Genomic DNA, 532,572 nt, shown 5'->3' with positions numbered 1-532,572 from the left:
GTTCCAATAATACTATCCTATCTTACCAATTATATTTAATAATAATAATAGGATATATTTAAATATCTATAATATAATTTAATGAATAATCGAACCAGTGAGACGACCAGATCAACATATGACAGGTATCAATTGAAAAATTACTAATGTAAGGTAGGGCTAAAATATTTTATCGAATGGTTAAATAAATTTACACTGGAAAATTAAATTAAAGAATAAAATAATATAAATACACTGTAAAAAATTAATAGAGTGAATGTGGATTAAATCTGGAGTGGATGCGGGTTGAAATAAATTCCAGGTCATGATAAAATCACTTCGCTGAAGACAAACTCTCCATTTACTCCATATCCGGAGTGATTTTTTAAAAAACTCTGGACTCTGAGTTAGGGAGAGACAGGGTGTAAATAAAATGCGTAATCACTTGTAATTTTTTACAGTGTAATAAATAAATGTGCTACTTGAATAATATGTAAGGACGTATTGTCGTATGTATATAATTAGAACGTGTATGCACATATCGTGTACACTCGGTGTCAGTCTGTATAATCAGTCAGAAGATGCGTCGTGTCAATCGCAAACTCTTAATTATATGATCGATTATTATTTTTAAATTTATTATTATAATTTCGAAAAAAAAATTCATTTTTGTATTGAATTGTAAATTATAATCGTATCATATTTTGTAATTGTGTTGATAGCAACTCGATAAAAAATTAATATCTTTGTTTGAATATCCAATTACAAAGGCGGATTATAATTATAATGATAATAATAATATGACAATGGGCATTGCGCCGTTATTAAAAATTGACAATTAATTTTGAATTGCATTATTGTAACATAAGTCAATCGAGTTGTTGAATGACATTTCCACAGCACAATTGGAATTGGCGGTTTGTCGATGACACGTCAGCCAAATAGCTAAAGCTATAACAAGCTAACTCAATAACAATCTAGCATATTAATTAAACGCAGTCAATGTTACAATCCAACACCATACAACACTTTTCAATTATTATTTAAATATTACAATTGCATTATTAATTTCATTAATTAAGTAAAATTATAAGTGTACCAATTGAATTATATGGATTTTATAATTAATTATTTTTCAAGCCGACGTTCGCGGTCGAAATAATTTAACTGAGTAATAAATAATTGCAATTAAAAATTACCATTGATTATTTATCTTCTAATCGTTGAATTATTTCGAATGTTTGTTTTTAATTCATCTCCTGTTGTTATTATTTTGAATTAATGTGCGCGCGATTCCGCGAGTGTTTGCTAAATTTAATTACATAAAATCACACGGCTGATCAAAGTTATATTTGTAGTTAAATTATATATTTATGTATGTTTGTATGTACATATAAATAGTGCCCTGATATATTTTCAAATTTCAGTTATTTTAATTTTTCAATTGACTTTAATCGAATGTTTTATTTGTTCGATTTTTAAAAAAATTATTTTGTTATTTTTTATTTTCTAAATAAATTTTGCCCAAAACATAACTCATTGACATTTTTTTAGTTTTATAAGAGTATTTACAAACGTTTTAAATTTTACCACAGATTTTTTTTTTTAATTTATAAATTTAAAAAAAGAAAAATAATAATAATAATAATAATAATGCAGTTGTGTTGCAGTTTTAGTTTAATAATAAACAGTAAAGATACGTTTAATTAGTTATTAACCTGATCATTTAATGAGATTAGTTAAAATTTACGACAAAGTACGACAAAGCTTCAATTAATAGCAGAGTAAGGTCGCAATTTAATTAAAACGGGTTGTGGTAAAATTTAAACCGTATTACATATTTTTTTGTATAACTATATAACGATCGAGATAATTACTGTCCAACTAGCAACTTTTCTAATGTAATGATAAATAAACATCTAGGTTACGTGAGTAATATAAAAGTTACATTTATTTTAAAAAAATGAAAAATGAAATGATAAAGAAAGTGATAAAAGTTAAAAGAACATGAGCTGTAAAAAAATGAAAAAAAGCTGAAACCCTGATCTTTGTGTGCTACTATCACGATCGAACTTTATTTTTCGGTATATAAACCTACACTCTATGCTATAGTAAGAGTCTCAAAAGACTCAAACTAATATATTATCGAACTGTCGAGTTTCAATCGAATTTTTATTTCCTTTCGTTTTATTATTATTTATTTTATTTATATTCATTTCACGAGTTCCGGAAATTTATATTTTACTTATTGAATCTATATTACTTTCATTCATTATCTTTTTCATATTTTTTTATATATATTTTTTTTAGTATCATTTTATCTTTGATTATTATATTATTATTATTATTATTATTATTATTATTAATATTATTAGTATTATTATTATTAGTATTAGTATTAGTATTATTCTTGAATAGGATGAAGTCGACTCGATAATTTTTTATCAATTTTTTTCTATAATATATCATATTTCTCTGCAATCTGTGTTATATATAGTAACTATCGAGATCGTTAAAGAGCATTGAGAAAATCCTCTTCATTTTCCGCCTACTCGTACATTCAAATAGCAATTTAAAATTAATAATAATTCAGTTGCTCAGTGATTTCATTATTTTGGATTAAATTTTTTTATGGAAAAATAATTTTATTTAAAAATTTAATAACAAAACTAACCGGTGAAAATAATATCATTTTTTGACGTTAACGAAATTAACATAAACTTATATTGTTTTATCAGTATTTTTTTTATCTAACAACATCACAACCTAAATAATGTTGAGATTTGATTTATTATTTTTGATCAGTGCTCAATTGGATTATCTCATGGTCACAAGCGTTTTTGGTAATGACATTTAAATATAATTATTCAAATTTTAAATTTGAATCCTTTTAATTGATAGTTTAATTTGTTTCAATTAAAGACTGACAGCCAAACCGAAATTAAATTTGTCCATGCTTTTAAAACTTGAGAGCGTAATAATTATTTTTTGATTGACGTCCGCACACTTGTCCAAAACTCAGCGTGTGAATTTTTTTTTTTTTTTTTTACTCCGCAAACAACCTGACAGAATTCTGTTTATATATTTTTATACTTTCAATCGATTCAATATCCAATTAAAAATAATTGCATTTAAAAATAAACTGGTCAGATAATTTCTTTATTGATTTTGAATAATTCAAAAAATATATTTATTTTCCCGCTTAAAAATTTTAAAATTAACAGCCATAATTTTTTCAAAAATACAATTATTTGTCTTTTTCCAAAGATTATATATTTATAACAATAAGTCTAATAGTTCTCCAAATATTTATTATATCAAATATATATATAAATATATTATTACAGTTGAGGGTTCATGGTATCGCGAGATACTTGAAGAGATTTTTTTTTCAGTAACGTTTATTCGAGTGGCTCAAAATAATCAAGAATTTATTTTTCTATGCATCGAAATATTCTTGCTTATTACCCGAATATCCATTACGCGTATAATTATCCAATTATAGTTCAAATTTTTAATTTTGAATGTAAGTTAGATCTCAAATTCACAATCTCGGCGATCCAGCCTCCTGAATCCCAAAACTGTTATTTTTGAATCAATAAAATATTTTAATAATTTATTTTATACTAATTTATAACGATTATATATTTTATAGATACATTTAAACACACATCTAAATTCAAAAATTCAAAAACACATTAACTGCGAAAAATGAATAATGAAATAAAATATTCTTTCATATTACACTCACGATTTATTTAATTTATAATATATACGGTAATATTCATGACATATATTACTAAATTTTATATAGTTATATAATGGTTATATATATAAGCAATTAGTGTACGACATAGATGATTAATTATTAGAGATTTAATAGAAAAATATTATGACTGTTAATTAGAATTTATTATTTTAAATCTTTTTATCAATTAATATAAAAGTACTTGGTAGCTTTACATTTTGAAAAATTTGTTATCAGATAAATTGGAAAACATGCCCGTAAATTATCGATATCAGAGATAAAACAATTACGGAGTTTGGTTATCACTAAATTTATAGCACGCGAAACTTTAAAACTTGGATACCGAAAACTTTTACGTCATTGCCAACGATGTTAATTAAAAAAAAACCATTAATTATTAAAAAAATAAATTCCAAAATTTTAAACTGAAAATCTAAAAAAAAAAAAAATATATTTTGTAATTAAATAAATGGACTGCTTTTCACGTCATAACTTTAAAAAACTAAATTTACCTGCATGAATAAATTAAGAATTTAAAAAATTATAAAATAAATAAAAATAAATTTTTTTGCATAACTCGTATCGTATTACGTGAGAAACTTAACTTCATGCAATTTGCCAAGAGTTGCACACTATTGATTTCACACAAGAGTTTTGTGTAAGCTTTTTTTTCTTTCTCTCTCTCGCTTCCTGTTTTTTTTTTTTTTTTTTTTTTTTTTTTTATCGCAGAAGAATGGAGAAATCTGTATAAATGGCTCTCCCGTGTCCTCTTCCCGCGGACAAATTATTCTATTTAAAATACAATGTACACATACATATAAATATATGTATATATATATTGATTGTTTCTATAAATGTAATCCAATGCAGATCAAAACGATTGCAATTATGGACAAAATTAGCTTCGGCCTTCTTTAATTGATCGTAACTGAAGCTATACGTACATTGAAAGTGACCTTTAACATGAATTGACGTAATAACTTGCGACGAACCAATCGAATATAGAATAGTAGGCCATGTAAAAAAATTTTATTTTTTTAATATATTTTTTATTTACTATTACACATACATACATACATATTTTCATATGCATACATGCATGTATGTATGTATATATTAATACAAAGTATATATCAAAGTACAGGCGCACTTTGAGTGTCGAGATTTAATGAACTCGGTGAAAAGTTTCTTAGCAATGTTTATATTAATATGAAAAGGAGAAAAAAAACAAGTTGATAAAATGAAAAAGTGAAAAGAAAAGTAAACAAAAGACCGGTCGCTGACCCGATTGTAAGAAGCTATAGTTTTCATTGATTTACAATTTCTTTTTTTATCAACCTTCTTTCATTACTATTATTTCTAAATGTCATTACTAGATCCGCTTATGCCCATATATAGATAAACATGTATGTATATTCGTATATATATATATGCTATGTAACCAAAGTCTGACCGCGACGCTCTTCGGACTTAGCAAGCACGCAACTTAAATAATTAATTTTATCCGTCTACATAAGTCCAGGATATTTGCCCGACCGGAATTATTTATCATCCCTATTATCATCTAAAACGTGGGTTTTAAGTTACCGTTATAGACCCCGACATATTTATATATAAATGTTGTTTTTTTATAAGAGCTGGATTTATTTTTATTGGAGCAGAGGTTTTAGGTTCTATTAAATAAATGTCGTTAAATGTAGAGACTATTCGAATAATTGTCTGAAATGAAAATTATACTTTTAATACGGGTCTATGTACTTTGTAAAATCGATTTAATTTAACGTTTATTGCACGATAGAGAATAGATAATAATGGAATAAAAATGAAAAAAGAAAAAAGAAAAAAAATATTAAATTTTTTTATGTAGACGTAAATCGTTACACGTTTATACAAATCATTGATCGTTTTGGAGTTCAATGACCTAAACTTTTTTGGCAACCGAAATACCCAAATGCATTTAAGAAAGTTAAAGACACATTCATTTAGTTTAACATACAAATATATATGTCTCTAGATACTGAATTTTGGGAATAAAAATTTATGTCTGCGAACTTTGAAAGCTTCGGGTCCAATTGAAATAGAGATTGTCAATTGAGAGCATTATATTTTTATTTTTATTATTACAATTATTATTTTGCTTACGGTTTATTTTTTTCCGAGGATTGTCGTGCTGAGTCACCAAACGGTAAAGAAGAAAACAGTTACGAGATTACGAGCGAATTCCAGGCACAGAATGACAGAAAAGTGGAGCAGAAATAAAAAATATATTTATAAAATTATATAGATATTGAATGGAAAAAGAGTAGAAAAAAAAAAATGTACGATCGAAAGTACAGTCTCGGTCGTTGGCTCTACCAGGGAGGATGCAGTTACATAAGAGCAGAACAAAATTGATGGTTTCTCGTTGCCCCCGAATCCTCGTGATATTACGGCTGGGAAATGTTTTTGGTAAGTTGCCAATTTCTGAGGCCGTTTCAACCAATCGGTAAAATTTATCCAAGTGCCAAATCTAACGAGTCAATCGAATCGAGTTCGAGTCTGAACTAAATGTTTAAATTTATTTAAAACAAGTTATAAAAATAAAAATAAATAAATGAATAGTTTAGTTTTTTAACTAAAACTTGAATGCATCTCTTCCAACGTCATTAAGCTTTTGTTTTTTAATCTCGGCTATTTTTTATAACAGTATGATTAATTTATAAAGTTATCCGTCTGACGCGGTGGCCTCGCACACTATCGTGATATTTTATCCAGCATATATAATATAGATATAAAAGAATCAATGGACGAGAACCAAAAATAGATGACGTTACCTTAATTGAAATTTAACTTAAATTATATTCATGCATGCATGCTTTAATACTTGAGGGGATCTCGTTGGCTATTGGATGTTGCGTAACATCAAATTTAAATTAATCCAAGAAACATTCCATTAAATAATAATAATTAAAATAATAAACAACAAATTTTTATATTATATAAAAAATCATTTTTATCATTTCAAATATAAAATAAATTCATATTTACATTTTTAATTATAAATAAATAAAAAACTAAACAAATTATAATAAAATACTTAAATTTTTATTATTATCTTTTGATTATTCCACTAAGGTAACGACATTTAATTCAGCTCAATAAAAAAACTGACAAGTAAAAATAAACTGACTAGACGTTTTAATTAAAAAACGAAAGCATTTCTTTTAAATTATTTATTTTTACTTATCAGTTTTTTATGTTTTTTAATTTATCAGGTAAAATTATATTTTTTTAATGAGTTTACTGTAAAAATAAAGTGACAGTGAACAGTTTGCTCAATGAAATCACCCGTTTTATCAAAAGACTAAATACATGTACAGTCTTTTGACTACAACTCAGTTCAATTAACTCAATGAAAAGTTTACTTTAGTTAAGTGACTCAACGACTTCCGGACGTGCTTTCAATTTTTTTTTCCTGCACCGAGTAATTGGAAACGTAATTTTACATACGTAAACTCAAATCAAACATTAATTACTTAATTAAAGTGATTTTTTTATTTATTTATTTATGACAAAGCACGACCGAAGAGCTGTTGCGTTAAATATTGACAACTGATTCATATTATTTATATTTATATAATAATAATAATAATAAATACTGTTAAGTATAAGTATATTCAGCCTGTTATGTAAACAAAAATGTCTGTTGAGTGAGAGCACAAACAGCGTTATCATTTTTAAAAATCTTTTCTATTGAGACGTTTCGTCCATTTTTCACGTTTTTCATTAATTTGAGTTATGATATTCAACAGAGTCGAAAAGAAGCAGTAGAAGAAGTAGAAGAAGAAATATTACCGATCATAGATGAACTCGTCACAGTACAACATTTATTGATAAGATGAATTTATTCCTCTTGTCTCTCCTCTTTATATATATTATTATATATACTTTTTTTTTTGGTTTTTTTTGTTTTTACGTTTTTTTTTTTTGTTGGTTTTCTTGGAGGTTTATTCTTCAATAATTAATGAGTCGAGCATGAATAATAAATGTAGAATAAGATAAGGAAGAAAGTAACAAAGATTTCTTTAGCGGCCTCTGACCCATCGCAGTAAAGCCTCTGCCAGTACGTCTAAATGTGCCTTTGTCTGTAAATAAAAATAGAAAAAAATATGTATTAATATATACATTTGCGTGACTCAAGTAAAATCTACTAGACATAAATAAATTCTGTATATATAGACATATAAGATTCTTAACAATATTAATTTTTTGTCGTTCAAAATATAAATCTAAGTGACTATTTAAAGAATAAACTTTAAAATAAAGGGGGATAAAACAAATGTAGTTTTTTTACAATAGGATTTAAATAATAAATTGATAGTACGTAGACGAAAACACCTGGTGCAAGTTGAATTTATAAAAAGTTCACACAAAGGAAGTTTAAAGAAAAAAAAAAGTTACAAATTTATAATATAGTTAAGCCTGTATTTATGCACTTACGGTTTTGTAGAACATGCAGGCCTGTCGATCCTCGTCCTCTCCAGTAGGACAATCGATAAATCCGTCGCAAAGTACGTGATCGTCAATGCAACGATACCTGCCCATTCTGTCGGGTGTTGGGCAAGCAAATCTCTCCATTCCGTCCTCTGATGACGGGCACTCTGTAAATAATTATAATAAATTTATTTAGTGTAATTTATATGTAATTAAAAAAGTAACTCATAGTGTAAATATTTGAAAGAGGATTTTTAAATGAAATAAAACATTTATATTTAAAATTAAAAGTCAACTATTCTTGAAGCGCACAATATTCGTCATGCGCAACAGGTGGCAATAACGAGAAATAAACTAGCTGTCCTTCAATTAGACCCATTGTTCAGGGTAATTTATTTATTAAAAATAAATGATTATTATTTTTTTTACTGTTTAATTATTTAACATAAATGAGGAGCTAAATGCGTACGACAATTAATCGCTCGATTGGTTTTATTTTTTTCCATTAAAACTTTTTTTTGATTGATTGACGTCAATGGGTGAAGCGTTTCAATGGTCGGCATTCAAATGAAGCTTCCACCAGATATATAATTTTAAATCAATAACTTGTCCAATTTACATATTCAATATTATTTAATTGAATTTTAATTTATTATCAGGCTTTAAATTATTCAAGAAACTTTTTAAATAAATATTATCATATTTTATGGGAAAAGTAAAATTAAAAGAAATTATCACAATAAATTATTTAATATATTTATAAAACTTTTTAGCAAAGTTCACTATCAGTTTTTAAAGAAATCGGATCTGCGTTTTTAAAGTTTTAAAAAAATTTTAAAAATAATTCCTTAGGGACTGCATTGCGTGGTAATAATAATTTATTAACAATAATATTTTGAAATTCGAGTGTACTCTGGGGATTATTAAATCTCGTGACATTTTATAACGCTATCGTATTTGTGCTCATTGTAAATTATTATAAGGTTATAAAAAAAGTTAAATAAATAATTTTTTATTACTTTCTATGCAATCTATTAAATCGATCGTTAAATAAATCTTTCATATTTACCGCAGAGTTTACCAAAGTTTTTACCCAATAAAAATTAAGTTTGACATGTAATATCAATTTATAACGGTTTGAATATTATTTAAAGATAATTTAAAGAACATTAAATTCAACTTTTTGATTAGTGCGAAAAACTTTTTACATAAGAAAATTTATAACCGCGTGAATCAATTTTTGGCATCGATATACGTTTCAAAAGTATTTCCGTCGGCTTATTTTATCGCGTTGTTTGTGCGCATGCGGAACAATCGGGTTGGGCAAAGTGAAACTAAAATAGTTAATAGTTTTAATGATGATAAAGATTAATATATCCATTGAATTTAGGTGTAGAAAGTGCTAAAGGTAATAACTGTTACATCCCTTGAGGATAATAATCGTCCATAGAAATGGCAAACGGTCACGTAATCAACTCGATGTGTTTATTTTCAACTACATTCTATATTCACATTTATTTACTCCCTTACTTTTATTCAGTTTAATTATTACCATTATTCAATTTTTTTTAATTTCAAAATTATCATCAATAATTTTGAGAAAAATTATTCGCCGAATTTTTAAATGACATTAAAGAAAAAATAAAATTAATTCTGTAACCAGACCTCAATTTTTTATATTTTTTTTTTCGCATATTTAAAATTATTAAAATTTTGTATTTTAATATTTTTAATGACTTTTTTAAGTAATTAAAAAAATGAAGAAAACAATTGCAGTAAAAGATGACAGATCCTGTAATCACCAACCAGCTTGATAACTTTCTGCTGGTTTTCACCTCGAAAACTTATTATTAATCAACACCGAGTGTTAATTAACCTACATTAAATATTCAATATACTATAATAATAAGTTATTGTTATGACTATATTATGAAAGGTAAAGTTACAATAATATCAGTAATTAAAATATTTAAACAACGTCAACCAAGTAAAGTAATTATCCAAGCATCGGTAATGTTTGTCCTCGAGTGTATTTAGCTCGTTAGACTAACAGTAATGCAACTCACATCACCAGCGATAAGTCTCTTATGTTGTACTCTCATATATTCATATATACATATGTATAATACTGCAATAACGAGATACCTCGAGAGCCAAGAATACAAAAGCTCGGTAATAAATTTGATGCCGTATCTGCTGGCAGATATTACAAGCAAAAGGTAAATATACTTATGAGTATGTTTGCTATTGTACTGATCTTATATTACGTGGTTTTGATACACGCCCTCGAAAATCTGCTTTGGTTAATGAAATTTGAGGACGCACTTAATCTCTACTCTAAATATTTAAACAGATTTTAAAGACTAATAATTAAGTAAGACCTTTTATTTTCAGTTTAAATTTCAATTTTAAATTCAATAGCTCAAACTATTTATATAATATATATAAATATATAAAGATCGAATTAAGGCTGTATTTAAACGTAAGTACATTTTTAAATAAAATTAAAAATTAATTAATTCTAGGTCTTGAGTCGCGTTAATATTAGCATCGAATACTGAATCTTTAAATAAAAAAAAAAAAGAAAAGGTATGAGGATATACATGACATGAGCAAGTATATATTTAAGTATTGATAACCGATTTATCGTTCTCATTCAACACATGACAATGTTTAACGACCTATATTTATAATCATTCAGACTATAATTGAAAAAGTTGATGAATAACGGTCATTGTGATTTATGTCCTTATCTATATATATATATATATATATATATATGTGTGTGTACATTAAAGAGGACGAAATGGATCCTTTCTCATCAGGTGACATGTGAATTGTAGATGCCACAGGTAGGTGGTGAGAAGCTTTTTCTGCGATCGATAAACTCTCGTTTCTATATTTAGAATTATATTCATTTTAGTTTCTCACGTACGACACAAAGGATTTGCTCAGCACACAATTGACCTCTGGTACATGACATATAATATATGAATTAATCTATTCAAACAAGATTAATTTAAAATTTTAAATTGTTCGAAGCTAAACAATAATCACGATAACAATTATTGGAAATAAATTTTTTTTTTAGTTCGTAAGTAAAAAAAGTTTTTCAATAATAAAACTAATAAAAAAATTTTTTAATGCACTTCTAGTGAAAATAACTTTGTAATTTAAAATTTCAAGTATTTTTCAGAATATTAAAAAATGAAATACTTTTGACAGTGGGAAACAAAATTATTTTCTAAAAAACTTTGAAGTCTAAGAATATTTCATATTAAATTTTCTATTTAAACTTTGTAGAGTTTTATACTATTTTAGTATTCTCTTTATGAAATATTTGATACCTATATATACTTAATAGCGTGTAAGTACCTCAAGTCACACAAAATCTTGAGACACGATAAGTTAGATGGTCAAGTGATAAATCAATATACCAAACACTAACTTACAAACTATAAATTATATAATAAGAATAAAATAATACGATCATTGTTATTTATTTTCGATTGTCATAAAGTCACTAGCCCCATTAGCATCATCCATTTTAATTTACATTTACATTTTTTTTTAAACAGTCATCGTGTTGTTTTGCATTTTAAAAGAAACTATAAATTTAAATTATTAACTTCCTAAGGTCTATAAATATTTTATAATTATCCATTAAATTGCTCGCGTGTTTGCTTTTAAGTAAAACGAACAGAAAAAAAATTTTTACCGGCACTTTGCGGACAAGCGTCATTCAGAAATAAGTTTAAATTTTTTAATGTAATTTACAGGGGGTGGGAGATGAAGAAAAATTAAATTTCACTTAATTATCGGATGCGCAGAAAGAAAAACCCTAAATAAATAACTTTTGATCTTTAATTAGAAGACTAAAGTAGTTTTTGTATCCATGATTCGGGAAAATTCATATGAATATTGTTGAGTCGTCATTAAAATATATATTTAACACAAGCGTCAAGTTATTGTTGTGATATAATTAATGAAATATCTTAAATTAATCACACTCGGGTGAATTATTTAATGAGAAGTTGGCGTTTATTCGTACGTCGGCGGATAAAGAAAACAATGAAAAATTCTAAGTGAATAGTAAATTAAATGTTAGAGGTAGGATGAGCTTGAGAGAAACGTCAAGTGAATGCTCAGAGTAAAGTGGTCAATCTTAGCTTAGTTATAATAACTAGCTTTTCTATGAGAAAGAAATAAAAAAAATGAAGGAGATAAAAAACAAAATTTAAAGATTGAAATAAAAAAAAGAGTTGAGAATAAAAAAGGTAAAGTAAGAAAGAAATCAAGAGAAGAGTGTATGGAGGCTTCGTTCAATGGGGTGGTGCTCTAGTTCTAAGAATTCCCGGGCACTCCCTTCTTTCTCTAGCTTATTTCTTTCAACATCCCCCGCAAGCTCTTCTACGTAGCCGCGTAGTCTGCGAGACGCCAGTATGACCTCGTAGTGTTTCAGATCCCTTATATATATACGCCGTTTCAAGAATCTCGATAACTTTATCCCATACTAGAATCCGCTATTGATACACAGAAAGGCTTTTGCTTGTTATTGAAATCCTTTCACGGAAATCAAGGTAACAAAAATCGAAATTTTATAATCTCTACAAGTCTTATCCTTCACTAAATATATTTATCCCATTGTTTATTTATTTAAATACTCTTTGCTCTACCTACTGTATAGTTTTAAATATATTTATAAATATTTTAAATTCAGAGAACAGAAATAAAAAAATTTGAATATTTTTTATTTAAAACCTGGCTGGTTAAAGTTTCATATTTGTCAGTATTTATAAGAATTTATTTTAATCTATAAATTTCCATTAGATTCGACTGCAGCTACCAGCCCTGAGTTAAGATTTCCGATGAATTATCTATGGAAGTTTTTAAATTACGTCTTCTAGAATAACGCTAGCATACAGAAGTAAAGGAAAAAAAATGTATTTTTCAGCAACGAGCCATGGGTCTTGATTTTCTAGATTTTTTATTGTAAAATACTTTATTTTGTCTCATTGAAAAGTAATTTAAAATCCGATAGCATAAAATGAGCAATGAAAATTATATATTTATTGGATGGGAAATAAATAAGATCAGTAAAGTAAAGATATATTAAGGATTTTATGAAGACATTATTCTTCAGGGAGTATTGTTTTATTCTCGGCACTCGCAATTCAATGTATATAAATATACACGTGTATGTATATACGGTATTTCTAGCCTTTATTCCACACACAATTCGTATTTCTATCTCTCGCTAACCACAAGGTATAATTCTATTGATTACAGAGCTATCGACTAAAGAGGAACTCGATGAACAAATGTTTCCCTCTAAATTATAGACTCTGCTATCGTTGGTTGTTTAAGTCTAGCTGACAATAATTGTCACCTATTCTATAGTCTACATTGTTAAAAGCCATCTAGCCATACAACTAAATAATACTATTCAGATAATAAATTCAAATTCAATTTATAAATCCACCAAATAATGAAATTTTTTTTATGCGCAAAGAAAATAAAATATATAAATTCATTAAAACTATTCATTATCTGCAGAACAACTAAAACTGTCAGTATGCGCGCCAACACAATTAATATCCGGCATACAATTATTTGAAAAATGCTTATCCGCGTTAGTCTATTCATACATTTTTATACAACTTATTTAGTTATTAGCAATTTTTATGCCGTTTTTTATCTCGAAGACCGTCCTTGCAAAAGGAAACGAAAATTTAAAAATTTGAATTATGATATTTACTACTCAAGTTGTAAATTCTTATAAAATATTTAAAATGAAATTTGCATAATAAACTGGATAATTTACGTATCATTTATTCATTAAAAGTGTATCGGTTTCAAACTAAATTATACACTAAGTGCATTAATGAGATATATATAATAATCAAGATAATTGATGTAATTATAAACAACTTTGATGCTATTTGATACTAACTGTGTACTATTAATTGAAATACTATATTTACTCAGTAGTTTGTGTACATCATATTGTTTAAAACTACTTCATATATGATTGTTCCATTTATGCGCCCGATTCTCTTCATAGCCTGGATTAATCTATAAATATTTACGATAATATTACCAATAAACAACTTGGGTACTTCAGAAAAACTAATCGAAAACTTTTATGTCAAATAATTTTAGTTTTTTTTTTTTCATGTTTTCAAAAACAATTCGAAATTACACGTAATGGTAATAAAAAAAAATAATATTGATAACGGTTTTATTTATTATATTTCATAGCGCGATTGTTCCAAGTAATTACTGTTGTTTGGTATTGTAGTGAAAAAATTATATTTTAAAATATAAACGAATATGAAGAGAGAAAAAAGTTAACTACTAGTGCGTAATATTTATTTTGATTAAAATAACGAATAAATATTGAAAGGAATTTTCGACTATCACTTTATTTTCATTTTTATGCGTGTTGTTGTATCGTAAAATTTATACAGCTCATAAAAAAAAGATAAATATTTATTTTTTAATTAAAAACTTTTGAATATTTTCTGTCTGATTCCACGGCGCGATAAGTTGACAAGAAAATTTCCAGGAAACTCACAACAATCTTACCGGAAACTCGATAATTATCCTGATAATTAATGCAGCTCTAATTACCTACCGCTTGAATAGATATTTTAATTAAAATGCAGAACACGGAAAGTTTTCTTTGTAAAAATAACAACAATAATTAAATTATCATCAATCCATTGAATTTTTTTCAAAAACAATTAATAGATACAAGTTTAAATAAAAACAAATAATTATTCTAGTATAAATTAGTGGACGGATGATTGTATAGAGTTTGTAATTGGTACATACGTTAATAATTACTCCGTTCATTAGCTGTCTACGCCTCCTTACAAATCAGGGAATTAATTAGTATAAGCGAAGGGGTTTTATTCAATTTGTGACTTGAGAGTGAAACTCACAGTTGGTTATCATTAAACTAAACAATTTGTAACCTTTGACCTATACAACGAGTTAAACTACTTGAACACGACGTATAAATATGTGGGTACGCTTGTTATAGACATTTGTAACTGACAGTTAGTACACATGCACATGCTCTATTTAACTTTTCACTAACATTTAAATATTCGCTTCTATACGAGATATTTCTATAAAATTATTTGTTACGTGTTAATAAATTCTCCTCGACAATTTTTTCCCATTCGAAGAAATAAAATATCACGTTAATTTTTTTTTTTTTATTTCATTTTATGATCGAAAACAAAATATTACGATTAATAAAGCCAACATTGAGTTATTTTTATTATTGAAACAATAATCACGTATTTTAATTTTTTTCCCTCGAAATAAATTTACTGATAACATAAAATAATAATAAAAACTATGATATTTTTTCTATCTCTCACTGGATAATTCTTAAGTAAATATAGTTCTCTAAAAAGAAACCGTTGCAAATAAGGTACCGTTGGTGAAATCTAATTTTAAAAGTTTACCCAATAAATTATAACTTTCTCCATTTAATTAACATAGCGAAACTCAACTTTTTTCTTTAAAATTACAACTCGACAAATTTTTATTTTTTACCATCCCACGGGTAATTTTACAAGAAAAAAAAAAAATCGAATCTTTTGCAAGAGAAAATCCAATAGAAAAAAAAATATCTATTTTAGAATTTCCGCTATAAATAGACTGGAAAAATTTATAAAAATATAACGGAAGAGGAAATATATAAAAGTATACTCTCGATAACCGCAGTCTTGCACTTGTGTATGCACAGGTCAAAGCACCGGCTGAGCGATGGGGTTGTGTATGAGGAGTAAAAAAAGCAACCAAAGAAAAAGGGATAATAGAGTAGGTAGGCATTGGACGAAAGAGAAATAGGGAATTCAGCAGCAGTAGCAGCCAGCAGCAGTAGTGGCTGCACACACTGCAAGTAGCAGCAAGTAGTAGTGTCATATAGTGAGTAGTAGGAATGGATTGGCAGTCAGCCGAAGCGCCCCTAGTGAGTGCAACGGTCGCTTAAGAGCGGCGCCGCTTATGTCACTCTCTCTCCTTCTTCTTTCTATTCCATTCCTATCCCTATCCCTATCGCGCTATTCTGTTCGCCTACAGCTAAATCTACCCTACCAAGTAAAGTCTAGGCACATTTCACGCTACTTTTTTGTCTGCCGTCTACTCTCTCCCTCTTTTTCTCGATCTCTCTCTAAAGCTTTATATCAATCGCACTTTGATTTTTAACAATGAATCTTACCCCGTCTCTCTACTGATTTATTGGCTATCTATAAATTTTTTAAAACGTTAGATAAATCAGCCTGCGTCCCAATTTATTTTATCATAAATTACACCCAAGACTATTAAGTTCAACAAGTTATTGCAACTTTTAATTTGATAAAATTAAATTTGTAACTGAGTGTTTATTGAATTTAAGTAAATTATCGAGTTTTGAAATAAATATTTAATTAACAAGTTTAATGATATTTAACACAAGTAGGTCACGATCTAAAGAAAATCCATGAAAAATATATTTTATGCGTAGAAATTTTTCACTGGGTCTTAACATGCTTTTTTTTTTAATGATTAATTTAAAAGTACAGTAATGTAGAGCGTATATGTGATAACTTTCGGAGCTTATTTCCGTACTTTTTTTAAAAAATCTTTTATCTTCTTTTTTTCCCATTTACTTGTCCATATATTTTCCCTGTCTCTAGTGTATATTTTCCCTTCTTTTATGACGAGATGAAATATTCACCTTGGCCTTATTGCTCCCGCTGGCCATTAATTATGGTCAAGATTCTCTTATTTTACTGTTGTTTTTTTTTTTTCTACTTTTATTATATTCCATCTCACCCCCTCGTTCAAAAAACTTACATAATTAGTTTAATTATTTATGAATTAAATTAACACGCTTAAGTAATTTAATTTCAATAACTTTTTTAATTGATAAAATAAATTACATAATAATATTTAATTATTATACAAACAGCCGGTAAAATAATTAAATGTAATTTTATTTTTAGTAAATATTAAATATCGCAAGACAGGAAATAAGATTTTAAAAACACGGAAGAACAAGAGCAATAAATTATTTTATACCTTTGATGTTATCTGATCAGTGTTAAACCATCTACAAGACTGAATAAAAGGGTGCGATAAAATCAACTTGTCGCAAATAATGCCAACATTTATTCTCAATAATAATGACTCATGTTAAACATTATCATCCCCCACATTTACTTATTTATTATTATTATTATTTCTCTTTTGCATAAATCTTGTAAACAATAAAAGAAAAAAATTTACGATTCGTTAATAAAAAAAATGATGTCTGATGTTATTTTAAATTTAACACAAATTGTAATTTCATCCACGTCTTTATCTCAATAGAAATATTTATGAAAAAACTAAAGACTTTTTTTTGGTGTGTTCTGAGTGACGGATATTAAACCCCAGAGAGCTTTGAAATTGTGAAAGCTCAAATCACCGCTGACTATAAATCATAAAATACGAGGAGCGGGATAGCACAAACTTTTACTGACATGTCGCTCACGATCGTTACCACTGATTTTCTCAACTCACCCTATATACCCTCCCCCCTCTCCCCCTTGATCCTAGATTCTACGCTAGACTTTTCAAAGACCGATACTTTTTCCGTCGCGCGGATTCTTTTTATATTTTTAACCTATGAAATACAATTCTATTTTTAACCGTATATTTCTTTCTATATATAAATATAAATATAAATATAAATATATAAATATTTTTCCGTGTCATGTGACATGTACCGTCATACTGGAATATCCTTGGTGATTTATCTTTTTTTAAAACTACCGTTATTCACACAGCAGGATAATGTAAGATTATTTTATTTATTGTTCAAGGATTTTACTTACTACGATCTTATAATTTAACTCATTTATCAAATCTTATCTTTTAAATTCATTTTATTCACTAATTAATAAATTTTTAATTAAAACCTCTGCCATTTAATTTTAAATCAAAAACTTAATTAATTATTTTTTAAGCCCGAAAAAATTTTTTTTAATAAAAAATTTAAAACTTTTTTTTAAATTTTATCACGTCGATTTTGTCCTCAAGAATTCCATCATGGCTCCAAAACTTTCTTCTCAATAAGAACTTGTTTTAATTTAAAAGAAATTAATTTATACAGTGGGTTTTTTTACTATTTGAAAAAAAAAAAAAAAAAATTATTTAACAAAAACTGAAATTTGAAATATTTATTTACTTAAACAAAAAATAATTACGTAAATATTTTTTAATTAACAAACATTATTTTTGTCCTACAAAAGTCTAGTCGACCGAAAAAATAATAATTAACTGATGGCTGAAAATGCCACGTACCTATCATAATTATAATATAATTATTTTTTCTTCCACAAAGGTTCTCTCTATACCCATGTGATATTTTTTTTTCTTTACTATGTTTTTATTATTATACTACTCTTTTATCCTCCCACACTTCCACTTCATGTGAATAAATTTAATTTTTTTTTTCCCTTGATAAAACTGACACGATATTGCCTGACAGAAGTATTTTATATAAACTATTGCATTAATTAAAAGAGTTGACATGTAAATTGCACTTCTTAATTGAGTAATTTATATTGACATTTAAATATACCTTGACTTTAAATTATAATTTTAATTACCGAAAGGGCAGCTTTGAAAAGGAAAGGAAATTAATTTCTTCTAATATATATAAAATGATGAGCGTCAAGCCGTTCATACATTTATCAAGCTAACTCGAGTTTTTAAAAAATATGTATGCTCAGTTTAAGTCTATTAAACTGGTAAAATAGATGCAACAAGTGGGGACAAGTAAAAGCGAACATCATACACGAAATTCAGTATATTATGAAATGAAAAGGATTATATTTGAATGGACACATAAAAAAAGGATTTCTTGGCGCAAGATATATTCTGTGTTATGAAATGAAAACAGAAATTTTCTCACGACTACAAAAAATTTATTTCCATGAGAAATTTTTTCTCTCCTTATGAAAATTTCTGTTTTCAATTCATACTGCAAAAAATCCATTTTTTCTGTGAAGAATTTAAACCTAGCATACTTAAAATTTAAAAATACCGTTTTTATATCTCAACTGGTTTTTATAAAAACATCTTGGTCTCTGGTGTTTTTAAAGACACCGTACAAATGAGGGTAATAAAAGTTTTTTTGTTAAAAAAAATATTTTTACGTTACTTTGTACAAGTATTGTATTTTAAACGATAATGGAAGAGTTGTAGACTAGCTAAGATGCACTTAGACAGGAAAATAAAGCAGTTAAAGGGATATTTTATATCCGTTAGACCTTAGACCTTAAACAACAGACCTTTGCGTTAACATTAACCATGACCCGAAGTACTGTTTAAATGTTCCGCCATAAAAACCCTTTAGTGTAACTATTTTTCTTCGCTCAACACGAAAGTTAAATAAAAACCCACACGGATTAAACTTACATTAATCCTAATTACTTTTGTGTAAAGGATAAATTATATAAGATTAGTTAATTGGGAGTTCTTTTTTTCATTTAAAATAATTACTTATGTCCTTGGACTCAGTATAAAAAATTTTATTATTTTTAAAATTTATGGTTACAAAATTTAAAAAATTTTTAAATTCGATTTCACTAATCGGAGTTTGGTAATGAACATGTTTGGTGTAAACTTAAATTTCTGTTTTAATCTTTGTGAGGGATCGGAAAAAAAATCCTGGATATTTTTTTTTTTCCTTCAAAAATTGATTTTTTAATTAAAATAACATTATCAGAATCTCAAGTATGTCATTACCCTACCCACAATATAAAAAAAAAATATATGTAATTTAAATGCAATTTATCGTTGGACTTAATTATGAAAAAGTTGAATTTCTTATTTTTATTAATAGAAAAATATGTAAGGGAGAGCCTGACAAAATAGGGCACCCATTACTTTCATTGTTTTATTTTTGAAAAAAAAGTCCAAGACCAAAATACCGGGTGGTAATTTGAAAGCTAATAAAGTACAGTATTTGCTCAGCATTATAATGTGAGCCGGATTCTGGTGATATTCCGGATGATAGTGAGAATTTTATAAAAAATGAAACTTTAACTTTTGCGGGCCAGTTTCAAAACATTCAGATGTATTCGCACAACAAATTTTAAAAAGCTCAAAAATGAATTTAAATAAATTGATAACTCAAAAATGTATCGTGGGACTAAATTTCGTTTATAAACCCACAGATATCTTGAATAAAACAGCCAAACAATAATTTTATTTTTTTTTGCTTGAAAAATAAAAATTTGCCAAGCATAAAATTAAAAAACCATCTCATTAAAAGTTTTGAAGCCACTTTAAAATGAATTTTTTCCACAAACCAAGACCAATAACTGATAGATAAAGTAAATATAAAAGTACATATATACAATGATAATAAAAACTTACCAATTTGCGGAACATCGTACTGGCGATTGCCACGCGCAGTTCGCAGCATTAGCTGGGACGCCATGCTCCCCATGGCAACTTCAGGGATACTCGAGCCTAGGAACGGTGGTGGCTGTCCTTGTTGGGATGTAGAACGTGATTCTACAGGCTTTCTCCGTCCCCCTGCGACCTGATTTCTCTTGCCCAATGTCCTGGCATAGGTATTCCCGGCGGGTAATCTCATACCACCGTTAGCCTGCTGGATTTTCCATGGATAGTCAACTACCACATTAGGCTCAAGGGACCAGACCGACGACGAGCTTTTAAGTGACGACGACCTCCCTTCTACTAAATTATCTCTTCTCCCCATTGATCGTCCATTCAAATCATATTGATTTCTAATACTACCACTATTTCCACTACCACTACCGCTACTTCTGCTATGTCCACTCGACATTTCATCAGAGTCACGTAAACCACCTTTATTATTGTTATTACTATCACTACTACCATGGTTTGAATGTCTTTCTTTGCTTTTTAACTCTCTATGTGTGTCCGTATTATCCATTACCGAAGTCGTTGGTTTATTTACAAGTCCTTTATTATTATTATTATTAATATAATCACGTGAATTATCATTTAATCGATTATCAATAAAATCTCTGGTGAAATGACGATCGTCATAGAGACTCCAATCTGGTGGTAAATCATAGGGTTCTTCATCAAATCTCGATGATGAATCTGATTCACTGGAATATTTTTTGTTAATGTTGGTATCAACAATCGACTGATCGACATTTCTCAGCCGATGATCGTGTCCGGAGGATCTTATCTGCGTGTGTGCATAATGTGACCCAGGACGATTGCCCAGCGTCAATGCAAGTCCAAGACTTATGTAGCACATCAACCAAATTATTTTACCCGCCATATCTTTGCTGTTGTCTGGACTGTGTGATGCCACCTTTCACCAGCTTACTAAATAAACTTTTATTATTTTTTTTTTAAAACTACAAGTGTTCCTTCTTAAAACGGCAGTTACATTAAACCCGGCACTTGAGCTTCTGATTACTTTTACCCAACTCACACTTTGGTTATTTTTAAAAAGTCTTATTTATTTTAATTTCACTGAGCCGTTTCGTTCGTCCTACGTGTTAAAATATCTCGTTACCACAGATCGATTGTCGACAATACGTGTTATTTATTTTTTTTTTATTTTTTATCTATTTATTATTCGTTGTGCTTATCTCACCGTTCGTCGACGTATGAGCTTTGTACGTGGTTAGAGTATAAAAATGAGAAGCAAGAAGGAAGGCTTTTTTTTATGTAGCTGGGAATTATTTCGAGGATATGAAAAATCGGAAGGATCTCTTTTTGATAATGGTAAAGTGAAAAATGAGAGAAAGAGAGGAGAGAGAGAGGAGAGAGAGAGAGAGAGAGAGAGAGAGAGAGAGAGAGAGAGAGAGCAACAGAGGAAGATAAAAAAGTGCGGAAATAAGAGGAAGACTTTAGCTATTGGAGAGGAATTAAGGAGAGCAAGAATGGACAATAATTTGTTGTCTTCCTCACTTTTTTTACTGTCTTGCAAGTTTTCTTATGGTTATTACTGCTGAGTGCAATAATCAGGTGGATTTCCCAGCCGGTTGTCGTCGGTATTAAAATCCTCTGGTTACAAGAGCTTTAACGATCTTCGTACTCTTGTTTAAATGGCTCTCGAAGACGAGACTTTTTGTATCCTCCTGAAATCATGTCATTATTACAAAAGTGTGTCCTATTACTTTGTAACGAAATCTCAAGAGTTGTGTACACGAGTGCTTGATAATAACAGTGACGTTGATAAAACCAGTGCTTATTAACATGATAATTAATTTTGTGCCGGTATCGATACTCGCCATGGTGATCCTCGTGCATTGGTGCATGTGCTATTGTGCTCTTATTTTGTGCGATAAAACTTTACAGTAAATATCAACATTTACATTTACATATATTTTATATATTTGTCTGAACCATATAACTTATATGAATATAAACTAAATTATCTTTAATATGAATACGTTATTTGTTATTTTAACCTGACAAACTTTAGTCGGTAGCAAATATTAACAAAACTTCAGGAGTGTTTATTCCCTTATGTCTGTGTCGGGGAACCCTCACAGATGTGGGAGGGTCGTCTTACACAACTTCTCCCCTCATAAAATTTCCTCGTAACCTTCACTACAACCCAAGTACTAGCGTCTTACAAGCATTGACGTCGCTCATTATACATACACATATATATCTATATATATATCTACTATTTCTACTTTAATTAGTATTTATCTTTATTTTGTTATTTTTTGTATATTTATTTTTCCAACACGATAATTAATACGCTCTAGATAAATATAATCATAAAAATCTATATTTTTTTATTTTTATTCAAATATTTATTTCAATAAATATATAAGTATATCTCTATCAACAATGCAACATAACAACGCGCGTCCTTCGCGATGAAAAAACGTTACTATTTAAATATTTACTCTATAGACATCTGTATTGGACGGCATCTATACATATAAATATAAATATATCTATACATTATTTACCAATGTACCTCTTTATAAATAAATAAATAAATAAATACTATATTTTATGTATATGTATAAGTATATAAATATTCAATCTCTAACTTTTTTTTTTTCTTTTTTTTTCTTTTGTAAACTTTACGCGGGTGAAAAAAACATTTATAAATATACACTATACTTTTTTAGAGTTTGTTATTGTTTTTTTTTTGTTTTTTTCTTTAATAATTAATCATTATATACATATATAAATGTGCACTTGCATGCTAAGGCATTTGGTGCGTTAATAATAATAATAATTATCCTATAGGATAATTATTTATGTGCGTTTACACATGTAACACGTGCTCAGTAGTGCTTATTATAAATAAGTGCTTTATTTTATCAGTGCAGTAAAATAATAATAATAGAAAAAAAAAGTTTAAACACAGTGAGTATACAAAATACTTAAAATATAAAACATTTAGTTTACATGAAGTATTTATGTTAAAATATCACAATTTAGTGGTTCCGTAATAAACAAATAATAACAACAATTAAAAATTAACAACGAGGTAGCGGTGTGCGTCGGTGTTTATTACAATAGTCAATAAAAGTATATAAGAAAATAAAAAAACAAGCATTCGGAGAGTTTTTGAGTTAGTGGGCGAGTGCAGTCGACAAAATAGCTCGATGCCCTGAAGCGTTTTTAGTAAAACTGTGTTGAGGCAACAGTGGAAAAGGGCCGCGTGTGCTCCGGCGTAATCAACAGGTGTCTCAAAAGTGCATAAAAAATATAGAGACGTATTGTGAGAAATAAATCATAGATCATTGTCTATGTTTTATTTAAGTCAACATCACTTGTTGATTTTAAAAACGTTTCTTTTAGATTATTTAATTTACGTACGCCTGTTTGTTTGTACAGTCTGCTGTTGGCGGAATTGCGTGTTCTATATATGCTGCTGGTGAAGACGTTGACGTTGACGTTTAAATACCGATTAATATTAAATACTCGGTAGGAGAGATGACGTTGCTCTAGCTGTTGTGTAAGTTATTTAATATTTATTGTGTGTTACTTTGATCAAAGCTAATTATTAAATAATATCGATAAATGGAGTTACTGTTTTTTTTTTTATCTGATAAACAATATCAGTATCAATATAAATATATATTGACAACAGTAAAGTTTTACAGTGGTGAATATAGCAACTGATTATTTAGTGACAATCCGTTTCCGTTAACTGAAGTAACATATACCTGAGCACTAGGTTCACTTCACCGTCAGATTTTATTTCCCCTTCTATAAATCCGTATTCCCACCCAGTTCACTGATACGTGTGTATATGATACCTCTTCACCTTTTTTAAACTCGTCTGTATTTTTAATTATTTATTTAATGAAATATCTGTTTTCCTTGACCACAACTTTATTGTTATTATTATTACTATATGTAGAGTGTCGACGTCAACGGTAGCGTGATAAAGACTCGTGTGATCATTCACACCTGTAATTTATTTTTCACCACAACTCAATTACTTTGTTTTGTTTACTTCAATGTCCCCGTTTTGCCGAAAAAAATTTGAGAAAAAAAAAACAGTAGCTATTATTATAATTGTAACTTTCTCTCTCTCTCTCCTCTCTACTCTCCGGTATTCTTGATAACTCGGGTTTGGTTTTAACTTTAGTCGTTTGTTAACATAATAAAACCCGAAGGGAGCTTCTCTTTGCTCACTTTTCTTCTTCACCTTCTTCACAAGTGCAACAACTTATTATTCACTCACCTAAATTGTGTCACTTAATTATCGCGCACCGCTAATTATTTAAGTAAACCAGACTTCACTTGGTTACTTAACTTTTATTTATTTATTATATTTATTATGCGCTACCATCACACACACTAACGGCTGACGACATTACTTTTTGTTATTTCTTCTTACCGAATAGACAAAACAAACGTAGTTACTTAACTTAAAAAAAATCAAAACAAAAACAAACAGTAGAAAAGTCGGTAAGAGGAATATCGTAACTTTAAAATATATATGTATATATATTTAGTTTTAATTCAGGCAGTTCTTGAGTTTGTAATTAAGAAGAGTAACATTTTCGCCACCTCACTTCAGGCTTTACTAGCTGAGTAATCAGACATGAAACTCGTTTCAAGTATTAAATGCGAGAACGAATCTGAGGAAGAATTAACAGAATAATAATAATAATAATAATAATAATAATAATAATAATAATAATAATAATAATGAAATTATTGAATTCTTTCCTCAAAGCAAGCAAATGAAAATGAAACTACTTTTTTCTTGTCATTCGTAGATTTCTTCAGTAGTTAACCAAGAAGAAATTTTTATTTATTTATTTTTTTATCACGTTTAATAAACCAAGTCCACAAGTCGGATTACACATATAAAATATAACAATTAATTTATATGTGTGTGTAAATATATATTTATTTATATTAATATATTTATATAAATATATATATTAACATGAGTCACGAATAATACTTGAAACAAAAATGATCTTTTGTAATGTTTCCCGGCAACGCGACAATCAGCCTCTACAAAAATCTGCAGCTGAGCCGGAGCCGTGAAGCTGTATAGTGAGCAAAATCGACGTGGGGAGGTGGCGATCGTTGGAGGGTTGGGGATGATGGTGGGTTAGTTTAGCGAGCGAGCCGGCTGGCGCCCTCACCAGAACTAACACCCACGCTGCGCGTTTCTCCTCATCATTTTAATGCGTTGCGCATACCCCCAACATCAATTCAAACTCTGGCACCCCCACCAGTACCAGCACACCCACAACCACCCGTACTATACCTACTATATTATACGACACAGATCACACAGACAACACAGCAAAAGCCCTTACGACCTGCACGACTTTACTTACTCTGTCCTCCTCTTTGTACTCTACTCTATCACCCTTTACCCAACTTAAAACCTATACGCTCTTCTTTGTATGCCCTGTCTCCTGATTCACCCTCTCTATACTGCTATACTGCTCTGTTATACTCCACCGAGAACTCTCTTCTCTTCTCTTCTCTATCTATATCTATATCCATACACACACCCTCATCTTATTCTCCAACATACTCACTCTATTCTCTCTCTCTTCCTGCTTTTAGATTTTACCCACAACCAGCTAACCCGACGTCAGCATACACACAACAACTACTCTCGCACCTTCAACCAGCCGCGACGACACCCCCTTCACGCGCTTTTACCACTCTAGCTTATTTTACCTTTTTTTTTTTTACTTTTTTTATTGAAGCACACGCAACCAATACCTTGAGGCTCTTTTATATAAATCACATACTGTGCAACAGACACTGGATATAAATTTTAAGAGACAACGAATAAAAATAATAATAATAATAATAATAATAATAATAATAATAATAATAATAATAATAATAATAACGATGGCAGAGAAATAAAATCCACAGATGTCAAAGTGGAAAAGCTGATGCTTTGTCAGCCAGAATGCAGGTATCACTATACAAGTCAAACAGGGATTGATGAAAATAGATTTTTTTAAGGCTTTCTTATCACGATTGTGAGAGTAGTGTGTAGTGATAGAAAGGATTTTATTTACTGCGTCGTGTTTCCCATAGCCTTGGACTTTGTTACGTTAAAATTTAATGTGTTTTTTTATTTTTTCCGATAAAAATAAGGTTGGAGGGAAAAGCTTAAAATTTAAATAATAAATCAATGTTGAAGCTCCGTGTAATCAATTGTAAAATCTGGGTTTTCTTATAATTTAGATGATTGAATTATTTTATTTATTATTCATTATTCGGGATCAGTTTATTTATTATTCAATCATCAAGTACAGTAGACTATTTATTTCTTTTAAATTTATAGCATTTGTGCTTTATATGTTTATTTAAATTACAAATTTTTTTTCTTTTTATTGATCGAAAATATTTATACTTTTATTCAAATATTTAAAATATTGAATGTCGAATTTAGTATCAAATTGACGTTAAATTTCATTTCCTATTTTTTGAATTTTATTTCACATCTCTGTATATATATGTCATCATATTTTTACGAATATATAAATGTCATTTTTTATGTTGGCAAAAGTAAATTAATTTATGAATATATTTAATTGTAAAGTCACTCGTAGCGGTACTAATTAAAAAAGAAATTTTCTCGTTAGTTTATAATAAACATAATAATTACCATAATTAATAATTCATCAAATGACCTTTTTTAAATTAATTTAAATTACACATCTTTTCCACATAAAATTTTTTAGCAGTCTCGGGATTTATGGTAAATTAATTTCTCTTATAAAAAAAAAAAATTTAGTAAATGAAATTGAACCGAAAAATGACGCTCGTATAAAAGTGCCACCTTTTCCAATTTTACGTCGCTTTCTTGATAATAGAAAAAGTTTCTGATACCCCTGAGATCTACGGATCGTATTCAATTCATTGATCTATGATAGATTTTTTATTGAATCTTCTATATAAATATTTCAATAAAAAAATTCGATTGTTATTTTTATTGAAAAAATATTTTCCTTTATCAGCGCATCTAGTCTTGCGAAAAAAAAACAAAATAATAATAATAATAACTCTAATACAGACTTTTATTTATGAAATATCGACAACGTTCATTGATACTAAAGATTGAAAAACAAAAAGACAAATATTTAAATGCGATGACCTGAAAATAGTCAGAATTGTTTAAAAAAAAAATAAAAAACCATAGAATCTAAAAGATCAAAGGTTAGAAGTCCATTTGTTTTGTTTTGTACACGTGTTTACTTTGTTATTATTATTATTTTATTTTTCATTATAAAAATAGGGTAGACATTGAATATTTAAATAAAAATTTTTCGTTAAAAATTTTAATTTCACATATTTTTTTATATAATTAAATACTTGATATGAATTTTATTATTAGTATGGCATGAAAAAAAAAATGGAATATTTTTAAGTAAAAATATTGAATAAAATAAATAATTAACAAGAAATGTATGATAGAGAGCATCGGAGTTGAGTTGTTCCAATGCTACATCGATAGACTTGAATAAAATATAACTCCAAGCAATTTAACTCTTATTTTGACAGGGTAAATTATTTATGAGGACGAAAATAGAGTACTTATAAATAGATATTATTTATTAGCATGAATTTTTAAGATAAATTAAACTCGGTACTAAAAAAAAATTATGCTAAATAATTAATTCCATAAAATCAACTCCATTTTATTTTTTCTGTCGATAATTTGTCATTTTTTTCTGCGTAATAAAAGCTCGTGTAAAAAATATTTCAATATCAATTATCGATGATTGTAATTTATAAGATAAATAATTTCCTTGTAATGACTAGTAATAAAATAACAAATATTAAGTGACTGAGACACTCCCTGGAATAAGCCGTCTGATGTCCACTTGACGGCTATATTATAATGCATATTACACCGAGTATGACGTAAACCAGGTAAACCTAGTGAAATATCTCCACATATATTTAAACCCACAGAATTAAACCCATTACACAGCGTCCGCTGATATTAATTTTATTAATTATTATTATTATTATAACTCATTTACATCTACTGTAATTATTACCACATTAGTTGGCGTTTAAATGAACATTAACTGTCAAATATCATTTTTATAATTATAATTAAATTTAAATTTTTGAAATAAATTGCTGTATTATTTTTATACTCAGTCATAACTCAACGATTCTGTGAAAGTTTGAATGCTCGAGTGCTACAAACAATAAATATTATTATTGGTAAAGTATGAATGATTGTGTGTTGTGTGTTGACTATAACATGGGCGATATATATAAGTATATTTATATATTACAGCCATTAATGTATAATTCAAAGAGAATTCTTATTTATTTTGTTCTGAAAATAAGTGGACACTTTTATTCTGAAATATTATAAGAATATTTTACGTGAATTTTATTTTTATTCAAGTGGAGAATGCCCTCAAGTAAGCTTTATATTTAAACGAAAACAAAAAACAATTAACTACGTCATCAACCTGCGTCATTTAAACAGCAAACTTTAAGAAATCGTTTTATTATAATTAATTTTCAAAGTAACGTTTTATCAATATACAAATAGAATTGCCCTTGCAAAATAAATTCAAATTTATAGACACAAGGGTTTTTAACAAATTAAATTAATTATTAATTATTCTCATTAATTTTATTTCCGTTTAAGAGCATCTTCATACTTTATATATTCATTAAACCTGGTTCGCTTTGACGGGCTTCAATTAAAAGTCTTTTTAATATTTATTAATTAGTAATTACATTCAAAAGCGGGGCGGGAAACTTAAGGATTCAAAAATGAAAAAGAAAAAAAAATTAATCTTCTTAATTCTATATTTATTTTTTGTAAAATAAGAAAAAACGACTTTACTAAAATACCACCATATACATTTTTATTTACATGCCAGTAAAAGAAAATAAAAATGTCGGAAAATCCAATAAATTTTTTTTTAAAATTCATTAAACGCGGCCTTGCCCACTTCCGTAATAGACAAGGATACTTTTGGACATATATTAATATATATAAAGTATGCGGAACAGGGATGGTACATAAATAACTTAAAGGAGTATCCATAGTTCGGGGTCAAACCTACGCACGGCATTTAAGATACAGATAAACGATATCTTGAAGCAGCCAGTGGTGAACTCACGCCGAGACAACAGGATATTTTAAAAAATAGTCGCCATTAAAGAACAACATTATTTTATGATCAAATTTTTTTATTTAAGTATCTCCATCTTCCATAAATATATATAATATATTATTAGGTTTTAAAATCCTTAACCTTTCTCATGAATTATTAAACAGAATAAATTATTTTTTAATAACTTTTATAAATATTGAACTGTAAGTACATGCGCATATTTTTCATATTCATAAATCGTTAAATTTAATTTCAGGTCCAATCGAACGTAATTTATTTCAAAATTTAATTAAACAATTTTATTTACGCGGTATCAATAAATATTTAATTTTAAAATCCTACGCGGGAAATTTTAATTCTGCTGCAAAGATACCAAGTACTCTAATAATAATAGTAATATCTATTTAATGGTCTTGCTCTATTTCATTTAAAGCTCATGTATATGTAAGTTAGGGCGACATTATTATTGGGCGGGAATATTTAACTAACTACAAGCTACAGATCTCTATACAAATCACCGCCCGAAATTACCACCTGAAAATATGCGTTGGTGGTTACATCTATCTATAGATCCCTATATATGTATATAGATATATAGATATAGATCTATAAAATACAATATCAAATCTCATGATACATAGTGTGTGACCTCGTTGCCATTTGAATTTACGTCTCTTCAAATATTATTCCATTACACAGCCGACTGATATGTTTCATATCCATGCATATATAGGATCTATGCATCCGAGTATAACGTGTACATTTCATTTTTATTATTATTTTTTTTATCATTATATGCATACACATTTTCCAGAGTTTTATAAAAATCTACAATGCAAACTACTTTCACTCATGTTTTTTATCTCAACGCTAACAAGAATGAACTTGTGACTTTTACGCGAACAATAATTGAATGAGATTGTTTATTCTAAATCTAAGATTACAGGTAGATTAAATTGTGAAAACGGATTGTTAGTGGTTATGATATTACTTCAACAAAGTAAACTTATACTACCGATGTAAAGTATACTTTTGCTGTTGTCTATCATCAGATTCCACTAGTGGTAAAACCTGCTATTTACTTCAAGTTAATGTTACAAAAACACTAGTTAACCTACGACAAGTGATGTATTTTGAAAAAAAAAAAAAAAAGAAATGTTTCTCTTGCCAATTGTATTTGTCCATTATTTCAAAGCTCTCAGTTTGCTGAATGCCAATTTTTATCACAGCTCTACTGCTCAAAGGAAAAACATTTCAGACATTTTCGGAAAAATCATTTTGGTATCGATAACTTTTTATAAATTTTACTTGTCAAAAATATTTTATTATCCAAAAAAAATGTTTTCATAAAATAATGGAAGTTTTTTCGGTTCAATAATTCATCTCTTGAAACAGTTGTATAAAAAATTTAACAAATAAATGTGCAGCTCTCAAATTTAACTAGTTTTATTTTAGACTACTATAAAAAAAATAAAAAATTTGAAAACCAGTCAACCCTATGGAATATATACCCCATTAAGAAAATGCTTTACCGATCGATTTCAAAATATAATCGGTTCTAAATCATGATGTGCCTTTTCATTTCAAAGATCCACCGGACATCCATCTGAAAATTAAAAAAATAACTTCCGAAGATCTCGAAATGATATTTAATGAAGACTCGATTTTTGAACACTGGACCGGAATAAATAACTTGCCTGTTTTTGAAAATTTTAAATTTTCATAGCCGGAAGTTTAAAAATAAAAATTGAGAAGGAAAAGTTTTTAAAGAATTAATTCAAACTTATTATTTATCCATGTTCATTAAAAATGAATTGTTATTTTACTAATAAAATATTAAACGTAATGGATTTTTGAAACCCGAGAAAAGCGTAATAAAAGTTGGTGCTGGTTGACATCATGATTTTAAATAATAATATAAATAAAAATTACTTTTACGAACAGTAAGTACATATATAGATGATGTATGAGAGACAATATAGATTGCACATAGAGCAGTTTACGCCACAAGCAGTGAAGAGTTTTTTACGAGCATATAAAAGGTCACCAGCATTACGTCCTGTGTATACAATCAAAAACACAGGAAGCAAAGTAACGATACTCATTCAGTGAATAATGTGAATCTATTCTTCCCTCAAGCCAAGTAATTTCGCTTCCACCCTTTATATTGCCCGCCTACTTCCGTTTGTCTTTTCCAATCCAAAATAAAAACCCAACTGTCGTTTAAAGTACTCGTGGGCGAAAACAAAATTCACAGTAATATGTTAACCAGAATATTTTAAATAACGGAAAATAAACATAAATAAAATTACTTATGTTTATTATTATCTTCACATACACTTTCTTTATAAGATAAAATATTAAATAAAAAAATTACCAAGAAAAATCATGCGGATTAAATTCCCGTGGCCTTAAGTTAACTTTTTTTTTCCTTTTTTTACACTTTGTCCTTATAAGTGGTGTGAGAGTGAATTTAAGTTTCTATATAGCGAGAATACTCTCACAGAATAACAATTAATATAAAAAAAAAAAAAAAGTTTTTAGATACTTGTCAACTAAACAGACCCTAAGAGCTAAAAATAACTTTATAAGTTTTTTTTGTCTCATCGTTGACGTCGGCAAATTTAATTCCAATATTTGTTTCTCGTTACTTACTTAATTATTTACTATACCAACTAGACAAATCATTATTTAAAAATAAAAATCTACAATTGTAAAAAAAAATTGGTCTATCAGATGACCCTCAGGGCTCAGAACTTCAAGAAAAAAATTCAGCATTCTTTCAGAAAACTTCTTTAATACTTAAAAATTTCATGAAAATCCCAAAGAGATCCCATATATAATCTCGACCAAGAGCTTAGTACTTGAAGAAAAAATTTTTTTCCTCAAAATTACATGAATGGAAAATTTACACCATGAGAATTTTACACCGTTGGTTTACCCTACACGGCCGTGTAAAGTTCTCCGGGTCCATTTTTGCAGCGAAATTTTTTCCAGTGTAAATCGTAAATATAAATTTTTATATGATAGTAAAATGTATAATAGAGTAATAAAATTAAGTTAAACGTCTGGAAGAATAGCTGTGGCGACGTGGTCCGTTTAACACAGAGTAGAGTATAAGAGAGAACCGAAGCCGAGCTGGCTGGCAGAGCCACCGCCTACTTGGCCGGGATATAACGTGTCTGGGGTATTATATACATACACATATACATATATATATACATAGTACAAATATCTATAGCATCTTTGTCTGATCCTCGCGTAACCCTCACGTACATACCCTAGGTCTACTAAATACGCTACCCACTTTCATTTATATATATGTCGCCTCATTTGTATTTTCTTATCTCCACATTAATCGGCTTTTGCATACTATGTTTCATTGAATTAAAACTTTATCACTAACTCTAATTCATTATTGCCTCTCTCTATTATATTAATCTATCTTCCTTTGCCTTCTTACATGCATGTTAAATGCCTTTACACACATAAAGTATGTTTACAATGTGATTTTACGGTTTGCGAAGCAATTAAAAAATTTTCCACAATCTTTCCATTGTTTTGCTCGATTACTTTGTTTCTACGCTCTCTTTGGTTTTTATACAAGTTTCTTTTTTTTGTTTTATCATCCACTATCTCTCAATATTTTTTTTGTACACACGATTTGTGTGTAGAGTAAATTATTTTTTTTTTGCCGCAAAAAACAAAATAAAAAATTTCCTCAGGCACAATAAAATTTAGTAAACTCATTCCTTAGAGCATGTTTGTCTAAGTTATTTTACCACGAGAGTAAAATCGAAGAATACGATTTAACCTCGAAGCCAGCCACCCACGTACTTGGCGTTGGCGTTAATAAAAAAATATAAAAATCGAACCAACTAACACGTGGATTAAGTTAAGTGTTTTGTGGGTAAATTTTACTGGCTTAAACTATTTCACCACCATTACATTACATCACATTGCGTTATAAATTTATTTTATATTTTTCCTTAAATAAGATATTCATTTTAGATTTATGTTGCTCGTATGGTTAAATAAATAAGTAAACTATCTGTGTTATTGTTGAAAAATAAGAAAACATAAACAATGAGTGATATACGCTGTCAACGACACGGAAAAAAAACGGGAACATTTGCATATGAATACAAGACAATTGAAATCGATCGGTGAACCGGAAAGATGACGAATACTCGAGGGATGCTGGGAGTACTTGGGAGGACATGAAAGAAGGATAAAATAAGAAAAGATGTGTAATGTTAAAAATTTATAAATATATCTATGAGCATAAGTATGAGTACGAGTTATGTATGTATGTATGTATCAAGTAGTGTGAGTAGAGGAAGATACCGGCGACGCCGCCGACAATAACAGCGGACCAGAGGCGACAGCCGCCGCAGCATAGCAGTCATAGTAACGATCGTACACGGCCTTGAACGATGACGTCAAAACTAGAGAGCTCCCGGTCGTGCATCCCCCCTCCCCTTTACACTACCTACCCTCGACAAAAGCCCCGGCAAACGTCCCACTCAAGTCCAAATCCTCGCGCGTCGTCCTCACCACCCTTACACACTACACACATTCTCTTCATCACCCATACAACCCATACAACCTCTCATATCCACTCTCCACCACCCTCTTTGTCGTACCCACTGATACCCACCACCGAGTAGTCAGACGGGGGAGAAGGAGGTGGCTGGAGCCAAGCCAAAACCCGGGCTTCATTCATCCTTCGTACACCACTACACCGCTGACTAACTAAATCGCCTTCACCCTCATCCTCTCCACCATTACCACCACCACCACCACCACCACATTTTACGTCTTCACACCGTCACCTCAATCTTTTCTTTACTTTAACTCTTTCTAAGACCTATATACAATAATACTACCGGAAATAACTCTTTACATCTCTAAACTACTACTATAAATAGTCTGACGTAGATTCGTATGACAAATAAAACTTTTTTTAACGACCAAACATTTAAATCTACTTTGCATTTTTTTATCATTTTCAGTTAATAGTAAACAGTTATTGATATAGATATAAATATTTAATTGCCTGTTTGTCCAGATATTTGGGGGAATAGATAAATAATAAACTATTTATATTCCCAAGAGAAAAAAAATACTAAAACTTGCGGGAATAATTATTATCGAGTTAGAATTGACTAAAAATAGATGTCAATTAGAAGCGTAAATAATACATTTATTAATATCCCTATTCTATTTTTTTGAAGGGATAAAAATAAACAGACAGGGGTTTTTTTTTCTAATAAAAAATCTGCGGGTAAATAAAATAAGAGACTGAAAAATTTAACTATTTTCTAGTCTCTCGAAACGACCTCTATACTACTTACACCTCCACTCACGTGTTACTTCTTGTCAAGTCTGAGTGCACTCATAAATATACGTTTTACGTCAAGACCCCAAATCTGACAAGTACGTTATACAGTCGTCTACTTTTATCTTTTGTCTAACTTTTGTATATATATGTTTATTGCAAAAGACGTAAAGAGTTTAAAAAAAAAAAAAAAAAAAAAAAAACAAGAGTTATAATTTTATCTTCAAAAGAAATTTATTCCTCTCTTCATTTAAAAAAATTTAAAAAAGAAAATAGTAATAATAATAATAATAATGAACATAATTCTGTCTTGTTGAATTTATAAAGCACACGAGCATAGAGAGTTGGAATAATAAATAAAAATAAAAAAACCGGAAAAAAAATACCGGACATATCGTGAAAACGTCGCGACAATTACGGGCTGGGGAGATACGCTTAAATGAGATGAGGAAACAGCAAGATGACACGTGTAAGATAGAATAATAATACAAGTATAGACAGTGGTAAAGAAAATTAAGTGAAATAAAAAATAAAAAAAAAAAAAAAAAGGAGAGAGAAACAGAACTAGAGCAGGAAGCAGAGATGAGAGGGGTCGCGCTGGGCTGGTTTTGTGAATGGAACAAAAATGGTTTAAATAAAAAAAAAATTTTTAATTACAGTTAAACTGGTTTTTTAATTGATATAAATAATAAATGTCACTGACAATTGAATTTGAAATTATTGTTTATTAAGAAAAAAAAAAGATTTTATTTTAGGGCTCGAAAATTACAAGCCCAGCGAGGATCTTTTAGATGATCTTAGGGCACGGAAGTGGGGTTAAACCTGGCATGCCAAACTGTTCATTCACTGAATGGAGCAAAACCCCTGCGAAATATGTAGTGGGGGGTGAATCAATATGGCGGGCCGCGCCTCTCACTAGAATCGTGACGTCACTCATCAGTACCCCGATGTAAGTGAGCTTGTGTATGTATTTATACATGAGTCAGTACTACTTTACATGTATTTACTTATTCATTTACACATACTTACATACATCAACATACACACTCAAGTACGACAACCGAAATTTGTCCTTTTTATATTCCACGAATTTCCACTGTGTAATTTAATTATACCATCCATTTATTTTATCTACCCCGCATTGAAATTTATTTGTTTTTTTTTTTTCTTTTTTTTATGTTATATACATGTTAGTATTAATTAAAGAAATTAACACTCAGCGATCTCACGATAATTTATAAAAATAAATAAACAATTACCGTAGACATAAATAAGTTTAAAATAATTCGGAATAAAATTTATATACAAATAAAATAATCCCTCACATGGCTGACCCGTCCAGTAATCGAGACGCAACAGGGTTCGGCTATTGGATCATGTGAGAATCGATGCCTGGCTTAACTTGGGTCACCGCCACCAAATATCACACCAATTATATCTATATCTATATATACATATCCATTAAAGTTGACTATGATTTTTTTTTATGACTGTTTCATCAGCTCAAATAAAAATTTACAGCGATATTATTTTAACGAGCTCAATAAAGTTTTTAGTAATAATAAAACTTGTATTTCAAAAGTACGCGGTACACTTGTTTCAAGGTCAAATGAACTAAATGAATTATTTATCTGTCTGTAAACATAAACATAAACCTTAGTTATTAGCATGATAAATGAATAATAACAATACAAATATAATGTTGTAAAATATATAATTAAATTTAGTCATTTCTCTCCAGAGATGTTATTTGATCAACACAGAAAAAAATTTGAAAAACGGCTGACTCTCTGAGCGAAAAAAAGTTCCCGTTGTTTTCGAGCTCAGAGCTGAGTTTGTAAATTTTTGAGTTCTTTGAGCTCAAAAAACGGTTAGACAAAAAGAAAATACATTTCACTCATGAAAAGTTAATTTTGTCCGATGTTATTTTTGAAACTAATACACCAATTTTCAAGTACTGCGCGGCAATCAAAATTAATTTTTGAGACTTAGCTTCAATTAAATTTTGAGGCAAATTACCCACACACGTGAACGTCCATCTAAAGATAGTAAGAATATCTTCCTAGGACCTCAAAATCTCAGCAATCAGATGAAAAATCAAATTTCGAAAATCGGACTGTAATTAAGAACTTCCTTTTTTTGAAAATTTTCAATTTTCGTAGCAAAAAACTAAAAAAAATGTATAAATGATACTTCGCTACCTTGTAAATGTTATTATAATATTTTTATCTCGCTCGTATATAAATGTGCAATGTATATACTCATAAACTCATTATCCTTGTCACTCACTTCATCACAAAACCCTTTTTATTTAACTTACTTATACGCCGTAAAATAAATCCCATTTTCATAAAGTTCATCTTGTGCAGTATTATGGAAAAAAAATATTAAATTTCTTTATAGAGCCAAGTCTGCGGGTGACGAGCTCAGTAGAAAGATTGAATGAAAAGAAAAAAAATAATAATAATAATAATAATAATAATAATAGTCACTAGACAGAAATAGTAATAAGATTTTTTAAGGGATTAGATTGATAGTGCGATGAAAAATCGAAGTAATAAATTAAACAAGTCAGCCAGTGAGGGAGTAAGAGAAAGAGGGAAAGAGAGAGAGAGAGAGAAAGACAGACGTACAAACGGTTTTTATTTTATGTTAGAGCATGACTCTAGTGACGGGCATCGACCGTTTTTTAAAGGTTACGAACGACAAGTAATTTTATTATATATAAGTGTATATAATACGCCAGCTGGTTAGTAGTAGTGACGTCACATGACTTTAAAAACTATCTCAAGCTATAATATTATAATAATGTGTATAAAAGTATGTAAAACGTAATCGACTTAGTGGATCGCATTGACGTGTCTGCCTGCAGAGCTGGACTATCTCTTTAAACATCGGCATTATACCCATCTATACGTCATTGAACAAACGGTGTTGCTGGGTCATACTAACCGAAGGGTATATTATTAACTAATATAATAAATAACTATTTATAATATCCCTGTCGCATCAAAAATCGTACAATAGGCTTATCGCATTAGAGAACACCCAGATTCCTGATATATATCATACAGACTACTTCATATATCGACCCGGGTTTCATTCAAACATTTATCATATCTGTCCGAGTATTATCTATTAGCAATACCACGTATTAGCGTTATTGGAGGATTTAACGCATTGAGAACGAGAAAATACTTTTTACTTTATATTTATTCTATCAATGAGAGAGTAATCAGACTCCAGTTCATCGGGTCTTACAATCTCAGCGAATTTTACTTATTTGCTGTATAAAACTTTTATTAATTATATTTACTACCGAGGATGAGATTTAGTTTTCTTGCGTCTTCGAATTTACTCTCTCGGAAATGTACAATATCGTATTTCTTATACTTGTTCACTATTTTTAATGCTTTATTACCTGTAATTGCGTTTATAAATTGATTGTATCTTATATGCCAGTGTTTTTATTTCAATAAAGAGTTATCACAACGCACTCATATAGGGTGAGTAAGATTACAGGATATTATGAAATAATTCCAACGGAATAATCTCGCTCTGTATGCAAGCCTCCAAATTACCTGCCGTTTCCCAATTTATAGAGCTTTAGAACTTGAGAAAAAGTTTCTTTACAAATATATTGACAGTTTAATTTACTGTAAGACACTGTGGGAAACGAGAAACGTTCGGGTAATGAGAAACGAGATTACACTAGAACACATTTACTCCCACCTGTCTATAAGGGTTGTAGAGAATTGGCCATGTAGGATTCAACTCTGCAGCAACGTTTTTTCGTAGAGCAAATGCTTTTATTTCAAATTCAACTTACCAGGAGGATCATAAATAAGTAAAATAACTTTATAGGTAAAAAAAAAAAAAATCAGATTGACATGGAGAGAGGGTGCCCAGACGCAAGGATCTTTTGGCCCGATTTGACCAATTTTTGGGACCAATAGCTCTCTTGTAAAGACTTTACGGCTCTGCTTGATTGCGCTTATCATTTTTCTTGTGCAGGGGGTTACCCTGAACGCGCCTGAGAAGTTGTCGCTTTCACGATAGCGTTAAGGTAAAACAATTCTTCTAATTCTTGCGACACTCGATGATAAGTGTAATGTAAGTTCTAAATACTTTTTTTATGAAATGATAAACGTTTTTTTTATTTTATTTATGTGTATATATTTAATAGTATCAAACCTTACTAATCTCCCATTCTAATTTAAATCTTTAGGGTCATTCATTAAATCCTTCAAATCTTCTTTTTCCCGGCGACAACGAATTTCGTCATGTCGACAACATATGGAGCCGCCCTAATAACTTGTTACCGACTGTTGCATCGCGGGAAATCAAACTCGAACTCACGTTGGTTTCACGCCGAATAATTAATTTTGAGGTTATCATCTAGAATAACAAATTGTTCTGTTACATTTATTTATTAGTTATCAATAAAAAAATATTTTCTTCTTTAATTTTCCTTGGAAGATTTAATTTTATTAATTTCACTCAGTGATCAATTAACTGCTCTTGCAATGGAGCCGTTTAAAATAGACGCGGTATTTTTTATCACTTATTTATTTTTTTTTTAATTATTTGTATGTCATTATATAATTATTTAATTTCGTTTTTAGGATAGTAAACAAAGTAACAATAAAATAATATTCTCCGATGATGAAAGTGGTAATAAAAGAGAGAAAAGAAAATTATTTGATGATGATGACGATGATGACGAATGTGTTTATGACATCAGTGAGAAAAAAAGGTCGAAGGTAAATTATGATAATTCACAAATATTTTTTGTATTAATGACTTTAATTGGCTTTATTTAATTTTCAATATTATTTCTTCTTTTTTAAATTTAGAAGAAAGTTATCGGAAACGATGAAAGATTCACGATAGACAAGAAGCATTTAGACGACGAAGAGAAAGAAGAAGAGCCAGTTGAGGAACAAGAGGATGAGGCTTTTGATGAAGATGACCTGGTTCATGAAAAGAAGAAAGAGCTGGAAATTTTGGGGCAAATATTAGGAAAGCCCGTGTTGCCTAAACCAGAAATAGTTGCTGCCAAAAAGTGAGTTAATAAAAAATAATTTAAGATTTTATTTCATATTTGATAATTATTTTTAGAACAAAGACAATGGAACGTTATGACCCTACAGGAGACGATCATCACAAGCATGAGATAAAGATTAAGACGAAAGAATCAGAGACGACAAAAAAATCTAAGAAGAAGAAAAAAGAAATCCAGGAAGAAGAAAAAATAAATGAGGAACCTCCGCCTCCCGTAAATGAAGAAATTTTTTATTCTGTGTCTGATAAATTAACGGAGAGCTTGCAAAAAAAAGAAGAGTTCAGTTTATTGAAAGCATTTGGATCTAATGTACCTGGTAATTATTTTACGTTACTTTAGCATTAGGAGAACTTTTTAAATTGATTCTTTTTCTAGTCGAAGATGCCAACAACGAAGTGGCCAAAGCAACGGAGTTGAAACCTTTGAAAGTAAAGTACAATATAAAAACTAAAAACCCATTCAAGTATGACTCATCCGACGACGAAGATGATTCTAATAAAAAGAAAAATAATAAAAAATTAACTAGTGAATTCAATAATAATAAATTTGTTAAGACAAATAATTTTTTTTTCGCATCCAACGATTCGCGATTCAAAGGTAATTTATTTTTACTCATTAAAATAGTAAGAGTGTATTGATTTTAATCAAAGTATTTAATTCAGATGCTATAGAATTTTTTAATACTCCTTCGAGCTCCAACGAGTCATTTAAAGATACCAGACGTGAATTAAAACAGATCGTGAGGTCGAAAATTCGCAATAACGTTCGCAAAAACCGCCCATGGAGAACTAAAGTATTGAGAGTCAAGTCTAAAAAATGATTATTTTTGTAAGTTTTTTTTTTTTTTTTATTATTATAAAAAAGAATCAAATAAATTTTACAGTTTAAATGTAAATTATTTTTTTTTCAAACTTACAAACACGATTTCCATTTCTTACCGTAACAATATTCCATTAAAAATTAAGAAAAAAAATATTAATAAGAATTATTATTAAGAAAATATAAACGATATATGTTTATATTTGTATCAATAGATTGAAAAAATAAATTTAAAATTATTGGCATCTGGCGATTAGGCGTCCCTGCGGTAAATCTTTGACAATATTTTAAAAAATAAATCATGGGGTAGACCACGGGATATTTGTTGTATATGAGTATTCATGAGGTTGTAACTTTCTTCTTCATAAATAGCGTAAGTTGTTGATAGCCCCAAATCGTCATACAACTGTCTTATTTGTCCCACTTTCTCCTCATCATCGTACCCGTAGCATTCCTGTTGGAGTTTTAAAAACATATTTAATTTATCCTCACTCAAGCAATTAAAACTAATCTTCTGTAGCAACAAAGTATAATTTAACAGTAAATAGAAAGTAAATAAATTATTTACTTCAAATATTTTACGCTGAGAAGGAGTCATGCGTTGAAGAGCCACAACTGCTAGCCACGTACACTTTCCTTCTTTAATGTCAAGTCCCTGTTTTCCAGTTATCCTCGGATCACCATAACAATCGAGATAGTCGTCTTGCACTTGGAAAAAGTGTCCCATCTCCAACAAAATAGTCTTAGCCTGTCTGTACATTTCGGGATCTTCTACTCCAGCCTTTTAATTATTTATTTATTTATTTATTTACAAGCATTCAAAACTTTCTACTTGATACATTGACATTAAAAATACTTACAAAATGCATTGCCAGTGTTATCGGCATTACAAATGAATAATAAGCCGTCTTATATTTGACAATAGCATTGTAACGATTCATTGTAAATAAATTAAAGTTTGGTCTGTTACCAAATTGTGTTGACAACATATCCAATGTTTGTCCCATCACAGTCTTCATTGTTGTCTGTATAATTTAATATTTAATATTATTATATTTTACAGTAAATAATGGGATGAGACAATTTTCCATCCCAGTAAAATAGCTCGTGAATAAATTTTAGAGTTACTACGTAGTAATGGGAGCCTGGGCGTAAAACGTCAACGACAAAAGTCGTTACGTGATTTCTGGCCTCTTGGTTGTCGCGATGTCGGTTAACTAACTTTAAAATTTATTCACGAGCTATTTTACTGGGCTGGAAAATCGTCTCGTCGAAATAATAAACTTACATCGTGAAATGTTTCCATAAGATCTAAGTAACATTTTTTATTTTTAAAATGCGTGCGTAACAATTGATATACTGTTTGCTCCAAAAGTATACCATCATTAATTGCCGCAAGACCAATATTATTATTTAAATACCAGCATGGCTGACCTCGACGTATAGTTGAACGATCCATTACATCATCTTCGACTAATAAAAATGCTTGGAGCTGATTAAATGTTATTATTTATTTATTAATACCGTTTAAATATATTATTTAAATGATAATGATTTAAATGTTTTAATTACTAATTCTGTACACCATCCTAAAGTCCTAGCTAATCTTATATTGTCATCTGTCAATTGGTCATGTGGTGCTAGCATTCTGTAAGCGTAAACAAGAGCTAATCCACGATTTTTTTTACCACCGGGTACGTTGTATTGCAACACCTGAAAAATAATTGGCTGAATATTTTAAAAATATATAAAATATATAGTGACATACTTTAGCCATCCATTTGGTAGCATCAGGAATGTCAAGATGACGACCAGCTTCAGTAAGATCTCGTACGATATCGGGCCAGAGAGCCATCATTTCTCTACTTTCATCTTTACTAGAAGTCCAGTCTTTTTGCGCCATACTGTGGATCATGCGACATAGTGGTACTCTGAAATTTAAATCCAAAGACTTAATTTATTTCTTATTTAAATCCCTCGTTATCTTGTCTAGTTATATTTATTTCTGCTCTAATTTAAATAATAATATAATATTGTCATCCAGACAATAGTTTAACGTCACGACTAATTTTTATTTTTACTTAATTTTATAATTCACTTGAAATCTCATCTCCAGATAAAATATAACAGCGGTAGTGACATTGAAATGTAAATAGATTTTAATGATAACAATCGTTTGAATAAACAACTCTATTGTTATAAATTATTTTTGTACTACAAAAAAAAAAAAAAATATAAATTCGTAAACAAGAAATAATTAAAAAATAATTTTTTTATTTAATTTAAATATTAGACGCGAAATTATAGATTTTGAAAAAACCGCGGCCTGGATTTGAAATCGAATCTTCAAGTAGAAAATTGCCACCGTCCATCTTACGGCATAAAATATATAAATCGAATCCACGCTTTCAACGATTGAAGTAATCAATATTTATAAAATAAATGTTTTTATTCAAAAGTAACAACAAACTAAATTTATTATTAATAAATTAAAGTAAATATTTATAAGTAATAAATTAAAAAAAAAAAAAAAAAAAAAAAAAAAAAAAAAGAAAACAACTCACCTGACAAGTTGATTTGACAGATTCAATTTTAAGTGATTAGTAATAAAATCATTTTTTTTAGTTACTGTATCAATTAAATTTTTACAAAAACTTTTCTGTAATAATTTTGACGTCGCTCTATTTATTACCAGTGACATTTTTATGTTTTTCTATCAACTCCAAAACAAAAAACCTATAAATATCTATATATATAAACTCGTTAAAAAAATTAATTGGCGTTTCTTCCAGATATTATTTATATCTTTCAGTTTCTTTGTTATCAAACAAAAAACCAAAAGATAATACACAATAAAAATTTATTATTTCAATTACTAATCAATTATCAGAAACATAAATTAAATTTATATAAAAAAAGAAGACAACTAAGATCTTTTATTAATAAATAAAAAAATTATTTAATTAATTACAGCAAATATTTATTTTAAAAATTTTAGTCCATAGTTAAGTGTCCAAGTGCAAGTGTTTAACTAAAACGAAATGAAAGAAATTCTTTGAAATCAAAAACGTCACGTAAGCCACAAATGGATGTATACATATATACCACATATAAATATATGTACTTCGAATCACAATTTGTAGAGGCTCTCATATCGTTTTTTATCAGATGGTATTTTTTATTCGTTATTATCTTGAATTTAATTGCAAATATAAGCAATAAAAAAACAGGGGCATTAATTGGTACATTTGTAAATAGTTAGTAATTCATCTAATTAATCATCTCAAAAAATAATTAGTACCTGCTGATTTAACAAATTTTCTAATATTAGATATTAGAGGGCATTATTTTTATTACGCCTCATTTAATTGTAATTTATTTAAATTTTATCTATTATTTTTTTATTAATGACATTGATTAATGGTACTTATCATAAACGTAAGTTGTTTTTTATTTTTATTATTTTGATGACTAAATACTCCGAACATAAATTAATTGATTCATTTTCAGATTTACTAATTGGAGTATTCAAACTATTTGTGCTAATTATATTTATAAACATTAAAATGGCCCAATCTGTACAGGAATTTCATACATTCACTTCAAATTTATATAAAGTATTTTATTTTTTATATATTTTGCGTTATTAATTCCAAAAGGACTTGGAAGATCTCTAAAGTCAAAAGGGCGAATAAAAATCCAAGTATTTTTGTAATTAGTAACGCGATATAATTGGGTAGCTTAGATTTTATGTAATTAATTTTTTTAGACAACAATAGAAGAATATAATGATAATGTTATTTTTTCACCGATAAGTATTCATGTTATTTTGTCATTTATATCTCATGGTGCAAAAGGAAAAACTGCTGAGGAAATGATCAACGGTCTTTGTATTAAAGACATTAGTAAATTAAATATTGATTACAAAAATATAATATCAATATTAAATGTTAGTAAAAATAAATGTCTAAAGTATTTGAATTTATAAATTAATTTTTAAATAATTATCAGTCAACAGATAAAGCTGAGCTACATTTAGCAAATTCGCTTTATTTGCACAATGATATTGAGGTGCTAGATGATTTCAAAACACTGGGAATTGATTACTACAGTTTAATTGTGTCAAAAATGAATTTTTCTGATAACGTACAATCAGCTAAGCAGATAAACAATTGGGTTTTGGAGAAAACTAACAATAAAATCACAGACATTGTCTCACCTGGTATCTTTCTGCTATCTTTCAATGTCGATATATTTATTTACGTAAATAATAACTTTTTTTGCAGATGACATTACTGAGGAAACTAAAATGTTTTTAATAAATGCTATTTATTTCAAAGGACCATGGAAAGATCCATTTGATAGCCAACGTACTTCACATAAAATTTTTTATACAGCAAATAACGTTCATGTATTAACAGATATGATGATCAAAAAACAACATTATGTTCATGGTGATCTGCCTAATTTGAATGCTAGATTTCTTGAAATTCCATACTCCGTAAGCTCATTTAATAATTATCACTACATATTACAAAAGAAAGCCCTTTATAGAACAACAAATGAATGAATTTCAGGATGATAATTTAAGTATGATAATTATTTTGCCATACGAAGTTGAAGGATTGTCATATGTAGAAAAAAATTTTAATTGGAATTATATAATTACCGCAGAGTCTAGTAACGGCGAAATAATATTACATGTACCGAAATTTAAAATTGAATCTACAATAGATTTACAACAAATTCTTACAAATGTAAGCCGATAAAGTACTTTATTAGTTATATTTTTATTTAATTCAATTAACAAAATATTTGAATAATAATTTAGATGGGTTTAAAATCAATGTTTGAAGACACTGCCGACTTGAGTGGCATTACAAATGTGCCTGTAAAAATAAGTAAAGTTATGCAAAAGGCATTTTTAGAAATAAATGAAGAAGGTTCTGAAGCTGCTGCAGCAACAGGTAAATTTACTTACGATATATATTAATAGATTTTTAAAAAAATTAATTATTTAAATTACAGTTGTGCGAATTCGATTAAAAAGAATGGCCGTCCAGACAGAAGAGTTTATAGTAGACCGGCCATTTATGGTCGCGATTCGCCACAAGCTTTTAGATATCCCATTATTTGTCGGCCAAGTAAAGGTCCCAGATATAATAACTAAAAGTACTAACAAAGATGAGCTATAATTTAAAAAAAAACTTTCTTTTTATACAGCAATATATATTTTTGATATAAGTTTATTAATAAAACGCTTGATCTGCTTAAAAAATAATTAAAGAAAAAAAAATGGTATAAATTTATTGATTTGATGTATTTATTTTTATTTAAATCTACAAGTAACGCTGTTAGTAATTTATTAAAATTTTTATACACATCTTCAGTGTGATTATTTAATTAAAGAATATCACTGTTATCCATATCACGTTGATTATTTAAAAGTACATAGCTACCTTAAAATTAATAATTATAAATTTATTTATTAAACTATATTGTCATAGCACTCGTACAACTTTAAATTACCAATTAGCTTAATTATTTTCATCAATAAGTTCTGCGAGCTGCTGAGATTCAACTACCGGTAGAGAGCAAGTACGATGTCTACAAACATAAGCAGTAGCTCTGCCGTTTTGCATTTTCATTTTTTTTACAACTTCATTGCGACGAATTAATACCGAGTCAGTGTCTTCTGGGTCTGTTAAAATAACTAATTTCGCAGGTATCATACGATCTCTTATGATGTCAAGCAACTCTTCAGTATCTTTAGCATCTCTTTTACCAGCAATATATATCTAAAATTATTAATTGATTTGTTAGCTTTTTCAATAATTAAAGATTAATTAATATAGACGTACTTGAGTCGTAGCATCCCAGTAATGTAATAAAGCACAGCTTAACTCAGGAACAGCAATAGGCATTCTCATTAGTGTTTCACTGAAGAAACAAAGCAGCTCAGCAACTTTGCTGTTGTAATCCGTGCGGTTTAAACATGAAGCTAAACGCAATAAATTGCTACATGCTACTGAGTTACTTGAAGGTTCAGCGCCATCATGATCTAAATTTAATTATAAAATTTTTAATTTATTATTTTAATAGCTATTTTAAACAGTAACCCCCCCCCCCCATTTTTTAAATACAGTAGATCCTTGTAAGCAAAATCGCTCTAATTCTTGTAAATTTAATTTTTTCCCGCAAGTAAAAGTGAGACAGTGTTATCAAATAAACGCTACACGAAATTTGTTGATTAAATTTTAGTCTACTAAATTTGAAAATTCAAATTGTAAAATTGACATGAAGATTTTAATGAAATTTCATTCAATTCCCACCCAATTGATATCGCTGAAAGTAAATTTTTTTTTTTAATCTATATCTCAATGAAATCGCAACTACGTTGTCTTTTTTTTAATTAACGCTTTAATTTCTTTTAATTAATTGATAAAATTTTGATACAGTTTGAGCGGGGGAGGGGGCTCGTCCTCTGTCTGAGAATGGCCTTGACGAAATTATAAATGATAAATATTTACCGTCTTTTAATCTCAGTATTATATTTTTATCTGTATTTGTGGTATTAAAGTAACCACCATCTTTGTCATCCCAAAATAATGTATTCTGAATATCCTGCAATTCCTCAGCTAACTCAAGCCAGTGTGTATTTAAACTGGCCTCGTATAAATCCAGAAGTCCTTGAACTACAAACGCATAATCTGCATGGAAACCATGTATTGGAGTTTGTCTATATAATAAAAAGTTTATATTATACATTTAATATAAAATAATAATATAAAATTTGAAATGGCTCACGGTTGCATTATTATGTCTCCATCACCGCAATAACAACTTCGTAATAAAATTTTTTTATTTCCATCATACAAATAACGTTCTATAAAATTAGCATTATCTTCAGCGTATTGTATGTACTGTTTATTTTTAGTTGCAACACCAGCGCACGCAAGTCCACTTATCATGAGACCTTAAAAAAAAAACAACTCGTTTAAAAATTATAATTTAAAAAATTATTTTATAAATAAAACATTATCTATAATAATAACCATTCCATGCTGTTATTATTTTATCATCCAAGTGTGGCCTGGGTCTTTGTGATCGGACTTGGAAAAGTATTTGCTTGGCTTCTGATAAATACTTCTCTGTATCTTCAACACTGCAGTCAAATTTATCAGCAGTATCTCTTATGCTTCCTAAAGCAATCAGAACATTCTGGTTCGTCAGTTCACCGTGTAAATCCTTAATAAATATTGACAATTAAAAACCAATTAAATTTAATATTATTATTAATTACTTACTTGTCTCATAGAAACATTACCATCATTTTTGACATTAAAATGGTACGAAAAAATTTCACTTAATTTAGTATCACGACCAGGTAGTTTTTTATCCAGGTGTCTTTCAATTTCTTCCATAGTCCAGACGTAAAAAGCGCCTTCTCGCTTCTCAGTTGCGTCTGCAGATGGTAGAGAATCAGCATCTTCAGCACTATAATATCCTCCGTCCTTAAATTTCACAATTAATCCATAAATATTTTTTTAAAAATGTATTTATTTATAAAAAAAATTACCTTGTGTCGTAGATCTCGGGTTACATAAGTTACAATATCATCAACAATATCAGAAAAAAATTTATCTTTAGTGACAATATAAGCGTTCGAGTACGAACGTAATAATTGCGCTTGATCATAAAGCATTTTTTCAAAATGCGGCACATGCCATTTACCATCAACCGAATATCTTGCAAAGCCCTTAATTAAAATTAAATTTTAATTAATCATCATTGGTTTTAATCATTTAAATAAATAAATGTCATTTTTATTTAATACCTGACCGATATGATCATGAATCCCGCCGTTAGCCATTTTAGTTAAAGTATGTAAGCACATACTCAAGCATTCTTGATTTATCTCATTTTTAGGGTCACTTGCGTACATATGAAACAGTAAATTTAAATTAACCGGCTGAGGAAATTTCGGAGCATCTGAAAATCCACCGAACTCGCGATCGTAAGATCTTATCAATTGTTGGACGCATAATTTAACACAATCTTTAGGTGGTGGATTTTTTCCCTTTTAAAAAATACAAATAATTATTATTATTATCAACAATAATAATAATAAATTATTATTACTTACAATGACAGCTGATTGATGTTTATTTTCAGCTGATGTTTTTAATAATTCAAGAATTTTATCTCCTGACTTTAGTAAATCGCTTTTACTTTCCAGCCACTAAAAAAATGTCAAAATTTTTTGTTTTCTAATCTCTTTGAAATGAAAATTATTATAATTACCTTGTGTGCGATGCTGAGTAAAATTTTTTTAAAACCAGGTTGTCCAAATTTATCAACCGGAGGAAAATAAGTACCACCCATAATAGGAACCAAAGTTGGTGTTAAAAATACACTCATTGGCCAGCCTCCATGTCCTGAAATCGACTGCACAAAACAAATCAATCAACTGATTATTTTTAATTAAAAAGCAGTAAGTAAAAGTAAAAACCAATACCTGGACAAATGTCATGTATATTTTATCAATATCAGGTCGCTCTTCGCGATCCACTTTGATATTCACAAAATATCTGTTCATAACTTGAGCGATTTCATCGTTTTCGAATGATTCCTTCTCCATAACATGACACCAATGACAAGTCGAATAACCAACAGACAAAAATATCAATTTGTCTTCTCTTTTAGCTTTCTCCAGTGCTTCATCATTCCATGGGTACCAGTTGACTGGATTACCAGCATGTTGCAATAAATAGGGCGATTTTTCAAACGCCAATTTATTTTTTTTGACTTTCGTGTCACCGTGAGATGTTGATGCCATTCTTACAATAAATTTATTGTACCTTGACCTAAAAATATACAAACAGATAACACTCATTGACTATTTATCAATTAATTTTAAAAAATTCACACCTTGGTAATTGAAAATCATTAACGGACAATTGCGCGTGTAAAAATCTCCGATAATTATTGTTATTATTATTATTATGATGAATCTTAGTAATCTCTGATAAACAGCGTATTGAATGAAAAATATAACATCTTCCAAAACTCATAACATCTATTTAATAAAAGGCAGTCGCCTAAATTCAAATTTACTTGAAGAAAAATTATTAAAATTAAATTTAATAATTTTTATAATATTTACAACCATCAAAATTATTTATTATTATCCGTAACTTAAATATTTATTGTTTAATTTTTTATGTAAACTTTTAATGACAAGCAAAAACTTATGATTGATTACTTCAGTCCATACTGTTGCCGGGGAATTTTTTATTTTAACGAATTATTATTGTTATTATTATTATCAGGGTTAAAAGACATATCGAAGATCATTCAAAATATGTATGATAATTTCACAGCAATAGATAAAAAAAAACAACGTTTTAATTAGTACTCAGATTATTTTATTTTTATTATCAAATTCAAATAAAAAAACACTTATGACAGCTGTCAGGTGTTACGTATTTCTTCGTTCTTTTATATTCGCTGATTACAATTAACAAGTCTAAATTCTTTTGTTGTAATAATATTGACGTAATTGATGTTTTTATTCATGCATGCATGCATACATATATATAAATATATATAGTGCACACGTAACGTCATATTTTTAAACAATTCGTAGATGGAGTGACTAGACCATTTTTTATTTTTTTTTTTGTAAGTAAAATTTAAAAAATAAAATTTTAAAAAAATTTACCAATCAGTAATTAAAAATTATAATTGATTAATTTATTTGTTTACTTATTAAATTTATAATTTATTTTTAAATGTTGATAATTTATCAGTTGAGTGATTTAAAGTGACATCTGTATGTCATAAAAATTTATAACAACATTGGGATATATATTGTTGTTTATTCATTCGTAAATAAATTTTTACACTTTGTACTTTTATATATTTAATAATTAGGGTGTGTACTAAATACATTAATATTTATAAATTTATAAATTAATAACTTAATAGTAAATAATGGCGACTGTACACCGCGAAGCTTTTCAAAAACAAATTCAACAAGACTGGGCCAATCGTGAATACATTGAAGTCATTACTGGAAGTATCAAAAAAATAACAGATTTTTTAAATTCATTTGGTAATATATATTTATATTTACATATAAATTAATAAATAATTAACAGTCAATAATTATAAAATAATTTTTTTTCTAGATATGTCTTGTAGGTCAAGACTCGCAGTTTTGAATGAAAAACTATCGACACTAGAACGCAGAATTGAATACCTCGAAGCTTGTGTAAGTATTTAATTTTAATTTATATTTATTAATTAATCTCAAGTGTTATTAATTTAAAAATTTATCATTACAGGTAACGAAAGGAGAAACTTTGACGTAAATAAAAAAAATGAGTTATTATTGATCAGTATTAGAATTTTTATAAATCACAATCATGTAAATATTTTGATTCTATAAATAAAAAGTAATAATATCGAAGATTTAATTGTTTTTATTTATATTCTGATCAACATATAAATATATCGATTAAATTAATTGCTAATATAAATTTACATAACTATTTAAAGTCGTGGTTTCAGAGCAATTATATATTTTTAGTTTAGTAAATTAAACCAAGACTTCTAGTTCTGTAGTGAACTTTATTTAGATATTAATTAATTAATTAATTAATCAATAATATGATTTAATTAATAAGGTCTTCTTGGCCACTCAGATTTAACTATTGAAAAATCGTATTTGTAATTTCCGTACTCGTAGTGATCATGCCAATTGAAGAATTTCCAATCAGTTTGTTTCGAATCTTTTTTAGCTAGAGCTGCGAACATCAGCAATGCTGTTCCCCAGAGAGTGAATGACGTCGTCTGCTTCCAAGCCCAAAGGACTGGCATACAGGCTACCACTGAAAATAATATGAGAATTATTAATTACTGTTATTAACACAATAATTATTAACAAATAAATCAACTCACCACCAGCAGCGTAATTCCACTTGTCATCTTTTCCTCTCAGATCTGTTGCTATGTAAGTCACACCTGCGAATGCTGATGCTAATCCCACGAAGGGAACGAAATAGTATCCAAGAATATTTGCTGTTTCCGCAATATTTTTAGCTTGAGTCAACATAATAGCATCTGTAGTTCCAAAAAATAGTGCCGAGGCGATCGCATATTTATTGATACCCCAGAGTTTTCCCACAGGATCTTTTCCTTCTGGTTGGTCGTAATATCCCGGCCCGGATAGGATACGAAAAATATGTCCATCCTTCCGGTATGGATTATCTATAATTTTTTAAAAATTTATCCAATTAGCAACTTGTTAATTATTCATTTATTCGCCTCAACTTGTCTGAATAATTTAATTAATAAATAAAAATTTTTTTACTGGAATAGGTTAGGAGACACCATCAAGTTTATTTAATTATCAGCTCGAGTAATTAACCACTTAGTAATTGCATTAGAGACAATTGATAATGATTTTAATTTATAATTAATTATTGTTAAAATATTTATTATTAATACTTACAGAACTCCATGTTTAGGTTTAATCAGCTGGTGAAAAAACTTAAAAATTCTACAGGACGACTGTCAGCGCCCCGTTACATAAGTTTTTAAAATAAAATTTCATCAATACGACGTTATTTTGATAACTAAATATTTTATCTTGTGTTAAATTTAAATTATTTAGATTTAAAAAAAAATAGTGGTTAACAAATAAATAAATAAAATTTATTTTAAAAATTGAAATGTTTTCTTCCATCAAAGCTCTTCGTTTCGCGGTATTTATTTTTTTAAATATTTCACAACTTAACCTTCATATTTAATTACAACATTTATTTACTTATTTATTAATTATATATTTTTTTAGAATAGAAATTTAGCCGCCAGATTATTTTCTCAGCAACCTAATCAAGGTCACCCTAGCAAACCAACTGAAATAAATGTCGCTGGACTCAGTGAAAATTGTGTTGCTGTTCCATCACAACGTCAGTATAAATATTTTTATTTTAATTAATTAATCAATAAATTTCATTTACTAATTATTAATTTTACTTATTTCAATAGCTGTCGGAGCCGTTGGTGCTGCAAAAAACAAAGAATACAAAAATCCTGAATATTTCTGTTATCATGTAGACAGTTTCGCTGAAGCGGAAGTGGAATTGGCTAAATTCCGACTTCCACCTCCATCAAATAAACGAAAATTTGGCCAGTAATTACCCATTATGCCAAATAGTTGAATATTAATTAATTGTAATTGTAAACAGTGTATAAATTATATTAAAATAATTAATTACTCTTATTTTCATTCAAAATAATACTCATTACTTTAATTTTGACTAAATTACTAATTAAAATTAATAAAAAAACTCGTGCAGATGTTGGGAATTTTAATAAATAAAATTAATTATTTGACTTTGGCTGATTTATTTATTACATTCATCAATAAGCTGTCAAATTATACATATTAATAATTAATTCTACTGATAATACATTTCAAGTGATTTTTTTGTTTTTTTAATTAACAATACTATATATTTTGATTAATTATGTCTAAGTATTTTTTTTTTGTTCCTTTAAAATGAACTAAAAGTAAAAACTTAATGTAAACGTAGAGTACTTTTGGAATATATCAGCCGGAATTGTAGTCAAACTTTTGGTTACTGAAAAATATAACATTTTATATAAATAAATACTGAATAATAATAATAATTAATATGAACAAGTTAAATAATTACCAGTATAAAATTATTTTCCAGTAGTAAACTTAGAAAGACCTTCTAATAAACTAATGTAAGCGCTGTGCTCATAGTTGGTGCTCAGTTCAATGAGTTTTTCAGCAAACTCATTGGAAATGCCCTTCTCCTCCAAGTAGTTCATCAACAAATCATAGAGATATCCATCAATGACTTCTCCAGCGACAGCGTAGATTTTGTCATTGTGCTCTCCTTCGTACAGAGAAATTTCATCGATTCCAAAGCAGTCATTGTAGCTGTCATCAGCTCCAGAGGCACCATGCTCGTTGTTGAATGAACATGTCAGTCCCAAAGTCTGCTTTCCCCGGGTGATATCAATCGTGAAATTGGGCTTGCTCTTCATTTCTCCGAACTCTGGTTTGTCGTCATTCGGGTCGATTTCACCGTCACCCTCGGCGTCGACAGTGTGATTGACATTAAATGCAATTGTTATTTTTTCATTCTGTATGTTTTTAACCAGCGTGACATTTGATCCGTCTAATGATACTGCGAACCCGTCGACTTCTGTTGGAATAGTTTTTGACTTTTGTGCTTTTTTTTCAGCAACAATCTCCTCAGCGAGAAACTCGATCAATTCTTTCTCGGCTTTTGTGTGCTGAGAACAACGACACTGGTAATTGTGACCATTTATACATTTAAATTGTTTGTACTGATGTTGTTTAACAATTGGCGCGTTTGTTAAATTATTTAAATTATTATTTATTGTGTTGGACATGTGCCAAAGCGAGCGGGAAATTTGTGAGGTTATTATTCTACTTGCCGAAGTTGATTTTAATAAATTTTTAAATCCAAATGCACACAATGAATTTCTTACTAGTCCACTCATGTTGATTTATTTTTTTTAAACTTTTTTCAATTATAATTAATGTTATCTTTGATGAATCTTAATACCTTATCTTAATGATCGGTACTTGCGGCTTTTGGGTTCTTCACAAACGGGAAAATGGCTGATCTTGTTGCAACCACGTGTAGAGACTACAGATATGTATTTGATACGAGATTTTTCTATAAAAAGAGGGCACCACTTTCAAAATCACCGCATTCTTTATTTAAAAACAAATTTTAAAAAATCATTACCCGCTTAAAAAATATTTATAATAAAATGGAAATTTTAAATTATTTGTCCACTCAACTGTCCAGACACCGATTTCCTAATGAATTCAAACTTCTTTGTCTTAACTTTATATATAAATAAAATTTTTTATTTTTAGACTAAAGTGCGCAGTTTTAAATATAAATACGTTGATATATTTTTATTTTTAATTATAATTAGATTAAGTATTTAAATCTAAATATTTAAAACTCAAATTAAAAGTTAGTAAAAATTTATTATTTAATAGTTTAGTTTACTTTTTATTTAAATTACAGTCTTTTTAGTTAAATAATTGTAATTATAAATAAAAGAGAAATAATATAAAATTAGATAAATGATTAATAAGAACCCTGAAAGTATAACAGAATTAAAGTACTTCTGTAATCGATGATTTCAGCACAGGGGAAACCAATATTTGCTTCTTCATATAATTTAAATAATTTCAAGGTACTTTCAAGAGTTTTTGAAGTATCTAACAGTGACTTGGTCGATTTGAAATTTAAAATTGACAAATAATTATCTATCTCTTCAACCATTGCCATTCGAATTTTTCTAATTATTTCCTTGGGTACAGATAATTCCTATTAAATTAAATAATAAAATAATCAATTTTTTTTTTTTTTTTATAATTAATTATAATTCTTACCAATAATGAGGGGAATTCAGTGTCAGGGCCCCAGTTATTGAAACAAGCGACACAATTACACAAAAAATTGTAACGATTTTTAAGAAATTTTGTTCGGTCTTCTGTAGCATGAAGCTGAAAATTAGCACCGTAATTAAGTGTTAATTGTTCTCCTTGTTTTATTGTTTGAATAGCATTAAATGCAACCGATTCGCCAGATGTGTGAAAACACATGTTGAAAAAACAACTGTGATTGCATAAACTTATCAAAGGCAAAAGCATTATTCCTCGTAATGATTTATCTTCATCCTCGTCTCCAAATATCTGCGCCTTAATATAAAATTAATTTATCAATAATTAAATAATAAATAAATAGGTAAATATTTACCGAACATGAGTTCAATAAACCGATATCAAAATGTTTTAATAATAAGCCTCCAATAAATAACGCTTGCTCATCATCAGCAAGATCTTTGAAGTCAGTTATTTTTCCATCAAATATATTGTCAGTTGTCGCTGCTAAATAAAATAAAATAAAAATACTTTTTAAGTGATAAGTGTAACTTTGTGATTTCCAAAGAAATGAAGTATCTGATGTTAATCCAAAAACACTGGCGTATTTAGTGTCGTCAAAAATTCCATCAGTTAAAAGTTTATTGATAGGATCTACAGAAATAATAAAAAAAAATTAACTTTTAAATTAGTATTTAATTTTCAAATAAATAAATAAATTTTACCAATGACTAAATTTAATTTATCAACTTGGTCTTTCAAATTATCGATTGATCCCACTTCGTTCAAAGCTTTCACAAGCATTCTTAGAGCCATAATTTCAGGAGTTTTCATATTGTTGAGTAGCATTGAAGTAATAATAGGACATTCGATGTGATGATGTTCCTTCCATGCTTCAGCAAGACAATTTTCATCGCAGTAAACAACATTAACACACTCGTGACAAGGGATTCCAGACATAACGAGCTTATAGCAGTGCCAGCAGTGTCGGTATAAATTCTGGGGAGTAATTATTGTCGCGTATGGCTCATGAACTAGTACAGTCTCTCCCACATCAATATTTCTGGTAGCTACAATATGACGTCCTGATTGTTCATTGTATTTTATAGCAATAGCATCCGAAGCTCGAAGTATTTTCGTATTAGTACTGGGTACTGAAAAAACTAATTTCTGAAGTTTTAGATCTTCAATTCTTGTGGAAGGAATTTCCACGAGCTCCTGTAACATATTTTCAATTTTCTTTCTACTGGCAAAGTTCATTGCTGATATCCAATGCCGAGCTTGACTTATAGCTTCTTCAACTTCAGGCCGCATCGTTGGATCTAATGACAGTAAATTTTTAGCACGACGTGCGTACAACTTAGCTTTCAAATCGTCTGGATACCCAATTTTTAATGCCCGTTCGATGTCTTTAAGCGAATCTTGATGATGTCCAGTCTGGCATGTGACTGCTGACCGATTTGCGTAGCCTTTAGCCAGTTCTTTTGAACTCAACGGTGCATATGCTATTCCCTGAGTGAATAACTCGAGTGCCAATTCCATTTTACTTTGGGTCAAATAATATTTATTACCATCTTTTATTTTCTCACAAGACTTTTCTTTACTTTTCAACTGATACTTCATCATCGGATAGTGTTCTTCGCATTCTAGCAAACGTTCCATTGTCAATTTAATGGTTTGTTCATAATTTTGACTCGTGCGACCTGGTATTTTTAAAGCTGAAGATTTTTCGTGCCAATATTTATGTGCTGGATCCATTTCTACTGTAAAAATTACAACAAAAATAAATAAACAAAATTTTTATTTTAATTACAAAGTATAATTACCTGTTTAGTCTTGTGATCTTCTTTTGTTTCAATTTATGTACTCTACCATACATATAATTAATTATTTCAATTTTAATTAATATTAATTATTAAAATAAAATTTTTGAAATTTACTTTCAAAATAATAAATTTTTTTAAGTCGCCATTAATTTTTTTTACTTATTACGCGACAGTAATGCATTGATATAAATATATGTGTAACATATATCTAAACATACATTTATATAGATCACACATACAACACATCTATGGGAATATATGAATACATAGAAATATAGAGTACAAAAAGTTCATATATTTTGGCGCCATATCGCTAGAAAATAAGGTTAGACTTAATAGCTGCGTATATTAATAACAATATATAAATATATATAAAACTAATTAAAATAACATATATTTTTTTATATTAGTTAATTTATTTTGAAATTAATCATCCAATTAATTAATTATGATAATAATTATTTTATTCACATTTAGTTTTTAAAAATCTAAACACTGATTTCATATAGAAATTTAATTAGTTAATTACTTAATTACAGAAATGGATCCACTGGACCTGTCATTAGATGAAATGTCATTGACAGATAACGTGAATAATGAAGACAAAATAAAAGAAGCAATTAAAAAATATTTAATTGACAACAATGAAATGTCATCATTGATTAATGACCGCAAGAAAACAAAAGATGCTAAAAAGTCTGAAGAAAAAATTAATGAAGCTGATGAGAATTTTTTAAAGTCTTCATTATTTTCAGTGATCGACTTATACACCCAAGCAGTCGCTTATGCGCCAAATGATTCACGTGAGCTGGCGGTAGCATACGGAAATCGATCAGCGGCTTTGAGTTACGCGAAATTATATCAAGATTCACTGAAAGATATCGAACGTGCATTGAAACTTGATTACCCAGATAATCTGCGAGCTAGACTGTACGCACGTCAAGTCAAAAATTTGCTTGCGCTCAACTCTAAAATTCGTCAAGAAGTTAAAGAAGCACTTGCTCAAACTAATTACTGGATGATACAAATGGATGAGACCAATAAAAAAATAGTACAGAGCATTCTAAATAAATTAAATCAGCGTAACTCAACTGCTGTGCCTTACAAGAAATGGGACTCAAGTAAATTCCTGCCTGAAGTCCCTACAGATAATCCTAAAATACCGCGCGCTTCAAGTGCGATCAGTCTGGAGTATTCTGAAAAATATGGAAGACATGTTGTAGCTACCAGAGATATAAAAGCCTGTGAAACTTTGCTAGTGCACAAGGCTTACGCTTCTATTTTACACGTTGAAAATGTTTGGAAGTACTGCTGGTACTGTTCGAAACGTACTTGGTCAAGTGTACCATGTAAACAATGTACTAATGTCATTTATTGCGATGAAAATTGTCGGGATGCTGCTTGGAATGAATATCATGACTTTGAATGTCCAGTTATCGCTACAATGTTTTCTCATGAATTTAACTCTGTATTTATTATGAGCTTAAGGCTAACAATAAAGGCGTTCAAAGAGGCTGGATCTCTGGAGAAATTGAAGGAAAAAATTCAAGACATTGATTCAATTACAGGTAATTTATATTAATCAGCATTTAATAGCAAGTAAATAAATAATTTTATTTTTTTTATTTTAAGATCCCATAGCTAGAGGCTTTACTGATGATGTTTGGGATGATACCAAGTATGCAAGTGTGTATACTTTGACCAGAAACTTATCAGATACTATATCAGAACAGTGTTTAAAAAAATCTATTGAGATTTTGTATTGTTTAATAACAACAACTAAAATGTTTGATGAAAAAATCGACATGGAAAATTTGGCTGATGATAAATGGGCTAATTTTATTGGAGAATTAATTTTAAAACACGTGGAAATTAGTAGAGCTAATGCTATTCAAGTAAACAAAATTATAATTAATTTTTTTCTTTAAATAAATTATAAATTCATTGTATTTATGAATTACAGTTGAGAGTCAAGCGTGATCCGGACACTTTTGTTCCCTACTGCGATGTTTTGATGCCTTTCTGCAGTTTATTTAATCACAGCTGTGATCCCAACGTGCACAAGTTTACATCAGGAAATACAAATGCCATTTTCGCGACCCGTGTTATAAAAAAAGGTGAACAGGTAGTGATAAGTTATGGTCCGAGGTTCCAAAATTTATCAACAGCTGAACGAAGACAGCACTTGCAAGTCCATAAATTCATTTGCGAATGTATCGCATGTTCAAATAACTGGGGACCGGAATATCGTTTGCCATCTTGCCAAGTTATTATTTATTTTTATTCATATTTTATTTGTATCGCGTTACTAATTCCAAAAGATCTTACATTTTTATTCGCCCTTTTGAAGTAGGTAACGCGAAATAATTGAACTATAAATTAACTTATCAACTCATTTTATTTTTAATTAACACAGGAACAATCATTGCCAGTTGAAATTAAAAATAAGCTTACGACAACTTCCAGATACTTGTCATTCGTACGAGGTATGTGGAGTAATGCAGATAAAACAAGCAAATATATAAAAGAAACGCTTTATTGTTTATCAGAAATAATAAATACTTATTGTGAACATGTTGAATATCCTTGTCTTGAAATAGAAGCATGTAAAGACTTTTTGGAGTTTGTCTATCGGTACATCAGTGATCATTAACGCGCTTACTATTATATTTATTTAATATTTATTACTATAAACTACTCCGTACTATTAAAAAAACGTTTTTTTATACTAATATTTATTTAAAACTTTGGAGTTAACTCTAAATTTGTAATATTGTAATACTCATTACCGATTCCGTACTTTTTATAATTATTTGTATTAATATTATATGCTTAAAAATAAACCCGTATTTACTTTGATATTAAATATAATTATTTATTTAATTATTATTAATTAAGGAAAGAGAACGGTGTTATTATTTATTAAAACATATTGATATTTAAAGATGAGCTGTTACTGGTAACAGCAGTTGATGAACTACCAGCTGATCTTGGAACTCTCCTGTTGTTGATCATCCGATGAACACTAAGAGGAGTTATGGGAGTGCTCATATTATTTGATACATAAGATGTATTTGAATTGTCTGAATTATAAGGATTGTTTGGACTAACGAACGCGACTTGTCTGGTAAATCTGTAAAAAACGTAAATTTTTAATAATTAATATTTAAAATTCTGAGTGTAAATAAATAGGGTACATACTGATAGTTAGAACGCTGAGCTCGTCGATTATGATTGAAATTATTTACGACATTAGGATCCTGACCAAAGAAATTTCCAGTTGGACCATGTCTGCGATTTGAACCAGCGACATTGAGAATGTACTGGTAATTGGATCTAACTGCTTTCCATTCATCGCAAGCAGTTTTCATTTTGTCACGAACCTGTTGTAATTTCATAAATGTTTTACGTTGCTCCCAGTACAGGCGTTTTAGTGAAGAATACTTATCATCCTGTATGAAAATAACAGTCAAATAAATATTAATATTAAGATTTTATTTTTAAATTTAATAATACAGTGGGCAAAAAACTACCGTATTTTGGACGAATTTGTTGACTGCTGCAATCTGGCCCAACTGGAACTTGGCAGTCATCACCATTTGCTCCATGAATTCGATACACGGTGTATGTAAATCAGCAATTACTGGAGGAAGTGGTTCTTTCAACTCTAACAATCGAATGTCTGGTGTCTGACATTGCTGACAAACGGTACCTCCTTAAATAATAGACACGTTTTTTAAATAAACTATTTTTTTTTTTAGACAGTTTAAAATAAATTGCATACCTGTTGTGGCACACTCATGACAAAAAATATGACCACATTGTGAAATAAAAAAATTTCTTATTGCCGAGCTCATTAGTAGTCGGCATTTATTACAGCGGAGCCAATTAATTTGTGACATGATAAATTTTACTGTCTTGGATAATGATTTTAATTATTGGAGATCAAGTTTTCAGAGCGTACTAGTACTTTTAAAGGATGGAGGAAATGAGTCGGATCTTTGGTTTGTTCAACAATTTGAAATAACTCAGTTAGTAAAGCGCCCGCGCGCAAAATTTAAAAACTGGCGCTGTCAGTTTATTTTTAAAACACATGTTCCTTCGATTCTGCGTACTGATAAAACAGTTTAATGTACATGACGTCATAATGTAAATATTTTTCGATAATTTTTTCCCGCTAATTCAGTAAGTATATATATCAGTGGTAATATGAGAAGGATGAAGTAAATAAATATACTCGTTATTTATTTCGTTTCATTTTATTTCACTTATCTGTGCGGCGTCTTGAAGTAATTTCAACTACGTCTCGTGTATGATCTATCATTTTAGATATCAATATACTTATAATTAATTTAAATAAAATTACATACATCAGAATTTATCAATTAAATAAACAAAAGAAGAATTTTTACTGTCAATAAGGTAACTATCAATAAATAAAAATTAATTGTTTGATTATAGATTACGGAATTTATGCTCACGTGTTTTTTTAACTTCGTTTGAGTGTTTAATTTAATTTAATAATTTTTTTTTAATTTACTTGTTAATTAGCTGAGGCATTAGTCGAGTAGGGAAATTGATAAATTAATAAAATATTTATTTTTAAAGAACCCGGTCGACAATGGATATGACAAGCTTGCAAAAGTGTTGGGAAGAATTGGCAGAAACCGAGTGGTCAAAACTCAACTTCAAAGATGAATATGAGATGATGACAGACGTAATACGTCTAATAAAGTTCGATGATACTAAACTAAAGTGTACGAAAAAAAGTACTGAAGAAACAGAGAAACTGTTCGCTAAAGCTAAGGAAGAACTCGCCAAGAAATCATCATCACAATCTGTTATTGAAATATATACAAAAGCAATGTGTAATGCGCTGCCAAATTCACCTGAACTAGCTCGAGCTTACGCAAATCGTTCTGCTGTATTCTGCAACGCAGGTCTCTACGAAGAATGTCTTACGGACATCGGACGAGCTTTGGAGATCGGGTATCCTGATGATCGTAAAGCAAAACTTTACTTACGGCGTGCCAAGGCCTTGTGGGGATTAGAGAAAAAAGTACGTCCTGAGATTGAAGAAGCGATAATGGAAACTCGTAATTGGATTGAATATTTACCAAAGGAAAGTGAAAAGACTATTATGAGAAGATTATTGAAAGAGTTTAAAAAATATCCCTATGAAAAATTTGACAAAAATTTTGTTAATCATTTACCCGACGCACCTACAAGTAATCCATTTATCAAAGGTGCTTCTGATGCCATTAAAATAAAATACTCTAATAAATTAGGGCGACATATGGTAGCAACGAGAGATATTAAAGTTGGTGAAGTTGTCATGGTTCAAAAAGCTTATGTTGCGGTTCATAATCCTGAGAGTATTTATTTTTACTGCTGGTACTGTTCAAAACGCGCTTGGTCTAGTATTCCGTGTACTGAATGTACGGAAGTAGTTTTTTGTAACGAGACTTGTCGAGATGCTGCTTGGAATGAGTTCCATGATCTTGAATGCCAGACTATGGCTTCACTTCCTATGGATAAATTTGGTTGGTTCGATATAATGGCCATTAAATTAACAATAAAAACTATCAAAGAAGCAGGATCTTTAAAATCATTAAAAAATATTATTGATAAAATTAAATCAGGTAATAAATTATAATTATTATTATTATTTGTAAATGATTTTATTTAAATATTACATTTGATTTTAGATTCAAGTGAAAGTAAACCGGACAAAGAAGGATTTGATTACAATAAACATTCAATAATTTCTATAATTTATAATTTATATAATGATTTAAAATTTATGCAAAAGACAGATGGATATAAAGATTTTCCAGTAAGAAGTACTTACTTGCTTTATGTATTAGCATCAAAAACAGAATTACTGGACAATAAAATAAATGACATAAATGATCTTAAGGGTAATGAAATGGCTACTTTTTTGGGCGCATTGATTTTGAGATTTATGAATATTTCTGTATTGAATTCATACGAGGTAAATTAATTTAGATTTTTAATATTAATTATTTAATTGTTTGGAGAATAAATAAAAATTTTTTAGGCCATTACCATTAAAAATAAGAGCAAGTACAAAAGAGGTAAATTACTGGGTTCTATCGTCAGTTATTTTAATCACAGCTGCGATGATAATATCACTTGTTCTCAGTACGAAGACAATTTGGTATTTCGTTCAACTTGTCTTATTAAAAAAAATGAACAATTGTGTGTAACTTATGGCCCGACGTTTCATTATCATACAGTTGATGATCGACGACGTCAACTCAAAACGCAGTATAATTTTACGTGCGAATGCGACGCTTGTTCTAAAAATTTGGGTAAACATTCTCTACTTCCATCTTTTCATGTAATTACTTTTGTTATTATTATTATTTTTTTTTTTTTTAATTGTAAAATCGTAACTTTACTAATGAATTAATAATTTTTCAATAGGATCAAGCTTTATTAGTTGAAAAAAGATACAAGGTGGCGGTAGAATACCAAAAGTATGATAGTTATTTATTAAACATGACTGAAAAGGAAATAGATTATAAAATGAACTTTGAACCTTCATTCGCACCTATTTTGATAAATATATTGAATGTGTTGTATGAAAACGTCAACTATCCTTGTATTGAAATAGTATCAAGTAAAGCTGCGCTAAGTCACAACTTCGTCTCTAGTGGATATTAATCAGCTTACAAATTATTGATAAACAGCATTATAAACTAGTTTATTATTTATTTACTAGAAAAATGACTCATAAGATATTCGACTTGACAATTAATATTTTATTCAAACATAAATAAAATATCACTTATATTTTTTTTCAATTACTGTAAAATTTTGTTGAGCTCGACTTTTGTGTTTTAATTCAAAAATCATGAGAGTAATTAAGATTAATTAAATTACTGACAAATAAAAAAATTATCTTTCCATTATTTCGGTTGTTACTATTTTTTTTGTCTATTTACTTTTTTAATTATACCCTACTTATTTTTGTTTTTATATTTTTTATTATATAAAGTGTTCTTGAGTATGAATGCAGCGGACATTAGACAAATTTAAAGTTTAATTTAAACTCATAGTATTCTTCTGTCGATAAAATAGAACATCATTTGAACAATGCGCGCGTCTCTACCGGTTATTCATATACCGGTATTTCTTTGTTACATTTTCCTTTGTCTCGAACTTTCTTCTATTGTCATCAGCTTTAATGAAACCTGAGCTGATGTTAAACAAAAGTCATCTGAAGTCTATTAAATTCGAGATTTATCTGTTTTACATAAATTTTATTTAAACAATTTTGATTAAAAAATTGAATATTTTAATAAACTATTAATAGTTTGGAAATAATAATCTATCAGTTAGAATTACTGCTAATAAACAAAATGGATGGTAAGATATTTAACAAACAATTAAATTACGTCTTGTAATTATATACTTGAAAAAATAATTTATTGTTTTTTGTATAATTATTCAGCAGAAAGTATGTTTGGCTTTATATTTTTTACGCATCGTATGGCGGACAAGTTGACATCTGGTGAATTTTTACAAGACGACGAAAAACTTATGAAAAATGCTCTTCGATGTGTGAAAACTTTAACGCCTCCGAGAGTCAATAATGTCGGGGCAAAGAGTCCAACTAGGACCCAGATTTTGATTGACCAAGGAAACGCGGCTTTTAAGGCGTCACCAAACTCATTGGAGACGATGAAAATCTATACTGAAGCTCTAGCATACGCGCCCGTTGATTCACACCCGGAACTAATGGCTAAATGTTACGGTAATCGGTCAGCAGTTCTCTGTAACTGCAAGTATTATGATTTTTCGTTGAAAGACATCGAGAAAGCGCTCAAAATAGGGTACCCTGATAATCTGAAAGCTAAATTGTACATTCGTCGAGTGAAAAATTTACTGGCACTAAATAACGGCAAGAATAATGAACGTATAGTTGGTGCCATCAAGGATGCTCACTACTGGATAGACAAAATAAGTGATGAAGAAATCAGGAAGAAGACTCAGGACTCTTTGAATAGTTTGAAACAGCTTCGTCTGAAGTCCCACAAGAAGTTTGATCCTACTTCATGTATGTCTGCGATACGTGATGACAATCGTCAAATACTAAGAGCTTCAAGTGCCATCGCTCTGAAATATTCCGAGGAATTTGGCAGACATGTCGTCGCAGCTAGAGACATCAAACCTGGGGAGGCTCTGACCATGCAAAAAGTTTATGCGTCAACTCTTCTGTCAGATAATCGTTACACTCGTTGTTGGAACTGTTCCAGAGCAACTTGGTCAAGTGTACCCTGCAATAAATGCAGCAACGTTATCTTCTGCGACGAAACTTGTCGCGATTCTGCTTGGAATGATTACCATGACATCGAGTGCCGAGTTATTTCCGCGATTCCTCCTATTTTTGTCAAAACTGAGTGTGTCTTGTCCATAAGGGTCACTATAAAAGCATATAAAGAAGCTGGTAGTTTACCTGCCCTGAAGAGAAATCTCATAAAAATTGATTTACATACAGGTAAAAAAAATATTATTTATTAATTAATAAAATTAAAAATTTTATCTTTTATTTATTTATCATTCGAATTACTACAGATCCGGTGACTAAAGGCTTCACTGGAAATGTATACGATGAGACAAAGTATGCAAGTGTTTATACATTGAAAAGAGGAATAAATACAGTACCCGAGAGATCAAAGTCGTCTTATATTGCTTGTCGCCTTCTGTACACTTTGGTGGAGACAACTGATATGCTCGGTAATAAAAAGTATGAAAACTTCAAAGATCTTGCAAATGATGATCTAGCCGTTTTTTTGGGAGCAATTATTTTTAGAAACATTGAAATAACAGGAAACAATGGCGTTAATGTTTGTATTTTTATTCTTAATTATTATTTAATTTAATTTGATTAATTAATTTATTTATTTTATCTAGACGTCACTTCTGAACAATATCGAGGACACCATAATCGAGCACTGTGACATCCTTATGCCGTTTTCATCGATTTTTAATCACAGTTGCGATGGCAATGTAACACCAGCGATCTTTCGCGACGTAAATATTTTTTTTTCAATGGATTATATAAAAAAAGGCCAACGAGTATTGGCCAATTACGGAAAAGATTACGACTACAAGCAAGCAGTTACTGCAGACAGAATAAAAAAATTAAAAGAACGCTTTGGTTTTCGCTGCAAATGCATTCCCTGTGTAAATGATTGGAATCCTGATACAGTATTTCCTTCTTATCACAGCTTATCGTTGCCTAAGACAGTGAAATTAAAATTGACGATGGTTGACTTCGAAGTTGATCGTTTGAAAAGAAAAGTCAAGAAATACTGTAATCTTATAAACAGCATTCACTTGAGAGAAATGATTGATTGGTTAACGAATGGTTTAATTATTCATAGTAAACATACCGATCAAGTCAGCGCTGAATCTGCCGACTGGAAACATTTGCTCGGAATAATGTACTCGAGAATGAAAGACATTACTTATTAATTTAAATCATACATTCATTGTTTTCGTTTTACTTAATACTTTTTTTTTATTTTTGCAAATATTTCAATATTTATCTTATAACTCAATATACTCAATAATATTACGAGTATTTATCGTACTTTGTTTAAGTCTTTGCATTTAAAGTTAAAATAAAGTAAATTTTTTATTAGAAATTGAAAAGATTTTTTTAATTATAATTTTAATATAAGACTGCTTAAGGCGTACAAGTCCCAAGTATAAAGATCAATTACGGCCCTAAATAAAAATATATATAATCGTATTATCCGCGTATGCAGAAGCGGGAATTCGCTTTACACTTGATCTACTATTTGCTAAATTTTTTCAATTGGATAATATACCGGCTAGCAGAATAAAAATTTTCATACAATGATAAGTTAAATTTAAACAGTTGATTTAATTAAATTGAAAAGCCCGGGAAAATCTAGATTTCCAAACGAGTTAATATTCATTCAGAACAAATTTATTAATATATTTAAGTTATATCAGTAAATTTATTTATTATTTCAAATATCTTGTAAATTATACTGAGTACGAAGAGAAAGTACCAAGTACGAATCTTTACCGGCAAACTGATAAAGATTTGGCGCTGATGTTCAGAGCAGAACATGTGTCATTATTTAGTTATACAGTTAAGGATTCAACTCTTGATTTATTTACTGTCATGTGCTCATTACATCTAAATTGATTAACAAATAAAAATATAAAGGTTATTTCCAACAACTTTCTCTCAAGACATTTTAATAAAATTAATAAAAAAAAATGTTTTATAACAATCACCACAGTCACAAATACAAAATGAAATGAACACTTGGGTAAAACATCTATATATATTAAAATAATGCATTACAACGCAACAAAAATACTAGTACAATACTTGACTTATTATATCGACTGAGAAAAATCAATATTTAAATTTTAAGTTTAAAAAGTAAATACCATATTTTATTTTTAAAATTTTAATATTTATCAAGTAATAATACTGGTGGTAATCAATCATTATATTTGGAGTTTAAAAATTTTCCATCAGTGATAAAACAGTAGTGAGATGATAACAAATCAGCAAGATAATCTTTTATTATTTACAAAGCATATACAATCACAAGATCTATAAATAATTTAATAGCGAAGAAATTATTGTTATTATAACAAAATGTTGTATCAATATGTAATATTTTTTATATGGATTGGAATCTTGGAATTATTTATCACAATAAATCAGTGCCAGTGTACTCACGTAACCGGTACATTCAATACCAATGAATTTTTTCGGTTTCTCATTAAATTTGGATTCCAGCAGACTGATCGTCACAAGCAACGTGACTCATATGGTTATATATTTGGCAATATAACAACATCACAGTCAAATATATCATCAACAAAACTAATAACTCTTGCTGTTTTGGATAGAAATCATTTTTTAGAGTACTATGGCAATCGTACACTTGAAGATAAAAACACAGCGTGTACTATGATGTTCAATACTCTCAATGAGAGTTCATATGATTCACAGTGCAATGTCAATGGACAGGATTTTTTGAGGTAAAGTAATTATTTTTCATGATATTAGCATCGAAACTTTGAGTTTCAGCGCTTAAAGAGGTTCCCCCGTGTGAGGGTCTTCTTTATGAGCGTTTTTTGGGAATTTTTTTTTTGATGACCAATGAAAAGAATAGTTAGCCCTAGGGCACAATTCACTATTAATTTTATTTTTTAATTCTTATGTTAATATTACAGAAGAATACCATGCCCAAAAGGTAAATTATGTCCAGATGAAGATTTATCATGGAATGTTATCAAAAACAATCAATTTACTTATGTAATACAAGACCTTGGACAGCCGAGATTTTGGTATATAAGTATTGTATCGTGTTATCGTAATATAAAAACATGTAAATGGGAATGGTTCAATGATAGCATGAATATCGACTATGATATTTGGTTGGTAAATGGAAATCCAAATAACAGCGGCTTCAATAGTTTTACCTACCAATTTTCGTACGACCGACAAAATACCATCGTATTGTATTTATTATTCTTTTTGTGTTACATTATATTAGTACCATTGCAATTATATGCCGTCAGATTACAAAGGCACCCAGTAACGAGGCTTTTTACAGCAAGTTTATTGCTAGAGCTTGTTGCCATTTGTTTAATACTGATCCATGTTCTGAAATTTGCATTTGACGGTATTGGATATGAAAAATTAGAAGTTGCTGGTGATATATTCGATATTCTTTCACGGGTATGTATTATATATTTTAATAATAGTAATTATTATTACTATCTCTATATATATTATATTTTCAGACAACATTTATGTTATTACTATTATTATTAGCCAAAGGATGGGCTGTTACAAGAATTGAATTAACCTGGAAGCCTTTAGTATTTTTAATATGGTTTTGTTACGGTGTAGTACACATTCTTCTTTATGTCTGGAATATGGTATGTCGTTATGTTTTACTATATTTTTATAATTGAGTAATAAATATAAATTAATTATTTATACAGACGGAAGTTGACATTATCGAAGATATTGATGAATATCAAACGTGGCCCGGATGGTTTATTTTACTATTCCGTAGTGCAATAATGATATGGTTTTTATTGGAGCTCCGTAACACGATGACTTATGAGCACAATACTCAGAAATTAAATTTTCTGCTGCATTTCGGTGCATCGGCACTTGTGTGGTTCATTTATTTACCAATAGTTGCATTAATCGCACTACAAATAAGTACATTATGGAGGTTTAAATTTCTTCTTGGTAAGTAATAACTATCATTATAATCATGAAAATAATTTTTTAATTACCTGCAATGATTTATTGGTTATATTTTTCTTTTATAGGTATCACATATTCAGCAGATTGTTATGCTTACTGTGTAATGACACATTTATTATGGCCAACACGAAGCGAGCAATATTTTTTACTTGCACAGGGTGCAGATAACGGTGACGAGTTGGATGAATTTAATGAAGCACCGCATGTTTTGAATAACTACGTTGAGCCATCGGATCTAACTAAAATCATAGCGTAAACTCTTTTTAAACACATAATTACAAAAAATTATTACAATAACAATAATATTAATTGATGTGATGTACGTTTGCCAAATATTTCAGCGAAAATGGTAAATACTCTTGTTTTATGGTAATTGAGACTGACTTTGTACATTTATCAGTCAAATTTTTTAAAACTCTGAATAATATTTTTTTTTTTACTATTTGTTTTTAACGGTAACTATAGTTTATGCAAAGCTTTAACATGAATTAAGACAAACCATATTTATTTTTTTTTAATTGTCCTAATACGTTATCTACTTGTATACATACATACATACACATATATTTATATATATTTAATTTAATGTCATATAGTTTATTATTAATAATTTTTGTTCATGTTAAAGCCTTATTAAATAGATTTTAAAAATGCCTTACAATTCTCATAAAACGAGAAAGAGTATATGTTATCGCGAGGAAATAAATTAACTGCGATAAAATAATAATTATTATTGACTATCGCTTATGTAAAAAAAAATTTGTTATTAGAGAAGCGTTTGTAGAAATTAATTGCATTTAATAATTGTTTATTTTAAATATTTAACTGAACAAATTAGTGATTACTTGAATTTATGTTAATATTTTTAAATTTTAAATATCACATTTATGTTTTCCTGTAACATAGTTTTTAAATCTAAGTAGTTTTATTAAATTTTAACTAGTGTGTAATATAAATATATATTTACTCGTTTAATTTTATCAAAATAATAATAATAATAATAATTAAATTCTTGCTCAAATCAGTACGAAAGTGGTACACTAGTTTATAAGTAAGTATAACTATTTAAGAAAAATTATTAATTTTTTTATCATACGGATACTGGACAAGTTTTTGTAATATTTTTTATTTTAAATTTAATTTTAAAAATATATTTAATTTTTTATGCATCACTGAAAATAGATTACAGCTAAAACAAAATATAACAGCAACTCATAACATATTTTTTTTTAAATATTTCGCGCCTTTATAACAATGTATTTTTTGTTATTAATTAAATATTTATACACATAATTTTAAATATTTTATGACTATGTAATCACATGTAAACGAATATAGACTTCCACTAAATTTAATTAGTAAAAAATATAATTTTTTTTATTACTTGATAACATTAAAATTTATTTATTTATTTAAAATTTACAAGAGATTATAGAAGATATCAAAGTAATCTAAGGTGTGATGTAACTTTATCTACAATGCTGTTAGGACCAGGACCAATACCAAGTACTGAAATAGTACCAGGTTCTAATTGAGTTCTACCGGCATCTTTAATAATAGCTGTAACAAGTCCATGACCATTAGCATTGCTGGCCAACGATTTTAATCTTTCCTCACTACTGACTTTTAGTACGATTTTTGGTTGACCAACCATCAACCACGATTCTAAATATTCTCCATTAATTTTATCATTTTTACAAAGATCATAACATTCGACAGCAGCGTGTGCACATTGACCAGCTATTTTACCAGTACTCATTGAAATATCTGTCCGTACAACTAATACCATTTTATATGGTTCCTTAGGCAGTCCTTTAGTTATCAAATACTTTAATCTTCTTAATAATTTACTCATACTGTTTCAATTATTTTGTAATTCTTTTTCCCTTTGATGCTTATCCATACAAGCTTTAAATTTTTTCACTACGTCCTGACATTTTCGCCAATCTTGAGTCTTAGCAATACATTCCTAGAAAATAAATAATTATTCGACTAATCAATCAATTAATTAATTTAATAAAAAAGTTTAAATACCTGAACGTTGTAGTGTAATTCTATACAACCAGTTTTTTTTAGCATGCGTTCAACGGGATCTTCAGTATCTTCTTTCTGTAAATATGTTTTTAATTGAGCAGACATACTCTACATCTATTATTATAATTATTTGTTTATTTATTTATTTATTTAAAAGTTTTAATCTAAATATAAATAATAACCATACACACCGGTTAGTGTCACATGGACATCAAGATTATCTATCATACCAAAGTCAGTCCTACCAACACACTTACACTTTCATATTTTTTTTTTAATTTTTCTATCGATCTAACCCTCCAATGAAATGTCAGTACTAGACATTTTAAGTAAATAATCGTTTGTAAATTATCATTTTTTAAAATTAATATATTTAAATTAAGTTTAATAGTTGATAGTTGATTTGAATAAATAAATTTGATTTATGGCGGGAAATAAGTGGCGAATTGAATTCGGTTTAAGAATTTCATCAGCCAATTGGGATTTTGTAAAATAAACCTAGCAATTGTTATAATATTTGCTCATCAGTCTAAAACTAACAACCAGAAGTGTTTGGTGTCTGTGAGTTTGTTCGTTTTATACCATCCGATAAATCCTAATTTATAACATAAAATTATATTAATTTATTAATCATTTGCTTCATTTTAATTAAACGTATCTTAATAAATCATTTAGTTGGTTTTAAATTGTCATATAACTGATAATAATAATTATAATAAAATATATTTGTTGAGTTTAGTTGATTTGTGGCACATGGTTGATTTTCAACTTGCGCAGTATTAAATATCAGAAAAGGTCAGGGCGGGCTAAAGTAATATACATATATATTTATAAATATATATATGTCACAATGCAGTAAATTCTTAATATGAACAAAAAAAAAAAAAAAATACTTATTTAATTATCATATCTTTGGTTAACGATCGACAGAGATTGATAGTAATTACTTAAATATCTTGATTGCTAGCTAATTTGAAAGGTTTCATCGAATGATATCTCATTTATTACACTCGTTGATACATTTTATTTATTGACTACTTGAAATCGAAGTATGGTAAATCCCTGCGCATGTCCATTATTTTAACACACGATACTACATCTGAGTGTTGCGTGATTCTAAGTACTGCCGATTACTTAATTGTAAGTGTCCTTTTATTATTATTATTTTTTTTTTATTAATGTCAATCAAATTATTTTTTTATTACTCATTAATTCGACTGAACAATTGTTGTAGGTTTTATTTAAATCTCTTTTTATTCAGAGTACCGTAGCAAGGAATCTGTAACATTGTTGAATGACATAACTGGTATCAAAAAATCTTTTAGCAGCACGTGTATAAAATTTCTTTATTATGACATTGTAATTTAATGTAAGACTTACTTAATCGATAGTTGAGTGCAATTTATCTGTTTTTTTTCTTTTCGTATGACGTATGAGAAAATATTAAGTGCAGAAGATAATTGGCGCGAATTAGTTAACGCTGAATTATATGTTATTATTTTTTTTAATTAAAGTTTTAGTTACATAAAATGAATAAAATTATCAGTAGATTGTTAGCTTGTTAATAACTACTCGTTTTTCATTGGCTAAAAACTTTATGCAGAGTTTTATTTTTATATTTTAAATTTTGCTTTTTTCCTGGTCTTTTTTATTGATAAATTTAATTATATTTAATTAATAAATTTTTACAACAAGGTCGTTTAACTACATTTAAATTCAGGTACTTTTAATGAGGCATACATATATATGTATATATAAAGTTTTTTTTTATAGTTCAATTAAATAATATTTTTCTTGACTTTCCGTAAGTTACATAAGGATTCATTAAGAATGAGGAAAAAAATCGTCTCAATTACTGTTTAGAAATCAAATTTATCTTATAATTACTTATATATCTTTACAAGTATAAATAGCAAATAGATTATTGTCATTACCGTTTATTTCTTGAAATTTAATAACAATTCAATTTTAATAATTATTTAACCATGACATGATACACGAATGATGTAACAATTTGTTTTTGTAGCAAGTGATTCTGTACACGCAAATATATATATAGCATAGGCCGGGGAAAATATTCAAAGAAACCGCGTTTTCTTAATTTAAAGTTTACCCGCCAGATGGACGCTAGCATTGAAGTACACTAACGAGACTCGGGAGACTAAAAAAATTGCATTAAAAAATTAATTTAAAATATTTGCTGTCAACTTACAAAATTGCAAATGCCTATAAAAATTGAGCGACGTATTGAAGAATAATTGGGCAAAATTCCAAATTTGTAACATGAATATTTTCAAAAATAATGACATATTTGTAACTTCTCGCAGGTTGTCGTCCTCACTATCGTTTAGTATATAAGAATGAAACGTAGAGCTGTAGATAGGTAGTCCGATGCTTCCCAGGCAAACCTACGCATCATGCGGCCTAATACCAGACCACATCATGTCCAGTACTCAAGTACAATAAAAACCGTCATCGATTCGATAATTTACTTAATTAAAACAATACTGTGGGAGCGACTTTGACTACTTTTTTGCTGTTAAAAATGAACATTATTATTATTATTATTTTGTTTTATTATATTTAATTATTATATATTACATATAATCTCAACATGTTAATTCATTTTACACCCAAGGTGTAAAAAAAAAAATAATTAACATTACGCGCTTAATTATTTAAATTTAAAAGTTAATCTATATTGTGAAGAAGAAACTTGAGTAAAGTCACCGGTGTATATTTGGCCTTAAGCAAATGTCACTTAAAAAATTTATTAACTCAGATAATGTCAAAGACGGAAAAATAAAAAAAAATTAATATACACATTAATTATCTTAAAAATATAAATGTTAGTTTTAAGACATGTCGTAATTTAAAATTTGGCTATGATGATGAGATACGAAAGCTTTTTATGCATTCGAGCCAAATTTAAATGACAACAAAAAATAGAAGTTCGATGGATTGCAGACGTCCGTACGTCTAGTGACGATCCAGACTAAACCGCTTTTATTTATTTTTAAATTACCTCTTGATACACATCTTTGTACATTGTAATTTCTATATATTTATATGACATTTTGTTTGGCAGATTACCTTAAAACAACGGCGAGCAATCAACAACGAAATTTAAAAATCTTATACTTTATAAATTGGAGATTATCAGAAAAAGCTATTGTAAATATAAAAAAAAAATAAAATAATGGAGATACCTGAAAACCAAGAAGATGCTCAAGAAGAAGCTCAAGATGATGCTTTCGATGAGTCTAAGGATTTAACATTATCACCGGCTGTCGAAATATCAAGAGATAATAAAAAAGGATTAAAGAGAAAAACGAGTATTTTCAAATACTACTCGTTTAAATCAACAGGTACATTGATATACTTTTTTTTTATTAATACTTAAAGATTGAATTTTGTGATTAACATAGATTTTATGTATAGTACATTATTTATAGTCTCTGTATAATTAAACCTGGTTTTTTAATCTTTTTATTCACGTACATATGGTCAAATTAGTTCGTTCAAAGTCTAAACGCGATAACAAAATCAGAATTACATCGCATTTTTAAAACATTTTTCCATTGTTATATTAATCCAACAGTAAATTTCATTTATTCAAGAAATTAATTCAATTTAATTATTTTTACAAATCAATTTATTAATTATTATGACATATGTCTTAACATATAAGATTGCATTCTAATAATAAAACCATGAATAGTTCATCAATAATGATGTGTAAGTTTGAGAGCACGCTATTAGACAAAAGTCTTCATTAAACTAATAAAATCATAGCATTTTAATGTAAATTTTTCCGAATGGAAAAATAAATAACTGTTTTTTTTCTTTAAATGTAGCGAAATTTTTTTTTTCTCTTAAATTGAGACGTATGAAAGATAATAATATTATCGCGGCGGTGAAAGAGAGTAGGGTCGGTACAAGCCTCCATCGTCCACCAATCATGTTCTATAGAATTAGTGACATCACGATATATGTGAGTATCGGACTGTATAAAATAAAAAATAAAAACGAAAGTAGTCAGTGAATACACATTATTCGCGTACCTCTAGTCTCGTAAACGTGGGTGAAGTTTACTCCAGCAGAGTTAGTTTACTTAGTATTAAATATTGAAATTTTTTACTTTATTTTTTTTTTAAATAATATATTTATTTAAATAATAATAGTAAGTAGATATAAATAAAAATTAACAATTAGTAAAGTGAAAGTAAATAATTTGTAAAAAGTTAAAAATGGGTAGAAAAAGTGGTAGCAATTGTCCGTCACCTACTGGATCAACTGTTAAAAATCTTAATTCTGAAAATGTTGCGGCAGGCATGTACATTTTATTTATCACCTTGTTTAATTATCAACTCAATATTAATTGAATTATTATTAAATTTAATTAAGCTAAAATTATTATATAGTGGTATATTTATTATAAATATAGTTTGAGGCCACACTTTAATGGATTCACATTGATTTTAGCTGTAGAATTATAAAATAATTTAAATAGTACAAAGTTCACGAATTTTAAAACTTGTTAATTAATATTACAGAAGCTATGCCGGGTTCGTCGAAAAAAACAGGACCTCTTGTTGGTGTCATTGATGTGGGTACACGTACAGTAAGATTTGTGGTAAGTTTTAAATAAATTTATTTATAATTATTGGGAATATCATTATTTTTTATTGTCAGGAAATAAAGAAGAAAAAAACGAAATATTTTTTTAGATTTTCACTGCTAAACGAGTTGGTGAGGTAGTGTCACATTCAATTGATATTGAACAATTAAGTCCTCAAGAAGGATGGGCTGAACAAGATCCTAAAGAAATTTTATTTGCTGTTAAAGCATGTATCAAAGATGTTGTCAAAAAACTTTTAGGTATGGGTGGCAATGTCAGCGATATTGTTGCTATTGGTTTAACAAATGCACGAGAAACGACATTTGTTTGGGATTCAATAACTGGCGAACCACTTCACAATGCTATTGGTATTACTACTTTTATTATTATTATTATTATTATTATTATTATTATTATTATTAATGCTAATATAAATATAAATAATTTAATAAATAATAATAATCATATTTATTCATTCAAGTGTGGTCTGATATTCGTACGGATACGATTGTTGATCAGATAATTGCGAAATTTCCTGACAAAAGTAAAAATCATTTGAAACCACTCTGTGGTCTACCAGTCAGTCCCTACTTCTCAGCACTGAAAATCCGATGGCTCAAACAAAATGTTTCAACAGTTAGAAAAGCAATACGTGACAAAAGATGTAAAGTTGGTACTTTGGATACTTGGATAATTTGGGTAATTTTATTTTATTTTAAAAAATTTTATTATGATTTTTTTTTTCCAATTGTAATAATAAATTTATTTATAGAACTTGACTGGCGGCAAAGAAAATGGCCTTTATATTACCGATGTCACCAACGCTTCAAGAACAATGTTGATGAATATCGAAACGTTAAATTGGGATCCTACTTTATGCAGATATTTTGATATTGACATGAATTTACTGCCAGAAATAAGAAGTTGTTCTGAAATTTATGGAAAAATAACTGTTGGACCTTTATCAGGAATTCCAATAACTGGGGTATATCATTCAATATTTAACAATATGTAATATATTGTATATTCATTCAATATTTAACAATATGTAATATATGTATATTATCATGTCAGAGTATTATTTAAACACTAATAAATTTATAGATTCTTGGTAATCAACAAGCTGCGTTGGTTGGACAGAATTGTTTAAAGCAAGGACAAGCAAAAAATACATATAGAAGCGGTTGTTTCTTACTTTGTAATACTGGTACTACTGTAAGTAATTCATAATATTTAATTATACTAGGTAAATATTAAAATATATATATATATATATTCATTTATTTATTTATTTGTAGAGAGTATATTCTTCACACGGTCTAGTCACAACTGTAGCATATAAATTAGGACCAGATAGTCCGGCTTATTATGCGCTCGAGGGTTCAGTAGCTGTTGCTGGTGCAGCAATAAAATGGTTAAGAGATAATATGAAACTTATAAAAGATGTTCATGAGAGTGAGCATGTAGCTGAAAAAGTTTTCAGTACAGGAGATGTTTACTTTGTACCAGCTTTCAATGGTCTCTATGCTCCATATTGGAGAAAAGATGCCAGAGGGTAATACTAACACTAAATAATTAATATAAACAATATGATTTATTATTTATGAAACAAAATAACTAAAGTAAATTTATTTTATTAAAGAATAATCTGTGGTCTGACGGCTTTTACCACAAAACAACACATTATCCGTGCATCACTCGAGGCAGTATGTTTTCAATCGCGAGATATTATCGAAGCTATGCATAAAGATTGTGGCTTTCCTCTCACTAAAATTCATACTGACGGTAAAATGTCAACCAATAGTTTACTAATGCAACTTCAGGCTGATCTTAGTGGTATACCAGTGTGTAAGTATTTAATTTATTGATAATATTTATTTAAATAAATAAACATTTATATTATTTATTTATAGTTAGATCAACAATGCCAGATATTACAGCACTAGGAGCTGCTATTGCAGCTGGACAAGCTGAAGGTGTTGAAGTCTGGCCACTTGATGGAGATGAGTCTGAAAGTGTTCCTAATGATACATTTTTACCTACAACTACTCCAGAAGGTAACAAATAAATATATTACTATTATTTTCGTTTTTATATTTTTTATCAATACGTTAATTACTTTTAATGACTTTTTTTTTAATTACAGAAAGAGATGGAAGGTATAAAAAATGGAAGATGGCTGTTCAAAGAAGTTTAGGCTGGGCTGCTACCAAAATAACTGCTCATATGACAGGTAAAAAAATAATTGTATTTTTAATCACCTATACAAAATTTTATTTGTTTGTAATGATACTTGGCAATTAAATATATTTTTTTTTAACTTTATTGGAAATACCATTATTATTAAACGATATCTAATTATAGTCAATAAACGTTAGATATAATAAAACAAAATACATTGGTAATTGAGTTAACATGTGTTTTAAAAATTTTTACAGATGAAAGATACAGAGTATTAGCATCAATTCCTGCCAGCTGGTTCGTTATGTCAACTTTCGTTTTACTACGATTAAGTTATCACTTTAAAGAACGGTGACAACATTTATCAGATATCATCACACTAATTTAAATAATTAAAAGCTAGCCAACTAAAAAAATTTTATTGTTATTCAGTACATAGTTAGATAGTTGGTAAATTAGATTATAATAATGATAAGAATAATAATATTAGCAAAAGACTATCGTAAATTAAAACGTAAATATTGTTGACCTAAACTACTTGTTAATTTATATCTTATTATTTTATAATTTTATTGACTGAAAGTACGCACATTCAGCTACATTATTAATTAAATGACACTAGAGTTGTCATATTTTTATCATTATTGATTTTAAAATATATAAATTACTTGCCTTATATGCTCAATATTATTGTCAAATTATATTTTTTTTAGTAAATAATAAATCACAATTTATTTTAAAATAATATACGTAATTGCAGCTGAATCATATAAATTAATATTACCGTAAAAAAAAAAAAAAACATTCGGGTGATTTTATTTTTAAAATAATTATAAAAGTACTTAATAAATAAATTTGCATGATTATTGTTGCTTACAATTATTTTTATCAAGATAAATATGTTTAATTAATGACTACGTTGTGTTAATTTTAAGCTTAAAATTGTAAAAACTGTTACAAGAAACCAATAAAATACTCATTGACCAGAATTGTTGTTATTTATTTAATTTAAACATAAATAAAGTTGGCGGTAAAACAAAATTCCCGCCACTATTTAAATATTTCGAATGAGCGACAACAACGACGACACAGGTCACCAGCGCTACCTAGCTTCAAGTATCGAAATAAATAAAATATCGATACTCGATTGAATAGAAGTTGAAGTTAAATTATTTTCTCTTGTCTTTATATCGAATGTAAATATTGGCCACATTCAGTTCAATAGAATGTCGTGATGATCGCGACAATCCTCAGTTTAGAAACAGAATGCAATAATGAATGATCTAACTAAATCAAAACGATCAAGACAACTCACGTACAACAAACACCTCGTGAGAACCGTCAAACAATAAATATACCTCGCAAAAAATTATTATCAAAAATGTGTTTATCTAATCGTGGTGATGTGACATAATAAATATATACATATATGTATATATATATGTGTATATATATGTATATGTATATATATATATAAATATATTAATAAAGTAGTGGACAGGTGTTGTTAATAATATTTAAATAATTAAGTGTTAGCGGTGATGGTGGTGGTGGCGGGTTAGCATCTGACCATCAATTGGTGGTGAAAATACACAACACTAACGGATTATTTTTTTCCTGACCCTGATTGATGTTAAAATTGCATTGTCCTCTGGTACAAAAAACCATAACTCTTGTGTGTACATAAATATATAGTAGATTATTATTCTTATTATTATTATTATCATTGGCATCATCAAGATCATCATCATCAGTAGGAGCAGCATCAAGATGTCGTCGGGTCACAGCAGCCGAAGTAGTCGAGCTGCCCACATAAGTTCTATACTTCAAAAACTCCAAGGACGATTTACCGACGCAATGACTCCACCAAAATTATCAACAGATAAACGTATGCTCGACAAAACATGGAAACTTATGGACAAAGTTGTTAAATTGTGCCAGCATCAACGAATGAATTTAAAAAATTCACCACCATTTATCCTTGATATTCTGCCAGATACCTATCAACGGTTGAGATTAATTTACAGTAAATATGAAGATCGTATGTCTGTATTACATAGCAATGAACATTTTTGTGTATTCATAAATAATCTTATGCGAAAGTGTAAACAAGCTATTAAATTATTTAAAGAAGGCAAAGAAAAAATGTTTGATGAGACATCACATTATCGTAGAAATTTAACAAAACTAAGTCTCGTATTCAGTCACATGCTCTCTGAATTGAAGGCCATCTTCCCCAACGGCGTCTTCGCGGGTGATCAGTTTCGCATTACAAAGTCTGACGCCGCTGAATTTTGGAGAGAGCGCTTCGGTAACAGGTACACATTATTATTATTATTATTATTATTTTTATTATTTATTACTATTATTATTCAATAGTATCCACTTTACTATATTGTCTTATATATAAACTACCTAACCTACATACGTCATAGACAGTCATATAAATTTTTATTATTATTTTATTTTAGTAGCATAAAATAGGATTCTATTTATGTATATATATATATATTCCACCCCAATATTTTTTTCTTAATCCAATTAAAACCCTCGAATTTCAACAACATATTTATATATACCACCACTACTACTCTTTTCGACCAATCGATACAATAGTTTATTGTATTGTATGTGTATATATATTATATATACAATTTTAACAAAACTTAAATATATATTTTTGTTATATTGATTATAAAATAAAAAACCCGACCATTAAGATATTTAAAAATAACAAATAACTTGAATGGATAAGATAATGCATGTATGTATGTATATATATGTATATACATATATTTTTTACGGTGCGTTTTGTTCATTGACAGTTTTATAAATTTAAACTCGAATTAAAGAAACCGAATGCCGCCAAATAAGTTCATTCAACTGTTCAGCGACCTCACTTTTACTGACTATTTATTACCCAGCATTCGATCATTATCATCATCATCACTAACATCATAAATTATAAACTTGATATAAGTATATGTACATATAGATATACATATTTAAGTTGCCGGCTTGTAGGTCATGCATCAATGAACTATAATCTATTGATTAATATTTGATTATGATTTAAGAGCAGACAAGTATTAGTTATCATCTTGTAAAAAAAAATAATGCATTCCGTCAGTCATATATTTATTTTACTAATAACAAATATCAACGCACGTTGAAAGACCCGTGCAGTTTAAATTTTTTTAATCGTTAGCAATATATGTATGTATGTATGTATAAATAAACTTTATGAGTATTGTGCTGGCCAATTCATGAATGGTTTGTCTAGCAGAGAACATATATATAGTTGTTTTTATCATTAATTGAAATGCACGTGTGTGCAAATTACAATTATTTAAGTTTAACTCACGTTTTATTTTACTCGTACTATAAATATTAAATTTTATAAATGCGTTCATTAATAATTTTAAATTGAAAATTAAAAAAAAAATAAAATTATTTTTGATCCGTTTTAATTTTAAATTGAATTTGATGATAGTCGATATTTTTTTTCCGTTTTCCGGTTTATAAATATACGATTTAAAAATAAATTTTTTAATAAAACAAAATAAATAAATAAAAGTATGAGGATGTGGTGTGAGATTGGTAAGCGATTGTCGGCGGCGACGTTGACGGAACCCGTTCAATTACCCAGATGCGTGGACCTTCAGTTTCCGGCGTTTCCGGTCAAATGATCCGCGGACATCCGCCCGGCTAGCACTTACACAACAGTACATACATATACAATATAATAATAATAATAATAATAACATATAAATATATATAACCCATGGTAGTGGCGGTACTCTTTCTAGTCATCATTGATTCATAACTCTTTCTCATTCTAAGAATTTTGTTTATGCTCATACTGGGGGGTTCACCCTAGCAATTTATCCTCATTTTTTATGCCTGCTCTTATCCCACACAAACTAACATATTTTTTTAATTAGACTTTAGTACGTATTTATTTGAGTACATCAGACTTAAATGTTATTTTTTTCTTAAAATAGCTCACATCTAACCCTTGAATGAAATAAAAATAAAAGTTCAAAGAGGACCTTTAACCTTTGGATTGATCACATCGGTGAATGCTTTTTGCAGTCTGCTTGGTTTTCCATTTAAACGCATGTATATGCATATAATAGACATAAACTTTTAAGCAAGACAGCAAATAATACAACTAGCGAGTGTAAAAATGAGAGAAAAACGTTTTTCAATAATCCTCCACGTCAAGTACAGTAAAAATATTGAGTTTTAAAAAGCTGAAAGTAAATCCAAATATCGACTTAACATTTATTCAAAGAAAAGTCGATATGTCACTTTATCAAAGTGCTTTTATCATTTTGTGGAAAAGATTTTTTTTTTCTTTTTTAAAGTTAATGGATAGTTTCACGTGCATTAATATATAATAGCAACGTGAATAAATTGCTAGCTCATAAATAAATAATAAGATACGTGTGATATATTACTGTACATTAATAACATCACATATGAGCACGAAAAAAAGTTAGATATACATACATATATTATATAGATCGGGTTGTTCTCGGACAAAACGGTTCCCCGCTCGTCGAGTTAATCTCACATCCGGACTATGAGAGCAAAAGCGGAAGGAAGGGGACGTGACGTCACGATTGAGGAAAATTAAAAGAGTAACGCGAACGTGCGAGATGAAAAGAGAACTCATACGCCCGCATGTACTGTAAAACACTAGACATATTTCGTTACTATGTACCTACTGATAGCATATATATGTATATATATATATGTGCTTAACAAAAGTACCGTGGCCCCTCAGCACACTACTCATATATTTGCATAGATATATATTACATTACATTATACATTAACATGCTGACATTATAGAACTACCAGTACAGCTATTGGTGCTTACTGTTCGGTTTAAAATATATAATGAGTCAATGCCACATAACAACACGGGTTTGATGGAAATTAAATAAAATATCAGGGCATTGCTCGTTTATTTAACTAACAATAAATAATGTGGGAATTTTTTAAAATAAAACTCATTAAATCTATTTATATTAATTATTTTTTGACCTTATGGATCCAAGTCAGGAAGCTCATTGATAAGCACTACTTACTGTAATGACAATTATTTTTAAAAATTCATTGTTACGCAAAGAACTGAGAATAGATATTAAGATTTAAAGATGTCTCTCGTCGGCAATGACGCCAACCTGACCACTACATCCGTTATCTTATATATATACTCTTTATTATCTTTAATTTCGGGGGGAATGTACCAACGATGACGTACACTTTTTATATATTGAGATTTTAAATTACAGGAAAATTACCAATTATTATATTGTGTAATTTTATATATTACAATTTAACTATTTTACATAAAAAAAAAGCAAAAGTATCGTGAAATAGTAATGTATTATGTAAATATAATTGGCAAATCCGTGCATTGTTTTTTAAATATTTTCAGTGTACCAAAGTTATATTATACATTTTTTTTTTAAAACCTCAAGAGCATTGTAGATCACGTTGGTGGTCACGTACGTTCGTGCTCTGAAGTTGTAACGAAAATTTTTCCATCATACCAAGTGCTTTTACCTTAATTAAACTCAGGCAAGCTTGACATTATGCTATTTTATAACACAAATAAGTATTATTAAAATTACTAGAAAACAAAATATTTTTTTAAAAATAAATAATTCTTTCAGTTACAATGCTTACAAAAAAGTCATTATTTATAAATCACAATTTTAAAAATTTTAATGAGGAAAAAAAATGAGTTTTCATTTTAATTCGCATTGGGGTGTAGAATGTGCTCTGAATTGTAATGAAAAAATATGTATAGGGAAAAAAAGAAAAATAAATAAAATGAAATGATATAAGAAAAAAGTGGGCCGCGAGTAAACTAGGTCTCTCCTCTTCGATCCGCGAATGTCAGGTCGGTAGACACGCGCGCAAACGCTTAAAGATGCGCAAAATCGTAGTAACTAAGCATCAAGTGTGTTGGAAAAAGACATCGTCGTCGTTATACATATATATGTATAATGTTATTAGTTGAGTTCTATGAATGAACGCGGGTGTTGGGTCAGCCGACAAGCAAGGCCGGCTAATTATAACCAATATATTTTCTTACGTGCGCTAACGTGCATATGAGCCAACTCAAACTCCCTTCTTCAATTGTATTATTATTATATTTTGCTGGTGATGCTTTACTTTAGTTAGTCTGTCTCTCATTTCTCATTTATACTGGTCTCACTCTTTTTTAATGCTAATAATAACCATATTTCCGGAGCGACCTGGCGATAATGCTACAACGATCTTCCTCACCGTTGCGTGGGCAAATATGTTTACCCGAGTCACATGAATCTATACAACTTTATTATTTATATTTAAATATAAAATATACATATACCTGTATTAGTATTTAGTGTTTTAGTTTCATTCATTATCATTAAATCAACTATGCTTTATTTATTTATTTATTTTTTTTTTTTTTTGTATACTTGTAGGTTAATCAGTGTGAGAGTTTTTATTTCATTTAATTTTTTAAATTATTTATCATTGATTCATTATTTTATCATGTGTAAGGTTGAGTTGAGTCAAGTTAAATAATACGTAATTTCAATACTGACCTCTGATATTATTGTCAGCATTATTAAACTTGATTTTAATTACTTTATAATTAAATTCATTCAGAAATAAATTACGACCTAGAAAAAAAAACCGAGTACTCTACATTTATAACAATAATAGTTAGCACTTGTTGAATAAATTAATATTATAATATTATATTTTTATAAAATATATATTTAAATAATCTCTAGACATTGGGGTGTCTGTCTTTGTTACATTAGCAGACGAGACTTTTTAATCCTAAAATCAATATTATACTCTTCCATTTCTTCTCGTCCCCTTTTGCTCCTGTTCTCAGCGTTTAAAAAAAAGCGCATTTCCTGTTCATCTCGGGAGGTCATGACCGATAATAAAATACAGAGACTAGAGTGAAATTAAATCAAGTGTGAATACTGATATACGTGCAGGCTTACATCACACACGCACACACTATTACAGATATTTCAATTAATTATTTTTTTCAATTTTTTGAAATTTAACATCCTGTTACTTTTTATTTTTATCACTAAATTCATAAATTATTTGAAGTAAATACATACTGTTTTTTTTAAAGAACTTAAAAACTATGAATTGATAAAAAATACATATATTATAAAGATAAAAAATAGTTATATATTATTATTTTTGTTGCAAGTTGAAATATAAATTTTCAATTCTAGATATAAGAAAAAAAAAGTAGCAAACAGACAGTAACTAAATTATTAAGTAACTATAACTTTTTATTTAAGTATATACTTTGCAAAACTTTTCACTGAACGTAGATAGTATTATGTATCAATTTCCCTCAGCTGATTCCAAGTTCCAAGTAATCTATTTGTATGAAATTCAAATTTATTCATATTTCAAAAGTCATTAAGTCAGCTTAATAAATACCAACATTATCCTTTAAAATATCAGTTCAATGAAATAAATATTCTTATTAATAACGAAGTTTTTATTGATAAATTTAACCAAAGACGTATACTACAATAGTATTCTATTAACAATTCTGATGTAGCCTGTTAAGTCATCGCTATTCCTTATCTAAACTTATAATAATTTACTTCCGGCAAATATTCAATATATATATATATATATATATATATATATATATATATAATACCTTACCATTACCGTGTATGCACACTCAAGCTTACTCACAGTAATATTTTTATGGTATATTACTTGAAAGCTTGTAAATGATTTAATCAAGCTTATCTACAAGTTAGCAATAACTTATATAAGAAATAAAATAGATGTATTTGTAAAAAAACATTAACGCCTTTATATGCATTTTATATTATCGTATTTATTAGATACATTATTTGTTCTTTTTTTTTTTGTTTGTTGATATTTAAACAAGTACAAAGTCCCAATTTGGTTGCAGTGCGTGTGAATCGATACCTACGCACGGATATATTTATAATTAATTAGGTGTTGATTACAAAATCGATAACTTTAATGTTTCCATCAGACATGATACTCTAGAGGAAGCGTGTAAATTATTCATAGCGAAAAAAAAAAGAATGAATAAGTAAAAGGATTATAGATTATTTGAAAATTTTAATGAAAAAATAATTTCCTTTGCATAGAAAACAATTCATACGCTGTGATGTGCTGATTATTTGAATAAGCAGCAATATTATTTTACAACCGTGCGCTGGGAATAAGTTGAGGTACTGAATCCTCAAAAGTACTTTTCCAAATGTGATGCCAATTTACTTGGATCTACATTCGGTCCATGTCGTTCGACAACTTTTCCGTCTTTGTCGACAATGAATTTTGTGAAATTCCACTTGATAAAGTTTCCAAGAGTACCTCCCTTTTCCTTCTTCAAGTACTTCCACAGTGGATGGGTTGTTTCTCCATTGACATCTATTTTTTCAAACAAATCGAATTTTACCTGAAAAACAGAAAACATTTTGTTTGTTTTTATTTTAAATTGAACTATAAAAAAAAAGAAATAGTAAAAAAAATTACTTTCTGGCGATCAGCAAAGCTGCAAATTTCATCGCTGTCACCAGGCTCTTGACCATTGAATTGATTGCATGGGAATGCTAAAATGCGGAGACCTAAACAAATAAATTCAAATCAAAGTATTTAAAAAAAGATTATATAAAAGTAAAAATACTTATACCATGAGACTCAGCATATTTATCATAGAGTTCGTTTAGTTCTTTATAATTTGTGGCAGTAAGTCCACACTTTGAGGCGACGTTTACAATCAAACAAACGTGGCCTTTATACCTACAAAATAATTCATGGTAACAGTTAATAATTAATATAAACCGGCATTGAGCAAAAAGGAAAAAAAAATAATAAAGTTATAATAATAGTTTCACCTACTTTTCAAGGGGTACATCTTCTCCTTTAATAGATTTAGCTTCAAAATCGTGGACAGACTTTGCCGCCTTGTAATCCAAGTTTCCACTCATTACTATTTAAATTACAAAAATTTATATATACAATATTAAATAACTTAAATAAAATACTTAGTCAACGTTTTAAATTACTTTCAGCAAATTGTTATTTTTTATTAAATATAAATCCAACTAGCTTTCTAATTAATAAATTAATATAATTAGCATCTCATGCAAATTGCATAAAAACAATTTACTTAAATTGCAGATTCAAATCAACTAGATTTTTAAATAAATTCATCAATAGATGGGGGTACTAAAAATACATGCCTGAAAAATTTCGAATAACTTGTTGCAACCCGGCAGGTATTATTGGATATTTCAAAAAACGCATTGTTGACCTAGACTTTTATTAAAAAATACAACAAAAAAAAAATTTATTCATTTTTACAATTATTTCTAATTGCCTTTACAGCTTAATATCATTTTTAAATTTAAATAATCTTATAATTAAAATTTATGAATAATTTCCTGCTTTATTGAAAATTTTCTTTTACTCCTGAGAAAAATTTCCTATTTTTTTTTTTTTAGGTATTTATATATATATTTTACTAGACCTCGGGCAATCCCATAACCGGTCAACAATCGAATTCAAATTAAAATTAAATTTTTTAATTTTTTAAACCAGATCAAATTCAAAGGAGAAAAATTTCTTACAAAGCTAGATAGTAGTGCCATCTATCAACAAGACAGAAGACAAAATGATCCGCGATATATAGAATACTCCTTTATATACGCAATATATTTAACACAAATTCATTCAATAAGTAATTTAACATGACAATATACTATTAAATATTATTAAGTCAATATATTAAATAAGTAGTTTTATATATTCTTACCTATAAATTTTATAAAATCAATCTACAATTACAATATTTTAACTTTACTTTTCGTTAGCTGTAAAATACCGACTGTATAAACTGAGCAACTGACTACGACTGACTAATATTCGTATGTCACGTAGTATAGCTTATAGTAAAACGTTAAGTGTATATATATTTATATATAAGACATTGGAAAAAACACATTACACATACTTGCTGAATATTTCATTAAATTTTCATCATATGTATAAAGCTTACTTTACCACCCTCCAATATATATGTATTTTATTCACGATGACTTGACGTTTTTGTCATAATTATTATTATTTTTCAATGTCACATCAATAAAGTTGTTATACCTTGAGTTCAAAGGTCTTTATATTCTATACTATAATTATTAATTATTTTATTTAATTTTAGTCTCTTATCAATTTATTTTTCGCTAATCATTTATCATTTTTTTTAAATTTCGGCAGATAAAAATATTGCGAATAATTTGCAGTTAGAGAAAAAAAGGGGTTTTTTTCTGCAGATAAAAAATATAAAGTCATATCTAATCGTTAAAAATCCACTCGAAATAAATAATTTAGTATATATTCTTGGACATTAATTGATTTTTATTTACAATGTACTACTTAGCAATTATTATACCTGTGTCAATTGAATATTCTTTCGTGTGAAAAAAAGTACATGTACTACATGCAAATGTTTCAGTTTATTTTTAATAAGTAGATCCTTGAAATAGTAGTACGTTGATTTAAATATTGATAATAATGAATTTTTTTTAAAGTCGCTTTTTAACTCTCAGGGTCATCATTAGCGACTGTTGGGACTTCGGGGTTTTTGAAAAGTCGATGGTAGGTCAAAAATCTCAGAGAATCGATTTTTCGGCTAACACTGAAATTCGTACCCACGTCTAGTCTATAATTATTATAGATTTTGAAAATAGTATTCAAGTACTTGCAATTTTTTTAGTTATATTTAATTATCCCTGAAAAAATAATTGTATAATTTATTAGCAAAGTAATTAATATTATTAACGACACTGTTAAAAATTTTGAATATTTTCAAGTATTAATTATTATCATTATAGATTTACTAACTTTATTTTTCAGTACTTTGGTTCCATGGAAAATATTTAGACATGAATTAAATCAAGTTCATCCAATAAGTTCTGGTCTTCAAGCAATGGCATTGAAATCAACAATTGACCTCACCTGTAATGATTATATTTCAAACTTCGAATTTGATGTATTTACAAGGTAATATATTTTTTAAAAGTATATAGAAATATTTTTATTGCTGTTGTTATTATTATTAATACTTAAAAAATTTGAACAGACTGTTTCAGCCATGGTCTACGTTGCTACGTAATTGGAAAATACTGGCAGTTACGCATCCTGGCTACGTAGCATTTTTAACTTACGATGAAGTTAAAGCACGTTTACAAAAATATTGCATCACTAAACCAGGAAGCTATGTCTTCCGATTAAGTTGTACAAGATTAGGACAATGGGCTATTGGTTACGTTACATCTGATGGTGATATTCTTCAAACAATACCCCACAATAAAAGTCTGTGCCAGGCATTACTGGATGGCTATCGGGAAGGCTTGTAAGTTTATATTATTATAAATTAAATTTATCACAAAAAAATGATAATAATATTGAATATAAATGTTTTTTTAAGCTACTTGTATCCAGATGGACGACATGTAAACCCAGACTTAACGTGGGCTGTCCAACCTACTCCAGAAGAACACATTAAAGTAACGGCTGAGCAATATGAACTTTATTGTGAAATGGGCAGTACATTCCAATTATGTAAAATTTGTGCTGAACACGACAAAGATGTTAGGATAGAACCTTGTGGTCATCTTCTCTGTACACCGTGTTTAACATCTTGGCAGGTAGCAGTACTTACTCATTCTATTATTATTATTTATTTATTTCAAAACCATATACCTATTGAAAAAATTTCATAGCTTATACAAAATAAACAGAGTATAATTTTTTTTCTTTCTTTTCTTTCGTATTATTCATTCACTTTAGCTGACTGTTAAGTAATTATTTTTCGCTAACACTTATGTACAAAGCAAATATATATATATAGATCTACTTAGATATAGAGCACTGATGAATAGCAGTAAAATTCAGGCCAACGATTTTATTATATCCACTTTATAAATTCAGGTTGCTTTGAGAGTCATTAAAGTATGATATATAGGTGTAGGAAAAAAAAAATTACTAGCTCCCTCAGTAAATTTATGAAAAATTGATTATTACTTTTTATTTTAAACTGATTTATTAACATAATTTATAATATCCAACAGGATTCAGAAGGTCAAGGGTGTCCTTTCTGTCGTGCGGAAATAAAAGGAACAGAACAAATAGTTGTTGATCCTTTTGACCCACGAAGAACACATCGACCTGGCGCTCAATCAGCATCAGTCAGCAATGCATCTACTCCTACGCGGGATCTTGACCCTGACACCGAGGTATCCGACTAGGCGTATCATCACCCTCCATTTAAAATAAATAAATAAATATATATTATATATTTATTTGTTTATATATTAGTTAAAAACATATCCTTGTATAGTGACCTCATAGATTATGCCTCATAAAAAAACAAACTGCCTTTTGTATTTCATTGCAGTAGCATTGGTTGTCGTAATGCTCCTCATTTAAACTTATCATTGCATTGCATTATTTTTTTTTTCACATAGTTATTTTAATACGCAGCGGGATTAAATTAATAATGCTATATTTATTTTTCCAATTAATATTTTTTAAAATAACTAAATAATAACAATAATATGGTATACATATGACAAATAACGTTGGAATAATTACACCATGCAAGATTAAGGTAGGTTTACTCTTCCATCCATTCCGGACAGTCCATGTCAATTATTTACTACTTTTTTCTTTTCTAATATATATTTTTAAATATAAGCTATACTTTTTTTTTAATACAGTTACATTAAATTAATTCATTATTTATATTGCATATTACTTTAATGTCTTAAAAAATTATACAAGTGTATTATTTTACTATACAAGCTTTTTTTTCTATCCATTCAACAATACATTTCATACATTTATTAAGCTTAGCGGTAGCATTGAATTATTAAAATAAATTAGTAATTGTCAACTAATTACTAAATTTAAAATTTAAATAATAATGGGACAACTTTTTAATTGCAAGGCTTTATTAAATACTTTAATTAATGATAATAGCTTGCATTCCTTGCATTGATCGCATTTTAATCATTATTTTGGGCTTTAGCATTTTTTTTAGAGAGCATACTGAGGCAAAAAAATAATTAATAATATCAATATTAAATAAGTATTATTAAAGTATAGGTAAAAAAGAAAAAAAAAATATTCTATCGAGTTTTAAAGTGTAACTTCCTGGGTTATTGTTGATGATATTGTGCCAGTGAAAAAAAAAAAAAAAATTAAATGAAAATGTGTCAGATTTTGTGCACAAATAATCAACTCTCATATCATATAAATGAATATTATACTAAACCAAATGATTGGTTTAGTTGTGATGAATTATTGAAATTAAAAAAAAAAAAAAAGAAATCGTTATGATTAGTGATAGTTGAAAAAATTTTTTTACGTATTACTTCTATTTTAATTTGCATAAATTGTTAGTTAGTTGTATTATTACTATTAATTTTTTTTTTCAACTCAAATCATGCTTAAGTAATTTATGCAGTTAAATGTAATCCAATATATTCATTGAAGATCACTTTAACTGTATTAGTTTTTTTTGTTTCCAGTGTATTTTTACTACTTGTAATAATAAAAAACTGATTGCAATGATTACAATGCAAATAACTTAAGATCAATTAGCGTAAATGCAAATCATATTAATTTATATTTATAAATTTTTTTATACATATTTAATTAAAATCATTTAACTCAATTAAATATTTAACATTAATAAATTTCATATTTTATTATTGAAATATAAAATTTTTGATAACATAATCATTTATATAACTAAAATAAATAAAGAACTATTATTTCTATTACTATTGTTTTAATCCGAAAATAAATAAGGGTTGAAAAATATAATTAGTTTTTTGCATTAACGCCTGTGTTAATTTAATAAATTTAATAAAATAAAGCTGCTTACTTTAGAATATTTTTGCCATGCACTGGCGTCTTTAGATAAAAAATTAGAACAAATGAAAATATAAATATATATATAGATATATAATTTTAGTGTACATGATTTATTTCTTATTGTAAAATATTAGTTATCTGAAATATTTTTAAATAAAGTTATATTATCATTATATTGAGTTACTTTTGCACTTATATATGCTCCTTTCGCTAAATTGTTATAATTATTATTAATTACTTAAAAGGAAAAAAAAACATTGAATAATTATTAGAATTTTTAATATCGATTTTTGTTTATTCTAACATGATAATAATAAAGTCGATATTTAGTGGTGTAAAAAATAAAAATATATTCGCATGTAATAAAAAATGATATTATTTTAAAAAAATAATTACGTTGTTCATTGGGTCGAATGCTCAGCCCACTGCATGATATTTAAAACTAATTTGTATTGTAAATACGTGAAGCAAATTTTTTTTTTTCTCAAACTGTTTATCAATTATCAAAGGTAAGTATAATAAAATTGCATTATGGTTTACTATTTTATATTTACTTTTTCTGCTTAATGCTTAATTGCCTTGTTTCATAAACTGCAAATATTAATTTAATACGCATAATTAATAAAATATAACTAGACAACAAAAAAAAAAAAAATAAACTGCACCTGAGTACGAAATTTATTTATTTTCACCATTAAAATAAAAAATTTATATTTTAAATTAATAAATTAGTATAAAAATCACACAACTATTGCATGAAGTACATAACTACTATGACAATAAGTACTTGTGAAATTAATAATATAAAAATGTTATAAAGATCGTGTAATTTTTATTTATTTTTTATTTTTTTCTGTTGCTTAGGATATTATAGAACTTTGCAATGGGAATTGTAGTGGTTTAATATGTGACGATTCTGATGAAGAAGACGATTCAAGCCCGGCTAGTTCACCAGTACCACCACGAAGAATAGTACCAAGTCCTCCTCTACCTCCTCGAAGACCGTCACCCTCACCAACTCCAAATAATCATCCGCGAAATAGTAGTCGTCATTTAACAGTACCTAAAGAAAATGCACCACCACCACCTACTGTTACTGTTATTCTTTCATCAAGTGAAAATCATCAAAATAATAAAGGTATTATTAAATTTACTTTCATTACACCAGCATCGAAACTAAGTCTCTATTATACAGCCAGTCAAAACAAGATAATTTACACTGGTCTTAAATTAACTTGTTTCTGACTGGCTGCTGACCAATAGCCCTGGTCTGAAATCGTTTTGTTTCATCCCTTGTCCCATAATTTACTGTATTATATTTACGATCTATTCTATTTAATAATAAATAAACAGCAACGACAGAAGCAAGGTATGACATGCTACACAGAGCATCATCACCATCACCAATACCACCAGCAGTTGTACGACCTCATGTTAGATTATCTCACATCAGACCACCGGCATTACCTGAAAAAGCTGGACAACGACATTTATTATATCAATCACAATCACAATCAACAACCACTGTGCCTCCAGTACCACCACCGTTATCAGCACCACGACCACCTAAAACTACAAATAAAGATACAACTCCTAAACAAGATCATCATTATGAAAATACAATATTAATACATGGAACTAGAGAACATGTTGTTAAAAATATAAATTTAGAAATGAACCGTGCTAAATTCACGGCATTAATGAAAAGTAGAGAAGAACCCGGTGGATCATCAATAAAACCTACCGAAGGTGCTGCTTATGAAAATGTCAACGTTGAACATATTTCAAGGCTTACTGCCCTAGGGTTTGCACAGGATGCTGTTATAAGAGCCCTGGGAATAAGTAGAAATGATTTAGAAATGGCTTGCGATATTCTCAATGAATTTGCGACTAAATCTTCTTGACCAGGTATTTATTGATTACTATTTTTTTTTTTTAATACAATTTTAAATCTATGCAAGCTATTGTTTTTTAAACTTTTATTACAGGTACAAAGACTGATGGTTTATGACCACCAGTACCTCCCCGTCGTTATCTTTAATGGGGAATCTCTAAAACAATATTTTGAAGATAAATAACAAAATCATTACTAACACCAGCTGCACAAAATCTATAAATTACTGAAAAAATAAAACAAATATATTTATGATAAAAATTAATAGTTGGCCACTGATTCTTAAAATAACACAAGTTATCCGTAAAACAATTCTTCAAACTAATCAAAATTACTTGTCCTTTTTTTTACACAGCATATAATAGCTAATAATAGTTATCCTGTCATTAAATCACGTACTTTTTTAAATAAATAATAAATGTACCGAAAAAAATTTTTATACACTGACAGGATTAGAAAAAAAGTAATAATAGATAAAACTTAAAGTAATTAAAACTATTTTAATTAATGGTACTTTATGTTTGTATTTATAATAGAATAGACAACAAACAAAAAATAATAACTTTTCATGACAGATATTGTTTTTTTTTTTTTTTTTTAATTATTATTATTTATTTATTTTATAATGTATTCATCAAATGTGATATTTATAATTAAAATATACGTACACATTATTCTGTACGTCACATTATGAAATGTATATTTTAAAACTTATCGGAAAAAAAATTTAAACTAAACTGAAAAAAAAAAATATCGTTTTTATTTAACAAATGACTGGCGTTCACTTACAATAGTAATTTATTGTTATTATTAATTGTAATAAATTAATTGGAATGACAATAGCGGTATTATATTTTAACATAATAATGGTATTTAAATGTACAAGATAACTCAAATTTAATCCTTTAAGAATTAATTAAGTTTTGATAAATTTCATTAATAAAATAAATTCTCAAAGGATTAAAAATTATTGCGATAGGACTGATGGAAGATAAATAATAACAATAAAAAAATAATAATGAATAATATTTACTTATAAATATGATTAACAAAACTAATTTATTGAAATATATATATAAATATAACAATATATATATATATATATATATATATATATATATATAACAATATCTCGTTTTGATTTTTTAAGTAATTTTAAGTGATAATTATTAATATCACAAAATATAGCTGCGATTTAATTGTATTTCTTGTACCTATTAATTCATAATAAATAATAAAATACATTTAATTAATTAATTAATGATCTGTATTTTACTAGAAAAAGACTGACACAGCAGTCGCTAGAAAATAAATATATTGAATATTTATTTATTAATATTAAAATAATTATTCTTCGAATAAAATTTAACTTTACAAACTGTTACACAATTTCATCATCGTGACTAATAAATTTAGAAATATAAATATTAAATCATATTATTTTAAAATTTAATCTTGTAAACAATTAATAAACCTAGCTGTCCTATTTTTCTACAATTTAATAATTGCAACAATGTAATCATAAATTTAAATTTAAATAATTAGTCACACAAATACCTAAATTAATAAATAAAATGAATATATAGATATAATCTCTATTTAAACAAATATATTGTAATTTTAAAGAATAATCGTAAATAGGATGTAATAACATTGTAATGCCCTATTTAGTGCAATACTTAGTACATAAGTAGTGAACTTACGACAAGTGAATCTATTTTAAAAAAATTAGTACATAATTTTAATAATTATTTAAATTTAAATAAATAAATATTGGCTGTATTTAATATAATTGTTATTATTTCATTTTTTAATCTCAACTTGACAATGTATTTTCAATAATCCAAAGTACACTTCTTTTTTCATTTTTAAATTTTTCTCCAATGGTCAAACGACTTACGGGTTCCCCACCACGTGCACAGAAGACGTAAGTGTCCAGCAAAATGGTCTGTCATCGGCAGGGTAGCAATAGGAAGACTGACCTCAAAGAGGAAGGGTCAAAATGGTCAGTGGAGACCCGACAATAATTATTAATTATATTCTTATCATAATTACAGGATTTTTTTTCTTTATTATAAACTAAAAATTATACATTTTTTTTATTGATACGGTCAACATATCATTGATTATAAAAATTATTATCATTATTTACAGTTATTACATTAATGCAGATTAAAAAAATAAATACAATTGAAAATTTAAAAACTTATGATTTAAACTGCTTCGAAGATAATTCTTGATTAAGTTTTTCGTAACGTATCAATTCTTGTTCACTTACGGATGGTACTAATGATTTCACAGCTTCAACAAAATCATCTAATGAAACAGTAACACGCCCTTGTGGTTTTTTAAAATCATTAGAAATTTTTTTTTCATTATTAAGATATTTTTCATAAGTTTTTATAACTTTACGTGTTGCATTTAGCCAGGCATTAGAACAAACAGAATGTAAATCAGCACCAGTTAAGTTTGATGGTAGCAATTTAACCAGACTACCTAAATCTTTATCAATATCGTTTGACATGTCGAATTTACGTGTTATGGCTTTTAAAACACTCAATTGTGATTCATAGTCGGAATATATTCCAACGTAGAGTAATTTATCGAATCTTCCAGGACGTAAAAGTGCTGAATCGATAAGATCTGGTCGGTTTGTAGCGCCAATAATAAACGTATCTGAGCAACTACCAAGACCATCCATTTCAGCAAGTAATTGAGATACCACTCTGTCCATAACGCCACCACTGTCACCACTACGGCCTCGATTTGGTGCCAATGCATCCAATTCATCAAAAAATATAATACATGGTGATGCTGTTTGTGCCAATTCAAATACATCTCTTACATTTTTTTCACTCTGTCCAACATACATGTTCAGTAATTCTGGCCCTTTTACCGATAAAAAGTTTAATTTACATTCAGTAGCAACAGCTTTCGCTAATAAAGTTTTGCCAGTTCCCGGTGGTCCGTAAAGCAAAATACCAGAACGTTCAATATCAACTCCATGTAATAGTGGTATCTCTATTCTACGAATTATTTCATCTTTTAAATTAGCAAGACCACCTATATCTTCCCAATGTACTTCAGGTACTTTCGGAGCTCCAATTTGTTGAGAAAATGTTGATTGTATATAATCATAAGCATTAATAAAATCATTTTCATTAATAATTGTACTGTTTTCGTCAGTTGATATTAATTTATAACCGTTTGTTGCTGCATAAATTGTTAAGCTTTCAATATCATTCATAAGGTAATTTGAACACATTCCAGAAATTTTAGTTAAATCAACATCATATTTAATATTACGACTTTTTAAAAACCATTTAATTAATTCCGTTCTCTCGTCTTGAGTAAAGTAATCTATTGTAATTGTCTGAATAAAATTTCGATTTACATCACAAGGAATTTCACTGTCTTCAGATGTTGCTATTATTATTAATGGATATTTCATTTTTACTTTATAAACATTATTTAATTGTTCCGTAAAATTTGATGTTATTCTTTCATCAATTTTACCTTCGGAATTTTTCCCAAAAACCTAAAAATAAATATTACCATAAATTTAAATAAAAAAATAAACTTTATAAAATTTAAAATAAAATAATAGTAATCCTTACATCTATGTTACTTAATTTAAGAATACACGGTGCTGAATTTTGAGCATTATTTAAACTAATACGAAGTCTAGTTTCCGTTTGCGAAACTGATAATGTTTGAATATCATTACAATCAATATTTAAAAAATTAAAACCCATTTGTTGTGATAGTGTTTTAATCAATCTGTATTTTCCGCATCCAGCAGATCCTTTTACCAAAAATATTGGTTTTATCCCCATCCAATTATCTACAATAGTCATCAAAAATTATATTTAAATATGTAAAAAAATTTAAAAAAAAACTTATCACTATTATTATTATTATTATTATTACCAGTAATCATAAATGGAAGTATCGAAGCTCTGAGTTCTTCAAAAGGTCGATAAACTGACAATGGAAAATTATATATTCTATTTCTTTCAATTTCTTCATAAACATTGGTAATACTGTCGTCGACGATTGGTAATTTTTTCGATTCTGGAAGATACCCATAAACTTTGGTTTCTTGTATAAGTGTAGATTTATCACAAAATACATAACAAGATTTATATGTATACTTATTATTTATTTTTATACTATTCACTTTAAAATATACATCAGTCAATTGTGGATTTTTTAATGTAAAAACATATTTTTCTCCATAATCCTTAATTTTAATTTTAATAACATCATTTGTCCTCAAGTATCGTGGATTTGAAAAATAGTTTTTTAATAAATTATCTATTAAATCTTCAGAACAATCATCATTTGACATTATTGATACTTTAACTTCTTCAGCCCACTCAAAATTATCTTCATATGCTGGCACTGTAAAAAATAAATAAATAAATTCACTACATTTTGTTTTTTTAAATGATTATGCAAACAATTAGAACAAAGGAATACTTACTGATGAAATAAGATGAAACTTTCAGTACATTTTTAATGTTAAATGATGTTGTTTCTGATAAAAATAATTTATTTTTTACATTTTCCAATGGCAGTACTAGTATTTTATATTTTTTATACGTTTTCAAAGAACAAATATTTATCCATGTAGATTCTGATGACACCAAAGAATTTATTCCTCCAATAGCACATGACGTAAAGTCAATATACGTTTTATTGTTACAATAATATTTTTCAACAATACTTTTAAAATTACTGTCATTTAATGTTTCTATTTCCACTTTTATTTTTTTAAGTTTTAAAAATTTTATTGCTACGTAATGTAAATAAATAAATGACAGTAAAAAATAATTATTTTTTTTCATTAAAGTACTTGTTAAATACCATAATGTATTTAAATAAATATTGTCAACGTTAAATGTCATTTTTTAAAATAAAATTATACAAGAGATTTATATATACAATTTTTAAAATTTTCTCATATATATTTATTTACATATATTCTAACCCATGCTTTTTTTTATTGAGGGTTAGGAAAAAAAATTGAAAATTTTGTAATAGAATGTTATTGGCGCGATCACGAGGAAAATAATGAAATTCCATTGGTTATTTTGAAATAAATGCATTTATTTTATTGGCTAATGAATTTGGTGATGAACATTTTAAAGCTAATGGCAGCAGTTTGCTTCACTTTAAAATCGTTACATGAAAATAAAATGTCAAGTGGAATTCGATAATCGGTGGTTTTTTTTTAAGTTTTTAAAAAATCGTTATAAAGAATTTGATACTGGAGTTAGTCGACGTCAAATAATTTTTGAATTTTTTAAAAATCGATAAATTACAAAAAAAAATTGCACCTGTAGTTTTTTAAATTTTCAACATGTCCGTATTTTTATTTTTCTTTTTTTTATAATCGATTTTTTGAAAAATAAATCCAAAATTTGTTTATTGTCTGTCAACTTCAAAATCATAAAAAAAATTACTGTCAGTGTACTGAGAGTAATTTAGTCATCGCCATGGAAAATTTAATTACAAAACTAAGTATTGATTATTTAAAATTTTTTTTTTAGTATTTTCAGTTGGGAAAATTAAAAGGCAGAAAAAAACGGTTGGATTCGGATGAAGAATTGTAGAAAGGAAATAATAGTTGCACATTCAAAAGTCTAAATATTACCGCAGGCACCGCCACCCGATAGGAATTAATACCCAGTACAGTTAAATGTTTTGTATGTGAGTAGTGCACTGGTGATAGAAATGTATTTAAATGGCTACTGCTGCTGGTCAATGTATTTTGCTGCAGCCGCTTAAAAGTATAAAAATTTTGTATGTGATATAACGACATCGATCTAGTGCAAGTGTTCGCATCATTTTAAAAGATCCAAGTGAGCAGTTGGTACTGAATAATACAACACTTTAACTATAGGTATAGTATATATTTATCTCGTATATCTATACATTGTCTATGATACCGCAGTGCACAGAGTGTTGAGTCAGTTGACTGTTGAGGTTTTGATGAGTTCAAGCTTCAGAGTAATTCGGAGGATTCAGAGCAAGCAATTCTCAGTACAGAGTAGCCAGAGTGCCCAGAGTAATTTCAAGGGTTTCAAGGCAGCTTAGGGATGTGTGATATGTGATATGGTTATTTCATTTTAGCCGTTACATTACACATAACCTGATTCATATATACATATAGGTATACTTGTATGATATATTGTGAATAGCGTCCTTGTTTATACACTCGAATTCAGCAAAAAATAAAATAAAAAAAAAAAAGTGGCGAAATTTGTCAATACTCAAGTGACTAAACCCATAGAGTAGTATGTTAATGATTGGTAATTAAAAACTGTATTACTTTTTTTTTCTGTACTTTTATAAATATTGATTATTTTTATTAAATTATAATTACGATTTAAAATTTCTCCTCAATTGTTTAATTAATAATGTAGTTTTTACGAAATATTATTCAGTTTATTATTTTTAATATTTCAGAAAAAAAGTTACTGCAATAAACTGATTGTTGAGATTTATAACAATGGATCCAGCAACAGTAATAGCACTGTGCAAAGAAAATATCCAGCCTTTGCGTCATGGTAGAAATGCAGCTCAATTAGGTACTGCACTTCGAGCTCAAGAAGACGTTGAAGCCCAACAATTGTTGATGCAAGAAAAGCAGTAAGTCATTGTTAAATTTATTAAAAAAAAAAAAAAAAAAAATAACAATGGAGACAATTTGGTATTTGGATTTGAAAAAAAACATTTATTATTTTGTCATTTTGTTTTAGAATGTATGAAGATGGGATTAAAAATTATCAAGGTGATGATCCATTGGAAAATTGGTATGAGTATATATTGTGGGTTGAACAAAGTTATCCAAAGAGTGGGCATGAAAGTCATATTGGTAAATTATTGCAACAGTGTTTAGCGACATTTGAGAAAGAAATAAAATATCATCAAGACCGTCGATATATCAGATTGTGGATTAATTATATAAGTATGCAAAAAAATCCATTAGAATTATATCAATTGTTGTATAATACTGGCATTGGAACAATGGTGGCTGATATGTATAGAGCATGGGCCTTTGAATTGGAACAAGCTAATGATTGCAAACGGGCTGATGAGGTTTATATGTTGGGAATAACTGCCAGAGCTGAGCCACGTGATGAATTAATTTATGCTCGTGAAAATTTTCAAATGGCTGTTGGTCGTAAAGCACTTGGTTGTGATCAAGAGAGAAATGAAATCGCATTATCTGAACAACGACAAGCATTCAGTTCTCTGCGGGCTATTAAATCTGGTAAACGTGCGACTAATGTTAGAACTGGACATCGTGTTAAAGATTATATGCCTGGTGTCGTCCCACAAATACCAGCAACATTAACAACAACAACAGCAGCAGCATCATCATATTATAATATGTCTGGTCAATCAAAAGATACTAAATCAAATGCCAAAATTCAAATTTATCAAGATGAAGCTGCACGTGTTGATTTAAGATGTGCCAGTATACTAGACCATGTGCCAATAGAAGATACTGTACACAAAGAAAATACAATAAAACCCGGGCAATGGAGTAATTCTTCACGAAAACATCCATTGATACCATCATCAGTAAGGCCTGCATTTAAAGTTCACGAAGATCGTCTAGATGACAACAATATTGACGTGAATACTTTAAGACTATTTCCAAATCATACGTCATTTTTTGATGGAAGTAAATATCAAGAACACATGGCAGTTCCAGTATTTGTACCAGATGCACCATCATCAATGATAACAAAACCTCGCTATCCCAAAGATTTAGTTTATTTAAATAATGCTGATCGTAGTATGGAGGAATTAAGAGCTGAAAAGTATTTTAATCAATTAAGAAATATTGGTAATAATTGCTCGAGTGTTGATGAAACGCTAATGTTGTCTGGAATCGGTCAGAATATTAATGGATATCATCAGGATAATAATCATCATCATCATCATATACATCATCAACAACAACAACAACAACAAGAAATTGCGGAAAGGGCATTTGATGTTGGTGATAAAGATATGGCACAATTGGAGCATCATAGGCGAGCACTTGAACAAAATCATCAAGTTGAATTGGAGAGACAACGAAGAGAAGCCGAATTGGAAGAACAAATGAGAGAATCTGTTGAATTAGAAAGACAACGAAGAGAAGTTGAATTAGAACGCCAACGTAGAGAAGCTGAATTAGAAAGACAACGAAGGGATGTTGAACTGGAAAGACAACGTAGAGAAGTTGAATTGGAGAGACAGCGTAGAGAAGCTGCTGAATTGGAAAGACAACGCAGAGAAGCTGCTGAATTAGAAAGACAACGCAGAGAAGCTGCTGAATTAGAGCGACAACAGAGAGAAGCTGCTGAATTAGAAAGACAACAGCGAGAAGCTGCTGAAATAGAAAGACAACGAATTGAAGCTGAACAAATTGAAAGCCAGAGAATGGAAGCTGAGTTGAGCCGACAAAGTAAATTACAATCGTCAAATTATAATTTACATCATTCATCCAGCGGAGTTGTTGAATCTGGAGTAGAACAGATGCTTGGACAAAGTCTTACTGTAAATACTAAAGAAGCCATGTCAGTTGTACAAGATTTATGGAACTCACCGGCAAACTCAAACTCTCCATTAATGGAAAGTCCAATGTTACACAGATCTGTAGACTCACGTTCAAAATTGAATTTTGATATTCATATTGACAGTTCAATGACTCAACAACATGCCATGTCTGTACCTAGACATCATCCCAATTACAATTCTATCCAAGCTTACCATGACCAAGAAAATCATCAACCATACAATTCACCATACAATGCTATTCAAAATCATCATCAGTCTTATCAAAATCACCAAATTTCGGATCCATATCATTATCCAATTCAACAACCACAACAGCAACAACAACAATCAATGCTTCACCTTCAATCACCTCAGATGCAGTCACATATCGAACAGCAGCACAGCATAATTCAGCAACAGCAACATCATTCTCAATTACACCATCAATCAATATCTCAATCACCACTTCATCCTCCCCATCTTTCACACCACTCAGCATCACCTCATCTACATACTCCAACTCATCAATTACCACAACCACAACAGCAGCATCATCTTCATCATCATCATCACAGTGTATCACCACATATCCCACCACCATCACATCACATTTACAACAATATGCATCAGAATCCAAATATCCAGAGTTATCATCATCATCATCAGCAACCGCAACAGCAACAATATCCACCACCAACTATGATGCATCCACCGGCCCTTCAACCAGAATCACAAAAACAACTTCATTTTGCTCCTTACGTTGATCCTCAAGCTGATAATAACAAAGACTACAGAAGATCTGAATTACCTTACATAAAATCACCAGGTATGAATCGTCGTGACTTGAAATATCTCGAAAATGCTGATAATAAAGAAAACGCAACTGCTATTGGTTATAATAGTGTTATTGAAGATAATAAACAGCCAGTAGAAAATAACTTATTTGTTGATGAAAGTCTGGGTATATCACCATTGTCTGGTGTTAATGATACCTGCTATACTGAATCATTCCGTGGACCATTGCCTAGTTCTACGCCAATGACTAATCAATTCAGGCCATCAACATATCGGTCTAAAGAAGTTGCACATTTTCAACCACCTCAGATCCATTTTCCACCCCATGTTCAGCAGCAGCAGCAGCAACAACAACAGCAACAGCAACAACAACATTCTGAAGTACCAGCTGATCCTGATGACAAATTAAGTATTATTATGGAATCAACCAGAGAGTATATTTCTAGTAGTTCTAGCAGTAGTGCTAATACACGAACAACACAATTTGGATTTACATTGACAACTCGCGAAGATCATTTACCAATTAAAGAACAATCTATTAGTCAAGATATCGAAAGTACAGAAACACTATTATCGGCAAATGTTAATACTGATCAAAGTATGCGATCAAAAATTCAAGCAATGAATACTCAAAGTCCACGTACAATGCAGCGTAATGTTGATCAAATAACATCTGAAATAAAAAATAATTGTGATTTACGTATACCATTTAATCTAGATCGAGAATCATCAATAACAACCGATAATAAAAATAATAATAATAATAACAATACTAATGATGTTAATAATATTAATAATAATAATAATAATAATAATAATACTGATAATAATAATATTAATGGTAATAGTAATAATATTTGTGATGTTATTGATGAACCAATGGAAGAAGTAAAGGATGATGATAATGATAATAAAGACGGTGGTAATGGTGATAATAATGTCGAGAATGTGGATGAGGACGATGATGACAAATTCCAATTACCCACCGGTGACATTAACCCATTTGACAAGTCCCTTATTTCGGGTCTATTGAAAAATATAAAATTTCCCCAAGTTCATCATTCAGATGGTTATGCAAGATTAAATATAAATATAAATAAATTTGTGCCTTCTAGTAAGATTACCCTAGGAACAGATATATACGAGTTGGAAAAGTGCCTTGGTAAAGGAACTTATGGTACTGTTTTGAAAGCATATGATCCACAAACAGAACGAACAGTCGCATTGAAAACTCAAAAACCAGCATGGGTCTGGGAATTTTATATTGCCAGAGAAATAAAAACACGTCTTAAAAATCCACACATGTTACGTGGATTTATGGATGTTACTAAAGCATATGTTACTAATAATGGAAGTATTCTTGTATCTGAATTTTCTAAATACGGTACATTATTGGCTGTTACTAATCAAGTTAAAATAGCTACTGGTAAACCACTTACTGAAGCATTGGCAATATTTTTTACCATTGAAATGCTAAAAATTGTTGAGTATCTTCACAAATGCCAAATTATTCATGGTGATATTAAACCAGATAACTTTTTATTAATGCATTTGTAAGTATATATATTTGTTTATTCATATATTTATTTTTTTTTTAAATTTATATCTTTTAAAAATATTTGTGTAGGCCAACTGAAGATGTGAGACCAACAATCCAATTGATTGACTATGGGTGTAGTATCGATATGAGTCTGTTTCCTGAGGGGACTAAATTTACACAAATAATTAAAACTGAAGACTTTACATGCATTGAAATGCAAACTGGTCGCCCGTGGACTTATCAAACAGATTTATACTGTGTTGCTGCTTCTGCTCATTGTTTACTTTTTGGAACTTATATGCGAGCTGTACCGACTGGAGAACGTTGGTTTATTAATACTAAAATGCCACGGTAAATTTTATTTAATTAATTTTTTTCTCCTTTCTCAAGATATTTAAATAATTATTCATATTTCAGATATGTACAAAAAGCTTGGGAAACATTATTCAATGAATTATTAAACATTGAATCATGTGAAAAAATGCCGGACTTGAGTGAACTTCGTAGGTTGATGGAAGAAGCGTTAGCTAAAATTCCAGCATTGGAAATGAAATTGCGGAGTTTGTCAAATGTATTGAAAGGACGATAGCAATGCGCCAGCGTTTCATCGGTAAAAAAAAAAAAAAGAAAAAAACAAACAAACAAAAAGTCAAACTCCATTACTCGTACCTAACGATACATTATTATTATTATTATGATTATTATTATATGTTAAATGAAATTATCTTACTATTTATTGATATGATTAAAAAAATTTATAATTCTTCATTAATGTCAAATATACTACAAGACATTTTCGAGGATTGTGAATACTCTATACAATCTAAGTAAATTTAAGTAAGATATAAAAAGAAAAAGAAAACTCATAACATTAAAACATTTCCGGTTTCATAAATAATGTACATGTATCTCTAAACGTATTCAATACTGATAATCGAACAAACATCATAGCTTACTTATCTTCGGATAGTTTTATTATTATTAACTATTTTACTTTGTAAGCAACTTTTTTTTTCTATTAATATTTAATATCCTTAAAGGAAATTAATATTTCAATTAATTATTAAATTGAAATATAATATAGTGTTGATTATATTGATTTGTATACAATATTCAATGAAAGTAACGTCCAAATTCATCTCTCTACACTTTACAATCCATTATTATTATTATTATTATTATTATTATTATTATTATTATTATTATCATTATTATTATTAATATTATAATTATATATAAAATATAGAAAAAGACAAAAAAAAAAATTAATTGAAAAATAGAAAAAAAATTGGAGCACGAGAAATAAGAATATTAAAATGACATGTTGTCAAATTTTCTATTAAAAATGAATAAAATGCGATGAATGGCACTCAATAATAATATTATATAATATATTGATATGTAAATGCAACTAAATCGTTACATTTAGTTGACTAAACATATGAGAACATGCCTTACCTTATTTTTGACGGTGCAACATCAAGTATTATTATTATCATCAATAATATTCTTTAGTCCCATTGTTGATAACATGAAATAATTTTAAACAGAAAGCTGGCTTTTGGTAACATGAATAAATAAAATACTAAAAATTTGATAAAAAAAGTCTTTTTTATTTTATTTTTATTTTAGTTATGGTCATTTTGTAAAAAAAAAGAAAAATATATATATATATATAAACATTTTTTATGAGTTTTGATTGAAAATAAATTTTGATTTACTATCCCAAGTTGCACTGTCAGCGAGTGAACCTAATGACTTCTTATAAATAGTTAATAAGAGACAATGTATTATTAAAATATGAATTCTTATAAATATAGATATTTACAATATATTAATAAATGACCAATTCATATTAAAAAAAAAAAAAAAGTAATTAATTGGTATAAAATATAATTAAATTCAATTGTTAATGTTATTAATAATTACATACTTTTTACTGTCACATAATATTTGATTGATAATATAAAAAAAATAATAACTAATTACGCATTACGATTATTAAATATTTAAGTTTAAGTTTTACCATAAAATTTACGATTCAATAAATACAATAGTAGATTAACATTTATTTTAGCTTTGTCAAAGAGATTCATAATAGGCGCGCCCTCAAATTGTAGCTCTAATAATTTTTGTATATCTATTTCTATTTTTTCCATTTCAACGCCCATAAATTTACCTTTTATCGTAAACAAACCACTGTGCTCTGTTGGTGTTATTTCAAAAGAAACATTTTTAAATTGCCCTTGAGTAAGACCGTCTATTTCCAACAGCACTCCTTTTTCTGCTAGTTTTGTTGCCGAGTACTTGAGAGTTTTCTTGGATTTTAAATTGGCATGATTATTATTCGAATTTTTCTGTTGTATTTTGACAGCACGTAATGTACCCTTTCCCGTATGAAGATTTTCTAAACAACGTTGTGTATATTCATTGTAATACTGTACTTGTTCAGCATAATATTTAGTTTTTTCCTGTAAACGCTGTCTTGTTGTTCTCAATGCTTGCAGTTCTTTGTTTCTAATCATCCGATATTTTCCTTTATTACATAAATCTTTAGCAACTGCTGTTATGATGCTCTGATAGCCGTCTGTCCGCGTTACAAATTTGCCATGCTCTAATTTCGCCAAATATGCACGTAATTGATACTTGCAATCATTCAATGATGAACTGTTTCTGTATATAGTACTTGTATTTGTCACAACAGATGCATTTGTAAATTTAGCATCATAAAGTTTTTCCTGAATTGGTGATGATGTTGATTCTAGTGCACTGACAAGCGTGTCACCTTTTAAAAATTGTATTACCGATACTAATAATTCTTTCGTTTTAATAAATAACTTTTTCAAACTCTGATCATCATCATCGGGAACTTGAAATTTATTAGTGAGTACTAAACATACTTCCGTTTTGCCCATACGAGTTAATGTTGAATCACATATTGGGTCCGTAACACCCATCAGAGAGGCAACTGTTGGTGCAGATGGTTGTAAATCATCTAATAATTTGTGTAACTGATCATTAGGATCAGGAGCTATATCATATTGATACTCTAATACCAGTGAATGAGTGTCACAAATTTCCTGAACTGAAATATATATTTCAGGTTTATGTATAAGTGTTGCTTCTGTGTACTCATGTATATTGAAATGTTGATCTAGTTCTTCAATTTGACAGCATGAACGGAAAAAGTCTTTAAATTTTTCATGACAATCAATTATAAATGGATTTAAACCTACTAAATGAGTTGCTTCTTCACCAAATCCTTTTTTAGAAGCTGCAAATTGTAAAATTTTAGCAATACTTGCTAAATTTCTTCTTTGATCATTCGACAATGATTCGTCAATTGGTAATGTTATAATATCAAAAGCATCTGGTGCTACTATTGCTGCATTTATAAAGTGATAGTATATCAAATTGCCAACAACTTTCAGTATATCTTTTTCAGGTGCATTTGGAAATTTTTCTACCAACGTATTATAGAGTACTTTAGATATATAAAGCATGCCATAGGGTATCAAATTACGTGATTCTGTTATTCTTTTCAAAAATTCTAATACTGTATTTTTAAGAACTTTTATTCCAGCAGATAATTTATTACGTACTTGTTCATAATTTAATGCCTGTTGTTCTGTTACTGAGTAAGGTAAATTTAATGTCTCCCCAGTTTTCATTTCCAATTGATTTCTCCAACATTTATAAATATCAACTGGATTTGTTTCAATACTTATTGTTTTGTCGGCCAATACTTTTTCAATAACTGGACCTAATATTTGTCTTAACGCTCGTTGTCCATTTAATTTTCGCGCATAATTTACAACCATTTTTAGTACCAATGGATTACCAGTAACAACTTCCGATGGTTTTTGAAATTTCGATCTTATTTCTTCCTGCAATGCTTTGCCAAATAATTTAAGTAACAAATACTCTTCTCTTATATTTGAACCAAAATTATATAATGTAAGAATGACGTTTTGTAAAAATTTATTTGATTTACTTTGTGGTAAAAGAAATAATAATTTAGCTAAATATTTCGGGTTTGTCTGTAATGCATAAAAAAGATGCTGATATCCTTCCAACATTTTTCTTCCTTCTTTAGTAAGTGATTTCAATCCCTTATAAGTTGAAGCCTCGGAAAATGAATTCTTACGCGATCTATTATTATTTTTTTCTTTAGCAAGACTTTCTAAACTTTTCCCATGTGCTATTACATCTTGCAATGTTATTCTATTTTGTATCAATAGTCCAATTTTAATATCCATACTATTTAATTGTTGTGATAAATTTTCATTATATTTTATTGTCTTAACAACGTCATGTTTAAGTTGCTGCAATTGAAGATCTTTATCATAATCCTCAGCATTGAAATTTAATACCGTTGAAAAATGACGTACTACAGGAAATGGTGGTTTATCCATACGTAAAAGTGAAATGAATGCTCTACGTGCTTTCCTACCTCGCCAGAATGATTGAATTTTGATTATTTTATCTTCATAACGTTTATAATAATCAATTGGATCTGTTGGTACTGCTGGTGTGCTGATTATTGATTTACTTTTTTCTTTTTCTTCTTCTGCTGCTGCTTCTTCTTCTTCTTTTAAACATTTTTCATTATGTTTTTGATTTAACATATTGAGATAAATACGACGGTGTTTTATTCCTCGCCACCAAGCTTGAATTTTAACAACATAATCAATATTATCGTAAAAATATGTCAAACGTTGTGACATTTTTGTTCTTAGCAAATAACCGCGTGCTAATGCTTGAAAATTAATTATAGCTTGTTGATTAAGTATATCGGATGATAAATTATACTCATCATTAGCAACAACAGTTACTATTTCGTCAATATCTTCAAGCGTAATAAAATGACTTTCGGTTATATGTTTTGGTTTGTTCCATGAGTATGTTAATTTATCAAGATCAATAAAAGCCTCAATACCACGAGGTGTCACGTAACAAATGTAAGAACAATTGTACTCTCTTTTTTTATAATCTTTTAAATTTTTTAAGTATTCAAAATATTTGTCACAGTGTTTTTCAATTATTTTAAAATTGGCGCTTTTAATACATTTAATTGTTGAATTAAAATCATTATCATCTAATGCATTGTTGATTTTAGTCAACACATGAAATACATTTTGCACATGTGTTACTTCTTCAACGATAATTTTGCTAACGAGATCAACATCTTCGAGCCATAATTCTGACCTCTCGTCATTTATTTCATCTAAACATTGTTTAAATAATCGTAAATATAATATCGCGTCGTCTTCCATAATTGGAATCGTAGGATCTAATAAATTATTTTTCAACGCCACTATTATATCTGTTTTATTATTTTCTAAAACAGCTTTATTTAATAATCGTAATCCATCAATTGCTTTATCATCATTTTGACATTGCTGATTAACTAAATCGATTGTTTCTTGTATATCGATATATGTCAATATTGGACATTTATTATTATTATTTATCAACTTATCATGTCGTACCATTGTCAATGAATGATAATATTTGACTTTATTATTTTTATCAAGATTTGAAATTTGTGTTTCAGGATTCGATAATGCTTCGAATACTAAGTCTGGATTATTTGTATCGATAGCTTTTGAAATAGATGCAATAGCTGTCAATACACGTATACTTACTAAAATATCTTGATAACAAATATCACATTCAGATTCAATACGATCTATTTTCATCTCTTCATAATAAAGTGGCAATGCAAATTCATCAATAGACCCGCTGATACCTAAATGAGGACTCATCAATGCCGAATAAAATAATTCTTGTGAATCATTATCAAGAGCTGAATTTAATGATTTGACAATATTATTTATTTTAATATTTTTAGATTCATTATCATTTATTTCGTCTATTTCTTTCTGCAATAAATACTGCCAGCGTATGGTATCTTCAATAAAATCGTGTTCTTTGGAAAATTTCTCAATAAATGAAACTAATCCATTTTTATATTGTTTAAGATTTTTCGCAGAAATTCTTTGTAGCTGTAGTCCGGGGTTCTTTAAACATTTAAAAAATTCATCATCATCATCATTATCAAGTGATTTAATGAGCTTTTGGAATGCCTCTAATGAATTAACATTATTGATATGTCCTTGTATTTCAGCAGGTGTTAATAATTCATCATATACATCAGGAATGTAGCTGTCATTTAATGACCTATTAAAAGCAGCTTCGATTTTGTCTTCTTTAGCTTGTGATAAAGTTTCAAAATAAATATCTATTAATTCAGAATTAACATTTTTTAACTTAGCAACAGGCTTCAATAATACTTGTAATAATAAATTACGATCGGATGTTGTCAACACTTGATTTATAGCAATCACAGCAGCATGAAGTGCTGCCGTATCTTCAGCCATGCTGTGTAGCAATAAACCACCAATTTTTTGGAATGATGGCATTTGCATTCCATACTTTTGAAGCTCTTTACTCACGGTATCTATTTCAGCGTCAGTGAAATTAACTTTTCCATATAAATCTTGAATCTGTGGTGCTTTGCCTAATTTAAACAAATGTGTGCTCAAGGCATGTATACAATAAATTACTCTTGGCATATTTTTTTTATCGTAAATATCTGTTGTTTCAGGTTGAAATATCTGTAAAATAATAAACGAATAAATAATCTTTTTTTTTAATCTATATTTTAAAGTATATTTCAAACATACCAGTGGCAATTGCATTGATTTCAAACACTCGATAAAGTAATTTATATTGTCGGTGTGTTTGAATTGTAGACCAGCAATTTTATATCTTTTTTGATCGATATCATAAATTTTATTCAATGGCCAAGACTCTGGATCCATAAAATGTGCCAACTTGGCTAAATAAACTCCATTTCTTAAATTCTCTTCAAGTTCAGTTGTTGAAGGTAATTTTTCTCTTAGACATGCTTCCATCCATCTACAAAAAAAAAACAATACATTTAACGAGTGTGAATGTAGCAGACGTCAGACAAATTTTAAATTATAGATAATTAAAAAAATAATATTTTAAAAAATGTACTTATTAATTTGAAAAGTTTTTAAATGAGCATTTTTAAAAACTTAATTTTATTAATTATTTACTCGATATTAATAATTTTGAATTTGTTTGATGTCTGCATTCACACTCATTCAATTTAAATAAAATAAAAAAGTATTTACATTTTAGCTTCCTCTAGGTGACATAAATATTCATAAGCTAGAGTTTTCTGTCTTTGTTCATCCATTTCCTCTGCTGATTTACGACTGTCCAAACCTTGATAAAAAAAAATAAAGTTTACAAATCTCAAGTATTCAAAATATTTTAAAGGCAAAAAAAATTATAGTTAAATATTTTCTCAATAAAATTATGAATGTAGAAAATTTGTCGACTTAAAATTAAAAACATTAATTGTCTTTCAATAAATAACATATAAGACAATTGAAAATAAATATCAAAGGATTTGGTATTGTTTTGAAAACAGGTGTTCACAACCGGTATAATCTATTGTCCTTCTCCAGTTGATTCATAGAAATATTTAATTAAATTTATTTATTTGTTTAATTAATTAACTTACCATTATTTGGAATAATTGACTCGGCTGTAACGCCCGTCATTTTTGCAAATGCTCCAACGTGATAACCACCAAAAATACTATTAAATTTCACAAAATGTCGCACTGAAATAACACGAGGGACGTTATGTCCTCTAATTTCAAACCCAACGGATTTAATTTAAATATAATAATAATAGTAACCATAATCATAACAATTAGGATTTACCATCAGATGGCGCTTTTTATTGTTACAGAAATTTAAAAAATTAGAGTATCGTCTAAGCTAAATTATTGCAGCCAAGTAAATAAATTTCTGAGAAAAAACGCTACTAATTTGTTGCTAAAAGCTAAAAATTTAAATATGCAATTGTTGAGTTTTTACGAAAAAATACTAGGTAATATTTATGAACACAGAAGTTACAGGTGGAGAATAGTTACCGGTATATTCCGTTTTCAAAAAGTCATACAGCTCCAGTAGAAGTTTGCTAGCAGTGAACGAACTATTTTTAAATGTTCCTGAAGTTAGCAGATAATTAACAATTTTCAAATATTCTTCAACAGATCATTTGCTAAAAAAGAAAGACCAAAAATATTTACATGTAGAAAAGTAAAAAAAGTTTAGACACGATATTTAAAAATATTTTTTTATCATCGTTTTAAAAAAAATTAAAAAATGATTAAATGTCGGCTAACTTCAATATCATATTTTTAAAGCAAAGTTATTCCCACTCAAAAAAGATAAGATATATTTTTATGTATTTTCTTATCATTTTATTAAAATGATTTCAGTTGAATTCACACTACCGTCCATTGATTTATTAATTTTTACGCCAATTATTTTTATTATCAGGACAATTAATTCAAATCATTAATAATTAAAAAAAAAATTCAGTTTGTTTACAAACTCACTTCACGTAATACAGAGAGCAGCCATCAAGATTTCATATCAAATTTTAAGTATCTAAGATTTTTTTTACTTTCCCGCGTTTTTAAAATAATATAATTAAAATTAAAAATTAATTAGTATTTCATTAATTTATTAAATAATTTAGATATTTTGATATCTAGTATTAATTATTGAATACATTAAGTTTTTAATTGAACGAAATATAGAAATAAATAATATGATTTTTTTACATAACCTCGTTGAAAATAATGCAATTTTATTCTATTTTTAAAAGGCTCAATACTTTTGTTAGACAAAATGTGAAAATAAATAATTGTAAATTTAGTATTGATGCATTACAACACATAAATATAAATAAGTGTCATAATAAATCAAGTGAAATAATGAAAGTATTAAATGTCGCTGAAAAAAATGATGCTGCTAAAAATATTGCGGCTCATTTGGCTAGAGGAACTAGTCGACGGGTAAAATTATTTTTTTATTATTATTTTAATAATTTGATATCATAAATAAGTTATTAATTTACAGAGAGAGGGATTGTCAAAATTCAATAAAATTTACGAATTTAATTATCGATTATGGAACAAAGATTGTCAAATGGTGATGACATCAGTGTCCGGTCATTTGATGACTTACGAATTTGTCGGAGCTTATAGATCTTGGCAGAGCTGTCATCCTCTGAGTTTATTTGATGCTCCAGTTATTAAATCTTGCAGTGAAGATAATTATGTTAAAATTAAAAAAACAATTGAACGAGAAGTTAGAAGTTGCAGTGCCTTAATCATATGGACTGATTGTGATAGAGAAGGAGAAAATATTGGATTTGAAATAATTCAAGTTTGTCAAGCAGTAAAACCAGACATTAGAGTCTACAGGTAATGTATTATTATTTATATTAAATTATATTTGTAAACAAATGATATTTATTCATTATTTTAGAGCAATATTTTCGGAAATAACCGGTGCATCTGTTACAAGAGCTATTAAAAATCTTGCTGAACCAAATAAATTATTAAGTGATGCTGTCAATGTCAGAAGTGAACTGGATTTAAGAATAGGAGCAGCATTTACTAGGTTTCAAACACTTCGATTGCAAAAAGTATTTCCTCAAAGTCTTGCACAGATGCTTATAAGTTATGGAAGTTGTCAATTTCCAACTCTTGGTTTTGTTGTCGAGAGATTTTTAGCTATTGAAAATTTTAAACCTGAGCCATACTGGAAAATAAAAGTTGTCGATGATCATGATGGGATTTGCACAGAATTTCGTTGGGCAAGATACAGACTTTTTGAAGAATTACCTTGTCAAATATATCTCGATATATGTTTGGAAAATCCAGATGCAACTGTTGAAAATGTTACAAGTAAACCCAAAAGCAAATTCCGTCCCTTACCATTGGATACTATTGTAAATTTATTTTTAAAATTTTTATTTAATAGGCTTATGCTTTTTGTCCCTAATATTTATTTTTTACTTTACAGGAACTCGAAAAACAAGGCTCAAAAAAATTAAAACTAACTGCTAAGGAAACAATGAAAATTGCTGAAAGATTGTATACCCAGGGTTTTATAAGTTATCCACGTACGGAAACAAATATATTTCCAAAAGATTTCAATTTAAGATCATTGGTTGAACAACAAGTTAATAATCATCAGTGGGGTGAATTTGCTCAGCGTGTACTAGAAGAAGGTGTAACACCCCGTCAAGGTAAAAAGAGTGATCAAGCCCATCCTCCAATTCATCCAACAAAGTACGCTGACAATCTTCAGGGCAACGAAGCTCGTGTTTATGAGTTTATTGTACGTCATTATTTAGCTTGTGTATCAAAAAATGCTGAAGGCTACGAAACAACTGTTGATATCGATATTGCTGGTGAAAAATTTTCAGCCAGTGGCTTACAAATAATAGCTAAAAATTACCTAGACGTTTATATTTATGAAAAATGGAATTCCAAAGAAATTCATTTATATGAACCCCGTCAAGTATTTCGACCAACTAGTATAGAGATGGTTGGTGAACAAACATCACCACCAAATTTATTAACAGAAGCTGACTTAATATCATTGATGGATAAACATGGAATTGGTACTGATGCAACACACGCTGAACACATTGAAACAATAAAGTCACGTCAGTACGTTGGTATGAGAGACAAAGAGCATATTATGCCTGGTAAATTAGGTATTGGTTTAGTTATGGGTTACGATAATATGGGATTTCAAATGTCAAAACCTTATTTACGAGCTGAATTAGAAAATGATTTAAAACTTATTTGCGATGGTGTTAAAGATCCGCAACAAGTACTTGAAATTCAAATAAGTAAATATCGGCAAGTGTTTAAAGCAGCATTGGAACGTGCTAATTTATTGGACACTGCATTAGCTGAATATATTGATGAGCAACCTTTAGCAGTTGCCGATTTAGAAATTAATATTCCACCAGAGGATCCTGTTATTTTTAAGTGTCCAAAATGTTCTTTGAATATGAGTTTAAAAGATCGAAAACAGGGTGCTGGTAAATATATTGGTTGTACAGGATTTCCTGCTTGTAATAATAGTATTTGGTTTCCATCAACTGTCACAGACGTACAAATTTCTGATAACAATTGTGATATATGTCCGGGTAATATTAAAAAACTTAAATTTAAATTCAGACCAGGAGCTTTTCCAATTTACGGTTCGTCCTATGAGACTTGTGTTGGTGGCTGTGATATTACATTTAATGAAGCAATCGGTATTAATTTGAGTTCAGTACAAAGAGTTGCTCGCCCACCAGACAGTGGTTACAGTAGCAGTAATAATAATTCAACATTTACACAAAGTAATCGGAATAATACACAGTCTTCTAATCAAAGATCTTCAGGTAATAATAGTCGTGGAAATACCTCAGCCAGACGAGGTGCAAGTTCGTCATCTAATTCATCTATAGGTTTAGTGGGATTTCAAAATAACAATAGATCGAGTACATTTAATAATCGTGGAAGAGGAAATAGTAGTAATTATTCAGATAGAAATAATCAAAATAATACCAAAAGAAACAATGATCATTGGCCAGATGATTTTCCTGATACAAAACGTCCTAAAACAGTAACAAATCAATCGGGAAATTTTAATAGAGAAAATATAAATGCTACAAATGCTGATGATATTGAATCATACAGTTGTAATTGTCATGAACCGGCTGTTAAATTAACAGTAAAAAAAGAAGGACCAAATAAAGGGAGACAATTTTTCAAATGTGCTAAACCTCAAGGTAGTTCATGTGAATTTTTTCTATGGGCAACAGATGGTCCCGTAAATGAATCAGCATCAGCACCACCACCATCACGAAATCGTAATGACGATAATCAAATGAGACCACAAACTAATCACTCAAAAAATACCTGGAATCAAGATAATAGAAATAATTACTCCAATGCTGGTACTTTGAACTCATCTCGTGGTAGTGCTGATGATACTGATGGTGTAATGTGTGTCTGTGGACAACCAGCTCGCAAGTATGAATTAATTTATTTATTTTTTCTTTTTCTTTTCTGATTAATCAACTGATGTCATATTTATTTTCTTTTTAAAAGATTTACCGTAAGGAAAGACGGTCCAAATAAGGGCAGAGAATTTTATACATGTCCTCAAGGGCCATCGAGCACTTGTAGTTTCTTTGAATGGGCAAATGATAATTCAGGCAAGAATAATTCTGACAATGATTGGGGTAACAGCAGTACATCAACCAGAGGACGTGGTGGTGGGACAAGAGAGCGAGGACGTAGTACTGGAAATAAATCGAAAGGTCCTAGTGGAAAACGGAAGTGTGGTATATGTGGTGTAGAAGGTATCATTTATTTTATTATTATAAATAATTAATGCTCGTTTTTTTTTTTAATACAATAAAATATAAGTAATTTTTTTTTATTTACTCATAGGTCATACAAGAAAAACATGTCCAGAAAATGCAATGGATTAAACGATAGATCAACAAATGATGATTTTTGTAAATAATATGTATTATATTTTGTAAATTTGTATCAGAAAATGATGCGAGAAAAAAACACGACTTTTTAAAAGTTAAACATATCAATGATCATCACGGATTATTATTATTATTATTATTATTATTATTATTATTATTATTATTATTATTATTATGTTGCTGTCCGTTTGTTATAAGACGTTTTAATTTTTAAGTTTTCAACTTTATCTTTATTTATTTGTACTTGAGCAGTAGTTTCAGTCAACTGAAAAAAAAGTGTTGGTTCTCTTTTTTAATGAATAAATTTTATACGAGCGATAAAAGTTAAATGATGAATTTTTATTTATTACTCACCATGTCTAGCATCAAATCAAATTTTAATCTTAGAAAATTATTCTCTTCCTCCAATTTTCTTATCTCTTTTTTTAATTTTTCATTTTCTTTATACGTTCCGCCTATCTTACCTGAATCTATAAATAAATATTCACTTGAGATACTAATGTTTTAAAATTAAGGTATATTTTATTAAAAAAATTATTACCAGGAATCCAAGTACCACCATCAAAAACTGCTTCATGATCACCAAGACGAATCTTTATAGGCCCTATTTCAGGACCAAGTTCTCTTTCAATTCGTTTAGGACTCAAATCTCTATTGGCCAACGACGTCGGGGCTTTTCTTAATGGAGTTTTTTTTGGTGAAAATTTATTTGTAAAAAACGGCATTTTTAATATATATTTATAAAACAATAATGCGTTAATTATATGATTATTAAGTTAATGCAGAGGTTATTTTTTTATACAATAAACGAATAAATAAAAAAAAAGAAAGCGGAAATAATTATAATGTCAAAATGACAGGTGTTGTGTTTGTAAACAAACGAGTTTAAATTCAGTTGAACACGCTGACGTTTGGGGATGTTAGTTGTTTCATTTTAAAAATAAAATATATTCAGGTAAAAGACTTAGCACCTGATCAGGGAAATAGTACTTGATCACTCCTTGTATTTTTAAAACGTTATGTAGTAAACCCATGAGTGATCGAGTACTGGGTCTTTTACTTAATATTGAGCCGTAAATATCAATAAACTTGAAAAAAAAAAACATGATTATTTTACTGAAAGATTTTTATTTATGAAAAAAACTTTAAACACATCGATATTTTTATTTTAATTTTAAACAGAGGTAATAAAAGAAAACTAGTTATATACTAAAGTAGATAATTTTGCGTGAAATTGACTTTTTATAAGTCTCGAAAATTTTTGGTATACGAGTGCATTTTTTTGGAACATCTTCAAATATGCGCTCCAAAAGATAAATTTCAATACTCCGAATCTTATTGTGAATTCGCGGCGACGTCTTGTTAACAAAATTCTGCATTTCTGTAATACAGGCGTGAGGGAGTTTTTCTTTATATCGTTAAAAATTTTAAATATAGATACTTTGTTTAAATTTTCTATGTCGTAGGTATTGACTAGAAGAAGGTAACATTTTTCGGCAGATAGACGTGCGGCATTTTTCAAACTATCAACGACGACTTGTTTGGAATTTATACAAGGGTTCAGTACCATTGCGGATAATTTTAACCACTTTGAACTCGCAATCTTTGTAACAAATACGCTGAAACAATAAATTACTGTATTTATATACAATAACTTTATTAATTTAATTAGTATAAAAATTTAATGAATCAACTCACTCGTCTGGTACACCAGTCTGGGGCTTACGATTCAATATGTTGTATTGCAATGATATGTTAGAGTAATTAGGTTTAACATTCAAAGTTTCAACATTTAAATTATATCCTAAGTAATAAAACTCATTGTTATCGTAGGGTGGTAAATTTGTTTTAGTTTTTTCGGGGTTGAATGAACACCCATAACTTTCGATACCAGCTTTTATTTTATCTAAAAATCTTAATTATAAATAATTTTATTAAATATGTAATTATAAGTCAGCTATTGATTTAATTTAATAAATAAAATAAAATTTACTCTTGTGCTCGCTCTTTATCTTCAGTCACATACAGAAAGTCATCAAGGTAACGAAGTAAATGACCAAATTTAGTGAAATGTGAAAATTCTTTTGCAACCATATCACTGTAATAAAAGTCATAAAGAGTTCGAGATATCGGTAAACCTTGAGCGATTCCTTTTTTTAAACTATAATTTCGGGTCCCAAACCGAATCTATATGAAAAAATGAATCATGATTAACAATTATTATTACGAATAATAAATAAAAAATAATTAATAGCGAAGTTGTAATTTACTTTTTGTTCCAACACAGCAGCTTTGATGTATGCCTTCAAAATTTTTTTACCAATAATTGTACGAGGTTTATTTGTCTTAGTTGTAGGACAACACAAAGCTCCACGAGGTAAAATTGGCGGGAGAATTTCCGGAGATATAAACTCCTTTTCTGTATAATTTCGGCTTTTTGTATTTTTTGGATCTATTATTGCGAACCACTGAGTAGGAATTTTGTCAGGTAAATCATCTATTAATCCAAAGACAATGTCCAGCAATTTGTCTACATTCGTATTAAAACAATAAAAATTTTTGAACTATAATATTTATATTATAAATTTAAAATACATGCCTTGATTAATTGAACCAAAAGCGTCATTGATGCGACAGGAAACAAAGTAAATTGGTTTGGTCTTATCGAGTTTTCGGATTTCACATACAGATCTCCAGATTTTATCAAGCGTATGCTCGTTTATGATCTCATTGTTCTTTAAATAAAGTTGTTTCAGTAAGAGATTAATTTTTTTACCAGCAACTTTCTGTTTTTCACTACACCTACAAGAAAAATTATTGAATAAAGTAACGATTAAATGAAAATTAAAATAAAATTTATAAGTTAAAAGACATTACGAAGCTGATAGCACAGGTCGCACACCGTCTTCATTGGACTGGATATATAGTTTAGAAACAGGTATTATGCCATTCTTTTCATTAGCATCTTGGTTCTCCATTGGCTCATAAGCCTTTTGAGTTACTTGGTCGTAAATATAGTTGAGGGCAACTGATCCCTTTAGCCATCGGCGAAAATAAATCATTTTCTTACTAGTTTTATTATTCTCAACGAAAAAATAAGTGTCGATAATATTCCAGATAAATGTATACAAGAACCATTTCAATGTCCGACAAAACACCAGGGCTTTACCTGATTTAGATTGCACTTTGGACAACCACTCTACTGAATCAATCTGAAATTGAGTTTTTTAAATTTTATTCGTAAAAAGATAACGCGGTTTCATCAATTAACTTACATCTAATTTTTCTACAAGCGGTTGAATAGTAAAGGGTTTTGTTTTAGCGACTTCAAGATAACGATTCATTTCTAATTTAATTTTTTTGACATTTCTACAGCTGCCGAACAATGAGCTAGGTACAACGTGATAAAATACTTGGGAAAAAAAGTATTTGATTTGCTTTTTAGACAATTCTCCTTTAAAAAGAGATTCGTCTTGAGGAATGCTGTCCAGTAAAATATTGTACTGGAAATTCAAGTGCCTTTTGATGAAAGCATCGTGAATAGCCTTGATGTATGGACCATAACTTGGATAAATAAAAAGATCTGGATCTAAGAGATCACTAAACAAACTCGGATCTTTAGGTCTTGCATGAAATTTTTTATGGCAATAATAATTTCTTCGGTGAATGTTTATCTTGAGTAAGCAACCCATGGCTTCTCTGTCTTCAGCCTCATCGAGGTTTCTTGGAGGATTGGCATTGGGACCTAGTAAATCGCTTAGAGGGCTTGGTCTAGGTGGTATCTGTTCTGGTGCAGGTTCGTTGGAACCTTCATACTTTTCTGAACGTCTGAAGTCATCTTAAAATATAAATACAAAATTTTATACTTAATTACTGTACGAAAATATTTGTATTATTGTATAAAAATAAGGTATACCAAATAAACAAAAGTTGTCCATTCTGTCCAGATCATGGGTTTCGGGTAAGAACGAGAAGTCCTCGGATGATTGACGGTTGTTGTTGGACACTTTCTTAGCGCCTTTTTCAAATTTGACCCATTGATCAAGAATGAACTTGTTGTTCTGTGGCAAGATATACGCCCCACATTTAGACTCCATGGGAACATAATTATTTACTTCCAAATGGCTAAAAAAAAATAATAGAATTGAAAGTTTGAACATTTGCATCATAACAATAGGTAAATTATTTAATAATTTTTTTACTTAGCAATCGAAGGCCCGAAAGATTTTTTGATGCTAGTCCAATCCATTGATTCGGGAGTTCTGTTCATTCTGTGCGTTATTTTGTACGAATAATAACCGGTCAGCTTGAATACTCATGTGCGAATCAATTAGTTATACCATAGTATAACTATGGTATAAGCAATTATATTTTTTTTTATCTACTAACCTTGAGTAAATGATTGATAGATTTCTTGATTATTAAAATAAATAGGAATTTAAAGTAAACAACGAGAAAGAATAGTTTCGAAGATATTTATCTCCCACTCCTAAGCCATGAAAGCAAGTGGAAAAATGGCGGGACGAAATGTGATTCATTTGTTTTGCAAAATCAACTGTAGAAATATTTGATACATTGCCGGTATTTGATAATTGTTGAAAATAAATGGTGGCGCGTCATGGTGGAATAAAACGAGTAGCGCGAAAATTTAAAATGAGAAACTAAAAAGAGAAAAAATACTGTCGTTTCAGAGAAAGTCTCTCAATACCGCTGGCACATGAATTTTATTTAGTTTTGTCTAGGCTGAGTCTAGGCTGAGTTTCTTCATAAAATGTCATCTCCGCCCATGTCTACCCATGTTCGCCAACACTCATATGGGTCTTAACTCAAAAACTGAATTATTTCCAGGACTTTTTATGGTCTTTCCTACTAGAGGACATCATAATGAACTAAAAACGTTCATGTTGTGATGGGTTATTTCTAACAGCAGCAAAGTTATAGGCCACTTTTCATAGCAAGACACTGACAGTTTCATTCTCACTCTTTTCACCTATCCTCATATGGATCAACTCATAAACTAAATGTTTTTTAGGAATTTTGATTTTCTTAAAAAAAAAAGTTGGCACAAATGGGAACACAATAAGTTTACAAATGTATATCGTAGCTGTTTATGCTCATAGTGAGAATGAAAACATTTATTTTTGTCAGATTTTGTGTGTAATTGTTTCGAAATAACATCAGTCTCAACATCCGCGAATGCTGAAAGACGACATTTTATTCTGCAGTTCCTAGAAAATAATTGAAAAGTAATTATGATCCGACACAGTTATAATATTTATATCATTCTATCTTTATTTAACTGCACGTGAAATATTTCGTTACAAATCATTATATTTAAATTTAAATATTAATTTATTAATATCTGAGTTTTTATAGATATACTTATACAATTTATAAATAATGATATTTACAATGGCTATTTACAATTACTGCTTGGAATGACGAATGTATTAAATAAGAATGTTTAAACCAAAGTCAAATCAAGTGACGTTACTTAAACTTACGCAGTTAATTATTTGGCCTGTTGATGTTCAAATAAACATCTTTATGCTTGAGTTATACAAAAATTCATCGTATATTTATTACGCATTATTGTTATCTAACGTTAGTTATTAAATCTATGCGTTTCAATAATTATACTTATGATTTTTAATATTACAAACTATTACGGAATCATAAAAATCTTTTACATCAAGTTTCGATTATATAAATACGGTAAATTATAGTCATAAGTATTATATTTTTACGTTGCTGAATTACAATAATGTTCAATCAAATTAGATAGATATTCAAAATTCAATGGCACAATCAAATTTCAAATGCATTTTCCTGTCCTTTACAATTTATTTTTGTGTATTTTTTTTGTGCAATATATATGTTAGCTTATATTATTAGTTGGTCAATACAGTATGATAAAAAAATATAACAGCAGAAAAAATTTTAAATAAATATTTTTACAAAACAATTATAAATTTTGAATTTTGAATTTGAATAAAAAATTTCGAGCGACCTTGAATTTTTTTTTTCACTGAATTATTATTTGACATTTAAATTACAGGTGGAGGCAGTGCAATAAATATATCGATACTATTTAATTAAAATAGTTATATATTTATCATTTAGTAATCATGCAGTTGTATCATGATAATTTCTAATTATTAGATTGATAAAATAATTATCGAACAGATAAATTGTGCAGTGTAACATCTATAAATATATTCATATTTAGATTTATTAATATCAATTATCGCTTTAAGATAACCGATTGATGAAAATTTCGTGATACGTAATCTCATAAATTCTACCATCTCAATCAACAGATAAAATTAAAACTCAATAATTATCATCATTAAAACGGCGCATGCTAAAGATTTTTTTTCTTCAATCATTACAATTTTTGTTGCGTTTCTCTACTTTTAAATTGGTATTACAACGGAAAGATAAATCGACTTCAGTCTCATATATAATATATATTTAATATTATCGATTGTTATAATATCAGTGTTTTCATTTTTATCATTATCATTATCATTTATTTAATTTTTTTTTCATATATGGTGCAAGCGTGTGCCATTCCACAGACAGTATGCTGACTAGAATCTAATATATATATTTATATATTTATTTATATATATATATTAATTATATCTATTCACATCTATGTACGTCGTTTTATAAATTCCTTAGTATATACATTAATATCAATATATATTTATGCATACACATGGTAATATTATAATTAAAAACACACGTTACGGAATGTGTCAACTGGATTATGGAAATGTTAGCATGTGTGCTTTATTTTTATATTAATTTCCAATGAAATATATTTTTCTATCGAGTATCATAATTATTTATCATTAATATTTAAAACATTTATGTCTTTTTTTATCATAAAAACTTCTCGCTCAATAAGTCAGTATTAATTAATTTTGAATTTTGCCAAAATGTTTTGATTATTTTTATTTCTTTCAAAATAAAAATTTTGAAATTCTAATCTTATTAAGAAAAAAATTCAATCTCAACTTCAAGTAATCAAATTTCGTTGAGAAATGGTAATTATTATTATAAAATATAATAATTTAAAAAATTGGCAGATTGTTAATTGCCAAAGTGGAGTAATTTTTTTTTTCTACAATACTTCGGCAGCAGAATATATCAAACAATGAATATGCGCGTGCATAAATACGTAATTAATGGACATTCAATCTACATTTACACGGATTATTATAACGTATACATAAATTCAACTACTTGTTATTATTTCAATTTTGTATTTAATTTAAATATTGATTACGAGTAAACTCCGATTGATTTTTAGTTATATGACATTTATAATACAAGCATCGCATGACAGAACATATTTATTATACTATTCAATTATATTTAATCATAAATACTATTTTATATATTTATATTTATATATATATTTAATTTATATATACTTTCTAACAATCAACGGTTATCAGGATTAGGACATTCAACAAAACAATCGTTACGATTGTGATTCATACACAACAATCATATTTATAATTTTATTTTTATCTTAAATATTATCAAACATTTCGACAAAACATTTATTTTAATATTTAAATCGTTATATTTATCTATACTTGCTACTATATTTATAATTTCAAATCAAAATTTACGTTTTTTTTTTTTTATATTTTTACGTCGTGGAAATTCGAATACGTACAATGGACAGATAATATTAATTACTCGTTGATGATTTTTTAAATATATTTTTTTTATCATTTCTTTAAATATCACGAATAAAAAATTGCATTACCCAGTCCCTCTGCATAAGTAATTGAATTTCTAATTATCATTTAAAACTCTGATTATAATAATGCGTATAAAACGATTATTTATTTTTTCAGTCTTTTGAAGATGCCCTTTATCGGCCTGTGATTGGAATATCTAATAAACTAATGATTCATTTTATAAATTAAATATTATTGTATATATTAATAAAAAAAAAAAAAATGAATGTAAATTATTATTGATTTAAAATATTTAGTTAAATGTCTTTTTTTGATGAAATGTTTACGGTTTGGAAGAAACAATCATTAATTAAATTTAAATACTGTTATTATTAGTATTTTTTTTTATTAAATATTTTAGATTGTAAACCCTGTTAATACAATTTTTGCGGTTTAAAATATTTGTTGGTTAAAAGTTCGGAAATTAATATGTTATTTCGTTAGTAAACTCGTCTGCTGATTGGCAGCCGAACTTATACGATAATTACCGAGCGATTCCGATGTTAAACTATGTTTTATAACCTGAAAATTATACTGCTATGGCATTAGTAAATAGGAGTAAGAAAAAAAGTATTAAATTAATAAAAAATGTAAATAAATCGAATGGCTGAACAAGAGAGGGCACTGGCACAGGAGTTTGATAATTTATAAAAAAATAAAACTAATAATTAGTAATTAAAATAAAAATAGAAAATATTATCATACACGCTTATTTACAGCTCTCTAATTTCACAATAATAATAATAATAATAATAATAATAAAAAAAAATAATAATAATATAATATCATATGACATAATTTTGTTAATAATCATTTACCTAATATCTTTGGCAACTGGTTTTTTTTCTTTTTTTTTAACAGATGGTCCGTAATTTATTTACAGAATAAAGCATTTATAATTTCTCTTTAAAAGACACAAACTTGATTCAATAATTTTTTCAAGAGACTAGTGGATGGCTTCAATACGTACTGTTGGATATTAATTATCTAATTTATTTTTAGGCGAATTAGACCGATATATTTAGTGTATTATTAAATACTAAATACGTTTATCTGTCTAGATACATTCGCCAAAATCAAAACGCGATTGACCAGTCATAGCAACGTTATTTTTCTTATGAGTTACTCTCATTGTTGTATAGTAACCGTGCCAACTATACCCAAACTGATTAGTGCAATCATTATTAATTGCTATTGGGTTATTCGTGTTTGAATTTAAATTTATCGAATTATTATATAAATTGACTGGATGCTCCAACAAAGTACCATCAGAGGGTGTTATATTTTGAGCGTGAGACGCGGAATGCCTCCATCATTGAGGAATAATAGCACATGTTGATTCCATACCTTCAGGTGGAATCCGCATATTACCATTTGTAATATAACCATTTGGATCTATAGGTACACCAGCAGCAACACCTCCAACTACACCCGGATGATTGACATAATTTTGATTACGGACCGGTAATCCGGCATTGTCTGTTAATATATGATGATCGCCGTAATCTGCGCAGCCATCAATTGTCGGACATCCACGCTCGCTGTTGATATGACTCAGATGGTTTTGATTATTAACATAATCTGTTGCATATTCCACGGGCATTTCAACCGATGCGTACTCATGAATACCAACAACATTTTTTACTGGTAATTGTCCTACAATATGTTGTTCACCTACTGTTGGGACTATTGTTGTTGTTTTAAAATTATTTCCATCGTTTGGATTTATACAGTTCACATGACCGTTCGTCATCGTGTATAAATCCGGCTCGACACGTGTTTTTGATGTCAATACTGACTCTAAACATTTATATACCAGTACATAATCCTCCTGCAAAAATTTATTTATAGTCATTAATTATTCATCGTCATCGTAATCATACATTATAAATAAATTTAAATATTTACCTTTGATCTGAATATTCCAGGTCTCTTCATATACAACAATTTTGAAAACATATAAATATCGGCACTTTTTTCAAACTCTATTTGTTTCATCAGTGTCGTTAACAAAATAAATAACGCTGCTTCAATACCACCATACCTAAAAATTAAATTGCCAAGTTAATATATAATTTCAATGAAAAAAAAAAAAAAAAAAAAAAAAAAAAAAAAAACAGTAATAATAAATACCTATCCATAACAACAATGGGTCCATTCTGATATTCTTTATGAAAATCTTGAATCATAGAAACAAATGCCTTGGGATTGTCATTGTGCGGCCACAAGCCATTATGATTAACAGGTCCTTGTACAATACGTGCACTTAATTCATAATCATCCTGAAGCGAACGTATAACAACTTCTCTCAAGACAACACCACTGACAGTTTTTTTAATAGCGCATAATTGTACGCGAAAGTTGTCTGTTTTCAATTCTTCGCCCTCGTTCGGCCAAAATTCTGGATACTCATTGTCGTCGCATTGCGTCAACATAACAATAGTTTTCGCATTGTGATCCCAGAGCATTTGCCAAAATTCTTTTATTGTTGTCTTTAACGGATGCTGCGTCAAAATAAATTCACGGTTTTTATGAAAACCAGCGAACCACGTTGCATTTATATAATCACTTCCATCAATACCAGCTTTAGGTGTTAAATGTACACGTGAATTTTCAATAGGTACTATTTCTTGATTTCGATTTTTGTGTTGATTAAATGATTTACTTGATGACACTAAATTAAAATCTTTAGGCTTCCACGAGGTTACTAGTTTATACTGCATCTCAATGTTATTCCACGGATCAGTTTTATTATTTTGCGGCGATAGCATGTCCTGTACATGCTGCAATAAGTTATCAATTGGTGTGTTTGTCTCACCGCTGTCAATAGCTTCTTGTAGTGCGTCGTGAATAAATATATACTGCTCCTCTGTTTGTACTAATGAGTAACGTTGGGTACGTATATGTTTCAAAAAACCATATACATTTATTTCGCCTTTACATTTAGCTTGTTTAAGCATTGCATCGATTACAATGTAAGCACCAGTACGTCCAACACCAGCACTGCAGTGAACAATAATCGGTCCAGCTGATGGTGGATTAGCACTTGACGATTTTCTAATGAAACTTAATACAGGCAGCGGATGATCAGGCACACCATGATCTGGCCAACCGGTATAATGATACTGGTACACTGTACGTTCGCCAACATTACTACCATTCTTCTTTTTCTTAATCTTCATATGTCTGATGTGCAGTGTACGTATTGTATATGTTGCCATAACGTCTTCCTTAATTAATGTTACCTGGACATTGCCGTAGGTCTCGGTACCCTCCTTAGGCCAGTACATATCGCATTTAGGTCTGCCACGTTCAACTAAATTTGTTATCATAACGATTATCGATACACGTTGCTCCCATACCATTCGCCAAAAGCTGTCAATCGTTCCAGGCAATGGTCCTTGGGTGCCGATATATGCACGTGCACGTTGCCATCCATCAATATAATTTGCATTTATATAATCTTGTCCTTTATTTGATGGACTTCCATTGCATGGCAACAATCTTACTCGCGAATGATCATCTGGAAAATTTTTTCATTTATTGTAGTGAGTGCGAATAGTTTACTAATAAATAAAATATTTATTATTAATAACAACTTACATGCAATAATATTTCCATAACGATTTTTCGACTGATTTTCAGCGGATTTAGAATTGTCGGCTATATAAAGTTCTGTTTCTTTTGGAAATAATTCAAATTCTTTACTAAAACCAATGTCACCATCGGCATGTAATGCTGCTACATGTTGGACATATTGTGATACAGGAACAGCCGTCCTTTCACCATCTTGTTTGCTATTTTCCCATTCCTGGTGTGTTTGTACATTCCGCGGTGGATAATCCAAAAAGCAATAGGTTGTCTGGAAACATTTTCTAAAAACACGCCTGTTAAGGCGCACTGATTAATATCTCATATTTTTTATAAATTCAATAACATTTAAGATAATTAAAATCTAATTACACATTTTTTAAAAGCTACCTCAACTAATAACGAAACTTTTATACAATAAAAATAATATACAGTAATAGTTTTATGAAGTTTTAATAAAAAAAAAAAAAAAAAAAAAAAAAACAAAAAAGTAATAACTAGAATGTATGAAGAATTGTCTTAGAGAACTTATTAATCAAAAAAAAATAATTGAAAAAATAAAAATGACTTATACGATTAGATATAATGTCAATAAATTAGCTTTTAGATAAATAAAATTTTTTTTTACATCAGGTTATTGTTCAAATTTTTATATTTATTGAAATAAAATTTATATTTAATTATAATTAAAAATTATGTTTCCCTTCTTGTGGAAAATTTATGAACTTTAATATAAATGACAATAAAATATTTTTGTCTATTTGGTAATTTGTTGCCGGTAAAATAAACGAGAACATAAAATGAATAAAATTAAAATAATAATTATTTATCATTGTAGCGCTTTCTCTTAAAAGTATCTATTCATATCTTATCAGTCTCAAGTTATTCACATTTCTCTTTATTGATCAAATACAACCGGTGATGATATGTAATTTTAAAATAAATTATATACATTGAATTCAAATTAATAAAAATAAAAAAAAGTCTTACGAAAATCTTTTCGATATGTTTTCCATGGTAATAAATATTAAAAAAAAACCGTGAAATTAATAAATAATAAATGTAAATTTTTTGTCACGAATAATAATGAATGTTCACGACACAAGAGACATTATCAACTGAACTGACCAATGTTCTAGTATGTGAAATGGTTAATATTATCGTTATCATAAAGATACTGATAAGAAATATGTACTATCTACTTCTATAAATTTAAGGTCTGGATTTGTTGCCGAGTGATAAGCTCTTAGGTTATTAGTTTAATAATGATGTGCTGATGAGTAATCAGCAATTAGTGTAAAGTGATCAGTGACACATTGAACAGATTTATAACTCAGTTAAATTAATAACTCGTGACAATAGATTCTCACCTCCATAATATCAAAGCTGTAATGGCCAACATTACCGCGATACAAACACAAATCATACCAGCAATTACACCAGTACTCAATTCTTCAGAGCTCCGACGCATTAGTGGTGGTGTTTTATCACAATTACGTGCCACTCGTTGCGTTTTTGGTTGACTACAATTACCTCGGACTACGTGATGCGGATTTATTGTGCTATTTGTACCAGCACAGACCATTATTTCGTAAATTGTATTCATAGTAAGATTTGGTATTATTATCTGAAATAAAATATTTATTCTATTGAGTATTTTTCATATTTACAATACTGTCCACAATAAATCTATATTTAAAAAAAAAAATAAATACTACATTGATTTGAAAATAAAAAAAGAAATGTCGAATATTGAGTTTACGTTTTGTCAAAGAAAATATTTGTTTTATATCTAGGGAATTCGGATGCAATCGGATCAGTGGCTACTGTAACAACGTGCATACCATAAATAAAAATGACAACTTCAATAAAACGTTATTTTTAAATTTAAAAAGCGCGTACGATATTTTATTTACGAAGATAAAAAATAAAATTGCAGCTTTTGAGAAAATTAAAACTGAAGCTTTCATAAATGTACAAAAAATGTTTAAAAAAAAAAAAATATTCACCCCACTATTGAGATGCTCTTTGGTAGTAGGAATTTCAATTTCATCATATTTTTTATACTGATCATTACGATACATTATGTAATAATAGTCAATGGAATTCCAAAAGGTCTCAGGACGTGCCCAGTAGACGTAAATAGCGTCGTGAGCTTGGCAAGTTAGATTAAGTATTACAGGTGCAGTTGGTCCTGCAACATCAGTCTTTTGTATAATATGATCAGACGGTTCGCCCTCATTCTTCCATGTAAATGCCTTAACCCATATTTTGTATTCAGTCATTGGTTCTGAAAAAAAAAAAAAGAAAAAAAAATAGTAATGTAAATAAATAAGATATCACATTTATTTAAAATTGTCTTAAATTACGACTCAATGCAACTGCTGATTACAATGCGAATCTTTAAAAAGGCGTATTGACGATTTCTTAATGTAAACAATGACGCATGTTAAGCATGCCACGTGCATTAGTAATATTGTTATAACGACCATGTAGATTCAACTTGCATTTTAATATATATTTACAATACTTGAATATAATAAAACAAAAAATACTATTTTACTAGCTCGTTTTTCGATTTTTAAAATTTTTTTATTTTACTACCAAAAAAAAAAAAAAAAAAAAAAAAAAAAGTACTTACTCAAATCATTGAGAAGAAAATCAATAGTTTCGTTGTTCTTTTTTAGTGTTTTAACTTCCGTAAAATTTGAGTGCATGTAAAATACTCTGTAGCCAAGGATTATTCCATTTTTATGTTTAGGTTCTGACCATGACAACTCTACGGACGATGAATTAATCCCATAGGCTGTTAATCTCAATGGTGTACTTGGAACTGTAATTATAATAACAATAAAATTACAATAAATTTATTTTATTTAATAATTTATTAAAGACTATTTTAAAATAATTATTTTTTTTATTAATGTCTACGCACTGGTTTCTTTAGACATGTAAATATTGTTTTCTACTGAGTAAACCCTCCAAGGTCTTTATATTAACAGTGAGTCAAAAGATGAATACTCAGTCATTTTTTTTTTTTTTTTTCGCATGCAATAGACATTAAAAGCCAACTTTATGTTTAATATTTATAACTTCATTCATAGTTTTATTTTTCATAAATTTTTACGAGGCTTTTTAATTTATTATTCGCTGACACTGCTATCGTTTATTACATCATCATAAATACTAATTATAATAATTAATTATTTACAATATTTTTATTTGTATCATATTTATTTAAATGTTTGTTCGCAAACATGTATAATTTATTGTTTTCGTTAACGATATTATTCATAGTGAATATTTAAAAACTTGTTAACCTTGAACTAGTGTAATCATTATAAATCACAAGTAAAACGCAAAATGATTGTAAATATCTATATATATTTAGATATTTTTTGTTATCATTAAAAGTTGTGGGTACAAGTTCAAGTGTATTTTTATATCATAAATTATCTAATTACTTGTCTATACAAAGATATCTTTTATTTTTTTTGATAATAATTTATTAATAAAAACGATTGTTGATTTGTCTCATTTTTATTTTTAATTGAATAATTAATTTTTTTTTTTTTTTTTTGAATAGACACTCCCATTTTAATTTTATAAACATTGACTTTGTTTAATGCCGGTTATATATATAGCAATACAAAATTTATAAATAAAATATAAAATATTTAATTTTATTGATAATTGATAATGAGATTTTTCAATAAAATTATTTGACATAAAGTAAAAATTGAAATTTTAGAGACAGATATTCAGGTATTGATTTTATTCAAGGCTCAGCCATTTTCGTACGTATATAAATTCAAAGTTGACGAATCAAAGTCATATGTAAAATTACAAATATAAAAAATGAATAATTAATAAATAAATTAAATAAAATAAAATATAAATTTTATTTCATTACCTTTTCCATCATCAGTATCATAATTAGTGATGGATGTCGTTGTCTCGAAATTATCATTTTGAGCTTTAACTCGAGAAATAATAGAAAAAATAACAATAAAAAATGTAAATAAAATAAAAACATTAAAAGGTTTTGGTTGAGAACCTTGAGTTATCATTATTATTGGTCTCGACATTTTAGTTATTCCCCTCTCGAGTTTTGCGGGGCAGCTGTTGGACTGTTTTAGAACCAAATTAGTTTCGTATGCCTAAAAATAATTATTCAATTTATCCTTGACCGTCCAGGAAGTCGTAACATTTTTTCTTTTCCATTTATATTTTTAAATAAGTATAATTATTAACTTTATTCCCTTTTCTTCCTTATATGATTTTATAGACTTTTTATATCCAGATACTGGTTTATCAATAGGATATCCGGTACATCTTAAACTTTTATTTGTTAAACCTTTAGATCATTTGAATAAATAATAAATTACTCTCAAGCTGCCTTAGTACTGAATTTCTTCAGTTATTAATAAACTTTATTTTTTTTTTTTTCATTAAATGAAAGTTGAGTATTACAGGAACAGTGAGCAACTTTATTCAGCAGGATTACATTTAACAAGTACCCTCAATCACTTCCTGTTCTCATTAATTCAACTACCAACTGTACTAGATTTTCTCTCTGTCTCTGCTCCAGTATAGCAACCAAATGCCCCTCCTTTTATCTTCATCTACAGTCCAGTAATATATTCTATATATATATATATATATATACATATATGTACTTGTCCAGCAAGAAAAAAAAAATAACTCCAAACGAAAGTGTTAATTTAAAAACTAAATTGTTAAAACTTGTAAAAATACACAGCTACACCCATCACTTTTCAAACCACCGGAAATATTATTATTATTGTTTCCAAATCATCAGTAAATCTCACAGTTTATTATCAAATGACCATTTAATTATTAAAAAAATTTTTGAAAATAAAAATGTATAAAGTATCTGACGCACTGAGGACTGAATTTAAAAACAGTAGCACCGATGACAACTGACCAAGTGACAGTAAGCCTTGCAGTCTGCACATATGTACACACACGTGCAGTGCCGTATCACTGATAAATATGAAACTATTTAAATAAATACTCCAAAGCTCCCACTGTATTATGCACAACAATTATTAACTATTTATTTAATTTATTTATTAAAATGTTTAAATAATAATAACTATCATTATTAGATCTATCAACAGTACAACAGATCATTGAGTCATCGGAGCAGTTAAATTATCAAGTCACTGACCGAAGTTTATTTAAATGAAGAACCAACCACTCTGTGAATTTGTAGTATAAAAATTTGAAAATCAAATCGGGAACGCGGTATGGTGTAAAAATAAATTTTATCACATTTATCACGGTTAAAAATTCACATTTTTATAGATTTAAAATATTTTTTTAAAATTTTATCTTTTTGTTGTTAGTATTAACACATGTGCGGATACTGACGCTATGCTCGGATACTTTTTCCCCTTTACTTTAGAATTTAATCGGAGAATATATATCCCAGCACAGCACACACTGGCACACACAGCCAACAAGAGCTCCGGCTGTGGTAATCGACCGGCGCACAGAACGCGCACACAATGTAGATTAGCGCACACTGCCGCACACTTACTATCTTATGTACTTATACTACTGTACTTTGAGCGCGGGCGCACTTCTGACACATTTACAAATACATATAATACATGTATATATATATATATAATTGCAAAGGTGTATTCTTAATTATATATATATATATAAAATTTTAAATGAGAAATACACGCGCCCACGTATCTGTCAAATTATACCAACTATACTAATAATGTATATTTAGTTTCGAATTAAGATATTTAGCATTTGCTAACAGACATTTTATAATTTATCCATATTTTTAAATATTTATCATATCAGTAATACAGATTTTAAATGTTTAAAAAACGAAACAGATATGATGCTGATACTCGATTGACTTTCACAACTTGGTATATCTTTTTATTTGAAATTTTTTTATTAATTTGCACTGAACAGTAGAAGAAGTAGTTGTAAAAATTATTAGCAATGATTTTTGATAATTTATAATAAGGTTTTAAATGTGAAATTTTGTTTTCTAGCATAAACTTGAGGACTTGAACTAACCCAGGATAACTGAGTTGTAGAAAAAGGGAGTAAGCTGTTGGAAGTTGTTCCAGTGGGAACAATGAGGTGGGTCGTGAGACTGGAAATAAAGGTTCAATGGTTGGTTGTTGGGATTATTGTTTAGTTAGGTATATATAGTTGTAGACGAGAGCAGTGAAAAGAAAATCCGAGAAAGGATATCGTTGTTCAGTAACGTACTTGGAGTTTTAAAGACCACGATACTTTCCTTTTTTACATTTATTTATTTGTTATTTTTTTTTTTTCCTGGATGAAAGTTAACGTCATTACGGTAATTGAAGACTGAATCTACAGTTTAATTTTATTTATCCTTATTCATTTTTTACTGCATTAATTAAATTTTTTTTTTAATATTGATAATTTTCAAGTCGATAAATTTTATTAAATCCCTCTTTATTTTTCTACAAGAGTATTTTAAAAAATTACGATTTAATTATTGGATAAATAGGGTAAAAAATTGTTATTTAATTATACTTAATTCATTTCTAACCATCATACTAATTACTTAGTTTCAACTAATTATATTTTAATAACAGCGATGACTAGGTCGCATAACTCTGGTCATTTATAAATGAAAGTCTTTAATCTCTATAGTTTTTTAATTCACTAAATATTGTAATTTTGAAAAATTACATTAATTATTAACCAGACAGACGACCTAATTATTGAAAAAGTTAATAGATCATATATGAATGTCTTATTTTGTATTCATAATTTATAGATTTTATTTACAGATAAAATTTAATTAATTTATGTCAAATATTTCTATATTCTTAAGCTCTGTTCGACAGTTTTTACTTGTTCATATAGTTCAACTTTTAATAATTAATTATAATTACTATTCAAATTTTAAAATTTTAATGCTCTAATAAATGAATTTTAAAAATAAAAAAAAGTCCCAGTGTTTTTGATGGAGCAACAGTCGGTATGTTTTTTGGATAATCTGCTTTCAACGGCAAGTAAGGAAATATTTTTTTTTATCGACTTTACCGACTCATGGCAACACCCTTTCATTTCTTATACCATATGAGAAAGTTGGAATTCCCAATAGAATTAAATTGAATATATGTAGTTTATTCTGTGACCTCTAGTTCACCTCGAGGTCACTACCCCCGTATTGATGTGTTGTTTACTCAGAGATTTATTAAGCCAATGACTTGAGCAATAGACAAAAATAAAAAAACTAATCGATTAATAGATAACAGACAATGTGAATGATATAAATTGATAATAAAAAATGACTATGAAAATTAGTACTTACTTCCTTCGTCGGTCATAACTGTGACAGACGTATTGGGACCGGTACCTTCGGGATTAAATACTTGCAGCCAGACTGTATACTGTGTATACGTTTCTAGATTTTGAATAATATGTCTCTGAAATTGAAATTCAGTAGATTCACGTTAATCGTTGTGAATTCAACATCACACAGAAATTTCAATGAATATATTGCTTTGAAGCTTACCTCTATTTTTCGATTGCGTATGTAAATCTCTTTGATGTCACTTCCTTTTCGCCTAGGGCGATAGGATATACGATAACCGAGAAATTCACCATTTAGTGTATCTAGACTAGGTGGTTTCCACGTAATCAGAATAGCCGTCGCTGAAATGTTTTGAGCTGTTACGATTGTCGGTTTACCTGCCGGAGCTAAAATTTAAAATAAAAAATAAGCATTATTGAATTTTGTGTGATGCATTAATTTATCGATTGCGTTGTAAAAAAAGTTTATATTTTAATTATAACGGTAAATAAATGTGGTTTAATTCAACTACATAAAGTGTTCTTGTTTCTATACTACTTGAAATTCGAGCTGTTTTCTCTATTATACATATTCCATGTGTTATTCACACGAAACCACACTTTATATATATATATATATATATATATACATATACACAGAATTGACATGTACATAGACATTTACACAGTATTCGCGATGTACGAACAGACATCTATCAATATTGACGAAGAGGAAATGGGTTTCGTTGTATGAATCGTGTTACTTGCAGATGAAGTATGTTACTCTCTATTGATATAGCGTCTAATTCTAGAGGTCACAACCCAAACTATCTGTCTAAATCAAATGAGAATATATATCACTGTTCGTGTAAATGTACAGCTTTCGTATATACACACATACTCTTTACATACTTTTACATATAATGAATAAAGTCAACTTGATGAGTAAAGTGTAATATCTCAAGAATTATTGTTGATGTTTACTCAGCATATATTTATCACTGTACTGAAATACTTAAAAAATTTGTGAAAACACTAAAGTAAATAGTTACTGCAAATAAAGAATTGTGGTAGTAGAAACAATTGTTATTTCGAAAAACTAAAGTCTGCTAAAAAGAAAAAGAAAAAGAAAAAAAAATCAGGGATTTGCAATCTGTTTATTTTAAGCAAAGCTCCTATCGCTTATCCAATTTGATTTTTAAAAAATTCAACACTGCTAACTTTTACATTCTCACTACACAGTTTAGAAAATCTCCCTCGGTTTCTTATTTAAATTCAGATAGTTTTTACATAGAGATTTTAAAAAATAATTTGATAATTCGACTAATTTGTTAGTAATAAAAGTTATGTTGCAAGACTAAGGACTAAGGGTTAAATGGTATACTAAAAGGTTATACCTTCTCGTAATGTAGTAATATAATGAGATGAAACACTAGGAGAACTACGTCCTCGGGCATTAACAGCTGTGACTCGAAAACTGTAAGACGTAAATGGCAGAAGATTGTCCATATAGTATTTAGTGTCATTATTTGAAGTAACTATTTCTTGATGATCCCAGGGACCGTTTTCTCCAACTCTGAAACATAATATTTAAATTAACTTGTGTTGTTTAACGAAACAACTTTGTTTATAAAAATTACAAGTTATTAAGTATGCAGATAATTAATAAGTATAAATGGCTGTTGACACCTTTATAATGTAGTTAACGTCATTAAAAGTTAATGAGTTAAATTAATCGCGGGCATTTGTTGGGTGAAGTTTTGACGTTACGATTGCTTGGGTTCACCGCTAAATTAATAGTTGCGGTTTAAATTTCCTTAACAAACTTTAGCTTCATATCACACTGAAACTGCTAGTTTATACCAAAATATAAGAGCTTAGACCGCTATTTTGTTAATATATATATTATCATTTATTATTATATGAGTTAGTCTTATTGTTTATGTAGATAAAAATAATATAAAAGACATGTAACATGTAGGAAGGTACTAAGAAGTAGGTAAGAATAAAGTAGTGAAAATAAACGGTTAAATATTACCATGAATTGGTGAATGTCGCGGCTTATCAGTGGGACATGCAAGATATAAATAATGGAGAGCACGTACACCGTATTCTTTCTACTATGGGTTATAAGTACAATTCACGATAAAGCTCATGCTAGCGCAGAAAATGTGTCTCGTTTCGTGCCCGTTGTATTACTAACGTTCCAACAGTTTACGTTATACTGTTTAATTGTTCCTCCGTTCGGGGTTAAACTACGATTATTATTTATATAACTTACCAACTTGTATTTACACGCCCATTTAGAGAATAAACTTTTTATCGTTAAATAATAATAATTATAATATATTTTATATAACACGTATTTTAGTAGACTTAAATTTTTTTTTCATTAAAGTTTATTTTAAGTAATTGGTACATTAATTAATAGAAAATAGTCATTCAATTTATTTAAATTGGTTCTTAATTTGATCAATTATTTTTAATTTTTAATTTTACCGAAATACTCATAGAGACACGTTTATTTTGTTGTAAGAAATTTAAGTTATAGAAATATGTCTATCAATGAATAAGTCTTTTGTTATAGCTTCATTAAGTAATATATTTATAGATTTATAATTATTAATTTAAAATAAATTAAATTCGAATGACGGCTTTCAAACAATTATGAGTAAAACGAGAAATCTTGATACTTGGTTTTAAATATTCTTACATATATATTATTACCTTTTAATTTAATGGAGGTCATGTGAGTATAATGACATGTAATAATTAATATTCGAGCAATATCAAAGTCAAAAAGAACTTTGTCAATTCTTTTTTCATCCAGAAGTCTTACATAAATGGAAATCATTTATTTTTATTTTCAACTACTGCATTATGTATTTAATTTTTGATATGTAAGTGATATATAAGTATATAAAGTCAGACATAACAAAATACATATAATAAATTTAAAATAGTTTAGTATCGATATTAAGAAGTATTTTTTTGATTTTATTTTATTACAAAAGTAATATAGTTGAATTGGTCGTATGCCCATTTTTCAATTCTCTAGATATTCGTTTCCCTCGGGGAGACAATTACGCGCGCGAACTTCATAGTCAGCTCGTTTTAAAATTTATATGCCTCGGCGCTTTTGCACCTTTAAAGTATTTCCCGCAGGCTATTTTAGAATTGTATGAATAAAAAGGAATCTAACCGATGTATTTATATGTATGTATTCAGACTTTTAAAATTTCATAATACAGTAATAAAATTGCAACAATTAAAAATAATTAATAATTAATAATACTTAAGAATAACAAAAGCTTATAACATGAAAAGTATAATTTTTTATGAAAAAAAATAAACTATATTTTTGAAAATATAATTTTATTTGGTAATAAAAAATAAAAGGGAAAAAGTAGGTCTTATGGGATTTGTTTTTAGTGGTGTAGGTAATTCAGATTCGCCGTAGCAACTACTACCAATAATCATTTATAGATAACGGTATATTGAACACCATACGCAGGGGACCGTCAGTTTTGTGGCTAATTTAGAGCATGATGGTCAGCCCTTGAACGATATAGGTCACTTTGCTAACCGCATTGTGAGCATGAACCACAATTTGTACTAAATGTCTATATATATATATTTATGTATATATATATAGATGCAGCAAATGGATTTTAGTTTTAAAAGTTTCTCTATCTGACATGTTTGTGTGTATAAACATATATTATGTAACTGAATCGTAGAAAGCACCAACGAACAGCTACTATAAAAGCATGTCCGATAAAGTTCACTAAGATACAACCAAAATACTTTTTACTTTTACTCAAGCGTTTTTACCTTGCACATTTACTCCCGCTGTTCCATGCATTCTATCCGACATTGTACGAATCTACCCGGGTTAAATTTATTAATGCAATGTTTACAATTTGTATTTACACTTGTTGGCTTTGCATTTGTTTATACATTCTTACTTTATTCTTTTATGTTGAATTCACGAACCGCGATATTCGGCTTATAAACAATAAATTATTGTACAATCCCATAAATACAAATTAATATAATAATAAGACAGAGAATTGTAGCATAAAAAAATTTTTTGATGACACAGTAAAAGAAGATTTATGAAAGTATGAATAACGATATTACTTTTTAGATGTAAGTGTATTCTTTGGTTCACTAATGAAGGTGCTCCTGACTAATGTGACAATTTTTTCCGTCTACATTTGGGGACGAAACGGCAGACGGGGGAGGAATTATCCGCCCCGTTATAACTCGAGGCTATCTGTCAGAGCTGTCGTATTAAACAGAGTCCACAGTAGCTCAGTTCAAGCTGGTAGTTAGCATACTACGATTACTCTGACATTGATGGACGATCCGTTTACATATCGGATCAGTTAAGTGTTTCCTTTTCATTTGTTGAGGATGATACCCCCCAGTTGACAATGTACACACAGTAGTTAGATATTTTATTTTTTAAAAAGCCCTTTTAATCAAATCTTTTTGTTATTTTTTAGCGTAATGAGATCCAATTAGAAGTTGGTGTCTGGTGAAGACAACTAATTTCTGAATCTGTTCGTGCTGACTGAAAATGCTCAGGCACTTTTCCGTTAATACATTGTAACGGAACTCACAATTGGTTTCCGGCGACTGTGACTATCGAGTTTCAATTCATTGTACACCTTCTCCACACTACCTTTTATCTCCCCTCTGTTATCTCACTCATTGCAACAATTGCACACTCTCCTTCTCTCTCATTCTCTAACTCGCTCTCAACAACTTTCTTTGTCACGATTCTCTGTCTTGCACTATTTCCTTTAAATTCTCATCCTCATTTCCCACTTCAATTAACTAATAGTCATTCGGTTTTCTTCTTCTTCTTCTTCTTCTCAAACTGAGATTGGATGGAAACTGTCATTCCGACAATTTCATCTTGCATTATCAACAGTACTTAAGTTTTTCAAATTTACTCTTCATTTCAATTTTTATAAAAAATTAACGTTATTTAATCAACCCTTGAGTTTAATTAAAAAAATTTTTTTTTCACCATCAATATCCCCATTTAATTAATTATTTTTACTCTCATCTTATTTTAATTACAACACCAGAATAAATAAAATTAAAATCACCTCACCAAAACCTCGTATATATATTTGGTGAAGTATATCTTGAATATTTTAATTAAACACAACTAATTATTTTAGATCATCGAATTTGTTGTTGTCTATACTCAGTTGATACTACAATAAATTAATATTAATCAAACTAGTTACATGTTATATTACGGATAACGGAAGGATTGAATATATCTACATATATCCATACATACATATATACATATACCAGTACACATACATAATATATTGACATATCGGACTAGCCTGTGGACTTGGAGTCGGCGAGGTAATCCGTTTTGGAGTAATTAATAGAAACGCAGACCACTAATTAAGCTTCGTGGTAGCGAGAAAATTTTCAGGCGTCGAGCAAACTATCATTTACGAGGCTATTAAAAATTAACGTCTTTTGATAATGGCTTATTCGTATTATACCAAAAGGTTTATTGAGAGATTACTTAATAATACCGCGAGATGAATTTCCGCTAAATATATATGTATAATACTCAGTACTGTGCGTGTATGACCATTACATTTATTATTAATACTTAATACCATATTCCAGTTATTCACATCGTCAATTATAATTTTACTCATATATATTACCGTTGTTATTAATTAGTTGGGAGGAAAATTTTAATTTTAAACGGTTATGTTGGTGATATAATAATAATAATAATAATAATAATAATAATAATAACAATAATGGTTAATGAAAATGATTTTTAATTAATTTTTTTAGCAGCTTAGGTTAAGGTAAATTTTCTAATTTAACGTTATGCGAGAAAGGAAAAGATGATAGCGGTAGCTTGCTCACGAGCAACTACGACTAATCTTGGGGAATTTATGGAGCTGCCCGATAACATCCTCTGGGTTAACCCTTTTCCGCTTACCTTAAGTCCTCTACTACTCTGACCCCTCATGGTGGACTCGTTAAATTTAACGTGTTCCCTTTTCTCCCTCTTTTCTAGTTAGCCGCAAGCTTTTTATTCTCTGGTGGGTTTATTGTTAAAGATAAAAAAAAAAAAAAAAAAAAAAAAAAAAAAATTAAAAGAAAAAAAAGAAAGAAAGAAATTTGAAATGCCGGTGTAACGAATGATTCACGGGCATAAAAATTATGTAGAGGAATATAACAATGGTAAGAATAATGTGAGGAAAAAGAAATAAAAAAATTTTCAAGAAATAAAATGATAAAAAAAAAATAAATTGAATTAGGATTATAGAGTTGTTCAATATCTAGCTATATGGGTCGTTGGATATTTCAACATTTTGAAATATATATACAGCGCATTGGGAAACTTCAATATGTAAAATGTGTATGGAAATTATGATGGACAGATATATAAAAATATTCATACAGGTATGTGGGTCGTATGCATTGAATATTTCCTATGAAATATGTCTCGTTTCCGTTCTCCTCTGTATTCGATGGGATGACTAGGTTCATCGAGGCATACACTGAAGGTGGACTATACGCTCTGTTAAAAATTAAATCGATTCACGCATTCGTCCATTAAATTTATATTTCATGAAAAAACCATTAACTTTGCAATCAATAATTTCTTAGGTTACAAATTTATTTTATATTAATAATAATAATAATAGAGATCGTTTTATTTCAATTGATGTTAGCTTTCATGGAAGTTATTATGCTTAAGAAAATGTAATTTGTTAATTTTGACACTTGATATCCGTTACCGATAATGTATATTATACATAGTTAATCAGTATAAATATTGAATAACTTAAAAGTAGAATTTCCTGATGATCTTTTGTTCAATACTATTTTGTTATTTATTTACTTTAAATTCTATTGGTATCTAGGTTAAAATAAGAATACTTAAGTGAGTCAGGAGTAGAAGCTTTTGTTAATTAACGGTGATATATATGAAGCTCACGTGGTATTTTCTGTTTAACCCTTGATGATATTCTGAGGAATTTTCTCGGTCGGTTAGCTTCCATCTCCTTCCTCGGTCTCGATTCTTTAAATATTTAATGTTTGTTCCGGTCAGTGGACGCATAAATAAATAAATAAAAAATAAAGTTAAATTTTAGTGAATTATTTGCTATCGAGCTTACAACAAAAACTACTTTAAATTTAATTATCCGCGAAAAGTATTGAAAATATTTTATATGATTAATATTTTCCGATAGCAGGATGTATGCATAATAGCTTACATAAATGTATATATGCTTTACATGTCAAAAAGTAAAAAAAAGAGCTTTATGTGGATATTCAATAAATTTAATAAACAGTTTTTATCAAATAGAAAAGTTTATTTAATTGTTTTAAAAATCTTTCAGCTCAGAGCTTTAGAATGATCGGATTGATGATTTGATTCTATTATCCAGACAATTTTCAGAGGTGGCAATTCATTGATAATTCGGCTAATATACAGTAGGTACCTTAGATGGGAATGCTCACAGGATTGGGACCGATTGGAATAGCTATATCCCGAAGGAGTAGATAAGACCGTTGAAATATCGACAGGAGTAGTGGTGGAAGGGTAGAGGGGTGTATAGGTTGGTAGCTTGGTAGCTTGGTAGGTTGAGGAGACTGAGAGATAATCCTCTGGAGAACTTGCCGTTCGAAGCTCAACCAGTCGGGGATAATCACCGTCAAGCTCACTATATCTTCTTCCCTATATAAGACAATACATTTATATACGTATATATATCAAGTCAAAATCGATTTCCGAAACATTACTAAAAAAATAAAAAACTTTTGTATTTTAACGATAAATTACAAAAAAATTTTCCTTACTACTTTAACTACTCATAACTTACGGAGAAACTGTTATTTTTTTTCCTTTTACTCCATAAATCTGTCAAGGCAAATAATCATTTAAAAAAAAGAAAAAGAAAGAAAAACTTTTGAAGCCACGACAAAATTTTCTGCAATCTAAAATAGTTGGAGCTACTTTTATAGCATTAAAAAAAAAATTACCAAGTTTTAATAAAAGTTTTTTCTTTGTAATAATCAGAGTATGAAATATTAAATAGTACTTATTTACATCATGGAAACAATAAATGAAAGTTAATTTTGTCGAGTTAATCTTAAATATTAGTCGGTGATTCTGATTACTTAAGTCAGTGTGTGAATGTCAATAGAATTTGAGAGGAAAAAAGAAAAAAAAAAATACAAAGAAAAATCCATGTGCGGTTGGATGAGCTACATTAACTCGGGTGGGCGCGAGTACACGGTGGTTAAACAAATGTCTTTTTCACTTCCGCTTCATGTCGCAGAGCGTATAATTCGATTCAGTTGCCGAGTAGCCCACGTAGTATTCTCTCGGCATTTTGCCAAACAATTCCAACAAGTATATATCTGTAGAGAGTTTAGTGAGGCCCCTTCTGCGATTCCTTTATTGGTGCTGCTGAGCTTGGAGATATTGTGGTTTTCATGCTACTATGAGCACCCATCACCCCATTCATACATTTCATTGAAAATTGACTTATTATTACTATTATTATTATTATTATCATGTTATTATCTTATATAATGTGTTCATATTTAATTTTATATGAGCTAATAATTTTTTTGTAGGTGCCAATCCACATTAAACTAAAAGATGGCAATCCCGCTAAATTTAAAAGATATTGAATTACCACATTGGTTTATTTTTGATTGGATGTTATTTGTAAAATTAACTCATTTAACGAAAATCGTTGAATGTCAAAAGTATATTGATAAACATTGAATAATTATCAATTAGCAAGTAATAAATTTATTTCTCGATATTTAAAAAAAAAAAAAAAAAAAAAAAAAAAAAAAAAGAATATATGGAATATTTTGTGTTTATGCTCGTTTTATTGGTTAGTAAATTAAATGTGTTGATATATATTGCGGTTGGCTTCTCTCTTAAAGTACAAAAAAAAAAAAAAAAAAAAAAAAAGAAAAAAAGAAAAAAAAAATTATATACAGCAGGAGTATCAAGAACAAGTGGCGAGAGTCGACAGTATACTGTGGATAAATCCCCCTGTGGATTTGCTATCTCTATCATCGTTTCCCTTACGCGGTTGGGGTTAATCCTAGCAACTGTGTGCTACTACTATTGCTTTGTTTATGGCAATGTGGTAAAATTCACTAGATCAGCTAAATGGCAATCAACTAAGATTACACTAAAAAAGTTAATTATAAAAATAGTAATTTACCACAATTGTGTGAGATTGATCTTGGGCTTAGATATATCCTTGAACCCGGGGTTAAGTAGGCCATTGGGGTAATATCAACTCATAATAATAAATTTTCTTACAATATATATTTGTTATTTTTTGGATGAATATAAAAAGTTTTAATATTTATATATGGCTGAAAAATTTTCATTAAAACTTTACGATACTTTTTTCCACTCAAGTTCCTCCTTTTTCTCAGCTTTATATATTTTAAGTATTAAAAAATGTTGACTAAAATAAGGGAATACTTGAAGAGGTTGAAAATGTTATTATTCTGTATGATTTCTGACTCTATTTAACTTTAAGAAAAATGCAAACGTAGAAACTCGAGAGGTATTTTAATTTCGAGGGTGCCAGTTCAATATGGATGAATGTGCTCGACGGTTAATCGCCAAAGCTCGCTGAATATTTTCAGAGTGACGTGATCCATACTTTAATTTAAACGTTATGTGAAAAATTTCATTGGATTTTCATTCTCTTACAAAAAAAAAAAAAAAAAAAAAAAAAAAAAAAAAAATAAATAAATAAATAAATAAATAAAAAAAAAAAAAAACATTTTTTTTTGAAAAAGTAATTAAAAACATGATATAATTTTTTTTTTCTATGAGATATTTATCACTGCTCACTCTACATAGTAGTCATGCGCGAAATTGAAATTCCGTTACGATCAATTTTCGTGGTTCGACGATCAGACTCATCGAGAAACGCCCTTCCAATAACGACTTAACCAAACTCCACCTCTTCATCTACGACTTTTCATCAATTGATGTTTTGTTTACTTTATATTTCTATATAAATATATATACATATGTACTTACATATATAATATATAAAAGCGTTCTTTGTTCTAAAAATATCTCTGAGAAAAGCTCTAGTCTAAGTATGGTCAATTTATTCCTGGATAAAAGAATATCTTTTCTGAAAAGGACTCTTCTCTATGAGCGTCTAGCGAGTCTACAAGAGCTTGGTTAATCAAGTATTAAAATATACATTTTTGCGCCTGTGAAACTCTAACGTAATAGAGCAACTTTTTTTACGTTTTTTCATTTCTATCTCGTCTTATTGTTTTATTTTATTATCCTATTTCATTTTTATTATCATTATTTAGCTTCTTTTTTTAAAAAAAGCACTTTTATATTTCCCGATTAAAATTTAATCTTTACCAAAATTATTTTATGCTTTTAATTTTTCTTTATCACATTTGCTTTGACAGTATCACCGTTTATATTTTTTTTCCTTTTTTTTAATTATTACCCACATAGAATAGGTTTCTACGTAAAAGACATCGGCTATTGTTCTAGTCGATTTCTTGGTTAATCTTTCAAGATCTCGAGTCTTTCTTTTTTATTTATTTTTTCAAGTATTGAAGAAATTTTTTTATTTTTTTTTTTTTTTTCCCCGTAGCCATAAGAGACAAAAAATGACAAAAGTCGAGTGTGTAGTAGTAAACGGAATGAAAAGAGATAACGACAAGTAAAAGGACCAAAGACGTCATGAGACTAGATATAAAACTAAAAGGCATGGTATAAGAAAGAACAAAAGGTGCTTATCAAGTCTACAATCCTTATCCACTTGACGCGGTCATCCTTTTCTTTTATACCCATCCTATGTTATTATTCTTTTTTTCACAAACTCTCAAACTGTCGGACATATATATAAGAAGACAAGTTTTCCTCGTCAGTCGACTGTTGTGATCTATATACAAGAGCATGAGCTATTGCTGGATTACGATCATCATCAACTGTACATTCATGTTTAGCAATGGTATTTTTCATTAGAACAAATTTTAAATTCAGCTTCCTCAAGACTTGAGTATTTTTTTTCTTTAATACTCGATTACATTTTCTTCTCAGCAATTGTCTCGGTCTCTTTAGTTTAGTTATTCCGATTTCTTTCATCATCACTATTCCGCTCTGATTTTCTTTCTTCAACCACTTGTCGACAATTGAGTTTTTTCAGATTTTCCGAATCTCTATTTATTCACACACCCATGACTACCCAGAAAAACCTCCTACACTCTAGATTCTATACGAGTATAGTGAAGGTACTCGAGAAAAGAAGCACGCAGTTAACCCAACTCATTTTAACTTTTTTCGTGTATACTGAAAAGAACAAAGCCCGCACGATAATATCAGGGTTATTTGTAGTGGTCTATGTAATCGAACGCCGACTCTTGAGTAAATATACTTTGCTGAGTTGTTGTTATTTTTAATATATTGTATGTTGCGCATAAAATATTAAACAAGTTTGTTTAATAAAGTACGCGCAATGTGGAAATTAAAGTTTTTAATATTATTGTTGTGTATAAAGTTAATAATTCATATAAGTATTACATAAGATTTCACTTAACGTGACTGAGGAACACAACTCACCTGACATTGATTATGTAGTGTGAAATTGGATTGTTGTGGGAATTCTCGCTTGGCGCCCATGAGATTGTTACAGAGCGTGATGTGAAGTTAGTGGCGATAGGACGTCCCGGTGGATCTGGTACATCTGCAAGAACAAATAGACAGTAGATCATGTTAGCTCTTGTCTTTGTTTTCAACACATCTGTTATATAAATGGTTAACATTTTAATTTAAATATATATTTTGAATAATTTTAATGAACTGACTAGCCGCGCCAAGCTGAAAATTTAAAAACCTTCAGTTATTATTAAAATTCTCTGCACCAGGTGATGAATTATTTTCATCGTTTAAATCCGGGATTATATTTTATAGCTAAACGTGAATAAAATCCCGTTGATGAGTACATTTAAGCTGGAAAAGCGAATAAAAAATTATACCAGATCTAAATAATTAAATTTTTTAAAAGTATATAAATATTGTTGAAATAGATCAATGTAATATAGTATTTTTATTATTATTAAAGTAAGGCTGGACAAAATACGATTTAAAAAATTTTTTAATTTCCAAGTTTTGTCTGGCTTCCTCTTATACGTGTGTATACTTGTATTTTTAAAAATTATTAAGTACCTTTAGAATAAAATTTGAATTGCTTAATATTCTCAACACTCACAAGTAATAAAATATAATGTCCAGGTTGCATAAGATCTTAAATGATAGTGGGGACCAAGTTAAATCTCAATGGTACCTAAAGTCATCATCCTTTTCTGACCTTTCTGGCCTCTCGGCGCTACCAGTGACCGCTTTCGCGTGTCTCCGACGTTTATGTCGCTTTTGTGACATTTACCCCCGAGAATACATGGTTTATATATTTGCATACAACGCCTCTTCTATATATATATGCTATATACCAATATTGTATATCATAAAAATTTTCACAAAATTATCATTTTTTTAATAACCTCGGAATATATTAAATTTCAACCGCGAATCAGATATTTAATATCCTATCCATACGAACTAATTAAATTATACAAATTAATCAATAAATTTAATTACAACTTGTACATTATTCGGGTACTTGGTATCAATTTAGCATTTAACTTTGTTAAATATTGTTTACGTATTCATAATGATTGGTTAGTTGGCGATTTTAATTTAAAACTAGTTACGATATTTTATTTTTTATTTGTTAATTCATTTTCATTATCCAGTCTATAGTTTACGGTCTGATGTATTGCAGAACAAGCGGTTGTGTTTTATTTATTGCAGATAGACATTAAATTAAGGTTTATTGGTACAGGACGTGGTTTTTTATTTATGTTGTTTATATTTTCTTGCTATATAATTTAACGGTGAGAAAACAATGATTTATGAGCAAGAGTTTAAAGTGAATGTAGAGAGATGAGGTTGAGTGACAATGATGAGAATAAATTACCGGACGAAAATACTTGTTTTACTTTACTCAGATATAATAATATTTTATTATTTTTAATTTTTGTGTGAAATAACCTTTTAATTCGTTTCATTACTTAAATAAATTCATTTAAATATCTTGACAGTATTATTCCACAAACTACGTTATCATCTTTATTAACTTAAATTTTTACATATTGTCTTTAACATGATGTTATAATTGTAAATTTGATTTATAACCCAGAATTCAATCTAAAATAAAATATTCAATTAAATTATTGTAATTCTATTATGGCGTTTGTCATTTTCACCGAATATTGTTTCGATCTTGATGCAACCTCATATCTTTTTTAATTTACTAAAATAAAATTTTTAAATTTAATATTATAGAACTTTAAATCTATATTTAATACTTTAAGCGCATGATGAAAATAGATTTAACAACTAACTCATCAAAATTAATTCAATTAAATATGAATTTCTGTAAAATGTTTAAAATATACACTTTTAAAACTATATAAATATATATTTTCTTTATTTAAATGACCTGCTGATTGTTAACACTGTAAAAATAAGTAGTGAATTCGGATTTTATTTTAATTCCATCACCGGGAGTTCAGGAGTTTAAAAAAAATAACTCTGCATACAAAGTGAACAGGCAGTTTGTTTTTCTCGGAATGATTTTAGAATGATGTGAATTTTATTCCAATCCTCATTTACTCCGAGAGGATTAAATAAATAAAATATCATTCGTTCCGTATTCACTTCAGTCATTCTATCCCGATATCCATCTAACCTTACCTTCTCAAAAAATCAAATTCTATGAAATTTATTTTCAGATAAAATTAAAATTTTGAATCGATCTATTCATAATTTAAAATTTAATCTGTCATTAAAATAAATATTTATGTTTGTATATCAAGATTTAGTGTTGTTGCAGATTAGAAAACCCATGTCACTAAAAGACAACTCACATCTCTACACTGGAGGTTGTTGTATTGGGGCTCAGGTGGTTCAGCACCAAATAGTAATAGAAATCTACGACACATTCACTTGTACATCTATATATGTATACAAGTATATATTATATATCTCATTTAAGCTTTTTCATGCGCTCTGCTCCGCCATTCAAAATAATACAGCATGACAATTTAATAGTATCCTCTATTCAATAAGATTGTTACCCGTTTTATTATCAAGAATAAAAAAAAATTTTAAATAAATCAATAGATATAAAACTTTAAAAAAGTATTATAATGTGTTCTTTAAATGTTTCGACTATTATTTAACTATGAGTATTAACACTTTAAGGTTTACTTTTGCACATTGACTATTCACTATATCGCTTTTGACTTTAGTGACGTCTAAGTGAATTGTTCTGTACATGCACTATACAAGAATAAAACTATTGTACAGCGTAAGGAAACTTGTAGGAAACAATTACATAGAAACAAAAGATTACTTTGAACAGCTCTGGTGGATATTTGCCAAATGCTTTCGTCGGAGGTTGTCATGATCTGAGAAAAGAGAATAGAGCTAACAGAGAATAAAAATTAAATTTACATTATTAATATATATAACAGGTTAATTACAACATTCATTCTGTCTTTTATTAATAATTGATAAAATTTTATAAATGTTTATTCTGATAATTAATAATTCCATTTATTTATATTTTATTATTATTATTTTATGCAAATGTGAATAATTAATATGAAATTTATCTCTCAATTCAAGCGTTTCATCAACTGACTATATAAAATATATGTATATATAAATTTAAATATTGTATAACTTTGTGGTTAAAGCATATTTAATTATACTGAGAAAATACTGAAATCATCAAGAAACTAAGGTAAAGTAAAATATTTTAGATTTTAATTGTAAGTTTACTCCGTCAATCGTTATATACATTATCTATACATATCCATATAACGTTAACATTAAATTCATCCATAATATTTAAGACTTTAATGCTTAGAATAGATTAAAATATCTTTTACTTTGTAGTTTACATTTAAATGTTGTCTTTCAGATATTAAATATACGCTGTTTCAATGCTTTAATATTTATTCATGTATATTATTTTATAATTTAAAACAATTTTTTTTAGGTGAGATAAAAAAAAATTGTTTTTAAATTTGAATGAAAAAAAGAAAAAATGTTTATCTTGTTTTTATTTTATTTTTATTTTGTTGTCGAAAGTTGTAAATGAAATTAATAAATTTTTTAATTAACGAAAACTAAATAAAAAGTTAATGGAATTAATTAGAAATTCAACTTTTTTCATTAGCGATTCACAAACTTTATTTTTTTTATATTTTATTACTCGCACTGTACATTAAATCAATTAATTATTTTGGCGCTGGTAAAGTTAAAATTTATTTTTTATTTTGTTTTTAGTTGGTGTTATTTTACAGCATAAATTTTTCTTATTTAATAATAAATTTAAATTGATGATCGGTAAAGAGCAAATAATAAAATTAAAACAAAATAACTCTATGATAAATAATAAATAATGAATATGCAAATAATCCCAATGGATATCACTTGTGTGTATTGAGTTTAAATTTATGAGCAAATCGGGTAAAATTGATCATTTTGCAGACCATCGATAGTAATTACCGAATTCCCATTCCATTTATTCATAGTTTTTATTGACTTATTGATTTTTAAAATTAGTTATTCAGCCATTATTCAAATAAATATTACTTATATCCTTATATATTTATTAATAACAATTTAAAATGCGTATAATTTAGATATTGTATAAAATTTAATCATCAAACTGATGGAAATAGAAGAATAGAAGAGAGCATTGTTTAATTGCAATCCAATTGCAATTCATTGGTGTTAATAATTACTTTGGTAGCAGATCGTGTTCGTTCATGTGTATCGAGTCATCAAATTGGATCGTGCGTTACCTCATTTACTTCGTCCATTCACCTTTTCAATGTTTCCAAAATGGCTACGCTGTTTCCTACTCATCATTTTAATTTTTCTTTCACACACATAAACATATTAATCACCATTGAGCTTTAATTTCGAGCTTTAGAAAATTTTAAATTAAATTCATTCAAATCTTCCTACAAAATTTTGTTTATATACGTACCAATTTACACTATACTGTTTTATTAGTAATATCGGAAAATCAAACGTGAGATTTAACGTGGTTGGTCGATTCCCCGTCTAGAGACTTCAGTACATAAGAGACTTACAAACGATTACAGATTTAGTATTAGTGAAAGACTTAATCTCCATGCCAACAAGTTACTAATGGCTAAAATAAGTCAATTACTTATTCACATAAGGAGAGTAGGAATAGTTAAGTAGTTCGAACTATGACCTTGCTGGTGATTTTACGAGCTGGTAGATCAGTCCCTCTACACTATACTCGTTGTTAGATCAATGATTTCAAAAGATTTTAAAGCAAGATAAGGAGTAGGACGAATACTGTTCATGGCGATCCAAGCTGTGACCTAGCTATAAATTTAATCGTGAATCGAACGAAAAATTTCAGAACGACCAGACACAAAGACCGTCGACGCCCAATAGTTGGTCCATTGTACGTCGGTGAATCTACGATATTCTCAACGATTATCGATTTTATTTTCAAGAACTTTACCTTATATATATATTTAACTGCCATAGTCTTATTATTTTTTTTTAGGTATTAACATTATTTTTAAAATTAATAATAAAACAAATTTTGATAAGAGATATTTTTTGGTAACATCATGATTTTGCCAGCCTATGACTTCATCGTATTTTATTAACTGAATTAATTTAACATAAATATTATATTTACTTATAAATTCATTTGTATTTTCAGTAACTGGTTTTATCATCAATTAATATACTATGATGTTTATGATGTAAAAAAAATTTAATATAAATTCAATTAGTACGGGGATGAACCAATAAATTTAATTAAACACTGTAAAATCCATTGGAAAATATCTATACTTTCAATTTCATAACCAATATTGTACAATGTATATTCATGCATTCAATTTGAATTCCATTTGCGTTTTCCGCGTATACTTGCTGAAAACTGTAGTATGTAGGGTCTTTATCGTTTAATATAAATTTATAAGTTGAGTCAAATATATACATATTTTTTTTTTTTATTCTTTATTCCAATATTGAATTTTTTTTCGCTAACCTCCCCCACCAAAAAATAATTAACCGATCATATAAATTTACTTTTAATTACCCAATTATAAATATAATGAGGTACTATTACTATTACGTACTACGTATTAAATATTAATCAATAGCTAGAGACATATAGAGATAAGATGAGAAATTCCCAGAGGAAGAATTAGGAAATTCATCGCTTCTGGTGCAAGAATATTTGAGCCAAATGGAGCACATACGTATATATATATACATATATGCCGTCTTAACTTGTGTGTCCCATCCCTCTTCTCTAAACCACTAGTCCCAGGAGATGCTTATCTACCGACTAACATCTCGAACCCAAACCGCGATAATGTCATTCCATTAAATTCATTATCTTATTTTATATTAATGTAGATTTAATTTTTGAATTAACTCGTACTCTTATATCTAGATAAACAATAAATTCATTATATGTAAAAAATAAAAAAATATAAAGTATATTTATTGCCTTTAAATAAGTACAAGAACTAATAGAATCTTTTTGTGATTGGTTTAGTATCGTGGAGACTTGATTGATGTGTCTTCGACCAGCCTTACTCAACGGTTACCTAAAGTGTTTTCGTGCTACTGGCTGTTTCTCTACGCTACTAAACTCTCTCTCGCTCTCTCTCTCTATATATATATATATATATATATATATATATGAATGTATGTTGTAGTAGTGTATCTTCTCATCCGCCCCTATCCGCTATAATGTCACACTGTATTTCAGTTGTCAATGATGTAAATAAATTGTATCGATAAACATTGATTTACGAAATACTCGAGATCAATAATTCAATCATCAGTACTCTCTGGCTTATCTGTAATGTTGTAATTATTATTTTCTTTATCCACCCTTAAATAATGTTGATAATAATTATTTGTAATTTTTATTAAAATTTACTCGAGTTATAAAATATATATAATAATTTTATCTTTAACAAGTGAAGTAAAAATTGAAAGAAAAAACAAGTAGAATTGATTGTTAAAATAAAGAGTAAAACGTAAATGTACGGGCAGAAGCTCAACGGATGTCTGAATAAGGGCGGAGATAGATCCGCCCAAAAGTGGCCATGGTGATAAAACGTTAAAAGCACTCTCATAGATCGTGAATACAAATGGTTGCATTTGGTCAGCTCAAGGTTGTATAAAAAGTATAAAAACCCCAACCCATTAATCGTAAATTTTATTTTAACATTTAAAATTTATTTTACAAAAATAATTATTTACAATTTTTTACTTTAGAAAATTGCTTATCAACTATTTAAAATTAATTTGTGGAAATTAAAAGTTAATAAAATTTTGATTCTATGAGCACTTTAAGATTTTATGCACGAGTTTAAAATTAGTTCAGTGAATTTTATATGTCATATCAGCTATCTATAAGATTTAAAAGATACAACCTTTGCTCTACATAAACATTTAATTTAAACAATTACTAAAGTCCAATTTACGTATACACATTTTTATTTTCTAAAAATAAACAAACTTAGTTATTTATCTAAAATTATCCATTGGTGGTTATTCATAAATAATTTATTGAATAAGCGTAATTACTATGAAAGGTATTGATATTATTGTTTTCATGTTATGTGACGATATCAGTGTCTTTGTTCAAGTAAATATATATTCGAATATACAATACCACAATAGAAACTAATAAATTACTACAAAGGTAAAAGGAAACCATTAAATTATTTAACATTAAGTTTTTAATTAAAAACTTGATAAATATTTTAAATTATATGCTGATGTAAATTTAGTTTTCGTTAATAATTAATAATTAGTAATGAGTTAAATTGAATATTTAATTATAAAGATTTAAACGACATTTCTGTTTTACCGAAGTTCAAATATATTTTATTATCTAAAAAAAAATATATACGTCTGTGATACCGTGGTTATTATAATTGTAAATGGGTTATAAATCAATTAGGCAAAATCTAAAAATAAAAGAAAGACGCGACTCACGATAGTAATAATAATTAATGGTCATGTACAGCAAGTCGAAGCGGAATAAACTAATTGGATAACTTTTTTTTTTTTTTTATATTTATTAACAATGAATTCGTTATTTTTAATAGTGAATAAAATATATAACAGTTAATTTAAATAATTTCGAAGTAAAAATAAATAAATTTGAAAAAGTTGTGGAAGTTATGATTGAAAGCTTTGTATCATCAGTCAGGTTACACTGTATCTCATTTCCTATGATATATATATATATATATATATATATATTCATTGAATGACAGAATTTAGAGTAGAGGCTAAAAACTTGTTGATGAAAGTTTTCCTTAAATTTAATTCAGAGTGCGTCAGTGATATAAATTTAATCCGAGCTCGTTGGTTGTAAAGTAGAGCTGTTGTCTTTCAGTCAGAATGAGCTTTTAGATAACAGGTATTTCTCATGTATATGAAATTTTGACTTTTACTCATATCAGTACTAATATTAAATGAAAAAATAAAAATAATTAATAATTACTATTAATTTGCAAGTAGTTATATTTTGTTAAGGTAAAAGTCAACAATGGTGTTGTCCAAAAATTAAAAAATACGATTTTATTTTATTTAGGGCTACTTAAACAAAATAGCAAGTTTAATTGTGTAGCAGAGACGAGATCCAGCCAGTCGTTTGTGAACCCGAGTTTTAAATGAAATGGCGTTAAATACAAGCGAGTAAAAGTACGCGTATTTAAACGACACAGTCTGTATGCAGCCGTTGAACCTTACTCGTTTGTACCTACGTATACTTTGGTCGTACAAGCTGCAGGATTGTTTCCCAGGGTGTAACGATCCTTGGGGAGTAATTGTGGAGTCGTTTTAGTTGAGTCAGCGCAAGGGAATGAGCGAAAAAGAAACTTAAATTTCTGTACACTTTACTCGTATGTCCATGTGTGCATGTGTACTAGCGATTGTGTGAAAGAGAAATAGAGAGAATGATCATGAGAGTTAAAAAGAGAATATATATATATATATATATATATATATATATATATGTAGAGTATAAAGTTATTGGTGACCGCTAGTTGGTATATGGTAAAAGACCATCTGTATTCAACCTACTCGGTAAATTTTAAAATATTTTCCGCCCCAGAGTAAATCAAGTACCACGCCCGGGTGTACGCGTACTATGCACAAAGTCTCTGTAAACTCTTTTACTTTTTTACTGAATACGAGTATTATTTTTATTACAACATTCACTAGAATTCGAAAATATAACACTGCGAGTACTGTTATAAAAGTTATTTCAAACAAGTTAAATTTATATGATTCGATTGTTGAGATTCTATTTATTTATTTTTTTTCATAGACATAATAACGAATAGTTTCTATATTTGGTGACGTTGCTATGTGACAAAATTTCAATGGGAAATTGAATAATAAAATAAGGATGTGAAATTATTTAAAAACTTAAGTGGTATTAAACTAATAATTAATTAAATAATTTAATATTATTAATGAGTAATTGCAATCATCAATTCTGACCTAAATTTCGTAATAATGAATATTGTAAGTCTCTTTAAAGGAAATGAAAATTTTTTGCCAATGTAAAGTAAGAGGTAAAAAAACCAATAATGTTTTAATTGAATATAATTAATATTAAATAGAAATTTATGTACTGAAAATAAAAATAAGTAGATTTAAAAAAAAAAAATGACGTCAAGAAATTGGATGAAAAGGGGTTTAAAATAATAATAAATTTGATGTCGATGGGTTCGTTTAAGCAATAGTGGTTGGTCATCAATGTAACTTGTACTTGGTACTTTGCGCAAAGTTTAAATCTATACGACAGACACTTAATCTGGCTTTAACTGCTACTTGATTAGAAAATCCAATCCTTGAGCTTGATTTATAATGTACTACTTGCTGTCGGGAATCAGAGATAAATTATCCGTCAAAGTCCAAATACCCCTTCTCAATTATTTGTCTAAAATTTAAAAAATTCAACCATCCAAATAAATTTAAAATAATTTAAATTTCGTCTTGTGATATTTTATTATCGAATTGGCTCTTTATTTTATTATCTCTTGTGCCAACTGTTGTCTTGTCAACTGGATAATAAATTTATATTGTTGAGATTCACCTGGATCCATTCCAAAGGAACAAATCTGTCGCATTGTTGTTTTTAGAGAGTTGTCTTCTCCGAATTCAGACTAGACTACGTTAAACTGGCCCTTGTCAAAGACAAATGTTGGAATTAAAAGACTCGCCTTTCTTTTGTCCAGTCTCAAGAGACTTTTATTTTTTTTTTTTTTTTTTTTTTTTCATTATTATTTTCTACGACAACAAAATAAAATAAGTAAACGAAAATAAAACAAAGAAATTGGAATACCAGAAATACTTGAATCCAATAAAAGAGGTCTACCTAATTCAATGATTTTCTGCAGTGCGGACTTAAAAGTTTAAAGAGAAATACATGCCATCCAACAAACGTATACCGGAATTAGATACACGGTTGTTAAATTCACTGGGTTGTTGAAAAATATATAACTAGTCTTTCAAATTAGTTTTCCATGTGTTACGCTACGCAGTTTCCCTAGCGTCTGACCACTCCTATCAATAACTACTAAATTTGTTGCACCAGTATCGAATCGATTTTGTCATCCGTGTTTCAATACAAAGAAAAGTGATTAACATATTACGTGAAGATTAAAATACCATTTTTAAATTATTCTATATATATATTGTTTTTTTTTTTTTTTTTTTTTTTTTAAATGTCTGAATTGAAATAATGGCATTTATATTTATAGTTTTATAGAGACATAAAAATGTAACAATACTGTCAGCAGTGTTGCTATGCAATCGCATTGGTGAGTAGTGGGGTAAATCCATGGGCTTTGGAATTCAAAGTGCTGTGCGTTGAGATATCTGGGGATTTTTCACCGCTTTTATACTGTGTTTTTTCCTTATAAATATCTTTTATTTATGCGAAACCCTCAGTACGAATAATGCATCTAAATGGAGAAGGCACTTGCTTCGTTTTTCGTTTCGTATCTGATTTTAGTTTCCAGAAGAAGTTGTTGCCGCGGTATAAAGATGAAACTGGCATCTCGCCATCAACCTATGAGTATAATTATTTATATATGTTGTATATAAATTCACCTACTCTGTCATTGGTTACGCTCGTTCGTGCATTCAATATTTTTTTCTTTGTTTTTTGTTTTTTCTATCTTCTTTAGCATATTCAAATGTATGAGCAGAGAAATTGAAAAAATTTATATTTTATTTTTATTAAGTTATTGGTTTTATAAATAAATAAATAAAAAAATAAATAAGATAAGGTAAGCTCATCGTAAACTCGGATGCTGTATTGACAGATTTATAATATAAAAGTAAGTAGATGTTTATATTTATTGTATTTAAAAATAGTACTTTGAAGTAGAATAGATTATTTAGAAAGAGTAAATTTATTGGATGCTGGAGAATTACTCTTGAATTCGTTTTGTGGTGTAGTATAGACAGACGAATAGCGGGTAACCACTACCACTCTGGGTTAGGAGCATTAGATCTATTCTATGGCTCTTGCTCTAGGGAGTCTGGCTTGACATGAAGGATGATGGCCTGCTACGTTGAATTGGTGTTTACCTCAACGAATTCCCATTGACGCATGAATTCGAAACTCGAATCAGACGAATTTGATCCAACCAACTACAACAGATGTCTAAGAGCCTTATTTTATAGCTCTTTTATTTTATTATTTATAATAAATTTCAAATTAATCATATAAATTTTCTCTTAAAGAATTTAATGACCCTCTGACATATCAAATTTACCATAATCAAAAATTTAATATGTCAAATAAATTTTTTATCAACGTATCATTCCATTTTTATCTAAAAATTTTTTCGTTTATTTGAGAATATAAAAATAAAGACAACAGTATACCTTTTATTGTTCAAATAGTCGAATTTTCTTGTTCAATAAACGTCACGTCCATAAGACACGCGCATTCAAGAGTATTTCGGTTTGGTTCTTCATTCAGTACAATGAGTTTAGTTATTGTCTTTCACTTAATATGACGCTTCACTAAATTCAGATTCTTCTTTTAAAACACAGATATCAAACAATATACATATTCAACTTATCGTCGTGTGAATATTATTTTCGCTTAAATTTTTTTTCCATCGAATCTGTACATATTGATTTTATTTCACTTTTTTATTAATTTATATTTTCCACCCAATCCTTTTACATAAAATCCATTAAAATATTTTAAAATAATTTTCACGTAACCTAATTTTTTTTTTTTTTCGCGGTTTTCATAATTAAAATCTGTGTACTTAGTGACATTAAATGAATTAATTTACATTAAAATTTGTTTAATTATAATAATATGTTAAATGATTTTTAGTATATATTTTACATAAAATATTTGATGTATCGGTAGAAGTATGAATAAATAATAAAATAATGAATTGAACAGTCAGTGATTAAAAGTGAAAAATGATTATGTAAACATGACTGTTGTTTGAATAATAAATAATAGTAGGATATCCAGGGACATGTAGAGATGGATAAATTAATGAAATGTTGGATATCAAAATGTATAAGATTGACTAGTGAGATATAAACGTATATGCAAAGTCAGTTATCTCGAGTGGATGAATGCTGTAGCAGAGCACAATCGAGAATGTCGAGTGTCGAGTGTCGACTGGCAATTTGGTATGCGTGCAGTAACTCCGTTGTCTAGAGTCTAGATAGAGGTGTAAAATAGAGCGAGGTTAAAGTAGGGATATGACGATGATAGTGGAATTCGATAAGGTCTCTTCTTCTCTTATTTTCGTGTGCCTCAAGGATTTTACGCGTTCCTAATGTATATAAGTAATATAGGTATAGATATTACTCTAAAGTCTATAGTATCAGTGTCTATAGTAAACTCTAATACTCACTGGCTCTATACTACTATACTGTAAGTAATGTAAGAGACGGCGGTACAGAGCGATCGATGTGGACGATAGCATTGATCGTCTACCATTATTCTATTGACATTTTGCCCATTCGATAGTCCAAAGAATGAAAGAGATTGAACCAAGTCGACTTGAGGAGAATTCTGGTTATTTTATTCTCCGCTGGATGCTTTCATTTATTTACAATCTCGTCACGTATTACTGATGCTGTTGAGCCCCATGACCGATAATATTCAGTCTTCCAAGTATTTCAAATATGTACTTTCATATATTTATACATGCGCACATTTTTATTCATTTATATAATAATAAGTCATATTAATTTCATTCCCATTAATAAAATATCCTGTTGAAATTTAAATTATAAATTTTACTGTTATATTTTAGGATGCCAATTTAGTTAATTTTATTAATTGACGTTGCTTCATGGAAATTAAAATTTTTAAATAATTTTACATACAATTATTCTTATTATATTCGGTCTTGTATGGTAAATTAAATAAAGTAAATTATTAATCATCAAATACATTTATGTGTATATATAAAGATCGATATACATTTACAAGTTGCCTTAATTTACAATTATTACTTGATAAAATAAAATTTCGCTAGATAAATTTTCTAGTGTTTTCCTAGATTGTAAACACGCAAGCCAGCAACCGAATCAAGAAAAAAAAAGAAAATAAAGGAATAAAAAAAAAAAAAAAAAAAAATTCAATTTGAATGAAGATTACATTGAAGATCTAGTCGAAATAAGATGCCCCATTTACCTGACTGCATAATTCAGTGTCACTTTGTTCCCAGTTGTTACAATTGAATCCAATCAATCGATTCAAGATACATATATATATACACATACACTTGCGCATAGATACGGATACATCACAACTGTACTAGTGTAGTCGAAACGTGATCTTCTCTTTTTCATGATTCAACAACGTCCCAATCAACCCACTTGTTACGGCTGTCGAAAGTAAATTTTTTTCCGCTTGTATAACCTCACGGGAAATATACCTCCAAATGACTCGCACATTTCTGTTGAATTGCCATAACATGCAACCCATTTATAACTCCCGTTCTCGTGGTATATTATACAATAAACTATATATATATTTATACATATGCATACCCAATAACATTAGTTTATTTGAATAATATATGCGACATTAATTTAATAAACATCTAAATTATTATAGAAATATCTAATGGTTTGATTTTGTCTAAAAATTAAATAACAATTTTGTTTGAAAAATGATATGTATCAAAAATGATTAGATTCAGGGATAAAATATGGTTTCCTACAATAGTTTTAGTTACAAATTAAATAAGTTCAAGTATATTAGAGTATAATTAATAGGATAATTTAATTTGAGTATTATAGTAATTATTACGAGCAATTGTAATAAAATAATATGAATAAGGGACTATGAAAATAATAGTGACGGGTCAAATGTGTTTAATTGTAATGGCAGTGGGTACTGGTTATATTTAACCAGTTAAAGTAGTTCAACGACTTAAAAGGGAAATACGTGCTGACTACGAATAAAGGGAGCAATGCAAGGGACTTGTTTGCCTGCAAGGTCCAGCACACACTGACCGTTCAATTGCACCTTTGTTGCACGTGATGAATACACTGATTATGTATTTTGTCTTTATCATAAAGCTACATGATACTAACCACCGTTGTCACCACTTTCAAGTAACTTATTTTTAAACTTCTTGTGACAATTAAAACTGATAATTACATATGAGGTTATTTTTCTTATTTTATTATCATATGGTTTATGTTATTGATAGATATGTACTTAAAATTATATTAAACAAAATTATTTTTGGTGGTTATTGTTCTTCCTATTGGTTTACTTTTTTCAGTAAAATATTATTGAATTATATTTTAAAATAAAAACATTGATTTTGATTTTTAGTTAAATTATTTGAAGAAAAAATAAAAGCTGTTAAAGCTGTAGTTAAAAATTAATAGATTATATTAATAGTAGAGTCTAATAGAGTTTTAAATAAAAAACTTATATATTTAACCTACTGGTAGTGCCAATTATAATTTATACGATCCAAACTTAAATTTCCGTCGATTTAAAACTTTTTACGTATTGTCAATTTTTAACCATTTTTAATATAATTATTTTTATCTTTTTCAGGCAAAATCGAGTCATCTAAAAAAAAAATATTTTTTTTTTTACAAACCAAATTAAAAAATAGTATTATTAGCGGGTTGATTTTCATGCTTTAAAAAATTCAATTTTCAGAAATAAAATTTTTTTATATTTTAATTCTAAACGTGAGGTTATTTTACAGTCACAAAACTTAGACGATTATTTCAGCTTAACGTTTCTTAACTTTTCACGAGGGACTATGAGTAACGTAAATACCCGAGCTCGTGCTTTGCATACACAAAAATTAGTTTGTCTTCCTAACGAAACGTTAATCATGTCAATTAGCATAACACACGATAAGTTAATCCTCTAAATATTTATATTTAACCTCCATTATATATATCAACTAATTATTAAACAATTTAAAAATAATAATAGCAGTAGATAGATTATTAACTAAACCAAATCAATAGCTATTTTATCAGTATATTACACATAAGGTATTATCAGAAGCATACACGCAATAAATACACACTAATACGCAACAGAAGCACACATATTGCCGCTGCACATATAGTTCCTTGCAATCTAGAGACCACATTACATAAATTCACTCACGGGCAGAACACATTTCGCGATAGTGTACATTTGAGATGCACCCATGGACTATACAGAGCTCTAATTCCGATGACGTATGTGTTTGCCTAACCTAGTTTTCTGTTTGCCAGTTTCCGGGTAACGAGTTGTCTAACACCCCGAGTATGTATTTCCGAGTTTCATAACTTCTTCCCGCAATATATACACTCCCAAAAATTATTATTTTTAATTAATTATTGATTACATCTGCAATATTTAACTTTTTACTACAAATAATCAAGTTTATACTTTTTTTTTCTTTTTCACTTGCAGTTGTGCATTTCAAAGTAATAAATAAATAAATTTATAATGGTCATTATTTTGATTAATATTTAAACAAAATTGTTAGCTGGCTCCTTAGCATAAAATCTTTTGAAAAATTACGAAAACAAGAAGAAGAAGAAGAAGAAGAACAAGTATTTCATGTCTGGTTTTCAGTACACTGCAGTGTAGAATCTCGTGTAAGTGTGTTGGCTATAGAAATGTATCATCTGGGGTGTAAGGAGGAAAATGTAGGAGAATTTTCAGTGTAAAGGAAGGTATGGAATAGTCGAGTAGACAGAGAGAAGTTGTTGTATTTGTAGCATCCAAGCCTTATACTCTCTCATCCTACTTCAACGATTTTAACCCAGGCAATGGGTTACTAAAGGGGTTGAGGAATGAGAAGGGTAGACTAGGACGGTGCGGGGGTGACTCAGGTATATATCTACTTTCACAATACTCTTACTTTGTATGAATATATATATATATATATATGTACCACATCTCTAACTCATTTCACCACCCTACTGAGAAACAGTACTACTCTACAAGCATGAACATATATATATATAGAAAGAAGCAAGCAACGAGCTCAACTTTACCGCTGACACGTCAAGTGTCCAAATAAATAATGTGCCTTATTTGTTATATCGCGTGTGCAACGCGTAACTGTGTTGAACGACGGAAAACCCAGATGCAATGTGAATTCATGGCAACACGCAGAAAAGTGATTTGGTATATATATATTTTTTTATATAAAATATATAGATCTATAAAGACGAAAGTAAGAAATGGATATAAAAGAGGTCACGCTCCAGTCGTTGATACGCCAGAATTTTTCCCACGATTTTCGATTCTCATTTTTCGAATACTTCATGTTTTATGAGCTGTAAATCATTTTATAAGTACTAACTGCAAGTTAAATTAAATTTTAAAATGTCCGTTGAGAGAAAAAAATAAATTCTTTATTAAAGTTGACAATGAGAGAATCAATTTATATTTTTTTTATCGAGATTATTGTTGATAATTTAATTTATGAAAATCAGTGAAATTATAGTGTAATAATGAATAATTATTTGCATTAAAGTCAGTGCTGAATAATTTCAGAGGATAGAGAAAGAAAACTGTGTTTACATGTTTGTTTTAAAAACATATTTTATGCATGAGCTATATTTCATATGGCTTCTTATAATAGCAAAACTGATAAAATATTTGTGACATGCTTGAGAAAAACCTGAACGTTATTCTTTATTAAATAATATAAAAAAAGTTTTTATTTTGAGTTAAAAAAATCTTTGACTTTTTATTTATATATTTATAAAAAGATTTTCAAGAGTAATTTTTTTTATATTTTTATTTTCCATTGTATATGTATATACATGAAATGACATTAAAAATAAAAAATAGTGTTACGAAAGCATACAAATGTGTAAGTTGAAGTGGTGCCGACAGCAACAGCAGGTTGTAATATACCAAACAGTTTGTGAATGTTAGGTTACGTTGTTTTTGATGACGTTTTTCCAGTAAAAATATATATACATTATATACACACATACTCATCCTATGTACCTTTAACTTTTGTATAATTTTACTTTAATTGCTGTTGAGGCTCGAGTTTTCGAGTTTTCGAGTTTTCTCAGTGACGCTATTTCTTTTACTTTTTTTACTTTTTATTATATTTTTTTGTGCGCTCGTTATTTGGCAAGGCACTTTTGTACTTAACACATAACAGTACTTGCTCGTTATTTATGTTGATATGTTTTCCAAGTGACAAACTTATTTAAACCATTTATCTTAATTAAAATTAATTATAACCTGAAAACCTTGTTGTTATTGCCTTTATAGGGGAGCCTGGGGCACGAAGGCCCCCCTGGGGCATAAAGGCCCTCTTCAAAAATTAGGTAAAATTTTTTTTTTTTATTTTCCGTCAAAGTATGACCTTCATAATGTTTTTAGTATATTTTAAGTCAATACGTGATATGAGGGGCAAAACGGACAACTCGAAAAAAAAATTATAAAGAAAAAATTATTTTTTTTTTATTTTCCGTCAAGTTAATTTTTTTGTGACAATTTTTTTTTTTTAATGGTCCATTTTACCTCATACATCACATACTGGCCTAAAACGTCATAAAAACATTATAAAGGTCATAACTTAACGGGAAATAAAAAAAAAATTTTTGTTGATAATTTTTTGGAGAGGAGGCCTTCGTGCCCCAGAAAAAAAACAAATTTTTTTTTCGATTTTTTGCAAAATTTCTACTTATTCTTTCGATATCGACGGAAAATAAATGAATTTTATGGTTAAAAGCCACAAAAAGAAAAAACCGGCTTAAGGGGGCCTTCGTGCCCCAGGCTCCCCTAATTGTTTTTTATTTCTTTTATTAAATTAAATCATCACACAAGTTTCTTAAATTTAAATGTGTGTATACGTTAGCACAGTGAAAAAACTTAAAAGAAGCATTTGTGTTTTCAGTAATAGAAAAAAAAAAAAAAAAACAGAAAAAAAGGTTGATAAGCAGTCTATGGAAGCTCTATTCGGCAATGAATATTCATGAGTTGTGGAGTTTTCAAAAGTGAAAAGCCAACTCCTCCTTGGGTCGTTCGATGGGTTAAAGATGATATCAGCCCAATGTTTACTTAACAGAAACACACACTTTTCATAAACTTTATCATTAGCCTACATCACAAAACAAAGCAAATAATAATAAAAAAAAAGCTAAAACATTTACTGAAAATAGAAAAACAAGTAAAAAATTTTGATGTCGTTCCAGCAAGCTAAAACTTTATCAAAAATGTATATGGTTTGTGTTATTGACGTTTAAAAAGTTTTAAAATGTTGAAAGCCGATCGTCTCAAGTATCCACCGCCAACACAAGAGTCGTGTATCTTGTTTTTTTTTCTTTTTTCAAATCAATACAATAGTTGATATGTCTCTGCAGAAAAGTATTTTTAGCCGTTTTTAAAGGGGTAAAGATACTAAATCATCCTTTATACTGAAGCGTCGCTAACAGCCGGGGAAACGATCCCTTTTTAAACTTTTATTTTTTGCTGCCATGTAGTTGGGTTACTATCTCCGGCCTCAAAAGTCTTCGATGCTGCTGCTGCTACTGCTTCAACTCGACTTTTCATCCCCGGGTTATTACTTGAATCTACCTTCCCTTTATTCTGTTTGTTTTTTGCTATATATGTACTATTCGCCATCTTTGAATCGTTATTTTTATCATTTTGACTTTTTCAAGACATCTAAATTTTTATAAGTAGTTATTTATATTCATCACTATAAATTCATGTACTTCCATCGACCTTCATATGCAAATATTTATCATTTAAATAGTTATTAAATAGTAAATAAATATGAATATTACTATGAGTAAACATTAAACAAGTAATAGGTTAACGTTGAGTTGCTACAAATACACACAATCTTTCATCTAAATCCTTACACGTACCAACTCGATGCATTACCTACTACTACCACCCAAGTCGACACCTTTCCAACTCGGTTCACATTTACATATAGATAAATGTATATTTCCTAGCCTATGTATACAAAATCCGTCCACATATATATATATATGGTAGTTACAATATATAGACTTGCATTAAACATGCGTTCCTGTAAAATATATTTGTCACCAATCTCAGTGCTTTCAATCCGTAAATATACTCGTTTTTTTATAAGTATTATAGTAAAATGTTATATAAATAACTAAAAAAAAGTTGACAAATTATTTAAAGCAGTTTAAATTGCCATTACATTTCATTTTTATTTATCGCATTTTGTAAAATATTTTAAAGACAGCCGTTAGTTTCGTTAAACGAAATGGTTTTGTACGTATAGAAGTTGAGTTTAAAAAGTAGACATATAGTTTAAGAAATTTAAAAAACTGTAAAAATTTAAAAGACATTTATGAGCGAAAGAGCAACAAAAAAAACAAAGTTAAACGGTATATAGGCATATAGTTATAAAGGTTTTGCCTCTTCGTTTATCATAAATCGGGTCCTTGTAATGGTGCACACACACCCTCAGCCATCAGTTGGAAAGAAACTTTTCTGAAAGTGAACTCTGCAAGACTTTTCCGTTATACTTTCTAGCGGTTTAGTACCGAGGACGTAAAAAGAATAACGTGAATAAAAGGAAATGGCAAAGAGAAAAACAGAGCCGAAACTTTTAGTCATCAAAAAAACTTATGTGATTTTCGCACTCTCATTTGACATTTTCCCCTACTCTATTTTATACTTACTTAACATTATATCATTCTCCTATATAAAAAAAAGCTTTAAATTAAATTATATTTTTGAATAAATTAATTCTATTATTATTTCAAAATTAGTGATTCGAAATCACATCAGATAGTTGAAAAAAAAAAAAAAATATTTACCTACTATAAATTATTTTAAGAAGTAATTAATCATTCAGCTAATAAAGTTTCCTTTCAAGTTAAATTATTAATATGGAAATCAATATTTTCTATTCCTATATCCGCTTTTTTTTTTTCTCATTACATTAAAAAACTCAATTTTACCATTTCCCGGGTAGCTTTTGTTAAAAGTACGATGCATGCAATTTTTGCTGAACGAGCAATCTGAAACTTCTACCTACGGTTCATTTTATTAACTCGCTTATATCTGAAAATGGTTCTGTAAAATCACTCTTTCTATTTTTTTTTCCCTTTATTTTCATTGGAAACCTAATTCACGGAATTATTATTTTCCTTTAAATATTCTGTTACCTAAGATGAAAAATAATATTTAATATTATTCATCGGAAGTAAAAAAATATAGGCATGTAGAATATTGTTTTTACAAATAGAGCATACTTTTGGATAATATTTTCACAATATATTAGTATTATTTTTTTTTTTGTTTGTATTCATATGTAAAAGTAAACATACCTAATAAAAAATAAATTCTCGTTAAACAATAACAAACAGTTAAAAGTAAACATGATGTATTTTTTTTTTTTTTCATACCGATCATTTAATGTAGACTATAATAACCAGATATTGGATTAATGTAACATAGAAACTAGTATATAAACAACTAGGTATATTCATCGAGTGTACGCGAATCGATTTTCACGAATTTCTAGGCGACATACTCGAGCATGCGTTTCACATACAATCTCTTTGTGATATAGATTTTAAAAATAATAAAATAAAATACTAAACAAAATGGATTTTTTTGCAATGATGCAGAGGTAGGTAAATGGTAGAGTAGAAAGAATTATTGCATATTACAGTTTTTCGCATGAGTACTATAAAATAAAAGAAATTTCGTGTTTAAATTAAAAAGCATATTTATATGCTCTCGCTATGTGATATTGATTGTTATTAATTGAAAGACAAAATATTATTTTTATCAAGCGTGCTTTAATTTTTTATTTTCAGTTATAAATAATAATTGCTCTTGAATTTTATAACTATTTGAATGATTTCAATTTTAATCTCGCTCTCTATTAATTATCTCGCGATCATTATTATGATCGTTATAAATACTTTTAATATAGTAAAGGAATAAGAAAACTAAAAAAAAATATATTTTTACTGTCACCTACTATTTGTATAATTATTTTCAATTGATTTGAGAATACCAGAACGTAATTTGAAATTTTTTTTTTTAAACAATCTCGCTATAAAATGAATTCTTTCCGAAAGTAAAAACTTTTATGAAAACTTAAATTTTATCTGGATTTTTAGAAATATAAAAAAAAAACGATGGAATATCATAAAGATTAAAAATTGTACTCGTTATTTCCGCTTTTCTCAACGTATCGTAATATTTTATAACAATTTAATACAAAAATAAGTTATTCAATTTTGATGATACTTTAAGTGAGAAAAGTCATTTACAGTAATGGTTATAGTGGTCGACTGTATAAAAAAAAAGTAGTCTAATGATCATTAAAATTAAAAAAGAAAAGGTAATATGAAAATGTAATGCACAGGTAAAAATAATAGTTAAAGTAACGATAGTTACCGCGTAATGTGCACTGCATGTGTTAATAGACCTGCAAGTGATGCTAAAATTTTTATTAATCAAGATTAAGTTTTTAAAAAATTGTTGAAAGTTAACTTTAATGAAATTTTTTTTTTAATTTAATGAAAAAGTTTATGATCGCAAATTAAAACTAACACAAGTAATACTTTTTCTAGATGAAATTGGTTCAATACAAGATGAATTTCATGTATCATCTAGACACTTTTTATAAGATAAAAAACAAACTATTGCTGTAAATAAAAATAAAAATAAACTCAGCAAATTTCCCATAGTTTGACCAACAACTATTTTTTATAAACTATGATCCTTGATCCTGTACAACGGCATATTGCCACTTAAACGTCGCTTTTCAATTTCTTCTTCTTACATCAACAATCGTTGAGTACTCGCACCGAACTACAATGTGAATTACTTTTTTTCCAAGAATACACAAAAAAAATAGCTCATATTACACTTTTCTTTGTGTATTATCATCTACAAAGAAATTTATTTATTTTTTTATATTTTTTAAAATAGAAGTTATAAAAAATAAATAATTTAAGATTTGATTGATGAAAAACTAAAACTTGAAGTCATTTGTAATATTTCTTAAAAATAATTAAAGTTCAGACATGAAGAAATTAAAAAGAGCGTTATCATGGTGAAAATTATTTCAAGTATGCAACTCACGTTCTAACGTAATCCAATCGAGCGAGACATGTAAGTTGCCAATGGGAATAATTGTTCAAGCGTTTCAGTCCAATTATTGGGCTCCTCGAATGACGTACAATCTCGTTTGACGTAATTTAAAATTTTTTTCAAAAAACAAGTCATGGAAAGAAATCCATTTGTCATTGTAAAATATTACTTTTATAAATTTTATCATCATATGCATTAAAGCTTAAGCGTTAACACTTAAATGAACAGCTTTCACCATTAATTCAATGTATTTACAAACTTTATACGTAAGTCTGTTAATTCCAACAATTCCAGTGGGTTTTGGGAAAGACGTTTATGCAATGACCCTGCTTTTCATTTCACCCCCGCAATTGTGGAGCCCTTGCGGCAAAGGATTACTCACAAATTACCCCGAGGTACTACGTTATAATCTAAGGAATCTTCAGGTATAATTTACCATAACTCACTCTGCTCCATTACTAGAGTAATGTATTCATCATAGAAATGTTAACTTAGAGTAAATTTAATGGTTAATGCCTACTAAATGAATTATTCATTTAAATCATTGCAACAAATAATACTTAATTCACTCAAAATTTTTAATTATTACTCAATATTTATAATACTTATTTAAAAAAAAAAAACGGCGGTATTTAATTAATTTTGAAGTATTTTGTTATATTCTATTACTATAGTAATATAATTAAATATTAATCTCATTCTGTTATTTTTAAATTTTGGAATGACTATACTTAGATCTGCTGAAAAATTTAAGGTTTTAAGGAATATGACATTTATTTTTAGATGTGAATAGAACTGATGGCTTTTAATGACTTTGTGAATTTCAATGAAATTTTCATAGACTCGTTAAACAGTAATCATCTGTAACGAATTTAAGGCATAAATTATTGATATATTTTTGATGACAGCAGATATAAAACATTTAAATAAAAAACATATAAATTTTTAACTACTATTCAGAAATAAACTTATACATCCTTAACTACTTTTTGAAATAATAAGGTATATGAAAATATAATGAAATAAAATTTTTAATAAAATTAACCTCAAACATTATGAAATAAATAACTGAAGGTGAATATTAAAATTATAACTGCACTTTCGTTAGAAATTTATTGTATCTTTTAAAATTTTTTTAAATTAATCATTTCAATATTTACCACAAAAATAGTTTATCAAGTTGAAGCTTATCGTTGGAGAATTTTGATCAAATCTTCATTTTTTTTTTTTTTTGACATTTCACGAACTAACAAATTGGTAATTTTTTATAATTAATACTATAGACGCTTTGAAAGAATCAACGATTGTTTAAATTTTTGGTTAAAACAAAAAATTTCTAAATTGAACAAAAAAACATGGTACTCTCGAACCAGTTCCATAACATTTCTCTTTTCAACAGTATGTAGATTCAATTGAATTTACTTTTTGTTCCTCAATTTTACTTAGTTTTTTACGAAAGAATAAAATGTATGAGATAGATTGAACTAAAGTTTATTTCATTCATTTTATTATCATTTTTTTTTTATTATTTTACGTTCTTTTCCTACTGTTCATTGTATTGCGATTAACGATCGGCTGCAGTAAAGTTCCACTTTAGGTAAGAGCTTTCGGTCAGCTGCCCGAGCTTTTATCTGTAAAAGCTTCGATTCGTTTTGACATGCCGTTTTTGTACTTTTTTACGATCTTTGTATGTTATTATCTTATACCAACACAAAAATATTTAAACTTTGACAATATATATTCAAAATAAAATAATTAAATGCACTTTGAACAAAAAATTTTTTTATCGTTTTAATTGATACCATTAGGGAAGCGCATAATTTCCTTTTTTTTTTTTGTATATTTAATTTTTTTATCTTTTAATTCTGTTTAATCCAGATAAATTATAATGAAACTTGCATAATTCGGATTAAGAATAAAAAAAATAATAAAATAAAATTTATATCTACCCAGTATAATAAAGAAACTTCTTATTCTTGTATCTTATTTAATACTTGTATAATAATGTACAAAACGTATAATAAAAAATAATTTCAAAAAATAACTTTATTGTTGTATTCTTTTCTTTAGAAATTTTAAAGTTCTAATTAATGTATAGAAATGTGTGTGTGTGTGTGTTTTTTTTTTATTATTTTTTTCCACAAGAGTATAAAAGATTATTCTTTACAACTTTAAAGTTTCCTTAAGGAAGTATATACCTAATATTGTTCAGATCATCTCCTTTATGTTACTCACTTTAAAAGCTCATTATTGTTTAAACTTTTTTCTCTATTATCCATCAAAAATTTTATCTACATATCCTAAATAATTATTAAGCAATTGATATTTTAAATTGAAATTATAATAAAATCGATAATTTTCCATTTTATTTTTTTTTTAGTCAAGAAAAGTGATATTTATATTAAAATTATAATTTATTCTTAGTAAAAACTCTGTTCCAATAATTCAATATATTTATTCAAAAATTTATTTATTTTTTTATATAAAAGCTTTTTACACTGTAGACTAGAAAATGAGAAGAATTTTAAATTACTATCGAGTTCTTTCTATTTCGAGTTTATTTGAACATTAATTTCAAGTAAATCACTCGATATATATCATTGATACATAGATTATGAATAGAAAACTTACTTGAAATGTTACAAGTCATTGGATTAAATAAAATAATTAGTCTGATGTGTGAGACATTGATTTGAGATTTTAAAATTAAATTAAAAATGAAATTTGAACAATAAACAATAAATGTCTGAGAAATCAGAGTATCGTCTGGAGAATAATATTTGCAGAGCACAGCAGTTTGGGTGACGTGATGTGTTGAATTATTCATCTGTTGTCCTGTAACTGGAACCGTTTCTGACTGACTCGCCACTAAGTTCCATTGGGGTTTCTGTATGTCACTCGAATATATTTAGCACAGTGTCGCATTATTTTATTCTTAAAAATAAAAAAAAAAACTTATCTATTTTTATTTTCGTGGATTGTCAGTAAACTGGGCCGTTTAATAAATAAATATAAGTTATTTTAAAAATAAGATTAATTAAAGGATACGTCAATTCTCATCACGTCAAATAAAGAAACTGAAATATAAAAGTTATTACGTTTCCTTATAAGTAAGTGCAACCCCAAGAGCGAAATTCGAGAATTTTTCCGTTCATTTTTACAGTTGGTAAGAAAAATTGTGGGAGACTTTTTGATTCGTCAAGGGATTTAAACTTGAGAAACTTTGAATCCGTTCTCTTTACCTCCGGGAGTGCCTTGTCATTAAAAAGTTTGTCGTTCAGCAAATGGAAGACAAGAAAGACATATGGAAGATCCGTTACTACTTCTATAGCTTAAACATTTTATTTTTTATTTCAGACTTTTTTTACTATCTGTTATAACGGAATTTTTCTTATCACTTCTCGTTAAATGACCAAATGAAAAAGCTACTCCAAGAGTATTTCCTCAACGATATGATAAATTTTTTTTTTTTTTTTTCATTATTTTATTTCCTGGCTGCGCGCTCCCTTTTTTTTCTCATCTCCGTAAGCCATTGTTACATTTTTTCGAGTTCTGCTGCATTCACTTGCATAGTATACATATCTATCGATCCTCTAGCTATTCTTTTACTCAGTGACGCTTTTGCAACATCATACCTGTCATCGTCAAAAATTCTCTTGCATTTGATTCATAGTCGACATTTTTTCCGATCTTTTATACTTTTTGCTTTCATACATAGATTCGTAATCTAAAACGGATCGTTTGTTATATTATCTATCAAGTATTCATACAGAGAAGCCAAAATTTAATGGATTCGACAAAAAAAAAATTCACCTCCTTTTCTTATCTAAAATAACATTAATCGAATAAATGTTAGATATTCTTATATACATATATATGCTCTTATTCTTTGGTCGTACAAAAGAAATCATTGGTACTTTTAATTCCTTAGAGACGAGATAGTTAATTGCTAACCGATCGGAATAAATTGCGATTCCCTCGTTAATGTCAAAAAGTAAAAAAAAAAAAAAAAAAATAAAAAATAAAAATAGAAACTTGAAGCTTAAAGTTTCGTTCCAATTTCTCTTTATTTCATTCTCTTTTACAGCTCGCTTGTTTTTCTTTCATTTTATACACTTTTTTATTTATTTTACTTAATGTTTATTTTTTTTTTTTATTTTTTGTCAAGTGCCCTTGATGATTCCACAGACGCAGTTTTGTATAACTAATTGCATTCGCTTACGTATATTTTCAACAATATACCTCACAATTAAATGTTATTTGAGTTGTTCTTGTACTTTTTGTATATATAAAGTTTTCTCATTATGTAACAGCTAAAAAAAATAAGTACTGCAATAAATAAAAAGTTATAAGTTGGTGATTTGTGTTGAGATAGAAATAATATGTAATTTTTTTTTTCTTTTTATATTTTTAAACTCTTTTCAATGAGGATCTATTTGCCCATTATTGTTCAATCATTGCATATCTCTACAATTTAAACATCAAATTGTAAACTCATTATATAATTGGGACAATCCGCTTCAAACAACTGCCCAATTCGTAAGATATACGTCTTATTAATATACAAATTCTCGAGCTGAAAACAAACGAAAATTCCTAAAGTCCTATACTGAAAACTACTTATGATATTTTTATCTTTTAACCTATATTTAAATAAAATAAAATGAATTTTCAATTTTGGTTAAGAAAATTTTTCGCGAAAATCGGCCGATCTCAAAAAAAAGAATGAGAAAATTTTTTTTTATGTTTGCGACAAATTTTTCAAATAAAATAAGCCACAGATTGTTGAAATTGCTTAAAAATAATAGTAGATAAACTTATTAAATTAACGTCAGTTAAAAATCTAATGAATATACTAAATGTGATAAAATTGAGCTTTTGAATTTTTTTAGTAAAAAATAAAAAAAAAAAAAAAAAACTAATTAATTACATTAATCAAATTATGACAACTATTTCCTCAGTGAAATTAATATAATTCTGTGAATGTGATGAAACAAAAAAGTAATAGTAAAAAAGAAAAAAAAATAATAATAAAAATCAAGTTTTACTTTTAGAGAATTTTTTTTTTTGCGTCGCAACTGAACAACATATTGAGCCCTTGGTGCTTTTTAGTAGTGTCCGTAGCACTCTCGACAAATGTGTTGCTGGCATACACTTGTGCTGCAGTACACACAGTCAAAAGAATTTAGGTGGAATACGAAGCCAGGAGTAGTCTGAAGAGAAGGAATACAGAAAGGAAAATGGTGGATATGTAGCTGAGTGAGAAGTGTATGAACGTGTGGATGTGAGGATGTGGAGACGCGTTGAGCAATTGAATTCATCCTCCGGAAAGAGGGTGACTGTCGACACTATTCCAGGTGGCATGGTTCCTGTTTCAGTTCTTATATATATATATATATATATAACTGATATACTGCTGAACTAAGAAAATAGCATCAAGAAGATGTCATACCTGTTTATCTACTTAAACTTTTTTAATAAAATATTTTTCAAGACTTTTACTGTCATTTTTTGCCAACAAATATATAAATAATATATTTCCTAAAACATTTTCCGGTGAATAGAAGAAATTTTAATTTCTTGTTAATATTGAATGTATCATTACTGAAAATAAAAAATTTATAATGTTTAAATTTAATCTGGCTTTAAAATGAAAACTATGTCTCTCTTTAGTTTTATCCTTTTTCAAGTTGGCTTTAGCTGTTTGACCTGACCCCATTGCTCTACTTATACTTGGACGCCATTTTCAGTACGCAGAATAGTTCTACTGAATATTTCTTAAACTAAGTACTATAGCTCATACTTTTTATTCATTCTTTGACAGTTGCCATTACTTTTTTCTTTTTTATTTAAATTTTAATTACTGTCAATTCAGGTGGTTTTTTTTTTTCGTAACTTTCTTATAATTATAATTTTTCATTTTAAACTTTCTGTCAGTTTTTAATTCTCGCTAAGGCTTTTAATTGATTCTGTTGATGCATGATAAATAATTCCAACCAGAGTGCATGTATTTATCATACATCAATGATATTAGATTTTGTATTACATTAAATCAATGTGCAAAGCATCAAAGTTTTGTGTTCAGAGTGAAAACTGACGTATGCTATTTTAGCAATATGGTAAAGTAAATTTATTTTTGTTACGTTTAATCTATAATAGATATAGTAATTTAGTTTGACAAATTAAATTAATAATTCTGTTTAATTTCTGTCAATCAATTATTCACAGTTATATTAGGAAATGAGCAGAGATGAAACTTTTTCATTTATTAAAAATAAAAAAAATTTTAATTGCTCCGAAACAAAAACTTATTTTATTTGTGGACAAAAATTTTTGACTACCTTATTTTACTTTATTTCTTGCATTAGGTAAAATAAAATAAAATTTATTTTTAATTAATAACATTAGAGTTTGATCACTAATGAATTATTAACGAGACATAATTAATAATTACGTTAAGTACTTGAATAAATTTTTTTTTTCCATCGCATTAAATTATTATTAAACGAGTATTTAAACTCAGCAGTGTACGATACTGTAAGTGAATTATAAATTTATCTCTTCTATATATTATTATTGTTATTATCATTATTATTATTATTTAAATAATTAAATCTGTTAAAGCTAAACTATCAGAATGAAAAATGAAGCTATAAGATTTTTATCTCTTTAATAAAGTTTATTTTTTACTCAGTGTATAACGGACGATTGATTTTAAATTATATCCACGACAGCCTTGAATTTCCATCCGAGGAAGGGATAAAATAGAGTAGAGCCTGGCTCTGCAATATAGAACCCGGGGATTGTGAACCAAAGAGGGTGGACAGATTAGAGCGCGCCTTGGATTAATGACATTGACTGCTTGATAACGAGATGCCGCTTGTTCGCTTAACTAAGATTTACGAACATGCTCTGCATTTTATTTCATTAAAATTAAAATTTAAAAAATAAAAATTAACTTTCGAAATATTTATTACCTTACACTCTTACCTCAATTAATAAAATTTTATTAAATAAATATTTCTATTTTTAAGTTTTACTGGTTACTTTGCCCCACCCTGCCCTATAAAATAGTGATAAAAATCTCTAGTATTATTACAGCTTAGGTTATTGATTATTTTTAAAAAACTAATGCGTACTAATGATAATAAAACCGTGGGGTGATCTTTGCGTGCAGTAACAAACTATATCCGATTACCATCGCAAACTAACTTCCTTAAACTCGTAATTTGTTATTCAATGTTATATATAAGGGATATCCTTATCCAAAACATTTATTGCTGAGGTTAGTCGTAGTCCATTTATATATATGTATGTACAGAGGCGGTTTCGTGTGACACCGCATTGAGAGTAGATCGATGACACGTCGCTCATGTTGCTTAATGATAATCCTTTAGTGCTGAGTATGTTGACGTTAAATGTGTGAATCATTAGTAGATATGTGTACGATGACGCACTGGTAATCTTGTAGTAAGAAGACTTTATGGAGAGTAGATCAACAGTTTATACGTATGAATTTCCCTAATTAAATGATTTATTGATGTGTATGTTATAATATTACTTAATGTAGAAGCCAAAATTTGTGTTAGTTATACATGTATAATGCATACATACATACATATATACATCTCTCTTTATCTCTCATTCTCTATTATTCCTAGAGGGAATAGCAATGATGTGATTCTATGAATAATTATAAAATTGTAAGACTGATGAATTTCTCGAAAGTTTCATCACTCTATATTACTAACATTAGTCTATCATGCATATGGATAAATCTCGCTTTGTAATGAAAGAAAACGTTTTAATTTCTTGCTGTATAAACGTTTAGTCGTGAATCTTGAATTTAACTTTGTTAGAAAAAAATTTTTAACTTTTAATTCACTAGGTCTCGATTTCCATTTGTTTTTCAATCACAGTACAGTCCCGATATAAGGGAAACTGAGGTACGTAAATAAATTTTTCTGAAAATATAATGTTTTCAAAAATATAATAATATTATTTTCATAGTCGATATCAAATTCAATTATTTAAATTTATTTATTACTATTGAACAGCCGTAATCAGTATTTGATGCTATATAATGCGATGATACAAAAGTTATCGGCTTACAACCAATCAATTATTGAGACCTCGATAACATTGATATGGATGTTAATTTCTGAATCCAGAGCTTTATTGAGTACCGATGTTCCCTGTCGGCTTGAATCTGTTAAGCTATCACTTCAAAGAGCTGCTCGGATTAGTTAGTTCGAATATTGGTTCCACTCATGGCCATAAGAACTCAATTCTAATATATATATATATAGATATATTGGACGTCCATATCGCTGCTACACCTGCCTAAAGCTTCCTCTATACATTAATGTTTATTATGAATTTCTGGCATATTTCAATCATGGAGATTGAATTACGTGTTATACATTTATAACGGTTAAATAAATCTGAACCTCCCAATTCCCAGATAAATTTCATCAATAATAAATTTTTTATGATTTAACGATAAAATTTATATATAATTTGTAAATGTTTCTTGTAGCATGTGCGTAATACATAATAAAAAAAAAAAAAATAGAAAAAAAAATGTAGCAAATTTAGAAATGGATGAGATGATGATCTCGGTGATTTGGAGGCCATCAATATATATATATATATATATATATATATATATATATATGTAGAAGTAGGGTAGAATAAGGCATCACCCTCTTACTTTAGTTCCTATCCAGAGAGTGAAATAGCTCTTCTGATTATGGCTTCGCCTAGCTAGTACTTGGGCAGGAAGAGCCCTTCCAATCCGGAGGTACTTTGCCATAATGCCTTCGGCGGATCTTGGGAAATAGTCGGAAGAGTAAAAAAATGCCTAGAACTGGATTTACGGATAAGTAACTCGTCTGCTTGACGACAAATTATTTTTTTCAAATTACTTTGCCGTATTGTACGTTTACTTGTATTGATTTTCATAAACGTTTAAAAATAAATATCACCGTTTTTTTATGAAAAAATTATACTTTTATAAGAATTTATTTAAAAATATAAAATTTTAGTTATTTAAATATTGAAAAATGAAGAACATATATATAAATATATATGAGTATGCATCCTGAAATAGTCTGATGAAATAATAATATTTTCATCACGCACGGATCCTATTATCTGACTTTCGAGTACAATTTGTTAGAATGAATTGTTGCCTTAAGAAGTAGAAGAAGGAGAAAGTAAGAAAAATGCGGGTGACCTTAATCCAATGCTTGAAACGTGTCAGCAAAATAAAAGTACCTGTCTCTAGAAAAATAAAAAAAATAAAAAAATAACGATAGTGGCATAGAGGGTGTGGACAAAAACAAAAGATAATATATCATCAGTACGGATTTAAGAAATATTCATTTTAATGGTTGATATAACGTTAGTGGGTATTGGTTACCCACAAGAAACGTACGTGATACGAATCAACGATATCTCGTCCACATGTGCTCGGTTACTTTACGTATAACGTATAGACACGATCTTGTGAATTGTATAGGACGTTACTCTTACTGTGACCAGATGGATCTACCAGACAGAATTCAATTTCCTTCGACAGATTACTACACTAGACCCGAACGCTTTTAAAATATTTCTATTGTTTTGTTTGAATACATGTCAATTTTTTTTTTTTTATTTATTTTCACGTTTAGAAATAATTTCATTTGAAAAATACGTGTAATAAATATTTATCAGCTGAAATATCGTTTTACATTAAATGTGTTATGGCGTTAATCTATTTGTTTTATATAAAAAAAAAAAATGAAAAGATCATTTGTTGTAATGCAATTTATAAAAATTCAAACAAAATAATTTGATTGGGGCTTTACTTAAATTTGAGGCTAGTTCAGTTTTTCTTTCCCTTTTTGATATCCTTCACATCGTCTTGATCCTCTTTTAGAGTAAAGTAGAGCACCAGAACTTAAGTAAACTCTTAAACTTTTGCCGTAAACTAGTTTCCGGAACACAAATTACGACCACAGTGAATGAATGAAAAATGCGATCACTACTTACAGTACAGATGGAAAAATTTCGGTAGTCTACTTTAAGTTATTTAAGGTATTTAGTACTAAATTTATAAAATATATAAAATACCTTGAACGGTGAGATTGACGATAACTTCAGGAATATTTCGGCTATTAACAATGCACTGGTACTCGCCACTGTCTTCTGATTGTACCGGTTGAAAGAATAGTGTAAAGTTTTTATCCGACAGTATTATTCGGTTGTGATGAACAAAATAAGTAATACTTTGACTACCATATTCAACAATTTGATAATCATTAGCACGCCATACTAGTCTCGAAACGACTGAACGTTCTGTTACACCAGGGCACTCTAATGTTACATTTTGTCCAGCATCCGCAAGAACATGCTTTATAATTGGGTCAGGTACATCTGCAACAATTAAAATATTTCATCTATTAATTACTCGCATCATTTCAAAATTTTATTTATCACAAATATTTATTCTCCACCATTAAGCCCAACAAAATATCGTGTTGTCAAGTGATATGACTTTTTTAAATACTGCTCTTCTCTTTTCGATAAGATAAGGTGGCGTAAAGACATTGAGTAAAATTAGTCATGATTAAATTTTTATATTTCAAAAATAAAAACGCTCAAGATTTATATTTTGTTTTAGTGAAGGTGATTAATATATATATATATATATATATATATGAAATCATCGACTGTGGCAGTTAAAAAAGATTGTCAAACAGTAGAATGATATATTGACGTTATGATCGATCTCGTTTGGTCACGATTTTGCGGTGATTCAAAAGCTAATGTTTTTTTGTTTACATTCGAATCATGTTTTCAGTATTCATACGTGTCCAAAGTGAGTATAGGTTCGATAACTGGACATTCTACCAGTTCTATTTATTTTCTGTACAGCTTTATCGATACTCATCGAGTTTATACATTATCTCATACACAAAATTTTACTTTTCCGACGTATCAAAATAATGTTCTGTTATTATGCAATTAATTAATAAAATAATTTAAAATTTTTATATCGCATAAATTAATTCCTTTTTTGTTTTTTCGTTAATCCTCAAGACAAAAATCTTTTTTTATAGAAAAATCAGATAATATGTTGCATTATTAATATGGATGGAGATAAAAAAAAAATATATGCTTGACGATATTCGGACAGTTGTGCTTCATATCGATGTCTGAATTTTATAAAATATTTAAAATAACAGAGATATTGAAACGTAATTTTTCATATTTCTTACTAAAAAATCACATAAAAGTAAAATATCTGATCAACTTGTCAGTTATCTTAGAAATTTGTATATATAAGTAATTTTAAAATAAATTTAACAGGACAAAAAGGCATACCTGGAATAAAGATCGCATACAAATTAAAAATTACAATTAATAATTCAAACAAAAAAAAAAAAAGAAATTTACATAATTATACAAACTAATTTTCTTGGTTACCATCATTAAATGTTTGTCTTTATATATTTAAAAGAGTAATGTACGATAATCATTTTCACCTGTCACATTATTTATTATTTATTTTTAGAGGTTCAATTTTTACAGAAATTACTAGAGTTAAAGAAAGAAGTAGACAAAAACGCTAACCTAACCCATTAACTTTATAATTACCTTCTATTTGAACCTTCTCTCTTCCTTGTCGTTTTATCTCATAACCAACTCACTATCTTAATTGCTCATACCTTAACTAACAAATCTCAAAAATGTCACACAAAATTCCTCTGTATTATTAAGTTATAACCCCTTTATTAATATTTTATCTAAAGCAAATTAACGTAATAATAATAATGTTAATATCATTTGCAACAAAATTTTTGGTTACCTCAAATTCGTTATAAATAATTGATAACACAATTTTAATAAATTATCTAAAGTATTTAATCGCGGTGCCCTACTTTCCCCTTTATTTTTTTATCAACAGAAAAAATAATTACACTTTATGAGAATCGATATAGCAGGAGCATTAGTGCACTCATTACGTAGATATCTCGAGTTATATTTCATGCTGCATGGTGACATGAATAATCAGCCACCACAAGTAAATATCTATACATCATTTAAAAGATCACCAGTTATATTAACACACGACAAAATTTATGAATATATTGCTGTATATATATAAATATAAGAACATCAATAATAGCGTGCGCATCTTTTCTATGAATCGGATGGCATTTTGCAGATAAAACATCATTAATCATAAAGATTATCATCGTTGTAGCACGTGTACTTAATACGTTTTTTTTTTTTTTTTTTCTTATTATATACATATATTTATGTGAAGAAAAGTGACTAATGCTAACGAATGTATCGCGATATTAGAGCTAGCTCGTAACTATTGAATTTTTTATTCAATACTTGGTAGTCATCACGTATTTACCCTCCGGCGACGCTCTGTATATATTTATGTATATTGGAAAGAAGAAAGTTATCAGTATTCTGAACTCGATTAAATTCTTATCGACTAATAATCTGAAAATATATATTTATATATATATATACCACAACTACAAATTGAACTTGATTCAACTTTTAATCTTTTTTATTGGTTGACAATTGTTTATCGTATCTACGTGTTTATCTTTATTGAACTATCAAAAACTCGGTCGTCGATGATTAAATATTTATTATTTTATATAAATAGAATTTTTTTTTTTAATTTAATTAAATAAACTGGATAACCTGTTTATACATCTATTTTGGTAAATATTATATAAACGTTTACTCTAGTTATTAAAATAAATAACAGAAAAAGATATATATGTATATAATTACGATTGCATGTTGACAACTTTATCATATCTTTTACTGATCGCTCATGCTAATTTTATTTATGTTTACATTTAAGCTGCACAAAACATTTATAAACTATTACCTAAGAGATAATTATTTAAAAAAAAAAAATAAAACAGCAAAGAACATCAAATTACACTCCATTTATATATTTTACTCCATTTAGCGATAAAAAAAAAAAAAAAAAAAAAAAAAAAAAAAAAAAAAACTTGAGTGTTCATCAATATTAATTGATACAAATTCTCGATAGGTAATAAAAAAAAACGTATTTATAAAGCTCGATAAATTTTTTTTTGTTAAATATAATCACTGTCGAGATCAATTACGCAATTTATTTGAAAATAAATATAAATGTATTTAACAGGACTACCAACTATACAATATCCAAATTGCTTTAACAAGTTATATGTTTCGAAACATTTTATTAATTTCATATATATTTAGTTGTATTCGTATATATAAAAAAAAAACCAGGCGAAATATTTTTTTTTTAAATTATCTCAAAATTTAAACTCTTCTCGCAAACTTTCTCACAGGCTATATTTTTAATCTAAATTTACAAATTGGTTTTTGTCTGTAATTAATTAATTTTTTTTATGACATGACTTCGGTAATTGATTTTATTTTTAAAATAATTACTTAAGTGAAATCAATCAATTGGAAAAATATAATTATCGAGTATTTATTTAAAGGAAGTTATAATATATTTCCGATAGTTTTAAGATGAAATTCTTACTAGTTTTCAGTGTCATTTGTTACAAAAATATGACCTTTCTTTAAATAAATATTTTTTATCACTTTCTGGAATGATGGAAACTCTAACTACAATGTTTGAAACTTCAATCAAGTTTTTAAATGTTATGTGATAAATAAATTTAAAACCAGTAAATAATATTAAATTACTCGAAATCTGACGATTATTGTATCCTGAAGAAAATATTCAAATAAATTTTTTAAAAATATGTTAGGATTGCATTTCAATTAAAAGTGCAAATGTATCAATTATAGAATTGAGTATTCAACTCATGGAAGAAACTTGATAGGAATTTATTGAATTTCAATTTCGATGTGAAACATAAATTTAATTGTGTTAATAACTATGGTATCGTATTCTTAAAATCTTCAATTTAAATGTAATACAGTAAATTTTAATTAGTGTTAGTAATAAATAAATCTTATAAACTATTTTTGAATAAACTTATTCTGTATCCTATGATTGTTAAATAGAAAAGTTTATAAGTTATATAAAATTAGTGTTTATCAATAAGTAGCCTCCATTTTGTTGCTAAATTTAATTACCAATATTTAAAATGTATTTTCTCTTCACAACTAATACATTACATATACAAGAGTCCTAAAGTGCATAGACGCTGGATGTTTAAGTTACCATAATTTACCTCACTGCTGAGAACTAGTGAAGCTTGATCGATCGGAAACACCGGGAGTTACAGCGCCCGCATGCAGAATGATGCGCATTCGGAGGAAGAGAGTTACAACATCTTGAAATAACTCTTAGTATTCACCGTCAAGACAAAGTGGTTTAAGCTATTCAAGGACCAAGAGTAAATCAAATAATTTAATTTATATACTGCTGCTGGCGTACGATGTGAAGTAGAGAAATTCAATTACGCATCGGCACATGCTTACTGTTATACTCTATACATTATATGTATATACACACATATACCGAGAAACACAAGTGTTAACAACAATTCAAGCTTGGTATTACGTTCAAGCAATGAGTAATCAAACAAAACCAACTATTATAGTTTCCAACAAAATGTAAACCTTTATAATACTGCGTATATATACGTTTACGGAATTACGTCAAATTCGTTATATGAATGTTTCTACTAAATATTTGCTCAATTGTACAATATACAGAAAAATGAATAGAAAATGAAATTTCTTTATCGTGATTACATCAAGTTTTTTACTTGATGTACATTATCTTAGAATATATATATGTATGTATATTGATTTTATGGATTAGAAATAACTATATAGATAGAGGTGAGAGGCTAAACGGCAAGATTGTAGATTAACAAGACTATATTTAGCAATGAATTCTAATAGCCTGTCGTAGTGGAAAGCCTACTTGTAACACGCATATCGGTTTTAAATCCGTTAATACTTGATCCCAGGTTTGGAACAATTTGCATAGATTTCAGTGGTTAGGTGAACCAACACCTGGATACCCTGTCATTTGAGACAGCCTGGCTCTGATGACACTAATCGGGTGCATGGAGTTAACCTGTAACCTGCTGCACCCGAAAACCCTCATCTGGTTTTGTACTTATGGCCTTAACAACATTCGCCCGATAGCCAAAACGATATTCACGGATTTTAAATCTTCTTGAAACTAGCAACGTTCTGTTCAGTCAGACTGAATATAAAGAATAGGAGATAAAAAAATAAAAAAAAATAAAAAGTATAAAACTTACCGATAGTGATACGAATAAGAGAAGAAACTGTTGGATGGTTGCACGCGATTCACGTAAATCACTGGAGGCCACTATGGATTCACATCTTCTGGATTTATTTTTTAAAACTGTTATCTAACTTATTTTCTGATGCGCTTGCTCGTGAGTACGATTAAAAAAAAAAAAAAAAAAAAAACAAAAAAATAAAAGTTTTAAAAGATGCAAACAGACGTATGTTTTTAAACTTGAGAATGGTCAAGCGAAAAAGGCTACTTTGCATAAAAATTCATAGCTGGATAGAGCATTTTTTTTTTATATTTATTTATTTGTTTTTAATTATTCTTTTTTCTCAGTGAATTAATAACGAAACGTTTATTTGCATCTTCAGCTTGTTAACAACCACTATTTATATTCGCATATATTTAAAAGATAAATATCACTTGACTTTACGGATTCAACGATTCGTAAACCTACTTTTTACGCATGCCAAATCACGTAGCAACGTTTTTTTGTAATTTGTTATGGCACGTCAACTGGGGTGACATTGAATCAGGGTAGAAAAGTTTAAAAAAAAAGAAAATAACCAAAAACAAAAAAATATCTAACTCATGCGGTTTTTCTTCCAAAACGATCTGTCATTGTGTACAATTTAACAATTCTGTACTCTCAAAGTGTAAAAGAATGGTTATCTATGAGAACGAACACAAAAAATAAATATATAAAAAGTTAAATATAAAAGAGCAAAAAATTATCGCCAGAAGGACTTGTACCGAAAAAAAACGCAAAAATACCGTGTCTCGAATATAATGTAAACCTCAGAGAGGAAATCTGTTTCCAACGTAAAAAAGCCTTGGGCTATCCGTTTTTCCATTGAGTCACGTGACTATTTTAAAATTCGAAACGGCCAATTATACAAAGAATCACACCTGTGGGATTTAAATGTTTAACATTATTATCTGTTTTTCAGTGTATCGCTACTGTGAAAAAGCTTTTTTGAATATTTTTATTCTTTGAATGCTAAATGGAAATTTAAATATCTACTAACTATTTCATATATAAAGGCTAAATTATTTTTTATAACTCCTATTTATAACGATAGATAAGTGATTTAAATGACAATTATAAAATGAAAATAATGATACGTTTTTTTTTAAACAATTATAAGACTAAAAGACAATTCAATTCTATCAATTGAGCTTGAGATATATTTGTTATGCATAAACTTTAAACTAAGCTCTCCTTAAACCAACAGAAAGGAATTTTCCTCTCAGATGGAAGATATATATATATAAGCAAACTTTAAAACTTGATTTATTTCTAAAACATCTCACGAAAATACGCCCGCCGACCACATGTCTGATCTCTCACCTGAGTATCAAACTTTACGTTCCTTCATCTACTCCATACTTTAGCTTTGAGTTTACTGATACATATACCTTAAATTATTTACTATCATTCAAAGTTTGTTCACCCGCTAATTTGAATACAAATATCATTAAATAGTATTATTTATTTCGATCTACTTATATGAAAATATTAAGATTAAAAAAGAAAAAAAGATAAATTATCTTTTTTAGAAAATAGTTATTCTGTGAAAGACAACAGAGTAAAAAATAAAAAAGTAAAGAATGTGAGAAAAGTTTTTCAAGAGGTGCTTTGAAAGACCCCATGGTCATGGGAGGGGAGGAGAAGAGTGAGTCTGAAGGTGGAAAGGATGGCAAAGAAAGCTTCAAGAGCTATTTGGTTGAAAGGGGTTTCTGCTTAAGGAGGGGAGAAGGGGAGGACAAGTTCCCTCCGAGCTTGCCCAACACATCAATCAATATATTCGTCTGGAGTACTCAGAACCTCGCAACCACACTATATCCTCTAATATAATACTTGTTCTACTTATCTTTACAAGATAACATTTTCACAATGCTACAACTTTTTGTATAAATGTCAATATTGCTATTAATAATCTTGATATTTCAGAAATTTTGACACCTCAATTAATTGAATGACTGACCCATGCTTTTAAGTAAAATTATTCATTCAAAGTTATTGTCAATTTTGAAATTCTGTCCATCAATAAAGAGTGACAGAAATTTAATTTATTATGCAAAATTTTAAATGTTAACACTTAATGTTTTATTATACATTAAAACCTGACTTACTAAAAAAAGAAAATACCTTTTCGTGTTACATTTCTTGGATAGATATTTTCTTTTAAAATTTTTTTTCTGCTATTACCCTCTGTTCTATTAAATAATAGTGCAAGAGCTTTTCCGACAAGCTTTCATTGTAAGTGCACTCTTGATATGTGTATTTTTTTTTGTCAGGTTCTTTGTACATTTTCTTTGAAAAAAATATCAGTTACTGAATTATCAGCAGTTTTGCTTCAAGTAACAAGCTAACGTGTATTGTTACATACGAGATTATTATAGTTATTTTTAAATTTGATTGCTGTCTTTTTTTATTCACATATAATATATCAATTGACAAATATTGACACCGTATAAAAAATTCTATAGAAAATCTAGACTCAGGGCTCGGTACAGAGAGAAAAAAATTTTTTTTTATTCATTTCTATTTCAAAAGACTTTTCTGAAACCCTCGAGACCTCCAATAATCATCCATATTGATTAATTAATTTTTGACTGCATTAAAGTGACTTTAAATAAATTAAGTAGTAGACAAAGAAAATTAAATTTTTATAGGATCTATTTTTTCGATCTCGGTAAAAATATTTTTCAATTTTCATTATCAAGATACCAAAACTCAATAAAAACTAATGCATACTATATAGATAATAAACACTATTTTTTTTTTCTTTATTTTCTTTTTTCTTTTAATGCTAAAAAAACTGGAGCTCGAGAAATTCCAACAACTTTAATGATTTTTATACAAATATAAAATTCTTAAAATTGTAAAAAAAAAAGTGCTACATCATTTTCACATCAACATTTGTCATATCTATATATATACATACGTTTAAAGTATATGAAAACTTCTCTTAGCTGAGAATCTCATGAACACAATGGAGGATAGTATAAAAAAAAAAAAAAAAAAAAAAAGCAAGGTACGTTGGTAATGAGATCTATTTTTTTCCTCGGCTCACTACTTTGTCAGCCAAGATTTTTTATTTTTTTATTTTAACTACTACTACCATTGGTGGATGTTTGACACTATATATGTGCTCTTCAGTCACGTGTCAGCTCTTTATTTACAAGCAGTAACAATGTTCAGTAGCACATGCTCCTCCAATTTACCTCGATCTTGATGTATTTCTGAATAAACAAAGTACCTCGTGAATTTTTTATTGTCTTTTAAAATTTTAAATATAAATATCAACGATAAATCTACCGGAAAATGAGCGTCAATTTTTCATCCTTAAACTCTTGTCTTTGAATAAAAGTTAATAAAAAAATGTATGTATATATATCTATTAAGTAAATGTGCATACGGCTATTTTATGGTTATTTTCAATCAAGGTAAAACGTAGGACAATAAAAAAAAATGTTACAATCTTTCTGATCCTAAGAACTAGCACGTTTCGACAGTTTCAGAGCCTAATCCGCTTTATCTATCCCTTGATATATTGTTTTATTCTGAAGCGTCCGTATAACATAATATATAAACTTGCAAATGAGAATAAATTTCATCTTAAGTTTATTAAATTTTTTATTCACTCACAATAGAAACAAAAAAAATATATATATATATTTTTTTTTCATTTTGGCTAAAAAAAGATTGACGAAGAAAATAATTAACACGAGTATGAATAGACGTGAGAAACGTTACAAAAATAAATCTTGCCGACAATGAAGCATATGGAAAATACACCGGGTGCTTAAAGATCCCAGTACTTAACACAGTAGGGTAGACAGTAAACATTATTCACGCTGGTGCTTTCACTATGACCAAAGAAGAACAAGAAGAGATTCTAACTACCTCTTCATCTCAACTGTACACATATATATATATATATATATAAACAAAATACAACTTGGGCGCAGAGATGCCCAGTATGTATATATATATATACACGCATATGTATTTACATTTACACCTATACTGTTTATCTGTGGGTGAATCGGTGAGAGGCCGTCTGAAGACGCCAACATTATCCACCCACTCTCCACAATGTAAAGAGACAGGATGCAAATGGCATGAGGATATATATCGGGTGTTGGCTCGACATTTCTGTACATATACATATATATATATATATGCTACCATCTTGTGGATATAGAGCAGAGCTATCTTATTTGCAATGATTATTAAATGTTGGATAGAGAGAAAGAGAAAGAGAAATAGAGAGCGAGTGGAATTTAAATGTATGCTAGATATGGTTGCTCAAGTAGAAACAGAAAATTCAAATCTGTTTGGACGCAAGAGTTGTCTATACTGTTGTCAAGTATAAAAGTCCACGAATTCATTGGAGCATGTTTAAGCTGGTGCATATAACTGCAGTGTTTGCCGGAAGTTGCAAGTTGTAACATAAATATATTCCTATAGAACTGGAACTCGAGCAAACACCATGTATAGTCTTGGGCTGTAGTCCAGAAATCAAAATCCATACCTGCTGCTATTATATCCTACTTTACCAAGTTCTACTTTAAGCCGGCTACTCGATTTTGGTTAAATTTCCAACTCCGTATTTTTAATAATTAATAACATATGTCATAAGCTTTATTTAAAGAATAATAGTCACTAACTTATCTGGATTGCTCAGACATTCGTATGAAATTCATTAAATATCTAAAAACCGTACTTTGACTTAATGGATAATACTTACTAATAAATTAATACGTTGGTTATAAATGTATGTACATATATATATATATATATATATATATATATATATATATATATGTATGGTGTAATTAAATTATGTAACTAAAATATCTGGTGAGAAACAGTTAGCAGACGCGCGAAGCGATATATACGACGACACTGTGAGATTAAGGCATAATGTTTGATTAGGTGTATGAAAGCACTAATAGTATTAAAGTCCTCCATCGAGATATCCCTGGGGGCAGTACTCTCGAGTTGGCCCCATTAAATTGTTCAACGAGATACCAGATTACACTATTTCTGAGTACATCTAGTTGTTTCTAAACCAAAATAGTTTTTAGTTTTTTCACTTATCCAAAAACTTTTAAAATAATAATTTTAATCTACATAAGTTTAATCACTACAACAATTCGTTTTACTATATTAATGTTAGTTTTTAATTATTTAAATCTATGTATAAATTCTGTTGGAAACTACCGTCTATTCGCTCAGACGAGATGTCCTTCACTCAAAATTTAGCGTTGTCGAACCAACGGTGACTTTGATGAGAGAACAGAATTTAATTTCCAGCATATTTTTTTTTCTCAGTGTATAGATCTATCAAGACTAAATCTAAAGCTAAAAAAAATTAAAAGAGGACAAACAAAAAATCGACAGTTTTAAGAAGATTTTATGTTATAGTGATGTCATCAAAATTGGGTTTGAAAATTTTTATAAAATTTTTATGCGAAATTTTGTTCAGTTTTTATTATTTTTTTAAGCTGCCCCACTTTTGATATAAAAAGATCTTAACCAACGATGTACTTCCTTATAAAATTCTTTTATTTAAATTAATATATATTTGTAAAAATAGCATTGATCTGAATGGTTGTAAATGAAAAATTTAAATCATCAATAAAATCCATTAGTAACCTTTTTTTAATTGTCTAAAAATAATTAAATTTATAAGGCAGAAAAGTCCCAAAATGGGTTCCTTAAAATTTTCAAAACTTAAAAAAATATGGGAGCAAAGTGGGCCCTTGAAAATTTTTTATACGTCAATAAATTTAAGCGGATAACAAGTTTATCGAAATTTCTTATATACTGAGAACTAAAATAGGCCATCAAAACTGTTGATTGAATATAATTTATTAACAAAGTTAAAGATAATAAAATTACGTTTTAAAAATGAAAAATAAAAATTATTTAAAAAAATATTAATAACTGAAATGTAAATTCCTTCAGCCGTGCAGTTTTATTGTTTTTATTACAAAAATAATTGCGTATAGGTAATATATTTGGTATATATAAATAATATGAGATTTAAAATGATTCGTCAGATAGAAAGCAATTTAAGTCTTGGTAAAAGTAATAAATAATGGGGTAAAGTTGCGTATAAAATTGGATGACGCGAACGATGGGTAGGAAAAATGAGGAAAATATAAAGAAGAACTCTGTCCCTCAGGCCCACGAACGTTACAGCCACCGCCGCCGACACTCAATTTATTCGATATTCTTGTTCCCAGTTCTAGTTTCATATCCAGTCAGTGAGCCTTCGGGAAATTTCACGCTTTGACTACATTCAATTGTTAAAGTAAGAGCTTTTTTTAAATCAGAACCAACTTACATTATGGTATTCACTATCTTTCAAGTACTGCCTGAATCAAATAATCTTCAACTCTCTCAAAATATTAAATAAATATATCCGTTTCTTTAAAATTCTATCTTATTCTGCTCCAAACTTCTCTAAAATTAATTATGGTCCATAAATTAAAACTATAAACTATCCAGAAAATTATATATATATCAATTACAATTACTTATCATATAAATATTGAGTATGCATAGAATTTAGTAAATTTCATCAAAGATTAAAGTACACTCATCTCATCTTATATCCTTTGCAGACCGGATATTGGATAAGTTCTCAAGTAAAATTTATATCTATACACAGTATCTTAGCTATATCACATCACTTTATAATTATAACGATGGGGGCTCTACAAACACTTATGTGTATCTTAATAAAGTTTAATATACTATCAACTGCCATCAACTGTTTCTTATTTTTTATTATCAAAACTCTCTAATATATTTTAACAAAGTTTAAAATTAATTTTACGTTTAATTATCATGATTAATATTACTTTGATAAAGTACAAAATTTTGGAGCTGCTTTGTAAATGTATATTATTACTTGGTTATTATATTTTTCTTTTTTTTTTTTTTTTTACTAAATAAAATATTTTATCTGTATTGTAACATTATACATTTGTACTACTAACTTTTGGAGTATGAAATTCCTGTTCATTACCGTATCAAAGGTGATTTATGTAAATAAAATTATTCAAAAGTTATAATTTTTTAAAGTAGAAACTTTTGATAACGCGGATTATTTTTTTTATAAAAAAAATGATAATGATAATAATAATTTGAAAAAAAAAGTAACTATAATGTATCTATTTATAATTAATAAAGTTTATAATGGTAATAAGTCAACATCGGGGACCAGACATTAAATGGTTAATAACATACAATTAGTTGTGTACTAAACGCACTATTTGAGCTGATTAAATTACACTTCCGAAACAATGTGTAATTGGATAATAACTGTGAGAAAATAAACTAGCTTATTTATCAACCATTAGTTATTAAAATGAAAAAAATTCTTATTATTAAAAATAGGAAATGAATAAATGGAAGCTATTATTAGTTGATAAATAAAACTAATCAAAATTTGACTCACATTAGACAACTACTCGAGATTAAGATTACTGTCATCAAAACACTATTTTGTTATTATTCGCGTGCGCTGAGAAGAGTGAGTTTGATATTCAAATGTAATACTTTTAAAGCTGCAGCTTTGGATCCCCGGATGCCATTTTAGCCGCAATCGTCTTCCGGAAGTTGATTCGCTTCGGAACAGTTTTAGATCTCTCTCTCTTTATACTTTTCTTTTTCGTTAGCTTAATAACTTTTCTCTCTACTTTTCTGTGTACCATCGACGACAACTGTCATGAAACCTTGCATTTTACCCAATCTAAAAACTCGAAGAAATCTACTTGATTATTTTTTTCTTCATTTATGTGTCATATGAATACAATATTATTTTAAAAACTTTTATAATTTTATTGACATAAATGTTTAAAATTTTATTTCATTTGAAGTCAATTATGATATTGTTAATAACAAAATCTACAATAAGCTTATTTAATAATACAAACATCAATCACTGATAATAATGAATGCTGAGTAAAGTTAAAGGTTTAAATGAAAGTTAAATTAATGTCATTGTTAAATATTGAATGATTTTCATCTTTTTGACAATATTCGACGCCAACGACGACGACATTTTGGTGACTCATTCTTGTGGAAATTTATTGAGTAAACTATTGGAGAATAGATTAGGTGAGGGATAAGTGAAAATAGTTTTAAATTCCGGATTCAATAATCTTCCTCAGTTCCCGATCCTATAAATATATGTATATATATATAATTTGATAATAGATATATCAAAAAACTTTAAAAACTTATATTCTATACACGATTTTCATTTTAGTAATTAGATTTATAGTATAAAGTTTTATTTAATTTTTTCATTAAGATCATTTTAATAATTATTATTACGATGTCACAATAATATTTCATTATTTCAAGTAATGATTCAATTATTAATATTATACAATATTGAATAATATAATTTGTAAAATGTATTACAAGCTAATTGAATATTTATAAAATCGAATAAAAATTAAATATGTATCAGTTGGAAAAAGAAAGAAAAAGAAAAAGAAAAAGAAAAAAAAGATATTGATTGAAAACAATGTAATGTTAGCAGAAGTTTTCAAGTATTATCAATTACTGTAAGAGAAAATGTTGAGAATAAAAAATAATGTTGGCTGATAGCTCAGCGTGACTAAATTACATAAATTATGTGAAAGCTTAGAGTAAGAAGAAATGGGAAAAGGATATGGAATACCTTGTGGGATCGTCTTTTTTATTATTTTATTTAACTTTTTTACTCACTCTCTTTCGTCATGGAATAAGAAAGTCTGAATCGATTTAATGAGAAAAATGTTGAGAGGATATGTCTTGGTGATACCATTTGAATTGAGTCTGTTGTACCTCTTCCCACCTCTTCCTACCCTTCCGGCATCAAATGAGTGCTCCCTTTAACCTCACCCTCTTATTCTAACTTCCCTTTGTGTGAATCACTGCGCACCCACACACCTATACACCCATATACCTATATCGTACATTCGCGTGTGTTAAAACCCGCCTCTGGCACGTCGCAATCCATTAAACCTTTCGAGATAAACGATTGAACGTGTGGGTTTGTCCCGTAAATGCTTGTCGAGAGGTCAATCCCCAAGAATTTTAGATAAGAATATATATATGTCTATACACAAAGAAAAGTGAGGAAAGATGGCTCTACAATTTAATATTGAAAAAAAAAAAAAAAAAAAAAAATATTATCAATAATGTTACTTTCTGATTGAATTTACTCTTTTTGAATACTATAACTAACGGAGAAACTGGTGACATTGTTGTTTATGAAATAAAATTACTGAAAAATAAATAACATCAGGGAAAACAAAAACTTAAATAAATATGTATTAGTTTTATTATAATTTGAATTTCGATAAATGATTTTTCGTAAGCTATCGATATAATAAGATTCATAGCAATAATTTGTATTTTTCTGTTATTTAATACGACTAAAAGCATCTTGGAAATGGATACATTAAAAGAATCTACCACAGCAATACGATTTTATAAAAAATAACATGGGTATCATAGAACATATAGATTACTCGAAAGATGCAAGAGACTACTTTCATCAAAGGGTAACAAGAAAAATCCATTTTCTCAATATAATGCCGTATATAGATATATATTTAAACCAGGCTTATATTTTACTAGACGTATACTTGCTAGCTAGTGTTCTACTAGATACATATATATCTATATATTTTAACATTTAACCCTTATATTCTTGCTGGCCGTTGCTCTCTGACTATTATGAGCTTCTTGGCGAATGAAATGCTTTGTATATTTAGATTTTTTATTTTTTTTATATTTCTTTACATACGATGCAACGTTTTCATACGAAAAGACGTCTTTTTCCTCCATCACGTTGTTCCATTTAAATGCTAGACGTAAAAGCAAGCACATTTGTCTAACTGAAAAAAAAAAAAAAATACAAGAGATAGACGTTCCATCTACCCTGTTGAATAACGAATAGTATTTATGTTTTATTTTTATTTTGCTACTTCTTTGTTTAGTTTTTTAAACAGCTTCATTATTATCATTAAAAAAAAATTAATTAAGCGCACTAAATCTTACAAGACGGTTTTATTTGATAATTATATTTTATTAATAGCAGCTGTTTTAATTTTTGTAACTTTAATTATAAATATTAAATAAAGAAATTAAATTACTTGAAATGATTTAATTTAAATTTTGTGAATTTAAAGTTAGTGGAAAGTTTGTTAATATTAAATAATTCAATTGATTGGCATTTGCTGGTCTTTTAAAGAAATCCTCGGAGAATATGATGCACATCAACAAGTTTCTCAACTAAAAACTTTTGTTTGAGATAGTAAAAGTTAATGGATCACTATAGTGGTTTTTGCTGTCACTCTATGAAAAATTTTATATTTCGTTCTATTTCCGCAAATATAATAATAATAAACAATAAAAAACTTTAAATTTTTATCCACAAATGTAATTTTATAAAATAAAATATGAATAACTAAAATTTTAAAAGTTTAAATTTTATAAACTATGTAACGTATTAAAAAACAGCATTTAATAATATCAAAATAAAACTGAATTTTACGTTTACAATATTCTAAATTACATTTTTCAATAATTCCCTTTAAAGAATTTTTTTTTATTTCTTTTGTGGTAAATTTTACTATATAACTACATTTATGTCAATTATAATTTATTATATCTTCGTGAAAATCAAATATATTAGTACATTTGTGTTCGTTAAAGCAATTTGCTCATCTGAGTTATTTAAAATGTAATTAGTCTATTGATTATTAATTTAAAAGAAATCGATCGATTTTTATATTAATGCGTAAGGTAAAAAATATTGAAATGCAGCGATGAATTATATTTCTTTTAAATAAATAATTCAGCGAGTTTCAATTACTCGGATTAACATAATTAACATTTAACACAATTAAATAACTGTCGATCATTTTACAATGGACACTATACAGAACTGAAATTACCATATATGCAATTCAATATTTTAACGTTATTAAATATAAAGCTTCAAATTTATAGAACATAATGAATTTTTGATACAACAAAATATGTATATTTTTCTATCGAAAAATAATTTTAATTAATATTTTGTAATTAACTTGATAAAACAATAAAGTTGTTGATTATTATTACAGTAACTATTGAAAATTTGATTTTGATATACAAATATTTCAAGAAACAATATCGTATTGATAACATTGAATGGATAGAAATTAAATAATTATTATTGATAGGGAAATCATTAGCCCGGCAAAAATTCCAGTAAATGAATTAACGGATGAAAATAAAATGACTGTACAGTTATATACATACTGTGTATAACAAATAAGAAAAAATAAATATAGATTAAAAAATAGCTGGAAATACAAATAAAAGCCATAAACAGTGGTCGTACTTAATTCACGTTGTGTAAGTAAAGCTTGACGTATATTGTTGAGAGTTGACTCAAATTGATGAGCTCTGGTGGTGCTACAACAGAAATTGTTTTGCTTCTCATTCAGTTTGTATTCTCAATTCGAATATTTCTCTTTACTTTCTCGTACTATTATATAACATAGTTTGAATACCGCAAACTTCAAACTTGTTCAAATATTCGAGGTTATCAGTTATTTAAATATGACGTCAATAGACAAATTTATATCCGGGTTAATTTAATATTTGTTTTAAGTTTTTCTTTAAATTATTTTTTTATTTCATTTAAATTTTTGTATCTGTCGTAAATAATGTCCGTTCGCTCTATTACATTCACTACTACTACTACTACTACTACTACTGCCAGCAAACTGATATTTTTTAAAAGAAGAACGACACTCTACTTCGGAAACTTTGCCTCATTGCGAATTTGTAATCTTCCAACGAGTTTGATAAGAAATTTACATTCGTAAAAAGTCATTTTAAATTGAATTCTACCAACGTATTATTATTACACGTTCATTTTTAAAAGAAAAAAAGTTAATGACAAATTATTATACTTGAAATTTTTTATTCATTTATTTAATTTTTTTTAAATATTATGTTTTCCTTCATTTCTACGTGTTGTTTGACAGCAAAAATTAAATTTTAATTTTAAACATTCGAATGTATAATTGAATTGATTAGCTCATTGAAAATATCGAACACTTTTAATATGTAAACAAATTTATGCAGATGATTGATTTTAATTATTTAAATGACCACACTGAAAAAAATGAACTGTAAAAATTGAGAATGACAAGTAATATAATGATCAAGTGAACAATAAATACTATCATTCTAAATAGCAATATTTTCATTTACGATTTAAACGTGAAGAATTACAGGATAAGTAGGAAAATTTATTGTCTATGCAAGAAAAATAAATATTTGAACTTTAAAAATTGTAACTGACACTTAGAAAATAGACGACACATCTTTTAAAATTTACTATTTGAATGTTAAAATTTCCCATATTGACAACTGGGGTCCGAGTTATAATTTCAAATAGTAATTTTTAGAGTTTTTTTTTTCCGTGCAACTGAAATTATTCACATTAAATCTTAACTCTTGATAACTTGTCAAATGTATGAAATTGGAATTATAAATAATTTAATTTGTCTTTCGAATATTAATTAGACATAAAATATAATCCATTTGAAATTTAATTTTAATGATTAATGAGGCTTAACTATATATATTTTAACTTTAGATATCAAGATAATGGATGATCATATAATCATTTAATTATACACGGGCTCTTATGGTTGTCCTTATTCAATTTTATCGGAAATCGAAAATTTGTAAAAAATTGACGAATTTGACCCACAAAAAAAAACTTTTTATTAGATAATTTGATATCTAAAGCGTATAATAAAAAAGTTTCAGAATGATTTACCACACGATTTTTTTTTTAAATTAATTTTTTAATATGATGATTAGCTATCTGTCTTTGTTTATAGACGGACACTTACTTTCTCTCATGTTTACTAGAGAAAAAACGGCAGCTTCGTTGTGCGCGCTAAATTTTAAATATTCACTGAGAGACTAACTTATTGAATATCAATAAAATTAATGTAAAGACAATAAATAATGTAAATAAATTATTTACATAAATCCAGTTGACATTAGTTTTGTAGAGGTTATGTTTACCTATTTAAAAAGTAAGTAAACATAACATATCAGAGAGATTATGGTACCAACTGTAAAAAATTTATGACAGTTGGTATAACCTCGAACTATTCTAGTTCTAGTACGTATATAATTAAATACAAAATATACATGATTCATAAAATGTAATCTGGACATAAAACTATTGAAAAAAATAAAAAATTACCTGGCACGTCAAATTGTCAGTATAAAAAAAAAAATCGAGAATATTAAAGTATTAATAAAATAAAAAAACTCTTGCATGAGTACTAATTATTTGGTCAGAAAGTAAATTGAAAAAAAGTAAAGCTGTATATTTGTCTTATAAGCCAGAAAAGGTGTGGTGTGTATCAGCCGTCTCGTTTTCACGAAACATTTCTCATGACATACTCTTATTTTGTCTCTCTTTTTTTGATTCACATGCAACCCTAGTTGTCTTTCTGATCATATTAGATGATTCCATAGGGGTTGAGAAGGGTAAAAGAAACATTGGAGAGACTTTCTGGCTGGCTGTCTAAAAGAGTGAACGTGCCAACGACGACTTGGTATACTTGCCACTTCTTACTTCCCGCTTTCTACTTACTTTTTATGTCTCTGCACTTGTCGAGTTTTTTCTACACACACATACATATTCATGTTTTTTTTTTTTTTTTTTTCTTGAGATAATTATTAATTGATAATTTAAAAATAATAATTTAAATTTTTAATCCGGAATATCAATAATTATCCGAGGATGTTTCGGACGTTCGATTAAACTTTCATATTATCCTTGCTGGGATGTCATATTTTATAGTACAGTATATAAGGTGATTAAATTGTGATACGATAGTTGATTTTCTCATCAACGCTGAACAGACATTAGTTTCCTGTGGTCAAAGGTACTTTAGCTATTCCCTGTGTGTGAACATGACATCCAATCATTATGAGATGAGCATTCTCTCTATACAAAAGTGGTCATTATTGCTCCAAAGCCACGTCATTAATGATAATTAATGTGCATTAAAATTAAGCCCATAAATAGATAAGTACATCAAAAAGACTTTTACACTCAATTAACTATTAAAATTTACTTTTCTTATTTTTTTTTATGAATCTTAGATCATTTAATATTCGCTTTATTGAAAGTTATCAACAGTATTATGATTATTAACTATTTATTTATAAATAAATTTAAAGTTAAATTTATGGACTTTTTGTAAAATAAAGTAAATAGTATATGTATATAATGCTAAGGGAAAACTGCAGCAGCCGTTGCAAGAATTATTTTATCATTTGGTGAATAATTTTAGCAACTGGAGAGTCGTTGTAAATTATGGATGCGGTTATGATGTTCAGCGTTGAGAGTAAAGCGAGAGTAGGAGTAAATTCCCAGCTTCCGCGTTTCCGTGCTTCCGTGGAAAATCAATAAAGGTCCTACACATTCTTCTCACGAATTAATTTGACGGTATTAACTTTTTTTAAATTATTTATTCTTTCTTTTCTTTTCTTTTTTTTGCTTTGTATTGTAGTGTTAACATGTAAACTAAATAATTGATAAGGCTAAGTAGCATTAAGAGATTTATCTTATTCTTAAAAATTTTAGTTAATAAATCGTAATGAATATTTAAAGATTATATTTTTTTTTCAGCATCATTAAAACAATTGTAAATTCATAAGACAATTAAAAAGTTTTGAATTTAATAATATAAGCTTACTATAATAATATCGATGATAATAATAATAATAATAATAAATAGTGTCCTTGGACAATAGGCAGTGAGGAATAATTTGAAAACTCGTGGGTGAAGAGTTTTAGTGAATGTATGAAGAAGCTAAGTTTTCAGGGAAACGAACATAAATTTAGGCATTTTTCGTAAAGTTTTGGCCCCTGGGACACTGTAATGGCGTGCACCGAGCCGAACATACTCGTTTATACTATGAGAATATGAGTTGAGCTTGCGAAGGAGGAATACCGAACAGGCCATCTCTATATTCTACACTATAGTACAGTCCACCCATTCGCGTAGGTTCGAGGTATTACATAAATTCCTAGCGGCTGTGAAATCCATGTTCTCTTTCTCTCTTACCTTAAGCCACTGGCAGTCAACATCACCCATACTCTACAGATGTAATCTCTATCCATTATAAAAATAAAAGAAATAATAATAACAATAATAAAAAATATCGACAACCGAAGCATAAATTTGAAAGCCAAGGGGCGTTCCAAAGTGTGCCCACACTAGTGTATTCGGAAATGACGGATTCATCGATCGCTTTGCAAGCAATCGCGCCTTTTGTTTTTTGAATCTCCCAAGTATGTATATATATATATATATATATATATATATATATATGCTGCTTTATTTTCTCTCGTCATTCACATTTCAACCACCACACTATTGATATCCAACAACTAACAAAAGTATTATTAAAATCGCTTCAGGCTATCGATGATTAATTTTATGCCTTTTATCTTTTTATTCATTTGTTTTGAAAAAATAGCTTCAGACAATATCCCTTAATTTAAATATCATAGAACATAAAAATATAAAAAACAGTTAAAATAGTACACAACACACCGCACAAGAGAATCTAGTCACGTAGTTGGACAAAAAAAAACCAACCCCTGTACTCTACACGGCTATAAAATGTATTGTGTCAATGCCGTTTATGGAAATAGATACATATACACATATATATATATAAATTTCTCACAATTGTTATGATGCGCATTTGTAAAATCGTATCAGCTCGTAAAATAGAGTACTATTGCTACACACATAATAATACTGTTGACAGACATACACAGTTAACTTTAACACATAGCACGTTTTCCGCATTCGATTTTCTCTCTTCTCTCAAGAGAATATTCAAAACATAATACTATTAAAGTTCACCCCTTTAATCCATATCGATAACTGAGTTTACACCCATCTCTATTTAATAATTTTGGTCGATTAATATGTTACTATTATCATCATTTTATTTATAAAATAAAATTTTTAGTCACTATTTAATAATTGGACCCCTCTGGGTAGTATAGCTCGTAAAGTTGAATGTATCTATTTCATAATTATTTAAACTATTGGAAAACTCATTGGCATTTTAAATAAATACAGAGACGTAAAACATCAGAGCCGGAAAAAATCCACAAGCATAAAAACATTCTGTATCACAAGGGAATATTTTTTTTTTCTTTTTTTTTTTTAAATAGATATTCACACACGCACTCGCTACAGCGCTGCTGCTACAATTCATGAGTTGATTTTAGTAGTCCAACATCCAGGATCTCGCATGTGTATTTTGTCTCCTTTTATATATTACATTTATACTCCAGAGTCCACACGATTCTATATTTCTTTTGAGCCCACGGGTATATATGACCTGGTACAGGCATCCAAGTATAGTGAGTGTGTGGACAAAAAATGTAAGGTTGTGTGGACGAGATGTGTGACTGGTCATATTTCTACTAGTAACGTGATTGTTACCTTCCGCCGTTGAAATTCTCGATACAAAACTCTGTGCTGGTGTGTACCAGTAGTTCTCTGGAGACTTTGTAATTCACCTTTTCAAAACAAACATCCGGCCTTATTCCAACTCCATTCATACTTGCACCATTTTTTTTTTTTTTTTGTTTTTTTTTATTCACTTTCGTCTTTTATTATTCATGTTATTACCTTTTTTTATTTTTATTTTCGTATTTATTATCTCTATACGCTTCAAATACTATTTGCGATTTATAGATTCATAAATTTTATCGAAATAAAATTTAGTATTTACAGTATATCCATAGATATATATTACATTGTAAATAATTTAATTTTTACATCTATGATAACAGTTTATAAAAAAAAAAATAAGAGCATTATTCGATCTAAGAGATGTAATTAATTAATTAATGCTGATAAAAATTAATAAAAAATATTAGATATAAAAAAAAAAGAAATAATATGAAACAAAAGAGTTTATAAACAAGAATCTCGACTTGAATTTTATTGTAGTGTAACAAGTTTTGAAATTAACTTTTCATGTTGCTTTAAAAGTTTCCTTGAATTAAAGTTTATAATAGAATGCACCTACTGAAAGAATTGAATGATGATAAAATTAAAAAGTTAATTTACTTTAATATTATCGTAAACTTTTAGACGCCGTTAAAAAAAAATAATAAATATATTTATAAAAATATAAGTATTTTATAAGCTCACTAGGATGATAAATAATACGTAAGATGTTGGAAGAAATTAGTGAGACACACACCAGGGACAGATTAAATAATGTTTTCATGTTATACGAAAGAAACGTCTGAAATAGTTTATAATTCTAGGTATAATGGCCTCATACACATGGGACAATATTAAACAAGATAAAAATGAAACTAAAAAATCGACATAATACATACTTGTATTTTCTTTTAACTTTTGAGATGATATAAGGGACTAAAAAAGTGATTAATGTGCATTTTAAAACATATTTTAAAAAGAAATATCTAGCTCGTCGATCAAACTATAAAGTATCTAAATATCTTGTCTTATCATTTTCATACAAAAGAAGAGAGAGAGATTTACTTGAGAAAACGATGAATAGTCATTTGTTTTGAATGTACAATCTTTTAAAAGTACGCTATTAGGTGTAGATTTAATCGTAAAACGCCTCGAGCTGTTAACTTTTTTCCAATCGATTTTTAAATATTTTTATTCTCATATATATTATATGTATACAATACCCTGCACAGTTTATCAACTTAGTTTTATCTTTATCATTTATCACTCGGGAAATATTTAAACTTAAGTAAATAATCATTTAAATATTTTTATACATATATATATGATAGAATATATAAAACCCTAAAAATGATGTTGAGAAATTTTAATTGGTGATTAAATAAAAAACATGTTTGTGAAAATTTTTTAAATTTAGATAAATTATAACGATATATGTATATTGACTTAAATTATATATACATATATATAGATATATAAATTTAAACTAATGAGAGTTGTGCTGATACAGTCTGCGCATTGCTAAGTAAAATCAGAGAGTTGCACAAAGTTTAAAACTCTAATGATAAAGTGAAATTGAGAGTTTCTGAATTTTAATGAGGATACACTAAATTTACAGTGGCTACGTTAGCTATTATTTATATGATATAATACAAGCAGACATATATATCTATATATTTTTTAATTAAGCACATATATATTAATTTAAAATTACCGAGTTGATAAAACAAAATTATGTCTTTTTTCAATAAACTAAATTTAACAAGTCACAGATTTATTTTTAGAAAAAAAAAAAAAAAAAAAAAACGAAAATGAAACATGATTGAGTTGTTAAATAAAATGGTTGACATGGTTAATATAAAAATAAACATTTTCATCAGCACAAGCTACGAATATATAAGTATGTATTAAAATGGTAGAGTGTTTGTGAATGCTGAAGTAAGCGTTTGCACATAAATGCAATTTAAATTAGACATACCTTCCTAGTTCCTGCCTGCTGGACCGTAAGTCTTACCAGCATGTCATGAACAGACACCCTACTTCTTTGTCAGACACACATAACATCCACCTTCCACCTTCCACCTAATTTTCTGTGCGAGTATGGCTAAAGCCTTTTTTAATCCTTCAGGCTAACATGATACCACAAGTAGCCTACTTGCTCATTTGTCCTCTCTTTCTTTCTTCAACTCAGTACAACCTCAAAATTTCCACTTGTCTTTGCTACTTCTCAATTTTATAATTATCAAAGCAATGTTCTATGGAAAATAATCTAATTTTCATAGTTTTAATTTTACCCACAAATTTCAAAGAAAATTTTAAAAATTACAACTCGCGAATGTTTCCGTAAAGTTTTTTTATTTTTTCCGTAGTTTCCCCCCCCCCCCTTTTTGTAACCTCTTATTTTTGCCAATCGTCTAAAATTTGACAAACCAAAAACTTAAGTCTAAATGATTAAAAAAATTGAATTTCTGGAATTGAAATCTATTTCAATTGATCTAATATATAAATAAGAAAATATAAATAAAACGAGGTTTATTAAGTAATTTATTTGTAGTAGACTGCTGATAAAAAATATGTTAATCTTTGATATTATATTTTCCATTTTATTGAGCATTATAGTATCAATATTAAATCAAGAAGAAAAGTTTTTTATTTAATATTTTTTGAATATAGTTATTTCTTCGGTCTTTTAAATAAACATATAGCAATACACTATCAAATACTTTGACTTAATCGATATTTTATATATTTATAACAATAGTTTTTATATGAGAATAACATTGATATACTCGGCTCTACATCAATATAGAATGTGACCATTTTCTACAAGTAATATTACTTTCTGTATATACAATAGTAGACAAGATATATCTATTCTATACATCGCATTGAACGAAAAGAAATTCAAGTACGTGAGAACTATAAATATATATATATATTCTATTTTACTGCTAAGAAAATTGAAAATTTTCAAAAAAAAAAAAAAAAAAAAAAAAAAAAGAGAAGTTGTTGGTTTCGATCCGATTTTCGAGCACCAAGTTGAACAGATGACAACGTTTTGAGGTCCTAGAGTACTCTACTTCTAGAGAGATATTATTTTGCCCAGTATGTTACTTAAAGCTCATTGTATTAAAAAATAAATATAAAGTATTTGAAAGATATTCGCATAAAAATTTATCTTATTTTACTTTATTTATGTATAGCGTAATAATTTTTTCTGTATGGAAAAAAATTTAATTTAAATTTGGAATTAATATACATATATATATAAAATAAAATATCTGATTCAGATCTTACGTTCAGTTATTGGTATGCTAGCGTTCATATTTATTTTGCAGACATGCCGAATAGTGAATATACCACATTCGCGGAAAGTAAATATTCCCGTAGGCCACAGTGTGCTGTATAGAAAAAAGATTGATGCTCCAGTACGCGCAGCACGACACGATCGGAAAACGATAACTCTTATAAATATATTACGTATAGTACATAAAAGCTCGCGTCATACAACTATTATGAACCGATCAAGTGAAACCAAAGAATTTAATAAAATGCAAATCAATTTTAATATATAAATATCATATTTGTATTATTTTAAATTAATTATTACAGCGATTAAAGTACCATCGTAAAAGGTACCCTACATCGATTTTGAATTTATACTGCAGCTGTAATTAAATATCTATAATATTTCATATTGACATATTCTATGAAATTCATTTTAAAAATTTGATAGTTATTATTTACTCAATTTATTAATTTTTTCTATGCAGATTATCATTTTTTTCAATATTTGATAAAATATTAAATTATAAATAAATAAAATATTTCAATAATACCTTAACGTTCATGTTGCTGTCATGTCTAGATAAAAACTTTTCAATAAATTGAAATGTGAATTTTTTTTAGATGAATTAACATAAAAACTCGAATGAATAATTGTAGAAGTCAAGATGACATTAATTTTGACATTAAATCTAGGTTGTATTTAAATAGATTATAAATTAGGATATAGACAATTTTTCTGGTATTGGTAAAAAAGTCGCAAGCAAATATAGTTTTCGAAGTGAATATGGTTAATTAGATTCAATGATATTAATTGAATGAATAATAAGGGTGTACAAGTGCGCTGGTGGTCTGAACTGTTGCGTTGGATGATTTAATTGAAAATTCAAATAACGTACAATTGTATCTTTTTACTGGGATGGATAATAGTGGCTTAGTGGGTTAATTTATTTGGAAGTAGTGAAGAGTAAGGGTGCAATGCACCACGTTAACATTCATCTGGATACTATACCCATAGGGAGGAAATCGCGTCTATTTATACATGTAGAATGTGTATATCCCAGTGAAAAGCACATTGAGAGGCAGAAACCAGTAGCAGCAGGTTCACCGGGTAAATGAGGAGCACAAGCAGTGTAGCAAGTATGCCAGACGAATAGAGAGGATGAAACTAGCCAAACTTAGATCCAAGTGAGGGAGTTGGTGCTAGCCACCACCGACAGTCTAACCTGTTACGCCACAGAACCCACCAAAGTTAATAGTCTAACTCGATTTGTCTAATTCGACTAGTGCCTAACTGTTCAGTCCCCCTGGCACTGAAAACGTGCACTCGATTTTCGAGCTAAGTACCATCCAATTTCAGTCAATTACAACCATAACTTGTTCCCCAGCCTCAGCTCCTAGTCCCCACACCACCCCTTCCTATCAGAAGTGCTAGTTGTTGCTGTAGTTTGATAATTCGTTGATACTATTGAGATGTCAATTCATATAAAATAGTAATGCTGAATAACGATAATTGCCAAATATACGCGATGACAGAAATATATAACAAATTAACTTTCGAAAATTAATTTTACCTTTAAGCTCTGTTCATTTCATGTTTTAAATGTTTTTTATCAATACTAAAATTGGTAATGACCGCGCAGGCGCGTAAATTAACTACTAGAACATAAATTCAATAATATATTTTCACCGATAATTAGCAATACCTCATATTTTTTGTAATTTCTTACTTTTAATTTTTTAAAAAATTAATTATTGTAAATTTATCATACGTTATTATTCAGTTTTAAATCTTCCTGATTATCGAATAAACTTTTTTTAACTCACAACACTAATCAATCTAAATTAATTTTATAAAAAAGGTTACGTTAATTACTGTCAAGAGTTACATAGATTAAACGTTATTGGATGAATTAAGAAAACCAAGGAAAATGGAAATATCTGTCTCCAAAATAATTACTCATAGCTCTTGTATATGAATACATTTATTCAATTATTAAAAATCTAACTATGAAGAAAATTATTTAGCTATTATTATAAATATAATTTAAATGATGTATTATTGAACTTGTATAAATATAATTACAATATCCACAGTAATAATTTTCGATTAATATATAACCAAAACTTTACTGATATTTTATCTATGAGAATTAATCTATAACAATAATAACAATAATAAGTGGTGCTGTAATTCTGGAAGCAAATGTACACATAAATACAATGTAATTTAAAAAAATTATTATTACTATTTAATCCACAATTATATCAGAGAATCATGGAGCAGCTAAAATTATTATTCCAACTGTTCGGTACGCAACTGCACAATTATAGTTCTCTAACTCGACCATTGATAAACGGTTTCCATTCCCTGGATAATAGTCCATGCTCTCGTAGACTGTAGTGCAATTTTCCCGATTACTAAACTTGCTGTGTAAAACACTTTTCTCAACATTTTATGCTATTAACCATTATATACATCCCCAAAACTATTCTCATTAACGTGTTTTTTTTTTTTTTTTTTTTTTTTTTTTTTTTTTTTTTTTTTTTCTATTCATTTTTTAGTAAAACTATACTTAATTATTTATTAAAATACTGTAACGTTATATTGAAAGAAAAGTTTACCGATTAAATATAATAGAATAATAATAATAACAATATCTTAATTATAAGCCACCAGAGTACCGCAGAATCTACCAAGAAACTACAAAACATTCTCCGAGGTTCAACTTGCACGTCTCACCACTGCACCCATCGTATCATTAACCAGCATTTTAATTTCATTATCGCATGAACTCGTGAGTTGCATAGGTAAAATAATACTGGCATTAATAACGCGGTTACATGCTGCGAGCTCCAATGAGTACAGATATACACAGCCATATAAATACGTGGAAAGCGCAAGAGAGAAAAGAAAGGGTGAGAGAAAGGTGTGAGGGGTGACGATAGTAAATATAGTCAACAGCTCTTATTCTGGTATCCACAGAGCGTCAAGACCACTGTACAATCATCCAGCTATCCTTATCTTTATCATATTCTCAACTTGAATTAAATACGTTCGTGTGTGTAAGTATGTAAGTCTGTATGTGTGCTGTGTGAATACATAATGTATGTATTACATTTGTCGTCCTAGTCAACGTCACTGGTCCTCGAGGTTTCCTCTTTACTCAGGATGACGGTTATACAATTATAAACAACAACTAAATGCAAATAAGACAATTTAAGGTCGGTACGGTGCGCTTCAGTAATTAGATAATATCATTTATGTAAAGTAATTAAAAATTTTTATTTCCAAAGTTATTATCGAGAAAGTTAATTAAATTGACGTGATAGAGAAAGTAGTGGAAGTAGTGGAAGTAGTAGAAGTAGTGGGAGTTGTGGGAGTTGTGAGAGTAAGAGAGACGATGTTATCATTCAACTCTGAGGCAATTTATCTTTGATAAAGCAGCTCGGTTTAAGAAAAAATAAATTAAACAACCTTCTCCCCGATGAATAATATTCACTTGTTTACTTTTTAAACAGAAAAAAAAATAAAAGTGTAAATAAAATATTTTTTACTTTTCCATTTCCATAATATTAAAACCGTTAAACAAGACGTCTCATAAATTGTTAAAAATAATTATTCAAAAATAATATTAAAGCTTTTAGCTTTCGTACTCTCACAGCATTTTTTCAGGGATGAAAAGTAGTGCAGCAAGTTAAATGTGAACACACTTAAACGCAAAACGGTTGAATTGAGGAAACGGTATAAAAATAAATAATAAAGTTACAAGATAAAATAAATAAAACTGCGTGTGGTACAGTGTGAAAAACATTATTCAAACAATTCTTTACTGTCTAAGGTATAATTCTTTGTTGGAATATCATAAATCATACAAGAGTTGACTCAAGATCCAAAAGCAGGCTCGAGAATAAGGAAAGACGGGGGTGTCAGATCCCACCAAGAAATCAAAAGAGAAAAACAAAGATAAGAATGACACAGTGGAAGCTGCAGAGGGTAAACTTTAGTATGGTAGTAGTATAGTAGTATAGTAGCAACTGGTATAGCATGTCGATACCGAAAAACCCATAAAGCTTATTTTTCTAGGGGATACTGATGCTAGTCACATTGAGACTTTGCTCTGTCGTGTATAAACTTTTTATCGATAATGCTCCCGACTTGTCTTATTTTCTCTATTCCCGTTTGCTTTATTTATTATATAACTATATACATTCATCTACCTAAGAGTTATATATATATATATATACATATATATGAAAGTAAAAGAGAGATAAAACTGAGTAGAAATATCCAGCAAGCTCCCCCTATATCCGGTACCCGCATAATCGACGTGCAAGTTGGCTGAGAGAAAAAGCTTTTCCTGTGACAAATCGTTGAAGCGATTCCTTGCACTCGTGGTCATGGCGTCGACGTCAGCGCCGATCAATAGAGATAGAGGAGATTGAGGAGATAGAGCATAAGGTAGACACTGATCGTTTGACAAGGATAATAATAACAACAATAATAAAGATTACGATGATAAAACTATTATTATTTTCGTCGTTAAATATTTATGTATACTAAAGTTATACTGTCGTTTTGTTATTTTCGATATAGATATACTGTATAGTGTATTGTGGATTATGTAATAATATATAATAGCAGGAGAATAGTGTCATGCGGTGAAACAATCTATAGTGTAGGCCGTGTCGGTGCTGTCTTGTTGTACTCATGACTACATGACTCTCATGACTGGTACTATGATCCTTGACACTTGTCACTGGCATTCCAGTTGACGAGAGATAGATTGTGAATGCCGCGTTCAGAGAAAACCAGGGAAATTAATAAAGGACAAAGTATTACAGTGGGGACTGAGAGAAAGAGAGATAGGAAATTATATTCGGGTGTGGATAATCTCGCACGTTGGACTACGGCACAAACAAATCCATCAGTTGAATGGCGAAACCCTCGCCTCTATTTGGCTAAAAGCCAACGAGGTTATTATTTCCGACAGATCGAAATATCACTGCGAAATACCCTCAATCGATGATACATACATATATATGTATATTTATTTGTATAACATTCTCACTGTAATTTCTCTAGTAAAGTTTTATTGTCAACAACGATCTTGATGACATGTTTGTGCAATAGTCAACAACCAAAAACTAAATATTTGTTTAATATAATAGTTAATTTTTTTTTTTTTTTTTTTTTTTTTTTTTTCAACCCAAGTTTTTAATTGAAAATTCGGTATCTATGACATTCATGTATAATTTATTTTTAATATTCCGATACTCTAGTTATAAATTAAATGAACTTCACGTTATACTAATGCAGATGTTTCATTAATTAAATAATATATTATTAAGTAATATGACATACTTTTATTTTATCGATAATTTATTTTGGTGTGATAGTTAATAAATACCAATTTAACGGCTGTTATTTATAAATATGGTGTCACAGACTGCAACTATTGTTAAATGGTCATTGGAATAATTAATGTTTAATTAAAAATATTAATATAATTATAATTCTCGATGTAATTAAATTTATACTCTAATATGTTATTTTCAGATAATCTGGAAATATTTCTGGGTAAAAAAAAAAAAATAATGAGTTAAATTGAGAAAGATAATTTATTCAAAATATCTCATCATATTACATATGTATTCATACGAAGTGGTTATATCCGTATTACATCATACGTACTTAAACTCTTTACTGGAGTAATCTCAATTATCAAATCATGAATATTCAACCACTGGGACAGATTTAAATCACCTAAGATCTCTAGCATAAATTTTATTATTAAATTCCAAAATATTATATTTAATTGTACGCTAGTAAATGAAATTTATAAATAAAGATAGATATTTATATAAAAGTTAAGCAAAATGATGAGCTGTTCTATTGTCGTTATGGATGTCAAGAACATCCATGATTTCCCTTTGCCATCGACACGTGCCCATTGAGTCAATCCATTGTTCCGTAAAGTGGATACTTGGTGATATTCAGAGAAAGAGAAAAAAAAATAATAATAAAAAAAGACAAGTCAATTCAGCAACGCAACATTGTGGAACTAGTAGTCCAATGGACCCACTCGAATCATTCGTTTCGCATCGACGAACCTCCGGTTTCGTTTGGCCCACGCTATGCTATATACGTATATGTGTGTAGGTATATAAACTTGAAACTCTCTAAATCGACGAATTGAGCGTCTATTACTTTTTCTCTTTTACTCTCTTCCGATGCAAGTGTACTTTCAAAGTTAAAAAAAAAAAAAAACCACGAGTAAAACGATCACTATGTGTATGCGATGTTGGTCAATCAAATTTTAGTTTAAATTTACCGAAATTTAAAAAAAATCTTTAATTAGTTTACTTTTTTTATTTTTTTTTTTTTTGTTGAAAATAAAAAAGTTTGAAAATTACTCGAATTTAACTGATGATAAACTATTTTAAAACAAATAGTTAAAGTTAAAATTTATCAAGAATATAAATTTTGAACAAACATAAAAAATAAAACAAAACTTGATATTCACCTAAAGAAGTTGATTTTCTTGCAAACAATGAACACTCGAATAAGCACGTAGTGATTTCTCCCAGGAGCAAATAAGATGAGAAATGAAGATATATAGCACATCACAAATACCACCGTGAAAGTTGGTGATGAAGTAGACGCATGAGACGTGGAATACGTAAAATTTTATCATATATATGTATATACTTATATAATTCAAGAGTCAATCATATTCTAACAAGAAATCTATAAAGAAAATATACATATATATATATATAATATATAAAACTAATAAAGTTACGATATTCGACGACACATGATAATAATAAAAATGACATATCTAATAATCTATTCACTGTAGATGATTTGCTGTTAAAATGAATGTAAAACAGTCAGAGATAAAAGAAAAAAGTGTCAGGCGTAAGTGTCAAGGAGGGAGAGAAAAATTGTATAGGGTAGTAGATTCACTGGGATGTGCTGTCTTTGCATCACTATATTATATAGAGAAAAAGTCATAATTGAATCCATCCCCACGATCATAAAAGTTTGCGATTTATTTTATAGATAGTCTTGAATAATGACAATTTATTTAAATCATTTATTATTATAATAATAATAAATGGTGGTAGGGGTGAGTTAGCAACTGCCAGTTATTCAGAGCTGTCAAGGTGCGAAGGGCATAAAAATAATAGGGCAATCTTGTTGATTTAAAATTTAGCAAATACGTTTGTTTCTACGTTGAATTAGATGTATAAGGTACGTCGAGACGGAAACCAAGGTTATTTTTTAGTATGTGCACATATCTCAGGGCACCCAGTATAGAAGAACACCCACTGCGTATATCGTGTTACTTTCGCAATGTTGGATAATCCGGCGAGTAAACAGCGACCGTAAATCAACCCCGATAGTTGTGCGACGTAACTCGCTACTTTTTTTATCCATTTTTCGCCGCAAAGTGATATCCAACCCGCTTCTTTGTTTCCTCGTACCCCCTTTCTATTCTCTGGTACTGCTACTGCTTTACTTCACTTCTTTTCCTCCTATAATCATTTTCTTTGCCCTATTTCACTTTTTTTTATATATCTGTTTTTTTAATTTATTTCACATTTTTTTTTAATCCTTCTGTTATCTGCACAACTACATTTTATATAACTACTTGGAAAGACGCAAAAGCCAGTCAATTTGTTATTAATTTCAATCATTGTTACTAATTTCAATATTTTATATTTTAAAATGTGATAATTAAATAAAATACATGATTTGGAAATAAAGTAAATCATATAATTTATTTTAATTTTTTTTTAAGACCACCCCTGTTTGGTCAATAAATACGAAAATCCGAAAAACGGTTATAATCCTGCAGGCCAATCAAAGCTTAGATTTCATCAGACTTTTAAGACAAAAATTAGTTTACACAGAAAATATCTATCCGGAAATAGTCAGAGTAGCTTCCCAAGCTATTTTGTATAAAACAAAAGTAATAATTTTCAATTATTATTTAGCTTTACTTAAAATGTTCTATATTAAGAAACCATAAAAATAACACGAAAACATAAAAGTAAATGTATATCTATACTACTACAACAGTTAGAGTAATAACAATCAATAAATAAAATTTTTCATTGATTATTCAAAGAGTAATGGCTTATTAAGTAAAAATAAATTAACAATAGAACTGAAAGGCTGGATAGATATATAAATGTATATATAGATATAAAGTTTAGATTTTGTTGGTACTGTGAACAGTGCATAGTCTGTAATAAGACCTTTCGTGTTAAAAGTACGTTAAGAGGAAAACTACTGGCTGTTTATATTTACGATACACGCAGAGTTCTCGCCATAAAGACTAGTAGTTTCCTAAACTCAGTAGCTACCACACTGGTAAGGCGCGTGGTTTACCACCTCTTAGAGAAGGGTAATCACGCTAATCACGCAAGAATAAATAACCGAAAGGATCACTTCTATCACGTCTCCTTTATACTAACAATATAATGACCGATAAAACATAAAAGTCATGTACATTTTAATTATCTTTTATTTCAATCAACATTATTCATTTCATTTATTTCTTTTTTTGCTATTAATAAAATTATACCATATTTTATAAATAGTAATGAGAATATAATAAGAAGCTTCCTAGGGGCCAGAAAAAATAGAGTACTCTAAAATTTTAGTAAAACAATCTGGGATTTATTTCTGAAATAGTATTTATTATGTAAATTTACTCATTAACCACTTGACATTAAATTTTAATAAAAAAATGTTTTTATAACAATTTAAAATTTGGATTTATTAAGTATGTATTAATATGAATTTAATTTTTGAAGAAGGATAGTAGATAAATAAAATTTTAGTAAACTTAAATGAGTAGACAGAAGATTGAAGCTTTTAGGGCTTTATGTAATGAAAGTAAAAAAAAAAATAAAAAGCTGTTGAATATAGAACAAGAGCTAGTTGAGAAAAAGATAGTGATATAAAAGTGCGCACACTAGTACGCGCAGAGACCGACAGTAGAGGATCAAGTCTCGTCTCGGTGAGTTTTGAAATTACAGGGAGTGATCCTTCGGTAATAGACTCTCTCGGCAAGACTTATAGGATTCTGCAAAAGTGGAGGTAAAAAGAGTATTAGAAAAAGAAAAAAAAAAAAAAAAAAAAAAGATGCTACAGAAAGAATAAAAAAAAAGGTTAAAGAAAAATTGGCAAGGAAAATAAAAAAAAAAGAAAACGGACAGTGGTTGGTGGTATACGATGGGCATTAGTTTTATTTTTCTGGCACAAGCCTAGGCTTTTACTCCTCGGGTACAATCAGATTAACGAGATACCTTTTTACAAATTAAATCCATTTTATTTTATATAAATCTATGAATTATTATTGCACAAACTATTACTACGTTTTCTTACTATTTATCGATTCCGAATCTGAAAATTTAAATTATTTTTCATTTTATCGTTATCTAGAACATCTATTTGAAGTAATCGATGAAAAAATAATGTTTTTTTTTCTTCAATATCTACTTAAAAATTTTACAATGCTATAAATCATATATTTTATATAGATATAAATATATCTTTAGATTGCTATAACACGAATAAAGTATTGTAACCAAAGATCATTTTATTTTGATAGATAGACTAAGGACTAAAAATGTAAATGTGAGTATAAATATCAATTGATTTTCTGTAAATAGACGAGTAATGAAGAAGCAATGTATAACAAACAAAAATAGAGATTTATCGTAAACCAGAGAGATAATTTCGAGTTGAGATCTCCTCAGAATATTCAAATAGACGGCTAGTAGTAGAATAGCGAGCGAGTAAGTCAATTTAGCACCACGTCCTTTTGCCTAATCCCGTTTCCCGGTCTGTTTCCTAAGAGAGCAGCTCGTTTCACGGTCGCACGATCGTGTTATCGAGTAGGGAGTGGTCCTCAGCGACTAGGGACCAGCAGAAACCTCCACAGAGCTTCACAGAGCTCCACAGACCTCTAAAGTCTAGATTTTAATGGATTAGGCCCTCTTGGCACAGCCATTGTTCCTCGATGTAACGATTCAACCGAAAAAGAACCCAGAATTTTATTTTTTTATTTTTTTAAGGACCCTACTTTACCCAGAGTCTACTAGAAAAATAGTTGTAATGAACGACAGAATGTCAGCTGCTGAAGAAAAAAAAAAAACGAATGAGGGAACTCTTGAAAAATTGCCAAAAAAAATTGTCTTTGTTTATTTATTTATTTTTTTTTTTTTTTTTTTTTTTTTTAGCTCAACCAACAGACCAGTGATACACTACTCACCCTATCGATTGGACTTGAACGAAGAGTAATAATGTTTGTTGGTATATAAGACTATATAATATCACACACCTACTCACTTAAATCGATCGAGTCACTTCTACAGCAATCTTTCATACCTATACGTTATTACTTTTTTTTCGCCTGAAGTAAACAGAAAATATTTAATTTACATATTCAAAGCTTTATTCATACATTTATTATTGACGTTTTAATACTAATATTTGTATGCTGCATTATAATTAAAAGCAAATCTCGTAAAATAAATATTAACTTACAAAAAAAATATATATTTCTCTCAGTGACTTTTGTTTATTTTTAATCAACATAAATAAATAAATGCAAGTAGAAAAGTAAAAGGAGTAATAGGTATTAAATAAATATTGGTAGAAAATAATATACAGGTTATTTTTTTTGTCATTAAAGTAACAAGTAACTATTAGTAGTAATACCTTAAGAATGGTGCGTCTTTTAAAATCTATAAGGGAAGTTTGTCACTAAGAATAACGTACTGGGGAGAAACATATTCTTGTAGCACACAAGAGTTGAGAGAGGTGATGGTAGTGGTGAAGGCCAAGAAAGTCTACAAAGTCCTTAGAGAGATGAGTACAAGTGAGAGGAATAACAAGACTGAGAGGAGAGCAAAAAATAAAGACAGAAAGAATAGAGCGTACGTGCCGACGCCGGTCGTCGTTGGAGCGTCGCAAAGTTCCAGGTGTCACTTGATTTATCGAAGCGACAGCTTCTACCGACGACTACGAGGACTACGACGACGACGACGACGACGACGACGACGACCGGCATCTAGAAATAGTAGCATGTACGCTAGTAAAGGAGGAACAAACTCTGTAGCAGTTGCAACATTTCTACGACTTAGCGGTGTTCCATATCCTTACTGTACACATCTAACCAACATCTAGCTCCTTCAAGGTAATGGTAATAGTATACTAGGTTTGGTTATATAGATATTGCTAGTAGTAGAAGTAGTAGAAATAGTAGTAGTAGTGGTAGTAATGGCGGTAGAAGGATTGGATTTAACGAATCGCAGACGACGATTCATTGGCAACGGCTCGTTGGACACTTGCTCGATAGATGCTCGACAATCGATGGCTACAGTAATAAAAAAAAATCAGGCTCAATAAATAAAAAAAAAACAAATGTTAAATAAAAAATTGAAGAAATATCGGTAAAGATAAAGGTACTCGGTCAACCGCCAAGTGGGTGCGGTTCATTGATCTGAAATAGTTTAAATTCTTTGCTTTATAGACAACTACATCCTGTACCCGTTAGTTCAACTAGATAATTATTTAATTGTTAATAATACAAATAACAATTGATGCACAGTTATAATAAAAAAAAAAGAGAAAAAAATAATCTTTACCGATTTTTATATATTTTTATATTTATCCATCCTAGTGTTTTTCGAACCGTTGGTTCCACACAACACGCTTATTTACGCATTTACGATAAAAATATGAATTTTAAATTCAATCAATTTTTTCAGACTACTGAAGCTAAAATTATTCACCAGCGTTATTTTTCTCTGTCCTATCATGATATTTTTATTTTTTAAAAAAATTTTTTCATAAAATAAACTTTTACGAAAATTTTACACAGCCGTTTTTTTTTTATTAAAAACATTGTTACTTTGTCACAAAAAAAAAAATACATATATATATAAAAGACAGCGGTGACAACGGGAGTTATTAAAATTGTGATTGAACGTCAGTTACGTGATAAAAGCACATGAGCACGCAATCGGGTAAAACCGCATACCCTTGTCTGATATTTCTAGTTGAATAAAAAACGCACAAAAGAAATATTTACTTACTGCTTTAGAACTCTGAATAATTATTTTTGAATTCATTCAATTTAAATGTCAAAAAAAGGTCAAATATGAACAAAATTTCTTATTACTTTTTTTTTTTTTTTTTTTTAATTTATATCAATAAAATTTAATTTGTAATTAAAGTTATTTAGCTGTAATACTATTGTTATTATAAAGTTTAGTATACTAAACACTCTATGAATTTACTTATATTTGTTGATAAAGAGTAAATATATTTTGAAATAACGGTTAGTATTAGAGATCAAAGTATGTATCCTTGTTAAAAGTTATCCAGGGAATTGAAGTTTCGGGTCAACATAGTAAACACAAGTGCTTATACACTCAAAGTCTATCCAACGGGTCGAGTTTTAAAACTCAATCATATATACATAGTTATTTTAGTACGTCAAAAAAAATAAAAAAATGATACACCGATTAAATAGCAATAAAAACTGAATTGCGTAAATTAAGAATCTTTAGTTTATAATAGGAAAAATAAAGAAAAAAACTAAAAATTATAAAGCAAGAAAAAAAAAGGTTGATCGTTATTTTTCTTTAGCCTTTTCCATTGGTTTCTTTTAATGGGTATCCAGGAACCAGGATGAAAAGCAATTCTATCGGTAAGAATCTTTACTACGCGCAAGGGAACACTATCCAAGTGCTGTGTAAATTTATCGTTTGAAAAATGTTGCCGAAGATAGGACAGTGAGTTGAGAAAGGGTGAATCACCCCCAAAATCACCTCTCACCGAGGTAAACTTTTAACAAAGTATAAGTAAGTATGTGTATGGGTTGTGTATGTGTATGTTCTCTCGGCTCGATGCTTGCTCGTGCACACTTTACGGAGCTGTAACTATGCAATGTTGACGAGGCATCGCTGTTGGCATAGACGATCAACCGAACCGTATCCATGATCCGTGTTAGGAAACGCTGCACTTGCTTCTGCGTTGTTCATTCTCGTGGATCTAATGTAATTATGAGACTTTCCTATGGTTCCTTCATTTTTTAAAACCCTAATCCATCGTACCGTCCACTCATGCAACAATGTTTTGTTTACTTTTCTATTCCCTTACTTCACTCATACGTAATATAAAAGAAAAAAAAAAAAAAAAAAAAAAAAAAAAAAAAAAAAACTTGTTAAAAGCATGTGTTTGTTTAATTTGAATATTTACATTTAAAAAACTAAAAAAAAAAATTACTTGAAATGATTTCAGGTCAATGAATCAAAATTATAGGTTTCATATTAAAAAAAAAAATTATATGTTGTAGACAAATATAAACATTAAACGAGATGGCTTTCAACTAACAATCAATCAAATTGAATATTGGATTTGAAAAAAAAAAAAAAAAAAAAAAACAAAAACTAAACAAAAAAAAAGAAATTGACATTTGTGGTTACTTTGCTTTTTGTGAATGTGATTCAGCAGACCAGAATGCAATGTCGGTTAAACCGTATCGGTTGCTGAATACTGAATAGCATAAAAAATAAAAAAAACAAACAAAAAATAAATAAATAAAAATAAAAGAAAGAAAATGTAATTGCAGGCAGAAAAAATTTTTCTACTCTCCTGTTTATTTCAATGGAACAATTCTTGAATTGGACAGGTCATTATTGCATAAAATTGCTGTCAATAGTAACTGTTCTCAATTTAGTTAAATGTCATACACAATATGAATATCGACTGAGTACTCACTGTTTAATTTAGTTTTTTTTCTCTTATTTTCTATAATTTCGTATATGTATTAAAATTTTTTAATCTGCGGTAGATGATTAAAACTTAATTGTAACATTAATTTGGACTTTTAAAAATTAATAATATTTATTAATCTAAATTATGAGGATCAAGAAAGCTGAATTTCTATTTCTCGCAAGCTCTGAGATTGCTTGTTATAAAAAATAGTTATTTGATAAATAAGAAAAAAAAGTTAATTTATTGGCTTGTAAAGTCGAAGAAAAAAATTGTTAGTTTAAATCAATGTCTATAGATATTATAAATTTTCAGCTGAAACAAAAAGCTTAAATTAACATGAGACTGATTAAAAGTGAACCTGCCATTCATTTTGAAGAAGCCATTAATTATTTTGTTAAACAATATTATATCGGAAAACAACTGACCAGTTCTATGAAAATTATCGGTGATTGAAAGCTACTATGTATCATATATTTTACTCCAACTAAATAATATCAGAATTTTTAAAATTATCAGCTTTTGTGTATTATAATTTGCTATATGTACCCACAGTAACTTGAAACAATATACGGTGACAGTATCGTATACTCAAAAATTAAACATTATTTTATTTTTCACCTGCGACTGTGCGAAAATTGCTAAATTTAAATATATATTTTTCTGGTATGAATTCAAATTTATATATCTATAATATTTTTTTTATATCTGTTTGTATTGATCAGTGTGACCTATGAAATTATCAATCAATGTACATTTCAAAGAGAATCAGTAATTAACTAATGGCTATTCCAAATTACGGTGGAAAGTAATCCAAATATAAAATTTTTCAAATATAAATAAATAATTGTTATTTGAATAAAAGTTGTAATGGATTGTGTAATTACGATACATTTGATCATTCACCGATACTATAACTTTGTCCTAGTGGGTTGAACTCCGACTAATCGTTACAAAATCCACTTTGACTGACACAGGAGGTTCCAATCTTCTCGGATTCTCTCTTGCCTTTATATAACTTGTCTGATCCTATTCGCTAGAGGCATTGAGTTCATCCTTACTTCCTGATTACTACCTTCTGTTTCTATTCAATCACCTCAAAGCCTCAATCGAAACCTTTATAAGTAACTTTTTTAATAAACATCAACATTGTAAAACTAATAACTCATACAATTAATTGAAAAATTTTTTAATAAATATTTATAATACAGTTTCTACTAATACTGCTTATAATGCAACAAAAATAAATAATCAAAACTTTTAAAAACTTTTAGTTTTTGCATCAAAAAGTTAGATAAATTTTTTTTTTTTTTTTTTTTTTTTTTTTTTTTTTTATATATATAAAATAATTTCATTTTAATTTTAACATTAATTGAATATAACTTTACTTTATTGTTGTGTACAAATGCTCTGTTAATTAATGTTTTAAAAATAATTACATATGTACAGGAATATACCTCCTAAATACACATTTGTGCACAAAAAAAAATATTATATATATTTCATATGATGCACGAAGTTTGTACTTATCATTATTATTATAAAGACAAATAATAGATTATCCATGTAATAAATAATAACAATTTACAAAGGAAATTAGTAACATAATTAATTATATATTAGCTATGTACAATGTATTTTCATTAATCACATCTACAAGGATATTTTACTAAAATTATGATGAATAATTTCACAAACATTATTGCGATTGCCATTTACCTCTATATGGGTTATCAGCACAAAGCACGCACCATTTACAACCAGATATTTTGAATATTTGTGTACGTTTGTTATTTAACATCCAATTTAAATTATTTTAACTAAAATTATTCAATATTTGCTTTAAATTAAAATTATAAAAATTTAATTCAAATTAACTCACTTTTTAATCCAAAATATAAAATCTTAATTGAGTATTGCCACTCAAATTGTCTTTCGTCAGTTTAATATTTTTGAATGATCGAGTTACTGAAGATTAAACATTGGGTAGGATTAATATATATGGACAAATTACATTTTTTATTACTTTTCATTTTAATGTAATTCTTACGAACAATTAAGGCGGGAGGGGAGGGGGATTCTCCCAAATTTGATTTTTGAAATGTTCTTTAAACACGGCAGCTGAAAATTTTTTCTATTCACTTTTAATATCATTATAAAAAAAAAAAAAAACATATTTGAGACCTCCCCTACATCAATTATTTATAAACAAAAAATAAAAAGATATCACCAAATATTTATTTTAAAGCTCATATATATTGATAATTTCAAAATTATTTTCATACTCAAATATTATAATTATCATTTAAATTACTAAAAAAAAATTATTTTTTTGCTGCTAGTGCGAAAAAAAATAAATGAACAAAAGTATAACGAAAAATGACATCTTTTGTGTATAAAAGAGTATAATATAAAAAAAGAATAAGATAATAATCTTTTTTACGTTTCCTTTTTCGCTACCATTTCCTTTCTACAATTTTCCGAATTTATTATTTAACACAAAAAGTTTTTAATTTATTACAAAAAATTTAATACAATACTAAAATATGCTAAACTTTTATGTTAATAATAATAAATTATTTGAATTATGATTTATTTTTAATTCAAAAAAGTATTATTATTTATATACTAATTTTAAAAAAAAAAAAAAATATTCTTCAATTTCAATGAGATAAAATTATCGTTTATTTGCATATCATATTGGACAGTAATAAACACTTTGAGTAATATAATATAATTTAATAATAATAATAATACTTTTTTTTTTTTTTCATTAGAATAATGAAAATTCAATTTATACTTAATATAATATCGCTTGTTGCAAATGAATTGACAAAGAAAAAAAAAGGAGAGAATTGAACCATTTCGATAATGAATATTTAAATATTCCATTTTATTTTTTATGGAAAATTTTCCGCTTGCTATATGTACTTGCAGGAGTATCTCTATGCTATTATTTATTACATATATATTAAGTAAATATTAAATATTACAAGTTATATAAGTGGAGTATGAAAAACAAACAACAAAAGTATAAAAAAGTAAAAATTTGGCTTACCAAAGACACGACCGGTTGCTCCAGTTTCAATGAGAAACCAAATAAGACAAGCGTAGATAATCCAATCCTGCCGACACACATTCATGTTGGCAAAGTTTTAGACGACTTTCCGGCCGTACTCTAGCTCTAGGACCACAATGGCTGCCACGATCTAACTCGATTACCACTGATTTTATCAAAAGATATACATATATACATACGTATATACATATATGTATATACCTTTGTCAGGAGGTGATTTTTAATAAATCGTATTCAGTGGTGCCGCACATCACCATACCCATGAGAATCTCTTGTCAACTTTTGATCTTTAAAACTTGCCGGTTCCATTGTTTTATACGTCTTATCTCAAAACTTTTACTATTTCACACTCCAGCATTTCTTGCCAAAGTATTTATATCACTGTCATTATTTCTCATAATATGTATTCATTATTCAGTTAAATTGATTTTATTTCAAATTACCAACGTTAATGTTTCATTCATACAACATAATATCTTATAGATTCTTACAATTATTTAATCTGTTACTTATCAAACCCCAACTTTATTATAAATTGATAGTCTCTTCAATAATTACATTAGTATTTCATCAGATTGTTGCTGATAAATATTTAAATAAAATCGTCTGTCTCGGTACCTTAATTCAATGATTATTGATTATACCAACTATTCAATCTATAGTTTATTATATAATTAATAAAATCAGTATATATCACTTGATAAAATTATTTGTACTGTAATAATGAAATTTGAATAGTAGGGCAAATCGTTTGGTTTTATTCTTCTTCTTGTTCTTTATTTCCCATTCTCTTGATCTCAAAAACTTTTAGTGGTGACCCCAAATGCTTTGATTCAAAGTTCCAACAATTCGATTCACTACTACTGCTAAAGTTGATAACGACTTGTCCACCCGAATTCACACCAATGGATAAAGAGTTTTACTTATTTATACTTCCTTCGATTATTATTTTTAACTTAAACTTTGTTATTATAATTATATTATGTATGCAACTATAATACTGTAATGCTAAAAAAAAAACCACAGTAATAAATTATGTAAAAAAAAAAAAAATAAAAAATTATCACAATTTATTGAAAACAATAAAAAGCATTAAAACTTAGTAATTAAAAACTAAAGACATTGATATAGAAAACAAAAGTTTAACAATAAAACATTTTTCTCGTGTTATTATTCTTGTTCGTTTTTATCTTTCGTTATATCTTTTTGCTAGTCTTCTTATTTCTTTGACTCTCACAAGGAAGATTCAAACAGATGCACAAACTCACTCAAGCGTAAAAGGATCCGAAGAATTTTATATAACTTAAAAATTTACACACGAGAATATATATAAAAATATGATCAGTAACACAGCCGGTATAAAATATATCTGTATATAAATAACTTGAGAAATTAAAAAAAAAAGGAGTATCGGTTGTCGAACCGGTTCCAAGTGATTGCGCGCCCAAGAATTGCTAATGTTTCCAGCTGAGTACTCGTTTGACCGTCACAGGAATACTCATTTTTCCATCAAAACATTTTAAATTTATATATGTATCACACACACATAGCACACATAAATGCAAACAAACAACGCACAGTAAATAAACTAATTGAATTTACTTATTATGGATCCAATATTCAATTCAAAGTTATTATTATTATTATTATTATTATTTATATTGTTAATTATTTTATTCAGCTAACAGTTACGCGCGCAAGTTATAGCAATATATATATATATATATATGTATATATATTTGTAAATTACCGCACGCGCACATAAATATCGTAAAGATGAAATACGCGAATGTATTCACTAAAATAAAGTATGTGTTGTATATATGTATATATACGTATCTATATATCTGGAGTCAGTGCGAGCTCAACAGAATCACGATTCGCACTGGTACGCCATCGAGCGTTGAGATACTTTACCAAACCATGTTTGATTCCGTCTCATTCTATTTCAACACTCTGTTTCTCTCACTCTCTTGAAGTAGTGAGTATGTTTGAGCGCGCGCGGCACATCATCCCCCAGTTTCAGTTCTATTCCCCGTTTTCCCTTTCCCTTTCCCTTTTCCGTGGCACCTACATTCGCGATTCCGCGGCGCGTTGTCGATGGACTTGCCGCGCATCAAGGGGTTTTGCGCGGGCGCATCACATCTAATCATACAAACCCCTCTTCTTAGTAAACCCCCTACATTCACATAAAGTTTCTCTAAAGCTAAATCATACCACTACACTAGACTACTCTACACACATAAGAAAAATAACACTTTTACACCTTAACATATTTAACTTAATAACCTGACTCGATTTTAAATATATTTGCTTATTTAAACTTCCATACCATCGTAGTCTCGAGTAATTATTTATTTAGTTTTTTTATTGGAGCAGAAATTTTGACACTGTCTTTAGAGATATTATTGTAAATAACTGTAATTAAAAATCCTGACATATTATTCAATAGTCATACAGAGATTAACAAAGAAAGATAATAACAACAATAATTATTAATTAAGTTGCTATTCATTTCATTGCATACAATTATAAATGAAAGACACATAGGACTAATTAGTAGCTTTTTTTTCACTATACAATACAACCATTTTCGTATTATAGTTATTTATAGTTGCTTTTGTTTCATTTCATAAAAAAGAAAAAAAAACTTGTGTATTTAACATTGTCTCTTTCAAACTGATATAAATACTTAAGTTTCATGTTTAATGTCATATGCAATGAGCTTTTTAAATTATGTTGAAAACTCGTATGTACTAATTTTTTAAAGATGCCAAGTTATAATTTACAGAAAAATATAAAACGAGATGAATAAAAAAAAAAAAAAATAATACTTTCATCGATTTTTATTAAGATTTAAAATTAATTCAAACAATTAAAAATTTAAACAATACATGAAGAAATAAAGAGATATTTGAAGATAATTAAAATTTACATTTAATCGACTTTTTTGAGTTGTGAATTTTTAGTAATTTATTAATTGAAAATACCAGCATCACGTGCCATGACATGAAATATTTTTATATCATCTTTAAAGCTAAATTATTTACAATATGTTCAGAAACAGTATTTCAGAGTTACACTAAAAGCTTTTTATTTTTTTTACGAAATTCACTTTAATCTGTATCATCAAGCTACGCATTATTTATAACTTTAAGTATAACAATGGACTTTGTAAATAATATTGTATTAATGAATCTAAAAAAAAAATGTGAGTAAGAGAATTTTTAAATTTACATTGGATGATAGAAAAAAATTTGTTCCTTTAGAGTGCCTGTACGGTCGCTACTGAAAGACTTTGATAGGTTATAACGTTCTTTTTAAACCCTGTTCTAATTCTCGAGCAAATAAACGCATCATTGCTCCGCCACAGATTTACCGATCGATCGGCCAGTGGATTTACCCAGAAAAACACAATTCGTGCGGAAACAGATGCGATTTTCAAAATGCTTTCAGCCAATCCCTCATGCCTCTAGAATTATTTTATTTTATTTATTTTTTCTTCTTTTTTTTTTATTTACACAATAGAATAATATCTACTTTCTCTCTGAAAATAAAATTTCATCGTCATTTCCGAATTATACATCTCTGAGCCATTTTTTTTTGTTTTTCAATAATGTTAGGTTAATCCAAACCTTTTTCGTTATCTTGAAAAAAATTTTCATTATTTTCCTTTATCAAAATTGAAGTTGAGTCTCCCCCGTAAATGCTAAATATATTACGCACCGGTAATATGGTAATCATAAAATAAAAAAAAAAAAAAGGCATTATGTATATTCTCACTTATCCGTTTAGCATTGTAAAATAATATCAAGTGTATTAGGTACAATGACTATATAACCCTTAAGGCATTTCATATTTTTTTATATAAAGAATACTACAAACGTGTGTCTCGCAACAATTTAAAGTCCCCAATGAAATTCCATCTGGTACTGCCAGTTATGTATCACTTTTATATTACAGCCTCTTGGCGATATGCTAAAGTGGCGAATCCCAAAGCGACTATTTTACCACTCGAGCATTCTTTTTAAATCCACAATGGAAAGAGATTCATAAGATTTTTACGCCGATATCGGTTACCGAGAAACAAACTACTAAAGAAACATTACTCAATAAAAACATAACACCAATGTTGTAAATAAATTGTTTAAAAATCGACAATAAATAGTAACAAAGAAATAAAAATAAATTAAGTATAAAAATGTCATCCAAGTTTTATTATCAAGTGATGCAAAACGAGTGGTTTGTACGTACTTCTAGCAAGCAATGGAAGCCTCAGACTTAAGCCTCCGTAGCATTTCCCGACACTACTCTGCCGACGTCGCCATTATTTTTCAACGCGACTCAGCCCGTCGCACAACCTTCCTGTCTAAATGTAAGCTTGGTGATATTTACACCGGTTTATCTTTGATTTATGCCTATTTTTTCGAGCCTCGACACCTTAGTAGAATTACTCGCGCCCATCTGTCGGACGTAGTTTTGTATTATCAAGGATGAAAATAAGGGCTCGAAAGGAACAAAAAAGAAAAATTAATATATATATATATAGTAATACTTGTATATAATGTACTTAGGTGAAGGTTATATACTAAAAGTCTTTTTATATTTCACTATATATTGAGAATAAGTCGTATTATATTTAATTCCTGTGTCTTTATTGGGGTATGAGGGTTCTAAGATTATATATGTATGTATATTTGATTATGGTGGTAGTTTTGTTACGACAAAATATGCTTAAGACGATTGTCTCGTATACCCTGTGGCAAGATTCCAATCCTGTGAATGTAAAATGAAGATAAACCCCGTGAGACTAGGTTCCCCATTGCACATTATGAGAGCCAGCCACGTCTTAGCCTCGAGGCATCACCTCCACCACCAGCATTAGGTACCACCAACCCATATAGTCACTCTGCGTTAATGTTGTCATTATGCTTATATACATTAGCATTAAAGTTCCTCCCAACAATTTAACCAATAACCACTAAATTTATATATTTTTTTGTATCCAGTAATGCACACAGTAATAAAAGCTTATCCTTCTTTTCTCCATCTATATTTTTCTCAATTTATCTATAAATTGTTTTATTGAAAAGGTTAATTTTAAGTTTAAGTTTCACTATATTTTGAAAAATTGGTGTATTACCGTAGGGTGGACGGTGTGGCTCAATAAGTTACAGATAAAATTCAACGGAATATATTAAAGAGCGGTAACCAACACGATAAAATCTTAATAAACTGCTGTATTATTTAATGACTTGGTGGCCTGCTGAGACGAATAGTGATAAATCTGATCCATTATTTATTTATATTTATCCCCGGCAATATTTTTTTTTTAGTAACGGCAACAAAATATGATTGATGCTCAGACTACAGAGTAGGATTCACAGTTGAGATAACGTTATTCGTCTCTACACTCAACTTCAGTTTCCACCCCTGGAAAAAGACGCGAGCTAACTTTCCAACAACATATATATGTATAGACATTGGAGTGAAAAATAAAAAGTGAACAAAACTAAACTCATTCGCATTCATAGTATGCCAAGCATCACGTAAAGGGTGAGGGTTACAAAATAGGATGAATACTTTTTACTACCATTTCCAATTCATTTTACTACTCTATAAACAATGTAAACTGCGTGAATGTGTAAATAACTTATTTAACTCCATGTTAACTGCAAGATTCTCTTTTCAATTGATTTAAATATTTATTTTATTTTTATATGTAAACAACTTTATAATATATGTTTATATTTTTCATTTAATTATAAGAAAATAATTATTTATAAATTTAAACATAAAAGTTTCCAAATAATTTAAATTCTTTTTATATTTACAGATTCTGATATTATTATTATTATATAACTTAAAAGCAAATATTACAAATGGAATACGAATTTTAGAAAATTTCATACAAAACAATATCTTTTCAACTCTACAATAGATGAATCTTGTTGTCTCTTACTAACAAACATTTAATTATACTGATTCAATTTTTTACCACATACTGCTGAAACATATAATAAACGGTATAATATAAAACAAAAAATTAAACCATTTAAGTATGTAATTTTGCTGTAACGCGTAGTCTATTTGTTTTAATTAATATATGAAGAAGTAGACCTAGACAAAATATAATCACTGAAACAATTAAAATTTTTTTATCCACAATGCGTTAAATTCTGTACTATGTATTTATAAAAAAAAAATTTTTATTTTCAGGCAAAATTGAATCCCCTGAAGAAATGAACAAAAGTTTTTTTTTTTTTTTTCGTATTTTAAAAATAATAGAGCATGTAAGGTCATCCTCGTGTAAATTTAAATAAGTAACATTAACCATTAATCAATAAATATTAATTAATTGAAGAAACGACCAGACAAAGTATTTAAAAATAAGTGTATAATATTCTCTTGAAAAATTTCTTAAAGCATGCTTGAACACTACGTTTCGCAGATACTCATCAACGATTCTCTGCTTGCAAAACAAACACTACTAAGTCAACGAAAGCTTGAAAACTGAATTAAAGTGAGGGCAACGGCTTCAATCCCACACCTTCTCTTAGCTTTCATTGACTTGCTTTTATTTTGTTTTTTCTCTTTTTAAAACAATTCTAAAAAGGTTCATTCCGCTAATTTGTTTACTAGTGCCTAGAAGCTCATTGACATGTGCTATACGTGCATAAACTTAAATTCATCATTTATTTCTTCTGTATTACTAAATTTTCGGTGTATACATGAATCACGAGAAATAGAAAAAAAAAAGTCTTTAACTCTGAAAACATTTATAATTCTATAGCTTGTTCTACTCCACATTCTCATAGGAGAATAATTCAACAATGTATATCAAGTTAATATTCAACCGTAAAGTTTATATCTTATTTATTTTAGCCGTCTGAGATTGGCTGTAAAAAAACAATGAGATACACAGTAAAGTCTGGGAAATTAATAATCAATCGATTTTTATGTATATTCAATATTATGATTTAATATTATTTACATTTATGAAAAAATTTTTTAATAATTTTTCAATTGACAATGGGTTTCTATTGTAACAGTAGATGAATAGAAAAATTTTCTCAAACATTGCGGATTATGTTTCCGATAACCAGTTGAGCTCAATTTAACGTCCGACAAATCTTACATAGCATGAATTGGTTTACATAAAATTAAGCTCAATGGGTTATTAGAATGTCTTAAGACATTATTGAGTTAACTTTTGAATTGATAATGTAAATTTCTGTACTTTAACATGCACTTTTTTTAGCAGATTATCAGCAAATGCACAGTGCGAAAAATATTACTTTTCATCCCTTGATACCCACACCTTGCTCAGCAAGTTCTGCAGTGAAACATTTTCGGCTAACTTAACGACAAGTTTTTAGCAAGCCTTGGCTAGATAATACTTGTATGCAAATTAACTGCCGTCATATAAATGTAATTTGACAGAAAAACTTGCCCTCAATTTAAAGTGAAACTTTCAATCAACTTAACGTCATTGTCTGACAGTAATATTTGTAGTCAAATGAATTCAAGTTACAGACAATTTACTGTCAACTTAAAGGTAATTGCTTGCTCTCCAACACTTTCTATTAAATTGACTTCAGAATACGGTCGTAGCTTCAAGTTAACTTACGGTTTATAAGGTGGCTATCAATGTAATTTTATTTACTACCAATAGATAAAATAAATTTTTTGACATACTATAGTTTATAGTGTCCACAGACAGACATTGGACTGACATCTTACGAGCAGCCACTGAATTACTTCTCTGTGATTGGTAATAAAAACTTGATACTATTGCATGGGTGAGATGGTAATATGTCAGACGCTACAATAAATAAACAATTTATTTTTAATCTAGATCTGTAAATTATTATTGTTTATAAAAATAAAAAATGAATTTAGAACTACTAGGTATGTATTTTATTATTAAGTTATTAAATTTTATTTATTTTTATTAATAATTAAGTTTATTTCAATAGAATCATTTGGACAAAATTATCCAGAGGTAAGTTGTTGTTTAATAAATATAATATAATAAATCGAAAAATATTAAATTTTTTTCGTTATTACTAATAGGAATTCGATGGAACACTTGATTGTATATCACTTGCAGTAACATGTACATTTAATAAAAGAGGGACATTATTAGCTGTTGGGTGCAATGACGGTAGAATTGTTATATGGGATTTTTTAACTCGTGGTATTGCTAAAATAATAAGTGCACATGTACATCCTGTTTGTTCACTGAGGTATGTAAATAATTTTATTTTATTTAAAAGATATAATTATTATATATAAAATTTAATAATAAATAGCTGGTCGAGAAATGGGCATAAATTGCTGAGCGCGTCAACAGACAACAATGTTTGTATATGGGATGTATTATCCGGAGAATGCGATCAAAAATATCGTTTTCCATCTCCGATATTGAAAGTACAATTTCATCCACGAAATTCAAATAAATTTTTAGTCTGCCCAATGCGACATGCTGCCGTTATGGTTGATGTTGAAGGAACACATCGAATTATTCCACTAGATGAAGATGTACGTTGATGAAAAATTATATTATAATATTATTTAATGCTTAAATAATTTATTTAAATTTGAAAGAGCTTTTTAAAGCTGGTAGACGTTTAATTTAACAAATAAAATTATTTACTTTCCATTAAACATTAAATTGAATATTTATAATATTTTAATTGCAGAGTGATTTGAATATCGTCGCGTCTTTTGATAGACGGGGTACTTATGTATACACAGGAAACGCCCGTGGGAGAATTCTCGTACTTGATTCCGAGTCATTAGCTATAAAAGCCTCTTATAAAATATCACAGGGCACTGCTAGCAATACCGCTGTTAAGAGTATTGAATTTGCACGACGCGGTTCTTGTTTTCTTGTCAATACTTCTGATCGTGTAATACGTGTTTACGATAGCACTGAAATATTAGCTTGTGGTAAAGACGGTGAGCCAGAACCGATACAAAAATTGCAAGATTTAGTTAACAAAACAATGTGGAAAAAATGCTGTTTTTCGGGTGACGGTGAATATGTTTGTGCTGGTTCTGCGAGACAGCATGCGCTATATATTTGGGAAAAAAGTATCGGCAATTTAGTTAAAATTTTACATGGTACCAAAGGAGAACTCTTACTTGATGTTGTGGTAAATTTTTATTATTTAAATAATTAAATAAATTAAAATTTATTTATTGTCTGATGTATATTTAAAATTTTAATTCCAGTGGCATCCAGTCCGACCAATAATAGCATCAATTTCATCTGGAGTTGTGTCTATTTGGGCACAAAATCAAGTTGAAAATTGGTCAGCGTTTGCACCAGACTTTAAAGAATTGGACGAAAATGTCGAATACGAAGAGAGAGAAAGCGAATTTGATTTGAGTGATGAAGATAAATCTGTTGTACAGGGCGAGGAAGCTCAGGATGAAGAAATAGAAGTTGACGTAGCGGCTATTGACAGAGTCGCCGCTTTTTGCAGCTCCGATGAAGAAACAGAAGACGTTGGTACATTACAATTTTTGCCAATTGCTCCAGATGTTGAAGAACCTGAAGACCAAGCTGCTGCACAAGAGCCACCCAACAAAAAACATCGATCCCATGATATCCACTTGCAAAATGCCCCTGAGAACGGTAACTTTTTTATACTTTATCATATAAATATACACCAAAATTTTTATAAATTATTTAATTTTTAATATTTATTAATCATATTAATAGATGTTTTTATTGTCGGAAAAATTACAAAATAGTTAAATCTTATTAAAATTTCAGTTACTTTGCTAAAATGCATTATTTATTTATTCTTAATGACATTTCAATCATTTATTATTTAAACTTTATTGGTTATTGAAATGTTAAATAAATTTATTGTCTCCTATTGATTTAGTTCTTTCATTTTCGCGTCTTAGTTTGATTCATAAATATTTAATCCATCAATCATTACTAATTAAAAATTATATATTTATTTTCAGAAACTCATCCATTGTTAAATAAAGGCAAAGATAAACCCACTGCTAAAAAAGGACGCCCGCGACTTGAACATCGCAAGGGAAAATAATTTTATTTTTTAAATATAAATACTTTAATAATTAATATCTTTTTTTTAAGTATAAACCTATCAACTATTAAATAATTATTTATGATTTAAAATATGATAGATCTTTAAACAGTAACAAATTAGCTGATGTCACTAATACTACTAAATTTATCAATGATAAACATTAACATGCTAAACGAAAACGCCATAAAAAAAAAAGAGCCTTGTAATTTTTTGAGGTTTGACTTTTACTCACACACTTATTTTTTAATTAGTACATGAATGCGCGCCCTATCAATATAAATTTAAATATTTTCGCAAACCCAAAAAATATTTTCTTCATCAAGAATGTGCTGCCGTTTGTCTTAACGCGGCAAATTCAAGTACTGCGATATTAATGATTTTTTGTTTTTAAATTCTCACCGTCGTTCAAAGGTTATGTTATAATCCATATATATATATAATATGTATATATATTGCGATAAAAACAAAATGAAACAAGGAATGACAGATAAATAAATAAATCTTATCTATTAAAATATTGAGTTTTGATAAACCTGCTAATTGGTTAAAGTTAAAAACAAAAAATATATACATGTAAATTATTGGCAAAAAAGTAGAATGTATTTCTCAAGATTAATTAGAAAAACATTTGATAAATTATCAAATGTACAGCAACAAACAGTGCAAGGTGTAGAATTAATGCAATTTGCATTTTTTCGAAGTGGAATAATATTGATAGCGTCAATTGTCGCTGTATGGATATCGATATTTCTTTATACAGCATTTTATTATGCTTATATGCCAAATATGCAACACACACGTCCAGTTCATTTACAATTTAAGTGAGTATTGTATCTATATATTTTTTTTAATTTTTGAATTATCGTAATAACTGTAATTACTCTGAACCAATCATTGCCATGATGAGTATTTTAGAGCCATGGTTGTCACAGTAATGATGGATTCTATAGCAACCGTTACCATAGCATTGAATGCTATTATTCAATTGGCTGCATTATTTTAATATTATTGCTATTAAAATTAAATTAATTATCATTTATAATCCATTGTGATTTTTATTATTATTATTATTATTTAATTAATTTGATTATAATATAATCCAACAATCAAGTATGTCATTTAATATTATTATTTTAAATTAACAATTTTATAAAAAATTAATTATCCGTTTTAAATAAGTAATCAAAAGCTTTGTCTACAATTGTCTATAATTACAAAAAATATTTTTATACTTTTACTGTAATTATTATTTTATTATCAATATAAAATTAAAAAAAATAGTGGTAGTAAACGTTAGAGGAAAAGTAATTAAAATTTAATTATCAGATCATGTGAGGATTTAAAAGGCATATGTAGCTATCCGACAGCATCTGTTCAATTAACTAAAAAACAACAATTGTTGATGGTTGGACAGCCGTATAAAATAAATTTATATTTAGAAATGCCGGAATCAACAGTAAACAAAGAACTTGGTAATTTTATTGATTGATATTGATTAGAGATCGATTAAAACATAAATTTAAATAATAAATTATCTATAGGGATGTTTTTGGTATGTTCATCATTATCAAGCCGTGATGGTTTTCAAGTTGATAATTCTTGTAGGCCAACAATGTTACATTATCGAAGTACATTGCTCCATTTTCTCACAACACTTATATTTTCACCAATGCTGGTTTTCGGTACACGTGAAGAAAAACAACATATTGTAGTAGAGTTATTTAGTAATTTTGAGGAAGATCAAGTAAGTTTAATTAAAATATAAAAACTTAACAAGGATACACTGTAATTAATTTTGAGTCAATGATTTGGTGTTAAATATTGGACCTTGTGAATTAAATCATTCACACCGCCAATACCATAAATATATATGTTATTTATTTATTTATAACTCGATTACTTCGAAACTAGGTATTCAATTTATATTTTAAAATCATTTACATAAATAATAATAATAATAATAATAATAATATACTAATGCTGCAGACTATACATTATTTGATAATTTTGAATTATAGATTATAATATCAGACAATATTTGAACTAATAAAACCAAACGGTGTGAAAGAAAACATTTATACCGTGTTAACAGTACACCGCTTGATGTTTCACACCAAGCAGAACGTATAAAGTCTTCGAGGACCATTTTCACACTAAAAATTTTTTACAGTGTAGGGGTCTGTATTTTTTTTATCATTCACACAGTAAATGAAAAACTTGTCCATGTTTTTGACTTAAACAAATGAAAATTTAAAAAAAAATAATAACTTAAATCGCTAGATTATAGACTATAGTGCATTGAGTCTTGTTTGAAAAAAATACTTGGACAGAAATAACTACCGACCCTCCTTAAATAAGATAATTAACTTGTTGTTGTAATTTTATATTAAAAACTATCTTGATAATGACAACATCAGCCTAGCGATTAAAGAGAGTTATTCAATAAATAATATAATTGTTATTTGTCAAATTTGAATAAACATATTAAATAGCAAATATCGACAATAGTATAAAATTAATAAAACGTTATTACAGAGTCATCCTGTAACATCTATTGAAATCCAAATTCAATCACGATTTATTGAATTTTATTCAGCAACTATTGGAATTCATGCTCATTTGTCTGGATTAAGATATTTAATGTTTCATTGGCCAATATCTGCTGCCATTGTTGGCATCACAACAAATTTATTTTTTATATCGCTTATTTGTATATTGTCATATTTACATTTTACACATGAAGACGATCTTCAAGATGAACAATTTAATTATGAAAAAGGTCAAATGGAAAAAAATAGTAGTGATAAAAATAGTACTGACGGTTGGTATTGTTCCAATCATTGCGGTTTTAAAAATTCATTAAATCTATGAGACTAAAAAAAAAATTTATTGCAGTATCATCAGAATCTTCTTCAATAGAAGATGCATCTTTACTTGATGACATTATTAAAAGTACCAACGAATCTAATAAATTAGAGTTAAATTTACCACAAGATAAATCACATTATATTGAAGAAATTAAATCAATAGCAAGTGAACCAGTTTCAAATAAATAAATTTTAAATATATTATATTGCATACATCGAGGCTATATACAAAGGACTAATTATTTTAATTTTATAGATTCATCGAAATTATACTATTTCTATAAATATTTAATTCGACTTATATATGTATATAATTGTAACTTTTTCATAATATAAATATAATACTTTTAACGATGGTATAAATATTTAAGTTTGACTTGTCTCATATATAAGATCTTTTAGTACTTGTCAAAATTAATAGCTATTAAAATTTAATATTTTAAATTACGTATTATAATTTTTTATAATCGTTAAGTTCGTATTAATATTCAAGTTACCTCGTTATCATGACTGATGAAGCAAATTGCTAAAGATATACAAAGTTAAAAATTTATAAAATTTAAATCAAAATCCACCTGATATAATATATCGTAAAAAATTAAATAAGTAAGTGAGCAAATGCATTATTAAATTTTTTAAATTTTATAATGAAACAAAGATTAACTAATATAAACAGTAAAGTATAAATATATATTATTTATATATAAATGATATGTAGGTTTATTTTTTCACAGGAAATATTGAATGTGCGTAAGTCATGCATAGAAAATATTTCTTGAGTAAATAGTGGAAATAGTTTCCTAGAAAATGAAAAAAAAAATTACAAAATAAATATAGAGTGACAGTATATAGTGTATGCTTTACGGCGTCGCACATTATGCAGAGAAATCCATTAAAATGATTGATTTATTTTTTTTTTTTTTTTTTTTTTTTTACTATAAATTTATATTTAGTTTTATATAAATTTATTATTCATTACGAAATTCAAAAGCGGTAAAGTATGCAAAGCGGTACACAAAGCCAGGTGTACAAGGGGCTTATGTACTTGATAATATTCCCCACTTTTATCATCTACTCAGAAAGGTCATTCAAGAGCAACGCCAGCAAAAGGCTGTATCTTCTCCTCTCTTGAAATAAATATAGATATATATATATATATTTGTACACCACATTGGATAAAGCAAAAGAGAATAACCGGTTTAGCTGGTATCCACCCCATTTATCGTCATTGCAACTCAAAGAAAGAGTGCGAATAATTCGTAAAGCTTTCTTCTCTTTCTTCTCTTTTTCATGGCCTCGTATTACCCGAGATTCAGACAGGTGTTGTCTGTACCGCCCATACTGTTAAGAGATTTCTATAGAAATAATAACAGTTAACTTTTAAGTACTATCTTTTTCTGTCTCTCTTCTACACACACATTCGCATTATACTTTTTATTATACTGTAAAAAATAGGGAGTGACTACGAATTTTATTTAAATCCGAATTTACTCCGTCTTAGAAAAAATCACTCTGCTAACGGAGTAAATAGGGATTTTTAATATTAAAGTAAATCCTCCTTTGGAGTGAATTTTACTCCGAGGAGATTAAATAATTACACAGTCATCCGCTTGGTATTTTTTACAGTGTATTGTATATTTTTCAATATAAATAACATTATATACTTAAATCTTTCATTCACAAAATACAATACTTTTCCATTTACTGCACTCTATTATGTCTAAAGTATATAAATATATTTTATTTCTTTTCATCATGCAAACATATTACTTTAATCGACACAACAGATCGACTTCGCACTGACGCGGTGTTAACATTTAATTACTTTTTGCCCTTTTTTTTATGTATATATCTAAATCTAACGAAATCTTGGAAAAAAACAAAATTACAAGCTATATATATTTTTTTAGCTTGTTGATAGTAAACACAAAATACTTTTTTATTATATAGAAAGTTTAAGAATAAGCTACCATACGATATATATGTATGTATATATAATTTGTCAGTTAACTTTATGTATAACTTTAACAACCATTGTGGTTGAGAAAATTAATCTGACAAACTTAAAGTTTTGAAAATTTTGTTTCAGTTAGTCATGAATATTAGACGAGTAAAATGTACATTAAAATGAATAGAAGAGAGAAGAAAAACATAAAAGTATAATCTTATCAGCTTTAATTAAATATACTATTAACTATTTCAACAATTTATCTCAATTTAATAAAATATTTAAATGGTCCTCAACAAATGTTTAATTACCATAAATTTTAATTTAATTTACTTTATTTAATGCTAAAATATATTATCTAACACCATCAGAAGTCATAAAATTTATTCACTTAATTTTTAAAAAAATTATATAAATAGTTTATTTAATATCTTTTTACGGAATTTAGCTTTAATTTCATTAAGTTGTTTATCAACAGAATAACGTTTACTTGATTACTTTTTTTTTTTTTTTTTTTTTTTTTTTTTTTTTTTTTTTTTGTTAATTTTGAAAACTCTAAATGATGAAAATTTGATTTATTCGGTTGAAAAATTACATAACACTCACACAAACGTCTCTATTATATTTATAGAGGAAACTTTGGCTATTAAAATATAAAATATAAAATATATATGACATTTAAAGACAATGATGGTAAATCAGAAAACTTTTTTTTGTTATCGAAAAGACATTGTTTTTGTTCCTACAATATTGACCGAGTTTTATTGAGGGTGTACTTTATACATATATATAAATATAATAGCAAACTTTATTTCACAACCCCGAGAAGACAATGCCCAAGGAGTTAGACAATAAATGCTCAGAGTCTATATCTATCAATAGTTTTATAGCATTATCGAGTACATCCACTGTATACAAAGTGTATAAAAGAAAAAGCTCTAAATTTCTATAGACTACATTTCAAAATTAAAAAAAAAAAAATTTATCAATCGATAAATAAATTTTTTATTCGAAAATAAAAAAAAAAAAATTCTTTCACATGTATTTATAAATGTAAAAAAATGGGACAAGAGTGAAAGTGATGATCACAGGGGGCGAACTCGTACAAAATTGATCCGGCATTAAACTAATTGTGTCACTTGAATTCATCGTCGGCTTTTCTTGCTCTCATTTTCCTCTTGTTCATTGCTGTACTCTATGGGAGTAATTATCAGACTCTTATTCTACGGGTACCAACTCATTCAGCTCTTCTCATTCCAATATAAAAATCTTCATCCAACCCTCTGCTCTCTACAATTATTTTTTTCTTTTATAAAGAATTCAAGGATTAAATTCATTACAGAAATATCTAAACTTTTATTTTTAATCTTTGACTACTTTAAATCGAGATAAAAAAAAAATGAAATAATCTTAATGTTATAATTTAAAAAATTAAATTAATAGATCCAAGTTAAACAATATTGTTATCTCAAATGTTGAGTATTAAAAATAATATAAAATGATATAGTGTTTCAGATGAATAATAATAAAGTTGATGATCAGCATCAGCATCAGCATCAGCATCAGCAAAGACAGATATAATGATGAAACAAATAAGTTGGGAGTCACTGGTTCGTAAGCGTGGCCCCGGATTCCTGGACCGGTTAGGTAGGCAACCGTCCCTCCTATGGGAGTCAGTTTCCTCTCGGTTATCCCCTCTCCTCTCGGTGGTAACGCGGGCGGTGGGCAACCTGACCAGCTCCCTTGTGGTACATCCGTGATCCTTGTATCTCGCTCTATCTTTAAAGCTGTAGCAAGTTCTACTTCTGTCTGTATTGTGGTGCTCTTGGCTCTTGCAGTTAAACTACTCTCTACACACTCCTCACTTCACTCCGCTTCTCATACTGGTCCTCTTCCCCAGCCGTGTGCCTTTACCTGAAGCCACACGACAGGTGCCAGCGGCGTACGCAGCGAAATAATGAGCCACGATATTTATAGAAGTCAGTTCAAGTAACTCTCAACACACACACACGAACAAACACACATACTCACATACATAAACATATACCTGAGTAGAGAGTCTGATGCAGAGCCTGATCCTCAGCCTGATCCTGACAATCTTTTGTGCTGGTTTAACTTGCTAACGTATATACGTACTACCCATGGCGCTTTGATCATTAAAATGGCTATAAAAAATACATGGTAGCCACGAAAATTTAGATGGAATGGTTAAACAAAATAAAATCATTTTTTTTATATATATATTTTGTTGTGTTTGTAAATTTGCCATCGGCGATTCTTGCGGTTTCTCTTTTGCTTCTAGACGAAACCAACTCCCGAACAAGAAATAAGAGTCGCTGATGGGGTGATGGGCTATACAGAGAGAGCTTGCCTCTTCACCTTTTCTTCCACTCGGCAGCGTCAATGTGTTATTTACTTAATAACATGACCGTCTAACCGGTCAACGAGTCGAAGCAACTTGAGATCGTCCTTCGGTATCCAGTTCTACGTTGTTCAGCTCATGACTGCTTATTTACTGTTTTTTACTTTTTTTATTTTTATATACCTACATTTTTTTTATTCACTTCTATAGATTGTTTACTTGGTTTAATTTTTACCAGATCGAACTACAATAATTTTAAACATTTTTTCAAACGTTTTGAATTATTATTTTTATGCAGTACACGTGTTTATGGATTCCTTTGATTTAGTAGTTTGACTAGAAGACTGATAAAAATAAAATCCAATTAAACTTTTTCATTTAAATCTCAATTTCCGTTTGAAATGAATTTACTTTTTGTCTCGTTAATTAATTTTCCTGGAAAATCAATTTAATTAAATTGTATTACTTACAAATTATCGCATTTAAGTTTATGGAAAAATTTATTTGAATATGACAATGTAGCATATACTATATTTGAATTATTCCATAATGAAAATTTATTTCCAGAAAATTGTAACTCAATATAAAGAGTTGTATAGAAATATATAGAGCATATGTAATGGAAAAATGGATGACGTACTAAGTAAAGGTAACGCGAAATGTATAAAGAGCATATCAGTCGATAGAGTAAACTGAGTAGTGGAGACCGTCGAGACTGTCAAGACTTCTATTCACGTTCCTGTATGCACATTCCCCTCGAGATTGCCGCCTACCGATTAGATCCTATCACCAAATCATGTTTTTGCAAGCAAACACTTTTGTGTGCTAGGGTGTGTGTCAGCATTCCCGGTACCTATCCTCATTCACAATTTTACGTGCTACTGAGACTTTACTCGTGAGCCCTCTCTTGTAACTTTTTATAATATAAGACGAGTACCTACATATATATAGACATATATATCCGATGATGATATCTTTTAAATAAACATTTGCTTGCTCATCTTTCAAATAGCCATATAACGTAGATATATATATATATATATATATACAAAGCAGCCAAGAGACTGCTCGAATACACCATCATAATTCATATCATGACATATTTTGTCATTGTTCTGTCACTCGAAAATTCAATGGCGTGTGTCAATATGAATAAATTGTTTTTATCACTTTTATTGACAAATTTTTAAAAAATAATAAAATTTTAAAATTTACCCCTTTTATAAATTCGTTATAATTTTTTATCTTTTTTACTTTTTTATACGGCTCCAACTTGTTCCATTAAAGCATTATGAAAAAAATATTAGATAATCTGTTACTTAAATACTAAAATATTTTTATTTTATTAATAGAATATGGCTTCAGTTCAATTAAAAGTTTCAGTGATCCTCGAGGGTTTTTCAGTAAAGCGACCATTAATTTCTCGAAACGAGAACAAAGGGGATACTTGGATATGCTTCCTGTCGTCCTTTTTTTTTATTCTTTGTTTTTTTTTTTATACTCTTTCTTACCTACACTTGAACAACTCAGCTACATTTATACATTTAACGAATCTATATATATTACCGAGAGTTTCTCAGTGTTTCTCTTGGATGAGGCGAGGTGTAGAGCAACTACCTTCTCATACTTTTAAATCCATCAGCAAGCCTTGTCTACCTGCTGCTGTGGTACTGTGAAAGGCCCACGTAAAAGTACCATGGGAGAAACTGGGTACATACAGAGGCTGCTGTTGCTGCTGCTGTATAGTAATACTGAATATATATATATATCGTAGTTACAACCTGCACAGCCTGAGGCCTCGTTTGTTCTCTCTTATTCGCTCAGGTTACAGTAGCAAACGGCCTCTATTACGCCACACACTTACACCAACATGTATATGTATACATACCCCAAACTGAAATATATAACTAATATGAATAGAAATCCTATGTTGCAGAAAATCTATCTCTAGATTGTTAATATAATATATGTATATATAGAAATGAGCAAGTTTGGATTAATTTTGACTGGGCGGAAACAACTTGTCTGTTAACTTGACTTTAATTCCTTTGAGGGTTTTTGTAATTATTGGTTCATGAAAATCTTCATTTACATAATTAATAAATCCATTTTTATACTATATTTTATAAGTAATTTATAACATATTTACTCAGTATATAAAATGAGTAGAGAAGTAAGAGAAAGTCAGACCTCGAAAAAATTACTTGAAAAATCAAAATCAATTAAATATTTACATTCTTATGTAATTATGTGCTCATAAAAAAATTTCAAGGACTTTTTTTGTGATGAGAAAATACTTTAGCTTGAAATATCAATTGGAGGTGGAGAAAAAAAAAATTATTTTTAGCTAAAAATTTAATGCCAGATAAAATACTATAAAGTTGAAAGATTTAAGGGGGTAAAAAAAAAAAACAATTGAAGTTTATAAACTCATAAGCTTTAGAATAAGTGGTTGTTGAGTTTCATGAAATTTTTTTTCCATAAAGTTTTAATAATTTTTGTTTTCAAATTAAATTAAACAGTAGCAGAATTGATGTGAAGCAATTTAAAAAAAAAATAAACCAAGATTAAAAAATTTCGTTGCAACTCTGATAAAGCAATGATAGTAAATTAAACTTACGGTGAAATCGTTGAAATTGTTTTTTTTTTGCTTCAATAAGAAGTATATTAATATAAATGATATATAGGGAGTAGGAATCATCTTTAATACAAGTTAATATTATGGAGAAGAAAAATATAACAATAATAATTTTCCACTTATATAATATTGTTGGGAGATAGATGTGCGTATTACGTGTCCACGAAATAGCAACCGCATTAAAATGCACGGCAAGTTGTTGAACGGGTCGCTGACTGAACTATGGGCAAGCTGTTGCAACTCTAGTTCACACCAGTACATCGACAAACGGAAGTACAAGTGTCTGTATAAACTCTATCGTCTATTTTATATCCCCTTTCTCTATCCTCTATTTTTTTTATTATATATATACATATATATCCAGGGTTATTCTCTTTCTATTTTTATTTCTCTAACCATAACCTCCTACTCTCCTTTCAACTATGCTTGACATTTAATTCCTCTCGAGTACCTTCGAAATCCATTAAAATCTCAGGGGACAAGTCACCAGGTATGTTCACTGCAATGTCTCTTCACTTCTTTCTCTTTCTCTTTCTCTTCCTCTTTAAAGTGCACGTCGTTTCTTTGCTCTTGAGCACACGTACTGCCACGTTAACACATGACAATGACATATGGGAGTTTCAAAACCCATGTTGTATACAGTGTTCTTGCTTATTTATATATGAGTATACTAACCCCAAAATAACAAATTTTATAGAAAAAATTCATTTTTTAAAAAATAATTTGCTATATTTTTTTTTTTTTTTTTTCAATATAAAGATTATGCAGGGAGAAGGCCAGAAAAACCAGCTTTAAAAAAAAAAAAAAAGAAACAAATTGTAAAAGTGTAAAGAAATTTTTTGCTGACCTTTCCTTATTTAATTATTGATATATGTGATTATTAAGTACAAAAACATTGTATATGTTTCTACAATAATGATAATATTAATTGTTGAAATAGTAGATTGGCAGGATAGGAGTTATACAAATGGTGTGTAGTCGAGAATATACTCAGAAATACGTTAAAGATGTTTGCTACAACCGGATTTAACTAAGAAAGGAAGTCGGTTGTCGACAAACCAGGCGAACCAGGCAAACTACTCAACTGGTATTAGGGATAGTTCGTCAACCGATGTGCATTCCATTTCTTATAGCATAGACATTTTGCTAGATATGTACTTTAAGATGATCGTTAACTCGATACATACACGAGTTTTTCTATACATACATGTTTTGACAATTAAACCTCTCCCGATATACGGGAATAACATTTTTTTATCTTTAAATTTTAGTTATTACGAATTCATTGTTGCATGAATATAAAAATAAAAATAAAAATAGATAGCTAACAATATTTCATTATTTTCAAATGATAAACATAGGAGAGTCGATTTTAACTCGCGTATAGAGCTTTATTAACTGTCGACAGTCCAATTCCACCTCAACGAACTGAACACAATTGTGCAATCTCACAATCAACTCGGCGGTCTAATTTTCCCCAAATAACGTGACGTACGCTACCAGTTCCTCATGTATTCTCCCGATAACAAGTATTTGTTCAAGCGTGTACATCATCTGTATACGTAGAGAGTGATATTATTACTGTGTTGTAGTTGTATTAGTAGCAGTAGAGAACGTATTATACGTATATAGATATATAGATATACAAAAGAGAAAGAAAGAAAGATTATGGGCGCGGAAGCAAAGCATCGACCTCATCATGTCCGATGAGCAGGTGGCTGCTCAGACTCGAGTATACAGAAAAAAAGATAAAAGTATAGAGTATATTTCGACGATTAGTTCTGGACCGAAAGCACCTTGAGGGCTATTATAATACAGCAGAAAGCGTAAGAGAAAGATCCAAAGCCTCCTCTGCCATCACTTAAAATACATATATAACACAAACGATTGAGTTGAGCTAAAGCTAGTGAGCCGGTTTCAAGCGCGGTCAAATAGCTATCGTGTGAACTTGTATATTGTATTAGTTCTTCGAATATAAACGCAGACACACATGGATACACACAAACCCAGAGTCAAGAAGCAACATAACATCAGCAGCAGAGCAGCAGCAACATCCGCGCCACGCGCAATGCATTCACTTGCCGTTGAGCATCTAAGTAAAGGTAGACGGCCGCGACCTTGATGCGCGTGGTCCTCGCGTGCCCGAGTGAACCCGAACTCCTACGGAATAAACCGAGGAGGCTCACCAGAAAACAACTCTCGAGCCCTGGGGGTTCTTAAGCCCCATCGACCTCTCTTCCTTTTACTCTCCTTCTCCTCTTTCTCCTCTTTTCCCTTCATCCTCCTTTATCATATTCCAGCAACTCAACCACCACCATCGATATACTTTATTTCTTCCATTTGCCGCACTTGTTCCATTACTATTCCCACTCATCTATCTACCATCTAAGCCGAGTCCCTCAAGTTTTCTACTACTACTACTACTACTACTACTACTACTACTACTACTACTACCACTATCATGTCCCAGATGATCATGATGATGATTCTCATCTACAGGCTTACATTATATTATGTACTATACGGAAGCCAGCAGCATCAACATCATCCAGAGCAGGGAGTAGATCTTGCAATGCCCATTGCCTGCCTGCCTGCTCCTGACTAATACTACTTACAATATATATATATATAGATATACACGTATAAACAAGGGCGAGTAGACCGGTATTTCCAGCCACAACATAAACTTACTACACACTAGCATACTCTGATATATATCATTGAACCGCGTCTCTCAACCCGATCATAGACACGCTTCAGTGAACAGGTCGTTGACGGTTCGATCGATTTCTTCGTGCTGGAAACGTTCGTGTCGCATTTGTTGGATACGATGGGATACTACAGAATACATACAACTGCTAATGTATATATATATATATATTATATGGTTTTGCTGTTGTTGTTGCTGTTGCTGCTGCTGATGGTGGTGATGGTGGCGCAAGTATGCCGCGTGATTGTCGCTCTTGTTTGCCACTATACCTTGTCCAACTGCCTTGTAATACCTCTCTCTTGTCGCATTGTCTAGTTTGTGGTGTATCACGCCGACAACGCGTGTTTATTTACAAGATCAATGCGTGTATGCTAAGAATTAAGTACGAATGTTGTACACTAAACTTGTATCCTATGAATATTCCAATTTAGTTCATGTTCCATGTACTGATCTATACCAAATTTAACCCAATAAACATAAACCGTATTACTGATAATTGATAAATTATTATTATTATTATTATTTATAATAAATATAATATGATAATTTTTTTTTAATAATTGTGTACTTTTACTATATTATTTATGCACTTAGAAAAATTACATTGAGAGTAATTTGTTCTTTTAAGCTGATGAAAGAGGGCTCAAAATATTAAAGTGAGTGGTTGTAGTTTTAAGCTGATTTAAAAAGATTACCCGCATTAACAACTTGCTACATGATTTTTCAAACGTGATATTACACATATATTCAATGCAACAATTAACCATCTTAAATATTTTATGAGAATCCTCTCTGTAGGGGAGGACCGAGCAAAATAAGTCTTATTATTCATTAATATTATTAACTGGGCCATGGAGGAGCACAAGTTGAAATTAATTTCAACAAGAAAAGCTCAAGAAGAAAAAAAATAAAAGTAATTATTAACTGAAGTAATAAAAGTGAATATGTATAGCTATAAAATAAGGAAATTAAAGAAGGAGAGATGATTTGAGCAATTAAGAGTAGCAATTGGAAGTTACTTGAAACAAGTTGAATCGTGACGTGATGATAGATCGTTAAAAAAAAAATTTAAAAAAAGAAATAATGTCAGAATGAGGGACATTCGACGGCAATTACGCGGTGACGAGAAAGAGAAACTGACGATTGAATTGAAAGAGCCCGCGATTTTCCACTCGTCGGCAATATAACGAGGCATAGAGGACGACGAAGCGAATCATAGCAGTATTTTCCCGCGGGCCAGACAATGTGAAAGAGTAAAAATGCTGACGGTGACATTATTGCTGGTTCTGCTGTGACGTCGCACCAAAGTAGTCATCGCTGAGCACTCAATTTCTCTCTTTACTCTTTTCTCGGTTTGTCTCCTCATAATAATACTCATAATAATCTTCAAGCACTGGGATGTTGAATGTTGTAGCCAGTAGTCGCTTTCCTACAATTCCGAAAATTATCTTTAATGTAGAATTTTTTTATTTTAACAACAAAGACGATGACAGTGAGACAACGACAACAACATAAAGACAGTAACGCAATAACGCAATAAACCTAAGTAGCTAATAAAAAAAATAAGTTAAAGACGAGGATCTATGAGTACCTTACGATGTTCACAAAGCGTAAAAGAATTTACGTTTGCTAAAAGTGCCCGCGGCAATTTTACGGAACGTCAAGAGTGCACGCCCGTGTGTCCAACTCACTGTTCCGTTCCGCTTCGAATCGCATTACACGCCCGGGTTGGTTCTATTGTAACAAAACACGCAATCACATTGCTCCTGCTCCTGCTCCTGCTCCTGCTCCTGCTCCTGCTTCTGCTCTTGCTCCTGCTCTTGCTGCTATACTTGACAATTTAATGCTCTTCGTCCTGCTATAGGTAAATTAAGTGACAATGAGAAAGACTATTGTTCAACTTATCATTATTTATTTTTACAAGTATTTATATAAACAAGATACCGAGACTAAAAAAAAAAATATATTTTTAAATTTATACATCATTATTACTAATTTATTTTTAAAAAATCTTTAATTGGTAATAAGGCTAAAGTAAATATGTATATAAATATTATAAATACAGTGCAGTATCAATAATGAGTATTTATTTGCTAAAAAATTGCCATTGCAGTTAAAATTTAAAAATTAAACAAGACAAAATAAGACACATATATGTATATATGTATAGGTAGTTTATAGGTCTTTCTTGTCCTGTGATGCATCGGACAATAAATGGAGATGGCCTTGGTCACGCGTCGTTCGGGTGCCGAGGTATTTAGTGTTGCAGAACGGAAAGAGACGACGAGCCAATGCTTTGGAAAAGCTGCCGCCCAGCGACAATAATTCTCTAATGGATCCAAGACACGCGAAGGTCCATACACACATTATGTATGTGACAGTATAGTCCTGTCTTTGCTGAACTACAAGGGACACCAACCGCACAATTTCTCTCTCTTTCTATAGATGTACATATATAAAAGTAAACCGAGGAAAACTTGCATGTTGAATTTGATATATATGTTAGTATGTGTGTATGTACCTAAGGTATTAATGCAAAGTAGTCTTAGGTAACTATATCCTACACTATAAAAGTTAAAAAAGGACATAGGATCCACGGCAAGTTACTTCCCAGAAGCAAGTATACGACTCGGAATGTCGATGATGGCAAAACGAGTAGCTGAGTTGAGCTAGAGTCCAAGAGTGGACGAGTTTTTTTATTTTCTTATCCAATTTTTCTTCTTATTCAGCTTCTCCTGATGCTGATGCTTCTGCTAGTGGTGGCTGTACTTCTCATCCTTTTATTCCTTTCATTTCACTCAAGATGTTATTAAAACAGCTGTCGCTGCCAATCGACTCATTACAACCAACCTACAACTTTAATTTTCAGTCATCAGTCATTCACTCAACAACAATGACAACCACACGTCTTGTTTATTTTAATTACACCGAAACTTTTCAATTATATTTGTTGAGGCATAATACTTTATAGAGATATTTCATCATACTGAGTATTATATAAACTAAAAGTTTATATATATTCATGTTAAATATATCTATACACATATTTATTTAAATTTCTTGGAGTTTTTTTTTTTCGAAAAAAGTTTTACATTAAGCTAAAATTTAATAAATATATGATGAAACGTCTATTTATATTTGGAAATTTTCGTATCATAGTAGATGGTCCATTTACCATTCATATGTATACTCATATAAATAGCGTAATATGTATGATACTGGGTTAATAGTAATATATATAATTTTTAGTCGAATTCTTATAAAATGTCAATACTTTTCAAATTATTTAATCCATACTAAAATGTTAAAATAATTATTACATTCGTTAAAAATAATAAAAAATAAATCTTGCGCAGATAAAAAATCATTATTTCGTTTTATGTTAACTATTATGGACTGTGTAGTACATAATAAATTTTTCACAAAATATACATTTATTATATATAAAAACGTTACACATAAAAAATGAGACATGAAAAAAAAATTTTAATTTCATTGTATTTTTATTATATTTGTTTTTTCACCAAAACTCATTACATTTTGTGACTCTTGTATGTTGCTAAAAATATAAACGTATCTGTCAACTACAAAACACATTACAAAATATATGTGTATACGTTGAAAAGTTTTCTAAGGGAAAAGTAATCTATAAACAAACCTTTTTCAAAGGATGAAAAGTTTTTCTGTTTTACAACTCGGTTTTTGCCATACAATTTTTTATTTTCCCGACTGTTTCAAAAATATTGATTTTGTCTTTAAATATTTATATCTTATAAATATATATGATTGATGTGAATTTATAAATTATTTTGATCTTTGAAAGGCCGTTTTACAAAGAGAGAAATCAAATGGGTTCGAATTGTAAGTTAAACACGAAATTGTTTGTAACTAGGGTATTATCCAGAGATCTGTACATATACATATATATATATAGAGTAAAAGCAATCTGTTGTAAACTAAATTTAGCCTATACACACAACACACAACTTTTAGTGAATGTGAATATTTCACTAGTAGTGTGTTTTAGGGTGATTGGAACGTCGCAATTAAGACTGTTAAAACTTTTCCTCTTGCAACGAATTGAAACTACGATTGGCTGTGCAATGGTTTAATGAGTTTCAATCACTCTGTTTATTCAGAGTTACGGTATTATCTACTTGAAAATAGGATATTTTTACCTTAATGATCCTACATCACTCCTCTATCAATGTATATTTATATCAATTTTAATCGATAACATATATGATAACATCATTATTATAACTTGGTTTTTTTTTGCTTAACTTGTTACTTTTAAAATTAACCGAAGGTAAATTTTTATGAATATATTGATAAGATTTATTTTTAAAAATTATATGTATAGATATTTAATCGAAAATTTGTATTTTGTCGTCGTTGGTTCGAAAACCGTAATTGTATGTAATAGTGGTAATAACATAACTCGGTTAGGTTCGTAGTAACTCGGGTATGTTCGGCCACGCGAACAACACGCGATCGCTTACCTGTTGGACCGGTTAGAAATATCTGAAAGGGATGTAAGAGGAGGATACCAAAGAAGTAATAATGTAGAGGCGGTGGTTAAGAGAGTTGAGTAGTTGTAGGGTTGTGTAGGTATATATGTACTAACATGTTATGTGTATATATATATATATATATATATATATACAGGTAAAGGAGTAAGATGACGAGAAAACGCGGCCGATGTTCGAGTAAATGTTGTTATTTTTTTTTTTTTTTTTTTTATTTATTTTAAGTTTTTTTGGTCCCGCTATATAGTTATAGTTGCTTTCGATCCCAAGACTCGTAACATAAGTAAGATTGTATTGGCTATGTATATATATACGAAACGAAGCTATATACACTTGTACAATGATGTGCTGCTGGAAGTGGTGATGGTACTCTACACTGCAGATATAATACATTATAAGTTATAACTCTGGAGATATAAACTCAGAGATGCTGCAATGCCTCTACTTTGTTCTATGAAAAAATAAAAAAATAAAATAAAATAATAAAGAGGGTAAACATAAAAATTTACGTCCGATTTTATAAAATAATAAATAAAAATTAAGAGAGTAATAAAAATGAGTATACATTTTTTTAAAATAATTAAATTTTATAGATTTTATGAAATACTTTGTTAATTTTTTATCGATAAGTATAACAAGAAAATGAATAATTAAGCAGATGTGAATTTTCCAACGTTAATAGCTTTTCTTTATTTCTTATAAAAGTTCAAGTAATTTTTTTTTTCTTTCTTTTTTTTTTTGTTTACTTAGAAATAATCAGTTTGATATGAAAGAAAGATAAAATTATATATAAGATTCACTGAAATAAAAAATATCAAAGAGTAAAAGGACATAATTCCGTGAAAATTTTTTGCTGTACAAAAAATAATATTTCAATTTAATAAAATTAAAAGCTTTTTAAATAATACAGTACTATTTTATCTCTAATTAATTAATACATTTGTTCTTGATTTGAGTTGAATAATGCATGTAATTATATTAACAAATAATATTTGCCACATTATTTCGGAAAATCATTTCAACACTTTAATCAGCTAAAAGGTTTTTTTTTTTTGTTATATTTACAGAGTTATATTAATAGGATAGAATTCTAATATATATACATACATTAATTTAAATGTTTAATCTCCATTTTAATTAAAACTATTTTATATAGTTACTACATTTTTTTTTTAAATTATTTCTATCAGTATATATAATGTACAAAAATTCGTCTATATTTATCCGTGACATTTTATGAAATTAAATTACTTTTAACTTTTAGAGACAAGAAAAAAACTTTTAAAAAACAAAACTTTAAAAAATTGTAAATAATTTTTGCGAAAATTATAATTCACGTCATACCAAAATATAACTTGAAATATATAGGTTAATTCCATTAAAATGTTCTCGATGACAGACAATTGTTGAGGCACTCTGATAATATGACGTGTATTAATTTAATATCATATGAAAAAAAAAAAAAAAAAAAAAATAATGAAATAAAATGATATCTTGCCACTTGAAATGGAATGACTGACACAGCTTTAATTTTGATAAAACTAATTTTAAACATATATTTATTTTGACCCATTACACAATAAAATTTATGAACCGTTAATTCAAAAATCAGTCATTACCAGAGATCTATACTCTGATATTATTTATAGCTGAATGTAAAACTATAGTAGTAATCTAATGTTAGGAATAATAGTATGAAACATTGTTTTATAGAATTTATAAAATATATAAGCAAGCTATTATTAAAGTTGATTAGTAAATCTAATAGTTAATAAATCTATTAATCGTCAATCTTAATTATATAATCCAAAGATATCTCACATTGAGTAGTAGACAGCAATAATAGAATAACAACTCAATCATTCATGCATAGTATTTTTAGAGTAGATATATCTTTATTCAAAATGAAATAAAACACGACATGTAAAAAATCCAACGACATTGTTTTATTGGAGTTTATTATTTGTGTTATATAGTTTATCAATTATTTAAAACAACGTCAGGATTGAACGGGGTTGTAAATTAAACAAAAAAACTTATTTTCAATAGTGGAAACTGGAAACCCGTACGGTGGGAAGAATATCTTGAACCGCAGTGTGACGGATTTTTCTCTCTTGTTCCTCTCAGTCCAGCCTATATCTAGTCACATTCGTACGATCATATAGATTTTTCTTCAATCTGTCTTTATTTATCTTTCTTTTCCTTTTTATCAACTCTCAATCGTATTTCCTTTTTTCATCATACACCCCATCAACCATTTGGATTATTCATTGTTTCACAATATTCTTTTCTCATCATCACTTATGTATATATATATATAAAGCTTTATTTCTTTCTTTTACTCCTCACATCTCATACATTTTTAAGACTGTTTGTCAAAACTTTTGATTGATCTATTCTTATTTTCGTATCGTGATGTCTTTTAATGTGAAAGGTTACATGATAAATTGACAAACTTGACATGGGTGTTTCTTTATTATTACACTCAGCAATTGATCAAAATAGTAATCATATATATATATATCAAGTATAGCTTTAGGTCAAAATTTTTAAAAGCTACAATTGTTGAATTTTCAGAACTACATATTCGTTAAAAATTTATCAGCCAATCGTTGCGTAGGTTGGTTTACTACTATTTTTATAAATTTTAACATATAAATGTATACATGAAGATTTAAAGTGGTGATATTGTAAAAAAAATAATACTCGCCAGCAGTCGATTCAATTTGAAATGTTTAATTATCTCTTCAATCTATACAAGTCAAAACCACAAAATTGGATGCCATATTCACATTGCAATATTTACATTTTCGTTTATATATAAAACAAGAGTTTTCCATCCTATCCAGTTTACTAAAAAATCATCGGCTATATTATTGCGCTGTTAAAATTTTAAGTTTTTTTCATTTATATAAACTGATCAAATTATTCAATTTTTTTTTTTTTTTTTTTTTTTCAGCTTGCTAATATTGTGAAATGATAAAAACCGCAAAGGATGATAAAGATTAGAGCGAATAAAATTCTCAAAAGAATCTCAGCACATATTGAGCACGCATATATGTATATATGTATATATATATATATATATATCGGGCGGGTCTAGATGTACATGCAGAGGATGTGTAGCGAGATCTTGGGAGCAATTTACATTCTTCTCTATCCAGTTTTATACCGCGACGAGAAGAACTGGGCAGCTAGCGAGCAAGAGTTGGGTGTTGATCGCTATCAAATGCACCGACAACCTCGCACACTGATGGACATTTACTCATATATATACGCATCTATACGCATTAATGTTCTTCATAGACGTGCTCATCAGAGAAAACACACGACTCAGTGAATACATATATAAGATGTTCTGCTCTGAGAGTACCAAGAGGATGAACAGGATAGAGTGTAGCGCACCTGCTGGCCTCAGGGTAACGCTCTACATCAGAACACATCCTCTCTCTTTTTCTTCTTCTACTTCTTCTTAATACTATTATTATTATTATTATTATTATTATTTAACTCCTTTTCCTTATTTTTCGTTGATGCTGATGCGTGCAGCGATCCGAATAAGACGTGTATGTTGATCTCATTCTAGGGATATATACTAAGCTCCTGCATCCTGTTACATACTCTTTTCTAATATTTTATTCTATCATACGTCTAACGGTTTTACATACACTACGCACATATACCTTAAAGGCTTATAACACTTATTTCCATCACTAATCTCGATGTCTGCCATGTTTAATAAAATTTTATATTAACTTTAACTATACGGTAATATAATTAACCATTAAACCACAATAACAATTTATATCTTATTTATTATCCAAGTTACAATAAAAGTATACTCTTAAAAAAATAATTAACGAAAATATTTTTTTTTATAATAATTTTCAATAAAATTATTAAAAAGCAATCTATTAGTTTGACTTGATATTTTTAGTTGAAAGCTAATCCTATAGTGACCTGACTTTTGATTGTTGGGTAATTTGAGACCTAAGACTTACCCTTGCAAAAGCATCAGATTAAATATGTATACTTGATCACTCTCCACTTACGACAAGAGTGTTAATTATTACAGTGATATATATTTTCTCTTATTGATAAGTTAATTTTAAATAAAATATATAGCTAAATCAATTTGCAATATTATAAAATTTCGACGTGATGTTGAAGAAAGTTTAACTTCCAAGTTATATAAAACTGTCAGGGCACAGTGTGGGTTATCATAAAAGTTGACTGATATGTTAAAAGTACTTTTGTTACAAGCGTACATAACTTTTTTTAACAAAAATTTTGAATTCTCAAAGCATCATAAACTTTCAAAGACCGTTATTACTATTTATTAAAAAAAAAATATATTTAATATAAGTTGTTTAGAATTAGTTGGACGAGAATATTAGCAGAGTTTATAATTTATTGAAGATCTTGCGTTAGCACATGCTGACATGCTGGGATTCTGGAGTTAGAGACCTAAACATACATATATTTTATGGAATTCATAATGATATCATGTGCACCAAGTCTTAATGGATTGCACAACAAATATATATATATATATATACATATAAAGATATGACAAGTATTGTTATTTATTTAATAGTTGATGTTTACATTCGGGAAATGTGAATACGGCGGTAAGATGTGAATATTATTCATTGTTTAACATTTTCTCACATATAATGCTTTTTATATATTGACAGAGAGCTATTTCAATTCCCAAAAGTCTTTCTCAATGATTCGGTGAGTGTATATGAGTAATAAATATATAGATGTATGTAAATTCTTGTAAAGGTATCAGAGAGTGTATAGATAAAAGAGCAAAGAGCACACATCGTCTGGTCTATCCTATCATGGGGTAGTGCACGAATAGGCCCTTAGTGATTCGCCCTGAAACACGTACGACAACTTGGCACGCGCATCACGCCCATCCAATAGCAATGCCGTGCGACTAAAAGTGCATATAAAGTTGAGTGCAACGAATCTTTATCGGTTATCTAACGTCATTTTTCCTGCTTTCTTGCATGGAATGACAATATTCAATTTTATTCACCGTCAACTGAATACTTAAACTCTTTACTTGTTTCTCTATGTACTAGACATAATAATAAAAATAATATATAAACTATAATATGGTTGTTATATATTACCTTATTGGGAAACTATATTGTTTAATTAAATTTTTTAACCCATTGTGAAAAAAAAAAAAATGAAAAAATAATAATTACTGCTGTAACACTCTTTAATTTCTATGTGCTATATTATTTAAGTTACTTTTTTTATTTATAAAATTTCTTTTAGATGCATACGCTCGATTGGAAAACTAACGAACCTCATTCATAACGTTTGCTCAATTACACGTTAAAACCCGGCGGACTTACTCGTGATAGCAACTGGTCAATCGATTATTTCTACCAAAAGAAATAAAAAAAAAAGTCTTAAATAAAATGAGAAATAAAACTTTCAATATCAGGTGTTAATTTACTTTAACTATTATATAAAATATTTATTAATAAAAATAAAAAAGTGTGATGGATTAAAGGTGAAAATTAATAAATAAATGTAAAGATCACTTCGAGCTATAAAATCAGACAGTACCCCAATTGAATCGAAAGAACGACAGAGACTTGTTTTAATTGTACCTCCAATTAGTGCACACGCCTGATCAAGTATACTCTTGATCGTGATTTACTTGCTTCAAACACGTGTCCAATTATCAACAGCTTCATGTATACAATCAATTCTACACCACTTTTAATAATAAACTTACTCATCACCCATCCATTTATTTTCATTTTCAATTATTCTGTTATCCAACAATAATAATAATCACGATAATTCGTTTTTTACTATGAAATTTATAAATAAAGTTAACTATATACATTATATAAATTTAAATAACTAAGATTACTGCTACTATTTTCATTAACTTTTATAATTCAATTTCATATAAGATTAATATAGCAATGCCATATGCACAGAGAAGAGCTGATGCTATTTTTATGGAATTATTTTTCAATTTATTGATATTAAATTTAATATCTCGTAGCAGATGTTAATTGAATTTCAAGTTATGCATTTAATCAAATCACTCATGCATCAAATTTAAAGGAATGCTATAATTAACTGGTACTCGCAGATATTTCATCAATTCCAAGTACATTTAAATTTCGAGATTTTTAATAACAAGAAAAAAAATAAATCTTAGGCTTTTAAATTTTAACGTTAAAGTAATTGTATTAAAAAATAAAAATAATATAAATGTGCAATGATGTGCTCATGAATCCTTTTGATGTAATTTGTACAAGTTTTATATATATATATGTAAAAATGAATCGTAAAGCTGAAGGAACAGCTCGATAGATTTTTCACTTGCGAAGCCCTACTTATTTTTTAACTGTCTATTTTTAAGGTTTCCTTGACTATATATCTCTATCTATCTTCCAATCTCCCTTTTTTCACTTATTTGAGAGCCCGTGTAAATACTGTGCACCCAGAAAAGACAGCCCGCTGGAAATAACCTGCTGCACAATCCCTGACATCAGATATATCTCACCCTCTCTTTAAACCTCCTTCTCTTCCTCCCCATCCTTCTTATCCTCATCCTCTTTATCGTCTTCTCGATTCAACTCAAGGAAGGAAAAAATCATTTTGTATTTACGAAAAAAATAACAACAATACATTGAATTTTTTAAATTTAAAAATAATAAGAATCAGCAAAAAAAAAAAAATAATTAAACATTCGATAAAAAAAAAAATTGCTGAATTTCACATTGCACTCCTCAAGCAGTAATGCGCTATGCATACCTTACGATCGAAATTATTTTTTCGACTAATTCACTAACGTTAAATTATCTCTACACTGTCTTGATTACACTAAAATAGATTATTAAATTGTACACTATTGTACAAAGATAATTTATTAAATAATAATTTTGACCCATTATAAAGCCGATTCATTATTTTATTGATTTAAATATCAATTTTATTTTTACCAATAGTCTTTTAGTATTCGAATAAATTAAAAAAATATTGTAATGAGTAAATCAAAAAGATAAACAAGATATAAATAACAAGTGTATACAGAACATTGAACGGGCAATAGTACTAGAAGAACTTGATGCAAAGGATCAACGTGGGTGGATCGTAAATCATAAGATACAGTGCTTTACCTGTTTACTTCTTATTTATGACAAAACTTTCTGGAGATTTAATAAATGGAGCAAGTGTCTCTTGTATCTGTAGATGTATACATCTAAAATTGTTGTGAATAAGAAGGACAGATAAAAAAATATATTTATAATTAAATATTTAATGTTTTATAGAAATTTACTAATTTAAGTTAAACTACTTAATAAACGATTTTTCTAGATTCTATAGATTGCAAGTTGTTTCAATTATACATACAAAGGTTTTAACCAACTTATGTTACAATTTTGTTATGGATATAAGAAAAATCTTTGACGATAAATATGTCAACAAACTAGTCCTAAAAATAATAATTATATTAACTTATTTAGAATGACCATAAAGTATGAAAAATGTGTAACATATAAATCTTAGTAAAGTTTTCTTTGAGCTAACTTTAGAGCCGGAAAATTATTTTTAATTTAATTAATTATGTGGGTTTAATTTTTAGTTTACTTTCAAACTTTATACAATTTAAAAAAAAATTTATACAGTATGTTGAACATAGTTAAATTTTATATAATATGTATGTATGGAACAAAGTAAAACAATGTATAAAAAGTTAATTTAAAAAAAAGTTGGTCGTGTTAAAATATAGAAGAATGTTGTAACTTTATTATATGTAATTATTAATTTAATTTCCTTTTATAAATTAGTTATATCGATTGTCAGTTACAATTATAATGTTACTATATAACTGGATATTAAATCTAATTATCTAGTTATAAAATTTTATAAAAGTCATGTATTGAAATTCAATGGACTAAAAATAAAATAATGTGCGCTCACATTTTCATAAATTACTAATAAATTTCCATACTCTCTACATAAATATTTATATATTTTACTTGAAAAAGAATTAAATGATCCATTAAATTGTTGATATTAATTTAATTATTGAGGTTCTATAAATACTCTATTCGAGCTCGATTAGTCTCGATACGAAAAGTAAAAATGAATAAATAAATTTGCAAAGCGTATATATCTTTTTTAGCTTTCGCTGTCAGGATCTAAATAATATGAAAATGTAAACATATGGCACCGAAATATATGATGATGATGTATGTTGTGTGAAGGTGTATACAACAATATATATACAAGCCGTTGGTTGGTGAAGTCATGCATTTATTCAGGCACTTATGGTACCCAGTAAATGGTAAATTCAACAGCAAAAGCAATAAATGAACTCAATATTATAATAATATATGAAAAGTATGCAAAGCGGTATTTTTAAATAAATTTACAATGAAATATTAATAATAATATGATAAGGCTAGACAATTTAATTGAAAAGTTATCGGAGACAAGGTGAACCAATGGTGTGTGTGCCTTTGCCAAGGCCCTGGCGGGTGTCCCAGTAGAGATCCAATAGAGATCCAGTAGAGATCTAACTCATGCTCCTGCTGGAACGTTATATGCAATAAGAAATTGATAGTGAACGAGGCATAATTCTGAGTAGTACGGAGGAGGCACTTGCCACATGAATTTTTCATCAACTTTCAACTCGGTATATATGCAAATTAAGATACTTTCGCTATTCCAAATGCTTCGAAGGCATTAAATATACGACCGTAGAAATGGAGCGATAATGGTAACAGGTCTCTATTACCCACCACCATCCCAAGTAGTAGCTGCTAGTGCTGCTAGTGCTGCTGGTACAGCTCAACTCTTTACTCACTTGCCGCTACTACCGCTACTACTGGCACTGCCTCCGCCACCAACACCACCAACATCGCCAGCACTATATGCATCTATACCGTTAGCTAGCTATACTGCGTCAAGAATTTTTATAGTAAATGAGTATATACATATATAGCATTTGCACATACACCATCCATTATTGACAAAGCATTTCTATATCCATCGAATGCATCTGTTATTTGCACTTCACTCATCCTACACCACTACCACTACCATTAAATCCCCATTTTATATTTTCCATTTGCTTTTTACATCTCTACTACATTAATCCGTAATATATATAGATATATAAAGATATAACGACATTTAAAGCCAATGTTGCTAAGTACATATAGCATATGTATATATTATATTAAACCTAAATTTTAATTCAAATACAGTGTAAACACAGCAGCATTAGAGTTAAAAGATTTTAACTATCGAGAGATTTTTTTATAAGTTTTTAAAGTTTTTTCAAGGAAAATTATTCGTAACTTGAAGAGAGATTTACCGCGTATCCGGCGTATCAAAGAAGATACAAAAAGTCTTTTGGATACTGTAATTACTTTAATAAAGTTGTTATAATTTTTGTACCTATATAAAATGATAATTTTCTCATCAAGTTTCCTACGTTGTTTACGACGTCTTATATAGAAGCTGAACAAGACTTGTGTCGGTGTATAAAGGCAAATGAGTTTAAGTATATACAGATATATATATATAAATGTGTAGTATACTGGCGTGGAATTCTCGTGAGCAGCGGGATTGCGGTTATCCTGAGCAAGCTGTATAATTAATCCCATTGTTTGAGTTGAAACGATATAGGGCAACGGTTACATTTCCCGAGGACGGTTCCCAAATACCACATACACAGAGAGTACTTGTCTCTTACTCTCTGTGTCTTGTTTCCTTAGAAGCTCCTTTTCGTGTTACGACACCGTTAATCACACGACCGGTTAGAAACTACCACTCGCACCGCGAATCGACCTATGAACCGAATATCACTCAATATGCATGAACTACGCGAGGAACGTAAACATTCGAGTAAAACCTGTTGCTACTGCTCCTATTCCTCCTGCCTCCTCTACTTTTACAAATTTATATCTATAAATATATCACTAATAAATTGTCATAGACATACTTATTTATACATCTATATATTATATACACTCGTAAAACTTACTGTTATTTATGAATATATATATATATATTATTTATCCATCTAATTAATTAATAACGATTGTAAATATTTATTCTACAAAGTCGTATAATAAAAAAATAATAATAATAATTAACATTTTTGTATAAATTTTTAAAAGTTAAAAATGATTTAGTGGTATAATTTAACAATCAATCTTGTAATTTTTTATTTTTTATTTTTCTGAATTATTACTACATCTCACGCAAAAGTATCAGCAGACAGATCAATATCACAATATAATAATATTTTTATTACAAAAAAATTTTAAGTGTTGTATTTTAAACACAATATAACTTGAAATATAAATATTATTTCTCACGGATCACTACTATTATTATTCAGTGCAGCAAAAAATGAAGACTGAGGTAAAAAATTAAAAAAATAACAACGGCAAAGTATAAAATAGATTTATTGTACATAAACATAATATATAGCTAGATAAAATAATAATAGTAAAGTATATTGATGCTGATGAGTCTATCAGGTATGCATTATAGTGTATACATATATATAAATATATATATAGATATAATATAGGAAGCGGGAGAGGTACGATCGACCATGAATATTGAGGTGATTTCGTTGAAAGGATGGCTAATGCGGGAAAAGCGTTCTCCTTCCGCAAAGCGACGGCGCGTAAATTTAAAGCTCCAAGCCGGCTCCCAGTAAAGCACGCACGTACCATATGGGGTTGAAGAATGGCGTGTTGTGGATCGAAAGGCTAGTAGTGTGATGATGGTGAGTGCGGAGCTTGTAAGTATGCTGCTGCTGCTGCTGCTACTGCTGATGCTGGTGCTAGTGCTGGTGCTGGTGGTAAGGAAAGGTAAGGTGAATTGCGGGTTAGAGGGAGTAGATGTGAATCGAGTTGAAGCGGAAGCTAATGGGGTGAGTAGTTGAGGTATAGTAAAGTATAGACATATATTTATATATATATATAAAGCATTGGTATTGGTGTTGGTGTTGGTGTTGGCGTGGACGATGAGGGGTGAGGGCAGACAAAAGGCTGCAACTGAAGAGAGGTGCGGCAAAACGTGTAGAAAAGGTGATGGAGGAGGAGGTGGGGAACGCCGTCGCCGTTGCCACTGAGAAGAAAACTATATAATAATACAGCAGTAGAGTACCAGCATCAGCATCACCACCACCACCTCCACCACCACCACCACCACCACCACCACCACCACTAGCACAGCGGCTTCGTTCGCTAAGAAATGATGTATGATCTATCCGTGCTACGCTCTATGGAGCTAAAATTTTCAACCCCTTCATATTTCCCACATCCTTTGCCTGCACCCTCTAGACGCCTAGTCACAAACCCATCATCCCCTTTGCGTCCGGTGCTCGTATATCCCTTTTCCTTCCTCTTACCCGCCCACACATCCGACCATACAAATTATTTTTTCCCTTTTAGACTCATATCTCACTCACTATATATATATATATTGCATCAATTGATGCTGCTGTTGTTACTGCTAATGTTTTTTAATTATATATTAATATTTAAAATTTTATTAATTTAACTCACGTAAATTTTTATTACTAAAACAATTAAATTCATGTTTGTAAATGTAATAAAAAAATATGTTTGCATTCAATGGCATACACGAGTTAGCATCGTCAACGACGTGGATATTAACGAATTTTTTTTTGGTTATTATTACAGGCGTAATCATAAATATCCATTAAAATGGTATTTACTTTTCAGTATAAATATTAATTTTTACCCTTCAACGTTCCAACAAAAATCAACATTTACAAGCCCGAATAATAGCTGTAATTAAATGTAAATTGTTATGGAATACGTATAAATATTAAAAACTACGATTAATTTTTTATTTTAAGTTTCAATAAATTCATTATTATTATTATTATCATTATTATATTTTTTTGTGTGTTCAATGATTATAAAAATATTAGTATACCACAATTTAATCACCAATTATATTATTTTGTCTGATTGTAACAATAATAATAATAATAATAATAATAATAATTAATTGCAACATTTTTTTATAGGACTACGACATCTATAAACTATTTTATGAATTTATTGTTTACAACTTTTTTTAAAGAAAATTAAACTAGTAAACCTTTTGTGTGATAAGGTAATCAATGTTGTAGTTTGCGTGGAATTTGTTAAACATGGTATACCTAGTTGTATATATATATATATATATATGTGGGTGTGTGTGTGTGTGTGTGTGCGTATATATGTAGATTAGATGCATGTATACCATCCAAGGTAGTTTAGTCAGGTCAGCAGCAACTATATATATATATGAACGTGTAGTTAAACCTTGCCTAGTTAGCGAGTCTCATTGTTGTAAGAGTGAGACACGTTAAATGTAACTATACGGTATATATAGTATGCACGAAACAGGTAAAACACAGAGTAATGAAATCAACTGCAGTGTGTTGTACATTGCTTATTATAACTATAATTATTATTATTATTTGAACAAAACTTTTCGGAGAACAAAATTATTAATAACTCTATTCAACCATAATTTTTTTAGCGTATGAAAATTTAAATAATTAACTTGATTGTATTGAAATTTTTATTCATAGAGATGATAAAATAACTTGAATTGCACAATAAAATAATTCCAATTATTTCCACAAACAAAAATAGTGAAAATTTGAGATCAATAATGAGATGCATAATTTATAGCCAATAAGATAAATAATAAATTTTATATGCTATAAATATAAGTAACGTGTTAAATCAAGAAAAATTTTAATTTAAACTATAATTAAGTTTAACTGTATAAATTCGAAACTCGTAAAATAAAATATTCATTTTTTGTAGCAAGAGTTTCAACTGATCCAAAAATAAATCTATATTTATAATTTAGCATCTTTGTTTTATTTTAAATTCTGTGAATTCGAGGAACGGAAATAAATAAGCATCGACAACATAAATTGGATATTGAAAGAATGAGCACTAATATGTTTTTTGAAAAATTGAATTTTGTGAAAATAATAATTTAAACATCTGCAGCAGCCAGCATACAGCAGAATAAAATACTGTTATAATTTTAGTGATTTTAAAAATATACTTACTAATACCATTGAAATATTATAAGTAAACTATATATATTGGTAGAAGTGGATAGAATAAGTGCTGCGACAGCACTTGAGGAAGCTTCCAGCAGCAGTATAGCAGTAGCAGTAGGAGTAATAGTAGCAGTAGCAGCAGCAGCAGCAGTAGTAGGATCTTTGAAAAGTCGCCCCAGCTTCTTGAGTCTCCAGCACCCTTGAGTAACTTTCAACGCCTTGCCTTATTCTATTCCGTCTATCACTATACCATCCACCATCTACCATCCACCATCCACTTTACATACATGTACTTATTTACCGTTACATACAATAGTAACCGTATATAGCAAAAGGCTAGTGCAGAATATGTATAAGCTATAAGAATATGCATCATATATCTACACAGTTTTGTTTCTCATTTTGTAACGTCTATGTATTCACATACTACTTCTCTTCATCCTTCTCATTCTCCTTTTCTTACTTTTCTTACTGAATGATACTACAATTACAGTGAATAAGCCTTGACTTGTTTTTACTTTCTTCAAGTATTACGTCGCCTACAATTAAAACATCTTCAAGTATAAAACTCAATTACATAAAAATAAAATAGTAACAGCTCAGTGTATCATCAAAGTTAAGAAAACTCGGTAAAAATTAAACTTTGCTTCACTCCAACAATTCATCATCCGGGACTTTGCCGCTTTTTTTTTTTCTTCTTCTTTAATTAAATATTAATTTTAACGAAAATAACCGATGAAATGAATCTTATTTAAATAATATAACATGCATACAATGTCTTTGTAATTAATAATTTGTTTCTACTGAAAGCATCATTCGTAATAAAATAATTTCATGTAATATGATGATAAGATGAATATATTAAATTGAATGGTAATAAATGGTGTAAATGTGATGATGAATAATTTAAGAGAATAATGACATATCACAGAGTAGAGTACACAGGGGTTGTTGCATCATCAATACAATACGACGCTCCAATTTCCGTGGAGGGTGACACCATCCGACAGATCCCGAGTGAGCGCATAGGATATGTCCGGTTTCAGTATATTCACGAATATTCACGCTGCAAATTTACCTCATGTTCTCTGACCTACCTTACTACCTCACTATATACAAGTACACAAGTACACCAGCAGTAACGCAGTAGTTTACTACCAGCAGTACTATTACTAGTACTACTCTGCTCTTGGTTCTATCCGTTATATCCAACACAACACAATATAACCAAGACTTGTCTGAGTATAACATAGACCGAGAAAGGGAAACTGAAACCTAAACGATGTATATTATCAACCATGACAGGTGGGCAATACATTAACCCTTGCGATCAAGTGAAAGGATCAGACAGAGAGATCTCTTGTACAATACATAGATATATACAAGGTGTCAACATTGATAAACAAGGATAAACAATGATAAACAAATATTTCATATTATTCAATGTAACATGTAATATATGTATACATCAAAAATATATATTTGTATGTGTGTATGTGCTTTTAAAATTCGATGCTAGTACGCGCCACTCGAATAACAATGCCATTGGTGTAGAACGATCAATACAGGTGAAAATGCCAGACGCCCTAGCACCCATGATGATAAGGTTATACTTTTCACGACAACTCTACAGTGCTCTATGCAATCCGCAACTTTCTTTCTTTCTTTCCTATATACAATTAAAAGGGTACTTGATGCATATATACCCTCTCTCTTGGTCTTGATATTTTTTACTCTTTATTTCATAAATTTATTTAAAGATTTTATTTACTCATAGCTTTAGGTAAAATAAAAAGGTCCTTGCATACATCAGGTATTGCATTCAATTTTAATCAGAAATATGATACGCTTTTTTATAATTTTATAAAATCGTCTGAAATAGTTATAAGATAGAAGAAAAAAAAATACATCTTATTATCTTTTATTTTTTTAACAAAGTATTTGAACTGTTAAATAACTTTGATAGTACATATATACGTGTAAAACCAATAGTTTAAATTTCAAATTCATGTTTGAGTAGTTGTACGAGAATATACATGTTATGCATTTTTTAAATTTTTTAAAACGATACTGGATTTTATTCTGAAACAATCAAACGAACAACCCAAACTGACTATAATTTCATTACAGATAATTTATTTAAGTTCATATATTTACTCATTTTTTAAAAATAGACACACTTAAATTTTATCTTAAAAAAAATACTAGACGGGAAAAAAAGAAAAAAAAAACATGAGAATAAAAGGACAGATTGTCGCCTTGAAGATTTACGGAGCACAGCTGCAGTCTCGTGTTGAATTACCAAAAATCTACGGCCTCATTCTACTCATCTGGTTTATCTTTGTCGCACTAGAGTGATTCACGTATAGTTTTATTACACTTACACGTTTAATGTAATACGTATATTATATAACTGAGAAAAAATAATAAAAAACGTATTACGTTAATGGTTTTCCCATAAAACTTGACTCGAACCTTTAATTTAATTGAATTATTATAAAGCTAAACGTTGGTAAGTAATCTCAGTGGGCTTGTCTACAGTTTATCTAATCCTTTACTATATATGTATATAAATTCATTGATATAGAGAGAGTTGGCTGATGAAATATCAATCTCTTAACGCTTCTACGCATAATATCAATAGCCTCTGCACAATATTCAAATCAGTGTCCCGAGGAATTGTTATTTTCTCATCGTGCGAATCGGTGATAATCCGATTAACACCGGGTACGCGTGCGACAACGTTTAGCTGGTGAATTTCTCTACAGTACATACATACATATATATACGACTTTCACAATACTGCTGATCAATGACGTGTTGTTATCTCGTCCAATTATCAGTTAAAATACATCCGATTATATTCACCTGAATATTACATCAAATTTGTATATTATATAGCATAAATTATTTTATTTATATTTTATATTTATCGACATTTAATAAATTAAATATTTATTGAGTATTTTACAACTCCATTGGGATTATAATATATCACATTATTTATTTTATTTAATCGTTAACAGTAACTTTGATAGTTGCCAAAAAATAAATAATCAATAACATGACAGCAACCGATGAAAATTTTTACAAACAGACAATGAAAATAGTTTTAAAATAAAATTTAAAAATAATGAATTACAGGAAAATTAGAGTATATATATATTATTGTGAAATCTTATAAGAAAAATGAAAAGCCCGGATCTGCTTTTCCTTTGACTGAAAAAAAAATTAAGGAATCTGTGAGAAGCGAGTTGAGAATTTTAAAAACAACTTCTGACAAGATTGTGCCAGGCTTTGATTATTATTTCTTAGACTTTGAGTCATGTATATCAGTGTGAGAAGCATCAAAAAAATTCTAGAGTAGTGTAGGCTCCTTTAAAGCTTGCCCATCACATCCGCCGTCACCGCATCTGTGCATTACCGCTCTATCCTTCTCTCTTTATCTATCACACATCCTTTTTTTTTTTTCTTTACTCCTGCCTTAAAGACCACACGTCTCTTTTTTTCCACATGGCTCTCTATGTCACCATAAGACGTTTTTTTTTTATTTCGTCCTTTTGAATCTTTATCTCTTTCATCACTCTCTCGTACTCTTTGGCTCTCACTATCTTTTTCAGAGTTTCTATATATATATATATATATATTCAGTACCGCTAACATATAATACTCCTTGTTTAGGTCCTTATATATTTACTCTTGTTCACTTTTGCTGACGAACAAACGGTACACGATACAACAACGTTAGATTTACTCACAGACATACATACACAAATATTGAGTATGAGTTGTTACGCGCACACGATCCAGACACACTAAATATATACTACAAAAAGCGCCCGACAGTTCACTCGACTGCAAACCGTGGGTAATCTCGGCCAGTTTCTTTTCTTATTTCTTTCCCTTTTATTTTTATTTTAATGTATGAGAAAGGGACCAAAGTTCCGTTATGCCTTCAACATTTAACTATTTCTTTATTCTAAATTTTTCGAGTGACATACACAGGGTAAAGTTAAAATTTTAATACATTTACTCGAAACTGTATAAAATCAATACACAGCGTAAAATTTAACAGAATTAATAAATTACATAATAAAAAATTTTAATTTTTAAATAAAAAGTATCAAATAAATAAATAAAAATTGAAAGCTATTGTCATTAAGGTTAATATTAAATATTCAGATTCATCAGTTGTAATTAAATAGTTTTGAAATAAGTATTTTTATTTATTTATGATATTGTCACTAATTACGAGGTCAGTCGTAAATAAATAAACCTTGTGTTATTCACTTGTTGTTTTTTGTAATTTATTTAAATATTTGGTAATATTTATAGTAATAGACTTAAGAAAATGATAGTATATATTATATAGATGTGATAAGCAAACACAAGACAAAGCCTTGACACAGCAATGCTGGTGAGATAAATTGTCGATCGCCGAAGCAGAGAGCGGGCAACCAAACCCTGGATCTCTAGGTTTAGTCGTCCAGTACATTCTCTATATCTATTGGAGAATTGTAGCCAGGATGAAAAGGGAACACGCCCTACAGTCTCGCTTCCGATTACCTCGGATATTTATTCAGTGCCGCCGCGTGTCCTACTCGACGCTGTAAGGGAAAATGCGTTCTCCCGTAAATGTCTCTCTACTGGCTTATATATATATATATACATTGACACTCACACACATTTATAAACTATACACCACCAGACTACGGTAGCCTGCTGCTCTAAAGTTTTCAAAGGCCATTCATCCCCAGAATAAATCTTGTACTCCTCCAGCTCCAGCTAGCTTCTGCACACACTCAACAAATATATATACTGCTGGTGATCCATGTATTTACTTTTTCTAATAAATAGATATCTATGTCTAGTGACCGGTAAGTCCATTTAATGTATTTATCGAGTACTCAACTAACAATAAAAAAATATAGTAAAATAAAAAGATTTATATATTATCTCAATTATTGGATTTAATCCAACTCAATGTATATATATTATATATACTTACATATACATATGAGTTCCTAAAGGAAATGCATAACTTTTTTTTTTCAAGATTATTTAAAAGTAAAGTGGGTAAAAAAAAATAAATTCTTTTGAGCAACAATAATATGTAATATTGCCCGACATTAATTTACCTTTTTGATACCTCAACTAAAATGACTCGGATAATCTATCTCCATTTTAAAATATATATAGTATACATAACACCAACACACTACACGCATTAACTCAACTTTATTCTACTGAAATAACTAGTTTACTATTTCTTTCTATATAATTATGCAAGGGAAAAACGGTATATATTTATAACGCAGTTACACTCTACGACTGACTTAATCATTAACTATTTAAATTGCATTTAGATATTATAAATAAAGATACGATTTTTTATTAGATTATATTTTAATTATTTAATACTAAGTTATAGATATAGAAATTTAAAAACTAAATATAGACGGGTATTTTTTAGTATGTAAAATTGTTTAATTCTTAAAACATTTAATCAATTTTTATTTATTTTCAAACACTGTCTGGCATATTTTTAATTTATTATTGGAATTGGTAAACTATTATTTTATGTATATGGATAAGAACTGAGCGAAATGAGGACACTAAAAAAATCATAATATTGATATTTTAAATAAATACGAAAATTTAAAAATGTTGTTCCAAAAATAGGAACTAACGATTTAGAAAAATTTTATTTCGAAACATAAATTAATATAGAATTAAAATATGTACATAATGGATAATATATTTGTGATTGATTATGATATAAGTTATGTGTAATAAAAAAGTACTTGATTTACTTGGAGTTATTAAATTAGGCAGAAATATCTTTATAGACGGCATATCCTTTCTCCGGTGGAGTAATGACGATTACGTTGGGTGGTTGTTGTGCCTCAGGACTCAGGACTCAGGACTCACCCTTAATCATTTATTACACCCCTACCGTGAGTCAGACACCGCGTTGTTCATCATCAAACACGCAAACGAACCGTTTTCGTGGTAAAACAACCTCTAACAACTCATGATGAGCATAAGGCTTCCGTATATGTGCTACTTGTTTTAATTACAACTTGTTAACAAGAAAAAAGAAATATAATATGAAATAAAAAAGTATATTTTTTTTTAAATAAATAAAGTGTAATGGTTAATTGCGGAAAACAGAAGCTAAAAAGTTTTCGAATTATAAATCAATTATATGATCATATAACATGAGAGTACATTCTATGGTATACCTGAACCATCCAATTGAAGCTTACACAAAATTGACGGTAAACTAATTGCACACTCGTGACGAGGAACAATTGTTTCTAGTAACTGGAAACGTCTGTTCTTTTTTATACACGGTAAAACGATTCTTGACCTACTATTATACTTTTAAATGATTAAATAAATTCTTTCAGTAATTGTCACAATTAAATGTCCTTAAATTATTTATTTTATTTTTTAATCCTTGTACACTCTGGAACGATCAATAATAATGTAAATAAAAGTTTTTTATTTATAAAAACTATCGTAAATAAATTTATATTCAGAATTTGAATATTATATTTCCAATGTATAAAATAAATTTATCAGCAATTTAGTAATTGATTAAACATCTACAATCACTCATTGAAACACAAATTGTCTACATAATAGTTATCAGCCATCGCGTTAATTAATTCAAGTTAAGTGATATATAGATATATAATATACATATATATGTGTGTACTTGTGGTATGTTATTCATTTAATTAATATTACATAATATAGAGTAGAAGGGGCGTTACTTTAGATAATGGTTAACGCCTATCCTATATCTGTAGCTTATATATTATTTTGTTGTTGTATTCAAATATCGCAAATATACATATAGTTAAAAATTCATTAATTTCTTTTTTTTTTTTACTTTAATCTACGAAAAAACAAAAAAAAATAATGAAAAAAAGTTTATTCCAACAACTTGGAAAAACTAATTAAAATTTAGCGACAGAGTATCAAGCGTAGCTTTAAAAAGATATTTTGGTGAGATAGCATAAAAAGATAATGATCATGAAGTAAAAGTAAGAGAATACATATTAAAAGCGTCTTTTAGTCTCTCCTTGACCCTTGACGGAAAAAGAAGAGTACGTGTGTCAAGTTTAAAAATAACCAAAGGGTGAATATTGTATGTACGAGCGTCGACGTCGCCGCGGATGTGAGTTAAAAATATAAAAATAATAAGAGTTAAACTATGCAAAGAAAAAATAAAGGTTAGACTTTTGTATATATATATATATATATATATATATACATGTCGGTAGACAAATTTAAGACAAGACTCGTAAGATTCTAAAATTATACACCGCCATAGTCTTTAGAAATTTAACGCGTGTATACCCTGTACGCCTAGCTCTCTTTCGTCTTTCGTCTTTCGTCTTTCGTCGACGTCTTTAGTTGAGAATAATCTAGTCTACAACAGACCATTATTCTGTGCAGCAGATTCTTTACTGTCTTGGGAATTATTCGCTTTTCTATCTAACTCACCTCTTTATCTGTTTTATTATATTAAATATATGCGAATATCTATACACATATATCTTGTTGTATTCTCTATATCAACCAAGAGCTTTTGGAATACACAAGTCTAAGTACTGGATGAGACACTATATACATATATATATATATATTATATATGCATATGGGCGTTCATCTCCGAGCTAGATTTACCACCTTGTCTTTCAATCCGCTTCAACTTCGTATCACGTATCTGCTGTATATTATATTAATAATAGTGTCTGATAAGATTAAAACCACCTACGGACATTCTTGCCTCAATATTTTATAAATATTTTTTATTCTCATTTATGAAAAAAATTAAAAAATTCGGTTTAAATTATCCACAGAATTCGTATTTTATTTTTAATCAGAAGTTAATGAAAATTACAATATGCATATGTACGTATAGGTAATTATTATTTAAATAGAACCAATTAACAAAGTTTTAATTTGTCTATTGATAATAGACAATGAGATAATTATATTTGTGAAACAGTTAAATAAATTCAGATAATATACATACATTTATATTAATTAGTTTACTGCATTTAATTTTTTTTTGTTTGTTTTGTATCATCTCTGTTAAAATTCTACTAAGTATAGAAACTCACTCAGACTTTTATATTTAAATATTAAGATGCAGAAAAAAAGGTAACTAATATATTTGGCTATATTGTCAATCAAAAATTTTAAACTTTATTTAATTTATTAATTTAATATTTAAACATTTACAGTTACTAAATAATAAAATGACATAGGTAAAATTTAATTCATGTTTTTGTGAAATAAATTTCTACTACCGTTACTTGCAGTTTAATTAATTTATTATGTGGGTTTTTGATCGATTATTCCTTATCAATAGTTAATGAGAATCCGTGCAATTGACCTATTTTCAAATTTATATGTAGACTTGTAGTGATAGCAGACTGCTCTATGATAAAATAAGTCCAAGTGTCTATGGTATAAGTGAAAAAAAATTTTTTTTCAAACAAAATCCTGATGAAAGTAATATGTTGACACGGCAAACGTTGAACGGATTTTACCGCCAGAGGATGTATAAAAAAACAATAAAGAAGGAATAAAAGGAAAAGACTTAACGGGCTTAGCAAATAGTATAGTCAAGTATCAAAAATAATTGCCATTATCGTGTCCTCTCATTTATCAAATCCACTTTTTTCCCCTATTACATAATATAGTTAACTTTATAAACCAAATTGATCTTATCACGTATTTAATTTTTCTGTCTACACAAAAAAATAAGTGAAAATATATATACCTGACTTAATAAATTATATTTATTTATACCACGTAATACTTGAGTCTTAAATTATTGCGTTATATATATATATATATATTTTATTATTTTCATTCAAACCAGACATAATTTAATAATTGGGCGGCTTATGTATATATAATATGTTTGATTGATGTTTATTGTACATTTATTTATTTTGAATATCAATGAAAAAATTTAAAACATAAAATATGTAGAAAGTGTGTCAATTCAGATGATAATAATAATGATGATGAATAAAATTTTTTTAACAGAGCTTTAAATTATTATTTAACTTAAACGATCAATTGAATTTAACGTATAGAAGATACCTTTCAAAAATGTGCACGTATTCGTAATTCTCGTTTCTGCTGTCTGGCATTCTGCCACACTTGTATGACTCCTTTTCTTTTTTTATTTTTTTTATCATTTCCATCGTTGTTTTTTTTTTTCTTTTTTTTCAAAGATGCCATGGGCAAATATGCTTTGCATTCGCCATTCTCAAGTAGTTGCCTTGAGAAAAACAGATACTGAATGTACAAGTTTTAAAAAGTCTGGAGAAATGTATCTGTGTTGATGTTTGCATTAGAACCAGTGAAAGAATATGGAATATAGAGTAATATAAAATATGATAAAAGGAATAAAACCTTAAATATATAAACATAATCAATTGGACAAAAAATTTAAATGTATATAATTTATGGATTAAACAAATATATGTTATCTTTTTTTATTTATACTCGTAATTAAACTTTTTTATAAGTTTTTAAAATAATGTAAAACTTTAATCATTAACGCTGCTTATTTTATCATCATAATAAAATTTATTTAATTAAATATATGTATATACACTTATATAATATATGTATTAAGTAAATTGAGTTTATAACTTAATATGTGGAGAGTATCCTTTGACAATTTCACAAATTGTTAATTCTATATCTATACCCTCATCATCTAATGCACCTGTGCCATACACGTGCAATTGTTGCGAATTATAACACAACCTTTGTTCTAAATACAATAGACTATCCTACCACCACCACCACCAATATTTAACTACATATATTTTATTTTTTGTCATCTTACTTTGTCGGTTATTTACTACAAAATACATATATTTAATAGTTATTAAAAATAAAGTTTTTGTAGACCGACAGATAAAAATAATATAGCGGCAGGATGAAAAATTGAAAGAAAAAAAAAATAAAAAAATTAGTTGATTTAAAAACAACGAATGTAAAAAATGTTTTAGTTGAGTCTACATCCGTTTCAGAGCGTCAGTAGCAATTCATCGAAGCGAACCCGGGTACTTGGCGGTGCGGATGAAGAACACGGGACGAGCCGGCGGCGATGCAAGAGATCGAGCATTAGCCTGTAAATAGTCACCAGCAGCCAGCAGCCTCACCAGCATCAGCAGTATCAGCAGCATGAACAGCATACCACCGAGCGTAAGGGGTCTCGACTCTGTTTTACTCAGCTCAACTTGGCTCTCGCGGCATCGTATCCGCGGCCTTCACCAGCAAAACTACTCATATATATATATATATATATCTTTTCTTTTTTTTTTTGCCGCATCATCATCCAGACTACTCTCATCGTTGCTCTCGTATTCTTCATCGTATACCGTATACACATACTAGTACGCTAGTAAACTGGTTGTACTGCTGGTGATAGAGGAACTTGTATGCGCCTGCGTTGTCACCCCGCTCACCAATTCACATTAATGCTGGTGGTACTGGTACTGCTGCTGCTGCTGCTGCTGCCGTTGATTTTCAGTTGGCGCTGCCGCTGATGGTTCTACAGCACAGCTACTTCTTCCCCTTCTCTCCCCTTATCTCCCTTAAACTCTCTCTCTCTCTTTGCCCCACCACAAAAAAAGCATTTACTAATGGTGTCTCTTTTTAACTTTAGGTAGTACCAGTACTAGTGTGATTGTCTCTCTAGTGTGGATCCTGATGATTCCAGAGTCTCGACGCTAGCTCAGCACGCCACGACAGCCACGACAGCCACGCGACCCCTTCCCCCACTTAGCTTGCAAGCGTGTGTCACGCTCCGGGTAGTCTAATGCGTGCTTTTAAAGAGTGGGAGTAAGGGCGCGTGGTGGTTCGTCCTAGTGGGGCGCTACCATTGACTCAATGGTGGGGGCTTGTAAGAGCTCTGATAGTATAGCGTCGTTAGTTCTAAAGGGGCAGCGCTCCGAGTTGGTTTCATCTGTCACTCCATTTACTATCTATATATTTTACATATTTTTTACAAAAAAAAAATATATATATATATATATATATACTCACTAGTTTTGTTGAAAATCACAGTAATTATTGTTGCAATAAGTGAATTAAAACAATACAGCCTATAAATCATTTTCATAATCGAACACATTGTGTTTTATTTATCTTTTAAATTAAATGTCATCGATTATAGTATCGTGGATTTAATAACTAGTGACTGTTGTTTATTGTGAGACTACGTGCGGGATATTGCACGATACAATTATTATAATAATAATAATAATGTCACTGGTCCTTATGATAGTGATTGATAAATTAAGAGGATTTATTTATTTTGGTTTTTGTAGTGATAACTGTGAGCAACAACTTTGTGTTATTTAAATCTTATCAGTCATAGTGAGTGGTTATGTAATAAGAGTATTAACAACAACATAAGCAACAACAACAACAACAACAACAATAACAATAGTGATTGTATTTGATCTTAGTAGATCTTAATCGTGGTGATAGTGGTGGTAGTCGTTGTTGTTGACGTTGAAACTAGCGTAGGGAAATACACGTTGAGAGATAGATCAAGTGTGCAACGGGGATTGTGTTGCTCGTCTCGTAGTGCTATTATCCGCGTCCGGATCGCTGAGTCAGTCGGATATCGGAGTTGCCCAGACCCCTGAGATGGTGGTAGCCGTGGTAGCCGTACAAGTAGTGCTAGTTCTTTGAGTAGTTGAGTAATGCTTCCAACACGAGGGTCGACTTACCCTCGATCGTTTAAAGAGAAAAATATATATATATAAATATACCCCGGGCCATTTTTTTTCTTTATACTTTTATTCTCTCACTCGTAAAATTATTTTTTGATATATATATATATATAATTTATGTGAATTTACAATTGGGATATATGATCGAACGGCAACAGAAATAACACGAGAGTGATAATTAAAAAAATGATAATACGAGGGTATACAAGTTACTCGTGAGACGTGGAGACGTGGAGACGAGCTGATTGTTTATTGAAACCACCAACATACACGATATGTCGTCTGTAAATAATGGATTGGGTAGTGCATCCGCGATGGATATAGCGACAAGCATTGCAGCTCCAAAAGGAGTCTGCCGGTAAGTTTATCATTATTATTTGTTATTATAATATATTTAATAAAAATACATAGAGAGCAATAAAAAATAAAAAAAATAAAATATAATAATTGAGAGTAACAGACATCAACTATTAAAATTACTATTGTTGTTATATGTCTGATATAACTCGTCCGTTTCCCCTTTTATGGGTAGTAATGTATATGTATATGACATGTATGTCTCTACATTCTATATGTATTGCTAGTAGATAAACCCGTGCAGCGCGAACGCCCACTTTGACACAAAAGAGGATAGAAGCATCTGTCTCTTCAATCAAGGACCTCCGTTCTCAGAAAACTTAATTAACATCATCTCCCCTTGGCATTTTAATTTTAAAGGGCTTTCTATTTTAATTTAACCTAAAACGACACACCAAATAACAACGACATTTAAATTCGTACACCTTATAACATTATCATAAATTTATATATAGAACCCTACTTGCTTTATATGCACAGAAAAAAAAAAAACAAAAAAAATGAAAATATTTCTTCTCATTTCGTAATGCAAAATTTTTTTGCGTAAAAAAATCTTTATTTTCGATGTATATACATACAATTTATGAATATTGTATAGAAATGGATAAAAAAAAAGTTGGATAATTTTATTTTTTTGATTTGCCATTTTATTTTATCGCAATAAATAATAATACAATAAAGTGATAAATTAATTGGTGAATAAATAAATGAAAAATAAAATAAATATATGAAAAATTTTCAACAGTTATATTTTGAGGTAAAAAATATAAAATAAAATCATGATAACGCCATTAATCATAAGAGTAACGATTCAACGTATATATCATAATTCTGATTGCGTGTTTGACATTACACCACTATTCGATTTTAAAACCTTTACTCTTAAAGTTATTTCATTTTCATTATTTAATTTTTAATTACAATTTTGTTTATTAAAACTTATAAATATTAATATAATTTATTAACTCAACTGACTAATTATAATAATTAATTTATTGGATCAATTTAATTGGATTTATTGTTAACGGTTCAATTTTAATTGTAATTTATTAATTATAATTTCAGTTTAATTCATTCAAATTGAAAAGTTATTTTAAACACTTTTTTTTTTATTTACTCAAACAATAATAATTATTTGATATATATTTCAAAATATCAAAATAAACAATTATTAGTATCGTAGTCTCTTATTACTGACTGAACACTCAAAAAATATATATTTGACTAAAGTAATAATATATATATATAGTCGATCGAGAGATACAATTATATATATGAAGGATAATTTAAAAATGTATATAAATAAAAAGCGATTAGCGGGAGTAATTTATCAAATCTATATAGTTTAATCGTTTAATCAGTCAGCGAGTTGAAATAATCGTAGTCGATAATGTCAGTAAACGGGAAGCTAAAACGGCCTTTACAGCGTTAGCTTTCTCGTAAATATAAACGATAATTTATCAAGATTGGCCAACGAGTAGAAGCAGCTCGCTATACTCAGACTACTTTATATATAGTATAGGACCATCATCATCTCGGTAGTTTATTCACCAAGTTTTCACCAGCAGCCGTGCACTTGCTAAAATTTTCTCTTTAAATTCCAAACATTTCAACATCCCATCTCCATTTCACACACACTATACTTGATTGATAAATAAATTTATTATATTTTTTTAGTTATTTTTTCACTTTTAGTCGCTCCTCTCGTCTCTATCCATCCACCAATAAAAAATAAATGATATGTATACATAAATATACAGCTATAATAAAATTAACTTTTTTTGCAATCGACTTCCTTCCGTTACTTTACCCGGAACAAAAAAAAATATATATATATATAAAATCGTCGAAGGGTGATTCAGTGTCATTATATCCCCTGCTCTTACTTATTTTTTTTGTCTCTATTATATGGTATCTTATAACCAAGCAAAAGAGATACACTTAACCCCTCGAGACTACAGTGTCCCTTAACTCTCCCTTTAATGTAACTATCAAATTTCTCACTCGTTATAAAGCTAATGCAGCAGTAGCAGAGTGGCTTGAGGTGTGTTAAATTTGCAGACGAAGCATCTCAACGCAACTATATGGATTCTAAAATCGTAGATTGTCTTGTCTGCTGTTTATATATATATATATGTATATGTGCGTGTGTGCGTGTGTGTGGGCTTGTAATACCAAAGATCGAGCCCCTCGCTTTAATACGACACGTGAGTCAAAATTGTGCGTCAGACCCTCTTTTATATATAAATATAATAATTCTAACATCTTAGTCATGCCTGTTTCACCCTATATAATAGTGTGTCGCTCTATCAATATACTTTGGTTTTTTTTTTATTTTTTCCTTCAGTCTCGGAAGTAATAAAATCTTATTTTAGGTATTAAATCAATAATCCAAAGAATTTAATTGCTTTAAATATATAGAATTTACTTAATAACACGTTATATATATATATATATATATTTGACACGGTAAATGTAACTTTTTTTTTATGGCAAGAGATGTACAGATTAGATTTTCCCAGACGGAATTTCCGGATCAGTTGGTCCGTAACGGAAGTAAACACTTGACTTAAATTCCTTTAGTTAACTCAATAATTAACTCTTGTGTAAGGCTTTTCATATTTTTAATTTATTTAAAGTGTTCTTCGGCATACATTTTAAGAGAGATTTAATTTAAAACTAAATCATAAGCTAAAAAGTAATTTCGAGTTTTTTTTTTTTTTTTTTTTTTTTCTATTAAAAGTGGATCCATTTTTCGTATAAAAATTACCATCTCTTGTCTCTACTGAAATATATATTTATAAAGATATCAAAAATAAAAAATTGACGTACAGTGACTTGAGAAAAAAAATTTATAAAGAATCTATTAACTGGGAATTTATTATTAACGTACCGGATATAGATACATTTAGATGGAAGATTTTAAACATATATATAAGTAAGAGAGGATATGAAATGAAAAACGACTATCTTTAGCAGAAAGAAAATGTACATCATGGCTTTTAAGTTATTGTTCTAAAATTGAGAGAGATACTGCAGCTGACAGAACTGAAACGGTGTACCACCATCTCAAGAACCCGCGAGCTTAATTCAATTTTAGCGATACTTTAACAAACTCAATTAACTATCGACAACATTGTGCTATACGATACTGCGAGAATGGGGCAAGATCGGGAAAAGGAGATACTTTAAGTAACATTATGAAATACTCTATATTATAAAAAATTAAGTTATAAAGATGACATATATATTTGTTGAAAATATATAAACCACTTTTAATAGATTAAGTTTCATTATTGCACTATTTCACTATATCTCAATTAAAAGAATATCTGAAATATTTAATATTTTTAGAGCGGCAGCAAAGATAAAAGCGGGAATTATTCACACATGTTCACTCAGTGGAACCTGTTAATTGAACCGTACATCATTTAATTATTGAATTATCGTATTCAATGTATCAGAAATTTAAAAATAAGATATTCCATATCTTTGATTACTTTGATATATGATCAATCGTTTGGTTCAAATTATAAATATTTCATTTATTGTATATTAGATAAAGTATATCTGTTAATATTTCAGACAAAGTTATTAAAAAAGTTTTTTTGATGAGTCTAATTTGAGAATAATACAAGCACCCGATGGTAGTATACATAAATTTTTCTGTTAATCTATATCTAGTGCTACTGAAATAGTCGAAATGTGTGCATTAATAATCTATCTATAACTGCAAATTAGTTTAAAATAAATCCATTAATTATAAATTACATGTATTATGTATATACATTATAACCGATTACACAAAGCATTACCAAATTTTTCAAATATTTATACAAAAAAAAAAAAAATTTACTCCAATAAATTGAAAATTTAATTTTACTATTATATACTTTGATCTCAAAGTTTGTTTTCATATGTACATATATGTATATAACAGACTCGTGCACTGATTTAAATATCTATGTACCAATAATCGAAACATACCAAACTGTTATATATATATACTACTCGAATGTAAATTCCCCACTTGTCATATGCTCTATACAATTCTCTCTCTCTCTTCCTCAACTCCTTCATCCTCCTATTCATTCATTCTCGTACTCTTTCTTCTTGTACTTTTACTCACAATACGAGCATTCACTGTACCCTCTCACTTCTCTCCATTCCATAATTAACGTCCTTAAAAAATCATATTTAATCAATCAACCAATCACATTACAATTCAATAATGACAAAAAAATTTTTTTTTATTTTTATAATGAAAAAGCTAAAACAATTATTGAAATAAAAATCTTTTTACAATAAATAACAAAAGCTATTGACAGAGAATACTTGAATGAGAAGGAAAAAAATGATATTGGATGTTAACTTTGTTATTGTCTGTTTTTACTATGAAAATTTTTTATAAGCAAATATATTTAAAATAAAAAGAGTAAGATAGCTATTTTGATTTCAACAACAACGTGAATAATAAAATAATAAAAAGTAAGAGTAAAAAAAAAAAAAATAGTAAACTAGAATAAAATAAAATAAAATAAAATAAAGAAACGGTGAAACCTGATGGGATTGTTCATTTGCTGATCCGGGCTTATGTCTCACGTTTTTATACCCATCGGGGTTTACTAGTGAACGAACAGAAGCTCGATGAATTCCCGGAGGAACTTGCGACCTGAATGCGGTTGTTGGTCTCAGGATCATCGCGTGTTTGTCCCTCGTTATGAGGAGAAACGCAAACGTATAGAGAAGAAAGAAAGCTTCTTCAATCCCCTTTCACTTGTACGCTCAACGATTCCAATGAGTACAAGTACAAATGTTCAGTGTTGATTAATATTATACCGTCAGCAACATAAATATGTAGATATATAATAATTAACAAACGATTGTTATCATGATTTTTCAGCAAATGAAATGTAACGTATGTGTGTTGTTATTTTATTTAATAATAACGAGTATCAAAAATACACAATACTTGGATTCAAAATAAATACATTAGTAATAGGGAGTATTGGAATTGAAAAGAGAGAAGAAACTCAGTAGGTCACATCGATTTCATTTATCACATTTCTCTTTATGTAAAGAACCATCAATGTTCAAGTTTTACGATAAGAATATTTGATATTGAGAACATTCATCCATGATTCAAAAGCATCGTAGTCAGACAAGTCTGATGGAAATTCAGTGCAAAATATTTATTTATACTTATCAAACAAAAGTAAAATAACATCTTCAATATATAAATCTATGCATACATAATAACATTATATTACTTGTGAATAATAAATATACATATATAGTTAGATACTATAAGTAAATGGGGTATATGGTTGTTTTAGAAAGAAATAACCATCCTTTTATTTTTTTATTTTCTTGTCATTTTTTTTTTTTCTTTTGGGATTTCTCACACTCTACAGTGACAAGAGGTTATATTACTGGGAGATATACAGAGAGAAAGAGAGAGAGAGCGAGATGCATACACGAGGAGAGCTGTAGATTTATTTTATGCCAAGCTGTCGGAAAACTAGTGAATCCTCGAGGAGAAATGTTAGCTCTGTCTATGCTCTACGCGCGAGATTCGTGTGAACGCGTGAGAGGCTTTCAAGCCGCGGCTTTAGAGCTTTTTTTTTTCCTTTTTTTTTTTTTCATTTTTTTATTTTTTCTCTCCGTGAAAATCTTTTGACGTATTTAGAGACAAAGAGTGAATGACTGTGAGAGCGTGACAAAGAAAAATTATTGGCAGAAATATGAGTGTATGAGTGTATTTCGTGTATATATATATGTATATATGGCACTTTGTTTCGTTTGCCCAGGAACGTCGCGCCGCCATTTTCCGCGCGTGACTAGAATTCACGAAACACCAATTTGTTGGGAGAAAAGAGCACCACCACCCGGGTTAGCTGAGTTATTTCACTGCCCTACACGACGTGCCAACGTTGCAGGACAGGGTAGCCAACAGTCGTGCCAAAAACCCGATCAACCAGCGCGAAAATGATATATATAAATATATCTTCAAAGTTTGTGAAAAAAAAAAAAATAAATAAATAACAAAATGAATAATTGGATTATATAAGACAGAGAAATTGGGTGATATCTTTTTCCCTCGGTAAATTGAGCTACTGTACAGCAATGTCCCTAAATATATAGATATATCTACCCGCTTGAGGCAGTAGAGCTGTGCACAATATAAATTGTGCTTTCAAACACACAGTAGTGTGTACTTTATCATCAAAAATAAAAAACGAAATCTCTAATTTATTTAGACTTTCTTAAAGTTTTTATATCTTTAACTGTAGTAACCGGAGAAAAGTTTGAACTTAGAGCTTAACTAGCTCCATTATAAATAATTTATATAATAAAAGTATAAAAAAAAAAAAATCCGACATTACCTAACCGACAGATTTTTATTTTAATAAATAATTAATCTTAATATAGTTATTATCAAACGATAATGACACATTAGATAGATCAATAAACATTTCAAAAGTAATTAAATTTTAAAGAAGGTGAAATTCTAAAAACGATAATTTAATATTATATTTGAGGTTTTGTTAAAACGTAAATAAATAACGATTTTTTATCAGTTTGATATATAGTCTTATCACCATTGAAAATATAAATTGACAAAAAGAGCAATCGTAAATACTAGACAATATCTATAAATAGTGTAGAAAGTGCACAAGGTGCAAATTGGATGCTCAAATGTTATGTATGCACTACTTGAGTCACGCCAATACCAAAGACCTCGACATGACACTCGTACTGTCTAGAAAAAGGATTATATCAACAAGACTCAAATTTCATGATTGCTTAATTGCTCAATAAATATCAAATAATAAATTACACTGATCAATTTCATACATCAATTTACTTTTCGATATTTAAAAATAAAAAAAAAAGTATTAAACCAACAACAGAGTATATATTTAATTTAAAATGAAATATAAAACAATGAGAAATAATATAATTAAAAAATACTCATGTCTGCATTATAGATAGTACACCGCAGAATGAACCCAACTTTTTCATTGTTCAATTGTGTATGTACGATTTGTATATCTCCGTGAATTAAACGTTCAACAATGTTCTGTGTAGTACAGTTTTAGTTTGACAGTTTTACAACTGTTGTACTTAATATCATCATTAAATATTTAAATGTTTTATTACCATAATCAAAAGATAGTTTGTTATTATTATTACTATTTTTTTTTTGTTTTTTTTTTAATTAATAAATTTTTAAATGGTGTATCAAGTAATTAGTAATTAATGTGACAGTCATAAACAAAGTTTCATAAAACTAATTAAATAGTCATAGATGTTTATCAAATAGAGTTGTTTTATTATCTTAGGTATATATGTTAGTTTTACATGAGGTATAAACATGTGTAATACTATATTAACACATATGCACGCACACACGCACACATACATAACATGTCTGAGACGTACATTAAACCTAATATTAGTTACCAACGATCTGCAAACTCTCATCAAATTTCAACACGTGTAATCAATAATACAATTATTATATTCTGTTCTCTATTAAATTACCTATGCATCAATAACAATTATAAATACAAGCCTCATAACTGACAATTGAATGTTAGAAATTATAATTTTAAATAAAACATATTATTATAATATAAAAAAAAAAAATATCCGCATAAACTGGATAAATATTATTATATGAATGTATATATTCTCATATATCTTTATAGTAGCAACATTATGGGTCGATTTAACGAGTATGTGAAAAGCTTTTCGTGCATTATCAAAAGCGGCATAGTGTGAGCATTTGTGACTGCTCTGCCTGGTACACACGATCTGTATGTATGATACATAGATATATATATATATATATCTATATACATTTTTTGTATATGTATGTTACGATTGAATCTAATGCGTACTGAATTTTTTTTTTTTTTTAAATCTTCAATATATTTCATAATAAAAAAGGTATTTGATTTTGTGAATTCTGGAAATCCTTAAAAAAAAAATGCAAATAATAATGATAATAATATATAAATAAATCAGAGTGGATAAAAAGCACAATGATTTTAACTCTCATGGGTCTCAAAGATGAAATATAGTTAAACATTGTCAACGAGGTTAAGATCGTCGTTGCGACGTAACGCTGCATACACGGGAGAGACGATGCAACCTGACGATGTGACCAAAACCAATGCGAGCAAATGAGACAGAGAGAACAAAGCTACAGTCCCAACATGGAATAACGCGGCAGCAGCAGCAGCAGCAGTAGCAGTAGCAGTAACAGTAGCAGTAGCAGTAGCAGTAGTAGTAGAAGCAGCAGCAGCAGCAGGAACAGAGTAGGATTGTACAAGTGAAGAAGGGGCTGGGGTGAAAGGTGAGGTAGCCGTCGCTCGATACCACTGCGGCACAGCTAAAGTTGAAGCTATACCCACTGCCATGCTACGACTCACTCGCTCCCTCATTCACTCACTCTTCCATCTCTATATATGTGTATAGATTCGCGATGAAGCCACCACTACAACAACGCAGCTTGAGCTCTGTCGACTCACCCCTAATACCACCCTATACTCAAACTCAAACTCCTACACGATATACCATCGTACCGCGTACACAGTGTCGTCTAACCACGTTGATGCATTCACATCTATAAATATATATGTAAAATTGTGTGTGTGTGTGTGTGTGTATGTATGTAACCTATGCTTGCTAGAGAATATTTTTTCTCTTCATTAAATGTTAAACGTTAGAAATTTAACTTTCATTTATAAATAAAACATTTTTCTTTTAATTTTAACTTATTTTGTCGTTTTACCTTTTTTACCTTTTTCTAATAAAATCTGATTTATATACGTTGGTGTGTATTTTTACACATGCGTCTATCGATTCAATTTGTACTATAAAGTATATTGACGTATACATACATACATATATAAACAACATAAAAACATCAGTTTGGGATTTATTTCGTGTTGTGAATCAAATGTTGAAATCAAAAGATTATTTTTTTCATTTGGTTTGAAAGGGTATAAGCGACGACGTCGTCAACGATGACGGTGAGGACTCAGTCTAAAGTAAAACAAGTTAAAGCTAAAGAAGAAGAAAATGAATGAAGAAGAATAAGAATAAGATTGTAAAAGTGTAGCAAGTTATATTATTCTTCTTTGTTTGTTTCTTTCTTGTTCTCCGGTCGATTTGATTACGTCTTTCCCCGTAGCTTCCTTACCATGGCTCTTTTAACCACCTGGAGAGCCACAGGCAGACGGAAGGGGAAATAATAAATATTTTCTCGCAACCGCCTCCGGCCAAAGGTGGATAAACGCGTCGATAAGAATTTCATTCGATAGATCGCGAGCTCCTGCATGAACGTCGATAATGCCCTGTGGCTGGTGAACCGCGCCCGCGCCCGCGCTCGCTACTACAACCGCTACTTTCTCACTCTCTCTCTCTCTCTCTCTCTCTTTCTCTTTCTGTTGTATAATATATATACAGCAATGAGAAAGAGAGAAGGAGAGTGACGAACGGGCGCTAGCAGGATCCCTGCTGTTAAATCCCAAATACGCCAAAATCTCGTTTAATATTCCTCTCGCTTTTCCACTTCTCTCTTTCTCTTTCTCTCACCCCTGACGCCCTCTTGTCTCTATACTCTCATCCTCTTCACAGTCTTTACATTCTACGCAAGCGCTATTTTCCGACAAAACTTATCACGCGATTATATTTTCACTATATAATACAATATCATCATTTCTATACAACAATATCACGAATAAACAAAAAAAAAAATATATATATATATATACAGTTCATGGTTCATGATATTTTATTTAATTTTTTAAATAAATCATTATTTTAATTTTTAACTAGTAAATGGATGGTTCGCGTGTTCCTTCTACCACTTTTACTCTATACATATATTACAAGTCGTTTTTACATCAATTTGATGATTTTTAAATGTATCACAACTTTTCATAAAATTATGTATCCCGTTGATTTTTTTTTTTGGTAAAATAAAAATTTAAATACTCTGAATTAATGAAATTGAATTAATAAAACCGGTATTTTTTCATTATCAATAAAATGAATCGACAAAATTAAAAATACAAAAACAAGTTTTTTTTTAGTTAAAATTGTAGTAGAGTTTAATATAAACTGCGATGGCAGACTAATAATTAGTTGAATAATTTGATAACTTTAAAACCACATATTTCGTAACAATTTAAAAGTTAATGGTGTACTTTGTAATTAAAGTCAATCATTAAAATCATAAACTGGAGAATATATTTGGTAATATATACACTTTCAGTCTCCATTACTCATACTTGCCTAAATATTATCAACAAGTACAACCACTGAAATTTAAACTAACGACAACGCATCTTCACAAACTTTTAGTATATATATGTTTCATTGATAATATTCCAACAAAGTTATGTATATCCCAGCTTTTATTATACATCTTAAATTAATATTTTTTCATATTTTATTGGCAAACTACAGTGTGACGGATAATAATAATTTAACAGAAGGTCTGAAAAAATGCTCTTAAATTTATCACTTGTACAATAATTTTCAAGTAATTTCACATATCCAATTTGAAAAAAATAAATAAATCTTTCAAATGCCAATTCAAAATGTCCCTTATGCAAATAGTATGAAAAAAGTTTTTTTTTTTTTGTATATATATATTAGACGAAGCTTCATGTATAATATATTGATCATGTATGAGTTATATATGTAATAAATATAGCTTTTAAATTTAACAATATACAAGCTGTTATTAATACAAATTTCGAAATTAACCCGATGACCTGGTGACACTTTGATTAACGATCTTTATATGCTTACTTGCTAACGTACTCAATCGTTGAATTATAATTAAAATATGTTTGTAATTTAGACATTATGATTTACTAAGAGTAAATGAATATTATAGTAATAATAAATATAATATATAAAATAAAGTAACGTTATTTTATATATGTACTGCAGAAGTGTATTTTAATAGAGAATTTAATTTGTCGTAGTGAAATTCCTAGGTTGCAACCTCATAGAATAATGGAAAGGGAATATCTCCCTGGTTGAAATCGTAGGATGACAACAATTTGTATAGTTGGACATCCGAGTTTTGTTCGCACGTTAACCACAAGCCATGTGCAGTTGTAGTCCACCAGCACACACGTCGCGCTAGCATTCCTATACTCACTCTATACCCCTATTACCCCCTATTACCCTCTCTTTATCTCCTGTACTGTTACTGCTGCTACTGCTCCTACTGCTTTATCTCTTTCTCTTATTCAAGTCTCTTGCATACCCTGTGGTATTTGCATTTGGATAACAACCTAAATTTTACGCGTCAATTTAATTTATTATTGTTATCATTATTTTAACAATGTCTGACTATTTCAATTTATCATAGATTTATTACCGTTATTAAACTATTTTAAAGTTATCAATACAGTAGTAATAATCTCATTAATTAATGTGACACTTTTTTTTACTTTTTTTCTTTAAATTTATCAAACAAAACAGTAGAGTCATTAAAGTATATAGAAATATAAATTAGAGTTGTAATAATTTGAGTAATTTATTAGGAACCAGGAGGGTAAAAATTAATGTGTAGAATTCTCCTGTTCGTATCGCGTTTAGTTGGTGAGAGAAGGTCGACGCGTCTGCGCGAACCGACATTCGATCTGAATATCGACTCTCTTTACGCAACACGTACACTCAGCTCCTCTACTTGGTTCTATGTTGTTGTACTGCAATAGGTACACTTAGTTATGTTCAATTTTAATCGGCTTATCCGACTGATGTCTGTTTAAATTTTAGTACCTCATTCATGAAGATTCTCATATACGAAAGCTTATAATAGATATACTATTTTATTATTTATTATTATTATCATAAAATAATATCAGCTTGCTGATGGTTGAGTTGTTAATTATTACTATGGAACTACATTGTTGGATTAATAAAAATAATTTATTTTACGAGAAAAAAAAAAAAAAAAAAAAAAAAAGAAACAAATTTCATGTTTATTAACCCCGTAGCAGTACATTGTATAGTAAAAGTATAATTATGAATGTATATTGTATATAAAAAAAAAAAAAATTATATTATTATATCCCCGGCAGCTTATTACACCACGTCCTTCTACAACAGTAATCCCATATTCTGCGAATTATTTAATTTCGCGTATGAGAATTGAAAATTTTCCGCCAACAAAAAAAAAACTCAATACCGTAGTCTACGCCAGACTAGATGATTTTTAAATCACACACCGAATATATAACCAGGTATTTTTTAGTTTGTTAACATTATATTTAAATTTATAATTTGAATTACAATAGATTGTATGCCTTTGTTTGAATTATTTTATAATAAATATATAAATGAAATAAAAATAAAAGTATGTGTAAAATACTAAATGAATTTAGTTATTTGATAAATCTTACAGTAAGATATATATCTTTAGGAGAAATAATTAATTGGTGTTTCGAGACACCTGTGGCCTTTGTCGTGACCCATCGCTACATCGATCCGCTTTGCGTACCGTAGTCTCTGCATTAGTTGCCTTCTTGTTAGTATGTTATACTACTATATACTGACCATACTGACCAGGTGATGCCGTGTGTGCTATGATGAATAATCTGCCATCCAGGTTACCCCATTTGTCGAATATTTGCTCTGTATGTCTATTCCGCGTAGTATAATTAAATATATATATCTTTCCCATTCGTTATTCTGTTAATTTTTTTTTTCTTTTTTATTATTATTATTATTATTAATTTTTTCTTTTTTTTTTTTTTTTCACCTGCGCTAAATGATAAACTTTGTCATTTTATTTTTTAATGTATCATTTGTCACTTTTATTTATAGCCGCCGTTTGTTCAATAGTAGTACGAAGTGAAAAGAAAAGAAAAAAAATGAAAAAACAAAATAATGAAAAAGCTGACTCATGCTTAAGAATAATAACGGAAGATACATCGATATTGAAATTTAGTGTGCAACATTTATAATGCAAAGGTGAAGTTAATAGACGTTCGCAATAAATCACTTGGATATTTAATTTAAGAGGGAAAAATTATTTTTTTAATTAATTTTAATTAAAGTTTATTATTTTATTGATCAAATAGAGTATCTTGCAGTTTAATTTTTATTTTTTCTGCTAAACTACATAATAAAGGATTTTATTTACTCTAAAACTCTAAAAGAGTAATGAGAGAGAGAGAGAGAGAGAGAGAAAGAGAGATAATAAAAGGGAGGGAGTAGGAAAAGGTGTGTGAAAAAAGTGTGTGAAAAGCAATTTCACCAGAATTTAACCTTACTCCTGGTAGTTATTTCGCGGGGAAGTAAAAGTTGTGATCGAATGACCTGAAACACGACAACTCAAAGTACAAGAGAGGAAAAGGGATGATGATGACACAGAGTAGGAGAACAGGGCAAGTACAAGAGAGATGAGCTAAGCTAGGCTATGTGTAGGAAAATAACCGTGGCAACAACTTGTCGCTAACGATAGTGAGCAAGTTAACAAGCGAACATTGTTTAGACTTTTAGACACAATTACAGACTTGTCGTCTTGCCTTCTACATGTGATAATAAATTTATATCTATATGGATGTGTGTGTGTGTATGTGTCTATATAAAGTTCAAGTGATAATTTAGTTTTAAAGTGAATAAATAAATAAATTATCTTTCGGTTCTCTTTATATTTACACAAATATATATATATATAATTCTTGTTAAAATTTTGAATAGGTAAAACTTAAAGGAAACTGACGAACTTGTAATTAACTTTTTATTTTTTATAAAAATATATTATTTATTTTATCACTTTAATAAAGTTTTAGGCGAAATAGATAAATAGGGTAAGATAAAATATTTTAAACTTTGGAATAGTTTTTACGACCAATAAATTTATAAATAGTAGAACGGATAAAATGAAAATTATATTTTTAAGCTTTTTATAAATTAATTTTTGATATATACTACCAGAAAATATCACAGATTATTGAGAATAAAATTTAACTAGATAAATATGACAACAACTACGGGTATTATATTTTTTGCGATAACGATGCGAGCACTTGATGTATTTATTTGCCAGGAAAATTTTATATTTTGTTAACATCATTATTATTATTATTATTATTATTATTATTATTATTATTATTATTATTATTAAATTTTATTCGACTACTCATATATGAATATCATAAAAAATTCGATGAATAAAATATACTATAACGTATTTAGTACATTTATATTATCATTATTTTTATTATCTTTAAATAAATTTTGGTATTCATTACATCGTTTCATTCTCTCTCTACGGCAACTACGGCAACTGTTAAAGTTCTCGAGTGAACTTTGAAGATTTACAGCTTGCAGGAGAGAAATCCAAGTGGCAATACTAGCGGAACTCTCTTGAATAATGAACATCGGGACATCTATTGGATTAAACGTTCTGCATTGCTGCTCTCTTCATCAAGTATCCTTTATATTCTTCTTCTCCTTCTTCTGGTGATTCTACCTCAACCATTTCTCTTTGTATATATCCAATTGAACAAAAGTTTCTTACATCACAGAGCCACACTTGCATTGTATTTTACACATTTCCCTGCTTTACGATGTCTTTTCTTCTTCTTCTTCTTCTTCTTCTTCTCCTTATATATATATTTAAGTCGAAAACTCTTTAAATTATCTTTTGGCCGAATCTTTGTAAGACTAGATTTACACTTTTTTTTTTTTTTTTTTTTTTTTTTTTTTTTTTTTTTATTGTTTGAAGCTTTTCCATTGTTCCATCTTTACACTTTTAAACTTTTTTTCAACTCTATATAAATATATACAACTGTAAATATGTATATATGTGTGTTTTCATTCCTGTACCACTGTATACGAGTAAAAGCTTTTATTTGCCGAAAGAAAACGAGACAATTTTTTTTTTGTTTTTTAAAACGTTGAAATGTATTTAAATTCAGCATTCTTTGGATCGATGAACAATGCAGCTTTAATATTTTTGTTTGTTAAACTTGAGTAAATTCTTCACTTTTAGCTTGAGCTGCCTGCATGTAGAATTACTTTCATTTAATTTTTAATTTTTTTTAATTTTTTTTTTTTTCTATCTAGTTGATATTTATTAAAATAATAAAATATGCAGCAAAATGAACAATGCAAAGTTTATATTACAAATGAAAATTAATATTTATAAGTTAATACAAATTGTAGATTCTTTTTAAAAAAAAGTGAATTATTAAAGTTTTTATTCTCTTACATCAGCATTAACTGAACGGAAGTAATTTATACAAAGGAAACGTCAATTCAGTATGGAAATATAGAAAGACATGAATGATTTATTCTTTTTTAATAAAATCATATAAATAACTAAAATAAAATGTGAGATGAAATATTTTTTAATGCTATTGGCTTTTTTCAACAACAATTAAATCTATATTTGTAGAATGATAAATAATCAAGATTAAATTTTTATTAAAAAAATTAAAATTAAATTGATAAATGCGAATAATTAAATTATAGGTATACAATAATGATAAGACGGAATGATGTAGAGTAATTAGTTAAATTAGTTATCGACATTAGAAGTCAGCATAGAACAATTGATTGGTAAGACAAGCCATTAGCTACTACTGTCGTCGCTTGAACAATCTCGAAAGCGCTAAATAGAAAGAGAAAGAGAGAAGGATGAATGCCGACTAGACGGAGGAACATTCGCGTCAGGCACAATTATCCCCATAGTATAGTTGTATTCCTTCCTATTCATATATACTTGAACGACTGGGCAAAGTGATTATTCTATTCATTCTATAAGAAGTAATTCGGATGGATTGGGATGTACTACAAATGATGAGAATAATCTCAAATTACATCCTGTTATGGCTTATCAACATTACACTCAACCGCCGACATTGCTATTATTATTATTATTATTATTATTATAATAATAAATTGTGTATTTAAATATTTTTCAGATCACAAAGAATACAAAGATGGACAAGGAGATCTTGGTTAGTTATTACAGTATGCTGTTGGATGGCAATTGTAAGATGTGCTGTTGCGACAAACTCGTCAGCAGGTCCATCGACGTTAAGGCCAGCAACGACTGAGATAGTTTATCAGAGATTTGCAATTGAGCCACAGGATCAGACAGCTGTTATCGGCAGTCGGGTTACACTTCCATGTCGAGTACTTGATCAAAAAGGCCCCATTCAATGGACCAAAGATGACTTTGGCCTTGGTGCTGTAAGAAATCTCACTGGATACGAACGTTACGCTATGATTGGTAGTGATGAAGAAGGTAATCCTCTTTACAATAATATTATTATATTTATAAATCCAATACGTTTACATAAAAAAACGGTAAAAACTATTTAAATATTATTATACCAAATAATTAAACTGAGAATCAATTTTAGTTATTGAATTTTATCATATAAAAAAAAAAATGAAAAAACAAAAAAAAAATAAATAAAATAATTAATCAATTTTAAAACAGCGCATATCGAAAAAAGGATTGATCAAATACTAGCGGGTATTTTAAAATTGACATTGATTACTACACCGGTGAGCCATTTAATGAATTCATTTAAAAAAAAATAAAAAATAAAAATAAATAAAAAATAAATGAAAAACGTATTTTTAAAATTTATATTAACATACAGACTGTAATTATTATTATTACTATTGTTGTTGACTTTTATAAAATATGTATCATTAATTAAATATTATTTCAAATGCCACTTTGAGATTCGTAGATAAATACATAATTTTATGATAATAATGATGTTTGATATTTGATATTAAACAATATAATATCTATCACTTTAACGGAAAATAACATGATAGAAATGGGCATTGCCGGACATAAACCACGTAACATTTGTATATGTTTAATGCATGAACCACACAACGTGGCAACTTTGAAACACTTGTCTACTGTTGCAGTACGCGTAGACCAATCGACATTTAGATTTACCGAGTATTATATATATATATATATATATATATATATATATTATTGTCACAGAATATCAGATGCTCCGTAAATGGTTGTATCAGTAGTATATATAATGCATATGACATTGGTGTTTCATACTATGAATATGAATACTTTATGAAGAGTAACTTCTATTGATCTTAGAAAAATCAATTCCTGTTAAATATTACAACTGAATTAAAATATATTTATAATCCATACTTATCACAATGGAAATAACTGACATAATGCATACTCTTGTCGCTTAATAAAATTTATAATTTCGTGTAATAAAAATGTAACAGTGATGTTATGAAATCCTTGCAATTGAATAATAACTAACCACAAATATATAATATTAAAAAAACGCAAGCTGTACTTCAAGTTGACTGACTGAATTATTAATATCCCCTTTAGCTTAGAGGGCTCAAATTTATAAATAATTTTTATTTTGAGATCTCTTAAACAGTTCACATCACTTAGCTTTTATCACGGTAAATAATAATATACTCTAAAAATATAAATTTTTTTCATTAAATTAAGTACAATTTTATAAATTAAATAATTAAATTTTTTAGTTTTAAAAATTATAAATATCGGATATTATTTAGGTAATACACTATATACAGTTACGATGCTATTAAAAATAATTTATAAACCTAATTTGAATAATATACGTATACTATGATAGTTATTTTCAAATCAATATAAAGAGTAATGTAAACTAAAAGTTGATCACACTTGATCCTATAAACCATCATCAGCACAAGGGCCATAAACTCTCCTCTGTAATAAGCTTTTGATAAACTTTTTCTCTAGGATACTTTAGAAAAGCCGAAGGTTAAATATGTCAATGTTAAAAGGAAAAGAAAAAAAAAAAGACGTTATGAAGGAAAATTCTCATCACACAAATAGCAATAGCGAAGTTAAAGTCTCAATAGCCTCTTATGCTGCTGCTGCTGCATCAGTTGCAAAAGCATCAAAAGATATATATATCTATATATGTATATCTTACGTGTCTTGAAAAATCACCCTGAATCGTCTTTGAAATCTAGTAAATTTTCTGGGCTTAAAGCCAACCATTTAGATTGCTGGTACAGCAAAGCTCAATGTGAAAGAGAGAGTGAGAGAGATAGAGAAAGTCGTTGAATATTTAATGCCCCGAATAAATAATCGAGATAGTTGGTCGGGGGGCGTCTATTATTGCGATAGTAAATTCGATGTGATGTCGATAGCACAACGCAAGTGGTATATAGAGAGAATTTGAACGCTTTTGCTCATGGGCTTTCAAAGCACCGTCCAGTAGTCACCTTGCTGCATGCAATAACGTTCATAATTCGATGAGGGAAATTAGTAACGGTCATATATATATATATATATATATATATATATATATATATATATATATATATATATATATATATATATATATATATATATATATATATAAAGGCCCGTAGCCTAATTGACGTTACTGTTAATGCGGGCCTCTCTTTCTCTCTCGCTCTGTATGAAATTATATTTTACTCTCTCTCACACACACTATCGCCATTACATATTTTCTCTCTATCTCTCTGTCTCTGTCCATTTTAATAGTCAAAGCCCCGAGTTTATATCGACTCAGCAACTTGGATCTGACATTAATTGAGTCTGTAAATTTCATGACCATGAGAAACATACGGATTCACATCTACACCTGACATAATATCAAACATACCCGTAGGAATATTTTTTCATTTTTTTTTATTCTATTAATTTCTTTTTTCTTATCGTTTTTTTTTTTTTTTTTGTTGCTCGTTAAATAAAATTAATTTTCAGTATTATATCAAAATAGTTAATTTAAAAAAAAGCTCAACTGAGCACAAAGAGATTACAGTTTTATTACTAATATAGAACAAATTTGAACTTTCAAATATTACAGTATTAAATTAATTAAAAGTTAGATAACATTTAAGGATGATTTTAATTATTATAATATAAAATAAAAGAAGCTATATATATAAATACTCATCACTAACGGGATTTTTTGTAGGGGAGCCTGGGGCACGAAGGCCCCCTTAAGCCGGTTTTTTCTTTTTGTGGCTTTTAACCATAAAATTCATTTATTTTCCGTCGATATCGAAAGAATAAGTAGAAATTTTGCAAAAAATCGAAAAAAAAATTTGTTTTTTTTCTGGGGCACGAAGGCCTCCTCTCCAAAAAATTATCAACAAAAATTTTTTTTTTATTTCCCGTTAAGTTATGACCTTTATAATGTTTTTATGACGTTTTAGGCCAGTATGTGATGTATGAGGTAAAATGGACCATTAAAAAAAAAAAATTGTCACAAAAAAATTAACTTGACGGAAAATAAAAAAAAAATAATTTTTTCTTTATAATTTTTTTTTCGAGTTGTCCGTTTTGCCCCTCATATCACGTATTGACTTAAAATATACTAAAAACATTATGAAGGTCATACTTTGACGGAAAATAAAAAAAAAAAATTTTACCTAATTTTTGAAGAGGGCCTTTATGCCCCAGGGGGGCCTTCGTGCCCCAGGCTCCCCTATATGTGTATAATGTATACATATCTGCTGATAAAATTTTAATAACTTATTCACGTATACAAATTATGCGAGTATACATTTACAACTCTTTTAGTATACACACACACATATGTATATATATATATATATATATCGATTTACACGAGCAACATTATTCGCGCAAGAGCGTGCGGCAAATGTTTCAGAACTAATTCAAACTTGACGGTAATTACGTAGCAGGTAACGTCATTTTCGTAAGTCCAGTCCGGCTTGTACAATAAGACATATATATACATATATGAACTACAACAATTAATGTACTATTAAAATCATCATTTGAATATATGTCCGTATAGCACATTTACTTAGTAGAAACTCCAAAACATGTCAGATAGTGACAGCAATTGCAACAATTTTACCTGTGTGAATTACAGCATTATAAACTGTCAAAACCTGATGTTATATAAGTTAAGGAAATATGTAATAACAAAAGGATCAATTAATCAAAATTATTATTTATAATAAAAAATGTTTTAGGTGATTTTTCACTACACATATTCCCGGTGGAATTAGAGGATGATGGAAAATATCAGTGTCAAGTGTCACCTACAGATGACGGTCAGCCAGGTCTCAGATCAAGGTTTGCTCGATTGAGTGTTCTTGTACCACCGCAAAAGCCGAAAATCCTTCAGGGTGACTTTCTAGTTACTACCGAGGATCGAGAGCTTACCATGGAGTGCATTAGTGTCGGTGGAAAGCCAGCAGCGGATGTAAGTATACTACATACTATTATATGCACTTTAATTTTTTATTTAAGTAGTATATGCATGTATATACTTTGTAAATGCAATCAAGTTAATTTACTTGTGAAATTTATAAGCTTTAAACTATATTCGCTAATATTGTAGTCTATGGAAAAAGGAATATTTAAAATTTAAGTATATAGTATACGTCATGTAGAGTGGATCATGGACTTTTATCAAGGTATATAAACTTTATGCGGAACACGAGATGAGAAAAGAAAAGAGAATAGTAGTAAGGTATAAATTCGCATAGGCCAAAAGGCTTTAAAAGTTGGAGCGCGTTTCCCGACGACAAAAACGCCGCTGGGCGAACACTTGACAGCCGGGTAGGTAGAAGACCAAGAAGAAGTAGACGAAGACGAACAAGAATAAGAAGAAGAAAAAAAAAATAAGAAAGAGTTGCAGTTTGAAAAAGAGAAAGGGGAGAAAAGGAAGATAGGGTTGTTCTCGACTCAGCCACTTGAACCTTAGCTTTCTTCTTCCGTACATCGTCGTCGAGTCGAGTCAAGTCAAGTCAAGTCGTTTTGCCCTGCTTATACTAGAGAGATAGTGAACAAGCTCCGTACTAAGGATACTCTGACACTTGCTCTATTCTTCTAAACCTCCGTCATTTAAAACCTCAGTGTCATTAAAGTTTCACAGTTTGTTAGACTCTTCAACTCTTTTCTTCACGAAGCCTCATTACTCATGTTTAAATACGATTTAATTTTAATGCGCTTAACTTTTAACTATTTTCTTTGTTGATAGTATTTTTTTTTTTTCGTATTTTATTAGAACCTTTTTACTACCACTGCCATCCATTGACACAAACGTAATTTAACGGCAAAGGAATAAGCCAGTGGACTCTGTAAATGTATCACAGACTATACCGACTAAGTCTGACGGAAAATCTAGCTGGTATACAGCCTCTCAAAAAGCTTATCTCTTTGGAGACAAAATACGAACATAAGGGCCTAAATCCGCTTACCGAAAAATTCAGAGTAAGAGAAACTGCGTCAGCTATATATATATATATATATATATATATATATATATATATATATATATATATATGTATGCGGTAAAATAAAAGATCAAAATCGGATAATTCTTCAGAATACCAAATAATAATCCTTTGTTCAATGTATTTCATCAGTTTTTTTTATATTTACTATTCAAACTGATAAATATCATAAATAATATCTTTTAAATTCATTAATGATCAGCAAAAATAACAATAAAACTATTTCATTAAACTTGATAATAACTTAGATTGTGTGTAGTAATAACACAAAGAAAAAAGCTCTCGATTAATTTATTTGTTATTCTATAGATATCGAAGCAAGCTTATATGTATGAAAAACATAATAATCCAGTAGATTTTATGAGTCCTGAAATTTTCTTTAGTTGAAAAACAAGGCATTGTTCTCATCGCGAACTAACAACAATTCCTATCATAAATATCCTATACATAGGGACTAATTGAAAAGAATATCCATCTTTCCCCGGAGGATCTTTTATCGGTCATATTTCTGTACCCATCTTGTTTATTGTACACTTTATATATATATATATATATATATATAAAGCATAAACACTGCGGTGGCTGGATAGGTTTGTCTTGATATCTCTGTCTTGATTTTCTCTCCAGTCACGAGTGTATTTCGTACATCCAGCTGGTGGTTGCCTCTCCACCTATTATTGACAGACACTCACTGTGAAAACTACCGGCAATAAATCTCAAAGGGAATCTCTCTAATGTACTACCTCTGGTAGATTGGACCCCAGAAATACCTTTAATGTACGATTTCATTTACTCTTTTAAGTAATATATTGATACAAATGAAAAAAATAATTAAAAAAAAGAAATAATTAGACCAATACATATATACATATTTTTTTTTTATCAACAGGTGGCCTGAATATAACTTATTAGTGTAGCAAAACGGTTGTTGATATAATTTTAATTAATATCTGTCAAAATTTCTATCCATACTTTTCAATCTATCAATTTTTAAATTAAACCATAAATATATAGAGCTATTAATATTATTTACGTAAGTTAATTTTATTTTTTTGTTTTCTAGTTTAAAATTAAACGAAAAAGTTGTTTAAAACTCAAAGTACTGTATAATATATATATATATATATCTATAAACCTCAGCAGTCAATGTACAACACGGACTTTAGCATTTTATCTACATACTTAAAGTTGATCTCCCAATAGAATTCTATCATGCTCACTAGAGTTTTAATAGTTTATTCCACCCGAAGTAGCCCTCTGCTTGTACAAACAACATTTCACATAATTGACTTATTTAGTATACGTAAACTTGTTATTTCTTTTTTTTTTTTTTTTTTTTTCACAAGCATTCTCACTCGTTTATTTTTTCCCCTCAAATTTAAATATTTACCCTACACCTTGTCAAACACTTACAACATAAATATGTGAAAAATATTTTTTTATCGTCACAACATGTCAATCCTATTTCATAATTATAGTTTTATTAATCTTTATTACCATCAAAATTTAATATACAGCCTTAAACAAATTTTCTTTTATTAAACCTTGTTCAAATAACTCAATAATATAATTATATTTTGTGACGAATATCTAAATATAAGAAAAAATGGAGGGGGGAACGGCGTGAAAAAGGTGAAAAAAAAATTAAATTTTATTAGTTATTTTAATTTCCATCAATAAATTATCTTGATTTCATCAAGTATTTAATTTTTTGCACTTGACTCAACTTATCATTATTTAATCATACATTTGGTTTATTTACTGTAACATTTATGTTATCAAAAAACTTTACAGATGATAATATCTGTTTTCATCTGTCAAATTAAATTAATTCTTACAGTTATCGTATAAGTTTAAACGGGCATGTCAAACTTGGTTACTATATTAATATTACTCTTAATGAGCACCATCATGTCTACTCAAAAAAGTTTTTAAATTGAAAGTGATCGTGATGATTAGAAAATTCTTTACTTTAGAAAAATTAAATTGTCAATTGTTTAATTTTCAATATAACTTTTTTTTTCATTTTGTTGACGATTAAAATGGGTTGAAATATTGATTTATCAATTTAATATTTTATTTTTATTTATTTTACTAAATACGACATTTATTTATTTATAATACAATAAAATAAACAATACGTATATATTCACTAATTAAATTTAAGTAAATTTAATGAATAATATTAAATAATATAATTACAGATTAACTGAAACATATATATATATATATATATATATAAATTGAATTATTCGAACGATGGTATTTTAATTTAATAAAAATAATAAAATGATAAAAGTATAAAAGTAATACAAATGATATATATATATATATATAAACATAATACAAATATTGACAATATATACTAGGCATTTCAAAATAACCGTTTTTCCCAGTACGAATGAACGCGTATCCCAATGGAGAACAAATTCCCTTCACTATCACACCTTTATATACATACATGTATCTATATATATATATATATATATAAAGTGCAATGCAAATCGAAGCAGACTCGGAAATCGCCTGTCTTTCAACATAAAACCTATTGGATTTATTTTATTTATTTATGGTTGTTTTTTTTTTTTTTTTTGTTATTTTTTTCATTTATTTATTTGATAAATTGTCGTTGAAACTGTGAAAACTACGTGAATATATATGTATATGTATATCTTTTGGGTGTAGACACAATCCAACAACTGATGCACTGGCTTACTAAAGTTGGTACTAACTTTCTCTTATACTATACCTACTAAATGCAAATAAGATGTTGATCTACCGCAAGCCCATTTGACGTACTAAAGGTAGAGAGAAAGTCGACAAAAGCTCTCTCTTACCATATACATATATACATCCATGTACTTTGTATTCGTATATATAAATATATGTACAAAAAATTTAAAATGTTTTTTTTGTTAACGTTTGTCTTGGTCTTTGCTCTTGTGCTTTCCAGATTACGTGGATCGATGGTCTTGGCAATGTATTACATAATGGAATTGAAACAATCACTGAGAAATATGAAGATGGGCCACTTTTTACAGTGCGGTCTATTTTAAAAGTAATGCCACGTAAAGAACACGATAATACAACGTTCACTTGTCAAAGTCAAAATGCTGCGGATCGTACACCACAAAATGCTAAATTACGTGTTGAGGTAAGTCTTTATTAAATATTAAATAAATGCACAAGTATTAATTAACAATTCAAATGAATAATTATTACGCAATGCATGGATGAGAATGATGATGATGATGATGATGATGATGGAGAATAAGGTTATTAACTTTTAAAAGATAATAATAAGAGGAGAGAATTTCTGCATTTAGAATGAGCGATAATCCATCGTATAATTTATTACTCTTGCTAAAATTGCCAATGTTCCTTACTCTTGTTCATCTTCATCTTCTTCTTCTCCTTCTTATTCTTCTTCCACTTGCGCTCTCATTACGCCTCAGAAGATTTTCAAGACTTATTCTAATACGACGAATAATTACCAAAGTCTCTTATTACTCTTTCTCGTTCCCTTACATTATTTATCATCCACTTAACCGCTTATCCAACAACCCTCCCGATGGTATATGAATACTCGATCGTGGTTGTTAAGTATCTTAAACTACTTAAAATTTTATCACTCACTCACTCTTTTTTTCTCAATATATAGGTACGCTATGCTCCAAAAGTATCGTTGAAAATCAGTTCAGGTTTGTCCAAGAGCGGGCAAATAATCGAAGGTTCCGAATTAAGATTCAAATGCCGTGCTGAAGCTAATCCACCAGACATGGAGTATAGGTAATTGATAATAATAATAATAATAAGAAATTCGCATTTGTATAAATTAGAGACTAACATCTTTAATTAAGAGCAGCCTAATCTCTAAATATTCACTATCTCTGTAAAAACACAGTGATAATCAATGATGACGATTGGTTTTTTTTTTTTTTCTTTTTTTCGTTTTTGTTATCTCTTGTTTGTGTATTGCTGATGGTTGTTTTGTTTTTCATGTCTATCCATTCGCACATAACAATGCTTTCCGATTTCACTCTGTACAGGTGGTATATAAACGAGAAAACGGTAATCGGTGACTATACGACAGAGATGATAATCCATAACGCCACACGGGAACTCCACGATGCTATCGTAAAATGTGAAGTTCACAACGAGGTCGGCAAGAGCGAGGAAACGGAAACACTGGATATAACTTGTAAGTATTATCTTGAATACCGGGACCCGACACTGCCACTACTCTTACTACTCCGACTACTCCCACACAAGTATTATATATTTATATACATGTGCTTTTGTATTTGAATTTTAGAGATAATTTTATCTTTAGAATTTATTTTTAAACAATAATAATATATATTATTTTAATAAAGATGGACCACAATTCCGACGTCCACCAATATCTGTTGAAACGCATTACGGTGCAACAGAGATACTGCAATGCGACGTGGACGGTAATCCGACTCCTGAAATTCTATGGATTCACGAAGAATCAGATCGTACTGTAGCGACAAGTCCAAACATAAGCGTTGTCGTGAGTCCTGAAACAGCTGGACGTTATTACTGTAAAGCCCATGTACCTGGTTTTCCTCAACTTATTGGCTATGCCAACATCTTGATTCGTGCACCACCGAGCATCGTATCACAAAGAATCCAATATGTACCCGACGAAGGAGTAGTGAAGGTAAACTAACAATTGTTGTCCACTTTCATCATCCTACAATATATATATATATACCTACCGTATTTTGTAAAAATAAAATATAAAATAAAAATAAAAATAAACAAAAAAAAAAAAAAATAAATGTAGGACAACAACAGCAAAGCGAAATACGACACAGAGTTGACGTTCGATTCTGACTACAATCCTGTGCTGTATATACATTTTTATTTTATTTATATTTTTACGATAACAAAAAAATAGTAAATCCAAAGAGATTGAATAACCATGAGAAGTAAAATGTGAAGTAAAACAGTACATAGAAAAAAAAAGAGTGTCTAGCTGAAGTTGTTTTTATAATTTTTATTTTTGTTTTGTTATAAGCCTTTATAACGTATGAACAAACACACATGTATAGATTTAATCTGCATATAACCAATTTAATTACAGTCCTCATAATATCCGTATGTTGAGATATTAATTAACGATAACCATACAAAAAGGATTATATATGTATATATATATATATATATATACCCGCATATATTCAGAACAGATAATGATTTTCTTTGCAGGTTAAATGCACCGCAATATCAGTGCCAAAAGCTGAGTCTGTTGTATGGAGTTTTGCTGGTCGTGAGCTTAATTTCTCCTTCAACAATACACCCTTCTACGTACAAGAAGAGTACACACCAGAAAGAGTTGTCAGCACTGTTACACTTTTAGAGCCCATATCTACATATTTCGGAGATTACAATTGTACTGTTACAAATAGCTATGGCACAGATACTGTCATCATTAAACTCACTACGCGTGGTAAGTTTTAAGAGTCCTCCTTTCCTCATCTTGACAACAATTTATCCTTATTATTATTATTTGTTTTTCTCTTCTTGTTTACGTATACACAAAGCATACAATTTTATTGTTTATAATAACCCGTTTTATTTTTTCTACTGCTTCCAAGGACTTTATTAAATTACAAATAAAATTCACCCATATACTGTTATTATATATTTTACTTTATGCAGTTGCTATTATATTATAAAATATATATATTTTTTCTTTTTATAACTAATATTTTCAAATTCAAATAAAATTATTATGAAATATTTAATTTTTAAATTTCAATACGTAAAATAATCCGATTAAAAAATTACTGAATAAAAACAATATGTCTGGGATAACATATATATCATAAATTGACCGATCTAATAAAAAATCAAGACACTGAAGAATTAATAATAATGAATTAATAAATAGATTTAATTATTCAATATACAGTCTCGATAAAAAAAGTTTCGGATAAAAAATACAAATCGGTAATCAATAAAAAAAAATACCCGAGTTGGACGTGTCGTTTAAAAATAGAAAAAAATATAAGTTTTAAATTGAAACATGAGATTTAACCAGACGTGACGCTCAGCGTTGATTCCAGTTGATTGGCAACTTATCCTGATAATCGTTGGACTGGTCGTCTGCATTATTCTCATTGGCGTCATCGTTATTTTGATACTACACTGTCGAGATCGTATAAAACAACCACGCCCGAGATCTACTCAAGCTCAAGAGAATGATTTGCGTATGTATTTACCTAATAAATATAGTCCTCTCTAATTTAATAAACGAATAAAAAAAAAAAAAAAAAATAATAACTTTTTTTTTCTTTTTTTTCGTTATTGATTAAATATATTTGAATATAGAAGAAACAGACTCAAATCCAGATCGTTACCGTGAAAGTGATCGAAGCAGTAATCTGTCGGACGTTAAAGCAGATATACGTGCTGGATCTAGCGTGAGCAACGCCGAGAGCGTGACTGCTCTCGACAGTGAAGGTGAAGGAAGTACTAGGGGTGTAAATGCTTTAGCTCTTGCTGGCCCAGTACCCAACCCAATGGGTTATCGATACAGCGCCGACTACACGGAACCCTCGTTTCCACCTAAGAACAACGTAAGTACTTTATTTCATTTAATCGTTATTATTGTTATTATTAATTCTCTTCTATTACTTTTATTTTTTAACCAACCATCAACCTCAATTGAATTTATTAAAAAATAATAGTACAATGTACTATACTACTCCCACCTAATCAATAATACTCTGATAAAAATAATAATTATTATTATTGAAGGATGGTAGTAATAATAATGGTTACGTACCATATGTGGATTATTCACGAGACTATATGCCGCCCAACACCCAAGGAATGGGTGCGTCACGTGAATCCCTCAGTCGTATACCCTCAAGTGGTATATTAACGTCGAAGAAAATAGGTCTGAGTTCAGCCAACTTGGGCACTAATACGACACAGACAACCCCAATAATTGATCCACGATTCTCAGCTACATACGGGAATCCTTATCTAAGGTAATAAACTATTTACTGCTATACATATATGTATCATCAATTATCTTTGATCTTGATAAATAAACATTAACCCTAAAAGACAACCTTGATCTAATTATATATGTATATTAATTACGGGGTTGATTTGAACACAGAATGTCAGCGGCCGAGCAGCTCAGACACGCGCCTCATACCGCAATACCAGGGGTCACACCGGCTCCGCCACCTTACACTCAAGCTATGCGAATGAATAGTTTGAATACGTTGAATGGTGCCGGGCCACAGGTCAGTTTATTTCAATAATAATTATTATTTTATTTTTTTCTTTTAATTAATTAAATAAATAAATTCCAGGCACCATTATCAGCGCATTATATAACGGGTGGTCCCAATGGTGGAATAGCCACAGTAAAACGTACATCAGGAATTGGTACGCTGGCAACGCATGTATGAGATAAGGACTTTAACTAGAAATTAGTGCGGTTTAGTAACGATAATCATATTACAACAATAACTAATGAGTGTATTGCGTTTGATCTTGTTCCCAGTACAAGTGAATATTAATATATAATAATATGACTATTGTGTTGACTTGTTCCTTGACGTGATTGCCGTTGTCATCGTCAGAGTTAAGTGCTACAAAGAGTAGACAATGGTTTTGATCTTATTCAACAACAAGTGAATAAATCTGTGCCTTCATCACCATCATCATCATCATCACATATATATATTTATATGGAATTAACACTCAATATCAGCACAGACATAAATCGTAAATCCCAGCACATACGCACTAATACATTTAATCAAATGTCATGTGTTGTATAACATTTAAGTGTCTACGTTAATTACCATAAAATATCTCTGACTTATTACACATATATATGTACATTTGTCAAACAAATAGTTGGCATAGTCTACTTGGGATATATACATATATATGACCAGTGAAAATCATCGTAAGCTCATTCAACAACGATTTCCCGATATATTATTCGTCTAATTAATCATCAAGGAATTCATTAAGTTTATTTAATTAACGATGATATGCAAATGTCAATCGATAATATCTATATGTATTATTATACCTAGTGAATATTATTAAACTATAAATTTTCCGGGCAATCGAACTATCAAATATTAACAACGTTTAATCTCTACATTAAAAGGGATATTTACTTAATAACTTTGATACTACAAACAAACACTCAAGACTTTGTAATTCATGGAGATATTTACCAACGATTACGCGAGCATTATTATTATTATCATTCACTATCATCATACAAGATTATTGATAAATTTTAGATGATGATAATAATAATAATAATAACAGAAATTATAATTAATTTCTTGTACTAAATAAAACAAGAGCTTCTGAATGATCTAAGTTAATTAAAAAAAAAAGAAAATTATTAAATCAAACGCAATTGAAATGTGCAATAGAATATTCTCTTTAGATATATATATTATATATCTATATATATATATATGTATAATTAGACACGATATTGACAATCTTTGACTTATTGTCATAAATTTCCAATAAGCATTTCATCAAAAACTTTATTTAATTTTTTTTTTTTCATTAACTCGAAATATACGTCAATTATTGCCCAAATCATCTGAAATAATTTTTGTCTAGATTCATAAATATTTTCTTTTATTAATTAGATTGATTTATTATCAGAATTTGGGCAGAATTTATTTATTAATCTCACGGCAGTTTCCATTGGCCTGATAGATAAAAAAAATGTTTTCTTTTTTAACTAACCGGGCTTTTGCGTTAGTGGGAATAATACAGAATAAATAAATAAATAAAAAAAGTTGCTATTATTTTTTTTTTTCAAATAGCCGTGTTGTCTATAAAAAATATGTAGTTAAGTAATTTAAATAATTAAATACCTGTTGTCAATATAAGTATAGAGCCTATAGTTTGATGGCACTAAAATAATTTTATTAAAATAAGCATGTTCGTGTCGAACGGCTTTGTGTAAATAAATGTATGTATACACATATATAAATATATATTAGATAATAATTTAATAAATAATATAGAGAAAATAAAAAATTTTAAATTGCCTATTAAATTTGGCAGAATTATATTATATTGAAAGCCAGCCACTCTATTAGATATATTTATATGATATATATTTTTTTTTTAATAATAATAAAAGCTACTCGTTATTGATACGCGCAATTAATTATTCTTTTTTAAACTGTATTACGTAGCCTCATGCTATAAAATAGTAATAATAATAATAATTATAATAATTATAATCTATGCAGCTCAATGAAAATATAATTTGCGGTAAAAATAAAAAAATTAATCAATTGCTATTAAAAATTAAGCAAGTCGTCATTGAGTAAAAAAAATAAAAAATCAGCGTCAAAATGTCAATATTTATAGATATATAAATTGTTCAACAATAAGAGCAATACCGCTGATGTATGCATTATAAAACAGGGTCGTCAATCAATTAATAAAAAAAATGAAAAAAAAAAAAAAAAAAAAAAAAAATATTGAGAGGCTGCGTATGACAGTACAATTGAATATAAAGGTAAATATAACGAGAATAAAATTAATTGAATATTGAACAAGAATTAATAATGCGTTGGGTATATGGACTAAAAACGAGTTTCTTTTGATAAAAAATTAATAAGTGTCTCTGTAATATATTATATAATTATGTATGTATATAACTGAAATTATTGCTCATCACCGTATTTCATAAGTTTAGTTAGAATTGTGACTGTGAATCACTGTAACGAAATCTCAAACTTTTTTTAACGAGATTTTCCTGAAAATTAAATTTTTTTAAAAATTGAATATTATTGTAAATTTATCAGTGCATACGATGCACTTAAATAAAAAATCGTTAAATTAAATCTCAATTGGAATAATTGAATTACATATTATCTTTAATTTTCGGCTTCCGATGTGTCTTTCAATCGAGGCTCTTTAAATAGAACAATTTACATAAAAAATGGATCAGTGATTTAAAAGCTAAATAAAATTTTAAGTACGTGTCAATAACTGTAAAGAAATAATAATATAATTGCGGCATTAAAAATAACTAAAACTCTTGGCTTTATTATACGTTGAATTGATCGATTATGTGTAATATTTATATATATTGATAACGTTAACTGTTAACTATTTAATATTTTTGTGCAATTTAATTGCGCGTTATTTGCGAAAGTAGGTATATATTTATAATCATAATAATATTAATTATTATTATTACACATATATACAGATAGATTATCTGCAATAAATTATTAAAAATGAGAAAATAAATATTTTGCTTATTAAAATTCAAATATTATAGATAATATAATAAATATTGAAAAAAAATTTTTTTAAATTATTAATAATCTATTGAAAGACGCACCGACAAACGGAAAAATAAATTTTTCTATTATTACGAGTATGTACGTAGAATTATAAATGTATACTATAAAATGAAAAGTAAAAAATAATTGCAATTACTGTGACAAACTGACCTGTGGTAAAATGTTAAAATTAGAAAATTTTATATTGTTTTATTACTCGACAATTTACGCCTTCTTCATCACAGGTCATTAAATATTGATTAATTGATTAGTTGTCAATTATTAATTAAATTATATAAAATTAATTTAAATTTATAATAAAAGTGATGTCTGATGCTCATAATCGATTAAATGTCGATTGTAGAAAAAAATAATAAATTTAAATTTTTAAAATTCCAATTTGAAATTTAAAAAAATATATATTAAATGCTACGAATATTATTCGTCCTCTGAATGAACGCTTCAATTGTAATAACTTTAATTTATATTGAAAGCGTAATTATTCGATAGTAAAAGTAATTAAATAATTCTTATATTCCGATATTATAAAATTAGTAAAATTATTGAGAATTCAATTTTAGGCAATACTATATATAGAGATTAAATACAAATATATCTGTATTATATTTCAATAATATTCATTATATTTAAATGCAAAGTTTTCCAATACGTTGATACTTTCCATACTTTAATAATTATACACATATATATATAACATATAAATTATACTGTATTAGGTTATTTAAAAAAAAGTGTAACAATTATTTGGTATAGAAAATTTGTAATTATTACAGTGAGATTGAGCCAGAGCGTTAAATATAATTAATTCATTATTATTTCATTAAACAAAATTTAAAAAATCCCTAATGATTCTACACAAAATATTCAATATCATTCTTTGCATTTATGAATCATCAGAAAGTATGTGAATTTTTAGTAAAAGTAAAATAAATGAACAAAAAAAAAATAAATAAATAAAGAAATACTTTTGCGTACTTATGTGGCATAGAACAAAATATAAACTATTTTAAATTTGACTGAAAAATATAGCAAATAATATATATAAATACTGTATATTTTTCTCAAGGTTAAGCTTTCACGTATACAGTATAGTTATTTCTCTACAGTAAAAAATGTAATGTATTATATATATATATATATATATATATATATATATATATATATTATAATTTTATTTATAAACCGTTATTTATATTAATATCTCCGTGAAATAATAATATTATTTTTAAAAAATAAGTAATGCAGAAAATTTTAAAATGTAAAGATAAGAAAAGATTTTGAGAATCAAAAGAAACTTAAATCACTGGATTAAATGTAAATTGGTCATTAAACGAAAATTAATTAACGTATAAAATTACTATAGTATTTTAAAATAAAATGGCCCGAGTACAAAATGTAAAACATAATTTATGACGAAAAAAAAAATATATAAAAATACAATTATTTTACAGCATAAAGCTTAGCACAACAATTTAGTTGTAAATTTAATATAATTTGAATATTAACTAAAGTGTACAACGTTAAATATTGCGCATTCTTAAACTATTTTCAAATTAACGCAAACACATTTGAAATTGTTTTTGTTTAAGTATTTAGCAAGTTTTTCCTTTTCTTCTTTTTTTCTGCTTTTACGATGTTTTGAAACTATTCGAGTTATTGCGTTCCACTCGAGTTTCATCTACAATGCAAATATATACACATATATACACGTACTATAACGGACAATAGAAAGGGCCATTTAATACTTTGGCGCTGTTCCATGCAGTCAAGTTAATTAGCTTTCAAATACCCAAAATAAATAAATATATATATATATATATATATATATATTGTCAATTAGTAAAATGACCAAAATAAGACTGTTAATTATATTATTTTTACACAGGTTTAAATCTTGCTCTTTAAATCCAGCACTTTAATTTTTTTTTACCTCATAATAAAAGTTGAATCACTTTTAAATTTATCAAAAAAGTCAAAAACTTTAAAGATATTATTCTTTTTTATACTATCAATTAATTTATTTGTTATTAATTTTTTTTTACTCAATGCTCTTGTAATTATTTAAAATTAGTAATATCAATGTAAAAAAAAAGAGTTAATTGATTTTATATTAAAAACTTTGATTAATCTATGTGTAATGTACAGTGCGCGAAAATTATTGAAAAATATAAACCAAAATGTATGAAAGGAGATAAGTGGATTCAAAGCAATTTTGTAACATTAACTGTTGAAAATATTGAGAGAGCATTGATTACAATGTTGTATAATAATAATAATAATAATAATAATAATAATAATAATAATAATAATAATAATAATAATAATAATAATTAATAAGCTAAAGGTAGTAGCACCCCTCCGACTTTGCCTTGTAAATATGCTGACGATACCAATCAGTAATAAATAAAAAAAAAAATAATAATAATAACTGTCGGTTATTAACATCTGTACATTTAAATTTCGTGCACAAATACAACAACAACAACAATTTAAAACCACTGCTTAAAAAATTTGATTACTTCATCAATTAAATTATTAATATCAACATTTTTAAAAAATTAACATACTTATAAAAAATAACAAAAAAGCTTGCGATAAATTTCTTTAAAAAAAAAAAAATCTAAATTTTATGAAAAACTTCCTCCGTCAGTGGTGCCTAGACATAAATATTAATTATCTTATTTATTGTATAAGATCTTTCGTTTATAAGCAACAATAACACCTAACATTATTTATTTATGTGTATATATAAACAATAACACACACACAAAACATATCGTATTGAACATTCATCCTACAGCGTGCCAACAATATTTTCATTTTTACTATTATTATTTTTTATTTTATAATGCCCAGAAATTGAATAATTTTTATACAATTATTTTAATAACTCGTCTCGTTTCGTTAACGATAATTTTATATTTTTTTTTATTATAAATATATATATATATTATTATTATTATTATTATTATTAATGGATGAAAACAATATTTTATTACCAAAGACAATTTTATTTTATGTTGTACATGCTTTGTATTTTCTATTTTGTTTATAATTATTATTTTATAATTTACAACGTGGATGCCACGTTTAAAATCAGTATCAAATAATTTACTGATGCAAAGTGCTTTAATTTTTTAAATTATGTTTTTATTACTTGTATTCATTAATATAATATGCAATAATTTTTTTTTTTAACAGCCATCTTACTATAAATTTTATGTATATATTTTTCTTTTTTTTCTTTATTAACAATTTATATTAATATTTATAGGTATGTTATTGGTCATATAATAATAATAATAATAATAATAATAATAATAAGTTAAATGAATTATTTTGTAATTACAATAATAATAACATCAATATATTAATGAACGATTATTCTATATTAAATCCTGCCATATTGAATCTTGTAAATTAATTAAGATTTTTATAATTTCGAGTGCCCATTTTTATTGTTATTATTATTGTCGTAATTAATAATTATAATTTGTCTTTTTATATCAATATTAATATTTTAATGTATACTCGATTGAACAAAGAAAATATAAATCAATACTTAAACATAAAGGTAATAATGAAATGATGATTTTTTTACGCTGATGTATTAAAATAAAAAAAAATAAAGAAAATAGTAATTAGTGATTTATAAATCAGTAAAAAAAAATAAGATGAATTAAAAAAATATAAAATTTATATAAATATCACGATTTATTTAACTAACGCACGTATTTATTTTATCAGCGATAGAATAAAAATTAAATTTTTTCCTTAAATTTCTAAGTCGCTCATAGTCATTACCTGGAGAGAAATTAAATATCATTATAATTCTTTATAAGAATTGTAAAAATATTAATAATAATAATTGTACTTAAATGAGTGCGCGTAAAATAAGAATAATAATAATAATAATAATTTAGATCATCTTCAGAAATAATATTTACACTGTAGATAAACAAATTTAAATAAGACTTAACTTGTAAATGTGAATCTTTAAATAAATTTTAAGTGTAAGGATGAATATGATTTAGATTTATATAAATTTAATCTCGCGTCTATGATGTTGTAGTTATTTCATATAAATAAATTTAAATAAAAAAAAATGCACAGTGTGCCTGTTAAAAAAAATATTATAAAATATATCTTGTATGTCAACAAAATAAATTGCATTGAACTGCTATTGAAATAAATAAAGTTTTAACTATTCCTATTTTCGAGGCAGAAATAAATTGCTCATATGTATTGAATGTGATAAATATAAATCACATTAAATACACAATAATTATTTATATTTAATTATCACAAGAATACTGATGATTGATGTATGAAATTTTTTTTTAGTGAAAAATAATAATAATAAATGAAAGATAGAATTGATAAGGTGTAAGATTTTTGCACATATATATTTATTTCTGAAGATGACCTAAATAAATCTAATAAAATGAAAGAAGATTTAAGAATGCTCTTGCTCACAATTTCAATTCTAGACTATTATTGTAAGATCTATATTTAAATTGCAGAATCTGTCATTCCTTAAACAATAATAATGATATAAAAATAAAAGAAAAAAAATCTATTATAATGACTCTCTGAAACTATCTGTACATAAGTATTTTGTATTCCTCAAAATAAAATATTTAAAAAAATTAACTGCTGGAAACTGTATTTTATTATTAATCCTAACAAGTTAATTATAAATCATTAATTGTAATAATAAACAGTTACTATATTGTCCTCTTTCTGGGTAAATCTCGTAACTCCAAAATTATAATTTTTTTAAAAATCGGTCAAAATATCTATTCTGTTACACTTGCATTAATGAAAGTATCAAAATTCAAAAGTCTCTCGAAGTTATTATTTTCATAAATAATTTTAATTAAGAAAAAAATGTAGTTACGATGATTACTCAGAAAGGAGACGATATAAGTGTATCCTAGGGAATGATACCATTGTAAATTTATACTTTAAACTAAAAAATGATGCATCGATGGGCAGAAAAAAAAAATTTTTATAAGCCGTTAGTATCCATGAGAGTGATAAATTAACCCATACCATAAATTTATTTATTTTAATAATATTTATTTAACATATTACTGTCATAATTAACAATAAAGTCGTACAATATTTTAATATTGGCGAAGAAAAATAATATGCTATCGATCCAAATAGAATGAAATTTATTAAGACCTAAAAATTCTAAACAGTATGCATCAAATAGCCACAGCGCTTGAGCTATTATCCAAATTCCAAGCAATATAATAAATCTAACAAAGCTGATATTAATGTATGGTATACAAATCGGTAATAAAGACAAATACCAAAAAAAATATTGTGATGTTACAACAGAATTATAAGTAACCATAACCATAGCCTGAGTCATTATTCCAAATGACAATTCTATTTTATTTTTATTATTTGAATAACGAAATGATAACGCTACTAATAATAAAATTGGTGGCAATATCCGAATTATTTTTTCATATATTTCAGTCGGTTGTCCAACTGATAAATAATGCATATAAAAGTACAGTGAAAAATTATGACGTCCATCTTTACGTATTAAATGATATATTAAACTTTCATAAATAAATTCATATCCATAATAATAATAACTTAGTAATGTTAATGTAAATAATGATAACATGCAGCCAGTTATAAATTTAAATTGATTTCTATTTGGAACAATGTTATGTTTATCGCGATATGATAAATACATAATTAAACTGAATATTATTGGATATAATCGAAAGTGTACAGATAATCCGTGAATTAAACCGGTTATAAATGAATCCTTATTAATTATTAAATAATATAATGTTAATAAAACTATAACGACAGATAATGAATCAGCGTTACCGCGAGTTGATATGATTATTGTCATTGGATTATAAATCCATGAAAGAGCACACAACTCGGCAATTTTATTTTTATATTTATTGCTGTTACCTTTTGTTAAAATTATTTTAATTAATACACCAGCGATAATATCAATTAATGAAAATAATAATTTACCAAAATCATAGTGTAGAAAAATATTTGGTGTCAATATTAATGCCAATAATGGTGTATAACGATAAGTATGACGTAAATACGGTGATTCTCTATTTGTTATATATCTTGCAGCATCTGTATAGACTTTGTAATCAATATCTGTGTATGGAACACGAAAATATTTATCATGAAAATTAGCATATATTATTAAGAGTATTCTCAAAATAAATGCTAAATAGCAATGGACTTTGAACTCAGGCCACTTCATATTATTACAATTTTGTTTTATTTTTAACAGCAGCTTCAACTAAACAATTTTTAAATTTAATAAATTCTCTTTTACAATCATCTTTACCGATATTTTGTTTTGACACAACACATTTCCCGTACTCTGTTGCTGATTCTTTACATTGTGCTACCAACAATGGATACTTTTTAAATCTTTCTTTAGCTTTTGCTACCGAGTTCATTACTAAAATATTTTATAGTAATTTTATTTTATTATTATTTTTTAAAACCAAAGGATAATTTATTATAGTCTTCGTCGGACAATTCAAGAGTCTGGAGTTTATTTCCCAGTATATAATATAAAGGACCACTAAATATTATTCCCAAACCAATCGCGGTTCCTACTAAAGTAACACTACGCGGGTATCTAAAAAATATAGACCTATGTTTCAATATCTTCTGGTCGTTGTTCATGACTTTTTTAATGATGATGACTGAAAAAACAAATGACGAGTTATATTTATTACATTATATTAATTATTGGGATAATTGATGCTTACATAATCAACTGTTTTGTGTTCGTAAGGTTTTGAAATATCTATTCCTTCACAAACTAATGATTTATCAAAGTATTTAATGCAACATTGGCGAAGGTCTTCAATTACTTGCTGACAACGTGATGGCTGATATACGTTATCTTTAAAAAATTAATTATTAATTAACTAATAAAGTTTTACGTGGTATTATTTTTTATAAAAAGTAAATCAACCTCGTAAACATGTTTGTAATTGGCATGCATATTTTTTACATGGATCAGAAGTCTTCATGCAAGTTTGTTACAAAACTAATAATTATTACTTATTAATTAATAATGAAAATTATTTTATTTATATTTCACCGGACAACGTGATCGTTGATCAAATAAAAATAACCTACTGGTGGGGAAATAAAAAAAAAGGAAAAAAACTAACCAAGACTGCGCTCACGGAAAAATGAAATCTACAGAACGTCAAGTTCCCACCCAGTTGGCAGCATTGTCGTGATAGTACTAAACGATCATGTCGATTTTTTATTTTTAAATTTCGCGCCAAGTTGGCGCTACTTCGCGTTGCTGTATAGAATGTTGAAATTTTTGCTAAAGTGGGGGTAGGAGAATGAATCGGAAAGTCAATTGTTTTTTGTATCAACTGGCGGTCCAATAGCGTCAGTCAGTATCGTCGATAATAGCAGTAGTAGTCCCCAGATCCTTCTTTACGTTTAAATTAAAACACAGTATTGTTTAATTAAAATGTCCAGTGTTTGTAAAATTTAAATTGTAAAAAATGTCTGTAGTAAAGTGTTGAGTGTTAGTGTAAAATGTTGCTGATGGCTGATGCTGATACCTTCCAAGTTCCTGATTACTTATGATGTTGTGAATTTCATGTGAATCAAGAAAAAATTTAATTGCTTAGTTAAGTATCATTCTAATAAAATAAAAAAGTTAAATATTAATAAAATAAAAATACGAAGCTTGCACTGCTTTTTACTCGCCGCCTTAATTTAAATATATTATCTAGATACGATTCAGATAACAATCGTGCAGCGTGGTATCTCCATTATCGATATACGTTAATAAATTTTTTCTGTATTTTATATTGCATGGTACATAATCATATGATAAAGAAGTTTTTTTTTTCGTAGTGTTTTTATGCGGTAGTGTTTTTATTGGGTAGGTTTAAAAAATGGTAGAGACGTTTTTAGTAGTATATTTTATTGGTAGTAATTTATTATGGTATAGGTGTAATATGGTTGAGTTATTAATGGTAGGCATATTAATGGTAGAGATGCTAATGGTAGGCATTTTTATGGGTGACCTGTATTGTGGTAGAGATGCTTATGGTAGAGATTGTTATGGTCGAGTTCGTTTCTGGGAGGGTTGTAATCTGGTAGAGTTGTAACGTGAGAGAGTTCTTAAGTGGTAGAATTGTTGATTGGTTGAGATTTTTGCGGGTAGTGTTTAAAACTGATATAGTTGTTGTGTGGTACAGTTACTTGTGGTAGGCCTAGTTGTGGTTCCGTTGTCATAAGGTAGAGATTTTTCTGGTACACTTATTAATGTGCCGTTGTGGCAGTAATAGCTAAAACCAGTAAAACCACGGCCTCGGTCGATTTTTTTTTCTCAGCATATGCCAGTAAGTCTTGATTTGCTAGAATTTTTCCGATCCAGATGCCCAAATCACAGTAAAATGGAAATCCAATTTGACTTATGACGTAGGTATATTAGTTTCTCTTTGAAAAATGATTTTCAGCGCACGGATATTTCGTGGCACTCGGTGGTACATGGTACTCGGTTGATAATGAACCAGAGGAACGCGTCTACTGAAGTTAAAACGTGATATAAAAGATATAATATTCTATTTCAAAGCAAAATTACGTTTCGGAAATGGTCCTCCACTTTTCTTCTTTGCCAAAGAATATTTACTATTATTGAAATATAGTTAATGCTAAAATTTACAATAATCAAATAAGTTGTAAATTATTTCCGACATATAAGCAATAAAACAACGAAAACTTTAAAAAAATATGATTTATTTATTTAATATACATAGCATTCGATAATATTAATAATTAGTCAATAAGATATTTAATTAATTATTTGACTTAATAATTAACTTATTTTGTTTTTTTTAGATTTTACTCTCAATATTGTTATACATAAGTCTTGAAATTTAGAACAATAAAATTTATAAATTTAATCAAAATTAAAAATTTTTAGACAGTGATTGTAAAGTCTTTGGGTGATTTAGACAGCGAGTTGGAAAGAGGTCTGGAACGTTTTCTATCAAGTTTTAGCTTCATATCAATATCACATTCCGCCTCGCTTGTTTCATGAGCATCCATGAACCCTGAGGGTGGTTTGAGCTCTAATGTGGATAATTCATTACCCCAGTCTTCGCGCGGTTGCTGCTCTCTTGAGCGTAATCTCGCATTTCGTTGATAATTACGTGAGGTTGAGGTTGAGGTTGATGATGAGGATGATACTTGTTGTGGATCATTGAATAAACACAATGACTCAACTGATCGAAGTCCCACTGGGACTTCTTTGTGTCGATCTATTGATGATGCATTTAATCGTGACCCTGTGGCAGTATGACTTGGCGAGGGTGCTGCCGAATAAGAACGCACTCCAGTTGTTCCATCTGAATTTTTTGGTGACGGTCGTATTATATTTTCAACTCTTGACCCACCAACATCTGGTGTTATTACATGACTTCTTTAAATTAAATAATTAACAATCATCATAAATTAATTACCGCAATGCGTCAACTAATTATATGTATATATATAAATTTACCGTTGCTTTTCTAATCTAGGAAAGGTTTTTCTTTCAGAAATTGGTGACGGCTCGGTTGATGTACTTGATTCGTGCGTGTGGTACAATACATCTAAAAAAAATCCACAAAAAAATTATAAAAATAATTATTAATTATTATTTATTAATATTGAGGAAAGCGGGGTAATATGGGATACAAATAAAACTGTTGTGATATTTTTTTATTTTTTATAAAAAGTATCCCATTTTATCCCATATTTATTGCACACCTCAAACGTCAAGCTGATTTTTAATCTATTTACTTTGAAATAAATGATAAATTAAAAAAAAAAAAAAAATGATAATTTGAATATTCAAGTTTTCGGTTGGTTTGTTGGTATGGATGTAAACACGGTTTAATCCTATAAGTACACTTCGAATCGACTTAATTAATTTCGCATCAGCTTTAAATAAATCTTAATTAAATCATCATTTAAACCCTTGTTTGATAGTTAATTAATTAATTAAAACAATTACACTCGTATTTAATTAATTTTTTTTTTTTAATATAAAGTTTGAGGTGGGAATTTTTAAGCCAACTATAAACTCAGTTCTAATGAATAATTTACAAGGAAGCAGTTATTTGTATAATGGACTCATCTTACCCGGCTTTCCCTTGATAAATAATTAACAAACAATTGAATACTAATACTAACTTACTATGATGAACCGGCCTTGGAAAAATAGCTAGTCGTTGTTCGCGGCCTCGCTGGGGCCCGGAATTAGGTCCTGGTGAGCGAGTTAAAATAGACGTCGGTGCCGAATCATCAAGGTGATTAGATGATTCTGTCCGACTGCTTGTCCCAACTTCGGTATCACTGTCCGAGCCAAGTGTGTCGTATTCCTCAGACTCAGACTTGAATGACTTTGATTTGCGTCTTGAACGGCTTCGTACTTTTGTATACTGATCAACATCGATCTGGGTAATAAACAAAATAAATAATAATTAAAATATAAAAGTTTAATTGCGTATTGAAAGTGTACCTGAGCGCCTTGCAACATTGTTTCACTCCTTTCATAAAAATACGCCTGTCTTATCGGATTTGCTGAAAGATTTTCTTGCTCTGGTAAATGAAATGTTGCATACGGATAAATGTCTTCCGAGTACTCGGGTATCCGTTCCAATGCATTTACTTCCCGACAAGGGGATTGTTGACTAGGCTTACGTACTGTTGCATAATACTGTTCTCTTTGTTCCATATTGTGTTTGTTATCTAATGCCGCCTGTGTTTGAGAACTTGGATCATTACCTCTTCTGCCTCTCAGAGAATCTATTTAAATTTAATAAATTAATAAATTAAATAAATAAATATATATTTGTTTTGTTTAGTCTAATAATTATTTACGTGTTTTAAGACAAAAACAAACACCGCCAATGACAAGTATAACAGCAACAACAGATATAACACTGGGCGCAAGTACTTGTGCATCAAAATAGACTGGCGTGACCTTTATTTCAGGCAGCCGGCCGTCATGAATTCTCGTTAAATCGCCAGGACTCGTTGTACTAAATAGGTATTCCGCTTGAGTTGATCCGGCATTATTGTATCCTGTCACTCGTAATTCATAGCTTGTTCCGCTTTCCAAATTGACAATCGGAAATCTTGATTGTGGTGACACATTATTCGATACTAAAAAATATATAAATCAATTTTTTATTAACAAATAAATATTTTATTTATCACTATAATTATTCCATAAAATAATAAAAACTAATATTTTTCCGCAGTAAATATTTCATATTAAAATTTTCTTTCATCTATTCGATGTTCGGCTATTATATACCTGAATAATAAATTTAATAATTCATTAAACGTTTATACTCTTGTTATATATTCAACATTAATGTACACGAGTATAATATAATGCGTTATCCAATCCATATATATATATGTATACATTTATTTAATAATAATAAACTCATGCTGATGAGTTTACAAAAAAAAAAAAAAATATTTTAATGATATAATAAAAAAAAAACGCTGTAGACGATGGAAAGCCTGAGGCAGAATATAAAAAAAAAATTAAACTGCTGGTATGAAAATGAAATAACTCTGTTTATCTAAAAATATTTAAAATAATTACCAAGAAGCCAATCGCCGGGTAATCGTTTGTACTCGACAACAAAGTAGAGTAATGGGCAGCCGCCGTCTTGCCATGAAGTCAGCTCGAGTACAACGGAAGTCATATTGGTCCGTATGAGATGTTTTTTATGGGGAGGAATAGGTTTAGAGCCTTTAGTTCGCGCAGTTTCCATTTTACTTGCACTACCGCTGCCGATGCGGTTGAAGGCAGCCAAAGTAAATTGATATTTAGTGCCGCACTGCAAACCCCCGAGCAAATGTGTGCTGGCACGTCTGTCAAGCATAACTTCTTCCCATTCTGCGAATTCCTTACGATAAGCCAGCACAAATCCCTTTATGGGAGCGCCCCCGTTATCTCCCTGTTTCCACTGTAACTGTACCGCATCGGTTGTTGTGCCAGTTGCAAGAAGCGTTGGAGGTGTTGGTGGAACTATGCGTAAAGTTTGTCAATTAAAACTTATAACTTTATATACCCGCCAACAAAAACATCATCTGCTGTATCTCATAACGCTGTACAAACTTTAACTGCCAAACAACATTTTTTTTTTTTTATCTTTATCTAAAGTAAATTAATTTTGTTTTTTTGTCAGATCAATTTAAAGTTTACTTTTAGTTGTGTTTTACTCTTGGCTGAACAAACAAATATTTATAAAATATATCCGTAATTTACTTATTGTTTGTTATTTATTTTCGGATTTTTATTTTTTTTTTTTTTTCAATTAATTAAATGTTATTTTAAACACTAAAATAATTATAAATAATTTACCTTGTACTTGTAAACTGTAAATAATTTCATCAAATCCCAGTGAATTTTTAACATGACACGAATAATTTCCTTCTTGACTTCGCTGTACGTTTCTCAAAGTCAATGTATGATCAGCTCCGATATCCACTCTGAATAAAAATATTTAAGTCAGCAAAAAAAAAAATTAAACTGGTATCAATTACGTAAACGAATCTATTAATTAAAGACCTTTGATTTTTTTGCAATTTAACATCCCCCAATCGCCAATCAACTGTAGGCGATGGTATTCCAACACACAAACAATGAAATCTTACGTCAACACGCCAAGATGTTATTATTGGAGCTCCAAAAGATATAATAGCTGCTGGAACTAATTACGAAAAGTTAATTAAAATTTAATGAAATAATTTTATTCAGCTACAATCTAAAGTTTATTGGTAAAAAGACAAGTTAATTAATAAGTCGAACCACAGAACTACTAACTTGCTCGTGATTGAATATTTTTAAAAATCATTAAATAAAAGATATATTTTACAATAATATCTAATCGTCGGGATCAAAACAAATTGCCTTTGATAATCCAATTCCGTAAATTGAAAAAAGAAATAAAATAAATGTAGATAATTGTTAATTATTAACAAAACAATTAACGAAAGTAAAGTAAATTTATTGTAGTCGTAAAGTAGCTACTTAATTTATAATTAAATAAAGTTTAAAGTATATAAGAAATAAGAACTGCCGAAGAAATAGCTCCGACGATTGACGAGAGAATAAAATAAAATAATAAAAAAGTTTTATATGTAAACCTATAGTCACAAAAGAAAATTACATTCTTGTAACTTTAAACGTTCCTTCGTATACTATAAACTTTGTCGAGAGGGAACTAATTATTTCTCTGGTTCTTATTTAACTTTTACTTCCTTCACACTACCACCAGTAACTCGTTCAGGATAAATTTCTTTTCACGTTGTCTCATTTTATTATCAAGCTATTTAATAAAATTTTATAGCTCAATGCACCTCTAGATATTGATATTATTATTTAAATTAAAATAAAATAATTAACTTTAACAATAAAATTGAGTTAACCGTTATTACTGAATGGTGATAAAATATACTCGGAATAATAATTATGTTAGAGAATAAATTATCAAGTATCGCGGTTACTAACCGGTAGAACTTGGCTGAAGTTTGATGACCGGAGTGCTGGGTCCTTCTCCTACTTTGGTAGATGCAGTGACCCATGCTTCATAAGATTCCCGTAGTTTCAACCCCGTGGCTTCGTAGTGCAAACTTCGAGCTGGCAAAAAGTCTTTAATGATCTTTACTTCTTGGCCCTGATCCAGCGCTCGTATATACACAGTATACTTTGTGACAATACCGTTGGGTCGTTTTGGTGGCAACCACGATATAATAACAACATTTTCGGCGCTCGGAACTGCCTTAACACGCTCAGGAACGTCTGGAACTGGATTCAAATTCATTATTTTAATTTTTGTAAATTTATACGCGGATCATTATTTGTTCCTACGACTTATATTACAACTTGTCGTATATGCTTTTAACAACTCATTCATAAGACTAAATAGTTGATTAAATCGATATCGATAAGTTTTAATATTTTTATATTTTACAAAAAATTTATGTTTTATAAAATATTTACCAGTTTCTTCAGTCATACATGAAATGGGAGTACTACTAACACCTTCACCGGCTCTTGTGTAAGCCAAAATTTGCACGGTATAGTTTGTGTAAGGTCTTAGATCGTGCAAAACGGTGCTAAGAGCTTGGGTAATCTTGGTATCTCTTGATCCCAGAGTTTCAGTACTTTCTTCATTAGCCGGTTCATATAAAAGTTTGTAGCCCTTTATTATACCATGAATTTTATCAGACGGAGGAGCTTTCCATGTAACTTGAATATTTTGACCAGTTAGTGCTGTACATGCAATGTTTTGTGGTGGCGAACTCGGTACTGGTTTATAATATCATAAATTTCTTATAAGTATAAAAATTTACAGGCACTTATGCTAATTATTAAAAGAATTTTAATAGATTAAAATCACACCCAACACCCATTTATCATTAAACTAAAGACACCTTGCTCACTTTAACTCACCGTTAATTATATTTTTAAATAATAGATGATGATATTTATTGTTATTATACTAACCGGCTTCAAGGGTCTGAGTTATCACAGGATCAGAGCCAGGACCATCTCCTTTACTATTAAAAGCTTTCACCACTATACTGTACTCGGTAAATTTTCTTAATCCGGTCAAACGATATTCGTAAGATCCGTCTCCATTTCCTGTGATACCGACTCGGGTAATATTTGTTGCTTGTTCATCATCTCTTGATACACAAAACAAAAATAATAATAAAAATAAAAATAGGTTCTCTAGTAGAGCATATATTAGATTACAAGCATGACAAGTAAACTGATATGATAAAATAGATTCAACAAAAATAAAAATATTAATGATGATAACATTAAAGAGATATATATATATATATATATTAAGAAAGACAATACCTTAGTATAGTGGACGCGATAGTGTAGCCGAGAAGCTCACCATTCCACAGAGATTGATCTGGAGGCTGCCATGTGATTTTAAGCTGCTGTGGACCCAGGGGCTCGGCGGTGACCTGCCGTGGAGGGCCACCCGGTATCTCCCCATCAGTCTGCACCTGCATTCCCATTCGGATTGATAATACACTGATATATAATATTTACAATGCTCAATGCATTGATGATTAACGATAATGGTATTGGCTTAATATATATTTATTATTTATTTTTTTTTTTTTTTTTATCGAATACTGACATGAAGAATGTCGCTTGGGGCTGATGTTCCGAGATGATTTTCCGCAAAAACACGAAAGTGGTAGGTGGTGGCAGGTTTTAGTTGTGATACCAGCGCGACCGTGTTGTCTCCTGCTACCGGCTGCGTGTTGTGGTCATGCCACACATCTTTTACAGAGAGTAACATACAAGAGACACTTGTAACGATCAATCCCCCGGTATTAATAATTTTATTAAGTTATTATTATTATTATTATTTATATCGTATTACTGTCATTTTTATTAACATCAAACATCAATTTCATTTTATTTAATTAAATATCAATTATCGATTCACAGATAATCAAATAAAGTAAATTTTTTATGCTCCTCGACTTTCTATGGCATTCGTAATACGATATATTTAACATAATATATAAATAGATCATTAACGTCTTGAGGAGGTTATTGTTTATTTTATCATTAGATACCCACATCGACTTGTTGTTGTCTATGTATGCCTTGTTATGTATGTCAATATGTGTGGAATGTCATTCAATTAGTCTATTATATCTAGCAGCATACAACAGGGTTGTAACATTGTAGGTATCCAGATGATAAAAGTAAATGTTACGATGCTGTTATGTTATGAATGGGATGTGTACTGATTTATATATTTATTATTATTATTATGAAGAATATTAATAGATAACATACCATCGGCTTCTTTGTATTGAATGATGTAGTTTGTGATGGGAGAGTCGGGATTAAATGAATCAGAGTCACTGGAAGGCGATGACCAAGATAAAAGTATCGATCGACTTTTGAGCTCGGCAACGTGCAAATTTCGGGGAAAATTAGGTGGCTCTTGAACGAGGAGATGGATGGATGCTTTATCGATGCCATACGCATTGCTGGCAACGCACACGTACTCCCCGCGATCCTCATGACCGGCTTTAGTTATTCGTAATTCAGACGTCATTCCACGTGGCGTTGAATTATTCTCCAATATGTATCTGGAATGAGTACGTGATTTTGAATCTAATAGCCTTATTTGTTTAACGAACATTGGTTATAACCAGGGTGTAATTAAGTGTATTTATTATTAACTTATGCTAATCCTCGTTAATTATTTCAATAATTTAGTTTAATTATTTTTATTTGATCAGTATTAGTACGAGGATTTATTTATTTGTTTAGTTAAATTACTAAATGGAGTTTATTTCCATAATAATATCCATTAGTCGGCAAAGAACCGCGACAAAATAAAATTGAGTCAGATGATACTCTGTCTGCTATCGGATATTTAAAGTTTATTTTTGTGTCTGTCTGATAGCTTTTGATCGACACAATCACAGATTATTTTAAAATATATAAAATGTATAAGATATAATATTATTCAAAAATTGAAAGAAAAAAAATGACTTCTCTGAAATTAAATTTTACATAAAAAAAATGGGACGATAATCAATTGGAGGTTGGCTAATCACTGAATAAAAATCCGTAACCGGGTTTTTTTGAGTTTTCTGGCAGATATGGGTAACATGTAGCTAGCGACATGACACTTTCCAACGATAATTAATTTTTTTTTTTTTTTTTTTTTTTTTTTCACATTTCAAGATGACCCCTTTCTACGAACAATAAAATTTTTTTTGTCCCCTGAGTTTTTGTGACTTGATTTATCAGTTTTCATATAATTTGTTGGTATATTATTATAAAAAATATCTGAATATGTAAATATATAAGGTCATATTAATTTTAGTACTGAAAAATTGAATAAGTTTATTGTTAACCGACAAGTATAAATTTAAAGTAAGTGGGACAATGTGTTATGTTTTTATTTTGATTGATTTCGTATATTTTTAAAGTCACATTACATATTATCAATCAATAGAAAGTTGAACCTTTAAAAGTCGCAATGAAATATTTTCAGTAATTTAAAAAATAATTTTCTATATCTGATAAAATTTCGCGATTAATCAATAATGAATTTAAAAATACCTTAAATCATAAATTGGTTCAATTCTGCCGCCACGATTACGCCAACTGATATCAAGAGGTGAATCACCTTCAGCCTCACATCTTAAAGTTGCTGTTTCACCTCTTCTGACAGATTCTTGACGGGTTTTTATTTCAACATGTGGCCCCGCTGAATAAAAAAAAAAATAATTAAATTTACAATTTTATCAAAAAATATATCTTTTAAATATTATTGTTTTATAATCCATTTAATCAATAAAGTCTGTGTGACATTTATAAATAAAAGCGTATTATAATAGAATCGAGTCAGGTAGAATTTGGTTGATGCATATTTTAAATAGCCACTGGCATAGCTGTTAAATATTTTACCATGAACTGTTAGACGAATGAGTTTGCTGAGACCAGGGCCTATACCATTGCTGCCTTGGCACATGTAAAACCCACTGTGTTCTCTCGATACTCTCGGAATTACCAACGAGCCATTTTTTGAAACTTCAATACCCTCCATACCTCCGTATCCAAGCTCTCGATAGTCTCCTGGTGTTTCACCTGTATTTTTTTTTTTTTTTTTTTTTTTTTTTACAATTAGAAATGTATTAATAATATATTTTAAATAAACTGTACAAGTAATCAAATATAATTAATTTTAATAAGAAATGAAAAGAATAAAAAATTTTATTTTTAATGAAATAAAATATATATAGTATAATAGTTTGACAAGAATCTCGTGAGGTTAGACGAAACTAATTTTCTTTCAGCATTGTATAAATGTATGTATGTATGTGTGTATATAGAAAAGCTCATTCGCAACTGAATGAAAACGCTGAGTGCACCGATCAGCAAAATTCATGACGAATAGAACAAAGTTCTCCACAGCTAACACTGTCGAATAGACCTCGAGTTAATGAAGGCTTGGGTTTTCAACCGTCAACCCCTACAATTCATTGTTCAAGTAAAATACATTCAAGAACGAAATTCATTAAAATCATGCAATCTAAAACTTTACCGCGACTACTGCAGTTATACAATAACTTAACTTTAATTTTTCTGTTTTACTAAATAATTTGTTTTTATAAGTAGTCATTTATTTATTTATTTTAATTACTTGCAAGACAAAATAAATTCTTAAAACTCAATGCTGCTGAAACTCGTGAGCGAATTTTTTTAAAAATAAAAATTTATGGGTGCTGGTACTATAATTATATGGTGTGATATTTAAATAACAATAGCTTACCAATAGATTGCTTCCACGTAACATTAGGAATCGGAAATCCTTCAGCTTGGCAAGCCACGGAGACAGAATGACCTACAATAGCATCCTGGTCGATAGGTTCCACAACCCACCGAGGAGGAACTAAAAATACCATTATATTAAAATTTAAGTTTGAACAAACCAGATAAAATATCAATTTTTTAATTTTAGTCCTAATTAGTTTTACTCTGGATTTTAATTTTGATAAATTTTTTACGAATAATGAAAAAATAAATATTTAATTTTAAATAAAATAATATTATTACCGTGAAAAATGACTTTTACTGTATTATGTTTATATGAAATATAAATTAATTTCAATAGCATGCATTTCTAAAGATAATATTTTTTAATCGCAAATAACTACATCAATACTTATAAAACAACGTTTAACGATATTGTAAAATATCTGTTTCTACTTTAATTTAAAATTTCGTGAACTGACGATTTTATTTCGAATCAGTTGTCATGAATTTTAGAATTTTATTTTTTTAATTCAATTAATATTTCGTTAAAGTTAATAATTATTTGTTTGTCGTCAGTTCAAGTTTTTAAAATCACGAACGATTAATAATAATAATAATAATAATAATAACAACAATAATATTAATAATAATAATTAATAATAATAATAATAATTAATTCAAATATAATCATGCTTGAAACAGTTAATGACACCGCTACAAAATACATGTGCACAACGAAGTATCGTAAAATTAACTACGATACGTTATGCCTACCGTAAAATTGCGTGTTTTTTTTTTTTTTCGGTCCTCTTTATATTAATATTCGTTGCAACACCAGCAATTTAATGTCATTGATTTAAAATAAAATAAAAATTAATCGCTGGCTTTAATTATTTATACGCGAATTTTTCGATATAAATAATAAAATTTAATTTGTAACTCGATATTTTTTTTTTTAACATTTTTAAGGCAATAAACTGGCCGTGGGGCTCAATTTACTTTGTTTATACTAAATTTATAAGTTTAAAGGGATCGAAGCACACAATACTGTATAATTCAATGTGACAGAATATTTTTTTCCATTTACGATGTAATAAAAAAAAAACGTTTAACTTCAGCACTGTTCTTTTTTACTGGTGAAATTTCGGAAATCGATTGAATATCTAAAAGTCATAAAGAATTCGATTAAATATTAGGACAAGAAAGGGCAGAATATTGAAGAAAAAAATTTTTTTTACTTCAAGATCAATTATTCCATCATCACTTTTGGTTAATTTAAGATTTCTGGGACTTGTATGTATATAATTTTAAATATAATTAAAATTAAAGCATATATGTTTGGAATTTAGTTGCTAGCTAGCTAGATTTCTAAAACAAATTACAATTTCTGTATAATAGAATGAGGATTGGATTTTATTAAGCGTGGTCATCGGAAATGATTGCTAACGACATGAAAACCATGAGATAACGACAGTAGTCGATACACAGGTGTGCATCCCATCCGTTATTTAATCGTATATATCTATATATAGATATTTGATAATATGAATTTACGATATTTCATTCCCATACTCTGGACTCTAAACTCGGTGACTGTCGCGTAAACTGATATTAATGTAGCGGGCAGTACTCGCCGGACGGTCAGAGTCTGGGATATACCACGCAGCGGTGAATTGTGCAGTCGTTAGCATCGTTACATCAACAGCTCATCGATCAATAAACGTTCATCATTTCACGACAGGATATATATATATATATATATAAGTTTTTCCGGATATACCTGTATATCAAAATTTCTGAATTAATATTAATATCTATTTCCATTAATGTTTATTTTTATATTTCAAGAGTTTTAATAAGAGTGTGCTTGGATCCTTTTAAAATTTAAATAATTGAATTGACCATATCGTTAAAGTATGTCAGAGTTATTTATAAAATAAAATAATAATAAAAAAGGATTGATTGAGTTATTCAGTGACACAAACCGAAAACGGCAAGAACAGCGGTGTGCTCGACGACACCGGCAACGTTGCTGATTTGACATGTGTAGTTGCCGCTATTCTTCTCGTTAACACTATTAATTGTGAGGATACTGGAAAATGGCGAATAGTTGCTTATTTGGATGTTGTTTGCTCCGCTTCCCAATGACGAGGATGACAAAGATGATGATGAGGACGAGGACGATGATGATGATGATGATGATGATGATGATGTATGATCGGCAGTACCATCTCTGTATTGAATTGGCTGGTTGTTGATCAACCAGGTAATGTTGAATGGCTGATCTCCTTCACTCGTCGAGCACATTAGCTGCGTCCTCATTCCGTCCATTACGCCACTTTCGAGAAAAAACGGCGAGATCCGGGGTGGAACTACAAGGGTAGTTTTTTATATGCCGAGTAACTAACAAGTTTGAGTACAAGATCGCGGATACGTGATTTTAAATTATTGATTAATTTTTTTTTAGTTTTTTTCGGCCACGAAATTTTTCGGCTTTGAGGCACAACGTTAATTTTAATTTTCTTATTACTCAATTTTTTTTTACTTTTTTTTTTTTTTTTTTTTTTTTATTACTTAACAATTAATAAATAATTAATTCTTGAATACTATGTAATTACTCGTTGCAAAAATAAATAACAATAATAATAATATTTAATTGATCAACAAATTAAAAATAAACATAAATATATATGTAATACGTTGTTGATGCAAACGTGAAGATAAATAATAACAATTAAAATTTATAATAAACATTGACGAATTAATAGGACGAGTTAAAGTTTATGTGTGAGAAAATATTCAAATGATCTCTTAGTAATTAAATTAATTTAATTTATTAGAATAATAATAGTAAAAAGTTTGACAATTAAAGTAATTAATTAAGCTCAATAGATTTAAAGTAAATCGTTAAATTTGCTTAATTATTTTAGTATTCTTGAGCTAAAAAGTTTTTTAATATTCTAATGTGAGGAGAGAGTTAAATTGTATAATCTATTTTTATGACCATTGAATTTAACGCTTGTTAAAATATTTTTAACAAATATGTGGGTTATTATTTTTTTTTTTTTTATTTGTTTTTTCTTGGTTGTTAGTTTTGAATGGTAAATGTAATATTTTTGCGGAACATGAATACTTTATTTGGCAGATGATCTATAGGGTATTGTAAAATCAACAACGCGGGTTGTGTTTCGTGCCACAACAAACATTGTTTTACATAATACGATTGGCTCTTGTATGCTCGCGGACAGACAGATATCGAGAGTCTACACACAGTATCCAATATATATTGGGACGTGAACGCGTTCGAGCAAACGATGCAATTTGTATTTCATTATCTGCAATGACCAGAAGCAAATAAATCCCCTGGTGCTGAGTTTACTATTACTCTATATCACGTGTCGTCAGTTTTTTCATTTAACGTTAAGTAAATTCAAAAACATAAGCACTCATTAAATATTATTATTAATACTCAGAAAATAAATATATATATGATAGGGGCGGGAGAGGCGCAAAATGAGGTACTCCCGCAGTTTTACAACGGCAGCTAAAAATTCTTTCTATTCACTTCAAATATCATTAAAAAAAATAAAATTTAACATTTTTGAATTCCCGAAAACTAAGTATTTTCTATCACATAAAAGTAAAGGAAAAAAATTTCTATAAAATTTTTATCCCAATCCTCTATAAATAATTTGAGATCATTTGAAATTTATTTTTTTTAATCCAATCGTCAAAAAATTTTTAAAATATGTTTAAAAGTTAATCAATATTTTATCCCTCGTCCATATTCGTACGAAATTAAACCAACTCTACATCCTACCTAATATAAATATTTAACCGCAATACACAAATAAATAATTACTGTGTGATATTAATAATATATATATGTACCTGATTAATGATTATTAAAAAAAAAAAAAATACTTCCATAGCATCAGAGGAAGTAATTAATGAACAATATATGTATATATATAATTTTACTCAACAGCCCAAATTAGATACAAATTACAACATAATATCTAAGTTAAATATTTATCATTCGTAAATTTGAATAAATATTACTCCTACAAATATAATAAATATATAACTTTTATGACAATTAATATCAATTAAATGTGCGAGAAAAATCAGTCAAAATATTACTCAAAAAAAAAAAAAAAAGATAAAAATTACATATATTAATTTACCAAATAATTAATATTATATATTTGATCAATATATTATTATAATGTACAGATAAAACGTAATGAATATTACTGAAATGATAAGTGAATAATAATTCACTTAATTGTGCATATTCCAGTGTATTATATGATTATGATATGAGGATGTTTGAATTCCAAAGCTACTCATTAATGTCTAATGAATTCAAAGTGTTGGTATTGTACGCTATGAGTGCATCCTGATATACATATATATATATCTATATAGAAACTGTGAATAAAAGCAAAGAATTGTTTTATAACCGTGCAAATAGACGGGCATGCAATATTTTCATTCTTATTTTAATTTAAACGCATCAGATAAATGATGAAATTCATATCCTATTGATATATGTATATGTTAGTTTATCAATTTCATCATTTGAATATTTATTATGATACTCATTACTTTTAATTGATAAACTATTTATATATTTAAATGTCAGTGGGATTTAATGTAATTATTAAAAGTAATGGAATGTAACATAAAAAATATAATTATAAAAATGAAAGTTGGAACATAATAATTGCCATGCTTGAACGAACGAACCAGAGATGAACAAAACAAGCGAGACAATTGAGTGTGAAGAAAATAATAATAAAAAAAAAGCAAGTTTATTATATAAACAAGAATAATAGATAGAAAAAAAGAGAATATAAATGTATATAAAGTGATAATGTCAAGTAAAAGAGACTCAATCGTAAATTTGGAAACGGCAAATTAACGCGTACCAAAAATATCGATAGAGTGTAATAAAAGATAATAAATGAAAATTAGTGCGTGTTAGTTATTAGATATTGTGATAATGGTGCATGTTGGTGCATGTTGGTGCATGTTGGTGCATGTTGGTGGTTGTAAAGTACATAGACACCAACAACGGTGGTTCGTTACCGTTGACAAGGAGAAGAGTAGAATGAGCGACGGTTGCAGCGCCATTGGTCACGCGACAGGTATACGTGCCATTGTGTGCAGGTGTTATCGTGCTAACGCTCAGAGCACTATTAAAAGCATCATAGTGACGTATTGTTATCGAATCTTCTAATGACTGATCAATGTGCCCAATATTTTTAAATAATCGTGTTGAACCACGTGCTGATAACTGATTTTTATTCCCACCAGCAAGACCTCCACTACTACTACCACTTCCACCACTTCCACCCCCACCACCAACAACTTGATTTGATTTCTTGATGCTAATCCCGGCGGCACTATTGCTGTTGATATTATTTGAGGATGACTCTTGGTCACGTGTTTCTATCGGCACATTATCTTTCAGCCACGTGAATGTCAGTGGTAAGTCACCTGTCACAACAACGCACTGTATGCTAGTACGATCGCCTACGTTTAAATCGCGAGCAAAACTGAAAGGCGTGATTTTAGGTGGCACTGAAAAGACAATATAGAAAATAGGAGTGGCATTCCATCAAAAAGCTCGTGTTTTTTAAATATTTTTTTATAAAAGCTTTATGTAATATTTACACATATACCTCCATAAATATGTATATTTATTTTAAAATAGAGTTTATTTACAAGGCATTTACTAATTTTCCATGGCTTGAGGGTATTTTAATCAACGTACGAATATCCCGTATAGCTTTACATACTGCGAACAATATAAAAGCTCTTTGTGTTCTAATAAAAGTCAAAGGGATTAATTTTGTTGTTTCAAGTTTATGCAATATATTGAATTTTTTTTAATTATTAATTGTCCGTGTTTTTATTTTTTTAATTCTTCACTATCGTTATTTGTGTAATTATTCAAGTCAAAAATTTACTAATATCACAAAAAATATTTAATTTCAAAAACTTTAATTAGTTGATAAAAAATTTTTCCTATACTCGCCTCATATTATTATTTTAATATGATGAACGAGGAACGCAGTAAATAACGTTACGAGACATTCGATTTGGCAGTCTTTATAGATTGCATTCTTACTATTTGGCACAATTTCGCTGAATAATATAATATAGAGCTATTAAAGTAATAACTTGCTATAGATTATTTATGATATAAAATATGTTAAGTAATTTTTATAACAGCGAAATTGTGATGGATAGAAAATAAACTAGAGTATTTTATTGCTTGAAAAGTTTTTTATAATAACAGTAACAGTAAAAAAAAAAAATATATAAAAGCTAAATATTCTACGCAGATGGTATTGGCGTCTCGATTGTAGAGAAATTTACACATAAATGAGATATATATATATATATATATATCCCCGAGCGCGTTTATATGTTTCCTCCTAGACATAACAGTGAGGTATGTGCAAATATGTATATGATATGTATTTCGGAGCAGTGAACTAGCTCGTGCAGGACTGATGCATCAGCGGTGCAGTGAATTGTGGTCGTCCTGTATATATGCGGGTTATTTTATGTTATATATTTATATTTTTATACATATATATTTATACTCTTTCTCTAAGGAACATTTATATTTATAAAAAAACCCTCTATGCGCTTTTTGGCGACTGTATTTTTCTCAACGCACAAAAAATCGTTTGTTTTATTATTTTTTTAATTTTATCGTAAACTGACCGTGTGTTACGTGGCTGTTGATTTTTTAAAGTTATTTATTATAAAAAAAAAAAAAAAAAAAAAAATAAACTAATTATTTTTTAAAAATAATTGATAATAAGAGTTAAATAAGACGGTATACAAAGTTATAAGTTTCGAGATTCTGCATATATAATAGATTATTATATCAATCTTGTGAAAAAAAAAAAAAAGGAAACAAATACTTGAACGAGTCGAAGTGAAAACTCTTGGGAAATTTTCCACTTTGATCTTGATATCCATAAGTATCTTGTTAGCATAAGTATATCGTTAATAAAAAAATAAAAATTATAAAAAGTATAAAAAAAAAAAAAATAAATTATCTCTTTGAATAAATATCAAAGCGTTTGAATTTTTACCGCGATCTCTTGACTGTGCCAGTTAAGTCTCGACACTTAAAACTTTTTTTCAATCCGAAGAACATCATATATATATGAATCGACGTATGACAGGTCTATGTCACGCTTATACTTAAAAATGATTTATTATAAATAATATTTATGATTATTATTCAAGTAATTACTTACCGAGAACACGTACGTCAACAGTCCGATGTGACGTATAGTTGTGTTTATTTCGTGCAACACACGTATATATACCTTGATCTGCGCTACGTTGAACAGTATCAATCGTCAACGTTCCATTTGCTACTCTCTGTCGTATGTTTGTCGGTAATCGAGTACCATCTGTAAAAAATAAAAACATAATAAAATAAAAATATTAGTTACATGAAATTTGAATTTAAATCATGGATTTATTTATTTTTTAAACAGAAAAGTAAAAAATTTAAACTGTGACCTATTGAGTCAGTCAATTGGGGACATACTTTTTTCCCAAATAATGGATTCAATGGGATAGCCGGCAACTGGACACTTTATTTGAAGTTGTTTTTCCGCGATTGCCGACACTGCTGGCATCGGACGTACATACGGCAATCCTGAAAAACAGACAATAAAAAAGCAATACATACATTTTAATTCTTTTGGGAGTATCGTTGTTAATAGACCAATTTATCGCATCGTTTTTCCATTAACTATAACCGTGATATATATATATATATATATATATTTACGTGTGTATAGGTATATATGAATGCAAATAACACATATTATACGCTTGTTTATTTTTCACTAAATAAATAAAAGTTGCGAGTTTTAAATAAAAATAAAATTATTAACTAAAGTTATGAGTAAAATTTTATATTTTTTAAATTTTGTTTACAATAAAAAATTTTTACGCTGGGGAGAATTTTAAATTATATAATCGACTTTAGTATTTAATTTAATTTAATATAAGTAACAACCGATGATATTTGTGTTGTTCACTGACCATAAACATTTAGCCTGGCAGAATGAGATGTTTCACCGGCACGACTAGCAGCTGTGCACTGATACTCCCCACTGTCCTCAGATTTTACCGAGGATATATTGACATGAGAAATAACATCACCGTAGACCGTAACGTACTGGCCAATAAGTATACGGTCGTTCTGAGGCAGGGGAAATCCATCGAGCAGCCATGAAATTTGAGGTGTTGGATTCCCAGCAGCGCTGCATTTAAGTGATACCGATGGTCCCGGTTGCATTGTTTGCTCGATGAATCGGTACACCAGTTGTGGCGATATTTCTGCTCATATCAATCAGAGACAGTAATCTGGATTAGTATTGTCAGTATTCCAAGCAAATCTCGAAAAATATATACGTGGTTTTGAAATATTTTTTTTTAGTTTGGAAACAATTTTAAAGCAGTAGGGAAATTTTGATGTAAATTTGAATTGATTATGTCGAGGTGAGATGAGCATATCAGAGTTAGATAGACAGAATGAGGGAGCCAACTATTGTCAGACTATATACATTGGCGTAGATGAAAATTCTCGAGGGAGTATAAAAAAAAAGCGCTGCTACCAGACGTGATAATACCGCTGAGATTATTGAGGATACCAATTTCCATGAGGCAGCAGAGCACGGAGAGATTTCACTTTGCTATATTCGATAACTCATTCAAAGTTTCCCTAATAAGATTTAAATATTAAAATTATTTTTAAAATTACTAATATTTATCTTTAATAAAGAAAAGGAAAATTTAAGTAAAGGCAATATCTTTTTTTAAAAAAGTTTAAAGTTTTTATTGAGCAAGTCTTTAAGAAGGCTCAGAACTTGGTTTCTATAAAATTAAATTATTAAAATTACTGATGAAAAATAAATTTAATGTAAGAAATATTGATGCAGGTGATAAGATGGAAATGGAAGTAAACCGCAAAGTAGGAGGTGCTCTATACGCTTACAGGATATTTAGAACATCGTCAAAACCACAGGAACCTCGTTAGCGTATGCAAATCCAGGATACTAACTATCATCATCCTATAGTGCTCTTCAGGCGAGCTTCTCTACATGAATGTATGCACACACCTGTTTACACATTTTACATCAAACGATAAAATTCTATTTCGAAAACAGCAGCTAAAATAACCACCACCAATTAAAATTATCTATTTTATAAATAATTTATGGCAATTGAAAAATTATTTTTTTATTAATCTGCAAATCAATATTGATTAAAAATAAAATGCCATCAGCTTTAAACTAATTAAAACATACATACATATAGTTGAAGGTATCGCAGTTTAACGAATTCTTTTTGTTGAAACGTCAATTAAAAAAGCTACGTAGTGGATGAAATAATTATTAAAATGGATAAATGAAAAAAATCAAAAGCTTAAAATAAAATATACGTGTGAGAATTAGTGAAAGAGAAAAAGCATGACAACTCACTATCACTGTTCATTGATCATTCACTTGGCGTGGTTTAACAGTATAGATATATATAAATTTAGCAACAAACAGTGGTAGATGAGCATGTACATCTAATTGAAAATCGGCATGTTTGAACAGTTGGCGTATAAACGGAATGAGAGAAATTGCGAAAGATGAGTAAGTGAGACAGTGTATGATGACGATGAGTGTATAGCTTGACTAGTTGAGTCAAGTATGGAGTTGAGTTTGCATACTACAGTAGTAGTAGTAGTAGTAGTAGTAGTAGTTGCTGTTGTTGTTGAATGTTGCTTACCTCCCAAGCGTAATTCCGCGATTCCCTGTGCCATCTCATGTTCATTGCGAACAAAACATTGATACATACCACGATCCTCACGAGCAACGGCACTCACGGAAATGCGATCCCGTGAGATTAGACTTATATGATCGCCTGTCCGCAGCGGCTGTCCATCTTTCAACCAATAAAGAGCTGCCTGAGGGAAACCGCTGGCACTGCACGTCTGCTTGTAAAGGAAAAGTAGAGTTGAACAAAAAATAATAATAATAATAATAATAATAATAAAGTATAAAATTTATCGGAAAATGCGTACACTGAATATCTGACGGATAGCAATATATATGAAATGTATACAGTATTGCATAAAGACTTTATGTACTCACAAGCAATGCAGGTTTACCAAGATCAACAGTCTGGACTGGGGGTTGTACATGTACACTCAAAGACGCAGAAACACTCAAACGAATTTCTAAACTTGCGCTGCCTTCAACGTTACTCGCCGTGCAAACATACGTGCCAGTGTCACTCTCCTGGACTGCTTGTATTGTCAAGCAACCATCGCGGATTGTGTAGTGACCTGAAATCTCATCAATAGGTTCCTCACGTTGATCTCGCTTAAAGTACCATCTGTAAATACCAATAACAAAAGCATTTTCTTAACACATTATTATTATTATTATTATTATTATTATTATTATTATTATTATTATACATCTTTATAACTATGATAAAATAATATCAATAATAATAATTATTATTATTATAGTCATTGTTTTCTTTATGTTCATTCGAGTTGACTAAGAGATCTTTGTGTATCTAGAGGGAAAGAAGAGATTGGATGACATTCAGACAGAGCTTAATATACATAAAGTTGGTAGATGATGTAGAGCAAGAGAAGCTAGAGGTTGAATTGCATTCAAGTTTACAAACGTTTCCATAATAACTGTAGACCCCAGCTCTCTTGTCCTTTACACACTAGTCCAACCCATAACTTACTACTGCGGGTATACATATATATGACTTGGCTTTGCTAGCATGACAGTAGGTTTCTACTTGTTCTCTCTCTCTTCTTCATGTAGAACTAACAAGTTATATATGTATAGGTGGTAGGTATCCCGTAATTTCCCAGTAGCTCAGCAGAATTATCGTTCTGTGCGCAGCCTCGAAAGCAAGATACTTCTGTCCCCCTTTCCCTGTATTTTCTAGTAAACTACCCCGATGGCAAATAATTCGCGACCACATCACGTACCCAGTTATTTCGATCTTTCAATCGGCGCAAGAAAATCACGACTGATTTTCAAGTCAGCGCTTCGTAAATATATATAGGAAGGTACTACTATATATATAGTACTGCTACCCGAACAGACCTATATTTCTAATGAGATATTGCTCTCTGGGGGATAACCCTTAGGGAAAACGGAGGAAACTACTGGCGAACAACGAGGATAACCAATTCCCTGAAGGCGATTGACCTTATAGTATATACTTGGCTTCACAATTTTACTTGAAGGCAACACAGAATATGATGCGCTCGCTTCTTTATTCGCTCCATGGCTTTCTGGCTCCCGTCTCTTATTTTTCTCAATATTGCTTGCTCAACGGTATAGGTACGAGTATAAAATAAAAAAGCAACAAAACTAAAAAGGTACACAAAAAATAAAATGAAAAAAATGAGGAGGAAAAGGAGGAAAAGGAGCTGGGGGTGTATCTATGGATAATCGAATTTACGAAGGGAAATTGACGAGGAGAGGAAAGAAGTGGCTAGAGGTAAGAGAGTAAAAGACCGCGGAGAATGATAAAATGACAAGACTAGAGGGAGGTAGAGGGAAGTAGAGGGAAGTAGAGGGAAGTAGGAGAGGAATTGGATGAAGCCAAGACTGCTGCTAGCTGTGTTGCGGTAGCAGTAGTGGTAAAGCCAAAACCTCTCACACTTGTATTCTCACTGAGTCAACTCTGTCGGAGGAACGAACGTAGTTTGCTCATGCCAAGGGCTGCAAACTCTCTGCTAAAATATATATATATATGTATAGAGAGAGAATTTGTGAGGGAGTGAGCAACACGAGCTCTTGGAATACCTAGTGACGTCGAGGCTCCCGTAAACGTGGAATATTTGATGGGCTGTCAGAAGCAGTCTCTGTAATCAGCGGTCGGTTTGTTTACCGTACTCCTACAGAGAGAAAGATAGAAATAATAGAAAGAGATGTATGTGTATGTAGATATACATATTTATACTTATTCGTATTCTACAATCTCGTCTTCTCATTCACTATTTTCATTTACCCTTTTCTCATTTACTTTCCGTTCTCATCATCATCATCATACGCAATATCGTTATGTACGATAATCACAACCACCAAATATATTATGGATTATTTCAATATATATATATGTATAACGTAAATTAAAAATAAGATTGAGTCAAAGAAGAAAAGAAAAGGAAAAAAAAAAAAAACAGGTACACAAACATCATTTCTTGTGGCTGTTTTTCCTATATATGTTAAGTAAATTGGATCAACAAAACTACACCAAGGTAGAGTGTCTTGCAAATAGAGTGTCGGGTGATAACAAATCTCTTGATGACATATGTATCTATCAACGCAATTTACACTTTACCGTATAAACTATAAAAATAATTTTGTTTCAAACAAGTAAAAGTATTTTTAACTTTGTTTGTTATTTATACAGTTTTTGATAATAAATTTTATGGTGAAATGTCAAGTCAACAAACAGCTCTAACTCCAGAGTAAATTATAAAAATAGAATGAAATTCTTATGTAAAATGAATAAAAAATATGTGAAACGCTTTTACGCCCAACTAAAAAGGTGCAGTCTGGAACAAATGATTTTATTCACAACGAATACTATGTTTAAAATTAACATTAATATGGAAAATAGAAGAATACATTTACTTGAATGAACACAGAGCCCATTTTTTCGTAACCTATTTTTTTTTTTTTTTTCATTAATGTGACTACTCCATTTCGGAACTAGCGACAGTAAAAACTCGAGCATTATTAGTAGTAATGGATGTTCTAAGAAGCGATTTAAATAATTTTATTTAATTCGCGGCCTGTTAGTGAGTATTAAAATTAAATAAAAAGTAAATTTAAATCTGGTTGAAAAAATTATTTTTACCTGTTAGACGGTGGGGGATTTGCGTATGCCACACATGGTATTACCACAGTATCCTCTAGACGTGCTGACATTGTGTGTAACTTTTCATTCAATATTGGTGGCGTAAAACCTCTTATTTCTGTAATTTTAAAATAGTAAAAAACATTTATTATTACTTTGTTATTTTCATTGTGGACAAAATAATGAAGAATAAATATAAATACAAATGTTTTACGCATAAATATAATAAATTAATGGAATAATATCGTCAGTTTCAAGTTACTTTAATAGTAATTTAAAATGCTAGTTCTGTAATTATTTCGAATTGAAAACAAGCCTCTGGTGTAATTAGTTACAACATATATAACAGCAACCGTAATTAATGTTTATAAAATAATTAATTTAATTGTGCAGCTATTTTCAAGCTATACTGTAATGCATATATTCTTGTTTACATTTTAAAGTTAGATAAATTATTTCCATAACATTTTAAAATAAATAGTTTGATTTAAATAATTGAACAGAATGTGATGTTGATGATTTTAACTCGACTGAAAATTTTAGTAGCCTAAAATAAATTTAGCAAAAGGTCAATATTCGAAAAGGTCACGATATCTTTATTAATCAACGATCAAGTTTATTTAGTTAATTTTTTTATATACTTAATGATGTTTGTAAAAAAGTTGATAATTATCACTAAACAAACAATTTTAATAAAGTCACTATAAATTTATAGAGCACACAAAATTTATGTGACAAGTATATATTTGATCTTTAAATTGGTTTATTTTATACGTAATTTTAACTTTCAATTGACGTTCGTATCAAATATTAAATTGACTTTGATTTAATTTATAATGTATACAACCAACTAATTTAACTTTAATCATAATAATATGAATAAAAAAAAAATTGTATATATTTTATTAAGTACATAATTTAACTTTCTTTAAATAAATCAAAATCTTTATTTCCTTGTGTCTTTTTTTAGCAAAACTTTTTTGTTTATGATAAGAAAAGAAAAGTTTATCCTCATGTTCATTTGAAATGAGTTGATGTTAGTTTTTCCGTTATCAGCAATAAAAAAAAAATGTTTTCTATGCGGTATGTCATAAACAGCCTAAGAAAGAAGAAACTCCTGCTGTTTCTCGGTGGAAGAGAAATAATGTGAGACTGAAAGTGGGTTACCCATCTTACAGAATATATAGCAACGTCTAATGGAAAATTGTAGACCTCAACCATAAAAATAAAAAACTATTTTTTTTACGATCTGCACATATATGAAACCAGGTCTTATGCCCTGGGAAAAACTGAGTTTTTTTTTTTTTTTTTTTTTTTTTTTTTTACGATACTCCGGAATCAAGAAAACAATTTAAAATGGCTGTAGGTAAATCGAATGATTGTAAATCAATAAATATTAATATCAAACTGTATCGTCTATATTCAATTAAATATATATATTTAAAATTCTGAGTAACATATCTTTAAAAAATGTTATTTTATATTTATTGATATTTTTCTGTCATTTTACGAATTTATTTGACGTCCGTGAGTTTTTAAATAAACGACAGCTTCGCTAAGGAGTAATTTATAATTTTTTTTGAATTCCATAAGTCCAAAGAAAGAAAAAAAAAACTTAAATTTTTTTAGAAGAAACAACTTCAGAACAAAATTTATTGTATCTAGTACAAATAGTTTAAGTAATTTTATAAAATAAATCAAGTTGTTACCCAAATTTACCAAATTTTCTTAATGATATAAATTAGAGCTTATTATATTGTCTATATTAATAATGGAAGCTTTTTAATTGAAATGGTTAATTTAGGTCTCCTTAAAGACACTTTGAAAAGAATATAGAAATGGTGAATGAATAATTTAATTAATAAAAAGATTTTCTCTCAGTTGCGCCACCTAGAAGTAATTTTATAAACTAAAACATCTGTGGATTTGTGGGTTTTAGTAGTAAGAGTTTAGTTTAGTCAGGCACGACTTTATTTCTTGAATACTTAGATCACTTATGAATTTTTATATTATGTTTAAATATTAAATAAAAAACGATCTGAATAAAAAAAAATGTTGTTTTTATCACAATAATGAGTTGCAAATAATTTTACTGTGAATAAAATTTCTCCCTAGTTTATTTACTAGCAGAACTAAACGTATAATATATTCATAGTATTTATGAATACAATTTGTTCCGTAAATAAAAGCACAGTATTTAATTTATAATGTTTATTTAATAATATAAAAAATATAGTGAGGTAGAAAATGTATTTTAGGTTATTTATGGAGTTGTATAAAATATAAACACGACCTCAAACATGAATTTAAGAGAAATATAAAACGTGGAAAACCCGTAAGATTACAAGTACGTTTTCTTTTCAAGTACTAACTGGAATATTATAAACGATAAAAAATGGATAAAAGATGAGCCAACAGAAATTTAAAGATTTAAAACGAATTGAAAAGAAGTATAACGTCTAGGAGGACCGCAATTATTTAAAGATCTATATAGATATAAATCAGAATCAGACTCGTGGGATTCATTGAAAGACGTTATATTGATAGTGAATTCTCATCGTGAATTTGTTCGACTATAGTATTGGAAAACGAACTAACCAGCAACTAGCTCACCACTGTCAGCCATAATATTCAATTTCACCCGAACGTACATCAATACATACATATATATGTATTTTGATTTGCCAAAAGATTTTGAGTAGCGCAGCGGAAATATAAGCCGCATGAACAAACAGTCAAGTGTACGAGAAGTATAACCGGGAAATGAAACAAGACGGACCAATGGAGAGGACTGGGAAGAGAGAAATATCCTCTCGAGTCCCAGCTAACTAACGATGCTTCCCTGCATGCAATACTCGAGATTCGCGTGCCGCTTCAGACAAGTCTGCAACGTGAGTAGCACCGAGATGCTAAAGTACCTACAGCATACTGTCGTCATATATATATATATAAGAACCTCATGTACTGAAACAACATATACATACAAAGATTGTACACATTTTAAAGCTCACACTTTATCATATGCCCCGATGAGTTTGTCATTATTTCCCGAGTGTGGTATAACTTTATTATTATTATTATTATTATTATTATTATTTACATGGTAAACGCGATTTTACAATAATTAAATCTAGGTTATTTACATAAATAAGTTAATTAATAATATTAAAAACAAAAGACGTTATTAATTGCTATAAATAATGAATTGTTATTGAAAATATAAAAGTATTATATTAATGATAATATATTGTGTTGTATCGAAGTGGGTAATCCGTAGAGATTTTGAAAATATTAATATGCATGCAATCATCCAAAACAGGCTTGTTTCGAGTCGCGTTTGTCAGACGCAAACACACAATGCACCAGCAGCTTTGCCTGAGGCGTATTGTGCGGTTGTTAGCAAACTAGTAAATGACCACTGCTCCCTTTCTGTATTAGTGTGGTATAGCAACCGTTTAATTAAACATCACCGAATCCACCCACTCAGCTATTCTATTCTGTTCCGTTCAACTAAACTATTGTTTTTACTGCTATAAATACATAAATAATAGTATTTTTTTTCTTTTTTTTCATGTTATTATTAATAATTACTCTATACTTTTATATAATAATAATAATAATAATTTACGATTAAATGAAAATATTAAATACCTGCTAGTTGTACACGACCTACATTAGGACTAACCAATGTCTCTTGTGTCAGTCGATGATGTGTCCTACATCTATACGTCATTTGAGCATCACTTCGTGTTATATTAATAATCATTAAATCCCCATTAGGAAGCATATGATATTTCCCATCTACAAACATATTTTATTTATATTATTAGTGCTGTTGAATAATAATTTATAGCAACACTGAGTGATGATGATAATAATAAAAAAAAAAAAAAGAAAATAATAATAATAAGTACCACTCATAGCTGATGGATAAATATTAAATGATGGTTCCTGTAACCAAGATGTAACAGTAACGTGATCTCGTACAAAACTGGGAACGTTGCATCGCATAAGTACATTGTTGCCCAGGAAACCACCAAGACTTTGAACTTCTGGGTCGTAACGCTGGTTTACCACTAAAAGCATATGTATATAATTATATGTATATATTTATATATGTAAATGTAGGTGAATCAAAAGAGGATAGAGAGAGAGTTTAAAGTTTAAAGTTGAGTGAATTGGCCGGTAAAGTCTTGCGGAAGCTGCTACTCGCCTGATGCTGTTACAACTGTATAGTTCCAGTGTCTGTATACTTTATATATACATATATATATATGTAAGAGGAAGAAGAAAGAGTATATAGAGAGGTGTGTGCCAAATGGCAGAAAAGCTGAAACTACAGAGTACCGGTGGTACTTGAGGGTGTTGGGTTGGGTAGAGGATGGAGTAAAGGGCGAGAGGATTGGAATGAACGAGCTGACAAAATAGGAAATAGTGGAAAGGTCATAGAGGTGGTACACACTGTAGTCCTCATTGTGTGTTGGTAGTAGAGTAAGGTTAGTGGTTATGGTACTGCTTTCTACAGCTTCTACATCTTCTCTTGCTGCTTCTATTGCTGCTGCTATTGCTTCTGGTTCTGGTTCTGCTTCAGCTTCAGCTTCTGCTCTTACTATTGCTGTTACTACTGCTGATGCTGGTGGTGACGGTTTAGTTGGTATAGCAAGTAATAGTGAAAGAAAGAGAGAAAGAGAGAGAGAGAGAGAGAGAGAGAGAGATGTATAGAGGAAAAGGTGAACACCGTCATGTACTATATACTGCATCATGGCCAAGCCAGAGAATTGAGTATAGAAAGTGGGAGAGAGAAATAGAAAGAGGGAGAGAGAAAGAGCAGAGAGGGTTTGGAACCCGTTTCAAGAGTCAGCCAAGCAAAGCACTCAGACTCTAGAATAGGGTAAAAACTCAGCTTGCTTTTGGTATATCGTGGCTTCAACTTGAACACAAACCGCTTGGGCATAAACTCACCAGCCAGCCAGCCAGCCAGCCAGCCAGCTTCCAACTAGAGTCAGAGCCAGACGTTTTTCCTCTGCACCGAGTAATATTTACAAACCATGAAATATGCAGAAAATCCACCCGTCGTTTGCGTTGTACTGAGATTTAAAATTACTAAAGGAAAGATGTTTTTTAAATAAATAACTAACCGAAAAAAAATATATAAAAAAAAAACAAGTGATAATGGACTTTAACGGTTACTTTGCCTTTAATATTTATCGCAGCACATTTATCAAATTCTACATATTTTAAAACTGTATTCAATTGTGTTACTAAAATATAGAGTATATATATTTACGATTGATTTAATGGAGGAAAAAAATATAAAAGTGTTGGTACGGTCACGAGCATAAGACCTCATGCTAAAATACTTTTATCGTAAAAAAGATATGTATTGGGAATTTCTATTCATCAGAGGCATGAGCAAAGTTACATGAACAAGGAAGAAAACCGAATAATAAAATTCAAAAAAATAAGCTGACGATGGTGGAAGTATATAGAGAACAATATGAGGCGATGCTGATGCTGGTGCTGGTGCTGGTGCTGGTGTTGAAGCTGGTGTTGAAGCTGGAGGAGTCGATGGAGGCACTGGGTAGTTCCAATCGAAAAAGGTAAAAGTTCTGTTCACTTGGCTATGATTTACGAAGGCGTTAGTTCGATAAGGAATTTCCGGTTCGTTTATTATTCCTTCGAGAAAATTCTTTCCTTGCAGATGCAAAGCCTCGACTTTTTGTCATTGTTCTCTTTTTTATATTTATTATTATTATTATTATTATTTTAAGCGATAACTTTAAGAGTGTACAGGAAAACAAGTTTGTTTTTTATTGTCATTTTAAAACGTAATAATTCATTAATTATATTAAATATAAAAAATATTAAAAGTACTTTTTAAAAGTGTAACAAGTTTATTTAAATCGTTGAATTTCGTAGTTGATTTAAATAACGAAAACGAAATAAAATTATAAAAAATAACAATAATAAATAAAACTTTAAAAGTTTTTAAGTGTACAAGAAAAAAGTAACTAAATTGAGAAAAAGCTAATGCTATTACTTTGTCAATATTCACATTCAATACTTTTTGTTCATATTATAGCAAACTTTAATAGAATAATTTAGAAAAAAAGCTAATAATTAACTTATATATTAAATTAGATTTGAAGTAATATTATTTATGGATTGTCTGATTTATAAATTAAATAACTAATTTGGTTACCGGCTCTAACGGTGACATCCCTGCTGACAACGGCACCAACACTATTAATTGCCGAGCATTTATAAATGGCCCAATGAACATCCTGACGAAATGCTTCAGCCTCAAAAGCAGGGAAGTAAATGGTTCCATTACTAAATACCATTCTAATCCCAGGTATGCTGGCGACATTGCCGCCGTCTGCTGCCAGCCATTCAACTGTTGGTTCTGGGTTCCCCCTGACAGTACAATCGACACGACCGCCACTTACATTCGTAAATTCAACTCTCGACTGCGGTTCAACTGTGAAATTTGGGCCCTGCATTTCGTACGAAGCGTTTCCACCTGAAAATAAATTCATTAATAATTAATTAAAATAGACATAAAAAAGAATGTGAGATAAAACATGATATCGATTATATTTATAATTTATATAAATTTTTAATAATTATAGACTTTCTGTCCAGTTGATACTAATTAAAATTATCAAAGTTCCATGTATATTAAGTATTTTTATAAATAAAAATAACCCAAATATGACCGAATGACATAAAAATAATAACTTAATAAAAAACAGATGTCGAAAATTGTTTGGTTTGAATTATAAATTGATAAATTTAAGTTTTAAGTATCGATTGTTAAAATATAATAATAGATATTATATCAGCTGGTCAAAGGTTTAGACATTAATGCACTTAAGAGCAAGAAAGTGCCTGATGTGGAGCTTTAAAAAATTTCATTGTTTTCTCTAGGGAGAGAAAAGATAAAGGAAAAAAAGAACAAGATGGAAAGACTGAATTGAGTAGGGTTAGTGCGCTTTGAATGATATAGTGTGCATATGGCGAATGCGTTCTTTACTTTTAAAACTACTCGAAAGTAAGTACATATATATGTATATACTGATCGAGTAGGGATGAGAAAACCCTCTTCTCATTCATTGTTTAGATATTCTGATGAGCTAGCTCACCAAGTAGTTACTTTTCAACAACCCATTTAAAACTACTGTAGAAAAGACAATTCAACAATTATTGCAATAACTCAAGAGTAAACTTTAGCATAAAGTAAATGATTACTTTTTGTTATAACAATAGATTTATTTAAAAGTGTTTTTTAATAATTGAAATTTTTTCATTTCTTTTCATTCCTTATTTACTGGAGATCTCATTTTATAAAATTCAATGAGAATCTTTATTAAGTTTTATTAGAAAATATTAAGTAAGTAAACAAATAAATAAATAAAAATATTATATTTAGTATAATAAAGTGGCGGAGTCGAGATTTCCAGGTAGTTGTATAACATGCTACAGAGGGTGGTATAATAAACTCGAGTTATCTCGATGCTGGAGATAACGATGAGTCTGACATCGTTCAAGATGTTATCGATTCAGTACAGTAATTTCGGCTGCTATATAACAACGTGTAAACATTTATTTTTACAATAATATGGTTTAATATTAAAATAAATAATTTTATATCCTGCTAAAAATATATGGTACAGTTTTATTAAAAATAATATCGTATAAAGAACGATATTAATAAAAAAAAAATATACCAAGACGCAGCACCGGACAAAAAATTTAATCAAAGAACAAGCTCATCATACAAGTTAAGTAATAAATTCTGTTTAGCTTATGTTTACTCAACCTAACTTTTTTTATGTTTTTTTTTTTTTTTTTATCCATACGTGTCATGTTTGCGACTAGAAACTACATCCGAGTATTAATACATTATGTATTACGATAAAATTTTTTTACTCATGACTATAAAATTTTTTCAGTAATTAATTATTAATACTTTAACAACGGTCTTTCTGTTTTATTTATCTTCAATATTAATAAAATAATTTTTTTTTTGTTGAAATAAAATTTAATAATGTTTTATTTAAAATTTTAATTAGCCCAATTAGTCGTAATTAAATAAAATCTTACGAAAATTTAGTGATAGTGATGGCCTGCTTTGTCTTCGCTTTCCCCAGTAATTGAAAATCTATCTTTTAAATCTATTAAATTAAGGAGATGATTATCAGATAAATAGTACAACTATTATTAAACATAATATCATAAATGATAAAGCAAATAATGATAACAATAAGTTAAAAGTAACTGCGGGATGATTAAATCCATGATAAAAGAGTTTAGAGTGTCATTATGTTCTCAAGAGCTGACGAACAAAAAAACTTAGATTGTATCTGTGTACAATGTAATAATAATAATAAAAAATAAAGTAAATAAAAAATAATAGACCATCGTTGACCGTATAGTTGTATAGTTGTATTGAACGAAAGAAACAACTTGAAAGTCTGGTGCTGTTCATCCGGTGGTTTACAATTACCGTCTTGCATTCAGTCACTGAACGAGAAGCACACCGAGCACGCCTAACAGACGACGCCGGGCCCGGAATTCTGCGGCTGCCATCCAACAATGCAAACCAACTTTCTCGTTTCATAGTATTGTTTCCATTGTTCCTCTCATTTTTTTTTCTCGATCATACCGCTGGTTGTCGGATTACAGCCTGCTGCTATCCAAGCCCTAGCTCACCCCTACGCTCATCTTGATATGCTACTCTACTGGCGAACCGAGTGCAAAAATTACGGATTTCAATCCTTGTATATATCTCTGATAAATTTTATCCACCGTCTGCATAAAAATATAAATTTCGATATTACGTTTCTTTTTTTCTATTTAATGCCATTATCTGTTATTCAGTCAATTCAATATCCTCGATTCTACTCACCATTTATAAATTAAAATATTATATATTCAAAATCCACAAATAAATCAGATCAATTTAATCAATATCTGTAAATTTTTAACAAGTCCTTAAAATGGTTAAATTAAATACTTTCGTTGTAAAAACAATATTCACGTCATTTTTAAATTCAATTTCTTCACCTGACTTTGATATTTTTTTTTAGCTTTAGAAAAGGTCAACCAATGAAAAATTATAAAACTTTGAGAAAAATAAATGCACCAATCGACTTACGGCAGCCCCACAACTTCCTGCTGACAATCGATTCGGTCTGAAGGGTCCGATAAATTTTTATAACTAAAAACTAAACTTTCTGACGTTTTAAAACAATTACAAGTCAATGCACAAGCAAGAATTTTATATTGTTAATAAAATAATTTATCAAAATTTAAAATGAAGAAAAACTGCCACTTCATAAAAGACCAATTGAGGTTTATTATTACTATTTAAGTTTATTATTTAACAAATACTTTTTCTTATCACTGTATATAAATAAATAAAAAAAAAAAAGTAATATCACATTAACCCTTAAATTGTAATGTCAGTTTGCCAGACTGCTATCAAAACTTTTTTGTTACAACTTTTTTCTATCCGATGCTTGAAACTTTAGCAAACTTTCGAATCATTTGGTATCGAAATAAAAAGAAAAGACTGAATAAAACTTGACTTTTCAAAAAATAAATTGTTTTTCTTTCCATTTATCAAGTAAACAATGAATTTCCTCTATTTTCGTTGTTTTTTTGTTTTCCAATTAACATTATAATTTTAATAAACGACTAAAAATTATGAAGAAAAAAAAAATGATTAGAGTATCGAAAAAGCATTAAAATACCTAATATTCTAACCCATCAATAGTCCAGATTATGAATATAAATCACAGAAAATCCGTGGTTAACGGATAAGGTAAACTGTTTATGTAATTTCTAATTAAGGAATAAAATAAGAAATTTCTGGCGTTTTTACTATTTTTAAATTTAAAAACTAAATGAAAAAAAAAGCAGACATATACATTTAAATAAATGTAAATGAAAAATTTAAGCCAGAATTGTATAAGTAAAATTTTATCGTGATTATTCTAAGTAAAGTGAGCAATCGCAGTAAAATTTTTCATTGAAATATTAAAAAGAAAAATGGAAAAGTATATTCAGCAATATAGGCAAGAACCAGAGAGTAAGAGAAGCAGTTGGGGTACCACCTCAACGGATTGAGGTTGATCTTTATGTATGCTTTCCAACATCAGGGGAGAATCCATTAGGGTGCTCGTCGCTAGTAGTTTAAACTCTTGAAAGAATATCCATATATGCATGTGAAGACCAATAACAGAGTATGAAACGTACGGCCGCTGTCATAAATTGATACTCTATACTCTATACTCTATACGATCTGCTAAATGCGCACGTTATGTTGTTTCCCTATCAAGTATCTACAATACGTCCTGGATATTGATTAACCAAATTCGATACCTCAAAGCTATCTATCCATCTATTAATATTTTTTTAAATTTAAAACCCCAATTATGATAATCATTACTGTCTCGGATGGAAAAATTTAAAAATTTTTCAGGTATAAGAAATATTACTGTTCAGGTGCAGGTAACTATTACTATCGACGCAATAATAAATATTGCTATAGGTAGTAGTTATCATTTGCTTTTTGTCCAGCGTGATATAGTTATAGATTAAAAATAAAAAACCAAAAAATAAATAAGTTGTCTCAATTTATAGAATTTAAGTTTAACCTTTCTCTACATAATACATACGCACATACAACTACTATATAGCTCGTTAACTTAGTTGGTTTCCTTATACTCGTTTGAAAACAGTGGTTGCCCCCGAACTTTACCCTCGAGAGTCTCCATTTCTGGATCGATCCGACATCGGAACTCCTTCAAGTACTGTATTCTCGTGACGTCTAACCTGTGAGCAAAGGGTAACTCACCTCTTCGACATAAATACTTGTTAAAGTTAACTTGCTAATAGTCTTTTTAATATATTTATATTAATAATTAATATTAATATCAAACTTTTTACTGTAATCAAATAATATTAATTTATTACTTTAATTGATAAACATTTTAAGTTAATTAATAAAACTTATTAATCTCAACAATTTATTCCAACAATAAAGATTTTCAAAAATTTTAAGTAAACAAATCAAAAGTTAACGAATGGATTTTTTATTTAAATAATTAAGTACTTTGGAGTCGGAACATTTATAAAAATGCAGTCTTTCTTAGATATATATATATACATGAATTAAATCATACCCAGGTTCATTCCATTCAACTACAATATGCTTAATTTGAATGTAAAAATTCTTAGATAAATACTCACATCGAATCGATATTAATTCAACAAAACGGATCCCTAACATAAATCTAAATAGTTAAAGCTCACTGGCATTAATTTTATATCCTTTTTATAATATATTTTTATGCTTGTAACTTGAATCATCAGAGAATAATGAAAAAAATGAACACTCTTCTATGATATTAATACTTGCAAAAAAAAAAAAAAAAAAAAAAAAAAAAAAAGATGTAATAAAACTGGAAATTCTTTACTGCAATAAAGTAACTCGATATTAAAAAAAATTTTGCAAAAAAGTATTTCATTATATATAAAATTTGACTCTATATTAATAAAAAATAAAATATAAATATTTTATAAATAAAATAGAATTAAAGTAAAAAATAGTGCTAATTATTTCTGAGCAAATAAAAAAAATTTATTGCTGTTAATTTTTGGTTGGTAGTAATTTTTATATTATCTAAGATTATTGAGTGGTATTTAATCAATTGTATACAATATATATTAAACAGTTATAAAATAAACGATATATATTTAATGGTTGATCGTTATTCAAAGTATGATTAAACGCAAATTATATATAAATACGGTTGGGTGGAGATCTAATGTCCCTTGTCACGGGGAAACTGCCGTGCGGTTTCAAACTACAGAAAATAGAGCCAATGTACTTTGAATGGGAGTGAATATACAAGAGACCTTGGACATATATACCAGTACAAAGACCGAAATGCAAATATCTGTACGTATTCTGTGTACTTAGGAAGGCTCTTGGTAGAACCGAACCTAACAGAGACCAGAGAAACTCATGCATAGAGATTGTACACGAAATGTGTAAAGTTGACCCTTGTTCATTCACCAACACTGATATAAATTTAAACTCACACACTATCGATTTTATTCAGAGTCGAAACTTTAACAAAACTTTTATTAAACAAATAATACTTTTTTAATTTATTAATTAATGTATTTATACATGAAATTAAAAAATTACATTAAATATAAAAGATGTGAATTTTATAAATTTTATTTAGAGTAAACGTTTAATGATCAAAACCAGCTGCAAACTTTTACGACTTGCCAGAATATCTCTTCACATCATGGATTCAAAAATATTTAATGCTTTATAGCTTATAAACTTATATGTACTGACATTAAAAATATCGTAAATGGAACAGAGCTTTAGTTTATTTTATACAAAATCAATAAACAAATAACAATAAACAATAAAAATTTTTTAAATCTCTTTGAAAAAAAAAATTTAAGTTGCATAAATTTTTCATTTTTTAGCTTCAGTCCACGCGGGTCCACATAAATTTAAATAATCAAAAAAATATATCTTAGGTCTAAGAAAATGCGGAATTCAGAATTTGTCTAATGAAATTATTTTTTCTTAAGTAATAATAAAAAAAAAAATTATTGGAAATTCTTTAAAACTTTAAGCCTATTAAAGGGAAAAAAATTATTGCTGAGTATTTGATATCTTATCGAGATGTATTAAATTAAATGAAATTTAATTTTTGTGCTATTGGAAACTAATTATGATAAAAAAAAAAATATTAAAGTTTTATATTAAAGCTAATTTGTTTATATATAACTAGATGAAAAAGTCTTTTCATCTTGAAATTTTTTTTTTAAAAACCCCCAAGTGTTACCTAGTGTGTTTGTGCATCAGACACATCTTTTATGCGGGTGTATCTCATTTACGGATCTGTAACGAAAGTTTAAAGTTAGATAAATGGTGTGATACAGCATAAAAGGGTATTAACAACTGTATATATACTAATATATATATATGGTTATATGTATGGTTTGGTCAGTGTTGATATTTTAACGTATGTCATGAACACTTGCGCCAGTCGAGGACAGGTAAGCCAGAGTTATTTCCGGTGAAATCATTGTTATTCCAATGACATAATTATTTTAACACACGTAATTCATCTATCAAAATTATAATTTTTAAATAGTAACTCCACTGAAATTTTTATACGACTGATTTCTTATTAGTACAATAAATATTCACATTAATTAATTAATTCAAAATAAAAATGTAAATTTCAATTGTACTGATGTAAAAAAAATTTTTTATAATTATAAAATTCTTAATTAATGAATTTTATTTCTGAATAAATAATTAGTGCATGGACAAGTTATTACTGGTATTATCGCTTTGAAACTAAAGCTCGAAAGCTTTATTAGTCCTTTTTACTTTTTAACTCATTTTCTCTCTCTTTCTCTCACCTGATTGGAGATTACTGACCAATCAGAAAAGGAAATCTTGAGTATATAAAAAGCTTATGAACTTGAATTACTCTAGTTTCAAAGTACTCAGTCAGCTAGTTTATAGTATTGAATTACTTCAATTTTTTTAAATTTCGGATTAATATATTTTAAATTTAATTGAAAAAAAAAAAAAAAATTAAAATCTAAAAATACATGAATATTTATAATTCATAACACATAAAATTGATGATAGTGATTTGTACTTGTGGTCGAGAGGAAAATGAAGAACCAAACGCGTGTATGTTTGTGGTTTCATGTTAATTACACATTGAATTGTTGATATATGTATATATGTATATGTACATGTAGGGCTGAAAACTATGATAACGATGCTAACATTTCTCTTTCCTGCTACATACTCGGTTTCATTTCCGACATAGCTATACTGACAAGACAGAATACAATCAAATGAATATTTTCCCAGACATAAAAATCTTTTAAATATTATAACATAAAATTTTAGTCGCTAACTTTTCATTTTTCTATTTTTTCTAATTAAATTATCAATTGCTCGTTTTATTATTTTTTTTTTTTTATTAAAGGTATATTTAAATAATAAAATTTGAATTTTTTTTAATATTTGTGATTGTGATTGTATCAGTTATTTTAAAAAATCCCTTTAAATAATAAAACAGTAATTGATTTATCAGAAATATAATATCAGGTTATTTCATTAATAATGATTCAGTATTACGTGATTTTCATTTAAAATTTGACATTTCGAAAAGTCAATTTATAAATAATTTAAACTCTTAAAAATTAATTTTCTAAATCATAAAAATTTATCCAACCCCAAGTAATTTAAACAGTATTTAACCAGTTAATTAATAATTATCTGACTTAGTAAAATAGAATAAAAAAAAAAAAAAATAGCTAACATCTTATCAAAACATTTTAACGTCATATCAGCAATATCTTGTCGTTTCTTGGCATTAATACTCTTTATTGGAGACATAACATTTATATCCATAAAGTTTACGTGTTAAAGCGGTTAGTATACGTGACCCAAGTGTTGGGAGAGTGAGAAGCAAAGAAATGAAAAAACAAAAAGCTCTAGAATTGAAGAAACGAATGAAGGTTCCATTCCCGGCATACCAATTACCGAACCAGGAACGAGTAATTGTTTGCTCGTGCCTTACACCACTAAAAAGACAGAGACAGTTAAATAAGTATAGAGCAGGTATATATACGTCTGTGTGTAAGAGAGAGAGCGAGAGAGAGAGAAAGAAAGAGAAAGAGACGGAAATAAAAGCAACCGACTAGTCAGGTTGTACTCCGGTAGGTCGCAAAGAGTAGAGACGACGAATACCCAAGAGTGGTGTAGTGGCAACGAGGGTGGTTAGAACGCGGCGCCAACTGAGTGGTACGGTTGATTGTAAAGTGGGAAAGGCTGCTAAGGTGCCAGCAGATGTTTGACAAAGAAAGACTCAGTATTCTCTGTTCCCTTGGACTAATGAGACCGCGCGGTTACATCAGAGACAGAGGCCGGGGACAAATTGAAACGTACGACGTCGACGATGATGCTGAGGACGAGAACGACTACCAACCCAGAGGGAATGAGTAGTAGCTGTAGGAGCACAACACGACTAGAAAGGGAGAGATCAAGCAACCTCTACTACTCTATACTACTACTATACTACTACTGTATTACTACTGTACTACTACTGTTACTACTACTCTTGATGCGTGACTCTGCCACGTACACCACATTCTCCCATCTCATACTATACCGACATATAATTCCACTTCTATTCTCTACCTCAAGCTTCTAACCAATTCTCCACACATGCTTCACTATTTCATCCATCTGCTCCTCAGACATATATCTATATCTATATCTATATCTATATCTATGCATTTTCATTACTGATCAACTCAATTTTCAATTAGTTATCAATAATTAAACTTTCATTATAATATTAATTTATCAGTTACTTAGTAATCCTTTTTTAAAACTTTAATTGTATTTTACTTTATTATTAAACACACGTACTGCTATATTTATTTAAGTATAAAAAAAATATATATTGTTGAAAGCTAATGAGAGAGTTGGATAACATTTTTACAACGCGAATAAAATATTTAAAAAATTTTTTTCTCTGCTCATAACGTTCTAACAGACAGGTCACTAATTTTTTACCAGAGAAAATTAGGATGGATTACGATGTTTCTGTTAATAAACAGTAAAACAAAAAATTTATTTTTTATACTTAATATTTTTTAGCTTTGATATTTATTAATTTACTTTGTAATGGATGCTTGTAATGATTTTCCTGTTAATTAACGCACTGTCACTGAATACTATTCTGAATATTACTAGCAGCAACAACAAGAATTTAATTTTAATTTATTCAGTCATCTATATATTTATATTTTTAAATGTAATCAAGGCATAAAAATTTATTTTACGAGATGTCTGACCAATCGCACATCTGTACTACTTAAAAAATATATAAATGAAACGGGAAATAATTTAGTTTTAAAAAACGTAAAGATAGCAACGTCATTAAGTACATGTTTGTGAAATTTGATGTAAAAAAAAAAAAAAAAGCTTGCAGGCACCCTCTGGTTGGCTATTGGGGGTTCTACGTAATGTATATTTAGTGAAGAGTAAAGAAAAGCCGGTATATGACCGGGACGAGTAATACTGGCGGCAAAAGACAAGATACCACCGCGATATGGCGGCATAAAGGAAACTAAGGAAGGAAGAAAAGTATAACAGAGCAGAATAGCAAAGCTGAAATGGGAATATAGAATATACATAGAATAAAAGTCTTGAGCATGCAAAATGCTGCGTCGACGTTATCGCACCCGGTTCTGAGATAAAGAAGCTGACGTAGAGGAGACCAACCAAGTCTTGCTATTTTTCAACTTTTGCTGAGTTTTACTTGGCACCGTCTCTCGTGGCATACAGAGCCTTACGTCTTTTTTCCCTCTCTCTTCCTCTCTCTCCCTCTCTCTCCCCTGATGTATATGTAGCATACTCTTGAAGGCATCCTGGCATTTCTTATTGTTCACGTTTCCCACATTGTTCCCGCAATGCGCGCACCGACGGGGAACGACGTCTTAACGAAGATTTAGACGTTCCAACCTCTTACATTATGTTGCGTGACCAGAATTTATTTGTCTCTAGGCGTCGTATTTTCTCACAATAGGGAATTCCACCCCACCTTTCTCAACCCACTGACGTAAAACATATAAACAAACATTTTACCTTCACACATGTGTTGTATCCCCTCCAGTATATATTTATCAATATATATAACATATATGCACTTTAGAATATACAATAACGTAATAGGAGATGTGTTGATACATGAGTCAAACCAAAATTCCAACTCTAATTCCAAATAGAATTCCAACTAGCGAGCTAACTTTGGTATTTACCAAAAGCTATTCATTGATCATTCATTCATCAAATACTTTAAACAAAATATCTTCTATCATGTCTATATGATGTTAAATCTGTCAAATATTCAAATATACTTCTAGAACGTTTATTATTTAAAACAAGTTGCCAAATAACATTCCATCACAATATATGTAGCAACAGTAGTAGTGGTATATATATATATATATATAGAGCTTAATGATGAAAAGCCATCCATAATCATACATCATGTGGCTTTAGTGGGTACAAGCCGAGGCTGTCGGTCTTCACTCCAGATTACTTGCAAGTTCCATTACTTGATATATGCTCCTTGCAAAAAGTAACATGAGGAGAGTATTGAGGAAATAAAATTAAAAAAAAAAAAAAAAAAAAACTAAAAAGTAAATAAAAGAGGAGTTGAGTTGAGTAAAGTGGAAAAGAAAGAAAATGAGAGGAGAGAAGAGGAAATAAAATAGACAAGTTACCACAGCGAAATGCCAAGACAGCAGTGACTAAGACGGAAGTTAAAGTTTTTATAAATTTACTAAAAGTACTCTAACGATAATCGATTGGTACTGACCATCAGCAAAACGGAACCAGCAATTGAGTAAATAAAATTCCAAAGCATTGGAGTTTGGTGGTTTTGTGGTGATTAACGTAAAGAATGTCATTTGAGGGTAAACAAAAATAGTAAAAAAAGAGTAAGAAAAATAAAAGGGTGGACAAAAAATGTCTTTGTCGAAATTTTCATCTAGTCGTAGCAATATGCTCTTTTTCTTTTCATATACCCTCAAGCTTCCTTTTACATTTTTTTCTCATTTAACAATACACACAAGGAAGAAAGGAAGAAAGAAATAAAAAAATTTAACAAAAAAAGTACTGGCGTTAATGTAAGAAAAGCAAAAGAATACGGAAAAAAAAAAAAAAAAAAAAAAAAAGAAAAAGTAACTGAGTGTTGTGGTTGTATCGTTATAACTATACAGTAGTTATACACCGGTAGTGTATATGGCTGCTGAGTTCGTTCATTTCATGTGTATATATATATATATATATGATAAAAAAAGGATAGTGATAGAAGAAAAACGAACGTTGAAACGAGCAGCAGCAGTAGCAGTAGCACGAATACTGCAGTGTGCTGTGTAGTTCGTACATATATACAGAGATATAAGATACCATAAAGAGAACGGCGAGGGTGAGAGTTCCTTGGAAGGGTAGAGAAGAAGCTATAGAGTTTAGTATTGTTCTACGACGGCAGTGACCCGAGAAGCTCGCGAGGTTTTCTAAGCTTCCGACGTTTTTTTACGCCGCCTTTTACACTCCCCTGGAAACCATCACCACCACTACAATCATGACTCCAAGTATATATATATATATATATATGTATTTTTTTTTGTTATTTGTACACACAGACTCACATTATTTTAACAAACAATAAATGCTGCCAGTGACAGCAACCCACATTTTTCTTCGATAAAGAACTCTACATCAGTTTATTGGCCACTTGACATTTTCTGACTTTAACAGCGAATCCAATTTAATCAATTTACGTTTTATTATTTTAGTTATATTTAATATTAAAGATAGGATGATGACAGTGACGTTGCAATATAAGCATGCGATATAGATCAAAGTTAGAACGAAGATGCTGGTGCCTTTGAGCTAACTTCAATTTACGTTTAACGGAAATGCGAAATGCCATACACACCGAACAGGAAATACAATCTCAAAACCATTGCAAGTAGACGGGGAAAGCAGTCGAGAATACGGAAATACGATGATGATTGCTGAGTGTTGAATTGCCGTATTACATTATTGGGAAATAACCATTTTTATTTAATTTTTTATCTTCGTTTCAAGTCGGCCATATTTTTTTTATACTGTGAAAACTAATACTCCCTTTTTAATTATTATGCTATAAAATAATTATTTTTATTTTAAATATTCTTGTTTAAAATAATTACGTCGATTTATTTATATACCCAAGTCCAAATTATCATTCATCATTCAAGATTATTATGGTTCTTAAAGTGTATTTATAAATTTCTATTTTATCTAATAACAGAATCATTTCATCTCACGTCAGTTGGTTCTTTTAAAAAGTATGTAGTTAATAATTTATTAATTATTCAGTTCAACGAAAGTAATTTTATTTTTAGAAATAATAATAATAAAATTGTATAACGGAAGTTGAAATATTAAATATACACAGATATTATGAAGAAAAACAAAGCAAATGCTGTTGAAGACAAATTTTACAAATGTAATGTTATTTGTGAGTACTATTAAGTATGTATAAAATTCAAACGACTCTAAAATGATAAAATGCCGTAAGCTATACGACATCCTAAAAAAACAATATGTCTGTATGCCCAACGACAATGTTCCTTGTCTTCTTTATTAAGCCATTAGTTTCAAGATAAATGATCTAAGATAAAAAAAAAAAAAGTATACACATAAATCATATATAATTTTTGTAAAACTTGAAAAATCTTTTCTGACAAATATTTATTGTTATTTTTATTTCTTTGTTTTATTTGACTTCTCGTATTAAGTTTACTAATGAATTAAAGATTTTCATGCAATTATATTTTAGTGAATTAAAAGTTATAGGTTTTCATAAATAACAAATTTCGTTAAAAAGTTATATAAGTCGATGAAATTTTAGTCTAATCCGTTGTATTAAATTAAAATCAATGTGGAAATTTTTTACAAAGTTTTTTAATTATCGCAAATGGAAATTAATTATTCATAAACATTAATGTTGAGTATCTTTAGAAGATTCCACATTGCTTAATTTTTTTTTTCTTTTTTTTCTTTTCGTCTTTTGTATATTTTAAGTCCTCTATTGTTTTTTTTTATGTTTGGACATTATTAAACTCCGAACCGATTATTATTTAAGTATTTATTAGATATCCACATGGATAATAATAATAAAATCGTTAAAGAAACTGAAATAAAGGATAAGAAAAAAAAATTTATTTAATAAAAAAAAGACTCTTGAATAAACGAATGGGCGGTTTCGTGGTACAGGCAGAGTTAACGTTCTCTTGATTTTCCCAGAACAGGTAATAGCATTGAGCTGAGTAGAAGAGCTTTACCGGTAAAGCATACGGGAAAATAGGAGTTAATGGAAGTGGTGAAAAGAAATGAAAAAAATAGTAAAAAATAAAATAACGCGAAAAGTAAAAGAGAGAAAGAGAAAACCGAGACGCTGAAAAGAAGCAAGATTAATGGGAAAACGTGGCTCGTATTTTAAGATCAAGCAAAAAGTTTTTATTTCATTTAAAAGTAAAATAAAAAAAAAAATTTAAAAAAAAAAAAAAAAAAAAAAAAAAAACAATTTTTTAAATTTGCGCCCAAATCCCCTGTATCGACTTATTGATCTAGACTTTTTTTTTCATTTATACAACAATAAATACAAACAAAGAGTGCTTGTTAATAATGGAAAAAAAAAATCATAATTTACCTATTTATTTACCTAATCGAAAATATTTGTATTTATAAACTTGAGTTTATATTCCACAATATATTTTTTTTTATCCCATAACATTTATTTGCAAATAAATATACATGTATATCTGCGAATGGAGATTACATATCGACATATTCCTCTCTCTATAGTACGAAAATCAACAGGCAGTTGTATGAACGACCCTCACTCTCTCTTTCTCTCTTTGGCCACCCTCTACCGTTCTCTCTAGTCTTCTTTTAACCATCGACAAAGAGAGACGAAGCAAAACGAATAATAATCGCTTACAATCCCCTCTATATCCCAATTAACATTTCCTTTTATACAACCGTTTTATAAATGCTATTGAAAGTAAATTCGGTCTATTAAAAACAAATCGTTCTTCCTACCCTTTCATCATCATCATTATTATTATTATTATTATTATTATTATTATTATATATTATGATCCTTAAAGTCTAAATATATTGCACAGGCAAAAAGAGAATGAAGAAAATAAAAAATAAAAAAAAACTAATATGGGAATAAAATAGATGAGGTAGTGGCAAGTGGTGATTATTAGCCACGGACACACCCGCGTCTCTCACCATCAGCCTCTATGTACGTACCCCTATACCTTGAGTAAACACTTTGATTTATACAGCCCGGTAGTCCCGATAAGGATAGCCGGGAAACTACTACCAGGAGTCGGAGTTGGAGCTGGAGCTGGAGGAATACTGTGGAAGGACTATATAGTTGGGGCTGTTGCCCAGAGTTGAGTGCATTGCTATGCTGCGCTCAGCAATAACATGTATATACCTATGAACCGTCTCTTACATTAGTGATATATACCTATGTTATGTACACTCTTAACTTACATGTACATGCTCTATGTACTGTTCTATTGTTTACATACATATTTGCGCTGTTATTACATAACTCCATGTTGCTCGAGGTCATCAGTGGCTAGGCATCTAGTTCATAATAAAACAATAAAAAAAAATAAATAAATAAATAAAATGCTGGTAAAATAAGTAAATGACAAAAAAAAAAAAAAATAAATAAATAAATAAATATATAAAATAAGAGAATCACGACAGATGTGTTCATTGACCTGTTATTGAGAGGAAAGACAAACTGTGGAATCGGTTTTCATCCGGAGGAAGATTTCCACTCAATTATAAAACGCCGTTTACCATTGCACCGTTCAATGAGTTCAATTAATCGAGAAAAATGCAGTCACGTCGTCAACACTTGTATTGCTGTTATCCGTTTATTTATTTTTTTTTTTTTTTATTGAAATTTCTCTTAATTGAAATTTAAGATTACGCTAAAAGAACAACAGTTTTTTTACTCCCCAAGTACTTGTTCGATATACAAAAAAAAAAAAAAAAAAAAGTTGTTTGTTTAATTATATTATTTTTTTAAGTAATTAAAAGTGCGATTTTTTATTTTTGCTATTTTGGTTGAAATAAATTCATCAACTTTAGCTTTGATTTAAAAATAATCCAATTAAAACTGTACGTCATATTCATGATATAAATTTTATTTGAGGTGTTTTTTTTTTATATATTGAATATGACAGTGTCAAAGCTCGAAATTCGTGAATTTGCAAATATTTTCGTTAATTTACATATTAATTGAATGTAGTATTTGATGTAAAATAATTAAATTTATTCGCATTTCAACCAATTTAAATTGATGTTTATGTTACCTAATAAAACAATACCACCAAGTAGAAATATTTGTTTTTACATCAAATATATATTGGCTATAAAAATTCAAATGACATATTTTTTATTTTATTTTATTTTATTTATATATATTTTTAAATTAAATGAAATGTGGCATTTACTTGTATACAGAGAGCAAGAGAGTAAAGAGTAGAGCATCCTATTCTTGGATTCAAATTCGTAATTGGGTTTGCATTGTATGCAAACACAACAAACCTCAACTCACATAGAATAACTAGGATACAAGATCGCATTACTTTATGCAAATTTATATGAATATAAATTCTGTTGTATTGATGAAATGCTCGACAGATTTTGGCATAAATTTTATTATAAAAAATAGCTAGCCAACATCTATTTTTTAAATATTTCACTTATACCATGTAAAAATAATTATAAAAAATTATTATGTATTAATATTTAATAACTTATAGTTATAATTGATCATCAAAGCTTGGAAATATTTGTAAAGTTATAATGAAAGTATATTATTTTAATGACTATCACTTTGAAACTTTAGTGTTGAGTTAAATTTATTATTATCAAAGGTCTATAACTGGGACTTAATTACAAACTAACGCGTATAGTGAGAAAAAAAAAACACTTTTTATATAAAATTTATTTGTAATTATAATAAAATAAATTAGAAACAGGATATTAAAAAAAATGAGTAAAGATCAACCTTTAATATTAATTTCAGTAACTACATTGTTTTAGTTGGGATAATACATCCGGTTTCTGGGTGTATTTAAAAGCTTCAGTTTGTTTGGCTTTTGTGTAGTTGGGGTAAGCCCATAATCCAATTTATCAATTTTTTAATCAACTTTTTACATTAATAAATATTACAAATGATCAGCTATACGATAAAATATAAATAAAAAATATTCAACAAAAAGTTTTTACTTGACCATTTATAAGTTAAATGTAAAAGTTAACTTTTTACTTGCCCGTTTCCAGATTACTATTGTGTTGAAATTTTATGTAGGACAAAATTCTAAAAACATGTTAAATTACATAGATGAAAAAAAAAAATTTTTAACTTATTAAACATCAACAAAGTGTTATTTATATTTACATTTACCACTCGAATTAATAATTATAAAATAATTGAATGAATGGAAATTGAGTGACAAGCAATCAGAGTACCGTCAAAATCATAAAAAGAACGAAAACAAAACTATATGAGAAGCAAAGAATGATTGACGGATAAAAGTACTTGATCTGACAGGTTCATTAACGTATTATCAATATTCATATGCGTATATATTTTATACAGAAATAAATAAATATAATAAAGAATAAAAAACTTACTTGGGGTAAGTATTAAAAGTAGATTGATGAACACGAGGAAAAGATCCACGTGGGATCTAATATTGTGCGCGGTGTGAACGTTACGTTTTATTTTTTTAAAACTTATACACAATCTCAGCTCACGCGGCATCGCGATTAATTATATTTACACATAAATAAATAAATAAATTCACTGGTCAATAAACTTATTTGTCAATCTTTTGTTTAGTTTCGAGTAAATAAATAAAAATAAAAAATAAAATTTTACATACGAGTAAATGAATAATAAATTATTCGTACTAAAAAAAATCAACCCCTTGAAAGTGCAGAGCCACTTAAATAGGGGCTTACTTTGGACCTCGCACAGTGAGCGCCCATGAAAGACTGTCGTTGAACCGAGTATCTAAAGCTCTGGTCGCATGCGCCCGGTATTTCTCGGGCTTGTTCGACTGTTCGTTTAACCCCTTCTTCAACTTCCCCAAAGAGAGCTTATAAGCTCAACCGCAACGAGCAAGAGAATGACAAGAAGCATCAGGAGCATCAGGAGCAGCAACCAGCAGCAGCCAGAAGGAGTATAACCAGAATCAACACCGACAGTAGCAGCGCTGGCAATTCAACCTACCGCTACTATCTCTCTCAATCCATTACTTTACAAACTGTAATGTGCTTTCATTTTTCTTCTAAACAATAAAATTAGTTTATCATCCCTCGGGTAATTCAATTTAATTCTCTATCTCTATATTCTATCTGTATACAGTTATATATGTATATAGTAAGAGGTATTATATAGTAGATAGTAGATAGTAGATAGTAAGAGTATGTTTAGAGGATAAGTCGAATTTCAGAGGTTCATTAGTTAATATAACTTGGAAACCACCATACAAAGTTACTAGTTTTAATGGAAAACAACATCGCGTATTTCGCTCCGCAACCTCTAACAAGTCAGACCACCAAAGATATTTCCGTTTTCCTATCTGAAAACTATAAACTTGAGTGCAACTTACCTTGGAGACAAGCTAACTTACATTTTATTTTATACATTAAATCAATTTACTTTGTTCAATACCTAACAACTTTAACAACATAAACATTTTTTACAATTTACGTTTCATTTATTTAATGGAAACTTTATAATAAATTAATGTTTAATAATTTATAAATTTATTTACGCTTCTTGGGTGCGAACTCCAGGCCTCTAATATAATTTTTATTTATCCGATACTTATCTGAAATTTAAAAATTATTTTATTTTATTATTTTCTTCTATTTTTTTTTTTTTTTTAGTTCCTATTTGGTATTCAGTTAGACAAATACGTACCGGTTAATAATTTATACACATAGAGAACTTGATTTCCTTGGACGAGTACACTGGGAGTTTTTTTACCCGGTATATCAGTTATCGTTGCACTGGCACCAATTACTTGGCACTCTTTGCTAAACTCATCAAGTTTTATCCCAAACATTTCCAAATTATTGACTAGAGTAACCTATTTTTAAATTATTATTATCATTATTATTTATTATTAATACTAGATTAAGTACTAAAATATTAACCTTTTTATTATTGCAACGCGAGGCTACAGTGATATCAATGGGCTCTAGTTTTCCTGTATGCAATAACTTTGTACCGGCAACAGTGATTTCGTGAGTGTGAGTCATTCGTCCGATGAATTTATTTATTCCATCTTCCATCGTTAATGTCAATACACTCTCTTTTGTACGTAAAATATCAGCCAATTGTGGATTTATTTTCAATATTCTGAAAAAAAAAAAAACAATAATAATAATAAATATCAATCCTCATACATATTTCAATACTCATATTAAATATTCATTTTACTTTCCGTCCTGCAGATTTTCTTTCTTAACGTATTCAGTAAAACACTTGCGAATTTCCGGGCGTTTCATTACGTCACCTTTCCTATTGATTATTTATTTTTTGTAAAGACAATTATTATTAAAAATATGAATAATAATAATAATAATAATAATAATAATAATAATAATAATAATAATAATAATAATAATAATAATAATAATAATAATAATAATAATAATAATAATAATGAATACGTACTCAAAACCAAATTTAGAAAGCACTGGAAGAACATCAGCAGTAACTTTAAAACATTCAGCAACAACTGGCGTGTTTGAAGTTTTATTTGATTGCGACGCTTCTGCTGATTCGTTGATAACTAATTCTTTTAATAATGGATGCTCAGTCTAATTAAATTAAATTGATTAAATAGTATGATAATTTATAAAGCTTAAATTAAATCAAATACCTTAATGTATGTAATACTTTCAACTCCTTTGAGTATCGTCGTATCAATAACACCTTTAGCCTTCATATCTGCAAGAAATACTGACAATTTTTTATAGCTTGATTTTTTAATATCAACAACCTGACCCAAAGGGCATGCGACTATCAGATTATTTTTAAAAAAACTCGAACTAAGCAGCGGTAATTCACTTTTTTTTAAAACTTTGCATGATTTTAAAAAACAGTACTCCAATAATTTATCCATTTCTTTGACAGGATCCATTTCTTCATCAATTAAATCCAGAGTTTCTTCATTTGTCTGTGATAAAAATAATAATTAAATATTTATTTGTTTAAATGAAATTTTTATCAAATAATTTATACCTGCACTGTTTCATTGCTATTATTTTCATTGTCAGTTATATTTATTGATTCAATTAATTCCTTAGCATCAGCAGAATCAAGTTTATTATCAGAGACATCAGTTGATTCATTGGAATCCTGATTATCAGTGGTTTCATCAATTTTTTCAGGCGCTGGATCTAGCTGAGGTCTAGCTGGTGGTTTTCCTAATTGACAAATCATGTCACCGATAACGTGCAAAATATCAACACATTTACCACGACCACCAGACATGTACATGTCTTCTGAGGAATGTGACGTAACTCCAACAGCTACTGCTGCCTTCAATTAAATTATTTATTTACTTACTTACTTACTTACTTGGAAAATTTTAATTACTAAAATCACTTACAATATTGTCTTCAGTGATGACTGTAACAGGAGTATTTTTTTCTAGTTTACCGTAAGAACGAAATGTTGGTGGCCCATCCAGTATGACACCTGGTAACATCAAGCTAGCACCACTCGCTAACTTTGGTATAACTGACCTATGAGTTTTGAATGTGTATAGTAAATTTGGATGTTGCCATAACGTGTAAATTGTTGGAAACAACGGGACTGTTGACTGATCGAGTTGAAAAAACATTGGAATTTTAGCAACACAATATAATTTGCATATTTCTCCACTGTGCGTTACCACTTTCATGAAACTTATTGCTTCCTTTTTTGGTAATAAATTTTGTACGTCATTGTCAGTCAATGATGGAAATGCACTCACAACATCTTCACATAATTTTTTTCTGTAATTTTAAATTTTAATTTTAATTATCCAAAAGTTTTAACAACTTGACGTTTAAAAATAAAAAAAAAATAAAAAATCAGTAAAATAATAAAAGTTAAAATTTAAATTTAAAATCCAATGACATTTATTTATTTATTAAATAAAAATAAATGAAAACTAACCTCTCGGTTCCTTTTAGTTGATTGTTTGACTTAACTTTAATAGGTTTAAGAAACATTGTTAGAATTTTATTTAAAAATTTTAAAAATCACGTGATAAACAATAAATTAATTTAAAAAACAAAATAACATAGTTATTAAACAATAAATATAATAACTTGTAATTTCAATGATATGATGATAATGTTGATGTTGTGATGGTTGTGATTATCACGTGTATCTTGTAGATGTCTCTGATTGTCCATACTAAGGTGACAGGGTAACTTTAAGTGGTGACAAGTTGGCTGTAACCAACAACATCAGCAACACCAGCTGTTTCTGACTAATAATTTATTTATTTGTTTATTAATAATATAAATATTATTTATTGTAAATAATAATAAAAATGAGCTCAGGTGATTGGGATGAAGTAAAGAGGTTGGCTGCTGACTTTCAGAAAGCTCAACTTAGTTCAACATTACTCAAGTAATTATAAATATTAAAATTTCTTACAATTTTTAGTTTAATAAAAAAAAAAAAATTAAAATTATATTTATTAACAGGTTGTCTGAAAGAAATTGCGTTGAAATAATAACAAAATTGATTGAATCAAATTTATTAAACGTTGTATTTACAGCTGATGGAAAAGAATACATAACACCACAACATCTTGAAAAAGAAATAAGAGATGAATTATATATAAGTGGTGGTCGAATTGATTTAGTTAAATTGACGAAAATACTTAACGTTGATTTTACTCAGGTATCAAAAATAGCTAATGAAATTGAAAAATATGACAAAGGTGTTAAAATAATACTAGGTCAATTGATAGACCGGAGTTATATGACTAAAATAGTTACCCAAATAAATGATAAATTGAACCAAGCTGGACACATAAATATTGCTGAATTAACAATTCATTACGATTTACCGGCTGAATTTTTACAATCATTAGTTGAAAAATCACTAGGTAAATCTATTCACGGACAGCAAGATAAACAGGATCCCAAATTTTTTTATACTGATAATTTTATCGCTCGTAATAAATGCAAAGTTCGCGGTGCACTTATTGCTATTACAAGACCTACACCTCTGACTGCTATTTTGGGACAATGCGCCGTTCCTGAAAGAATTTTTTTTAGTAAGCTACCTGATGATTCATTTATTTTTTAAATATTTATTATTCATTTTTTACTTATTTTATCTAGCTATTTTTGATGACCTTCACAATGCTGGAGAAACTCCTGGTGTGTTAACTAGCAAGCAGATAAATAGTGGAATATATGTACCAACAATTTATACAAAAACTCAATCAGAGTGGGTTGATAATTTCTACAAACAAAATGGCTACTTAGGTTACTATTCATTTAATAAAATCATTATCATTTTTTTTTTTACATAAAATATTAACAATTTTATTAATTAAATTAACAGAATACGATGCACTCACTCGTCTTGGAATAAATGATGGTAAAAGTTATATAAAACGTCACTTTTCACAAAACACCCCAATATTACTGGACAGTGTTGCAGTAGGTCCAGCAATTATTGATCAAATAGATGCTAATGTTGAAGAAGTTATTGCGACAAACTCATTTGTCGACATCTATCCTCTCCTTCCCTCTGTTTTTACTCCCGAAGATATCGAAATCCTGTTAAAAGATGCATTGAAACGTTTGAAAAAAAATTTTCATATTTTCATTACAACTGTTATTGCTTCTGAAGCTTTTATGCATAATTTGAATAACAAACTCGAGTCAATTGCTGAATTAAAAGCCAAAGAGGCTGTTGATAGCGGCAAGTGGTTGCAGCATGTCGCTGAAAGTAAAATAAAAACGAGTAAAAATATTGAAAGTCATAAATTTGAGGGTAACAGCAAGAAAGATGATCGCAGAAAAAAAGCCGCCAGTGGCAAAGCTGGGGGTGGTAGTCAGGGAAGAGAAACTAAAACAAAGTCAACTAAGAAAAAATATTATCAAGGAAAAAATAATGACAATGATTATGATGATGATGATGATAACAGAGGGTCCAAGGGGCCAGATAAATTTGAATTAATATTATTTTCCGTTGACGATTTGAAAAGTGAATTGAATAGATATGAAAATTTATCAGATGTTGAAGAACTTGTTGATGAGTTGACGAATTATTTCCACCCGAAATTAAATAAACTCTCACTGACACTGGCTGAGAAATTCGCCCAGGCAACCAAGACAACTAACTTCAGTGATGCTGAAGACAAATTAAATATGCTGATTACAAATATTCGTGTTTTTGATAAAGGAATAAAGTGCATAGGAAACAAAGATACCGTTAATTCGTTGACAAAATATTTAATCAAGACACTGGGTACTGATTTCATAAACGAGTTACTCAAATTAGCGGCTGTGCAAAACGTTTTACAGTGTTCAGATAATTTAACGACGGAATCGCGGCAGAAAATGATTGTCGAGCTGCCTGATGATATCAGAGATGAACTAGACAATGTCAACAAAGCTGTAATGAAAGGTTCCATTGAAGAATTATTAAATTCAGCTGACCCAGCTATGGCTGCCTGTTGTTTAATTCTAAAAAAATTCGACAAAAAACGGGAGAAAGCAATCATACTTGGTCACAGACAAGCTTTGCTTGAAGAATTAAAAGATACTGAGGATCCAGCTCTGGCTCTTCATTTGACGACGAGTATTTTATTTACTGCCGCTACTCAGTGCGCTCTTCACATGTCTGGCAGACATGTTTCCTCTATTTTATCATTTCTTCAATCGTTTTTAATTCCTACCACTTCTACTCTACTTACTGACTACCACGGCAAGTTATTTTATAAATTAATAAATTTTTAAGTATCGACTATATTAGTAATTAAAATAATTATTATTTTTGCAGATCATGTTTTAGAATTATTGAGTTCCAATGACTCGACAACAAAAGAAGAGACACGAAAATTATTGACTGACGGATTGGATAAATTAAAAGACATTGCTTACAGTTTCAAAGAGCAAATTAAAAACTCGGACAATAAAAATGAATAATTTTTACAATTGTTTTTCTTTTTTTTTTTTTTTATTAAATAAACAAATATAATTTTTTTACTGGCGTCAATCATTTATATTATAGTCTAATAATTATTTTTTATTATAAGCAATTGATAAGGACTTAATTTTTACCATTTGAAAATGGCAATAGGATATGGTGACAAAAATTAAACCTATATCCGTTTGAAGATAAAATCGGAATTTTAGCGCACGCGTACCTGGATAAAATATATATCTATATATTTAAATGGAAAAGAGTCCATGTGGGTCACCGATAGATGCATAGACGTTTAAAGTCAAGGACCGACACAGTTTTACCCGTTTTACCCATCTATAAAAGCAACTACTTTCGGCAATATCTCAATACATGATTTAGTATAATAAAAATATATCATTTGTTTTTTTTTTTTAAAATCTACATTAAAACCAGTTCCTTTGAATAAATTACCAGCTCTTGAACACAACAAAAAAGATATATATAAATACATATATAATTATTTAATTATAAAAATAAATAAAAAAACAATGAGTTTGATTTTATTTAAAAATTTATTGTCAAACATATCGTGCAACGTTTTATGTCCTACCATTTTTGTGCATTGTGTTTTTTAATTTTATAATTTTTCGCAATATATATAGCAATTTATCGGATTGTAAAAATATTTTATTGTTTTAAATTTAAATATATATTTAAAAATAAACGAGCTGAAAGTGATTGTAAAAAAATAACTGGTATGATAATTTGCAAGATTTCCAAGTCGTTTTAAAGAAATTTAAAATCCTTGAAATGGAGTACTGACACCTACACTAACACCATGTTTAAACAATCCTGTATGTAAGTCTGGTATTTATTGATTTAAATAAAAGGTTTTATTTATTAATCCGTTTTAATTTACTTAGTGGTATTTTTAAAATTTAATTATTGGAGATACTCAGTGGTTATTTAAAAATAATATAATTTTTAGGATGATTGACGACGACTCATGATAATAAAAAAATATTGTCCATGGAGATGGCAATGCACAACAAAGCTATTGGATAACAACTGTGGGGTGTCAATTGTTAAGTGGATTGTCTTAAATAAACTATTATTATTATTGTTTTTATTATTATAAATAATTAGAAAATTATTTAATTAATAAGTTTGGAGACGGAGTAATTATTTTAGATACGATAATAACGATACGAAAGTGTAAAAGTTTAATTGTGTCCTAATGCGGGTATGTGGATGCATTTATACCAAAAAAAATGCCAGGAAGGCATCTGCAGAGACTCTCGTATCTCTGCAACATGTTTAGTTTTTTTTTTATTTTTTTGTCATATATATGTTAATGCATATGTAACTGATGCCGCCGTACCCCGTCTTTCCAAGGATGCCGATACACCGCAAGACATTCTCAAGGCATCGAAAAATACTGATCATAAATGTACCAATATGACTTCTGTCGTCAATCCTGGTAATTTTTTATTTATTTAATACATTAACACTATATAGTTTATAGTCACTATTATAGAAATATAATTTAAGTTGTCTATTTATAACTTTTAGACAAAAGGTTGAATTTAATAGTTGAAATATTAATTAAGTGCTCAATTAAATATGAGTATGAAAAATAGTTAAATTAATAAACTAATGTATAATTTAAGATGCAGGTTTGTCGATGGTGAGTCATGAGTCTGGGTATCCTTATCCACCAACAGTGCCTCCATCATTTTTAAGCGGAGCTCTTACTTGCCAGCCCTACCGTGGAATTTATGTTAATCACATCTACTTTCAACTAGCAAATGCATTTTTCTTATTGTCGCATTTAGCTCCAAGTGGTATACACGGTGTATTATATTTGAGATGCACATTATTAATTGGTTGTGCATTTCTCGCGCTATGGGGATGGACCATAGTCTGTTGGCTGGATGCTGCCATGTGGAATGGTCTCTTTGTAGCCATTAATTTTGTCCATGTTTGCACGTTACTTTATCGTTTGAGACCTATCAAATTTTCAAGAGAAGTTGAAGAGGTAGAGACATTCATTATTATTATTACTATAATAATTATTTAAATATATGTTAATGATATTTATTTTACAAGGTTTATGCAGCAGTATTCCAACCATTACGAGTATCGAGACATCAATTTAAAAAAGTATTGAATTGTATGAAAGCCATCAAACCTTTAAAGTATCAAGAGGTTTATGCACAAGAAAAATCAACTAAAGTTGATTCACTGTCTTTAGTACTGTCGGGAAAGTAAGTTATTAAATCAGCTATTGATTAATTTATTTTTTAATTTAATTTTTTTTTTTTTTTATAGACTTGTTGTATCACAAAATGGTAGAGCACTTCACATTGTCTTCCCTCATCAATTTCTCGATTCACCTGAGTGGTTTGGAGTATCAACAGATGAATATTTTCAAGTAAATAGATTTTATTTTGTTTATTTTATTTTTAAAAAATTATAATGATACTTAATATTTATATTATATGAAATATCAAAGGTATCAATAACGGCAATGGAAGACTCTAGAATATTACTTTGGCATAGAGATAAATTAAAACTGAGTATAATGACAGATCAATTTTTACAAGCAGTCTTTGATCATATACTAGGTAGAGATGTTGTAAAAAAATTAATGCAAGTAAGTATTTAATTTTTCCAAGTAATTATTAACAGTAACAGTTAATAACTTTTTATATTAATTAGGTAAGTGAAACAATGGCAGCTGGTAATCATCAACACCAAAATGGTCAAGTCGTCGGACTAGGCGGAGTCGGAAATATAGAAAACGATTCCGATACTAAATTATTTGTTGTCAAAAAGTCCGACAATCACGGAATCACGGCACTTATAAGTCGTCAACTTCAAGGTAAATAAATATTTTTATTTAAAAAAAAACGTATAAAAAGTTGAAAAAACATTCAATTAGTGACAAATAAATGGTAAATTTCGTAAAATTAAAATAGTAAAACACAAAATTTTAAATTAAATTACGTTGCAACTTTTATTTATTTTGAAAATTCATTAGCAATCATTATCTCGTCATTAGCATGTTTTAATAATTCACAATACAACTGAATTAAATTTATAAATAAATCCTGTTTACTCTGCATGTTCCAAATGTTATTTAGCTTAATGTAATTGCTTATAATTTATAATTTGCTTTTTACAAAATTAAAGCTAATTTATATTGATTTTAAATTATTATTATTATTATAATTATTATTTAGTGTTACACACATCAATGTACATTTAAAAAAAAAAAAAAATCATGCATTTTCATCTTTATAATTTAGTTGGTATTTTTTTGGTTTTGATTTGGGTAGAGGAGAGAGTGCCGCTGCTGTATACGAGCCCTGATGTGTTGAACAACGCACTGCATCACCTAAACCATCTTCACGCGCCTTATGTACTTCCCCTTTATACCAAAACATCAACCAATGACAATTCCTCCCAATCAGAATCCTAATTATTCAGTAAATAATATCCCATAAAAAATAAATTATTTAAAAAATATATATATATATATATATTTCGTCGATCCTCATCTGAATTTATATTCGGTACATCAATCTGTACATCGCTGTGTATTAAGTACGTACGCCAATGCCACTGGGTTACTCAATTATTTTCTTCCCGGTCTTATCCAGGTGAGTTATTTCCACTCCTTTTTATTCTTCAAACTTATTTTTATTTATTTATTTTTAAACACACGTTAAGTGGATGTTAAAAAATTAACCTGTCACTTATTCCCTGCCTCAGTCACATTTATTTTATTTAATATATTTTATAAATCCATAAAACAGTTTACGCAAAGACCTTTTTTTCATATACTTTTTATTTACTATCCATAATGCGCGCTGAATAAATGGATTATTGAATTTAATTGTTGTTATTATTATTACTATTCAAATTGTACAGTACTACGCTTATGTCTTACATAAAAATTATTACATATAAATATTTATTTTAAATAAGTACGTTTTTCATCACGCTAATATCATTACATTTAACAATAACATATTTATTATTATTTATTTTTTTTTTATTGATGATTTATTTTTTTCTTTATTTGCCTAGGTTTGCCTAGGATAAGATACTATTACTGTGGTAAGTTTAAAAATTTTTTTTTCAATATTAACAATGCAATTTATTTTCAAAAACTTAAACTAATAAAAATATTGTGAGCATCTCTCCTCTGTAGTTTAAATACTAGAAGTAAATATTGTTTGTCTAATTAATTAGATAAAATTAAAGCACATATATTTGAATACAATAATAATAATAATAATAATAATATTTATAATAAATTAAAAATTTTAGCTGCTGGAGATCCAAACGCTTGGAGATTGGGAAGAATTGAAGAGACTGATCATGAAACACCTGTCTAAAATATACTCACAAGTTATTCACAGCGTAATTATTATTAACAAGTCAATATTATTTTTATCAAACAACATTCCTCGTCATCAGTGATTAACGGCAATTAATATTAACAATTATATTTATATATATAAATCTTCCTTGAGTTTAATTACTTAGTTTTTTGTACGGTGAATATTTTAAATTTATAATGCTTCCAAATTATTTTGTGCCATGTATACTTAAGTATTTGATATAATGCAACGAGTCATAAATAATGTTTTTGTTATTTTTATTTTATTTTTTGTTCTTGTATATTTGTTATAAATTTTTTCGTAATGGACGTATATATACATGTATATGTTTAAGAATTTAGCATTAATAAAAATAATAAATTTTAAAATGTTTCGAAAATTGTATTGTATTCGTCTTAGCGCTTGTTAGCTTGCCAGTTTTCAGGAACACAGATAAGATGTAAAAAGAAAAAATAATACATATATTGTAATAACAGACGTACTATTATAATTAATATTTTCAAGTTAATTTAAATTAAAAATGTTTTGTAATTATTGTTGATATAATTACTAAAATAAATCCCAATGTACAAATAATATACATTCTTATAATTATATTTCTTTATAATACTATTTATGCCGTATAATTTCAACGTAAATATATAAAATTAATTTTAATTATGTACTAAATGTATCTCAATTTATTTTATAATAAAAAAATTATCAATTTAAATAAATTTAATTTGATTAAAACATAATTATCATATGTTTAAGGCCATGAAATTTTTTGACGCTTTGTTGGCGATTGATCTGGAGACATCTGCAAGGAAAAAATAGTTTTTTAAATTTAAAATAAAGTAATTATTTAAGTAATTAAATTAAAAATACATACATTGTTCTTTCTTTTTTGATCATTTGATACTTGATGAATATTATTTGACAGCCGAATACTGTTTTGTTCAGATTTTAATTTATTAATTGGTGATTTTAGAATTCCATTGTTGGGACTTTTATTTGAATTATTTTTATCCTCAGATTCAAATGATTTGTCAAGTAATTCACTGTAAATATTAACAAACAAATAAACTATTTACTAAAAATTTTAAATAAATAATTAAAATAAATTTACCTCTTAGTTTTATCATGATCAGAAATTTTAATATTTTTAGCTAATCTCAGATCTGACAATTTTTTACCTAATGATCTCTGATCATTATATTTTCTTTGCGGCATTGGCATTGCAATGCGTTTAAATATTTCAAGCAATTTCAATTTATCCATAAATTCAATATCTTTAACTTCAATACATCTCTGAAAATAAATATTAAAATTATTATTTTATTAATTACTCAATATTATTACCAACATTTAATTAGATAAATGAAATATAACCTTTAATACATACATCTTTTAATATTTCACGTAATTTATTATCAGACAACATGTGAGGTGATGTCAAATTCATAAAATTCATTTTATAAATTAAACTAAAATTAATTAACACGTAATTGATAATAACTCTAACAAAAAATAAATTTTACACACAATAAATTAAAAATTTTGTTGGTTTATTTATTTATTTGTTATTTTTTTTTTTTATCAACTCCAACTCCTTGTTGAAAACCAAATAAACTATATATTTTAAATTAAAGCTCAAGGTAGATTCTCATTGACAAATTCCATCATCTCCATGGATATCTAAGTAGTTTTACAATTTACATTCAAGAAAGCTTTTAAGATTTGTTTAAATGAATTTTGACATTTTGACATTTAATTAAATATTCTTTAAATAAACTTATTTGTAATCCATATTAATTAATTAACTGCGTATAAATATAAAGAAAATGCGGGAAAGAATTGAAATCGGTAAGTAAATAAACAATAATAATTAAAATTAATCAACAATGACGGTCTATTTTTTTTTTTAATTTTTAATTTCAGGAATTATTTCTAATGATACTAGTCATGAAGGAACGATAATTCAAATTGCTAATAGTCTTGACGCATTACAATCAGCAGCTTCCTATATTTTTAAATCAATCGACGACAGAGTTTTAAATTATACCAAAAGGTTTTATTTTTACTACCGACTATTCATTATCAGAGTAAAAAATTTTTTACTCTGATAATGATTATGAATTTATTTCAGATTACAAGATGTCAAACAAAAAACTAATAAACTTCAGGATCAATTATTTTATTTACAAAATAACATGAGTTTAAAAGCTATAAAAATTTATTCGGATGCCAAGTATCCGGCGTACTCGACTTACAAAGAATACGAAACTTTTATAAATAGTCCAAATGACGAGTTGCCGGTTAATAAACAAGTCAGTCGATCGGATAATTACTCTGTAAAAAATTCAGTTGAGTCAACGGTGAAAGCTGATCACTATGCTAGTGAATTAAAACTAAAAGAAAAGTTGCAATTTTATTATGTTATGAATAAACCATTGAAAAAAGATGATTTAAATAAAACAAACGAGACATCAGTTACTCGTGTGTCATCAGTAAGTGCTTTATTGATTGATGATAATCAAACATCTAACAAGTCTGCGAATTTATCATCACCAATTGGCAATAATAAGCGTAAGATTGAAGATGCTCCTGATTCAATAAACCAGCCATGGCAGTCGTCTGATTTTGAATCGCCGTCTTATTTATATGCTCCAATGCTTGGCGAAGTAACTATACAATATCTTAATTTATTATTTTAATTATTATTATTAATTATTTAAATTTGTTAATTAGGTACCACAAATAAATGTACCAGCAATACTACCAGATCTTCCAGGAATTGTTGATGACGAAAAATTCGTTCTAGATTTGAGTTTCCAGAGTCCAATAGCACCATCATCAGCAGTAACATCACCAACAGCAAGAATTGATCTTCCAGACGCTGGAGTATCTTTAAAAGATGTAAAACAAACAAAAGAAATTAATAATACTCCAAATCTTCCCAATTTGGATCAAGATTCAGGATATCTGGCAGCGCCATCTCCATCACCACCACCACCACCACCACCTCCGCTGCCACCAGCGACAATAAATCAACCTCAAAGTTCACCACAAGTATCTCAACCTGTATCTGCACCTTCACCTGCACCACCACCTCCTCCTCCTCCACCTCCACCACCCTCTGAAATAAAAGAAAAGGAACAGAAAGTTGAATCTAAACCTGTAGCAAAACCAGCGTCAACTGACGACCGCAGTAATCTAATGGAAGCTATAAGAGCTGCTGGTGGAATTGGAAAAGCTAAACTACGACACACTGGTGAAAAAACAAGTGACCGATGGTCATCAGCTTCTGTAGGAGGTGATCTGATGGCTGACTTACACGCCAAGTTGTCTTTGAGACGAAAAGGTATTGCTGGAGGCAGTGCTGGTGCTGGTAGTTCTATTGGTGCTTTAGAGAGAATATCTCGTCTGATTCCACCGCCACCTAAACCCAATGAAGCTTCTGATCGCAACTCAACAAGTGAATATGATTCCCAACCTGATGCTGACGACTGGGAAGAATAATTTTTCATTATGATTTTTTTTTTATTTTATTGGCTAATTATAAATATATTTTTAATTACAAATACAATAGTCATGTTAATATTTATTGTAAATATAAATAAAAAAAATTATTTTACATTTTTTTTCTCAATTTTTATTCAACAACAAATTTTTTTTACTTCAGGCAACTTGAGGTTCTGAATGCACTGGAATGCACTAAAATGCACATGGAGGACATGTGAATCAATGTGAATAGCAGACTAAAAATTCTGCTTACTAAATCATAATATATATAAATACATAAGTAATATTGTAATTAAATAAATATTCAAATTGTTAAAATAATGATAATAAAATATTTAATGTTATAATTTAAATAAAATCAGTGATTATTATTATTATTATTATTATTATTATTGTAACATAAAATAATGCCGGTTAATGTTTTGTTTGGTTAGAATTTAAAATCACAAAAATATTTATATTTAAATAAAACAATGGCAGCAATAATAAAAGCTAGTACTTGTAATTTAATATTTAAGCGGTACATTAATTTGTCGTTTAAATTTAATGCCAAGCCCGAGAAAGCTGTTGAAAATAAATATTCAAATACAGTTTTGCTGCCACAAACTAAATTTCCATCAAGATTAAATGGAGCTAAAAGAATTGAAATGGATAATTATTTAATTGAAGTATTACTTTTTATATTTTTTTTTTGTTTTTTGTTTACTGAGTAATAAAAATTATAATAAAATTTATTTTATTTATAGAAATGTGGATTCAATGAGTTGTATAATTGGCAACGAGATAATTTAGCTGGTCCAGATTTTATTTTACATGATGGACCACCTTATGCTAATGGTACCGTACATATGGGTCATGCTGTCAACAAGGTATACTGTCAACACCATATACACCTTAATGCTAATAAATTTTAATTATTTATTTGTATCAATTTATTATTGTTTATAGATATTAAAAGATATAACAACAAGAAGTCGTGTAATAAAAGGTCAGAGAGTTCATTATGTACCGGGATGGGACTGTCATGGTTTACCTATTGAATTAAAAGCGCTAAGTGCTTTAAAAGATAAAAAAGATAAATTGACACCACTAGAAATACGCCAGCATGGTAATTTTATTTATTGATCATTGTTAGTAATGATGTTTTAAATATTATTTTTTTATATTTAGCTCGAAAATATGCTGAAGAAGCAATTAAACATCAACGGGAATCATTTATATCGTGGGGAATAATGGCTGACTGGAAAGACAACTGCTATTTCACAAATAACATATCATTTATGACGAATCAGTTGAGACAATTCATTAATTTGTATGAAAAAAAATTTATATTTCGCGCATTTAAACCCGTTCACTGGTCACCGTCATCTAGGTAAAAACTACATGAAATTTTTAATAAGCTATATTATTTAATTTAATTTTATTTTTAATGGAGCACAGGACAGCACTGGCTGAGTCTGAGTTGGAGTACAATGAGCAGCATTCAAGTAAATGTGCAACAGTCCGATTTTTAGTGACTGAGTTGTCAGATAAATTGAAAGTACTTGAAGATCGTGCAGTTTATGCACTGACCTGGACAACTACGCCCTGGACACTGATTGCCAACCAAGCACTGGCGTACGCTGAAGATATTTCTTACTGCATCGCTGAAGATCCTCAAGGCAACTGTTACATAATCGCCGAAGACTTACTGAATACCGTTATACAGAAAATTGGAGCTTTGAGGCCAATTTTGACCGCTTTGGGTAGTGATCTAGCTGGATTAAAATACTCCCATCCAATAACTGGCGAATCAATGCCATTTTATCCAGCAAGTCATGTTACAAGCAAAGTAGGCACTGGTTTAGTTCATACAGCACCAGCACATGGCTCCGATGATTTTATTGTTTCTATAAATAACAATATACCTGTCGTATGTATTTATAATAACAATCTATAATGAATAATTTATTGCTAATAATAATGATAATTATTATTTTTTATTAGTTGTCGCTAGTTGATGAAGACGGTCGCTATACAGCGGAAGCTGGTACCTTTGCTGGACTAGATGTTTTGAAAGAAGGTGGTGATGCTATTTTACAACATATTGGTGATAATGTAATGCATACTGAAGATTTAATTCACAGTTATCCGTATGATTGGCGGACTAAAAAACCAGTTATAACCCGAGCTAGCTATCAATGGTTCATAAATACTGAACCAATCAAACACAAAGCTGTTGTAAGTTATTTATATTGTAATTATAAATAATAATATAAATTATAATTATTATTATTTTTATTAGGAAGCTTTGGAGAGTGTAAAAATGTTTCCACGACCTAGAGAAAAGAGTTATTTGAATAATCTAAAGCAACATGTTCTCCAGCGACCTTTCTGGTGCATTTCACGTCAACGTGCCTGGGGTACACCGATACCAGTATTTTATAATAAAGAAACTGGGCAAGTTATTGTTGATAAAGATATTATTGAACGATTGTGTAAATTGCTGGAACGTGAAGGTCCTGATTGCTGGTGGACATTGCCAGTTGAAAAATTAATTGGACATAAATTATTAGATAAATTAAATATTGATGCTGATAAATTAGAAAGAGGAAATGTATGATTATTTTTACAAGTCATTTAATTAACAGGCTAATTTATTAGTACTATATATGTATATATATTTATTAAGGATATTATGGACATTTGGTTGGATAGTGGCTTGACATGGTCAACAGTCTTACCAGAAGGTCAGCAAGCAGACCTTTATGTAGAAGGTATGGATCAATTTAACGGATGGTTTCAATCATCATTACTCACGTCAATGGCCGTCCGAGGAATTTCTCCATTCAAGTATAATAAAATTATCTATCTATTTATTTATTTAATTAACTTTAAAAGTCATATAAATCTCATTTAAATTTTATTCATTAGATCGATATTTGTACATGGATTCACCGTAGATAGAAACGGTATGAAGATGTCCAAGTCATTGGGAAATGTTTTCAGTCCGGAGGATATAATTCGCGGTGGAAAAAATCTAAAAACTCAACCCGCGTATGGTGTTGATACTCTGCGGTAATAAATAAATAAATTTTCTTTAGCTAAAACAGTGTATTTAAATAGATTTATTATTATATATGGTAATTGTACTGAAATTTATTGTACAGGTGGTGGGTAGCAAGTCACGGCGTCCAACATACACAAATACCGATGGTCAATACATTGTTACAAAATAGCGTTGACTCTGTACAAAAAATCCGATTAATTTTAAAATTTCTACTTGGTGCACTTCATCCATACGATGCACCGAATGATATTAAACCTAATTATTTACTTACTGACAAATATATGTTACATAGACTTTATCATTATCATAAAGAAGTAATTATTATTATTATTATTATTATTATTATTTTATTTATTAGTAGTATTAAATAGTAGATATTATATATTTTATTTACAGATCAGAAATTACTACGATAATTACGAGTACCACAATGTATGCAAAGCAGTTCTTCATTTTGTCGCAAATGATATTTCAGCATTTTATTGTCATCTTACTAAAGACAGATTATATTGCGAAGAAGTAACTTCTCCACTCAGAGTAGCAGCTACTAGTGTTATTGGAGAAATTCTTATTGTACTTACTCGTTCAATTGCTCCAATAATTCCCCATTTAGCTGAAGAAGTTTGGCTCTATCATCCAGACAATCTTAGTAATTAATTATTAAATGATAATAATATATTTATTTAAAAAAAAAATAATTAACAGAATAATTATCTACAGCATCAGTACCGCTGTACCATTCAACTCACACGTTACCAAATGACTGGGATATGCCGAAAATTGAAAAAATAATGAACGTAGCGTTGGAGGTAAAAAGTATTTTAAATAGAGAAACAAAGTCCAATACATTGGAACTAGAAACAACCGTTACAGCTGACGCTAAAATAATTTCTACACTATCAGTAAGTTAATTTATTATTTTTTTAAATAAAATTAGTAATAAAATATTAAAAGTGAATATTTATCAAGCCGCTGCAGCCTGAAAGTACATCATCAAGCTCAGAATTATGTAACATTCTACAAGTAAACAGAGTTACATTTATTGAAGATCCAGCATGTGAGACACCAAAAGTATATTTTAAATCAATAGATAAATCATTATGCAAACGCTGTAGAAAATATTCAGAATCGGCTCCAGGTCAGCCATGCATCAGATGTATACAAATATTGAATATGTATTCTAGATCATAATTAATTAAGTAATAAAATTTTTTAAATAAACTTTTTAATTTTTTAATTATAAAACAAATAAATATGCGTATGTATAATTATTTTAATTTAACTAAATAAAGTTCTACATATATTAAGTACAATACATATGCATGTAAATATATTTATGTATCTAATGTATACATACGTAATGATAATAATAATAATTTAAAATTTTTTTTATCAAGTTCAGTCAGGCTTAGTGACCGTTTTTAATGACATTAAGCCGTATTATTGTCCGACACATCTTATTGTAGCTCATTGCAGCAGTAGATCATAATATATATTAATATATATAACTACGAATACAATCATGGTTGACAAAAAATAAATTTAATTTTTAAAAAATTATTTTTTAAAGCAAGTAAAGTAAAAGCTCCAATTATTGACACTTTTTTTTGTTTAAATATTTATTTTATTTTAAAATAAATTATAGTTATGGTTAGAGAAAATAAATCTTTTTTTTTTTACGCTGAGTGATATTTTGCACAGTAAAAATTCATTGGAAAAAAAAATATATATATACATGCGTGTCAATAAATAGGTCTATTACTTTATATAAAAGTAATTGTATTTATTTATTTGTATTTATGAGGCTAATTATTGTATATTAATAAAGCTTTTTTATTGGACCATAACTTTTTCTATAAATTTATGGAGCGTAAATAATGCAGACAAAAAAGAGCGCGCAAAAATAATAAATCATTTTTTTTAAAATGAAATAAATAAAATTACAGTTTAATAATTTATTTAATATTGCTTTTAAATTTTAGATATTTATAACGAGTTTAACAGATATTTTAATAAATTAAATATATTTGATAGCCGATGTTTATTAATTTGAAATTAAAATAAATTTAAATAACTAAACTATGTTTCATTTATTTCTATAGTATAGAGGAAAAAAATACTAGTTTATTATTTTACTAAAGCGCAACTCTTTTTTATTAGTAAAGATATTTAATTGATAGATAAAATATATTTGAATATAAGTTACCGTAATTTATTTAATTAAACCATGTATGAAAATAATTGTACAGTTCATCTAATGTCATATATACTTATTGTTTATATTTCATTTAGATCGTAAATATTTATATTTATTTTTACCTGATTAAATTTTTTTAATGATAATAAACTCTGTACTTAAAATGAATACTTGAACTTTTAAAATAAAAATTCAAATTTAAAATATTTAAGTGTACTTTTATTTATGCTATAATGTAAAGATAAATAAAGTAAAAGACTTAATACCCGATCAGATATTATAATATAGGTAGTTTTTGGCCACTTTGAAAATTTAAATGAAATAATTTGTAATATATGTAAAATAAAATACTAAACGTCAAAAAATGAATCTACCCTAGGTCTTTTACCTTACGTGTTAAAAAAAATATAATTTATTATTTTTTATTCGATAGCTCACAATAATCTTTATTTATTTCATTAAAGTCTTTTAATATAATCATATTTTTTTTAACACTCTCATGTGTATATTTTAGATAAAGAATAAGATTTAAAGATAAATATTTATGTATTAGAATAACGATGACGTTATTTTTACGTCCATTATTATTATTATTATTATAATTATATTGACATATGTATTCCAGTTATTATTTAATATTATTACTATTATAATTATTATTATTATTATTAATGTAATATAGTATTAAGTCACCTCTGACCTTTCATAGTCTATAAGTCTTCTCAATTTATTTCTTCTTCTACAATTTTTTTTCTTTATTATTATTTTTTTTTCTTTCATCATCCTTTGATAGGACAAAGAAATCTGTGATTTAATACATTATAAGAAATCGATTGTAATATCGAGATATATTTTTTATTGTCAAGAATCTCATTATCCTATAATTTAATTTAGTAAAATAATAGCCACAATTCCATTGAATTTTATAAAATAAAATATTATAAAATAACACAAAAGTCCGTTAATCCTGACAGTGTGATTGAGATAATACGAACAATAGTTACTTAATTAATAGCGTTAAAACTATGAATTAAAAAAAATGAAATGTCAAATTAATAGAATTTATATTTTAAATGATTATTATATATTGTCGCTGTCACAATCAAATAAAATACCAATAATTACTATTCAGTTATATTAATTATTAATTATTAATATTATTTTATATTTATTTAAATATATATTATTGTCAAGTATTGTCATTGATATTTGTCTTATCAAGTATATTAATTATAATTTATATTAAAAGCAAATGCGTTATGGAAAATAGATATATGCTTCTATATATTTTTTATCTAAAGAAATAATTATTTTTATAATTTATATCGTTAATAATAAGTACAAGTTATTGTCAGTCACCTATAACTATACGATTATTTAATAAATATTTATACATTTTCGGATTATGCATTAAAATAATAATTAAAACCCTGTTATATTAGCAATATTGATAGTTTTTTTATAGATCCAATTAAAAATATGATTTATTATATTTTTAAAAAATTTATAAATTTGTTTAAAATTAAATTGAAACTCAGGTTTAAGTAAAACCTCATTTAATAGTAAATGCAAAGAAGTTTAATTGAATTCATTGAATTATAAATTACGGTCTATTGTAGCAAAGAATTTAAAACGAATCGATATAGAGAATGCTGTTGAATTTAAAATAAAAACCGGATATGATTTTTAAAGGCAAATGTTGTTTAAATTAATAGTTTTATTTTATTAATAAAACTTTTCTTTTTTTTAACACAAACTTTGAACAAAAAAAATATAAATTTCATTATTTTTAATCTGTCAGCCTTATCAAACTAAGCTTTATAGTAATAAAATTTCAAAAGTAAACTTATTTAAAATTCTTAGTGTTTATAATTTAAGAGTTGATAAATTTAAATATATTTAATTTATATATATAGAAGCAAAAGCCACGATAATGCTCGAAATATTTAAATATATTATTTTTAAATAAGCCGAAATTTCAATTTATTTTTTAAAATTATTATTATTATTAATTATGATTAGTATTTAAATATTAGGCAAGAAAAATTCACAAATATTCCGCCAAAAAAGTTACGGACAGTCCTGTTTGCTTTTCTATAATATCGAACTCGGGTGATTGTGATCAAATAGATATGCATTTGATCATAAATTAACTGCAATTAATTTTTTTAATTTTTGTTCCTTTAAAGGTAACCATTTTTTTTTTTTTTTTTTTTTTAGTTTTTTTTTTTTTTTTTTTTTTTTTTTTTTTTTTTTTAGTTTTTTTTAGTTTTTAGTCCTTATGAACAATTAATATTATTATTATTATAGTTATCATAATATATTCATGTTAGTAAATCATGTGCAATTGATATTATTAATAATAGTTATTGTCAATATATATATACCATATTTGTCAATTATAATGACATTTAAAACTATCATGACTAGAATTAAATACTTATTTTCAAATTAAAGCCGATATTTTTTTGTAATATGGTAAAATATAGTTATTATATATTGTACCATTTACTTATGAGCATTTATATATATGTATATATATATATAAATATATATGTAATATATAATTCTGCCCACACATGTTTTTAAAATACTACATTTTGTATAATTAATATTTTTAAATTACTTATTGTCTCATTACTCGATCATTAGTTATCGAAACTATACATTTGTAGTTTTATTTAACAAGTGTTTTAAATCATCAATTATTTTTTTTTTATTTATTTATTTATTTATTTTTTTTTTTTTTTTTTTTTTTTTTTTTTTTGTTAATAAATATCTCAACGAATAAATTTAGTGCTCAAGTGTACTTATGAGCCCATAATATTTCTATTGAGTATAAATCAATTCTTATGTGTAAATGTATATATATATATATATATATACACTATGTCAATATTGATATTCGGTGGGTTAAAATATGAATAACCCAAAATGTACCTACCTGATGATATTCATTAAATAAATTATTGTCATCCGTTTTAAAATATTTAATAATCATGTTGGGCAGTTAATTACACTTTTGTTGTGTAATTTGTAATATTGATTAATGTAACATTGAATTACGATTATAATCATCGTTAATCTATAATTTAAAATAATTATTTATTATTATTATCATGATTAAGTAATTAAATAAATAAAATAAATATAATTACCAATGGAGCGTCATTGTAATCAGTTAAACTCGAAAGATATTTCGATCTATCATAATTATAATTTTTTGGTTCTTGATATGATTTAATAGAATTTAAATATTGTATCTGGGAATCTGTTAATTTATTACGTTGTTCATTTTTAAAAATATCATTATTTGTTGAGGAAGCCCTCGCGGCTAATTCTTCGGCTGCGCGTTGATCCTTTTTGAATATTTTTATTGTAAATAAAAAAAATAAAAATATAAAATTAGTTATTTATAATCAGACAAGTTATTAATAGATATGTTGACCTAAAAAAAGTTAAAAAGAACCTGTAATTCACGAGCACGTTCAGTTCGTATTAGCTCTTTGAGATGTTGAAAACTGCCAGCTTGTGGAACATGAGATATTGACGAGCCACCACCGCCGACGCGAAAATTATATTGCGGTCTCCGTAAATCCGGGGGTTGACGATTAACTGTTCCATACATTCTGGCAACTTCTTCAAAAGCTTTCATGCGATTATTCGGCATCCCATTCCGGAATCTACTTTCTGCTGGTGCTTTGTGGACCATTTTTCCATAAACTGGAGTACGTCCACCGCCACGGTTACGCGCTTGTTCATCGCGTTCATCTGGATATTTTAATATTTCTAAAAAATAAAACATTTATTATTGCAATTAAAAATTTTCATTAAAATAACTCAAAGTGGAGTTTGTTAAAATATGTTTTTAACTATCAGCTTACTACCGGCTAATAGTATCATAAAAATTTTAAATAATTACCTCTGTAACCAATTGAAGATTGAGAACGTACTGGATAAGTTTCCCAAACGTTGTATGAAAATGGATCACGATACATGGGCAAATCATTAGTTACTTCGACGGCACGACTTTGTCTTTTACTGTATCTCCACATCGCACGTAATTCCTCACACGTGGGCTCAGCTTTATTACGCCTATCTCTATACGGAACATGGCTTACTGTTGTTGTATGTGGCTCTAATAGATAATCTGATAATCTCTGGCTTTTAACAGTACACGTTAGATATGAATACAAAATAAAACTACTGAATAATGATATTATTTTCATTTTCTATAAATAAAAAAAAAATACACATATTTTTATTATATTAATAATTATCTTTTTTTTTTTTTTTCAATAGAGAAAAGTTTTTTTTATATTTTATTAAAGTAAAGAACCCAATTATCAATACCTTTTTTTTGACTTAAATTCATTTGATGTCTCAACAAAGTTATAAATATTTTTTTATGATCTTTGAAATAAAAGAAAAAAAAAAATTAAGCTCCATGATGTTTCTAAAGACAGCACGAAAATTCAAAGTTCTACAGAGATTATGATAATTTAAATTTATTAAAAATAAATTATTGCATCCAAAATACTTTTAATTATTTAAATTGTTGGGTCTTTTATGTCGTTAATTTAAAAATATACAAATTTAATTTGTTAATTAATTACACAATTTAAACTGACATGTGACATATTTAAACAAAGTTATCCCACTTATACCTTTGTTTTGTCCCGACAAAGTACAATATTATTCAGAAAATTAAATGAATACATATTTGCTCACTAATAATTTGTCTAGTTAATATTGACCTAGATCAAAGTTTTGTGTAATTAAATTAAATTAAACATGTAATGTATTGCCAAAATTAACTAAAAAAAAAATTTCTCCATTGTAAATTGGAAAAAAAAAAAAAATTTAATTACCTCGGAGTAAATAATGCAATTAAAATTAGATATTTATTTGAAAGCTTTTAGTCAGCTGATATGTTACAGGATATGTTGAAAATTTTCAATGATATTGAATTTCTGTAACATACACACATTAAGATTACATTAGATTTAATATTTTATCAGCACCTACGCATTTATTGAAATATGTGCACCCGTAAAGGTCAAAGTGATTTATTAGCTTGAATGATGGTAATATTTTTTTTTTTTTTTATGAAAAATTGAATAAATTTAAAAAGAAAATTAAATAAATCGCAAAATTTCATTTTTTTTCTAACAACTTGTTTGAAACTTTTTAAACTATAAAACCATATATATTTTACTTATATATAAATTGCACAGACTGGTAATCGATTTTCAGTTAAGTACACATACTGCAACCAGTAAAATCGAGGAGTCCTACTTTTAAGATAACGTAATTAATTTTTATAGGTATATATTTTTTTAAACAATAAATATTTACATACAAAAGATTTCAATTATAGAGTCAATTTAGTTTAAATATAGTTTACCATTGTTTATTTATTTTTTATAAATATTTTAAATTAAAATAATAATTAGTTTAGATAAATTAAATACTGTTTTGTATAAAATAGCGTGCAACAATTAATTATTAGATAGAACGTATAGAAGTTAGTTTGATGATGCAGTACGCTGATAATAAATATCGATTTTACATTAGAGTAAAGAAGAATAAATTACATTAACATTTAATTTAATCATTATAGACTTTGTTATATTATAAATTTAAATCTGGCCCAAGATATCGAATGATGAAAAATTAAATAATAATTTTTGCTTTTCTTATTTTTTTTAATAACTTTATTATAAGAAAAAAGTCGACGCGCCGAGATTAAAATCTTAAAAGCAAATATTAAAAGTGATAGAATTATAAATTACTTTATAATAAGAACAGCAATTAAAATTTATTAAATTTATTTTTATTTATTTTTATAGGGTAAAAGTAGTATTTGTAACCACTACTCCATTTTTTGACTTATAATTCTTAATTTTAATTAATAAAAAAATATGAAAAAAAAACTTTAGTTGTAATAATGCAATAAAAGTATCTTGGAATAAATTTAAAAAATTAATTATGTTATTGCGTATTTTAAAAATGATTTTATTTAAATTTTTATAAGTGTCAACAAATTGGGCTTAAAGTGGTCAAAAATGGTATCTCTACTCTTTATCTATATATATTGAAATGAATGATTTATTGGAAAGCAAAATAAATTTGATTAAAAATAATAAGTGAGTAATATGTAAATGTAATTACTGTATAAATGAAAATGTATCGTAGTCAGTATGCAATAGAGCATAACAATTGTTCACACATTGTCCCATTTATATTCTGAGCTGAACGTTGCTTTTCATTTTACACAAGAGATTTACTTGGTATCATATTCTCAGCACAATTGTGGGCATAATTCCGGGCACCTGTTGTTCTCTGCACATTTGGGTTTTCCGACTCTCTGAATGTGAATCTTTTCAACTGTTTTATCGGCTACTATTAATTGTTGCTTACACCCACACATTCGTTCATTTTAGAATAAATAAAACCTCCAATAAAGGATAAAATTTAAATATACATCACGACAAACGGTTTCATTAATTCAACTTGATTTTAAACTATAAAATTAACTGGTTAAAATAATAAAATAAAGAAATAAAACTAACTCGTTTTGAATAATTCAATAAAAAAATTAATCTGCCGTTATTAATTTTAAATTAACATACTACGAGTTTAATCTGAACATCAGTTGCAACAAGTGCTATATCGGCTATCATATGACCTCTTTTAAATACTAAATACTTAAACCCATATTTGTGTCAGCAAGTTAATTGAATTTTAAATCGAGACCTTACACTCAATTAAGGGCTATTTAAAATGGCCGGTCACTATTTTAATAATTCTCTCAATTATATTTAATAAAGTATCGTTTTATCTCAGAGTAATTGTTATTTTTAAAATTTTATTAACAGCAATAAATTAGGTGACAAGTTGTAAAAAAGCTATCAACTAAAATGAAATGAGTTTCTGTATCAACGTCAGTAATATTCCCGGGGATTTCAAGAGGCCAGCCCGGCAAGTAATCTTCCGGTTGACCTTTACAGTTTGTTCATCACTCTTCAAAGACTAACTTAACTAAATTTACCCAAGTTGGTTTCCTGTGTGTTCGGATGTGCTATCAACTGCAGCAAAACCTAATCGATGTTCAATTAAAGACTATCGATCTCCTTTCCCACAATTTACCTTTTTTTTTTTTTTTTCTTTTTATTTCAATAAATTTATTTATTAACAAGTAAAATAAATTTTAACGTTGAGTAAAGTATTTGTAAAGTAGTTTTTTTTAGTTCATTAATGGACAATTGAATGGTCCAAACGTGAATGAAAGTAACGATGAATGAATAAGAAAGCGAGAGAAATAGCGAAAGGCAAAATGTTGAATGAACGAAAAATTTCTATCAACTAAGACTCTTTATATATATATATATATATATATGTGTGTGTATATTTATCAACTCACCTGTCGTCTCGGTCCGTAGTGTCCGAAAACCATGAACCAACTGACGTTCTAGCATCGGAGGACGCAAGTCTGACTCCTCCAACGCCTCCACCACTTGTTCCAATGCGGTCCTTCCATTTCATTCCATTCCTCGCGGGGTACTCTCTTTGAATCTCTCTACTGTTATATATATCTATATAAAATACGAAGGTTTTGGTAACAACCTTCTCACTCCACCGCAGCCCGAAACAACTGCGTCTTGTTCACTTTAATAGCAAGTTTACTACCACATTGGATGTTACCCTCTTGCGAATAAACTCAGACCTTCAACACCCTGCTGTAGCCCATACTATAGTGATGCTTCTGAAGCATGTAGCTGTTTTTCCAGTGAGAAATACTCAGCCCCAGGGAATATAAGTACTACACAATATCATTCAGTATTATATGCCGGTTTTCGTACATGTTTTCTTCATTTTATTTCTATTTATAAAGATATATAAATATAAATGTATGTAAGAAAGTAAAGCTAAAGTTAAAGTAAAAGCACAAGCAAAAAGCAATTCTTAAGACCATACGTCTCAGGAGCATTAACTTGACGTATCAGGAACGTATTTTTGTCTGCCGGTCCCTTAATATTAATTACGTCAATCTATTGTTGTTATTTCATAAATAAATATTATTTTTATTATCTTTATATTTAATACCGCCGTCATACTGTGTCAGTGGGTACTAAAAGAACTTTTTAAATTTTTTACATCAATAACTGACGGTTTTTCATTAAGCTAACCCGCTCAAACATTTTACATACCGCAAATTCTCCAAGTGCTTATGAGGACAGCTTGCTACGTACTTTGCGACATCAATGAAATAGCTCTGAATCACATCAACTTTTCTTTATAGTTTTAAATAAATCTCGTTTTAGAACGTGACATGAGACAAAGTTGTTATTTAATGAATTATTAAATTTTTATTTATTTATAAATCCATCTATCTTTTAATCGATATATTAATATAAATATTTAAGTATGATTAATCTCCTAAATGATTTAATAAAATATAATATTTTTATATACTTTCTTTGATGTATGACCATAATGTGCAGAAACAAAAAATAATATTAAAGCACATGGCTCATTCAACTACATATAATAATAATAATAATAATAATAATAATAATAATAGTAGTAGTCGATCAATCTTGAGAGAATTTGAGTTTGACGAAATTTCTCTTGAGTCCCAGCCCTGTTCATCCACCTCCAAATGAGGACACAGCCCCGACAACCACCCACGCTTCAATATGCTTCAATACCAGTACAAGTTCTTACTTGTGTTGGAAATAAACTATGTCATAGTATTTTTAATCTAATCCCTATGGCATCCCTTGCCACTGATAACACTACCACCTCCACTTCCACCTCCAGCAGTAGCAGCAGCTTCCAACACTACCACAAAACAGCCTCGTAACTCCTGGCGCTCCTGGCTGAAAAGTTCTTAGAGTGGGAGTTAAATTTCTCCACTTACACAATCGATAGACAAGCCTACGGTTGCCTACGGTGGATTCTACTGAATGGACTGTACCATTTGTGTGTCCTCCACCTCCTCCACGCCTACCTAACCCCTCGTTATTGATTACTACGTGTCTGAGGGGGATGCTCTATCGATCCACCCAGCTGTATGCCAGTTCATTCATAAATCTTGATTTTTAAATTTACATCATCCACATGAATCGCATCAAACACAAACATATCTATCAATTAAATCTAATTATTATTTTTTACTCCCCACTCATACTTATAAAATAAATATCATTTTTAATATTTATTCAATTTAACATAGTTAATGTTTACTTTAAATACCGTAAACACTCATTCCATCACGTGCATTAGACAACTAAATTTATAACTATATATATAATAAAAAAAAAATGGGATTTAAAATAAACGAGTACACGTTTATTTAAATGATAGAAAACTTTTTACTGGAAAAATAGATACAAACGTTTAAGTGTTTTTATCAACATTATTATTGTTATTAAGATTTCATTGCTTTGGAAAAAATAAAAAAAATAAAAATAAATAAGTTGTCATTTTATTAAATATTCAAATTTCAGTTGATCAGTATAAGTATCAGTAACTTAAAGTAAAGTAATTTTAAAGCTGTGACTATCAAATAAATCGTTTAATCACTTGTTAAGTTACAATCAGTTGCGCTCAACTCATTATTATTATTATTATTATTATTATTATTATTATTATTATTATTATTATTATTATTATTATTATTATTTAACGTCACATTGCACTTAAGCATAGATATATGTTATTTGTTAAGAGATGAAATTGTTTGACGTCACTCGAGCACCAGTGAAGCACTTGCATAGCTGACAGAGCTGTCAGTCATATTGTTGCATTGGCTACTTTGAGCGTACTTCAAAAATTTTAAGTTCATTTTTTGATCACTACAATTTTCTTTGAAACTTTGAATCGCCTGACAATTATAACAACTCATTAATTTATGTAGCCACAAATAAATAAACAATTGAATAAGTATAAATTACCTGTAACAATACACCAATTGGATGTCTTCCGCAAATAGTATTGCCGTATTTTTTTAAATACTCTGTGAACGAAATAGGATTCAATGTTTCAATAATATCCATACCCTGTAATAAGTATAAAGAATTATTATGAAACTGATGATTTATTTATTGAATAGTTATTGTGATATAAATATATCTACCATTTTATCGAGATTTTCAATGGATCTATGAATAGGACCGCTTGAACGGTCATAATAAGTGTAACGAAATCTTTGCCCCCAATGACAAAAGTCTGATGATATAACAAACAAATTCAGTGGATCTGCAATATACGGCGCCAATAATTTACCGTAAACAGATTCTTTGTCTGGAGTTAACGATCCAACTAGTATTGGAATTATCGTAAAATTATTTTTATAACTAAAATAATTATTTCAATTATATCATTTGTATTAATAATATACATATATATATATATATATATATATATATATATATATTATATGTATTATATATTTTTCTTTTTTTTAAAAATAAGTAACAATACTTACTCCTCCATAACTTTAGCTATAAATGGTAATTGCATTTCAATGCTGTGCTCATCTTCATCAGTATTCATGTCCATCCATTCAAATTGACCGGTTTCTTCTAGCTCACGACAAACTAAAAATAATAATTACCAATTGACATACATAATTCATGAGTATTTATATTTTTTAAAAATAAAATAAATTAGTACCATCTTGATCGATTGTCAAGTCGTACAACGGAGTGCGATATATAGAAGCTGATGACAGAGCACACCCAGGAAGCCTTACATGGTGAGAAGGACCGAGTATAAATATTCTGCGTCTAAATATTTGAATAATTAAAATTATATTATCAATTATTAGTTTTATAAGCTCTTTGATCTTACACTACTACTGGACTTATTTGCCGATATGCGAATCCTGCGCACCCACCACAGTAACTGTACCCGGCGTGTCTAAAAAAATTAATTTATTCATTAATTACTGTATTAATTAAGTTTAAGACAAAGTTTACTGACGGTGCAATAATAGCTCTAGCAGGTCCATGAGATAAATCAGCAGCATTAAGCCAATCTCCCAGCTGCTTATTCAAATCATACCCTAAAAATAAGTATTTATAAGTCCGTTATTGTCATCATAAACACTTAATTACAAAAGTTTATTAAATTTAAACTTTGCTATTACTTATAACTTTTATAACAAATACTTATAAACTTTTAATTATTTTATTATAACAAAAAAAAATTTATTAAAATTTAATTACAATTAAATTAAAAATTCTGCTCTAATTTCAAATAAAAATTAAATTTAAGCAAATTAATTACATTAATTGACAGATATTTTATAATTAATTACCAGAATCTGTGTACCAACTTCCGGCGTGGGTTGCTCGTCTAGTCAAAACCATTTTATTGTTTTATTATTCAGTGCAATTTATGTCTGAGAACAATGACCCTCAGGGGGTAGAAAGTTTATAAATAATCTTAAATAATAAATCTTAACTTATTTACTATAAATAAATAAATAATTTAATTATAATAAATAATCACCACTTTTAAAAAATGTCAATATTTTATTGTACTGTTTATAATTAAATTTTTTTTATGAACAGAGGATTACAATCCTTTCATTACAAACTCATTATTTCTCCATAACACAATAGTACATTATATTATATACTAACTACCAACATACACATACACATACATATACTGTACAGTACATATATGTACATGGGTAAGCAAGAAATCACTAAAAAATAAATTAAAAAAAAAAAAAAAAAAAAAATGAATTCAACACAGAATAAGCGTCATTGAGTCATTAGACTTATACTACATATATATTTAATACAAAAATATTAACTAATATTTTTATTCACAGAGGCATCAATTGATAATTCTGATTTCTGATGGTAATTGTCTCAGCAAAGTCACCTTAAGTCCAAATGTCAACAGATGGCAGTGACATTTATTTCTTCTTGACATCTCTAACATTTTATTACTCTGATATAAATATTTTATATTTTTTTTCATCAATGTCAATGCATTTGCGTTGATGTGCGTTGATATTTTAGTGACGTTTAGTAATATAATATAAAAAAAATAAAAAAATATAGATATAAGTTTGCAAAATATTTAATAAAAGGTGTTTTATATATTTACTGGTTATCTTTTTGGTCAAGGATTTATTACGTAAATTAATTATTATTTTTTTATATAATATCTTAATATTATGATAAATTATTTTTGAATACGTACAATTTGTAATTGCTGACATATCGATTAGTTATATTTATTTAAATTAAATACAGTATTGGTAATTGTTTATTCATTTTGATAATTTAAATTTTTATTTTTAATTTATATTATAATATTTAAATAATTGGTTTTAGAAATTTCGAGGATTGAAATAAAAAATAATGGCTAAAGAACAAGTTAAAGCGGGACAACAATTCAAATTGGTACCGAAAATAATAAATGGAGGGATTGCTGGTATTATTGGAGTGTCGGTTGTATTTCCACTGGATTTGGTTAAAACGAGATTGCAAAATCAAGTTATTGGTCCTGATGGGCAAAAAATGTATTCTTCTATGTAAGTTTTAATTATTTATTTAAATTAGAGTAAAGTACTCGGAGTCCAGTTAGTCTAGCTGGAGACTTAGTTTACTCTGGTAGGTCATAAATTAATAAATAATTTTTAAAATTAATGTAGGCTGGATTGCTTCAAAAAAACATATCATGCTGAAGGATACTTTGGAATGTACAAAGGATCAGGAGTTAATATCCTTCTTATAACTCCTGAGAAAGCTATCAAGTTGACTGCTAATGACATGTTCAGACACTACTTATCAACAGGACCTGGGTATGAATTTTAAATAAATTATAAAACATTTATTTCATTAGAAATGTAATCGCGTTAAAGTATTTTTTATTATATTTAATAATTTAAACAAAAAATTAAGTTCCTTATGTTACGATATCATCATTTTTTTTTTTTTTTTATTAATAATTTCGAATCATCAGGAATCAATTCAACTTCTCAGTGACTAAATACCAATAAGAAAATGGCTTTATAATGAATCTTGAATCATCATTATTGAAAAAAATCTAGTAGGTATATTAATTTGAAAATAATTCCCAGATTCCTATTGGCTCACAGATAAAAAACAATGTGTAGGACATTATTAAAACTTGACATTTTATTGTAGATATTAACAAACTCACGTATTTTGTAGATTGTTTTTTTTTTTTTATTTTTTTTTTTATTTTTTTTTTTTATTTTTTTATTTATTTAACTTATTATTAATTTTCATGAGAATTTTTTATTTAAAATAGAGAGCCGTTGCCATTGGTACGTGAAATGATTGCTGGTGGATCTGCTGGTGCTTGTCAAATAATAATAACAACTCCAATGGAATTATTAAAAATTCAAATGCAAGATGCTGGCAGAGTTGCTGCTGCTGCAAAAAGCGGTATTATTACTATAATATTTATTTATTATTATTGCATTCGACTTTATCAATAAATTAAAATAAATTAATGTGTCCTTGAGTTTAAATACTCTTATGTAAATAGTTAATATTAATTTAAACTGTTTAATTGCAGAAGGAAAAACAGTACCAAAAGTATCAGCTCTGTCATTAACACAAGCTTTATTAAAGAAAAAAGGTATTCTAGGACTCTATCAAGGAACAGGTGCTACCGCTTTGAGAGATGTTACATTTTCAGTTATTTATTTTCCACTTTTCGCTCGATTAAATAGTCTTGGACCTAAGCGCGAAGATGGATCATGTAATTATCAATTTATTAATTAATAATTAATAATAAAAAAAATTAAGTTAAATTAATAAAATTTATTTAGCCGTATTTTGGTGCTCATTCTTGTCTGGCTGCGCTGCTGGTTCAACTGCAGCATTATTAGTTAATCCATTCGATGTTATAAAAACTCGATTGCAAGCTATCAATAAAGCTCCTGGTGAACCAACTTACAATGGAGTTTTAGATTGCATAGGGTAAAATACATATTTATCGTACCTCTTAGTAATTATATTATATTTAATAAACAATAAATAAATTTTTAATTTCAGAAAAACTTTAAAGAATGAAGGTCCGACAGCATTCTTCAAAGGCGGTGCTTGTAGGATGATTGTAATAGCCCCACTGTTTGGTATCGCGCAAACAGTTTATTACCTCGGTGTTGCGGAACGTCTTCTTGGTCTAAATTAGACAATAATTATCAATATAAATACTGCCATACTTAAATGTATTCTGCCTGTTACTCAGTGATTGACAATAATAGATATTAAAATGTTCTTCAAGAGAACTACCTAAGACAATATAGTTATATTAGTCAAATTTTAATTAATTATTATTGTGATAACATTTGTTATCTTAAATGTATATTTTTTTGTCGCTTGATATTTTTTTATACAGTCATTGGTATATTTTATATTTTTTAGAGATCTTTTAACTAGTCAATTCTTCTATTTTTTTTTTTTTTTTTTTTTTTTTTTGTTAATTATTATCATTATATTGTGCTTTTTTTTAAATATTAATTCATGATATTAAAGAATAATTTTATTAGCTAATTTTTGATCCATAGAATTTTAAATTATACTTTAGTAGCGCGCACAATATAATATATATTTTATGCAATGTAAATTCTTGAAGCTTTATTTGAATATTGATCCAATTAAAGTATTGAAAGTTTAATAAATACTACTGTTAAGTACGCATATCTTCCGTCAATAAAAATAATAGTATTGCTTATTGTTGCTGTTACAACGTATTTTAAATAAACCATGTCAATTGTATTAATAATATATAAATATACATTATATAACAGTTCCAACGATATTTAATGACTGTCGCCAATAAATAAAATTACAATAATATTTTATTGATGTTATACTCTACCATGCGAATTGTAATTGTGATTATACATGATAATAAAAGTACAGAACAAAAAATTTAATTGAGTATTAATTAACTGTCAAGGGGAAGTAAAATAAAATATATTTAGGTTTAAAAAACAAGCGACTGATGAATTTAATTTACCTATAGTTGAATAAAAATAAAGTAAAATTAAAAAAAATTATTTTAAAAAAAATTAATTATTTGTGAAAATGAATTATGATCATATCAAAGCGACGATTAATAGTAAACCAATTAAATTAAGGTTGGAAGATGTTTATAAGCCGCAAGTTCTTGAAGCTGAAGCTAAAAAAATTTTTGAGATTGACAGAGAAAATTTTGAGTTGTTGAAAGAACTTTACGTCATTTCTCAGACAAAAGTTTGTAATAATTTTTTTATTATTTAAAGTAAATAATTATGGGTTTATTTATAGGGTAGAGTAGATTGTTGGAGAAAAGTTCCTGAAGAAGATAAACTTCATAATAGATATGAAACTAAGAGACAAGAGTATTTTAAAATAGATGAACAGAATAAAGAAATATACGATCGGCTTGAGAAAATTTATAACCGGAATAAACTAGTTGACAATAAAAAACGTAAAAATAAATCAAAGTTTTATAAGATGTAAGTTTATTGAATAATTATTAACGATTTCATGTTTATTTTGTTTTGTTTTTTATTATTTTTAAGTATTACAAAATGTTTGATGGCTGAGAATTTAAAAACTTCAACTGAGTTGATAAGTGTTATAAAAAATTTAAAACAGCGGCCACGTTGTTACTTTGAGCTGCAATTAGAAGAATCGAAATTAACTTTGGGAAAAATAATAATAGAATTGTTCAATGACGTTGTTCCTAAAACGTGCGGTAATTTTTTGGCATATTGTTTGGGAACAAGAGATGGATTATCTTATAAGAACACACCGTTTCACATAATTATTTACGGATATTTGTGTCAGGGAGGTGACGTAACTGAATTAAATGGTAGCGGAGGCGCCTCAATTTACGGTGACTTTGATAATGAAAATTTCAAAATTAAACATGACGACCCAGGAGTTGTTTCAACTTTGTATGATACTGATAAGAGTACAAATAATTCAAAGTTTAATTTAACTTTTAAAAAGTTACAAGTGTTGGATAATAAATCTGTTGTTTTTGGAAAAGTTGTCAGCGGTCTTTCAAATATATACAAAGTAATTAATCAATGAATTTCTGTAACAGTAAAAATTAACAAATTAAAATAAAATGTTTAATGAATTTTTTTTTAGATCGAAGCGTGTGGAACTAAAATTGGTAAACCTAAAAAAAAAATAATTATTTCAAATTGTGGATTGTATTAAATTTTATTTAACTCTGTAATTATAAAGTCATGTGAGTTGAGCTGAGTATAATTTAAAACATAAAACAAAAGTTTGGATCATAAATAATATCATTAGATTTAGAATACAAACGAATAAGCAAAAGTTTCCAGTCTTTGACTTGATAGGACACTTGGTCAGTACACTTACCGTAAGTATTTAATGCAGTTATTAAAATTTTTTCTAATGTTTTATAAAAGTTACGAAATGGATATTGGACATTATGATGGATAAATATCTTCTGATTGATTGCTAGCTGTATAATTTTCATTTCAATACCAGCAAGATTATTTTTAATTTCACGAGGTATCGATAGATCGCGATAAGACGGAAACTTTGTACCAGGGCCCCAATTACGAACACAGGCGATGCATTCACATGTAAAGCCAAAATAATTTTTCAAGTGTTGTCTTCTCGCGATTGTCGGAGAATTTAAATATGGCTGCCCATAATTAATAAATAGTTGTTGACCTTTTTTAATGATATCAACAGCACATACCGTACTGATGTCACGATCAACACAAGCTATTACATTTTCATCACAACTATGATTGTAGAGACATACTAGTGGCATCAGTATGTAGTAACACTCTTCGTAACCATCTGGACGATTCATAAACAATGTCTGCAATAAATAAACAATAAATCAATGAATAAAAGATTAATTAATTAAATCGTTTAAATTAAAAATGTTACCTTGAAAGCATTTTGTGTTGTTATCACCATATTTATAAAAAGTAATGCTCCTAAAAAAACAGCCAACTCATCGTTAACAAAATCCTGGTAATTATTAAACTTTTTACCTCCTAAGATTTCTGTTACTGCTGCCAAATATTGAAGAATGTAAGCAGATTTTACGCAGTAGATCGATCTTTCTTCCAGTGTACTTAATCGTCGATTTAATGTATAAACACTTGCATACTTTGTTTCATCAAACGCACTTTCAGTAAAGCCTCGAGTAATTGGATCTAAAGTAATTTAAATAATTAATAAAATAAATAATAATTTATAAAAATTTATATATTTATTAATTTACCAGTCAGAGAATCAATTTCTTTTAGATTTTTTTTTAGTGAAGACAAATCACCGGCTTCCTTGTAGGCTTTTATAGTAACTCTTAATCCTATGATATCTATATTAGTAATTGATTTAACAGGCATTGCAGAAATTACTTTGCACTCTACGTCATGATACTCATTCCAAGCAGAATCTCGACAAATTTCATCGCAAAATATGACATTAGTGCATTTTGAACATGGTACACTAGATCGAGCTTGTTTTGAGCAGTTCCAACAACGCGTATAGCAGCAATCTGACAGAAGAGTTGATGCATAAATTTTTTGCATGCTAAGAGATTCACCAGCTTCAATGTCTCTAGTTGCGACGATATGTCTGCCAAATTCCTTGGAATATTTAAAAGCGATGGCACTTGAAGCTCGTAATATTTTATCATTATCCAGAGGTATCGCGGGTACATTTAAATCAGTGTCATAATTAATTGAAGTTTTATTATGATTTTTTTTAAGATCATCCAAAGAATTTCGGATCTTGTTTTTATCAGCATCATTGTCAATTTTTTCCATCCAGTATCGAGCACTGGCAACAGCTTTTTTTATTTCTTTGTGCATCTTTGGATCTATTGAGGATAAATTTTTAGCGCGACGCGCGTATAATTTAGATTTCAGATGGTCAGGGTATCCTACCTCCAAAGCTTTGTCTATGTCTTTCAATGAATCTTTATAAAATTTGCAGTTACAAAGCACCGCTGATCGGTTAGCGTAACATCGCGCCAGTAATTCATTATTTGAATTTGGTACGTTTGCAAGAGCTTCCGTATATATTTCAACTGTCGACATAGACTGGGGTGATTTTATAAAAGCTTCGTTGCCTTTATTTATCAACTCAATCGCTCTGTCTGAACTTTTTTCTAAAAACCCTATTGTTGGAAGCTCCGAATATGAAAAATACTCAAGAGTCTGTCTAATAAGCACTTCATCATCATTCAAAGACGTATCTCTCGGTGTTTTTCCATCCATAGAACAAATACGACGAATAAACTCATTTGTTTTTTTAAAATAATCTACAAAAGCTTATTAAGTGTTAGTATAAAATAAAATTTTTATTTTTTAAAATCTTACCGCTCATTTTTTAAAAACTAAAAATCTTATAATTTCATCAAATTATTGAATATTTAATAAATTAACTTGGATTATTTTTAATTGGTAAAAAATGATCAACAGATGCAGACAACTACACTATAAGTAATATAATTCGATTGTTAAAGAATGAAAAACAAATGAAATATGAATCGTGCTTATCGATTCGCATGCGTATAATAATACTCTTATATATATATTAAATTTATTTCCGATTTTTTCATAAATTGAGTATTTTGTATTTAAAAAAAAAAATAAAAAAAAAAAAATCTTTTTCCAATTCATCTTCTACTCAATTATTTTCATCGTTCTCACCACGACCATCATCATCGTTATCTTCATCTGGTAGCGGCGGAAGAAGCTACCCATGTGGGCTGTGTGGTGGTGGTCAAGGTATATTAAAAATCTATTTATATTTTTTTTTTAATTATTTTTTAAAAAAACAACTTTATCATATTTTTAGGACATAACAGAAGAACCTGATCATATTGATAAAAATATTGAAATATTATATTCTTTAATATATATATAAACTTTTTTTACTTGTTGATTTTTATGATATTTTAGTGGCCGGAATCACGATTTTTGGTCATTTTGACCACTTACGGACCCTCTGGAAATCTTTGTTATAGAATCTTAGTTTATACTACGCCTGATTTCGGTTAAGGAGATCGAAATCTACTTCCAAACCAATTTTTACCCCGCTACAGCAATAATTAAATTTAAGAATAATATCTCATTTAATCGATATATCTTGATTATGGATAAAGTTTAAGAAAATACAATATTACTTTTAATTTTTATTATTTTTATTTTCGTAAAGAGAAAGTAATAATGAGTTTAATAAACACTACACAAGTTTATTTTATCGATAAATAAATAAAATCAGATAATACTAGATTATAAATTGATAAATGCTAATCAAAAGTATAAATGTAAGTAATTTTTAGTATTTTACAATCAGTTTTTTAAACACAAAAATAAATATTAAGGTAAAGATGCTTTTTTTTTGTTGTTTTCAATTAATTAATGTTTAATAAATTCATATTAATTATAGATTTAATTACATAATTATTATCTTTCCATCATGTTTAAAAAAATTATTTTGATTATGATTATTGGATTATTATCAATAACTATGATTGTAGCAGCAACTAAAAAATGTGCAGTCATCGGAGAGTTTGTAAGTAGTTATTTAAATAATCTAATGACTATTGAATTACATTTTTCATAACTTTTTCAATTAATTTTTTATACTTGAAGTGCGCTGTTGAAGAAAATTGCTGTAAACCATTTCATTGTCTTGGATATATGAAAAGATGTGTGACATGAATTTAAAGAAAAAATAAAGTTATTAAATTTTGTTAACTATTATTATTGTAACATTATGTATAAAATTAAATAAAATAAAAAAAATAAATAAATGGTACGATTAAGATTAGCAATAATATGTATTAAATTTTATTACTTAATTTATTTAGGCTGTTATTATAAAAAGATTAAAAAATAATAACAACTATTCTTTATTTATTTATTATGTTATATTTTTCAAATTTGATAAATATTTTACAAATTTTTATTATCTCAAAATACGTACAGATAGCAATTTATTACATACTTGATAATGCTATAAAGTACATTATTTCAATAAACGAAAAAAAAAAAATATTATTTTCTAAAATTATAAAAATGTTTTGATAAGATACAAGTTGCTCATTGGTTCAGAATATATAGCTGTTCTTAACAATATATTTATCAATTAATTTTTTTTTTTTTAAATATAGATATACAAATATTCTGTGAATACTTTTAACATATGTATAGATATATAATTAATAATTATATTTATATAATGACATCTACAGAATAGTAAAAAAAAAAAAAAAAAAAATAATAATTTTTCTTCTTTGCTTAATTCAACTGACACCGATTGAAAGAGAGTCAGGTACATTTCAAGCTAAAGTTATAATAGTAATATTTCCATTGAATTCATCTTCTTGGGAATTTGATTTTATAAGTATAATTAATAATATAAAATATTCAATCATTGATTATTATTATATAATTACAATGTTGATGATATAATGATTTATTTATTTATTTAAATTAAAAATAGTAAACAAAATAATAAAAAGAAAATTCGATTGTGTATTTATAAATTCAATGATTACTTTTAAAATTACGTAAAGTTTATGAAAATTTTTATCTATATACTACAAAAAATGAAATATAATAAAAATTGAATCTTGATTTATCATCACACTCTGTAATCATAAAAATATGTGATTTTTTATTTTTTTATCGAATCTACTTTAGCGATAATAAATTAATAAAAATATTTAAAATATGTACTCTAAATAAATATGCTCACCTACTATATAAACTATGTGTCTTTTTTTTCTATTCTTTTTTTTTTTTTTTTTTTATAAAAAATATTGTTTTTCTAGATGATTCTATGATTGTGATGGCTTTTTTCTTCTACCGAAAAAGTTACTCAATACAGAGCTACGTTTGTAATCTCGTTCTTTACGAGAACCTCCAGAGCTTTGTTCACTTTCTGAACCACTTTCAGATGCTCGTCTGCCATCAACTACTGACAGTGTTGGTGTGCTAGGTGATACGACAGCTGGGGGTGGTGCAACATAAGGTGGTAATGATGTTGGTCTACCAGTAAACGAATTTGTCATCTGTTGTCCACCCTAAACAAACAAAATAAATATATAAATAATTACATCATAGAGTATTTCAATACTTAAATAAGTAATTTGAATTACCTGTCTCATATTGACTGTTGTATTTCCATAAGCTGAAACAAAAATAATAATAAACAATTTTAATAAATGTTAATCTGACGAGTTTATTAAAATAACAAATGAATGGGTTTTTTTTTTTTTGCGACACAGACGATAAATTTATTTGCTGATGCATGCTAGACTTAAAATAATTAAAAAAAAATTATGGAATAAAATATGCAGAGTCGATAATATGGTCAAGTGAAAAAAAATTCTCATGCGGTACAGGCATGCTATTGTATTATAATCACACGTTCATGTTTTTTAAACTGACCAGGATCTTGAATACTCTGTTTATCTATGTTGGTTGGTGGTGCAGTTGATGGTAAAGGAGGTGCTACTTCTACAAAAATTTTAAATTTAAAATTTAAAATTTTATGTTTATCAATCATCATTGAATAAAAAATTAATTATTAAAATTAAAAGAAGAAAGTTTGTATTATATTTTATATACCCTGTGGTGATGAAGTAAAATCCATGCTCCCTGGTCTGTGCCATGTTGTGTTATCATTAGGATATTGTTCTGATCCATTTTGGTTCAGAGATGAGGTTCTTTGTTGATAAGATTGTGGTCTTGTTGATGGTACATACTGTTCAACATCTTTAAATAAAATAAATATTATAAATTAGTATAAAATTAATAATAATAATGATGATGATGAAAATAAATGAATATTATTATTACCATTACGTCTCAATGGTGTGACATTTTCAGAACTAGGTGATCTAACGGGAATTGGTGGTGGTGCACCTCTAGGTGGAACAGGTGGACGATCATTTAGTGTAGCTTGATATTGATCTCTTTGACTTGACAATTGTTCATGATGAATTAATTGTTGTTGCTGTTGTGCTAATAAATTTTGCTGTTGTTGTTTATGTTTTTGTAAAAATTCAGTTTGTGTTTGTGATTCAGCAGCTATTAATTCTGTACTATTTCGTGTATTAACCCGACTTTGTTGAGCTTGTCGATGTTTTTGTAAAAATTCAACTTGAACATTGCTCGATAAATTAGTTGTATTTTGAGTATTTTGAGTATCTTGAGATATATCTCGACGTATTACTGAATTTTTACGTTCAAATTCAGGAGTTGATACATGACTACTTCCAGTTGATGCATCATCATCACCAGTAATATCTGGTGTTATAGTTTTTAATCTATTTAAATCTAAATCATCAGCTTTTTGTGATTCATCATATTTCAATAATTGCATACTAGGTGGTAATTTAGCGTGAAATGATATTTTATTAACCCAATCTTCCATTTCTTGTTGATTAGCAGCAAGAAATAAAAATTCCGAACCATCTGTACATTTAAGTCTGAATACATTTTTACGTTTTGTGTAATCATCAGCCTTTTCACAAATAGCATTGTAAATTGTTATTGGTGCAGTAGCAGCTTTACTTAATGAAAAATCATTATAATCTTTAAAGAAACACAATAATTGTCCACAAAGTACTGTAAAATATTGTTTCCATGAACGTACAGCAGCTTTTTTACCACCACTTTGTAATTCATGTTTACGTTCAAGTATACCTTGAATTTCAACAGGACTTAAAGGATCCATATTTTCCATACGTTGATGCTTACGGAAACTTTGAGTACGTCGTCTTGTTGTAAAACTTGGTGTTCGTTTAGGTTTTTTACTATCAATTTTCATACTTTCAGCACGTTTTATATCTACTGTTGTACGTTTTAAACGATCACCAAATACATGAGAAATACCATGTGATTTTGATGAATTTCCTGATGATGATGATGATGATGATGATGATGCTGTTGCTGTTGCTCCTGCTGATGTTGATTCTTGAGTAGTTTTTAATGGTGCCAAACGATTAATAGATTCACTATGATGATGTTGATGATGTGAATGATGATGATCAGTATTACCATTAATATTATTAATATTTATGATATCATGAGATGAATTATTATTATCTAATTTACGACGTTCTTCTTCACGTTTACGTTCTTCAGTAATACGTTGTACTTCTTTTTTTTTACGTTCTTCAATACGTAGACGTTCAATACGTTCTTTTTCAGCTTGACGTGCTTGTAATTCATCTTGTTGTTGTTTTTGAAATAAACGTTCTAACATTGTTATACGTTTAAGAGCTTTAAATTTATCTTCTTGTGCTTCTATTGTTTTTTCAAAATCTTCATGTTTTCTTATTAAATCTTCAACCTGTGGTATTGTATCACCAAAATTATTATCATTAAGCATTGGCTCACGTGTTATTAACCAATTTTCAAGTGTTTCAGCTTCACGTTTAAATATTTGAGTATCATAATTTTGTTCATATATTAATTTACGTTTATCCCATGTATCTATTAATATTTTTTTTTTATTATCAAGAATTGTTATTTTATCTTTTATTTCTTTAGATAAAAAGTGACCCTGTTGTATTAAAGTATTACCAGTTTTATTAAAATTATAAAATTCATCTTGTCTTGAATCTATTTCAACTTTATATTCATTATGTCGTGATATTAATATTTCAGCACCAGGTACATCACGTGCTAATTCTGGTGCTGTTACTTTAGCAATCATTTCATTTATCCAAAATGTTAAATCTCTATATTCATCAAAATATGCCTCTAATTGTTCAGCTTGAGTTAATTTATATTGTCGTTGTTCAGCTTTATTTAATAATTCATTCCAATTTTCATCAACTTCTTCATGTTTAACAGCAATATGCTCACGTGCATCTGGAAATAATTCAGCAAGTCTTGATGCTTCAGCAATAACAGATTCAACTTGTTCTTTAACAGCAGCTAAATCTGTTTCAAAAGCTTTATGTTTACGTACAAGAGCTTGAATTGTTTCAAGATCATGTCCATAACCATCAGCACTTAAACTAGCATCTTTTTCTTGTATCCATGATATTGTTTCATCAGCTGTTCTATCAAACATATGTACTTGTTTAGCACCAGCTAATGCTTCTTGTCTTGCATGTGCTAATTCTTTTAAATCATCCCATTGTTGTTTTGTTTCATATATTTTATTATTTATTTTATCAGTATCATCAGTATTATTATTATCTTTTATTAATTTTTCACCAGCATCAATAATCATAAATACACGACTTTCACTTGCTGTTAAACCAGATAAAAAATTATCAAATATTTGAATTAATAATTCAACATGTTCAACATCACGTCCATAATCTTCAGATGCAGCAATTGTTGTTTGATCACATATCCATTCAATAACTTCATCAGCTTGACGTATAAATTGATATAATTTTTTACTTTCATTTAATCTTTTTAATCTAATATCACGTAATTTTTTTAATTCTGTAAATTTATCAATAATATATAATTGTTTTTGTTGTATATTTTTACTATCAAAATGATTACGATTTATTAATCCTTGTGATAATTTATTTAAATTATCAATTATTGATTCAAATGATAATAAATCACGTTCAATATCTTGTAATTTTTTTAATAAAAATTCAACAGAATCTTCATCTTTACCATAATCATTTGATGTTATTTTATGATATTTTTCTTTAATCCATTGTTCAGCTTCACCAGCTTCAGTATAAAACATTTGTGATTCAACAGCATCAAGAAGACGTAATTTTCTAATACTTGAAATATCTTTTATATTTATTAATTTTTTTTGTAATTCTTGAATTGATGATTCTATTTTATCAGATGCAAAATGACCATTTCTTATCATATTAGCAGCACGTACTGATAATGATGAAACAACTGGCTCACGTGATATTATTTCAGCTTCAAGTGCTTGATGTTTTTTTTGTAATCTTTGTACATTTATTAATGAATTACCTAAATCATTATTACAAGCTAATTGTTCTTTTTCAATTAACCAATTTAATTCATCTTCAATATCACGTAAAAATTGATGTAATAATTTAGCATCTTCTAAATTATCACGACGTATTTGAATAGGCTCTTGTAAACTATTGTATCTATTAATACAATTTTTAGCTCTTTCATTTATTTCATCAGACATAAAATGTTTTGTTTTATTAAAATTATATGCAGTATCTTTAATAGATTCACATGCTTCATTATGGCCAAGTACATCATTTTCTAAATTATTATGACGTTTTAATAAATTAGCAATACTTGATAAATCTTTACCATGATCCTCTGATTGTAATTGTGTTTCAATATCATCCATCCATGCTTCAAATTCATCTAATGTACGATTAAATAATAATGCCTGATATGCATCATTTAAACGATTTTTTTTTAATTCACTTGTTTCTTGTAATATTCTCCATTGTGATTCTAAATCTTCTAAACGATCTTTTATTTCTTTTGTTGCATAATGATTATTATTTATTAAATTTTCACCTTCATTAATAATATCATTAATACGTCCACGATTAGCAACTAATTCACTTTCAAATGCTAAATGTTTTTGTATTTTACTTTGTAAATTTGTTGAATCACGATAATTTTCATCACCAGCAACTTGTTGCTTTTGATGTAACCAACCTTCAACTTCATATATATTTATTAAAAATTTATGTAATTGACGACTTTCTAATAATTTATTTATTCTTATTGTAACATTATTTATTAATTTATCACGTCTTGTACATACAGATAATAATCTTGATTTAATAATATTACAATCAGTTGAATCAATATTATTATTTATATTATAATTTTCAAGTATTTCATTTGAAAATAATTCCAATTCATTAATACGTCCTAATTGTGATGTTAACATTTTATCAAATTCATTGTGTTTACGTATTAATGTTTCAACACCAGATAATGATTCACCAAGATCATCATTATTTAAAAATGCTTCTTTTGTTGATAACCAACTATCTGCTTGATCAGCTTGTTCTTTAAATTGTTGTAAATGATATGATTTTATTAATTTATCATGTCTTTCATTCCAAGCATTAACTAAATTTTTATTTATATTTTCTAAATGATAAATATTATTTTTAATATCAGGATAAATTTTAATTAATTTAAGTGCATGTTCATTAAGTGAATTAATCATATCTTTACGTCCATCTATTTCAGCTTTTATTTCTTTATGAAGTTCTAATAATGATTGAGCTTCAGATATTGTTGTTGGTATACCAGATTCATTCATACGTTTAATAGTATCATTAACCCATATTTCAACTTCATTTAAATCAAATTTAAATTTATGTAATGTATAAGCTTTATTTAAATTATTACGTCTTTGTTTTGTTAAATGCTGTAATTGATCCCAATTTGATTCAAGATTATTTAACATTGCATTTATTTGTGGTGCATTATTTATATATTTAGATGATAATTTATTAGCTTCTAATTTATGTTCATTTAATTTACCTTCAATAGCAGTCATATCACGTTCCATTGTATCTTGTTTACGTTGTAAATGTTCAACAGCAGCTAAATCTTTACCAATATCTGTTGTATTCATAGCTAATGATTTTTCAATAACACGTTGACTTGTATCATCAATATCACGATTAAATAAATGAATTTCTAATGCACCAGCTAATAATGATCTATAATTTGTTAATGCACCTTGTAGATTTTTCCATTTCAAATTAACATTATCACGTCGTTGTTGAATTAATTTATTATTCGATTGATCATCGTTGTTGTTATTATTATTATTATTATTATTATTATTATTATTATTATTATTATTATTGTTATTTGATTGTTGTTGTTGTTTTATAAGTTTATCGGCTAATGAATTTATTGATTTTATTCTTGTATCATCAACTCTCATATCACTGTCAACATCATCTAGTTTACGTTGAAGACTTAAACAATGCTCATAATCTTTACCAGTATCACCAGCTTGTACCATCATTTCTTTATCACGTATCCATGATTCTATTTTTTCAACTTGATTATTAAATTCAAGTATATCTTGTGCTTCTTCTAAACCTCTACCACGATTACTAGATATTACTAATAATTTATTCCATCTATCTTTTAATTTATCTAATTGATTACGTATTTCAGTACAAGATGAATGTTTTTTTGATATTAAAATTTCACCTTTTGTATTTATTTCTTCAATTCTACTTTTATTAGCAGCTAATTCAGCTTGAAAAGCTTGATGTTTTTGTAATTTTTTAATTTTATCTTCTAAACTTAATATTTGACCTTTAAATGATTCTGATTCAATTTTTTTTTCTTTTTCATCAATCCATGATTCAGCTTCACAAACATCACGAATAAATTGTACATAAAGTAAACTTGCTTCTAATTTATTACGACGTTCATTACATAAAATATTTATTTTTTCACGTTTACTTTTTATTTGTTCTAATCGTTTAGATATATTTAATGAATCAAAATGATTTTGTGATAATAATTTATCACCATGTTCTTTAAGTGCTATTAATTTTTCTTCTTGTGTAACAAGTAATTTTTCAAATTCATTATGTTTTTTTAATTGTCCATAAATTTCTTCAACAGATACACCAAAATTATCACCACTTAATGCTGCTTCTTGAGTTGTTGATAAATTATCAAGTTGTTTAGCATCACGTAAGAAAAAATGTAAATCAATAAGTTGATCTAAATGAATTTTTTTTTGTTGCCAAGCAGTATGAAGTTTTTGTCTTTCTTCTAACAATTGATTACATTTTTCTTCAACTTCATTAATAGCATAATGCCCATTTTGTATCATTACTTGACCAAAATCAACAACAGAACTAAAACTATCTTCTCTTGCTTCTATTTCACCCTTTAATGCTTCATGTTCAGCTTTAAGTATTTGAGCACTTGCAGCATCACGTACTTTATCTTCTGTTGATAAACCAGCACGTAATCCAGCAGCCCAATTCATTAAATCACGTAATTGAGTTAAAAAACGTTGTAAATCACAACTTGCTTGTAATTCATCACGACGATTTGCTGATTTTTCCTTCAATTCTTCCCAATTAGCTAATACTATTTGTTGTTGTTGATCAATATGAGATGCATTATTACCTGGATATAAAATTTTTAATCTTGACGCATCTTCAACTAATACTTGAAGTTGTGCTTCTAATGCTACTAAATCATTTTCAAATCCTTCATGACGTCTAATAAGTGCTAATACAGAATTTAAATCACGTCCTAAATCTTCAGGAAGTGCTGCTTCTTTTTCTTGAATTCGTGATAATGCTTCAGCAACATCACGATGAAAACGATGAATTTCACCAGCAGCTTGTAAACGTTGTTCACGATGACGTATCAATCCTAATAGATGTTGCCATGATTCCCTAATTAAATTTTTAAAATTTTTTTATTTTAATAAATAATATTATTTAAATGACAGGTCATTGATGCAGATAGACAACATACTCATGCAATTATGTCATTTTATAAATTATTATATAACTACTAATGAGGTATGCAAGGAGATGTATATTGTTAGTATCAGTGCACCAAGTTTATACAAACTCACCACATATGTTTATGTTTCTTGCGTACTTGTATTACAGGATCATCCTCATCACCTCTATACAAAATTTCATTAAATTTTAATTATAGAGTTAATCTAAAGCCATATATACCCATCTACTAAATTAATTATTATTATCATGCTACAAAAACTAAAGATGCGATTAATAAAATAAATATATAATAATAATAATAATAATAATAATAATAATAATAATAATAAAAGAAACCATCACCTCTATTATATTAAATAAATAAAAAATTACCCAAGTTGCTCTTGACGTTTTTCTATATCTTGAATATAAGGACTTTCATTATTTATTAATTTTTTAGCAAGTTCTTCACACTGATTAAATCTTTCTGATCCAGCTTCAATACGATGTTTAAAATCATTAAATTTAGCTTGTAAAATTAATAAATGCTCATAATCATGACCATAATCTTCAGAACCAGCAGCTTGTTCTTGTTCTTTAATCCATTGTTCCAATTCACGACTTTCAAGAAAATATTCATGACGATACATACTTTCCATTAATCTTTGTTGTCTAGTTATTGCTAATCTTTGAAGTGCACGCATTTGCTGTGCGATTGCTTGTTGTTTACCAGCAATAGCTTTACTGTCAGGATGTTTTGCATTTACCATTGCTGCTGCTGTGTGACCCATTTCCGTAACTATTCCGTTGTAAGAATCTAATTCAAGTTCTACAGTCTAAAAATAAAAATTATAAATATATACAGACTATAAATAATTTAAGTTTTATATTTATAATAATAATTATTTATATTTACTTTGTGTTTAGTAAGTAATTTAGTAGCAGCATCACGATCTCTACCATAATCAGTTGAACTTAAAACATCATTTTTTTCACATAACCAACTTTCAACTTCACCAGCTTCAAAGAAAAATTCTTGAGCTCTCAATGATAAATCTAATGCACGACTTCGTTCACCAGCTTTATCTTGTAAATTTTTCCAAGCATCATCTAATTCTTCACACAGTTCTTGAATCTATAAAATATTAATATCAATAAATATTTTAATCAGTTGATAAATATATAGATGGAAACATGCATTAAAGCTGAAAATAAATAAAATTAAATAGCAACAAAATAAGTTTTGGTTGTCGGATTGTAAGTACAAAAATTATCTAAATATTTTTTTAAATTTTTTAAAGATTAACGGATTAAAACATCAATTGCGTTAATAATAATTTATTTCACTCGTGTTGGTTGTATCATGCAGCTGTATGTACTTTACCTATTGAGACCCAGGTAATCTGAGGATGAACCGACTATACAAAAATCCAACAATTCTTTTATTTTAAACGAGATAAAAAAAAAAAAAAAAAAAAAAAAAAAATGTATATTTTTATATAATATAATAAAAAAATAAACATACTTTTTTTCTTTCTGGATGAGATTGATCAATAAGTCCTTGACCAGTTGCTAATGCTTTATCAATCATTGGTTCATGTCCAATTATTTCAGCCTCTAATTTTTTGTGTTTTTTATGAAGCGTTTGAGCTTGATGAAGATTTTGTCCAAGCATTGTTGATGATGCCTGTGGTAAATGATCTTTTATCCAGTGTAATTCAGCATCAAGTTCAAAACGAAATTTATGAAAACGTAAACTTTCTTCAAGTGCTTCACGTCTTTTTTTTGCTGGTATTTTTAAATCACGAAATTTTTTTTGTGTTGCTTGACTAGTTTTTAAAATATTTTTAGCATCAAAATGACCCTCATGTGCCATTTCTTGACCCATTGCAACTAAATCATCAACTTTTTGTTCCCATTGATACATATCACTTTCCAATGTTTGATGTTTTTTTAATAATTCTTTACAGCTTCTTAAATCAATACCAACTTGTTTACTTTGTAATGATGTTTGAATTTCTTCGAGTTTTAATCTAGCATCTTCCATTGTTCTATTATAACCATGTTGTGATGCAGCTTGACGTAATCTATGTCCTTTTTCTAATGATAAATCAACTAAATGATTCCATTGATTATTAAGATCTTTTAATATTTGTGATACATCATTTGAACGATAATTTTGTTGAGATATTAAAACTTTACCAGCTTTATTAACATTACGTAATTGTCCTTCATTAGCACGTAATTCACGTTCAAATGCTTCATGTTTTTGTAATTTACGTTCTAAATTATTTAAATCACGATAATTTTCATCAGAAGCTATTTTCATTTTATCACCAAGCCAATCACGTAAATCATCAACTTCTGCTGAAAATTGTTGATAATATTCGGATGCTTTTAATGCTGATTGTCTTAATTGAGCAGCATCTTTAACAGCTAAACGACGTAAAATAACTTGATTACGTTTATCATTAATATAATCTTTATCATAATGATTTTTAAATATTAAACGATCAGCAGTATCACTAAATATTTTAAGACGTTCATCTTGAGCCATTAATGTATTTTGAAATTTTTCATGTTGTTTAAGTAATGCTTCAACATCATCAAGTGATTCACCAAGATTTGTAAATTCAAGAAATGCTTGATGTGAACTTGTTGTTGCTTCAATTTGATCAGCTTCACGATTAAATTGTTGTAAATCAAGGCATTGATTTAACCAATTTTCTTTATTATTCCAATTAGTTATTAAATTATTATATAATCCATCAAGTTTATCTAAATATTCTTTAACATCATTCAAATTATTATTACGTTGTAATAATTGTTTACCAAGATCTTGTACTTCATTAAATTCATCTTTACGATTTTTAATTTCATCACCTATTTCATTATATTTTTTAATAAATTTTTCAGCTGTTTCAACATCACGAACAGATTCTTCAACTTTTATAATATTTTGTATATCATAACCCCAATTAATTAAATTTTTTGAACTATTTATAAATATTTGTTGACCAACAGCATCTTCTAAACGTGAACGACGTTCTTTAGCTTTAGATTGTACTTTATTCCATAATAATTTTATTTCATTTAATCTTTTATCAACATTTTTATGTTCATTTGGATATGAACTTTTAACACTATTTGCTAATAAATTAACTTTACGTACTTTTTCTTCAACAGGTGCTAATTCACGTTCTAAATTTTGATGTCTACGTTGTAATGCTTGTACTGTTTTTAAATCTGGTCCTAATTCATCAGTATCTAATTGATTTATTTTTTCATTCATCCAATCATTAGCTTCATCACAAGTACGATTAAATAATTCAACACTTGATGCACCTTCTAAACTTTTTTCTTTTTGTGATTTTAACCAATTTAAATGATCCCAAAGTTTATGTATATGATTTTGACGTGATTTAACTTTATCTAATTTACTATGACCTTGATTTATAAATTCATTAACAGATAAATCAATAGCTTCTATTCTTTTACCAGAAGCCGAAAGATCTGTTAAAAATTTTTCATATTTTCTTTTAGCTGTTTCAACATTATCACGTGAATCATCAGATCTAAGCATTTTTTCTTTATCTTTTATCCATTTTTCAAAATCATCACATTCACGATAAAAACCATAAAGTCTTATAGAATCATCTAATAATGCATGACGTTTTATTGATAATATTATTAATTCATTATATCTATCATTTATTATTTTTTGCCTTTTTTCAACATTATTATCATCATCATTATCATCATTATTTATTATTATTTTACGATTTATTAATGGTTTAACTGTTGATTTTATTGATTTTATTCTTCTAACAGGTATTATTTTATTAACCATTTTAGTTTTTTTAACACGTTGTGTTATACGAATTTTTTCAGGTTTTTTAACTTGTACTTGAATTACTTTAGGTTCTATTTCACGTACATAATTTGCTGGTACAAAACCATCAGTACCATCTGATTTTCTAATATTCCACCAATCAGGATTTGTTTTATTTAATAAAAACATTATTTCATTTTTAATCATATTCATACCTTGTCCATTAAATGGATATAAACTTTTAACTTGTGGTACTAATCTATCTTCAAGTACAGTACGTGTTTCAATACGTTCAATTATTTCATCAACCCATTCATCTTGTGGTACTAATCGTGTTTCTTGTGACCATTCATCTTGTTCTAATTCAGCAACTGGCTCTGAATCATTTGATAATTGTAATGTTGATATACCTGATTTAATAAGTTTATCAGCTTGAATATTTAATGATTGTACATCACCTTTATATGCATTTAATTCACCTTCAAGATCTTTATGTCTTTGTAATAATGCTTGTGCACTTGGTTCATCAACACCATAATCATTTGATGTAACAAGTGACATTTTTTCATTAATCCATGAATCAGCTTCATTAGCATCTGTATAATATTGAAATGCTTCAGCAGCATCATCAAGTTTTTTTTTTCTTAATCCTTGTAATTCATCAAGTACTTTCCAATGTTCTTTTAATGATTCAATACGATTATTTATTTCAATAGATGATGAATGATTATCATTTATTAATTTAATACCAGCATTACATAATTGATCAGATTTAGGTTTTCTAACTTTTATTTCATCAATTAATGATTTATGTTTTTGTTGTAATGATATAACAGCACGTAAATCTTTAGCTGATATACCTGTTTTACATATACGTTGTTTTTCAATAAGCCATGATTCTTCATCTTCATGATCTTGTAAAAAATGATAAAAATTTCTTGCATCTTCTAATCTCATTTTACGTTCTTTACTATTTTCAATTAAATCATTGTAAGTTTTATTTAATATTATTAGTTTTTTTTCTAATAATTGTAATTGTTCTTTATTTAATGGCTGTGATGATGATGATGATGATGATGGTGGTGATGATGATGATATAACAATATTATTAGAAAGATATTGTCCAGCTTGTCTACCAATACGTCTTTGTGTTTCACCAATAGCTGTTACTTGAAGTTCTTGTAAACTATGCTTTTGTAATAAATCTTCAACACCCAATAAATGTGGACCAACATCTGTACTTTGAAAATTTAATTTTAATTCATTAATACTAACAAGTGTTGTATCTATTTCTCTCATTAAACTCATTAATGATGATAATGATGTTAAATTATATTTATGATGATCTAATAATTTTAATAATTGTTTCCATCTTTCAAGTACTTCTTGTTCACGTATTTTAACACGTTCTAAACTATGATAATTTTCTCTAACAAGCTCTTGAGACATATTTGTTAAATCATGAAAACGTTCTTCACGAGCAAGTATATCAGCACTTATTGCTTCATGTTTTTTAACAGTTGCATCTATTTGTGATAAATTACTACCATAACGTGGATCTGATAATACTTGTATCATTTCTTTAAGATAACCCTCTCTTAATACACTTTTTTTTTCAAATTTATAATTAAGTTGTTCTAATCTTTCTTGTCTTAATAATTCAGTACGTAATGCAACTTCACGTCGATGCTCAGCACGTTCTAATTCAACCCAATTTCTTTCAATATCTTGAATTAATTGTCCCTCTTGTGGTATAAATGCCGGTTGATTTAATGATTTAAGTTGAGTATTTATATGAAAATATAATGCTTCTATTTCAGAACGTTCTTTATACTTTGGTGGTTTTTCAATAGTACGATATTGTTTAAATGACAATAATTGACGTTGGATACCCTCTAATGAATTTGGAAAATTTCTATTTTCAAGTACTGTTATTTTTAATTTTATCCATTCTAATAAATTTGTTGTTAATTTTTCATAATGAATTTTCATTTTATCAGCATCCATCATTTGACCAACAATATTTGCTATTCTTTTACCACTTTTTATTTCATTTTTCATACGAGCAAATGTATGATAATAAGATGCAACATAAGTCATTATTGATTTTTCATCTGGTCTTGCAGTATCGACATCTTCAGCATCAAGAAGTCTTGGAATACCCAATTCACTATTTGCAACATCAAATGCATAATTAAGATTATCAATGTGTCGTGTTTGTTGTAATTCTGACCAATTAACCAAATCTGGTCTATGAGCATGAATAAGAGCATTAAAACCCAAACCACTTCTCCAAGATCCTAAACATTATTAATTAACATTATTATATAATTTATTAATCAATATAAAAAATTTTTAAAATACATACCTGTAAAATCTTGTATATTAACATGTGGATAGCCATTAGTTTTTCTTTGACACCAAAGTAATAGAGCATCTTTGGCTGATTTTTTTTCACTACTTTCATTTTCTTCATCAACATCTATTTCTATTTCTTGAATTTGAAACCTAAGAATAATTGTCCATATCAATCCTAATATTAATCGAGGATTTCCATCAACAATATCTTCTGCTCCAATACTTTCCAATCGTACCTGGAGTCAAAAAAAAATCAATCAAATTTACCAATCTTATCATTCTTTTATACTTATATTGGGGATTCTATTGTCATCATATATATATAATATTATTACAATAGAACCATAGACTAGATTGAAATTTTCATCTTTTATGTAAATTAATTTATCTGTTTTTATAACTCTTTTACTCAATAATTTAATTTACGTAGTAATAAAATATTATGTAAGTAGTATATGCCGACTAAAGAAGCCATAGCAATAAAAATAAAAAAATTTTTTATGTATTTATAGAAAAAAATTATTTCAAATGGTTTAACATTTTAGCGCTGAAAACAAAAACAAAAAAAAAATATTTTTTTTTACATGTTTATAGCAAATGATGTAACGTGTTTTTTTTAACAGTGTCATAAATAATTATTACTCATCGATAAATATAGTGATTACGTTTTATTTAAGACTATAAATAAGTGATAAGAAGCTCTCAATAAAAAAATGATTAAAAAAAAAAAAGAGCTTTGTACTTTGAAACGGGACAATTATAGTGGCCGCATTGTTGTTATCGATACAATTGAATTTTAAAAAATATAGAGTTCCATTTCAAATACTAACATTCCAATGAATTATAATAATTTAATTAAAATATCTCTTGTTTATAATTCTCACGATTAAGTATTTTATAAAAATGCTGACGTTAGTTAACAAAAATAAAAGAAATAAATAAAAATGAGTGCGATTAAAAATGACACAGAGTAGTGTAATCCGTTACCTCTACTCGGTATGTCTGGATATTGCGACCTTCGCAGTAAATAACTAGCGAGTACCGACAATCTCTGAACTGCATACACGACCACGTTGAGAAAGGCGTTTCTGGACAACTCATGTATAGAATATAAAGAATCAATGTCTTCTCGGTTAAATAGCGGTACTTAATTGGTAATAAACATTTCAAATAACAAATCAAATAATAAAATGTATTTATTATTTTTATTTTTCATAATAATAATAATTAAAATTTATATATATATTGCATAAAAAATAAAGTTATTAAATTGTCTAATATAATGTTGTTATCATTAGGTAATTATTTATAAAGATTTTTTCTACAATAGTGACTGAATAGTGTGTACATTACGTTGGTATGTACTTATGAAAAAAATGCATTCTTAAGGAAATTAGCACATTATGTATATTCCAAGAGGAACTATTTGTACTACATATGGCTCATAACGTTCTCTTTCGATGGTCTGCCGGTCACTGCTACTATCAAAACTTGTTGTTGTTGTTGTTGTTGTTGTTTTATGTATTTCATTGCAATGAAAAGCATCGAACCGAATACTTTTTCTTTTACCAAATATAATAAAATAATAAAAACATATGGGAAGTACACAAGAAGCTATTGTCAATTGTATTGATGGTAAAGTATATTATCATATATATATATATATATACATTATAGTACTGTTGTTTTATCCTTAATCAACAACAACAATAATAAAAAAAAAAAAAAACAACAACAACAACAACAACAGTAGGAATATTTCTATTGTAATTCTTTAATCCGATATCCAGTCATGCGATAAACAATCTCTCATCGACTCCCGCGACTTAGTGCTCACGAGGTAACCCTGGGGCGTTCTTTTCAGGTATGCGTAGCGGTTCTCCAATGGTATTACTGGTATTACTGTATATGTACGGTACTGTAGTGTAATGTACTGCAGTGCTCTTGCTGCTGGCTTGCATTCTTGCCAGGCCAGGAAATGTCGATCGATGGAATGTGAATGACATTACTTCAAGGATATACACATAATACATTCATTTATTTTTAAATCCAATTATTTCATTTTATTTTTAATTTTAGATATACTTAACAAATTAAGATTATTTTGCCTTTTATATATATATATATATATATTTATGAATGGCTAAGAAATACTATGTAATACTACAAACAAAGTTAGTGTATATATATTGAGTGTTAGAATGGATGTAAATGATAAGCCAGTTTCTTCTCCGTTATAAAGTTTTTTAGTGCTAACAGCTAGCAGAAAATTTATAATAATATTTTATGACAACAAGTTTTTCTCTTACCTGTCGATATTAATATCGAACCGGTAATGTGTCTACACTGTTACAACGAGATCATGTATTCTAGTATTATTTATAGTTTAATGAATTTAGTTTAAAATTAAGTAAATAACAAGTAACAACAAATCACCTAATCATCACTCACCGCACACAAAAAAAAAAATTGATTACTCATAAATGTACTATGTACTATTTTCTAGTGTAATATAGAATAATAATATTAATAATTCATAAAATAATTTGAATAATGTGTGCTATTAAAATATATAATGAGAAAAAAATAAAATAAAGAGGTCGATGCTTTCTTTTACTCATTGTCAAGAGTGGTATAAAGTGAAACGTGAGAATTAAATCATCAAGTGTCTTCTCATAAGTGGTAATATAAGAAGAAGGAGAAGAGGAAAAAGGAGTAGTAGTAATAGTAGAAAAAAAGATATGAAGATCATTGATATACAAGTTTGATGACTAAGCAGTAATTTCGATCTTTAATCTTGAGTTATATACGTAAAAAAAAAAAAAAAAAAAAAAAACATAAATAAAAACTTGATTTGATTAATAAGACGTGTTAGTTTATGATAAAGTCAATCATTTAACTATTAACTTTATTAGGTATAGTTAATTGCTGTTAATAATTTTAATAAAAACTAAATCAGTCATTCAGATAAATGAATTATATAAATTATTTTAACTTGTTTAAAAATAGTTGGTGAATGTTTGACCTTCTTTTTTTCTTTAAATTCTTTAGTACACCTTAAATATGTCTATTAATTTTATATAATTTTACATTTATACAAATGCTTCCTTTTTTGAGAAAGACAATTTTTATGCGTAATATTTATTATTAAGTAATTCTTATGTAATGTTAAGATGTATTTCTGCTATAAATAGTATTAAACTTTTTATTTTATTTAATTGTTTTCATTTCTACCAAAAAAAAAATATAAACAATAAATTTAAAAAAATAATGTGCATCCATTATATTTTCTGTTTGTTTGTGGATATTAATTATAAGGAATTATATTTATTCCTTTCACAATAAATTGCTAAATTTGGAGGAAATGAGTGTGTAACAAAGGATGTGTTACAAAAATTAAAAAAAAAAAATAAATAAATAAATACGGTAGTTTTCAATTCTCTTAGTCATATACTAATACAATCCAGATGAGTATTTCTAACGGATTGTAAATGGTTTCTTGCTGCATCCTTGCCCATAAACAGTCGTTCGCTTTGTCTGTTATCTCAATAAGAGTAAGGTGGGTATCAAGTAGTCGTTAAATGCTCATGCACTACTCTTTGATAAAAATTATTTTTTTATTTTAATTAATTAGTTGGTGATTTACCTACTTTTTTAATAGCTTTAAACACTGATTGAATTTATCATCGTGATATTTAAGTTTAAATTTAATAATTACAAGAATGGAATTGTTTTTTTATTTTTTGTATTGATTTAGAACAACATATATTTTATATATTAATTATCTGTGTTAAAAAATAATCTCTAATTGTTATTATTATTATAGATAGTAAATAACTTAACTGTTAATTAGAAATTATAATCACTATATTATATATTTAGGTCGTAGTTATTTGAAATATAATAAAAAAAAATTCCTTTACTTTTGTGGATAATTTTAATTAAATCTTTGAACTCAATAAAAAACTCATAAGTTTCAAGATATTATACTACTTAAAGATTGATTTATGACTCGAATAAGTAAAATTATCAACCGTAATAATGATAATTGATAAGAAATAAAATGTAATAAATATTTTTTTGTTGACGTGTTAAATGTATTTATCCACCAACCAGATACAATTAACAGCATTTATTTTAAAAAATTGTGTCTATCATCGTCCGAAATGTTGATTTAAAAAAAAAAAAAAAAAAAAAAAAAAAAAAAAAAAAAGTATTACAATGTATACGACAATACAATAGTGTATTAATGCATGATGTTTCTATTGCGTGATATTTTCTCAACTTATAATTATATTATTTAATTATCGTTGCATATAATATAATTAACAATAATTGCATTGTCATTATTTTAAGATTCATTTTCAAACGCTTTTAAAGTTATTTTCCAAGTGAAAGCTGTCGTTCATCGTCAACTAAAAATTACTAAGACTTTTTATATTACACAATTAAAAAAAAAAAAAAAAAGTAGGTATACAAAAAAGAGAGTAGGTAATAAGTAATAAAGTATAAAAATCTTAGGATAAATGTCAATAACCAATAATACAAGAATCAAGTTTAGGTTTGATTTCATACGGAGACTATATACTCATGGTCTAGCAAGTTTAGCACGGTCGCTGACCTCTTTATATATTTCTTTATTCTTTCTCTCTTCATCATCATCAGTAGTACCATATATATATATATATATTGCACCATTTTAAACATATAGTACATATATGCATATCTCTTTTGAAATTCCATCTCTCTTTTATGTTAACAGCAAATTGCACCTTGACGCCTACCTCACAATTGAATTGACAGTATCAAGATTTATATATTGAATCGTGTAAATAAAATATATAAATATATACCAATATTAAAAGATACATAAATTATTTTTAAAAACAAATCTCATGTTATATATATGTATGAAATAAGTTTTAAGAGACCTTGGTGGATCACTTGCTATCGTCGCTTATAGATTTGCTAATAAGGGAAAAGCGAAAGCTATATTAAATGTTCCGTTAACTTGTCTGACATTCGGAAGAGATTAAAAATAATTTTAAGTTTATTAAACTTTTGATAAAATTTATAACCGACAATATGAATTTAGCCAAATGAATTTGATCATCATCCCAATAATCTCTACGTGTATGATGGTTATACATATATATAATAAATAATAACCTTACGGTCGAACTAATTTTGCTGTTGATTCGATTTACTGTTGCGTATCGACTGCTTTCGAGTAATCCCGACAGTTTGTTATATATAATATTATCATATATCTTTATAAAGTGTATACGTAAAATCCATTATGTCATAAAGCTTCCAACCAAGTATAGTGTAGAGGCCATTCATGATAAATTTACACTTGAAGGATTTCATACCGCCAATTTAAATATATGTCAATTTTCTTAAGTTAAAGAATACTCATAAAAACTTAATATTTAAATATTTTTGAAAAATGAAAATTATTATCTTACCTTAGTGTGAAGAAAAGCCAATGACTTGTTAACATTTTCGATTTTATGGACTCGCATGCGGCCATTATTTGGCTTAGCCAACCTTTCTCCGGATATTATTTCCAAAAGTTTCAAAAGTTTTTTTCCGTCTGCAAGATCGGTAAACAAATCTTCTACTTCCATCCGTGCCTATTTTTAAATAAAATAAAATAAAATATTAAAATTTGAATATCAATATTCTACATGGATAAAATAATAAACTGACCTTTAATAAAAATGAATTTATCCATTTTGTAAATGTTTTTTTTTGTATATGTAAACGTTCTTCTTGCAGGGCTTTGATCCTTCCCTGCTCGAATTTGAGCACATCTTCTCTCTGAGTCATTCTCCTTTGTATATTTGGACCGCCTCGGTATTTATCAATCCGTCTTGGCGGATACTCCTCCAACAGTAGTAGTCGTCTATTATGAATTCCTTGGGGTGCTGCTGGTACGGCGCATTGACTAGCGCCGGGCTCATACTGTGCCCCTTAAATTAAAAAAATACATTTACTATCATCTTTATTTTTTTTCTCACTAAAATATAACAAGACACACCCCTTCCGCAGTAAAATTAAATTTACGATACAAACAACTGCTTTTAAAATATATATCTTTAAGAATTATTTCTCAAGGCTAACAAGATTTGTGTCATTAATCCTGTCTGAATAACAGAAATATTTTTCACATGTGATAATCCTAATTAAACCTTTGTAATTATATTCATTAATAATATAAACAATATATATATAATGATAACGACCACATGTATTATTAGAAAAATTATATTTTTTTTTTTTATAATAATAATAATAATATTTGTATATCGGTTATTAGTACATTAATATCTTCAGCAAACGTGTCGTGATAAAACATGATTCCAGTCTATTTATACACAAATAAATAGTATATCGCTACTGTTAATCTTTGTCGTCATCCCAGACATTCATGGTCATCAATTAAAATGCCGTTACATTAGTTTTGATATATGTATGAACCTTTGTGCATATAGAATCGTGTCAACACAACTAATCCGTAATCCAGTTATTTTTTTAATCAATAAAATTTTAAAACTATATAATAAATTAAAAAAAAAACTAAAATATAAGCGATAAGTTACCTTGAAATTTTGATAGCAATTAAACATCTATTAGTAATACGAATTAGATAAAGTAACATAATAAAAAAAAAATAAGCTAACATTTAAGATTAAATTATAATAAATATTGTTGATGTAAAAATAACAAGTGTAAATTTGTACACGCGCGAAATTCTCGATGCGTGACGGTGTATTGTCAGGACCAATATCAACAACATCAGCAACACCAGCGTGTACATCCATGTATACAAACTAACAACAGTCCTCCTGCTACTGCTGCTGGTCATATTGTCGACACTCAATCTTTATTTCTGTTCACTTCTACAAAGTTATGTATAACAATTAACCGGAGACAGAGAAAATGTAATTCAACATTCAAGTATTAACAAAAACAAAAAAAAAACAAAATATATATATATATATAAATTTTTTAATTGTTTTTATGGAATTCACTAAATATCATTGTCATAATCAGCAATATAATTAATAATTTGAAACTTTAATACAATAAAATAATATAAAATTTATTATCAGGTAGTTAAATAGCCATTAAATTAAAAAAAAATTTTTCGCCTATTATGAAACTCTTGTCCTAAAAATTTTATCACATGATATTTCTTAAAATAAAATATATATTAACACTGCATATCAGTTATCAGTCGAAAAAAAATGTAAAAAAAAAAGTAAATTCAGCATTACTTATATGTCTTCCAGACTATTTACTTAACTTATTATTTCTTAGGATGGTAAATTTTGTAATATTATACACAATAAGTTATATATTTACCATACTGATAAGACATATTTCTCGTGAGTATATATATATATTATATCGATGCAGAAATAATTTTATTCACCACTATATTTAATATAATAATATATAAAAAAAAAATGATCACAGTGTATCAAAATAATATTTATATCTGTATTTATTTATTTATAAATTTATATATAGGATAAATTAATTAAACACAAAAAAAAAATAGATATAAAATATTGTATAGGCGCTCGAAAGAAGACCAAAATACGACTGATTGAATATAGTGTTAGTCAAAAGCCACTGAAGCTTCTCTTATCATTACCACAACTAAACGACACGTTTAAATGTGTATATAAATATATCTATATCTAGACGTTTAGTTAATCATCTGTGAATTGAAGAAACATTAGGGAGTGTGTCAATGCGCTCTACTCAGGTGTCGCACCCATCTATAAGTGTCTTTGTTCACTGAACATACATATAAATTATTTCTCTACGAGTTTACAATTAGTAGTGGTATTTATATAAAATATAACACGAGTTTTTTTTGTCCACTTATTTATGTTAATATTTATTTTTACACTTGAATAGATTTTCATTATTTATTGAAACAAAAAGTACCGCAACATTTCAATGAAAATAAATAATGCGTAAAATTCAGTATAATGAACTTAAAAAAAATAAAATAATTTTGAATTTAATTTTATGCTTCAATAATGTGCATTATATGTATATTTATAAATTTTCACATGATAAAAATTTTTTAAAAATTATATTGATTTTGTTAAAAAAATAAATAAAATTTTAATAGCTATATAAGTATTTAATTATTATAATTATAACATTGTGTAGGACAATATGTTATTATTTTAATACAACTTGAGTACTAAAAACATAATCATTTAAATGTCTATAATTTTATCCTTTTAAAATTTAATTATATAATTTTATCTATTAATTCGTCTGATAAAAATAATGAATTAATATGTCGATAGATATAAGTAGTTGTGTGCGTGCTGGGTACATGTGTATATAGCAATACAACTATTTGTTGTTTGTCATTTTAGTATGTATATATCTTTAATGAATCATTATACTACCACTGTTAATAATTATTCAATTGTGAATTTTAATCGAGAAACAAATGACGTAATTAATAGTTTTAATACTACTTGTTGATTGTGATATCATAATTATTAACCTTCGGGGAAATTTTATAATACATATGTGTTATATAGTTTAAAATAGATGTGAGTCAATGTAAAAATATTTTTTTATAAAATTGTCTGTTATTTTATTTATTTTCTCATCAACATTGAAAGGATATGAAAAAAAAATGATACATTCTGGCATTAAATATTCCTAGTTTGTATTACTTTCTCCAAAGTAAACAATTTTTTTTTTTATCAATAATCTTATTCTAACGTGAATTTGGAGTAAGTTATTTTTTATTTATTTAAAATTGGAGTTTATTTTAATACCAAGACTTGGAATCGGAGTGGATGTAAATTTAAATAAAATTAATATTAATTCATAATTTTTACTGAGGATCAATTATATGCCATAATTGAAATCTAAATATATCGTTATCGCAGATATCGTATGAAAATCGTATAAAATATAATAATTTGCAACGAGATGTGTACTGCATTATAGAGAGTCATTGTGTGTAAAAGTATCTATGTATAAGATAAAAAACATATATTCATATGTACGTATATATTTAATATGACTAATATTTATATTATAAGTCAATAAAAATGACATCTAAATAGAAAAATTTATGATATACATGGTCGAAATATAGTTAATGACCAATCAAAATTATTGAAATATTAAAATTTAAAGATTAAATAAAATAATTAAATTAAAAATTAATTGAGTAATTAAAAATGATGTTACTTTATTTTTATACGCTGATTAAATTCCAGTAAAAGATATACCGATAGTTTAATGATAAAATAAAATATTTTTAAAACAAAACATATGAGATAGAGATATAAGTTTACGTATACGAGTATAGTAATAAAATAAAAAAATAAAGATTACTCAAAGGTGTTTATCACAAAAAATAATTATATTTTTTTATTGTATTATAGATTATTTTAAGATCAATTGAAAGTCATCAGTAGTACATATATTATCATCGAGCAAAATTAAAATAAATAAATAAATAAAAATGAAAGATAAGTGGTAAATTTATTAACAGTTCAATGTCTGTGAAAGTGCGTTGTTTCTAGAAGAGTTTCTAAAACTTGACATTCTACAACATGACCCTCCGCCATTTCGTGTTCAAATGCACATTGTATATTTACTTTCAAATTTAACATGACTGCAATTCTTAAATATAAATATAAATTTAATTCAATAAATAATACAAGCTACTGGTTTAAAGTTAAACAAAAAAAAAATTTTTATTCGTTTATTATTTTTACACGGTTCGATTTTATAATTTATACAGCTATGTTAAATAATCAGCTAAAATAAATGATGACGTTATATTAAAATAAAACCAAGAGACTAATGAATAAATAAAAAATACAAGCAGAAAATTAAATTTATCATTATTTTCCAATAATAACGGCTGTATATTGTAAAGATATACAGTGAAAGTGGCATTACCACGGAAGAGATAGAATCTCGCTCTCATCGATCAAGTACATCATCATCATCATCATCATCATCATCATCATCATCATCATCATCATCACCATCACCATCACCACCATCATCCGCATTCTTTTTACAACCAGCAATTCAATTACTCCTTTATAGGTTACTTTACCACTTTTACGTCAGTAAAATCTATCAAGTTATTAATAAAATAACTAATACAAATTGCAATTATAAATTAAGAAGAAAAAAGTAGTTCGAAAATAGATAATTTGGATTGTTACAGAACTGAAGAAAAAAGTCTAGTAGAAAGTAACTAGCTGATGATAGTGTACAGTACGAGGAAGAGAATCGGCGAGTACATTCCAAAGTTCGCGTTACCTCAACGTTACTGACAATTTAACATTCCTCAGGTAACGAATAAGAGTAGAAAGAAAAAAAAATATTTAAGTATTAAAAAATGACAAAGTTGAAATTGTAGGCATGTACGGGTGGGCAAATAAGTCATACAGTCTTGCACCAAATGAGACATCTAAGAAGAGGCCGGCTTATACATAATGTATTCTTAAGACGTGTGACTTGCATATGATTCTATACGAAATAAAAAACATTTATTTAAATTATATATTATTTGATATCTAAATAAAAAAATTTAATTTCTTATCCAATTTTTTTGTTCTTGGCGTACTGCATATATGTAATACTAATATTGCTAAAAAACTAAACAAATGTAAGGATAAAGGGTAATATTATTATATATTGTTAAACTGCTATGTTAACTCAGATGTTAAATATTATTTAATACCTTACTCATATTTTTTATTTAATTTTTTTATTATTGTTTGTATTGGAGTCGTAAAATAACATTTACATTTTGATGATGTCATTTTTCAATTAAACTGTATGGTAGTAGTATAATGACTAGAAATACTAAAAGTATCACGGTAATTTAAATAAATCTGACAATCCTCAGAAGGAAATAGCGTAGGATGTGACAGCATGACATGAAAATATTTTTCACTTAAATTTTTTTATTTCCATTTATAAATAATACTGTGGATTATATATTTTTTAAAATTATTCTTATAGAATTTCGGAAATTCAAGTTTTTCATTTCTTTTATTTTTTCGAGACCTCGAAATAATCCGTAACCGGACAATTTACGTTACATTCTAGTTGTTATTTATATATTTTTTTTTCTCTCAATTTTTCTACGCTACTATTGTAAAAAAAAAAAAAAGTGAGGTAAAGAGAGAGTAGCAAAGATTTAGTAAAAGTATACAAATGCATAGATGTAAAAAGATTGAATGATTGAGTTAATTCACTATACCGTATATATATATATATATATATATACATATATATATATAGATCCAATAGCGGCTCTGCAACTCTGTATATGTATATGTAATATGTAATACACACAAAATGCAAATTTTATTCTTTATACTTGTTTGTGCGCCATACCACGTGTTTTTACTGTATGGTAAACGCACACCATCAAAATCAACATTTACAGCATCACAGATTCTGTTTGACTGAGACCTACTGGTCATATATTTATATATATAATAAATACAAAATAAAAAAGCAGAATTAAAAGAAAGAAAGAAATAAAGAACGCGGGCCACACATCGTCGTACGTTGTGACACGAGGTACCCGGTGCGTTTTAAAACAATCTTATCAACAAAATATAAAACTTTAAATTTTTATTGTAATATTTATGTTAATAATAGTTAAAACGTTTTTATGTAGTAAAAAATAAGTTAATAATTATTATTTTAGATAATTATATTGTTTAAAACTGCTAAGGATAGTAGATATTAAAATTGTGTTAAAGTTTTATTAAATTAGTCAGTTGGGGTCCGTTCTCCGTTCGTTCGTTGAGAGTTAAGATTGGTTGAGATTGGTTGAGATCGCTCGAGATTTAGTAGTGGTACTGGTGAACTGGTACCTAACAACCTAACGAAGTAACGAACCTAACAACCTAACCGGCTAAAAGACGCCAACATCAAACTTGATGCGATACTTTTTATTTTTTTTTTCTCGTTTTTAATACGACAATAAACTAACTACGTCAATATTTTATTTACTTTTTTATTTTATTTATGTAATTATAATAATATGGGAAATTTAAACAATTTAAATTTCACATATTTTGATTTGGGAGCAAGAAATTAAATTTTACTTCAATTTTAAAATAAATAAATAAACGAGATTTAAATATTTCCACGTGCATTTGTTGTTTTTTATAATTACTTTTTATAAAGTTTAAACTGAATAAAAAACCGGAAGAAAAATTTAAAATAATAAACCACCTGATAAATAAAATACTTACTTTCCTCAGAGTGCGAAAATTATCCAAAAATATTTAATTTTATTCTCAAGTTATTCACTTAAATTATTAATAAACTTTAACACTCACAACTAAAACACAAAAATTTTTTAAAATGTAACTATATATAAATATATACTGTTATTAAATGCACTATTTAATTACCGATATATTAATTTAAAAATTTTTTTTTTTTTTTTTCAAATAATTAGATGTATAAAATATATATATTTTAATAAGTATAACGTTACTTGGTATTTTCGAGTAAGAGAACCAGGCAGAGCCAGGCAAACAAGGAAACAAGACCGACCAGTAAAAACGAGCCGAACTGAGATGAACTGAACTGAACTGAGGGAACAAGCAACTACTGGCAACTACTGGCAACTACTACCGCACTGTACCGTAAGTCTGTAAGCCGTACTGCCCGTACTCCTTACCCTCCGTACTAAACTTTACTAAACTTATTCCTTTAAGTAGTATGCACATATACATGTATATATGCATTGTTGTACACAACTCTCCATGCCATACTCCAGTGGTTTCAATGGCTCCAGTGGCTCCAGTGGCTCCAGTGGCTCCAGTGGCTCCAGTGGTTACCGTCATTACTTATTAGTTGATGTGCGTTAGTCTCAAAGGTAAAAAAATATATATACAACTCCGATCAGTAGGTGAAATAATTATAATTTATGTCTAACACAACTACAACCTAGTATGTACAACACATCAACTAGTATAATTTATATGTAACATGTTTCACTGAAAATTAAAAACTTAATCTTTGTTGATAAATATAAAATTAAAAAAAAAAAAAAAAATTATATCACCTTGTTTGGCGGGCAAGAGAATCGATAAACGCCTAAATATTATTATTTAAAATTTAAGTACAAGTTTTTAATAATTCTTAAAGCATAAATATTTTATTAAATACACTACAGAATTACAGAATACAGATTACACGATTACAGATTTATTTATTTATTTGAATTTTTCATGTAAAATCAAAATGAGCTTAAGACTTTACTGCCATCTGTAAACTAAATCTTGGTTTAAAAATAAATTACACATTACAGTTTTAATTCTATCTTGGTTGTTCATTGGATAACTTGGGACAGTTGGGATAACTGTTGATGCTGTTGATAAATAAATTAAAACAATTAATTGATACACAATACACGTGGTTTTGTTTAAGTGGTTTAAATTATACATGTTACTGCTAAATTTTAAGTGATTTATTATGAATGAAAATAATATTATTAGGGAGGTTCTCTCGACAATCCAAATAAATACTAAAAAACCTGAAAAATTTTTAAGGTATGCTGATAATATTTTTTTATTTCAATTTTACAATATAACCTTATAAAAATTTTAGGTTATCTTCATTAACAATTAAAATAATTAATCAATTTTATTTTTTATTTTAGTGTACAAAATGATGTTGAGTTAGAAATAAGAAATTCACTTAAAAAATTGTATGATTTTACTAAAGTTGAAGCTAATAATAATAATAATAATGCTCTGCCCGAGCTTATAATTGAAAATGTTGACGAAGAACATATTTGGCAGCAATTAGAATTACAAAATGAATCAGTTATTCCAGATTTTATAACAGATATTTCTCATATAGTTGCAAAAAATAATTTATTTACATTATCAATTACACAAGAATCAGAAAATCAACTTGAAGATAAAAACAACAACAACAATAATAATAATAATAATAATAATGATGATGATGATGATGATGATGATGATGATGATGAACAAGAGAAAGAAAAAAAAGTTAATGATGAAATGGAATATGAACACGAAATTGATTCTGATGGTGAAATTGACAGTAAATCAAAAACTAAAAAAATGAAATCCAAAAAGAAAAAACCATCTATTGTAGATGATAAATTTTTTAAATTAAATCAACTTGATGAATTTCTTACTAAAGAAGATAAAAAAGAATCACAAAATAAACCTGATGATTCAGATGACTCGAGTGAAGAATCTATTAATTTATTTGATAACTATATAGGAAATGATGAAAATAATGACGACGACAATGATGATAATGATAATGAAGATGGTAGGATGCTCAAGTATGCAGATTTTTTTGATAGTCCTGAAAGTGCAGATGATGATAATGATGATGACGATGATGATAATAATGTCAATGTCAATGATGATGTTGAAAATGTCGCTCAAGATGAATTAGAATCAGATCATGATAGCAATGACATTAATATTGAAAGTAATGAAATAAAAAGAATTAAAAAAATTGATGGTAATAATAAACGTGTTAAATTTAATTTATCGAATAATACAGATTCTGATTTCGATAATGTTGATAATGATAATAAAAAATCAAACGTTGAAGAAGAAACAATGGAAACAAAATCATCATTTGAGAGTCGTAAAGAACGAGTAGATAAGAAAATAAAAGAATTGGAGACAGCGGCTATTTCAAAGAAACCCTGGCAATTGAGAGGTGAAGTAACAGCAACTAGTCGTCCACCTAATTCATTATTGGAAGAATATCTTGAATTTGATGTAACATCAAGACCAGCTCCAATTATGACAGAAACAACAAATTTAAAACTTGAAGAAATAATAAAACAACGAATTAAAGATAAAGCTTGGGATGACGTTCAACGAAAAATAAAACCTATTGAAACTCCGATGGAATATAAAAAAAAATTGGTTATGGATCAGGAAAAAAGTAAAAAGAGTTTATCTCAAATTTATGAAGATGCTTATTTGAAGCAAAAACAAACACTTGATCCTGATAATCAAGAGAGGGAAGAAGAAGAATCTAAAGAATTTAAAGAAATTCGTCAAGGCATACAATCCTTAATTAATAAACTTGATGCATTATCTAACTACCATTGTACTCCAAAACCGGTAATTATTTGCTATTATTATATCGATTGTTTATTTAAAAAAACTTAAATAATTGTTATTGTTAATAATTATAAATATTTATAGGCTCAACCAGATATCAAAATTATTAGTAATTTACCTGCGATAAATATGGAAGAAGTTGCTCCTGTGGCAACTGCAGATGCTACTCTTTTGGCTCCTGAAGAAGTTCAAAGTAAGTTTTTATATACATTAATAAAATTTGACTTTTATATAAATTCAATTAATTTTATTTTTATAGTAAAAAAACGTGGAGACCTCATAGGTGAGTCGGAGCGTACTGATACAGATAAAAATCGACAGCGAAGAAAGAAAAAGAAAGTTCAAAGATTAAAACAAAAAGCAATAGATAACAAAGAAAAAAATCTAATAGATAATAAAAAACGAGGTAAAATAGTTAAAGATGTGCTTATTAAAAAATTGACAAAAGATCGTAATATTGAAACAGTTAATTCGTCAAATGTTAAAACTTCAAAATCATCCACCGATTTCTTTGCAAGGTTGCAAGAAAAATCTAATGACAAGTCAATAAATAATAAATTAGATAAGAAAAAAAGTAAGAATTCATCTGCAATTAAATACAAATTGTAAAATTGTAAATAAAAAGTATCATTTTACATTAATAAAATCTATTTTCTTTTTTTTTTTTTTTTCTCTTTTTCATTATATTAATTTAAAACATACTAATGTTTTATAATTATTTAAAATCATATAACAAATTTTACACATTAGTTTTTAGTTTATCACTTACTTAAAGATATTTTAAATAAAAAATTCGAAGAAAAAAAAGAAAAAGATATATTTTAAAAAATTTATATTATAATGAAGAAAAAAGTAATTATTTAGAGTGTACAATGTGTTAAAAAAGAATTTGATATCATCTAATACTTAAAAATTCGAAAACCAAAACAAAACGTTAGAAATTATTGAAAAAGTTTGTAATAAAAAGACTATAACGTTTTTAATTGATTTAAATATTACAACATTGTAGTTGTTAGGATGATGATGGTGGTTTAAGGTAAAGTAGAGGAAATAATACTGCAAAATGACTTGAAAAAAATTACAACTCATATTCATAACCCGTACATTAGTGAAAAATTTTTTTTTTCTTTTCAATTAAATTTCATTTTTGTTTTTACTAATATGATATGCTAGTTTGTCATTTTTATATTATCCGAAAAATTGCTAAACATGTACAAATGCAACAAATCACGCATGACCACTTATACGTTAATTACTTATAGGCGGTAACATTATCTATAATTAGTTTATTTTTTTATTTTTTTTTTTTTTTTTGTTTTCTTTTTTTTTTTTTTTTTTTGTATTTTGATTCTTAATAATACCTAAAAATTGTGTCATACAGACAAGCAAATTGAATTATATAATTTTGTACATTATTGTTATTTAAACAATTTTTTTCAAAAGTATTTGTCATAGTTGATTGCACTGTTATAATTACAAATACCTAATTAAAAATAATAATATTAATAATAATGATAATTTTAAGCTAGTCATACTTAGCTATTTTTAAGCTTCAATTAAAATTATTATGATTACATAGAGACCAGGCGCTGAGATTTTATTATTTTATTTTAACTTAAAAATTATAAATTATATACTTAAAAAAATACTAATAATTACTATTATTATTATTATTTTTAGTAATGGAATGAAATATTTTTCAAATAACATCTAATTATATTGATATTTATGTATGCATTATTAAATAATTAAAAGTACCACGCAATGGATAATTTTTTTGTACAATAAAAAATATCATATCATTAAAAAATAAAAAATAATCTTTAATCACGAATTATACTTTTTTGTTAAACTTAAAATAATCATTTGTTTCGAAAATTTATAAATGAATATTAATAATAATAATAATAATAATATCATTGTACATTTGAGTTTCTATTTGCGCGTGTGATATTTATATTTGATTTTTGTTTTTATAAAAAAACGGAATGACGATGTGCGTGTCTCGAAGTAATGTGTATTTTTATCTGTTTAATGTTTTCATTTAATCCGTTGTAATATTATAATTTTAATGAGATTAAGAAATAACTTTTTAAAAGCTACTTACAAACCTTTTGGTGTAATAGGTGCGATGGGAGTATTAAGTGCTTCTAGGGATGATCTCCCGGTGAGAAAAATAAAATAAAAATAAAACTTTTCACTTGAATAGGTACTTAAAAATACTCCACAGCACAAAGCCACGAAATTTAAATATCATTATTACATATTGATATAGTTTTTAATTATCGCTACTCGAAATTTGTATTGAACATATTTAATTCTTCAAATCCGGAAGCTCCACCTTGCTCTTGGAGCATTTGTAACATATCTGAGAGCTCCTGTGGTTGATGTGGCCCATGACCTCCTTGAGAACCGTGAGTACTGTGAGAACCATGAGGACCATGAGGACCGTGAGTAGGCTGAGGTTGACCTGTTACTTGTGGATTAGCTTGTCCACCATCTTGCTGCTGTGCTTGATGCTGTTGGGCTTGCCAAGCCCACATACCTTTCAAAATAATTAACATTTTTATTTATTATTATTATTATTATTATTATTATTATTATTATCTATTATAAATAAATAATTAATAATTTATTTACTCGGATTGTTAGGCACTGTTGTGATTGAATGATATTGTGAAGCAGGTGTTCTAGCGCCACTACTTAATTGAGTATAAGTAGGTCCACTTGGTGATCTAGATGGACTCAATTGACTGTATTGATATCCTTCTGTTACTGGTTGCTGTAATTTATTATTATAATTAAAAAAAAAAAAAAATATATATATATATATATATATATTTATTTATCTACCTGTCGACCGATATTCCATGGTTGTTGAATTGGCGATGGTGATGTATTTGCTGGTTTTTGCATTCTATTTAATACTGTCGACGATTGATTTTGTTGATTAGGTGAGCCATAAGCTATTGGTGATTGAGTAGTTTCATAACCTTGATATACATGATTTTGATTGCTTGCTGGTCTAGACTGTGGTGGTCCTGAAGCAACAACAGCTGCTGGATGGGGTTGTTGCATCATATGATGGGTTGGATACATTGGTTCTCTAGAGTGTTGTCGCTGTAATGAATAGTCCAAACTATGATGACCATACGGAGTTACAGTTTCACTTTCTGCTGTGGTTGCTACTACTGCTGCTGATGCTGCTGCTGCTGTTGCTGCTACTTGTGTATCACTACCAGGATGAAGGGATCTATAATTTTAAAAAATTTATATATAATTTAATAAACTTAAAATTTTATTTAAAATAACTTACTTGGCAGTTGTATTTGTGCAAACGATATATTCAACTTCTTGTGAACATGGATTCAAAAATGCAAATGCAGATGTTCTCAACCATATCCAGTCACGATTTTTAGCACGAAACCGATACACGGCTGATATTACTTGTCCTTTAAGTTTCAAAACTAAAAAAAAAAAAAATGTCATAGATACAGTAAATTTTTTTAAAATTATTAATTAGTAAAATTACCTTGATCAAAACTTTCTCGCATATGTGGTAAATCTTCTTGATGAAAAAATTCATAACATTGATGTCCCAAAAGTTCAGACGGCGCGTATCCTAGTATATGACCAACCCTTTGATCAACAAAAGTAAATTTACCTTCCGCAGAATGACGTGAAATGAATTCTATAAAATTAATTAAAAAAATTAATATTTACATTATTAAATATTATTTATTTATTTTAAAAAATGAATAAATACCATTATTACTATTTCCACCAGTCAAATCACTGGTATTTGGTGTACTGGTAACTTGTAATCGTCCAATAGCCACCAGACAGCAATGGGAGGTAACATCTTCTGAAACAACGCCATCGGCACTAGCTTGAACACCCCTGTCACCTAAACCCACACCTGGTACACACGGGGGAACAAAATCACCTACAGTGTAGAATAACATGTTAGTCCACTGTTCCCTGTTGGCTCTACTAAATTTATACTCTACTGTTTTTTTTTTCTATTAAATCTATCATTTTTTTTTTTTTTTTTTTTTATTTTTTTTTGTTCTATTTACTACTTACGATGAGCGTTAAAATAAATTTAAATGAATACCAAAACCAAAACATTAACATGCCTGTAAATTTCTATTTGATGTAGTAATAATAATAATAATAATAAATAAATAAAAAAAATATAGGAAATAATAATAATAAAAGTTTGAAATAAAATGCCGATAGGAACAATGGAATAATATGGTCGAAAGACCCGTACCAAACTCACCAGTGGGGGGCCAATTTTTGATATACCCCGTGCAGTGAACAACAGCGTAACTTTGCCCGTCTCTCGCTGGTGGTCCCAGTGAATTTCTCTGTTTCAAACGATGTAGGCCCTGTGCAGCAGCCATGTCGCCCGAGGTCTGGAGGTTACCAACCTTCATACGACATATAAAGCCTCTTCTTGATCCCATACTCAGTCTCACAGAAGCTGTACAAAAAAAATTTTATTATGTATTAAAAAATGTTACAAATAATTTAAATAAAAGTATACAAACATTGATGTCCTTCTTTTTTAACTGTCCCAGTTTTAAGATCGAGTATCCTGCCAGCATGTTGAGGCTCTGAAGCACTCAATTGTTCACGAACCTTTTCCGTATCATCCGGATGTACTTGGCTATATAAACTTGAACCATACCATTCACTTTGGGAATAATTTAAAACTGGCGCAACAGAGTCGGATACATAAATGATTCTGCCAGTATCACAGCTAACAACGAAAAGAAAACCATCCGCTGCTTCTAATATTAAATGCTTCAACTCTTGGTCCGTAAGAAATGAAGGTTTATAAGTTCCATCAGCACTTGTATTGCCCGTACCTGTTGATAGATAATAATAATAATAATAATAATAATAATAATAATAATAATAATAATAATAATAATAATAATAATAATAATAATATATTTATGTATGTATGTATTGACGACATATACAAAACTTATATAAGTTAAGTATCAAAGTGCAAGATCAGAATTGGTAAGCGGACAGGATCCTGGGAGGCAGCAAGAGCGCAACCGATATGCGATCTTCACTCCGATATACAACAAATTCCAGGAAAACGAACTTTAACGACTTCCAAACAAGATCTATGGAAGGTTCTGATCGTGACCTTCGTTACCATCACTTTATAAACATTTTTTTTAAGCCAATCATTACTTTTTACCCTTTTTACCCTTTTTACTCGTTAAACTAAATAAATAAATAAAAATGAAAAATGACATTATAAAAAAATGTTTTATAAATATATATGAGTTATGTATGTATTTAATAAATGCTAATAAAATCAAATGATGACACTAGTATTCACAGTTGTAAAACAAAAAGTAATAAAAGTAATAAAAAATTAAAGGAAATAAAATAAAATAATAATAATATTAAAATTTTTTTTTTCGCGATCGTCGATCCCGAACTCTCTCCCTCAAATAATCGTGAAACGTGTGTGTTGGGATATGTATATAAGGTGGTTATCCCTCCTGGAAACCATCAGGTAAAGAGTTATAACGAGTAAAACAGAGAAAAAAAAAAAAAAAATAAGAAAAAAAAAGAAGGAGAGAAAGAGAGAGCTCTTCTCTTAGAGCAATTTGTATTCAGTAGCACTGTTGTCGGGAAAGAGGAGAAGTGGCTATAAACAATGCGACGCTCCACCGATACGCGTAGCAATCTACTCGCTACTGCTGTCTACCTGTACATGCTTACACACGCAACAATCTCTAATATAAATTTATATATCTAAGTATATATGGGTATGTGTATGTGTTGTATGGTTACGCATGTTCGACTAAAGAAGACGACCGGTCGACCGGTAACTCCACCCATGCCATCACCGGAAGCATATATTGTGTCTTTTGCATTCGATATGCCCACTCTCAGTGCTGCTGATCCTTAACCACGATGATGTCTCTTTCTAGGTAAATTAATACCTTACGGTCTAACTATGCTTTTTTTTTATTTTTATTATAAATTATAAATTATAATTATTAAAAATTGATTAAAATTTTTAAATTAGTTATTTCAATAATCTTCATCGAAATAAATTATTATACATTTTATTTTTATATATACTTGAGTAAATCGTTTATATTAGTTTGGATTGCTATTTGTCTCCTTCCATAATACATACTGATTTCAGTCATTGAACGGGCTACGTGCCAAATCGCAAAACCAATGGGGATAACTTATCGCTTGTGAAAGATTACTGTCGACTAAATGTCAACTTTAAATATAATTGATATTTCAAGCAGGAAGTTTAATTTTTTATTTTCAAATATAAATATTTAATTAATCATCGAAAATAAAAAAATGTAGATATTTCAATTGCACTACGGGGAAACCGATTTATCAGATAAACGAAAAAAGTTTGTTTAGTAATGATAATTTTATGTATATTAAATTTGTGATTAATTTTTATTTTTATTTAACATAATTATTAAACTTGAATTTACTAACTTATAAAGTAAAACTGGTTAATTATTTAATTGTATTGATTCAGACTATATAAAATTATTCATAAAATTTTTTTAAAGTTTTTTTTTATTTTAACAAAAGGTAAAAGATATTAAAAATGATTTAATTATCATCGTTAGAATATATGAAATATTATAAAAATAAATAAATCATTACCTCTAAGTGCTTTCATATGAGCAACTGCCATCCTCAGTATAGTCAGTTTATCTGGTTTTCGCGCTAAAGTTGAGCACGTTGGAACCATATCCGAAAGCTCGGTAATGTACGCTGTCATCTTATTCCTCCTTCGACGTTCAATTTCACAATGATTTTCTCGGCTATTTAAAAAAATATTTTTATTTTTATTATTTATAAAATATCTATTATTACACAACCGGTGAGCACATCAGAATTACTGACATATCAACAATTTCATTACTCTAATGAAATTGCATACGTAAAAAGTATATGTTTGATGGCTATTTAATTTCTTATAATTTATATAAGAACTCAAATATCAATCGGAGCAGGGAACAAAAAAAATAAATACAATAATTAATTTTTATTCACATAATATTTTAAGTATCAATAAGTTGAAAACGTATACATGGAAATATATATGTGGAAACAAATGTTGTTTTAAGAATACTCTTAAAATCATGGCTTTTACCATTGATTTTAAAAGATAAAATATAGCTAATGGTCGTTGTCGTTATCAAGTGAAGAACATAAGTAGTCAGGAAATCTCTTTGTCACGTTAACGGAAAATTTTCCTCGACCTTTATACTTTACCTATCTCAAGTGTTTTATATATATATATATAAATTGTTGGAGGAGCAACCTGTTGGTTCACTTGAAATAAATAGTGAATACAAATACCTTCGAAAATAATCCATTTAATAATAATAATAAAATTGACAAGTATGAAATCTGTAGATAATTTATACTATATTATAATTTAAAATTTAAAGAAATAAATTTTTGGATTTGTATTTAAAATATGCCAAAGCATAAGTATAAACCTTATAATAGTAGATGTATAAAGAAAGGAGTGAGAGGACTGTTGTGAGGTCAGAGGTCAGCCGCTATACGAAGCTGCCTGCCTGCTCGCGTACTTCAAGTCCATCGAGCGTATCTAACTCCTATCCAGTAAGTTTGCATCCTTAATCTTTTTTATATTTTTTTAATATAAATAATATAATATGTATATTTTTACTCGATATGATTTATGAAATTTAATTATAATTATTTAAATTTGAGTCTAAATAATTATTAAAGTTGAGTCTGAGTTGTAAGTTGTAAATTTTTAATTATAAATTATAAATTTTAAAAATATTAATTAGATATTTATTATAGTATCATGTAAACCGGTATAATTATCATGTTAAGTAAATGAAATTTATTGTGGAGTGAATTTTGACAGTACATTAAAAGTATATGTGTAGAAAAATAGACGTTAAAATATGTGTAGTGAGGAAAACTCATTGGATTTTAACTGCTCGGTTAACCGCTGGAATGCGTCAAGAAGTTGCAATTCACAAGAAACTGCTCTGTCCTGCCGTTGCTGTTACTGTTACTGTTTATGCTACAGCACTCTACGTTCTTAATAATCGTACAAACCAAAACATCATTGTATAAGTCTACAATTTTACATTTTAAAGAATATAATATCATACACATCCAAGTAATAATATAAGAAATAAATAATAATAATAATAATAAAGAGTAAGAGATAGAAAGTATAATTTATAAGAGGGTGGACCAAATTGAATAAGGTGAGTGGAATAAGGAATAAAGGTAGAGTAGAAATGACCGCACGGTGTAGACTACTCGCGGCAAGATAAGATGCTCAGTAATAGCGTTATTAACTTAAAAGTGATGCTTTTCCTTGCTCGTTCCCTTGCTCCTTCGCTCCTTCGCTCTTTCGCTCGCGACATCATACCACCTTTATGGCTTATAGCATGTCATGGTGTAACTTAAACCATACAATTTTTCCACTCCGAAGACTTTACTAATATAAATTACTTTTAAATCTGTCTTTATAACTATAAAATATTTAGTATTTATTATAGAAATAGTCAATTAATGATTTTTTTTTGTTTTTTTGATTTTATATTAATTTTCAAATAATTAAAAAATAATTATTATCAAGATCCGCAATATTTTAGATCACTCACGATTAATGACGACGACACAACGACCACGCGAATGGACCATATAGATATGTCGAGAGTGTATCTCATGTTCCCACGGCAAACTCAGAGATCCGCCAGAGGCTTCTCATTCCTCTATATCGACTCGACTTTGCATTGCTGAGCAAATCATATATATATATATATATATATATATATATATATATATATATATATATATATATATATATATATATATATATATATATTAACACACGTAAATTTTCTTTGGTAGGTACATCAAAAATAGTGTATATACATAAAATAAAAAAAATAAAGAAAAGTATATTGAAGAAATAGTATATAATATAAACCAATTATTTGAATTTCTTCTTCAATCGGTTAATTTTTTAAAAATTAATATAGCTATATAAAAATAAAATATGATATTATAAATGATTATTCTTATTGGTTTGTACTATTATTATCTTTCGTGGTATGTATATCTAATTGATTAGACATTTAAAATGAGTGTATGTAATTAGATAATAAATAATATTTCAAATATACATATATGCATATGAGTATAAGAATACAGAATAAAAGATAATATTATTTTATATTCACCTTGCAAATCTTTCCTTGTCCTGCAAATTGTCGTCCTCGATTCTCCGGTACTTTCCTCCACTGGGATCATCCTCGTCAGATCTGAAACAAATGATTGATTGTTATTTTTATTTTTTTTTATTATTTTTATTATACAAGTATCTTCATAGCCATACACGTACTATTATTCCCACGAGGAAACAAAAATAAAAGGACAATAAATAATTTCACTGATTTCTATTTTTATTTTTTTTTTATTACATACATTGAATTATTATAAATTGTAATAACAATAATAAATATATTCTGCCTTAATATGTATGTAGACAAAGTAAAAATTAATTTATCCACTTGGTAGTTTTTTAGGGTGTGTATTTGGTACACACGAATTATAATTATAAAATAGTATTAGATTAAAGTTGTTCTTCGTCCACTAAAGATCCCGTCGATCAGCAAATAGTTGTAGAGAATAACAAGCCTCATCAATTGGATCGACGGTTGTAAATCCATCAGCGATCCTCATTACCGCTGGAACATTTCAACCACGATGAAGAGAAAATAAAAAGAGGTAAAGATACTTGTAAGTAAAGTATCTTACTACTCGTTCATCCTCAATACTGTACACAAATCTGGCAATACGAGAAAAAAGAATAACAAGATTAAGATGAAAAAAAAAAAATAACAATAGAATAGAACGAATAATAATAATAATAATAATAATAATAATAATAATAATAATAATAATAATAATAATAATAATAATAATAATAATAATAATAATAATAATAAAACAAAAAATAATAAATAATAAAAAAGAACAAGTCAAAGAGTAGGAAGAGAAGAGAAACACGAGTGATGCACGGTTCTGACCCTGAAGCAAAGGAGCGAGGATATCCTACTATCCCATCTCTTTCCACTGTCGAGTCGAGTCGTTGTATCCTTTTCCTTGGGGTACCCGTGACCCCCCACCACCCTCTTCTGAGGGTGTAGAGCTGAGAGCACATCCGGGTAAGTCTCTTGTCTATACACTAGAAGTCTTTCTCAAGACTCTTTTCTCATTGTCTTTATTTATTTTTTTCTTTCTTCTTTATGAATCTTTGCTCTGTTTAATGTTATACATTTCTGATATATACATTATTCCATTTTATTATTTATCATTTTTTTTTTCCTGATGATGTAATGTACATAAAATAATTCATATTAAAAGATTAAGTATTTTTTTTTTTTATATATATGTATATAAAATTATTATTCTTTTTCTTCATTGTTATTTAAATTAAGAAAAAAAAAAAAAAAAAAATTTGTTTTTTCTTCTTTTGGAGTAAAACGAACTAGTTCTTCCGGCGATGACATCTGAACATCCTTTTCTCGAAACAACTTTGAAAAATTTATTCTATCTCTTTGTTGTATCTTCATGGGTTGTCGTGAAGGGTCACTTTTTCTCTCATTCTCTATTTTTTGTTTCTTATTTCAATTTCTTGAATCGCGTCTTTGCATCTTATTTACCCGAATATATTAACATTGAATGCTTTATAATCGTCGTCAGTGGTCAAAAGCAACTTTGACCTTAAATTTATTCTTTTTTTCGTTTAAAGTTATGTTAAGATTATTGTAATTCCAAGTTATTTTATTTTATTTTTCATATATATTGCTGTGGAAAAGTTAAGAAAATATAAATCTAGCAAAAAAAGAAAAAAAAAAAAAATATATATATATATATATATAACTTAAAAAATAATGAATAGAAAAAAAATGTTAAATATAATCTTATTTTAAGATCGAAAACATAAATGTTCCAGTGGCATTAATGTTTCTATTCTTTTGTAAATATATTTTATATATTTTTTTTTAGTAATCTCATATATTATATCAAAATTTTTCACTTTTCAACAAATAAATTAATCTTGATCTAAAGAAATTTCCTAAAATCTTTCAATGAACGGATGAAAGGTTTTAAAATTCAACATTCGTCGTAAGGATAATTTTATTTATTTTTTTATTTTTATTTTATATTTATTTTATAGCTTTATAGTCGATGGATAGAGGTATTGCATATTAAAACGATAGTCTGCTATTGGCAGCGGAGACCCCGTTAACTTTATAAGAGCCCAACACCACGCGAGAAGGGGCGGTCCGTGACTCTAAGACTCTCTATGCCATATGCCTCTTATTCGTTCACCAGCTACGTCATTGGTCACCAAAGAGATAAATATCAGTCCTATACTTCAAATATACATTTATCAATTCAAATATATATATATATATATATATATATATATATATTTAGAATTTTTTTTTCTAAAATAAATTATCTACAAATAAATTAAGATATCAAACTAGCCTGCAGACAATTTCTGACATATATGTAATTTGTTTATCATTGGTCATTATAGTAAATATAAAGCTTTAATGTGTTCAGGATATTTTTTTATAAAGAAAACTATGATTTATTTGATAAATTAAACATATCGATAATTCATTTTAAATAAATTTAAATTATTATTATTATTATTTTTTTTTTTGTTATATTGACTAAAGCCGCATCTAATATACATTCCTATTTGATTATGAAACTTTATAGGCAACTATCGTGTCGCGTGAGTAGCTTTATAAACATTACATTATTAACTACTCGAAAACTATCTATTATATTTATATGTATATATTAAATAAACATTAAAATAATTTACAACATTGTGAATAAAGAGCAACGAACTTTAATAAATATAATAATAATTATTAAAATATATCGATATATATATATATATATATATATATATATTTTTTTTTTTAATGATAATAATGACAATAATGATAGTTTGTCTTTCAGGTGATCCATGAAATTTATTGATAACCGCAAATCTCCACTACGTGACATGTTGTACAACTAATGGGTTTTACATTTGTCATTAATATAACACACATTGATAAATTCACACGTGATGTACACAAGAGAGACATTACGAAAATCTCTGTGTAAACAACCTTTTTTTTTATTTTACTGTGTAAAGAGAGATATACTACATATAATGTATATCAAAATACATAAAAGATTATTAATTTCATATATTTAAAAATACAAAACAGCCACTCAAAGATTATTAATTAATGCTGAGTTAAATTTATTTATTTTTTTCGACAAAAATAATATGTTAATAAATGTGTTACTTGATAATGTATAAAAGAACAGTAGTTTATATTTCTTAAACAACCGAGTTAAATATTGTTATGACTGTTATTATATGTTATAATCAATATTGTTAAAAAAACTTTTACAAACAGTAGTATCAAATTTACCGACCTTTGTTTATTAATCCTTGTATATTTATATAATTTTTTATAAATAATTTACGATTACTAAACGAAAATAAAATATGAATTCATTACAACATAATTCATTAAATCGTAATATAAAAAAAAAATATTAGTATAACTTTGACATTTAGGATAATTATAATAATTTATAAAATATAATTTCAATGCCAACTTGTAGATAAAAGAGCGTTTACAGTTTTTAAAATACTGATTATACTGGTTTGTATGTCTTAAAAAAACATTTTGGTTAGAGATAAAATTATCATCATTTAAAGAAATATAAAAGATCAAAATAATAATAAACTTTTTGTTGATTATAAAAATAAAAAATATTATATATACTCTAATAAGATTGTGAAACTTTTCTTTTAAATTTTGAAATAGAAAATTTTAATAATCTAATAATAAATTTAAGATAAATTGAACATTAAAATTTGTTTTCATGTATGTTTTTAAGTAAAATTAAATCTTTGAAATGGATAATACAGTGGAATGTAAAAAAATTGATGCTGTATATAGTCAATAGCCATGTGTTGTCATTTAATATATAACAATAACATTACTGTTAAATTCATCAAGAATTTACCTCCGTCTCTTAGACTGCGGCGAGTCATTTTGCGGCTGTTGTACGTGATGCGGTGATAAGTTTTGCCCGTAAGACAGTAGCTGACTTCCGGGAGGAGGCCCACCAGCACCAAGTGGTAGACCCCCAACCAGTGGGGGTGCTGTTCCCAATTGGTAAGCTATGTGACTTGATGGTTGGGGAACGTAATGTGAAGGACCGGGTCCGAGGCCTACTCCATACTCCGTGCCACCCGTTCCACCACCGTACATGTCACTTGGATACTCTATCTTGATGGCTTATTAAAATTATAGATATATATAAATATATCTTTATTTGTTAATATCCAATTGCACTAAATTTTTTACACAAAATTACTTATAATACACTTTTTTTATATTCCTGTTGCACTTTATTCATATATATATATATATATTTTTATTTTTTTTTATTTTGAATATCTGATACCTGACCAAATTATAAATCAAAGCCAATTGAGAAATCGTTTTTATCTAAGTCCAATTTCGGTTGCTTTTTTATTTGGAAAGTTTTTTAATACGGGGACACTTTCTCATGTTAAAACACAATGTCTAACAGAAAAAACATTATTATTATTATTTATTTATTTATTTATTTATATCCTCATATCGTATGTTATTAGTTTCTGTCGTATGATCGCGTAACACGTTGCACAAAATTTTTATTTTACATGCTGATAATATTTATGACCAATTATTAGTCTTTAATCTCGTAAAAAACATATTTTTTCAGTTTTTTTTTCTTTTTTTTTTTAACTCGCATTACTGTATAAAATGGACATTTACAAATCACTATTAATTCACGGCATTTTTATATCCACAAATATTAATATAAACAATTGCGCAATCTGTTTATAGCTAATGAAAATTTCTAGAGATTAAATAAATATTAAGTTTTCATACAAGATATTTGTACATAAATAACTGTACAGATAGAAAATTTTTATTGGTATAACTATTTTTTTTTTCCATTTTAAAATAGACATAAAAAAAATATTATTTATTTAAGTATATGAGTTAAATTTAAATATACTGTTGATAAATAATAATAAAACACAAAATATTTATTATTTTCATGACAATATTATGTGTTGTCGCTTGTTACATTAAACCACGTGAGATATAATTATAAGAACACGATATAAAATTTATTCTAATATCATAAATACGGCGACAATTTAATTGAAAAAAATAAATTTGTAAACAACAACAGATTGTTTCGACTCATCACCACCCACGTTCTACCAGTGACTGATTCCCCTGATCCCCTGATTCCACTATAGTGGCATAATGTACCGTGTTTCTGTCCTGTCGAGGGGGAACTATTACTTCTCCCACCACAAACTTTATCATTCACTGTGTAATATATGTATTACTTTAATGTTACATACATTCTGCATTTTTTAAATAATTCATAAATTAACACATTTATTATTTTTATTTTCTTTTTTTTTTTCTTCCAATGAGAATAGCAGATTTAAATAATAAACGGAAGAATAAAAAATAATGAGAATTTTTTTTTTTTTATTTTCACATTAATGATAATTGATATAAATGTATTATAATATAAAATTAATAATTATATACCATTAGATGTTACTTTGTTAATAATTAAACAGTAACAAGTTAAAAATCGGGTAAATTATCTATAGTTTATTTTTGTGATATTAATATTATTTTTTGTTTTGAGGGAAAAAAATTTATCAGGTACTTATATAAAAATAGTACCTGTGTAAGCTCAATTTAAACTGGTGTATTCGTTAATAGTTTTGTTTTGTTGATTTTATAATTTTAAGAATAATAAATTAAAAGGTAGCATAATTATTGATGATTGTTAATAAAACTTACCCAATACTGCTAGCAACTCGTTTTTGAGCCATTTTAGTGGGTTCAGACCCTATAAAATTAAAACAATAAGTATATTAAGTAAGGATATAATTGAATAATAATTTAAATTATATTATTTTTATGATATTTAAAAAATATTAGTACTCTAATAAATATGAAAATAATTTATTATAATTACATGCAACAACCTACATAATATCTTAAATTAAAAGGATGATATATAAATTATTAAAGTTGAAACAAAAAAAAATAATGATTGAATTTAAAATTTAAATTTGATTTTAAGTATTTATATCAACCGTAATAATGACAATTATTACAAGTTTAGTGATTAAAATGATTGTAATATTAATAATGTTAAAATATTAAAATGTTGGTGCACGAGTAGTAGAATTTGGTTTACCTGTCAATGAATGAGCGATCGACATTTCGATTGTAAACATTCAAATAACAATTATCCTCTCCCCACCTTAACAACTTTTTAAACATATAGTTTTATTGTTTATTTGTATACTAATAAAGTTTATTTAATAATCACTTGACATATATAAAAATTGGGTGTTTACACTTAATAGTTGCGCCATTTTGAAGTTTTATCCTGGGTTTTATTTTTACTCCAAGCGCTCTATTCGCAGGCTCACACAGGCTCACCAAAGCTCACATACCTATTTGTATTTATATTACATATCTACCTATACATTTAGACACATTCAGGAGAGTACTCATGTAAGTATTTGCATGTACTCTGTTCGCTCCTCTGTCGACCACTCTCAGCACTCAGCGACTCAGCCAGACTCAGCTACTCAGCAGTCACTACCACCACTACTTGCCACTACTCTCAACTAACGTTTTACCCAGTTTTACTAACTCACTCTCATAAAGACCATGTGGATTTTTTAACTATAGCTGATACACTACACCTTGACGGCTGACGATTGTCCCTGTCCACTCCCCGTCGTCCCCATCTCTACAGCTACAGAGAATATATACCTCTATAATTTAAATTGTTTGTTTGTTTACATGGAGCGATTATTCTATAATCAAAATCATAATTTAAATATTAAATAATCATTTATTATTCTCACTATCGTAATTGTTATTGATTGATTGATTAATTGATTGACGGATAAATAACTACAGTAAAAAAAAATTAATTATTCACAAAACAACAGCAAATACATTCAAAAATATTTAAATTATTATATTTTATCATATCGTTGAATTTAAAATTTTTAATATTACTAAGTAATAAATACATTTTGTAATTTTCAATTGAATATAACAATAAAAAAAAAAAAAAGTAAATAAATATTGAATTCAAATTTTCATTCGGTGAAACAATGTATTATTGACCAATAAAATAATTTTATGAAAAAGCATTTTAGCCAATAAGAAAATATATAAAAAGTACAATATAAACTGGCCTTTATAAAATTTAAAATCTGACGCTTTTGGTGAAGGTGGTGGGATAATAGGTCGTCTTACCCGTCTTGCCTCTACCCCTTCCCTCAACCAGCAAGCCATACACACACACACACACACACACACACACACATACCAACTAAATAACATTATCCGCGTCTGTGTGTGTTCTCTTTCTCTCTTTTTGTCTGTATGTATGTATATGTCTTAAATCTATGTACTACGCAACTTCCGCTATCTCGCTGCTGAGCAAAATGGACGCCTTTGTGTCTGTTTTCTTCATATTAATACTATAAATAAAATTTACGCTATGTTTAGGTAACTCTAATCATGGATGTTTACCAACTTGTACTAATAATTTAAGTTAATTATGTGTTGTGTTCTAATAATGGGTGTTTATCTTTGTTATTGATAAAATAAAGACTTATGATCAAGTAGGCCACAGCTACGGATGACAATTGACTGAATATCATAGTCATAAAAAAACCATTCCAAGTAAGCGTTCATCTTTTATAATTTTTATTTTATTTATACTATTACAGTTATAAATATTATTATATTTTCAGAAGGATTATTCATTTTGTAGCCTCCCGCCAAAATTTTAATACAACTTTTATTTTGTTGGCGTAAATATTAATTAATAATTGTGGGGTAAGAACAATCGACATGATACATATTTTATTTATAGAGAAAACAAAAAACAAAACACATATATATTGTGTACGATATTTGTTTTTATTTTAAATAGTTATCAAAATTTTCATAAATTATGTTTTTATATTTGTTGTTATTGATTGTGTAAAAGTAAGAAATTATTCATTCATCAATATTATTTAAAATTATTGTTTTTAATAAGATTCATTCACAATATTTTTTGTGACAGTTGTGACGTTATTCTGATTAAATTTTTTCTAATCTGCTGATCCAATATACACAATTCGTGTTTTCCACTGACATTTAATAATTTTAATTAATTTTTAAAAAATTAAACAAACTATTGACTGCTACATTTTTATTTTCAGATAATTAAATATTTAAAATAAAATGAACCTTTTATTACAAGATCCAAGAGCATCATCTAAATTTGGTTGATATAAAAACGATCATTATGGGAACTTGAAAGAAAAAAAACTGCATAGTTCCCAAAATTAAACTTAGTGATAGTGTTTAATGGACCAGATACTTCCAGTGACATAGTGTTGGTGCTTTATAAAAAAAAATAACAAAATAGAAACAAACATAGATAAACAAATCGGCAAGTTGTGACAATGTATTCTATAAAAAATTGGCGAAAATACGCGTTCAACAACATCAAAACAATTATCTTGATAAAAACTCATTACTTATTGTGAAAACCATAATCGCGAAAATATTTTATAAAATAGTGTAATAATAATAATACTATTATTATTATTATTATTATTATTATTATTATTATTATTATCTAATTTTTAACTTTTTTTTTTTAATTTTTTTTTTTTTTTTAAGTATATATAAATAATTTAGATAAAATAAAAACCTAAAATTGATGTAACGCAGAGTAAATGTCAAGGGTGTAATGCCAGAATTAATCAAGGTCAAAATGAATGGGGTTATACCGAGTGTTCCAATCACTACCCTCGCAGGTATCGCGAGTCTTACAGACTTATTACCGGAAATGCCCCTACCGACACCTTTGCCGCAAGCTCTGACAAATAAGTCATTGTTATTTCATGCACGTGTTGCTGAAGAAGCTAAACTACAGCTTAGTAACAGAGATGAAACATTAGTTCCGCAATTAATTCAAGCTCTATCGCAGACATCATCTGACAATATTGAATTAAAAGATCAATCTGTTGTACAATCTGAACAGTCGTATTCTGATCCTGAGCAACATACTCCAGAATTGTTAAAAGCTATATTAGAAATAAATCCTCATGTATTTAAAGGTCCACAATATAATTCACGAAAGATTTGGCCTTGTCAAAATACACAATCAATGAATGCTAATCAATCACCAGCACATTACGGGCGATTTTCACCATCATATTCAAATTCATCAGGATCAAGACAAACGCCTCAAGGTAGTCCTGCTCAACCTGCATCTGCTAGAACTGTATTACCACCACCACCACAATTAACAACATCAACAACAATAACTACAACGACCGGCAATATAATGAGTCACGCTCAACATCCTAGAATGCCAGTTACACCACAAAATCACACTGATGTCTCGCAAATGTCTCCTTTTGCAGTGCCTTCGCCATCACCTCGTGCAACTGTTATAACAGAACAAACGAGAACATCGACAACACCACAACATCATATACAAGATGATCCCAATGGTTTAACAAATCAATTATCAAATATTAATAATCCTCATGTAAATATTTATTCACCAGCTCATATGGGATCTCCAAGTACTGCTGCAACAATTATGCAACAGCAACAACAACAGCAAATTAATACTCATGTTGTACAGCCACATCATCATAATCTCGCTGGTTTAACACCTCAACATTCTATACATATGACATCTCCAATGCACAGTTCAATACCAAATCAACCGATGAATATGAATGTTAATTTACAACAAGCTATTTATGATCCAATAATTAATCATCAGTTACAACATCCAATAAATGTTAATCATACAATGGATATTGCTAATGTTGTTCAAGATAATTCACAATTTTTACTAGATTCAGTTACTGGACTTTCTGATATTGACTTACCTATTGAAAGCATTGATCCTAAACCACAAATACAACAATCTGTTGATAATTTGATAAATCAACAACAACAAACTGTATATCCTAATCTTAATCCCGAAAGTGTTGCCAGTGCATTTGATTCAGCCCTCACAATACCAATTCATCATCTCCATCATGAACAACATCCACAACAACAACAGCAGCCGCCACCGCCACTACAGCAACAACAACAACAACAGCATCATCTTCATCATCATCATCACCAGCAACATCAACAACAACAGCCACAATCACATCACCAGCAACAAATTCAACAACCTCATCTTCAGGATCAATATCAACATCAGCAAGATCAATTTCAACAACAGCAACAGCTGTTGCAACAACAACAATTACAGCAACAACAACAACAACAATTACTATTGCAGCAGCAGCAGCAGCAACTACTATTGCAGCAGCAGCAGCAGCAGCAACAACAACAACAACAACTACAAGAGCAATTACAAGAACAACAACAACTGCAATTACAACAACAGCAACTACAACAACAACAATTACAACAACAACAACAACCACAATCTGCTTTCAATGTACAGTTACCAACTCAAACGCCAGAGCATCATCATGATCAAATAAATGAGCATGTAATCAAAGACGTCAAATTAATGGGACAGTCATTTGACACAAAATTTAAGGAACCAGTGGTAATGTTAAACAGATTATCATTAGCAGATCAAGCATTAATGCAACAAAAATCACCAAACCGCATTGCTAAATTAGGATTAAAAAATAACAACAACAACAACAATAATAATAATAATACCAATACAAATAATAATAATAATAATAATAATCCGAATATTATGAAATCAGATTCTGACAATGATGAGGATATAGGAGAAAATAATAAATTATTAAAATCATCAACATCATCATCCTCATCATCATCTCGATCAAAAGAACGTAGTCTGAGAGCTCGTAGACGTAAACGTATAATTGATGATAGTGACGAAAATGATGATGGTGATACTGTAGATGATAATGAAGATAAAAAAGAAACAACATTAGTATCACCGATAAAACCAAAAATAAGAAAAATTGAAAGAAAACTGGTACCTGTATTGGCTAAATTAAGTGTTGATGAACTAATGGAAACAAATACGTATCAATTATTTAATTCAATGATTGATACGATATTTGAAAATACAGAAGATGTTGTAACAATGGGTGAAATAGAAGAAGATGGTGATGTACCAGCAGAAATACTTATTCAAAAATATGAATTACAAGCATTATGTAAAGAAGCAGCTAAATTAAAATCATTAAGAGCTATGGAATCAATTCCAGCAGATAGACTTGTAAGATTATTAAATATATTAGAAAAAAATATACGTGATGGTGCTAGAGTATCACCTTTGGCTGATCCAGATGATGATATTGAAGAAAGTAAATTATGGATGCAAATGGCTATGGAAAGAGTATTACGTGCTGTTGATGCATCTGTAATAGCATTAAATATAATGACATCACAAAATATGCCTAAAACAGTATATTTAGAGGATGTTATTGATCGTATTGTATTATTTATGAAATTTCAATTACAAAATACAATATATCCATCATTTGATCCTGTTTATAGGATAGATTCAAAAAATAAGACTGATAATTTGAATTCTGGTCGTAAAAAAAGGGGCCATATGAAAGAAGTACGTGAAAAAAGTATACTTGAAGTTTACAATAAAATGCGTGAACTTGTTAGTTTACTTGCTGAATTATTAAATATACAAGTATTAACTGATACAAGTGTACTTCATGCATCAACACTTGGTGTTGCACCATTTTTTGTTGAATCTGTAAATGATCTTCAATTAAGTGCATTAAAACTTGTAACTGTTATATTTACAAAATATGAAAAACACCGAAGATTATTATTAGATGATATTCTTGCATCAATAGCTAGATTACCAAGTAGTAAAAGAAGTTTACGTACATATAAACTACATTCTGGTGATTATATACAAATGTTGACAGCATTAGTATTACAATTAATACAATGTGTTGTTATATTACCAGATAATTTAATTCGTCAAGATAATAATAATAAAACAACGACAACAACAACAACAGCAGTTAATACTAACATTAATAGTGATGCTGCTGATAATGAAGATAAAAATACAGGTAATAATAAAAATTTATCCCATATTGATGCAGATGTATTAGTTATAAATAAATATGAAACAGCAACACGCTTGGGATATAATTTTTTATCTGTATTTTTAAATAAATGCAGTAGTAAAGGTACAGATATTGATTATCGTCCATTATTTGAAAATTTTATTCAAGATTTACTAGCAACTGTTAATAAACCAGAATGGCCAGCTGCTGAATTACTTTTAAGTATATTAGGTACTTTACTTGTTGGACATTTTTCAAATAAAACATCAGATATGTCGTTACGTGTTGCTTCAATTGAATATCTTGGTGTTGTTGCTGCAAGATTAAGAAAAGATGCTGTAAATTCACAATGTAAATTATCAACAATTGATCAAATAATAATAGATATTAAAGCTGAGCAACAAAAAGATTCAGATTATGAAATGACAACAACATCAACAACAGCAGCAGCAGTAGCAGCAAAAGATATTGATAATAATAAAAAAAAAATAAATAATAAAATAAATGAGGACGAAGAACGTACAAAATTTTTACAAAAAGTTTTACTTGATCATTTAGCTGTTAATGGTACAAATGATCCATCATTAATATATGCACGTCATTTTTATTTAGCACAATGGTATCGTGATTGTGCACATGAAAAAACTCGTGTTGGTCAACAATCGTCAAATAATAAAAATATTACATCAATTAAAAAATTATCATTACAGAATAAAAAACGTAATAATAAATCATCATCATCATCATCATCATCATCAAATCAAAAACGTAATAAAAATATTGAAAGTGATAAATCAGATGATAGTGATGATTCAGATATTGAAGAATTATATCCTGATGATAATGACAATAATGAAAAAAAAAATTCCGAATTATATAGAATTATTGAAGAAAAGAAAAAATTTATATTAAGTTCAATCCGTCCTTGCAGTTCATCAACAAAACCCGATATATTACAAACATATATTGATTATAATTCAGCAGAATTAATATCACAATATTTAGCATCTAAACGACCATTTTCACAAAGTTTTGATATATATTTAAAACAAATACTTCATGTATTAACAGAATCATCAATAGCTATTAGAACAAAAGCTATGAAATGTTTAACAACAATTGTTGAAGCTGATCCAAGTGTATTAGGACGTAGTGATATGCAATTAGGTGTAAGACATTCATTTTTAGATCATTCAACATCTGTACGTGAAGCTGCTGTTGATTTAGTTGGTAAATTTGTATTAAGTAGACCAGAACTTATTGATAAATATTACGATATGTTACTTGCAAGAATACTTGATACTGGTGTTAGTGTACGTAAAAGAGTTATTAAAATATTAAAAGATATTTGTGTTGAATGTCCTGATTATTCTAAAATACCTGAAATTTGTGGTAAAATGATACGACGAGTTAATGATGAAGAAGGTATCAGACGATTAGTTATGGAAGTATTTCAAAATATGTGGTTTACACCAATTAAAGAAACTCAAATAAATCAAATACTTGATTCAACAATATTATTAAGAAAAGTTATGAATATAACAGATGTTGTTGCTAAAAATAAAGATATTGGTTTAGAATGGTTTGAACAATTACTTGTTAGTTTATTTAAACCAAAAGAAGATAAAGAAGATAGTACTAAATTACAAACAGAACCACCAAAAGGATTATTAACAGCTTGTCAACAAATTGTTGATTGTTTAATTCAAAATATATTAAAATTAGAATCAATGAATAATACAACAAAAACATTAAATAATGATGATAATGGTGGTGGTGGTAGTAATAATAATTATGAAAATGATGATAAACAACGACTTGTTGCATGTATGAAAACATTATATTTATTTGCTAAAATACGACCACAATTATTAGTTGAACATGCAAGTACATTACAGCCATATCTTGGTTTAAAATGTCAAACTCAAGGTGATTATCATATGATAAGTTGTGTTGCTCATACATTAGAACTTGTTGTACCATTAATGCAACATCCAAGTGAAACATTTTTAGCCCAATTAGAAGAAGATTCAATAAAATTAATTCTTCAACACGATAAATCTGTTGTTGCAAGTTGTTTATCATGTTTAGGATCAATTGTTAATAATGTTACTAAAAATTACAGTTTAATACGTGATTGTTTTAATAAATATTATTATTATTTAACAAAATATAAAATAGAACATGAAAAAGATCCAAATAGTAAAATATTATTAAATGGACGTCCATTATTTCGACGTGCATTATTTACTGTTGGATTATTATTACGTTATTTTGATTTTACAGATCCACAAGTAACTTATGGTTTAATTGATAATATTAAAGATCATGTATTTCAAGTTATGAGTTATTTTGTTAATCAAGATGATAATGATATACGTCATTATACACTTACAGCAATTGGTTCTATTTGTATTCGTCATTCTGAATTTATGTTAACACCAGAATTAAAAAAACTTTATCATTATTTATTAACATCTGATAATGCATTAGAATTTATGAAAATTCAAGTATTAAATAATATTGAAATTTATTTACAAGAAGAAGAAAAAAGAATGATAAAACAAGATCAAGAATGGTCTAAAATGTGTAAACAAGAAAATTTAAAAGAAATGGGTGATGTATCATCTGGTATGGCTAGTACTGTTATTCAATTATATCTTAAAGAAATACTTGAATCATTTATAAATACCAATGTACGTGTACGTCAATCAGCATGTAAAGTTATACAATTGATATTAGCACAAGGCTTAGTATATCCAATTCAAATAGTACCATATCTTATTTGTATGAGTACTGATATTGAAATAATGGTAAGTCATAGTGCTGATAATCAATTACAAGAAATAGAAAGAAAATATCCTGGTTTTATTCATATGCAATCTCAATATGGTATTAAATTAAGTTATAGATTACAAAAAATATTACAAAATAATATAACTGTAAGAGGTATGAGATTAAAAGATGGTGAATTTCCTAGTGCATTAAATGGTTTTTTATATACAATATTGAGAAATACTAAACAACAACGTCGTGCTATTGCTATTTCATTTTTAAAACAATTTGAAGAATCTGCTAAATCAAGTTTATCTCAAATGTTGTATCTTGCTGATAATTTAGCATATTTTACATATCAAGTACAGGATGAACCATTATTTATAATTCATCATATTGATATTATTATATCAATGTCTGGTGATAATTTATTACAATCATTTAAAGATGCATTATTACCTAAAACATTAAATCAAATAAATACTTGTAATGATAAACAGCAACAACAACAACAGCAACAGCAACAGTTAACAACAACAACAACACCATTCACATCTGTTTTTAATCAATCAATTATATATGGATCTGATGGACAACCTAGACCTGTTCATATATTATCAGCTATTGAAGATGAAGATGATGATGAAGAAGATGATGAATCTATTGTTGCTAGATTACCTCAAGATACAACATTACTTCGTGAATATATTACTGCATCTCAAGGTTTTCTTTTACTTTTAACATTAAGACAACATTTAAAAGAAATATATGGATTTTCGGATGCTAAAATAAGTCAATATTCGCCATCAGAATCTGCAAAAGTATATGAAAAAGCAGTAACACGTAAAAGTACTGCACATTTTAATCCAAAAGCTACATTAGCTAAATTACAAGAAAATGTAAGTGATAAAGAACTTGATGATGATGGTAGAAAAAAATTAGCTGCTGAGTATCTTGATTTTAAACAACTTATGATTAAATTTGATCCTAAAGAACCAGATGATGAAGCTACTGCTGCTGCTGCTGCTGCTGCTGCTGCTGCTGCTAATGCTAATGCTAATACTACTACTACTACTACTACTACTACTACTACTACTACTATCACCACTACTACTACTACTTCTATCCCTGGTAATAATAATGATGTTGGTGTTGTTAGTAATTCTACTACTGATAATTCAGTTCAGAGAATATTAAATCCTGAACTAAATCAAAATTTTGTACCAATTCTTAATACTGGTACTGGTGATTTTAATACATCTCATCATCCTCATCAACAACAACAACAACAACAACAACACCAAAATTCAATTCATCATCATAATAATACATTAAATAGTATGACATCATCACCAAGAGTACCCAAACTTACGATACATGCTCATCCTGAAACAAATAAAGAACACCGAAAACATCGTACGCACAAAACTGAAAAAGTTAAAAAACATAAAAAGAAAAAACGAAGAAGAATCTCCGATAGTAGTGATAGCGGGGATGATTGCAGTGATCCTGATTTTATGGTGTAGAAATTGAGTGTGGGTGTGCGTGTGTATGCGTGTCTGTGTGTCCGCTATTATTAGCCTTGTGAACATTAGGGTGAAATAAATAAATAAATAAAATAATTGAAAAAATTTATAATAAGTAAATAGACAAATAAATAATTTTTTCAACAAGTGTCAACTTAAATATTGAACACTATTTTTATTTTACTTTATTATAGTTTTTTTTTTTCTTTTTATTCTTTATTAGTGAGATGTGTATAAACTACAGAGATAAGTGAAATAATGTGTACACGCTGATACGAATAAATAAAATAAATAAAAAATTGCAATAAGAGTAAATGAACTTTAGAAAGACGATTATTCTTATCGTTAATTGGCTTTTAAAAAAAAAAATATATATATATATATATATAAATTATATTATATAACTTTTTATTAATCATAACAAATAATTTTTGAAACATTACAATTAAATTTGCAATAAAACATTGAAAAATTAAATAAATAGCAAGTTTAAGTTAATTTTGTATTCGAGAGGTCAATTTTAAATACTAATTACTATTATTTATTCACAAGTATATCGTTTTTATATAATTATTATAACTAAATAAAATTTATAAATTAATAAAAATTGAACAAAACAACATGTGCTCGAACAGTAAATATATAATATTCCGAGTTTTTATTTTATTGTTAAGCAAATGTTTTTAGCAAGTATTGACAAAAAAAAACTATAAATATTAAAAAATCTTTTTAAATAAAAATTATATTAGAAAATATAAAAAAAAATGAATTTCAATATTTTTATTTAATATTGATCCGTGGCAAAAAAAAAAAAAAAAAAAAAAAAAAAAACTTTTTTCTTTTTTAACAATTAAAGAAATCTATAAAAATTGTAAAATTCATTTAGTGAATAATAAAAATATTTGTATAGCTGAAAAGTAAAATAAATTACAGGTTATAAGAATTCTATAATTACTTATTTACTTAATTCATTATCTTCGATAGTTATTTAATTTTTTCATAGAACCAAATTAAAAATAAAATACTATGTATATTGAAAGTACGCGATACTCCTATATATGCATAAATAAAAAACGAAAAAAAAAAAAAAAAAAAAAAAAAATGTTTGTAATATGTGTACATAAAAAATTAAACTATATTATTTTCTTATATATAAATTATATAACGTATGGAACTACAATAAAAAAAAAATTGAGAAAAAATAAATAAATAAATACTTTAAATTTTATTATAAATTGAAAGTTGATGTTGATTCAGTATATAGTCTGCTTTATGCACTTAAGTTGATATAATCAACAACGATACAGTGCAAAAAGAAAACAATAATTAACACAAAAAAAAAGTAACTTGATTTTATACTGAAGTCTTAAGAAATGGCAATTAAATATTATTATTGTGTAGATAATTTTTCTGAAGTAATGATTGAATATAAAACCTAAAATTATGAAATAATAAAACTAAAATACCTTTCTTTAATTTAAAAATTTCAATATAAAAAAACAAGAAAATTAACAACTTTGTTTATTATTTAAATTAAATTAGTTATTATTTTATTAATATATTTTATCATTTCTCGACTAAATTTCAAAGAAAAACTAATAAAACATTATTTTATCTAAAATTATATTTTTTTTTAATATTAGTAAATCGTGTCAAGATTATCTATTAAAAAATTAATTTTAGAAAAAATATTGAAATTTATAAATTTATAACAATCAAAGTCAGAAACATGACCGATAACAAATTAAATATAATTGAGTCATATACACGTCGTCTGTGTAAATTTTAGTATATATATATATATATATATATATATATATAATAGTTTTATGAGGAAATACGCATTTGCTCTTAATTTTTCAAGAGAGACTTGGCATATAATTAATGTCAATTTTACTTTAAACTTTATTGCAAGTACTTTATAAATAGTTAAACAAAACAAAAAAGTAAAAAAAAGATACATTGAATTTTAAATAAATAAATTTTTACATATAATTTTAATTTAAGAAAATTTTTCAGTCCATATATATATATATATATATATATATATATATATATATATATATATATATATATATATATAAACTAGGCGCAGTATAATCTTGCCGTATAGAATTATGTTTAATAGATTTTATTCGGCATGATATATATGACGTGCTTTGTATTATAATATTATTATTAATGTAACAGCTATGTTTTTGTAATCAATAATATAATAAAAAATATCTATTAATAAAAATTTAAAAAGGAGATGAAAACTAGAAAATTTATTATTAATATTATTACATTTGTGTAAAGCTGTCAAGAATTGATATAGTCCATCATATGCAATTGATTTTGTATGTATTACACTAATAAGTAAATTCAAAGTTAATGAAATTATTATTATTATTATTATTATTATTATTATTATTATTATTATTATTATTATTATGTACACATGGTCTAAGGAAAAAAAAACATTCATGATGAAAAATAAACATTAATTATATGTCAAAATAATAGTTTATTGATATCACCATATTTATATTCTATCTTAATTATTTGTAAGTAGATTTTTTTTAATTATTTATTTTTTTTCAAATTTTTTTATTATTGATTTTAAATTAATCTTTACCACATAGTTTGTTAATAACTGACATTTCTGTATGAGATAATGGTTTTAGCATTAATCCTGGTACTGGTGTGGTATGCTCCAAATCACGAAGTTGATTAACTTTAACTCTCAAATCACTTCGTAATTTATTTATTGCAACATCACATTCATTTTGATCTAAAGATATATTTATTTATATAAATTTAATAAAATAATAATTATTTAATTAGATTGCTAGTAAATAATATATAGAAAGTATACCTTGTGCAAGTAATTGTTGAGCTTTTTTAGTTTGAATTTTAATTAAAATAGGTCCCAGTGTTAACCAACATTTATCGGTTTTTTGTTTTTGTAATTCCCGCATGCCAATTCTATCATCATTTCTTCTTTTATCTAATGATACTATTTCTTGTCTATCAGTCAATATTTCTCCAGCTTTACTTTCCACTTTTTCAAGATACTCCAACATTTCTTTTTGTTCCTTCATAATAAATGCTGTAATAAAAAAAAAAAATTTACTGTTAAAAAAAAAATATTATTTTTTAATAAAAATATTTGTATACTTACATCTAAAGTGTAGTTTAATTAGCAAATTAATATAGAATACTGATGTTAATTTTTGATTGGTTTTATATGAGTAATTGCATTTATGTCATTACTTTTAAAATGAGTTATTCTAGGTTTATCAAATGGTTTTTTACCTAAACCTTTACGATCTCTTTTTAAAATTGTTTTCACAGGATATTTAAAACCAGTACCAGTTGGCCCTAATCCTTTTCTATCATCCCATCCACTATTTAACATTATTTGATAGCCTTTGTTTTGTTTTGATAATCCATAACCATAAAATGCTGTAGGTAATTCGAAATTTTTGTTTAAATTATGAATTATTGAGGCCTCATGTTGTTTTACTGTTGTCTCTTTATAGTTCTTATTACAAATTTTACAATAAAAATAACAACTAGAATCATTATCATTAATATTCAAATTTTTCGATAAAAATTCTCTATCATTTTCTAATAACACAATAATATTATTTAAATTTTTCTTTTTTGCTAATTTCAAAGCTGTTAAACCACATTTATTTTTATATTCTTTATTAGCATTTAATTTTAATAAAAATTCAACTATTAATTTATTTCCACAGTAAGCTGCAGACATTAATGGTGTCCATCCATAATTATCAAAAATATTATTTACATTTTCTTTATTTAAGTATTTTATTAAATAATTTATGTCACCTTGTTCAACAGCTTTTAAAATTTTATTTTTATCAATTTCAATTAAATTTATATTATTATTATTTAAAATTACTTTATTATCAGATTGTATATTTATTATTTTTTTAATTTTTTTTTTATCACAATTATTTGAATTTCTTTCACTTATTTTGTTTATTGTATCATCATAAAATTTTTTTATCTCTTCACCACTCATACTTTTATTTTTAAATAATCTACTCTGACTAATCATTTTTTTATCATCATCTATATTTTTTTTATTTTTAACATCCGATTCTTTGACAAAATTTTTATATAAATTTAATGATGATAAGTAAAACATGTTTTAACTATTATTATGTTATAATTATTTTAAATATTAATAATATGTAAATTTTTTATTATGTTTTGTTAAATAATAATTATCTTTTAAACTATTATCCTTTAAAGTAACTTACTCAAAAATTATTTATAAGATCTGTATTTAATTATTACTATTATTAAAAAAATAAATGTCAACTTATTTATCTGATTCACACCCACATAAAAATATATAAATGTACAAATAAAAAATAATGGAGTTGGGGATCAGCAGCAGCAGCAAACGATAGATACATACATTTGTACATCAACAAAAACAAGCAAAACAAAAAATGATCAAGAGAACGATAATTATTGATATTATTTTACGAGAAGATGTTGATGCTGTCATCTATTTAGAATATATAAAACTTATTCAAAAATTCTTCAGACAAACGTTTGATGGCTCTCTTGTTTTGTTTTCTGGATTTTCTGATTGGTTGGTTGGAGATTTTTTTGTCCAGGGTCGCCAGGGTCGCTAGGGTGGTTTTTCAATGAAATGCAACGGAATTTCAACCAATCAGCCATCTTGCTTATATTTTTCATGGTTCTTTCTACTATTTTCTGAGATTAACCACCATCCGACATTACCGCCATATTGTAATATGTCCGCATCCGCATAGAATAATAATAATAATTATTATTATTATTATTATTATAATTATAAAATAATCTATAGCATCTATAGTAATCTGCCACGCCATTGTGTTGTACAACTTTACTTTTATTATTAATAAGATTATAAAAAAAAAAAAAAAAAAAAAAAATTACACACTAATTTAATTTGATATTTGTGTAAAATTAACTTCTAATGTAATTTTTTGTTTTTTTTTTTTTTTTTTTTTTTTATTTTTCTATTGAAAATAATTATAACTGAAATTATAGTATTTAACGTATACGTGATAATTCCACGAGGTGAGTAATAAAAAAAGAAAAGATGAGTTCTCTTTAATAATATCGATATAATAAAATAATTTATAACGATTAAAATAAATATTTTATTTATCAATAACCTTGATGAGATAGTAAAATATAAATAATATAAATTGAAAATGTAAATAATTGTTACAGACTGTGAATAAATATAACAAGATGTACAATAACATAGATCCTTGGGAGCCTGGTTATGGACCTTCAGACAGACGAGGTCACAATAATTCCGAGTATGAGTATCGGAGTAGTAAATCACCACCAGATTATGGAGATCAAAGGGAAATGGAGCATCGAGAGAGAAGTCATCGTAGTCCAGAGTATCGAAATCATCGACGTGAAAGAGAAAGAGATCGTGATCGTGATCGATCACGAGATAATAATAAAAAAGAAAGAGATCGTAGCAGAGAAGATCGTGGCGGTGGTGGTGGTGGTGGTGGTGATCGTAGTTATAGGGACAATCGTGATGACCGTTATAGTCGTCAAAGGGATCGAGATTCTTCAGAACGAGACCGTGATAGAGAACGTGACAGAGATCGTGATCGTGATCGCGATCGTGATCGTGAACGTGAACGTGAACGTTCTCGACGTGATAGAGACAGAGATAGAGAACGTGAGCGAGAACGTGAACGTGAACGTGAACGACGTGGTAAACGTTGTGATGATCGCGATCGTGATCGCGATGATGATCACAGCAGAGAAAGTTCAGATATCATTATTAATGAACATGAACATGGTCGTTCATATAATTCGTCTATGGAGGGTGTCCACTACAAGTCACAAACCCCAAACAACACCATTATGATACGTGGGCTCGCCCAGCATATTACTGAGAACGACGTAGGTTGTCAACTTAATGGCCCGCAATAATGGCCACAAGTGAGATCTGTTAACGTTTCATCATGCATCAATGTTATCATTATGATGTTATCACAGGTGCGGCAAGACATCCTCAACTGTGGTCTCATGCCTAAGGACATTCGGCTGATCCGGAAAAAAGACACTGGTAATTATCATTATTTTTTATTATATTAATATTTTATTATCATTTTTTATTTACACTCACATTTTCAATTTAAATTCAAATTATAATAATTCATTGTTAACTTGTTTACTTATTTACCGGTTAAAAAAAGAAAAATTCATATATTTTATTTTTTTTTACAACTACTGTAAAGTCAAGTCTTAATTGTTATTTGCTAGTCATGTTTTATATTTTTTTGAAAATAAAAATTTATAATTTTTATAAAATAAATTAAAAGGTAAGTTTATAATTTAACGATCAAGTAATTAGAAAAAACAAAAAAAAAAAAAAAATTGACAAAATTTATTTAATTGATGTAGTAAATTGATGAAAAAAAAAAGTTGAATATGACATAGATTAGTTTGAAAAATGGGATTAAAAAAGTTAAAAATTAGACTAGTATTCGGGGGATTCAGGTAATGATATGATATGAAATGGAAATGAATTTCAAGTTGGCGTAAAACGAATGAAGAAACTTATAAATATGTCAATGGTTGGTGCTGTGATTGCCTGCCCTCTCAGAGTAGAGATTTCCATCAGGCAAAAAATGTGGATTAACTCTGGATCTCTGTATATTTGCTCTGTATAGGTGCTTCGCGAGGTTTTGCATTCGTCGAGTTTAATGCGACACAAGAGGCAACACGATGGATGGAGATGAAACAGGTAGAAACAAGTTCCAGAATCCAGATACTATCCAACTGATGCTTTTCTCTCACGTGCTACCAACGCCCCGTGGTGGCAAGGGCACGGTAAAGCCAGCCGTCCAGTGGCCTTCCCCTGGGGGCTATGGCTCTACATCTATCAAAGGCTACTTTAAAATATACATTAAACTTACCTTATTACCTATTATTATTATTATTATTATTATTATTATTATTATTATTTATTTATTTTGTTTTATCTAGGAATTATCCAAATCACCGCATTGAATTATTATTATTACTATTACTACAAATAGCTTATTTTTATTTTATTGCAATTATATACAAAAAGTTTAACAATAATAGTAATAATAATTGTTTACGCTTTTTAAAATTCCTTATTTTTGTAGTATTAAAATAATATTCATATTTTTTTTCTTTATTCAGTTAAATATACATACAAATTTTTATTATATAATTAAAATTTTAAATTCCGTGGGTTATTTCGTATTAACGAAAGTTAAAATAATAAACTTGTAGTTTTTTTTCTTTTTCCCGGTTTAATTTAAAAAAAAAAAAAAAGAAAAAAAAAAATGTAGCTTAATATAATTTCATCAGCAACAAACAGATTTAAGGGACAAAAAGAGGCTTGCGGAAGACATTGAACGGGATAACACTAAAATTCTATGTTTCAGGGGATTTTAATGCTGCAAGATCAGTATCGTGCCCTAATGCAGTATAGTATACCGAAAGATATTCATACAGATAAAGCACCATCTAAAAATACCCAAGATTGGCATTGTGTCAAGGTTAATTATTATTTATAATTTTAATAAAATAGTTGAATTTATAAAATTATTTATTTATTATTTTTCAAGTGTGGAGCTCATAATTTTAAAAGACGTGAGACTTGTTTCAAATGTTCAGCTTCAAGAGCTGAAAGTGAAGAAGGTGGTGAAGGTAGCGATGAAATAAGTTCACATCCAACAAATATTGTTTTACTACGTGGTCTTGATGTTTTAACGACTGAGGATTCAGTTCTTCAAGCTATGAAAAATGCATCATCAATGCCTATACGTAGTATACGCATTGGACGTGATAATTTGACAAATACATCACGTGGAGTATGTTATTTAGAAATGGCAAATGTTGTTGATGCTATGTATTTGCATACTGCTCTTACTAAACAAGGACTATCTGTTGATGAAAGAAAAGTTGAAGTAACTTATTGTAAACTTAATAATCAATTAAATAATTATCCAACAATGTGGAAATCAATGGAAAATCAGCAACAACACCATCAACAACAGCAACAACCTCAACGTTATACTCTTGATGATGTTGCACAATTAGCTGAATATAGTGCTAATATGTATGCTAAAACTCCAGCACAAAAAGCCCATTATATTCAATATTATACTCAATATTATCAGAATCAAATAAGTCAGGGTTCATTAATAACTCTGCCATCGCTCAATCAAACAGATAGAGTTAATGCTGCTGCAGCAGTTGCACAGTCAGCAATACAACAGCTTCAAGCAGCACGTAAATTAGGTGATGCTGAAGAAATGAGAGGTAGGCCAACACCAACAGCACCAAGTATTACTACTAATTTAGCTACTGGAAGAGTACCCGCTCATGCAAATGATGGCAAAGTTTATTGTAAGTTTATTATTATTATCATTATTTATTATAAATATTTATTTATTTTTCTTTCTTTTTTAGCTATACCTGATGTTAGCACCTACCATTATGATGAATCTTCAGGTTATTATTATGATCCTAGTACTGGATTATATTACGATTCAAATTCACAGTATTACTACAACAGTCATACACAACAATTTCTTTATTGGGATGCTGAATCCTTTTCTTATCAACCAGCAAAGGTAATTTTATAAATAAATATATATATATATATATATATTTCCAATAATTTAATTTAATTTTTTTCATAGACAAATGGTGGAGGGGCAATTATTGGTACATCTGGAATAACATCAACAGTCGGATCAATGGCTGATGCTAGTACATCAAATAACATAAATAATCCTATAATAACATATTCAGCTCAAGAATCATTAATAAAATTAGATGATGATAACAAAAAAAAAGATATTACTAAACAAGATAAAGTTAAAGTTGCTAAAAAAATAGCTAAAGATATGGAACGTTGGGCCAAAACGTTAAATCAGAAAAAAGAAAATGCTAAAAGTAATTGGACAGGAGAATTTACGGGAATAAGTGGTGGTAGTAGTAGTAGTAGTAGTGGTGGTGGTGGTGGTGGTGGTGGTGGTGGTGGCAGTAGTAATAGTAATAATAATAATGATAACTATTATCAAGGTAGTTGTTTTTCTGCAAGTGGTGCTGCTGATGCGGGTTATGCTATATTGGAAAAAAAAACATCTGCGGTAACGGTAGCAGCAGCAGCAGCAACAGTAACAACACCATCATCATCGTCAATTATAAATAGTAATTATCAAGATGAAGATGATTCCGGAAATAATAATGGTTTAGTTGCTGCTTATGGTGGTGGTAGTGACACTGAAGAAGAAATAGAAGATGTACAGCAAGAAGAACGTCAGCATACTGATTGGATAAAATTAGCCTGTTTATTATGTAAACGCCAATTCCAAAATAAAGAAGCATTATTACGTCATCAACAATTATCTGATTTACACAAACAAAATCTTGAAAATTGGTATCAAGTTAGAGGTTTAGATCCAAATGATCCACAACAGAGAAATAATAAATATAGAGATCGTGCTAAAGAACGTAGAGCTAAATATGGTGAACCAGATCCACCACAACCAAATAAACTTAAAGAAAAATATTTAAAAACACGAATTGAAGAGGTTGAATCATCTTCATCATCATCTAATTATCAAGAATCAAATAAAAATAATCCTGCTGGAATTGGATCAGATAATGTTGGTAATAAATTATTACAAAAAATGGGATGGAGTGAAGGTATGGGATTAGGTAAAACTAATCAAGGACGTACAAGTATTATTGAAGCAGAAAGACGTGTATCTACAGCTGGTCTTGGAGCTAAAACATCAACTTACAGTGCATTACCTGGTGATACATACAAAGATTGTGTCAAAAAAATGATGTACGCTCGTTATCAGGAATTGTCTGATACGTAGTAATACATAATAATACATTTATTATTTTTTAATCATTTAGATAACACATCTATTTATACAAATAAATTTGTATTTTTTCATAGAAATATTGTAATTGTGTGTGCAGAAATCAAATTTATTATTCAAAAATATAATAATTTTAAATAGTTTTTTTTTTTTTTTCTTTTTTTTTCGAAAACTTAAAATTATAAAATAAATTTATTTAAGAAATTTTAATTCACATACAACAACAATTCAATTAATTTTTTATAATTATTTGAAAAATTATCTTAATTATTATTAGTAACATAAATTTTAAAATATTTAGAGTGCACTTTATTTAGTATTTTATGCCAACTTATACATTATTATATTGAATAAATTTATTCATTTAAATTGCACTACAATTTTCATAAATATTAAAAATTAAATTAAATCATGATGTTGATAATAATACTAATAAAATATAAATACTGATACGTAAAGATAAAATAATAATACTTGAAATGTCAAATACAATTATTGTTTTTAAATTTTTTTTCATTTGTTAAATAAACTTTTTGTGAAAAAAATATTTACTCGCATAATATATTAATCATTAACATTTTTATGTTTTATTCTTTTTTTTAATATTTATTTATAAGATAATTTTTTTTAATACTATAATTCAAAATTCCTAGATTGGTTTTTTTTTATTTGGTAATTTTTATTTGTTGATAGAAAAAAAAAACCTTGAACAATAAAATTTACTACTATTGATAAATTAACTAAGTACTAGTTGAGATATTCATTCATTCAATATATTATTAGTTTTAATTAATAACTATATATAATACAAATTTTTGATAAATTAAATTACTATTTTATTTTGTTTTTCATAATTTAATTTATAGAGAATGATTAAATAATATGAATTAAAGTTTATAAATTTTTTAATGAAAATATATATGTTAATAATATAAAATAAAAAAAGTAACTATACATCCGCTAAAATCCAGGAATAAAGTGGACGCAATTGATGATCTAAAACTGTATATTCTAAATTATTGAGACCATCAGAATCATATCTTTTAGCAGCATTTTCCAAATTAGCAAATCTTGAATTACTTGGTGGTTCCTTTTTATGTGATAGCATATAATATTGAGCTATATTAGGTCCAAATCTCATTATCTTTAATAAAGAAAGAATAAATAAAAAATAAATATATTAAAATAAATCTAAATATAAAGATGTACCTTAAAACCTCGTGATTGTAAACGACTGTAAAAATCATCATCTTCACCACCCCATCCATAAAAAATATTTGAAAAACCATTAGCTTTTTCAAATTGTTTACGTGTTAATGCAATAGCACCACCAAATAAACCAGTATATGGTAAATTATATCTAAATGTATTAACACTTGAGCTCATATGTCGTGGCATTTTAGTACATGCGTATATATTATTTGGATTTTGTGGTATTAAATCAATATCTTGAAATATGAAACAATGAAAATCATTTATTTTAGTGGCTTCTTTAAATCCAACATTAAATAATTTAGCACGATTAAATTCAGTCAATGGACTCTGTTCAATAACAAATATTCTATAATCTAAATTTTGCTGTTGTAAAAATGGATGAATATAATTCATAAAAATATCAAGTTGTCGTTTACGATTACGATATGGCAAAATAATGGCAACATTAAATAATGGATGACAATTCAGAGGTTTCCATTGTCCACCGGGTAAAATTCCAAGACGACGTGCCATCACAACTGGATCTTGACGTGGATTCTCTTCTGGATACCATAATTCTGATGATGATAACTCTTTATCATTATTATTTTTATTGTTATAAGAATATATGGCTAGTGTACATGAATTTTCACGTGGTTCATATGATTTTTCAAGGTGACTATAAATATCTTGAGTTTTTATAAAATTATAATGTGATGCAAAACGACTAGGAGTTAAACAGTAAAATAACACTACTATTGTTACTATCAAATATGTTAAATTACGTGTGTGCCCGTACATACATGATATAAACATTTTTATGAAATTTGTTAAATTTCTCGTCATGATTATTATTAACTTAATTATTACATTTCATTGCAACATGCATTGATAAATCTTAATCCCACTGTTGATTTTATTTAATACTATTTGGTTTAACCTTGGTTATAACGCTAATAAAAAATATAATTTAAAATAGCTATAAAAATTTTCCCATAAACCCATTTATAGATTTTATTTAACTTGTTATTATTATTATTATTATTATTATTATTAATTATTTATTTAAACTTTATATAATATTTGTTCCCCACAATAAACATAAACAAAATACAACTAGTAGAATATATATACAAAATTGTATTTCGGTGTGCGTGAGAGGATGTCTATGATACCGACTGTAGATCCAAAAAAATTATTAAGTCTTTTCAAATTAAAGTCAACGCCACGAGAAAATATCAATAAATATATCATTTAAAAAGTAAATAATAAATAATTAAAAGTATCTGTAAATTAATAAATAAACCTAAAATTACGATAATGCATCATAAGTAATTAAAATTATTATAATTGCTGCGATGAATAATAAATGAAATTAAAGATTGTGGCTATTTTATCCAGAAAATTTTAAGTTTCTTACAACTTTCAAAATTTTCTTATTATTGTTCAAATATAAAAATAAAAAATATTTATACATAATATATATATTTAACAGATTTATGTGACGTTTCTACCAATATTATATGTCTATTAAATCAATTTACGCCCTAAAAAGCTGCTAAATTTCGTAGGGAGTGCAGATGTTTCTATTATTTATATATATATATATATATATATTTTTTTTTTATTTGTAAGCTGCCCACCCATCAAGCCAATAGATTTCTTAATCTACTATGTATAGCTATAATTCATACAATATATATATATATATATATCCACGCGTCACAAATTCTACATGCTCAAGAGTCAAAACCCAACTGGAGTATGAGAAAAAAAAAGTCAGACAATCGCTTACAGACGAAAACGATCCATGACAAAAGATGAATATCCTATTCCCATAGGTCGTAAAATTTTACTAGAATGTTTGAATGATACTAATGCACATTTCCTTCTCTATTCTTTGGCCACCTTCACCTGCTCTATATGTCATTTTCTTATAGATTTGTATAAAGATATAGAGATGTTTAGGGGAAATATGATGGTATTTCAAAGTTAAACGTTAAACTATTGTTCTGTTATGTGGTGGTTTCAATCAGAGATACTTTGTCACGTTTAAAAAATAAAATCCTTTTAAGTAAACAGCAACGACAATATCCTTAAGTTATAATGTAAAGAAGGATGTTGATTTTAATAAAACGACGGGAGGTTGCGTGAAAAATAAATACTTAATTGTGTAGTTATACCTTTTATTATATATATATATATATATTAATTCAGATGAGACTGATGTCTCAATTATTGTAAATCTTTATAAATCATATTATCACTTGGTGGAAAATATATATTTAGAATGTAAGTAAAATATCATTATTATTAAAAATATTATACAGTTCATATATAGACTTTTGTATTTATAAATTGTAAAATATTTATAAATAATAGTATTTATATCTGACCGTGAATAATTATTTTCTTAAATATGGGACTAAGAAAGGAAAAAAAAACCATTAAACGAGATAAAACAGTCGTCCACATTTTATAATTTTGAAGATTTTTAAAGTTGTCCCGGTTGTCCCCATGAGTTTCTCAAAATATACAAGGACGTAGATAAATCTACTGTATACTGTTTGTTAAAGACGTAAAAACTGCAACTCTCTAGAACCTTGATCCCTCACAGCGGGTTAGCTTATATATACATTGGAGTTAGTTATTCAACTGATTTTCAGCTTACTTTTAACATGAGTTGATCTATGCCATTTCAGTAAAGATATAGGAAACCCAGAGAGAAACCAAAAGAGAATCTAAAAGAGAATCTAAAAGAGAATCCAAAAGACTGATGACTTGGGGCTACTCGGGGCTGCTCGGGGCTTGGTACTGCTGCTTGCCACTGCTTGCCACTGCTGCTCCTGCTGCTGTTGGGATGTTGAGAGTGGTTGGGAGTGTTGGGACTCGTAATCTTTTTCTTTTTTTTCTCCTTCTTATTTTCATTGACAAAAGTGGGGACAAACATATAAATGCTTGGGGTAAATCTTCCAGAGTCGACATCGACAGTTTTTTCAAAGACCGCAAAGTTACATTTTCGTCTTATTTATTTTATATTGTATTTTAATAACAGCTTCATGTTTAAATCATATTCAAATATAAGTGATTGCAGTGATTGCCTCAAAAATCATAATAATTAACAACAATTGTTTTCTTTAATAAGTTTTAAAAATGAATATGTGATAAAATATAAATTATTAAAAGTGAGATATTTAATAGTTAAATATAATGAAGCTTACTTGGATCATTTTATTATTAATCATTAATATTATTGGTAAGTTTATTTTATTTTGTATATATACATATAATGGATAAGAGGACATATCTTCACGTCATTTCAAGATTGCCTTGGCTTGCATACCAATTGAAACAATAACACCACCAGCATATCAGGATGAATAAAAAGATTTAAAGGATAGTGCACGAGTGTTTCTAATATTTAATTTACATGACTAGAATACCTAATTTCATTATCTCTCGTGTATAATTTATATAAATAGTAACCCTTAGAGAAAAAACTGATAAATATATTCATATCATGAGTAGCTATTAATTATTAGTATATTCTCAACCAACGAGTAGATTCAAAAACTCGACATATGTGCTGCAGATCTTTAATATATAAAGGGAACCGTTAAATTTTATTTAAAAAAAAAAAAAAAAAAAAAAACAGAAAGAAAGAAACACGCAAGTTATTCCTACGACCTAATCTATATAAATATAATTTATTTATTTATTAATTTGTAATCGCACGTTATAATTTATAATAAAAATAATTATTTAAGAATATATGAATCTTTTGATGATTTGGTCCTTTTATTACTGATAATGCTTGTAAAATAAAATTGACTTAAGGTATTTTAGTCATGGGTAAAAATGTTAAAATTTAAACCCTGCACAATTGGGATATACAAGTCTTGTCACCTTGGGTCCAACAACGCAAGGACATTTTTTTGTCCTTTCTCAACCTTCAGCTTTGCTCATAGATGTAAATCTAAATTTTCAGTCGTTTATTTCCGTTCTTTAGATATAGGGTATATCACCATTAAATCTATCGAATATATCTATCGGTAATAGTTTTTAGGTAGTAGAGCATAATAATAAATGTATATCTGTATATAGATAATAATCCACTATAGCAGTGTGTTTACCTTTCGTTTTTTATTTTATATTTTTTTTTTTATCTCTGTTCAAGTCCTAAATCTCAGGTCGCAGAGCAACGGGTGGTTGGTATAAGATTCTTTTCCTCTATAGATTCTCTTAGCAATATAATATAGGCCTACCTGCTTTTAAAATATTTTTAAAATCTTTGGTTTTATATTCTCACTAACTCACTAACTCTTAAACCCATTCTATTCTTCTGGATCTACGATAATGGAGATTTTAAATAAATAATATGTATAAAAAAAAACAAGTAGTTTGAGATATGCACTTGGTTAAAGTTAAAAAGTTAATTTTGTGGTGGTAGTATATATATGATAGGTAATTAAAAATTTTAAATTGAGAGTAATTTATTTTAATTTTAGGAATCTGTGAAGGTTATGGAATTTGGAACGGTGCCTGGATGGACTGGAGTGGCGAACAATGCGAGGCTGCTATCAAAGAGGTTGTCAATGAGGATCGAGCAACTATTGTTGATGATAGTCCAAACAGGCTACACGCTACTTGGCTGTCACAAGAGTAAATCACTAGTTATAATTATTTATACTCTTATATATATGTTCTTATTTTTTTTATCCATCATACAATTTTTTTTTTTTTTTTTTTTTTTTTTTTTTTCGACATGTTTATGTGTGGTTTTTTATTTTTGACTTATAATGCTAACTGCCACTTGTCATTTGCTATTTGCCATTATCTATTAACCACCACTTTCTCATTAAGACCATATGGCGTGAATTCGAAGAATCTCTTTTTAAATCTTTTATTCTCATCATCTTTAATGATCTACAACACTATTTAAAAACAAAATATATATATATTAAAATATGTCTAGTCATGAAAATTACTTTTAATTGCTACAACAAAAATACTTTTTTATAATTATTTTTATTTGTTATTGGCTTCGAAGAAAAAAAAAATATTACATATCTTGACCAATAATTGTTGCAAGAACAGTAATAGTATTATTCATTTTTACTAAGTTTCAGTTTTTAGCTTTGTAACACTGTCTTATTGTCAAAAAAAATGTCTATAGATTGTAAGATTGATGACGGTCGTGATGGTAAACAGAATAGCGATGTCAGAACTGCTAAGCTACATTTTATTATATTCTATCGTACCTATTACAGTAAAATGACGAATTTTATTCGATTATATTTTTTTTTATTCATTATTATTTACTTTTCCTTATACTTATTCATTAAATCATAGTTTCTCTACACATTATTACGTTTTACTCACTTTTTTATAAATTTTTGTTTATCATGATGAGGACTAGTTGGACCCTTATTCTTAGAAAATTCTCAGTCAGTTTCGTTTTGTCGGATGTTAAAAGTCGTAGTCATTGCATCAGATTAGATACTTGAGTATTTTAAATGATGAAATTTAAAAAATAATAATAATTTTTCAACATTAATTTCTTTAAAAAAAAAAAAAAAAAAAAAAAAAAAAAAAAAAAAAAAAAAGTTTTTTTTACATTTAAAATTAAATAATTAAGTAAAATAAAACAAAGAGCCTATGAGAATTTATTATTTATATAACAAAAGTTTATTTTTTTTTTTTTTAAACAGATGCGAAGTACGAGCTGGACCGGAATATATAATCAGAAAATATACATTTTATAAAAATGGAACGTTTCTTTTGATACGACATCATTATGCAGAAGAGTCATGTAGTGTTGCTACACATACTGTTACTGCAAGGGGTGTAATACGACTCTTGTCATCATCAGGATTAGCTCCTGGTGCAACAGAAGCTAAATATCAGTTGGATCATGTTCACATAATACCATTAACACGACAAGTTTGTTTAAATATTTTTAAAAACAAAATAAAAAAAAAAAAAAATTAACATTAATATTATATTATTTAAAAATCAGGTTGCTCATAAATTTGGACACCGAGTAAATGTCAGTTGCACCCCTCAACCTCGATGGAGAGCATACGGTGTTCATATTATTTATGAATCACAATCATCACAAAGATCATTAAATTTAAATTGGGAAAAACCAACATATTATTTATTTAAACGTAGTCAGCAAAGAAAACATCACTGGAGTGGTGGTAATTTAAATTGTCTTGAATCATTAGGTATTGACTTTAATGAATTAAAATTAATTAGAGTGGAAAAAAAACCAGCTACATCAACAGCATTTGGATTAGGATTAAACGGTCATCCAAGAGTTGAACTTTTATTAGCTAGTTTACCACCCAATATTTATTCAAAACAATTTCATCGAGCTTCTTCATTGCAACCTAATACTCTTATACGTAGTGATACGGTAAATAAAATTTAATATATATAATATATATTTCTGTATTATACAACATAATTGTTTATTTATTACTTACAGACACGTGGATGTTTAGTTTGTGGAGCAATATCTCGTGCCACTGAAAGCAGTCCACCACTTTTACATCAAGTAGCAGCACTTCCAGCTTTATTAGGTGGTTCATGGATCTCCTCAAGTTGTGAAAGCTGTGAGGGTGGTGTTTGGATAAAACGCCAGCTACAATTTTACTCTGGGGATGTTTTATGGACAGGTCGTTGGGACTATTATTCAGATCCAAAATGTTATAATTTTTTATATGCCGTAACAGCAGCTGGAAGTTATATTCAACGTACTGGAAGACAAAAACGACATGAAATATCATCATCAAATTATGATAATGATGATACATCTGAAATTTCTTTATTTTCATCTTCATTGAAAGATGATGTTAGTAGTAGTAGTGAAACAATAATCAATAATGGAAATGATGAATTTTTTGATGATAATGTTAATGACTATGTTATTAGATCTAAACGAAATAGTAAAATTAAAAATTATTCTACCGACGATAAATGGGATTTTGATTGGATAACATCTGACTCTGCTAAATTACTTGATATTTTTGGATCTTCTTCACTTCGTATGCCATTACCAAAAAATTTATTTAATAAAAATACTCCATCATCAAAAAATAATTTTAATATTATCAATAAACAAAATAATAATAATGATAAAATAGAAATTTCACAAACAATTACTGTTACTACTAAATCACTTTTATCAAATACTACTACAACTCCATCAGATACAATAATTAGTTCAACAACTAATGATAATCTATGGGATAGAATTGAAAATGATGATGATGACGATATAAATAAAGCTGTTATTGATAATTCTTATCGTCATTTATTTAAAAATTATCAGCCATCAATGGCTCAATCATTTACACTGATGTTGAGAGGTAATCAACAGCATGATGAAAAATTATCAGAGGAATCAAAAATTTCAACCAAAAAACCGTCACCAGTAGTATCACAAATACCAGCTGGTACAACAGAATTAGATTTACATGTTGCTGAAAGTTTATTGATAGCTGGAGATTTATCAATAGCTCATCGTTGTGGTGCTACTATTGATGATAACGATCATGGTGGTTTTATTATTCGACCATTAAATATTTGGCCAAGAAATTGTGTTAAACATGCATTAGAAGCACCATCTACATTAGGATTACGAGCAAGAATTGGTGTTAATTGGAGTGGTCAGTACACTTTATTATTGGGGCCACGTGATGATAGTCTTTGGGAAGCTCCTTTAAGACAATGCGGTTCTACTCCAGCTTACAATAATCAATTACGATCACATTTAAGATTAAGTCTGGGATACAGGTATGGTCTTTTCATTTCTTCTTCTTCTTCTTCTTCTTCTTCATCATCATCTATTTTAAATAAAAAAAATTATTTATCAATAATATTTATTAATTTTACATTATTTTCTGTTTTTTATTATTATTAACAATATTTATTTATTATTTAAATATAATATTTGTATTATAGTGTATATATTATTATTATTTAAAATTGTAAATAAGTACAATTCAAAGTATGTTTTATAGTAATTAGCCAAAGTTATTTTATTTCAATTATACCTGTCAAATAATTTGTTATTATTATAATTTACAAATAATAGTGGCTAGTATAGTTATTAACATAACAAGAACCCAAACCCCCAGTGAATGTTTTATTTTTAAATTAATAAATATCGAAAATATCGATTTGATCGTTTTATCATTTCATATATTATAATTACTACATAACATTATGAGCAGCAGAATAATTTTATTTTAGAGCTAAGAAACTTGGTTTAAAAAAAAAAAAAAAAAAAAAAAAAAATTACTTATACTAGATATACTCTGTACTTAATACAAATTTTTGATAGATGTCGACTTAACGTCACTTTAAGACCAATATCCCACTGAATTTCATTTATTATTTTAATTTTAGCACATGTAAAATATTTATTTTAATTGTATATAAAATTTTATTATTTAGATAAAAATAAAACAATATTTACTTATTTCTGATGTTAAAATTTTTTTTTATTAATATTCCTTTTTTTTGCATTAATTTTTTTTTGCTGGATAGGATAATATGTAGATTAAATAATGTAATATAAGCTCAAATTAAATATTTTATAAATAAAATTATACATTTTAAATAGTATATCATTATTTAATTACAATAAAAATAAATAATTTAACATATATATATATATATATATATATATATATATATATATATATATATATATATATATATATATATATATATATATATATATGTATAAATATATTTAACAGTATATACCTCTCACCAAAATTACGTATAACTTCTTAATAAATATATTTAAATTATTATTTTTTTTTTAATAATTTTATAAATAATACTCATTGCACGACATTCCACCTTACTCTCAGTCTCAAAGTAATAAAAATGAAATAAATATTTTCATTTTTCATATATATATATATATATATATTTTCTCCTAAAAATTTAATATAGTCCAGAAATAATATCTGTAACCTTGCAACGATTGTTAACAATCGATGGGACAGAATTTTTTCTTAATTGAATATTATCTGGTAATTTTATTATATTATGATTGCCGGAATACTTCCCTGCATTAAATCGATTTTGATTTAATCCAAAAGCACCACCATTTGATTTATTGCCAGATGTTGAAAAAATTATTGAATCATTAACAAAAAGTTTATCAGACGATTTTTTATACGCATATGATGAAATTATTGACGAATCATTTTTACAATTATCATTATTTAAATTTAATGCTCTACCAAAATTATTAAAATTATACTCATTAGCTAAATTTTTCGGATTAGTTATTTCCTTTGAATATAATTCTTTATCATTCCTCAATATAGACGACGACCTTGATGACAACGATAATGATGATGACGATGACGATGATGATGATGATGATGATGATGATGATCCATTAATTTTTCTTGATAATCTATTGTTACTTTTTACTACAAATTCTTTATTATGTGATCTATTTAAATTTTCATTTTTATTATTATCATTACCAATATTGTGAATAGCTGAAACAGATTTGTGTTTTTTTGATCCATTGTCTCCAATAACAATATCGACTAATGAATTTAAACCCTCATCGATTCTGTCTAAAGATTTAGTTAATTTCGAATTAGATGATTTTTTTTTTATATCAGATAATGAATCGGAAACTGGAGGAATTACAATTTTATAGGGTTTAAAACGTTTTGAAAGAGTTTGATGCATCAAAATCATGTTGTTGTCATAATAGTTGTCAACATAATCAAGTCTACTCTCACTACCAACGACTCGATTATTGCTATTATTATTATTATTGTTGTTGTTGTTGTTGTTGTTGTTGTTATTATTAATTTCTTTTGGTACGAAATACGATAATACCTGATGACATGACTCAGATCTACGTATTTTTTTATAATTTCCGTCATCGATTCGACTGTTACTTAAGTTATTTCGTGATGACGTCAAGTTATTATTTGTTTTAAGACTCTTATCAAATGAATTCATATTTTCAAATTTTTTAATACGATCCTCAATTCCAGTCGTTGATGATTTTGTTATACTTTTATCTAAATAATTTTGACTTGCTGATCGTCGTAATTTTTTTTTTTCAACCTGGCTCTTGATGTAACGTTGATTGTGATTATTATTATTATTATTATTATTATTATTATTATTATTATTAAGGTGACTTTCAAATTGTCTTGTTTCAAAATATTTACATGGTTCAGTTAAATTATTATCATTATCAGTATCATCAACATTATTTAATATTTCATTATTATTATTATTGGTTACTAATTCAAATTCAGATTCTTCACATATTGTTACCCCACTTTTATTTAAATAAAGTCCACAATCATCATTCTCATCATTATCATCATCATCATTATTATTATTATTATTATTATTATTATTATTAATGTATTTTAATCGTGATGCACTTAATAATGAATCACTCTCATCACAAAATATATCTTTTTTAACTCCATCATTATCATATTTGTTATTATTACTATAACCTACTAATGTATATCCTAAAATTTCATTATTAGGAGCATTATCAGAAGTTATAAAGGTTGATAAACATGGTGGAATTTTTCGCGGTGGTTGTGGATATAAAATTGCTGGTATAATAGCTTCTTCAACTTCAGGGCCTTGTACAACTATTTTTAAACATTTTCCGTCCTTTTTTCTATCATCATTATTGTTTATTGTTATTTTTTCAGCATCTATTAAATTAGATAATTCAGAATTAATTTTTTCTTGATTAGATAATTTAATCATGCATTTATATCCACTATTTATTTTCGATTGAGATAATTTTTCTTTACCTTTGCGAACTTCTTCTTCCTCAGCATCTTTTACAATTATACGCAATTCTTCTATTACATCGTCTATTGTTGTTTCTTGATCATGGTCAATATTAGTTTTGTCTGTAGTCAATTTTTGTTGTTGTAGTTGTTGATTATTATCATCATTACCATTATTATTATTATTAATATTATGATAACGACGATGATGGTAATGATGATGATGCAAATTTTCTGGACTGCTTGAACGTTCAGAAGAACTTATACCTTCATCTTCACCGTTAGAGGATAATCTTTGTAGTTCTTTAATGTCTGATGAATGAGATTTAAAATTTTTTTCAGAGTTATTATTATCATTATCATCATCATCATCATCATCATCATCATCATCATCATCGTCACCATCATCGTAGTTAATTATTGTTCTTTTTTTCATTTGTAATTTTTCAAGTTGATTTTGTAAAACTGTTATTTTATTTGTAAGAATCGTGCAGGTTTCTTCAGCGCGAACTAAACGTTTTTGAAGATTGTCAACATCTATGCAATTTTGTGACCATTTGTATACTTGTTTTTTCAATAAATTTCCCAACAATTCATCACTGTGATGAATTTCATCTTTTGATAACCATTGTTGAAGAGCACGAGGCTCAAGACCAGCTTCGCATGCTTCAGCCTGTTATTTTTTATTTTATTTCATTAAAATTATATTGTAAATTATAATTTATAAATAAATAAGTACATACCTGAATATAAAGTCTTGATTGTGTACTGGGAGCAGACTTTAAAAATGCGTTAAGAAATGAAATTCCAGAGACTCTTAAAGCAACTGCAGCTCGTGGTGCTAATAATGCACCAGCGAGAAATCTAAATCTTCCTCCTTCTCCATAACGTAATCGTAAAGTTGAAACGGCTTCAGATACTGCAGTATGTCCATCGGGTATCTGGCATACCTTCGTCAATAGCTAAAAATATCATCATTTAATTAATATTGTTAATTCAAGACATAAACATCAATATTTTAGCCTCAATAATAATAATAATAATAATAATAATAATAATAATAATAATAATAATAATAATAATAATAATAATAATAATAATAATAAGTGTGTCAACTACAGAGAGAAAGAAAGAAATACATACTCAATTTAAGAAGTTGGTTTATGACAAGTAGTGGGTTTTAAAAACATAATATATTAATTGATATGCTACTTATGATGATAAAGAACCGTAATTACTACAGTAGTATGATAACTTGTGTTAAAACGGTTAGCCGACTGACCAATGCTTATAGATATTTTAATGCGCGGCAAGGTTATATATATATATATATATATATATATATATATATATATATATATATATATATATACTATATGGAAAAGTAAGTAAAGGTGTAGTAATTTTAAAATCATCTTGAAGAATAAGAAATCGATAAGTTAAAACTGGTCTTCTTCTGGCTACACATATAACTGTTGCTTAGGTGTTATTGAGTACAACGTTAAATATAACGGGATACTGCCTAAAATATAAATTTTTTTTAACTTAACATTCTTTTCTTTCTTATAAAATTATTTTTATAATTATGATATTTCTTTTAATTCGAAAAACTACACACCTAAGTATGTATATATATATATATATATATTCATATTAAATAAATTTTTTAAAATTGTTGTTAGTGATAATAAAAAAAAAAAAAAAAAAAAAAAAAAAAATAACGGTATTTGTATACAAGTATGAAACGATGTTGTTAAATTACTACAGTAGATGACAAAAAGAGGAATAAGAAGAACAAGATAAAGATAAAATGTATATCATACTTGAAGAGCCAGAACCCGAGACCGGTTCAAGCTACTGGTAAGACAGACTGCGAGTGCAACAAGTCCCGGTTGTGCTTGCGACAAAAGTCTTGGAGCATCAGCACATCTATCAACACATGCAGCTAAACATTCAACACAACCAAGTTCATCAAGTGCCGCTCTTCGGGTACCGACACGAGGTCCACTTTGTCCAGCTGATGGTGGTGTACTTTGTATTAGCTGGACCCCCCTTAGTGTTTCTAACAGTAGAGTAATTCCGTCAGCTGGTGAGCTTGAAAATTCTTGCACAAAGCTAAAATTATATTATTACATATATATTTTTATTATTTTATTGATAATTAAGTAAAAATATATGTATATAGTCAGTAATCATAATATATTTAATTTAAAATAATTAAATCAAAATTGATATTGTCAATTGTTATTTTTTAATATGTATCAAGTCTTTAACTCTATCTTTGTTGTACTGTAACTGTAGTTTATCGTTTCCTTCATTTGATCTAGCATAACACGTCGTTTAATAGCGTTGTTAAGAACCAAATAACGGCATCATCGTCGGAAACCGCAGATGTCGTCTGCCTGCTTGCTTCCTTGCTTATTGCCTTCTCCCGGGACTTGTTGTCCGAGCAGTATTATAGATGTATTTATTTTATTTTTTTCACGTCTTGCATCTATTTTATTATCATTATTATTATCACAATGAAGAATAACTATTTTCATTTAATTTTTCACATAAATCATAAATGAATAGTGAATTTAAAAAAAAAAAAAAAAAAAAATGTAAAATGTAAAATAAAAAATAATTGTATATTAAGTATGAATAAAAAGAATAGTGTATATGTGTGTTATATATGCTATTCTTTTGTTGGTTTAAGACGATAGAATAATAAATGAAGCGGTTCTTTGTATAGTATAAATAATTTCTTATGCAGTAAACGCAACACTAAATTTATTTTTTTTTGTTTCCTGTAATAGTTATATTGGTAGTGATAATATATATGCATAATATAAATATTGCGGCATAGTAAGTATCTATCAATCTTTGTATAGAATACTAAATTTTGTTATCATCATATTACTTATTATTCAGTACAATTTACATAGTAAAATTTTTTTGACTTGTAATATTAGTGAAAAAAGTATAAGTTTCATATAGAATAAACAGTAGTCTGACGATGTATACAACGACTAACCTTGGAAATGCGAGTCGAAGATCAGCACGTAATTTATTAATAAGTTCGCTAACAGATGTAAATTGTCTTAACGTCATTTCACCACTTCCTGATATATAACCGGAACTTGAACTTGTTGTTGAGGGTAATGTCCCTTGAGAATCATGATCATTAGTAATGGGACGTCTGCCCCATCTTCTTAATGCTGTTGCATAATCTTCAGCATTATATGTTGGTGGACGTAAACGTTCCTATAAATAATTAATATATTTATATGACAGAAATTTATTATTTTATATAACATTTAAAAAAAAGTTTTTTTAGATTATTTATTTGCCTTAAGGCTGATGAAAAAAAAAATTTATAAATCTAAATTATTTTAGTAACTTGGGTTTTCACAATTTAAAAATCTTTATGATTTATTTAATAATTAAGATTACTGAATTAAAAAAAAAAAATAGAGAATAATTTTTACAGACTAATACACTTGAGTGTAATTACCATAATGTATATATATATATATATATATATATATATATATATATATATATATATTCTGTCTTTTGGTGTATGAATATTTCATAAAAGTTTATCGTTAAACAAGTTGCTATAATTTTCACGATCACGCTAATACGCTATATACGTTATATTATATTATATAAGCAGTATTAAACAAAGTTTCTGATGGTTAACGGAGGTAGTTGGTGATTACTTGCCGATGAGTTTGCATTCTGATGAATACGGTTATTTAATTTACCTTCATTAAGTATTTTTTTTTTTAAGGAAACGATAGTATTAAAGATAACGAAAAATAAATTAACATTAATATAATACATAATAATTATGATTTATAATAAATTAATAAAAGTTTACTTTTTCTTGTTGTAAATTCCAAGGTTTAACAGCCAATATTTCTTTTTCTGCATTAGGTGGCATTTCTGATTCACTAAAACAAAAATTTAATAATTAAACATGTAAACTGATTAAACTTTTGGTACTTGTAACGTAATATAAATATGTATATTTAATTGCTACAGAAGTTATTAGTGGTTTTAACATTTAACTACTATTATGTCAATATACACGACGATATAGAATAATAAGAAAGATCATCTATAGACGAATCGCATAATAATTAAAGACAGCATGAATAAGAAAAATAAATTGAAACTCGGAGGAGTAGATTCATGTCCTTATCTGTCCTTATCTGTCCCTATCCCCTATACATTAGATTGGTTAGTATAGGTCTGTCGTTGCTGCCGCTAAGTTGTCGGGTTGCTGGTCAAAGCATGACATGGATATGGATGAGTATCCCGTTTGCCGGTTTCCCGTATGTGTAAGACATATATATATACAAGTATAAGAAAAGTGGATACTATATACAGAGGTGGTTGGTAAATGTACGGAACTAAGGACAGACAGCCGAGGCATTGACCCGTATATGATGCTTGAATCCTTCGTATATCAACACATTGCTGTGTACACACATACATATATTACTTATGCACTATATCCACTATATCTTTGCTGCTGTTGAGAAAAGGACACTGAATAACAACTAAAATATGTACATACATACTATGACTAGACACCCGGACTCATGAAAGAAATCATGTTTGTAAGATTACACAGATATGCACCATAGACTATATATATATATATATATATATATTCTTATTATCTGTGTGGCTGTTAAAGAAGCCGCGAGCCAAGCAAACCGAGCGTTCCGCACCTGAATACTTGATGTGAATAAATTTTTATATATATATATATATATATATATATATATATATATTATGTGGCTCTCACTTACTGCATCAAAAAGCTCTCAACTTTTAAAAAAAATAAATGAAAGATTTTTGAATTAATTAAGTAGCTGCAATAAAACACAACAGTATGCTTTAAAAAAATATTTTAAGGTACAAGAAAAAATAATTAGTATTTCTTGTACGGAAAAATATTATATATAATAAAATAACATAAAATCTAATAATGGAAAGTATCTTAAAAGAAAAAAAAAATATTAGTAATCAAAACGGTTAAACTTCCTGTTATATTCCGTTTATATTATATTATGTTTCACGCTTCTGTTAATCAGATTATTATCAGAAGATATGAGGTAGCTAAGAACTGCTAAGAACAGCTAAGAACTCGAAGAAGGCGTCAATAGCTCCGGCCGCCCCGGAAGACAAAAGATGCCTCAGTGGCGCCTCTATATGATAATATACTTAATAATAATAAGAGTTATATAATACCCATAGCTTTGTTATATCATCAGTATAATCACTAATAAAATTAGTATAAAACATGACTAATAATTACTTATTATTTAGTATACTGTATACTCGTTAACTAGTCCCATTTTACTTTTATCAACTATATATATTATATACTTTTTCATCTCATAATTAACGATCTATTGACTAATATTAAATGATTGACGATTTCTATATATGTATTCTTAAGGAGAATATTAAACTTTATCTTACCTAAGTATACACACTGTTCAGGATACTAATTGATGTAATCACAAGATAATAAAAATCATAGATATTATATTTATATATAGTAATAAGAAGAACAATCGACGGCAAGAAAATAGATGCTGGTTATAGTAAGTATAAGATTAAGATTTACGAATTTTATCAAGCATACGAAAACGATATTAATTAAAAAAAAAAAAAAAAAAAAAAAAGATAATAATAAATGTGAAAAATGAAATTTTTATTCTGTCTTTTTACGATAATTTTTTTCATGCATATTTATTTTTACTTATTTATCTAATTATATATACATATTTTTTCGCTGTAAATACTAGCAAAACCAAACTTAATGTATTTTATTGAATATCAGTTATTTCAAATTAATATATTTAATAAATTATATATATTTATATATGAAGCGTAACTTTATGAAAATTTAATTTATATAATCAAGTAAAAATTTTTATAACCTCATTTTAAAATCAAGGGCAAAGTGAAAACTAAGTTTATATTTCATTTCTATATCATACCATAAGTATTTTCATATACGGGCTCGACTTTTTCAAGTACTTGATAACCTATATATTTTATAATTTGCACATATTATTATTATTATTATTATCATCATTATCGACTCTCTATTTCTTTCATTACACAATATACAGACACATTTACATATATATAAATAGAAACAAACGAAAAACATGATTTGTTTAAAAAAAAAAAAAAAATATTTAATAAATTTTAAATAATTCTCATTACGTCAACCATAAGTTAATTTTTTTCCATATAAATAAACTAAAATAATAATTAAATTCTTTGATATTTTATACTTGTTATTGTATACATTAACTTGGTTGAAGAGTAGTAATTATATGTGATAGTTATAAATAAATATATGTTGTATATTTACCGTTATATGTATAGGCGGATGAATGATATGAGTAAATATATATAAAATTTGTAGGCATGAAATTACTGTTTGTATAGTAGTAATTACCACCAAACTTTAGTATTAATTAATAATAATTTGTGTTCACACAATGAGATAAGACTATAATATATAAGAAAAGATATATCTTGATGTTGAGAATAATAACATCATAAAACTGAGGAGAAAAAAAAAATATTTTGTTAGAATTTATTATTGCATATGCTAACAGATTTTATACTCATAATATATGTATATTTTTCATTGTCTTGATAAATTTCCTTTGCTCTTTATTTTCTTTTCTTTATCTGTATTTACTTGTATTTCATTGTTATTTTTTTTTAAAAACCCATTATAGTGTATACATTCTTACAACAACAATAATTATTGTTGCTTTCATTATAGTATTTATTAATGCGTGATAGTTTCCATACACAAATAATAATAATAATAATAATAATAATAATAATAATAATAATAATAATAATAATAATAATAATAATAATAATAATAATAATAATAATAATAATAATAATAATAATAATAATAATAATAATATATATCTTTGAAGTAAAGATATGTAATTTGTAATAAATTATTGAGTGACATTGTAAGTCACGGGTGGTGTATATCAGTAAAATATAATAATAAATCCGGTCTATAAGCTGATGATCAATTATTAGATCACGTGTCTTATTTGTTACCTTTTACAATGTGTATTAAAAAGTTTTATAAACCTATATTATCCAAGTTGCTGATTAAGTTGAGTATTAATTACAACATTTACAATCTATTTTCAACTCTTTATATTATTGATTATTAAGTTTAAAAATGATATGTAAAAGCTAAGAACATGATCAATATTTACAACCCGTTATGATTTTCTCTAGTTGATGTAAAAACTTTTATTTTTTTTCCTATCCTTCCATCATCTCTTACCACAACCATAAAATACATAACTGTATTACATAATATCTTTTCCACACGCATAGAGCGTGTGCTCTCATTACACGAAATATGACCAATTCATACAGAAAATTTAGATACACAACAACATTTATTCTTTTAAGTGGTGATGAGTAGTGTCATATTATAATATTGGTGAAAAAAAAATTATTTTTAATTAAAACAGATTAATATATATATTCTATATAGTATATAGTTAATAATTTGATTTCTCATTTCCGTTGAGCGCCAGCAGCAATTGTATAGCGCAAATGAATTATTCACATGAGTTTTTTCTTCAAGTTATTTTTTTTACACTTACTCTATATGCCTATATATGTGTATGTGTGTGTGTGTGTGTGAATGCAGTTTTATACATAATTATTTGAAATACATAGAGTTACTAAAACTTATTCAACTCATATTCTAAGAATTATTTTTTATAATAATTATTTAAAAAAAGAAAAAGAATGAGTTTAAGTATACAAAAATTTTAATTAAATCCAATTATTCCTTATGTTTCTCATTCAGATAATTAATTTTATGTGTACATGTATTTTGTATTGTGTATATATAGTAAAATCGTTTTTATACAAATGAAATTAAAGAAACAATGGTATGTCATACTTTTGTTTTTGGTCTTTGTAATTGTTGTAATTCTAGGTTAAATTATTATTATTAGTTTTTAGTCAGTACCCATTGATAATTTAAATTTAACCAACGAAAAATATACATACATAACTACAAATCTAAATCTCATTTTAAAAACAATATTTTTCAAACTCATACAAAAAAAATGACATCTTAATCAAAGAAAAATTTAAAATTTTTCACATATGTTAAAAAATTGAAAATTAAGTTTTTAAATTTAAAAAAGTTTATTTATATTTTAAAATTTTGATTTTTTATTTGTCTTTTTCTATCTACACATGTATATAAACAGATAAGTACATTATCTTGTGAGAAGTAATTGGTGGTTGCTGGCACGTCCGGGTAGGGAAGCTAGTTTTAAATAAATTTAAATACCTACTCATTTAGGCACAATTAAACGAATTTTATTGATAATAAAAATTAATTTAAATCCCATCAGTGTAATTTTTTCAGTCTGATTGTTTGTTTGTTTACCTCACGGTAGCGTTGTGCAATTTTTTTACAAAGAAATGAAAAAAAAATGTAATTTATTATTTATTTTCTTTTTTCAAACCATAGTTTTCATTTTTTTACCTCTTTATAGTAGTAAAGAATAAAGTCACTGAAATAGAAGCCAAGCTATAAAAATTAAGTGGAGCAGTTGTATATACGTAATGACATCTATTTAGAGGAATAACTAATTGCCTCTTTCTATCAACTAATTTCTCTAAAATAAGGAATTCATATATGTGTGTTTTGCAATAATAATAATAATAATAATAATAATAATAATAATAATAAAAGTATCTTGCGTGACGAAAAGTGAGTATGCTTGGGACAATATTTATATAGATAATAATTATCTGCGTATCACATAAACTAGTCACTGTAGGTATCATCATCTTAAACACACGTCCTCATGTTACGCTCTGAATAATTTTATGATAATAACTATTAAGGCCTGTCTTGTTTTGACTCGTCACTTATTTATACTCTATTACTCTTCATCCTCCCCATACACTGTTGTTATTATAATTATTTAAAGTATATAGTTATACACAGTATTGTGTACACTGAAAAAAATTATTTAACTGAATAAAAATCCTCCACCCTACTCCACCCTTCTTCCACAACCACTATCACCAGGACAATTTAAATTTTTAATCTAAATTATATTTAAATACAATAATTAATAGTGTAAGCGCATTGTCGTTACATTTATATGCATATATATAATCTATAATTACTAAGAGTTTAAAAAGTTTTATTTGTTAAACTTTAATGGCAATTTTCACACAATCGTTTTTTAATTATACATAGATAAATAAATAAATATATTCTTAGAGAAATGATTGTTAAAAATAATTTTCTTATTCTTACGTATAAAAAATTAATTCAGTTTCATGTCTAAAATAAACTGTCAGAGAAATACTTGATATAATATCTCAACAGTAGAACAAAGTTATCATTTGGCTCTCATTCTCATCTAAATTCCATGGAATAATTTCTTTTTTTTTTTTTTTTTTTTTTTTTTTTTTTTTTTTTTTTTTATTATTATTTTAAAAAGAGTTAATATTTTTTTTTAAATTTATATATATATAATCTCTAATATTATTAAAATAGAAAAAAAACTACCTTATAACTGGAATTTCGGTTGTTGACTAAAAAATTTTTAAGTTTAAATTATATTCTAGAACAATAATACTATATAGAGAAAAATAAAAAAAAAATGAAATATCTTGATACCCTATCGCTTGCTTAAAGGTAAAAGGGCTTATAGCTAAGGGTTAATAGGGATTTGTGGTGAAAGGGCGTATAAAAAATTTTTTTTTTGCCATTCGTTTTGAAATTGTCTGAAACGTAAAAATTTGTGAAAAAAAAAAAGTTGGTATCCTAAAGCTGAAAGGGCGTATCTCAAAACATAGGTCCTTTCACTTTTAAGAAAAGTACTACTTAAAGGTAAAAGGGCGCATAAACAAAAATTGTATTTTTTATACCAAATGTTAAATAATAGTTTCACAAGACAAGTTATACTAAAATAACAGCCTCATATACAAAGTTCGATATAAACAAATATAAAATAAATCTATTACAAACAAATTATGTAAACATTAAGCAATAAAAAAAATCACAATGACAGATAACATTTAAATATTTTGTAATTTCTTGCCAGTGGCCATTGACGGAAAAATTGAAACCCGACTGGTTCCTGTACAAAAAAAAATAAGGGCAAGCATATGACTGGTTCTGGTGCGCACCCGAACGGCAGCACCGTAATCAATCATGTGCAGAACAATACTGATTTGTGTGTGCACATGTGCTTGCCCTTATTTTTTCTTGCACAGGAACCAGTCGGGTTTTAATTTTTCCGTGTACTGTACCAAAATGAGCCTGATGTTTTTTTTAATTAAACATTATAATTTTATGATAATTGTTCATGTTTTTAAATTTTATAATAACTATTTTTTAAAATAAAAAGCGAGTGTTTGTTTAAACTATGAATATGTTCTTTTGTGAACTGGCCGAAAAAAAAAAAAAAAATGATACGCCCTTTCACCTTTAGATCACCAAAATTTCGAATTTTTAAATGTAAAAGGGCGTATAATTCAAGACATACGCCCTTTTACCTTTCATTATTATTATTATTATTATTATTATTATTATTTTTTTTTTTTTTTTTTTTTTCATTTTTAAGTGTAAAACGTGTCTACGATTCGATTGGCAATAAAAAAAAAATATGCGCCCTTTTACCTTTAAGCACGCGATATAATTTACAAAACGATTAATTCAGTCGTAAATTAATGTGATAAATACCTTTTAGTAATTTTGATCCACGCAATAAAATAAATTAAAAATATTGTTTTATGTTAAAAATAAAAAAAAGTTTCACTCAAAAGATTGATTATTATTATCAAGTATAACACAACTGCAATAAAAAAGTTTATTTATAAAATGACATTTTTTTTATAATACGGATCAAGTTCTGATGTGATAGTCGTGAGTAGTCGCGGGTTTACTGACTTTATTCTTGACTGTCACCGAAATACTGACACAAGACACAACAGAACAGACAACTAAGTAGTAAGTGTAAAGTATAAGTAAAGTACCGGTGTAAATGTTAAACCACCTGCATGGTAAAGCCTTACCCGCTTTACCTTACTTTACATCGACTATTATCGGCTCGGCTCGACTCGGCTTGACTCGGTTATCTAAGAAAGATGAGTCATGCGCATCATGCGTAGATGGAAGGGAGATAAAATAAAATAAAATAACTATTAACTTAAATTTATAAGATGCGCCGCTACCTTCCTCTACTTATTATTTTTTAAATTATTTATTTATTATTAAATGTTATATTAAAAAATGGACTTTTGTAAAACTATTGCCTATATTTAGTATAATAAAAAATTTAACTTTTGTCTGAATAATAAATAATATAACTAAGTTTTTTTTTTATTTAAATATCAGGTGATAAAGATAAAAATTTATGAATACTACGGCGTTTCATTGGTTTTATGCAAAATTTATATTTTTTAAAATATTATTATTAATAAATATCCTCTGAATATAATTACTTAAAATTTTTCGATCAAAATTACCGAATTTTTATTTGATATTATTTTGTTTTTTTTATATATATATGCGTTGCATGTACATTATATGTTAGCTGATGATAATGTAGAACTTAAACTCACATATCGTAATAGGTACTACCAACATCTTGGTAATGAAAACCGACGCATTGATTATATCGACTGCTGTTGATGGTATTGCTGGTATTGCTGGTATTGCTGGTATTGCTGGTACTACTGCTGCTGATGCTGGATCGTGAAAAAATAGTATCGTGATAAATTTCTTTAGATTTTTGTCTTTCTTCTTTTTTTTTTAGGTTTTTTCTATTAAATTTTCTCACACTATCCCATGTTCTATTAATTAAATTAAAAAAATAAACTTTTTTACGTGACTCGCATCGCTGTGATGATGAGAAATTACCCATTGGTTTTTTTTAAAAACAGTGCATTCACTCACAGAATATATAAAATTTATATTCTGTAAAATGTTATTAAGTAATTAAAATTTTTGATAATGATGGTGGTGATGACAAAGCTGCTGCTATGTATTCTGTTTGTACTCCAACTATACACTGTTTTGTTTTTATATTATTAAAGATTATTATTATATGTCTATACGGTTTATACGGTCGGTACACTGTACATACACGCGCCTTTATTACATTAACGGTTTACCAGTACCGCCAGTACCTGATTTTTTACACTAACGCCACTAAGATATACAAGGCAGTATATTCTTTATTTTCTGGGTCGTTTTAGACTGTTTTAGACTCGCAATACTCGTATCCTATCATTTTTTTATTAACTAAAGACTCAACAAACATATAAAATTGACCATTCTTTTTATAACGTGAGCTTAGAATTAGTAATTATCTTATGAATTTATTATTATGATTTCCGATTATGCACCAACTTTTGTCTAATTTTATCGCTGATATTACACCCATATTGTTGTTATTTTAATTGCGCTAATTTTTAATATCTATTGATTTATTCAATTATATAATGAGAATAATAAAAATAATCGTGAATTTGACCTACTGAGCTGGATTTTGCACAGTACCGAATGCATATACATATAATACATATCCGTTAATCAACCTAAATTAAATTAAATATATGTATGTGTATATACTTATATATTTTGTCTTAATTTTACATAAAATATCATTTATTTGCACCCAGTGTCTTTTCCACAAAATTATATTATTTTATACTATTGAAAATAAATAATTCAAAAATTTTAACAAAAAAAACGTAAACACTGTACTACACAATTTAAAACAATTACCTCTGAAATTACATTAAAATAACTACTAATATAATTTTTATAGTTGTTATAAAAAACATTACTGATTAATCAATAAATTAGTGAATTTAAAAAATTAATATTAAGTTTAATTATATTTAATTCGGACGAGTCTAGAGAAGTCTAGAGGAGTTTACTGTCTACTGTCTACTGTATACTGGAGTCCACTTGATGTCTTGGTACATATAACTGCTTAGTGACTGTGAGGTGAAGATATGTTGTTTGCATCACGTGTATCGTCCAAACCGCCCAGACTCCATATCCAGTCCCAGTCTCTACACATAATATTTATATGCAATACTTTTAATGTTATATACTGAATTAATAAACAACTAGATTATCTATTAATAAATATATACAGAAAACAACCTATAATAATAATTATATTATTACCCGCAATAATTAAATAAGCTAGTATAGAGTTATTATATTTTTTTTATTAGCGTCGTGTAAAAGTACTTTAGACTTTTAATTTCTATTAGTTTTTTTTTTTATTATTTTTTTTTTTTTTTCTTATTTCTAAGCATTACTCCTCTATTAAGCATAAATACTATAATTATATTGTATTTGATAGATTGAACAATAATTATTCAACCGCACGCAAAAACTTATTATGTATTTATTTGATGTTTTCAGTCGTGATGAAAAATCAGTGATTATATGTATAATAATGTAAGAGACTCAGTACCCGATCATTCATGTATTTTTATATTTATATTTACTAAATTTTACTAAATATAAATATAAAAATATATGGAGTGATCGCGGGTACTAGTTCCCTGATCGGGTACATACTAAGTATTTTTTACTTTATATACTTGAAAAACTTTTTTATTGTTATATTATGTTATATATGCTCTTGTATAGAATAAATATTAAATTCAACTGTTTATAAATTTTATAAATTTAATGATTATTCAATATATGCATTGTTCTAGCTAAAATAAATCTGCTCGGGAAAAAAAATTTTTAAGTAGTCTTCAGATGGTATATTTGTCAACAAGGTCGACAATAATAATTTAGACTCATCTTTTTTATGATATACAGAAAGAGAATATAAAAAGTGGTTTGCGGTCAAACCATTGCGGTTATCACAACCATATTTTACATCTCGAATTTACCGTTATTGTATTTAATTATCTACAATCTTTTTTTTTTTTTTTAAACTTGTTGATATTATTTGAATTGCTTGCAGGTTTTTTAAAATAACGAGATTACGATTGCGCAATAATTGTTAAATGCCCTTGTTTTTTTAATATTTATTAACAACTGATGGCATACCACTGATACCAACCACTAGAAGACCACAGAACACAAAATTTTTCAAGACAGCATGTATTTGTTATTAACTGTTGATAAAAAAGGAACTTGACAAGACACTTGTACTTATTATATTGTTTAATAATACTACAGTAACGCTCCCAGCAGGACTATAAGTTCATATGATGGTATAATACAGAAACAAAAAGGAAAGGAACCGCACCTAAAAAATAACATTAAAACGTTAACACCTAACTATAACAAGATGGCGCGCTATTTTTCTATTAAATTTATAATATAGGTATATAAAAAAACTAAAAACTATAACTTTACCGAGTCATTTCCTATTTATATACATATGTATATATTATTTAAAACTGTAGTGGACTACTTAAAATTTTATTGTTTTTTAAATAACAATTAAATATTTAAAAAATAATAATTGAACATATAAAAATAGGTAGTATGTTAAGTTAGTGTTTATAAAGAAAAAAAAAAAAAAAAAAAGAAAATAAAAATAAAAGAGTAAAAAGAGTAATATCACAGATTGTAATTTGTTGAGCTTTAGTGAGTTTTTTCATGTATTTATTTATTTTTTAATAATATAATAATAAGTTTTAGTTGTATACAGTAACTTTAAATTAATCATTACAAGTTATAAGCTGCTCTGAATAATATCATATATCATTAAAAAAAATGTGTGTTTCAGTTTTCAGTTTTTAGTGTTTAGGTGTGTTATATTGCTGCATAGCTGCATTTCTGTATTGTGTTGTTAACCTTAACCACCTTAACTTAAAAAAGCTAAGATGGCGTCAACAGAGCAAATAGGATCCAACAAAACATGGGAATTATCATTATATGAATTACATCGTATATCACAAGATGCTATTACTGATAATACTGAAATAGCAGTTAGTCCAAGAAGTTTACATAGTGAATTAATGTGCCCTATTTGCTTGGATATGTTGAAAAAAACAATGACAACGAAGGAATGTTTACATCGATTTTGCTCTGACTGTATAATTACAGCTTTACGAAGTGGCAATAAGGTTTAATAAAAAATATCAAATTTTTTTTAACTTGATTACAATTATTTTTATCACCATTTTTTTATTATATCACTAACTTTTTTTTTTTTTAGGAATGTCCAACATGTAGAAAAAAATTAGTATCTAAAAGATCGTTAAGACCTGATCCAAATTTTGATTTATTGATATCGAAAATTTATCCAAGTCGTGATGAGTATGAAGCTCACCAGGAACGAGTGTTAGCTAAATTAAATAAGTCACATTCTCAAGCAGCTTTAGTTAATTCAATAACCGAAGGTATTAAATTACAAAGCCAAAATAGACCACAAAGATCTAGAAGAGCAGCCAATGAATCAGAAAATAGCAATAATGCAACAAATTATACCACCAACAACAACAATACTAGTGGCAATAACAACAATAATAATAGTAATAGTATCAATAACAACAACAGTAATAATAATAATAATAACATCAACAACAATAATAATATGTCTTCGAATGTAAGCGCACCCACTACACCAAATCCAGTTAACAATATTGTTACCAATCAAAGTGACTCATCTCAAGGTGCAACGGCATTAAATAATAATAATAATAATAATAATAATAATAACAACAATAACAATATTAGTAATGCGGGTGGAATTAATTCGAATTCAAATTCAATGAATAATATTTTACAAGCAGCAAATAGTCCAGCTATTTCTGGTAATAAATAATTAAATTTAATATTGAGAAAATGATAATATAAAAAAAAAATACCTTTTAAATATATATATATATATATATCTATAGGTACAACCTCAAGAAATTCAACAACACCATCCCCAAATCCAAATAATCAAATTCCTAAACCAGCAAAACGTCAAAAAAGTCTACAAAATTCGGAAAATGATTCATCAAGTGCGGAAGCTGAAACTGGTGGTGGTGATTCAATGGTTGATACAGAGGGAGAAGGACCTACTGAGCCTTTAATGCTCAATGAAATTGAATTGGTATTTAAACCACATCCCATTGAAATGGCTGGTGATAATTCACTTATTAAAGCACTTAAAGAAAATAGTATTCGTTATATTAAAACAACCGCTAATGCAACTGGTATATGCTTATTTTATTTTATTTTATAACATTATACAATAATATTTCATTTATTTAAATTTTAATGTTATTGTTGTTACTATTATTATTATTATCATTATTATTTTTTTTATTTTTTCAGTTGATCATTTAAGTAAATACTTAGCAATGCGATTGACATTAGATCTAGATACAGAACTACCAGAATCTGATAGATTATTAAATTTTTGCATTTATATTGCACCTCAACCTGGCCAGTACATAGTTCTAAGTGGCGCACAGACTTTACGCCAAGTTAATGATAAATTTTGGAAAGTTAATCGACCATTAGAAATGTACTACTCTTGGAAAAAAACCTAGGGAAAACCTCGTCAACTAGTGTTGGACGCAAGCTAGTCATTAAACGCGTCTCTTAATAAATTTAAACAAAAGTAAATTAAGTTATTACTTGTAACTTTAAATTTATCAATCCATTTTTTTCTATTAAACATTAGTTAATACTAAAAATCAATTATTATTATTATTATTATTATTAATTATATTGATTAAGTAATTGTCATTTTTTTTAAAAGTTATTGTATTTTATAAAAAATATATGGTAGATTTAAATCTGTATACTTGAAAAAGTTTAAATTCATTAATTCACTAACTATTGGAATAATGAATGTATATTTATGTACATTATTAATTAAATTTAGAATAAATAAAAAAAAGTAAACATATGTAAATATATATTATGAGCAAGATAAACTTTGATTGGATTAACGTCTTGAGGTAACGTATTGGAGTTTTATTGCCGTAATACAGCAATAGATTATTCTCTTATTATTTTAGATAATACATGGATAAATAATCAAGTATTTTCTAATAGTCTTTAATATTTAATCAGTAATCATTATTTAAAAACATGAACAAACATCCAATTATTACTATTTTTTGTTTAAGAATTAATAAAATTATACAAAAGAATAATGCTTATGTATGTTTGATAATTATTAATTGAATAAAAAGTCTTATGAGAACATTTTTAAATTATTTACTAAAGTAGTTAGTTATGTATGTATAATGTCTATAAAATCAGCAAATTTAAAAAAAGAAGAATAAGAATAGAGCTGTTGATGTTTATAGGACCAACAGAAAATACTTGTTGTTAATTTCCATATCATATGACAGCATATATACAAATCTTTATTTATTCTTATAAATAATAAGATATTAATTAAAAATGTTGTGTTAAGCATTATATCACATGAATATAACGAAAAATAATTATTTATTTTGTATCTTCATATGGTGGTTAAAAATAATAATTATCAATACAATTAATTAATACTGAATGAGTGTTTGTAATAATGAATGTAATTTTATTATAAGCAATTTTTACGTACATACATCATTTATAAGTAATAATTATTTTTTTTTTTTTTTTTCTAATAATTATAAATCATGTTTTAAAATTTAAGAATATATCGGGTGGGTTCGGGAAACTTCGGTAATGCGAGCATTCGATACACACACTTATGGCTTTCAGTTGATGTTAATTTTAAATCCTTTTCAACGCGGCAGGCATCTAAATTCAGTCGTACTGTTCAGTACTGTCAGTAGTCTCAGTTGGTCTCAGTCAGTCTCAGTACAGAAACCACATCATACAGAGATAGAGTATAGAGAGGTTCAGTCTTTAATGCGCAATCGCTTAAAAACCAACTTTTATTTTATCATTTTTATTTCATAAATATCTAAATATATAAATATTTAATTACATTTTATTAATTCTTCATTAAGTGCTATATAAATATTTCTTTAAAACAATTTTTTTTTTTTTTTTTTTGTGATAATTTTTTTTTTTTATTTTTTTCATTTTTTTTTCTTTTTAATTTAAAAAATTTGAAAATGAATTCAATTTTAAGGTGAGTAATTGTACAGTCTTTTTTATTATACATACCAAATTTTAATTTATAAATTTTATTATATATAATATAAAAAAAAATTAAATATTAGTTAATTAAAATATAATTTATTTTTTCGAATTTTTTAACTGATAAAAAAAAAAATAAACATTTTAGTTGAAACAGTAAAAATGTAAAATCTTAATACATATAAGAAAAAAAAAACACACCCACACACGAATAAATGTATACTATATTTTACGTGAATAAAATAACAAAAATTAAAAAAAATTATTGATTCTTATGGTCTTTTTTCGTTGGTTTTGTATAGCTTGTTAAATCTTTTTCTCGCTTTGTGCGTAATTTTATTGCAAGTTTATATGAATAAATATATAAAATTGACTGAATACAATAAAATTATTATGTACTTAAAAACAAAATCGTACCAACATATTATTGTTAATTTTATAATACACAGCAATATTAACTAGATTCAAAATTTAAATCGAAATAATACTAGAATAATTTTAACGGTAAGAAATATTCAAAATATAGTGTGCATTAATTATATTTCATAAAAAAAAAATAACAAATAACGAAAAAAAAAAAAATAAATAAATAAATAAACGTTAATAATTGTAAAATTTATTTTGATATCATAAGGTAATTTAAATATATACATATTTCTTTGTAAAGTATGTGTATTTGCATGTATACTAATACTTAGAAAACTGAGTGTGAGGGTCACCTACGCGTTTAAAACATCTACCTAAGCGTATATATATTTCGCGATTATTATAATACTCACGTTGTAAGTAATGTTAGTCACGTGACCAATGAGAATAATACAGAATAAAAAAGGGCAAAAGGGACTCGAATAAGAAGCTTCTCTGATGTGATCAGACCATCCCTTGTACATATATATATATATATATATATATATATATATATATATATCGATAAAAGATTCTTTTTGCTTGCTCTGGTAAGCGTAATGCTTGAAATAAAGGGATTTGCTTTTGCCTAAACACACATACATATATTTGGTTGTTGCGCGTGCTAAAGTGAATTTATTTAAAAACTATTTTAAGAAAATTTAATATTTTATTTCGATAAAGATCGATTTTAAATTAATAAATATATATTTATTTTTTTTTGTTGTAAATTAAAAGTTTTTGTATACATCATAATTCATAATTATTTTTAGTAAAACTTGATTTAATTTTGGAGTATTTTAGTTATTGAAAGCTAGATAATAACTCAATTGAATAAAACTATTATATTATTACCATAATTTGGTGAAGGCGTTTGTTAATAATAGAAAAAAAAATAAAATAAAATTATGATAAAAGCAAAAATGTTATGAGCCCATAATATAAATTAAAACTATCTTGTATCTAAGTAGAATGTAGATCTATGTAAATATTTTGGGTTTGTCGACTCTTTTTATCTGCGGTTCACTGACTGGAATTAAATACATACTCCCTCATTATTTGTAACCAGAGGGTTATTTTTAAATAAATTGTATAATACCAACGTACAAAAATATCGCTAATATTTTTAAATACTATTTAACCAATAAATAATTAATGATTTTTATTTACTTTGATACATAAAGTTATAAAAAAACAAGTAAAAAATAAATAACACATATATAATAGAAAATAAAATTATTTTCCATGTTTAGAATGACACAATCGGCAAAGTTCCGAATCCATATATATATATATATATATATATATATATAAATTTACACGGTATATACGGGAAACGGTTGCCTACAGATGCACCGTTATGCATAAAAGATCAGCATGGGTCAAACGTGAAGAATCGGGAATCTAGGATATATGTGTATATTCGGTCAACAATGTCATCAAATTCAACTATAAAATATATATAATATATAACTATTAAATATTCCACGATATTATTATAATGATATATATAATAATCATCTTTATCGAAATAATTTGATTATTGACATTGATTAATATAAAATATTAATATTTATCATATCTATATAGAATTGAAAAGATATAATAATAATAATAATAATAATAATAATAAATAATATTAATACGAAATGATGAATGTATTTAAAAAACGATACATAAAAAGGAGAATAAAAAGTATCTAAGAAAAAAGATGAGAAAGTAATGAAAGAAGATTAGGGAACAAGTTATTAAATCTAAAGACCCGCTTTTAAATTTTTTATTTGATCGTCTCACATTTCTCTCAAGGATTTTTTTTATAAATCCTCTTCTACTAGATGTTAGATATATATATATATATATATATATATATATATATATATGCCTTGCATTTCGATGTGAAAAACTATACACACGTTTTTGTTCGACTGTTTAGTGACTGTACATAATTAAATTTTTTATTTTTTTGCCTTAAATCTTAGAAATCTCATATCAACAATCACTGGCATTATACAGTATTTTTTTTATAAAACAAAATTTTATATGCATATTCATTTAATATTTAATGAAGCCAAATAAATTTATTCTAGTTAATCATAACTATATTATACACGGAGAAAAATGTTGGCTCAAAACCTATCAATTTTTATTATGCTGTAGACCAAACTTGAAACAGAAAAGGAAGCATCCAAAAAGTATTATTATACTGTTATGAAAAATTATTAAGCTGCATCACAACTATTACAATGTATGGAAGTAATTGTTATTATATCTTATCGATAAGTCTCACTTGTCTCACGCATAGTAAGTATTATAATACAGCATAATAAAAATTTGTAGGTTTCGAGCCAACATTTTCCTACGTGTATTTTTTTTATTCTTATTTAAATCAGATATTTATTCTAGTTTTATTTAATTTCAATCAATGATAAAATTGATACAGGTAATATTTAATTAATATAAAAAAAAATGTAAAGATTAGTGTATCAAATTGAAAGATTGAATGACTTAGTTGGAGATGAATAGCATGTGAAGATGAAGATAAAATAGTAGTAAAGTACACAGTGTCTATAGTGGTAGTTTTTCTTTAATCAAACTTAATAGTTTGTCTACTTTTATCGATATACTGTTATGTACTACGTAGAATGTCGTATATATATATATATATATATATATATATATATATATAACAAGTCCGATTGTTGGCCTTATACGTATAACGTATAACGTTTAATTTATAATGTATACGTTAAACGAACAGCTAAACATTAAACTTGAAAATGTCAATGATACTAGCTAGACGATAAATTTACGCCATTGCTAGAGATTCCACTTGTGTTTTATTCTGATTCTTTGTGTTGTGAAAACTTGTCACTGTATTCCACTAGCGTACACCCAAGTATTCGTAAATTTTTTTCATTAAATTTTCAGTTGTACGCTTATATCAATTGTATCGTTTTTTATCTAAATTGTTCATAAACGATGATAAGCAAAAAATAAAGACCCTCATTTACTTTTGGAACCATAAATATAGTAGATTGAATATTGTACTGTTAGTACACATCTAGCACATCAGTTATAAATTCCATTATAATTACAATAATCTTTACCAACACCTGCGCTGAAAAAAAAAAAAAATATTTTAGCTGTTAATGTTGCTATTATTATTATTATTATTATTATTATTATTATTATTATTATTATTATTGTTGTTTTTAAGGAGACTTGTATTGTAATTTATTAAATTAATATAATAATAACATTTAAAATTATTAATTTCAGATTATATATCCTTATGGGATCATTTCTAATAACTTACGTCATCAGTATTCAAGTAGAGCATACTTTTGAAACAGTACACACAAGTAATGCTGCAGTATTAAATCGTTTAGGATTAACACCAATTGAAATACCCGAAGGACATTACAAGAAACGTGTATCTGGACCAGAACCTCAAGCATTATCATCATCATTAAGTTATTCGAGTGCACAATCACGAATCCATCAACCGTATAGCAGACGTCATGGTCATCATGATAGTCACATATACGTGGTAAAATTACCAGCAAGTCCACCGTATTATACAGTCACGAGACCCTTAAAATCGATGAATAAAGATAATAATAATAATAATAATAATAATAATAATATCCCAAGCAAAAGTAGTACTGACAAGGGAATTTTTGACGGTGGTATTGATGACTCAAGTGTAATAAATCAAACACCTTTAGTTGGATTTAACAGTAATGGTAAACCAGCTAAAATTTATCACTGGAATCTTCAATTAATGAAAAAACTATCTGAAAAAAAACGTTTACATGAACAATTTAAAATGGATCAATTAAGAAAAAAATTTAAAGAAAATAGAAATAATATTATTAAAAATCAAGATTATAAAAAAAATATAAATTCATTATTAATAACTACAACATCTGATATTGATGATGAATTTAATAAAATATTTAATGTTAACGTGAAAAATAATAATTATAATAAATACAATGGTTTAGTTAATGACAATAAAAATATAATTTTTCAAAATCAAACAAGAAATAATGATAAATTATTAAATTATTATTCAGAAAATATTCAACAATCGAACAAATTCTATGGAATTTCTAATAAATTCAATAATCAAAATAGTACAAGAAAAATGTATCGATTTGAAGATAATTATAATGTAAAATCACGTCCAAATAGATTAGCTAATGATTTAAATAATAATAATAATAATAAACAATACCGAATTAAAGCAGCAGTGACGTATTATGCACCAATGATTACAAAAAAAATAACTGGATTGTCGATCAATAATGACATACACAAAAATTTTCCTGGTAACGGAAAACCAAAAGCTTTTTATGTAATGGAAAAGAGTCGCCGCAAGCCAATTTACTATCATTCTTTATTGTCATAATTTTTCTAATATTTAATTTGTTTTAAAAAAAATATCTTATTAAATAATAATAATAATAATAATAATAATAATAATAATAATAATAATAATAATAATAATAATAATAATAATAATAATAATAATAACAATAATAATAATAATAATAATAATAATAATCATCAATGGATCTACAATAAATGTAAGCAATGATGACTTATGTAGAAAATGAAAATTTTTTCATTTTATTTTTAACTGACAATTAAAATTATTCAATAGTTGATATACTGATTTCCCGAATAGACTGAGAGAAAAAGAGACTTTTACACTCTTTTATATAAATTATTAATCATTTTGTATACTGTAAAAAAATAATAAACTAAAGGATAATTAAATGCGGAGGAGTGAATACGGAGCGATTATTTATTTATTTATTTACGTAATCCTTTCAGAGTAACGTGATTACTTCAAGAGACTGAAATAATTTGATTTTTGTATCATTGTTAAAAAATTTTTTTAAAAACCCGGATTACAATAAATATTTATATTAATATTTACTTCAATAAATTATGTATTTATGATTTTGAATTAATAGTTTTATTATTATATATAAATTTATTATAACATTAAAACTCCAGACTTCGGAGTATACAATAATAACAGAGTGAATTCTGATTAAAAACTTACTCCATATTCACCCTCAATTTTTACACTCTATATTATTGTTAAATTGTTTTTTTATAATTATGATATACATATATATTTCATGGCTTTAATTATTTTGATTTAAAAATAAGTAGAATTTAAGATGAATTTTGCTTTTAAATATCTTAAGACACAAACATAGTAACAATATAATTAACATAAACTATGATATGAATATTAGAAAATTAAAAAAAATACAAACTTTTATACTTTTATATAGTTATTTTTATAAAATAAACAAATATACATAGGTAAATCGTCATATTTTTTTTTACCAACTATTTAATGAAATAATTATTTAGTTATTCAAAATTATACTTATTTCTTGCACTTATTTATTATTAAACTTTATGCAATAACTTATTCTATAATTTTAAGTTTAAATGTAAATTTCTTTTTCTTCTTTTTTATGTTAACTAATATTTTACTAAAAAATTTATATCATTATTCAAAGCATCAATTGTCGGATTATCACTTATCAGACACACATTAACATCTTCATTGTATATAAAATAATGTTTATATATATATATATATATATATATATATATATATATATATATGTCATTACTTAATGATACATATTATTTTTCAATTAACATTACATAATATTACATATATTTTACTTACATTGTCATTTTATATTTGATATATTATTATTAAGTTTTTATTTAGTCGTATTATATTATCACAATATATTTATTATGATTATAATTACTATTATTACTATAGAAAAAAAATAAATAATACCATGACTTGGGAATTTTAAATTTAAAACGAGTTTGATATTGACTATTGCTATACGGATCTATAAAATCTTATAATCTTTAATTTAAATAAGGGAAAAAAGACATACACTAGAAATAAAATAAATAAAAATACAACTAAAATTTATTATAGTTCACGTCCACTATATCAATATGAATATTCTACGAATAGTGGGTGTCTATGTGCACATGTGCTGGTTTTCTAATACGTATATATACGTATAAACACAACCTCTGTTATTAAGATATACCCCGAATAATGATGAAATTAATTCACTATTGGTATATGTGATGATAGAATGATGTTTGAGCATCAGGTCCAATCAAATATATCGATGTTGGTTTACCATTAAATCCGTAAGGTCCTTTTTTTAATTTTTTTATTGAACTTTGTTTTTTTTTATTTTTGAAAGGATTTTCCCATTGATATACTGACATAGGTTTTCCATTACTTATAAAATCAATCGGTAAATTTATAAATGGATTTATTTTTTTGTGATGATGATTTTGAGCAATAAATGACGGTAATTTATTACTATAACCAGGCCTTAAATTGGACGTAGAGAATTTTGGTGGATTTGAAATGTAACCAAGTCCTGGTACATAAAAATAAGGAACTGGTGGTAAACGAACGTAAAATATATTACTATCTTTAATTTTTTTGTTATAAATTAATTTTTCTTTTGCATCATATAACGATGATAAGTATTTATTTTCTGGTATCATATACGAATATTTTTGATAATATGATGATTTTTCATTAAAATTATCTTTTTTTGATTTTAATGTAGATAAATTATTTTTATCTTCTTTATTGCTGTCATTTATTTTTTTAATTAAACTATTAGATTCTTCGTCATCATGTTTTATGTCATTATTAACAACAATATCATCCGATAATTTTACTTTTAAAGGTGCCGCCGTAACAGTAATCACAACCAGTATTATAACTACCAAACAAGTCATCATTATTGTGTCTGTAATTCAATAAAAATTTTTATATTATTAATTGCTCTATATAGATAGATAGATAGATAGATAGATAGATAGATAGATAGATAAATAATTTTTATTTGATCCTAGAGCCATAGCTCCCTAAGGACCATAAAATTAAAAGTTACATTATTTATACATATACAAATATATATATATTATACTTAAAACTTTCAAATTTATGTAATTTATATATCAGTTTATCGAAATCATTTTTAAATCAACACTAAATCATTTTCAATATATTATTAAGCATTAAAATTAAAATTTTCTGCATTTGTGCTATGACCAGGTGCATGAAAATACTAATATTATTAAACTATATATGTATATGCAAAATGACATAGTATCACCGAAAAAGAGGACCACACAATACACACTTATTGTTACCAATAGTAGTTACTTGTATGCACACGACCAATATAGGTACATAAGTATTAATAAACCGATATTATATAATTATCTTTCTCAAGTCCAAAATCTATAACAATATTTATACGCAGAGAAAATTTTTCAATGTGTAAGATTTATATATATATATATATATTATTTTTTAATCATATAATTTTAAAATCATTTATAGTGTGTTCCAATTATTTCCCCTATATTGTATTATTAAATAAATTATCTCATACTTTTTATTGTATTTTATATCCTCTGTTTTAAAAAGATTTAGAGATGTGTGCTTCTTATAAAAAGAAGAGAAAAAAGGTAAAACTAGGAATAGATAATGTATAGTATATAATATAATTAAATTTGAAAAAACTTGTACAAGATTTTAATATAATTGAGCATCAGATTATTGATAAAAATTTTTGACCTATTGTGTGATTTCGATAATGATTTATCGAGTTCTATAGTAAGGAATTTATAGTAATACTATGTTATGGTAATACTATTTACCCATTATGTACATGGTGAGAGGCTTATATATTTGTATACGATATTACAAGGAAGTGAAATCTTAACCAACCGGGTACAATCAGGGTTGTTGTTTAACTCAGTCAGTTTAAGTAGAAGCGTGTGAAAATAACACGCTGCTGTATATTGTTGTTTTAAGTTATTACATTATGCGAAAAGTTAATAATGTAATATTCTTATAATAATTTATCCATTGAATAATAACATTATGCTATAATAATAATAATAATAATAATAATAATAATAATAATAATATTGTATAACGATCGATTATATATATAGACACACGAAAAAAAATAAACTTTATAAATTAGTGTTTGAAATTATAACCCGAAACCCGGGTATCAATATGAGGAATTTTAACATTCCAAATAATAAATTTTATAATACGTGTCGTCAATTTTCTAATTATCACTTACGATTTTTAAAGTTAAAATAATAATTTTTCTTGCAGGGACAATAAAATTTAATATTTATCCTATAATTATTTACGTTTTAATTTATAAATTAAAGAATTATTATTTAGAATGATAGTATTTACTGATCACGATATTATTATACCTGTCGTTTCTCAATTTATATATAGTTCATTTTTTTCTGTACATAATATTTAATCATGATAATTTACACATTTAATTTCTTATTTTAATAATATATACATACACATAATATAAATTTTTGTATATACTTTTTTTTATTCATTTTTGAAATAAAGAAGAATTTTTTTTTATGTTTAGTGATTAAGAATTAATTATTAACATAATAATGTTATTAATTATAATTGAGGAAATATTATTATCGAATTGAAGGACAATATATATATATATATATATATATATATATATATATATATAAGTTGAAGTATTTTCCCAGGTTAAGCAACCAACCAAAGCGAGATATACCAGTAGCAGATCTATACACAAATATACAAGAATCTATTTAAAATATATACATATATATAAAAATTTGAAACACCCACACATTTTACTTTTGCATTGTTATATATAAACAAAACACTTTAACTATTACCACAAACGCAAAAGAGTTAATACATACATATTCATTGAATCTTCTAAAATTAAATTACTTTTTATTTTTTTAATCCCAATAACTCAGATATTTTTTGTTTAACAATTGATAATAAACGAAGGCGTCCACGCAGTTTGACTTTATTACATAAATAATAAATATTTAAAATATCTGTATTTATATATTTTTTTATCAATAACTCCAATAAAATTATTTGAATAAAAAAAATTGTACAACAATTAGATATGACAAATAACGAATGTATTACATTTGCGAAATTTATCTATGGTTTATTGTCATTTTTTACTATTCAGATGAATTTTTTTATTTTTAAAATTCAAGCAAAAAACTTAAATTATTATTGTTTTCAAATCCTTACTGACCTGACAAAAACAAATTGCAAACTGTCATTAAATAGTTTCATATAAAATTTAAAAAAATAAATAAATATATGTATCCCTGTGTTTATATATACTTTCATTTATCAGAAAATATTTAATGAGGATAAAAAATGACCTCAATGAGTTTTTAATTACATGAGAGATAAATGCAAATTTATAACACGGGAGAACGAAAAAATAGGCGGAAGTCTTTACAGTAATCAAAAATCTTATATATTTATGAACCATGTGAATATTTTTGTAATTTTTTAATTATGTAACATAATATAATATAATATAAAAAAAAAATTAATATTTCAATTTATAATTTATTAATAGAAAAAAATATATAATTTCTTCAATTAAATTATTTTTTTTTTCAATATAAAAAATTTTTTAATTATCAACTATAAAAATACGTATACTGGATTTAGGCATGAAATCAAGAATAACAAAACAAATGTTAAATGTAAAATATCTTTGTGCAGTGAAAACGAGTATTGTGCGTTTTATAAATTACATGACGCTGACAAAATGACAAATTGTATCGATCTTATTAGTGGACGTAAACTTGGCATACCACCAATATAAATGTATACATATGTATTTTATCACAAAACTCAATGTACATTTTAATTAACCATGATTATCAGAAAAAGAAAAAAAAAGAAAATAAAATTTTCTATTTCTATGACAAATTGGCTACTATGTATACTATATATGTAATATCTTATCATATCGATATAGTTGACATAATCCTCACGGCTAAATCAAAATTATATATATGTATATATGAAATTTTTATAAACCCATAAATAAATTTATAAATTATAGCAATTGAATTTATTCTTTAAATTATATTTAATCACTAATAAACTGACAGTAAAATTTTAACACGCTGATAAGTCTCGATCATCAACGTGTCGTGTCTTAAAAAATCACAATGTAACGTTGTCACTTAGCAAGTTACATACTTGGCATTCAAGTGTGTTTGAAAACCCGTCTACTACTGTACATATATTATGTATTATAATACATATGAAAAAAATATTGTGCATACAAATTATTACTTGTCATCTTCATTATGACTTGTTACATTCCTAATTTTTTTTAAAACTTATATTAAAATCAACATTCATTTTAATAAGATATTTAAAAAATTATTTTTGCTGTTATAGTCAATTAAATTTACTCTATGAAAATTTTAAATAATTTTAATCAAAACAGAAAATAGAAAATAAAACTTAATATGTTATGAGAATTAATGTAGGTATCTTGTCGTTTTAAACTGGATTATATAAAAGATAATAAACTTGTTGCGGTTTTATATCCAGCACGTGCGAATTGTGCTGTAATTTTATTTTTCTTTTATTTATATTATTATTTTTTTTTTATTTCATCATTTATGATAAAGTAATTGTTGAATCAGATTTAGATGATAATAATAATGATATGGTTTCCTTGTTTTTATTTTTTTTAAGTGATATTTATGTAACTTATTTATTGCTAATAAATGTTATGTCAATTGACTAAAAATTTCTGTAACTAGTCTCATAAACATTAACAGTGTCGTATATAACTTAAATGAAAATTATTATACGTAAACACTATAATTTTGCAGATCTATTATTACGAAACAAATCCTCAAGTTACACGAACCTTGCCGTATAAAGTGTCACCTTCGAAGGATCCTTATTTTTTATATTAAGGCAATATTGTTTCCAGTATTTTTAACAGATAACAGAATAAATAATAATAATAATAATAATAAACTAACAACACTTAAAATTTGAATTAATAAATGATTTCATTCACACAAAATAAATCAACTTGTTAAATAATTTATAAATAACCACTAATGACATTAATTATACATATTTTATAATTTTTTTTTTCGTTTGCTTATCCATAAGAAATTAAAATATTAAGTTTACCACTCTTTATGGATCACGAGTTGTTATAAGAATGAAGCCTTTTCTTAACGATGTCTTGTATTTAAAGCACGTTCCCCACTACATATTTTACATTACGTTATAAAATCTTTGGTTTATTTTTTTGAATAATATTTTTATTTGTTTTAACTTTCGCTTATTGTTTAGATTAATATTCATTAATGTCAATATAACATAATTTTATTAATTATTATATTGTTATTGGTTATTAATACATATTTATTATAAATTAAAATAATAGTAACAATAAATATTAAATATTTATAATTATTTATAGTTTCATTTAAGCGTTTTTATGGCTGTGAAATAGGACATGGATATAATACAATCATAACACTTATTACAATTATTATAAACTCCTTCTTCAAATATTAATTGTATTTTTTTCTTTTATAGTTTTTCATTAAATATGATTCATATTAATATACTTTTATCTTAAACTTTTTTTGTTCTATATGACGCATATATATATATATATATATTGATGTATAAGTCAAACAAGTCTGATTTTGCTAAGGTACTTGATAGACTACATATACATTGGAGTTATTTACCATGTAATGACCGTTGTACCAGATAGTCACGGGAATGCCGCAGTAGTAGGACCGTTTTAATGAAATTCACCAGCTCCACCGTTTCGCTTGTGAAACTATCTTATTCTCTTGTTGAGAGAGAATTACCACGATGTCATGAGAATATATACCAGAATTGAACGCGCTCTGCATTTTTAATATATAACAAGTTACTTTTAATTTATTTGATTTTATTTTATATATATGTTATATATTTTTTTATTAATAAAATTATTTTTTTGTTAACATTATAATCTACATTTAACACTTGAATCTATATTAGATTTTAAAATAAATTAAAAAATAGATGAAAAGTTTTATCGAATATATAAAAATTTACGTAACCTACTTTAAAACGTGTTATATACATTTTAATAAATGATTGAATATCACGAGTAGCTTCTCTGTATAATAAAAAGATTTAATAGAAAATCCTTCTTAGATAATTTCATCATGATTAAATTTCTCTAAAAGGTCTAAAAATTCCTCAAGCTCTGTTTCACTTTAACTATAGTTTAATTTTATGAACGAACGTTGAATTATATAATTATTTATTTATTTAAATTTAAAAGCTAGTAAGTTGTTTTTTTTATATTTAAATATTTATATAGATAATTGTTGGCAATACTGAATTATAGTACGTTATTATCATTATCCAATTTAAACAATTAATCGAAATTTAATCTATTTGAACTTAAAAAAACGGCGCGGAAAAACTGTGCCCATGAATCATAATGCGCATGCGCATAAAGTTGACTAATGGGTGTATATTTTTTCAATAACTTATTAAAAAAAAAAATAAATATATATATATATATATATATATATATATATATATATATATATATATATATATATATATGTATGACTGCAAAAAAATTTTAAACATTAAGCTCACATGCTTTATTCATTACTTGTAATTGTTTAAAAATTAATATATATATATATATATATATCCATAGATATATTGTGATGGAAGCTCTTGATATGAAAATACTATATGGAAGTGAAACAGGAACTGCCCAAGATATTGCTGAAGGAATTTGGAAGCTAGCTAAGAGGTTATGCATAGCGATAATAATTATATATATATATATATGAAAATATTTACTATTGTTATTATTATTATTATTATTAATATTGTTGTTGTTATAGGTGTGAATTAAAATGTTCAGTAATGTCTATGAATGATTATAATATTGAAAATATTATTAAAGAAAAATTAATAATATTTGTTGTTTCCACAACTGGTCAAGGAGAATGTCCATTAAATATGCGTAAATTTTGGCGTTTTTTATTGCAAAAAAAATTACCTAATAATTTTATTGATAATCTAAAATATGCAGTACTTGGATTAGGTGACAGCTCATATGAAAAATACAATTATGCTGCTAAAAAATTAAATAAAAGGCTATCACAATTAGGTGGTACATCATTAATATCAATTGGCTTAGCTGACGATCAACATGATTTAGGAATTGATGCTACTATAGATCCATGGATACAACAATTATGGAATGAAATAAATAGAATATATCATAGTATACCATCATTAATAAAATCATTTAATATCTATGATAATAACGATAAAGAAATAGAACAACGTTATGATATAAGTATATTAAATAATAATAATAAAAATAATGATTTAAATAAATTAGATCGGTTATCGAATATCAATATTAATAAAAATATATATATGAGAGAATTAGATATTAATGATGAATTGAAAATTTGTAAAATTATTGGTAACACAAGAATAACAGCTCACGATCATTATCAAGATGTAAGATTAATTAAATTATCATTTGATAAATTAATAAATTATGAACCAGGTGATGTTATTTATTTAAGACCACAAAATTCATCTCAACAAGTTGATAATTTTTTTAATTTACTAAATAAATATAATATTCCACTTGATAGAAATACTATTATTAAATTTAAAAAAAAAGAAATAAAATTACCATACATTTTACAAGAACCAGTGACGCTTGAACAACTTGCTAAACAATATTGGGATTTAAATTACAAACCAAGAAGATCAACAATTCATTTACTAGCTTCTATTAGTGATAATCAATTAGAAAAAGATAAATTTATTGAATTTACAAAATCTGCTGGACAAGAAGATTTATTTAATTATATTAATAGACCAAGAAGAAATATTATTGAAGTATTGAATGATTTTCCGCATACAGCTAAAAAATTGAATGAAAAAATATTATTTGAAATAATGTCACCAATAAAACCACGTGTTTTTAGTATTGCTTCAAGTAATAAATATACACAAAATCAAATTGAATTATTGGTAGCTGTTGTTAAATATAAAACAAAACTTGTTGTACCACGTTTTGGTTTATGTTCTAATTGGTTAGCATCATTTAAAGTTTTAAATGATAGTAAGGATGATAATAATGAAGAAAATAAAATTTTATGTTGGTTACAAAAAGGAAATTTTAAATTTGATTATGATAAACCAATGATTTTAATTGGTCCTGGTACTGGACTTGCCCCATTTAGATCATTATTACTTGAAAGAGCATCATTAAAACATGATTTAACTGATACAGTTTTATTTTTTGGATGTAGATATAAAGAAAAAGATTATCATTGTCGTGATGATATTAAAAAATTGATTGATAATAACAATTTAAAAGTTTTTTGTGCTTTTTCACGAGATCAAGAAAACAAAGTGTAATATTATTTAATTAATTTTTAGAAAACTTATAAAAACTTGAAATTATTATTATTATTATTATTATTATTATTATTATTATTATTATTATAATGCTTTTTATTTAATTTTTTTTCATTAGGTACGTCCAACATATTATACGTAAACAAGGAGAATTGTGCTGGGAATTATTATCTAAAGGTGGTAAAATTTATTTGTCAGGTAGTTCAAAAAATATGCCAAAAGATGTGAGAGACGAATTTGTTTATTTATCAAAAAAATTTGGCAATTTTAATGATGATCAATCCGAAGAATTTGTTAAAGAACTTGAAAAAACTGGACGATATCAAACAGAAACATGGGCATAAATTATTTGTAAATAAATAAATAAATAAAAATTAATATTTATATTCATTTATTCATTACATTGTCTATTTAAAATTAGTATACTATTAAATTATAGTGTGATATATTGTCGAAACAAAAAATCTCTATTGTGTACTTGCAGCCTTTTTTTTAATGCTGTCAAGAAATTTTCAGTTTATCAATTTAGATAATAAATCATTTTTTTTTTTAATTTTTAAAAATTTGAAATTATTATTGAATAGCATATATATTTTTTGACTCACCTACTATGGATGATATCGTGCCTATTAAAATAATTCAAATTTCTGCCAGCAACAGGCTTGACATACTTATTTGAAATATATTTAACTTAATTAATAAAACTATCGGCTGATATCAGTATATTTTTATACACATACTTGTATTAATGGCAATTAACAATAAAAAATATTTTAGTAAAAAGTGTTGTATTTATAGTATTTAGCTGTCATCCCATTTTAAATATAAAATTTAAAAATTTTGCACATGCGTAGTATAATTTTTCTATTTTTATCTGTCGTTGCCGCTCCCTTTTAAGATACATGCACATTATACGGTATCAACAATTTTCTAATTTATCGATATATAATATGTAGAAAATCTGTTTTTATGCGAGTCATTTAGTAGCAGTAGATTCATATTATATGAATCATATATATTATATTAATATTTTAAAGAGCAACATGCAGCACGTGGCCAAATGGAAGCTCACTTAATTCACTTAAATCTGTTTGAGTCGAATTTTTTTATTTTTTTAATAATTACTTTGTTATCACTATTATTATTATAAATAATGGCTAAATTACATTCATATTATACGTTATGTCCACTAATAGACCAACAATCTTTATTAGGAGTTGAAAAAGATTCGGATTCAGGATGTGCTATAATTACATTAGGGCGAAATATTGCAATTCGTTATAAGGTTAGTTTTTAATAAATATTATTATTACTAATTTTAATTATAATAATAATTATTATTATTTTCAGCTTCATGATTCAAAACAAGTAAGTAGTTGGTCTAGCAAAAAACGTTTTACGTCTCAAGTAATATATGATGAAAAAAGTAATCGTTATGCCGCAATATTTAACGAAAAATACATTGAAATTTGGGATAAAAATGAAGTTGACTTGGATAAATTAAAAAAACATAAATTCAGCGATTCATTTTATGCAATTATTACATTAGAAAATAATTCATCGGTGTTAGTAAAAGAAAATGGAGCTACAGCATCATTAAATTGGGCATTGGATAATCGTAACACTTGGTCTTCAAATAAAGGATTTTTAAAACCTAGTGAAAAATTTATCGATTGTAAATTGATCAAAGTTAATAATAAAACATATTTATGTGCTTTAACTAAAATAGGTATAAAATTAAATTATATCGTGGTGGAGCTTAAAGATGAAACTTATTTAGAAAATAATAATCAAACAATAACAAGGATTGAATTAAAACGAAAATCTGAACGGCTTGTTGGTCATGTTATACGTCAAGATAAAAATAATGCATATCTTTTAACTCTATGTACGTACTTGATATATATTTTATTTTTTATTTATTTATTTATTTATTCATTACTGTTATTGTTATTGTTGTTATTGACAGGGTCACATGGTCGACTTTATAGTTATCCATTAACGTGTTCATCATCAGAACCAGCACCTGGAACATTAATAAGTGTTTTTTCGTTTATAAGTACTAATCATCCAGTTGCAATGATATCTTTAAATGAAGCTACAATTGCTGTATATGGTGCTGATGCTAATGAAGAAGGTGCTATATTATCAATATACAATATTGAATTTAAGCTTGTAGAAGCAACTCAAAAACTAAAACTTTATACTAAAGACGCAAAACTTTGGCGTATTGATGATAAATTATTACTTGCGGCCAATCGTCATCTAGCTGTTGCTCCATTTAAATTAGCATCACAAAAAATGGATACAATGCTTGGTTCATCATTGAGGTTTAATAATAATAATAATAATAATAATAATAAAGTTTCAAAGTCAATAGATAATGATAATGATATTATTGAGATACGAGAAACAGTAATTGTCAATTGGGATAATTCACCTACTAATAATCTTTCTGTATTGTCAAATAAATTATTGACAGTAAATAAAGGTTTATCATCAGATAATATCATTAAACAAATAAATAGTTTGTTAAATGAAGGAGCTAGTGATGCAGCTATACATCAAACTCTTATGCCTCAACTTATTGAATCAAATGATATTAAATCTATATTGTGGTGTATTAATAATTTTAAAGATTTGCCAGAAAAAATATTAGTTGATTTATTGGCATTTGGACTTAGAACAAATGATGAAACATTTTCACAAACTATTCAAAATAAAACATCAACTTTTGATAATGAATCACCTATAATAACGAGATATAAATTTTTGGATACAATATTTAAACAAACATTTTCTGATTTATCATTACTAGCATGTATTAAATCTACATTAACTTTTAATGAGATTCTTACAATAATCAATTATATTATTGAAAAATTAAATTTTTATAAAAATAGTAATGATAATTTAATTGATAAACAAAGCGATAAACATCTTTATGAATGGGTTAGCCTATTACTTGATTCACACTATCAACATTATTTATTGTCTCAGGATACTCAAGTTATTGTTATTCTTAAAAAATTACATCTTATTCTAGACGATCATGTAAGTTTATAATATTATCATATATATATATATATATATATATATATATATATATATATATATATATATATATATATATATATATATATATATAACTTTAATCATTTAATTATAATATTATTATTATTATTTTTCAGTTTAAAATATTTAAAGATATACAAGATCTCAGACCAATGCTACAACGTATTATCAACGGAAAATCTTTAAAACCCTCTCGTAAAGATTTTAATAAATTTTATTCCATTGAACAAATTAAATTGTATTAACTAATTAATTAATTAAATAAATAAATAAATAAATGAATATAATTAATGATTAATATTTTATTATTATGTACACAATTACATTATTTGTAATTGGATTTTTTATCATCCTTCTCAACAGATGACATTTAATATGTGTATTATTTTCATTGTTACATTTTATTATCATATAAATAACAATAGTTACGATACTATTAATGGTGATTTATTATTATTATTATTATTATTTTTTTTTTTTTTTTTTTTTCACTTTTTACTATATTCAATTTAACTGATCTATGTGCGGAACTGTTGAGAGGTTTCCAATAGCTGCCATAGAAATTTTGCTACTGAGTTTTCCAGCCGCCTAATTATGATAAATAAAATAAACAATTAATATTGAGCTTTACATAATTTTTAAATAATTTTAATTTTTACAGATTACGTTTTAATAATAATAATTACCTTTTTAACATCTGCTGATGAAACTTTATCAACTTCAGCAGCAAGAGAAGTGCTAGATACTGGACGCCCTTTAAATAATGTTTGCTGAGCAAGATTTTCCAATTGACTTGTAATATTATCACTGGCATATAAAATTGATGCCTTCAATTCGGTTTTTCCACGAGCAATATCAGCGTCAGTGATATTTGGAGAGCTCATCCATTTGTAAGCTGCTTTGGTAATCTTAAAAAAAAATTGTTACATAATAATAATAATACTCTTTTTTTTTTTTTTTTTTTTTTTTTTTTTTTTTTTTCAAATTTAAAATACTGGATTGGTCATTATTACCGGTCCAGCAACATTAGCAGGTGCCTGGATAATAACTCCAAAAAGTCCTGAATCAGAATAACTGGCATTAAAAGCAGAAATGGCAAACGGATCATTGCCAGCTGCTGAGATAACACTTCGCTGTAATGGAGCTGTTGTTGTTCCCCACTTAATATGAGGGCCAGTACCAGCAGCTTGTTGTAATATAGCAAATGCTAACGCATCTTTGTCATTATTAAAACCTGAACCCTCGACAGCTAATGCAACACTGGTAATAGGAGAATCACGTTCTTTGCGTATTTCTCCACCATAATATTTAGCTGATGATGGGTTTTCATCGCCTGATCCAACATTTAAAGTATTTGCAAAGCTAGATAAGTCTGACAATGATATACCAGTACCTACTACAGCACATCTTGGCCCTGTAAACCAAGTATTGACAAAGTGCTGCAACTAATTATATAAAAAAAAAAATGTTTAAAGTATTACGTTTTTATTTATTATTATTAGTATAAACGTATAAATAATTATTATTAGTATATACGTATAAATACTTACACTTTCGGATGGTATTTTATCAATATTACGTTTTGGAGAATACAAGGAGTAACCCAAGCCTGTACGATAAGCTGCTTTGTGTAAAAGTTCAAGTAATCGTGTAGCTTCAGGAATTGTTGAAAGTTCATAACGTAATCGCGGTGATAAATCATTTATTTCCCATGGTTTAAATACCTGGCGTGTTGCTACGTCCTCTAAGAAATTCAGAGTCTCATTTCTAAATTAATCGTAAAAAAAAAAGAAAAAAAATTTAATAGCTATATTGTATTGTGATGATGATAGTAATAATAATAATAATAATAATAATAATAATAATAATAATAATAATAATAATAATAATAATGTTACTTACAAATGATTACGAGTTACTTGAAGAGTATAAGCAGTTGATTCACGATCACTTGTAGCAAATAAATTTCCACCAAGTTGTTGAATATTTCGGGTAATACCGAATGTTGTTGCACGAGATGTTGTAAGTCCTGCTGCTAATCGTAGAATATGTGAGATACCTTGAGTATCATAAGTTTCATTCCGTGGTCCAGCTCTGGACATAATAAGTTTAATAGAATAATAGTAATAATAATAATAATAATAATAATAATAATAATAATAATAATAATAAAAAATAAAATATCAATTGGAAATCTTACTTAAAGACAATTGACACTTGAGTAACTGGACTATTGTTGTCAAGTGCAGCAACAGTAATTTTATTACTTAAAACTTGAGAATCAGCAATAGTAGTAGCTGCTGGTGAAATATTTGCAGCTTTTGCTGCTGCAGCTGTATAATTTCTTACCTGGAAGTAAAAAAATATTGAAAATTGTTTTACAAAAAAAAATGATTCATTTCTTGCAATTATAATTTAAAAAATGAAATGACAATTACGTAACTTTTAAAAATTTCAATATTATCAAAATTAATATTATAGGTAAACTTAGTGATACTTTATTGTGTTAATTGATGATTTTAAAAATTATTATTAAACTTAAAATGTCTACGGTTTTACATAACGCTCACCTTTAAATTTAAAATATATATTTATAGAAAAAAAAATATATAAACACAGATATATATTGTTTTTAAAAAAACTAGGATTATTAATTACTATACTTACTGATGAATTGCGTAAAATTGGAGAACGTACAGCAGAACAAGCCATTTTTATTTTTATAATGTTAAAAAAGCAAGATCCCTTTATTTCCCTTTAATGTAGTACATGCAGTAAAAGGTAGATCGGGTGGATCGTATCGGCCATTGAAAATACACAAAATAATGACAACGAACATTGTTAAAAATTAACTATCGGGGTCGAAACTTATTGATTAAAAGAGATGATAGGTATTTAAAATTATATACCAAAAATACAAGATGGAGCAAGCTTGTTGTGATAAAATAATTAATAATTATCTTATCGACTACTAGATATCACAATGAGTCAATTCTAAGCTGTGTGTCTGTGAGGTCTGTGAGTATCACCCTCTTGTTGTTATTTATTTTTTTCATCATTAGATACAGCGCAAGAATATTTTTTCATAAATTCTGTAAGATATTTTTTATTGTTACAAAAAAGCATCAACCTTGTTTATAAATTAATTTTAACAAATGAAAAAAATTAAAAATGTAAAAATGGCTTGGGATTAAAATGCCACCTCATCCCTGGTGTCATTTTTAAGAGTTAAAATTATTGTTAAGACCATTAATGATGAAATGAGAAAAGTTGTTATCAACATTTTAGTTTTAAAAATTTTTATCGTAGTTTTCACATGGTGGAGTCACTAGTTGGGTTTTCTAATTAGCTATAGTTTACCCGCAAATAAGACTAAATAACTCTTACCACCTGGAAAAAGTTCCAAAAATTCTGTAGCCAACTTCACATGATCTATTTCATAATGAATTCCCGGTATACTTGCAATACTCGTTTTTTTTTTTTTTTATTTTTTTCGTAAGTTTCATCATTCATGTCGTGATTTTCTCCAGTTACATTGTAATCTATTGTAATGTAAATTAAGCTAACATGATATATAATTTTGAGAAGTGTCATAAAAATGTAATTACAATAACTAACAGAAATTAAATTTTTGTAAACGTTTATTGTAACAATGATTACTATATTTTTAAGTGATTATTTCTATGTACTAAGATCTAAATATTAATATATATATATATATAGGTAAATTTATATACACCTGATTTTTTTTTTTACCAAACTTTTACATAATTTCTATTTAAATATTTGATGTAAATTCCATTATAACATATAAATAGTATTATTTACATAAGTGTATTATCAGTTTCATTTCAAAGCTTTAATAATGTTTTTTTTTTTTTTTTTTTTTTTTTTTTGTAAATTAATAATAGTCTTAATAGTTATTATTATTATTATTATTAAAATTTGTATACGAAAATAACTTTTGAGCTTAATGATGTTTATCCACTTTTCTGTTGAGAAATGCTAGGAGATAATTCTGGAGGGGATGCTTCAAATATTGTTTCAAGAGATGCGCAAAATTCAGATCATCAGTGTAAAATGGAAAATAAATTAGGACTAACAAATAAAGAGGCTTTAAATATCCTTCATGATGAAATAGAACGTGTTTTAATTGAATATCAAGATGATTATTATAAAAATAAGTGAGTTTTTTTTTTTTTTTCGTCACTAGTGATAATATATATATATATATTTTTTTTTTTTTTACAATAATATATTTTTGATAGAAAATATCGAGATTGGTTAAAAGATACACTACACCATAAAAGTCAATACACTACACTTTGTTGGACATCAGCTGTTGCATTGTTTATTAATGCTATTACTTTAATAATTGCCTATTTTAATACTCATGAATTAAGGTAAATTTCTTTATTTATATATTTATTATAATTATTACTACTATTATTACTTTTGCAGGAGTTATTCATCACTGCCATATGAAGGATTAATTGTTTGTGGTCTTGTTGTGCTAAATTTTATTTTAGTAATTTCTGACAATATTTTACGTCATAATGAAATACCTCACAGAATTAAAATTCTTTTAACAAAAATAAATGGTATAATTAAATATAAAAAATGGTTATTTTTTAGATATTGATTTTTATAAATTATTATTATTATTATTATTATTTTATTAATGTTATTATATAGCTGCACAATCGTTATGCAAATGGGAACCTGAAAATTTTCCACATCTTTGTACTCCGTTGTCACCATGCGTAACTCTACAATGGACTTATCGGGATAATGCAATCGTCAATTTACCATGGGCCTTACTGGTTACTGGTGATGTTATTATAATTAAACCTGGTCAACAAGTACCTGGACATTGTATTCCGTACAATGTAATTTATTAAATTTATATATTATTTATTATTACTATATATTTGTTATTTATTTTATTTTTTTATTTTTTAAGGATCCAAATGGAACAGTTTTACATGCCAAAGAAATCTACAATCCTAATGTTAATCACAATACAAATGATATATTTACATCACCGCAACCAAGAATTCCACTAAAAAATCAAATTTATATATTAAAGGAAACTCCTTATTTGATAAATTTACGAATGGCTTTAGATCAGGCCCTTGACCGACCGGTTACTTATCATAATCGTAAACGTCATCTTCTTATGATTTGTTGCATTGAACAATTGGTTTATCCTATTCTTTTAATAATTGTCTTATTAATAAATTTATTACGACATTTATATTTTCACAAGTATGCTGGTACTGGCCATTGGACTGAGTTATATTTATTGCAACCAGTTGCAGTTACACTTCCATTATTGCCAATTATTTTTCCTGTATTTTGGATTTTTTTAAACTGCTTTGGAATGGCAAGATTTAAAGCTTTATTTCAACTTTATCAATCATCAAGTAAAATTTCAGTTAGTTTACTATCATTAATATTATTATTATTATCATTATTTATAAATGATTGAAATATCTGATTATTATTAATTTATTATTTCTTATAACAATAGTTAGTTGATCCATTTGATGACACAGACATAGCAGGACCTAATAATCCTGAAGTTGTTTATAACTGGTCAGAATTGGCTGAATATTTTTTTGCAATAGTTTTTGGTAGAGAATTTATGATGTCACGTTCAGCAAGTATTCTTCACGTACTCGGATCAGTTACGGCATTATGTTGCATTGATAAAAAAGGAATATTATCTTGGGCCAATCCGACCGCTGAAAAAGTTTTTTTTTTACGTAATGCCAATGCCGTCTCTCGTACATCTAGGTAATCCAAAAATCATGTTTTTATTTTTTTTAAATTATAAAATTTTAATATTTTAATCAAAAAATTTTATGTGAATTCAATTTTAGTTCTGTTAGCCTTGACAAACCTTCAGAATCCCCTCGAACAGCAACAACAACAGAACCACCTGTAATTGAGCAAAAACAACAACAACAACAACAACAACAACAACAACAACAACAACAACAACAACAGCAACAACAACAACAACGAACTTCTTACAATCACCATGGTAAAATTTTATTATTTTCTAAATTGTCGTTATAATAGATGATTAAAAATATATGATATTACAAATATCAGTAGCTGAAGTTCTTGATTTAACTCACGATCATGCGTTACCATTTCGTCTTCAATTTGATGATCCCTCATGGAGGCATCATTTGAACTCCTTGAAGCCTCTGGGTCTGGCAATACTTTTAAATACCTGTAATATGGAAACTCAAGAACATTATACTCAATTCTGTTGTCACATTACCTGTGAAGCTCTATATAATGACAATTTAGTACCAGTTATTAACAGAAGGTATTTTAAATTAGTAATATAAAATATATATATATTTATGTTTATTTATTGTCACTATATGATTATTATGATACATAACAAAATAAGTATTTTGAAAAACATAATTTAATGAAAAAAAAAAACTAAATAATTATAAATAATCATGTTTGTAAACGATTAACTTTAATTAATAATGGTTTGACAACTTTAATTGTGTTGAATAATAAATTTATCAGCTACAACTGCAACAACGATAAAATTGATTCACACGAGAAAGATACAATAATGCAAAGTTCGAGGCGAACGAATTTAATCGTCGAGGAATCTGAAAACATTGGAAAGACGGGGTCAGTTAAATTATATCACTTAATTACAATAATTATTATTATTATTACTACTACCATTATTATTATTATTATATTATTATTATTAATTAATTTATTAATCTACTTGTAAACTCTTTTTAACTAGATATTTTCAATCGTTCTTAATATTTTTAGTATTATTCTTATTATATTTAGATTCATATTCTTGCGGTGAGTGAACCTCGAACTCTGTAAATAAATCTTAGCCAATACTACCTTACTTTCATTAATTTGTCGTGTTATTATTATTATTATTATTATTCTGATTTATGGATATCTTTTTTTTTTTATGGATTTTTAAAAATTATTTATTTCAACAGATGCTTATGTGAGCTTGCAAAACAAATTGGATTCCAAGAACAAGCTCAAGAAATTTTTCAATTAGAACAACAGCTTTCAACTTTTCGACATGTTGTATGTATATTTTATTAACAAAAAGTTAGTATTAGATATTAATTAAATAATTAATGTTAATATATATTTTAGCAACCGGAAATGGTTAGACGTGATATTAAATTTGCTAGATCATTAAGTATCGCAACAAAGCTTAAATTTCCATTTCCCCATATGGTAGCAGTTGTCATGAAAGAACGTACAGGTGGTAGCTTACAACTATTAACCCAAGGTACTGCTGATATTATATTGGATTCGTGTATTGAATTTTGGGATGGTCATGATCTTTGTCCATTAACTGCCTCTGACAGGTTTAAAATTATACATATATTTCTTCTATCATAACATAATTATTTCTATATAATTTATAATTATTTTTATTATTAAAATATGCAGAAAAAAAATTCAAGATTTTTATCAACGAACAAGTTTAACATCGTACTGTACTGCGTTTGCATACAGACCACTGATTCACAACGTCAACAATAAATTATCAAATATATATTTAGAACTTCCATCTGATAGTAAACATTTATATGCTCCTCACAGAAGTCCAACACCATTACCATGGGATTTTCGAAATGTTTTAGATCCACGTGTTAAAGGATTATTAGGACAATTTCATTCTACAGGTAAATATTGTATTTAATAATAACAACAACAACAACAACAACAACAACAATAACAATAATAATAATAATATTAATAATAAAATAATTTTTAAATATTTATGAATTACTTTTTATTATAGATTCATTACTTTGTACAGAAAATAAAGATGAAGAAATTAATGATATTGATAGTTGTTTTGAAATGCAATGTAATCAAATATTTATTGGAATGGTAACAATGCAGTATCAAGCTCAAGCAGACATGGTTTGTATTTTACTGTAATTATCATTATTAATATTTTTACTTAATAAAAGTAATGTTGTCTAACTGATGCTTGCAAAAGATATTAATAATAATTAAAAAAAATATATATATTCTCATATTTCGTTATTAATTGAAATAATTTCTTAATTATATTGGTCACTGACAATGGCAACCATAACAATGGGATATTATTAGGTCCAATTGATTGAACAATTAGAAAGGGCGTGTATAAGATTTGTTCACTTCAGCAAGGAAAATGAATTACGTTCGCGTGTATTCTCCGAGAAGATGGGTCTTGAGAGTGGATGGAATTGTCATATTTCATTACTCAGCGAAAGAGCTAGGTATTATTAACTCTCGTTTATTTTATCATAATTTATTTAATTAATAAAACAAAATGAAAATGAAAATAATAATAATAATAATAATAATAATCTTTTACATTAAAAGTTAAACGTATGTATTTTTATTTATTATTATTGTTATTATTATTATTTATTTTTTTTCGATATCTACTTATTCACTTACGTAATATCATATTATATTGTATTGTGTACGGTTGGATAATTAATTTTTTTATATCACTTATGCTTTTGGGCTTTAATTGTTAATTTTTTAAAAACAATTAGTTTTTTTTCTGTTTATGGATAAATTATTATTATTATTATTATTATTATTATTATTATTATTATTATTATTATTATTATTATTATTATTATTATTATTATTATTATTATTATTATTATTATTATTCATAAAATTTTTTCAATAAATTTTCGTATTTGATGATAGATGTAGATAATTTAATTGACGCATATAAATTATAAAAGCAAAACAAAATAAACACAGTTCAAAGTTATATTCTATTAAAATAGTAATAATAATAATAATGTTTTATGGTTGTTGAGTTTTATTATTTGCTTGATAATTTAATATAATAACTTTTTTTTTGTTTGTTAAATTAATAATTTAATTGTTTGGAGTATATAATAATATGATATATTTTAATCTTAAAATTGTATATTTTAAGTGGGTATGTATGTGTATATGATGTAACTAACAAAATGACAATAGGTCAGAGAGTCCAGTAGAATGTTGGGTGAGCCAAGCAGCTGCTATGTCCTCACCAACGTCTTCTGACAAATTTAATCAGTATAATACTGATTCCTGCATGATGAACGAGGAGACCAGCGTATTGCTTAATCGTGTATATCCTCGGTATGTTATTAAATATTTTACCTACCGAGGATTTTAATATTTATATTCATATTCATTATTATTTTGTTAACAATAATAAATACTTGATATTGAAATCAAGTTCAATAAAATTTATTTTAATTGTTATTTTCAAGCTATTTACTGCTCTATATTATTATTTCATAACTTTATTATTATTATTATTGGTTTAATAAAAATTTTATAGTTCTAATTTGGATGTAAGTCGGGCAATTAGTATGTCTGCACCAAGTGCAATAAATACAGATTACACTACTGTGAAATTTGAAGAAGAAACTACAGAATGGAACCCAGAGCCTGTTTTGCATACAAAAAGTGCAATGAGTCACAGGTTTGTAATAAAAATACTTGAAATTTTATTATTTACGATTTTTATGTCATGAAAGCTATGATAGTTTCACCTCAAGTGGGATTAGAATGAAAATAAAAGTTTATAATAATTATTACTTGAGTAATTATTATTTATAGTATTGATCTTATAAAAAAAAAGTAATTAAAAGCATCACTTATTAATAACAAGAGTTGAAATGTATATTTTTAGGGAACATGATACCATTAGAAGTGAGGACAGTGTATTGGTTCAAAGTGTTGATTTAGAATCTGGGCATGAAGCTTGGAGATCACTAAGTTGTCTTACTGACAGTACTGAACAGAGTGCTCCAGTTAATTTTGATTTATCTAATAGAGTAAGGAAACTAGTTAAATAATAATAATAATAATAATAATAATAATAATAATAATAATAATAATAATAATAATAATAATAATATTGTAGGCAAAATTACCAAGAGGAATAGATAAAATTCGTCCGCATATTGAAATGGTTGACAATGTACCTTTATTAGTATCGTTATTTACTGATTGTAATACAACAGTAACTCGGGAAATGTTACATATTATGCAAGATTATGGTGAAGTTGTTTGTGTACTTGGTTCATCAGCTAATGCTGAAAATATGCCAATATTTATGCAAGCAGATGCTGGGTAAAAAAAGTTATTTGATTACTTTAATTTTTTTTTTTTTTATTATAATTGTAATAATGAAGAAAATAAAAAAATTTATTGGATTTTAGCTAAAAGAATTCAATGGCTCGTTGTTAAATTTTTTTTAGCTATTTCTTAATTAATTTTTACATTTTCTGACATCAATAATTTTTTTAAATTCATTTGTTCATGTATATAAACAATAATGATAATTATAGAGTTGCAGTTGAACCTTTGTATCCACAAGTATGTCAAAAAGTTCCTGTAATGATGAATCCTCATGATTATCAAGGTCCATCACCAGTAGATTTAAGTCGTGCGCTTAACTCAATAGCTTGTTCTTTAAGTCTAAAACGTGAAGATCCAATAGCTTTATTTCATCTAGTAATGGAGGTAAATTAATTAACTATAAAAATAAAATTAAATTAATAAACATATACACATGATATTTTATTTCTTTTTGTTTTTTCATAATTATAGGCTAGAGATTACATGAGGTGCTTATGGAATTGTGTTCAATTTTGGCTATGTTGTGTTGTGACACTTTCTTTTGCCCAAGCGTTATCAGTATTTTTATTACTACCACCTTTACTCTCAATAAGTCAAGTAATGTGGTTAATTTGTTTAATTATTCCACTTTTATCTATGTCAATAATGGCCACACCAACAGATCCTACAATTATGCAAAGGGCTACAGGAAAAAATCAGTGTGTCATTAATGGCGAGGTATAATTAAATTATAAAATTTGTTATTATTATTATCATCATTATTAATTTTTTTTTTTTAGGTAGCTTTTTTTGTTATTTGGTGCTATGGTAGTAAATTTTTGCCAACAATAATAACACTTGTATTGTCACAAATGGTTTTTTACCTATTTTTATGTCCACTTTATACAATAAAAACAACAACAACACCAACAATTAATAGAGAATGTTTTTATATTTATCCTGAAGTTAATAATAGTGATGTTAGTTGGGGTGGATGGAATTCTCAGCCAAATATTATATTTATGATGCAGCATTTTTCGTTAACGTTAATAGTCTTACATTTTGGTATGTATATAAAAAATGATTATATGAATTTGACAATACTATTGTTTTATATTATATATTATTAAACTGTTTAAACGATTAGCATTGTCACTAATTATGTTAATGAGTATATATATATTATTACAGTAACAATTTCATCAGGTTTTGTCCATCGAGAATATTTAATATTTCGAAGATTGCCATTTAATAATTTATTTTGGTTTTTTAATATAGTTATTGTGTAAGTATATTTAATTGAAAAAAAAAAAAAAAAAAATTTTAAATATATTATTTATAAATTAATTAAAAGTTATTATGATTATTATTAACAATAATTATCATAGTTTAGGATTACAAGCTCTATTTTCTGGTAACACATTGTATAATTTATTGAAAGAAGAACAACAAAAAAATTCAAAATTCCCAATTCAATTGCCATTATATTTTTTAATATCTATTCCGATAGTTTTTACAATAAATGAACTAGTAAAATGGCAAGAAATTAAGTAAGTAGTAATAATAAATAAATAACAAAAAAATTACAATATTTATTAAATTTAAATAAAATCATTTTAGAGCAAATGTGCGATATCAAAAGAGGGCACGATTAGAGTTTGGTACAAAACTCGGAATGAATTCACCTTTTTAGTTTTAAAAAACATAATGAATGTAAATACATAATTCAATACCATGTTAACAGTTTAATGCCAAATACTAAACACTGCGTATATTAATAATAATAATAATAATATTATTATCATTTTTATATGATCATTAAGTATTGTACAATAACAATATATTTTGTACAATCACTAAAATGAGAGATAATTCGGTCAATATTTAATATAAAATGTGAAAAATCGCATACCCAAAACGAAAGTGTAAATTTAAAATTTATTTTACTTTAACTATTATTATTATTATTATTATTTTTCGTATATGTTATTCAATTTTTAAATATATGTGAGACTAAATTTTTTACAATTATTAAAATAACAAGCATTTAAAAATTTAAGTAATTAACAATATAAATTTAATCTTAGATACAATATTAAATATATACATAATGTACAATGAGTGATTGAGACTTATTAAAAATTATTATTACTATTAACATTAAAAATTAAATATTTTTATATTATGTTCAAAATATTGATAATCGCTAATTGAAATATATATATATATATATATATATATATATATATATATATATATATAAAAATATTTATTTTCATTGAAATATAATTGCAATGAGTATCTTTTAATCGCATTAATTTATTTTAATAACATATATTCATATTTTTTTTATTACTCTAATTGACATTATCAAAATATGAATTATAAAAATTGCAATAAATATTATTGCACAGTGTACAGCTTCGTATAATAATTTTGGGGCAAAAACTGACCATACAAATAAATGATACCTTTCAATACTTATTATTACTGTATATACAATTAGTGAAAATAATTTCAATAGTGCATACTGACGATTTATAAGGAACAGGTTCTGACAGATACTGCTGTAAAAAAAAAAAAAAAAAAAAAAAAAGAAATAAATGAATATAAAATATATATAATTATATTAAGACTCTGTGTTTGTTGTAATTTACATGTTTCAGTATTTATTTTGCTTACATGATATTATTATTGTCAGTGATTTCCTTGGATGTACTACTTTGATGATACATTAACATTAAATAGGCTAATACTGTGGATGAAAAAGTATTTATACATACAAATAATCCAGCAATGTGAATTAAAAATTTTTGTAACCCAACACAACTTGCAGCAACATCAATAGTTGCTAAACTATTCGAGTTTCCCTATTAAATAAAAAAATTCAATTAAATTGCATTAATATATACATTTTCAATAGACTTAACAACTAAAATAATATTGATTTGGGTGGAATTGTTTGTTGAAAAAAAAAAGTTAATACCTGATAAAAATAAAACACATTGCCAATACAATAACTTATGTAGGTTATTGATGAAATATTTTTTTTATTATCATAAATTTTGAAAAAATCATCGATAATAATTTGAGTTAATAATTGGATTGGTAATAATATAATATTATAAGGTCGATGTAAAATTGCAGATACTAGTATCCAAAATTCAATTAATAAATATATAAATCGGTTTAATAAATTTTGAATTGTATTTGTTGAGCAGTAAATAATATTTTTTAAGAATATATTAAATAAATGGTACAAACAATCCAAAATACATTAACTTCATATATTCCACTAAAAATTAAATAAATATTTTAATTGATTATTTATTATATTATAATACAAAAATTATTTACCTAGATTCAGGATAAAAGGCAGTTTTAAAAGATTGTGCTCCGAAGCATGTCGTAAATATATGCATATTAAAAAAATTGAATAAAAAATAAATTTATTTCGTCGGTGTAATCGTTTATATTTTTCATTATTATCTAATTTGAATGCGAGAATAAATAGTAATAATCCAAGAGCTGGAAAAAAAAAAAAGAAAGATGATGAATTAATTGTATATATATATATGTATAATAGAATTCAGTTGGCTATTTAAAATTTATTATTTTAGTAGTAATAAAAAAATTACCCATTAATAAAATGAAAGTCATATAAAAGGTAGATTGTTGATTTAATGCCTTCAGCCATCCATTAATATCCGGTTGATGAGCATACTTATTACCAGTGCTATTTAATTTTCTTAATAATCGATGTGCTATTAATAAGAATAAAATTTTTCCAGTAACGGTTGGTAGTAGTATAAAATGATTTTTTATAATAAAAATAATTAAATGTTTTTTTTTAATATAATAAATAAATATAAAAACAATAAATGTCGCCCAATAAAAATAACCACGTTTGATGTTCTTCTTCTATAAAACTACTGCTACCTAAACTTGAAGCGTGTAATATTGTAGCCAGTAAAAATAAAAAATTTAAATTTTTAAAATCAATATTAACAAAATCAATTCGTATAGATAATAAACAGCTATTTATATTAAATAATATAATATCATAATAATATTAGCTACTGAAAGACTGGTTATTTCTGTTGATTCTTCATTATTATTATCTATAAAATTTTGTAATATATAATTTAATAAATATGAGAAAATAATCCAAAACGTCCATGTATATAAAAATTTTTTAAATGAAAATTTCATATTTTTGTCAACGTTGAAAGAAGTAAAAATTATTATGAAAACCTAATAAATATAAATAACGTTATCATTTTATAATATTAAATATATATGTATATTAATATAAAATATTAAAGTTTTAATTACTAACTTGAATTATTAAAACAATAGCAATACTCATTAAGATAATATTATAGTGTATCATACTTTGAATGAGTTAAATTTTTCATTTCTTGTAATGATTTAACATATAAATGAATTATTACATTAACATGATCCAATTCATTATCATTATTCTTATTATTATTATTATTATTGTTATGATTATTATAAGTGTCAGTTGTATTTATCCATTTTGAATGTAACTCGATAGCTTTTAAATAATCAAAATAACACTCTAAGAAAAAAAAATTTTTTTCATGTAATTAATTGTACAGCATAAAATAAAAATATAAATATAAATAATCAAATTATTAACAAAAATAATATAAATTGTAATAATAATGCAAGTAATACATACGTTTGTAATTGTAGTTTGATAGAATTTTAAAATTACTAAATACTTGTTTAGCATTGTAATAAAGAATGTAGAGTTGATTTTCTAATGACAGATTGTAATTATTAATAATCATGTTTAAAGAAATACTTCCTATGTTTGATAATGGCAATGGAATTCCGAGCATTACAGATAAAGTTGCTGTTATATCAATTTGGTCAATTTGATTAAAAGTGTCAGATAGTAAGTTGTTATTATTATTATTATTATTAAAATTATTATTAGTGTAATGAGGAGTGCACTAATAGCTATTAAAGGGACCAGAGTTTCCTCTGGCGTTGCTCCACCATGCCCTCCAGAATTTTTCATACCCGTGATCTCCACATATTATAAATAATGATTCTTTACTTTGTTTATTCTATTGTCATTTATTTCCAATAAAATAATAATATAAAAAAAAAAAAAAAAAAAAAAAAAAAAAAAAAAACTTATTAAGTATTGTCGTATAATAAATGAAGTATATAGTGTATTACCCATTGTATGATTTTTTCGATATTTCATCAATAATTTTATCCATTTCCTCAAGTTTAACGTTAATTAATGGGTTATTAGGACCATAGACATGGCCAATATGATCAAGACCTAAATAAAATGTAAATATCATTATTGACCAATCATTAGATTTATTTAATTCATAATTAATATATTGAGTAACATTGTCATCAACCTAAAAAAAAAACAAAAATATTTTATCTACAAAGAAAATGAAGTAATAATAGTAATAATAATATATATTATATATTGTACAAACTTGAATAAAATCAGAAACTAGAAATGAAGAAGTTCCCTTATGCCGGAAAAATATATCATTATACATTTGAAGCCATGTGTCATCACCATAAAATATTAATTTATGATTATGTTTTTTAGCTTGCAAAAGTATATTATCAGTTAGAACACGTGTTTCACCAAGGTTAAAAATAACATCTATAAAATTTGACACAGTACCTGTAGTGATTGACTAACAATAAAAAAAATAATAATAATAATAATAATAATAATAATAATAATCGAATAAATAGTATATTTTATTGATTGACAATTAAATAATGAATGATGGATAAATATACATGTATATAAGCACCTTAATTCTCGGCATTGTTACTGTCGGAACATTAACTTTAACCCGAAAATTAGAACCCAAATTATTATCTAATAACTTATTTGTTAAAAACATTGTTTTATGTATTTTTTCATTGATGTTTAAAAATGAAATCCCATCTGAATGCGTCAATAACCATTATTATTAACTTTTTAACTAGTGGTTTATAAAAAGTATTTGGGTTTGAGGCTAAAAATATTAAAATATCAAGTTAATAATTGAATATTGATTATTATTAGGTGTAATAATAAATGAATTTATTGTACGCGTACGGAATATTATTGATATATGTTGGCAGATTATCCATAGATGCTGTAGTCTTATTATTGTTTTCATTATAATAATTAATAGGAAAAAAACCAAATAAAAATAGATAAATTCGCAGAGCCCACAGACAATAGAGTAAATAAAAATGAAATTCTCATGACTGCTGAGGTTTCCTAAATAAAAATAAAAATATACATAATGTTGTTTAATAAAAAAGTATTGAAAAAACTTACTCTTGATGTAATGACCCATAATAAAAAACAGAATACTTAAGTAATAATATATAACTATACAACTGATAACAATGAAATTTGAATGTATGATTTGTTTACATTATTATGAGGCTTAACCTATAAATTTGACAATATTTTGTTATCGCCTCCTCCTAGCGGTTGGCTATAGATTTAATTTTAGTTTGATTTTTTTTTTTATCGACAGGGGTCGATTCGTCCGGGAGTATTAGAATATTCAACTTTGTAGAACGCGGTGTACTTATTAATAATATAATTGAGAAATAAATTAAATTAAATTATGTTAAGAGTTCTTCTAAATGAAAAGGATTAATAAATAACTAAGATTTAAGGAGTCTATATTCTGTCGAGCAAGTTACAAAATTACGGCTTGTCGATTCGACTTAGAAAATATTTCTGCTTTTTTTTGGTAACTTGAAATTATGGCAAGTCCGCGCTGGCAGCTTGAGTGGGGGTTGGGCCCGTCCCAGGGGCTGGTCCATCTGACGTCACGTGAGCGGCAGAATCGGGTCTCCTCTTGACTACTGGCTTTGTCCAATATGCAGCTGTGCGGTTTATCCAGCGCGGTTAAGGGGTTTCCAGGGGTGCGATGTTTTATGGCTCCGGACTTGCCTTTTTGTCGACGTTGGAGATTCCCAAGTTTTATTGTGGTCTCTAATCGGCTTACTAGTTCTATCTTAGGTAGTATAGTTACAATATTTATAAATATTTCAGGTTTCCAAATAAAAAAATAAAAAGCTTACGTCTAGAACAAATTCCAATCTTTAAATAAAAGGACAGACTTAAGAAAATAAGTTTCCCAAGACCACGGGTTTTCCCGAGATCTTACAATTTTATGATCTCGGAGAGTAAGGAATATAACTTAAGTAACGAGACCTAGCTTAAATAAATTCATAGCCTACTTTTTTATTCAATTTCTTCCTTAAAGAATGCCCAATATCCGTTGAAAATGATGTAAAAAATAACAAAAAAAAAAGTTAAAAAACTTTGAAAAAATTCCAAAATTCCTTAAATTTCAAAGCTTTTTCTCATCAAATTTTTAGTTTTTCGTTGTAAAAAAGTTTACTTTCCGTTGGAAATGATAAAAAAATTTCCTTAGAAAATTATAAGAAAAATTTATGAAAAATTTAAAAATTGTTTAAATTTCCAAATTTTTTTTCTATGAAAATTTCAATTTTTCTTCCGAAAAAAACGGTCCAATTTCCATTGAAAATGAAAAAAAAAAAAAAAAAAAAAAAAAAAAAAATCTAAAAATTTCAAAATTTTCAAAATTTATATTTTAATGAATTTTTTGAGTTTTGTGAGTGTGAAACGTGGGGGTCAGTAATGGATCCCCCTCCGCCTCCCCGCGCTCCTCCCTACGCCGAGTATTCGAAGCCTCGGCCCCCTCGATTTTTTCGGCCATATGAACTTTATTAAAATTATTCTTAAATTGAGCGGAAATTATCTTGTAAGATATTGACAAAGTTGTAATAAAACAGTGTCGGAGGGGGTAGAGAAAAATGTTGTCTATCAAAAAAAAAAATAAATTTGGGGGGTGGGGGGTAATTTTTTTTTTGTGGAAAAAAATGATCGATTTTCGAGCAAAATTTAACTAAAAATCCAAGTTGATTTTGTTATTTTCAGTGTAGTTTCAGGAAAAGTGTTCGGAAAAAAGAAGTTCAAAAAAGAGTTCGAAAAAAGTGTAAATTTAGGTGAAATCGAGTAAAAATGGGTAAAATCCGGGAACGGGAAAAACGTGGGAATCTGACCTAGCGTTCTGCGGGGCATGGGGCCGAAGGCCCCATGCGGGGGGCGGTCCCAGGCAGTTCATGGTGACGTTCCCTAGAAGTTAGCGTCCCCTAAGAACATGGTCTACATGGAGAAATAAGTAGTTGGTCACATTCCTGAGTAGATAGCGTCTCCGAGAAAACAGCGAATGAGACAAATAACGTTCCTTTCCCT

The 532,572-nt window shown here is 27.8% G+C and overlaps 59 protein-coding genes and 2 long non-coding RNA genes across 110 annotated transcripts; 31 read left to right on the top strand and 30 right to left on the bottom strand.

Moving 5' to 3' along the window:
* The first annotated feature begins 39,512 nt into the window (after window positions 1-39,512).
* Window positions 39,513-41,124, top strand: LOC103577763 (probable RNA-binding protein CG14230). Of its 2 annotated transcripts, none has more exons than XM_008558565.2 (6): window positions 39,513-39,720; window positions 39,796-39,933; window positions 40,030-40,235; window positions 40,292-40,551; window positions 40,611-40,832; window positions 40,898-41,124. In XM_008558565.2, the coding sequence occupies exons 1-6, from the start codon at window positions 39,697-39,699 to the stop codon at window positions 41,053-41,055; spliced, it is 1,008 nt and encodes a 335-aa protein (XP_008556787.1). In that variant the 5' UTR covers window positions 39,513-39,696; the 3' UTR covers window positions 41,056-41,124. The 2 variants fall into 2 exon arrangements, with proteins under 2 accessions (XP_008556787.1, XP_008556785.1); XM_008558563.2 differs by having other exon boundaries at window positions 40,027-40,235.
* Window positions 41,125-41,161: 37 nt separating this feature from the next.
* Window positions 41,162-44,120, bottom strand: LOC103577762 (farnesyl pyrophosphate synthase). 2 transcript variants are annotated; one of them, XM_008558561.2, is made up of 8 exons: window positions 44,026-44,120; window positions 43,619-43,800; window positions 42,823-42,985; window positions 42,627-42,767; window positions 42,343-42,546; window positions 41,915-42,079; window positions 41,623-41,835; window positions 41,162-41,508 (listed from the first exon to the last, which is right to left on the bottom strand). In XM_008558561.2, exons 2-8 carry the CDS (start codon window positions 43,753-43,755, stop codon window positions 41,308-41,310), a joined length of 1,224 nt encoding a protein of 407 aa, XP_008556783.1. In that variant the 5' UTR covers window positions 43,756-43,800; window positions 44,026-44,120; the 3' UTR covers window positions 41,162-41,307. The 2 variants fall into 2 exon arrangements, with proteins under 2 accessions (XP_008556783.1, XP_008556784.1); XM_008558562.3 differs by having other exon boundaries at window positions 43,619-43,790; window positions 44,026-44,113.
* Window positions 44,121-44,210: 90 nt separating this feature from the next.
* LOC103577761 (antichymotrypsin-2-like) lies at window positions 44,211-46,364 on the top strand. The gene is made up of 8 exons (XM_008558560.3): window positions 44,211-44,492; window positions 44,565-44,671; window positions 44,824-45,003; window positions 45,066-45,276; window positions 45,341-45,555; window positions 45,632-45,811; window positions 45,886-46,021; window positions 46,083-46,364. The coding sequence occupies exons 1-8, from the start codon at window positions 44,462-44,464 to the stop codon at window positions 46,247-46,249; spliced, it is 1,227 nt and encodes a 408-aa protein (XP_008556782.1). The 5' UTR covers window positions 44,211-44,461; the 3' UTR covers window positions 46,250-46,364.
* A 66-nt stretch (window positions 46,365-46,430) lies between these two features.
* Window positions 46,431-50,664, bottom strand: LOC103577760 (spermatogenesis-associated protein 20). 2 transcript variants are annotated; one of them, XM_008558559.3, is made up of 13 exons: window positions 49,986-50,664; window positions 49,573-49,921; window positions 49,359-49,502; window positions 49,201-49,296; window positions 48,892-49,134; window positions 48,634-48,813; window positions 48,362-48,568; window positions 48,110-48,302; window positions 47,862-48,030; window positions 47,585-47,793; window positions 46,916-47,115; window positions 46,584-46,852; window positions 46,431-46,513 (listed from the first exon to the last, which is right to left on the bottom strand). In XM_008558559.3, exons 1-12 carry the CDS (start codon window positions 50,126-50,128, stop codon window positions 46,592-46,594), a joined length of 2,394 nt encoding a protein of 797 aa, XP_008556781.1. In that variant the 5' UTR covers window positions 50,129-50,664; the 3' UTR covers window positions 46,431-46,513; window positions 46,584-46,591. The 2 variants fall into 2 exon arrangements, with proteins under 2 accessions (XP_008556781.1, XP_008556780.1); XM_008558558.3 differs by having other exon boundaries at window positions 46,432-46,852.
* A 243-nt stretch (window positions 50,665-50,907) lies between these two features.
* Window positions 50,908-51,524, top strand: LOC103577759 (probable protein BRICK1-B). Its single transcript, XM_008558557.3, has 3 exons — window positions 50,908-51,171; window positions 51,248-51,330; window positions 51,404-51,524. Exons 1-3 carry the CDS (start codon window positions 51,051-51,053, stop codon window positions 51,428-51,430), a joined length of 231 nt encoding a protein of 76 aa, XP_008556779.1. The 5' UTR covers window positions 50,908-51,050; the 3' UTR covers window positions 51,431-51,524.
* Window position 51,525: 1 nt separating this feature from the next.
* On the bottom strand, window positions 51,526-52,679 carry LOC103577758 (uncharacterized). Its single transcript, XM_008558556.3, has 3 exons — window positions 52,573-52,679; window positions 52,020-52,328; window positions 51,526-51,949 (listed from the first exon to the last, which is right to left on the bottom strand). Exons 1-3 carry the CDS (start codon window positions 52,580-52,582, stop codon window positions 51,738-51,740), a joined length of 531 nt encoding a protein of 176 aa, XP_008556778.1. The 5' UTR covers window positions 52,583-52,679; the 3' UTR covers window positions 51,526-51,737.
* A 56-nt stretch (window positions 52,680-52,735) lies between these two features.
* Window positions 52,736-53,459, top strand: LOC103577757 (uncharacterized). Its single transcript, XM_008558554.2, has 3 exons — window positions 52,736-52,825; window positions 52,915-53,032; window positions 53,112-53,459. Exons 1-3 carry the CDS (start codon window positions 52,793-52,795, stop codon window positions 53,258-53,260), a joined length of 300 nt encoding a protein of 99 aa, XP_008556776.1. The 5' UTR covers window positions 52,736-52,792; the 3' UTR covers window positions 53,261-53,459.
* Window positions 53,452-54,782, bottom strand: LOC103577756 (complement component 1 Q subcomponent-binding protein, mitochondrial). Its single transcript, XM_008558553.2, has 2 exons — window positions 53,783-54,782; window positions 53,452-53,707 (listed from the first exon to the last, which is right to left on the bottom strand). Exon 1 carries the CDS (start codon window positions 54,624-54,626, stop codon window positions 53,793-53,795), a length of 834 nt encoding a protein of 277 aa, XP_008556775.1. The 5' UTR covers window positions 54,627-54,782; the 3' UTR covers window positions 53,452-53,707; window positions 53,783-53,792.
* Window positions 54,783-55,231: 449 nt separating this feature from the next.
* On the bottom strand, window positions 55,232-57,535 carry LOC103577765 (SET and MYND domain-containing protein 4). The gene is made up of 5 exons (XM_008558567.2): window positions 57,357-57,535; window positions 56,256-57,293; window positions 55,907-56,184; window positions 55,540-55,848; window positions 55,232-55,474 (listed from the first exon to the last, which is right to left on the bottom strand). Exons 2-5 carry the CDS (start codon window positions 57,286-57,288, stop codon window positions 55,232-55,234), a joined length of 1,863 nt encoding a protein of 620 aa, XP_008556789.1. The 5' UTR covers window positions 57,289-57,293; window positions 57,357-57,535.
* A 41-nt stretch (window positions 57,536-57,576) lies between these two features.
* LOC103577755 (SET and MYND domain-containing protein 4) lies at window positions 57,577-60,161 on the top strand. Its single transcript, XM_008558552.2, has 5 exons — window positions 57,577-57,681; window positions 57,896-58,924; window positions 58,989-59,251; window positions 59,320-59,622; window positions 59,773-60,161. The coding sequence occupies exons 2-5, from the start codon at window positions 57,898-57,900 to the stop codon at window positions 60,007-60,009; spliced, it is 1,830 nt and encodes a 609-aa protein (XP_008556774.1). The 5' UTR covers window positions 57,577-57,681; window positions 57,896-57,897; the 3' UTR covers window positions 60,010-60,161.
* A 117-nt stretch (window positions 60,162-60,278) lies between these two features.
* LOC103577764 (uncharacterized) lies at window positions 60,279-61,488 on the bottom strand. The gene is made up of 4 exons (XM_008558566.2): window positions 61,141-61,488; window positions 60,890-61,071; window positions 60,558-60,808; window positions 60,279-60,489 (listed from the first exon to the last, which is right to left on the bottom strand). The coding sequence occupies exons 1-4, from the start codon at window positions 61,256-61,258 to the stop codon at window positions 60,279-60,281; spliced, it is 762 nt and encodes a 253-aa protein (XP_008556788.1). The 5' UTR covers window positions 61,259-61,488.
* Window positions 61,489-61,579: 91 nt separating this feature from the next.
* LOC103577753 (SET and MYND domain-containing protein 4) lies at window positions 61,580-64,283 on the top strand. Its single transcript, XM_008558551.2, has 5 exons — window positions 61,580-61,778; window positions 61,965-62,998; window positions 63,065-63,351; window positions 63,418-63,720; window positions 63,807-64,283. The coding sequence occupies exons 2-5, from the start codon at window positions 61,978-61,980 to the stop codon at window positions 64,044-64,046; spliced, it is 1,851 nt and encodes a 616-aa protein (XP_008556773.1). The 5' UTR covers window positions 61,580-61,778; window positions 61,965-61,977; the 3' UTR covers window positions 64,047-64,283.
* Window positions 64,284-64,491: 208 nt separating this feature from the next.
* LOC103577751 (SET and MYND domain-containing protein 4) lies at window positions 64,492-67,415 on the top strand. 2 transcript variants are annotated; one of them, XM_053737381.1, is made up of 4 exons: window positions 64,492-64,751; window positions 64,840-65,883; window positions 65,961-66,232; window positions 66,300-67,415. In XM_053737381.1, exons 1-4 carry the CDS (start codon window positions 64,745-64,747, stop codon window positions 66,861-66,863), a joined length of 1,887 nt encoding a protein of 628 aa, XP_053593356.1. In that variant the 5' UTR covers window positions 64,492-64,744; the 3' UTR covers window positions 66,864-67,415. The 2 variants fall into 2 exon arrangements, with proteins under 2 accessions (XP_053593356.1, XP_014299551.2); XM_014444065.2 differs by having other exon boundaries at window positions 64,837-65,883.
* A 116-nt stretch (window positions 67,416-67,531) lies between these two features.
* LOC103577752 (transmembrane protein 145) lies at window positions 67,532-70,913 on the top strand. Its single transcript, XM_008558550.3, has 5 exons — window positions 67,532-68,423; window positions 68,619-69,126; window positions 69,192-69,329; window positions 69,396-69,651; window positions 69,735-70,913. The coding sequence occupies exons 1-5, from the start codon at window positions 68,035-68,037 to the stop codon at window positions 69,923-69,925; spliced, it is 1,482 nt and encodes a 493-aa protein (XP_008556772.1). The 5' UTR covers window positions 67,532-68,034; the 3' UTR covers window positions 69,926-70,913.
* A 128-nt stretch (window positions 70,914-71,041) lies between these two features.
* LOC103577748 (peptidyl-tRNA hydrolase 2, mitochondrial) lies at window positions 71,042-71,524 on the bottom strand. The gene has a single exon (XM_008558542.3). The coding sequence runs from the start codon at window positions 71,522-71,524 to the stop codon at window positions 71,111-71,113; it is 414 nt and encodes a 137-aa protein (XP_008556764.1). The 3' UTR covers window positions 71,042-71,110.
* Window positions 71,525-71,530: 6 nt separating this feature from the next.
* LOC103577749 (cytochrome c oxidase assembly factor 4 homolog, mitochondrial) lies at window positions 71,531-71,902 on the bottom strand. Its single transcript, XM_008558544.2, has 2 exons — window positions 71,704-71,902; window positions 71,531-71,638 (listed from the first exon to the last, which is right to left on the bottom strand). Exons 1-2 carry the CDS (start codon window positions 71,806-71,808, stop codon window positions 71,531-71,533), a joined length of 213 nt encoding a protein of 70 aa, XP_008556766.1. The 5' UTR covers window positions 71,809-71,902.
* Window positions 71,903-72,010: 108 nt separating this feature from the next.
* LOC103577750 (glycerol kinase) lies at window positions 72,011-79,250 on the top strand. Of its 3 annotated transcripts, none has more exons than XM_008558546.3 (12): window positions 72,011-72,264; window positions 74,792-75,071; window positions 76,260-76,339; window positions 76,434-76,692; window positions 76,806-77,023; window positions 77,097-77,309; window positions 77,429-77,539; window positions 77,623-77,879; window positions 77,967-78,172; window positions 78,238-78,381; window positions 78,471-78,557; window positions 78,763-79,249. In XM_008558546.3, the coding sequence occupies exons 2-12, from the start codon at window positions 74,903-74,905 to the stop codon at window positions 78,858-78,860; spliced, it is 1,842 nt and encodes a 613-aa protein (XP_008556768.1). In that variant the 5' UTR covers window positions 72,011-72,264; window positions 74,792-74,902; the 3' UTR covers window positions 78,861-79,249. The 3 variants fall into 3 exon arrangements, with proteins under 3 accessions (XP_008556768.1, XP_008556767.1, XP_008556769.1); XM_008558545.3 differs by having other exon boundaries at window positions 72,011-72,843; XM_008558547.3 differs by lacking the exons at window positions 72,011-72,264; window positions 74,792-75,071 and adding an exon at window positions 75,750-76,035 and having other exon boundaries at window positions 78,763-79,250.
* Window positions 79,251-79,715: 465 nt separating this feature from the next.
* On the top strand, window positions 79,716-94,930 carry LOC103577747 (E3 ubiquitin-protein ligase CBL-B). 2 transcript variants are annotated; one of them, XM_008558541.2, is made up of 8 exons: window positions 79,716-80,823; window positions 89,462-89,608; window positions 89,688-89,960; window positions 90,036-90,255; window positions 90,679-90,843; window positions 93,353-93,626; window positions 93,842-94,396; window positions 94,477-94,930. In XM_008558541.2, the coding sequence occupies exons 1-7, from the start codon at window positions 80,276-80,278 to the stop codon at window positions 94,390-94,392; spliced, it is 2,178 nt and encodes a 725-aa protein (XP_008556763.1). In that variant the 5' UTR covers window positions 79,716-80,275; the 3' UTR covers window positions 94,393-94,396; window positions 94,477-94,930. The 2 variants fall into 2 exon arrangements, with proteins under 2 accessions (XP_008556763.1, XP_008556762.1); XM_008558540.2 differs by having other exon boundaries at window positions 90,036-90,258; window positions 94,477-94,929.
* Window positions 86,399-88,491, bottom strand: LOC103577744 (uncharacterized). Of its 2 annotated transcripts, XM_008558538.3 has the most exons (6): window positions 88,362-88,491; window positions 87,790-87,865; window positions 87,446-87,536; window positions 87,237-87,346; window positions 87,080-87,171; window positions 86,399-87,002 (listed from the first exon to the last, which is right to left on the bottom strand). In XM_008558538.3, the coding sequence occupies exons 2-6, from the start codon at window positions 87,851-87,853 to the stop codon at window positions 86,787-86,789; spliced, it is 573 nt and encodes a 190-aa protein (XP_008556760.1). In that variant the 5' UTR covers window positions 87,854-87,865; window positions 88,362-88,491; the 3' UTR covers window positions 86,399-86,786. The 2 variants fall into 2 exon arrangements, with proteins under 2 accessions (XP_008556760.1, XP_008556761.1); XM_008558539.3 differs by lacking the exon at window positions 87,790-87,865 and having other exon boundaries at window positions 86,404-87,002; window positions 88,362-88,485.
* LOC103577745 (uncharacterized) lies at window positions 89,216-89,751 on the bottom strand. The gene is made up of 3 exons (XR_549427.1): window positions 89,671-89,751; window positions 89,450-89,563; window positions 89,216-89,337 (listed from the first exon to the last, which is right to left on the bottom strand). It is a non-coding gene; the product is annotated as an uncharacterized LOC103577745 (long non-coding RNA).
* Window positions 94,931-96,394: 1,464 nt separating the features above from the next.
* LOC103577743 (peroxisomal ATPase PEX6) lies at window positions 96,395-99,381 on the bottom strand. Its single transcript, XM_008558537.3, has 4 exons — window positions 98,869-99,381; window positions 98,313-98,786; window positions 98,000-98,226; window positions 96,395-97,920 (listed from the first exon to the last, which is right to left on the bottom strand). The coding sequence occupies exons 1-4, from the start codon at window positions 99,290-99,292 to the stop codon at window positions 96,589-96,591; spliced, it is 2,457 nt and encodes an 818-aa protein (XP_008556759.2). The 5' UTR covers window positions 99,293-99,381; the 3' UTR covers window positions 96,395-96,588.
* A 649-nt stretch (window positions 99,382-100,030) lies between these two features.
* LOC103577742 (putative mediator of RNA polymerase II transcription subunit 26) lies at window positions 100,031-105,950 on the top strand. 3 transcript variants are annotated; one of them, XM_053737466.1, is made up of 5 exons: window positions 100,031-100,290; window positions 100,857-101,039; window positions 101,150-105,292; window positions 105,367-105,630; window positions 105,697-105,950. In XM_053737466.1, exons 2-5 carry the CDS (start codon window positions 100,900-100,902, stop codon window positions 105,866-105,868), a joined length of 4,719 nt encoding a protein of 1,572 aa, XP_053593441.1. In that variant the 5' UTR covers window positions 100,031-100,290; window positions 100,857-100,899; the 3' UTR covers window positions 105,869-105,950. The 3 variants fall into 3 exon arrangements, with proteins under 3 accessions (XP_053593441.1, XP_053593442.1, XP_053593440.1); XM_053737467.1 differs by lacking the exon at window positions 100,031-100,290 and adding an exon at window positions 100,298-100,560; XM_053737465.1 differs by lacking the exon at window positions 100,031-100,290 and adding an exon at window positions 100,298-100,699.
* Window positions 105,951-107,175: 1,225 nt separating this feature from the next.
* On the bottom strand, window positions 107,176-112,978 carry LOC103577741 (ras GTPase-activating-like protein IQGAP1). The gene is made up of 4 exons (XM_008558532.3): window positions 112,841-112,978; window positions 112,446-112,539; window positions 111,969-112,203; window positions 107,176-111,899 (listed from the first exon to the last, which is right to left on the bottom strand). The coding sequence occupies exons 1-4, from the start codon at window positions 112,878-112,880 to the stop codon at window positions 107,295-107,297; spliced, it is 4,974 nt and encodes a 1,657-aa protein (XP_008556754.1). The 5' UTR covers window positions 112,881-112,978; the 3' UTR covers window positions 107,176-107,294.
* A 680-nt stretch (window positions 112,979-113,658) lies between these two features.
* Window positions 113,659-117,810, top strand: LOC103577740 (DNA topoisomerase 3-alpha). Of its 2 annotated transcripts, XM_053737464.1 has the most exons (7): window positions 113,759-113,776; window positions 114,001-114,190; window positions 114,255-114,601; window positions 114,666-115,131; window positions 115,206-117,220; window positions 117,299-117,552; window positions 117,644-117,810. In XM_053737464.1, the coding sequence occupies exons 2-7, from the start codon at window positions 114,110-114,112 to the stop codon at window positions 117,682-117,684; spliced, it is 3,204 nt and encodes a 1,067-aa protein (XP_053593439.1). In that variant the 5' UTR covers window positions 113,759-113,776; window positions 114,001-114,109; the 3' UTR covers window positions 117,685-117,810. The 2 variants fall into 2 exon arrangements, with proteins under 2 accessions (XP_008556751.1, XP_053593439.1); XM_008558529.3 differs by having other exon boundaries at window positions 113,659-114,190.
* A 49-nt stretch (window positions 117,811-117,859) lies between these two features.
* Window positions 117,860-118,783, bottom strand: LOC103577739 (protein chibby homolog 1). Its single transcript, XM_008558528.2, has 3 exons — window positions 118,232-118,783; window positions 118,045-118,160; window positions 117,860-117,955 (listed from the first exon to the last, which is right to left on the bottom strand). The coding sequence occupies exons 1-3, from the start codon at window positions 118,413-118,415 to the stop codon at window positions 117,863-117,865; spliced, it is 393 nt and encodes a 130-aa protein (XP_008556750.1). The 5' UTR covers window positions 118,416-118,783; the 3' UTR covers window positions 117,860-117,862.
* Window positions 118,784-118,797: 14 nt separating this feature from the next.
* LOC103577737 (telomerase reverse transcriptase) lies at window positions 118,798-122,516 on the bottom strand. 2 transcript variants are annotated; one of them, XM_008558526.3, is made up of 10 exons: window positions 122,080-122,516; window positions 121,893-121,996; window positions 121,607-121,815; window positions 120,966-121,528; window positions 120,568-120,902; window positions 120,290-120,492; window positions 119,961-120,220; window positions 119,684-119,877; window positions 119,389-119,604; window positions 118,798-119,309 (listed from the first exon to the last, which is right to left on the bottom strand). In XM_008558526.3, exons 2-10 carry the CDS (start codon window positions 121,958-121,960, stop codon window positions 118,889-118,891), a joined length of 2,469 nt encoding a protein of 822 aa, XP_008556748.1. In that variant the 5' UTR covers window positions 121,961-121,996; window positions 122,080-122,516; the 3' UTR covers window positions 118,798-118,888. The 2 variants fall into 2 exon arrangements, with proteins under 2 accessions (XP_008556748.1, XP_008556749.1); XM_008558527.3 differs by having other exon boundaries at window positions 121,893-121,961.
* Window positions 122,517-122,946: 430 nt separating this feature from the next.
* LOC103577736 (tyrosine-protein phosphatase 99A) lies at window positions 122,947-134,555 on the bottom strand. Of its 3 annotated transcripts, none has more exons than XM_008558523.3 (8): window positions 132,958-134,555; window positions 131,686-131,877; window positions 131,054-131,334; window positions 130,415-130,671; window positions 129,057-129,340; window positions 127,587-128,976; window positions 127,362-127,497; window positions 122,947-127,284 (listed from the first exon to the last, which is right to left on the bottom strand). In XM_008558523.3, exons 1-8 carry the CDS (start codon window positions 133,130-133,132, stop codon window positions 126,766-126,768), a joined length of 3,234 nt encoding a protein of 1,077 aa, XP_008556745.1. In that variant the 5' UTR covers window positions 133,133-134,555; the 3' UTR covers window positions 122,947-126,765. The 3 variants fall into 3 exon arrangements, with proteins under 3 accessions (XP_008556745.1, XP_008556746.1, XP_008556747.1); XM_008558524.3 differs by having other exon boundaries at window positions 129,057-129,328; XM_008558525.3 differs by lacking the exon at window positions 132,958-134,555 and adding an exon at window positions 131,980-132,067.
* A 95,473-nt stretch (window positions 134,556-230,028) lies between these two features.
* LOC103573691 (retinoblastoma-binding protein 5 homolog) lies at window positions 230,029-232,306 on the top strand. Its single transcript, XM_008552877.2, has 7 exons — window positions 230,029-230,137; window positions 230,206-230,231; window positions 230,303-230,475; window positions 230,542-230,770; window positions 230,932-231,387; window positions 231,467-231,872; window positions 232,214-232,306. The coding sequence occupies exons 1-7, from the start codon at window positions 230,119-230,121 to the stop codon at window positions 232,297-232,299; spliced, it is 1,395 nt and encodes a 464-aa protein (XP_008551099.1). The 5' UTR covers window positions 230,029-230,118; the 3' UTR covers window positions 232,300-232,306.
* A 593-nt stretch (window positions 232,307-232,899) lies between these two features.
* Window positions 232,900-235,497, top strand: LOC103573692 (seipin). Its single transcript, XM_008552878.3, has 5 exons — window positions 232,900-233,123; window positions 233,629-233,774; window positions 233,844-234,046; window positions 234,838-235,123; window positions 235,198-235,497. The coding sequence occupies exons 1-5, from the start codon at window positions 232,900-232,902 to the stop codon at window positions 235,356-235,358; spliced, it is 1,020 nt and encodes a 339-aa protein (XP_008551100.1). The 3' UTR covers window positions 235,359-235,497.
* Window positions 235,498-273,477: 37,980 nt separating this feature from the next.
* LOC103573690 (irregular chiasm C-roughest protein) lies at window positions 273,478-305,053 on the top strand. 3 transcript variants are annotated; one of them, XM_014443510.2, is made up of 13 exons: window positions 273,478-274,623; window positions 290,597-290,922; window positions 294,663-294,895; window positions 298,885-299,085; window positions 299,593-299,720; window positions 299,981-300,132; window positions 300,308-300,618; window positions 301,170-301,410; window positions 302,030-302,173; window positions 302,295-302,542; window positions 302,724-302,959; window positions 303,094-303,223; window positions 303,293-305,053. In XM_014443510.2, the coding sequence occupies exons 1-13, from the start codon at window positions 274,541-274,543 to the stop codon at window positions 303,389-303,391; spliced, it is 2,532 nt and encodes an 843-aa protein (XP_014298996.1). In that variant the 5' UTR covers window positions 273,478-274,540; the 3' UTR covers window positions 303,392-305,053. The 3 variants fall into 3 exon arrangements, with proteins under 3 accessions (XP_014298996.1, XP_014298995.1, XP_053593280.1); XM_014443509.2 differs by having other exon boundaries at window positions 302,018-302,173; window positions 302,298-302,542; XM_053737305.1 differs by having other exon boundaries at window positions 302,018-302,173.
* A 5,502-nt stretch (window positions 305,054-310,555) lies between these two features.
* LOC103573687 (GPI mannosyltransferase 1) lies at window positions 310,556-312,643 on the bottom strand. The gene has a single exon (XM_008552873.3). It carries the CDS (start codon window positions 312,555-312,557, stop codon window positions 311,367-311,369), a length of 1,191 nt encoding a protein of 396 aa, XP_008551095.1. The 5' UTR covers window positions 312,558-312,643; the 3' UTR covers window positions 310,556-311,366.
* A 2,472-nt stretch (window positions 312,644-315,115) lies between these two features.
* LOC103573686 (cell adhesion molecule Dscam2) lies at window positions 315,116-361,126 on the bottom strand. Its single transcript, XM_053737752.1, has 28 exons — window positions 360,997-361,126; window positions 343,825-344,145; window positions 341,537-341,698; window positions 341,274-341,423; window positions 337,623-337,740; window positions 334,871-335,114; window positions 334,506-334,710; window positions 332,769-333,065; window positions 332,266-332,376; window positions 331,967-332,125; window positions 326,663-327,049; window positions 324,694-324,813; window positions 323,829-324,008; window positions 323,481-323,628; window positions 322,197-322,495; window positions 321,523-321,668; window positions 321,231-321,385; window positions 320,868-321,049; window positions 320,361-320,669; window positions 319,869-320,165; window positions 318,927-319,068; window positions 318,720-318,847; window positions 317,955-318,383; window positions 317,216-317,500; window positions 316,854-317,140; window positions 316,530-316,788; window positions 315,852-315,942; window positions 315,116-315,770 (listed from the first exon to the last, which is right to left on the bottom strand). Exons 1-28 carry the CDS (start codon window positions 361,124-361,126, stop codon window positions 315,269-315,271), a joined length of 6,243 nt encoding a protein of 2,080 aa, XP_053593727.1. The 3' UTR covers window positions 315,116-315,268.
* Window positions 361,127-362,044: 918 nt separating this feature from the next.
* LOC103573683 (eukaryotic translation initiation factor 2D) lies at window positions 362,045-364,755 on the bottom strand. Its single transcript, XM_008552866.3, has 9 exons — window positions 364,544-364,755; window positions 363,993-364,380; window positions 363,623-363,922; window positions 363,261-363,557; window positions 363,053-363,198; window positions 362,816-362,896; window positions 362,530-362,734; window positions 362,294-362,462; window positions 362,045-362,201 (listed from the first exon to the last, which is right to left on the bottom strand). The coding sequence occupies exons 1-9, from the start codon at window positions 364,597-364,599 to the stop codon at window positions 362,137-362,139; spliced, it is 1,707 nt and encodes a 568-aa protein (XP_008551088.1). The 5' UTR covers window positions 364,600-364,755; the 3' UTR covers window positions 362,045-362,136.
* Window positions 364,756-364,821: 66 nt separating this feature from the next.
* On the top strand, window positions 364,822-367,545 carry LOC103573702 (E3 UFM1-protein ligase 1 homolog). Its single transcript, XM_014443498.2, has 5 exons — window positions 364,822-365,005; window positions 365,083-365,660; window positions 365,728-365,874; window positions 365,954-367,324; window positions 367,400-367,545. The coding sequence occupies exons 1-5, from the start codon at window positions 364,926-364,928 to the stop codon at window positions 367,543-367,545; spliced, it is 2,322 nt and encodes a 773-aa protein (XP_014298984.1). The 5' UTR covers window positions 364,822-364,925.
* A 297-nt stretch (window positions 367,546-367,842) lies between these two features.
* On the top strand, window positions 367,843-371,954 carry LOC103573684 (popeye domain-containing protein 3). 3 transcript variants are annotated; one of them, XM_053737306.1, is made up of 10 exons: window positions 367,843-368,379; window positions 368,514-369,005; window positions 369,196-369,563; window positions 369,635-369,792; window positions 369,857-369,959; window positions 370,041-370,181; window positions 370,247-370,409; window positions 370,867-371,190; window positions 371,621-371,650; window positions 371,864-371,954. In XM_053737306.1, exons 2-8 carry the CDS (start codon window positions 368,771-368,773, stop codon window positions 371,007-371,009), a joined length of 1,311 nt encoding a protein of 436 aa, XP_053593281.1. In that variant the 5' UTR covers window positions 367,843-368,379; window positions 368,514-368,770; the 3' UTR covers window positions 371,010-371,190; window positions 371,621-371,650; window positions 371,864-371,954. The 3 variants fall into 3 exon arrangements, with proteins under 3 accessions (XP_053593281.1, XP_008551091.1, XP_014298988.1); XM_008552869.3 differs by having other exon boundaries at window positions 367,843-368,383; window positions 369,202-369,563; XM_014443502.2 differs by having other exon boundaries at window positions 367,843-368,383.
* Window positions 371,955-372,645: 691 nt separating this feature from the next.
* Window positions 372,646-373,530, bottom strand: LOC103573682 (uncharacterized). Its single transcript, XM_008552864.2, has 4 exons — window positions 373,322-373,530; window positions 373,046-373,227; window positions 372,809-372,977; window positions 372,646-372,736 (listed from the first exon to the last, which is right to left on the bottom strand). Exons 1-4 carry the CDS (start codon window positions 373,388-373,390, stop codon window positions 372,686-372,688), a joined length of 471 nt encoding a protein of 156 aa, XP_008551086.1. The 5' UTR covers window positions 373,391-373,530; the 3' UTR covers window positions 372,646-372,685.
* A 73-nt stretch (window positions 373,531-373,603) lies between these two features.
* On the top strand, window positions 373,604-375,553 carry LOC103573681 (WASH complex subunit 1). The gene is made up of 4 exons (XM_008552863.3): window positions 373,604-373,782; window positions 373,858-373,987; window positions 374,066-374,600; window positions 374,668-375,553. Exons 1-4 carry the CDS (start codon window positions 373,761-373,763, stop codon window positions 375,436-375,438), a joined length of 1,458 nt encoding a protein of 485 aa, XP_008551085.1. The 5' UTR covers window positions 373,604-373,760; the 3' UTR covers window positions 375,439-375,553.
* A 91-nt stretch (window positions 375,554-375,644) lies between these two features.
* Window positions 375,645-379,711, top strand: LOC103573680 (isoleucine--tRNA ligase, mitochondrial). The gene is made up of 13 exons (XM_008552862.3): window positions 375,645-376,109; window positions 376,188-376,310; window positions 376,390-376,549; window positions 376,612-376,813; window positions 376,882-377,353; window positions 377,428-377,661; window positions 377,726-378,037; window positions 378,113-378,273; window positions 378,355-378,498; window positions 378,591-378,804; window positions 378,887-379,139; window positions 379,211-379,392; window positions 379,460-379,711. Exons 1-13 carry the CDS (start codon window positions 375,915-375,917, stop codon window positions 379,679-379,681), a joined length of 2,874 nt encoding a protein of 957 aa, XP_008551084.1. The 5' UTR covers window positions 375,645-375,914; the 3' UTR covers window positions 379,682-379,711.
* Window positions 379,712-383,481: 3,770 nt separating this feature from the next.
* Window positions 383,482-388,414, bottom strand: LOC103573679 (uncharacterized). The gene is made up of 6 exons (XM_008552861.1): window positions 388,114-388,414; window positions 385,559-385,660; window positions 384,610-384,919; window positions 384,157-384,476; window positions 383,846-384,046; window positions 383,482-383,772 (listed from the first exon to the last, which is right to left on the bottom strand). Exons 3-6 carry the CDS (start codon window positions 384,914-384,916, stop codon window positions 383,734-383,736), a joined length of 867 nt encoding a protein of 288 aa, XP_008551083.1. The 5' UTR covers window positions 384,917-384,919; window positions 385,559-385,660; window positions 388,114-388,414; the 3' UTR covers window positions 383,482-383,733.
* Window positions 388,415-390,143: 1,729 nt separating this feature from the next.
* On the bottom strand, window positions 390,144-392,392 carry LOC103573678 (protein MEMO1). Of its 3 annotated transcripts, none has more exons than XM_053737299.1 (9): window positions 392,211-392,392; window positions 392,017-392,115; window positions 391,680-391,761; window positions 391,548-391,616; window positions 391,371-391,483; window positions 391,183-391,294; window positions 390,832-391,051; window positions 390,650-390,754; window positions 390,144-390,579 (listed from the first exon to the last, which is right to left on the bottom strand). In XM_053737299.1, the coding sequence occupies exons 2-9, from the start codon at window positions 392,066-392,068 to the stop codon at window positions 390,442-390,444; spliced, it is 891 nt and encodes a 296-aa protein (XP_053593274.1). In that variant the 5' UTR covers window positions 392,069-392,115; window positions 392,211-392,392; the 3' UTR covers window positions 390,144-390,441. The 3 variants fall into 3 exon arrangements, with proteins under 3 accessions (XP_053593274.1, XP_053593273.1, XP_053593272.1); XM_053737298.1 differs by having other exon boundaries at window positions 390,145-390,579; window positions 392,017-392,143; XM_053737297.1 differs by having other exon boundaries at window positions 390,145-390,579; window positions 392,017-392,100.
* Window positions 392,393-392,716: 324 nt separating this feature from the next.
* On the top strand, window positions 392,717-395,629 carry LOC103573677 (mitochondrial glutamate carrier 1). Its single transcript, XM_008552857.3, has 7 exons — window positions 392,717-392,976; window positions 393,053-393,252; window positions 393,373-393,522; window positions 393,996-394,132; window positions 394,266-394,451; window positions 394,522-394,672; window positions 394,748-395,629. The coding sequence occupies exons 2-7, from the start codon at window positions 393,080-393,082 to the stop codon at window positions 394,884-394,886; spliced, it is 936 nt and encodes a 311-aa protein (XP_008551079.1). The 5' UTR covers window positions 392,717-392,976; window positions 393,053-393,079; the 3' UTR covers window positions 394,887-395,629.
* Window positions 395,630-395,785: 156 nt separating this feature from the next.
* On the top strand, window positions 395,786-397,342 carry LOC103573701 (peptidyl-prolyl cis-trans isomerase-like). The gene is made up of 4 exons (XM_053737751.1): window positions 395,786-395,953; window positions 396,008-396,198; window positions 396,265-396,766; window positions 396,842-397,342. The coding sequence occupies exons 1-4, from the start codon at window positions 395,786-395,788 to the stop codon at window positions 396,911-396,913; spliced, it is 933 nt and encodes a 310-aa protein (XP_053593726.1). The 3' UTR covers window positions 396,914-397,342.
* LOC103573700 (SET and MYND domain-containing protein 4) lies at window positions 396,941-398,967 on the bottom strand. The gene is made up of 4 exons (XM_008552888.1): window positions 397,968-398,967; window positions 397,628-397,899; window positions 397,082-397,556; window positions 396,941-396,954 (listed from the first exon to the last, which is right to left on the bottom strand). Exons 1-4 carry the CDS (start codon window positions 398,965-398,967, stop codon window positions 396,941-396,943), a joined length of 1,761 nt encoding a protein of 586 aa, XP_008551110.1.
* A 1,800-nt stretch (window positions 398,968-400,767) lies between these two features.
* LOC103573673 (spectrin beta chain, non-erythrocytic 1) lies at window positions 400,768-427,724 on the bottom strand. Of its 5 annotated transcripts, XR_008403469.1 has the most exons (14): window positions 422,713-422,958; window positions 421,054-421,316; window positions 420,810-420,977; window positions 415,352-415,577; window positions 410,677-415,283; window positions 410,068-410,286; window positions 409,545-409,987; window positions 409,283-409,336; window positions 402,565-409,097; window positions 402,334-402,480; window positions 402,154-402,222; window positions 401,862-401,893; window positions 401,459-401,786; window positions 400,768-401,351 (listed from the first exon to the last, which is right to left on the bottom strand). XR_008403469.1 is itself a non-coding variant. In XM_053737813.1 (13 exons), exons 2-13 carry the CDS (start codon window positions 421,171-421,173, stop codon window positions 401,541-401,543), a joined length of 12,864 nt encoding a protein of 4,287 aa, XP_053593788.1. In that variant the 5' UTR covers window positions 421,174-421,316; window positions 427,638-427,724; the 3' UTR covers window positions 400,768-401,540. The 5 variants fall into 5 exon arrangements, 4 of the variants coding, with proteins under 4 accessions (XP_053593788.1, XP_014298983.2, XP_053593787.1 ...); XM_053737813.1 differs by lacking the exon at window positions 422,713-422,958 and adding an exon at window positions 427,638-427,724 and having other exon boundaries at window positions 400,768-401,786; XM_014443497.2 differs by having other exon boundaries at window positions 400,768-401,786.
* A 457-nt stretch (window positions 427,725-428,181) lies between these two features.
* On the top strand, window positions 428,182-431,178 carry LOC103573676 (U3 small nucleolar ribonucleoprotein protein MPP10). The gene is made up of 5 exons (XM_008552856.2): window positions 428,182-428,269; window positions 428,705-428,945; window positions 429,056-430,520; window positions 430,605-430,713; window positions 430,780-431,178. The coding sequence occupies exons 2-5, from the start codon at window positions 428,869-428,871 to the stop codon at window positions 431,127-431,129; spliced, it is 2,001 nt and encodes a 666-aa protein (XP_008551078.1). The 5' UTR covers window positions 428,182-428,269; window positions 428,705-428,868; the 3' UTR covers window positions 431,130-431,178.
* Window positions 431,179-431,584: 406 nt separating this feature from the next.
* On the bottom strand, window positions 431,585-446,473 carry LOC103573672 (aryl hydrocarbon receptor nuclear translocator homolog). Of its 8 annotated transcripts, none has more exons than XM_014443503.2 (13): window positions 445,929-446,473; window positions 445,526-445,574; window positions 443,664-443,937; window positions 439,784-439,864; window positions 437,202-437,362; window positions 435,077-435,397; window positions 434,797-435,009; window positions 434,287-434,466; window positions 434,053-434,211; window positions 433,837-433,987; window positions 433,374-433,773; window positions 433,161-433,302; window positions 431,585-433,065 (listed from the first exon to the last, which is right to left on the bottom strand). In XM_014443503.2, exons 3-13 carry the CDS (start codon window positions 443,909-443,911, stop codon window positions 432,809-432,811), a joined length of 2,313 nt encoding a protein of 770 aa, XP_014298989.1. In that variant the 5' UTR covers window positions 443,912-443,937; window positions 445,526-445,574; window positions 445,929-446,473; the 3' UTR covers window positions 431,585-432,808. The 8 variants fall into 8 exon arrangements, with proteins under 8 accessions (XP_014298989.1, XP_008551070.1, XP_008551072.1 ...); XM_008552848.3 differs by having other exon boundaries at window positions 434,287-434,439; XM_008552850.3 differs by having other exon boundaries at window positions 434,287-434,427.
* A 712-nt stretch (window positions 446,474-447,185) lies between these two features.
* Window positions 447,186-448,363, top strand: LOC103573671 (uncharacterized). Its single transcript, XR_549173.2, has 3 exons — window positions 447,186-447,442; window positions 447,514-447,598; window positions 447,970-448,363. It is a non-coding gene; the product is annotated as an uncharacterized LOC103573671 (long non-coding RNA).
* A 74-nt stretch (window positions 448,364-448,437) lies between these two features.
* LOC103573670 (nipped-B-like protein A) lies at window positions 448,438-456,798 on the top strand. The gene has a single exon (XM_053737814.1). The coding sequence runs from the start codon at window positions 448,506-448,508 to the stop codon at window positions 456,120-456,122; it is 7,617 nt and encodes a 2,538-aa protein (XP_053593789.1). The 5' UTR covers window positions 448,438-448,505; the 3' UTR covers window positions 456,123-456,798.
* Window positions 456,799-458,608: 1,810 nt separating this feature from the next.
* LOC103573668 (p53 and DNA damage-regulated protein 1) lies at window positions 458,609-460,586 on the bottom strand. 2 transcript variants are annotated; one of them, XM_053737728.1, is made up of 4 exons: window positions 460,397-460,586; window positions 459,420-459,569; window positions 458,980-459,213; window positions 458,609-458,895 (listed from the first exon to the last, which is right to left on the bottom strand). In XM_053737728.1, exons 2-4 carry the CDS (start codon window positions 459,520-459,522, stop codon window positions 458,729-458,731), a joined length of 504 nt encoding a protein of 167 aa, XP_053593703.1. In that variant the 5' UTR covers window positions 459,523-459,569; window positions 460,397-460,586; the 3' UTR covers window positions 458,609-458,728. The 2 variants fall into 2 exon arrangements, with proteins under 2 accessions (XP_053593703.1, XP_008551065.3); XM_008552843.3 differs by lacking the exon at window positions 460,397-460,586 and having other exon boundaries at window positions 459,420-460,342.
* Window positions 460,587-460,902: 316 nt separating this feature from the next.
* Window positions 460,903-466,191, top strand: LOC103573667 (RNA-binding protein 5). Of its 2 annotated transcripts, none has more exons than XM_008552841.2 (9): window positions 460,903-461,005; window positions 461,184-461,213; window positions 461,370-462,068; window positions 462,165-462,234; window positions 462,842-462,915; window positions 463,589-463,702; window positions 463,772-464,555; window positions 464,619-464,782; window positions 464,852-466,191. In XM_008552841.2, the coding sequence occupies exons 3-9, from the start codon at window positions 461,391-461,393 to the stop codon at window positions 466,040-466,042; spliced, it is 3,075 nt and encodes a 1,024-aa protein (XP_008551063.1). In that variant the 5' UTR covers window positions 460,903-461,005; window positions 461,184-461,213; window positions 461,370-461,390; the 3' UTR covers window positions 466,043-466,191. The 2 variants fall into 2 exon arrangements, with proteins under 2 accessions (XP_008551063.1, XP_008551064.1); XM_008552842.2 differs by having other exon boundaries at window positions 460,903-461,008.
* Window positions 466,192-466,621: 430 nt separating this feature from the next.
* LOC103573666 (beta-1,4-galactosyltransferase 1) lies at window positions 466,622-468,385 on the bottom strand. The gene is made up of 2 exons (XM_053737727.1): window positions 467,258-468,385; window positions 466,622-467,192 (listed from the first exon to the last, which is right to left on the bottom strand). Exons 1-2 carry the CDS (start codon window positions 468,086-468,088, stop codon window positions 466,998-467,000), a joined length of 1,026 nt encoding a protein of 341 aa, XP_053593702.1. The 5' UTR covers window positions 468,089-468,385; the 3' UTR covers window positions 466,622-466,997.
* Window positions 468,386-470,254: 1,869 nt separating this feature from the next.
* On the top strand, window positions 470,255-475,088 carry LOC103573665 (uncharacterized; the record flags this gene model as incomplete). Its single annotated transcript, XM_008552838.3, has 5 exons — window positions 470,255-470,498; window positions 471,751-471,904; window positions 472,954-473,185; window positions 473,262-473,663; window positions 473,736-475,088. Coding segments are annotated over exons 1-5 (2,187 nt in total), but the record flags the coding sequence as incomplete, so codon positions are not given.
* Window positions 475,089-476,028: 940 nt separating this feature from the next.
* Window positions 476,029-491,079, bottom strand: LOC103573664 (putative uncharacterized protein DDB_G0282133). 9 transcript variants are annotated; one of them, XM_053737723.1, is made up of 7 exons: window positions 490,910-491,079; window positions 489,742-489,867; window positions 481,931-482,003; window positions 481,079-481,308; window positions 479,886-480,177; window positions 478,806-479,024; window positions 476,029-478,735 (listed from the first exon to the last, which is right to left on the bottom strand). In XM_053737723.1, the coding sequence occupies exons 3-7, from the start codon at window positions 481,991-481,993 to the stop codon at window positions 476,210-476,212; spliced, it is 3,330 nt and encodes a 1,109-aa protein (XP_053593698.1). In that variant the 5' UTR covers window positions 481,994-482,003; window positions 489,742-489,867; window positions 490,910-491,079; the 3' UTR covers window positions 476,029-476,209. The 9 variants fall into 9 exon arrangements, with proteins under 9 accessions (XP_053593698.1, XP_008551059.1, XP_053593699.1 ...); XM_008552837.3 differs by lacking the exon at window positions 490,910-491,079 and having other exon boundaries at window positions 476,029-477,981; window positions 478,084-478,735; window positions 489,742-490,781; XM_053737724.1 differs by lacking the exons at window positions 489,742-489,867; window positions 490,910-491,079 and adding exons at window positions 487,682-487,707; window positions 488,861-489,212.
* A 1,320-nt stretch (window positions 491,080-492,399) lies between these two features.
* On the top strand, window positions 492,400-495,232 carry LOC103573663 (E3 ubiquitin-protein ligase RING1). 2 transcript variants are annotated; one of them, XM_008552836.2, is made up of 5 exons: window positions 492,400-492,488; window positions 492,897-493,236; window positions 493,329-493,926; window positions 494,014-494,316; window positions 494,438-495,232. In XM_008552836.2, the coding sequence occupies exons 2-5, from the start codon at window positions 492,994-492,996 to the stop codon at window positions 494,653-494,655; spliced, it is 1,362 nt and encodes a 453-aa protein (XP_008551058.1). In that variant the 5' UTR covers window positions 492,400-492,488; window positions 492,897-492,993; the 3' UTR covers window positions 494,656-495,232. The 2 variants fall into 2 exon arrangements, with proteins under 2 accessions (XP_008551058.1, XP_053593275.1); XM_053737300.1 differs by lacking the exon at window positions 492,400-492,488 and adding an exon at window positions 492,504-492,754.
* A 629-nt stretch (window positions 495,233-495,861) lies between these two features.
* On the top strand, window positions 495,862-501,840 carry LOC103573698 (putative uncharacterized protein DDB_G0289263). Its single transcript, XM_053737328.1, has 2 exons — window positions 495,862-496,202; window positions 499,895-501,840. The coding sequence occupies exons 1-2, from the start codon at window positions 496,186-496,188 to the stop codon at window positions 501,027-501,029; spliced, it is 1,152 nt and encodes a 383-aa protein (XP_053593303.1). The 5' UTR covers window positions 495,862-496,185; the 3' UTR covers window positions 501,030-501,840.
* Window positions 501,841-502,465: 625 nt separating this feature from the next.
* Window positions 502,466-507,698, bottom strand: LOC103573697 (uncharacterized). The gene is made up of 2 exons (XM_053737444.1): window positions 507,460-507,698; window positions 502,466-503,454 (listed from the first exon to the last, which is right to left on the bottom strand). Exon 2 carries the CDS (start codon window positions 503,444-503,446, stop codon window positions 502,754-502,756), a length of 693 nt encoding a protein of 230 aa, XP_053593419.1. The 5' UTR covers window positions 503,447-503,454; window positions 507,460-507,698; the 3' UTR covers window positions 502,466-502,753.
* Window positions 507,699-509,201: 1,503 nt separating this feature from the next.
* LOC103573662 (NADPH-dependent diflavin oxidoreductase 1) lies at window positions 509,202-511,415 on the top strand. Its single transcript, XM_008552833.3, has 3 exons — window positions 509,202-509,385; window positions 509,480-511,021; window positions 511,144-511,415. Exons 1-3 carry the CDS (start codon window positions 509,297-509,299, stop codon window positions 511,367-511,369), a joined length of 1,857 nt encoding a protein of 618 aa, XP_008551055.1. The 5' UTR covers window positions 509,202-509,296; the 3' UTR covers window positions 511,370-511,415.
* Window positions 511,416-512,049: 634 nt separating this feature from the next.
* LOC103573661 (uncharacterized) lies at window positions 512,050-514,419 on the top strand. The gene is made up of 4 exons (XM_053737843.1): window positions 512,050-512,310; window positions 512,376-512,913; window positions 512,995-514,079; window positions 514,217-514,419. Exons 1-4 carry the CDS (start codon window positions 512,179-512,181, stop codon window positions 514,343-514,345), a joined length of 1,884 nt encoding a protein of 627 aa, XP_053593818.1. The 5' UTR covers window positions 512,050-512,178; the 3' UTR covers window positions 514,346-514,419.
* On the bottom strand, window positions 514,388-516,931 carry LOC103573695 (cytochrome b-c1 complex subunit 2, mitochondrial). Its single transcript, XM_053737844.1, has 7 exons — window positions 516,768-516,931; window positions 516,301-516,449; window positions 516,003-516,194; window positions 515,651-515,867; window positions 515,114-515,545; window positions 514,787-515,008; window positions 514,388-514,688 (listed from the first exon to the last, which is right to left on the bottom strand). The coding sequence occupies exons 1-7, from the start codon at window positions 516,810-516,812 to the stop codon at window positions 514,605-514,607; spliced, it is 1,341 nt and encodes a 446-aa protein (XP_053593819.1). The 5' UTR covers window positions 516,813-516,931; the 3' UTR covers window positions 514,388-514,604.
* Window positions 516,932-517,106: 175 nt separating this feature from the next.
* LOC103573694 (transmembrane protein 94) lies at window positions 517,107-526,360 on the top strand. 8 transcript variants are annotated; one of them, XM_053737837.1, is made up of 25 exons: window positions 517,107-517,194; window positions 518,110-518,284; window positions 518,369-518,503; window positions 518,562-518,701; window positions 518,796-518,989; window positions 519,064-519,537; window positions 519,634-519,899; window positions 519,986-520,149; window positions 520,221-520,443; window positions 520,659-520,769; window positions 521,108-521,201; window positions 521,274-521,491; window positions 521,577-521,812; window positions 521,932-522,056; window positions 522,252-522,400; window positions 523,131-523,274; window positions 523,480-523,623; window positions 523,834-523,978; window positions 524,068-524,276; window positions 524,495-524,669; window positions 524,757-525,002; window positions 525,065-525,329; window positions 525,456-525,549; window positions 525,653-525,814; window positions 525,885-526,358. In XM_053737837.1, the coding sequence occupies exons 2-25, from the start codon at window positions 518,181-518,183 to the stop codon at window positions 525,955-525,957; spliced, it is 4,290 nt and encodes a 1,429-aa protein (XP_053593812.1). In that variant the 5' UTR covers window positions 517,107-517,194; window positions 518,110-518,180; the 3' UTR covers window positions 525,958-526,358. The 8 variants fall into 8 exon arrangements, with proteins under 8 accessions (XP_053593812.1, XP_053593810.1, XP_053593813.1 ...); XM_053737835.1 differs by lacking the exon at window positions 517,107-517,194 and adding an exon at window positions 517,565-517,823 and having other exon boundaries at window positions 518,101-518,284; window positions 520,224-520,443; window positions 525,885-526,360; XM_053737838.1 differs by lacking the exon at window positions 517,107-517,194 and adding an exon at window positions 517,566-517,700.
* Window positions 526,361-526,539: 179 nt separating this feature from the next.
* On the bottom strand, window positions 526,540-530,629 carry LOC103573693 (GPI ethanolamine phosphate transferase 2). Its single transcript, XM_053737512.1, is given in 20 exon segments — window positions 526,540-526,831; window positions 526,947-527,134; window positions 527,251-527,516; window positions 527,519-527,559; window positions 527,622-527,637; window positions 527,640-527,792; window positions 527,903-528,164; window positions 528,166-528,333; window positions 528,604-528,669; window positions 528,671-528,849; window positions 528,973-529,217; window positions 529,253-529,320; window positions 529,322-529,366; window positions 529,482-529,498; window positions 529,501-529,675; window positions 529,760-529,969; window positions 530,093-530,218; window positions 530,220-530,283; window positions 530,368-530,530; window positions 530,611-530,629. Coding segments are annotated over 20 exon segments (2,700 nt in total). The 3' UTR covers window positions 526,540-526,602.
* Window positions 530,630-532,572: the final 1,943 nt, after the last annotated feature.

This window comes from Microplitis demolitor, chromosome 3 (genome assembly GCF_026212275.2).
Source record: "Microplitis demolitor isolate Queensland-Clemson2020A chromosome 3, iyMicDemo2.1a, whole genome shotgun sequence".
Taxonomy (NCBI): domain Eukaryota; kingdom Metazoa; phylum Arthropoda; class Insecta; order Hymenoptera; family Braconidae; genus Microplitis; species Microplitis demolitor.
Note: the sequence above shows the minus strand (reverse complement) of the source record. Positions and strands in the feature narration are given on the sequence as shown.

Excerpts from the sequence above, each read along its gene's own strand:
- LOC103577763 (XM_008558563.2), top strand. The coding sequence starts at position 39,697 with ATGGAGCCGTTTAAAATAGACGCG. Across the intron at positions 39,721-39,795 it reads AGCCGTTTAAAATAGACGCG|GATAGTAAACAAAGTAACAA; the intron begins GTATTTTTTATC and ends TTTCGTTTTTAG. Across the intron at positions 40,236-40,291 it reads GAAATAGTTGCTGCCAAAAA|AACAAAGACAATGGAACGTT; the intron begins GTGAGTTAATAA and ends AATTATTTTTAG.
- LOC103577762 (XM_008558561.2), bottom strand. The coding sequence starts at position 43,755 with ATGTCACTGGTAATAAATAGAGCGACGTCAAAATTATTACAGAAAAGT. Across the intron at positions 42,768-42,822 it reads CTACCAAATGGATGGCTAAA|GTGTTGCAATACAACGTACC; the intron begins GTATGTCACTAT and ends ATTATTTTTCAG. Across the intron at positions 41,836-41,914 it reads TAACACTGGCAATGCATTTT|GCTGGAGTAGAAGATCCCGA; the intron begins GTAAGTATTTTT and ends AATAATTAAAAG.
- LOC103577761 (XM_008558560.3), top strand. The coding sequence starts at position 44,462 with ATGACATTGATTAATGGTACTTATCATAAAC. Across the intron at positions 45,277-45,340 it reads CACAGACATTGTCTCACCTG|ATGACATTACTGAGGAAACT; the intron begins GTATCTTTCTGC and ends CTTTTTTTGCAG. Across the intron at positions 46,022-46,082 it reads TGAAGCTGCTGCAGCAACAG|TTGTGCGAATTCGATTAAAA; the intron begins GTAAATTTACTT and ends TTTAAATTACAG.
- LOC103577760 (XM_008558559.3), bottom strand. The coding sequence starts at position 50,128 with ATGAGTTTTGGAAGATGTTATATTTTTCATTCAATACGCTGTTTATCA. Across the intron at positions 47,794-47,861 it reads GGAGACATAATAATGCAACC|ACAAACTCCAATACATGGTT; the intron begins GTGAGCCATTTC and ends TTTATTATATAG. Across the intron at positions 47,116-47,584 it reads AATACTGAGATTAAAAGACG|ATCATGATGGCGCTGAACCT; the intron begins GTAAATATTTAT and ends AATTAAATTTAG.
- LOC103577759 (XM_008558557.3), top strand. The coding sequence starts at position 51,051 with ATGGCGACTGTACACCGCGAAGCTTTTCAAAAACAAATTCAACAAGAC. Across the intron at positions 51,172-51,247 it reads AGATTTTTTAAATTCATTTG|ATATGTCTTGTAGGTCAAGA; the intron begins GTAATATATATT and ends TTTTTTTTCTAG. Across the intron at positions 51,331-51,403 it reads TTGAATACCTCGAAGCTTGT|GTAACGAAAGGAGAAACTTT; the intron begins GTAAGTATTTAA and ends TTATCATTACAG.
- LOC103577758 (XM_008558556.3), bottom strand. Across the intron at positions 51,950-52,019 it reads GTGGAATTACGCTGCTGGTG|TGGTAGCCTGTATGCCAGTC; the intron begins GTGAGTTGATTT and ends TATTATTTTCAG.
- LOC103577757 (XM_008558554.2), top strand. The coding sequence starts at position 52,793 with ATGTTTTCTTCCATCAAAGCTCTTCGTTTCGCG. Across the intron at positions 52,826-52,914 it reads TCAAAGCTCTTCGTTTCGCG|AATAGAAATTTAGCCGCCAG; the intron begins GTATTTATTTTT and ends ATATTTTTTTAG. Across the intron at positions 53,033-53,111 it reads TGTTGCTGTTCCATCACAAC|CTGTCGGAGCCGTTGGTGCT; the intron begins GTCAGTATAAAT and ends TTATTTCAATAG.
- LOC103577756 (XM_008558553.2), bottom strand. The coding sequence starts at position 54,626 with ATGAGTGGACTAGTAAGAAATTCATTGTGTGCATTTGGATTTAAAAAT.
- LOC103577765 (XM_008558567.2), bottom strand. The coding sequence starts at position 57,288 with ATGGATCCAGCACATAAATATTGGCACGAAAAATCTTCAGCTTTAAAA. Across the intron at positions 56,185-56,255 it reads TAAATTAAATTTAGTCATTG|ATCCTATCAATAAACTTTTA; the intron begins GTAAAATTTATT and ends TTATTTCTGTAG. Across the intron at positions 55,849-55,906 it reads GTTTATTGAACTCATGTTCG|GCGCAGATATTTGGAGACGA; the intron begins GTAAATATTTAC and ends TTTTATATTAAG.
- LOC103577755 (XM_008558552.2), top strand. The coding sequence starts at position 57,898 with ATGGATCCACTGGACCTGTCATTAGATGAAATGTCATTGACAGATAAC. Across the intron at positions 58,925-58,988 it reads AGACATTGATTCAATTACAG|ATCCCATAGCTAGAGGCTTT; the intron begins GTAATTTATATT and ends TTTTATTTTAAG. Across the intron at positions 59,252-59,319 it reads GTAGAGCTAATGCTATTCAA|TTGAGAGTCAAGCGTGATCC; the intron begins GTAAACAAAATT and ends TATGAATTACAG.
- LOC103577764 (XM_008558566.2), bottom strand. The coding sequence starts at position 61,258 with ATGTCACAAATTAATTGGCTCCGCTGTAATAAATGCCGACTACTAATG. Across the intron at positions 60,809-60,889 it reads ACAAATTCGTCCAAAATACG|GATGATAAGTATTCTTCACT; the intron begins GTAGTTTTTTGC and ends ATTTTCATACAG. Across the intron at positions 60,490-60,557 it reads GCTCAGCGTTCTAACTATCA|ATTTACCAGACAAGTCGCGT; the intron begins GTATGTACCCTA and ends CGTTTTTTACAG.
- LOC103577753 (XM_008558551.2), top strand. The coding sequence starts at position 61,978 with ATGGATATGACAAGCTTGCAAAAGTGTTGGGAAGAATTGGCAGAAACC. Across the intron at positions 62,999-63,064 it reads TATTGATAAAATTAAATCAG|ATTCAAGTGAAAGTAAACCG; the intron begins GTAATAAATTAT and ends ATTTGATTTTAG. Across the intron at positions 63,721-63,806 it reads CTCTACTTCCATCTTTTCAT|GATCAAGCTTTATTAGTTGA; the intron begins GTAATTACTTTT and ends ATTTTTCAATAG.
- LOC103577751 (XM_014444065.2), top strand. Across the intron at positions 65,884-65,960 it reads AAAAATTGATTTACATACAG|ATCCGGTGACTAAAGGCTTC; the intron begins GTAAAAAAAATA and ends GAATTACTACAG. Across the intron at positions 66,233-66,299 it reads CAGGAAACAATGGCGTTAAT|ACGTCACTTCTGAACAATAT; the intron begins GTTTGTATTTTT and ends TATTTTATCTAG.
- LOC103577752 (XM_008558550.3), top strand. The coding sequence starts at position 68,035 with ATGTTGTATCAATATGTAATATTTTTTATATGGATTGGAATCTTGGAA. Across the intron at positions 68,424-68,618 it reads AATGGACAGGATTTTTTGAG|AAGAATACCATGCCCAAAAG; the intron begins GTAAAGTAATTA and ends TTAATATTACAG. Across the intron at positions 69,330-69,395 it reads TTCTTTATGTCTGGAATATG|ACGGAAGTTGACATTATCGA; the intron begins GTATGTCGTTAT and ends TTATTTATACAG.
- LOC103577748 (XM_008558542.3), bottom strand. The coding sequence starts at position 71,524 with ATGAGTAAATTATTAAGAAGATTAAAGTATTTGATAACTAAAGGACTG.
- LOC103577749 (XM_008558544.2), bottom strand. The coding sequence starts at position 71,808 with ATGTCTGCTCAATTAAAAACATATTTACAGAAAGAAGATACTGAAGAT. Across the intron at positions 71,639-71,703 it reads AATTACACTACAACGTTCAG|GAATGTATTGCTAAGACTCA; the intron begins GTATTTAAACTT and ends TTTATTTTCTAG.
- LOC103577750 (XM_008558546.3), top strand. The coding sequence starts at position 74,903 with ATGGAGATACCTGAAAACCAAGAAGATGCTCAAGAAGAAGCTCAAGAT. Across the intron at positions 75,072-76,259 it reads CTACTCGTTTAAATCAACAG|AAGCTATGCCGGGTTCGTCG; the intron begins GTACATTGATAT and ends TTAATATTACAG. Across the intron at positions 76,340-76,433 it reads CACGTACAGTAAGATTTGTG|ATTTTCACTGCTAAACGAGT; the intron begins GTAAGTTTTAAA and ends ATATTTTTTTAG.
- LOC103577747 (XM_008558540.2), top strand. The coding sequence starts at position 80,276 with ATGTCGTCGGGTCACAGCAGCCGAAGTAGTCGAGCTGCCCACATAAGT. Across the intron at positions 80,824-89,461 it reads AGAGAGCGCTTCGGTAACAG|TACTTTGGTTCCATGGAAAA; the intron begins GTACACATTATT and ends TTTATTTTTCAG. Across the intron at positions 89,609-89,687 it reads GAATTTGATGTATTTACAAG|ACTGTTTCAGCCATGGTCTA; the intron begins GTAATATATTTT and ends AAATTTGAACAG.
- LOC103577744 (XM_008558538.3), bottom strand. The coding sequence starts at position 87,853 with ATGCGTTTTTTGAAATATCCAATAATACCTGCCGGGTTGCAACAAGTT. Across the intron at positions 87,347-87,445 it reads GAAGATGTACCCCTTGAAAA|GTATAAAGGCCACGTTTGTT; the intron begins GTAGGTGAAACT and ends ATTATTTTGTAG. Across the intron at positions 87,172-87,236 it reads TAAATATGCTGAGTCTCATG|GTCTCCGCATTTTAGCATTC; the intron begins GTATAAGTATTT and ends TTATTTGTTTAG.
- LOC103577743 (XM_008558537.3), bottom strand. The coding sequence starts at position 99,292 with ATGACATTTAACGTTGACAATATTTATTTAAATACATTATGGTATTTA. Across the intron at positions 98,787-98,868 it reads AGTTTCATCTTATTTCATCA|TGCCAGCATATGAAGATAAT; the intron begins GTAAGTATTCCT and ends TATTTTTTACAG. Across the intron at positions 98,227-98,312 it reads ACTTCCATTTATGATTACTG|ATAATTGGATGGGGATAAAA; the intron begins GTAATAATAATA and ends TGACTATTGTAG.
- LOC103577742 (XM_053737466.1), top strand. The coding sequence starts at position 100,900 with ATGGATCCAGCAACAGTAATAGCACTGTGCAAAGAAAATATCCAGCCT. Across the intron at positions 101,040-101,149 it reads TTGTTGATGCAAGAAAAGCA|AATGTATGAAGATGGGATTA; the intron begins GTAAGTCATTGT and ends ATTTTGTTTTAG. Across the intron at positions 105,293-105,366 it reads AACTTTTTATTAATGCATTT|GCCAACTGAAGATGTGAGAC; the intron begins GTAAGTATATAT and ends ATATTTGTGTAG.
- LOC103577741 (XM_008558532.3), bottom strand. The coding sequence starts at position 112,880 with ATGACGGGCGTTACAGCCGAGTCAATTATTCCAAATAATG. Across the intron at positions 112,204-112,445 it reads CACCTAGAGGAAGCTAAAAT|ATGGATGGAAGCATGTCTAA; the intron begins GTAAATACTTTT and ends TTTTTTTTGTAG. Across the intron at positions 111,900-111,968 it reads AATCAATGCAATTGCCACTG|ATATTTCAACCTGAAACAAC; the intron begins GTATGTTTGAAA and ends ATTATTTTACAG.
- LOC103577740 (XM_008558529.3), top strand. The coding sequence starts at position 113,975 with ATGCAATTTTATTCTATTTTTAAAAGGCTCAATACTTTTGTTAGACAA. Across the intron at positions 114,191-114,254 it reads CTAGAGGAACTAGTCGACGG|AGAGAGGGATTGTCAAAATT; the intron begins GTAAAATTATTT and ends ATTAATTTACAG. Across the intron at positions 115,132-115,205 it reads CCTTACCATTGGATACTATT|GAACTCGAAAAACAAGGCTC; the intron begins GTAAATTTATTT and ends TTTACTTTACAG.
- LOC103577739 (XM_008558528.2), bottom strand. The coding sequence starts at position 118,415 with ATGCCGTTTTTTACAAATAAATTTTCACCAAAAAAAACTCCATTAAGA. Across the intron at positions 118,161-118,231 it reads TGGTGGTACTTGGATTCCTG|ATTCAGGTAAGATAGGCGGA; the intron begins GTAATAATTTTT and ends ATTTATTTATAG. Across the intron at positions 117,956-118,044 it reads TTGATTTGATGCTAGACATG|TTGACTGAAACTACTGCTCA; the intron begins GTGAGTAATAAA and ends CTTTTTTTTCAG.
- LOC103577737 (XM_008558526.3), bottom strand. The coding sequence starts at position 121,960 with ATGAACAGAACTCCCGAATCAATGGATTGGACTAGCATCAAAAAATCT. Across the intron at positions 121,529-121,606 it reads GGACAACTTTTGTTTATTTG|ATGACTTCAGACGTTCAGAA; the intron begins GTATACCTTATT and ends TTATATTTTAAG. Across the intron at positions 119,605-119,683 it reads GATAAAGAGCGAGCACAAGA|ATTTTTAGATAAAATAAAAG; the intron begins GTAAATTTTATT and ends TTTATAATTAAG.
- LOC103577736 (XM_008558523.3), bottom strand. The coding sequence starts at position 133,132 with ATGTCGAGACCAATAATAATGATAACTCAAGGTTCTCAACCAAAACCT. Across the intron at positions 131,878-132,957 it reads TGATACTGATGATGGAAAAG|TTCCAAGTACACCATTGAGA; the intron begins GTAATGAAATAA and ends TTATAATTACAG. Across the intron at positions 127,498-127,586 it reads CCCATTGTTGTTATGGATAG|GTATGGTGGTATTGAAGCAG; the intron begins GTATTTATTATT and ends TTTAATTTTTAG.
- LOC103573691 (XM_008552877.2), top strand. Across the intron at positions 230,771-230,931 it reads TTATTCCACTAGATGAAGAT|AGTGATTTGAATATCGTCGC; the intron begins GTACGTTGATGA and ends TTTTAATTGCAG. Across the intron at positions 231,388-231,466 it reads AACTCTTACTTGATGTTGTG|TGGCATCCAGTCCGACCAAT; the intron begins GTAAATTTTTAT and ends TTTTAATTCCAG.
- LOC103573692 (XM_008552878.3), top strand. The coding sequence starts at position 232,900 with ATGTATTTCTCAAGATTAATTAGAAAAACATTTGATAAATTATCAAAT. Across the intron at positions 233,124-233,628 it reads CCAGTTCATTTACAATTTAA|ATCATGTGAGGATTTAAAAG; the intron begins GTGAGTATTGTA and ends TTTAATTATCAG. Across the intron at positions 234,047-234,837 it reads GTAATTTTGAGGAAGATCAA|AGTCATCCTGTAACATCTAT; the intron begins GTAAGTTTAATT and ends ACGTTATTACAG.
- LOC103573690 (XM_053737305.1), top strand. The coding sequence starts at position 274,541 with ATGTCGTCTGTAAATAATGGATTGGGTAGTGCATCCGCGATGGATATA. Across the intron at positions 290,923-294,662 it reads GATTGGTAGTGATGAAGAAG|GTGATTTTTCACTACACATA; the intron begins GTAATCCTCTTT and ends AAAATGTTTTAG. Across the intron at positions 301,411-302,017 it reads CATTAAACTCACTACGCGTG|CGTTGATTCCAGTTGATTGG; the intron begins GTAAGTTTTAAG and ends CGTGACGCTCAG.
- LOC103573687 (XM_008552873.3), bottom strand. The coding sequence starts at position 312,557 with ATGAAGTGGCCTGAGTTCAAAGTCCATTGCTATTTAGCATTTATTTTG.
- LOC103573686 (XM_053737752.1), bottom strand. The coding sequence starts at position 361,126 with ATGCCGCGTGAGCTGAGATTGTGTATAAGTTTTAAAAAAATAAAACGT. Across the intron at positions 337,741-341,273 it reads AGGTCGTGTACAACTAGCAG|AAATAAGAGGTTTTACGCCA; the intron begins GTATTTAATATT and ends TTAAAATTACAG. Across the intron at positions 318,384-318,719 it reads TTACAGTTTACAAGTACAAG|TTCCACCAACACCTCCAACG; the intron begins GTAAATTATTTA and ends CTTTACGCATAG.
- LOC103573683 (XM_008552866.3), bottom strand. The coding sequence starts at position 364,599 with ATGTTTCTTAAACCTATTAAAGTTAAGTCAAACAATCAACTAAAAGGA. Across the intron at positions 362,897-363,052 it reads CTTTCTAAATTTGGTTTTGA|GAAAGGTGACGTAATGAAAC; the intron begins GTACGTATTCAT and ends AATAATCAATAG. Across the intron at positions 362,202-362,293 it reads TGTGTATAAATTATTAACCG|ATAAGTATCGGATAAATAAA; the intron begins GTACGTATTTGT and ends TTTAAATTTCAG.
- LOC103573702 (XM_014443498.2), top strand. The coding sequence starts at position 364,926 with ATGAGCTCAGGTGATTGGGATGAAGTAAAGAGGTTGGCTGCTGACTTT. Across the intron at positions 365,006-365,082 it reads CTTAGTTCAACATTACTCAA|GTTGTCTGAAAGAAATTGCG; the intron begins GTAATTATAAAT and ends ATTTATTAACAG. Across the intron at positions 367,325-367,399 it reads TCTACTTACTGACTACCACG|ATCATGTTTTAGAATTATTG; the intron begins GCAAGTTATTTT and ends TTATTTTTGCAG.
- LOC103573684 (XM_053737306.1), top strand. The coding sequence starts at position 368,771 with ATGTGGATGCATTTATACCAAAAAAAATGCCAGGAAGGCATCTGCAGA. Across the intron at positions 369,564-369,634 it reads TTTCAAGAGAAGTTGAAGAG|GTTTATGCAGCAGTATTCCA; the intron begins GTAGAGACATTC and ends TTATTTTACAAG. Across the intron at positions 369,960-370,040 it reads CAACAGATGAATATTTTCAA|GTATCAATAACGGCAATGGA; the intron begins GTAAATAGATTT and ends GAAATATCAAAG.
- LOC103573682 (XM_008552864.2), bottom strand. The coding sequence starts at position 373,390 with ATGAATTTTATGAATTTGACATCACCTCACATGTTGTCTGATAATAAA. Across the intron at positions 373,228-373,321 it reads TACGTGAAATATTAAAAGAT|AGATGTATTGAAGTTAAAGA; the intron begins GTATGTATTAAA and ends ATTTATTTTCAG. Across the intron at positions 372,737-372,808 it reads ATCAAAAAAGAAAGAACAAT|ATGTCTCCAGATCAATCGCC; the intron begins GTATGTATTTTT and ends TTTTCCTTGCAG.
- LOC103573681 (XM_008552863.3), top strand. The coding sequence starts at position 373,761 with ATGCGGGAAAGAATTGAAATCG. Across the intron at positions 373,783-373,857 it reads GCGGGAAAGAATTGAAATCG|GAATTATTTCTAATGATACT; the intron begins GTAAGTAAATAA and ends TTTTAATTTCAG. Across the intron at positions 374,601-374,667 it reads ATGCTCCAATGCTTGGCGAA|GTACCACAAATAAATGTACC; the intron begins GTAACTATACAA and ends TTTGTTAATTAG.
- LOC103573680 (XM_008552862.3), top strand. The coding sequence starts at position 375,915 with ATGGCAGCAATAATAAAAGCTAGTACTTGTAATTTAATATTTAAGCGG. Across the intron at positions 379,140-379,210 it reads CTATCATCCAGACAATCTTA|CATCAGTACCGCTGTACCAT; the intron begins GTAATTAATTAT and ends AATTATCTACAG. Across the intron at positions 379,393-379,459 it reads AAATAATTTCTACACTATCA|CCGCTGCAGCCTGAAAGTAC; the intron begins GTAAGTTAATTT and ends ATATTTATCAAG.
- LOC103573679 (XM_008552861.1), bottom strand. The coding sequence starts at position 384,916 with ATGAAAATAATATCATTATTCAGTAGTTTTATTTTGTATTCATATCTA. Across the intron at positions 384,477-384,609 it reads ATCTTCAATTGGTTACAGAG|AAATATTAAAATATCCAGAT; the intron begins GTAATTATTTAA and ends TTTATTTTTTAG. Across the intron at positions 383,773-383,845 it reads ATTACAATGACGCTCCATTG|ATTAACGATGATTATAATCG; the intron begins GTAATTATATTT and ends TTTAAATTATAG.
- LOC103573678 (XM_053737299.1), bottom strand. The coding sequence starts at position 392,068 with ATGGTTTTGACTAGACGAGCAACCCACGCCGGAAGTTGGTACACAGAT. Across the intron at positions 391,617-391,679 it reads GCTAGAGCTATTATTGCACC|ACACGCCGGGTACAGTTACT; the intron begins GTCAGTAAACTT and ends TAATTTTTTTAG. Across the intron at positions 390,580-390,649 it reads CAATTGGTGTATTGTTACAG|GCGATTCAAAGTTTCAAAGA; the intron begins GTAATTTATACT and ends TATAATTGTCAG.
- LOC103573677 (XM_008552857.3), top strand. The coding sequence starts at position 393,080 with ATGGCTAAAGAACAAGTTAAAGCGGGACAACAATTCAAATTGGTACCG. Across the intron at positions 393,253-393,372 it reads CAAAAAATGTATTCTTCTAT|GCTGGATTGCTTCAAAAAAA; the intron begins GTAAGTTTTAAT and ends AAATTAATGTAG. Across the intron at positions 394,452-394,521 it reads TAAGCGCGAAGATGGATCAT|CCGTATTTTGGTGCTCATTC; the intron begins GTAATTATCAAT and ends AAATTTATTTAG.
- LOC103573701 (XM_053737751.1), top strand. The coding sequence starts at position 395,786 with ATGAATTATGATCATATCAAAGCGACGATTAATAGTAAACCAATTAAA. Across the intron at positions 395,954-396,007 it reads ACGTCATTTCTCAGACAAAA|GGTAGAGTAGATTGTTGGAG; the intron begins GTTTGTAATAAT and ends GTTTATTTATAG. Across the intron at positions 396,199-396,264 it reads AAATCAAAGTTTTATAAGAT|TATTACAAAATGTTTGATGG; the intron begins GTAAGTTTATTG and ends ATTATTTTTAAG.
- LOC103573700 (XM_008552888.1), bottom strand. The coding sequence starts at position 398,967 with ATGGATGGAAAAACACCGAGAGATACGTCTTTGAATGATGATGAAGTG. Across the intron at positions 397,900-397,967 it reads AGAAATTGATTCTCTGACTG|ATCCAATTACTCGAGGCTTT; the intron begins GTAAATTAATAA and ends AAATTACTTTAG. Across the intron at positions 397,557-397,627 it reads CAACACAAAATGCTTTCAAG|ACATTGTTTATGAATCGTCC; the intron begins GTAACATTTTTA and ends TATTTATTGCAG.
- LOC103573673 (XM_014443497.2), bottom strand. Across the intron at positions 415,578-420,809 it reads TGGCTTTTCTTCACACTAAG|GTACGATTGGAAAGTATTGG; the intron begins GTAAGATAATAA and ends TTTTGACTCCAG. Across the intron at positions 409,988-410,067 it reads AATTACTTACTAAACACAAA|ACTGTAGAACTTGAATTAGA; the intron begins GTAAATATAAAT and ends TTTTATTTTTAG.
- LOC103573676 (XM_008552856.2), top strand. The coding sequence starts at position 428,869 with ATGAATGAAAATAATATTATTAGGGAGGTTCTCTCGACAATCCAAATA. Across the intron at positions 428,946-429,055 it reads AAACCTGAAAAATTTTTAAG|TGTACAAAATGATGTTGAGT; the intron begins GTATGCTGATAA and ends TTTTTATTTTAG. Across the intron at positions 430,521-430,604 it reads ACCATTGTACTCCAAAACCG|GCTCAACCAGATATCAAAAT; the intron begins GTAATTATTTGC and ends AAATATTTATAG.
- LOC103573672 (XM_014443503.2), bottom strand. The coding sequence starts at position 443,911 with ATGTACGGTGGTGGAACGGGTGGCACGGAGTATGGAGTAGGCCTCGGA. Across the intron at positions 439,865-443,663 it reads CCGCAGTCTAAGAGACGGAG|ATCTGACGAGGATGATCCCA; the intron begins GTAAATTCTTGA and ends CATTTGTTTCAG. Across the intron at positions 435,010-435,076 it reads TAAAAAAGAAGGACATCAAT|CTTCTGTGAGACTGAGTATG; the intron begins GTTTGTATACTT and ends TTTTTTGTACAG.
- LOC103573670 (XM_053737814.1), top strand. The coding sequence starts at position 448,506 with ATGCCAGAATTAATCAAGGTCAAAATGAATGGGGTTATACCGAGTGTT.
- LOC103573668 (XM_008552843.3), bottom strand. The coding sequence starts at position 460,281 with ATGTTTTACTTATCATCATTAAATTTATATAAAAATTTTGTCAAAGAA. Across the intron at positions 459,214-459,419 it reads AAGAGATCGTAAAGGTTTAG|CATTTATTATGAAGGAACAA; the intron begins GTAAAAAACCAT and ends TTTTTATTACAG. Across the intron at positions 458,896-458,979 it reads TCAACAATTACTTGCACAAG|ATCAAAATGAATGTGATGTT; the intron begins GTATACTTTCTA and ends ATATATCTTTAG.
- LOC103573667 (XM_008552841.2), top strand. The coding sequence starts at position 461,391 with ATGTACAATAACATAGATCCTTGGGAGCCTGGTTATGGACCTTCAGAC. Across the intron at positions 462,235-462,841 it reads GATCCGGAAAAAAGACACTG|GTGCTTCGCGAGGTTTTGCA; the intron begins GTAATTATCATT and ends TGCTCTGTATAG. Across the intron at positions 463,703-463,771 it reads AAGATTGGCATTGTGTCAAG|TGTGGAGCTCATAATTTTAA; the intron begins GTTAATTATTAT and ends TTATTTTTCAAG.
- LOC103573666 (XM_053737727.1), bottom strand. The coding sequence starts at position 468,088 with ATGACGAGAAATTTAACAAATTTCATAAAAATGTTTATATCATGTATG. Across the intron at positions 467,193-467,257 it reads TACAATCACGAGGTTTTAAG|ATAATGAGATTTGGACCTAA; the intron begins GTACATCTTTAT and ends TCTTTATTAAAG.
- LOC103573664 (XM_053737719.1), bottom strand. The coding sequence starts at position 490,043 with ATGGGTAATTTCTCATCATCACAGCGATGCGAGTCACGTAAAAAAGTT. Across the intron at positions 481,309-481,930 it reads GGAATTTACAACAAGAAAAA|GAACGTTTACGTCCACCAAC; the intron begins GTAAACTTTTAT and ends AATTATTTATAG. Across the intron at positions 479,025-479,885 it reads CTCGGGTTCTGGCTCTTCAA|CTATTGACGAAGGTATGCCA; the intron begins GTATGATATACA and ends TGATATTTTTAG.
- LOC103573663 (XM_008552836.2), top strand. The coding sequence starts at position 492,994 with ATGGCGTCAACAGAGCAAATAGGATCCAACAAAACATGGGAATTATCA. Across the intron at positions 493,237-493,328 it reads CTTTACGAAGTGGCAATAAG|GAATGTCCAACATGTAGAAA; the intron begins GTTTAATAAAAA and ends TTTTTTTTTTAG. Across the intron at positions 493,927-494,013 it reads AAATAGTCCAGCTATTTCTG|GTACAACCTCAAGAAATTCA; the intron begins GTAATAAATAAT and ends ATATATCTATAG.
- LOC103573697 (XM_053737444.1), bottom strand. The coding sequence starts at position 503,446 with ATGATGACTTGTTTGGTAGTTATAATACTGGTTGTGATTACTGTTACG.
- LOC103573662 (XM_008552833.3), top strand. The coding sequence starts at position 509,297 with ATGGAAGCTCTTGATATGAAAATACTATATGGAAGTGAAACAGGAACT. Across the intron at positions 509,386-509,479 it reads ATTTGGAAGCTAGCTAAGAG|GTGTGAATTAAAATGTTCAG; the intron begins GTTATGCATAGC and ends TTGTTGTTATAG. Across the intron at positions 511,022-511,143 it reads CGAGATCAAGAAAACAAAGT|GTACGTCCAACATATTATAC; the intron begins GTAATATTATTT and ends TTTTTTCATTAG.
- LOC103573661 (XM_053737843.1), top strand. The coding sequence starts at position 512,179 with ATGGCTAAATTACATTCATATTATACGTTATGTCCACTAATAGACCAA. Across the intron at positions 512,311-512,375 it reads ATATTGCAATTCGTTATAAG|CTTCATGATTCAAAACAAGT; the intron begins GTTAGTTTTTAA and ends TATTATTTTCAG. Across the intron at positions 512,914-512,994 it reads TGCATATCTTTTAACTCTAT|GGTCACATGGTCGACTTTAT; the intron begins GTACGTACTTGA and ends TGTTATTGACAG.
- LOC103573695 (XM_053737844.1), bottom strand. The coding sequence starts at position 516,812 with ATGGCTTGTTCTGCTGTACGTTCTCCAATTTTACGCAATTCATCA. Across the intron at positions 515,868-516,002 it reads CAAGTAACTCGTAATCATTT|AAATGAGACTCTGAATTTCT; the intron begins GTAAGTAACATT and ends CGATTAATTTAG. Across the intron at positions 515,009-515,113 it reads CTGCTAATGTTGCTGGACCG|ATTACCAAAGCAGCTTACAA; the intron begins GTAATAATGACC and ends TTTTTTTTTAAG.
- LOC103573694 (XM_014443506.2), top strand. The coding sequence starts at position 518,103 with ATGCTAGGAGATAATTCTGGAGGGGATGCTTCAAATATTGTTTCAAGA. Across the intron at positions 523,275-523,479 it reads CTTAATCGTGTATATCCTCG|TTCTAATTTGGATGTAAGTC; the intron begins GTATGTTATTAA and ends AAAATTTTATAG. Across the intron at positions 524,670-524,756 it reads TATTTCATCTAGTAATGGAG|GCTAGAGATTACATGAGGTG; the intron begins GTAAATTAATTA and ends TCATAATTATAG.